We start from the raw sequence: 556,656 nt of genomic DNA, 5'->3' as shown, positions 1-556,656 counted from the left end.
TATTTGACTATTGTTCTGTCTTAGTGACGTTCTTCAACAGTCAACTGTGAGTCAATAGTGATGAGATGGACATAGAGTCATGCCAAAGTGTGGGAGACAATCCATAGTCTTAGACATTTACTAAATTACATCCCTTTATCACTATACAAGACCGAAAGGAAGATTAATGTGATTTTGCTTAAAGCCGACAAATACTAATTTTCAACCCGTTAGGACAAGTAGAAAGGTTTACAAATGTTGAATACACACTTTCTTTTTAAAATTGTTCTTTAAATATTTTATACCGCTAAATTATTTTGACTAATCCGCGCCTATGAAATAGTCAGCTGCCTTAAGACAAGAGTGTATGTATGTTAAGGGCATATTCCTTGACATTATATAAGTGCTTATGAGCTGCCTTTGCGACAAGCGTTATGGCTCCTCTAGTCGTATTACTGTTGGCAAAGATGTCCTTAAGCCAAAAAGCCATGTAGTACGCTTGCACTAGATCTAAGTCGCAGATCAGTGATGACTAGTGACGTTCAGCATAGACTCAGCCACTTGAGAGACAGAGGCATATGACAGAGCATCATAGCGTCGAGCTGTGAAAACAGGCGCACAGGTTGCTGAGGAAAAGAGAACAGCGGTAGCAGAAGAAAAGCGCCAGAGAAGAAAAGCAAGGCCCACTACACTAGCTCCAGCTGGAATAACCTGCCCAGTGTGCAGCCGAACATTCTGGGCTCACATAGGTCTCACCAGCCACATGAGGAGGCACAAAACCCCATTGCAGAGCCCTCAGCCCCTGGATGACAAAAGTGGGACCAACTATAATAATACTAAGTCGCACGAGATTTTGGAAGAACCTAACAATTGATGGTAGCTATACATGAAGTGCCCAACCCTTGATTCTTCCTATGGGTTAACGGGTGCAGACTTAGCATTACAGGACTGTGGAGGTTTGAAATCAAATTACGATATTCATTGATGATTCGCGTTACAATACCGTCTACGTCCATCTGCCCCAAGCTACTTATTATAGTCTCGACAACTATTCGTCTTGAGACGCTTTGGCTGAGTGGTAAAGCGCTTGGCCTCAGAACCGAGCGGTTCTGAGTTCGAGTCCTGGTTAAGACTGGGAATTTTAGTTTCGGGATCATTAGGGCGCCTTTGAGTCCACCCAGCTCTAATGGATATCTGACGTTAGTTAGGGAAATGAAAAAGCGGTTGGTCATTGTGCTGGCCACATAAAACCCCCTTTAACCGTAGGCAACAGAAACAGATGACCTATACACCATCTGCCTTAGAGATTAAAAGTTCTACATACTTTAAGTATTCGCCCTAAATCTGTTAAAAGTAACCGTTTCGCCTGTCTACAAAAACTAGAGATTTCCACGTGTGGCTAACCAGCAAGTAATGATTAGTAATGCTTTTCTCTGCGATATACAATAACTGTTACATTTCTAGGAAAAATCGATAGAGCCGTTTTGAGAACCGCGTCTAGGTTCCTACACGAAATTGAAACTTTGATATAGGTATTGTATAGCGTATTAGAGAATGCTACATTGTGTGTCATGTGTACAAAGACCCAACTGAAAGCTAAATCCGACAAATACTAATTTTCAACCCGCTAGAACAACTAAAAAGGTTTACAAATGTTGAATACACACTTTCTTTTTAAAATCATGCTGACCAGACGTCTGTCTAGCTGTGCGGGTATATCTCCAGAGGTAAAGATTAACAACTCCCACCCCCTTTTATTTGTTTAGACCATCACATTGAGTTTTTTATGGGTGGGTAACCACAAGTTAAATACGATGGACGTAGGTTTAATGTCAGCGTATTATACATATACATACATACATATATATATATATATATATATACACATATATATATACATACATATATATATATATATATATATATATATATATATATATATATATATATATATATATATATTGCCCTGTTCACTCTGTGTAGTTACTTCTACTGCTTCTTCCATCTTTGCACATTTCTACGAAATATTTTTTTTTCTTTTGGATCTCTAGAATATATGCTGCCAAAATTATTCTCCAACTTTCTCTTTCTTTAGACCACACTATGTGGAGAGAGATGCTGACCAAGAAGGATATGGACATCAGTATCTGCCTTGCAAGAAAAGCGTGACAAACTAAAAATTGCTGTCTCCTTTAGCCCTCAAAAGAGTGCCACCTTAACCTGCGTTATATAGGTGGACTAGAATGTCGTAGGAGAATAGGTCTCCACAGTCACATGACAAAGTGTTCTACGTGATCAGCCATAGTCGTTACGACAGAAGGAGGTCAACAGTTGATATTCCAAATTTCTTCGTATACTATCATCACATCTTCTTTATTTGGACGAGTTCTGTTTTAATCTGCCGAGAGATTTTCGAGATACTCACTATTGAAAAGAATGCAGAAATGAAAATAGATTTTGTGTGTATTATTTATGCGATATTCTAGAGGTTTCGTTTTAGTTATGAACTTTTCAAACTCTTGTTGAGCTAAGAATAATGTTCATTCAGCTGAATCCATTGGTTTTAGTCTGTGTAGAACTTCTATGAGAAAAATTGAAATCAATTGGGAAGTCATTAAGTCATCAAGAGAACACAATCCTCAATAGAAAACTGCCTAAAAGAATTTCATCGATTAAGGAACTTTGAGCCCGAAGAATGTATAAGAACATAGTTTCTGTCTTGGACACCATTGGAAGTGTGTGCATGTGAGATTTTCATTTGTACAGACCTTATATTAACTCTCTCCGTCTGTGCGTGTCTGTCTTGTACAAACCTTATATTAACTCTCTCCGTCCGTGTCTGTCTTGTACAAACCTTATATTAGCTCTCACCGTCTGTGTCTGTCTTGTAAAAACCTTATATTAACTCTCTCCGTCTGTGTCTGTCTTGTACAAACCTTATATTAACTCTCTCCGTCTGTGTCTGTCTTGTACAAACCTTATATTAACTCTCTCCGTCTGTGTCTGTCTTGTACAAACCTTATATTAACTCTCTCCGTCTGTGTCTGTCTTGTACAAACCTTATATTAACTCTCTCCGTCTGTGTCTGTCTTGTACAAACCTTATATTAACTCTCTCCGTCTGTGTCTGTCTTGTACAAACCTTATATTAACTCTCTCCGTCTGTGTCTGTCTTGTACAAACCTTATATTAACTCTCTCCGTCTGTGTCTGTCTTGTACAAACCTTATATTAACTCTCTCCGTCTGTGTCTGTCTTGTACAAACCTTATATTAACTCTCTCCATCTGTGTCTGTCTTGTACAAACCTTATATTAACTCTCTCCGTCCGTGTCTGTCTTGTACAAACCTTATATTAACTCTCTCCGTCTGTGTCTGTCTTGTACAAACCTTATATTAACTCTCTCCATCTGTGTCTGTCTTGTACACGTTTTTCCTCCACTTTCCATTCTCGGATCAAGTTTAAAACTTTGAACATTTTTTTTTATATTCAAAGACAACACTTAATAAAAAATTAATTTAAAAAAAAGAATGAGTTAATAAATTGGAGGTAATTAATTAATTTTGTTTTATATGGAAAAAGGGAGTTAAACATTGCAGTATTTAGAGATGCGGTTCTTTCTTTGATAAGCTTTGTTTTCTAAGATGTAATGTTGATATTTTGCTTGTTATCTAATTGGGTGAAGTGGATTGGAGGGGGGGGGGGCACGTTTGGCATGTCAAGGCTTAGAAGTTCACTTTGCACACATTGCGATTAATTGAGGCAGATGATGTAATGCCTTTTCTATGACCGATGGTCAACAATAATATATGAGGCAGCACAGCCTCAAACATCCTTTACTTTCCCAAAGTGTGAAAGTTACCCATTAGAAGTGAGTAGACTCAGGGGCTGAAAGATATCCATTAGAAGTGAGTAAACTCAGGGGCTGAAAGATACCCAATAGAAGTGAGTAGACTCAGGGGCTGAAAGATACCCATTAGAAGTGAGTAGACTCAGGGGCTGAAAGATACCCATTAGAAGTGAGTAGACTCAGGGGCTGAAAGATACCCATTAGAAGTGAGTAGACTCAGGGGCGTGTCCTAACAATCCCGAAACTCATAATCCCATAAAGAAAATCTTTACTTTGGCGACGGGTCACTTGTGGCACGTTGTCTTTCGATTGAGAGCCGCTGCTGTTGACTCTTCTTACATGTCTCTAGTTTCAAAACTCATAAATATAGTCATTGGAATTCATCCTTTAACCTTTTCATGGGAGCGCATTGATTTCACTCATTAAGAAAAAGAACATACACACACACACACACAATGTCATACTAGTTATGTAAATCTCCCCTCCACACACACACACACACACCTTTTTTTTTTCCCTATTGTTAAGCATGTCGTCTCAAGGGGACGCTTCGATTGGATCTGGTTAACATGATGGATATCATAAAAGGTCGATAATCCAAGGGATGAATGGTAAACAACAGCTTCATTTATCTGTGTCATTAAGTTTCCATCATAGGGCTCATTAGAGCGTCCACATCTGACGTCTCTTTCCGTTTGAAGTGTTTGTGTCAGCTCAACTATTTGCCAGTAAAACGCAAAAAACAGGATAATGATCTCAGGCTTTATAAGATGCGCTGAAATAGTGCTAACAGAAAGTGGATTAATCTTGTTCATTCATGCCTCACATTATTTTACGTTTAATGTTTCAGTTTAATTTAAATGTTACTGTAAATTACATTGTGTTCTGCTTTTAACACAAGTTTTATGTTTATCTTACTAACGGCCAACTTCACAAATAAAATACTTTATATATTACTTTAAATTACACTAAATAGCAATTTGAATACTGCGAAGCGGTACTTAGCTATTCAATTGTTGAAAATAACAAAAGAACTAACAACTCTTATTTCTTACGCAGCTTCTCATCTCACTATTTATATATGTATATATTGTTATAAACCTGGTGGTGGCACTGAGAGGGGTAGTGGTGTGTGTGTAGTCAGCCGACGCAAATCGCCCCCAGGCCAGCGCTAGACGAGCGGTCAAGCGTGACGAGTTACGACTGTCAGCCGAGTCGAGCGTCAACAGGACAGTTCGGGAAGGATCGCCGTCGTGAACAGAGCTCATTAGCGTCACGAGAATTGTAGTCATCTGACCACCTAGAAACGTCGAGCGGCGTTCTGTCCGGTTCTAGAAGGCCAGTAGGGACCCTATATAAAGAGCGGAGGTGTCGCAGTCAAGACGGTTCAGAAAGCGGGTTCACGACAGGAGTTTAGAACACGGTCGACTACAGCACAGTTCAACGGTGTGGTTCTGTGCGGAGCATTACGACGGTTCAGTGCGGAGTACTGTCAAGTACAGTTGAGACGACCGGCGTCTTGATCTTGGTCTGTGATCGAGTCCGACACATCGAGCCCAAGTGTGTGAAGTCAGTCCCGAACTGTTGAACCCAGTGCAAGCCCGGAACGAGAAGGAGAGGCCAGTGCAAGAGTTGATACGACGGAGAGATATTTGTACAGTGTACGTGCTGCCAATTGTACAGTATTGGCTGTTATTTATGGACATTAAACCTTTACGTTATTTTGGAGCCCTGACTTGTCAAGTTCTTTAAGTTGGTGGTGTATGGTGCAGTTTGCAGAGAGCCTGGATAGTGAGATTCGTAACAACTGGTGTCAGAAGTGGGATCGGATCGGAATCGGATTGGACCGGATCTACTATGGCTCGTCTGAAACTGCTGTACGAACTTGAATTTAGAGAACTGAAGGAAGAACTCCGTGGACGAAGGCTGAAGGTATATGGTAACAAGGAAACTTTACAAGCACGCCTCCGAGAAGACATGTTGGAAGAAAAAGAAGATCCGGACACATATCTTTTTGAAGTCGAACCTAACTTGCTGGAACAGATCACCAGTATCATGCAGCAACAGATCACCAGTATCATGCGGGAACAGATAGCAGCTATGAACTCGGGGCTGGAAAACACCAATTACAAGATAGATGCCATGAATACCAAGATAGCCGACATGAACCAACGCATACCTGCTGTGGAGGAGAGAATCATCAACTCAGACGTTCGTTCAGATGCTAATACCAGAGAGAGGAGCCTTGGTGGTGATCATGAGAACCCATTGAAACCTGACGAAGCCGTTGAGAGACATATGCAAGTCGAGAGATACCAGCCAGGTCCGGACCTAACAGACGTTGGTCCAGCTACCAAGACTGAAGATGAAAGTCCTGATGGTGGTGAAGAGAATCCATGGAAGCTTGACGTTGAAGTTGATGGACATTCGCACGATGAAAGTCATCGAACGGGTCTGAAACCAACAGGCGATTGGCCCGATACTGAGACGAGAGAGAGAGGCCCTGATGGTGGTGAAGAAAGCCGAATGGAGCCTGAAGCCGAAGACGAGGGACCTTTGCACGAGGAGTGTTACCAACCTGCCCCACAAGCATGCCCTCCAGACAAGGCTGACGATGATGACCTGTCCCACAATTCCCTGTCCTGTGAATTTGAAGCCCATCCCAGTCCTTCTTCGCAAAGCCCTATGAAGCCACCTCTTTGGTCAACAATCTTGGTAATCCCTGCCCTTACATCCTATACCTCTCCATGTGTCAAGTGGCTGTCCTCAGTACCGACCGACAAGAGAGCGATGCAACCACAACGTCACTGCAACAAGAGGACGATCAACTGGAGGAAAAGAAGAAGGCGGCGTTTGCGTAGTCCAAAGTGCATGGTGATCCTACCAAGAAATAACTGCAGCCACATGAAGACCAACTGGCGGAGAAGAAGAAGAAGGCTACTTTTGTTGAGTGCAATATGGATGACCATGCGATCACGAGGTCGATACAACCAGATGAAGGCTAACTGGAGGAAAAGAAGAAAACGTTTTCTAAACTCAACGTGGATGACGATGAAAGCACGACGGCGAAGCAAACAGGTTAAGGCCAACTGGAGGAAGAGAAGGAAGCGACCATTGCTGACTGCAACATGGATGGCTCCATCAAGCTCAAGAGGCAAGCCAACTGCCACTGATCGCCCCCCGCCTGCAGCGATGAAACTTTACAGCCAATGTCATGATGTTGATTCTGTCCGGGACGGACAGATCTAAGGAGGGGGCAGTGTTATAAACCTGGTGGTGGCACTGAGAGGGGTAGTGGTGTGTGTGTAGTCAGCCGACGCAAATCGCCCCCAGGCCAGCGCTAGACGAGCGGTCAAGCGTGACGAGTTACGACTGTCAGCCGAGTCGAGCGTCAACAGGACAGTTCGGGAAGGATCGCCGTCGTGAACAGAGCTCATTAGCGTCACGAGAATTGTAGTCATCTGACCACCTAGAAACGTCGAGCGGCGTTCTGTCCGGTTCTAGAAGGCCAGTAGGGACCCTATATAAAGAGCGGAGGTGTCGCAGTCAAGACGGTTCAGAAAGCGGGTTCACGACAGGAGTTTAGAACACGGTCGACTACAGCACAGTTCAACGGTGTGGTTCTGTACGGAGCATTACGACGGTTCAGTGCGGAGTACTGTCAAGTACAGTTGAGACGACCGGCGTCTTGATCTTGGTCTGTGATCGAGTCCGACACATCGAGCCCAAGTGTGTGAAGTCAGTCCCGAACTGTTGAACCCAGTGCAAGCCCGGAACGAGAAGGAGAGGCCAGTGCAAGAGTTGATACGACGGAGAGATATTTGTACAGTGTACGTGCTGCCAATTGTACAGTATTGGCTGTTATTTATGGACATTAAACCTTTACGTTATTTTGGAGCCCTGACTTGTCAAGTTCTTTAAGTTGGTGGTGTATGGTGCAGTTTGCAGAGAGCCTGGATAGTGAGATTCGTAACAATATTGTTTTCTTCCTTCTTACAAAGCTTCTATCAACTCACTCTGTCTGTCTATCAACTCACTCTGTCTGCCTATCAACTCACTCTGTCTGTCTATCAACTCACTCTGCCTGTCTATCAACTCACTCTGCCTATCAACTCACTCTGCCAATCAACTCACTCTGTCTGCCTATCAACTCACTCTGTCTGCCTTTCAACTCACTCTGTCTGCCTATCAACTCACTCTGTCTATCAACTCACTCTGCCTATCAACTCACTCTGTCTGTCTATCAACCCACTCTGTCTGTCTATCAACTCACTCTGTCTGTCTATCAACTCACTCTGTCTATCAACTCACTCTGTCTGCCTATCAACTCACTCTGTCTGTCTATCAACTCACTCTGCCTATCAACTCACTCTGTCTGCCTATCAATTCACTCTGTTTGCCTATCAACTCACTCTATCTGCCTATCAACTCACTCTGTCTGTCTATCAACTCACTCTGTCTGCCTATCAACTCACTCTGTCTGTCTATCAACTCACTCTGTCTGTCTATCAACTCACTCTGTATGTCTATCAACTCACTCTGTCTGTCTATCAACGCACTCTGCCTATCAACTCACTCTGTCTGCCTATCAATTCACTCTGTTTGCCTATCAACTCACTCTATCTGCCTATCAACTCACTCTGCCTGTCTATCAACTCACTCTGCCTATCAACTCACTCTGCCTATCAACTAACTCTGTCTGCCTATCAATTCACTCTATCTGCCTATCGACTCACTCTATCTGCCAATCAACTCACTCTGTCTGTCTACCAACTCACTCTGTCTATCAACTCACTCTGTCTGCCTATCAACTCACTCTGTCTGCCTATCAACTCACTCTGTCTGCTTATCAACTCACTCTGTCTGTGTCTGTCTATCAACTCACTCTGTCTGCCTATCAACTCACTCTGTCTGTCTATCAACTCACTCTGTCTGTCTATCAACTCACTCTGCCTATCAACTCACTCTGTCTGCCTATCAACTCACTCTGTCTGCCTATCAACTCACTCTGTCTGTCTATCAACTCACTCTGTCTGTCTATCAACTCACTCTGCCTATCAACTCACTCTGTCTGCCTATCAACTCACTCTGTATGTCTATCAACTCACTCTGTCTGTCTATCAACTCACTCTGTCTGCCTATCAACTCACTCTGCCTATCAACTCACTCTGTCTGTCTATCAACTCACTCTGTCTGCCTATCAACTCACTCTGTCTGTCTATCTACTCACTCTGTCAGTCTATCAACTCACTCTGTCTGCCAATCAACTCACTCTGTCTATCAACTCACTCTGTCTGTCTATCAACTCACTCTGTCTGTCTATCAACTCACTCTGTCTGCCTATCAACTCACTCTGTCTGCCTATCAACTCACTCTGTCTGCCAATCAACTCACTCTGTATGTCTATCAACTCACTCTGTCTGTCTATCAACTCACTCTGTATGTCTATCAACTCACTCTGTCTGTCTATCAACGCACTCTGTCTGTCTATCAACTCACTCGGTCTGCCTGGTATATTTTTTTTACACGTTATTTCTCTTACAGGGCGAGGTGGCTTAGTAGTTAAGCGCTCGGTTTCCGAACCTATGGTTCTGGGTTTAAATCTTGCCGAAGACTGGGATTTTTAATTTAGGGATTTTTAGGGCGCCTCTGAGTACATCCAACTCTTTTAGGTACCTGACCTTAGCTGGGGAAAGTAAAAGCAGTTGATCATTGTACTGGCCTCATGAAACCCTGCTCGTTTACCGTCAGTCATATAAACAGATAAACCTCATCTGCCCCATAGATCTCAAGGGAAAAGGAAACTTTACTTTATTTCTCTCATACCCATTCTCTTATCAAGTTGAAACTTTGCACAGTTTTTTTTTTATTTCGATTGTTCACCGGAAAAAAAATCAAAAGGCAGGTGCCCCAAAGACCACAAGTACATTGGCTTGATGACATAGAGACAGATCTACAACAGCTTAATGTCCGGGCATGGAGACGTATAGCACAGGATAGAGAAGAATGGAGAGATGTGCTAAAGCAGGCCATGGTTACAAAGAAAGTTTGTGTGGAAACACAAACTCATAATCGGCCCCCGAAATGGTCCACTCAGGTAGATGAAAAGGCGGGTTTCAATATTTTCAGAAAGAATATCAGAAACTATGAACTACAAATTATCAACAACTATAACCCTATCTCCGTGGATACAAAAAAGAAGAGACGTGCTTTTGTATTGTTAGTTTGACTAACGACTTGATACCACAGGATACGGAGATCTGTTAATGTAATTCTTATTATTATATTGATAATATTCATATATATTAAATGAACTGATAGTTATAAAGATATAGTTAAACCCTTGGTATCACTTACAAATACCGCATCACAAACGAAGAGATTCCAAAAAATAAGAAAGCAATAGGACCCCCAGTATGAGCTGTTAACCATTGTCAAACAAAAAACTAAACTTAAACTCTATGGCCACATCACAAGGTCTTTAGGCTTCGCAAAGACCTTCCTTCAGGGAACAATATCAGGAAGAAAATGAAGAGGATGATAGAGAAAGCGATGGAAAGACAGTGAATGAAATTGTATCAAAGGCAAAGGACAGAGAGAAAGGGAGAAAGACGGTAGACAGATCTTGCGTGGTGCCCCAATGGTCCATCAGACTAAGGGATAGGTAAAGGTAAAGCTAAATGTGAACCTGCCCAAATTGATGTTATTAAATCTAATTGTTTGTAAAGGGCGAGCGAATCTCTAAATCAAAACCTCTCCAAATAAAAGCTTTTCCCTTTAAAATGCCTACATGATGTTGTGACGCAAGCACTAAAGTGTATACTATACAACACTACTTAGTAATAGTTGTTTTAAATTATATTACATTTGTATGCATATTAAATAATTGTTTTCTCTTTAAAAATAAAACTGATTATTTTTTTTGTTAATATTAGTAGTACTGAGGTTACTTAACTTAGTGTTTGTTACTATTAATAGTGAATAGTTGTAAAAATGGTTTATTTTTATGAAAAAAAAAAAAGACTACTTGCATAGTTGGTATTAAAAATTAAATTTTTCGCTTTCAGAAAAAAATAAGTAGCCAAATCACCAGAACTTAAAAAGATCTAAAATATTATGATGTCGGATTTTCAATATCTTTTCTAGATAATGGGAGAGACGGACGGTCGGACGGACAGACAGACCATACAAAACTAATAGCTTCTGTTTGTTTGTTTGTTTAATGTATTACATGTTTTGGATGTTCCTTAATAGTTGAAGATAGTTTACTTCCTAGTCCAAACCTCCTGCAGGACGACGGGGGATGGAAGCGGGCAGGGTTTGAACCCGGGACTATCGATAAATCCGAACGACAGACCAGCGCGCAAACCGCACGATCAAGCAGCCATTCGTCTATTCTCCTTTCGGGGGCCGCTAGTAAAATTACGCAATTTATTAAAAACCTGCCTTTTTCAATGTCTAAATCAACAAATAACTGAAATTCATATATCGCAATTCCCGTAGTAGTGCCAAGAGTTAGATTATCAAAGTCTGCTATTGATGAGGCTATCATAGTCTGCTATGGATGAGGCTATCATAGTCTGCTATGGATGAGGCTATCATAGTCTGCTATGGATGAGGCTATCATAGTCTGCTATGGATGAGGCTATCATAGTCTGCTATGGATAAGGCTATCATAGTCTGCTAGGGATGAGGCTATCATAGTCTGCTATGGATGAGGCTATCATAGTCTGCTATGGATGAGGCTATCATAGTCTGCTATGGATGACACTATCATAGTCTGCTATGGATGAGGCTATCATAGTCTGCTATGGATGAGGCTATCATAGTCTGCTATGGATGAGACTATCATAGTCTGCTATGGATGCGGCTATCATAGTCTGCTATGGATGAGACTATCATAGTCTGCTATGGATGCGGCTATCATAGTCTGCTATGGATGAGACTATAATAGTCTGCTATGGATGAGGCTATCATAGTCTGCTATGGATGAGACTATCATAGTCTGCTATGGATGCGGCTATCATAGTCTGCAATGGATGAGACTATCATAGTCTGCTATGGATGAGGCTATCATAGTCTGCTATGGATGAGACTATCATAGTCTGCTATGGATGCGGCTATCATAGTCTGCTATGGATGAGACTATCATAGTCTGCTATGGATGCGGCTATCATAGTCTGCTATGGATGAGACTATCTTAGTCTGCTATGGATGAGGCTATCATAGTCTGCTATGGATGAGACTATCATAGTCTGCTATGGATGAGGCTATCATAGTCTGCTATGGATGAGACTATCATAGTCTGCTATGGATGCGGCTATCATAGTCTGCAATGGATGAGACTATCATAGTCTGCTATGGATGAGGCTATCATAGTCTGCTATGGATGAGACTATCATAGTCTGCTATGGATGCGGCTATCATAGTCTGCTATGGATGAGACTATCATAGTCTGCTATGGATGCGGCTATCATAGTCTGCTATGGATGAGACTATCTTAGTCTGCTATGGATGAGGCTATCATAGTCTGCAATGGATGAGACTATCATAGTCTGCTATGGATGAGGCTATCATAGTCTGCTATGGATGAGACTATCATAGTCTGCTATGGATGCGGCTATCATAGTCTGCAATGGATGAGACTATCATAGTCTGCTATGGATGAGGCTATCATAGTCTGCTATGGATGAGACTATCATAGTCTGCTATGGATGCGGCTATCATAGTCTGCTATGGATGAGGCTATCATAGTCTGCTATGTATGCGGCTATCATAGTCTGCTATGGATGAGGCTATCATAGTCTGCTATGGATGAGGCTATCATAGTCTGCTATGGATGCGGCTATCATAGTCTGCTATGGATCAGATCTGATCCAAGTTTCGCAAATTTTTTTTTAGCCCTTTGCGAGGCCCACCAGCAATTATTATTATTATTATTGCATGAGTATTGTATTATAATAGATTTAAAGCTGTGTTCTTATCCCATACTTATAAAAGGATAGGAAAAAAAAGCTGAAATTCAAATTCAGATCAGTGTTTGAGGTTTCCTATAATAAACAAAAGTTAACATTAAAAAAGTCAATTTTCGGTTGGTCTCTAGATCTTACTTTTTCTTCGCAATACGTGACGTCAATGCCTCGCCCCCTCGCCCCACGTGCTCTGGTAACAACGCTAATGGCGGAAAACAAAAGAGATGAAACTGAGAATCACAAGACAGTGGGAGGGAGCAACAAGTGGCGCTGGTTTGTAAGTCTTAGCGCCCTAGATTTCGAGGTCTGTTTTGCTTGTGTACCAGCCGATTTGAGGCGATGACGTCATCGGTCTGTAAGGTTGATGGTTGGAAGCATCTATTTGTTTCTATTGAGATGGCTGACTTGTGGCTATAGAAGTCAAAACACAATATGGCACGTAGTACGACAACTGACACGCCTCCACAGTGTTAGACATTGAATACAATACAGCGATTTTTGTTTTCTTTCTTTTTTTTAGTTTTACTGTTGTATGTGTATGTATGAGAAAATGTTGAGTGTGTCTAAGTGAGTGTGTCTAAGTGAGTGTGGGTATTGTTACGCGTTCACTGCCTGCGTTAGCATCACAGCGAGTCAGAAAATGGCAAGTCCTTTTAAGTCTAATACATGCATGGCTCCGAGTACAACAAGCTCCGAGTACAACAAGCTCTGGGTACAACAAACTACTGACTTAAACATTGAAATTCATAATTCTTACTTCCTCTTTCTATTCAGAGGTTTCTCGTGTTTTCACCTTCTTCACTCAATGTGAACAAATAACACTCATTGTCAAATGAGACCGTGACAGGCATCTAGGTTTTTAATTTGAGAAATTTACTCATATTCAAAATTTAAATTTATGATGTGACACGTGCCTGAATGTGTCGATGAAAACTGGGGACAACAGACGTGGACCTCGCAGTACGCGTGGAACTAGTTGAGTGAGACCTAACTCAAAGTAAGAATGTTTGAATCGCAGTGGCTGAGTGGTTAAGCGATTGGCTTACGAACCTAGTGTCCTGGGTTCGAATCTCGGTGAAGATTTTGAATTTCGGGATTTTCAGGGCGCCTCTGAGTTCATCCAACTCTGATGGGGAAAAGTAAAGGGCTTGGTCGTTGTGCTGGCCACATGACAAGTGCTCGTTAACTATTGGACAAAGAAAAAGATGACCTTAACATCATCTGCCCTATAGATCGCAAGGTCTGAAAGGGGAACTTTATTTCATTTTTAGACGTGGACCTCGCAGAACACGTGGAACTGGGTGAGTTTCATATGTGGGACCTAACCCTAACTCAAACTACAAATTAATTATGCCTGTAAGTTGGAGATACTTGACATTACAAAAGCCTGAAACAAAGTTGAGGGTGAATCCAGTGCGGAAATTCAGTCAGCAATATAAACCCCCCTCCAAAACAAAAAGACCAAAAAAAAACCTGCCTTTTCATGTATTGTGTGAAGTCAAGCGAGTCTACTGCAACTATATATTACATAACTGTCAAGTCATGCGGTACAACAAATAGATCACAAAAGGCATACTGGTTGCTAGTATTGATCCATGCATTGCATCATGTTGAGCATACAATCTGATTTCTCGCCCATCCCATTTGGAGTCTATTTATGAACACAATGAATAGAGAATGCATTGGCTATCATCACATTATTCTAGCACACAAACAAACCAACAAACAAGAAAAAACATAAAATACTTTAAAAAACAAAAACAAAGCCTGTATGATGTGTAATTGTATCAATTTGTTTGGATCAGTCATGTATTAAATTTGTAATAGATCTAACAACAATAAATCTGCGAGTTAAGAAATATTTTTACCGATTGTTTTTTGTAGCGATATTTCAAGGTTTTAAGTCATCTGTTTCTTTGGCCAACGGTTAACGAGCAGGGTGTTATGTGGCCAGCACAACGAACAACCGCTTTTACTTTCCCCAACTTAAGTCAGGTACCCATTAGAGCTCGGTTAACTCAGAGGCGCCCAAAGATCCAAAATTAAAAATTACAGTCTTTACCAGGATTCTATATTCTTGGCACGATTATCGGAATCTATGAATGAAAAACTGAAATCTACAGTCCTCCCTTTGTGCGTACAAAGTAGACGTGTGCGGGTCGAATGCTAGGGCGGGCTGACAACATTTTACCGCATCGGACGGGGATAAAATTTATTTTTTATTTATTATTATTACATTGTTAACATTCATATGTATTCAATAAACTGTGTTCTGCCCAGGTATTCATCTCATTCCAATGAGATGATCCATAGTCACGTAGTGAATCCCTTATTGAAGGTCCATGGAATACGCTCTTCTCTTTGGTCAAATGTATTGGGGAGTTCCCTATGCCATGGATCATGTGTAATATGTATTGAATATCTGTAATCACAGTATTTTAAACTTATGTAAAATTAGGTTGTATTTTGTTATGCACACAAATGCACTATTTCATTTTTAAAACATAAATATACGTATTTCGATAATTTAAGTAGCTTCTTAAACAGCAAATAACATTTTTAAATAAAATATTTTACATTTTTTGAAACATTATTAAGGGAAATAACAAAACCGTTGGCAATGTTAAGATATACACAGAAAAAAATATGCTTCCCTTACTTCATATAAAGTGGCGCGGTGGCTGAGCGGTAAAGCGCTTGGCTTCCGAACCGGGGTTCGAATCCTGGTGAAGACTGGGATTTTTAATTTCTGATCTTCGGGCGCCTCTGAGTCCACCCAGCTCTAATGGGTACCTGACATTAGTTGGGGAAAAGTAAAGGCGGTTGGTCGTTGTGCTGGCCACATGACACCCTCGGTTACCGTAGGCCACAGAGACAGATGACCATTACATCATCTGCCTAATAGACCACAAGGTCTGAAAGGGAAACTCTTTTTTTACTTAACTTCATATAACCTCCCCACTAGTCCCCACCCACTCTTTTTTTTTTCAACAGAAAAAAAAATATTATTCTGTATTTTATGAAAAAAAATGTCTCCCACATTTAATAAAAAAAAAAAACGGTTGGCTTTGTTGGCTATAAATGAAACTTAAATTACTTCACTAATCTATACATGTCCGTCACATATATGGTTTTACGCAATAGTAATAATAATTCAAAGGTTAATCATGTGAATAGAGAGCCAACCCTAGTTATGGTATATTTCATACACGAAATGTTTCTACGATGTTTTCAAAGAGAAATGCAAGTTCCAGATGTATTTGTGAGATCAACCAGTTATGTCGTAACCTTTGATTTCCTTTTGAAAGCATTTGGTCCTAGCTAACATCTCAAAGTTTCAAATCACATGATTAGTGGTATTTCCCAACTATGACGTAACAGAGATGGGATTAACAGGCGCTAGACAATAGCGAAAAGCCGAAGTCTCACGTGGGAATTCAATTTAGTAAAAAAAAAAAAAAGGGGGGTGGGGGTGAGCGGCAAATGACTGAGATGGGATTTCTACTTTCTAAGTCGTAAACAGAAATGTTGCTGGTGACGCTGTGGTAGCAGTAGTCGGAGATGACGTCCTTCTCGGGTAGTGATGACGTCATCACTTGTGCACACAGGACATTTTTTTTAAAATATATATTCAAAATGAATGTTTCTGTTCAGAGTGATTTGTTTCAAATACTATCATGCCATTTAAGAAAGCGTCCCTCGTTACATAGAACCATTAAGATGTATTCGTGACATATATCCTTCTATCTGTGTCACCACGTCGGACTGTTGTAATGACTCTATAATTTGACGCCTACAAGTTGGGAATAATTGTGGATTTCCGTTAGTGACGTGACGTACATTACAAAAACTTTGAACGGAAATAGCCTGGAGACATAATAACGGTAGAGACTCACTGCAGCGTATCTTAGGACAAGACGTGTTTTTTTTTTAGTTCTTTCGTTTCGGACTAAATAGTTTGGATTTAAGCAGGGAGTCTTAAATTAAATCTTTTGTTAGGTATGTGACATTATCGTATAGATTTAAATAAAATATCAATTACTTGAGCTCGCTAATATCGACAGTAACAGCCAACAACATAACACATAGTCAGTATAGTTTACAGAAGCTTACACATCATGCTATACATATAAAAAAAAGCCTTATTAGGGAACGTGATCGGACTACTGTTAAGTTTTAAAGACAGTTATCATCATCAACCAATGGTTATGAACATAGTTGACCATTATTAGCATCAACCAGACATTATTATCGTTAACGGGCCATTATTATAAGGACATACTCATTATTAACAGACCTTTACTTTCATTAAAATACCTTATTATTTTTATTATTTTATTTTTTTTATTATTTTATTCTTCTTCTTATTTTATTATAGCATGGAAAAACAAAATGATATCAGCTGTCAACAAACAGACAAACATTAGCTTTACCTTAACAGAGTCTCTGGAAAAAACTAAACAACAACTTGGGAATCAGATTATGAATGAAAGTTGGCTTTATAAGCAGTCATAGAAGAATAGTTGTCTTGCCACTACTTTGACATTTGCGCAAGATTGAAATGTGTTTCAAAGGCTCAGACATTAGGAAAGAAACCCTAACCCTGACACTTTCATTATCCGAAGTTATTTACAAGTACAAACAAAGGTTGTCACGGAGTTAGCCAAAGGCGATTGCCCAAAATAAAAAAAAAATTAAAAAAAAAACCTGCAAGCAAATGTCGAAAGCACAGAGTTGTTTATCGTGTAAAGATGTTATCTTAAAGTTGAGTTTTACAAAGCTTATAGTTACTAAGTTCGTCTGTCAGTATATCTGTCTTGCAAGACTTTTTAAATAATTTTATTCCACACACTTCCCGTACTTGGATCAAGTTGAAATTTTATTCAATAATAATAATTAATAATAATAATTGTATTTATAAAGCGATGTTAACAAACAAAATGTAGGCTCAAGGCGCTGTAATAACATTACAAACACAAATACGAGAGCTAAAATAAAAACTAATCCAAAAAAGTTTTAAACAGGTAGGTCTTAATGTTCTTCTTGAAAGTAGTGTAGCTTGTTGTCTGTCTGAGATCAATGGGGAGTGAGAGGAGTTAGTTTCAAACCTTTGGTCCGTACACTGAAAAAGCCCGCAGACCGTAGCTTTTGAGGGAGAAACGTGGCACCACTAAAAGAGTTGAGTCCATTGAGCGCAGGGCATTCTGGGGGGCATATGGAATGATCAAGTCTCTACAATTATTCATTGGCGTAGTAGACAATCCAATTCAATAGTTTCCACTTGCGCTGCCTGAGACGCATGATGTGCATCTCGTGTAGGGAGCTTGTGGAGAAAGTCAGACCCATGTGCCGTCCAAGACAAACCTGTAGAGATGTCTGCAAGTCTGAAACTATGTGGGAGGAATAAGCCCATGACCCGAATGCATGGAGACTGTACGTGCAGGTAGGGTCCTCACAGAGAGCTAAAGAAATAAAGCGGCATTAGTTAAGAGAAAGAAAAAGAAAGCTGCCCCCCCCCTATCAGCTAGCCCTAAAACTGTTGCAAAAACTGTGTTAAAAAAATGCCTCTCCAGAATGGCTTGATCAGTCACTCCAGATTCTTTCTCGTCTCAAGACGAAACCAAAACCAGTGACTCATTTGGGCTCATCCATTGTCTTCCGAGACCATACATTTAGTAGACAATACATGAATCTATAAAAAAAAAGCAACAGCAACAAACAATTAGTCAATCAAATATTTTGTTTGATACCTGTGTGTGTGTGTGTGTTTCTATGGTTACGGTGAGAAGAAGTTATCGATTGGTCGGTGGCTATGCAGTGTGAATGATGCAAGATAAACGCGCTGTCGTAAACTGTCTTGGGTACGCCTAGACGACTCCAGAATGCCAGAGTGAAAAGACCTGTTTTAGTAATGAGTTGATTTTGTTTAAAATACCTTTCTATATTCTTACTAAACTCTGCTATGTTTATTTCATTTCAAGCTAAATGTATCTATATTTTATTAAAAGTACACAAAGAAGTTATCCAATTATTTTTTTTTTCAAGTTTCAATAAGTTAAGATCCAATAAGCCTACAACGGTTTAACTGTCTACCAGCAGTTTAGCGCTACAAGTAAAACTATAAATCAACTTTAACATCAATAGAAACAAGGGAAACTAATCCTTCCCTATTCACATATATTGTTAACTATGTAAATAAATTATAAATTATGGCTTTTATATAGCGCTACTTTCATGCTTATAGCATGCGCAGAGCGCTTTGGTCCAATCTCAGTTGTGGGGGGGGGGGGGGGGAAGGGGGTATCTAGGAGAAGGTTTTTCCGTGCTGCCTTTAGGCGCTCAGTAAACACAGCTCTGCCCGAGTAGGGTGTCGAACCTCGAGCCCCCTTCTTGGGTAGCCAAGCCAAGTTCAAGCGCACTTAGCATCTCGACCACGCTTCTGTACACGTTATTTCTCCTACAGCTATTTTATAAAAAGCCTTTACTAAAGCTGACGTTCCCTTATAATAATAGCAGCACTAGAATAAAATAGTTATGGAAAAGGGGGAAGTGACATGGTTAAGCATATGATAGGCAATATGATATTTCGGAGGTAGGAGGTTCGAAGCATCATCGGAGTTTATCGATACCTTGGTCCTTGGCCATATTTTCTTCACCAATAGCCATAATGACTATTGTACCATAAGACTGCTCTTTTAGGTCACATGCCATATTTATTTATTATTAGTTTTATTACTAAAGCTTCTAAATCCATTATATTTTAACTACTCAAGAACAGAATTTTTCTGAAGTATCCCACACTGTATAAAGTTATTATCAGTATGTAAAGGAAAATATTATTTGATTTCAAGATGAAATGTACTTACACCATAAACTAGACTTAATGTAAGGGGAAAGAATCGATATATCGTTAAAATTAATCAAAGCATGTTTTTAGGAGACTTCGAGCATGTTATTTGGAGACTCCTTCATATTCTAGTACCATTAAAATCTATTTGAAGAATAATAAGATATTACCTGTATAAGTTTATTAACAGTGATGAGCTACTTTATCCAGTGTATGACTTTAAAAGAATGCCTATTAAGAGATGTGCACTTTTACGTCGAGATCATCCTTTGTTAAACAAGCAAATGTCAAATAGAAGATACAATGAATGTCGTGTTGGAATCATATTTATCAGTGTCCATCAATTCGTTCTCTTTCGGTACAGAGTTGGTGAATTTATAACTAAGTAAAATACCACAATATATAAAGTACACTTTTTTTTTTCAATGCTCAATAATGAGAATAGTTTATTCTTCATATAGCCAGGAGGAATTCTTGAGGTTTGAAAGCATGAATTACTGAAGCCACTCCGCGAACAGTTAAGCCTGTGTTGGGACCACTGGATGCAAACATTGGTACAATTCATGTTATGTCTTTACTTAGAGCAGGGGTTCTCAACCTGTGGGTCACGACCCCCTTGGGGGTCGATTGACGATTTGCCAGGGGTAGCCTAAGACCATAAAAAATATGGATATTTTTTGTCTTTTCTTCTATTGCTGTGTGGGTGGGGGTCGCGGCAGAGTGGGGGATTGTAAAAAAGGGGTCGCCGAGCTTAAAAGGTTGAGAACCGCTGACTTAGAGTGACCCTAAAGCTGGAGCTAAAACTATTGTATTGCTTTGTTTTTTTAACTAAAAGCTAACTTTATGGTTTGATTAAGATGGATTTTAGAGAGCACATGTATTCCTTCATCAAGGCAGTGTGTTTAAATTACAGTGAGCATATTTTGTTTTAGATAAAATATGGAGATCTGATATATGTGAGTTGTGATATTAAAACCATTAAACCTATATATTGCAATCATAAGCCCACATTCTTGACCTAGTTAATGATAAATGCAAAGTTGTAAAAGTAAATCTTTTCATTAAATTTAATTAATCAAACCTAATTGATTCGATCTAGTGACTAACACATTGGACATGCAATTACAGACACCATGCGGAGGGGGGGGGGGGGATTGATAAGAGACACTCATACTAGTGTTGCATCATGCCTGCACTTCTGTTCGGAACTCGGTGTCCCATTTCAGTTCTTGTCTTGAGTAAATATTCTTTCTCCTCAAGGATTAAATTAAAATAGAAATTGATCTTTTCATTAACCTCAAATAATATGCAGCTGTAAACATCGTGTTGGCGCCCAGTACGGAGGAATGGAGGACAGGTGGGGAGGAAGCGGGGCGTCTTATCTCATGACAGTCCCACGTTCTTCATCGACCCAAACACTTGAAGCAATCAGAAAGAATAAAAGAATCCTAACAGAGCGGTGCACAAACAGGCAGACTTCCGTAGTACTTCCGCTTTTGACAAAATTCCAGCTGCCTTATTTTTGGTTTGGTTTTAAGCCACCAAAATAATTAGCCCTTCAGTGACGCGAATTTAAAATGTGATATGGTCCAAGACTGATTTTAAACCACCTTCCGACAAGTAAAAACCAAATCTTACCTCAAATCTAATGGCATTTCTTGAGGAAGTGAAGGCGGCTGGTCGTTGTGATGGCCGCATGACACTCTTGTAAACCCTCGGCCGAGGAAACAGATATCTTAAGCATGTATGGCGAAGATTTATTAATGCATATATCAAAAACCTCTGACAGTAAAACTCCTGTCCCAGAAAAAAACAGTAACAAATATACTTCTCAAAGTCATCAGACAAAATTAAAACCTACGCTTCTAAATTTCTTATCTGGCTCCAGCAATGCCTGGAAGATGTATTAGTCCAAAGTCGTGTCTGGGTTTTAAGACGCGATATTGTTCTGAAATGGATAGTTGTACTGTAAACATCGTGTCAGGACATCTCAAGTATATTCAGTTCGTACACCTTCACCTATCCCTTAGTCTGTTGGTGCACTGGATAGAATCTTTGTCAATGACAGGCCCGTCCATGTTTACACAAAGCTTCGAGGTCGTGCAACCTTTTTAATTGTTTTGGTATAAATGCCTTTAAAAAGAGACGACAGTAATATTCACACAGATACCCACCTCTTTCTCTCCCATCCTTTTCACAACTAGTCCGTGCAAGTGATTCTCAAGTGATAACCCCAACGGTCGTAGGTATTAAAAAACCCAACAATAAAAAAAAAATGCTTGTACTAAGTTTTTTATTTTTTGTATAACATCATCTTTATTGTTAGTCTAGATCTATTGTAAATTTAATTACATGACGACCCAAACTAAAAGATATATCTACGCTCTATATACGATTTTGTTTGAAAATTATTTTTTAATATTGTCTTGTTTGACGTTGTCTTCCCATCGCTGTTTCTGCCTCTTCTTCTTTCACCTGGCAATATTCCTTGTAGGATGGTCTTTGCGAGACTTTGTTGCCATAAAGTTTGTTTGCGTTTTTTTGTTTTGGACAGGTCATCGTGGGGCCCGATGCCGTTGTAGCCCTGTTTGTAATCTGGTCATTTGTGCTGCTGTCTTAGTAATTATCAATTGAGAACAAATGACATTTGAGAACAACCAGACAGAGAACATGACATAAAACAACAACAACAACTACCCATCATTGTTGTTTGCCTAGAAGGTGTAAGAAGAACTTATGATGGTCAAAATTTACTGGAAGGAAAAAAAATGTAATTTTGAAATTTTGATTATAGAAAAAATAATTAAATAATTTTTCTAACGTTGCGTACCGTTATAATTCACAGCATTGAAGCTAAAACTGTTCGAATACTCAGGCCTTCCTACATCAGCATCAAGCTATTCTCTGTTACGTAAGCTGTAACAGATGTAGAGCAACTAATAGCAGCAGTGACATGTTCTGACTCATTAACTGCCCATTTTAATTAGATAACAAATTTGAACATTCTTTTTTTTTTTATTTAACAACCGTGAATAATTCACTTGCACATTTTTAGCCTTGAGCTAGTGTAAGAACGGCAACTCTTAACGCATTAGTCAATTCCATGTATTTGAGCGACACTCACGTTGAACAGAGGCGTAGTGAGCGTAACGTGCGCAGGGACAATAGGCACCCCCCCTTCCTTTCCCCATAAACATCACATAGAAATATAGTCTTATAAATAAAATTTAATAAAATGTAAATAAGATTAGAGTGTATTACCCAACTAAAACTGTAATAGTGATTTCACTACATCAAAATACTGCTATACCTCAACATGCTACTACGCATTGAAAGCAGGCACTCAACGAATAGCCGAGGTATTTATTTACAGTACCAAAAGGGATGGACTTCAGCTATCAAGTTCCAGAGTGTTTAATCTTAAGTGACACCAGTCCTTTTCTCCCTAAATACCAGTACAGATCTTATCTTATCTTATCTTATATAATACAGACGTTACTTCAAAAAAGAAGATGATTACGTCCTACATCCCAGTGCCGCCCCAGGTCCACAACACAGATAGCACAAAGGACGTTCTCTTGAGTCCAGACAGCTCAGTCTCTAAAATAACTTGCAGATCACTCCAGCCGGATCTACAACAGTCCTTCTTGCTAGTATGCACATGGCTTCTACTGCTTGTGTTGAATGGTGCTCTGATGCGCACCATTAGTGTGGCGCGGGAGCGGAGTTACAACAATATTATAGATATTATAAAGATTATATAGTATAAAGTATTATATAGTATAAAGAACACTTACACTCCGTGGTGTTTCTAAATTTACTAAAACGATTTTTCTAAAATTCAAACGTCAATCGGTAGCAAAATGTATTGCAACTAAAAGTAAAAGACTCCAAATACAAAAGCTATTGACAGTGAAAAGTTTCCAACGGTCAGTAAACTTTTATAATAATTATAATGGTTGTATTTGTAGAAATGTACAATAATTGTAAAATTAGTCCTAATAAGCAGATGAACCGACTTCACTTAGTGTAATCATTATTGCTTTGATAACAATATTATTTTTACTTGACTTATACTCAAATCTGAATTCTTAACCATTTTGTTCATGAAAAAAATATGTGAAACCAAGTATGTTATTATAGTTTTACTTATCTACGTGTCACTGGATTTTAATCTATTATTAGATTTGTTTGAAGTCAAAGATTTTTTAATTGAAAAAGCGATTGTACATATCTATTGCCAAATTGTCAAAAATTCCCTAGTGCTATTAGAGCATGGAATGGGTTGCCTGAGCTAGCCAGGAAAACCAATGACTTGGCAGAATTTAGGCCATTGGTTAACATGCATGACTGAATGCATGACGCGTAGCACGTAATCATCTTCTTTTTTGAAGTAACGTCTGTATTGTATAAGATAAGATAAGATAAGATAAAGCGCATTTAATCCAACATGGAGAATACATCAGATTGTACGCGAGTGAAAATCTCGTTGCAATGACATAAGCACAACGAGAATATATTAAAGACAGATCATGCAAATAAGTAATTAGTAGTATGTGGAAGTGTTTGTTAGTTAAAAAAAAATTAAATTTGAAAACATTTCCAAAAAATCATATTAGTTTTTTAAATCTTTTGGAGCTTTTCTGAGAGTGGCGCCCGGAGCTCCGTGTCCCCTAGCACCCTTTACTAATCCTATGTATTAAAATAAACAATAATAATAGTTTTTTATATGGAATTATAGTTTAAAGTGAGATAACTCGTATTTAACTGTCCTGGAAACAGATGCATAGTTTACTGTTGCATCTATGGTGGCCAGGTCACGTGCCTATGTTATATAACAAAGAAATGCATGATTATCAATGCTTTAGTTAACAAGATAATTGGTTACGCAATGGTCATTCATCAATCTAGTTGACTTAGTTTTTAAATGGATCTAATTAAGCTATTTATAGAGCTACTCTAGATTGTAGTTTTCAGCATTGAAAATAGGATTGCCAGGATGGGTAATACGCGTCAAACAAAAGGAGAAGAAAATCTGGCCAACAGCAAGATGCTTTTTAGATAGTTTTAGACATTAATGGGCGTGATGGAGAACAGAATGAACATAAAAATTCTCACATTGATAATGTCAGTCGTAGAGCCTAAAGCCATAGAAGCTGATTAATAGGTATTACTGAATTTGAGCAAAGTAGACAACATAGAAGATATAGTAGTACAAAAAAATGGAATTCAAAAACTATTAGCCAACACCAAACCAAATAAAGCGTCTGGACCTGATGGTATTCCAGCTAGATTACTCAAAGAACTAAGCAATGAGCTAGCCCCAGTGTTCAAAAATACTCTTTCAGGCTTCACTTAACCAGGGCAGAGTACCAAAGGACTGGAAAGAAGCTAATGTCACCCCCCCTATTTAAAAATTAGAAAAATCTGACCCAGGAAACTACAGACCAGTATCACTTACCAACATCACATGTAAAATTCTAGAACACATAATATGTAGCAACATCATAAACCACTTAGACAAACATAATGTCCTCACACCATACCAACATGGCTTTAGGAAATATAGATCATATGAAACACAACTAATAGGATTAATTGATGATTTTTCAAAAGGTTTAGATAATAGTGAACAAATAGATGCTAACTTACTAGATTTTTCTAAGGCTTTTGACAAAGTTCACCACCATAGTTTGCTTAAAAAATTAAAATATTTCGGCATTAATGGTCCACTGCATCAGTGGATTAAAGATTTTCTGATAGGGAGAGAACAAACTGTAATAATAAATGGATCTAAATCAACACCGATAACAGTAAACTCAGGTGTACCGCAAGGAACAGTCTTGGGTCCACTACTATTTTTAATTAACGTAAATGATTTACCAAATTGCATTAGTTCAGGAACAAAAGTCAGATTATTTGCAGACGATTGCATAATATATAGAACAATAAAAACAACACAAGACACAGATATTTTACAAAGAGAATTAGATGAATTACAGAAATGGGAATCGAATTCGAGCATGTCTTTCCACCCAGAAAAATGTCAGTTGTTAAGAGTAACAAAAAAACTAAAACAAATTAATTCCACTTATCTTATTCATGGCAAACCAGTAACACATACTAAAAACGCAAAATACCTAGGTGTTATAATAAATGAAAAACTGTCATGGAATCCACATTTTGATGAAACTACAATAAAATCAAACAAAGCATTAGGATTTATTAAAAGAAATTTCTATAAATCAAATAAGAACATAAAACTAAAATGTTATTTAACCTTGGTTAGGCCAATAATAGAATATGCATCCTCCGTTTGGGACCCCTCAACTCAAGAAAACATTAAGAAACCGGAACAGACACAAAATAGAGCAGTGAGATTCATAACAAACGAATATTCATATTTGACTAGAGTAACACCTTTAGTAAAATCACTAAATTTAGAAAGCCTTCAGGACAGAAGGCTCAAAAGTAAAGTAGCAATCATACATAAAATACTGAACCCTAATCTTCAAATACATAAACAAAATTTAATAAAATACTCTGAAAGACACAAAGATAAAGGCACATTCCTCGTCCCATATGCTAAGACAAATTTGCACAAATACTCCTTCTTCCCTAGTGCTATTAGAGCATGGAATGGGTTGCCTGAGCTAGCCAGGAAAACCAGTGACTTGGCTGAATTTAAGTCATTGGTTAATATGCATGACTAAATGCATGACGCGTAGGACGTAATCTTCTTTTTTGAAGTAACGTCTGTATTATATAAGATAAGATAATAGGTACAGCACTAGGTACATCTCCAGGTACATCTCCAGGTACAGCACTAGGTACAGCACTAGGTCTTAAGACAAATATAACACCAAAAAGAGGTAACCAGGGGCGGACTGAAGGACTAAAAATCGACCCTGGCATTACCATACGATCATGAGCATCCATTCGTGCGTCCTCATAATACCAGTGGCGTAGCAACCATTGCGCGAAGCTCATTGCGACCCGGTCCCGCGACCAATAGGGTCCCAAATGGGCTCTTTAAGGTGAAAAAAATGTTTGCTATAAGGATTCAACATTTCAAATGATAACATTATTTGACTTAATTAATTGCATGTCCTAAAAGTTTATTTCTGTTGCCCGAATAAAATAATAACTCGAGGCAAATCTTATTACTGTAGTAGGATCTGGGTGATGCATGCTCTGCCAGACACCACTGGCTCTGTCGGATTCCTCCCAGGACTTTAAGCACTTCTCATAAATGAGTGCTCGGCTTTCTGTCGTAGCTTGTAGAAACCTGCTTGCTGCTTCAAGGTTAGTGGCTGTCAAAGCTCTCTCTCTTGCGAGGACGTCTACCGCCTCATTGCCCCTCACGCCGCTATGTGAAGACGTCCTCTGCATAAAAACGACAGCTCCTAAAGCTCTGTGATTTTAAGCTGCGGCGCCGACTGCTTCTTCTATTACGGATGACCCTCAACCACCACCACCCATGGCCAAAAGACTGGAGCGAGAGTCTGTTACCAACAAGACCGTGGCCACGCTGGACTCTTTTGGGGTCATTCTGCCTCTAATAGCCTCGAATGCCCTGGCTATCCCTGCTAATTCAGCGACCAGAGAGCTGGTCTGGTTCTTGTCGGTCAGGGTAGTATATTAGGTCGCCATACCCGGATCTATCGGTGTAACAGAAGATGGCATCTGATGGGTATGATTTTAAAGTAGCCGATGCCAAATTCTTAAGTATAATAATATAATAATAATAATAATAATAATCTTTATTGTCCGTATGGAAATTTGTCTTACAATTAGTGCATTACACCAAACAAAAAAAACATTATAACTATAAGAAACCAAAGTGTACATTCACACCAGGTGTTAAGTGCCTCTCAGTGGCTCCTTCCTGCCCTTATAAGGGTCAGGTTGATTTGTGGGTTGGGCAGTCTTCTCTATGGAGGGTAAGAACCTATTCTTTTAATGCGGACCCGATCAGTGGAGAGCCCAACTGTTTTAGACACATTGGCCGCAGGGTGTAGGAACGATCGCATTTTGATTCGGTTCCCCTCTGTCTACGCTATAATAATACTATTTCTAGATCTAATTATTATATTATTTCTAACATTAACAAATGAACGGAACGTGTAAACAATTAATGTATATAATTATTTTTGTAAGTTCTTTTTATTCTCCATCTGGATAAGAATCTTTTCTTTTAACAAAGCAGACATTGTATAAGACGGTCAAAGTCGCTATGACTACCATAAGCAAAAGAAACGAAAAATTCGTTGTCTTATCGGTCTCCCTGTCAGTCGTACTCGGGAATAAAGTTTCATTGTTCTCAATGTATTCAGTTTCTGTACTATTGGTAGACATTTCCTCTTCACAATATTTCCCATATCTTTCCTCAACACACTCATAGCACATGCCAATGTAGTTGCAACTCTGGTCAACACAAGTCAAGCTGCAGAAATACTCGCATTCAAAACCAATTTTAGGATTGTCACAATCTGAAACAAAAAAAAAAAGATAACTAAGAAAGAATATGTTTTCACACAACCCCGACATTAGCGACATTAGTTTAGAAGATGTCGTTTTGGCGCAGTGGTCAGCTTCTATGTAAGAAATACAAATTTTTAAATGGCGGACTACGATATTTTTAGCACAATTATCATAAGTACTATAAAGTATTAATGACTTAATATTTGGGCTAAATGTAATTTCTTTTTAACATTTTATATTTTAAAAAGTTTTCTCTCCCCAAAATATGCATAAGCTGTCAAAGTTCTAGAGAAATAAAACTCCAGCAGTTTTTCGAAATACAAATCCACCCAGTTTCCACTTAATTTTCAGTTAGTTTCAACCCAGATTCCACTTAGTTTCAACCCAGATTCCAGTTAGTTTCCACCCTGTTTCCAATTAGTTTTTACCCAGTTTGCACTCAATTTCAACCAGGTTTTAGCCCAGTTTCCACAGTTTAAAGTTAGTTTCCAACCAGATTCCATCCAGTTTCAAGTTAGTTTTGACCTAGTTTCTACTCAATTTGCAATCAGTTTCCACCCAGTTTCCTTCTAGTTTCCACCCAGTTTTCACCAGTTTCCAGTCAGTTTCAAGCAAGTTTCCACCCAGTTTCCACTCAATTTCCAGTCAGTTTCCACCCAATTTCCAGTCAGTTTTCACCCAGTTTCCACCAAGTTTCCACCCAATTTCCAGTCAGTTTTCACCCAGTTTCCACCAAGTTTCCACCCAGTTTCCACTCAGTCTCCACCCATTTTCTTGTCAGTTTCCACCAAGTTTCCACCTAGTTTCCACCTAATTTCCAGCTTTTTTATCATTGAACCCGTGAAGTGTTTGAAGAGTTGTAAAATGAATAAAAGCAGTACAACTTTAGGCCGATCTGACCGATTGCTGCTATTGGCCCCGCGCCGGGCAGGGGCCCGGCAATTTATATTGAGCATATCACTATCAGTCATGGCTCTTGTCACAGACTTTTAAAGATTTAAAGAGACTTAAAGGGTTAACACAATTTGTGTAAGTTCTATGATACGAGTGAAGTAAGTTTCTTCAACCACAGCTAACTATTGCGTTTGAGTTTCTTCCTTTGCATGTTCTATAGCAAATGCTGGTATACAGATCTAATTAATAGTAATTATTGTTATTTAAAAAATTAGAAGAGGGGGCCTCGCAAACATCCACTAAATTGGGCCTCTCAATTCGTGAAGCTGGTCCTGAATAAAAGTATCTTGTTGCTTTTGTACCAATTATATAAAAGAAGTACTTTTTGAGTCTACTATATATAATATAAAAGAAGTACTTTTTTGAGTCTACTATATATAATATAAAAGAAGTACTTTTTTGAGTCTACTATATATAATATAAAAGAAGTACTTTTTTGAGTCTACTATATATAATATAAAAGAAGTACTTTTTTGAGTCTACTATATATAATATAAAAGAAGTACTTTTTTGAGTCTACTATATATAATATAAAAGAAGTACTTTTTTGAGTCTATTGTATATTATATAAAAGAATTACCTCTTTGAGTCTATTGTATATGATTTATGATCAACCTTAAGCGTTATGTTTGCTTACCCCCAATGATTTCTACTTCACACAAACTTTGAGAACCTCCAATCACTGAAATTTGAAGGAATCTCAATATTAAGATATCATCTAGAGCGAAACTTGAAACGTAAAGATCGTCCATTGATGAAGTCATGTTTAAAGGCAACATCTTACCGCCTAGCCAGGTTCGTACTTTGAAATTTGTGATTCTAGGAGGCAGTTTAAAATCTAGTCCAAATAGAAATAAGCAGATATATCTTTGAGAATTTTTGCGATAAACAATGTCCTGTTGGCTCATGTTTATAACGGTTATGGCCAAATTCGACTCACGAGGAAGAAAAGGAAACCGTGTCTCATTCTTTTTGACTGCCCCAGACTTGCTGATCTCCCCCTGACTTGCTGATCTCTGTCTCCACAGGACTTGGAAAATTCTCGACCTATATGGTGACATGTGTGAACTACACACACAAAAAAAAGCAGGGTTTCTGTCCAGGGCTTTTGCAAGAGATGATTTAAGCCTCTCACTCAAATGGAGTTTGACGATGATAAGTATTATATTACCACTATTTCTTTGCCCATGTGTTTCTAAATAAATTTCAAGTTAAAAAGTGAAAGTGTAAAAGAACTACAATAATTAGTGCTCTAAACGAAAGAGATGATACAATTTGACTGCTAAAAAGTGAAACAAAAATATTTTTTTTTAAAGTGTATAGTTTAACACGTCTTTTAATTGTAAACCATATACACCAGGAAAACTATTTCAAGTTTTTGCGCCTTGTATAAAAACCTTAAAACTATTACAATTTGTAATCGCACAGATTCATTATTGTTTTAGTCTAGCTCTATTACAAATGTAATTACACTACTGTTTCAAATACATTAATACAATTACACTTATTATAATTTTTTTTTTTGAAGTATTTTGTATGCTTTTTTTGTCTGTTTTTTTTTTTGTATGTACAAGAAAAGGAAAAATACAAATATCGAAGAAGGACGTTCTGGCAACGCAATTTAGGAGATTCCATTTCGGTGTAGTGGTCATTTGGGCGACGTGACGTTTTGGCGCTAAGTTTTTTAGATATGTATTGCAAATTAATTTTAATACCTCTTTGAAATAATTAATTTGTATGACTATTTAAAAAAAATATTTACATCTGTATGTTTTATTTACTATTTTCCCGTGTATTTTAAATAATAGTTCGTAACGTCATTAAATCGTCGTGTCTTTTAGGATATCCTGCGACCACATTGATGTTATCTATTAAAAGGTTGGTTCTGTAACTTTCTGTAAGTGGACTATCTTTTTGTAAGGAAATACTCTGTTGACAATTTCTTGTTTTGCTAATATACTTTTTTTTATCTTTTTGAATGAAATTGAGCTAACCAAAGTAGAGTCGTATATAAAATCTGTTCTATCTCTTGTCTTATTAAGGTAATGACGGTAATGCAAATAATAACACAAAACATCCGTTTCTAAGAAGGATCGATTATATTTACAAGTAATAAGCGAGTCAGTGGTAAGTTTCCACAATAACATTGAATTAACTCATTTAGCGCTAATACTTTTTGAAGACCGATGCTTTCTGTCTTTACAAAGGCTGTATTAACACACTCCCACACCCAGTCTAGAGAGAAGTGGAACACTTTCACAGTGTTTGGTAATTAATTATTTTGGCTGTAATCGAAAATGATAAATAAACATTTTTCCCCACTTCCAATTTTCAAATCAAGTTGAAATTTTTCATAATTTCTCATAGTAAATGACAATATTTGACTCAATTAAAAAAATAATACATTAGTTAATTAATTAGTGGAAACAATTCAACTGAGATATATGGCAGTAATTTAGCGCTTTTACCATGTATATTAGCTTTGTTTTAAAACAAAAATGTTTATTTTTTCTAGCTAAACCATGAAAGGGGCTGGGTTGAATGGTCAGGTCCAAACTAGAATGGGATAACGACAAGATTGCTTGGAATTTAAGACAGGGTACAGGGACAGGCGTCCTCTTATTGTCTACTGAGAATATCTGCATTACCTGAAATGAAGAGGAAGGGGATACGCTTGTCATTTCAACGTGTCTTCAGATACGGATCCGATTTGTTTTAGTTCGTTTGATTGAATCCTTTGACTAGCGCATGTCACAAGGTCTCTCAAACCATGCTGTGACAGTCTACACCTTAACTCGGATACGATTCATTAGCTGAACGCTTTATAACAAATCAGAGACAACTGTCCACACAAGTCCGACAGAAACATTACAGTAGTATGGAGACTCGTAACGTTCCCCTTTCAGATCATGTGATCTACTGGGCAGATGATGTATAGGCCATCTGTTTCTGTGGCCAACAGTTAACGAGCAGGATGTCATGTGGCCTGCACATCGACCAACCGCCTTTATTTTCCCCAACTAATCTCAGCTGGGTGGACTCAGAGGCGCCCAAAGATCTCGAAATTAAAAATCACAGTCTACACCAGGATTAAAACCCGAGACCCCTGGTTCGGAAGCCAAGCGCTTTACCGCTCAACCACCGTGTCTCCATGGGGACTCGCAGCATACATTAAAAGAAAATTAGGAAAAAGACATAATTATTTATGATTCTAATAGAATCCCAACTTAACTTGACACAAAAATCTTTTTAACATAGTTTCACTATAGCATTTATTTATATTCACATGGCAACAACCATTTCGAGTATAAACTCTTGTTTACTTACCAGTATATAATGAAATCATATTGACGTGTATACTGCTGCTAAATGTCAGCTCCAATACTTGGTAAGAACTCACAGAAACACAAGTTTCGTAATTGCCGTCGGTAGCTGCTTCCACTTTTTCTACTTTTGAGATTGTTTTGTAGTTTCTCAAAACTTTCTTCCACACGTTATTATGAGCTAAATTTCTGGCTGTTTAAAAAGTAGACAAAAAAAAAAATATTGTGATTTTTAGATTTTCCCGCCTCATTAGGCCCGTTCAATCTTTTAAAGCGCTACAACTTTGCTGGCTGTTTGACCTGTAGTACTTGTCATGACGTGTTCGAACCTTTCCCGCCCTTTGTAAGCCTCCAAGCACTAAGGCTCCGTATTAGGATTAATACCTTACAACACGGTCCAGGTATCTGGGAGTGTTCTGTAGGGTTCGCATGTCTCCGAACAAAGCGAGACCCCCGCATGCACCAGTTCTGTTTCATGACTTGTCGTATCTTTGACTGTGTTTCTGAGCACCCTGCAATCGTAAAGGATGTGTTCTACAGTCTCATCTTCTGTCATCTGGGATCGTGATTTCTATCGTATCGGACAGTGTTCAGTGCGAAATCGTGCCAAAATTGCCTGATCCTTTCTGTCTAGCTGCCACGATTCGTCTTTCCTATTTGGGCGTTTGAGAACTCTCCAGACTTCCCGTGTCCCGTGCTACAATGGTCCCAGCTCTCGTACCATTTGCACTGTCATATGTTGGCGGCTCCTCTGGTGGGGTCATAAGGTGTTCCTAGCTTCGCCAAACTGTCGAATTCTCTAACCAAAACTCCCCGTCCTGAGGGAGGTAATGATGTAATAATCTTCAACTCCAAAAAGTATTTGAAACAATCAAATATCTAAATATTTGTATTCAGCGGTTCTTTTATTCAAAATAAAATGGGGGAGGGAGTTTACACGTGAGATGAACTCGAAATCTACAGTTTGGCGTAGCACCTTGTATGGGATACCAGACAACCTGTAGCCAATAAATATAACTTTTGTCAAAGTTTATCACAAGGCCGATTTAGGGCCCGTCTCTATCGAGGCTGTCCAAAGAGTAAACATAAAATAAATTGATCTATCTATTGAAAAATGTTGTTATAAATATGTTTTCAAAGCTTATATAAACGCACTCTGTCTGTCTGGTATAACGTATGTAGGCTACACGCTTATTCTCCAACAAAGCTTATATCAACGCACTCTGTGTGTCTGGTAAAACGTATGTAGGCTACACGCTTATTCTCCAACAAAGCTTATATCAACGTACTCTATCTGTCTGGTAAAACGTATGTAGGCTACACGCTTATTCTCCAACAAAGCTTATATCAACGCACTCTGTCTGTCTGGTAAAACGTATGTAGGCTACACGCTTATTCTCCAACAAAGCTTATATCAACGTACTCTGTCTGTCTGGTAAAACGTATGTAGATTGTAGGCTACACGATTTTTACACCCATTCATGCTGAAACATTGCACAATTATTCATTGGCATAGACAAGACATGAATCAATAAAACAAAAGTAGCCAATAAGACAATTAATTACTGCTGAGTCATTATTTTCTTGAATAGCCAACAAGGGAAACGTATACTTCCGTAGTCACAGATGTGGCTGAATGTGTTGGCTTTAGTCCCCTTTAACTATTGTGAACGCTATTTCTACCTCACGCATTCTGCAATCAAGTTGATACTTAAAACAATTAGTTATTGTAATTAACAAAACATGAATCAATAAACAAAAATACTCAATTAGTTAGTTAATTATAAGAAATAAATTATTTTACATGATATCGAATAAGGGAGATAACTTTCACATTACTGGTAGGTAGAGTTTTAAGGACGGATTTCTTCCCCTTTGCTTTTTTAAAAAGTTTTTTTCCCTATACTTTGCTTGTTTTTTAAATAAGATTAAAACAACAACAAACAACAGATCCATTACTTACATCCGCTGACATGGAAAGAACAGCAAAGTCCATCTCCTTGCCAAGATACAACTAAAGTCTGTATTTGAAGATGCAAATCTTTTTCGCATTCTATATCGATAGTATTATTCCATTCAGTTGGGTAAATAATGTTTGGATGCAGGCATAAATATGTTGCGTTTTTTTCAAAATATTTTATGTCAAAGTCTTCAACGTTAGCTGGAAAGAGAAAGGTAAGCTAATTAGGCTACACGTGTTATGACGCCTACTGTAAGCTATCCCGACAAGATCAACGTCTAATCTTTCGCCTCAGAACCGGACACAACAGAATAAGACAATATATGTTCCGGAAGCTCAAAATTGGAACCAGAGAAATTTGCCCATGTGGAGTGTCAACAGAGAATGCAGACCATGTCCTTCTAAACCGCATTCTTTACCAAGAGGCCCGAACAAGATACTGGCCCCAAAACACCTCAATAGAAAGAAAACTATATGGAGAGCTCCCAGTTTTGGAAACCACTACGCATTTCATCTCATGTATTAGTCTAGTCATGTGAACGCTCCGACATAAAAATGAGAACGAGGAAGAAGTACACATGTTTGAAATGGCTAAAATTTGCATAATTATCTAATTTCACGACTTCTGAAATTACGTTTTGTAAAATATTTTGTTTCATCGTCCCCAGTTTCACAGTAACTTATATTTGGTTCAGCCATTTAATTGCCAAAGGAACTAAACAGTTCTAGTGTCTATTTCTTTTGTGATTGGTGTCTTAGATCTTCTTTGTGATTGGTGTCTTAGATCTTCTTTGTGATTGGTGTCTTAGATCTTCTTTGTGATTGGTGTCTTAGATCTTCTTTGTGATTGGTGTCTTAGATCTTCTTGGTGATGGTCAAATGTTCAAGTCATGAAGAAGAGAATGATTTCTTGTAGTTAAAATTGTTATAGATTTCTTAGCATATGTTTTTTCTTGAATAGTTGTCTAATTGCGGTTTGTTTGACGCCCATGATCTTACTAGCAGCATTTAGAATGTTATAAAGTTTATTTTTATTTTTCATGTTCTGATTTTCATACCCGGCAGTAATGTTTAAAACTTAAAATACTGCAGATGTGAGCATGGTTAGGCATGGTAAGGCATTGACCAGATTAATTCGGTTAGGGAGACTTTAGTTAGACTTGAGGGAAAATCAGAAGCTCATTCCAATGACCAAAACGAGGGTCTACAACGTTAGAATCCTGAGTACGCTACTGTACGGCAGTGAGTCATGGAATACATATAAGAGTGAACATTAAATTAATTCCACTTGCTCTATCTCCGGAGAATCCTGAAAATCACATGGCAAGAAACAGTGTGTCCGCCGGATACAGGACCAACGTATTTCGAAAGTCATCCTCTACAAACAACTGATGATAAGGAACAAGGACAACTGGTCGTCGCCTACTCCAATATGTGTACATGTAATCAAATGGGACCTCAAAGCAGTGGACTTCGATGTTGACTACTTGGAAGACAAATTTCTAGACGTACTATGTAAAGAGAGATGCTGACAAAGAATAGCTGTGGACAGCGAAAAGGCATTGGCCTCAGCTCTAGGAGAAAAGCATGCCAAACGAAAAACGGCTGGTTCCTCTATTACCAAAGCGAATGTCACCTTAACCTGTGTTATATGTTGAATGAATGGAAGTCATACGAAAAGGTGTTCAACGAGTTTTTGCCACAAACGTTTTACAATTGTCGTATCAAAATGTTTATAAAGGTCTAGAGGAAATAACTTAGATAAAACTAAACTTGTGCGAGTGGGATATAAGGCAAATGGTGCCCCCGTCAGACTTGGCGAGTCAAAGCTTAAAGAGTTGGGCAAGTTCACATACCTTGGCAGCATCATAACAAATGATGGGGATGCCTACCATGATTAGCGTGCAGAATAGGATAGGCAGGTAGCATTTTCCAAGGGCTGCAGCCTATTTGGACATTGGACTCGAGACAAAAACACGCTTTCTATATACAATCGTCATCTCAACAGCAACATAGGCATGTGAGACATGGAAGTCATCTGTCAAAATTGAGAAAAGACTAAATGTGGCTTAACAAAAGTGGCTGAAACGGATTTTTGGAGTCAGTTGCACAATCGGGTCTCAAACATGGAAATCCTGTGCTGAACTGGGAGTCGAAAACTTAGTGAGGTTGTGGACAGAGCGTTGCATGAGGTTTGCGGGACAAAATGAGCTACGCATACAAAGAATTGCGATGACATGGAGGCCAATACGAGGAAAGCGCTAACAGGGACGTCCTCGTATAATTTGGCACCACACCTTTATGGAGGACCTCAGAACAGTAGACACCAGGTGGGAGGAGGCTTCAGACATTGCCAGTGACAGATCTTTGTGGAGACAGCTTGCCGCCCAATTGGACCTAACTAAGGAAGTAAGTGGAAATAACAGAAGAAAGCTTCTTTTCAAGAGATCCACTATCACCGTTTTTTTTTTTATTCAACTCCGAGTATATTTTTCAAGTTCACACAATATACAGTATGACTTCTGAAATATGGCACATCGTTAATATATATATATATATATATATATATATATTGCTTCTTCGTGATCGAAGATGAAGTCATTTCTCATTTCCTACTGACTCGAAGATGGCTGTTAAGTCCAATCCTCGCTTTAAAAAGCCGGCCGCATACGTGGCATGGGTGGGTTAGGTCAGTTGCAGATAGGCCTGATTCTTCTCTCAACGTTTTGTTGGTTCGGCGCTCTTTCGCCCTGTCCACTCTTCTGGCTTAAAACATACATACATTGTAAATAGAATACTTCAAACCCTGGGGCTAGGGCACGGGTCCTAGGGAGAACTACTTTCTTATTTCCCACTACTCAACATTGTTTCTTCTAACCACATCAATGTCTACCTTTGAGTTCGAAAACTAAACGAAACCATGTAACTGGGACAAGGTACGACCAGGTCGCTTGGATCGTATTGTTAGTCACATTGACGCACGTCGAGTCATCGTTGTCAGTGAGAAGTCGGACACTGTCCATGTCTCCCAAGTCTGCTTCAGGAGCTATGTCTACTGAAATGAATTGAAAGCATAAAATGTTAAAATTTTTTTTAAGCAAAGGACATCCACAAATAACAAAATCTAGATATTATTACGTACTTAGAACCAGTAGTAGTAAGCTACTTTGTGGCCTATTGCTGCACATATCGTGACCGAGAAAGACAATTTAAGGCTTCCAACATATAGTCATCTATTTGAAAACTATTTCTTGGCGTATTTAGGATTTATTCTATTGACACAAATACTGAGATCTTCAACCTTTTCAATTGGCTAAACACTAAGTTTAGTTTCCTGTGATGTTGCTAGTTCAGGCTGTCTTGAAGTCAACCAATTACTCTGCAATCGTTTGGGTGTAATTGTTCGGGTGTATTACGTGTAGTTGACCAACAACACAAACAAGAACTGGCACATCGATTGTAACAGGTGAAGAGATGTAGTCAACGATGACGAACAAGTTAATATATATTTATTATGATAAAAGGCCACCGTAGAAGTCTCTGTCACTAAACACGTCGTTACCCTGGAATGTTCTAACGCTAACTGATTTTCCGGTCTCTAACCCAACATATCCCAAACGTCACTAGTCCCGTTCAATATGCGTCTACTATGGTGCGTCGCTAAATAACTAAAATAACTAACCTATATAAATAAGGTGTCTAACAGATTCCTCCCCCCCTTGAAAAAAAAATATGTCAATATTTTTCCACTACTGTCAAGTCTTACAAGGGCATTTTCAATTTAAGGGGAAGACCACAAACATAAAATCTTGACATCTTCATCTTGACATCTTCATCTTGACAGTTCCTCATATTCATGTCAATGTTCATAACAGTTCATAACATTCCAAAATCATCTTCATTAGTACACAGTTCATCATAAAAGAAAATGTGGCATCTTATGGGCACGTCCTACACATCTCAAATGTTCTTCACTGGCAGTAATCTGATAAAATACAATATTTCAAAAAACAATTACAGACTTTATTTACACATTCAATACATTTTTTCTTACCACCCTTTTATACGCTTTTGTCCATTTTTCTTTTATACTCACCCTTTTCCTTAGAACTAACTTTCGTCAATGATATATGAAATGATTCACACAAAAAAAATATCCATACTTACTTTTAAATGCTTAACATCAACTTTACTTATCTCCCTTTTTCATAACATATAAATGGTGTCAATATATTAATATATATTACATACTCAATATAATCATAGTTTATTTACAAAATTGTTTCACTTCAATGTCATTCTAGACAATAAATCAGCTACAATATTCACAGATCCACTAATAGCTTTCACTTCAAATTTATATTCCTGTAGTGCTAAGAACCATCTATAAACACGACTGTTTTTCATGCTCTTTTGCTGTATATATTGAATAGGTTTATGATCAGTTAATAATATGAATTTCCTTCCTATTAAATAGCTCTCTAGCTTAGTAATTACCCATATTACAGCTAAGGCTTCTCTTTCAATGACACTATATTTTTTCTCTGCCTCTGACAATTTTCTGCTTACATATAATATAGGATGTAAGTTATCATAGTTCTGCATTAAACAACCACCAATAGCATTACCAGATGCATCAGTTGTGACATAAAATATTTTGTCTTTATCAGGTAGTCTTAATATTAGTTCATGACTAAAAACATCTTTAATTCTGTCAATAGCTTTCACACATTCCTCATTACAAACTACTTTTTGAGGTTTTCCTTTTTTAAGTAAGTCATTTAGTGGATTCACTATTTCTGCTAAGTTTTTTATAAACTTTCTGTAATAATTTACTATTCCCAATATGCTTTTAATTTGTCTTTTTGTTGTAGGTATTTCAATATTAAGTACTTTCTTTATGTTATCTTCAATAGGGCTAATCATGTTGTTATTTACTTTATGTCCTAAGAAAATTATTTCCTCCAATCCTATTTCTACTTTTTCTGCTTGAATTGTAAGTCCACTTTCTTTTATTATTTTGAACACTTCTTTTACATCTACCAAATGTTCCTCCCAACTATTATTAAAAATACATATGTCATCTAAATAGCAAATAACATTTTCTTTGTTTCCAATTATCATGTTCATCATTCTATTAAATGTGGCAGGTGCATTTACTAATCCAAAACTCATATAATTCCATTGAAAAATACCATATGGTGTTACAAATGCTGTGTAAGGTTTTGCATTTTCTGTTAAAGGTATTTGCCAATAACCTTTAGTTAAATCCAATTTAGTAAAAAATTTTGCTCCATTTAATTTATGTAAAATATCCTCTATATTTGGCATTGGATATGGGTCAAATTCTGTGATGTTGTTAATTTTCCTATAATCAATACATAACCGTATATCTCCATTCTTCTTTTTGGCTATCACAATTGGTGAAGCATAAGGAGATGTTGATGGCTCAATTATACCTGATTCTAGTAAATTGTCTATTTCTTTCTTTACTTTGTCTTGTAAATGTAACGGTATTCTATATGGCTTAAGCTTGATAGGTTTTGTGTCTGTTACTTTAATGTCATGTTTAATAATATTTGTTTTTCCTGGTATGCTGGAAAAAATTTCTTTGTATTCCTGTATTATTTTAGTTATGTCTTTTGACTTTTCCTTAGTTAGATTATTAAGATTAATCTTTTGCCAAGTTTGATTCTCTTTTGTTTCTATTACAGGTATTTCCTTAATATCATTTTCATTGTGATTTTCATTTGTTATTATCATCAAGCATTCTTCTTTTTCTGAAAATGTATTTTCTATTTCCTCCTGAATGTTTTGTATTAACTCATCTTCTCTATCATGATACAGTTTCAAATTATTTATGTGATATGTTTTAATTTTCCCATTTATTTCAATTTGATAATTCACATCACTAATTTGTTTTATCACCTTAAATGGACCTTTCCATTGTTTACCAATTTTATTTTTCAGGTCATTTATTAATATTAATACATTGTTTCCTACTTCTAGTGTTTTCAATTGTCTTTTCTTATTTATATTCTCATGAGCACTTTGTTTGTACTTCTTGTTGTTGTTATATGCTTGAGTCCATATTTCTTTCAATTCTGTTGTGATTGTTGTTTCACTGTCATTATTTAATTTATTCTCATTGCCTATTAGATTTTCTTTAAAAACATCTAATTCATCTCTGGGTTTTCTTCCATGTATTATTTCATATGGTGAAAATTGTGTTGCTTCATGGATGTTGTTTCTATGAGCAAATAGTACATAGTTAATGTAATGATCCCACTTGTTTTGATTATTCTGAATTATCTTTGTTAGTGATCTTTTTAATGATCCACCATATCGTTCACATAAACCGTTACTCTCCGGGTGGTAAACCGAAGAGTATATGTGTTGTATATTGTATTGTTTAGTCCATTTCTTAAATTGTTCTGACTTAAACTGAGATCCCTGATCACTCAATATAATTTTAGGTATACCATGTCTTGTAATTACTTTTTGAGTTATGGCATTAATGATATTTTCTGCACTTGTATTTGATAATGGGATTGCCTCTGGGTATCTACTAAACATGTCTATTACTGTTAGAATGTATTTGTTATTATTTTCAGTTTGAATTAAAGGACCTATTAAATCAATAGATACTTTCTGAAATGGTGCTGTAGGTTCATCCATTTCTTGAATAGGTGCTTTATTCACTAGACTTTTGTTCGATCTCTTTTGACATATGTCACATGAGTTTATGTATTTGTTGATTGTTGCTTTCATTTTGGGCCAAAATACTTGTTTTGACAAATTCCTATAACATTTCTTTACTCCCCTATGTGCTGCTAAATTATTATCATGTGTCATGATTAAAACATCTTTCCAATATTTCTGTGGTAAGACAAGTTGTTTTATTTTCTTATTATCATTACTTGTTTGTCTAAATAATATTTTATTCTCTATACAAAATTTCTCCATTGGATTATTATTGTTTTTATCTGATATTCTTGAATAAATTTTCCCAATAATATTATCATTCATTTGTTCTAATGCAAATGTGGGTGTTGTTTCTTTTTCACTTTGAGATATTTGTGTTTCAAGACTATTTTGTGTTTCCTTTTCTATCTCTCTTTCCTTAACATCTGTATTTTCTATTTGTATTACATTACTGGTTTCTTCTTCTTTATCATTACTTATTACATTTATTGTATTTTCCTGTTTCTCATCTTTTTTATCCATTGATCTTGTTATAATCATACTTGTTATATTTTGTGTTTCTATGTTTTCATGATTTTGTCTTATGGTTTTGTATTTGTTTTGCCAGTCTTCTAATTCTTTTCTTGAACATTCTTTAACTCCTTTTATGTTTCCTACTAACATATCATATCTCATTTCTGGTATTGCAATGCCATCACAATAACCAGTGAAAAATGGAGTTTCAATGTACACCCTTATAGCTTTAAATTCCCTTACAGTGCCATCTGCTAATTCTACTTTCTTAGTAAACCCTTTATACCAATGAGGTTTGACAAATTTAGTTTTTACTGCCAAAGTGTTACAACCTGAATCCCTGATTAATTCCACCGGAATTCTATCTACAAACCCTGGGTACACTGCAAAATTGTTCCTATTTCCTTCCATGAAATATATCCTATCTGTACCTTTATTTTTGTATTCCCTACTGTAACTCCTATTTCTATAATTTCCCCTGTCATTCCTATCTCTACTCCTATATCTACTGTTATTTTGTTCATTGTATCTATTTCTACTTCCAGACCTACTATTCCCTCTTCTACAGTTAGCTGCTATATGACCTTTTCCTTGACATTTAAAACAGATTATTTCACTATATTTTCTATTTCCACTATTTGATCTGTTTCTATTTCTACTTCTATCAACATTTTCTTTGGTGTATCCTATTAAATCTACTTTGCTCTTATCCCTATCAGAAAATGGTTTATTTGGATAGGCATTTTTATATACTCTCATTATCTCTGTTATTTCATCTATAGTTTTGGGGTTTCTTTCTCTAATAAAAGATTGTAATTGAGGATCACATTTATTTACAAAGTTGTCCACTAAAATAAAATTTTTTAATCCCTCATAAGAGTTATTCACTTTTTCTAATTTTACCCACTTATTGAAAAAATCCTTTTCCATATTAATGGTAGTTTGGGGTTCTATTTCTAATGATGGTATATTGTCAAAGTATTTCTTTCTAAAAGTTGTAGCATTATGACCATAGGCATTCAATAACTCTCTTTTTAAAACCTGATAGCTATCATCAATATGATGGTCATGATTTTGGCATATTGTTAGAGCTTGACCATGAACAAAGTCTATCAGTATTTCAGACCATTCTTCTTCAGGCATATTAAATGTAGACATTTTTGCCTCATATCTTTTCAGGAAATCACCAATGTCATCCTTCTGTTCATCAAAACTTTGTATTTTTCTCTTTAGCCATGTCTGCGAATTAGGGTTGTCTCTTTGAGTGATATAATTATTTGAGTTATTTGTGTTATTTCCTTGTTCAATTTGGGCTCTGGCTTGTGCTGCATCCAATCTCATCTTCTCCATTTTAGCTTCATGTTCTCGGTCCTCTTTTTGCTTCTCATATTCTTCCTTTCTGATCCTATCTTGTCTCTCTATCTCTTGTCTTTGACGTTCTTCTTGTCTTTCTATCTCTTGTCTTTGACGTTCTTCTTGTCTTTCTATCTCTTGTCTTTGACGTTCTGTTTCCTCCTTCACAACTTGCTGTACATAAGCTGCTAAGTCCTTTCCTTTTAACTCCATGGCCTTTCCATCCTGCATAGCTGTTTCCTTAACCTCCTTAAGGTCCACATATGATGATGTAGCCATTGTGTTTTATATTTTATATATATTTTTACTTGGCCTATATTAGTTATGGCTATACTTTAAACTTATTTTATATTTAAGTTTTTCCACACTTTTATACAAATTTTAAATGATATGTCTCTATCTATAGATTTAGTAAATGTATAAATCTAGTCTGAGTTATTATGGTTATATTCAAATCTGTATATTAGGTCCAGTATTACACACAAATTTAAATCTAGTATATTATAGTATGTATAATAATACTATTTAGATCTATAGTTATCAAGAGCACTATGACTTTTAGATCTAGTATGAATAACTATGATCAATTTTAAAACCTGGTATGACTGAAGTCACAGTGAAGTGTTTAGAGTAAATTCAAAGACTGTCTAGAGTCTAGATCTAGAGTAGATTATGGTTCTATTTAACCATACGAAACAAATATGTGTATACAATGTCAAATATATCTTCAACAAGATACATATATCTAGAATGTACTACCTTCATTCATCTTCAACTTAATAATATTTCAAAGTAGAGTCTAGATAATTAAATTGTACCAAAGAGATGTACAACAATTTGCAGATCTAAATTTAGCCAGACGATAGTGTTTGACTACATAGCCAGTTTCGGCATTATTCTCATGGCAAAATCATAATTGATTTTAACCGCTCAAACTAAAATTATTTTAGTCTGATTCACAATGAAAGAATCCTACCCGCACTTTCTATCATTACGTGAAAAAAAAATACAGATCTAATTAAATTAATAAAAATAAATAATTTAAAATAATATAAACAAATGAAATAATTAAATGAGACTATCACTATGGGTTGGGATGTGACAATATGGCACACAATGATAACGTCACGAAGTAACCAGGCAACAACGGATATGACGTTTGCACAAACAAAACAAATTACAACCCTAAACGTATAATATAGCTTTTCATCTAAATTACGTCTTCTACCCCGACGGGTTTTAAGGCGCACCACCTGATTTTACTCAGGCTAACGTACCAAATTTAGACAAAATCTATTTCTAAGGGCAATCTAAACATATACTAATAAGAAAAATGGCACTTAGCTTTTGATAAGAAAGATCCCTTTGTTCGGACTCCCGAATATGCTAGATCACAACAAATTCCACTGCCTCTCTTCCAGTTCTGACTCTGTTCTCCGGTGCTACCAGTATCCCACGTAATGCCACAGATGTCCTGATATGCCACAGCAAAATGTTCTAGTTTCTTCGACGACTGTTGATGACTGTATGTGTAGTTCCGACGACCTTGTGTACACAGTTACTGACGAATAAGTTAACGGTTCTTCTGGCGATGACTTGACTTGTGTAGACGACTACTGACAAATAACAGTCTCTTGACGGCAACTTGATCTGGACGACTGACGAATAACGAATTTCTTGACGATGACTTGATCTGGGCTGACGAATAACGGCTTTCTTGACGATGACTTGATCTGGGCTGACGAATAACGACTTTCTTGACGATGACTTGATCTGGGCTGACGAATAACGGTTCTCTAAAATAGTTCACTGCTTCTGCTGCTACTCTGGTAGTACGACGAAGTTTGCTGTTGTACTCTGCTTCATTAGACCAAACTGTCCAATGTAGACTAGGTGAAACCAAGGTCACCTCCAACGACGTTCCGTTACACGATTAACGGTTTTCAACGAAATTAAGTGGATGTAGCTGTTTCCACAACTTCACTGCTAACAAGTCTAGGTATGGTCTAGACCGACGAATACTAGATATATCAATGTTCAGTACTGATAAAGATTACTTCACTAACCTTCCAAAGGTTAAACACAGTGACCGTTATAAACGTGGCAAGCAACCGGTTCAATGAGCAAACTGCTCCACAAGAATCTCTCCAAGGGTAAGACGACAGAGCGATTTCGATTTAGTTAGCTACCAAACTTGTAGTACTCACAATACTTCTGACAGCGGGCAAACTGTCCTTCTCGAAACTGACGAGGTAAAACTTGATACTCAATGTGGCTCCTATGACGAAGAAAAAAAATATGTCCAACAGGTTCACTAACGATCTCTCACCCGTTATGAATGAACGGTTTCTCTGGTTGCAGGTCGATTCAGCATATGAAGATCAGGCTTTGATAATATACTGGTTAAGTAGACCAGACGTTACGATGATTACTGTCCTGACGAAGGTCACCCTGAGTTAACGGCTCGTTGAACGTACGATCAAGAAAATGTAGATCTAGAACAAAGTCACTCTGCGATGCTGCTGTGTTCAGCCGTACTCCGATGAAATCTTATAACTTCGAGTGCACGACCCTCACCTGAGTAAACGTTCTGCTTCGAGGTCCGGTTCGATGTTCGTCGGGCTTCGAGGTTCGGGGTCGCCACTGTGATGTTGCTAGTTCAGGCTGTCTTGAAGTCAACCAATTACTCTGCAATCGTTTGGGTGTAATTGTTCGGGTGTATTACGTGTAGTTGACCAACAACACAAACAAGAACTGGCACATCGATTGTAACAGGTGAAGAGATGTAGTCAACGATGACGAACAAGTTAATATATATTTATTATGATAAAAGGCCACCGTAGAAGTCTCTGTCACTAAACACGTCGTTACCCTGGAATGTTCTAACGCTAACTGATTTTCCGGTCTCTAACCCAACATATCCCAAACGTCACTAGTCCCGTTCAATATGCGTCTACTATGGTGCGTCGCTAAATAACTAAAATAACTAACCTATATAAATAAGGTGTCTAACATTCCCCATGTCATGAAAATCGTTTTGAAACGGATAAAGAAATGCATCAAACATGATTTGTGATGTTGTTGTTGCCTGCTTAGAGAAATGGTAAATCTTTTAGAAACAATCGAAAAAAGGGCATCCTCGTTAATTTGAACCAGTGGCGAAGCTGGAGTGGAGGAGGGGGGGGGGCTCAAATCTGACCCCCTCCCAAAAGGCCCCCACTTGAGAAGGGGCCAAGAAATAACTGTCCGAATTTTGTTTTTACATAAAATAATTCGCCATTATCTCATGTCATGTTATCTGATGTCGAATGTCAAGATGCATTGGCCCTTAAAGTTGTCAAGCCCCCCTGACCCCAGCATCCCTAGTTACATCACTGTCACCAACATATCCGCACCTTGTTAAACCATTTAACCATTGATGTCCAAAACCTTGTGTCCGAAACTTTTGTAAGAGCCGTATCGCCGTTTTAGAAATCGTCCAATCCTACAGAATAAATTCTCTGCTTTTAATATGTATTTTGGGCAAAAATTTCAAGGTGTTAGTTACTGGCTGGATTGGGTCCGCTGGTTGGAGATCAAGCAACACTGCATTTAACCTAAGCAGATAAACATCAAGGACTGCAACTTATGGGGAAAATTAACAACAACAACACCTCAAATGTATAGCAAAGTCTCGTTCTCAACATTCTATAATCTATACTAATGTCAAATGTTTTTGTGAGTTGTCACACTAAGAACTCATTATCTGGTAATAGTCAATCATCTTCAGGCTAGCGAAGACTTACTATACTGACAAGAAAAAGCGAACCAGCCATTGTGACATCGATCTGTGGTCAAACAGCTTCCATCATTTTCAGAACAATTACCATCGGCACAATGGCATGTCCAGCCCTCTTTAAAGGGAAGTCCCTCTGTTCAGAAGAAAAGAACACAAATATATATATATATATATATTTATTTATTTTATATTTATTTATTTATATAAATATATATTACGTTACCCTTGGGCAGTGCGAATCAAATTCAGACATGAGCACTGAGTAGGACCCTTTGAACACATGCAATGTCACGTGACAAGTAGCTATTGGTCTGAATTTCGATCAATTCATTGCCAACAGGTCTCAGATTAGTGTTGGATCATTTTGTAACGATTGGTCTCAGCGAAATAGTTTTCAAAGTGTCGAGACTGGTATCATGGGGACAAACTCAACTTATACCGCCATATCTGTCAAGTACAATCTCTTTCCCTTGTTCGACACCAAATAAAAATATTAATCACCCAAAGTTAATTAACTAATTTTTTTTTAAAATTGATCCTTATGTTGTCATGTACAAGAAATAATTTACAAAATTTCAATTTGATCCGAGATTGAGTGTGGGAGAAATAACGTGTACTAAAATTGTACAAGACAGACAAATAGATTGTGTTAATAAAAGTATTAAAAATGTTTAATCTACGAGAACAAGAGAAGGAAGTTTCACTTAGTTTTTGTGGGCCTCATGGAGGTAGGTGGGCGTTTGTAACCAATAAAAGATGATAAATTTAATATGTCAAAAGTCACTACGTTTCAAAGATGTACAAAATTAACATGAAGTTATAAGAAACATCAGCTTACTTTTCAAACACATTTCACCATAAAAACCTTCCTTACAGTCGCAGCGTCCATTCCATTGATTGCATGTATCCCCTAGACAACCTGGACTGCACCCTTCAAAAATACGTTTAAATAATAGTCGAAAATAACTATTTTTACTTGTAGAAGAGATTCTGATAATGATACTAAGAATAATAAATGTTAATCTTGAATGTATTCTTATATAATCGATACAGTAATAAGACACACAGTGTACATATTTGATTATAAAAAAACAAAAAGAATTCACTGTTATAGTATGAAAAGAAGCCATTGTACCATTGGAAAACTGCAATATTTTATGAAATCGGATTTTTAATATATTTTTTTAGCTTTGTAAATTCAGAAACAAGAAAAAACATAAAATATACTTAAAAAACAAACAATAATTCCTTTATACAACTTATACAGTGGTTATTTCGTTTATTACAACTTATAAATATCAGATTTAAAAGAAAATATAACTTTTTTTTACCACTCCCAATTTCTCCGATCTTGAGGAAAATCCTTGTTGAACGATTGCATAAATGTACGATAATTTATAATATTCTAATAACAACCATTTAGATCTTCACTTAGAAAACGTTGCGTAAAAAAAGTTCCTTAACATTTTATTAAACGCTTGTATGGACACGGCATACATGTGGGATTACCCACAAAACGTTTAGTTTGTTCATGATATTTTTTTTTCTAGTTCCCTAGCCTAATTTGAAATGGTATCTTTTTATACTTTAAAACAATTATAACGATCAAACATGAGTTGTCCCTGTGTAGCCACCTAACTAGTGACTCTTGGACTCTTTCTGTCGAATTTCTAGGAAAGTCATTAACGCCGTTATCAGGATCAATGTCCACGAAGGTGTGACATAAATAGAGGCATTGTTATAATGACTGACTTTAGAACGGTGTCACATGTCAGTAATATTGGAATTTCTAAAAGTAAAAATAGTAGTAAGTTTTACTTGAAAACCTTGCGATGATGTCAAGGTCATCTGTTGCTGTTGCCCATGGTTAACGAGGGTGTCATGTGGCCAGCACAACGGCCAAACACTTTTACTTCTCCTCAACTAATGTCAGGTACCCTTTAGACTTGTGTGAACCCAGAGAAGCTCTAAAGATCCCGAAAGTAAAAATACCAGGATTCAAACCCCTGACTTTCAATTCAGAAGTCAAGCCTTGTACCACTCAGCCAGCGCGCCTTCTATATTGGCATTAATGATCCTGTAGTGGGAAACTGATCATGGGTAATTAAATATTTGTGATCTCGTATTTACAAATGATCATATGGAAAAGGAAAGCATGATTGACAGGAGAAAAAGGAGGAATACAGTGTAGTATATGTGTTCATGTTTCTTCTATTAATATTATCCCGTTTATTGTACTTTATTTTATAGATATATAGATATAGTTAATTTGTCTGCTAATATGATCACTTGTTTTTGTAGAAACCGAAAATTGAATTGGTTTGTCGCCAACTCAGTAAGTGGTCGACTACCAGTTCGGCATAGGATTTTGTTGATTAAAATCCGATCTCTATAACTGACTCCTTAAATCCGTCTTAGCCATCTTTGTTGAGCCACATTTAGTCTTTTTTCAATTTCGGCAGATGACTTCCACGCTGTATAGAGCCAAGCGAGTGGTAGAAATGTGTAGCCTCTCTTGGCTATGCTTTTGGAATTAGGTGATTGTAGTTGGCATTAGATTTTATAATCAAAGGGGAAGTTTTATTGTCAAAACCATCTGTTGGTGGGTTTTAAACTAAACAATCTCTGGATTGTTTTTTAATCAAACTCAAACCCCTTTAGCTACGCTCATAGAATTAGGTGACAGTTTTTTCCTTTACAATAATATTGTAGATGGGGTTTTCAACCTCGTAATTATCTGTAGGGGGATTTTAAACTCAAGACAATCTGGAGGTGTTTTAAACTTAAAGCCCTCTGGAGAAAGGGGGTTTAAACTCAAAAACCCTTTTAACTACGCTCATAAAATTTTGAGTGAGTAGTTTTACAACGAAAAATCTGTTGACTGTTGTATACTTTAGTTTTATACTGAAGAGGGAGGTTTATCGTAAAAACAAAATTCGGAGGGTGTTTTAAAATCAAAATCCCCTTTGACTATGCTCTTGGAATTTGGTGATTTTCATTTGCATTATTTTAAGAAGGATTTCAATCGCAAAACTCCCTGGATAGTGATTTTAAACTCAAAATCCCCTTGTTGCACTGGGTCAAGTGATTGTTTAATATTAAAATCCCACCTAAAATAAACAAAATCAAAGCAAAAATCAGTCGCAAAATTCCATCCCATTATATTTCGGGGGGAGGGGGAGTTGAACCACAAGACCTTTTTTTCCTGGCTACGCCCATGTACAGGACTGAAGAAATTTAATTTTTTTTTAATTAGGATATTCATTGGACATGTCAGCCATGTTGGTGACTGGGATACAATAACGAGAGTCGCCTGACAAAAACTAACATCTATCACAAATGCATTCTTAGACCTTTTATTGGACTATAAAAATTGTGTCATTTATCTTTTAGATAAACAATTTTATTTGTTTGTAGAAATATTTATGTGATTGTGACATTATAGAAGCAATAAATTATATTAAATTTTAATCACTTACTTTTTTTACAATTAGTACCATAAAATTTTTCTCTACAATTTTCACAAGTACCATTGATGACATTGCATATACTTTCACAATTTCCGGGACATTCTACAAAATTGTATTTTCTATTTAAATAACATTAAAATATGTAACAACTTTGCAAAAAATATTAAATAATATTTTGAAATTTAAATTTTTTATTTTATTCATATCTTTTCCTTATCAATTCTGTGATTTGTAGTATAAAAGCTGAAATCATTTTGCGTTGATGTATTGAGAAACTAAAAAAACAATATTTCACTCTAAAATGTATGCTTTCCATTACATTCAAAAACTTTTTTGGCTCCATTTTGCAGCCGATATGAATAAGAAATCCTTTCTATTTTCTTCTTTCATGGCAAAGTATGAGAGGAGTGACCTTTATAAATTTTGAACAGGCACACAAATTCCTTTAGCTCATCTAGTCTAGCACACATTACTTCATATCGTATCATATCAAATATTCTTGTTTCATCTTATCCTATCTAGATAGAAAGACATTTTTAACGGTTATACTATAAGGCGAGGTGAAGCTTTTACCCTTTAAGCAGCAACTACCGTAGTATCCATCTTTACATCCGTTGGGGCATGATCTGTTGGCAGGATTACACGTCTCATTATTCAGACAAAAGTTTTTCACTGTTGAAGAAAGTCACACACTGTCAGTTATTTTCCATTGCATTTCTGATTTAAAAAATCACATACATGGCCATGCTGGAGTATAGTTATTTCAATTAATTAAATATTTAATTTGAGATGGCGCTGCTTGGTCATGGGGGGAAGGGGCTTCTAGCAATGTTCAATAGACAGCGACTATTTAAGGTTTGGAAAAAAGACAGATGAAATATGATAATGAAAAAAACAATTACTTCAATTTTAAAATATACAATATTTAATGAATGACAAAATTAAAAATATAATGACAGATGGAAAAAAACAACATAAAGTTACGTATATATCTACATCTATCTCTCTCGTTCTCTCTCTCTCTCTCTCTCTCTTTTTATATATATACACATCCATAATAGGGGTACACCGGAAAGCACTTTTTGGTGTTTGGCCTGAGCCGGGTTTGGCCGAATAGTAAAATATGATAAATACTCTGATAATCAAAAAAAAAAAAAAAAAACAATTCTGAGAATTTTTCTTTCCCAAGTGTTTATCAGATTTCTGTGTTTCTTGTCATCGTCCAGGTTTCTCTTGCAGGTCTGATGATGGTTTTAAAAATATTTTGTTTTTTGTTTTCTAGATATACGTTTACTTTTAAGTATTGAGTGTTGTGTGTTATAGAAAGCTCTGTTGCCTGCCGCTAGTGGTTCCTTTACTTCTGACTACGTCATTGTTGGAATGTATTATTCTTACTAAATATTTAAACATTTTTAAGTTTTCAAACTTGTTTTAACTTTCATATATTGTTCTGCTGCCTAAGTTTCTCTTGTCATTATAACATACTTGGTTTTATTTTCATATTACATCCTGCAAAGGCTCACATAATATTTGGCCGTACGCCCACAGCTATATATTTGTTTGCTTTTTTAACAAAATTGCCCGTTTTTCAAAAAGCTAGACTAGACATTTTAAACAGTTATACAATAAAGTGAGGTGAAACATTTTACACTGTAAGCAGCAACCACCGTAGTATCCATCTTGACATCCGTGGGGGCATGATCTGTTAAAAGGATTACACGTCTCTTTGTTCCGACAAAAGCTTTTCACTGTTGAAGAAAGTCACACACAGTCTGTTATTTACCATTGCATTTCGTTTAAAAAAATCACAATATTATGCTGGAGTAAATTAATTGAAATTAATTAAATATTTAATTTGAGATGGCGCTGCCTGGACCAGAAGGTGAAGGGGTTCTAGCAATGTTCATTGGACAGATCCCATGTTTGGGAAACAGACACGTGAATGAAATACGATTATAAAAGAAAGAATTACTTTAATTTTTTAAATAGAAGATTTAATGAATTACAAAATTTAAAACGATAACATTAGATAGGTAAAAAAAAATAAAGTTAAAAACATATCTATATATAATGCACCGTACAAAACCACAACGTTAGCCAAGTCGTCAGTAGTGCACCGAACTGTAGTCAAACCGGACTGTACTGATCCCGTCTGACTGTGACACCTCCGCTCTTTATATAGGGTCTTTATTTGCCTTCTAGAACCGGACGGAACGTTGGTCGACCCTTGTTGTTGATCACAAGATCACATATATTGTGACTGGCTTGAGTTCTATTCACAACACTGATCCTTCCTGAGCCGTTATTTTAACACTCGTCTCGGATGACCATCGCAACTCGTCAAGGTTGACCACTCACCAAGCGCTGGCCTTGGATGATTTGAGTTGGCTGTCTACAAACACACCACTACCCCCATCTCTGTCACCGCCATGTTTGTAACAATTTATAATATATAATATTTTAGTAAAGTTAAAGTAACCTCAATGCAAGAGTAGGATCGGACCACATTACCTATACAGACTGTTTTGGACTTATTAGAATCGACATGATGAATGAGAAAGGACAATGACTGCTTGAATTCTGCACATACCACAAGCTCTCTATAACCAACACATACTTCAGGTAATACCACTGCACTGTCTCATGGAGACATCCTAGTTCTTGGCACTGGCACCAGCTGGACATGATACTGATACATTAAAGTGAAACATACTGCTGACACGTAGCTACCAAAGTGCGGACTGTGAAAATCATGGGCGTAGCCAGGGGGGTTTGGGGTTCAACCCCCCCCCCCCCCCGAAATAAAATCCTCCCCCCCCCCTTGGGGCAGAATTTAGTGATTGATTTTTTGCTTTGATTCTGTTAATTTTAGGTGCGATTTTAATACTAAACCATCACTTGCCCCAGCACAGTTAAAGGGGTTTTGAGTTTAAAATTCCCTACCAGGGGTATTGCAGTCATAACCCCCCCTTCTATAAAACAAAACCAAATTAAAAATAATGCAAACGACAATCCCCAAATTCCAAAAGCATAGCTAAGGAAGATTTTGATTTTAAACCCCCCTCCAAAATTTACAATACGACCCTCTACAATATAAGGCTATACAAACATCAGTCACCAGGTTCTATGGGCGTAGTCAAGAGGGGTTTAGTATTTAAAACCCCCTCAACGGAGTTTAGATCTAAAAACCGCCTCTTCAATAAAAAAAAAAGCAATATAAAAAAGCAAATTAAAGACTCAAAATTCTATGAGCGTAGCCAAGCCCATGGGCCGGGTGGGGGTTGAGTTTAAACCCCCACTCCAGAAGACTTTTTAAAAATTTGTACCCCCCTCCTGACAGTTTTGAGTTTAAATACCCCCACACAGAGAGTTTTGAGGTTGAAAACCTCTCTCTTCTATTTTATTCTAAAGCAAACTACATTCGCCAAATTCTATGAGCATAGCTAAGGGGGTTTTGAATTTAAAAAAAAAATTTCCACAGATTTGCTGGTTTAACCCCTTCCCCCCCAAAAAAAAATATTTTGACGATAAATCTTCCTTTTCGATATAAAATTTAAAGCAAACTACAGTCACCTAATTCCAACAGTGGCAAAGAGATGTTACACATTTCTACCAGTGGTTGGGCTCCATTAACAAAGTGCAGCGAATAGTCATCTGCCCAAATTGCAAAAGACTAAATGTAGCTCAACAATAATGGCTAAGACAGATTTTAGGAGTCATTTATAGAGATCGGGTCTCCATCAAGGAAATCCTATGCCGAACTGGGAGTCGAACCCTTAGTAAGGTTGTGACAGAGCGTCGTATGAGGTTTGAGGGACATGTTCTCCGACAAAATGAATTACGCTTAATAAGAGTTGCAATTACACGGAGGCCATTACGAGGAAAGCGCTAACAGGAACATCCTAGTACAACTTGGCGCCACACTTTCATGGAGGTCCTTAGAGCAGGGGGGGTGAGGCTTCAGACATTGCCATAGATAGATTTTTGTGGAAGCAGCTTGCCGCCTAATGCGCCAAACGACACAAGAGGATCTAAGTCAGTAAGAATAGCACACAGGTTTTTGAAAAAAAAACACTTTTTAATAGCAGGATAATGCACTTTATATACCTCAGAATATGAATTTTGTTGGCTTTAAGTACATGAAATAGTGGCAATGGCGGGGAATCTAAAATAATTTCCCATTAACTCAGGAAGAACTTATTCGAGGATACAATAAACGTCTTCCGAAAGAATGAAGGGTCAGAATGTAATAAAGATTAATTATGTACACATACACACATGCAGGCACTCACACACACACACACATATTTTTGCGGGAAGCCAAAACCTCCTCCCTAAAAAAATCCTGGATACTCCCATGGTGATACTTATCACACTTTAGTGTTCCGTCGGACAAGACTGCTGCCTACTTCACAGGGAAAAAGAAAACCACACCTCAATATCGTAAGCACAATCAATCCTGATCTTTGCATCGAATTAAAGAACAAATTAGATGCAACATTTTAAAACTTCTGAATGTTTAAGGCAGAAAACATTCATACGTGATGTTATGTATCAAACATCATCACTGGTCTTTGGGAACAAAACATAGAAAAACGAGGACTGGTTTGAAGAAAGTCTGCAACAAATGTAAACTGCAACATGAAACAAGAGAGAAGCCATGCTAAACTACAAGTCTACATGAAACAACGCCAAAAGAATAGCGAGAAAATGAGCTAACAAATCCTGGCAGGACATGTGAAAACATTAAATCTTGTGCCGACTGTGGTAACATCAGAGGACTATATAAGAGCATGAAAAAGCCTTTGGACCTCCCATCAGCAAGATTTCCCTGTTCAAGTCAAAAGATGGTTCAATCAGCAGTGATCGTGCACTGTAAATGGAAAGATGGAAAGAGTACTATTCAGAACTCTAACAGATTGAAAATGCCATCTCGCCAACTGCCTGCTCTAATTTGCCATCACTTTCAGGTTTGAACAAATTAGATGAAACGACCTGGGTAAAGAAATTTAGCACAACCATTGACATGCTTGCACACAGGAAAGCACACAGAGGGGATAGTATTTCTGCAGAATCCCTTCAGACTGGAAAGCATGTCCTATTCAAGCCACTCCACGATCTGCTAAGCTTGTGCTGGGAGCAAAGAATGGTCCCCCAGGAATTTAATGATTCAAACATAGTAACGATTTACAAAACTAAAGATGACGGCTTGGATTGTAACAGTTCTAGAGGCATTTCACTTCTTAGCATAGTTGAAAAGACTTATACAAGAGTAATACTAAAACGTCTGTAGATCTTGGCAGAACGATTTTACCCAGATTCGCAGTGTGACTTTAGGGTCGGTAGATCAACAACAGCTATGGTTTTCTCACTTTGTCAGCTACATGAGAAGAGCAGAGAACAAAGTAGTCCCACTTTATAGCGTTTATTGAATTGGTCAAGACATTTGATCTTGTCAGAAAAACCGAAACTAGGGAAACTAGTGTCAGCTTTTCATGAAAATATACAGGGCACTGTACAGTTTGACAGTTCCGCCTCTAGTCCATTCTCCATCAAGAGCGGAGTAAAACAAGGATGTGTTCTGGCTCCAACACTATTCGGCATCTTCTTTTCAGTATTACTAGCGCTTTAAAATCACTGAAAGATGGAATTTATATTCACTGTAGATTCGATGGAATGCTATTTAACCTGGCTCGCCTTAAAGCCGAATCGGAGAGACGCCCTAGCTTGATCAGGGAAATGCTGTTAGCTGATGCTGCTGCACTTATATCTCATTCACAAGAAGGATTTAAAAGGCTTGTAAATGCTTTGGCAGCTGCTTGTCAAAAGTTTAGCCTTACAATAGGCCTCTCCAAGATTGAAATCCTGACACAAGACATCGCAGAAATAGCGATACATATTGGAAATCACACAATAACGGTGGTGCAGGAATAAACCTACTTGGAAACAACAAAAGCAAGCAGCCTAGAGTTAGACACTAAGCCGACAAATAGAATAAGAAAGACTTCTGCAGCACTTGCAGAACTCTCCAAGCAAAAATAACAAATTGACTTCGGCAACCAAACTCCTGCGTTCAGAGCACACTTCTTTATGGCAGTAAGAGCTGGGCGACCTACATGCGCCAAAAGGATAGATTAAATAGCTTCCACTTACGTAGTCTGCGAAGCATAATGTGCATCTCCTAGAGGTATCATGTATCCAACCAGGACGTTTTGAAACTTGCCAATATGCACAACATCTATACTTTTCTGACACAGATAAGATTACGCTGGCTCGGGCATGACACTCGCATGCAAGATCGTATAATCCGTAAAGATAGCCTAAACGCTGACTTTGCAAAGGGAGTCAGACCCAATGTCCACTCAAGAATAGCCTACAGAAATGTCTGCAAGCGAGACATGAGAACCACAGACATCAACTCATATAAAAGGAACAAATTCAAATTATACCGCCTCATATGTTAAGTATTACTTCTTTCCCATGTTCGACACCAACAAAATAATTAATGACCAATAATTTTTGTAACTAATTGGTTATTTTTAAAAATTTGATACTTACGTTGTCAAGTACAAGAAGTAGGGTTATGAAAGAATGACGTGTATACCAGACAGACAGATAAACAGTGTTGATAAAAAGCTTTGTAAAAAAGTTTAATATACGAGTAAAAGATATGGAACTTTTCCTAATTTTCTTTGTGGGCTCATTTAAGTATATGGGCTCTTTCTAACAAAACAAGTTATAAAATAAAATAGATTTTACAGATGTAAATATAAACATAACGTTGTAAGAAACATCAACTTACTTTGGAAACACATTGCACCATAGAAACCTTCTTTACAGGTGCAGCTTCCATCCTGTTTATTACACGTATCCTCTAGACAACCTGGACTGCAACCTTAGAAATATACGTTTAAACAAGGTTACGGAAACAGTTTCTGTGGGAACACAAACTCAAAATCGGCCCTAGAAGAGGTCTACACAGGCAGGTAAAACAACATGTTGTAATAAAAATTTAAAAAATTAAAAGTAAAAATAAACTGCTGCTGGTAATGTCATTAACAAAAAACAAACCTCATTTGGGCTGTTTGAGGAAAAACATCCATAAAAAAAGCTAAAAAGATTCTAGCAATAAAAAATCACCATTTGGGTCGGGATTTTGTAATTGGACCATCACAATAGAGATAAAAGACACCGATAGCAAAGACAAACAGACACAAACACTTCTTTGTTCCCCTGACAATCAAATCATTAAATAGAAACTATCTGAAATAAACTTTTCACACATAAATTATGAGTGGGTGTGGAGTGAATGTACATTTTGGTTTTTATAGTTATAATGTTTTGTTTTGTGTAATGCACAAATTGTAAGACAAATTTTTTACGAACAATAAAGATTATTATTATTATTATTATTATTATTATTATGTTAGAAATGAACGAGTAGTCATTCTCTGGCACTGCCAGGGTCGAGTTTCGCTAAAGAGAAACAAAATTCATCGTAGTCCCTTTAACAGTTTCCACTGAGGAATTTTCTGGTGATGTGGCAGGTCTGCAGCAGTACCGCCCTCTGACAGGCAACGAAGATGTTCCTAGGAATGTTAAGGGCCTTGAAGGTGTCTGTGAGGTCAGTTGTTATTGTCCCCTCGGTTGATATAACAATGGGGTATATTGTTATTTTGGACAATTTCCATAGACGCTTAATCTCCAAGCCTAGGTTCCCATATTTTCTTTGTTTTTCTATCTCAGTTTTTCTTAAATTATGAGACAGTGGTACGGCGATATCGATAATGGTAGCGGTTTTTTCTTTTTCATCGATGAACAGCAGATCCGGGCGATTAAAATCTACCGTTTTGTCGGTCAGAATAGGCCTATCCCAGTACAGCAGATGTTCAGTAGACTCGAGAACCTCTTGCGGAGAGTATTTATAATAAGGGGGAGTGTCCTTACCGATCAATTTGTACGTCAAAGCCAGGTGTTGGTGTATTAACTTTGCAACTTGGTTATGGCGACCTAGGTAGGCCGATTCTGATAGGGCTGGACATCCTGCCATAATGTGTTCAATCGACTCGCCCACATTTCCACATTTTCGGCATTTGTCGACAACATTGAGTTTCAGGATATGCTTCTCGTAATTTTTTGTCCTGATTACTCTGTCCTGTATTGCTGTAACAAAGCCTTCTGTTTCAGGGTAGAGATGACCTGCTTTGAGCCATGTTAAGGAAGCAGCCTTGTCGATGTTGACCCCATGTAATGAAGCCGGAAATTTTCCGTGGAGTGTTTTTTCCTTCCATTGGCGAATCTCATGCCCTACGTCGTCCAAACCGACATTGACATCAGCATTGTGTAGGTTCAGAGGGGTTGCATCGGAGTCGTATTTCCGTAGGAAGGAAACTAATTTGTTGCTGGAGGCGAGCAGTTTTGATCGTATTTTTAAAACTTGCATCTTACACAATTTGAAGATGTTCTGCAATCCACGACCCCCATCCTTCCTGGGCAGGTATAACCTTATGGTGAAGGACTTGGGGTGTAAGCATCGAAACTTGGTTAGTAATTTTCTAGTGAGTCTGTCAATGTCATGTAGGTCGGTGTCAGTCCATTTGATCACACCGAACGTTATTATTATTATTATTATTATTATTATTATTATCAGAAAGAATATCAGAATAAAATTCTATCAAAGGCAAATGACAAAGAAGAATGGAGAAAAAAGTTGACAGATCTTGTGTGGTGCACCAACGTACAGCGGACCAAGGGATAGATGAAAGTGAAGGAGAAGTGCGATGTGGCCTAACTGATGGCATATAATGATTATCTAATTGATCAAATAGCTCTTTAAGGGTCAATCTCCAAAGCCTCAAGACAAACAAAACATTCCCGTAAAAAGAACAAATCTCCCCTTCCTTTAGTGCAGTATTCCATATTTTTTCCAGACAGTTACAGTTCACGCGATAATATGAAAAATTAAGTATTAATTGTTGTTTTAAATTATGTTCCACTTATATTTATAAAAAATCCATTTTTTTCTTTTCGAATATAAGAGTGATTTTTTTTTGTCAATGTAGTAGTTAATATGACAGAACGTACGTTATATAGCAATACAATTGTAAAAAATCTAAAACCGTTTGCATAAATGTGTTTAAAATATGGTAGATAGTCATCTCCCTTACTAAATAGCCTCTAGTGTTTGTTACTATTCATAGTAAATAGTTGTAAAATGGTGTGATTTTTTAAAATAAAAATTCTTGCATAGTTGACTTTAAAAATTAAAATGTTTTCTTTAAGAAAAGAAAAAAAAGTATTCGTTGCATCAGAACTTTAAATGGTCTAAAATATCATGATGTCGGATTTTCAATATTTTTTCTAGTTTACGAGATCTAAACGGGACGGACGGACGGACAGACAAACCACACAAAACTAATAGCGTCTGTTCCCTTTTTGGTGGCCGATAAAATGTTCAAAAATAACTATTTCCACTTGTTAACGTAGTCTTTATTGTTCATATCTAGAATAATAAATGTTAATCTTGAATTTATTCTTATAAAATCGATGCAAAATAAGACACAACAGCGTACATATTTGATATATATAATACAAGATTACAAAGAGGGAGACGGATCCCTGTCGGATCCGCATATTCGCTGGTCGACTGTGATTGCATCGAGCAGGGTATGAAACCGAGACGGTAGAGATAATCAGTCCTGCGCGCTAACCGCACGACCAGGCATTGCTCTTAATCTAATGACAAACTGGTTACAAACTAATAGCATACTATTGATAATATACCTACACATAACGGAATGACAACTACCGGATATGTACAATATGTCAGAAGAGCGATTTTTGATAATCTTTTGGTATTGAGCATTTTCATTTAGGCCTAAATGGAACTAGAATGAGGATGTAGATCTACCTAAATTAAACTACTAATTTAGCACTCTCAATATCTATATCTACTAGATCTAGATCTAAGATATATATTTGGGATAATGTAGATGTAATTTAGATAAGATTTATATTAAAAAAAAACAATCAATTAGATAATCAATTAATAGACTAATTGCAATATGAAATATTGAAATATTAGATTAGTTTTAGTATTTTATAACATTTGCAATATTGACATATTGACAATATAGACTTTAGAAATAAAAATCTACACTTTAAGCCTAGAAATTAAAATTATAGATCTTGATCTAGTCTAAATCATGGCTGTCTGGTAGTGGTGTTTGCGCGCTGTACTGTCGTTTCGATTCATCGATGGTCCCAGGTTCAAGCCCTGCCCGCTCCCATCCCCCGTCGTCCTACAGGAAGTTTGGACTACAACTCTGAAGGAACATCCGAAACATGTAAAACAACAAACATTCTAAACTAGACCAAGAAATTCTAAACCTAGATTCTATAATGATTTTAATTAGAACTTAAATCTAAATCTAGTTTTAAAAATCTAGCTCTAGTGTAAGAAAAAAAATCTAGATCTAGTGTAAAAAATCTAGCTCTAGTGTAAACAAAAATCTAGATCTAGTGTATAAAATCTAGATTAGATCTAAATCTAGATATTATGTCTTTTTAAAATGCGAGTCACATTACGGAGTTTAATAAACATTACTATACCGAGTTGTTTTAGCATTTAAAGAATTTATTCCATATGACGTCAAAGGAAAAAAATCTACTACGTCACACGGCCTAGTTAGACTTAAAAATGTCATCTATACGAGCAGCTTGTTGAGGGTTCATAGACATTGGTGCACCGAGTGATTTCTTTTAGCATTTCATTTAAAGAATTAACTCCATATGACGTCAATAGAAAAAAATTCCATTACGTCACACGTCCTAGTTAGACTAAAAAATGTCATCTATACGAGCAGCTTGTCGAGTGTTCATAGACATTGGTGCACCGAGTGAGATCTTTAAGCATTTCATTTAAAGAATTAACTCCATATAATGTCAAAGGAAAAAAATTCCATTACAGACTGATAGACAAAACGCTTTTTTTTTTTGTCTGTCAGTCTGTCTGTCCGTTATGTTAATAGCGGGAAAAAAAAAGACTAAAAGCTATTGAAAATCTGATTAAAATTTAATTTCCCTTCCGAAACATCGCATTAGTTTTAAGTTTCTATAATAGATTGTTTCGGATGTTTATATATTCATAGTGAAAGAAAATTAGAATTCCAGATTAATCAAATGCCGTTAATTAAATTTGTGGGATGGTCTGTTATGAAAATTAGATGTACAATAGCCTTATTGAGATTTTTTCAAACCATACTTTGGTGTTAGGAAGTTGTTTTCCTTAAAAATCAGAGCATAATATTAACGATAATTAGATTTTCTAACGTTTTAGCTAGAAAGTTAAATGTAGTGTTAAATGTAGTGTAAGAGAGAAGTGCGATTTTACATAAATAGAGTTAAACTATTTTTCATAAAAAATCCGGAACAACCAATTTTCGAAAATGAGAAAATTATTTGTTTTATTTATTAGAAGAGGGATTTCAAACATTTATTAGCGTTATTAGATTTTTCATATAAAATTCGGATCATTTTTGGCGACGATTTGAAAGAAAATTAAGGTAATGTAAGTCGATTTCTTTATCGAAACAAAATCCGGAACATTATTTACCGATTAAACAACTTTTATTATGTTTCGGCAAGAACATTAGCTGTAAAATAAGTCTAAAAATTGATTTTCAATAATCGTTTCTAGTAAATTACTTTCTTATTTTAAAATCCTGAAAAACCTATTGTCGATATTTTTAAAAAAATAAATTATTTGACATAAATTTGTTTTAAATTAAAAATTCGGAACAATTGATATTAATAAATAAACTATAGTGACGTAGTGTCAAAGAATATAAGTGTAATATTAGTCAATTATGCGATTTCAAACAATCATTTGACATAATTTATTTTTTATAAAACAATATCCGGAACAACTTTATAGTTAATGAAATATAAATCAGTATAGATATTTTTATTTAGCATTTATATGCTATTTACATTAAAAAACCGGAACAATATATTAAAGATCGTGTGTTTCTTGCAACGTTTAAGCATGGGAATAAAATCTAAAATAGGTTAGAAGAGCAAACAAATATTCATTGGCATTGATTTGTTTTTCACAAAACATCCGGAACAATCTATTATAGATACTTAAAATTATTGCAATATTTCTGAATGAAAAATTAAAGGTTAAATCAGAATTACAATAGCCTCTACTGTTAATCTAATCGTGACGGACAGACCGACCAACAGACAAAACGCACAAAAATAATGTTCTTTTATTCGCTAAACAAAAAATAAATAAAATCTGATTTTTTTAAAAAGTTTAAGGAATTGGTTTAGTACCTGATCATGTTGCGACGTTACGCTACTGCACGAAAGTCGCTGCATAAAAAGTCCATTTTAAAAAATGTGCCTGATATTTACATACAAAGTGCATTATTAGCCTTTATAAACAAACAGAAATGTTTTCTTTTAATTTTAACAGCTAGTTGACCAGAAAAAACATCTTTAACTATTATTTATATTTGTTGTAAACATTTCCTGTACATTTTATAAATATATTTGACTTAGTGATACTGAAAATACACAAAAATAGTCCATCTTTGTTAGCATATTGTAACATTGCCTCCCTTACATTTACGTAATTGTTTTAGAATTGGTGTATTTTAATGAAAAAATCGCTTGCATAATTAATTTTATAAATTAAACGGTTTGCTTTTAGAAAACCAAAAGTAGCCGTTGCACCTAAACTTTTCAAGCCGCATTTAATGATGAAATAATATTTTTCATATCTCTTCTAGTTTTCGAGATCTGAGTGTGATAGACGGACAGTTGGACAGACGGACAGACGGACATTTTGCACAAATCTAATAGCGGCTTTTTCCCATAACGGGGGCCGCTAAAAAAAGGGTTTCACTTTCGTAATACAAAAGTAGCCATTGCAACATTTAGAAACTGGGAAAAATTTGATGAATCGGATGTTCAATATATTTTTTAGCTTTTTAAATCCAGAAACAAGGAAAAAAAACATAAAATATAATTTAAAACAAGATTACAAAGAGAGTTTGTGTTACACAAACTCAGAGGCGGCCCCCATCGAAGTCGGATCCCTGTCGGATCTGCATATTCGCAAATAATATTCAAGAGGTGATTTAATTTTGATGTAAAATGTTTTACACGTTTCGGATGTTCCTTCAGAGTTGAAGATAATTACTTCCTAGTCCAAACCTCCCGCAGGACGACGGGGGATGGGAGCGGGCAGGGTTTGAACCCTGGGCCATCCATAAATCTGAACGACAGTCCAGCGCGCAAACCGCACGACCAGGCAGCCATCCGATGGTCAAAAGTAATAATGTTTCAAAGATTCATTTGCCGTAAATTTAAATTTAAATTTAATAAAAAAATAGTAGATTAGTTTTAGTATATTAAAACATTACAATATTGATCAAAACGTTTGGAAATGAAAATCTACACTTTTTTTTTACACTTTAAGTTTAGAAATTGAAATTCTACATCTTAATCTAGTCTATTTTAGTCTAAACTAGATCTAGAAATTCTAGATCTAGACTCTAAAATAATTTTAATTAGAATATAAATCCAGATCTAGATATACTGTAATAAAAATCTAGATCTAGTTTAAAAAATCTAGATTAGATCTAAATCAAGATATCATTCCTTTTTTAAACGCGAGTCACATAACGAGGCTTAATAAACATTACTATACCGAGTTCTTTTTTCATTTCATTTGAAGAATTAATTCCATATAACGTCAGAGGGAAAAAAAACACTACGTCACACGGCCTAGCTAGACTAAAAATCGTCTTCATCTATAAGAGCCATTTATCGAGTGTTCATAGACTTTGGTGCACCGAGTGCGTTCTTTAAGCATTTCATTTAAAGAATTCATTCCATATGACGTCAAAGGAAAAAAAACACTACGTCACACGGAATAGCTAGAATAAAAATCGCCTTCATCATTACGAGCCTTTTATCGAGTGTTCATAGACATTGGTGCACCGAGTGCGTTCTTTTAGCATTTCATTTAAAGAATTCATTCCATATGACGTCAAAGGAAAAAAAAAAACACTACGTCACAAGGCCTAGCTAGACTAAAAATCACCTTTATCAACACGAGCCATTTCTCGAGTGTTCATAGACTTTGGTGCACCGAGTGCGTTCTTTAAGCATTTCATTTAAAGAATTCATTCCATATGACGTCAAAGGAAAAAAAACACTACGTCACACGGAATAGCTAGAATAAAAATCGCCTTCATCATTACGAGCCTTTTATCGAGTGTTCATAGACATTGGTGCACCGAGTGCGTTCTTTTAGCATTTCATTTAAAGAATTCATTCCATATGACGTCAAAGGAAAAAAAAACACTACGTCACAAGGCCTAGCTAGACTAAAAATCACCTTTATCAACACGAGCCATTTCTCGAGTGTTCATAGACATTGGTGCACCGAGTGCGTTCTTTTAGCATTTCATTTAAAGAATTCATTCCATGTGACGTCAAAGGAAAAAAAAAACACTACGTCACACGGCTTAGTTAGACTAGAATATGTTTTCATTAATACAAGCAATTTTTTCGAGGGTTAATAGACATTGGTGCACCGAGTGCGTTCTTTTAACATTACATTTAAAGAGTCCATTGATATGACGTCAAAGAAAAAAAATTCCATTACCTCACAATAGGCTAGTACCGGTACCATAAAAAAAATGTCTTTATTTACACGAGATATTTAACGAGAGTTCATAGACATTGGTGCACTGAGTTCTAATAGATATTATTTAAAAAGGATCAAAGCCACATTGTTTTTGCGTTTTGTCTGTCAGTCGGTCTGTCCGTTATCTTGATATAAAAAAAAACTTTTATTGATAGATTTTTAAAGTGTTCAAGGCGATATACACATATATAGGTCTACCAACTATTTCAACAGTAGCGTTAAAAGTTATTAAAAATTAATTAACCTTTATTTTACGTTTCAAAACATCGCAATAATTTTTAGGTATGAACACAATTGAAAAGTTTATATAATAGATTGTTCCGGATGTTTGTATAAATAGTAAAAGAAAAAGAGAATTTCAGATGAAATGACCGAGGATGAAGTGACCGGGGATGAAGTGACCGGGGATGAAGTGACCGGGGATGAAGTGACCGGGAACCTACCGTTAATTAAATTTTTTGGATGGTCTCGTATAAAAATTAGATGTACTACAGCCACGTGGAGAGATTTTCATACCTTACTTTGGTGTTTGGATTCTGTTTTCCTTAAAAATCGGAACATAATATTAACGATAATTAGATTTTTTAATGTTTTAGGTAGAAAGTTAAATGTACTGTAAGAGAGTAGTGAGTTAAAATATTTTTCATAAAAATCCGTAAAAACATTATTTCGTAAATGAGAAGATTATTTGTTTATTAATTAGAAGAGGGAGTTCAAACAATTATTTGGCGTTAGTAGATTTTTAAATAAATTCGGAAATTTCTGGCGACGATTTGTAAGAAACAAAATCCGTAACTTTCTTTATCGATTAAAAAACTTCTATGTTATGTTTTACAAGAAAATTAAATGTCTAAAAAGTAATTTTCAGTAATCAATTCTAGTAAATTACTTTTTTTAAAAGCCTTATGCGATTTCAAACAATCATTAGGCATAATTCATGTTTTATAAAACAATATCCGGAACATTTTTACACTTAATGAAATATAAGTCAGTATAGAGATTATGATTTAGCATTAATATGCTATTTACATAAAAAACGGAACAACATATTATTGATAATGTGTTTTTGCAACGTTTAAGCATGGAAATTGAATGTAATATAAGTTAGAAGAGCAAACAAACATTTGTTGGCGTTGATTAGTTTTGCACAAAAAAATCCGGAACAATCAATTTTAGATACTTAAAACTATTGAGATGTTATGGGAGGAACATTAAAGGGTAAATCAGATTTTCAATAGCTTTTAGAGTTCTAGTTTTTAAAATCTAATCGTGACGGACAGACCGACCAACAGACAAAACGCACAAAAATAAGCTTCTTTTATTCGGATGGGGGCACTAAACAAAAAATAAATAAAATCTGATTTTTAAAAAAAGTTTAAGGAATTGGTTTAGCACCTGATCATGTTGCGACGTTACGCTACTGCACGAAAATCGCTGCATAAAAAGTCCATTTAAAAAAATGTGCGTGATATTTACATACAAAGTGCATTATTAGCCTTTATAAACAAACAGAAATGTTTTCTTTTAATTTTAGCAGCTAGTTGACCAGAAAAAACGTCTTTAACTATTATTTGTATTTGTTGTAAACATTTCCTGTACATTTTAAAAATATATTTGACTTAGTGATACTGAAAATACACAAAAATTGTCAATCTTTGTTTGCATATTGTAACATTGCCTCCCTTACATTTACGTAATTGTTTTAGAATTGGTGTATTTTTATCAAAAAAATCGCTTGCATAATTAATTTTATAAATTAAACGGTTTGCTTTTAGAAAACCAAAAGTAGCCGTTGCACCTAAACTTTTTAAGCCGGATTTAATGATGAAATAATATTTTTCATATCTCTTCTAGTTTTCGAGATCTGAGTGTGACAGACGGACAGACGGACAGACGGACAGACGGACATTTTGCACAAACCTAATAGCGGCTTTTTCCCCTTACGGGGGCCGCTAAAAAAAGACAATTCATATTTATGCAACTTTTAGAGCGATTATTTTGCTTATTATAACTAATGAATGTTAGATTTCAAAGAAAATTGCATAATTTTTTTACCCCGCCAAATTCCTCTCTAGAAAAAAAATCCTTGTTAAACAATTGTATAAATTTACTGGACTTAATAATATTCTAATGACAGCCATACAGATCTGCACTTAGAAGACGGTGCGCAAAATGTTCCTGGACATTAAATTATTAAATGTTTACATTTTCTAGTTTTCTAGCCAAATTTTAATTTATTTCAGTGCTAGTGACTGTTTTACTGAAGATATACCACAACTATCAAATTTCTAGAAAAGTCGTTAGAGCCGTTATCAGGATCAGTGTCAATGTAAGGAGTGACATAAACAGAGAGTGTTATGATGATTGAATTAATTAAGAACGGTGTCATGTGTAGGGTGTATTAAAAAGTAAATGTAAAAAAAATAAAATTTCCCCATTCAGACCTTGCGATGATGTAAAGGTCATCTGTTTTTGTGGCCCACGCTAAACGATGGTGTCATGTGGCCAGCACAAAGACAAACCATCTTTACTTTTCTTAACCAATGTTAGGAACCCATTATAGTTGTCTGGACTCTGAGAAGCCCTAAAGATCCCGAAAGTAATACCTGACTTTCAGTTCAGAAGTCAAGCCTTGTACCACTCAGCCAGCGCGCCCTCTTCTATATTGGAATTAATGAAAAGTATACATTCTTGGATCCTGTACTGTGAAACTGATCATGGGTAATTAAATATTTGTGATCTCGAAGTCAAGGTACTACAAATTTACAAATGCTTATATGGAGAAGGAAAGCATGATTTACAAATGAAAAGGAGGATTACAGTGTAGGTAATGTAAATGCATACAAGAAATGACAGAGAGAGTAAATAGAGAGGCACCCAAAATTGGCCTCCGCATAAAGTTGGATAAGTCTAAAAGTTTGCGAGTGTTATATATGGTAAAGGGTAGCGTGACAAATAGAAAAGACAGGAAGTATTTTCTAGAGTCTGTGGCATATTTTGGCCATTCCATTTGACTTGAGACTAAAAAAAACATTTTTAACACAATCGTCATCCCAACAGCAACATATGTATGTGAGACATGGAACCCTATTGCCAAAATTGAGAAAAGAATAAATGCGGCTCAAAAATTGGAAAAGATGAATTTTAGAAGTAAGTTATAGAGATCGGGTTTAAAACAAGGAAATCCTTTGATGATCTGGGAGTCGAACACTTAGTGAGGTAGTGACAGAGAGTCGCCAGAGACACCTGCGATGAATGGTACCATGCATCATGTCTCCATATGAATACACCTGTGTATTATGCCTTAGGCAACAAAGATGCATTATGGCACTGTGTACCGTGTGGGTTACCTCAGTTTACATCAGGACTGTTTGATTCCTTTGATGCAGACACTTCTAACCCATACAACATCCTAAACACCATCCCAAACCAAACTCACCAACCACTAGCCAGATCCTCTCCTGTTAAACCTAAATCTACTAAAATTAATACAACAGCCTCACTAAACAAACCTACTAAAGAAGTAACACCAAAATACCTTAAAACCTTAGTAATAAATTTTCAAAGCATTAGGAACAAAACAGCAGACTTAGAAATTTTATTAGAATGTGAGAAACCAGACATAATTGCAGGCACAGAAACTTGGCTACATCCTGAAATTTATAATGCAGAAATTTTCAATAGTAATTATGAAATTTTTAGAAAAGATAGGGCTGATAATCATGGAGTTCTTTTAGCAATAAAAAAACACTCTTATAGCAGAAGAAATTACCTTACCTAACTCAAAAAATATAGAATCAACATTTTGTAAAATTAATACCACCTCAACATCCCTAATAATAGGCAGCATTTACAGACCACCAAATTCTAGTTTAGAATACATGCAGGAACTATGTAATCAGATTACTACACTTAAAGAGACAAATAAAAATGCAGTTTTTTGGATTATGGGTGATTTCAACCTACCTGATATAAATTGGAAAACACTAACCATAGATAAACACCAAAACCTTAAGGACATAAATGAGCTTTTCATAGACACTTTACACAACCTAAGTTTAGATCAAATCATTAAAAAGCCAACTAGATTAAACAACACATTAGATCTCTTCTTAACCAACAGACCTGGATTAGTAGTTGATTATGATATTATCCCTGGTCTATCAGACCATGAGATCATAAAAATACACAGTCAGATAAAAGCAGTAGCCAATACAAAACCCAAAAGAAAAATCTTACTCTGGAATAAATGTAACCTAACACAACTACACCAAGCTGCATTAAACTTTCAACAAACATTCTTATTAGAAAAAGACATTAACCAACCAGTCGATGACCTCTGGAATTTCATTAAAAACCATCTTAAAAGCATTATAGAAAATCATATACCAACTAAATACACATCAAACAAAATAAATAAATGCTGGTTTAATAATAGACTAAAGAAGCTTTGTAAACAGAAGGAAAACCTCTATAGAAAATTTAAAGAAACTAATGCAGAAAGAGTTTACAAAAAGTATATAAAAATTAAACACTTAACCCAAAAAGTAAGCAGACAGCTGCAGAGTGAATACATAAACAATGTAATATCTAAAGATAACAACAAAAACCTATGGTCATACATTAAGTCTAAGAAAATGGAAACAACAGGCGTAGCGCCATTAAAAGATGAACATAACATAATACATAATGATAATGAAACTAAAGCAAACATTCTAAACAAATACTTTGCATCAGCATTCTCAGCCCCAGGAGACAAAGACATATTACTGAATTTGAACCAAGTAGACAACATAGAAGATATAGTAGTACAAGAAAATGGAATTCAAAAACTATTAGCCAACACCAAACCAAATAAAGCTTCTGGACCTGATGGTATTCCAGCTAGATTACTCAAAGAACTAAGTAATGAGCTAGCCCCAGTGTTCAAAATACTCTTTCAGGCTTCACTTAACCAGGGCAGAGTACCAAAGGACTGGAGAGAAGCTAATGTCACCCCCCTATTTAAAAAAGGAGAAAAATCTGACCCAGGAAACTACAGACCAGTATCACTTACCAGCATCACATGTAAAATCCTAGAACACATAATATGTAGCAACATCATAAACCACTTAGACAAACATAATGTCCTCACACCATACCAACATGGCTTTAGGAAATATAGATCATGTGAAACACAACTAATAGGACTAATTGATGATTTTTCAAAAGGTTTAGATAATAGTGAACAAGTAGATGCTATCTTACTAGATTTTTCTAAGGCTTTTGACAAAGTTCACCACCATAGTTTGCTTAAAAAATTAAAATATTTCGGCATTAATGGTCCACTGCATCAGTGGATTAAAGACTTTCTGATAGGGAGTGAACAAACTGTAATAATAAATGGCTCTAAATCAACACCGATAACAGTAAACTCAGGTGTACCTCAAGGAACAGTCTTGGGTCCACTACTATTTTTAATTTACATAAATGATTTACCAAATTGCATTAGTTCAGGAACAAAAGTCAGATTATTTGCAGACGATTGCATAATATATAGAACAATAAAAACAACACAAGACACAGATATTTTACAAAGAGAATTAGATGAATTACAGAAATGGGAATCAAATTGGAGCATGTCTTTCCACCCAGAAAAATGTCAGTTGTTAAGAGTAACAAAAAAACTAAAACAAATTAATTCCACTTATCTTATTCACGGCAAACCAGTAACACAGACTAAAAACGCAAAATACCTACGTGTTATAATAAATGAAAAACTGTCATGGAATCCACATATTGATGAAACTACAAAAAAATCAAACAAAGCATTAGGATTTATTAAAAGAAATTTCTATAAATCAAATAAGAACATAAAACTAAAATGTTATTTAACCTTGGTTAGGCCAATAATAGAATATGCATCCTCTGTTTGGGACCCCTCAACTCAAGAAAACATTAAGAAACTAGAACAGACACAAAATAGAGCAGTGCGATTCATAACAAACGAATATTCACATTTGACTAGAGTAACACCTTTAGTAAAATCACTAAATTTAGAAAGCCTTCAGGACAGAAGACTCAAAAGTAAAGTAGCAATAATACATAAAACACTGAACCATAATCTTCAAATACAAAAACAAAATTTAATAAAATACTCTGAAAGACACAAAGATAAAGGCACATTCCACGTCCCATATGCTAGGACAAATTTGTACAAATACTCCTTCTTCCCTAGTGCTATTAGAGCATGGAATGGGTTGCCTGAGCTAGCCAGGAAAACCAGTGACTTGGCAGAATTTAAGTCATTGGTTAATATGCATGAATAAATGCATGACGCGTAGGACGTAATCATCTTCTTTTTTGAAGTAACGTCTGTATTATATAAGATAAGAAGATAAGAGGTTTGCGGGACATGTTCTCCGACAAAATAAACTACGCTTACCAAGAGTTGCGATTGACTTGGAAACCAATACGAGGAAAGTGCAAACAGGGAAGTCCTCGAATTACTTGGCGCCAAACTTTCTTGGAGGACCTCAGAAAAGTGAACATCAGGTGGAAATAGGATTCAGACATTGTTTAAGATCTTTTTGAAGACAGCTTGCCACCCAATGCGCCCGACCGCGCGGTATGATCTAATTTTAAGTAAGTAAGATGTGTTGAACTAGTAACATAGGCTAGAAATATTTATGTGATGTTGAGTTTTTATAACGAATGAATTAAATTAAACTCTATGTGTTAATTATTCACTTACTTTGGTTACAATATTCACCATAATAATTTTCTCTACATTTATCACAAGAACCGTTGACGACATTGCATGTACTTTCACAATTTCCGGGACATTCTAGAAAATTGTATTTTCTCTTTAAAAAACATTTAAATATGTAACAACTTTGAAAAAAAAATCTTAATAATAATAGAAATGTTCCCTTTTAACAATTTGAGCCTTCCATTACATATTCTTTGGCTCGATTTAGTAGCCGATATAAATAAGAAATCTTTTCTTTTATCTTCTTTCATGAGAAATTATGAGAGGAGCAATTGACTCCTCACACAAACTTTTTGAGCTCATTTGGTCTAGCACAATCTTATCTTCTCGTTATATCATGTCTTATATTCGTATTTTATCTTATCTTAGAAAGCTAGACATTTTGACTGTTTAACTTTAAGGCGAGGTAAAGCTTTTTACCCAGTAAGCAGCAACTACCGTAGTATCCATCTTGACATCCGTTGGGGCATGATCCGTTGACAGGATTACACGTGTCATTATTCAGACAAAAATTTTTCACTGTTGAAGAAAGTCACACACTGTCAGTTATTTTCCATTGCATTTCTGATTTTAAAAATCACATACATGGCCATGCTGGAGTATAGTTATTTCAATTTATTAAATATTTAATTTGAGATGGCGCTGCTTGGTCATGTCTGTTATTTACCATTGCATTTCTGATTTTAGAGAGAGAGAGATAGAGAGAAAGAAAGAGAAAAAGAATAATAGATAGATAGATAGATAGATAGATAGATAGATAGATAGATAGATAGATAGATAGATAGATAGATAGATAGATAGATAGATAGAATATAAAGCAGAAAGTAAGGCGTATGTCAGTGTGTATGTATGTACCGAATAGAAATCAATACCGTATGACCAAAGTTCATAAGACTTGACATAAATGTTCATCTGATCCTATCAAAGACCGTGGTGTATGTGTGAGTAAAGTAGCCCTAATACAAGCTTAAAATCATGGAAAAAAAAGTTGCCCAACTCTATGAAAAAAATACTATTTTTTGAATCTAGGTCACATAGCCATGTCTACATAATGTGACAAGACGGAGAGGTCACGCATGCACATAGATGAAAATATCTGTTCTAATTTTTTTAAAAAAAACGTATTTTTTTACTTTTACACATGAAAATACAAAATAGTGTTTATTTGTTTAATTATTTAATGAAAATTAACCTTCAAATTTTGAGTTTCCAAAACCTTTTTACGTAAATTCGTTCAGACTAAATGTGAATACCTTTAGCCGTGTTGATATACTTTTCCATAACTCACGTGCACCTTTGCATGCGCCGCGTAGTAATACAAACGAAATTAATGTCAGAGGTCATAATATCGCGCATTATAAGGGCATATTATTAAACTAATCAACTACTTATATAATACATTTTACTTTCCAATGTGTTTTTAAAGCTTTTAAGCTTACAGTTACCGATTCGATTTAATTGTAAGTCTTTATTTACTTTTTACTTATGCGCATTTACACATCTCAACAACAAAGCTACAATACACATTAGCCGTGTTGACAAACATTTTCATTCATCATATCGCGTACTAAAAGGTCACACGTGCGAGTGACATAATATCTCGCAAAGTCTTTACTCTTCGCAAAGATAAAGATAGATATAGATAGTTTTATTACTTTAACACACGAACATACAAAATATAGTCTATTGATTCATTACTTAATAGAATTAACCTTTAACACAAGATCAAAGTGTTTAGTCATTTACTAGGCTCAAAGTTTTTAGTTATGAACTAGACTACTATGGCATTTTTTAGATTCTAGATCTAGATCTACATAAAATTAAACTAACAATGTTTTATAAAATATTACATTAACGCGTTCGCTTTAATTATAAAATATATTTTATCGCTTTTTTGTCATCTACTGTAGTGAGAGTTCAATATTTTACTCTCTTAAATATAGATCTATATTTAATTGACAATACCTTTAATTAACAATACACATTTTAAATAGATCTAAAACTTACTATTAAGACTAATAAACTTTTCATTTGAAGGCTGGAACTAAATGTAACTTTCCAGTTTCAGACATGAGTTTATTCAATAGTTCATATAACGTAAACAACAAAGCTAGATTTATATCTATATTAATTCTAAATTCTTCTACAGAAAACATTTCAATTTCTATTGGTAGGGACTATAAGTCTACATATAGCTTACATAACTGAAACAAAAAGAAAAGTATTTATCTTATAACTATGTCTATAATCTAGATCACAATCAATCTCAGCTTAGGTAAACCATCAATCTCTAGACTCTAGATGTTACTCTGTCTAGATCTACTTCTCTAGACTCTAGATGTTAGTATGTCTAGATCTACTTCTCTAGACTCTAGATGTTACTCTGTCTAGATCTACTTCTCTAGACTCTAGATGTTACTCTGTCTAGATCTACTTCTCTAGACTCTAGATGTTACTCTGTCTAGATCTACTTCTCTAGACTCTAGATGTTACTCTGTCTAGATCTACTTCTCTAGACTCTAGATGTTACTCTGTCTAGATCTACTTCTCTAGACTCTAGATGTTACTCTGTCTAGATCTACTTCTCTAGACTCTAGATGTTACTCTGTCTAGATCTACTTCTCTAGACTCTAGATGTTACTCTGTCTAGATCTACTTCTCTAGACTCTAGATGCTACTCTGTCTAGATCTACTTCTCTAGACTCTAGATGTTACTCTGTCTAGATCTACTTCTCTAGACTCTAGATGTTACTCTGTCTAGATCTACTTCTTATCTAAATCAGATGTATACACACATTCAAACGGAATAAATGAATGTCATTGTAATTTGTAGAAAGAAAAAACAGAGCGAAGCCGGATAATATAAATGCTAGTCTATCTATCTATCTATCTATCTATCTATCTATCTATCTATCTATCTATCTATCTATCTATCTATCTATCTATCTATCTATATAAATATATATATATATATATATATATATATATATTATATATATATAAATTACTAGCATTATTTCCTTTTAATTTTTTTTTCTTATCACATCCTGTAAATTCTCAGATAATAGTTTGGCCATGAGCCACATCTACATCTTTTTCATTTTCAATCAAAGTAAAGCATTTTAAAAAGCTAGACATTTTAAACAGTTAGCCTATACATTATGTTGAGATTAAGCTTTTTACCCTGTAAGCAGCAACTACCGTAGTATCCATCTTGACATCCGTTGGGGCATGATTCGTTGGCAGGATTACAGGTGTCATTATTCAGACAAAAGTTGTTTACTGTTGAAGAAAATCACACACTGTCTGTTATTTACTGTTGCATTTCCGATTTAAAAAAATCAAAACCAACGTCACGCTGATGTAAATTAATTTAAATAAATCAAATATTTAATTTGAGATGATGCAGTAAAGTCTTGGGGATGGGGGTTCTAGCAATGCTCAATAGACAGCGACCGTTTAAGGGTTGGTAAACAGACATATGAATGAAATACAAAAATAAAACTAAGAATTACTTACATTTTTTAAATATAAAATATTTATTGAATGACAAAATTAAAAAGATAACAATAGATTGGATAAAAAAAAATAGAATATATATATATATTGTTACGAATCTCACTATCCAGGCTCTCTGCAAACTGCACCATACATCACCAACTTAAAGAACTTGACAACTCAGGGCTCCAAAGTAACGTAACACTTTAATAGTTGAATAAATAACAGCCAATACTGTACAATTGGCAACACGTACACTGTACAAATATCTCTCCGATAACACCGTCCGCCGTATCAACTCTTGCACTGGCTTCTCCGTCTCGTTCCGGGCTTGCACTGGGTTCAACAGTTCAGGACTGACTTCACACACTAGGCTCGTTGTGTCGGACTCGATCACAGACCAAGATCAAGACGCCGTTCGCCTCAACTGTACTTGATAGTACTCCGCACCGAACCGTCGTAATGCTCCGTACAGAACCACACCGCTGAACTGTGCTGTAGTCAACCGGACTGTAGTGAACCGGGCTCTGAACCCCTGCCGTGAACCCGCTTTCTGAACCGTCTTGACTGCGTCACCTCCGCTCTTATATAGGGTCCCTACTAGCCATCTCGAACCGGACAGAACGCCGCTCGACGTTTCTAGGTGGTCAGATGACTACAACTCTCGTGACGCTCCTGAGCTCTGTTCACGACGGCGATCCTTCCCGAACTGTCCTGTTGACACTTGACTCGGCTGGCAGTCGTAACTCGTCACGGTTGACCGCTCGTCTAGCGCTGGCCTGGGGCGATTTGCGTCGGCTGACTACACTCACACCACTACCCCCATCTGTGCCACCACCAGGTTTATAACAATATATTAAGCGTACGGCGAAAATATTATCCGAGCATTTGCAGGGTGTAATCAAATAATAACAAATGAATCAACGTCCAGGATAATACTAGTAGTAGATATATATATATAGCATTACTAGCATTATCTAAGAACTTCTCCTTTGGATTTATTTATTTTCTTCTAACATCTTTGAAATACTCACATAATACTTTGGCCATACTCCGCAACTCTTATATTTTCTGCACTTTTAATCAAACTGCCCGCATTTCAACAGCTCCTGTTTGGTCAGTGTAAAGTGTCCGGCGGTATCTTTTTTAGGAATAGCACGTCCACCCAAACACACTCACTTCTGGACTTTGAACATCCCTTTTCTCTCCCCTTTCTTTTTTTAGCCCCCGCCCCGAGCCCCCGTCCATCAAAACACTTAATTAAGTTTTAGTATCTTGTATGTGTCAAATCTCATATGTATTGCATGGCACGTAAAATAACATACCCTTCCAATGCATATAGATTTATTTAAGCCAGTGAGTTTTATTACCAATATCACATATTCCCCTTATACAACTCTAAACTTTAGAAAAGTGTGCTACATACAATATATGAGTTGTTGTTGTTTTTCGGCTTTTGATTTAAATATTTTAAAGGACGCTTTTAAACGCCATTTTTTTTTAATCAAGTGTTAAAATCATCTTAGGATGTAGGATATAAATTCCGTTTCAACTTTTATGTAGATCAAATTACTAATTATTAAATTGTGCGAAAACACTATTTAAAAAATAATTATAAAAATTAAAAATTAAGGTATCGTACGATAAATAAAATAATGAACCAGACACTCAACATCATACAAAGGGTGCTATAGTAATACTACATTACAGAGCGAGCAGCAAGGCCCTTGATATCCTGGCAAACATCCAGCAAAACACACTTCTTCCTCATGGTCACAGAAACCTTCTCCAGCACAATGACTTCCTGCAACTGGAAATATTTAGAAAGATGTTCTAGTTGAATTCAGTTTGAAATTGTTTCAATTGTCACTTTCCATTGAAAAAGATTAATACTAAAGAATATTTTATATAGAATATATCGTTATGTTTTTATAAAAAATGTTAACCTTATATTACCCCCGGGTCTTAATTTGCGTATCAACTATATAGTCACCAATATAATGTATTATGTAAAAAGCGCGCGATATCATGAATAGCTATTAAATGTAGGTCAAGACGGATACGTCATTAGGAAACGAATTTATGTAAAAATGAAACACAAATTTGAAGGTTAATTTTATTTATAAAATGAATAAACTATACTTTGTATGTTCGTTTGTGTGTTAGATTAAAAAAAAACTATCTTTGCGAAGAGTAGATCTTTCATCTTAGAATTAGATCTAGATCTACATATAACATTGAAGAGATTTTCTGCGCAGGCGTGACATGGCTATATGACCTAGATCCATGAAATAGTAATATTTTCATAGAGTTGGGCAACTTTTCTTTAGGGTCTTCAGATTGTTTTATGGCTACTTCACATATATAATTTTTCAATTTAGTATGAAAAGAACATTTATGTCACGTTTTATTAAGATTGGTCAAATGGTTTGATTTCTATTTGGGACATACATACATACACACATACATACGACTTACTTTCTGTTATATATATATATATATATATGTAATAAAATTGTAAAGATTTCTGTTTAGTGTTAGAGGAAGTAACATTTACATATACATATATTGTATATAGATGGAAAGGAATGGGCCATTAGAGAAAAAAAAGGTGTCTAGATGTTTGAGGAGTGACACATTGATCATGGGTTGTAAGAAATACAAGATCTGCTCAGACCTTGCCAAGCAATGGTTCTTTCAACGATCTATTCTTTATTACAATAGGACATTTTGACAATAAAAAAAGAAAAACTTTGTTATATACCGAAGCTGTTTAGATGATGGTCCGATACCTTTATCCTATAGCGACGCCGTTGTTCTAAACTGTTATTGACGGACACATGAATCTTCTTGCAAAGTTTCGGTTATTGTAAATTATTGTCTTGCATTTTTTTCACAAGGATTTCTTCAATTGTCGTTGTAAAATAAGTCTTTTTATTGTTTCCCCTTTGACTTACACAGGAATACAAGGCATTCGCTGCATAGAATTCACTAACAGCTTATGGTATTGATAGGTTTGAAACGAATTCAACATTCTCTTGTATTTCACCGTATGGCGAATGAAAATTTCAGCCCGTTGAGCATTTGTTCAGTCTTTTTTTTTTATATTCCAGTCAGATGCCAAAGAAAAGGAACTAAGACTTATAATTAATTTCGTCAAATAAATCATTATTGTTGATTTGCAAATGAGGAAGTTTTAAGCCAAACACTTGCAGGCTTTCTAAAACTTTTTCCCACCTAAAAGCGTTAAAGTTGTCAAATTGGACGCTTCTGAGACACTTCGCACAAATGTTCTCTACTACTGCTTTTTTTTTTTACAATGCCTCTATTATAGCCAGAACTACATGGAACTTTCAGAAACCTAGATCCAGGAACCTGGAAAGCAGATCTCAAAAACATTTCCAACTATTTTCCTAGAAATTTAACACTCTAATCCTAACTGATTTAACAACAATTTTATTACTGATTAAACTAATTAATTACTGATCAAATGACTAACTAATTACTGATCTATGATCCTGATATTTCTTATTACTTTTCATGTATAGTCTCTCAAAATGATTTTCTAAATAACTACATAATTCACTACCAGCCATATCCGAAATTCAAAAAGAGACTCCTCGGTTGGGAAGTCAAGCGCTTTTCTACTCGGCCAACCCGCCCCCATTCTTTAATACTGAAGTAGAAGAAATAGGCTATTTGCAAAAAAATGCGCATAAAGCCTGACATTAGATGAACTGTCTTCACACCTGTCAAGCCCTAACCACCACCATCTTTAGGCCTTCTGCACAACGTTTGGGCTAGGACTTAAACATCTTCATTTCTAAAGGGAGGTTCGAACCGTTTACAAAGTCGAATGATCAAATACATTTCCATTTTACTTAGAATAAAAACAAGGGTGGGACTAATACCATCGTGTGCCATGGCAACCAATCAAAATGTGGTATTCTATGGTGCACATACCCAATCTACGACTTTCGGGGCATATATTTCTAAGACTGTTAACCCTTAAAGTGTTTGGCTGTTGTACCAATAAGCGTATACAAAATGGAGTAACAATTCTTTAGAGGCTAAAGGGTTAAGAATACTTGATCCATATACTTAGCTAACAAAGAATACAAAATATATTCCGAAAAAAAAAAACTGTAAATAGGAAAAAAAGAAATATGAGAGAAGAATGAAAGAAATATTTTGAAATTTTTAAAATCTCGATTACCTACCTTTCGTAGCAACATCCTCGTCAATTAGGCCATCAAAGTCATTATCTGTACAAAGGGATACAACGAAGTAAATTTAAAATCCATAACTATATCAATGTTGCTTTAAAATGTCTAGGTGTCTGTAAAGACGTACTAAGATACTTTTGACCGAAGGGCATTCTATTTTATTTAGAGCATGACTCTTCACTATACTATGTTAGCTATCTTGACAATAACAACCGTTGTAAGTTTTTGTCAGTACACTGTAGGCTAAGTGCAATAGTAAGTTTTATGTTACAAACAAGAAATTATAATAATAATTTAGTCAAAATAACATATTACTCTGCATGATTTTGGAGTACATGTGGACAACATGGAATTGAATTTCTAAATCTCTACATCTATAATAACTATAATAGTCTACATCTATTTTCTATGTTATAAAATATTAGTGCTAGTCTACTATTTTAAAATTAAATGTTGCTTTCAGTTTATTGATAGATTATATAGGCTATTTTTCAAGGAAATGTAACCTTTGTTATACCTAGATCATTCTATATCTAAGACTAAAACTGCTTTATTGATCCTTATGGAAATTCGTTGTGATTACAGGGACTCTTTTTTAGATGATAATTTAGACCAGTGATTCCCAAAGTGGTCTATATAGACCCCCAGGGGTCTACGAAGACCTCCAAGGGGTCTACGAAAGTAAAAAAAATAAATTGGGGGTCTATGAGATGTCCATGGGGGTCTACGATAATAGATTTCATTTAAGCAGGTCGAGTTACTTAATTTTCACATTCCATTAATGTAATTATTTCATACACTAATATATGATGTGTACCTTCATTAATCCTTTAAATATTTATCCTGCTATTCAAACAAAAAATTTTAATCAATTTCAATACTTATTTAAATAGCTTAATTTTGTCTACATGTAACTAATATTTAGAAAAAAAGAAAAGAAATGTAGACAGTACAGCATTAATTATTTAAAACTGGGATTCCTTCCTTCCTTGTCAAACAAGCAGTTGCCTTAGTGACTTTTTTATGACGATATGAACCAGTTAAGCTGGAGGATCATTTGAGACAATGCCAAACTAACAAAAATTAAGATTTGAAAAACTTTTGAACACTCAAAGTTCAAAATAGACCCACAAAATCTCTGTTCGACATCATAAAGAGAAGATGATGGTTTGTGAGAGTCTTACAAGATTTCATTACTTAAAGCAAAATACGGAAAACAGCAAAGGTCCAACATTGATTTTACCATCCGTTTTACATAAACCTACATCTGTTATATTAAAAGAATTTCTTTAAGCGACAATACAGTTCAAGGTCGCTTCGGTGGCATGAGTTATAAAATAAAATATCTTATGTAAAATCATTGCAAAAGACATAAATACAGTTTGGTCTGACAAGGTGTAGCGCTGTGTGCTACAAACTGTCTAATGGTCACCATCTTATCTCATCTATGCCTGTGGTCCCTTCTGGGCATAGGCCACCAACCAGCTTCCTCCAGGCATCTCGGTTCTGGGCGAATCTCTCCAACTGTCGCCACGTCTTGCCCATCTGCTTGGCATCTGCTTCCAAATCGCGGAGACCTGGAGAACCATCATCACCACCATGAAAAAAAATCCAGGTACTCATCAATACCTGCTGAGGAAGATTCTTTTAATCCGCTGGCCAGACAAGATCTTGAATGAGGAACTGTGGCAAAGAACAAAGCAGCAGCCCATTGAAGTAGATATCTTTCAGAGACGCTGGAGATGGATAGGTCACACCCTTCGCAAGCCTGCATCCAATATAACAAGGCAAGCCCTAACCTGAAACCCACAAGGAAAGAGAAAGAGGGGACGGCCCAGGAATACATGGCGCTAATGGTCACCGTCTCCTTATATTTTCTTGGGTTGACCAACGAGACCTTTCCCATGTTTGGGTATAGTAGCAAGGCAGCAGAGGTTTGAGCTAAGTTTTCCTTCTGCTAGGTGGGTAGAAAGCAAGGTTAATGAGCCCTTCCTGCTCAAAGCTTACTGGTTTAGGCTCCAGTTACTCGCCTTCGACCCTTCTCCTGTTAATGAAAACAGTTCCGAAGATTCAATATTTGAGCCACACGTGAAAGATCAAGAAATACACGAACAACTGCTCTTTGCGAAACCTTTCACAATGATACTTAAGGCATTATATTAATTAATTAATATTTAATGTTAGGAAAGACTACTTCATAGAACGACAAATTCGTATGTGACACATAACATCCGTAGTTGTGTAGTTTTAAATTACTTTTTCACTCTTCAACTCATTACAGTTAGAAATGTGTTTAAAAAAAAATGTTAATGAATTTGCAAAAATGTGCAAGTTGAGCAGGGGGTCTACCAAAAACCAGAAAACACGGCAAGGGGTCTACGGGACAAAAAAGTTTGGGAACCACTGATTTAGACGTTTAGTAGATCTAAATCTTGTTTTGAAAATCCATCTAACGAAACTGCCAATAGCTCTGGGAGATCGAGCTAACGTGTCCGAATGATGAGCTCAATACTCAACTCTAGTGGAAGACGTTTACAGTTTTCTTTAATTTCTCTGTTTATATTAGTTTTTTTTTTCTATATTTTCTTCTATATTTATTTTATTTTATTTAGTTTTTGTTTTGTCAGCATGGAAAAGAAATATTTATCCAAATTTTAAAACATACTATTTTATTCAGTGGCGTCCCTTCCGTGTACACAGGAAGCTATATTATCCTCCCCCCTCACACCTCCCCCCCCAAAAAAAAAAAAAAGATTTAATCCCAAGAATTATTAAAAGCCTACATTAGCTTCCTCTCTCTGCTTAACATCTATCACGTTTAATTTTTTTAAATAAAAATAATACAATAAAAAAAAATGATTTCTATTTAAAAAAAAAACAAGGTTACAAAGACAGTTTGTGTGAAACACAAACTCAAAATCGGCCCCCGAAGTGGTCCCCCTATAGTCTTCACCAGGATTCGAACACGGGACTTACGGTTCCAAGTGCTTTACCCCTCAGCCACAGCATCTCCATATATTCATTTAGCGTACACATATATTTTTTAAAATAATAATTATTAACCTTATCCATACATTCAAAATTAATAACATGCCACATTGTAATAAAGAGAAACTAAAAAAAAAATGTATTCTTCTAACAAAATTAAATAAATTGGCAACACGAAAAAAAATATTTCTTGACCTACTTTAAGCTACAATTGTGTACTAATGACAAATAATATCTCCATTGTCATTTTTCATACAAATAACATGTCACATTGTAATAAAGAGAAACTAAAAAAAATGTATTCTTCTAACAAAATTAGATAAATTGGCAACACGAAAAAAAATATTTCTTGACCTACTTTAAGCTACAATTGTGTACAAATGACAAATAATATCTCCATTGTCATTTTTCATACAAATTAGACATAGATCTAGCTAGATCTAGACCTAGTTTAAGATCTAAATCTAGATTCAAGATCTAAGTCGAGGTCTAGAAATAGATCTAAGCCTAGATCTAGAAATAGATATAAGTCTCTAAGTCTAGATCTAAAGTTAGATCGAAGTCTCTAAGTCTAGATCTAAAGTTAGATCTAAGTCTATGTCTAGATCTACGTCTATATCTAAGTTTAGATCAAGAACTAGATATAGAACCTTGGTAAAGAATCTACTATAACTTAACTAGAATTCGTATTATAAATATATATAGATCTGGACTCTATTTAGTCTTATTTAGACTGTCAAGTGTAGGCGCGCTATAAAAGTAGTTAGTTATTTTTGAAACTTATAACTAAAACGAGGTTCGTATCAAAATTCTTTTTTTAAAATAATATTTGAATCAGTATTCTAATCAATAAATGGAAAATATATTTAATAATGATCCATTGACACTTTTACCATTATGACCTTAGATGCCAATGTTTTGTACCAATGCGCGAATCTATGTATTAACCTTGATTTATTAATGAAGAAATCAACGACCTTTAAAAAAGTTACCTCCCCTGAAGCTTTTCATTGAAAAGTGGTGTAATTTTTAGAAAAATCAGCTTGCATATAAAATTTAAAAAATTAGATGGTTCACTTTCGGAAAAGAAAAACGTATCCTTTGCATCAGAACTTATAATGTCCTATTTTCATTTTCTCTTTTAGTTTCTGAGATCTAAACGGGACGGACGGACGGACAAACAGGCCACACAAAACTAATAGCGTCTTTTCCCCTTTCGGGAGCTGCTAACGAGTTAAGATACGTACTGTTAACAGAAATTTCAAAATCGATATTAGGTTTTTCATTTTTTTGACAATTACAAAAGAATGCCAAAGGATTATCTAAAATCGTTTTTCTGACATATTACATTTTGTTGCCATGCCAAAAAGTATAAATTTATCGTTATCGATAACAAGTTATTATTTTTTTTATGACGTTAGAAGAAACGCTACATGAATTTTTTAAATTGATTACTTTGGACCACCAAAACAAAACATTATCTTGAATAATGTTTGCAAATAGGCAGATCTGCCGTGGACCTCCTCTGAGTTTGTGTGATAAAACAAATTCACTTTGTAATCGTTTTCTAATTCATTTGGGGCCACTAAATGAACTTCGCCTAGGGCCTAAAATTATCTAAGGACGGCCCTGGCCGCTACCTTTTATAAGTGATCTCTAGCTGTCTTGTTTCGAAGCCACCTGCAACCAAGTGCTCTCTTCTAAGCCAGCTAAAGCTAGTTTGCGCCTAAGCTTGTCTCGATAGCGTTTTACGCCAACCATTTTTCAGCTCACCAAAAAAAGACTTTTGGCATATATTCGTATGTGTCCAGCGAGACTGTCCCTCTGAACTATTCCTACTGGCATCTGTAAAGCAACGTTTCCCATTTCAGGGGCCACTAACAAGTCACAATTAAAGTATTACAGCGCTAGTCATAAATAGTCGTGGATTTTCTAAGTGAAAAAAAAATTCAATTACTCTTACAAAATATACTCGCACATTTTTTTTTCAAACTGTATTTTCTTATCACTCTTGCAAATAAATACAAGCATTGTGGTTTTGGTTCTGTTAACTCTTTCTCTCCCTGATTATTCTCAACGCTCTCATTTTTATTTCAATATCATTTTATGATTAAAATTTCTATAACTTTTTTGTTTGTTGTCAGAAAATGTTTCATTTTGGTCTACAATTAAAGAGGATTGTAGTCTTTTTTTACACAATGCAAATTAAAGCTCATGAACCAAAAATGTATTTCATTTAATGGGATCAAGTCGACGTTGGTATCGTCCTTTAATAGAGAAAGAGATTAATGAGCACCAGGTAAAAGAAGAAGAGGCAGACATAGAAAGGGATGAGAAGACAACATTAAAAAGCACGGACAGGCCTGTCATTGAATGAAATCCTATCCAAGGCAAAAGACAGAGAGGAATGGAGGAAGGCAGTCAACAGATCTTGTGTGGTGCCCCAGCGGTTTAACAGACTAAGGGTTAGGTGAAGGTGGTAAAAACAGCTTTTTTTAATCTGACGCTTTTTTGTTACTATGGCTGTTCAGCCTGTTCTCATGTCCTCTGCAATGTGTGCGCCACAGCGTGACGCCATGATGCAGCGTTTTGTTTGCCCATCTTGTGATCGTTTTCATTACATTAACTGACCAGACAGGAGCCGTTTAGGGATGCGGCGGTCTTCCATTTTGCAGATCGCAGCTGGGACTGCATCACGATTATGTGGGATGCTTTGCAGGCCCACTCTTCGAGGGACTTCAGTATCTGGTATTTTTCTTGCCATTTAACATTCAGTATTTTTCTTAGACATGTCAAGTGGAAATGGTTCAGTTTTTTTTGTTGTTTTCTGTACACTGTCCGCGTTTCTAAGGCATAGAGCAATGTAGGGAGGATTGAACCGCCCCTAGCTTTGTGTTTGTGGCGGAGGAATTTCTATTCCAAACAGAGATCTAGACTGGATCTTGAGAGTTCTAAATCAGAGTTTTGGATCTAGTATTAGATCTAGATGTCCATATAATGAACATACCCTTAAATAATAGCACAAGTATGTACGTCCTGGCTAGCCGAATCAGAAAATGAGTAACATCTAACAGTTGACGGTTTTACGGGTTCGATACAAGATTTGAACCAAACACTTTTAAAATTAGTTTTATTAATTTATTATTTTAAAAACTATTTATGATATTGGAAGTTTTTTTTTTAATATATTTAATATATATAAATATATATAGATCTGGACTCTATTTAGTCATATTTAGACTGTCAAGTGTAGGCGCGCTATAAAAGTAGTTAGTTATTTTTGAAACTTATAACTAAAACGAGGTTCGTATCAAAATTCTTTTTTTAAAATAATATTTGAATCTTGTTTTTAAAACTTCTATACACGCTAATTGCGGTGAGCCTTGTAGGTGACTTTAACTTTTGGTGAAAGGCTTATCTAGCTTACATAATATTGGTGCACAATGTTTAATTAGGCTTATTGATTAATAAAAACTCTCGCATATTTGGGCCTATAAGGGGATGGTGTCGTGCTGTAAGCCTGTGACATCCAAGTAAAGGGCGGAGCCCAGTTTTTTTTTTCATTGACGTCATTCGAATAAAACGACGTGTAGCCAAAATAAATTTTTTGAAAATGAAACATTTTTAATCGACCTTTTGGTTTTACCCACCTGGCCAATGAACTGACCATTTTTTCTCATGTATATTGGTAGACCTTGAAATTAAACAAAAAATCAATACAGCCGTTTTCTAAGTATATATGTATAAGAATATAGGCCTATATATATAAGAATAGCTCGTTTAAGACTATGGGATATGCTGTATATTTATACATTGCAATAATGATACCAGATTAATAACTTATTGGACCTAGACTAATATTACTTTCTTTTATTTATGGCAATTATTACGTTCGTGATTAATTCTTATATATGAAAATTATTGTAACACATTTACTGTTTAGTTTGTTATAATTTAATCTCGACATAGCTACATCTATCTGTAAAGAAATGCTCTCTGAGTCTAAACTTAAAAAGGTTTAAGAATAGTTGAATAAATTTTAACATATGAAAAATATGAAATTTAAAACAAAGAAGAAATAATAATTAGAGAAAAATTGAAAACAAATTTTATTGATTTAAATTGATGTTTAAATAAAAACCTTCAAAGTCGTAGTATTCTTCTTCACTGAAGCCGTCACAATCGTTGTCTTGTTCATCATTGTTTCTCATCGTAGACAACGTCATCGTACATTGCTTTAGAGATAGGTCAACAAGTGAGACACATCTAGACAGTGACAGAAAGAGAAAGAGAGAGAGAAAGCTAGAGAGAGTAAGAGAGAGAGAGAGACATAGTTTCAGAGAGACTAACAGAGAGTTAGAGAGAGAGAGAGTAATAGAGAGAGGTGATGAGATGAAGAAACAGAAAGTGGGAGAGTGAGTGAAAGAGAGATAGAGTGGGAGACAAATATTAAAAGAGTAAAGAGAGAAATAGATAGAGATAGAGAGATAGAGGAGTTAGAGAGAGAGATAAATGGTGTGAGATAGAGAGAGAGAGGAGTTAGAGAAAGATAAATGGTGTGAGATAGAGAGAGAGGAGTTAGAGAGAGATATATGGTGTGAGATAGAGAGAGAGAGAGAGAGAGAGAGAAAGAGAGAGGAGTAAGAGAGACATAAATGGTGTGAGATAGAGAGAGAAAGGAGTTAGAGATAAATGGTGCGAGATAGAGAGAGAAAGGAGTTAGAGAGAGATAAATGGTGTGAGATAGAGAGAGAAAGGAGTTAGAGAGAGATAAATGGTGTGAGATAGAGGGAGAAAGGAGTTAGAGAGAGATAAATGGTGTGAGATAGAGAGAAAGGAGTTAGAGAGATTTTTGGTGTGAGACAGAGAAAGTGAATGAGAAATTGAAAGAGAGAAAGTGAGAGTGAATAAATGACTGAGAGACTAATGACGCTATCTTTCTGAGAGTTATTTAGAAAATAAAAGAACAACTCACATATTCAAAAAACTTTACCAACACTTCATGTACTCACCTTTGAACTGTAGGCTATGCCAGCGGGATGCATAAACGCAAAGGACTTTTCTACTCCAAACCCTTCTCCATAGATGTAACAGCCAAATGTTTGATCTCCCTCAGACCGAATTTCGTGTATACCGCTCCGGACAGAAATATGTCCTTGGTCAAAATCATTGTAGGAATCAAGCCAATTAATATCGCTGTTAAAATATAAGAATACTTATTATTCCATCCATTATCTATGTTAGTGTATGTCGTCTGTGTCCAAAAACATTGAATGCCCGCTGGCCTATGGTTCGTTACTAGGAACCCATAGATAGATAGATAGATAGATAGATAGATAGATAGATAGATAGATAGATAGATACCAAGAGAAAGAGAGACAGAGAAAGAGACAGAGAGAGACAAAGATAGAGAGACAGAGAGAGAGAGACAGAGAGAGACAGAAAGAGAGAGAGAGAGAGACAGAAAGAGAGAGAGAGACAGAGAGAGACAGAGAGAGACAGAGAGAGAGAGATGAGAAATAGTACGAGAAAAAATGTGTGAAACTTAAGAGATGGGTGGGGGAGGGGGATGAAAGAGAAAACAAAGGAACAGGTGGAGCAGTTGTGAAAGGGGGGGGGGGGAGGGAAGAAGGCGGTTTTCATGCGGCACTGTACTTCAGCGTGTTTTAAATACATTTGTACAAAGTCATTCCAGGCTCAAGATTCACTTCTATCAAGTACGGCTTCTTTCCAAGATACCAAACAAAAAAATAAAATAATAAAATACCAATAGTGAATCAACTGTCTCATTAGAATGACCTTTTTCTTTGCAACTTATTTTGTGATTAAAGAGGCCAATCTTTGATACGCAACTAAGGTCACAGGTTAGACATCTGTAATCACCAGGCGCAGTTGTACTTTCACTCTTCTTTCTACTACTGTTGTGTACGCCATCCGGGACCCTTCCTTTTTGCTCGCTCTCCATGTGGATCTATCCAGAGCCACTTTTTCCCAAATGTTAAGTGTCGATATTGAAGAGCTTCATGTCGTGTTTTCACATATCAGTATACCATGAACGTTGACGACCATCGTCTTCCTTGCTTTCTATTAGATCATCATACAGAATGTCGAATGAAAGTTGTCCTGGTGGCATTTGATGAACGTGACCAAGCCAGCTAAGGCGTCTGGTGCTGATAACAGAGCGAATGTCGCCGCACCCTGCTCGTCGTTGTATTTCCTCATTGGTTATTTTATCTTGCACCTTAATTTAAAAATCCGATTGAGGCATCGAAGGTGGAAGATATTTAGCTTTTTTTCCTGTCCTGAGTGGGTTGACCATGTTCCACTTCCATATAGCAGAGTGCTCATCACACAGGTTCGGTGGACTAAGGCGTTGTTATTGTTAGTCAGCAAGTTATTGTTCAACACTCTTTACTACAGCCGTGACATGGTACCCACCGCCTTGGCTATCCTGTTGTTGATGTTTTTATCCAATAGAGCATCGATGGATATACCTTACCTTACCTATCCCTTAGTCTGTTGGACTGTTGGGGCACCACGAAAGATTCATCGACAGTCTTTCTCCATTCCTCTCTGTCTTTTGCCTTAGAACCTCTTTCAATGGCAGGCCAGTCCATTCTTTTATGTTGTCCTCCCATCGCTTTCTCTGTCTGCCTCCTCTTCTTTTTCCTGGATGAAGGTCTTTGCGAGCCCAGAAGATGTTTTAATATGGCCATAGATTATTAGCTTGCTTTTTATTATGACAGTAAGCAGGTCATCATGGGGTCCAATAGCTGCAGTAACCCTAATCTCTTACTTTGTGATGCATCCTTTGAACGTGAATACCAAGGTTCCTTCTGTAGCATCTCAATTCCATTGCTAGAATCCTCCACTATAGCTCTGTAGTCAGCGCCAAAGACTCACAAGCTTATAAAAATGTGGCCATGATCAAGGAGCGCATCAGTTTGGTTTTGGTGCCGAGGGCTAAGCCTTTGTCTTTCCATATTATTTTAAGTTTTGAAAGACCTGCTGTGGACTGTGCATTTTGTGCCAATAGTTCAGGTTTCGTTCCCTCATCTGAGACAATAGCTCTGAGGTATTTCAAGCTGCTAACACTAGTCAGCTTTTCACCTCCAATACTGATGCCTCTTTTAAAGCCCTGCTGGCTATTGGGTCATACGTTGTTGTTGTTTGGTTTTCGACATTTATTTGTATGCCATATGCTGCCGAAGTCTTGTCAATGCGCATCACAAAGTCATCTAGTTGTTTTTCTGTCCTTCCTAGGCCATCAATGTCATCTGCGAAGCGCATGTTAGTAATTCTTCTTCTTTCAATGCTTACAGTAACTTCATAGCCTTCGAGAGCATCTTCCATTATCCTTTCAAGGAAGATATTGAAAATTGTTGGTGAAAGTAGGCAGCCTTGTCTTACTCCAACTGCAACTGTGGTTTTAAACCAGTCCCCAATATTATTGTTGAAGTACACCGCACACTGGTGACATCCTTGCAGAGGTTCTGGATTACTTTCATTATGTTTTTATTGATGTTGTACTTTTCCATTGTCGCCCAGAGTGCCCCATGCCATACTCGATAGAAAGATTTCTTGAAATCAATAAAAACAAGAAAAAGTTCTGTTGGTGTTGGTTTTTTTTTTCATAGAGTATTCTGAGATTTAGGATGTTTATTCGGTAAGTCCTAGATTGACTGGAAGTAGAAGCCTTTTGGTAAATTTGTTAATTTTGTTTTATTGATTCTTGTGTTGTTAGGTAAAAGAAATAATTGTGCAGAATTTCAGATTAATCCAAGATTAGGTGTGAGAGAATTGACGTGTAGAAACTTTTGACCAGACAGACAGATAAAGTTAATATAAACTTGGTAAAAATGTAAAATGTATTTAAAAAAAAAAAAGATAAATCCTGAAAATATATTAGATAAAAACATTAAGGGATAACAGTAAATAATTTAAATACTTACGGAGTTACGCCATGATCCATTTTAATTTTTATTCGCCCTTCAGGTAACTTGGGTGTTACTACTATAACATAACTTCTGGCATTACGTGAGGTAAATATTCTGTAAATATTCAAATGTAAATATATTTAGCTTTCAGTTCCATAGAAGACATTGAAAATCAAAACAGCCCCCGTGTCATTGTCGTTTTCGCTCCATCGTTTTGTTGCTTTATAATGTACTGTATCCTTTACTCTTACGCGAGCTATTCTTATATATATATATATAAATATAACTTTGTTTTGTTATAGAGCTATAATTCAAAGCTCTAATCAAACAAGGTTACAAAGACAGTTTGTGTGGAAACTCAAAATCGGCCACAGGAATAGAACTCGGGACTTCCGGTTCCAAGTAATTTACCCCTCAGCCACAACATCACCATATATTCATTTAGCGTACACTTATATTTTTTGAAATAATAATTATTAAAATATTAACATTACTTATCCATACATTTAAAATTAATAACATGTTACATGTAATAAAGAGAAACTAAAAAAGATTTATTCTTCATACAAAATGAGATAAATTGGAAACACGATCAAAAAAAATATTCATGACCTACTTTAGTTTGGCAGTGAGCTAGCTAGAAATGACCTGAAAGACTTGGAGTACCTCTACTTGGACCAGACATTTCCCTCACAATTATTACTTATGTTAATAATATAGACTAATTATTTATATTTCAACCTATTTTTAGATTATTTCGCCCCCCCCCCTTTTCTGTTATGTTGGCCGATTAGGTGGGATGGGGAGGTGGCGATGGCGTCAATCCCTCCCCTCCCCCCTACAATAAACTTTCAAGTGGGGGGCGGTCCTATTTATTTGTAGAATTCAAAACTTGTTAACAGAATCAATTAAATATCTATATAACTAAACTTGTTATTGATATTTTAATCGATCTTTATATTATGTCGTTTCATTGTTAGCCGAATGGGTGGGGTGGGGGGGGGGCAAATAACTCTACTGCCCTTCCCACATAAACCCTTTGAGATTTTAGGAAAATTATATAAATTTTGGTTTGTCCGATGGGTGGAGGGCGATTGTATGTATCGCCCCACCCACCTGGTACAACTCTTTTTCATTTTATATTTACTAATAATACAATTTGAGATGATACTTTTTTGCGACATAATATACAAATGGGTTCAAATATCTCAGTATGTAGTTAATATTATATAGATATTAACTAAGTTTGTTTACAAACTATGATTTCTCCATAAAAATAGGACCAACCCCTTTACACTCAGAGGGATACAGTGGAAATGGCTGTAGAAGCAATCCCCCACCACCCCCACCTAATAGGCCAAGATGCCAGAAGGGGAGCGACATACTAAAATGATTAATTCAACTAAATTTGTTCACAAAGTATGATTTCTCCATAAAAGTAGAACCATCTCCTCCTCTCAAAGTGTTTGGGTGGGAAGGGCAGTAGATGTATTCGGTCCCTCCCCCAACACCACCCAATCGGACATGTATATAGATTGGTTAAAATATTAATAACAAGTTTGAATTATATTTAATTGTTTCTGTTAACAAGCTGTGATTTCTACAAATAAATAGGACCGCCCCCCCCCTCAAAAGTTTATTGTAAAGGGGGGGGGGGGGCGGGATTGATGCCATCAACCCCCTCCCCACCCCAACAAATCGGTCAACATACAAGAGAGGGGGCATAAAAATCTAAAAATAGGTTGAAACATAAATAATTTGTATATATTATTAATATAAGTAATAAATTCGTATACAAATTGTGTGATTTCTTTACTCACATTTGTCCGTTCTCCTCCGAGAACTCTAGATCTAATTCAAAGATAATAGATATAGATCGACTTTAGACTTTAACACATAAACTTAGAAAATAAAGTCTATTCATTTCATATTTTAATCAAACTTATAGGTCTATAGGCCTACAAGCAAATATTTTTATTTGAAAAAAAAATGGATTTAGGTCGATTAGCTATTTTGATAGCTCCATTCATACTATTTTTACATTCCCGCATTTGCTTATTATTTCGTTTGTTTCCAAAATATTATCAGTGACTATATCGACAGTGATACGCAAATTAAGACCCGCGTGCCGCGGATAACAAATGGCTAGTACGCATTATTCTGCTATTAAAAAGTTTTATTTCAAAAACCTAATGTGCTATTCTACTGGCGTAAATCCTCCCGCGCCGTTCGGCGCATTGGGCGGCAAGCTGTTTCCACAAAAACAAAAATCTGCCACTGGCAATGTCTGCCTCTTCAGACATGCTCTGAGGACCTCCATGAAAGTGTGAAGCCAAGTTGTACTACGATGTCCGTGTTTGTGCTTTCCTCGTAATGACCTCCATGTCATCGCAACTCTTATTATGCGTAATTCATTGTATAGGAGAACATGTCCCGCAAACCTCATGCCACGCTCTGTCACAACCTAACTAAGGTGTCCACTCTCAGTTCGGCATAGGATTTCCTTGACTGAAATTCCGTCTTAGCCATCATTGTTCAGCCACATTTAGTCTTTTTCTATTTCGGCAGATGACTATTCACTGCTCTTTATTAATGGAGCCCAGCCACTGGTAGAAATTTGTAACCTCTCTTGGCCACGCTATTGGAATTAGGTGACTATAGTTTGCTTTAGATTTATTATTGAAAAGGGAAGTTTAATCGTCGAAATCATCTGTTGGGGGGTTTTAAACTAAAAAGAATCTGGAGGTTTTTTTGCAAATTCAAAACCCCTTAGCTACGCTTATAGGATTTAGTGACTGTATTTTGCTTTAGAATAATATAATATTGAAGACATAGGCTTTTTACCCTCAAAATCTCTGTAGGGGTATTTTAAACTCAAAACCATCTGGAGGGGTTTTAAACTTTAAAAAAAGGTCATAGAATTTTTAGTGTGTAATTTGCTATTTTTTATATTGAAGAAGTATGTTTTAGCATCAAACCCCGATGAAAGGGAGGGGTTAAACTCAAAAGCCTTTTTGGCTACGATTATAGCATTTTGAGTTTTTCGTTGTTTTTTTCACATTGAAGAGGTATTTCTTTTAAGCTTTAAACCCCGCTGAATTTTTAGTGTGTAATTTTCTTTTGATTAAATTGAAGAGGTAGGTAGCCGTTGCACCTAATCTTTTCAAGCCGTATCGCATGGTGAAATAATATTTTTCATTTCTCTTCTAGTTTTCGAGATCTGAGTGTGACAGACGGACAGACGGAAAATTTGGCACAAACCTCATAGCGGCTTTTCCCCTTACGGGGGCGCTAAAAATGAGAGATAAAATCCTCCACTCTTCCTTAATCATCGGACTCGAAGACAAGGCCAGTATAAAGAATTCAAGGAAACCTGCTTCCAGATAACCCCTCCCACAACCATAGAGATTGGACCGTAGTGCTCTGTTAAAATCATAAAGTTGCACTATAAAAAATTTATTCAATTATTACAAAGAAAATCAGCGCTTAGTCGAAGGGCCACCCGTCTATACGGCATTATTGCATAATAGTGTTTCTACTCTAGGTGCCAGGTATTAGTAACATTAGTAAGAAATACGCTGACGGCCCGTGTTGTGGAATCCAGCACCCCTGCGGGACCCGGCGAGACGAATACGTTGACAGTTGAAGTGTACAAATATGGTCAGCGATTTACAAGAGTAAACCTCTACAATCCACCTAAATCTAAGCTGCAGTTTAAACTGCGTGAGCCATGTGGCACAATAACAATCGTTGCAGGTGATTTCAACGCTGAATCCCGGAGATAGACGTCAGAGGACGTAGACTGCTCGAGAAATGTGACGAAACAAATCTGGTTGTCTTGCAGGGTAAAGACTGCCCCCCCTTCTTGCACACCGGCAATGGGGGGTCTCTCGCGACCAGACTTGTCACTGGTCTCAATCTGACTTAAGGTCACAGTCAAGAGTGGACGTGCTCGAAGATGTCGGTAGCGATCACCTGCCTATCCTGGTCACACTCGAACTCCAAAAGTTCGACACGCAGTCCCCATACACAGAACCAAAATGGGTGTACAACTTTGCTAACTGGGGCCTATTTAAGAGCGCATCGGGTGCCTCTTTGAAAGGGGTGGATGCATCAACCGAACTCTTTGTGAAGGCCATCTTTATATAGTTATATATCTTTATATTTATATATCTTTATATTTATATATCTTTATATTTATATATCTTTATATTTATATATTTATATATCTTCTCCATAATATAAAGCAGAAAGTAAGACGTATGTTTGTGTGTATATCCCCTAATAGAAATCTAAACCATCTGAGCAATCTTGCTAAAACATGACAGAAATGTTCCTTGGGTACTAACTGGAACCGTAACGTTTGTATAGTAGCCCTAAAATAAACTTAGGACCCTCCAAAAAAAAGTTGTCCAACTCTATGAAAGTATTATGAAAGTATTACTATTTCATGGATCTAGGTCAAAAAGACATTTTACATGAGAGAAGATCGAATGGATCTAGATCTAATTTATGAACTACACTTTGCAAAGATAGTTTTTTACTTTGACACATGAAAATACAAAATATAATCAATTGATTTCATTATTAAATAAAATTAACCTTCAAGTTTGTCTTTCAAACGCATTTTTACAAAAATTAGTTTCTTAAATCGGCGAATTCAGACGTCCTGACGTACTCTATATCCAATTCATCCCGACCTTCTTTCATTATAGAAGAGAGAAAGGTCACGCATGCACAGAACGAACGCTCCACGAACTACAGAAAGAAAATCTATCGAAGCCTACATCTAACTCTAGCAAAGGGAATAGACGCTATTAGTTTTATGTGGTCTGTCTGTACGACCGTCCGTCCGTCCTGTTTAGATCTCGTCAACTAGAAAATACATTGAAAATCCGACTTTACAATATTTTAGACCTTTTAAAGTTCTGATGCAGCAGCTACTTTTTCTTTTCTTAAAGCGAAAAATTTAACTTTTAAAATCAACAATACAATCAGTTTTTCATAAAAATACACCATTTTTACAACTATTCACTTTTAATAGTAACAAAAACTGGAGGCTATTTAGTAAAGGAGTTGACTATTTAACATATTTGTTACACATTTATGCCAACGGTTTTAGATTTTTTGTCAAATTTTTTTTTTACATTTGTATTGCTTAGTTAAGTAAACTTTTATGTTTACCAAAAAATGTTGTTTTTTTTTCTAAAGAGAAATAATCTATTTAGTATGAATATAAGTGGAACATAATTTAAAACAACTATTAATAAGTAGTTCCGCATCAACAGTACATTAATATCACGACGCTCTATAGCAGTGATTCCCAAAGTGGTCTATATAGACCCCCAGGGGTCTACGAGAACTTCCAAGGGATCTGGGAAGGTCTATGACCTGTAAATGAGGGTCTTCGAAGGTGGATCTCATTTAAGCATGACCATTAATGAAATCGACTCGTCCACATACACATGATTTGTATCTTAGTTAATCTTTGGAAATTTCAACCCTGTCGAATGTTTTTTTTTATTTTTAAATTTTAACATACTACTTTAAATAACTTAATTGTACCTTCATTAATGTACTACTGTACATGGCCGAGGAAATGTAGACAGTAAAGTGTTGGTTATTAGAAATTCTGCTTTATTCCTTCCTTATCGAACAAGCTAATGCATTTTTTTTTTTATGTAGCAAAGTTTGAAGTTATATCGCTATGAAACCATCTAAGCTGGGACATCATTTGATTTAACGTCAACATGATAAAAATGATGGACATTTGATATACTTTCGAACACTTTAAGTTCAGAACAGAGCCACAGGCTGATTAAACATAATGAAAGAGGGTTTGTGAGCATCTTAGAATAGGTTTACTTAGGCCCAGTGTTGTTTTTTTTTTTTTGTAAAACAAAACTAGTTGCCGGTACTCAGTGATAGATTGCCTAAATTTTAACAACTAATAAATTAATAATAAACGTTAAAATACAAGAAAAGTAATATTTTCCCCCCACATTGAACAAGGGATAACCGGTCCTTTCATCCCCAGTCATTTCATCCTTGGTTACTTCATCCCCGGTCACTTCATTTCATCCCGTCATTTCATCCTTGGTCACTTCATCCCCAGTCACTTCATTCCCAGTCATTTCATCCCCCGTCATTTCATCCTTGGTCACTTCATCCCCGGTCACTTCATCCCCAGTCATTTCATCTCCACTATAAATATTTTTTTCTTAGTCATTGTGCAATTGTGCTGTTGAGACTTTGCCTTTAAGCCATCATAGTATTTAATATATACATAAGTTTATTTAACTCTTTCTCTCCTAACTGACGATACCAGCGTTGATTCCACCAGAATATGGTAAATAATTACGGAGAGAATGAGTTAAAATACTTTATAAAAATATTTTTGACATGTTATTATAGTTTGTATAGTGTTCTCCGTTCTCTCTTCAGACGTGTTTAGAAATGAAAGAATATAGTTCAATAAGTAGATATAGTGTAATGAGTTTTTATTTAGTTATATTGTTTCTGTTTGTTGTTTGGATGTCAATATTATCCTGCGTATATTGCGCGATGTAATGATCAAAGTCGAAGGTGTGGTGGAAGTAGGGAAAATCTTTTGAGAGATAGAAGTACGATTTGAATACTTATGATCTTGTCACTGATACCTTATCTCCTGAAGACCATCTTTCACTTTATTTGTCAATCGTTCTTACTTAAATAGGAGCGTGTCATTTCTAACGTTTTATTTATTCTAATAGACGCTAACTTCAAGAGATCTGCAACACTGGCCAAGAAATAATAAATGATGTACAGCAACACGAATCAATGGAACGTCTTCTGTACCTACTAGCAATAGCTTACCTTATAGATTTCAATTAACACACACAAAAATGTGTTTCTTTTAGCTTTTTATCTATAAATGTTACTTTTTAAAAATATTTTACTGACATTCTATTCTATTCTTATTTATGAATGTGTAATTCTTTTTGTCATGTAAATACAAATAAATCTATGAAATATTGTTAATTTCACACTTTTTAAAATTATTATTTCATGGATTAGCGGATGAAGTGACCAGGGGATGAAGTGACCAGGGAATGAAGTGACAAAGGATGAAATGACAAATACAAACTGTCTTTGTAACCTTTTTTCGTGGATCTATACATGTGTAGGCCTACCCTTTTTTTCAGCATGTACAAAGAGATGGTCATTATTTAGAAAGAGTTAAAAAAGTAAAGGTTCCCCTTTCAAACCTTACGATCTATGGGTCTGATGATGTTAAGGTCATCTGTTTCTGTCCACTAATGATACAGTGCTTTCCCAAACTACTTTGTTGTACTCAGAATATTTTTAACAAAACTCGTAGATGTGGCATCTGGTGAAGTTTCTCGCGACCTCAATCTAATCAAGAATTACTTGAGGTAAGTAATTCGATTAGATTTAATTTAAAAAATACAGACATGATTACTTTAAAATTTGATGCTATTTCACAAAATGTAGGCGTGGTTTTTAAAAAGTTTTTTATTTAATAGTTCACTTCTTTACCTTTAACCACAAAGTAAGGGACGTAACTAAATTATTGGCACGCATTTTCAAAACATAAAGAGTTATGACCAAAGTGTCACCAAAAAAAAAACTTGCTTTTTAGGTTCTCTGTGAATATTTTGATGTTCATCTACATTTTTTTAATTTTTTTTTTTTATTTTTAAGCAATAAAAAAGGAAGTACTTTAAAAACATTTTTTTTGCACACTGCACGTAACTTAAGAAGGTAAGGTAAAGGTCATTTGTTTTTTAAACTAGTGGTCAATGTACAGGGAGTTATGTGGCTAGACTAGGGGTGGGCAACCTTTTTGTATCGAGGGCCGCATTAAAAAAATTTGGGAATGGCGGGCCGCATATACGATTTTTTTTTTAAAATTGAAGTTGTCTTTTATATAAACAATATCCCCGCAAATATACAGTTGTACATATTGTGCAGTATTTTACTTTTTACACTCGTGCATAATGTTCCGGAACTGTGGAACTAGCTTACTAGTTGTTACCATTGTGACTGCTGTCAAATAAAGGTCAGTCAACTTCGACCAGTGTTTCTACCTGTTTAGGTTTTAATAAAATGCTTATTCACTGAATGAGACAATATATGTTCCGAGAGTTAAATGTCGGGACGAGCTAAACCTGTCATTGTTAAGCATCACCAGATTATGCTGACCATTTCCTTCAATTGTGCATACTAAATCAAGAGACCCGAATAACACTATGACCCCAAATCCCTTCTATTGAACAAAAACTATTTGGAGAACTGCCAGATCTTGAAATTATGCGCAGTTCATCTCATATTACTGATCTCAGCCCTCCACATGTAAAATGTTAACGAAGAAGAACAGATGTGTGTGTGTACCAAAATAGTGTGAACAGCATCAAAGTTTTTTTTTAAGTGTGGAAATATAGCTTCTGGCACCCATAAGACTCCCGTGCAAGTACTGACTGGAGCCTCTCTTTGCCTGGAGTCATGTCCTCTGAAGCTGAATCAGCTTCTGCGCTAAATGATGAGCTGATGGTATTGAAAACTGGTTCTTGACGCCTTAAAATTTGCTTTTATAAATTGCGCAATTAAGGAATCTAAATAAGTGTTCTGCTTTTAACCATTTCTCTAGAAATAGTTTCTCCTTTCAGTAAAGGAAAATGACAAAACTTTTCTGTAGCTTGCTTGTAGAAATGGGAAAGCCTTGTTTGAAAAGATTTAACATGCATTTACATTTCATATGTAAGCAACCCATGGCAATAGCAATTATAGAAAACATGAAATCTATCTTCCACTCTTCATTACAACTATTGGTAACGAGGTCACAGTTAATGTCCTCCAAGTAACATCACATAATTTTCTCATCTTACCTATCAGATACAATGGATTTTTTTGCTCCTAAATCTTAATTACTTTGGGCTAACACCCCCTTGCCTTAATAAGAAATACTACTATTGGTGTGTAAGCAATACCATATCGCAATTTTATGCAGCTTTGTGCAAACTTTGCTGTTTAGAGTTTATGGTTGGGATAAATAAATAATAATAATAATAATAAAACAACAACTATTTTTCTCATTCCAAGCACGAACTCCATCAGTTGTTACACTTGACATCTTGTTACAAGTATATCCAATACTCAACACAGTTCTCCATAGCATTGAATAAATACTGACACGAGATTGTGTCTTTGACTGAGTGTATTGTACAGCCAATTAGCTTAATCTTAGTTTACTTAACACTTTTTATAATGAAACAGTTTCAATAATTTATATAGATATTATTTTTAATATATTTGCATTTTATTATCTATATACTGTGGGCACACCTGATCTCTGTAGGTGTCAGCGGGCCGCATAAAACACTCCGGCGGGCCGCATATGGCCCGCGGACCGTAATTTGCCCACCCCTGGGCTAGAGCAACGACCAACCGCCTTTACTTTCAACATCTGAATTCAGGTACCCGTTATGAATGGGGGGACTCAGAGGCGTCCCGAAAATCCCGTGATTCCTACCCAGGACCCTGGTTCGGAACCCAAGCGTACTGTACGTAATTCCATTTTCTTAAAACTTCATGACTGCAATGACCTTATTAACATAATAAAAACGAACAAACTTACACAAATAAATATTTGCAAAAAAATAAGTTGTTGGGGACGACTACACTTAAAGCCACGCCTCCGAATTGCTCTGTATTACATTGTGAGTATTGCGCAAAATAAACTTGGACAGGGCCATCGGTGCTATTCAACTGAGTAATACTCTCAAGCTGAGGATAAAAAAAAATACTTTTATTTTTTGAAACAAAATTTAAATCTAGCGTAATTGTATCAATTAGTTTGGATCAGTCATCTAATTAAATGTGTAATATATCTAGACTTAAAATAATAAATTGGTGCGATTAGAAATAATTTTTGCAAAATTTTCTGTATGTTTAGAGCAATTTCATGCTTTTAGCATTTCTTAATGCACTATGGTCTTATCGTCTGTCTGGGCCAGTTGGGAAAGAAGGAGAGGGAACAAAGGAATATCTAGATGAAGTTACCGTGGTCGCTTTTCAAATGTATTTTTTTTAAGTTGTATGAATTAAAATCGAACTTGATGGATCACGCCAAATCAACACAAATCAACCATAGTGCCAGCAAAATTTATAAAATAAAAGGTATATATTTTCAGTTTCAAACTTTCAAGTGACTATAAGAATAAGAAGTATCTATTTTTATCAATGACGGCGTTCTGATTTTTGGAAATTCTGCAACTATCAAGAGAACAAATGATAATGTGTACTGCCACTGTCATGAGTAAAAACAATGGCCATGATCAAGAGTACAACCACAACTATCCAACCTCTTTCCCTTTCTTTCTAGAGTGTAGGAGACTTTTTTTTTGGCCAGCTATTCATAAGTATTCAAAGAGCTGATTCTTAAGAAGATATGGCCCAGCGTGAGCCTTCCTACTGACAATATATTAATATATCACATTTAATCATCATTGTATACTATTCATTAATTTGAATACTTTGTACCTACATTCATTACAAAGTGCTTTGCTCCTGAACCGAGTGGTCTCGGGATCAAATCTGAATGTTTACCGTGATGTTTGAGTCCACCCAATTCTAATTAGTACAAATATGTTGGGGAAGTTTAAATGGCGGCTGGTCGTTGTGCTGGCCACATGACAACATTGTTAACTATCGACCATAGAAACAGATGCCCTTGATATCAAAGTCTTATTGATAACAAGGTCTTAAAGGCCACTTTACTTTTTCATCATTTATTATTATTTAAGTATAAGGAAAATATGGGTGCAGGAATCTGTGGTGTCGGTGTAATTACTTAGCCTGTCTATCAAATAGATATTCTTCGAGACATATATTCAAACAGAACCTGACAATCTGACATTTTATTGCATGAAAATCTTGTAACCCTGTATCAGGGTCCATGGGCTGGAACACCACTGTTTTAATGACAAAGACAATAATATCAAAGCAGAACATCTTGGACTAGAGCTTGCTTGGTTTTGACTGCAGCAGCAGATCAGCAGAATGAAAGACGGTGGATGTGCTAGTCAAGACAGAAACGTGTTTGAAACAGTAGAATGTTTGTTCCAGCGCCTGAAACCACCACAGAACGAAAGGGATCTACGAGTCCCTGGCATTTGCGACATGCGTGCTTCAGTCAACTGTGAGAGTATGAAGAGAACTGAAGACCAAGACCGACAATTTTTACAAAGCTTATATTAACTCATTCTGTTTGCCTAGTAAACAGTTTGTACATGTTATTTCTTCCGCACCCGTTCTTGAATCAAGTTAATTTTTTGCACAATTATTTATTGTCATAGACAAGATAGAATAAAAAAAAAAACAAGGTTACAAAAACAGTTTGTGTGGAAACACAAACTCAAAATCGGCCCCCGAAGTGGTCCACCCAGGCAATATTTTCAGAAAGAACATCCGAATGAAATTATATCAAAGACAAATGAGAGATAAGAATGGAGAAAGAAGGTTGACAGATCTTGTGTAGTGCCCCAACGGTCCAGCAGATCAAAGGATAGGTGCAAGTGAATGCAAAGTTAGATGTGAACCTGGCCTAACTAGTTCCCCTTTCAGACCTTGTGGTCTATAAGGCAGATGATGTAAAGTTCATCTGTTTTTGTGGCCTACGGTTAACGAGGGTGTCATGTAGCCAGCACAACGACCAACCGCCTTTACTTTTCCCCAACTAATGTCAGGTACCCATTAGAGCTGGGTGGACTCAGGGGCGCCCAAGGATTCCGAAGTTGAAAATCCCAGTCTTCACCAGGATTCGAACCCGGGACCCCCGGCTCGGAAGCTTAGCGCTTTACCGCTCAGCTACCGCGCCTCTCCTGGCCTAACTGAAGTCTTATGACTTATGTAATAGTTTTGAAAAGGCTCAATCTCTAATTCGAATCCTCAAAAGAATAAAATAAAACATAAAATAATGTCCGCAATATAAATAAAATGTTCAAGAAAATGCAGTTTACAAGATTACTATTCGTTTAAAATTAGGTCTAACTTATAATGCATACTAATTAGATTTTTCTCTTTAAAAAATTGCTTGCATAAGTGATTTTAAAAATTAGATTTTTCGCTTTCAGAAAAAAAAAGTAGCCGTTGCATCAGAACATTGAATGGTCTAAAATATTGTGATGTCGGATTTTCACTATCTTTTCTAGTTAACGAGATCTTAACGGGACGGACGGACAGACGGACAGACAGATGGACAGACATTTCACACAAAACTAATAGCGTCTTTTCCCCTTTCGGGGGCCGATAAAAACATCAATTAGTCAATTAACTACTAGTAATTATTTATTGTGTTTGATATTGACATAGGAAATTAATTAATCAATATTCATAGATATGGGTATATATGTAGGGTTTGGTCCCACTTATATTTTGTTCACATTATTTTTCCCAAATCCATTCTCGGATGAAGTTTAAATCTTAAATAATTATACATTGTACCCAGCAAAAAGGAAATTAACCAATTATCAATTAAATATTGATTAATGATAGTTTGAGATCAAATAAAGAAAAAAACTTCTACATTCTTAAAGATATAGTTGTAATTGAGGTGTTCTTTCCCTTAAATAAGCTTTTTTTTTTAAAGAAATTACTTATTGTTGTGTCCTGTTATTCAGTGTTGTTATTATCAATTATTAGCGTCCACGAGCCTTGATCCTTCGTTGAGTCCCCTCCCTTATAAAAAAGTACTGATATGAATTAGATCAAAAGGAAATCTGCTGGAGAAGACAGACGTTGATGGGAACTAAAGCCAACCTTCAGTAGACAACGGTTTTGTCTGTAAAGTAAAAGTTCCTCTTTTAGACCTTGCGATCTATAGGGCAGATGAAGTAAAGGTCATGTGTGTCTGTGGCCTATGGTTAGCGAGAGTGAAACATGGTCAGCACAACGACCAACCACTTTTACTTTTCCCCAACTAGTGTCAGGAACCTATTAGTGCTGGGTAGACTCAGAGCCGCGCAAAGATCCGGAAATTAAAAAATCCCAGTCTTCATATGGATTCGAAAGGCATCACTGTTGTGATACATGCCACAAATATATATATATATATATATATATATATATACATATATTCCAAATTCCTCATAATTCTCCTTGAAATAGAATCCTTTTTCAAAGTAGAAAAACTTCTGATAGCAGATAAAGTTTACAAGTTGATAAATAAGATCTTCAACAAAATAGAACTTAGATGTGAACAAAAATTGACATTGGTCAACATCAAAAACCTTAACTGACCGTAACTATCCGTTCAAAATCTTCAATTTCGTTGGTTTGGCGCTCCATAGAAACAGTTTTGACAGATATTGACGTTTTCTTTGTGGCTTTAATCAATACTTGACCTTTGGAAGTGCGGTCAGGTACAATAGGAACAATATGCTCAGTGCCAAACATTTCCACAGGTAAAATCATTTCTACGGAAGGCAAGATCATAGAACAACTGGTCATAAGTCGTAGCATGTTGATTGATGCGTAGTATTATGATATGTCAAAGATGGGTTACACAGAATGTACGATAGTGATCTCTGCTGGTTGTAACTGAGGGAACTGCAGGAGATCTAGCTAAAATTGAAAGGTGGTAACTAATAGATGTGTGTGTGTGTGTGGATGTGTGTGTGTGGATGTGTGTAGTATAAAAAAAGAAGAAAATGTAGACGATAAGATTATATTGATTTTATAAAAACGTTAAGAGAAGACTTACGCAGTATTAGGGGCCCTTAAGAGAGTGCCATAGGCGGTTACCAACCAGACATTCTACTTCAAATAGAGAGCTAATAGCTTGCTATATAAAAAGTAAATGTGGGACACGCTTTGACAATTTTTAAATAACACATCCTTGTTTGGAAAAATGATTGCCGCACAAATCCATCTCGTTGTGTACAGGTATTTATCAAACTGGTTCAATACATTACATTAAACTTGATCATTTCCACTAATGTGTATGATAAGAAAATGGAGGAAAAGAAATCTCTTTATTGCAGGGTTTCATTCATGCACGGGACATTTTCGCAACTGTTTGTCGAGCATGGGCGTAGCCAGGGGGGGGGGGGGGGTCAAACCCCCCCGAAATGAAATCCCCCCCACCCAAAGGGGGGGAGTGGGAATTTAGTGACTGATTTTTTGCTTTGATTTTGTTTATTTTAGTTGAGATTTTAATACTAAACCATCACTTTCCCCAGCACAATCAAAGGGGTTTTGAGTTTAAAACCTCCTACAAGGGGGTTCGAGTTTAAAAACCCCTACCAGGGGGGTTCGGGTTTAAAACCCCTTCCAGAGGGGTTCGAGTTTAAAACCCCTACCAGGGGGGTTCGAGTTTAAAAACCCCTACCAGGGGTTTTGAGTTTTAAGCCCCCTACCTGGGTTTTTTTCAGTTAACTCCCCCTCTACTATAAAAGAAAAAAAAAATGCAAACGAAAATCCCCTAATTCCAAGAGCACAGTTAAGGAAGATTTTGATTTTAAAACCCCCTCTAAAATTTACGATAAACCCCCTCTTCAATATAAAAAAAAAGCTAATTACGCACTCAAAATGTTATGAGCGTAGCTAAAAGGGTTTTGACTCAGTTTTGAGTTTAAACCCCACTTCAGCGGGGTTTGAAGGTAAAAAATACCTCTTTAATAATAAAAACAAAGCAAATTATACACTCAAATTGTTATGAGTGTAGTCAAAGGGGTTTTGAGTTTAAACTCCCCTCCAGTGGAGTTTGAAGCTAAAAAGTACCTCTTAAATATAAATAAAAGCAAATTACTCACTCTAAATCTATGAGCGTAGCCAAAGGGGTTTTGAGTTTAAACCCCCCGCCAGGGGGGTTTGAGGCTAAAAAATACATCTTCAGTGTAAGAAAAAAAGTAAATTACGCACTCAAAATGCTATGAGCGTTGCCAAAAGGGGTTTTGAGTTTAAACCCCCATTCAGAGGGGTTAGATGCTAAAAATACCTCTTCAATATAAAAAAAAAGCAAATTACACACTAAAATTATTTGAGCGTAGCCTATCCAATCGGGATTTTGAGTTTAAACCCCTCTTCTACAGATGGTCTTTTTTTAAAGTTTAAAACCCCTCCAGATGGTTTCGAGTTTAAGATCCCCCTACAGAGCATTTTGAGGTGGAAAACCCCCAACATATGATTTTGACGATAAAACTTCTCTTTTCGATATAAAATCTAAAGCAAACTACAGTCACTTAATTCCAAGAGCGTATTCAAGAGAGGTTACACATTTTTACCAGTGGCAAGGCTCTATTAATAAACTGCAGTGAATAGTCATCTGCCGTAATTGAAAAACACTAAATATGTCTCAACAAAGATGGCTAAGACAGATTTTAGAAGTCAGTTATAGAGATCGGGTCTAAATCAAGGAAATCCTATGCCGAACTGGGAGTTGACCCCTTAGTAAGATTGTGAGAGAGCGACGCATGAGGTTTGCGGGACATGTTCTCCGACAAAATGAATTACGCATAAGAAGAGTTGCAATGATATCCTAGTACAACTTGACGCCACTCATTCATGGAGGTCCTCGTGGCAGGTGGGAAGAGGCTTCAGACATTACCAGTGACAGATTTTTATGGAAACAGCTTGACGTCAAATGCTCCGAACGGCGCGGGAGGGTCTAAGTCAGTAAGAATAGCACATTAGGTTTTGAAATAGAACTTTTTAATAGCAGGAAAATGCACTGTAGATACCATAGAATATGCATTTTGTTGGTTTTCAATATCAGAAATAGTGCTTGGCGGCGGGGCTTCGCCCCGCGCTGGGGGAGCTCCTAGCGCTCCCCCAGACCCCTTTGCTAACAATGGCGGGGAATTTTTCCACTAACTCATGGAAGAACGTATTCTAGGGCACAATAAACGTCTTCCGAAAGTATGAAGGGTCAGAATGTAATAAAGATTATGTACACACACACACACACATAAATACATATAATTTATTTTTCGCGGGGGGAGGGGGGGGGGGGAGAAAAAAATCCCCCCCCCAACACCCCCCCCCCGATAAAAATTCCTGACTACGCCCATGTCGTCGAGCATCTAGAATTTGCAGATCTACAGATGGAATACAGTGAAAGTTTTCATTTAGATGTAGCGTTTCTATGGGATACATTCTTCTTCATCTTCTTCTAGCAAGCATTTGGGTGCTGAAGTCTTTTACGTTATTGTGCCAGATAAATGCTCCGGTTATAGGATTCGCATGTGAAGGTGTCATGTGAACAAAATAATGTGAGGCTGGTGGACCCATACATAGTTTCACAGATTCTTTGTGGACAACTTCCAAAGCTATAAATAGACCTAATTAATAGAGGTCGGTAGGTTGAAACCCGAGGAACACAATGAGCCCTTAACCCTTGACCCTTGACCCACAAGCGAACTGATCTCTAGAATGACAAATGCGCAATAGATTTTAAAAAAATAATTTCGTGTCTGTTAGGGAGTCTCAAAGAATTGCAGTGACGCATTTTAAGGTGACTGCTACAGAACGCACAATTATGACGACATTAATTCAAAGGAAGACTGTAGATTAGACAAACAGGGAGTGGAGGATTTCAAAGATGTCACATCGTCTAGTCTAGAGACTGAGACTAGACTCTTCCCGTTCTTAATTCAACAGTTCTATTTCTACATACAACTGTTGATTGTGGAATCTCTTGATCTGAACGTCTGGGGTTACGAACTTAATAGTACTATTAGGCGTACATCAACACGCAACCTATTTTCTGATCAGTACAAATGTTCACTCAGGGCTCAAGACTCCTCAAGGGGACTAATTCAACATATACCACAACACATGGGCGTAGCCAGGGGGGGGTTCTTGGGGGTTCAAACCCCCCCCGAAATGAAATCCCCCCCCCGCAGGGGGGGGGGTAACGGAATTAAGTGACTGATTTTTGCTTTCATTTTGTTTATTTTAGGTGAGATTTTAATACTAAATCATCACTTACCACAGCACAGCCGAGGGGATTTTGAGTTAAAAACCCTCTACCAGGGGGTTTTGAGTTTAAACCCCTCTACCAGGGGGTTTTGAGTTTAAACCCCCCTACCAGGGGGTTTTGAAATTTAAAAAAAACTATCAGGGGGTTTTGAGATACAAATCCCTCTACCAGGGGGTTTTTAGTTTAAAACCCCCTACCAGGGGCTTTGACTTTAAAACCCCCTACAGGGGGTTTTGAGTTTTAAACCCCCTACCAGAGGTTTTTGCAGTTAAATCCCCCTTTTCTATAAAACAAAACAAAAAAAATGCAAACAACAATCCCCAAATTCCAACAGCACAGTTAAGGAAGATTTTGATTTTAAAACCCCCTCCAAAATTTACGATAAACCCTCTCTTCAATATAAAAAAAGCAAATTATACATTTAAAATTCTATGAGCGTAGCCAAAGGGGTTTTGAGTTTAACACCCCCCCCCCCTCCAGTTGAGGTTTGAAGCTAAAAAGTAGCCTACCTCTTCAATATAAAAAAAAAGCAAATTACACACTATAAAATCTATGAGAGTAGCCAAAGGGGTTTTGAGTTGATGGTTTTTTCTTTAAAGTTTAAAACCCCTCCAGATGGTTTTGAGTTTAAAATTCCCCTACAGAGCGTTTAGAGTTGAAAACCTCTCTCTTCAATATTATTTTAAAGCAAACTACAGTCACCAAATTCTATGATCGTAGCTAAATGGGGTTTTGAATTAAAAAAAACCCCTCAACAGATGATTTGACGAAAAAACTTTCCTTTTCAATATAAAATCTAAAGCGAAATACAGGCATGTAATTCCAAGAGCGTAGTCAAGAAAGGTTACAAATTTCTACCAGTGGCTTGGGCTCCATTAATAGGCCTAAAGTGTGAATAGTCTTCTGCCGAAATTGAAAAACATTAAATGTGGCTCAACAAAGACAGATTTTAGGAGTCAGTTATAGAGATGGGTCTAAATCAAAGAAATCATATGCCGAACTGTGAGTCGAATCCTTAGTAAGGTTGTGACAGAGCGTCGCATGAGGTTTTGCGGGACATGTTCTCCGACAAAATGAATTACGTAAAATAAGAGTTGCGGAAACAGCTTGCCGGAAAATGCGCCGAACGGCGCGAGAGGGCCTAAGTCAGTAAGAATAGCACATTAGGTTTTTGAAATAAAACTTTTTAATAGCAAGATAATGCACTGTAGATACCTCAGAATATGCATTTTGTTGGCTTTCAATACCAGAAATAGTGCTCGGCGGCGGGGCTTCGCCCCGCGCTGTGTGAGCTCCCCCAGACCTCCTTGCTGGCAAGGGCGGGGAGTCTACGATAAACAATAAACGTCTTCCGAAAGGGTCAGAATGTAATAAAGATTAATTATGTACACACACACATATATATGTAATTTTTTTTCGCGGGGGGGGGGGGGGGAGGGGGAATCCCCCCAAAACCCTCCCCGAAAAAAAATCCTGGCTACGCCCATGCCACAACATTTGTCAAGTACGAATTCTTTCCTTATTCAAGATACCAAACACAATAATTAATTACAAATAGGTTATTAACGAATTGGTTGCGTTTTTTTAAATTCATTTTTGTGTTGTCAGGTAAAAGAAATAATTGTGCAAAATGATAGCTTAATCCTAGATTGGCTGTGGGAGAAATGATATGTACAAACTTTTTACAATACAGACAGACAGAGAGACAGGCTAATTCATTTGATACAAGCTTTGTAAAAAAATACAATTTCAATGTGTGGGCTCAGAAGAAAATCACTACATGAAAATTGAAATGCAATAAATCAGCTAAGTGCTAAAACATAGCATTTTACAAACTATGGTGTAATTCGAAAAGCCAGCTTGTTTAAATCATTTATAAAGATTTATGAATTATAATATTGCAATAATATTAATACTAATCATTAAAGCATGTTAGTGATATCATTGCATGCTATTTCTCAAAATCAAGACAGTGACTAACTCTGATCAACCAATTTACAGCATTGTTGGTCATTTCATAATTGTAATGAGAACATAATTTTGAAGTGCTCAAAAGTGCGCATAAATTATCTTATACGTTTAAAAAAACAACAACATTGCTTATCGACCCTTCCTATTTGATGTACATTGGATACACCGAAAACCTAGATGTTTTTATTACAAAACTTACACCAACTCACTGTCTGTCTGTCTGTCTGTCTGTCTGGCAGAAAGTTTGATCAGGTTTTTTCTCCCTTTTCCCATTTTCATATTAAGTTGAAACTTTGCACACTTATTCATTGTACCTGGCAAGACATTAATCAATAAAAAAAAAACACCAATTAGTTAATTAACTATTGGGGCTTAATTTTTTTGTTTGATATCAAATAAGGGGAATAAATGGTACTTAATGAGAAACTGGATGTACATATGGATTTGATCCGCTTATTACGCTGTGACACGTTTTTTCTCCAACTTCCCATTCTTGGATTAAGTTGAAATTTTGCATAATTATTCATAGTCAAGGACAATACACGAATAAATCTAAAAATCAACCAATTAGTTAATCAATTATGACTAATCTTTTTTTTTTTAAATATAGCACAAAGGGAGCTAGCCCCTGTAATTTTTAGGTAAACTACAGTAATTAGCTGTTATTTCCCTTAAATAGGGTATCCCTTATTTCTATTGCGTGTTAGATTTTGCCTTATAACAAAAAACCTCCAATAAATCTATATGTAGTGTATTTAAAAGTTCCTACAGCAGAACATAACTTACCAAAACTAGCTTCTGCCGTATCACGAGGCACAGAACATGACGGACTTTTGTAGTTCGTTCTACAGCTGCCCGACACCACTCCTACAGGCCAAGTAGCGTTCAGCTTTGTCCCTTAGATATTTGTAACAAAATTAGGTAGAAATAAGACCACCACGCATGAAGCCTTCAGGTTATCAATGTAAAAGTATTTCAGCAATTATTCATTGAAACAAGTACATAATAGACATTAGAATTATACAGAATAACTGGAACTTGCACAGCACATAGAGACATTTCTTATTAATATGCGAGGACTAAGCTGTACAAGAGCTCCCTCTTCCCTAGAGCCATTAGAGAATGGAATGGGTTGCCTGAATCAGCCAGAAAAACCAATGACTTAGTCACTGATTAACATGCAAAACTAGATTGACACATTCAATGCCCCGGGTGTACTTATCTTTTTCTCTCGAAGTAAAATCTTTCATCTTATAAGATAAGATAACTGCTTCCGACAAAGTGTGAAATGCTGCTTTAGTTTTTTTATTAATAGCATAAGTGTATCTGTTATTTCTATTCCCAGTAATCTGTACAATGTAGTCGTGTGCTTATAAGTTGTATTCAATAAGACTTTAAGTGGAGGGGACTTACTTTTACTTAGACTTACATTCTCACGCACCGTTCGGCGCATTGGGCGGCAAGATATCTCCACAAGGATCTATTACTGGCAATGTTTGAAGCCTCTTACCACCTGGTGTTCACTGCTCAGAGGTCCTCCATGAAAGTGTGGCGCCAAGTTGTAAGAGGACGCCCCTGTCTGAGCTGTCTTCCTATTGGCCTCCATGTTATTGAATCTTTTGATTTGCTTAGTTCATGCTTTCGGAAGACATGTTCGCAAACCTTAGTCGACGCTTGGTCTCAACCTCATTAAGTAATTGAGTCCCATTTCGGCAAAGATATTTTTGTTTGAGACCCGATCTCTGAAACTGACTCCTGTAATCCTTTTAAGACATTTTTTGGCTGAGCCACATTTAGTATTATTTCGATCTCGGCAGACGACTTCCATGTCTAGCAAGCATACGTTGCTGTTGGGTTGACGATCATGTTAAGTTGGTGGATTTTTTTCTCGCACAGTAACTTAGCTTGTCTAAATAGGCCGCAGACTTTGGAAAATGGTCCGTGCCAGTGGCGTAGCATTCATGGTGCGATAGGGGTTCAATGAACTTGGGCCCGTCACAATCAGAGGACCACTGCCTATGGTGTGAAGGGGTTAATAAATTGCGCTTGGGCACAAGACTCATGACCAATTTTGGCTAATATGAGTCTTTGGGGAATGAATTCAAAATGGAAAAAAAAATTGCATCTTTGTACAAGACGATTAAAAAAAACTCCGTCAAAATATCCTAAACATTGGATAATGCTCTAAATATTCGAAAAGTCTGTTTCAGCAGTATGCTAATGCAGAGATGAAAATCTCAGACGTTCTTAAGCTGGCATCTTTTTTTACGGTCATATTATTTATATTTTAATTTAATTTGTATTTTATATTTAAATGAAAAGATGTTTACATTTTCGAATTTTAGAATTCCCCATTTTATTACCTTTAATCTGATACCAAATATGTTAATATAACATTATTGGTACTTAAATAATAAAAATGTATTTCAGCAATGTTCGGAACATATGTTTCTGAAAAGGTAGCACTGAAAAAAAAAAAATAATAAAATACACCGCAGTCAATGAGTTAAAAAGAAAAAAAAATTGACAAAGGCCAAAAAGCTTAACAATTGTTAGGGTGAAGTAGAGGAATGAATTTACTTATACAACCGAAGGGCAGAACAAGATTACGTATGTTCAGTGTTAGGACTAAATTGTTCCATGGGAGAAACAAAAAGTAAGAATTATATCCTTAAAACTCTCTAGTTGACTTCCTAGGTAGAAGATGCATGTTTGGGGGGTGGGGGAGTATTTTTTTCGATCCATTTCCTTTAAAGAAGAACAAAAAAATGACAGGGTGGCATTAATTGTTTGCTTAGATATCAAGGGGTTTAGGTTCAAATGACTGCATTGTTTGCTTAGATATCAAGGGGTTTAGGTTCAAATGACTGCATTAATTGTTTGCTTAGATATCAAGGGGTTTAGGTTCAAATGACTGCATTAATTGTTTGCTTAGATATCAAGGGATTTAGGTTCAAATGACTGCATTAATTGTTTGCTTAGATATCAAGGGGTTTAGGTTCAAATGACTGCATTAATTGTTTGCTTAGATATCAAGGGGTTTAGGTTCAAATGACTGCATTAATTGTTTGCTTAGATATCAAGGGGTTTAGGTTCGAATGACTGCATTAATTGTTTGCTTGTATATCAAGGGGTTTAGGTTTGAGTGACGATGTAGACAATATTTTTTTAACTAATATTTGAATCAATCAGAAGTAGCTATCTATGGGAGCCATTCGGAACAACGACCAACTGAATTGACTTCCTCAACGTAAGTTAGGTCCCATTAGAGTTGGATGGGCTCAAAGGCGTCATGGAAATCCCAATCAAATCCTAGAGTCTTAAACGTGAATCAAACTCAAGACTTTTGTTGGTTTACCTCTCCACCACAACACTGCACTTCTATACATACATAAATACATACACACCTTAAATATAGCCCTACATACATACATACCATTGGATACAAACATACATACACATACATAGATAACAGAATCATACCTCGCAGGTTTATGACCGATTCTGGATGCAGACAAAAAGATAATTCAAAACCTTCAAGCCTGAAATATAAATCCTAAAGATTAACTTGATTAAGAGTTTCTTTACAACGAAAATCTATTCTGGTTTGGTTTGGTTTTGATTTTAGGCACATCGGCACAATTTAGGCCATGTCGTGCCTTCAGTCCCTTAAGGACTACTCTCTCTCTAATCTATTCTAATCGAGAGAATAATGTTTTTCTAACAAGTTTAACCTGCCAACGTTCCTATTGAGTGAGAAATAAGAGTTAACTATTACATCTTAATTATTTATAAACAAAGATGTGTTCTTTTCAATTAGCAGTATTAGCAGTGGGGGGTGAATTTTTTTCTCCCCCCGCCGACCCCCCGGTGAAAAAACAATTATATCTATTTATGTGTGTGTGTGTGTGCGTACAGAATCTTTATTACTTTCTGACCCTTCATTCTTTCGGAAGACGTTTATTGTGCCCTAGAATAGGTTCTTACATGAGTTAGTGGAAAAATTGTAGATTCTCCGCCATTACTAGCAAAGGGGTCTGGGGGAGTGCTAGGAGCTCCCCCAGCGCGGGGCGAAGCCCCGCCGCCAAGCACTATTTCTGATATTGAAAACCAACAAAATGCATACTCTGAGGTATCAGTGCATTTTCCTGCTATTAAAAAGTTCTATTTCAAAAACCTAATGTGTTATTCTTACTGACTAAGACCCTCCCTCGTAGTTCGGCGCATTTGCCATCAAGCTGTTTTCATAAAATTTAGACTCCCCGCCATTGCTAGCAAGGGGGTCTGGGGGAGCGCAATAAGCTCCCTATCGCACCGCCAAGCACTATTTCTGGTATTGAAAGCCAACAAAATGCATATTCTGAGGTATCTACACTGCATTTTCCTGCTATTAAAAAGTTTTATTTCAAAAACCTAATGTAATATTCTTACTGATTTAGACCCTCCCACGCCGTTCGGAGCATTTGACGTCAAACTGCTTCCATAAAAATCTGTCACTGGTAATGTCTGAAGCCTCTTCCCACCTAATATGAGGACCTCCATGAATGAGTGGCGTCAAGTTGTACTAGGATATCATTGCAACTCTTCTTATGCTTAATTCATGTTGTTCATGCGTCGCTTTCTCACAACCTTACTAAGGGGTCGACTCCCAGTGCGGCATAGGATTTCCTTGATTTAGACCCGATCTCTATAACTGACTCCTAAAATCTGTCTTAGCCATCTTTGTTGAGCTACATGTAGTGTTTTTCGATTTCGGTAGATGACTATTCACTGCAATTTATTAATGGAGCCCTGCCACTGGTAAAAATGTGTAACCTCTCTTGAATACGCTCTTGGAATTAAGTGACTGTAGTTTGCTTTAGATTTTATATCGAAAAGAGAAGCTTTAACGTCAAAATCTTCTGTTGGGGGTTTTCCACCTCAAAATGCTCTGTAGGGGGATCTTAAACTCAAAACCATCTGGAGGTGTTTTAAACTTAAAAAAAAGCCATCTGTAGAAGAAGGGTTTAAACTCAAAACCCCCGATTGGCTTGGCTACGCTCAAATAATTTTAGTGTGTAATTTGCTTTTTTTATATTGAAGATGTATTTTTAGCACCAAACCCCTCTGAATGGGGGTTTAAACTCAAAACTCCTTTCGGCAACGTTCATAGCATTTTGAGTGCGTAATTTGCTTTTTTTCTTACACTAAAGATGTATTTAAATTTATCATCTAACCCCACTGGAGGAGAGTTTAAACTCAAAACCCCTTTGACTACACTCATAACATTTTTAGTGTATAATTTGCTTTGTTTTTATTATTAAAGAGGTATTTTTTACCTTCAAACCCCGCTGAAGTGGGGTTTAAACTCAAAACTGAGTCAAAACAATTTAGCTACGCTCATAACATTTTGAGTGAGTAATTAGCTGCTTTTTTTATATTAAAGAGGGGGTTTTCTCGTAAATTTTAGACGGGGTTTTAAAATCAAAATCTTCCTTAACTGTGCTCTTGGAATTAGGGGATTTTCGTTTGCATTTTTGTTTTATAGAAGAGGGAGAGTTAACTGCAAAAACCCCAGTTAGGGGGTTTAAAACTCAAAACCCCTGGTAGGGGGTTTTAAACTCAAAACCCCTTTGGTTGTGCTGGGGCAAGTGATGGTTTAGTATTAAAATCTCACCTAAAATAAACGAAATCAAAGCAAAAAATCAGTCACTAAATTCGACTCCCCCCTTTGGGGGGGGGGGAGATTTCATTTCGGGGGTGGGGGGGGGTTGAACCCCAACCCCCCCCCCTGGCTACGCCCATGATATATATATATATATATATGTATATATATATATATATATATATATATATATATATACGGGGTTTTTTTGTGACAGTACGCACCTTTTTGAAAAAAAAAATTACTTTTGATAGGAGGCAATCAACTACTGAGTACCGGCAGCTAATCACTGAGTACCGGCACCAATTTTTTTTTTCATCTGCACTATAATTAGTATGTTCATGTGTTTAATTATAAAAGTATCTTTGCGAAGAGAATTTCTATCATCTTAGAGTTGAATTAGAGTTTTAGACCTAGGGAAAAGAAAGATGTGTAACATTTTGGTCTTGTCTAATGAAAGAATGTACGTCAGGAATTCTAAAGTCGTAGATAAAAGGAACGATTTTAGAGTTAGGGAACTTTTTTGTATCGTCTTGACGTCTTAATCTTGTTATAGGGCTACTGTATATACGTTATTGTCCCAGTAAATATTCAGGGAACATTTATGCCAAGTTTATCAAGATTGGTGAAACGGTTTTGGCTTCTATTCGGGACATACATACATACATACATACATACATACACATCCGGTGATAATAAATAAACCTTACACCAACTATTTCAAACGTAGCGAAAGTTTTTTTTTTACAAAGCTTCTATCAACTCACTCTGTCTGTCTGTCTGTCTGGTAAAAAGTGTGTACACGTTATTTCTTCCACACCTATTCTTGGATAATTTGAATCTTCGGCTTATTATACATTGAAATAGACAAAACATGAATCAATAATAAAAAAAAAGTAGCAAATTACTTTTAATCTTTGTTTCTGTTAAATAGTAAAAAAAAAACTATTTAAAAAAACGAATACCTCAGTATTCACAGGCATGGCTAAATTTGTCGGGTTTAGTCTCCTTAAATAATATTTCTCCCTCACACATTCTTCGATCAAGTTGATACTTTAAACAATTATTCATTGAACCAAACATAACATGAATCAATAAACAAAATACTCAATTTGCCAATTATTTGTAGATAATTAATTGTTTTGTTTCATATCGAATAAAAGGGAAAAAACGTATACATTATAGGTAGATATAGTTTTAATGGCGGAGTTCTTTCCCTTTATATAAGCCTTGCTTTTTATTTTTAAAAAAAAACGATTTTTATATTTTGCTTGTTTTTTGTTTTCCTTTCTTAAATGGAATACTAACCGAGCCAAGGAAATCACCATCTCCGAGTTGTCCGAGTAGTTTGTTCCGTTATACTCAAAGTTTGTATCTGTGCTAGTGAGCCGAAATGTGACCGTCACACTCACTGGTTTCAATCCAGCTATAATTACCATAGAGGCGGTACGACTGATCAAATGAACAACAGAAACAATTCAATTTCATAATGCTGTTAGGAAAACAAAGCCATAGAAAGAAAACAAGAGTACGTTTTAAATACAGAGCTTATCTAAGGGAGGGAACCGCTAAGTACTGCCATTTTATCTGAAAATTAGGGGGTTTATTTCCCATTTAGCTATTTAAAACAAAATTGATTCATTACTACTAAATGAAGAAATAATTGGTTACTTTTTGGGTTGTATCGCGTATTGTCAACCAAAATTTCAACTTGATCAGAGAATAGGAAGTGTGAGAAAAAAACGTGTCAAAACGTTAAACAAGACTAGATCAGGGGTGGGCAACCTTTTTCTACTGAGGGCCGCATTCAAAAAAATTGGTGTCTGGCGGGCCGCATACATTTTTTTTTTACTCCCAATTGAGGAATTACAACGACAGTTAGCAATTTCTTGAACTAATTATCCGAATAATGTTTTTAATTTTGTTATTGTCTTTTTACATCACAACATTTCACCACAAATGTACAATTGTACTGAATGTGAAGCATTTAACTGTTTACATCCGTGCATAATGTTCTGTAACTGTAGAACTAGCTTACTAGTTGTTTTGTTCTTGCGACTGCTCTCAGTGAGCATCGACCAGTTTTAACACTTCATAGTTTTCAAACAAACGAAATAAAGCGTGTTCGCAGATGAATTAGGTTCCGAATAATGCGAAGCTTTCTTAAGTATGGGAATACAGCTTCTGGCAGTCATGAAATTTCTTTGAAGAACTCACTTTCAGGTCATAATTTGCTTTGAGGTATGTCATCTGGAGCTAAATCAGCTTCTGCATTAAATGTTGAGCCTATGGTATTGATAACTAATTTCAAGTTCTTAACATCTTAAAATTTGCTTTCAAATTCCACAACCAAGGAATCCAAATAAGTCTTGTAATTTCATTCATTTCACTAGAAATAGTATCACCTTTTAGCTAAGGAAACTGATAAGACCCGATTTCACTTGCTGCCTCAAGAAGTGGAATAACTTTGTTTGAATAGACTTAAGATGCAGATACATTTCATTTGCAAACAAAACATTGCAATGTTTTCGATGATTAACATTGAGTCTCTCTTCAACTCATAATTAGAAATATTGGTAACAAAGTCACAGTCAATGTCCTTCAATAAACCTAACTATTTCTTCCTTGAGATTCAATATTCTTCTAGGCCAGAGGATACAACTGTGTAACCGAACATTCGAATGTTTTGTTTCCAAATCTTCAAGTACTTCTCGGAACTGCCAGTCATGGCCAGCAGATAATTGGAGGCCCGTGGCAAAGTGAATTAGTTGGCCTCAAATAAAATGTAAAAAAAAAACAGCGACAATAGTAAAATTATTCAATTTATTAAAACCTATTGTACTTCAACAATACGTTTCGCTATTTCTTCTCTAAAATAGTTAGGTAGCAGTTGTTACAATCTGGCGGGCCGCATGTGGCCCGCGGGCAGTAATTTGCCCACCCCTGGACTAAATCCATATATATATATATATATATATATATATATATATATATATGTGTTTGTTGAGGAAAAGAGAACAACGCTGGCAGTAGAAAAGCGCCAAAGAAAAAAATGCAAGGCCAATTACACTAGCTCCAGCTCCAACATTCCGGGCTCACACAGCCACATGAGGAGGCGCAAAACCGCAGTACAATGCCCTCAATCCCCTGAATGTCAAAAGTGGTCATCATCGAACCACGATGGACAAACTATACCCTAATGCAGTTTGCAACACACAGTGCTACACCCTGGCAGAGCCTGCGACACCGCTGAACCCAAATTGTGTCGACACTTGCAGTTCCTAGGGATACATTAGCTGCGTGGAGAGGGGGGGCGTGGGGGCGACATCGTTCCGACCACAGCTAATGTCCAGGCATTCATCCCATTTCCATGAGAAGAACCATAGTCTCTTCGAGACTGAAGGAGGCCATATCAATATCTCTTATCAAGTAGCATTTATTCCCCTTATTTTGAAATCAAACAAAATAATTAATCACCAACATTTAATTAACTAATTGTTTAATTTTTTTATTGTTTCATTTCTAATCAGGTTTTGTGCAAAGTTTTAACTTGATCCGCAAATGGAAAATGAGCGAAAAAAAAAAACAAAACTTTTACTAGACAGACAGACAGAAGGACGGACAAAGAGACAGACAGACAGTGAATTGGTATAAGCAATTTCATGTTTTAAGCTTACTCAACACGTTATGATCCTATCACTTATTTGGGTCTGTTAAAGAAAGGGTGGAGGAAAAAAATAAAATGGGGTTAAATTATGTATATAATTGTGATCGCTTTGAAAATTCATTTATAGAAAAATAAAAGTGTAAAGACATGAATTCGAATTTGAGAACTCAAGCCTCCTCAAGCCAACTCTCTAACACTGTGCCAGTCAAGTGCTTATGAAATTTGATGGTTTTATAGTTATGCACTATTATTTTTAATCGATTTTTAAACCTATTTTTCTCTTCAAAGTATAAAGTAGACTATAAAGTTCGAAACTAAACAAAGTAATTAATTACCATTAGTTACTTAACTAATACATAATACAGGAAGAGGAAATAATTGTACCAAATTTAAAGTTGATCTGAGATTTGGCGTAGGATAATAACAGACAGAGTGAGTGGATATAAGCTTTGTAAAAAATAGTAAGAGTTTGTGATACACAAAGTCATAGATAACCCCGATTGATCCTCTGGTTAAAAAAACAATAAAGTAACAAATGCAGCATTGAATATTTTGTGGAAGATGAGCACATGTGTGAGATTAGATTTAAATAGCCTTGCTGTTATTTTTAACAGATCAATATATCAACGGATACCTACAATAGTCATCGGAAATTTTAAGTAAATTATTAGACATTATACGTTATATAAATATAAATATTTGTAAGATGTATGTGTGTAAGTGTGTATGTTTTTATGTATGTATGTATTTATGTATGTATATATGTACGTATGTATGTATGTATGTATGTATGTATGTATGTATGTATGTATGTATGTATGTATGTATGTATGCATGTATGTATGTATGTATGTATGTATGTATGTATGTATGTATGTATGTATGTATGTATGTATGTATGTATGTATGTATGTACAGGGCCGTTCTTAGGCCACTGCGACCGCATAGGCCCCGCACTTTCATAGGCCCCGCGCGATGTGAATTCTAGGTGTAAATTATTAAATTAAACCATTTTAACTTATTATTAAAGGGTTCCTGGAATTCTCCTGATATTGCAAAATCTCCTGAAATTATTAAAATCTTCTGAAAACTCATGCAAATCTCCTTAAAAAACATACAAATTGTCATTTCGGGGTGTCATTCACTATGGACAACGACAATCTTACTCGCGATAAAATAAAATGGCATTGTCGGCTATCATGTAATAAAAATGTAGTAATAATAATTCGAATTTTAACCCCCCAAAAAAGTTCGAATACCACACTGGCATACAAATATTGATCTAAATCTATCTCGACCTCTTAAAAAACAAAAACAAAAGCGATATTGTGCTAGTCGATAGTAAATCTAAAAAGTTCACACTAGGGTTTTCTTCAAAAAGTTTTAACCCATATTGCTGCATAAGCTTATGGCAAAAAAAAAAAAAAGGTCTGCTTTTGACGGGGTCCTTTTAGAAGATGAAACGACGTCTCTAAATTAAGATATTTTAATTTAATTTTTTAAACATTGGTAATTATGTAATTTTAATAATATTCAGACATGGAATAATGAATACAATTAAAATAAACTTTTGTCAGCTTCATATGACCAAAAACAAATTAAATTTTATACAATGCTGATAAAAGCAAGATTCGCGCCAATGAGAATGGTAGCCACAAAAAAAAAAAAAACCAGTTTAAATAGTGCTTGAAATGGAACAAAGTTGAATCTTGTACTTTTTAATAAGTCGGCTTTACAAAGGAGATTAACTCTCTCTCTCTCTATCCGTAATTATTTTACATGTTTCAATGGAATTATTCATTTACTCATTTGTATTTCACTATCCTGTTTTCGATTATAATCTCAGAAAATGTTTAGTATAGAATTAAAGAGGATTGCATGCTGTTTTTATACAATGCTAATTAATGTTCATAAAACTATACATTAATTTAATGGGGTCGAATCGACATTAATATCGTCAATCAGCAGAGTCTATTTTGTGAATACAAATCGCTGTGGGTAAATAGAACCGCTGGGTTTTTAATCGTTGAAGGTGCTAAGTTGTTCTAGGCACACGGACAGAATTGGTTAAAGTTTGTATTTTTGTTGTTGTCCACGGAAAGTGTGAGGATTAGCGACAGGTCAGTCAGACAGAAGAAAATAAAATAAATCAATCAAAGGCCATTTGCGTTTATATATCTATAGATAGATAGATAGATAGATAGATAGATAGATAGATAGACAGACAGACAGACAGACAGACAGACAGACAGACAGACAGACAGACAGACAGACAGACAGACAGACAGACAGACAGATAGATAGATAGATAGATAGATAGATAGATAGATAGATAGATAGATAGATAGATAGATAGATGGAAGGATGGATGGATAAACGGATAGATAGATAGATAGATAGATAGATAGATAGATAGATAGATAGATAGATAGATAGATAGATAGATAAGATAAGATAAGATAAGATAAGATAAGATAAGATAAGATAAGATAAGATAGATAGATAGATAGATAGATAGATAGATAGATAGATAGATATGTCACGTGACCACGCAAAGACAATGCCGACCTGTACATTTCGCCACATCTTATTTAGGTGAACGCCGTTGCTAGACGGGTTTAAAATATATCAAAGTACCAATTAACACACTAATGGGATACAAACCTTTTGGAACACTTACTCTAGTGTATAGACATAGTATTCTCTTCCCCAGCTGGTTAATGGTAGAGCAATGAAGGTCGCATAAGACGTCTGGTCATACATAGTAAAGACGGTCACACTAAATATATCGATGGCCATCAGATCAAATGTTATCCACCGACCGTTTTCACACATATTGCTTAAAAAAATCACATAGAAAATTATCTTTTTTTTATTCCCTGTTTTAAGAAGATATAAAAAAAAGTACTCTTGTAACGTTGAAAACTATATTAGTGTCCTCCTCCCCCCCCCCTCTCACACTAGCTGATCCAGAACTTTGGAGTGGGTAGGGGCGATTTTTTTTCCAAATCCTAACACCTATCGCCCACAAACCCTAACCATATGCATAATATATCTATCTTATATTTGAAAGTAGAAAGTAATGCGTATGTATGTTTGTATGTATGTGCCGAATAGAAATCAAAACCGTTTGACCAATCTTGATAAATAAAACTTGGATAAAATGTTCCTTGGGAACCTTTCTGAGACGGTAGTGTATGTATTGTAGCCCTAAAACAAACTTAAGACCCTCAACAAAAAAAGTACACTGACTCTATGAAAGGATAGTATCTTATACATAGGGGCCATGTTTACCATGTTAACATGTGAAAACTATCGAAAGGATTTAGATCTAGACCTAATTTTAAGAACAACACTTTTCACAGAGTTTTTTACTTTGACACATGAAAATTACAAAATATAGTCAATAGATTTTATTATTTAATAAAATTAAACATCAAATTTGTATTTCAAAAGCATTTTTACATAAATTTGTTTCTTATATCTGCAAATTTTCAATTCCTGACTTACATTCTTTCATTAAACATTACCCGAACGTTTGGAAACCACTAGTCTGTTCGATTAAAATATTTTTACAATATTGTTTGACGCAATTTTTACACTTCAGCCACAGCATCTCCATATATTCATTTAACGTACACTTATATCTTTTAAAATAATAATTAATAACCTTATCCATATATTCAAAATTAATAACATGTTACATGTAATAAAGAGAAACTGAAAAATATTCTTTCAAAATTAGATAAATTGGCAACACGAAAAATAATTCTTGACCTACTTTAGGTAGTGAGCTAACTAGAAATGACTTGACAGACCTGAACAAGATTTTCCCCCCGAAAATAAAAATTAATATCTTCATTGCCATTTGTCATACAAACTAGATCTAGATCTAGACCTAGTTCTACATCTAGAATTCGTTCTAGATCTAGAATTGATCTTGAATCTATAACTAGCTTAAGATCTAGAACTAAATCTAAGTCTAGATCTAGAACTAAGATTTAATTATTTAATCAAATTAACCCTCTAATTTGTGTTACAAAAGCTTTTTACATCAATTGGTTCCTTCATGCTGTGACTTTATCCGTCTTGGCGTACATTTATTAGCCGTTCATGATGTCGTGCGATTCTTACATTAGACACTACCAAAAGGTCACGCATGCGCTGGACAGAACATCTCGCGAAGGCTAAATCCAGATTTACTCTTCGCAAAGATAGTTTTTTACTTTAACACATGAACATATAAATGAATCTTCAAATTTGTCTATCAAAAACATTTTTACATAAACTCGTTCGCTATAGCTGCGAAATGTAGGAGTATAAACTATAGATAAGTATCAGAGATCATGATTAGTGATAAATGTTAATTAATATCTCTAAACCAACCCCAAACTCTAGATCTAAATATATATACAAGCAATGTTTTTTTTATAATAAATTGGATTCAGATCGATTACCTATTTTAATACATTCATTTATACTATTTTTACATTCATGCATTTGCTTTACGTATAGCATTTACACATTGTTAGGTTGTTTCTAATACACTATAACAGTAACTATATCATGGATAATTAAATCCGCGGGCCACGGTAATACATGGACAGTGTATATTAGCACACTTATAAGTTATGTAGAGAGAGATGAATGAGTACCAATTGAGGGAGGCTTATCAGAATGAATATTAAAATAACTTCTAGTTTGCTGAATATCATCTATAGAAATAAACTTGATTATGATAACTGTAAATTCCATGTAATTGTGTAGTAAATCACATGCAGTTGCTAAATTAAATAGATACACATGTACAAAAGCATAACAACATGCAGTAAGTAAAAAATCCAATCATTTAAATAGACCTAAGTTGAAATAATCTCAACGCCTTGTTGAGAATAATAAATAATAATCAACGCAATCGTAGTTATTATTGGCCTCTCTTAGTCGTAACGACTAGGGTTCATCTCAAAGAGCATTTATTCATGTGACTGTGGAGCCCTGCTTTGGAGAGACTCCCGTCCAAATATATTGCAGGTTAAGGTGGCTTTCGCTTTTGTGGTAGAGGAGCCAGCCCGTCCTCACATAGCATGCCTTTCTTCTAAGGCTGAGGCCCATGTTTTGTCGCTGTCCGTGTCCTTCTTGGTCACCACCTCTCCCCATATGGTACGGTCTAAGGCCATGTCTTCTCAATGGTCAGTACATAGACTATTGATATGAGGATGAACAAACTGTTACATACTTACACTAGTCGATGCCTCTATTTTGAAGGGCCGGCCATAGGCCACTGCAACCTATACGACCGCAGTCAGCCCCGCACTTTTATATGACCCGCACTTTCACAGAACCCGCGCTAATTCAAGGTGTATAAATTATTAAATTAAACCATTTTATAACTTAAAACAGATTTCCCGCGCCCTCCTGACGATTTACCAGGAGTTCCTAGAAATCTTCCGAAATTGCAAAAGACACGAAAAAAGTCCTTAAAATATACGAAAATATATAGACAAAAGTTGTCATTTTGGGGTGTCATTCAATATGGAAAACGCCAATCCTACGCGCGATAAATAAAAACGGCATTAAGTATTAGCCGTAATTGTGGAATCTGGTTAAAGAAGCTTCTCGCGCCTCAAACTAATGAAGAATTACTTTGAGATCAACAGTTCTCGTAGATAGATTGAAACATTTGGTAATTCTTGCTATTGAGTGTGATCTATGTAAGAAATACAATTTTTATGATATATTGTATAACTTCGCTACACGCAAGGCTCGTAACGTAATGCTGTACGTAGTAAAGAATGAATAAAATGCAAAGACGAATTTATTTTCTAATACAAACTCTTAAATTTCACTTATTATCCGTATCCCTACCCAAACTTGACCCCGAGAAATCCGCTTCGCATGGGTTGAGTTTTAGTGACGGATGAATACAGAGTAGATTACTTGTTCTCCACCCTTCCTCTTTCTTGGTCACAAAGGTCCGGCCCTGCTATTTAGTGAATACTACTTGTTCTCCCTCACCCTCTCTTTTTTTTTCCTGGCGTAACTCTAGTTCCTCCGACTTGCAGAAATAAAAAAGTGATCTTTCGTTTACTTCTTGCTTGCGTGTCCATACTCTTGAGCCATGAAGAGAATTATACACATAGATTAAGGAAAAAGAATATCTTCTTACAGCTTAGGGGTGCAGATTTATTTCTAGTGAATCTGATGCGAACAGCATAAGTCCACTATTACCCAGTCGAAGCCCTACAAATCCTGATCATAATATAGGTCTATCTCTAGATATTGAAATTAAAGATTAAACGTGTAATGTCATATTTCAAAATTCTAGATCTAGTCTAGATTCTATTTCTAAATTCTAAATCTAGTGTAGATTCTAGACTAGATTCTATATCTTTCTGGTCCATTGGTGAATTCTATGGAGGCCGCCTCTGAGTTTGTGTGATAACAAAAATCTCTTTGTAACAAAAATCTCTTTTTAATCTTGTTATTGATAAATTCAAATTGAAACCAATTGACTCAAACTAACAATATGTATTATTGGAATCACTCAACACACTGGAAAAGTATCTTTTTGTAGGTTTATCATCATTTTCTAATGATATTTTGTTTAATATAAGAATTTATTGTTCTATGAAGTAGTCTTCAAACATTAAATATTAATTAATTAAATTGCCTTAAGTATCATGTAAAAGTTTTTGCAAAGAACAGTTTCTCTTGTATTTCTTGATCTTACACGCCTGGCTCAAATATTGGGTCCGCCAAACTGTTTTCATTAACAAGAGAAGGGGCGAAGGCGCCTAAGCCAGTAAGCTTAGGGCAGAAGGGACTCATTAGCTTTGACTTGCAACCCACCTAGCAGAAGGAAAAGGAAATTCAAACCTCTGCTTCGTTGCAGCTATAACCAAACGTGGGAAAGGTCTCTTGGGTCAACCCTGAGGAAACATATGGAGCCGACGACCCTTAGGCAGTTTGCAGCACACAGCGCTACACCTTGTCGGTAGCCTGTTATGCCGCAGATTCAAACTGTATATGTCATTTGCAAAGAATTGCATAAGAAGCTTTTAATGTTATAACTCATACCACCGATGTGCCATGGAACTGTATTGTTGCTTAAATAATAATATCAGAAGATTTTGTGTGAAAACAGTTTTTTAAACTACTTCCACGGCGGGTAAAATCTTTTTTTTTTTAAATCTATAGTGTTTCCGGGATTTGGCTATAAATAAAGAGATCTTGTAAAACGCTCACATACTACCATCTTCTCTGTATGATGTTTAAGAGAGATTTGTGTGGGTCTAGTTCGAACTTTATCTTTGAGAGTTCGAAAGTTTTTCAAACCTTTATCTTATTATCAGGGTGGCATCGTCTCAAACGATCAAATTCCCATAGGAAACTGCTGGTTTGACAAGGAAGGAATGGTCCAAGTTTTAAATAATCAACACTGTACAGTCTACATTTCTTTTTGTGAAACATTAGAGTCGAGTAGACAAAATGAGGATATTTTAATCGCTACTGAAATTAAATACAACAATTTTTCCTTTTCCTTTGAAATACAGCATGAACATTTAAAAGATCAACTAAGATACCTATCATATATTAGTGTAGGAAATAATCACATTAATTGGATCGGAAAATTAAAGTCACGACCTGCATCAATGAAAACAAACCATTATCGTGGACTCCCATGGATATCTCTTAGACCCCTAATTTTTTGTTTTCACTTTCGTACATCCTTGTAAGTCTTTCGAAGACTCCTAGGGGTCTATATAGACCACTTTGGGTACCATTTGCCTATTACAAATTTAATGACATGACTGACTCATACTAATTGATACAAACTTACACTTAATATAAGCCTTTTCTTTTGCTTGTTATTGTCCTTATTATTTTACAGATTTAAAAAAAGATCAAATTATAGACTTACTTGTAAGGTATATTATAGGCACAAATTATGTCAATTCCAACAGTTAGATTAATATCCAGAGCATTGTAAGTAGGAGGAATGTGTCTAGTCTTTAATGAAACCTGTGCGATATATTTGACAGTTTCTCTTAAAACTAGGGCTATACGATGCTTAACGTATACATAGGGCGTTTAAATGAATATCTTTTCCCTTGGCTACATGTAATTAAAGAGTCCAATCCATGATACATATGTACAATTATGACTCCTGGTCGTTTCGTATACTTCCTTGCTGTAATTTCAACTGTCAAGGAATCTCTAAAACTTGAGTTCAGAACTCGTCTCAAATGTTACTCTCTAAAAATTTTCATATGAATTCTAAATTGTCCAAAACAAAAGTTTCTTAAAATAATTATGATAAATTCATGTGCAATTACACGAACTCTGTCGTCATATTTGACTATTCCGTTCTAATTAAATTAATTAAACGTATTAAATTCGATGATACTGCCATAGTCGGTCTTATTTCAGGAGACGAAACTCAGTATCGAAGCTCGATAGAAGAGTTTACAAACTGGTGCACCGACAACTTTCTAGAACTGAATGTCACAAAAACTAAAAAACTTAAAATAGATTTTAGAAAGAAAAAACAAACTATATGTGAACTGCAAATAAACACTACATCTATAGAACAAGTAAAGGCATATAAATATCTAGGCGTTATCATCAACAACAAGCTTTCATGGGAAGACCACCTTGGAACAAAGAAAACAGCTCAGCGACTCTTTTTTTCTATACAAACTCAATAGCTTTATACTAAACAAGAAGATCCTTGAGACATTTTACGGCGCGACTGTACAAAATCTGCTAACACACGGAATAACTTGTTGGCAAGGCAACGCCTCATCTAAACTGTTGCAACGTCTAGAAAACATCATTAAAAAAGCATCAAAAATTACACCCACAACATTACCACATTTAAAGGATTTTTTTGAACAAAAGTGTCTAAGAAAAATCGAAAAAAATCTTGGAAGACACCCGCTCCATCAGAACTACGCCAGGTCGTCGCGAAGTAGGCGACTGCTGTCAATCAAAACAAGAACGGAGCGGTACAAAAACTCGTTCGTACCTCACTCTGTCAGACTCTATCACCGCCACTCATTGATCAGGGAACATGAAATGCACCAAGATACCTGTGTGTAGTCGCTGAATGAACTCTTTATGTTGTCTGTTGTATTTATGTGTATTTTTCTGTTGTGTTGTCTTTATATGAGAAAAGAGTCCTTGTAATCACAACAAATTTTCGTAAGGATTAATAAAGCAGTCTTAGTCTTAAAACGTCATGTTTTCGTCATAAAGGGGAGGGGACGGTAGAGTGAAAACGATTGATTTTAGAATTTCTGCTAATGGTTGCATTTGGCATTAAAGAATAGCAGGTGGGGCGACTTGATATATAGAATTTAATTTATAGCATACATAAATTATATAAGTGACAGATTTTTTTATTTTATAATTTTTTAACTAAAATACAAAAGAAAAGGTTTGGTTTGTCCGATGGGCGGAGAGCGGTTCTCTATATTGCCCCTCCCTTCTGGTACAACCCTTTTTCATTTTATATTTACTAATGATAAAATTTGAGATTAGAGTGTGGTGCGACATAATATACAACTGGGTTGAAATATCTATAAGTAGCTTATATTACATAGATAGTCAACTAATTGTGTTCACAAACTTCTAAAACTTGAACGTTTCTGATCACTAATGACTGCCGCGTTTTTTTGTTGTTTTTTTTTGCTTTTTCTTACATGCAAAGCTTTGGGATTGCTGACCTTGTGAGCGGAATAGTAAGAAATTGTAAATATATATATATATATAATAATGGAGCTGTATATCTAGTTGTCACTAAACTGATGGGTTTCTTTTAACTTAAATATTCTTGATCAAACGTATCCTTTTTAAATTATCCGTTCGCTATTAGTCGAGAAAATCGAAACTACTGTGTAAACAAGGAAATACAGTATGTGGTGACTAGCAACATTTTGATAGAAAACAATTATTTTACGCTCCATGTATCTGCTTTTAGCATCACAGGCTTCCAAGCACATTCCTTGCCAGTTTTTTTACTTTAATTTGTTTGGTAAAAAACAATATTACAAAGAGAGTTTGTTTTATCTTACAAACTCAGAGACGGCCCTATCTGTTCTACCGATGGGCAAGTAATATCCCAGCCAAGATTTTGTTTTGATTTTCTAAAGTAAGAAAATGTCAAAGAATCATTTTACGTTGCTTTTAAATTTAAAACCTATTATCGATAACAAATTTCTAGACCTTTCAACAAGAAAGAAAACTAAATGTTTTGTGATTTTAGGTAATCTTTTGGTATTTTTTTAAATTGAAAAAAATGAACAACTGTTATCAAAAGTCACATTTTTATTTATTTATTTAATTTTGTATTGAAAGAAGAAATCAGATTTTCAATATCTTTTATATACTTTTTAAAATTTAAACGTGACTTATGCTAAATCAAAATCTCTATACTGACTTATATTTCATTAAGTGTAAAAATGTTCCGGATATTGTTTTAAAAGACATGAATTATGCCTAATGATTGTTTGAAATCGCATAATTTACTAATATTACACTTATATTATTTGACAATGCGTCACTATAATTTGGTTATCAATATCAAATTGTTCCGTATTTTCATCTTTAAACAAATTTTAAAAATATCGACAATAGGTTGTTCAGGGATTTAAAAAAAAAGTAATTTACTAGAATTGATTACTGAAAATTACTTTTTAGACATTTAATTTTTTCTTGCTGAAACATAACATAGAAGATTTGTAATCGATAAAGAATGTTCCGGATTTTGTTTCTTACAAATCGTCGCCAGAAATTTCCGAATTTATTTAAAAATCTACTAACGCCAAATAATTGTTTGAACTCCCTCGTCTAATTAATAAACAAATAATCTTCTCATTTACGAAATAATGTTTTTACGGATTTTTATGAAAAATATGTTAACTCACTTCTCTCTTACAGAACATTTAACTTTCTACCTAAAACATTAAAAAATCTAATTATCGTTAATATTATGTTCCGATTTTTAAGGAAAACAGAATCCAAACACCAAAGTAAGGTATAAAAATCTCTCCACATGGCTGTAGTACATCTAATTTTTATACGAGACCATCCAAAACAATTAATTAACGGTATTACACATATCTGAAATTCTCTTTTTCTTTTACTATTTATACAAACATCCGGAACAATCTATTATATAAACTTTTCAATTGTGTTCATACCTAAAAATTATTGCGATGTTTTGAAACGTAAAATAAAGGTTAATCAATTTTTAATAACTTTTAGTTGTTGTTTTTTTTTTATATCAAGATGACGGACAGACCGACTGACAGACAAAACGCAAAAAAACAATGCGGCTTTGATCCTCTTTAAATAAATTCTATTAGAACTCAGTGCACCAATGTCTATGAACCCTCGTTAAATATCTCGTGTAAATAAAGACATTTTTTTATGGTACGGGTACTAGCCTATTGTGAGGTAATGGAATTTTTTTTCTTTGACGTCATATGAATGGACTCTTGAAATGTAATGCTAAAAGAACGCACTCTGTGCACCAATGTCTATTAACCCTCGAAAAATTGCTCGTATTGATGAAAAAATATTTTTGTCTAACTAAGCCGTGTGACGTAGTGTTTTTTTTTCCTTTGACGTCATATGAAATGAATTCTTTAAATGAAATGCTAAAAGAATGCACTCGGTGCACCAATGTCTATGAACACTTGATAAATGGCTCGTATTGATGAAGGCAATTTTTAGTCTAGCTAGACCGTATGACGTAGTTTTTTTTTCTTTGACGTCATATGGAATGAATTCTTTAAATGAAATGCTTAAAGAAAGCACTCGGTGCACCAATGTCTATAAACACTCGATAAATGGCTCGTATTGATGAAGGTGATTTTTAGTCTAGATAGGCCGTGTGACGTAGTGTTTTTTTTTCCTTTGACGTCATATGGAATGAATTCCTTAAAGGAAATGCTAAAAGAACGCACTCGTTTCACCAATGTCTATGAACACTCGATAAATGGCTCGTAATGATGAAGGCAATTTTTAGTCTATCTAGGCCGTGTGACGTAGTGGTTTTTTTTCCTTTGACGTCATATGGAATGAATTCTTTAAACGAAATGCTTTAAGAACGCATTGGGTGCACCAAAGTCTATGAACACTCGATAAATGGCTAGTACTGATGAAGTCGATTTTTAGTCTAGCTAGGCCGTGTGACGTAGTGTTTTTTTTTCCATCTGACTTTATATGGAATTAATTCTTCAAATGAAATGCTAAAAGAACTCGGTATAGTAATGTTTATTAAGCCTTGTTATGTGACTCGCGTTTAAAAAAGGAATGATATTGTTACGATCTTCTCTATCAGGCCTTCTGCAAACACTGCCCAACAACACAACACATCTAAAACATCAACTTGACAACAAGAGCTTCAATAAACAAAGTGGCGGTTTATTTACAATTACATCAACAACAGCCAATAAACACAATTGGCTACAGTAACTTCAAATGCTTTGCTACACTACAGAACTGCCTAACTAATCACAAGTCTCTCTAGCTCGTACAGCTACATTTTCGAGGACTCACTTCGTAGCACACAGTCCTTTCTGCTTGCTGTCCTGGACTCTACTGTGCTTTCTAACACACTGTCTCTCGTCTGTAAAAGGCTTTGTGTCACATGACCATAACATTGGTCATATTGCGTGCATTAGTAGTAATGTCCCTTGTTCACCAGCCCTTGACCTGTGTGATTGGCCTGAATCGTGTGTGTCAGTAGGCCGCACAAACATTAACCCTTTCAGTCCGCCACTAGGGTTATAGCATTGCCCCCTTCTCAGATTTGTCCGTCCCGGACAAAATCTACCTCACGACATGGGCGTTGGAGGTTTATCGACGCAGGTGGGGGTCTATCAGTGGGAATGGCAGTGGGCCTGTATTGCCATCTCGATGGGGTCATCTGCATTGCTGCCTGTGTATGTCTTTTTCTCCTGCACCAGTTGGTCTTACTTTGGTTGAGAGGACGTCGTGCATTTGGCCTGGTCTTTCCGTCAGTCGCCGCCGATCGCAGCCTCGTGGCTAGTAGCGGAGCACTTGATGTCATGGCAGTGGGCATCAAGACCGTTGGTCTTACACGTTGCTTCAGCAGACTTTCTCGATGCGCCGTAGGCCCCCAGGAGGCCCGGTTGTCAGACACGGCAAAATCTTCAAGCGTGTCTGGAAGACATGTCTGTGGGGCACGTAGGTAACGTACTGTGTGTACAAGTCCATCTGCTGCACCACCATCAGCGCTTCTCTTGCTGATACTGGTATCAGGACAAACGTCGGTTTGGTCAAGACTTTGTTGGCAAGACTTCCGGTGCTTGTACTCTCCCTGCCAGGCGGCCCTGTCAGTACAGTACTTGCTGAACGCCTGGGTACAGGCAGGAATCACGTTGACTTGATCAGATCTGTGCTTAGCGCTGTCACAACAAATGTCAGGATTCTTGTCGTAGGAGCCAAGCTTGCACGGCTCGCTATCACAGTCATAGACAGCGCTACCATCAACAGCTTCTCCGTTGAGTAACGGATTGTTTATACCTCTTGACATGGTAGCCATCTGGTCGTCAGTCTTGTTCATCACGGTATCAAACGTTTCATCAGTCTTGTTCAGCGATGTACTGGTACCTATCTGGTCTACTTTGGCACAGGTCTCTTTCTGAATGTCACCGTTGATCACCTTCTGGAAGCCAGCCAACATCTGTTCTTGAAAGGTGATCAAGAGCTCTACAACATCGGGTTCTAACTCGAACAGGTAGGTGCCTGGATCTTCACCATCGTCCAGCAAGGCTTGTCGAAGGCGTTCTTTAAGAGTTTCATGGTTTCTTTCAAAGCATTTCAGTCCACGACATCGAAGCTCTTGTTTCAATTCTTTTAGATCAAGTTCAGCAAGCAGTTTCACAGAAGCCATAAGAAATCCCAATTCAAGACACCAGTGTTACGATCTTCTCTATCAGGCCTTCTGCAAACACTGCCCAACAACACAACACATCTAAAACATCAACTTGACAACAAGAGCTTCAATAAACAAAGTGGCGGTTTATTTACAATTACATCAACAACAGCCAATAAACACAATTGGCTACAGTAACTTCAAATGCTTTGCTACACTACAGAACTGCCTAACTAATCACAAGTCTCTCTAGCTCGTACAGCTACATTTTCGAGGACTCACTTCGTAGCACACAGTCCTTTCTGCTTGCTGTCCTGGACTCTACTGTGCTTTCCAACACACTGTCTCTCGTCTGTAAAAGGCTTTGTGTCACATGACCATAACATTGGTCATATTGCGTGCATTAGTAGTAATGTCCCTTGTTCACCAGCCCTTGACCTGTGTGATTGGCCTGAATCGTGTGTGTCAGTAGGCCGCACAAACATTAACCCTTTCAGTCCGCCACTAGGGTTATAGCAATATCTTGATTTAGATCTAATCAAGATTTTTTAAACTAGATTTTTATTACAGTATATCTAGATCTGGATTTATATTCTAATTAAAATTATTTTAAAGTCTAGATCTAGAATTTCTAGATCTAGTTTAGACTAAAATAGACTAGATTAAGATGTAGAATTTCAATTTCTAAACTTAATTTACACTTTTTTTCATTTCCAAACGTTTTGATCAATATTGCAATGTTGTAATATACTAAAACTAATCTACTATTTTTTATTTAATTAAATTTAAATTTACGGCAAATGAATTTTTGAAACATTATTACTTTTGACCATCAAAATTAAATCACCTCTTGAATATTATTTGCTAATATGCAGATCCGACAGGGATCCGACTTCGACGGGGGCCGCCTCTGAGTTTGTGTAACACAAACTCTCTTTGTAATCTTGTTTATTTGTGAGCTTAAAAGCTTGACTCTAAAAATGAAACAAGAAATATGAATGGAGAAGTTCGTGATCCATTTTTAAATTGAACAGAACCGGACGTTTTTAATTTTAAAAAATGAAATTTTTATTTGTAAAAAACTGCTTGCTTCGTTAATTTAAAAAATTGCATGTTTGGTTTTGCATCAAGACTTTGTAATATGCAAAATATAATAATGTCGGATTTTTTATTTCCTTTTCTAGTTTTGATATCTAAACGGGACAGACGGGCAGACCAAGCGAAACTAATAAAGACTGTCCCACAAGTGGGACGCTAAAATAACTTGTTCCTATATTGTCTAGTTCTATATCGTGCATAAATTACAACTGAGATTACTCTTTGAAAAGTAAGTTTATATTTTTTAAAATGCAAATTAGAGTATTGTTATAAACTTGGTGGTGGCACAGAGAGGGGTAGTGGTGTGTGTGTAGTCAGCCGACGCAAATCGCCCCAGGCCAGCGCTAGACGAGCGGTCAACCGTGACGAGCTACGACGGTCAGCCGAGTCGAGTGTCAACAGGACAGTTCGGGAAGGATCGTCGTCATGAACAGAGCTCAGGAGCGTCACGACGCAGAGTTGTAGTCATCAGACCACCTAGAAACGTCGAGCGGCTCTCTGTCCGGTTCGAGAAGGCCAGTAGGGACCCTATATAAGAGCGGAGGTGACGCAGTCAAGACGGTCGAGAAAAGGGGCTCAATACAGCAAGGTTCAGAGCCCGGTTCACTACAGTCCGGTCGACTACAGCACAGTTCAGCGGTATGTTTCTGTACGGAGCATTACGACGGTTCAGCGCGGAGTACTGTCAAGTACAGTTGAGACGACTTGCGTCTTGATCTTGGTCTGCGATCGAGTCCGACACAGCGAGCCTAGTGTGTGAAGTCAGTCCTGAACTGTTGAACCCAGTGCAAGCCCGGAACGAGACGGAGAGGCCAGTGCAAGAGTTGATACGGCGGAACGGTGTTATCGGAGAGATATTTGTACAGTGTACGTGTTGCCAATTGTACAGTATCGGCTGTTATTTATTCAACTATTAAAGTGTTACGTTACTTTGGAGCCCTGAGTTGTCAAGTTCTTTAAGTTGGTGGTGTATGGTGCAGTTTGCAGAGAGCCTGGATAGTGAGATTCGTAACAATATCTTGGACTTCCGCTTTCGATTTAATCATTTGATCATGAAATTAAAAAAACTTTAACTAAGCTTTCCGTAACAGTCTCTGAAAAGAAAATTTAAATGAGCCAAACTGAATGAAGTTTTCAATGTACAAAGAATGTTCTACTCACAGTGAGCTCTTCGCTTGGTGACACTAGGATCAGCGTGGATTTGCTAGATTTTGATGTTACTGTCGGTAACATAAGCGCAAATCTTTTACCCATGGTCATCAGGTTACTATATTCTAAGAAAAATGTCCATTAGTTTAACTACGATGTCCATATCCCGGCATATACCAGGGATGGTTAGTTTGTTAGGCTTTGAACAAAAGGAAATAAGTCTTGGACAAATAAAAATAGTGATAGATATAGATTGACTCATAGACATAGAAATAGTCAGACATACAAATAGATGACAGACACACAAATAGACAGACCGACAGATAGATAGATAGATAGATAGATAGATAGATAGATAGATAGATAGATAGATAGATAGATAGATAGATACAGTGCTTTTTTTTTAAATATGTGCCGGTACTCAGTGATGAATTGCCTAACTTTTAACTACTAAAATATTAATAATAAACGTTAAAATACAAGAATAGTAATACTTTTTCCCCACTCTGAAAAAGGTGCGTACCGTCACACAAAAAAAGCAATGTATATATATTGTAGACACTCAGTTGAATCAGAAGATAATTATGTCCTAAGTGTAACTATTTGTTCATTTAGTCATGCATGTTAATTAGAGACAAAACTTGGATAATTATCTATATTTAGTCATTGAATTTTCATGCGGCTAAGCCAATCTATGGGAAAAGCTTCGGAATAAGTCCTGACGAATAATCAGGAGTCGGTGACTGTTAGGTAGCTTGCAGCACACAGTGTTACACCCTGGCAAAAAATAGTGCGACGCCGCTGAACCCACATTGTATTGCATTCATCTCATTTCTATGAGTAGGAGATGGTCTGTACTATTACTGTCCTTAGTATCATAGTCGCTTCGCGACTGAAGGAGGCTTTAAATGTAGTCAAAGTAGATATTATAGCCAAGTGGTCATTTAATTCAGATTACAAAGTAGTTACTTAAAAGAACTCTAAACAACATGGTTAAGCAGATTACCTTGCGTGAGTGACACTACCTGGGCACACAGAAATAAAGTAGCTGACTGTAAAGATAACTCTTTCATACTGAGATTTAAAAACGTCCTTTTATCGCCCCTGTAATAGCAAGATTAAATAGTGAGAGTCGAAATTGTAAATTGTGAACGTGATTTTTAAACAAAACAAGTTTTCAAGTGCTTTTGGGAAAGTTACATTGGAAATTGCCCATCAACTGTGCATAAGCAGAGCATCATTTTTTTAAACTCAAAAAGTGTATTGTAGAACCTAATATAGAATCGCAAAATACCACTCACTGACTGATTCATTGATCACGAGAATCTAATTGTATAAACAGGTTTCTTTTACCTCCTAAGTGCTTACTAAGAACGGTTTTTCACAGATTCACAACCTGAGGACTGTCATTCGCGAAAACCCGCAAGCTTTCTATATCTTTGTATTTTATTTTTGGTATTTCCCCTTTGGTGCACCAAAGTTTAAGTATTAAATTGTATATATTGCAGAAAGGTTTGTCATACCTCTTAGTAATTGCCTACTAAGAAATTGTTTCACAAAGATCTTCTTAACTATTAGAACTATAACTGAGAAAATTTATATCATCACTATATTTTGATGTTTTTAAATATGAAATATGGCCTCAGATTTTGTATTCGGTTCATTTCTATATATCTAAAGTTTATATTTTATTTTTATTTTTTTTTGAGAGAGAGAGAGAGAACATGGAAAGGTCTTTGTACCATTGTCTAGAAAATTCCAATAGCATTGAAAGGGGTTGGACCAGCCATAATAAACAATAAAAAAGCATAGAAACAAACCAACGGGCGTAGCCGATGTGTACTGCTAGTTTCACGATAAAAATGACAAGGAAGCTACAATGATCTCGAAAACTAGAAAGGATATTGAAAATCCGACATCACAATATTTTAGACCATTTAAAGTTCTGATGCAACAGCAACTTTTTTCTTATCAGAAAGCGAAAATTTAATTTTTAAAATCAACAATGCTGTGACAGGTGGGGAGATGTGACGTGTGTTTGGCGCGTTTATTGTCTAGGGGATGATTATTTTTAAAGCTATCACACACCAACCTATCAGCATATGAATCGGGAGCAGGCACGCAACGAGACAAGCAATGAAAGATAGATACAAAAGTTAAAATAAAAGAATATTTATTTACATAAATATACATATAAGAATAAAAAGGGGGAGGGTTTGCATCTATCTCTAAATAATACTAGGTCTAATCATCACTCTTGCACCTAATAAGAGAGTATGTCACTTTGTCCTCTGACTTAGCTGGTATTCCTGTTGATGTCGCAGCTGGCTGTGTCCTGGCTTGAGGTTCTGCAGCTGGAGGTGGCGCTCTAGCGGATAGAGGGACGCCGGTGATATAGTTCTTGTGGAGTCTCAATCCCCAAAATCTAATATCTGTAGTGGGCACAGTAGGGCGGGTGGCCGGCTACCGTGGGCACAAGGTTACTGCGGGCAGAGCTGATCTGCCGTGGGCAGCGTAGTTGACAGGATATGTCCAGTGAGTTGCAGATGGTTGGCGTAGCTATGACGTCTCACACAGATCTGAATCTATAGGGACGTCGCACCTAATGGCTTGACAGGTGGGCTGTCGAATAGGCGGGCAATGCCGATAGCGCCAAGTGGTAGAGTTGAGTAGATCTCAGTAGGCAAGTGAAGGGCTGAATAGCGCTCAGCACATAAATAGTAGGTGATCCTTGATACCAAACAAATAGGCAGACACCTGAGGGAGGCTGCGGATAAATAAAGACAAGTTAGGACATGTCTCTCATACATCTTATCGATGCCCTCGACTGAGGTGCATTCGTCAGATTGGTAAAATTGCTTTAGAGCACAATGAGGAGATGATGACAAATGGGATTTGGGAAAATAGATGGCAGATAGTAGCAATATAGAAATGTACATAAAAGGGGAAATAATAATATAAAAATGTACATAGAAGGGGAAATAATAATCTCAAATAAACAACACAGGTGGATAGAGAAAGAGAGGGGGGGGGGGGACAGCGACCCAGACGATTTGTTTACATATGACCGTGGGTCGAGAACAATGGAGCACGCTTGAATGGAGAGGGTGTCCGTTCAAGCGGCGCAACTCTCATTAGAGTAAAATGAGCAAATGGGAGATAATTCATATCCCTTTTCTAGACGCAGTATCAGTGCGCTACTAAAATTATCAAGGCGACCAACCGAGATAAAGGGAATAAAATAAGATGTACGAATATATACATAGTTGCATCAACTATCAATTGAGCAACGTAGCATTAATAGGGTAATGCAGTACACAAATAAATACATAGAACATGTTTATGTTTTCTACTTACGCCAGTGAGAAATACACAATGCACTAATTAAATATAAATGAACTAAGCAAAATACACATGATAAAATCCAATGGAAATATACACAGAGTAATTAAGATGGAACTTGTGATTAAGTTCGGCTTACCACCAGGTATTCCTCTAGGAGGGAGAATAAATGATATAGTCCAGACTCGATAGCTCAGCTCGAAGGAGAACTGAAAGAGAGTCTGGCTTGATTTGATTTACTTTATATATGCCTGGGAAATGTGAGCGGAAACAGGAAATGTCCTAGGCTAAGATTTATCTTACACTTGGATGGATTCCGACAAGAGATGGGATTCGCACATTGGGAGGTCAATGGGCGTCTTTGTCCTCGTGGTCTCCTAGATCAAAGAGAGACATAGGAGAAAGGGGGGGGGGGAGTGACTTGCATTCCACACAAGGTGGTGTCCACTGCGGCTGTCAGACATCTTGCGATAAGATCAAAGTGTCTATGTGTATCTTTGCCCCGGTCAAGGGAAGATAAATGAAAGGACGCGCCTTAACTATCTCCAATGTGGTCAACTAAGTCTAGCCTGGAGGGGAAAAGGTGGGGCGGGTGAAGAATTTGGGGGTAAGATGGGGAAATAATTAAACTAAAATAAATAAATAATGAAAAATAATAATTAATGCTGTGATAAATTTGAGTGACTCTGACAGCGAGTTTTTGACTTGTCACAAATGCAAGCATTTTTACAACTATTTAGTAACTAGAACGGGAGATTAATTAAAAAACACATTTATTTAAACGGCATGGCCATATCATCACAATTGTTTTTCCAAAATTGTATTAATAAGTTAAATAATCTAAGTCCTGCAAACTACCTATATTTACAAGAAATCATTTTTTTCTTTTATTTTTAAAGAAACAAAAATCTATTTAATATGCATATAAGTGGAATTTAATTAAAAAGTAATAAGCAATGTTTCATATTATAGACGTGAACTACGACATCAAGATCACTACACTGTGATTGTTGAGACTACAAAACAATTAGATCAATAAGATCAGTTAGTCCAGGTTCACATTTAACTTCACCTTCACCTATTCCTTGGTCTGTTGGACCATTGGGGCACCACACAAGATCTGTCTTTCCTTTGCATTTGATAGAATTTCATTCACTGACAGGACTGTCAATTCTTTGATGTTGTCTTCCCATCTCTTTCTCTGACTTCCTCTTCATCTTCTTCCTTTCCTGGTACTGTTCCCTGAAGGAATGTCTTTGCAAGCCCTGAGGACATTGTGATGTGGCCATAGAGTTTGAGTTTACGTTTTTCGACAGTGGTTAGCAGGTCAGGTTATCGTAGAGTATTAATCCTGTTTCTAATCTCTTCATTCGTGATGAGGTCTTTTAAGTGACACCCACGATTTAAAACTAGATATTCATAACTATCAGTTCATTGAATACATATGAATAATAACAACGAATAAAAATAGCATTAATAAATCTCTGTATCCTGACGTGTCAAGTCGTTTTAGTCGAACAATACAACTGTATCGCAAACACTTTCGACAGATGGGAAGCGTGGTCGAGAGGCCAAGTGCGCTTGAACTTGGCTTGGCTTGGCTACCTAGAAGGGGGCTCGAGGTTCGACACCCGACTCGGGCAGACGGAAAACGGCAGCACGGAAAACCAACTCCTAGATACCCCCTCCCTCCCACTGTTTTTCCACAAATGAGATTGGACCAAAAGCATGCTATAAGCATGAAAGTAGATCTATATAAAAGCTAAAATAATAATAATAATGACCACATTTCTTCTTTTTTTTTCTTTTTGCAGATGGTTGATAGTTTGCAGTTCATACTTTTTAATATTTCTGAAAATATTGAAACCTACTTTTTTAACTGCCTGAGTGTTCATTTTCGGGGGTCGATGTAGAGTTTTTGTTTTCACACAAACTGTCTTTGTAGCCTTGTTATTTTGTGTTTTTTTCCTCACAGATCTAGATCGTACATTTAATTCTGGTCTAGATGGAGATAATTGTAAGTGTGTTTGCGAAAGGGGGAACTTTTTTTTATGTGAGAAATTATCTTTAGATAAAGGAGATTATCATTTTTTTAAATCCATATGAAAGCGCGTGTGTGTGTATGCTATAATTTGAGATGTTAAGATTGCCGTCAATGATAACGTGTAACATTATTTTAAGACGACTACATGTTCTACATAAAACAAAATTACAAAGAGAGTTTCTGTTATCCCACAAACTCAGAGGAGGCCCCCATCGAAGTCACCAATTGGCAAGAAAAATTTAAGCCATAGCTTTGTTTTGATCGTTTAAATTAATAAAATTGTAAAAAATCATTTGGCGTTTTTTTCACATAAAAGAAAACAGGAACACATTTCGTCTTTGATAAGACTCTTCTAACTCTCCTCTAGAATAAGTAGAGTAGAGATCCAACTGATCACCTAAAAACAGAATGGAAACCTCACAGACAGATAGGTGGCACCTGATGCGGTAGCTCAGGGTGCCATCCCTTCCCATCAACTTTCTTCAAATATGTTCCAATAAACACTACTGCTAGTTAGCTCTTTTTGTTGAACAAATACAGGAAGCTGATTGCCTGCTATTATTGATTTTTACTCAAATGTAAAATAAGTATCAATTCTATTATAAAATCCCACTTTTATGACATTTATTCAAATGTTACTGCAAATTTTACAATGATATTTAATTAAAATTAGAAACAGACTTAACATCACCCGAACTACCATCTAGACGTGTCGAGATTTGTTTGGGCATATATCTAGAGATTTCAATATAATTATCTTTTCCGATGTGTCTGCTTTCGCCAAGATATTTTTTTTCAACTTGGTTGTTATCCCCAAAATGGTTTCAGCGGGTGTGACCTCACCCTTCGCACCCCCCCCCCCTAGTGACGCTACTGTTACCAGATACATACCTCTCCCCAACAATGTCTATTTATATATTGGAGTAGACGGGCCCGCACAAGCAACCGGTTTGCAATGCGAACAGCAAAGAGTAATATTACCCACTAGCAAGCCTACAATTTCTTATCCTAATCGCTATATCTACTTTATAGGTCTAGAGTCTAGGCTATAGCTCTCGAAAATAATATATATATATTTATATATATAGAATCTAGAGCTAGAATAGATCTAGAATATAGAATATATCTAGAATCTAGAGCTAGAGTAGATCTAGATTTCTAGACTAGTTCTATATGTAGTCTAGATTTCTAGGTCTAGACCTAGTTTAGATACTAGGTCTAGATCTATAATCTAGACTAGGTTTAGAACTAGAATATAGACTAGATCTAGATCTCAAATCTACATTAGGACAAGACCTGAAATCTAGATTATGTCTAGACCTCGAGTCTAGACTAGGTCTAGACGTCTAGAACTGGAATCTAGACTAGGTCTAGACCTAAAATCTAGACTAGATCTTGATCTAGAATCTAAATTAGGTCTAGATCTTGAATCTAGATTAGGTCTAGATCTAGAATCTAGACTAGGACTAGATCTAGAATCATTAAGTACTTACGGGTAGAAAATGTGTTTAGTGCGGGCTCATTATGATTAGCCAGGAGGATATGGTTTATTTCAAACTGTTCTTTATCGGTCTTTTATTTCAAGGATAAAAAAAATAGGGGCACCTTAAAACTTTCAGTCTGGGAATGAGATCTTTTTATTGGAGGATGCCAAAACATTATTGTATTAATATTATTGTAATACAGGCTTTTCTCAATGCCAATGCCGGATATTAGGAATTAGGTGGCCAGAAAAGATAACTACTATCGATTTGTGGGAGAGAACTAGACAAAAGCCCATAGCCCAAGACATCAAAAAACGAAACTAGAGCTGGATAGGACACACCCTGCGAATACCAGCTATCAATGTTGCAAGGCAGGCACTTGACTGGAACCCATAAGGAAAGAGGAAAGTGGGCAGACCCAAGCAAACCTGGAAGAAGTCAGTCATCAGTGAGGCTGAGGGTACTGGAATGACATGGGATCAGATGAAGAAAGCTGATTAGAATCGAGTTCGGTGGAGAAGTGTGGTTGCGGCCCTATGCTCCCCTGAGAGTACACAGGCTTTTCTACTTTTTCTACTGACATAGAAGGGCAAAAAATATTGCTTTCAAGGTGGCGTTTCATTAAAAATAATGGGGGGGGGTGCATTATAATGCAGTCAGATAGAAGACAACTAAAGAGGGGGAGGGCATGAAAGTGTTTGTCATCCTCCAGAATAGGAGTTCGGTTGAAGGAGGAAACTTAGAATTTGAGGGCAAGAAAATTGTGTCAGCAGTGGGGGTAGCGTTGTAATGTGGGCCGTTCTATCAATGGGTTCAAACCAATATAGACGTACAACAACTATTTTATAGTGCAGCGAAATAGGAGGCTACTACTGATGGGCCTAAGAAGTGTTTGGAGGAGGAGCATTGTAATGCGAGACGTTTTATTCTTATCTTATCTTATTTTATATACTACAGACGCTACCTTAAAAAAGAACAGACACAAAATAGAGCAGTGAGATTCATCACAAACGAATATTTACATTTGAGTAGAGTAACACCTTTAGTAAAATTACTAAATTTAGAAAGGCTTTAGGATAGAAGACGTGAAAGTAAAGTAGCAATTATACATAAAACACTGAACCATAATCTTCAAATACAAAAACAAAATTTAATAAAATACTCTGAAAGACACAAAGATAAAGGCACATTCCTCGTCCCATATGCTAGGACAAATTTGCACAAATGTTCCTTCTTACCTAGCGCTATTAGAGCATGGAATGGGTTGCCTGAGCTAGCCAGGAAAACCAGTCACTTGGCAGAGTTTAAGTCATTGGTTAATATGCATGACTAAATGCATAACGCTTAGGACGTAATCATCTTCTTTTTTGAAGTAACGTTTGTATCATATAAGATAAGATAAGAAGATAATTACGTATTACGCCCTTTATGTCTCAATCTAGTCATGCATGTTAATTAATGACTTAAACTCTGCTAAGTTGTTTATTTTCCTTGCTGATTCAGGCAATCCATTCTATTCTCTAGTGGCACTAGGGAAGAAGGAATACTTCTATAAATTCGGTCTAGCGTATGAAAAAAGAAATGTGCCTTTATCCTTTTGTCTTTCTGAATATTTCAGTGGGTTTTGTTTTTCTATTTGTAAGTTATGGTTTAGTGTTTTAAATATTATAGCTACTTTCTGTTACTACCAATGGTGTTAAAGGAAAAATAAACATCTTTAACAAACATTTTAACTGTTGTGTAAGAAAGGTATCAGTTAGTTGAATATAAAAATAGCTGTAATAATAATAAAATAACAATAAAAAGATATTGAGCTGCATTATAATGCAAAAAGAATCATTGAAGATCAATTTTTGTGTGTGTACTCTTTTATTCTTCAGCTACAATGGGAAAATCTCTGGTTGCTATTAAACATAAACTACATAGGACTGTGAAACTCAAAATTACAAGCACACAAACAGCAAGCAAAAGGTTCGTTCTCTTGTGGTTCTCCCGCGCTGTCTGTATTGGGTTGAGAGTATGGTTGTCTGCACTCATGACCGTAGCCCCCCCCCCCCCCGATGGAAATTTCCCCAACCCGCAAGGGGGTCAGAATTTAGTGACTGATTTTTTGCTTTGATTTTGTTTATTTTAGGTGAGATTTTAATACCAAACCACCACTTGCCCCAGGGCAGCCAAGGGCGTTTTAAGTTAAACCCCCTCTTCTATAAAACAAACAAAAAATAATGCAAACAATCCCCAAATTCCAAGAGCATAGCTAAGGAAGATTTAGATTTTAAACTCCCCTCCAAAATTTACGATAAAACCCACTCTTCAGTATAAAAAAGAAAAGCACACACTCAAAATTCTATGAGAGTAGACAAAAATGGTTTTGAGTTTAAACCCCCCTTCATCGGGGTTTGAAGCTAAAAAAAATACCTCTTCAATTAAAATAAAAGCAAATTACACCTCAAAAACCCCCCTTCAGCGGGGCTTAATGCTAAAAATTAAACCTTCAATATACAAATAAAGTAAGTTACACACTAAATTTCTTTGAGCGTAGCTAAGCAAAGAGGTATTTGAGTTTAAACCCCCTTTAGCGTAGTTTGATGCTAAAAATACCTTTTTAATATAAAAATAAAGTAAATTACACACTAAAATAATTTAAGCGTAGCTAACCCAATGGGTTTTAGTTTAAACCCCTCTATTCCAGATGGCTTTTTTTTTAAAGTTTAAAACCCTTCTAGATGGTTTTGAGTTTAAAATCCCCCTACAGAGAGTTTTGAGGTTGAAAACCCCCTCTTCAATATTATTCTAAAGCAAACTACTCTCACCAAATTCTATGATCGTAGCTAAATGGGGTTTTGAATTTGTTTAAAAAAAAAACTCCAGAGATTTTTTAGTTTAAAACCCCTCAACAGATGATTTTGACGATAAAACTTTCCTTTTTGATATAAAATCTAAAGCAAATTACAGTCACCAAATTCCAAGAGAGGTTACAATTTTCTACCAGTGGCTGGGCTCCACTAATAAAGTGCAGTGAATAGTCTGCCAAAATTGAAAAAGACTAAATGTGGCTAAACAAAGATGGCTAAGACGGATTTTAGGAGCCAGTTATAGAGATCGGGTCTCAATCAAGGAAATCATATACCGAACTAGGAGTCGACCCCTTAATAAGGTTGTGACAGAGCTTTGCGGGACATGTTCTCCGACAAAATGAATTACGCATACAAAGAGTAGCGATGACATGGAGGCCATTATGAGAAAATCGCAAACAGGGACATCCTAGTACAACTTGACGCCACACTTTCATGTAGGTCGTCAGAGCAGGTGCAAAGAGATTTCAGACATTGCCAGTGACAGATTTTTGTGGAAGCAGCTTGCCGCCCAATGCGCCGAACGGCGCGGAAGGATCTAAGTCAGTAAGAATAGCACATTAGGTTTTTGAAATAAAACTTTTTAATAGCAGGATAATGCATGTAGATACCTCAGAATATGTATTTTGTTGGCTTTCAATACCGGAAACAGTACTTGGCTGCGGGGCTTCGCCCCGCGCTGGGGGGGGGGGAGCTCGCAGCGCTCCCTCAGCCCCCTTGCTGACAAAGGTGTAGTCTAAAATGTTCCCACTAACTCCATGAAGAATCTATTCTCGGGTACAATAGACATCTTCCGAAAGAATGAAGGGTCAGAATGTAATAAAGATTAATTATACTGGCCTACACACACAAACATATATATATATAATTTATTTTTTAGGGGGGTGCAAGACAAAATTAACCTCCCGAAAAAGAATCCTGGCTACGCCCATGCCTGCACTAGTTGTTTTCGTGTTGTAATTGCATCTATACAATATATCATTTACTTTTAACGGGAGGGGGAGGGGAGAAAAATTAACTCCCAGAAAAAGAATTCTGGCTACGCCCATGCCTGCACTAGTTGTTTATGTGTTGTAATTATAATACATTATAACTATAAGAAACCAAAGTGTACATTCACACCAGACTCACTCATAATTTACATGTCTTAGTCAATTATTATCATAGTCCACTGTTCAATTATATAAAAAAAAAGTGCGTTATATGTAGGCTCCTACATACAATTAGCATTCTTACTTTTTTGAATAAAAATCAATAAAGAAACTTATGAACCTTAATCGAATGTTATATAATTCAGAAGAGCGATTTCAAACAATCGTTTTGTGCTAATTTAATATTCCATATAAAAGAAACCGAACAAACCAAATCTTCAATATATAATTCAAAGCAATGAAGACTGACGCATTGATCACTAATTATCCCATTTGCCGTGGACTATTAACTACCAAACTGAAACCTGTAACTCGGATATTTTGTGTTTGTAGAATTCTTCTTCCATTAACATTATTATCTAATGTAAAGTGATTTGTTTCGATTATAAAATTAATTATGCAAGCTATTTGTTCATAAAATAATACACCAATTCTAAAACAATACATAAATGTAATGGAGCTAATGTTACAGTATGTTAACAAAGAATGATACTTTTGTGTGTGTATTTTCAGTATCACTATGTCAAATGTATTTATAAAATGTACAAGAAATGTTCACAACAAATATAAATAATAGTTAAAGGTGTTTTTTCTGGTCATCTAGCTGATAAAATTAAAAGAAAACATTTATGATTGTTTATAAAAGCTAAGAATGCACTTTGTATGTAAATATCACGCACATTTTTTTAAAATGCGAATTTCGTGCAGTAGCGTGATAAGCAGCGGCATGACATTGTAATAAAAAGTTCCCTCAAAAGTTTATACTAATCAGTTTTATTTAATTATTTTTGTTTAGTGCCCTCATCAAGATAAAAAACTGCTTATTTCTATGCATTTTATTTGTTGGTCTGTCTGTCCGTCACGTTTAGATAAAAAAAAATCTCAAGGTATTTAACCTTTAATGTTCCTTCCGAAACAACTCAATAGTTTAAAGTACCGGTATCTATAATAGATTGTTGCGAATGTTTTTGTCCAAAAAAAAAATCAATGCCAACAAATGTTTGTTTCCTCTTCTAGCTTACATTACATTTAATTTTCATGCTTAAACGTTGCAAAAATACATAATCAATAATCTGTTGTTCCTGGATTCTTGATGTAAATAGCATATAAATGTTATATGAAAATCTCTATACTGACCAATATGTCATTTACTTTAAAGTTGTTCCGGATATTTTTTCTGTAAAAATTAAATTATGTCAAATGATTGTTTGAAATCGCATCATTGACTTTTATTACACTTCTATTCTTGTACAATATGTCACTATAGTTTTATTACCGAAAATAAATTGTTCCGTATTTTCAACTTAAAACAAATTAATGTCAAATGATTTTTTTTTCAAAAATATCTTCAATTGGTTGCTCAGGATTTAAAAATAAGAAAGTAATTTAATCGAAACCATTATTGAAAATCACTTTTTAGACTTACATTCAATTTTCTTGCTGAAACATAACAAAAGTCTTTTTATCAGTAAAGAATGTTCCGGATTTTGTTTTGAAAAAGAAATCGAAAAATCTACTAATGCCAAATAATTGTTTGAAATCCCTTTTCTAATAAATAAAACAAATAATCTTTTTATCATTTACAAAAAATCGGTTGTTCCGGATTTTTTATGAAAAACATTTTAACTCTATTTGTGTAAAATCGCACATCTCTCTTACACTTTAATTAATGTTCTAGCTAAAACGTTATAAATTCTAATTATCCTTAATATTATGGTGAGGACACGCTTAAGCTCACTCAAGGTATCACTCAGGTCCAGGCATTTAATTATTTATTTAACATCAAATTTCTTAACTTAGCCCATCGAGAGCTAAAAACACAACCACCACCTGTCCAATCCACCCCCCCCCATCTGGAACTGAAGTCACATTTTACCTTCCCTATCTTGACAACTGCCACACTAGACTCTTGACGCTGATAAATTATCGCTCACCATGAGCCCTTAGCATATCGTTAATGATGAATTCCTTGGCAGGGAATTATCATAACATTTTTATGACATGTCATATTACCAAGTATGTATGTCATTTTGTATGTACCCTCATTCCTTTGTCGGGAATCCCTTAATTATCTATGTATTTTATTTTATCGGCCATGTTGGTTAGAATATACTACTTCGGTAAAACCATGTTTATTTACATATACTCTATGTTTACTTATGTGAAAGCATGGGCGAATATCAGGAGTTTATCTCCCCTTTCCTTACATCTCATTTATCTAGGCAATATATGTCATTGCTATTCACCTTTACTGGTGAACATTACTTGTATTACCTTATCACTTATTACTACTTGTTATTTCCCCCTTATTTTGTTATTTCCCTTAAGGGGATACACCATTTATTCATTAGCTTCCTTTGCTTTTTTATGAGACTAATTTATAGTTTCTTCACATCATTCTAAATATGTCCTTCTCAGAAAGGCATCTAGTCCTCAGCGGTGTCATTATGTTTAACCGACTTATACATCATGTCGTTTCAGCTTTTATCTATAGGTGATCTTCACTCGGTGACTTACACTGCTGATACCAGATCTGCGAATACCTCAGCCCCGCTTATACATCACCAGCTTCCAAACAACAGCGTTAGCTGTTAGTCGCATCTGTTCCCTGCCCTACAAACAGTTAGACTGCACACGGCCTGGACGTACTCCGCCAACCCACCAGCAGAAAGCTTCAGCACCAGCCACACCAGTCTCCTTAAGGCAGCACCGGACACATAAGCAAAGAAAGGAAGAAAGCCTAATGACACTCAAACCAGTTGACTTTCAAATCTAATGATGATATACCTATATATGTAATGTGATGTTGCTAGTTCAGGCTGTCTTGAAGTCAACCAATTACTCTGCAAGCGTTTGGGTGTAATTGTTCGGGTGTATTCCGTGTAGTTGAACAACAATACATATAGAATAAAACAACATCTGTTTTAACGAGTGAAGAGATGTAGTCAACACTGACGAACAAGTTCACATGGATTTATTCTGATAAAAGGCCACAGTAGAAGCCTCTGTCACTAAACACGTCGTTACCCTGGAGTATTCTATCGCTAACTGATTTTCCGGTCTCTAACCCAACATATCCCAAACGTCACTAGTCCCGTTCAATATGCGTCTTCTATGGTGCGTCGCTAAATAACTAACCTATATAAATAAGGTGTCTAACAGTAAATACACTAGATCTCACCACAGTCCATTCATTATCATTATACCTTATCATTTCCTTGTACAATAAACCTTGTATATATTTCTATACATATATAGCATTGTTGCCTGCAATTATAACACTGTACCTGTATAAAAATTTTGTGCCTATGTGGGTTCTAAAACTATAAAAAAAAAGAACTAGACATTAAAACGGCAAACTTTTAAACCACCTTGTCACAATTATGTTCCAATTTTTAAGGAAAACAATTTCCTAACACCAAAGTATGGTTTAAAAATCTCTCCACGAGGCTATGATACATCTAATTTTTGTACGAGACCATCTCAAAAATTTAATTTACGGTTTTAGATTTATCTGAAATTCTTTCTATCTCTAACTTTATATATATATATAAACATCCGGAACAATCTATTATAGAAACTTAAAACTATTGCGATGTTTTGGAAGGGAAATTAAATGTTAATCAAATTTTTAATAACTTTTAGTCTTTTGTTTCGATATTAACATGACGGACAGACAGACTGACAGAAAAAAAACGCACATAAAAAATGCGGCTTTTAACATTTTATATATATATATATATATATATATATATATATATATATATATTATATATATAATATATATATATATATATATTATATATATAATATATATATATATATATATTATATATATAATATATATATATATATATATATATATATATATATATATATATATATATATTTAGTCTTACTAGCCCATTGTGACATAATTGAATTTTTTCAATTTGACGTTATGTGGGGTTAATTCTTTAAATGAAATGCTAAAATAAATCGGTGCACCAATGTCTATGAATCCTTGACAACTTGTATTGATAAAGACGTTTTTTAGTCACACATAAGGCCGTGTGGCGTAGTGGATTTTTTTCCTGTGACGTCATATGGAGTTAATTCTTTCATGAAATGCTAGTAGAACTCGGTGCACCAATGTATATGAATCCTCGACAACTTGCTCATTTGATAAAAACATTTTTTATTCTCACTAGGCCGTGTGAAGATTTTTTTTTCCTTTGACGTCATATGGAATGAATTCTTCAAATAAAATGTTTAAAGAACTCGGTGCATTAATGTTTTTTAAATCTTGCCATATTCTCGTATTAAAATAATATACTAGCTAGATTTAGATCTAATCTAGATTTTTTACACTAGATCTATATTTTTTTGTAAAATGTTTTACATGTTTCGGATGTTCCTTCAGAGTTGAAGATAGTTTACTTCCTAGTCCAAACCTCCCGCAGGGCGAAGGGATGGGAGCGGGCAGGGTTTGAATCCTCGACCGTCGATAAATCCGAACGACAGTCGAGCGCGCAAACCGCACGACCAGGCAGCCTTCCTATTTTAACTACATTTAGATTTATATTCTTATTAAAATCATTATAGATTAGAATTTCTAGATCTAGTTTAGAATGATATAGACTAGATCAATATCTATAATTTTAATTTCTAGACTTAAAGTGTAGATTTTTATTTCCAAATGACTGGATCAAGATCAATATTGCAATGTTATAAAATAGTAAAACTAATCAACTATTTTTAAATTTGATATTGCATTCAGTCTATTGATGGATTATGTATTTTTTTTTACATAAATCTTAATTAAATTACATCTACATTATTCCAAATGTATATTTTAGATCTAGATCTAGTAGATATAGATCTTAAGAGTGCTAAATCAGAAGTTTTCAGAAGTTATACATCCTCATTCTAGTTCCATTTTAATGCCATCGATGTACAAGCTCAATACCTGTTCTTTTCTTCTTTTTTTTTTCATTTAAAAATCAATACCAAACGATTATCTAACATCTCTCGTCTGACATAGTGTACATATTCGGTAGTTGTCATGCCGTAATGTGTAATATATCTCTTTATCAATAATAGGCTATTAATTTGTTATTAAATTACAGCAATGCCTGGTAGTGCGGGTAGCGCGCTGGAGAGATTATCTCGACGCTCCCGGGTTTATACTCTGGTCGCTGACATTTCCCATCGTCCAGAGGGAGGTTTGAATAAGGAAGTAAATTATCTTTAACTTTGAAGGAACATCCGAAACATGTAAAACATTTTACAGAAAAAAAAAATTACAACGCCTAATGAATCTTTGAAACATTATTACTTTTGACAATCAAAATAAAATCACGTCTTGAATATTCCTTGCGAAAAGGGGGATCCGACTCTGACGGGGGCCGCTTCTTGTTAAGTATTAGGTTTAGAACATTATATTCTCAATGTCCAGACTTTGCTTATTAGTAACGTAAAACACTGAAAAAAAAGAATGCTAGTGAATCATTATTTTATTACTAGTTTTCAAAGTGTAGGAATAGAGACAGAGATTTTCTGGTTGACATCAAATAAAAGGCCAATATAACTATTGCAGTGATAATCGCAACTATTGGAACGAAGTAGAATGTCGGAACAGAATAGCCCTTTGATATGCTCTCAGCTGATCGAAAAGTTTGATTCTCTGTAGTAGAGATTGGTCTGGTAATATTGAAGTCGTTTCGATCTTCGCAATACTTTCCGAATCTGTCACCAACACATTCGTAGCACATGCCTATATAATTACAACTCTCGTGATGGCAAGTTAAACTGCAGAAATACTCGCATTCAAACCCAACTTTAGGTTGGTCACATTCTGAAAGATAAACAAAAACATTGAGCACGATGTTGAAGACAAAAGTAAGTGTGATATTCTCTCTTACAAATCACCTTCTAAAGGCTTTACTTTGAGTCCCAAGATTAAGGAGCAGTCCAGTAGTCCACGTGCCGAAATATAACATTTTCTCCAGCGTGCGCTTTGTAGTGTTTAAAGTGATGCAAAGGCGAGGCTAGGGTGGGAGAGGGATGGGGAAGAATTTAAAAATCCCCAGGGCCCCCAATTGAGGGTACCCCCGAATGAGTGGGGTTTTTTTTACTTTAAATATTAAACAATACGCAAAATGCAGAGGCCCCTCCGGGCCCTTAATTTATGGCCAATTCCTAGATACGCCACTGAAGTGATGATTAGCTTTCAAATTCATGGGTGGACGAACGCTATTCTAAAAACATTTTCTCTTCAAATTGGCTAGTGTATGCACTACATCCAAGCTGAAAGCTCTGGTTTGAACGTTGTAATTGTTTATAATATTATCACCCCAAATAGAATTTAGTCTACAGAATACGTGGCAGTAGAAATGCTCGTAAAGAGTTGAATAAATAAGAGACATCATCATATGGAGAGGCCAGCATCAGCCAGAATTAATTTGTGGCAATATATATATATATATATATATATATATATATATATATATATATATTATATACATCATAGGCGTAGCCAAGATCTTTTTTCGGGGGGGGTTTCTCCCCCCACACCCCCCCGCACCCCCGCGAAAAAATTTTTTGTATTTATGTGTGTGTGTGTGTACATAATCTTTATTACATTCTGACCCTTCATTCTTTCGGAACACGTTTATTGTGCCCGTATATTGTAGTTAGTGGAAAAATTGTTGACTCACAGCCATTGCTAGCAAGGTAGTCTGGGGGAGCGCTAGGGGCTCCCCCAGCGCGGGGCGAAGCACTATTTCTGGTATTTCTGGTATTGAAAGCCAACAAAATGCATTTTCCTGCTATTAAAAAGTCTGATTTCAAAAACCTAATGTGCTATTCTGACTTAGACCTTCCCGCGTCGTTCGGCGCATTTGCCGTCAAGCTGTTTCCATAAAAATCTGGTAATGTCTGAAGCCTCTTCCAAGCCTGCTCCGAGAACCTCCATGAATGTGTGTACTAGGATGTCATCGCAACTCTTATTATGCGTAATTCATTTTGTCGGAGAACATGTTCCCCAAACCTCATGCGACGCTCTGTCATAACCTTATTAAGGGGTCGACTCCCAGTTCGGCATGGGATTTCCTTAATTTAGACCCGATCTCTATAACTGACTCCTAAAATCTGTCTTAGCCATCTTTGTTGAGCCACATTTAGTGTTTTTCAATTTCGGCAGATGACTATTCACTGCACTTTATTAATGGAGCCCCGCCACTGGTAGAAATGTGTAACTTCTCTTGAATACGCTCTTGGAATTAGGAGACTGTAATTTGCAATAGATTTTATATCGAAAAGGGAAGTTTATCGTCAAAATCATCTGTTGTGGGTTTTAAACTAAAAAATCTCAGGACTTTGTTGTTGTTGTGTTTTAATTCAAAACCCCATTTAGCTACGATCATAGAATTTGGTAACTGTAGTTTGCTTTAGAGTAATATTGAAGATAGACGTTTTCCCACCTCAAAACGCTCTGTAGGGGGGGATTTTAAACTCAAAAACATCTGAAGGAGAGGAGTTTAAACTCAAAAACCCCAATAGGCTTGGCTACGCTCAAATAATTTGAGTGTGTAATTTGCTTTTTTTATATTGAAGAGGTATTTTTTAGCATCAAACCCTTCTGAAAGGGGATTTAAACTCAAAACTCTTTTTGGCAACGCTCATAGCATTTTGAGTGCATATCTTGCTTTTTTTTAAACATTGAAGATGTATTATTTATCTGCCAACCCGCTGGCGGGGGGTTTAAACTCAAAACCCCTCAAAACCTCATAGATTGTTGAGTGTGTAATTTGCTTTTTTTTTAAATTGAAGATTTATTTTTTAGCTTCAAACTCCACTGGAGGAAAGTTTAAACTTAAAACTGAGTCAAAACCCAATCTCACCTAAAATAAACAAAATCAAAGCAAAAAATCAGTCACCAAAGGCCGTCTCCCCCCGCCATGGGGGGTGGGATTTCATTTCGGGGGGGTTTGAATCCCCAAACTCCCACCCCCTGGCTACGCCCATGATATACATACATACATATTAGCAGTACACATTAGCTACGCCCGTTTACTTGTTCAAAGGCTTTTTATTGAACACCTTTTTCTTAATTTTAATAAACGGATCTCATTTTAACGATCAACTTAACATGCCTTTTAGTGAATACTGTAACTGTTACAATGTAATTTCACGAGCCCCGCTCTTTCTATCCTTCTCCTTCTGTCTTTTTACTCTCTGGAAATGGGCCCATGTTTCTTTAACCTGCGCATCGTAATTTCTCCCACATAGACTTTTGACTTGATTTTGAAAGACCTGATTCATATTGCGCCCCGACAATCACTCGTTCTCATATATTGGGCCCCCGATAATTTTAGACCCACTTCTCCCTCCCTCCACCCCCCCCCCCCCCCCGCAAACAAAGAAAACATCAAAAGTCGTTTGTACACACCCCAGCTCCCATTTCTAAATTTCTCTTGATATTTCACTTTCTAAAAAATAAACATCAAATTGGCTCTATTCATTGTAATCGTTTATTTGAGCACCTTTGAATGTAGCGAAATGACAATTGATCTAGATTTATCTTTTCAATACTGTTAGGATTAGTTGATGTTGGTGTTTTTTTTTTTTTGTTTGTTTGTTGTTGTTTTTTAACAGTGTTATAAAGTACTATTACTTGCTCTCTTTCTCTTTTTTTTTTTCTTTCTATGGAAAAGACTCTAGATCTGTACCATTAATGCTATTAGGATTGGTTTTGTTTTTATTTATATGGAAAAGGAAGTGGAAACAATGAATGCCTGACAGACTTGTATTAGTATTTTGTTGAAAATACTGGAACCCAACTAATGCAGCTATTTTGTTCTGGTACACTAGCTACTTAACACTAAAAGAAAACAACTATGTTTGTCTATAAAGGCTAAGAATGCACTTTGTAAGTAAATGTCTCGATGGAATGCAAAAGGGATGGGAGAGAATGTCCATTGCAGTATGAGGGGTTGTAAAAGAGCTCCCATCACCTTGTGAACAATCCAGGCGTCGTTCCTCAAGGGGCCGTCTTAACAAATGGCAAGTCCTGCGAGGTTAAACCTTGTATAGAAAAGGAAAATGGCAGTGGTAGCCTGTGTGCCAGGACTACGGCCGCGTCTCTAGTCAACGAGTGGACTTGTTACTTGTTACTAAAAATAACAGCGTTACTCTAGACCAGTGATTCCCAAAGTGGTCTATATAGACCCCCAGGGGTCTACGAATACTTCCAAGGGGTCTACGAAAGTGAAGAAATAAATTGGGGGTCTATGGGATGTCCATGGGCGTCTACGATAACAGATTTCATTTAAGCAGGTCTTGACTTTAATTTTTACATCCTATTTATGTAATTATTTCATACACTAATATACCTTAATTAATCCTTTAAATATGTATCCTTCTAATAAAACCAAAAATTGTTGTATTTAATTTCAATACTTATTTAAATAGCTAAATTTTGTCTACATGTAACTAATGTTTAACATAAAGAAATGTAGATTGTACAGCGTTGATTATTTAAAATTGAGATTTAAAATTGAGATTCATTACTTCCTTGTCCAACTAGCGTTTTCCAAGTGCGTTTTTTATGACGGTATAAAACCAATTACGCTGGAGGATCATTTGAGACTATGCCACCCTGACAAAAGAATTAAGATTTGAAAATTTTCAAACACTCAAAGATAAAGTTCAGAATAGACCCACAACATTTCTCTTCCACATCATATAGAGAAGATGATGGTTCGGGAGAGTCTTACAATATCTCTTTACTGATAACAAACTACGGAAAACACTACATGTAAAATATTGATGTATTAACCAGCCGTTGTAGTTGTAAAAATTGTTTTACACAAACCTTCTTCTGATATTATTAAAAGAATCTCAATACAAGGGCACAAAGGTGGCATAGGTTATAAAATGTAAATCGTTTTATGTAACTCTTTGCAAACGACATATATACAATTAGGGATCAGCGGCGTCACATGCTCTGACAGGGTGTACAACTGCTGCAAACTGCCTAATGGTCCTTTTTTTCCCCTCAGGGTTGAAGTTAAACACTATTGTGTATCTATTTAAATGTTGAGAATTCAAAAAAAAATATTTTGAACAATGGTTTAGAAAAATTTGGATATTTAAAAAAAAATGGTGTGGTTAAAAACAAGCAACTACAACAACAACATTGAGAATAAGACTCATTCCTCATTTTTTTTTTCTTCTTCACATTGTGACCTTCACAATTTTATGATAGCTAAGAGGTTTTTTATTTTTTCGGTATGTTAACATAGTAATGACTATGCATGATTTTGTAGAATGGTTGACAAACGAAGGCTTTCCCATGTTTGGGTATAGTTGCAAGGCAGCAGAGATTTGAATTCAGGTTTTCTTCTGCTAGGTGGGCTGCAAGCCAAGGCTAATGAGCTCTTCCTGCTCAAAGCTTACTGGTTTAGGCACAAGTAACTCGCCTTTGTCCCTTCTCCTGTCAGTGAAAACAGCTCCGAGGACACGTGAAAGATCAAGAAATACACGAGAAACTCTTTTGCGAAAACTTTTACAATGATATTTAAGGCAAATTAATTAATTAATATTTAATGTTTGAATGACGACTTCATAGAATATATGAAACTTAATATCATAGGAACGGATGATAAACCTGGAAAAAAAATAATTTTCCAGTGTGTTTGATGATTCCAGCAATACATATTAATTGTTATTTTAATTGGTTTAAATTTGAATTTCATCAATAAAAAAAATTATTAGGCCTACTTAATACTTAATATTAGTAGCTTTAAATTACTTTTTTTACTGTTCAACTCACTTAAATAATAAATTAGTTTAAAAAAATGAAAAAATATATTTACAAGTCAAGCTGGGGGTCTACCGAAAACCAAAAAACATGGCAAGGGGTCTAAGGGACAAAAAAGTTTGGGAACCACTGCTCTAGACACTTGTAAGACCTCTTCCAGGCCGGTGAGAGAGAGATAGCTATTGTTCGCTTTTACAAGCCTAGATTATCAAGAGCCTGTGGCTCAACTGTATCTGACAGCTTCAAGTTGGTATTACATTTGGATCCCATTATTTCTCCCATCTCCGACACTTAGATAAAGTTGAAGTGTTGCACGACACTTAGATAAAGTTGAAGTGTTGCACGACACTTAGATAAAGTTGAAGTGTTGCACGACACTTAGATAAAGTTGAAGTGTTGCACGCTGATGTTGAAAAAAGGGAAATTCATCTTGGAGTATTGGGTATATGGCTGTAAATGTGGAGTTCTTCCCCAAAACTGTGATTTGTTTGTATGTGAAAACACATACACTGTTTGTAATTTTTTTTTTATTAATTCTTTTTTTTTTTGGGGGGGGGGGGGGGGTCCGAAAGCACGCCTACCTCCATTGATCTCTACTTCACACAAAACTTGAAAACCTTCTTCCACTGAGATCTGAAGGGATGTGAAGGCTAAGGATGCATCTAGGACAACTCTTTGAATGAAGCCATCTTCTAATGATGACATCACCAAAATGGGCGAAGAATTTTCTGCTTCCCATATTTTTACCACAAAACTCTTGTAAGCGTAAGGTTGCTTAAAATCTAATCCACGAAGTCAGGAATAAAAAAAACAACATGAAAAATAAAAATACTTAAAAATAAAAACTTATATTAAGTGTTAATGTATCAATAAGTTTGGGTCAGGCATGTACATATATGCATGACGGACCTAGACACAATAAATCTGGGCAATTAGTAATATTTTTAAGCATTGGTTTCGATTAGCTTTTAGCTTTCTCAATGCGCGATGATCCTATACTTTGTATAAACCAGTAAATGTTTACATGATCATTTTTAAAAGGCATACAAAAATGTTCACTCAGGGTGGAAACTTCAAGCGAAATAATTCAATTTATACCACCACATCTGTCAAGTACGATATCTTTTCCTTGTTCAAGATACCAAACAATATAATTAATACCAATAGTTATTTAACTAATTGCTTTTTTTTTTATTGATTCTGGTACTGTCAAGTAATGGAAATAATAGTGCACAATTTCAGCTTAATCCAAAAGTGGGTGTGGGAGAAATAACGTGTACAAATGTTTACCATAAAGACAGAGACAGAGAGAGTTGATAGAAGCTTTGTAACAAAAATTATTGTTTTTACTTTGATAATTATGGATACTTATAAAAATAATACACAATATTAAAGTTCTCCGCTCGGAGTTTGCGATCTATACTGTTTCTATTTAGAGCTGGGTAGACTAAAAATGCGCCCAAAGTTAAAAATTCCAGTCTTCACCGGGATTCGAACCAGGGACCCCGATTTGGAAGCCAAGCCTAGCGCTATACTGCTTAGTCATTAAGATATAGAGAATATGATGATGTTTCTATTTTTAAACTCGTTGTCGGGTCTGCGTTTTTGGTATAATTATAATAATCATGTAACCAGTGTATAATTATAATGTTCATCTAACCAGTGTATAATTATAATATTCATCAAACCAGTGTAAAAGATATTCATCTATCAAAGTATATTAGCGTTCACCTACCTGTATATAATGTAATCATATGAACGTAGACGCTGCTGCTAAAATTCAACTCCAACACTTTGGAAGAAGTGACAGAGAGACAGGTTTCGTAGTTGCCGTCTGTCGCTTCTTCAACTTTTTCACCTTTGACGTTTGTGTTGATGTTTCGCAAAACTTTCTTCCACACGTTATTATGAGCTAAATTTCTTGCTAAGCGTGAAGAGAACAAAATAAAATAGAAAAATACAAATACACCTCTATTTAAGTCGAAATTTCATGGAAACTGGGTGGGGGGCGGACGTTCAACTCAAACAATGGCTCAAACGTTTTTCCTACAAATGTAACAGTTGATGTATAGCGCTGAGAAAAGAATGACTAGCTCGTTGGTCACATGACGAAAACGCTAGTTTGACAGTTATAATTTGTTAAAGTAAAAAATAAACGTGAATTTGGCTAGAGACTAAATATAGGTGTAGATCAAACTACAGTTTTGAAAGGACTATCGCATTATTGAAAGTACTATCGCGTTCAGGAATTTCTGAATGTAATGCTTTAATAATTCCATTAATATTCAAAAAAATTGTGCGCATCATCTTCTAAGTCTAGATTAGTAGTCCTAGATCTATAGGCATATCATTGGAATTATTCAATTTAAAAAACAAAAACATTGTTTATTAGCGTTAAGTGTAGTCCTTCTGTCCGTCCGTCTTGTATAGATTGTATAGAGCATGGAATGGGTTGCCTGAGCTAGCCAGGAAAACCAGTGACTTGTCAGAATTTAAGTCATTGGTTAATATGCATGACTAAATGCATGACGCGTAGGACGTAATCATCTTCTTTTTTGAAGTAACGTCTGTATTATATAAGATAAGAAGATAAGATTTCGTAAAGTAGAAAATATATTGAAAATCCGACATCATGATATTTTAGACCTTTCAAAGTTCTGATGCAACGGCCACTTTTTTCTTTTCTGAAAGTGAAAAATTTAATTTTTAAAATAAACTATGCAAGCAGTTTTTTCATAAAAATAAACCAATTTTACAACTATTCACGCGTTCCGAAATTTACGAATGTAAGGCATTATTGATTCATAAATTTAAATAATTAATGCTAAGGAAAATTGTGCGCATCGTCTTCTAATTCTAGATATAAAGGCCTATATATTGGACTATTCTAAAGTCTAGTAGATCTATAGATTTGTTTAACTAGGATACTTTCTCCTTTTTTAACCCTAACATTCACGAGTTGCCTCTCTGTCTTTTGCCTTAGTGGGGCATAGAGGAAGACTGTCGACAAATCTTGCATGGTGCCCCAACATTTCAACAGATTAAGGGATATGTAAAGATAATGGTAAAAATTCATTAGTTATTAAAATGACACTCTTTTCACAAAACCACTATTCAAGTCAGAACTTCATGGAACCTTCATGAGTCTGGACGCAAGCCGCGGATCTAAAAAAAAAAGTCTCTAACGACAAACCTTTTAAGTGAGTTTGACTCTTTATTAGAATTTATTGTGAACAATTTTAGCGACCATTAGTAAAAAATTAAAGTAATGTAGGGCGATTTCTTTTTCAAATCAAAATCTGGAACATTCTTTACCGAAAAAAATTGTCTTTTGTGATTTTTCAAAAAGAAAATTAAATGTAAAATAAGTCTATAAAGTGATTTTCAATAATCGTTTGTAGAAAATTACTTTCTTATTTTAAAATCCTGAACAACCTATTGTCGGTATTTTTTTTTTAATTAGTCATTTGACATAAATTTGGTTTAATTTGAAAATAGTAACAATTTGATATCGATAATTATACCTATAGCTATTTATTGCCCAAGAATATAAGTGTAATATAAGTCAATTAATGCGATTTCAAACAATCATTTGATGTAATTTATTTTTTTTATAAAACAATATTCGGAACAACTTTATAGGTATTGAGATATAAGTCAGTATAGAGATTTTCATTTTGTATTTATATGTTATTCATTAAAAAAACGGAACAACATATTATCTATCATGATTTTTTGCAACGTTTAAGCATGGAAATTTAATGTAATATAGGTTAGAAGAGCATACAAACATTTGTTGGCATTGATTTGTTTTTCACTAAAACATGCGGAACAATCTAATATAGATATTTAGAACTATTGCGATATTTTGAAAGGAAAATCAAAGGTTAAATCAGATTTTCACATAACTTTTAGTGGAGTTTTTAATCTATAAGGGAGGGATCAACAGACAAAACGCACAAAAGGAAGTGGCTTTTATCCTGATGTAGGCACTAAACAAAACATAATTAAAATATGATTATTTAAGTTTTTTTGAGGGAACTTGTTCAGTACCCTGACTTGCCGTGGCCGTCACGCTACTGCACGAAAGTTGCTGCATTAAAAGGCCAATTTTAAAAAAATGTGCTTACTATTTACATACAAAGTGCATTCTTTGCCTTTATAGACGAACAGAAATGTTTTCTTTTAATTTAGGAACTAGTGGACCAGAACAAAACAAAACACATGCAACTAATATTTATATTTGTTATGAACCTTTATTGTACCTTTATTGTACATTTTACAAATATATTGACTAAGTCACTTAGTGTTACTGAAAATACACACAAAAAAATAATCTTTCATTGTTAAAATTTTTGTAACATAATCTCTCTTGTATTTTCTTAGAACTGTTTTAAATATATAATATATTCATAAAAGACATTAATAAAACAACGTCCACTTTATTCATAATAATATTTGAGTACTTTTTACTATCCGGCCAACTATCCTGCAATGGGATTCGACCGGAGCCAACTACGGCTGGAGATTGAAAAAAAAAAAGACTGGAACCTAAGCTACTATCCAATGCAAACCTAGATTAGATTATATTAGGTTAGATCAAGAGTCAGATCCAAGGGCCGCCCAAGACTAACCTACAGAGATGTTTGTAAGCGAGACATGAGAACTACGGGCATCGACCAATGTATGAGGGAGGAGATAGCCCAAGACCGGACAGCCTGGAGACAGAATGTACGTGCTGGTACGAACTTGGCCGAGTGAAAAAGAAACGAAGTTTCGTCAGTCAAGAGAAAGAAAAAGAAAGCTGCCCTTTCATCTAGCCCTAAGACAGATGCATATACATGCACGAACTGTGGCAAACTGTGCCGCTCCAGAATTGGCTTGATCAGTCACTCCAGATCCAGCCCGTCTCAAGACTAAACCAAAGCCAGTGACTCATCTTGGCGCATCCATTGTCTTCTGAGACAGGGGTCATATATATAATAATATGTTGAGATGACAGATAGATAGATAGATATGGTAGATAGATAAGATAGATAGATAGATAGATAGATAGATAGATAGATAGATAGATAGATAAATAGATAAGAAAGATAGATATGATAGATAAATAAGAAAGATAGATAGATATAGATAGATAGATAGATAGATAGATAGATAGATAGATAGATAGATAGATAGATAGATAGATAGATAGATAGATAAATAGACTTACATCCACTGACTTGGAAAGAACAGCAGAGTCCATCTCCTTTCCATGTTACTATTAGCGAGTGTATGCGATACAGTTCCCTACATTCTAATTCGACGGTGGTATTGAGCTCAGTTGGGTACACGACGTTTGGCTCCTCACATACATCGAACGTTGTATCCCCCAAATAAGTAATTTGAAACTCTCGGACATCAGCTTGAACACACACACACACAATAGAGACATGAATACGTCAGGGGCGTTGTGGGGGGGATGGCAAGGGGCACGATGCCGAAGGCAACCCTTCAAGGGGGCTCCACACGCAGCCTATATTTCTATGTGATGTTCATGGAAAATGGAGGGGGGTGCCAATAACGTACCTTGCCCCTTCTCAATAGACAGTGACAAAGTATTTCGTGTGGCGTTATAAATACATTTTGTCAGCTAAGGCAAGTGGGCACCTAAGCTGGTCTTAGAAGCGTTTCCGTGGGGCGCCTCTGTTACGTCGACCACTTTTTAGCTCACCAAAAAAAGACTGCCTTTGGCATACGTTCGTCTCCCATACGGGATACGTGCGCTGCCCAGCGTAGCTGTCAGACCATAATAAGTCCCTCTATACTGTCCATACCGGCGTTCGCAAGGACATCGCTGTTTGTAGTGCGTTTGTAGCACCTGGTTACATGAGGCATCGGAACTAGACAGCTGGAGGCCACTCACTAAGGCCGCGGGATACAAATTTGAGACCAAAAGAAAATCCGCTGCCGAGGACAGACGTAGACGGCGAAAAGAAAATCTAAATCGACCACCTGCGGACAATGGTTATGCTTGCCTCACTAATCTTCGGACACGAAGACAAGCCTTATTATAAATACATTTTGAATAAATATAACATGCATTCGACCTGCCGATCTTAAGCTCATTTCTTTAACTTCTTACAATTAGCTTTCACTTTGTTCATGGCTGGTAAAAAAAAATGGAATGTGGACCTTGGAATGAGGAAGTTGGAAGTTAAAAATTGAATTATTTGTTTTTGCTCAATTTGATAAAAAGGATGGTAGAGTTGGTGTTCACAATTGCTGTGAACTTCATGGGTTGGATCGCAAATACTGGTCGTACTGTAAGCGTGCTGGGTTGTCTTTCGATTGTCTCGATGGTCCCGGGGTCATAACCTGCCCGCTGCCATTTCACGTCGTCCTGAAGAAGGTTTGGACTGAGATATGCAAATCGTAGAAACATCCGAAACATGGGGAACAGTGTATTAAAATATTTTACTGGTCAATTATTTTTTTATAAAAAAAAAAAATAGTAATAATTCTAGTTTCCTATATTATTGTATTTGCGAAAGAGATAAACTTGAAAGCTAAGTTTGACATGACATAGATCTAAATCCAATCAACTAGATTAGAAATACACAAACTAAAGCCGCAGGTCGCGGGTAATATCCAGCTAGTTTTAATATAAAGTAGAAAATAATTTTTTCAAAAAATGTAATAAAATTTCTAGACATTGTCAGCGTATATTTTTATTCGAATGAAATATTTACCGATGAAAGAGTTCTCTACCTTTTTTGTCAAAAACTAAAAGAAACCAGCTACTTGTAAACACTTCCGACCAGGTCGCTTGGATTGTATTGTTAGTCACATTGACGCACGTGGAGTCATCGTTGTCAGTAAGAAGCTGGACATTGTCCATGTCTCCCAAGTCTGCTTCAGGTGCTTTATCAACTGAAATTCATAGTATACTTATTGCGAAAAACAAATATATAAACACGAAATATTCAATTACTTAAAATACTTATATAAGAAAAAAAACCTCCCAATAACTGCCATATTACTCAATTATTTATAAATATCCAGCAACACGTGGCTTGGGATGCTAAGATAAGAGACGAGGCCGAATGTCGAATACACAAGGAATCCCCATCATTTTCCTTCTTTTTACCAAGCTGACCGTGTCGGACTAGCCTTTTTAGAGGAACTGCGTGAAATGAAGGTGCTCTCACACTGCTTTGAAGCACCCCTGGAGAAGTCCCTTTTCCCCCGAGAGTCATGTTGAGGCTGGGTAGCGCAGCCCGGTTACAAATACCGGTGCGGACTGCATACCCGTAATCCCTGGTGAAGCCAGTTTTATGTTTGAAAGACTTCGTCATGTGTTTGTTATATTTCTAAATAACTTTAAACTCAAATATAAAACAATCTAAGTAAATATGGTTTGTGATACAAAGACAGTCATCTTCGACGTTGGCTTATGGACTAGAATCGTACCCTAAACAAATCAATCTTTTAGTTCCTAATACAATTTTCTTCTTTTAATAAACCTAGAAGCCACATCTTCAACGATGTACTACTGGATAAAGACATCAACAACATTATAACTAACAAAATGGGCCCCATGTCAAGACAGAAAAGAGTGTGTGACAATATCTTGCTATCAATACTAAAGACTTAGTCTACCGGACCTATGTGTGACAATATCTTGCTATCAATACTAAAGACTTAGTCTACCGGACCTATGTGTGACAATATCTTGCTATCAATACTAAAGACTTAGTCTACCGGACCTATGTGTGACGACTCTTCTATACGGCAGTAAAACATGATCCACCTACAATGGACAGGAAACAAAAATGACTACCCTACGCCAGTGATGCTCAAGCTTATTCAGCCGGCGGGCCATTTTAATTTCTGACACTCGTGTCGCGAGCCACATCAACAAAAAGGTTAAAAAGAGCCACTCTTTTTTTTTATAAAATAAATATTTTGTATAATTTTCGATAGCAATCCATAATCCTAACGTAGGAAAAGATATTTTCGTTTTTGTTTTCTTTGTGGAGAGGGGATTTTCTACACTTTGTGCCGATGTTGCGGTGGGCCGGATTAAACCACATCGCGAGCCGGAGGTGGCCCGCAGGCCCTAATATGGGCCTTACACCTTTGACGGTTAATAAGTTGTCAACAGTAGACACCGTTGGCTGGCTTAAGCATATTCACAGAATGCCACATGGTCCTTTGCTACAAGATATATTGTATGCTGATCAAATAGAAGGCAGGAGAGATGCAGGTCGACCACTTTTAAAGTATACTGATGTATGCAAGCGTGACAGGAAGCTCTTCAGAATAGACACCAAGAGAGAAAGAAACACTGGATAGATCGGCTTGGAAAGCAAGCTTAAAGGAGAGCGAATGGTGTACACACCAGAAGTAGAACACCTACTCACTCAACCATGTCAACTCCCATTGGAGCACTGAGCCCCAACCACACCTCTCCACCAAACTGGATTCTGAGCGGCTTTCTTAATCTGCTTCCATGTCATATCAGTATCCCAGCCTCACTGATCTTTGCTTGAGCCCGCCCACATTCCAGGCAGATTCCAATCAAGAGCCTGACTTGAAACATTGGTAGTTAGTTTTAGCGGAATCTGTCCTATTCAACTCCACTTTCGCTCTTTTGGTATCTTGAGCTATGGGGTTTTTGCTTACTACTCTCCTACAAAGAGAGTTATCTTTTCTGGCTACATAATTCCCAATATCCGGCTTAGGCATTTTTGAACCAAGGTCTGGAGTGTAGGTCACAAACGACAACGATCTTCTCTCGAGACTTAAAATGCTGAAGACATTTTTTAAAAACTTTAGCAACCCGTCTTTGTAATATCAGCTACATTTTTGTCACTGCATTAATTTAACACATAGCTATTTGGTCTTGTGGTAAGCGTGGTAAACTGTGGTCTAGAGAGTCATGTGTTTAAATCCTTGTTTGCCGACATCAATAATCATAAATTATGAAGGAATTTCCTAAACATCGGATACAAACTAAACGCTTTCGCACGGCGCTGCGCTACCAACTAAAAGGGATAGCATCAATGCCCTACAGATCACAAGGTCTTATAAAGGGGGGGAATTTTTTACTTTTTTTAAATACGTACTATATTGACAAGAAAAAGAGAACCAGCCTTTCAAACATCGACTTGTGTTCTGACAATTTCCATCAACTTCGGAACAATTACCATTAGCACAATGGCATGTCCATCCATATTTATATGGGAGTCCACCTGTTTTAATGAAATAAAAAAAAAATTTAGAAGCGTTCCCTATGTGGTCTCTATTGGCAGGTCCAAGGTTACGATTGAATCTTTTCACACGAATATCAGAAGTTATAAGCTATCATCTACCCCAACCCTCTGGCCATAACAATGAGAAGTGCAACTGTTTGGAATGGTTCCAACATGATTGTACTGTTAGACCGTCGAACGACATGGCTCGCATAGTACTACGAGATAGTTTAATGTTATTATTGTCTCGTCATAGTGTTGATATTTATATATTTTTTATTCAATAAACTGATTATTATGAAGAGATAGTTCAATATGGTCCTGTCCTAATAGATGTTATTAATGTTCACCTAATTGATTATTGGTGAAGTAACAAGTCTTTCAATCATAGCCTATGGAAGAAACCTATTTCCTTTGTTCAAATGTCTAAAAAGGCTCGTACTGATTGGACCGCCCCACGAGCCTGGTTTAGTTTCCAATGCTTGAAAAAAATTAATTAATTTATTATAGTCCACACTTTGCAAGCTTTTCAATGCAAAAGCTACCTAAACTGGCACACCTGTGCGGTAAAGTGGCTTAACTTTTGAAAGAATTTGACAACTGCCGATCAGACCTTGGAATCTTCAAGATTCTGCGGTGGACTTTAAACGGACGAAAAATCAATGACTCAAGACCATAATATTTTAGGGGATGATTCTTCTTGAAATTGTCAAGCAGAGTTGAGCCTTCTGCTTTTGGAACTCTAGGCCAGCAAAAGTGAACAAGAGCTCTCTGTCACCATCCTGAATAAGAACAGTGTACACTATTCTGCCTGGCGAGGGGTCACACTCGCGACCAGAGGCCCCGTACACTGGACCCCTGCCATTTTTCTTTTCTAACCGTGCAGGACACGCCATTTAATTAAGGGCCTCTTGAGGAACGGCGCCTGGATTGTGAGAGTTTTTTTTTTTGCAACTCCACACAGTGCAATGATGATGCTCTCACACCCCCTTAGGCACCCCCATCGGAGTCTTGTTTTGCAACCCTTTAGTCTAATCGTTTCCTCCTACGATCGTTTCCACCCGGACGCCACTTTGAGGTAAAGTAGCACGCTGGTAGTGAAAGCAACGTCATGTCCAAAATGTCATCCTCGGCACTAATCTCTAGTCAGCGATTGGATGATTACAGCTCAACTAAAATTTAAAAAAAAAAAACACAAACGTTCAAGTATATACCCGAACAAAATGCAGGAGATGCCATAAAGCAGTGATGGCCAAAATACACCCCCGGCCTGAGGCGGGTGTTTCTGGCTCGTCTAATATTCTGTCCAAGGTAACATAAATCCATATAATAGTTTCGTATTACCCATGAAAAAAATACAAGATACAATTTTTAAAATACCCAATTAAAGTATTAACTACTGGAAATTAATTATTTTGTTTGGTAACTTGTACGAGGGAAAGAAATGTGTACATCTCTACAGCGTTAGAACAGACAGTGGAAGAATGGAGACTTTGAGGAGCGAGACGAAAGAGAAACAAAGGTGTATCTTGTCTCCAAACTAGTTTAGACCAATAGCTCGTTGCCACGTCACAGGTGTGTACGACTTAGCAACGAGCTATTGGTCTAAACTGCCCACAGGTTGTGGCGTTGCAAGTCAGTGTTCTGGCCTTTTATAACAAATGTTCTCGTGTAAACACGTTCCCCAAAGTCCTCCATACCATGGATGCCAAAAAGAGAAAAGCGAAAACAACGGTAACTGTTGTACACATATGTTAATAAGGCAAAAGTTAATCATGCAACAAAGGCTTTGTACATAAGATATATTTTTGCATTAGTTATATTCATGACATCGGGGTTTTGTTCTACAAAGGCTATGTGATAGAGGTCAATGCTAATAGTTTTAAAAATGGTTCCCTAACTAAAGTGAAATGAACTGTATTTACAAATATATTCAACAATTTCGTCTTGACTAGCTCCACATACTTTGTAAACACATTGGACCATAGTAACCTTCTTCACACTGACAGGTTCCGACCAGTTGATCACACGTGTCATTCTTACAGCCTGGACTACATCCTTTGAACAAATAATACAATACATTATCCCTTTGGATTGTTGATTTAATCCATACAATTTTACATACGTATCAAATCAGATTTTTTAGAAAAATTGTTTATCGTTTTTCACGTTTATATCAAATTTTATATCTATACCAAAATGACTGTTTGCTGTATATCAAACTTAGCGTTATGACATTAAGTTTGGGGGGAAAGTAAAGGCGGTGGCTCGTTGTGCTGGACACATCATACCCTCGTTAACCGTGAACTTTTACATCATCGGCCTCATAGATTGCAAGGTCTGAAACTAGGAACATTTTTTTTCTATAATAGAATTTATGTGCATATACAAATTTATGTATATATTAGATCTTATTTTTAAACTTCATTTTCCAAACTTTATGTCAAGTTTTATTTTATATCAATATCAAACTTTATGTTTATATAAATCTGTTTATTTCTATTGTAATAACTCCCAGGAAGGCAACTCAAATAGGACATCATAAATACATAATAAAAGGTTCTCCCTTCAGCGCATCTCTTGCATAAGCTCTTTGAGATGATCTAAGCTCCTTAGTCTTCTACAATACCAACATTCCTTTGAAGGCTAGTCATAGACGATGCATGAGATAGAGCGCCTTTTTCTGCTTTGACTCGAATAGCGGTATGCTAGGGAGGGTTATAACAATACCAATATCAAACTTTATGTTTAGATCTATATCACATTTTATGTTTATATAAAATGTTATGTTTTATATCAATATTAAACTTTCTGTTTATATAATATTGCATGTTAATATCAATTTCAAACTTTTTGTTTTTCCAGAATGTAAAATCTTCTGTTTTATATCATTAATGGCAATGTCTTCGATTCCAAAGATTAAGGATGAGAGCAGTGTTTCACATGATTACGCAAACCTTGTTGCAACCTACATATTCTTCGTCATCTTGTGCAGACAAAGCCGATGTCCACGGGTGGTCTTTTAAAGTGTTCATTCCCTCTTCTGCGCCTGTCTTCAATAATGGCTTCTCTTTGAGTCTCAAATGTATGTCTCCCAGACTTCGTGAGAACACTTCAACTGTCTTTTTCAGAGGCCATCTGCTTCCAGCTACTTTCCCCTATGCCAGTGAGGGCCAAATGGCACCTGAGTTGATCTTTCGAAAGTTTGGGTCGTCCTACTTTAAGCTCACAAAAGAAGATCGCCTTTGGCATGTGGTCGTCTCCCATGCGGGATAAGTGTCAGACCCAGCGCAGCTGTCGAATGTTAATAAGTGCTTCTATACTGTCCTCACTAGCCTCCAACAGAACATAGTTATTTACAATGTAGTCTTGTCAGCGTATGCCCATTATGGTGCGAAAGCATCTTTAATGGAAGCGTTAGATGAACCTTAACCGCTTTCGATACAAAACCAGTTCTCTTAGCCTAACTTAGTTGTGGTGAGAACCACTGCTTTATAAACATAGATGTTTGTTGCTAGGTGACCTATTCCACCATACTCCCAGAATAAGGTGACTAAAAGCGCTGTTGGCTTTTGGGAGACAATTTTCTATGTTTCTGGACAATGAAGCAACGTTTGACACTGTGCTGCCCAGGTATATAAAGTGGTCAACAAAATTACGGAGTAGCCATTCACAAAAATGTGTGGAGTTGAATTAGTTTCCATTGCGGACTTCTGAAGCAAGACCTCTTTTTTATTTAGGTTTATGGACTTACCAAACGAGGCAGCAGCCTCAGCCAATTCATGGACGGCAACTTGAAGCTCCTGTTCGGTGTGTGCAAGAAGGGCGCAATCTACGCATAGAGCAGCTCAGTAACATTCATCACTTTAATTTTTGTACAGGTGAACAGGTACCGGAAGTTAAATATGCTGCCATCGGTCGGAAGCTGATGTACATGCCCTAATGCAGGCGTTGCCTCATTTAATTTAGAACTGCTCCAAAGAAAATAGCAAAGAGTGTCAGAGCAAACACACACCCTGCCCTGCTTCGCTCCATTCTCTATAGAGAAGTGAAATGATAGGTCACCTTTTCTTCTGATTTGGCTCTTTTGACCCGTATGTAGTTGTTTAGAATGGCTATGAATCTTGGAGGGCATCCGAGCCGAGATAGAATCAATCACAAGCCATAGCGACTCATTGTGTCAATTGCTTTGTTGAGATCGATGAATGCAGAGTACAAGTCCAGGTTCTGCATCTACTTTTTTTTTCCTTTCATTTGACGCACGACAAAAATCATGTCTGATTTGCCTCTACCAACTAGAAAACCACACTGTTTATATCAATATCATATTTAAATATATATTGTAATGTTTCTCACTATCCAGGCTCTCTGCTAACTGCTCAACACGACACCACCAACTTAAAGAACTTGACAACTTAGGGCACCAAAATAACGTAATGGTTTAATGTTCAATAAATCACAGCCAATACTGTACAATTGGCAGCATGTGACACTGACTGTATCAATACGTCTCCGTTAACAACCGTACCACCGTATCATCTTCGTCTCGTCACTGAGCCGCCTGAACTAAACTGATTGTGACACCGCTACTCTTTATATAGGTTACCTAATGGCCTTCTAGAACAGGAAGGAACATCGCTCGACCATTCTGGTTAATCACACGACTCCCTGAGCTATATTCACCACTCAGATCCTTCCCAAACCGTCGTGGCTGTCGCAACTCGTCACAGTTGACCGCTCGTCTAGCGCTGACCTGGGGCGATATGTGTCGGCTGCCTGGTCTCTACACACACCTCTACCCCCATCTTTGTCACCAACAGGTTATATATATTTATTTATAACATGTTATGTATTATATCAATATCAAACTTTATGTTTATATAAAATGTTATGTTTGTATCAATATCACCTTTATGTCTACTCAATCATCACTTACTTCTTTTACAATACGAGTCAAAATATTTCCTTCGGCATGCAGTGCACTCACCAGTGATGATATTGCAATCACTTAGACAATTTTCTGGACATGCTACAAAATGATATTTTCTCTTTAAATAAAAGAATACAAGTTATTTTATTCTTTTTCTAAAGGGCAATAATAAAATCTAATTTAGCCAAATTTAAATGAGGTGTAAAAAATCGAATTAGAAGAAAAAAAACTGGCTAAAGATGGAGGATAAGCAAGCAGACGAAAATGTTTCTCTATCATGAAAAAAAAAAGAAAATTATAGGATAAACCTAAAAAATGTGAAAGCTGTCATCCAAACTTCTATGAAAACAATGCCTATTATAAGCTAACCTAGGAACTAGAAACTGCAGAATGATTCAAAACATATTCCGGAAAACTAAAAAAAATTGGGACTAGTCAAATATGCCCCTTAGCCTGTCCCTTAAAACTAAAATCTCAATCGAGAGGTCAAAACATCACACTAGCTCCAAAAACAACTGTAGAGAAAAAAAAAGCCAACTATACATCAACTAATAAATAAAACACAAAAATAAAGCTTATCTAACGGAAAGGACTGCACAACTGCTTCAATATCTCTCAATACTGCAAGATGTATCTATATTTTTTATACAAATATTTTATTACCACTAATTAACGAACTATTTTTTGTACTGAATCTATAGTCATCGACAATGAATATTATGCAAAGTTTAGACTTGATTCTAGAACGGGAAGTTGGAGAAATACCGTGTACAAAATCTATACCAAACAAAGTAAGTTAATATAAACTTTGTGGAGATCTGCTATATAGCTGAATGTCATCTGACCTTATTCCGCCCTGCACCAAAACAACACTGATTTTTTTTTAATCCCATAATCACCTTTATCATATTGTAAATATATATTTTCTATTTTAATTTTGTTTAAATACTTGTGAGTGAGTTGTGGTGCTTATCAGTCAATCTATTTCTACAAACAACTTTTTATAAAAGGCTATTACTGAATACTGAAGGAAAGAAAGATGCTTTTAAATGCATTAAGATGTAAACATTGCACAAACTCTGCGAGCATAAGAAAATAATTTTTTTAAGAAACTGAATTTCTCCAGGACTTTGCATCGGATTAACTTCTTAATTCCTAAAATCAGTCAGTAAAAGTATACACGTAGTAGTCAAGATATGTTTTGCATGCTGATTGTACAATATTCAATGTGATATTGTCAACAAGTGGATTTAAGCTTGTATCATAACTTTTAACATTGATTTGTTAATGTGACAGAAAATCTTTTTTTTTTTAAATGCAAAACTTGAATCAAATATGTTCACGTGAAGCCAGACTCATTTTGTTCTCAGGGAAGATTTGTTTTTTTCCTTTTTTTTTTTTGAGAACTAATTTTCTCACGAACCACGACACAACCCAAACTAATTCTTCTTACGAAACTTAAAGAAACTAATTGTTTATGATAATTATGATGTAAGTTTTATTTTCACCTCTTGATTGCCCAATTAAAATCCAGATGTTTTGTTTTTTAGGATAACCTTATACCTTCAAAACTTTTTGTCCTATCCGGACTTATAACTTCCCAAACTTGAATGAGATATTACTAAATAAATTCTTCATCGAAATGTAACTCATGCAGGTGGAAGCTTTCTGATAACTTTAAACTTTTGAAAAAAAGATTTTACTAGACTAATGATTCTTTGCAGTTTTATGTTTTCTTTCATTGATACACAAATGAGAAATGAAACTATGAAAAATTGAAATTAAATATTTATGAAAAAAATTCTTCTACGTTTTATTGAAAGAAGAATACGACATTCTGAATCAACTCTATTTTTTTTTCTTAATTTATTTTAGTTTTTTTTGGACGTAGAAAAGAAAATCTAAATTGACCACAGGTGGACAATGATTATGCCTGCTCTATTACTGGCTAAATATGTAAGCTGCGTAGCCAGGGAAAAACTGCATTCCTCAATAACCTTCGGACTCGAAGACAAGCCTTATTATATGATATCTATAATTCTTAACATAATACTGTACGTTTGAGCTAGTCACATGAAATACATAACCCATCTTTTCTGGCAGCAAGCAATGCCTTATTGAAGTATAAGAGATATGTTGTTTGTTGTGTTTTTGTTTTGGTTTTCTTACAAAGCTTATATCAAATCGATCCGTCTGTATGTCTGCTACAGTAATAATGTAATTAATTAGTTTTCTTATATAAAAAAAAAAGATTATAGATACTAATAATAAAATAATCCTCATTATTTGTGAGAAAATATGTTTTATAGTATTGAGATAAATGGCTGTAAATGTGGAGCTATTTCCCTATGATATTTGTTTTCTTTCTGTATTTATATTTCAATCACACAACTTGTAGATTTTTTTAATACTTTACCTTTTAAACAACAATCTCCAAAGTATCCGTCCTTACAACCACTTGGACACGTTTTATTCATGGGATCACACAGCAAGTCAGAAGCACAGTTATTCTCTACTATAGGGAGTAAAGTGTGAGTTACACAAGATCAATATCATTAAAATAAAAATAAAAATGTGCGAAGTTAAGTAAAACGTTTGGGAAACACTAAGTTACTTAAACATCAACTTTCCATTAGAACACAATTTTCCAAAAACTACTTTTTTTAAAAAAATTAATTACAAATTGATACGAATTTTCTATGCAATAAAATGTATAGTAAAATTTAAAATGTATTCTATTTAAATAATAAAGGTTTTATAACGCTACAATTTAAGCAACAGTTTCCAACGAATCCTGGTAAACATCCATTTGGACACGTTCTGTTGTGTACATCACAATCATCGTCGTGTGCACAATTGTTTATAGCTGTAGAATAAGTAGAATGGAAAAAAAAGCCTTTAGTTTGAACATTATATGACTTTGTACAACATTATTTTTCTTAAAATTTATGAGAACTAAAAAAGAAAAGGGTTGATACTGATGGAATGGTTAATTGAAACTTTCACCAAGAAGTCTAACAATGAGATTAATTATTAATTGTATAAGGAGGCCACCAGTGCGGTGTACTTCAACAATAATATTGGGGACTGGTTCAAAACCACAGTTGGAGTAAGACAAGGCTGCCTACTGTCACCAACACTCTTCAATATCTTCCTTGAAAGGATAATGGAAGATGCCCTCGAGGGCTATGAAGGTACTGTTAGCATTGGAGGAAGCAGAATTACTAACTTGCGCTTCGCAGATGACATTGACGGCCTAGCAGGGACAGAAGAAGAACTAGCTGACCTGGTGATGCGCATTGACAAGACTTCTGCAGCATATGGCATGCAAATAAATGCCGAAAAAACTCAAATTATGACCAATAGCCATCAGGGCTTTAAAAGAGGCATCAGTATTGGAGGTGAAAAGCTAACTAGTGTTAACAGCTTCAAATACCTCGGAGCTATTGTCTCAGATGAGGGAACAAAACCCGAATTATTGGCTCGAATAGCACAGTCCACAGCAGCCCTTTCAAAACTTAAAATAATATGGAAAGATAAGGGCTTAGCCCTCGGCACCAAAATTAGACTGATGCGCTCTCTGGTCATGGCCACATTTTTATATGCTTGCGAGTCGTGGACGTTGAATGCAGAGCTTGAGAGGAGGATCCTAGCAATGGAATTGAGATGCTACAGAAGGATCCTAGGCATCACATTCAAAGACCGCATCACAAACCAAGAAATCAGAGACAGGGTTACTGTAGCGATCAGAGCTCATGACGACCTGCTTACTATTGTGAAAAAACGAAAGCTTAAAACCTTTGGCCACATTACAAGATCTACGGGGCTCGCAAAGACCTTTCTTCAGGGAACAGTGCCAGGAAAAAGAAGAAGAGGCAGACAGAAAAAGCGATGGGAGGACAACATTAAAGAATGGACAGGCCTGCCATTGAGAGAGGTTCTGATCAAGGCAAAAAAAAGGGAGGAATGGAGAAAGACGGTCGACAAATCTTGCCTGGTGCCCCAACGGTCCAACAGACTAAGGGATAGGTAAAGGTAAAATAAAGTGTCACGTAGCAGACTGGGAGAATTTATTTTATTATACCTGGACGTCAATCAACTAATCTTACTACACCTCCAATAACGCAGTATTGAGCATTTCCTTTCCAAGAATCAATAACTCATCACCATAAAGGTAATTACATGAAGAGACGCAAGGACAACTTGTAGCGTCATCTGATCACGTGATTGGACATGAATTGCCCTTGGCATTAGCTGAGCTAGACTCGTCAGTTGGTAGATGGAAATTAGAGAAAAAAGTCGTATAATTTTTAGTTCTAAAATTAATATTCTGTTTGAATCTATTTGTTAACGAGCTCAGAAGATATTCAATGGATACAAATTATTTTGTACATTTTGTAAATTGATTCCTAGTTCCTGAATTAAAGTTTTGCATTTTGAACTAAAGGATTTTCATTATTTGAATTTCTAAAGATATTTAGATCTAGAGTCTATATCTATATAAGAATCACAGGCATCACAGGAACAAACACACTGTGACATAAAGTAAATGAGCTAATATTCTTTCTCTGGCAATGTCAAGGTAAAGCTTTGTTAGAGAGAAAAATTCATTTCGTCCTCTGCTTGTGGCAAAATATGTAGGTCGCAGTTGGAGAAGCGTAGCCACGGGAAACAATGCATTCCTCATTAATCTTCGGACTCGAAGACAAGCCTTACTATTTGCTATCTATAATTGTGAACATAATAGTGTACTTATGAGCTAGTCACATGAAATAAGTGTAAGTGTTAACATAATATTGAACTTATGAGCTAGTCACATGAAATAAGCAGCCCATCCTTGCCGGTGGCTTTAGAACAGCTAGCTATTCCATATTGAAGTACAAGAAATGTGTTGAAAAAACATTATTTATATATATATATTGTTATAAACCTGGTGGTGGCACAGATGGGGGTAGTGGTGTGAGTGTAGTCAGCCGACGCAAAACGTCCCAGGCCAGCGCTAAACGAGCGGTCAGCCGTGACGAGCTACGACGGTCAGCCGAGACGAGTTCGGGAAGGATCGGCGATGTGAGTAGAACTCAGGAGCGTCACGAGGAATGTAGTCATCTGACCACCCAGAATGGTCCAGCGACGTTCTGTCCGGTTCTAGAAGGCCAGTAGGGACCCTATATAAATAGCGGAGGTGTCGCAGTCAAGACTGTTCACGACAGAAGGTTCACGACAGGGGCTCAGAACACGGTCGACTACAGCACAGTTCAACGGTGTGGTTCTGTACGGAGCATTACGAAGGTTCAGTGCGGAGTACTGTCAAGTACAGTTGAGACGACTGGCGTCTTGATCTTGGTTTGCGATCGAGTCCGACACAACGAGCCTTGTGTGTGAAGTCAGTCCTGAACTGTTGAACCCAGTGCAAGCCCGGAACGAGACGGAGAGGCCAGTGCAAGAGTTGATACGGCGGAACGGTGTTATCGGAGAGATATTTGTACATTGTACGTGTTGCCAATTGTACAGTATTGGCTGTTATTTATTCAACTATTAAAGTGTTACGTTACTTTAAAGCCCTGAGTTGTCAAGTTCTTTAAGTTGGTGGTGTATGGTACAGTTTGCAGAGAGCCTGGATAGTGAGATTCGTAACAATATATATAATTTGACAAAACGTATATCAAATCGATCCGTCTCTATGTCAGCTACAATGATAATTAATTTTTTATATAGAAAAAAAGAAGAAGAATCTTTATTATACTTGAGAAAATATGTTTTATAGTGTAGAGATATAGGGCTGTGGAGATATTTTCCTTAGATAAGCTTTGTCTTTTTTATAGTATTTTTATTTAACTTATACAACCTTTTGATTTTCTTATACTTTACCTTTTAAACAACAATCTCCAAAGTATCCGTCCTTACAACCACTTGGACACGTTTTATTCACGGGATCACACAGCAATTCAGAAGCACAGTTATTCTCTACTATAGGGAGTAAAGTGTAAGTTAGATTCACAAGGTCAATGCAGTAAACATTTAATTTTAATGTATATAATTTTGTTAACAAAAGGAGTGTTTCCCAAACTATGTTCCGCGGAATCTAACTTAGATTCCGCGAGGTCTGAAAAGGTGTTCTCCGAGCTACTGTAATAATTAGCTACTAGAGCACCACTTATATTAATCTCTCTAAAAAAATAAGCAGAAGTGTTTTGCTAAATACCAAGAATGTGCGAAGTGTTCCGCTAAATACCAAGAATGTGCGAAGTGTTCCGCTAAATACCAAGAATGTGCGAAGTGTTCCACTAAATACCAAGAATGTGCGAAGTGTTCCGCTAAATACCAAGAATGTGCGAAGTGTTCCGCTAAATACCAAGAATGTGCGAAGTGTTCCGCTAGGGAAAACGTTTGGGAAACCCTAAGTTACTAAAAACAACTTTCCATTAGAACAATAATTTTCCTAGGCAAAACTTATTTTTTTAATTAATTGAAAATTTATATAAAATATGTATAGATAAATTTAATATTTATTCGATTAAAATTTAATAATAATAAATGTTTTATAACCCTACAATCTAGGCAACAATCTCCAACGAATCCCTGCAAACATCCAGTTGGACACGTTCTGTTTTGTGCATCACAATCCCTCTGGTCTGCACAATTATTTATAACTGTAGAATAAGTTGGATGGAGAAAAAGTCTTTAGTTTAAGCATTTTATAAGCTTTTTTCAACATTATGTTTGCTAACACTTACTGAAATAAAAAAGAAAAGAATGGATACTGATGGAAAGGTTGATTAAAACTTTCACCAAAGAAGTCTAATAATGAAAGTAATTATTATTATTATAAAGTAAATGATCTAATATTCATTCTCTGATATTGCAAGGGTAAAGCTTCGTTAGAGAGAAAGTAAATTTATTTAGTCCTTTAACAATGTCCATTGAGGAATTTTCTGATGATGTGGAAGCTTAACAGCAGAACCGCCATGTGATAGGCAACGAAAAATTATGTTTGGAATGTTAAGGAACTTAAACGTATCGGCAAGTTTACTTGTCATTATCCCTTCGTTTGTTATAACAACATGGTATATTCTTTTTTTTAATAGCTTCCATATTTGCTTGATCTCCAATCTTAGGTTCTTATATTTTCTTTTTTTTTTTTTTTCAATTTCAGTTTTCATTATATTTTGAGACAGTGGCACGGTGAAGGTACAGTGGTACGTAAGCTTAAAAATTGGGACTAGCCAAATATGTCCCGGAGAATATATTTTCTAGTTTACGAGATCTTAACGGGACGGACGGACGGACAGACATACCACACAAAACTAATAGCGTATATACCCCTTTCGGGAGCCGCTGATAAGGGAAAGAACTGCAATACTACTTCCACATCTCTCAAAACTGCAAGATGTATCTACTTTTTCTACATAAAAAAATTAATTACCACAAATTAACTAGCTTTTTCTTTGTACTGAATGTATTGACATCGAAAATGAATATTATGCAAAGTTTAGACTTGATTCTAGAACAAGAAGTGGGAGAAATAACGTGTACAAAATCTGTACTAAACAAAGTTGTTATAAACTGTGGAGATCTGCTATCTAGCTGAATGTCGTCTGACCATATTCTGCCCAGCGTCAAAACAACACAGTTTTTAATTTCCTTTTTTTTTTTTTTTGTATCACACATTCGCCTTTGTCGTATTGTCAATATATAATATATAATCCAGCAAACATCGATGGAGCAAGAAATCGGAAAGCGCAAATGGGGTTGGATTGGGCATACATTTGCAAAAATCAAAGGAAAGCATTAAGAAACCTACAAAAGAGACAGACCGGAAGACAAAAGAAAACATGAAGAAGATCTGTAGACAAAACCTAAGGAAGGACATGGACCTAGACATGTTTCACTAACGAATTAAAATGAAATAAAGAAATGAAATATATAAGTATATCTATCTATATGCTCCATCATGGACATACGCCAGTATGGATTATAAAGCAGTGAAGGGCAAACTTTTTTCTAGGAGCGGGACAAAAGCTTAAAGGAAATTTTTGCGGGCCAGAATCATTTTTATCTTTAAAAACATATGGAAATTAAACACATTTTATACATGAAGAAGCAATTGATTTAAAAACACTTAAATCAAATTTGGCTCGAATTTTGATGTTGTAATTCTTGGGAGTGAACTGTTGTGTTTATCAGTCAATCTATTTCTAGTACAACTTTTTCTAAAAGGCTATTACTGAAAGAAACAAAGCTGATTTTAAATGAATTCAGATGGAAACATTGCACAAACTCTACAAGCATAAGAAAAAAGCTCTCGATTTTTCCAGGACATTGCCTCGGATTATCTTCTTAAATTCCTAAAATCAGTCAGTAAAATTATACTCGTAGTAGTCAAGACATGTTTTGCATGCTGATTGTTCAATATTCAATGTGATATTGTCAACAAGTGGATTTTGTTCTTGTATCATAACATTGAATTGTTTCTCTGACAGAAGCTCTTTGAAAAAATGCAAAACTTGAATCAAATATTTCATGTTAAGCAGACTCATTTTTCTCATGGAAGAAAGATTCTGTTTTTTTTTTCCTTTTTTTTGTTACAGTTCCCTGAGAGAATAAAGAAGCAGCCTAAAATTATTCTTCTTTCGAAACTTAAAATTAATAATTTTTGTATGCTAGCAATGCTGATTTTTATTCCTATTAATTGTCTAATTATAATATAGATAATTTGTTTTTCAGGATAACCGTATAGTTTAAAACTTTTTTTTTATCCGGACATAAAACTTCCCAAACTTGAATCCGATATTGTTAAATAAATTCATCATTGGAATGAGGCTCCTGCATGTGGCTGTTATCTGATAACTTTCATATTTAAAAAAAAAAGATTAGCTAGACTAATAATTGTTTAAAACTTTATGTTTTCTTTAATCTTTGGTCCTTAGATGCACAAATGAGATATGAAATGATGAAATATTGAAATAAAATATTTATGAGAAAGTTCTTCTACGTCCCTATTAAAAGAACAAATACGACATTCGGAATCAACTCGTTTTTTTTTTTAATTCATCTTGGATTTTTTGGGCACTAAAATGAAGAAGTAATAGACAGCAAATAGACTGTCACTTTTTTTAGCGGCCTCCAAAAGAAGAAAAGACGCTACTAGTTTTGTGTGGCCTGTCTGTCCTCCATCTGTCCGTCCGTTTATCCCGTATAGATCCCAGAAACGAGAAGAGAAAGTGAAAATCAGACATCATCATATTTTAGATCATTCAAAGTTCTAATCCAACGGCTACTTTTTTCTTTTCCGAAAGTGAACCATCTAATTTTTTAAATTATCTATGAAGCAGATTTTTTTAAAAAAATACACCACTTTTCAATGAAAAACTTTAGGGGAGGTTAGTTTTTTTTAAATTTCACAGACTTCTTCATTAGTATATTAAGCTTCATTCATAGATTTTTGGTACAAAAAATTTGCATCTAAGGTCACAATGGTAAAAGTGTCAATGGATCATTATAAAATATATTTTCCATTTATTAAGTAACTCATGGAATATAATACTTATTCAAATGTTGTTTTTAAAAATAATTTTAATAAGAACTTCGTTTTAGTTGAAAATTAAAAAAAGGAACTACTTTTATAGCGCGTAGTTTTGACATATCTTCATGATACACTTGAATGCCATCTAAATTACACTCAATAGAGCCAGATGTAGATCTAGATTTGCATTTAAACGCATTAAACAATTTGAACAAAATTGGCATATATAAATTATTATGGAATATCTTCTTACAGTTTATTTATTATGTAAACAGTAGTATTACATTAAGAAGTGAATTTGATGCGAACAGCATAGTTCATTATTATCCAGTAGTAGGCCTATATTCTAGAGCTATAGTCTAGACCTATAAAGTAGATAGAGCGATTATGATCAGGATTAGTAGGCCTACTAGTGGGTAATGGTGCACTATGCTGTTCGCATGGGAAACCGGTTATTTGTGCGGGATCCAATATATTAATCGACATTGTAGGAGAGAGGTACGTATCTGAGACCAGTAGCGTCACTAGGATGGCGCGAAGGGTGTGGTCGCACTGGGTGAAACCATTTTGGGGATGACAACAAAGTTGAAAAATGGAAAAAATATATCTTGGCAGAACAGACACATCGGAAAAGATAATTATAGTAAAATCTCTACATACATGCCCAAACATGTCTAGACACGACTAAATGGTAGTTTAAGTTTAAACGTCAAAGCACTACGTTATATCACTTTAGTCTTAAAATATAACAAAAGAAACCTGTTCAGGTGACGTTAAGTCTGTTTTTAATTTTAATTTAATATCATTGTAAAATTTGCAATAACTGTCATAAACAGTGGGATTTTATAACAGAATTGACACTCATTTTACATTTGAGTAAAAATCAATAATAGTTGGAAATCAGCTCACTGTATTTGTATTTGTGTTGTCCTGTTGCTTTTATGTGAAAAAAAAACGCCCAAATGATTTAATTACAATTTTATTAATTTAAACGATCAAAACAAGACTATAGATTAAATTTTCCTGGTCCATTTGTCCATTTGTGATTTCGATGTGGGGCCCCTCTGAGTTTGTGTGATAACACAAACTCTTTTTGTAATCTTGTTTTGTGAATATTTAACGTTAACCCTAATTAGTGGGCTGCGTTTATGCCAATTTGAAATCAGCAGATGTATCAAGTCTCAAATTATATAAATTAAAATAAATAAATATTATTCTTAGGATACAACTTGAATGTGAACACATATGTGTTTTGAATATTTAATACAACATTTGTCGGCCGAATTAAACCTTTCCGTTGTCCGGACCTATCCCGCAGGCCGTAGTTTAAAATGATTGGCTTAGAGGGACTTCTTATGGTCAACAGTTAAACCTGACAGGGCACCTATCCAGTATGGGAGACGAACGTATGCCAAAAGCAGTCTTTTTTTTTTTTTTAGCTGAACGGTGTTCGACGTAACCTAAGAGCCCTATGGAAACACTTTAAAGACCAACTAAGGCGCCAACTTGTTTTAACTGATATAGAAGAGAGCACCTGGTTGCATGTGGCTTCAAAACGAGACAGCTGGAGGTCACTTACAAAGGCCGAGTGATAAAGAACAAATCAAAAGACAATCTGCTGCCTAGGACAGATGTAGACGGTGAAAAGAAAATCTAAATCGACCGCGGGCGGACAATGGTTATGCCTGCGCTGGACGTGATAATATGTAGGTCACAGATGGGGCTGCGTAGCCTTGGGAAATACTGCATTCCTCAATCATCTTCAGACTCATAAGACAAGCCTTATTATATGCTATCTAAAAATGCTAACATAATATTGTACCTTTAAGCTAGTCACATGAAATGCATAACCCACCCTTACCGATACCTTCAGAGCAGAAAGCAATGCCATATTGAATTAAAAGAAACATTGAAATAATTTCTTATTATTTATTTAATTGCATGTTTTTACAAAGGTTATATCAACGTGAATCGTCTGTATTTCTGTTACAGTGATAATGACTTAATTTTGTAATATAGAGAAAATAATAACCTTATTAACATAATAATCTTCATTATCCGTAAGAAAATATGCTGTACAGTATTGAGATATATGGCTATAATTGTGGAGCTATTTCTCTTAGATATTTTTTTTCTTTTTTTTTTCTTTGTTTTAATCATACAACTTGTAGATTATTTAAATATTTTACCTTTTAAACAACAATCTCTAAAGTATCCGTCCTTACAACCACTTGGACACGTTTTATTCACGGGATCACACAGCAAGTCAGAAGCACAGTTATTCTCTACTATAGGGAGTAAAGTGTGAGTGGCATTCACAAGATCAATATAATAAACATTTAATTTTAATGTATAGAATTCTGTTAACAAAAGGATTGTTTCCCAAACTGTGAACCCAAAGTGAAAAGGAGTTCACGAACTACTGGAAAACGTAACTACTAGATCACCACTTGAATTACACTCTCTAAAAGAAAGGCAAAGTGTTCCGCTAAATACCAAGAATGTGCGAAGTGTTCCGATAAATACCAAGAATGTGCGAAGTGTTCCGCTAAATACCAAGAATGTGCAAAGTGTTCCGCTAAATACCAAAAATGTGCGAAGTTTTCCGCTAAATACGAAGAATGTGCGAAGTGTTCCGCTAATACCAAGAATGTGCGAAGTGTTCCGCTAATACCAAGAATATGCGAAGTTTTCCGCTAAATAACAAGAATGTGCGAAGTGTTCGCTAAATAACAAGAATGTGCAAAGTGTTCCGCTAAATACAAAGAGTTTGCGAAGTGTTCCGCTAAATACCAAGAATGTGCGAAGTGTTCAGCTAAATACCTAAATGTGTGAAGTGTTCCGCTAAATACCAAAATGTGCGAAGTGTTCGCTAAATATCAAGAATGTGCGAAGTGTTCCGCTGAATATATAGAATGTGCGAAGTGTTGCGCTAAATACCAAGAATGTGCGAAGTGTTCCGCTAAATACAAAGAATGTGCGAAGTGTTCCGCTAAATACCAAGAATGTGCGAAGTGTTCCGCTAAATATCAAGAATGTGCGAAGTGTTCCGCTAAATACCAAGAATGTGCGAAGTGTTCCGCTAAATACCAAGAATGTGCGAAGTGTTCCGCTAAATATCAAAATGTGCGAAATGTTCCGCTAAATATCAAAATGTGCGAAGTGTTCCGTTAGGGAAAACGTTTGGGAAACACTGAGTTACTAAAACATCAACATTTCATCAGAACAACTATTTTTCAAGGCAAAACCAAATCTTTTTTAAATTAATTACAAATTACTAAGAAATTATCTATGGCCTCCTTCAGTCACGAAGCGACTATGGATCATCTCAAGGAAAAGAGATGATTGCCTGGACATTAGCTGTGGTCGGAACGATGTCGCCCACACATCAGTCACCCCTCCCCCTCTCCACGCAGCTGTTTCTAAAGGAACGGCAGTGCCGAAACAGTTTGGGGTTTAGCGCTGTCGCAGGTTCTGCCAGGATGTAGCACTTTGTGCTGCAAACTGCCTTAGGGTCGCCAGCTCCTGAAGCCTTTCCCATGATTGGGTATAGCTGCAAGGCAAAAGAGGTTTGAATTTTAATTCAGAGTTTTCCTTCTCAAAGGTAGGTAGCCAGCCATGGCTAACAAGCTCCACCTGCCCGAAGCTTACTGGTTAAGGCGCCAGTTACTCGCCTTTGCCCTTCTCCTGTTAGTGAGAACAGTTTCAAATATGTATAGTTAAATTTTAGATTTATTTCGATGTAAAGTTTAATAATAAAGGTTTTATAACGCTACAATTTAAGCAACAGTCTCCAACGAATCCTTCCAGACATCCAGATGGACACGTTCTGTTGTGTTCGTTGCATTCGCTCTCGTCAACACAATTGTTTAGAACTGTAGAATAAGTAGAATTGAATAAAAAGTCTATAGTTTGAACATTATATGAGTTTTTACAACATTATATTTCTTAAAAGCACATTATTTTGTTTTAGTATAAACATTAATACATTCTACAATAGACATTAATGGAACGAGGTCCACTTTATGCATATTAAATAGGTGTACTTTTTACTATCCGGTTTAATATCCGGTAGTGATAAATATCGCCGAATAGTGAAAAAATGCCGAATATTCGGCAGAGGCCGGAGCCGGAGCGAAGATCCGGTGCACCCCTAGTAAATACCAACATCAGCGTTACTCAGGTCCAGGTGAGTTGATTCAGAGTCGAAGGAAGGAAGCCTGCTTATTGCTTGGGGCGAGGAGTTTTGATCTTGTTTTTAACGCTTTCATCTTACACAATTTGGAAATGCTCTGCAGTGCAGTCCATGGCCTCCATTCGTCTGGGCAGGTATAACCTTATGATGTAAGACTTGGGGTAAAGTAAAGTTCCCCTTTCAGACCTTGTGGTCTATTAGACAGAAGACGTGGCCTGCGGTTAACGAGGGTGTCACGTGGCCAGCACAACGACCGACAGCTTTTACTTTTTCCCAACTTAAGTCAGGTACCCTTTAGAGCTGGATTGACTCAGAGGCGCCCGATGATCCCGAAGTTAAAAATCCCAGTCTTAACCAGGATTCGAACCCCGGATCTTGGTTCTTCTTGGATCTTGATGATTTTATTGCCAGACAATTTGTATAAAGGATGTTACTTTACCTCTGGTTATATTTTTTTTAAAGTCATCTTTTAATTTTCTGTGGTTTATCGTGACATTCTGATTCCGAAATATTTATAGAGCGTTGCAGAGTTCAACTGTTAATTGCTTTCAGATATATTGATAGTAATTGCTGCTTTGGCTTTTCAAATTCTTATTATGTAATACTCTAATTAAGGTATTTAGGTTTTGTACCGTTTCATCATTTAAGATTCTCTATCCTATACTCTTAAGCGAGCAATTCTTGTATATTTATATATATTCTTGTATATATATATTATATTGTATATATATATGTATTATATATATATATATATATATATATATATATATATATATATATATATATATATATATATATATATATATATATATATATATATATATATATATATATATATATATATATATATATTTATATATATATATATATATCCTATACTCTTAAACGAGCAATTCTTGTATGTATTTATATATAATATCAGGTGACCGAGCCTCGCTCGGATGAATAATTTGTTAAGGAAGGATATATACCCGAAGTCATTTTGAGAATATTTTTGTACCAGGTGGCCGAACCTCGCTCTGTTAAATAATTTCGGAAGGTTATATACCCGAAGTCATTTTGGGAATATTCTTGTAATTACGAAAATGAACGATCGGATAAAGACTACTAATCTGAAGAGTTGTTTTAGTGTTCTGTTAGTTCTAATTGTAGGCCTAATTGTACATGTCGATTAAATTTAAAGTCTTTTAAGTCCTCCTACAGTCTAGACAAACTACAGCTCACGTCCGTCTTATAGTTTTACAATCTATCTTTTGCGTAAAACTATTGTAGGCTTACTATTATTGGCTTGGAAGAAAGTCTTTGCAATGTAACTTCTCTACGTTATAGGGTAAAACATGCACTTAGTGACAAAGTAAAATGGCGCATTTTTTCTTATTAGACTTAAATCATGGCATTAGTTTTCTAAAGAAACGTTTCCGTGGGGCACCTCTGTTACGCCAAACAATATGCTCGTTACCCATACGGGATACGTGCCCTGCCCAGCCTGACAGTCGGACTATAGGAAGTTCATACCGGCTTTTGCCATCCATCCATCCTTGTGGTACTATGGCCTGCTTTTACACATCCATCCATTCAGATCTCTCCTGGCCCTAACTCCAAGCTTTTTACCGAGGTTTATAGTTAAATCAAAAGAGGCTGCAGTGTACTCAAACTCGTTGACCGCTAGATGGATATCATGTTTAGTGTGAGCAAGTAAGGCGTAGAGAAGCTGTGTTATGACCAGTTCCTTTGTTTTGGTACAGGAGAGGTAGACACTGAAGCATGAACACATGGTAATAATTCACCAGCAAAATAATAATAATAATAAGGCTTGTCTTAGAGTCCGAAAATTAATGAGGATTGCAGCTGTGACCTACATATCTTGCCACATCCAGGGCAAGCATAACCATTGTCCGCGATGCTCGATTAAGATTTTCTTTTAGCGTCTGCGTCTGTCCTCGGCAGCAAATTTTCTTTTGGTCTCAAATGTGTATCCGCGGCCTTTGTATAGAGGGAATTCTTTAAGTCCGACAGTTACGCTGGACAGAGCAGTATCCTATATGGGAGACGAATCTTAGACGAACGCATGCCAAAGGCAGTGTTTTTTTTGGTGAGCTAAAAAGTGGTTGACGTAACACCGAAACCCTTAAAAGACCAGCTTATGGCGCAAACTTGACTTAGCTGACATAGAAGAGAGCACATGATTGCATGCAACCTCAGAACGAGACAGCTGGAGGTCACCAGCAAAATAAACAACAAAGTAAAAGGTATCTACACCGCTCTACACAATTAAAGTGTAAACAACTTATTAAGCACTTAAAACACAATAACTAATCATATATCGGCACATTTAATTTCATTACTTTTCTTTCATAGTTCTATAATAAATCAATCTACATTAAGATGGTGCGCAAATGTTTCATTAGGTCTATTGATTCTTTAGAACTCGTTATTGTTTGCAAAGAAATATTTTAGTGTACTGCGGTAAGCCTAGTGACGTAAGCAGCGTTTTTCCCGTTTACGTCATGGAAAATTTTCATTCATAAAATATTTTAGCCAAAACTAATTTTTCGATAATGAGGCATTTTCAAACCGATATAACGGTCGACCTCGAGTTTTCCCGATGTGGCCAATGAGTTGAGAATTTTTTTCTCACTATTATGCACATACCATGAACTTTTAAAGAAAATCGTTAGAGCCGTTTTCGAAATAAAATTTATATATATATATAAATATAAATATATATACATACATACATACATACATACAAGAATTGCTCGCTTAAGAGTATAGGAATTTATATATATATATATATATATATATAAATTTTATTTCGAAAACGGCTCTAACGATTTTCTTTAAAAGTTCACGGTATGTGCATAATAGTGAGAAAAAAAATCTCAACTCATTGGCCACATCGGGAAAACTCGAGGTCGACCGTTATATCGGTTTGAAAATGGCTCATTATCGAAAAATTTATTTTGGCTAGAATGTTTTATGAATGAAATTTTCTGTATGACGTCAATGGGAAAAAAAACTTGACACCGCTTACGTCACTAGGCTCACAGCAGTACACTAAGACTTTTCTTCGCAAACAAGAACAAGTTTTAATGATTCAATTGGCGTAATTAAACATTTGCGCACCATCTTATTGTACATTGATCCATTAGGAATTTATGGAAGAAAAATAATGAAATTAAATATCTAAATGTAAGATTAGTTATTGTGTTTTAAAGGCTTTATAAGTTGTTTACACTTTAATTGCTTACACCCGTAGGTAGCTTTTACTTTGTTATTATTTTGCTGGTGAATTATTGCAATGTGTTTAAGCTTCGAAGTCTGCTGTCCAATACCAAAACATAGGAAATGGTCATAACACAGCATATTTATGCCTTACTTGCACAATCAGGGCCGGCCCTAACATTTGCGGGGCCCTATGTGAAATGTGAGAATTGCGCGCGGACCAGTAAGGGTAGAGATAAAGATAATAAGTGAAAATAAAGATTTTGTATTAGAAAATAAATTCGTATTTGCATTACATTTTTATTAAATGAAAGCTGACGATGCCGTTTTTTTATATCACGCGTAGGACTGGCGTTTACCATATTGATTGACACCCCAAAGTGACAATTTTGTCTTTTTAAGGATATTTTTATGAGTTTCAGGAGATTTCCAGGAGCTCCTTGAAAACAAGGAGACCACGGGAACCCTATTATAAATTATAATGGTTTAATTTAATAATTTACACATAGAATTAGCGCGGGGCTTTTGAACCTTCGGAGTCCACCACTGTGACAGCATAGGCCTAGGGCTGGCCCTGATGATATCCAGCTCGCGGTCAACGAATTTTCATCACGCTGCTGCCTTTTTTTTATTTGTTAACCTATAAACCTCGGTAAAACAGAAGTCATGTTACAAAAGTCATCCAATAAAACCTACTCAGCCCAAAGATCACTGCGCATAGACATCCCTTAAAGTGGTAGATAACTTCACATTATCTGGGAAGCATTTTATCAATTAACGCATTGCTTTAAAGAGAGGTTGATATGTGATCATGGATAGTCGTGCATTTGGACGCCTCCAAGCGAGAGTGTGGCGAAATAAATCGCTCCTCCTGTCTACAAAATTCAGTGTCAACCAGTATTCTCTCAACCCCTCTATGTGGATCTGAGACATGAGTACTTTATAGAAAGCAACTAAGACTTCTTGAACGACTTCACCAAAGACCACAATACAAACAACGATATTCTTGCAAAATGGTATGAAATTCGAGTCCGAAGATAAGTGAGGAATGCAGTATTTCCCTTTGCTGTGCAGCCCCAACTGTGACCTACATATTTTGCCACATCCAGGGCAAGCATAACCATTGTCCGCAGGTGGCCGATTTAGATTTTCTTTTCGCCGTCTGCGTTTGTTATCGGCAGCAGATTTTCTTTTGGTCTCAAATGTGTATCTCGCGGCCTTCGTGAGAGACCTCCAGCTGTCTCGTTCTGAGGCCGCATGCAACCAGGCGCTCTCTTCTATGTCAGCCAAGGAAAGTTGACGACTAGGCTGGTCTTTGAAGAATTTCCGTGGAGCGCCTCTGTTACGTCGACCACATTTTAGCTCACAAAAAAAGACTGCCTTTGGCATTCGTTCGTCTCCCATACGGGATACGTGCCCTACCCAGTGCAACTGTCGGACCATAAGAAGTCCCACTATACTGTCCATACCGGCGTTGGCAAGGACATGGCTGTATGTAGTGCTGTCCTGCCACCGTATGTCCATGATGGAACGCAAGCATCTTTTGTGAAAGCACTCAAGAAGTCTTAGTTTTTTCTTTAAAGTGTCCATGTCTCAGAGCCATAATAAATATACTAATTGCAGTATTAAATGTCATGAAGTAACCATTTTAGAAGTTATACTGCAAAGACTTTCTTACAAGCCTATAATAGCCCAATAGTTCTACATGAAAGAAGCAATGTAAAACGTTAAGACGTGAGCTGTGGTTTTCTATAGGCCTACTATTGGAGGGACTTTCTATTCTAATCGCCATGTACAATTACATTGAGAACTGAAAGAACTAAAAAGCAACTCTTCGGATTGATAGTCTTTACCCGATAGTTCATATTCGTAATTACAACAATATTCCCAAAATAACTTCGGGTAAATATCCTTCCTTAACAAATTATTCATCCGAGCGAGGCTCGGTCACCTGATATTATCCTATACTCTTAAGCGAGCAATTCTGGCATATATATATATATATATATATATATATATATATATATATATATATATATAAATTTTATTTCGAAAACGGCTCTAACGATTTTCTTTAAAATTTCACGGTATGTGCATAATAGTGAGAAAAAAATTCTCAACTCATTGGCCACATCAGGAAAACTCGAAGTCGACCGTTATATCGGTTTGAAAACGGCCCATTATCGAAAAATTAATTTTGGCTAGAATGTTTTATGAATGAAATTTTCTATATGACGTCAATGGGAAAAAACTTGACGCCGCTTACGTCACTAGGCTCACAGCAGTACAATAAGACTTTTCTTCGCAAACAAGAACAGGTTTTAATGATTCATTTGGCGTAATTAAATATTTGCGCACCATCTTATTGTACATTTTAATGAAATTAAATATCTTTATGTATGATTAGTTATTGCGTTTTAAAGGCTTTATAAATTGTTTACACTTTAATTGCTTACACCCGTAGGTAGCTTTTACTTTATTATTTTCTGATGAATTATTGCAATGTGTTTAAGCTTCGAGGTCTACTGACTGTCCCATTATCTATACCTTACTTGCACAACCAGGGCCGGCCCTAACATTTTGGGGGGCTTTATGTGAAATGGATTGCGCGCGGACCAGTAAGGGTAGGGATAAGGATAATAAGTGAAAATAAAGATTTTGTATTAGAAAATAAATTCGTATTTGCATAACATTTTTATTAAATGAAAGCTGACGATGCCGTTTTTTTCATATCACGCGTAGGACTGGCGTTTACCATATTCATTGACACCCCAAAATGATAATTTTGTCTTTTGAAGGACATTTGTATGAGTTTCAGGAGATTTCAAAACAAGGAGACCACGGAAACCCAATTATAATGGTTTAATTTAATAATTTACACCTAGAATCAGCGCGGGGCTTTTGAATCTTCGGGGTCCACTGCGGCAGCATAGGCCTAAGGCTGGCCCTGATGATATCCAGCTCGCAATCAACGAATTTTCATCACGCTGCTTCTTTTTTTTTTTTGGTTAACCTATAAACCTCGGTAAAACAGAAGTCATGTTCCAGAAGTCACCCAATAAAACCTACTCAGCCCAAAGATCACCGCGCATAGACTTCCCTTAAAGTGGTAGATAACTTCACATTATCTGCGAAGCATAGTATCAAATGACGCATTGCTTTAAAGAGAGGTTGATATGTGATCAGGGATAGTCGTGCTTTTGGACGCCTCCAAGCGAGAGTGTGGCGAAATAAATAGCTCCGTCTGTCTACAGAAATCATTGTCAACCACCGATTCTCTCAACCCCTCTATATGGATCTGAGATATGAGTACTTTATAGAAAGCAACTAAGAATTATTGAACGACTTCACCAAAGACCGCAATATAAACAGCGATATTCTTGAAAATGGTATGAACTTCTTATAATCCGACAGTCACGCTTTGCAGGGCACTTATTCCGTAAGGGAGACGAACATATTTTTGGCAATCTTTTTTTTAGTAAGCTGAAAGGTTGACGGAGTAAAAGAGATGCCTAACAATAACGCTTCTTTAGAATACTAACGCGATGTTTTTAAGTCTCTTAGGAAAAAATGCGCAATTTTACTTTGTTACTAGGTGCACCTTTTACACTATAACGTAGAGATTTTGCATCACCTGATGATTCTTACTAAAGCCATAATATTAAGGCTTGTCTTCGAGTCCGAAAATTAGTGAGGAATGCAGTATTTCCCGTGGTTGCGCAGCCCCAGCTGTGACCTACATATTTTGCCACATCCAGGGCAAGCATAACCATTGTCCGCAGGTGGTCGATTTAGATTTTCTTTTCGCCGTCTCGCTTTTCTTTTGGTCTCAAATGTGTATCCCGCGGCCTTCGTGAGTGACTTCCAGCTGTCTCGTTCGGAGGCCGCATACAACCAGGTGCTCTCTTCTATGTCAGCCAAGGAAAGTTGAAAGCTGGTCTTTGAAGCGTTTCCGTGGGGCGCCTCTGTTACGTCGACCACCATAAAAAGACTGCCTTTGGCATACGTTCGTCTCCAATACGGGATACGTGCCCTACCCAGTGCAACTGTCGTACCAAAAGAGGTCCCTCTATTCTGTCCATACCTGCGTTGGCAAGGACATCGCTGTTTGTAGTGCGATCATGCCACCGTATGTCCATGATGGAGCGCAAGCATCTTTGGTGTAAGCACTCAAGAAGTCTTAGTTGTTTTCTGTAAAGTGTGCCTGTCTCAGAGCCATAATGAATATATTAAGTGCAATATTAAATGTCAGAAAGTAACCATTTTAGAAGTTACACTGCAAAGACTTTCTTCCAAGCCTAAAATAGCCCAATAGTTTTCCGCGAAAGAAGCAATGTGAGCTGTGGTTTTCTATAGGCCACCTGTTGAGGGACTTTCTATTCTGATCGCCATGTACAATTACATTGAGAACTGACAGAACGAAAAAGCAACTCTTCGGATTGATAGTCTTTACCCGATCGTTCATTTTCGTAATTACAACAATATTCCCAAAATGACTTCGGGTATATATCCTTCCTTAACAAATTATTCATTCGAGCGAGGCTCGGTCACCTGATATTAATAATAATTCTCTTCATGGCCCAACCATGCCTAACACCACCAAAAGTTATGGAAAGATAACTCTCTTATTTCTGCAGGTCGAACTAGAGTTACCCCACGTAACTTTTGCGGCGAAAAAAAAGAGGGGGGAGAACCAGTAATCTTTACTGTATTCACTCGTCACTAAATAGTATGGCCGGACTTAACCTTTGCGGGGCCCTATGCAAAACAGATTTTGCGGGTCTCAGTTTGGGTGGGGGTTAATGATAATAAGTGAAAATTAATAGTTTGTATAAAAAAATAAATTCATCTTTGGATTTTATTCATTCCTTACTACGTACAGAATTACTTTACGAGCCTTGCGTGTAGCGAAGTCATACAGTAAATAAAATTTTTTTTTACCTACATAGATCACGCTCAGTGACATAAATACCAAATGTTTCAATCTATCTTAGGGAATTTTTGACCTCAAATAATTCTTCATTAGTTTGAGGCACGAGAAGATTCTTTCACCAGATTCCACAAATACGGGTAACGCATAATGCCGTTTTTTTATCGCGCGTAGGATTGACGTTTTCAATATTGAATGACACCTCAAAATTACAATTTTGTCTATATTTCAGGAGATTTTATGAGTTTTCAAAAGATATTTTCCGGAGATTTCCAGGACTTTTTCGTATATTTTGCAATGTCAGGATATTTCCAGGAGCTCCTGGTAAATCAGAAGGCCGCGGAAAATCTGTTTTAAGTTCTAAAATTGTTTCATTGAATAATTTACACCTAGAATTAGCGTGGGGGCCTATCCCATACAAAAACAAAGGAGATGGTCATGACGGAGCTACTCTATGCCGATGATTGCGCCCTGCTAGCTCACAATGAACATGACCTCCAGAACGCGGTAAACGAATTTGCATACGCTGACGCCTCTTTCGGTCTATGTATAAACCATATTCCCACGGATCCTCCAACCTCTAGTTTAACAAACTTTCATATGCGACTCAAACCAAGAATGCCATGTTGTTGTCTTATTATACAGCCACATTTTCTATATAAAATAAATATGTTGGCTTATTAACATGTTCAACAAAAAAGTAAAGATATGTTCACTTTCCTGGTAGATTCTACATTCAGAGTCCAATTTCATAAACTCACAATGTTAAATCATGATACCAAGCCGTCATCGAAAAAGTGAAGGCGTCCAAAAGCGCTACTAGCCCTGGCCAGACGGTTATCAACATCCCTTGAAAGTGAGGCGTCATTTGACACTATACTACCCAGATATGTGAAGTGGTCTACCACATTAAGGGGCTGTCCGTTTACGGCAGTGATGCCCAAAATACGGCCCGCGGGCCAGACCTGGATGTGTCAAAATATGTTGGTCTGAGCTGGGGCTGCGCAGCCAAGGGAAATACTGCATTCCTCACTAATCTTCGGACTCGAAGACTAGCCTTATTATTATTACTAAGCATAAGTTTGCCATTAATTATAATAGTATAAAAATTGATTTAGATCTTGATTTATTTTTTAATTCAATATTTTAATTAAGTGTAGTATTTTTAGATCTATGTTATTAAAAATAAACAAAAAGAAACTTACTTTTTCTTATCAAATCGCAGAAAGAAGAGCTTTATACCCATATTGAGCTGTGAATAAGTTGCGTGGTTTGCTATTTCGCGGCTGTGTATATGTGTTGAAGTTAATTTCTAATTGTCGCGCCTATCTTTTTTTTTTCTGCGTCATAGCAATGTTTTCTAACTTAACCTCCATCAAAGGCCCATGCCGACCAGCAAAATGATGAGGCCAAACACAGCCTCGAGGACATCAAAGCAGTCCATGCCGCTCGTGCATTGCAGAAAGTACGGTCTAACATTTTGCAAATGATAACACATACAGTGTATTTTTTTTTATTTTTTTTTTGTTGATATTCTTGATGAATTTCAAAGAAAATTAATTGTAATAAGAATTTAAAAAAAAACACAAGAAAACGTGTTCGGGCCTTTGTGTCTTGCTGCTGTTACTTTTTTAAAAAGTTGTCTGCGTTACATTTTTTTTTCTTTGGTCGCGACCAGACCGGCCCATTTGGTACCGACCCACCGGGCATTTGCCCGTTTGCCCATATAGCCAGTCCGCCCCTGGTGAGATGTATAAACTAAATGTGTTGTACTTATAACGAATGTTGCATTCTTTACCGTGCAGGCAACATTCTCCTTGGTATCCTTCTTGACAACCTGTAGGGCAAGTCTTGTTCACTGGATCGCAGGTCTCATTGTTCAGGCAATGGCTTTCAACTGTCAAAGTTCAAAGCAACAAGCAGAATATAAAAAAAGAAATGCACATTCAAAGTCATATCTCTAAATACTGTATGATTTGTTTTCTTTTTTTTTTACATATCAAACAAAATTAATTTATTACCACTAGTTTATTCATTAATTGATTTTTTTTTATTCAATCATGTTTTTTTTTTTTTTTTGGGGGGGGGGGGAGGGGACAATAATTGTGTAATATTTCAAGCTGATCCAGGAAAGGTAACTTGTAAAATCTTGGATATACTGAAAGAAGGAGCGAGTGGATATAAGCTATTTTTAGCTCTCAGCATTCATTCAAAAAAAAAAACAACCAAAGTATACATATGTGTAACTATTTCTTAAAATAAATTGTCTCAATGAACAAAGTTTGAACAAAGTACAAAATATCTTTTACATTTAGACAATAAATGATGCATACATTTCTAAAGGCAGCACTAGGGACCAGATTTGTAATGAGAGTAGATAGTGAATAAAATATAACGAAACTATGGGATTGCAACGAGAAGGGCTGAAACCCACCCCTCCGCCTCGCAGCAACACAGTAGTAAGCGAGCTAGCCTCTAGACCAGAGGTTCTCAAACTTTTCTGACCAGAGGACTCCTTGAAATAATCAAAACTTGCCCACGGACCCAAAATTGAAAATGCTGCATAATAGCAAATTATATTGTGGTTAAAACGTTAGTTTAAAATACAATTTTCAAATATTGATAAGGTTAGTGAGATTTTAGGAGTGCATATGTGTCCGGGTCCATTTAGCGAACCACACTTTGAAATGAAGACAAATGTCTAGTTGGTTTCTTGTAGTTATGAACACATTCATTACGTTCATGGATCCGTGGTGTACAGTGTTGACAAGATTGAAGTGGTACCTTTGTTCAGACATTGGTTTATTTTTCAGTTTGTGGATATTTCAATAAGTTGCTTCTGTTTTAGTAAGAATTTATCTTTGATTGGGATCTGGGTTTGTTCAAATCATATCTTTGGTTTAGGCTGTCAAAGAATAATTAATAATAGACATCATGGGCGTAGACAAGATATTTTTTTCCGGGGGGGGGGGGGGGTTGGGGGGAATTTGTTTCTCCCCGCCACCCTCAGCCCCCCCCCCCCCGCAGAAAAAAAAGATATTTTATATATGTATATATATATATATAATAAATCTTTATTACATTCTGACTCTTCATTCTTTCGGAAGACATTATCCTTGAATAGGTTCTTCCTGGAGTTAGTGGAAAACTTATAGACTCCCAGCCATTGAAAGCAATGGGGTCTGCCAGCGCGGAGCGGAGCACCGCCGCCAAGCACTATTTCCGGTATTGAAAACCTCAATAATGCAAAATGCATTATTCTGCTATTAAAAAGTTTTATTTAAAAAATTGTGCTATTCTTACTTACTTAGATCCTCCCGCGCCGTTAGAATTAGGTGACTGTAGTTTGCTTTAGATTTTATATCGAAAATGGAAGTTTTATCGTCAAAATCATCTGTTGTGGGGTTTTAAACCTCCAGAGATTTTTTTAATCCTATTTAGCTATGCTCATAGAATTTGGTGAGTGTAGTTTGCTTTAGAATAATATTGAAGAGGGGGCTTTCAACCTCAAAACTCTCTATAGGGGGATTTTAAACTCGAAAACATCTGGAGTGGTTTTAAACTTTAAAAAAAAACCATCTGGAAGAGAGGATTTAAACTTAAAACTCCCCTTTGGCTTGGCTAAGCTCAAAGAATTTTAGTGTGTAATTTACATTTTGTTTTATATTGAAGATGTATTTTTTTTAGCATCAAACTCCAAATGAAGGGGGGTTTAAACTCAAAACCCTCTTTGACTACGCTCATAGCATTTTGAGTCTGTAATTTGCTTTTTTTTTATAGAAGAGGTATCTTTTCGGTTCAAACTCCGCTGAAAGGGGGGGGGGGTAAACTTAAAACCCCTTTGGTTACTCTCAAAGATTTTTTAGTGTGTAATTTGTTTTTTTTAATATTGAAGAGGTATTTTTTTAGCTTTAAACCCATCTGAAAAGGGGGGGGGGAGGGTTTAATTCAAAACTTAAAAGCCCCTTTGGCTACACTCATAGAATTTAGAGTGTGTAATTTGCTTTTTTTTTTTTGAAGGGTATTTTATAGCTTTAAACCTCGCTGAAACCCCCTTTGGCTACGCTCATAGCATTCTCAGTGTGTAATTTCCTTTTTTATATTCAAGAGGGGGTTTTATAGTTAATTTTGGAGGGGGTTTTAAAATCAAAACCTTCCTTAGCTATGATCTTGGAATTTGGGGATTGTCATTTGCATTATTTTTTGTTTGTTTTGTTTTATAGAAGAGGGGAATTGGATTGCAGAACCCCCTGCTAGGGGGTTTAAACTCAAACCCCCCTTGGCTGCGCTGGGGCAAGTGATGGTTTAGTATTAAAATCTCACCTAAAATAAACAAAATCAAAGCAAAAAATCAGTCACTAAAGTCCGTCTCCCCCCCCCCTTGAGGGGGGAATTTCATTTCGTGGGGTGTTTGAACCCCAATCCCCCCCCCCCTGGCTACGCCCATGATAGACATATCAAACTGTGGTGAGTAATGAGTTAATTATTGCTCAAATTATCCGAGTGACTTTAGCCGAAAAAAGTTATTTCAATTGTATATAATTTATATCTTTCTGCGGACCCCTTTTCACCTGAGGGGTCAGCAAACCACGATTTGAGAACCACTGCTCTAAACCACAGAGATGTCCTTAAAAACATCTGATCCAAGGCATCTTGCATGCATGCAATTACCAGCCTAGTAGTCAATGGCCTCATGCTCTGCCTACTCGACTTTACCAACAATTTTTAACAGGGCATTGAAATCAGTCACGCTGATTGTGGCGAGGTTTTTAAAATAAATTTTGGTTCGTTACTCTAGGCGAAGTAATTTTGAGTTTCCCCGCTCACATAAGTAAATATTGAACAGGCACACTACGAGCAACAATTAGAAGAAATGAACTGACTATAGGTTGAATTTAAAAAATACAAATTTATTTAACAACAATATCACTACTAGCTTGGGTAGTGTGTCAACAATGATTCAGGTGGATTAATTTCATCATAGATTGCATATGAAGGAGTGGATAAGTGTTTCTATTTTTAGTTCTTATCTTTCTTCGTTGGTTGGTTGGCCGCTGGACTCGTTTGTTAGATGCAGGAGGGACTCGGAGCTGAATCTTCTTGTAGAGGGATGAGGCTTGAGTCGAAGAGGAGTACGACTGTATCGAAATCTGGGAAGGGTATTCTCAGGACCGTAGGTAGTGAGCAGTAGATATTGGGCAGAGGACAGCTGGAGCCTGGACTGGGCAGTTTAAGCTGGGCAGTAGACGCTGAACACTGGGCAAGTATCTGGGCACTGAACCGTAGGCAATTGGTAGTGGGCACTGAGCTTTAGGGCCGTTTGTAGTGGGCACTACTGAGATTCCTTCTCGCTGACAGAAAGGGGGGGGGGTGAGTTCAGACGTTGTAGGCTCAGGTTTGGTGACGCTGCAGATCCAGTCGAAGCTGATGATCTAACAGGTGTAGACAGTGCAGATCTAGTGGTGAAAAGACTACGAGTCTAGTGTGCGTGATATTGCACCACCAATAACAACCAGGCTGAAAAGAAAGATGCACTTAGAAACTTCTTCATGGCAATAGGTAGGAGCTGTCGTATGCCATGCAATCAATCAGATTGTGCATGTGAGGCATAGAGCTCATTCCGTTCAATGAATACATTTAACAAAAGTGAAACAGGGGAAATAACTACATTAAGCAATACGTGAGGCTATAAACCATGATGCTAAGATCATACAAGTAAACCACAGGTTTAAATTTCGAACTTCAATATTATATCAAACAAAACAAAAATAAGGGAGATAAACCAAGCAAAATGTTTAATAGTGAACAAGAATATATGCTAATAAAACCAACATAAAAGAAGAGAGTTGCATACATCTCTAGTGGGCAATGTTATATAAATCATTTATGATTAAATGGGTAAATATGCAAATATAAAGGGGAGGGAATGATATGATCATAGATCAAATCTTATTCCCAACATAGCGGGATTGAATAGATTTAAAACAAGAAGACTGTAAATGCCATAGACTGACATAGTATATCTCATGCCGTCACTAAATAAGCTTACATGTTATACAGCAAAACATATACATGGATCTAGTAAGAGAGTATATGATTCGGAATCTTGTAAAAGACCCGATTGCTCCAGTAGATCTAGATTAAATCATCTCAACGCTAGGTTGAGGAAAATAATAAAATAATTAAAATAGGCGTAAACATAGCCCATTGATAATAAACAATGTGTTGAAGATAAAATAAAAGGTTACATACTTACATAGTATTAATGAATGCACAAAATAATACACATATAAAGATTTGTATAAACAAGAGCAACCTACCACGGTTGTTTAAACTATAGGCGGCTTTACGAGAGAAACTAAGTTCCAGCCTTGCCTATTAAATATAGAAAGCTGTCTGGCGGGTGTGAGCGTCTGTGAGAGTTGGAGTCCACTCTTATATAGATTAGGACTTGAACTCATTAGCATAGCCAGTAGTGCCGGTCCAATGGATTCGGGGTATTTTGAATTTTATTTTAAAATAACATTTGTGCTTGACCCCATGGGATTAAGGCTTCTAAATTTCTAAGTTACCCGCGTCCAGTTAAATTGAACTTTAAATTTCTATTAAGCTTGGACGGGAAGATGTCACAACCTGACTCTCTTGTTACTTGTTATTCCTTTTATGGGCGGAGGAGAATGGGACAGAGTAGATATTAATCTGGTTGCTCAGCTCGCTAGACGCGGGGAGGGAGGTAGTTAGTTGGACGAAGGTCACACTGGATGAGTTTTATCACTTTAATACCCCTGGTCAAGTTGGTCAGGGGATGGGTAATAAAAAGAAAAACAATTTAACAGCAAACGTTTCTCCCGAACGTTTTTAAAGCACAAATGAAACTTTTATATGCAAGTGTTTACGTATCGTCACACTGATATTAGACAAATATTGGCTCTCAGTATAGCAAGTGGAGAGCATTACATATAGAAGCTTCAGTGGGTAAGAGCAATCAAGCAATAGAGCTTCATGTATTTCCATTTAGACAGGGTAGTACTTCGAGACATTTAATAGAATTGGACTTTTTAATGTTTGTTTTTACTGAATGGTTTACATATTTGTAGTTAGATTTGGCTATAAAGAAAAAATGGATTTGTACTTTGTATGAGGGCTAGGAACCTCCTTCAGCACTGTTAGTCATACAGGTCAGAAAGCTTTCCACAGAGATCGGTAGTATAAAACCTTAATTGATACAGGAACGGCGAACATCGAAAGTAGAGTAACCCAAGGAGTAATGCTATTAATGTGCATTTCCTTTAGTACAAAGTTGAATTGACATCTCCCCCCCCCCCCCCCCAGGATATATATTTGTATTATAGATCTAATTAATAAAATATATAAATTAGACACCACTAGTAACTTGTCTTATTAATGATTAAATTATAAGATAATTATGGCGTACGGAGTACACATGTGTTGATCTAGTTGTGTTTCAGTGCCGTGAAGAAAGGTTCGAATCTCTTTCAGAGACAAAAACTAAACGCCACATTACCGAGGTGTTCATTAATTCTGTCCTCGAAATCAAAGTTCACTATTGCCTTTGGCGCATTTGGTAGACAGTAACCTACTCTTAAAGATACCTTAGCGTTTACCTTCCAAACAACAATCTCCCGTGTATCCAATTAGACAGCCGTTGGGGCAGGTCTTGTTATTGATATGACAGGTGAGGTTGTCAGCACAGTTATTTTCTACTGTAAAAAAAAATGGCAATGTAATTGTTTCAGGAAACAAAACAAAAAAAAATGTATTTGCATACAAGCATTCCGATAGAAGAAATGTATTTGCACACAAGCATTCCGATAGAAGAAATGTATTTGAATGCATTCCGATAGAAGAAATGTATTTGCATACATGCATTCCGATAGAAGAAATGTATTTGCATACATGCATTCCGATAGAAGAAATGTATTTGCATACAAGCATTCCGATAGAAGAAATGTATTTGAATGCATTCCGATAGAAGAAATGTATTTGCATACATGCATTCCGATAGAAGAAATGTATTTGCATACAAGCATTCCGATAGAAGAAATGTATTTGAATGCATTCCGATAGAAGAAATGTATTTGCATACATGCATACATGCATTCCGATAGAAGAAATGTATTTGAATGCATTCCGATAGAAGAAATGTATTTGCATACATGCATACATGCATTCCGATAGAAGAAATGTATTTGCATACATGCATTCCGATAGAAGAAATGTATTTGCACACATGCATTCCGATAGAAGAAATTGAAGTTGACTATTAGCAGAAGCCACCCGTTGAAATGATGCTATGTTAATGTATATGGTACCGCTCAAGTGCAAAAGTCCGTTAATTGGCAGATCAACAAGGTATTATGCAGATCAATTAGGTCTTGTGTAGATTAACTAGTTATTGTGCAGAGTAATTAAGGCAGTCCGTTATTGTATTGTGTATTGTGTATTGAAAACTGTTTCTATTATTCACATTACCAGATAATGTGCGAATGACTTAGATCAGCGATGCCCAAAATATGGCCCGAGGGCCAGATCCGGCACGCAACGTGCTTCCATCCGGCCCGCCGAAATGTCGGCACAAAATATAGAAAATCTCCCCTCCCCCACCCCCTCAAAAAAAATTATTTCCAAAATGTATCTTTACCTACGTTAGGACCCTAATCTTTTTTCTAATGGCTTATTATCAAGGCATTTAACATTTGTACGTTCATGAAATAGGACTATAGAATCTACTAGGAAAGTGAACAGACCTTTACTTTTTTTTGTAGCATATGATACCAACATGTTTGTTTTTATAAAGAAAGTCTGAGGCTGTTTTTTAAAAACAAGAGCAACAAAATATCAACAGAACTTACGCCATTTTTTTTGTGCAAAGAGAAAATTTAACTATTCCAATAATTCAATGTTAGTACTAGATCCTCGGGTTTGAAATAAAATAGTTTCATGTCAATTTCATTACGTTTTTGTATTTTTTCATCATGTGGCTCGCGACTCTAGTGTTGGAAATTAAAATGGCCCGCAGATTGAATTAGGTTGGGCATCACTGACTTAGATTAAGTGTAAAAGACACTCGTTAAAGTGAAAAAAAGGATTAACCCTACGCTACCTCTTCCCCTAACCCTAACTCTACCACAACACTAATCCTAATCTCTAACTTTTAATTTAAAAAATAGTATAGAAACTTATAGAGCTATTATTTTGCTCTTTACAACTATTGAATGATAGATTTTTATTAAATGGACAATCATTTTACTCCGCCCTTTTCCCACCGGGCCGAGAAACAAATCCTGATAAAGCGAATGTTAAATCTAATTGACTATATACTATTCTAATGATAGAACTTAAGATCTACAGTCCACGCAATTAACGTATTAAACTTTTCAATGACTAGGGCCTACATGCAAAAATACCCGATGACAAATGTTCTGTTTAAGATACATATTTCTAGATTTCTAGCCAAGTTGAAATTCATTTATTTTTTAATTATTTCTTTTTTTAATACTTTGAATAAATTGAACTGTCAAACTAGACTATTTATTTTTTTTAGTATGAAAATAACAACCTTTTAAAACAATAAAGAATAATATTGTTTTCTTCTTCTAACACGCCTCGTATATGACAGATATGATAAGATAATACTCTAAAGTTGTTGGAAACATTTCTCAGTTCAAAAGTGACAACTAATGTTATCTATAGTTCAAGTGTACGTTACATAATGAGCAGCAAGGTCCAAAAAATCCTGGCAAACATCCTTCAGGGCAAATTTTGAGGTCAGCGTTACAGATACTGTCACCAGCACAGTTTTGTATTTCTGCAGAATTTTACAGGAGACAAAAAAACTTTTAAACCCTGTCGTTTTTTTTTCTTGAACGTTATTAACTATGTATGGAGTAGATCATTTATTTTATACCTCGTTTTTTTAGCGGCCCCCGAAAGGGGAAAAGATGCTATTAGTTTTGTGCGCCCTGTCCGTCTGACTGTCCGTCCGTCCCGTTTAGATCTCGTAAACTAGAAAAGAGAGGGAAAATCCGTCATCACAATATTTTAGACCATTCAAAGTTCTGATGCAACGGCTACTTTTTTCTTTTCTGAAAGCGAAAAATCTAATTTTTTAAATCACTTATGCAAGCAGTTTTTTCATAAAAATACACCACTTTTACAACTATTCACTATTAATAGTAACAAACACTTAAAGCTCTATATTAGGGGAGGTCGACATTTACTATATTTTTAACACATTTATGCAAATGGTTGTAGATATTTTACCAAAAAAGTTTTTAAAATTTTATTGTTAAGTTTTGTAAGTTCTGTTATACTAAGTACTATATTTACACACACAAAAATGTTTACTATTTTTTTAAAGAGAAAAAAATTATTTAGAATGCATATAAGTCAGAAATAATTTAAAACAACAAATAATAAGCAGCTTTTAATATTATCACGTGAACTGCAATGCTGGATATGTATCATAGAACACCTAACCAAAGATATAGACAAAAAATTGGGGGGGGGGTTACTGAAATGTTTTATTCTTGAGGAATAAGACAAGACAATTAGATCAATTACAAGACAATTAGATCAATTACATATTCATTATAAGACATCTGTTAGGCCAGTTTAACATCTAACTTCACATTCACTTTCACCTACCTTTGGTCTGCTTGACCGCTGGGCCATCAAACAAGATCTGTCAACCTTCTTTCTCCATTTTTCTATGTCATTTGTCTTTGATAAAAATTTCATTTTGACAATATTGAAACCTGCCTTTTTACCTTCCTTGGTGGACCACTTCGTGGGCCGATTTTGAGTTTGTGTTTCCACACAAACTGTCTTTGTAACCTTGTTTTTTAACTTATTGGATGTATATAATGGATCTTCTAAAGGCAAATACATTTTTAAACTTTGGTTTTCTAACCTTAGCGCCATCTTAAAGGTGAAATACATATATCCTACAGTGGTATAGAGACTGATATGGACACTCTAATAATTTAAATAGAAAAATAGAGATCTAGAACAAATTTTACCAAGTAATAATATTTTAAGGCCTCGTTTACAAATAGGTCAAAAGTCTTTTATGTCTTTTATAATGTGTATGAAAATAATGTAAAATAACGCAATAGACAGAAATATGCAGTTAGGTGATAAAAGAGACATTCTAAAAAGAGAAACACACATGAAAAGTGATATGGAAAGAAATAGAGAAAGAGACATAGAAAGAAAGAGAAAAAAAAATTAAAAGTGAGAGAGAAAGTACATAGAAAGAGAGAGAAAAAAAATACGGATATATATATATATAGAGAGAGAGAGAGAGAGAGAAAGAGACATGGAACGAGAGAAAAGTAGACATGAAAACAGAGAGAAAGGGACATGAGAGCTCCCTGGTTTGGAAAACCACTGCGCAGTTCATCTCATATATTAGTCTAGTCATCTGAACTCTCCAACATAAAAATGAGAACGAGGAAGAAGAAGATGAGAAGAGAGATAGAAAGAGACAGAGACATGGAAAGAGATAGAGAAAGAGACATGGAAATAGATAGAGAAAGAGACATGGAAAGAGATAGAGAAAGAGACATGGAAAGAGATAGAGAAAGAGACATGGAAAGAGAAAGTTAGAATGAAAAAAATAAATGGAGAAGGAGAAAGCTTTTCCGATGGATTTAAAAAAGTAAATAAATGACATACCTCCATTTCCGACATCTTCATCAACGAGGCCATCTAAATCATTATCTGTACAAGGGTCAAAATCAAGAAATGAATCCCCTGTAACTTTATTGAACAAATTGTGTAAGAGTCCCATTAGGGGTTCAAACCGATTCCCCATTGAAAACTTTTGACCCCGATGGAAGGTTGGATTGTGTTCCAACCTTTATGTCTGAAGAGCTCCATCATGTTGGGGGGGGGGGTGGGGGGGATGAGGCTGAGAGGCAGAACCGGCTTGGCAACCTATCAAAGGGCTCGAGTTCCAATCCCGTTTCGAGTCAAGCTATGTTTGCTGAGTTCCTAAAGATATCACGAAACCCTCCTTCCCCCCCCCCCCCCCCACCTGACGGGTCCACAGAAATGATTGGAGGAGATCGCACTCAATAGTCTTGATGCAGATGTTTACGATCAACTAAACAATATCAAGGATGATAAACTAAACTTCCGTCTTGTGAACTAAATAACAAGAATTGACCAATAATGTTGACAACGTCACAATGCCTAGCAGTAGAGCTTCCTATCAAGTCTTCACTATTACCGCTAGTTAGTTACACATTATCTTCATAAGTTGTTTGTCGTCAAGTAAAAGTCGAAATGCAAAACACATTGAAAACTTTGTTGTGCCTTCAATGGCAGAGCATAGAAAATATAATTCTGTAGTTCTAAATATGTTCACAAAAACCATCAAATACCTTTTCCAAACCATAGTTTATCAGCCCTTATTTATTTTGAAACACCGGATACACCAAATACCTTGAATATATATGTGTATGAAAATCTCCTATAGTTGTTTAAAATTACGAATGAAAAAACAAAACGGGACAATCCATTAACTTAGAATAGACGACTCTTTATGTATTAATTGGGGATTTAAGTATAAATATAAATACGTACATACATACATACATACATACATACATACATACATACATACATACATACATACATACAAGGATTGCTTGCTTAAGAGTAAATGATTGGGAAATGACCGCAGAACGCGACTGACACACACACACACATATATTTTGTACTTGCAGCAACCTAAAATTCATGTTTCATACATAACCTGTTTTGTCGTTAACCTCTTCATCGCTGTAGCCATCACAATCGTTATCTATTCCATCATCTTCTTTCATTGTGCCCAACGATGAGATGCATTCCTTTAGGGAGAGAAAAACACTCAAAGAAGCAGAACAAAGAAAAAAGAGAAAGATAAAACGCTACCTGGCACCCCTGTAATAACGTAGTGGGTATCGCGTCACATTGGTGTTACTGGCAACACCATGGCAGACTCTATAGCCCACCAAAGAGGCTTAAACACCACCCACCGAGCAGGCTGTGTTGTCATTATGCTCTGGCTAGAATAAAAAAAAAAAGAAATGGGAAAAGGTCAGGAGCACATGAGGCCTTGAACGCACTTCCCCGTGGTGGAGGCTGTCCAGGCCTGAGTAAGCTATTATAGCACAGTGCAGGACAGGTCACTGTCCTGTTGACTCATATTTCTCACGGATATGGCCAAATTTATTTTACTCACGGTGCCCCCGCTGTGGGGAAGAAGAGGAAACCGTGCCTCATATTATTTTGACAGCCCCAGACTTGCTGATCTCCGTCTCCACAGGTCTGGGAAAGCAAACAAATTCTCGACCTTTATGGTGACATGTTTGCACTACGCAAAACAACAGGGTTTCTGTCCGGGCTTTTGCAAGAGAGTTGGATGATGAAGATGATGAAAAATAACCATACACAAATAGACCTAAATAGATGGACCAAACAAAAAGTAACTAGAGAAACGTACTACGACACAGTTACACTTATGTAAAGAGAGAAATACACAAAGAAATGGGATACTCAAAAAGAGAATGGAAAGAGAAAGAGAGAAAATGAAAGAAAAAAAAAAAAAAAGAATGAAAGAGAGCGGGTAAAATGAGAAAAATGCATAGATGCATGCAAAGAAAGAAAAAGTGATGGAGAGAGTAAAAAGAAAAAAGAAATGGACAAATATGTTAATGAAAACAGAATTAGGGAAAGTAAATAAAAAAAAGAAGAAAAAGGTTAAAAAGAAAAACGAACGAGAGGGAGAGACAAAACAGAGAAGGAGAAGAGATCAAGATAAAAAGAAAAGAAAGAAAAGAACAAAACAAAGAAAGAAAAGAACAAAACAAAGAAAGAAAAGAACAAAACAAAGAAAGAAAAGAACAAAACAAAGAAAGAAACAAAACAAAGAAAGAAAAGAACAAAACAAAGAAAGAAACAAAAAAAGAAAGAAACAAACAAACAAAACAAAGCAAGAAAAAAAAGCAAGAAAAAAAACAAAACAAAAAAATAGAAAAGGCGAACAGAGATAGGGAAAGATATAAAGGCAAAACAAAGAGAAAGAAAAAGAAAAGAAAGGCAAAACAAATAGAAAGAAAAAGAAAAGAAAAGCAGAGTTGGAAATAAAGAAAAAAAGAAAGATATTCAATCCATAAGAGAGTAGGAGAAAGACAAGAGAGCGGAAAAGATAAAGGACTGAAAAAGAAAAAGACAATGAAATCCTAGAGAAGAAACGGCAAAAAAAAAGATGGATAGAGGGAAAGAGAAAAAAAAGGAAAGAAATAAAGAGACATATTGAAAGAGAGCAAGACCAAGAAAAAAGGATAGAGAGAATTAGAGAAACTGAAAGAGAGAAAGGGAAAGAGATTGAGAATGAAAATAGAGAGTGGATAAAAGAGAATGACAAAGAACAACAGAAAAAAAAAGAGAGAGCGAACAAGAAAAATGAGAAAAAGGAAGACAAAAATGGGAAAGTGATTAAGACAATTAAAGCAAAGAGAGTGAAAAAAAAGAGAAAGAAAGCAAAGAGAAACAAACATTGAGAGAGAGGGAAATTAAAGATAAGAAGAGACAAAAAGAAACAAACTTTAAGACAGAGGGAAAGAAAGATAAGAAGAGACAAAGAGAAACAAACATTGAGAGAGAGGGAAAGAAAGATAAGAAGAGACAAAGAGAAACAAACATTGAGAGAGAAGGAAAGAAAGATAAGAAGAGACAAAGAGAAACAAACATTAAGACAGAGGGAAAGAAAGATAAGAAGAGACAAAGAGAAACAAACATTGAGAGAGAAGGAAAGAAAGATAAGAAGAGACAAAGAGAAACAAACATTAAGACAGAGGGAAAGAAAGATAAGAAGAGACAAAGAGAAACAGACATTGAGAGAGAGGGAAATTAAAAGATAAGAAGAGACAAAGAGAAACAAACATTGAGAGAGAAGGAAAGAAAGATAAGAAGAGACAAAGAGAAACACACATTAAGAGAGAGGGAAAGAAAGATAAGAAGAGACAAAGAGAAACAGACATTGAGAGAGAGTGGTATAGCGAGAAAGTCAAAGACACATAGGAGAAAGAAATAGACCAAGACAGAAAGTGATACAGAGTGATAGATAGGAAAATATACAGAGTGGGGATAACCAGATAGAGAGAAAACAACCGAAGAAAAAAAACGGAGAGAGAGACAAAAAAGGCAACTTCTTACATACTCGTCAAATATATTGTAACGGTTCTCACTATTCTGGCTCTCAGCAAACTGCACCACACGACACTACCGACTTAAAGAACTTGACATGTCTCCAAATAGTAGAATTTTAATGTCAAATATACCACAGCCAATATTGTACAAACACGTAATACTGACTGTACAAATCTTCTACCGAGTTATCTGAACTGCAGTATCAACTCTGTACTGTTGTAGCAAGAATTCTACTGGCTTCTCTGTACCTTGTTAAACTTAGGTCGTACCTAAATCTTAGATCAAGAAGTTGTGACTTTGATACATTTGCTGTTTTTATACGGCACCTAATGGCCTTCTAGAACAGAACATAACTTCACTCGACTCTACAGCTGACGTGACTGGCCTGGGTACTATTCAAAACACTGACACAGTTTCTTTATATATATATATATATATATATATATATATATATATATATATATATATATATATATATATATATATATATATATATATATATTATAATAAGGTTTGTCTTCATGTCTGAAGATTAATAAGGAATGCAGTATTACCTGTGGCTACGCAGTCCCAGCTGTAACCACATCCAAGGGCAAGCATAACCATTGCCCGCCGGAGGTCGATTAAGATTTTCTTTTCGCCGTCTGCGTCTGTCCTCGGCAGCGGATTTTCTTTTGGTTTCAAATGTGTATCCTGCGGCCTTTCGGGGTGATCTACAGCTTAATGCCGAATGCAACCAGGTCCTATAAATAAGGCTTGTCTTCGAGTCCGAAGATTAATGAGGAATGCAATAATTCTTGTGACAACGCAATCCCAGCTTTGACCTACATATTTTACCAGGTGCTATATACTGTTAATGTCAGTCACATTTTTAAGTCCAACAGTGAATATGCTTACCGTTGACATGTAGGCTATTCCAGCTGGATGCATGAAGGCATAATTTCTCCCGTGTCCGTAGATGTAACAGCCAAATGTTTTTTCTCCAGTAGTCTTAGCTTCATGGACGCCGGAAGAAATCGCATAAGTTCCTTGACTATAATTGAGATCCCTACTTAAATTAGCCCAACCTGCGCCACTGTAACAATAGAAATATCAACAGATTTTACTATTTGAAGTGTTCATGTTTAGCAAATAACTATAAAATGCTCGCTTTGTGTGTGTGTGTGTGTGTGTGTGTGTGCATTTCCTGTATTGAATATCCTGTGTACACTTTGTACTGTATTTTAAACATTTTTATATCCTGTGTACACTTTGTACTGTATTTTAAACGACATTTTTATATCCTGTGTACACTTTGTACTGTATTTTAAACGACATTTTTATATCCTGTGTACACTTTGTACTGTATTTTAAACATTTTTATATTCTGTGAACACATTGTACCATATTTTAAACGACATTTTTATATCCTGTGTACACTTTGTACCATATTTTAAACGACATTTTTATATCCTTTGTACAATTTGTACTGTATTTTAAACATTTTTATATCCTGTGTACACTTTGTACCATATTTTAAACGACATTTTTATATCCTTTGTACAATTTGTACTGTATTTTAAACATTTTTATATTCTGTGAACACATTGTACCATATTTTAAACGACATTTTTATATCCTGTGTACACTTTGTACCATATTTTAAACGACATTTTTTTTTTATTTGCTGTGTAAAATCATATTTCTATGTTCTTTCTCTTGTGACAAAAACTCATTTGCATTAATTAGTTGACCATCGTACAATGATTTATGCATATAGCAACTTTGACATTTAAATTTTTGTTTATTATTTTATTTTCTATCTGTAAGTGGATTTGTGTATATGCTGTTGTTCCTACTTTTGTTTTGTTTTTAAATCATTTATTTAAAAAAAAACAATTCCTTGTAACCTCTTTTCATTTTTGCTCATCGCTTTTTACAAAGCTTATAGAAACTCTTTCTCCTGACTGCATAAGTCAAACCAGTGTACACGTTATTTCTCCCACACCAATTCTCGGATGTAAAGTTGAGACATCACACAATTATAAATTGCCATAGGCAAGACATGATTCAATTTTTAAAAAGAAGTAGCTAGACAATTAATTACTGGTAAGTCATTATTTTGTTCAATAGCAACAAGGGAAATTAATACTTCAGTATTCACAGATTTTGTTAAAATGTTGGGTTTAGCCCCTTAAATAAATGTTAAAGCTATTTCTCTCTTAAACAATCCCCAATAAGTTGATACTTTAAACTAGTATTTATTGTACATAACAAAACATGAATCAATAAAAAAAAAAAAGCTCTATTAGTCAAATAATTTGTGATAATTAATTTTTTGGTTTGATATCGAATGAGGAAATAACTTGTACATTATTGGTAAATATAGTTTTAAGGGCGAAGTTCTTCCCCTTTAGATAAGGTTTTTTTCAAAAGATTTTTAGCGGCCCCCGAAAGGGAAAAGACACTCTTAGTTTTGTGTGAAATGTCTGTCCGTCTGTCCGTCCGTCCCGTTAAGATCTCGTAAACTAGAAAAGAGAGTGAAAATCCGACATCACAATATTTTAGACCATTCAAAGTTCTGATGAAACGGCTACTTTTTTCTTTTCTGAAAGCGAAAAATCTAATTTTTTAAATCACTTATGCAAGCAGCTTTTTCATAAAAATACACAACTTTTACAACTAATAACTATTAAACACTCAATCACTTCAGGCTCTTTATTAGGACAGACATCTGTCTACCAAATTTTGAATACATTTATGCAATCATTTGTAGATTTTTTGTCAAAAATTTTTGTTTTTATATTTGTATTGTTAAGTTTTGTAAGTACTACATTTACACACAAACAAATGTTTACAATTTTTTTTAAGAGAAAAAATCTATTTAGTATGCATTATAAATTAGACATAACTTAAAACGAATAGTAATCTTGTCAACTGCATTTTTTTTAAACCTGGAGGTACTGAGAACATCAATGATTACTTTCTAGAGGATACGAATAAGAGATTGAGCCTTTTCATCAGTTAGGAAAGGGGAGGCGCGGTTGCTGAGCGGTAAAGCGCTTGGCTTCCGAACCGGGAATCCCGAGTTCGAATCCTGGTGAAGACTGGGATTATTCAACTTCGGAATCCTTGGGCGCCCCCTAGCCCACCCAGCTCTAATGGGTACCTGACATTAGTTGGGGAAAAGCAAAGGCGGTTGGTCGTTGTGCTCGCTACATGACACCCTCGTTAACCCTAGGCCACAAAAACAGATGAACTTTACATCACCTGCCCTATAGACCACAAGGTATGAAAAGGGAACTAGTTAGGCCAGGTTCACATTTAACTTTTCATTCACTTTCACCTATTCTTTGATCTGCTGGACCGTTGAGATATGCCAACCTTCCTTTTCCATTCTTATCTGTCATTTGTCTTTGATATAATTTTATTCGGATGTTATTTCTGAAAATATTGTTATAAACCTGGTGGTGGCACAAATGGGGGTAGTGGTGTGAGTGTAGTCAGCCGACGCAAATTGCCCCAGCCAGCGCTAGACGAGCGGTCAACCGTGACGAGTTACGACGGTCAGCCGAGACGAGTGTCAACATGAAGGTTCGAGTAGGATCGGCGTCGTGAACAGAGCTCAGGAGCGCCACGAGGGATGTAGTCATATGACCACCCAGAATGGTCGAGCGACGTTCTGCCCGGTTTTAGAAGGCCAGTAGGGACCCTATATAAAGAGGGGAGGTGTCGCAGTCAAGACGGTTCACGAGAGAAGGTTCACGGCAGCTGTTCAGAACACGGTCCACTACAGCACAGTTCAACGGTGTGGTTCTGTACGGAGCATTACGACGGTTCAGTGCGGAGTACTGTAAAGTATAGTTGAGACGACTGGCGTCTTGATCTTGGTCTGTGATCGAGTCCGACACAATGAGCCCAGTGTGTGAAGTCAGTCCTGAACTGTTGAACCCAGTGCAAGCCCGGAACGAGACGGAGAGGCCAGTGCAAGAGTTGATACGGCGGTACGGTGTTATCGGAGAGATATTTGTACAGTGTACGTGTTGCCAATTGTATAGTATTGGCTGTTATTTATAATCAACTATTAAAGTGTTACGTTACTCTGGAGCCCTGAGTTGTCAAGTTCTTTACGTTGGTGGTATATGGTGCAGTTTGCAGAGAGCTTGGATAGTGAGATTCGTAACAATATTGAAGCCTGCCTTGGTCGACCACTTCGGGGGCCCATTTTGAGTTTGTGTTTCCACACAAACTGTCTTTGTAACCTTGTTATTTTAGACTAAGATACGAGATAAATAAATCTCTTTATCAGATTGCAGGAATTGCAGCTTTTTGAGTAGCCTAGATCTAGATCTAGTTATAGACCTAGACGGTGGTGTAAATCTATAATTTGATCTACTTTGATCCAGATTAGTTCTATATCTAAGTCTTATACACACATGGTCAGATCTAGAATCTAGACTAGATGGATCTAGATCTATATAGATCTAAATCTACATCTATTTAGATCTTAATGTTATCTAAACCTTAATCTAGATTTACCTAGCTTATCCATGTTTTACATCCTAAAACGCAATACTAGATACAATATCTAAATCTATAAAAGTCCAAGGAATTAGGTTGAACTAAATAATGAATTAATGATCAACAGTCGGAAGACTTGAAATAAACTGACACATTAAAAGAAACGCTTAATTTGCATCAGCAAGATCATGTAAATAGCCTACTCTAAATTTTCGAGCGTTAGCGCGCAGAAAAAAGACAATGCTAGATCTTTATCGTGACTGGCCTACTCATTTCCAGGCACGCACTGATCTATATAAATGATTTGCAACAACTTATTTTTGTAGGTAATTTTGTTTTTTATTTTGCATGGGAAATGCGTATTTTTAGATGATAAGCCGTACTCTCGTAATTTCGCGTTTATTGGCGTACAAGATACTCAAGATTCGTATTTGTAGGCAACTCATTATGAGGTAAACTGGCACAACTTTTAATAAGAGTTTGACACCTATCGGCTGGACATCCTTGGGATCTGTGAGATGCTGTGGACATCCAATGGACAACTAATCAATGATGGCAAGACCATAATATACTCAAGACACTATTAGGCACATGCTGGTAGTGTAGGCATGGTCATGTCATTAATAGTAGCCTCGGCGCTTATCGCCTGGAAACCAGGCAGCGACCGCATCATTACAGCTCGACTCCAAGCCAACCAAATCAAAATCACTACCATCCAAGTAAATGCAATGACCGACGTAAGATGCAGAAGATACCATCAATCATAGCTATTATGACCAACTTCAAACTACACCTCTAATGAAACGCCCCCGTGACCTAAGTCTAATGATGGGAGTCGTTAACTCCAAAACCAATCCCAACCAAACCTGGTTTTAGATACGTCATGGGATCATAGGGCTTTGCAGACAAAATCAGTGATAACAACATATGTATGCGAGACATAGAAGTCATTTGTCAAAAAAGAGAAAGGACTAAATGTGACTCAACAAAAATGTCTAAGACAGACTTTTGGAGCCAGTTTTAGAAATCGGGTCTCTAAAGAGAAAAACTGGAGTCAGAGCCTAAGTTTCTTGCCAGAGCACTACGGTAAGGATTGAGTCCTTCCTGCTCTGAATTTTCAATAGGAGTTCATCTCAGGGGGGAAGGGTCAGAGCAGTGGACACCAGGTGGGAAGAGGCTTCAAACATTGCCAGCGATAGATCTTTGAGGAGACAGCTTGCTGCCTAATATACACCGAACAGTGCGGGAGGAGCTTAGTCTAAGTAAGTTATATATATATATATATATATATATATATATATATATATATATATATATATATATATATATATATATATATATATATATATTATTTTAACGTAATAGATACTACCATTTCGTAGCTAATGAAATGTATGGAATAATCTGTACTTGTGGGCCTTTATATTATTATTGTTTTAATTTTTTTTTTAAAGAGAGACGTGTGCATAAATAAATCAATAAATATTTGTTAAAAAAATCAACGGGTGTAGCATGTGAAGAATAATGTATAAAGTAAACTGTAAAGTTGTGTTTAAAATAAAACAACTCACCCAGGCTGTTCACCATCTAACCGAAACTCTTGTATATATAAGTAAGATATTATTATAAATAGAAACCTAGAACTATCTTCATCTATTGGAGGGACGCTGTGGATATAGTATACGTGACAATTACAGGATTGCGTGTACGCTTTAGTCATATAAAAGATACATTTAAAAAAAATAGATTTTACATTTGAACTCGGTTCAATAATTGTTCATGGAAAGTTCATATTTACCCGAGCTCAGTCTGGACACATTAGAGTTCTGACAAAAAAAGAGCTTCCAACCCAAAAAGTGTTTATAAGGTTTTTTAGTTCTAAATGTCATTGTAAAAGGCTCATGGAATTGGACATCTTTTTAGTGCCCCTACATAAAAAAATAAATAAATTATGGCTTTTATATAGCGCTACTTTCATACTTATAGCAAGCTCAGAGCGCTCTGGTCCAATATCAGTTGTGGACCAGTTGGGGGGGGGTATCTCTCAGAAGGTGTTTCCGTGCTGCCTCCAGGCGCTCAGTATTCTACATTCTAGAAAAAAAACGTTCCATACGTCAAGTTGTTTTCAGTTGCAGTTTTGCGTAAAACGATTGACCTACTAATGGCTTGTTAGAAAGTCTTTGCAGTGTAACTTCTCAAACAGTGACGTTCAGACATTTAAAGTTGCGTTAGTGCATGAACTCTGGGATTATTGAAGCGGAATTTTTAGTATGCTCCGTAAACAGTTTGACTTTTCGCGAAGCCTCTTCACTTCATGTTACATCAGATGATGCTAAATCTCGAGGTTACAGGAAAGAGTAATGGTATGGGACGTCTGATCGACTTAAAATAATTGGCTTAGTGTTCTAAAAAGTGTTTCATCAAATTCCATTTCGGACATAAATATTGGAGCAGTAAAGTCTAAATATAAATGTAAAATTTAATTTAAAGTTTATATTTATATTGTAATAAATTAAATAAACTATTACACTGCATACGATCGGAGAACATTTGGACTAAATCTATGTCAGTTTTCCATTGAAGTTCAATGGTATTATATTACTTATATAGTTTGTTTGGTTCAAACAGTACCTACATAGGTGAAATATGTTTTAATAGTGTGATTAAAGCCGGGTGTTTCACTGGAATAGTGAGATCAATATTAAAATAAATGTCACACACCGTCAATATAAAAGCGTACTAAATCAATCTCTTTGACTAATCCAAGCTTTATCAGTAAATAATAGTTAAATGCTCCCAAACTCTCTATACATTAGGCTTGTCTTTAGGCCCAAAGATTTTTATTACATTTCAATATTTCACATGGCTACACAGTTCCAGCTGCGACCTACATATTTTATGATATCCAGCGCAGACATAACCGTTGTCCAGGGACCCTTCGAACCTGACGAACTATAAACAGTCACTGTAGGCTGCCCATACTGACCATCGTGCCACAGGCTCCACGAAAAATCGTTCACAGACATTTCGTTCACCGACATCTGGTTCACTGACCACGTTTCACCGAAAAATGGTTCACTTACCACGTTTCACCGACAAATGGTTCAAACGACTAATAGGCCACTGACAATTATTTTACTGACAATCGGATCATCGGCATTGGTTTACCGACAAATCGATCATCCACTAATCGATCATCCACTAATCGATCATCCACTAATCGTTCACCCACTAATTGATCATCCACTAATCGTTCATCGGACATATTGCTAATATTATAGTCTCGTCTCGTGTTTGATTTGTTTGCATTAAAAGTACATACAGTGGATTGATGCATCATACATTTATTGCTATTATTTGCTATTATTTCTGGCATTTCAAGAGGGCCGGTAAGTCATCGATAAACACAAGAAAGAGTGAACAACTGACCCTTGCGGCACGCTCTGCTCCATTGGAAGTTTCCTCGACACATGCTTACCAATACGTGTCTGTACCGTTCGTTCCGTGAGGAAATTTTGGATCCATCTTAGCATATAATAACCCACACCTAGGTTCATGAGCTTTAACAATAAACCGGGCCTCCATACTCTGCCATAGGCTTGTTTGAGATCGATAAATACCGCTAGCGTTGACTGACCAGTTCGATTCGGTTTGCCCTAATGGAAGCCGTCCGCCACCTTTGCATGAATAGCGTCACCTGATCAATCGCATTTCGGTGCTGCTTGAACCCGCCCTGTTCAGGAGCAATGAGACCTTTCGTTTCTAGGAACCATACAAGCCTTCTATTGCCTTCTATTCCCAACGTTGGACGTAAGCGAGATGGGTAAATAGCTTTCCGCCCAGTCAGGGCCTTCCCTTTCCTGAGAAGGGGGAAAATCGTTGCCTTCCGCCAAGCCTTAGGGAAATCCCCTTGATGCCATGTTCGATTGAAAAATTCCAACAGTTTCCGTCTGCCAATAAGGCCAAGATTCTTAAGCATCTCGTTGCTAAGACCATCTGGCCCGTTGCTTTCCGTAACTTGCACTTCCAAAGTGCAAAGTCTAGATCTCCAAGGGTAAAAGCGTTAGTGAATGTGCTTGTCTCATCTTCGCCATAGTCCATGCTGCGTTTAGCTTCGGCCTTTCTGATGCCAATAAGGACATTTCTCTCCGTTTCGCTGACATAGAGATAGCCGCAAAGCCACGGTTCAGAGCGTCCGACCTTTTACTGTCTGAGACCACCATGCTTTGAGCCGTTTGCAGGCGCGCAGCTGCTTTTGCTTCTTTCGCCATAGCCAAGTTATTAAGGAGTTTCCATGCCTCCCTTCCAACCGCAAGATCCAGGTTGGCGCAGGTCTTATCCACTTTAGTCTCGTACCCTCCGCAATGGCTTTCTTCACCTCAACCGACAGCTTGTTGTAAGCACGTCTGGTATCATCGTTTGGTCGACGACTGTGCCGCTTGCGTGCGGCCCTCCTCAATTGGATTAGGCGTAACGAACCGGGAGACCAAAAGGACCTAAGTTTTTGCCCACCATAGGACCGCAGAATCGCCATACGAGCGGCGCTCAGAATAGCCTTCACGAAGAGTCGATAAATCCGGTTAATGCATCAAACTTGGACTTCCAGCCCGTTCAAAGAAGCATCCGATGCACTCTTAAACAGACCCCGATTGGTACGCTTGTACACCCATTGTGGTTCTGTGTATGGGGACTTCGTGTCGAGTTCGATAGTAACCAAGACCGGCAGGTGGTCGCTACCGACATCTTCGAACATGTCCACTCTATTGATTGCAACTTTAAATCAGCTGACACTAGTGCCAAGTCTGGTCGATAATCCCTCCCCCCAATTGCCAGTGTGCTAGAAGGTCGGGGGCAGTCTTTACACTGCAAAACATCCAGATTTGTTTCGTCGCATATCTCGAGCAGTCCGAGCCATCTGATATCTGCCTTCGGACAACCACAGGTGGGTGACTTAGCGTTAAAATTGCCAGCAACGATTATTCTTGTGCCCTAAGACCCACGCATTTGGCATTGCAGCTCAAACTTGGGTGGGTTCTAAAAGTTTATGCATGTGAATCGCTGACCAAATTTGAACACCTCAACTGTCAGCGTATCCGTCTGTCTGGGTCCCACAGGGGCGCTGGATTCCACAACATGGGCCGTAAACGAATTCCTTACAAACGTAACGAGTACCTGGCACCGCGAGCAGGAACACCGGTAAGCCGTAAAGCCATAAAAAGGGGCGTTGAGTTTCCTGACACATGAGGATATCTACCTCGTATCGCTCTACAATTGTATGGACCTCGACCCGTTTCAGCAAGAGCTGCCAATTCAGGTTAAGGCTGATTATCCGAAGCTGTTTGCTACGGTTGTAACCTGTTGGGGGGGAGGGGAGTACCACTACCTCCGTTTGCCTTGTTTCCTGGTACGGTCATATTTTGCGATTTAGTGGGGGGCACAACTCCCCCAATTAGCTAGAGGCCGTCACGGCACTCGATGGACTAGGCCCAGGCGTTGTTCCCAGCGGGTGCTGACCCCCTGACTCACACCCTGTAGGGGGAACCGTTCCTCCTTTAAAAGATTGGTTTCCAATGGTAACACACTTTGCGACCATAAACCCATTGTTTTCGTTATATGGTCAGGGCATATAGAATGGAACATGATATTGAGAGAGGTTGCCCCAGGAGGCGGCGTACTGTTTGCATGTTAGACAAATCAAACTGTCCCATTGGTGAGACAATAGCCTAATACCCTGGACTGGTGTCCAAGGCTGCTGAACCATTGTCGGCACTGCCTGCTCCTCTTAGCGTAAGAGGAAATTTTAGCCGTCGTTTCTCACAACGTTTGTAACCAATACCGTCGCCATGGCGCTTTGTGCAATGCCGGTGTTTCCGGCTCCGAGACCTATCAACGTTGATGACACGCTGTGAGTCAGAAAGCAGTATCTACTAGGCTCGCCATGCAAGCTTGGGGCGGAGTCGGGTGGCTATTTTTACATTCGTCACTTAAAACCTAACCAAAAACCAGTTTCTTTTGGCCACCCCGGGGAGAAAGGTGTTCACCCGGCAGCCACGATGAGGTAGGAGCTGGAACTGCCGGGCCTGACAGTGAGAAACAACCCTCGATGAAAAAGTCGGACTAACGTTACCCCACATAACTTTCGCGGCAACAGAGAGCGCGGCTCAGAAAAAAAAGTGGGGGGGGGGGAAGAACAAGTAATCTTCTCTGTATACATAATTCTCTACATCGCCCAACCACGCGGGACACCGCGCACGCATGCCGACTCTCTAACCCTCCTCCCGACTTTACCCGCTCCTTCCTCGCTCTCCAGGAATCCACACACAGTCGTTTTCCCAAAACACATTCCATTTGGACAACTGTGTCTTTCCGGAAGTGTTCACCCGTCACTAAATAGCGGCGTATACTACACCGCGGGTCGGCTAGTATAAATTAGATCCAATTATATGAGCTCAATAAACAGGATTTATATTGCATATGTAAAAATGTTTTCACTATTTTACTTCCATTACCAGTAGCCAACATGTGGGGCAAGAGCTAGATATTTGACAAACTCAAAGTCTTGAACTTACTAAAATAAATACTTAGAGTAGAAAAACTCTACTGGGAGAACTAGACTCATAGCTACGTCTCCGTACAATTCATTAGAGCATTTTGAGTAGGTCGTAATGTAGACTTCAAAAGTTGAGTTTTCGGTACTTCGTATAGAAACAGCGTCATCAATCTGTAGACAATAGAAGTTTGAAAGGATTTTCCTCCTATATTCTATGTTGTTTGAACACCAATGCATCATTGGGCATTGGGTTCATTGTCCCAACCGCTAGAGTTGTCGCTGTACCTTATTAGGCGATATCTACGACTTAATTCTCTACACTAAGTATAAAGGAGACTAATTTAAATTATACCACTACATCTGTCAATTACAATTTCTTTCCCTTTTTCGATATCAAACAAAATAATAGTTTATTAACTATTGTTTTGTTGTTGTTGTTGTTGTTTTGGTATTAATTCTTGTTTTGTCATGTACAAGAAATAATTGTGCGAAATGTTCACCTAATTTGAGATAGGGTGTTGGAGATATAAAGAGTACACACGTTTTACCAGACAGACAGACATATTGACTTGATATAAGCTTTGTATAAAACAATCACAACAATTTATAATTTACAATATATATTCATCTTAATATAAATGAGAGAGGTGTAAAGCCATCCACAGGAAGTAGCTATATTTAGCTACCAGTTTGGTGTATCCGGTGGACTGAATAAAAAGCGGTTGATAATTCATTCATTTTAAACGTTAAACGATACATTTAATTTCTTTGTTATTTACAAAGCTTCTTTCAACTCAGTCTGTCTGTCTGACTTTCTAGCTGTGTGTCTTACTGTCTGTCTGGTAGAAAGTGTGTACACGTTATTTTTACCACACCCATTCTCGAATCAAATTTAAAATGTGCACAATAATTCATTGGCGTAGACAAGACATGAATCAATTTAAAAAAAAAAAAATTAGTCAATTAATTAGTGGTAATTATTTTTTTTAATTAACAAGGGAAATCAATCCTTCACTATTCACATAAATGGCTAAATTTGTTAGCTTTAGTCCTTTTAAATAATAGATGACGCTTTTTCTCCCACACGCATTCTTTGATCGAGTTTATACTTGAAGTGATTTTTTATTGTACCAAACAAAACATATGTAACTAAACAAAATCACTAATTATTCAATTAATTATCGGTAACTAATCATTTTGTTTGATATTGAATAAGGAAACTAACCTTACACATTATTGATAGGTATAGTTTTAAGGAAGGAGTTCTTTCCCTTAGATAAGCTTTGTTAAAAAAAAAAGTGAGCACAAGTGAGCCTTCAACATGGCATCATTGACATTATTTAGTTGAATGTATTTTCAAATCTTTCTCCAATAGTCTTCTTCTATCTTCTTACATTGTGTTCTAGGTTACCGTGTCTGACCAACACCTTACATTTTTCCATATCGATTTCTTTTCTTTTTCTTTATGTTACTGTACTCTATTTCTTAAGTGTATATTGATTCTTCAAAATTACATGCAAACAAAGAGAGATTGATTTGCTTTGAATTTATCAGGTAAAAACATAAAATCAATACATTCTGCTAAAGGAAGATAATTTATGATTTATGAAAAATGCCCGAACGTGAGACTGTAATCAGTTATCTACATTTGCATTATACATTTTGCGAGGGGGAATTCCTTGGATCTTATATTGTTTTTTTTTTTTTTTTGGGGGGGGGGTGAATGTTTTTATTCCCGGACCCTATAAATATATTTATATGTTAGGGATGCACTAGATAGAAGCTATGGCTCCGCCTCCGGACATTTTGTTTTTACTATCCGGCGATATTCGGATGAATGCAATATAGTTGGCCAGATAGTAGAAAGTACACAGTAGTACCTCTATCTCTTTTACTATGTATGAAGTGGACGTGGTTCCATAAACATATTAACGTTTGTATCAATTTTGTTTTATTTACTAAAGATCTAGTTCTCATAGGCAATGTGGATCTTGCATTTTGACCAATAAAAATGACACTGACAGAGTGTCGCTGTAAAATGCGCTACGCTAAAAGATCGCAACTTAGGGCCAACTGATAAACGTTCCCACACAGACAAAGGCCATACGCTTGGCTTCATTGTCACAAATACAAGTGGACTTATGGTCAAATTCAACGTCGTTGACCGTGGGATCATTTTCTTGACCACTTTGAAATGCGCCAATCAAAAACAAAAAAAGGCCCAAGTAAGATGTGATACAAACACAGATGTAAATGTCTGTTGTGATAAAACACAGATGTAAATGTCTGCTGTGATACAAACACAGATGTAAATGTCTGTTGTGATACAAACACAGATGTAAATGTCTGTTGTGATACAAACACATATGTAAATGTCTGTTGTGATACAAGCACAGATTTAAATGTCTGTTGTGATACAAACACAGGTGTAAATGTCTGCTGTGATACAAACACAGATGTTAATGTCTACTGTGATACAAACACAGATGTAAATGTCTGCTGCAATTCAAACACAGATGTAAATGTCCGCTGTGATTCAAACACAGATGTAAATGTCTGCTGTGATTCAAACACAGATGTAAATATCAGTTCTGATGCAACCACAGATTTAAATATCTTTTGTGATACAAACATTGATGTAAATGTCTGTCGTAATACAAACACAGATCTAAATGTCTGCTGTGATACAAACACAGATCTAAATGTCTGTTAGGATACAAACACATATCTAAATGTCTGCTGTGATACAAACACAGATGTAAATGTCTGCTGCGATTCAAACACAGATGTAAATGTCCGCTGTGATTCAAACACAGATGTAAATGTCTGCTGTGATTCAAACACAGATGTAAATATCAGTTCTGATGCAACCACAGATTTAAATATCTTTTGTGATACAAACATTGATGTAAATGTCTGTCGTAATACAAACACAGATCTAAATGTCTGCTGTGATACAAACACAGATCTAAATGTCTGTTAGGATACAAACACATATCTAAATGTCTGCTGTGATACAAACACAGATGTAAATGTCTGCTGTGATACAAACACAGATTTAAATGTCTTTTGTGATACAAACACAGATTTAAATATCTTTAGTGATACAAACACAGATGTAAATATCTTTTGTGATACAAACACAGATGTAAATGTCGGCTGTGATACAAACGCAGATGTAAATGTCGGCTGTGATACAAACACAGATTTAAATGTCTGCTGTGATTCAAACACAGATGTAAATATCTTTTGTGATACAAACACAGATGTAAATATTTTTTGTGATACAAACACAGATGTAAATGTCTGCTGTGATACAAACACAGATTTAAATGTCTGCTGTGATTCAAACACAGATTTAAATATCTTTTCTGATACAAACACAGATGTAAATATCTTTTGTGATACAAACACAGATGTAAATGTCGGCTGTGATACAAACACAGATTTAAATGTCTGCTGTGATTCAAACACAGATGTAAATGTCTGCTGTGATACAAACACAGATGTAAATGTCTGCTGCGATTCAAACACAGATTTAAATGTCTGCTGTGATTCAAACACAGATGTAAATGTCTGCTGTGATACAAACACAGATATAAATGTCTGCTGTGATTCAAACACAGATGTAAATATCTTTTGTGATACAAACACAGATGTAAATGTCGGCTGTGATACAAACACAGATTTAAATGTCTGCTGTGATTCAAACACAGATGTAAATGTCTGCTGTGATACAAACACAGATGTAAATGTCTGCTGCGATTCAAACACAGATTTAAATGTCTGCTGTGATTCAAACACAGATGTAAATGTCTGCTGTGATACAAACACAGATATAAATGTCTGCTGTGATTCAAACACAGATGTAAATATCATTTCCGATGCAACCACAGATTTAAATATCTTTTGTGATACAAACACAGATCTAAATGTCTGCTGTGATACACAGATCTAAATGTCTGTTAGGATACAAACACATATCTAAATGTCTGCTGTGATGCAAAAACAGATGTAAATGTCTGCTGTGATACAAACACAGATTTAAATGTCTGCTGTGATACAAACACAGATTTAAATATCTTTTGTGATACAAACACAGATATAAATATCTTTTGTGATTCAAAAACACAGATGTAAATGTCTGCTTTGATACAAACACAGATTTAAATATCTTTTGTGATACAAACACAGATGTAAATATCTTTTGTGATACAAACACAGATCTAAATGTCTGTTGTGATACCGTAGCTATGCTTTTTCAAACTCAAACAACTTTTACTAGGGACTTTTACATACAACTTTAATATACCGTATTTACTCTGCCAAAATCCGTAAAGTTATAGGAGGATTTAGTGCCAGTGTCCGGTACGGTCATCAAAGTTGTCGGCTTCTTGAATTTGACAAATGCTTCAGCTCTCAAGTAGCGGATCGGAATTTTTGGAATGATGTAATGCGCACCTAATGTTTCTACAGGCAATAACATTTCTACAGAAAAGAAAAAATAACAAAGCAAGGTGAAGAGATGAATTTCAGGGCTAATTGATGCATGGACATGTCTAGAGAATATTTAATGACATTGTACCTTGTGTAACGTATCTGATGTATCAATGTGCAAGTTGCAGCTCAAGTGAAATATATGTTTGAAGTCTATTTAATGTTTAAATATAACAGGATCGTTGTTTTTGTGTATGGGTAGCGCAGAAAGAACGAGGGTTATCTTTTCCTGGCTTAAACACCGCAACGTCCATCTGAAAAAAATGCGTAGGCTAATAGGAAACATAATGTCCAGAGAGCTGTCACAGTATCCAGTAGACTAATAGGAAACATAATGTCCAGAGAGCTGTCACAGTATCCAGTAGGCTAATAGGAAACATAATGTCCAGAGAGCTGTCACAGTATCCAGTAGGCTAATAGGAAACATAATGTCCAGACAGCTGTCACAGTATCCAGTAGACTAATAGAAAACATAATGTCCAGAGAGCTGTCACAGTATCCAGTAGGCTAATAGGAAACATAATGTCCAGAGAGCTGTCACAGTATCGAGTAGGCTAATAGGAAACATAATGTCCAGAGAGCTGTCACAGTAGCCAGTAGCCTGCATTTTATTTTCTGGTGATATGAACAAAAAAAACACACCATGCCTTTCTCAAAAAGTGGGAAGGGTAAAGCACGCGACTTCCCTTACTGCTTGAAATAGAGTTACGTACATTTAGAGTGTAAGGTCTTTATGTAACGACCTTAATGATATGTTTCTGTTGTTTCGGATATAAATGTGGTATAAATCTGTGTGTGAGACTGTGTGTGAGTGTATGTTTGCAAACAAAGTGTAGAAACAAAAATTCCCGAAAAAGAAAACTTGACTTAGTCCATTAGTAGTAGTGAAAAATATGAGTCAGCCGTCTTGGACCACAGACGATTCCAGATTGCCAGATTCAAATGACGTGTTTGTTTGTTTTTTTTTGTAGTGAGATTTTGTTCAAAATACCATTGTAAAATTACCACATTTATTTTACTTCATTTAAAGTTAAATTTGTCTAAATTGTAATTATATATATTTATTAGTCAACGACCACCATAAACACCGAACCTTACTTTATTTCATTTAATTTTACCAATGTAATTTTTTTAGCCCGAAGGATGAGAAACACTGTTCGAAATTCGAAATAAACCTCTTTTTTGTTCTCTGAATATGTATCATTATATGTATACCAGTTACACTGAGTAAAAAATCAGAATATCTAAATCTAGATGTAATAATAAAATATAGGTAAGTATGTAATCTTCATATTAATGAAATTATTAGGAAATCAATCAAAGCATTAGGGTTTATTAAAAGAATTTTTTGCAACTCAAACAGGAATATTTAACTAAAATACTATTTAACCTTAGATAATATTAGAATATGCATTCTTTGTTTGGGTTACATCAAAAAAAGTTAGTATAGGAAACTAGAACAGATGCGAACAATGTAACACATGTGGAATAAATAATTATGTTTTATTAAGAATTAAGAGTAACACCTTTAGTAAAATCATTTAAAGACACTTCAGGATAGAAGAATAAAAAAAAATTAGTACTAGTACATAAGACACTGAATCATAATTTACAAATAACAATAAAATAATAACAAAACCTAAGAAAATACTCAGAAAGACACAAAGTTTGAGGCACACCTCCTATTCCAACACGTGATCTCTCTCTCTCCCCTGGTGCTGTTAGAGCATGGAATGGGGTTACCTCAATCAATCAGCAAGGAAAACCAACGATTTATCAAAGTTTAAGTCACTTATCAATATGCATGATAGATTGACACATGAATGCGTAGGACGTAGTATCTGCTCTTCTAAAGTAAGGACTAATGTATCAGATATAAATATTTATATTCGTGGTGTTAGGGCTAGGGTTTGGAAAAAAAATGCCCCCCCCCCCTCTATCCTCAAAAGTTCTGGACCCGCCAGTGAAAGGAACAAAGTTGAATTACGAGCCCTTCTATTGAAGGGAACAAAATGTCATATATTGTTTACAAAAGCTATAAACCTACCAGCACTCGATTCCTCGTCTGGATTTGATGAGCTATTACAGTGCGGACTCTGGCTCTGGTGTCTCGACTTACAGCTGCCGGACACGACTCCTATGGGCCAAATCGCACTCACCTTCGTGCCTTTTAGTATAATAGAAGTTTCAAAAAAAAGCTAAAGCAAATTATAAAAAATTCCAAAAAAAAAAAAAAGGTCTTCTAAAGGGGAATAACTCCGCCCTTAAATCCTATATATCTATCAATACTGTACCAGTTATTTCCCTTATTCGAAATCAAACAAAATAATTAATTACCAATAATCAATTGACTAACTGAGTATTTTTGTTAATTGATTCAAGTTTTGTTAGCTTTAATAAATGAATAATAATTAATAATTTTTTTTAAGCCTATATTTGATTGGACAATACGTGAGGATGAAAGAGCGTTAACAGTGATTTAAGGGGACTAAAGCCAACAAATTTAATTATATGTTAATACTGAACTATTACTTTCCCTTGTTGGTATCAAACAAAATAATTAATTAATTAATTAACAGAAATTAATTGTCTATTTGGTTACACCATTTTTATGATTGAAATCGCAGCGGTTAATTTAAAAAAAAATGTTTAGCAGATCCCAAAGATGCAATAGTCGCTATTTGGTTTGTATCGTCTGTCCCTTTGTCCGTTCGTCCCTTTTAGATCTCATAAACTAGAAAACAAAATGCAAATCGCACATCATGATATCTGATAGTTCAGACGCAATATTCACAATTTTCTTTTCCGAATAGCTATGCAATCATATTTATCGTAAAAATAAACCAACTCGAAATGAACATTTTCAGGGGAGGTTAGTTAAGAAGCAAACAGCATAACATACAATATTACCATTACTAGATATAATCCTGATCATATTCTAGATCTAGAATTTAGCTAAATCTAGATATTTTATTGATACGTCTAATCTTTGCTTTTTTTATATTAATTTTAGAGCTTTAAGTGTGTTTTTTTTCTGTACTCTGCTACACTGGCACATCGAGCGAACGTGTTCAAAACTCAAGTAGGACATTTGAATTTTTTGTCGTAAAAGCAGCATGAAAAGGAAATGTCTACTAGAGATTAATGGAAACGTAATCTGTGCAGTGGCGTGCCTCCATTTTTTTCTTTATGTATGTCACCTGTCACACTCAGGTATTTAAAAGAAATGAAAAGCTTATTTCTCCTTTTAATAAACAAACAAATAAATTTACTATGAACAGAAGTCTCATTATCAATTATAGGCTTTTCATTTTTTTATTAAAACCACAATACCAAAAGATGATCTAAAATCACTTACATTTAGTTTTCTTGCCTAAAGGTCCAGAAGTCCCATCACCAATTATAGTTTATTCAGTTTGTTTTTAAGTTAAAAGTAACGCCAAATGATTCATTGAAATTATGTTGCTTTAAAATTAAATTTAAAAAAATAACTACTACAATATTCCTTGCCGATTGGTGGATTCAATGAGGATAACACAAACTCTCTGCGTCATCTTGTTTATTCGTTATTCCGACCCAATATGCTTTTTTTTTTCAGCAGAAATAACTAATAGTATATTATACTACCTTTCGTTTTGGCGCGTTAGTTACATTTGCATGCAGTGTATATTGAACAATCATTTTTCAGTCAAAAATGTGACATAAAGCTAAAGATATAAATACAACCTCATAGTTTATATATATATTGTTACGGATCTCACTATGCAGGCTCTCTGCAAACTGCACCATACACCACCAACTTAAAGAACTTGACAAGTCAGGGCTCCAAAATAACGTAAAGGATTAATGTTCATAAACAACAGCCAATACTGTACAATTGGCAGCACGTAGAACAGTACAAATAGCTCTGCGATAACAAATATCTCTCCGATAACACCGTTCCGCAGTATCAAGTCCTGCACTGGCCTCTCCGTCTCGTTCCGGGCTTGCACTGGGTTCAACAGTTCGGGACTGACTTCACACACTTGGGCTCGTTGTGTCGGACTCGATCACAGACCAAGATCAAGACGCCGTTCGTCTCAACTGTACTAGACAGTACTCCGCACTGAACCGTCGTAATGCTCCGTACAGAACCACACCGCTGAACTGTGCTGTAGTCGACCGTGTTCTGAACTCTTGTCGTGAACCTCCTTTCTGAACCGTCTTGACTGCGACACCTCCGCTCTTATATAGGGTCCCTACTGGCCTTCTCGAACCGGACAGAACGCCGCTCGACGTTTCTAGGTGGTCAGATGACTACAACTCTCGTGACGCTCCTGAGCTCTGTTCACGACAACGATCCTTCCCGAACCGCCGTAGATCCTTCCCGTACCGCCGTGTTGACACTCGTCTCGGCTGACCGTCGTAACTCGTCACGGTTGACCGCTCGTCTAGCGCTGGCCTGGGGCGATTTGCGTCGGCTGACTACACTCACACCACTACCCCCATCTGTGCCACCACCAGGTTTATAACAATATATTTTATATACATATATAAAGAGAGAGAGAGAGAGACTGACAATAGAAATCATACCTAGTAAATTTAGGATTTCAGATTGCTCAACTATGCAAAGAGCTATTTGAAAAGCTTCAAGTCTAAAATAAACAATATATATAAATTAATATAATATATATATATATATATATATATATATATATATATATATATATATATATATATATATATATACTAGATATATTTTACCCACGACCCGCGGGTCTTTATTTTCGTTTTACTGTCGATATAGTCAATGAGAGAGTTTTTTAAAGATTAAACGAAATAATAATGTAATAAATAAAGCGAATGTGTAAATGTAATAATAGTATGAATGAAGCCATCAAATCAAAATAGCTAATCTACTTAAATCAATTTTTTTCAAATTAAAACATTTGCTTCTAGGCCTACATATATTTGATTAAAATTTGAAATGAATAGACTTAATTTTGTATGTTTATGTGTTAAAGTATAAAGTAGATCTTGAGGTAAACTAATCTAGAGTTAAAAATTGGCTTTTCTAGAGTTCATTGTGCGCTGCGTGAAGGCTTTGCTCTGCGCATGCGTGACCTTTATTCATGAATGAATATAGGCCTATCTCAACACGACTACGCAGCTTTAGCGAACAGCGAACGAATATATTAAAAATGCTTTAGAAAAATAAATTTGAATGTTAATTTGATTAAAATATCAAATGATTGGACTATAATTAGTATGTTCATGTGTTAAAGCATAAAGCTATCTTTGCGAAAAGAAGTTTTATCATCTTAGAGTTCAATAAACGTTTTAGACCTAGGCCTAGGAATAGACTCAGTAGAGAGATGTGTTAATGTGTAACCATTTGGTAATGTCTAATGAAAGAATGTGCATCGGGATATCTAAATTCGCAGATATAAATAACGAATTAAAGTAAAAATGCTTTTGAAACACAAATTTGAAGGTTAATTTTATTAAATAATGAAATCAATAAACTATATTTTGTATTTTCATGTGACAAAAAAAAAACACTATAAGTGCAAAGTTTAGTTCTTAAAATTAGATCTAGATCTAAATCCTTTCGATCTTTTCTCATGTCAACATTGTAAACATGGCCTAGATCCATAAAATACTATAGCTGTAATAGAGTTGCTCTTTTTTTTTTTGAGGGTCTTAAGTTTGTTTTAGGGCCACAATACATACACTACGGTCTAAGTTAGTACCCATATATATATATATATATACCACCAAGACGAAAGCAATATATGTGGACGGGTGTGTCTCTCCAAAATAGGGCTCCACAGCCATATGAAAAAGTGTGCGAGATGAACCATAGTCGTTTCACGACTGAAGGAGGCCAATGAGATAGGCCTATATTTAAAGAGAGAGAGAGAGTGAGCGATACATTTCTTTAACACTATTTTTGTTTTAAGACGTATCATCAAATATGTTTTTGCGGCCTTAGAAAGGGGAATAGCCACTGAAAGTTTTGTGTGGTCTGTTTGTCTATCTGTCCGTCCCATCTAGCAAATCTATCTTCTACTGCTAGATCTATTAGACTTTTAGATTCTAGAGATTCTAGTCTAGAAAGTAGATCTTGAATTCTAAATCTACATTTAGATTCTAGATCTACACATTTTATTGATAGATTATGTAATCGTTGCTTATATTGTTTACGTTAATATATTCTAAAAATACATCTAGTTCTAGATCTAGAAGTAGGTTTAGATCACAACCGGAAGGCAGTGAAAAGTTGGGCAGGAAATATTTTTATACAGCACGGAAAGGAAATATTTGACTCAACTGTATTGCCAAGTAGTTTGTGCAGTGGCGTGCACAGCACAGAAAGAATATATTTTTCTACGCCTTCAGTGTACACAGGGAAACTACCCTCAGCCCTATTTTGTTTTAAAGTTTCGACTAATCTTTGATGTAAGCCTCTATTAACTTGGTCTTTCAAGATGTCATATGTCACAAGTAGATTTTAAAAGATATGAAAAGATATATACAAGATTATTTCTCTTTTTAATAAACCAATAAATAAATGTATTATAAGCATAAATCTCATTATCGATGATTATTTCTAAGGTCTAAAAGTCTCTTTTTGAATTATAGATTATTGAGTTTATTTTTCAAGTTAAAAGTAACTTCTATGGATTTTTTGAAATTCTTTTACTTTCTATTGAAAAAAATAATAACTTAAATATTCCTTGCCAATAGGCGGATCCTATGGGGCGGCCTCTGAGTATGTGTGATAACACAAACTCACCTTGTAATCTTTTTATGAATTACATAAGCTAAGTTTATAAGTAGGCCTAATCTGGGATAGCTTTATAATTAATAGTTGAAAAAACAAGAACATATCATTGATTAAAAAAAAGGTAGAAATATTTTCCAAACAAAGAATTATAAATGATAGCAATTTAGCTAGAAATATTTTAGGATGGAATGAGTCGGAACAATTGTTACAAGTATATGTTAGGATACTAACCGCTTCAATGAAATCACCATCTCAGATTTGTCTGTGTATCTCTTTCCTTCGTACGTAAAGTTCTCAGTACTTTCCTTGCTGATACGAAATGTTACAATCACATTTACTGGTACAAGTCCAGCTATAATATCCACAAACGGACTACGACTTGTTTAAAAAAAAAAATTATAGATCTATTATGTAAACCTTGTTTTATCAATATACGTTGCGAATGTATGTAGATGTAGGTACATACATAATGTTATAAAATAAGACTAAATATGATGGGATAGTTAGTGATAGAAGTAGATAATACATATTTGCATTTATAAAAATATTAAAATAATTTCAAAATAGTTACAAATAAACAATTGCATTTTATATGCCTAGGTAGTACAAATAATAAAACTGCATTTCTTTATAACGGCTCATTTCCTACTTTATTTGAAAATAATATAGTCAAGTTGATTTTTTAACTTTACATGGGTGCGATCATTTACAAAAGGGTAAGTAATGACATTCAGTGATTAAAAATACAATCCAATTGTTAGTTCTCCTGAGTTACATAGATAATTAACAGTAGTCGGTAAAAAAAAATCAACGCTTAAAAAATACACAATCTTTCTAAAATTTAGGAAAAATGTTTTGTCAAGACTTCTTGTACGAAATTTCATCTTGATAGGATAATAAAAAGTTTTTAAAATAACTTATTCAAGTTTTGCTTTTTTTATTTTAATTATATTTGTATTCCCCTTCTTTTATTTTTTTAAAAGCTTTTATATAGCACAGCTTTCATGCTCATAGCTTACCCCGTCCATTATGTAGAAATCAATGAACCAGTGTGGGGGGGGGGGGGGGGGACTCAGAATGCTTTACGTGCAGTCTTTAGGCGCTGAGCACAACTCTGTTCGAGTCAGGTGTCGAACCTACAGCACCCTTAATAGGTAGCCAAGCCCCAAGCGTACTTATCCTCTCGGCCACTTACCACAACTCTGTTCGAGTCAGGTGTCGAACCTACAGCACCCTTAATAGGTAGCCAAGCCCCAAGCGTACTTATCCTCTCGGCCACTTACCACAACTCTGTTCGAGTCGGGTGTCGAACCTACAGCACCCTTAATAGGTAGCCAAGCCCCAAGCGTACTTATCCTCTCGGCCACTTACCACACCTATGACGGAAATGTGAGTCTCAAGTTGTAATAGACAAATGTTGAGCATAAAACTATTGAATCTATATTTAAACTCAAACTGCAAGCAATATGTTTGTTTGTTTTTTTTGGCTCGAATTATTACAATGCACATCTTGTGATTTTAACGAGACTGCTAAATACAATGTCAACAATATCTTTCTCAGCCTCTCGATATCTATACCCAGTGCTGCGCTTGTCAGTCATAGAATAACTCATTGGTAGTCTGGCCCTTTAAATTCCTTTAATTAGGTAATCAAGTTGATCAGCGTCTTGAGTTAACAGAATACCGAAAATTAGCAAATAGAATTCAGAATACATTAGATAAATGTAAATCGTATTTTTAATAGATAATGTAAAAGAAAGATATTTTTGTCTTCTAAAGTACATCAGTAAAATACATAAGCGACTTAGACAAGTTCCCACATTTTGTTGCCAAAGATTGACAGTGGTTTTGCAGTCTGGCTTCTCAACTAAGAGTATTGTATGTATAACGATGTTTTATCACATTGAATTATGACTTCTAAGCCTAATCCTAAAACTAACTAAATAATCATTGTAAAAAGTACGGAATGAACAATATTTCATATATTTATTGTTATTTAAATGACAAAAAGTGTGACACATTAAAAAAAACGATATTAATGTCGTTTTAAAAAAAAAAATTAACATCAATAGATATAGAGCTAAGGTAAAAAACAAATGTTATTGTTTTTTGTTTTTTTTTGTGTGTTAATCGAAAACAACAAGCTAGACAAGATATTGATCTTAGGCACAGAAGACCATCCATTGATTCCCATTGGTGTATATCGTTTGTAATGTATTGGCCAGTGTTGCATATTTCTTCATTGTCCAGAATTTATAACTCAAAGTTGGTTCAATACAGTAGGACACTCTACTTTTGATATTTGAGCGTAAATAACAGTCATGGTTTTCAGAGTGAATACTTTTAACTTTCAGTTATTTGAAAGCAGTCAGTAGAGGCAGTCATTGAAAGCAATCATTTGAAAAAGTCAGTAGAAGGCAGTCATTAAAACCAATCATTTGAGAATGTCTGTAGAAGGGAGTCATTAAAACCAATTATTTGAGAATGTCTGTAGAAGGCAGTCAATGAAAGCAATCATTTGAGAATGTCTGTAGAAGGCAGTCATTAAAAGCAATCATTTGGGAAAGTCAGTAGAAGGCTGTCATTGAAAGCAATCATTTGAGAAAGTCAGTAGAAGGCAGTCAATGAAAGCAATCATTTGAGAAAGTCAGTAGAAGGCAGTCATTGAAAGCAATCATTTGAGAAAGTCAGTAGAAGGCAGTCATTGAAAGCAATCATTTGAGAAAGTCAGTAGAAGGCAGTCATTGAAAGCAATCATTTGAGAAAGTCAGTAGAAGGCAGTCATTGAAAGCAATCATTTGAGAAAGTCAGTAGAAGGCTGTCATTGAAAGCAATCATTTGAGAAAGTCAGTAGAAGGCAGTCATTGAAAGCAATCATTTGAGAAAGTCAGTAGAAGGCAGTCATTGAAAGCAATCATTTGAGAAAGTCAGTAGAAGGCAGTCGTTGAAAGCAATCATTTGAGAAAGTCAGTAGAAGGCAGTCATTGAAAGCAATCATTTGAGAAAGTCAGTAAAAGGCTGTCATTCAATTCAGTCACCACACTCATTTAGTAGAGGATAGTCATTATAAGGATAGTTATTAGATGGATAGTCATTATAAGGATAGTCATTATAAGGAGTTGGTAGAGAGGAGTCACACTCATTATAAAGAGTTATTGGAGACCTGTACCATGTTATTGCTCTATTTGTCAAACATATTTCCATCAAGGATTATTACTGTCTATACTTGGAATATTATTGTGTGTCATTCATCAAGTGACTTTTCAAGATACTGTATATATATTCAATGTATCATTATTTGTGTTTGCTATATCAAGTGTTATTTCCTCATTTTAAAAGTGACGTCTGAACGTAGAAGTATTCCTCCTGATTATGCCTACATTACAATCATACATTCATCCTGACAACGCCCTTATAGTAACACTTTAACATGGACCTAAATGTCATCTATTACCATTCAAAAATAACGGGATGACAATGTTTTAACAGGGAATTTGTCTAAAACCCCTTATAGGCGATGTGAATCGGTGATATGAATCAGCTCCAGAAGAGGATTGAAGTCTGCGTTTACTAGAATAAACAAAACGGTATCTCAAGTTTAAAAATAACGAGCCCATATTCAAGAAAGAGCAATTTACAAATAAAAATAAAGTGAACGATGGCCGTCAGAAGATAGATTATTAGTGATAAGAGATTATTAGTATAGGTATTAGTGACATGGTCAAAGGTATTCTTCTTCTTCTTCTTGAAACTGTCAGGCAGAGTTGAGCCTTCGGCTCTTGGAACTCTTAAGTTAGCAAAAGTGAACAAGAGCTCCCTTTCACTGCCTGATTGGGAACAGTGTACACTGTTCTGTCTGGCGGGGTGTCAGACTCGAGGCCAGAGACCGCGTGCACCAGGACCCCTGCCGTTTTCCTTTTCTATACCAGGCTAACCGTGCAGGACACGCCATTTATGTAACGGCCCTTTGAGGAACGGCGCCTGGATTGTGACAAGGTTGTGGGAGCTTTTTTTACAACTCCGCGCAGTGCAATGAGGATGCTCTCGCACCCCCTTAGGCAACCCCACGGGAGTCTTTTTTGCTACCCTTTAGCCTAATCGTTTCCTCCTACGATCGTTTCCACCCGGGCGCCACTATGAGGCAGGGTATAAGTGACATGATCATTAGTATTAGCGACATGATCATAGGCATTAGCGACATGATCATAGGTATTAGTGACATGATCATAGGAATTAGCGACATGATCATTAGTATTAGCGACATGATCATAGGCATTAGCGACATGATCATAGGTATTAGTGACATGATCATAGGTATTAGCGACATGATCATAGGTATTAGTGACATGATCATAGGTATTAGCGACATGATCATAGGCAATAGCGACATGATCATAGGCAATAGCGACATGATCATAGGTATTAGCGACATGATCATTAGTATTAGTGACATGATCATCAAACAGAAACAATATAACTAACTACAAACCCGCCTTACCCGCTTTACAATAGATCTAATTCTTACATATATAATTATGTTATTTCTCAACTAGTATGACGAGAGAAGTGGGAAACACTATATAGTATATATACTACAATAAGCCGAAAATATTTTTTAAAAAGTATTAATACTATTTTATATATATTATTAGATGAAATGAGTGCTTAATGTCAAAGCCTTAACAGCTCAGCTAAAAAATGACAAATATAAAAAATGTTTAATTCGGGACGAAATGACGGGGACGCAGTGATCAAGAATAAAGTGACTTAAGATGAAATAACCAGGGATGACCGGTCACCGTTGTTGGTGAACCCTAAATATATTAAAAATCAGGCTATAACTCTAAATAATTTTTAAAAAATCTGGCTATGTTGTTACTCAACGTTAAATAATTTACAAATCTGGCTATGTTGTTACTCAACGCTAAATAATTTACAAATCTGGCTATGTTGTTACTCAACGCTAAATAATTTACAAATCTGGCTATGTAGTTACTCAAAGCTAAATAATTTACAAATCTGGCTATGTTGTTACTCAACGCTAAATAATTTACAAATCTGGCTATGTTGTTACTCAACGCTAAATAATTTACAAATCTGGCTATGTTGTTGGTCAACCCAAAATGTGACAAAAAATCTGATAATTTTGTTAGTAAGCCTTTGACCACAAGGAATGTCGTAAAAACAGAAATTCGTTGCGCTGATCTTGATGATTACACTCCTTTCATACTCAAGTTGCCTAAGGTCACCGAATTAGGATAATTTTCACGACTTTGACCTGGTTATTTAACTATAGCATAGTTTAAAAAAAACAAACCTATGAAAGACTTACTCTAGTAGAAATACGTAGTACTCACGTCCCCAGCTAGTTAGTGGCAGAGCGATAAAAGACGCTATGGACTGACTGCTATAGTTAATGAAGACGACCACACCAAATAAATCGTCGGCCATCAAGTCAAAGGTCCACAATTTACCCGTATCTTTGTCGTTGCTGTAAGTCAATAGCAATGCAAACCAACATTAACATTTTGTTTCAATGACACATTTTGTGTTTACTTCAAAGCTATCACTGACAATGTGAGCGCAACAGACTAGCGGTATGAAATATGCACGGAGAGAGGGGCCAGAGTATAGCTCATCAAGATGTACTTCCTGCAAGATTGTTGGCCATAAAGCAAACGCAGGGAAAATGCAGGAAGTACAAAAGGATAGTACTAGACTTATTGACTCAGACAGTCAGGAAATGTTTACAGGGGCGGCTGCCCTCCATTTCTCAGACAGTTTATGAGGGACAATGAACTCCTCACTTCCCCATCAAAAGTGACGTAAAGTGGGAATATTGACTTGCTCCTACTCTGTGCTCTGTCTTCTATGGCAGTGATGGGTAATCTACGGCACGTGGGCCAAATTCGGCCCTCCGAAAGTTTTAATCCGTCCTGCGACATGTTTTATAATAATGAATAAAAATAACGAATTTCATTCATAATGAAAAAGTTCAATTTTTCAATGCCAGATGAACCATTGGGGTAATATTGCGAATTGTAATACCATGTTTCACCCAAAGTTGTCAAATTATTCGAGTTTTACGAGTTGCCTAAACTACATTTTTAGGACGTCCCCGAGTCTACATAACTCTAATGCTGGGCCGGCCCTAGGCCACTACAACCTATGCGGCCACAGTGGGCCCCTCACTTTCAATGACCCGCGTTAATTCTAGGTGTAAATATTAAATTAAACAATTATAACTGAATCTCCTGGATTTCCAAATGTAAACCGAAAATCCTTGAAATCTAAAATTATTAAAATCTATGATTTTGTGGCTGAGATGGAATTTGGAGTCAGTTATACAGATCGGGTCTCAAACAAGGAAATCCTATGCCGAACTGGGAGACAAGCACTTAGTGAGATTGTGACTTGTGACAGAGCGTCGCATGAGGTTTGCGGGACATGTTTTCCGACAAAATGAACTACGCATACCAAGAGTTGCAATGATATGAAGGCCTATACGAGGAAAGCGCAAACTGGGACGTCCTCGTATAACTTGGCGCCACACTTTCACGGAGGACCTCAGAACAGTGGACACCGGGTTGGAGGAGGCTTCAGACATTGCCAGTGACAGTGTGTGGAGACAATTTGCCGCCCAGTGCGCCGAACGGCGTGGGTGGACCTAAGTCTAAGTTAAGTCCTAAGTCTATGATCTATATAGGAAACAGAATGTTGACTTCGCTACACGCAAGGCTCGTAAAGTAAAGTTAATTTGATCGTGAGTTTTGTACTTAGTAAAGAATGACTAAAATACAAAGACGAATATATTTTTCTAACATAAAAAAAAATAATTTTCACTTATTATTATTATCTTTATCCCTACCAGACCGGGCCCCGCGCGATGCGTTTCGCATCGACCATTAACTGTCGAATAGAAAACTAATGATCCTAAATTGTTCTCTAAAGAAGAGTGGATGTAGAAGTTCTTTTTTTTTTTTTCAATATTTTAAAGACAAACTTATGTTCCTCATTTGTAATGAAACCGTATCTATTTATAAGAACTATAATTTATCAGGACATTTCAGTTTTAAACACACACTCTTTATGCATTCACGATCGATGATTCAAATCCAAAGCCAAACGTCTCCGACAAGATTCATAAGGCCAAGAAAGATCTCAGAAAGTTGCTACACACATACAAGTCATTGTCTCATACAATGTTGTCAAATAAAAACATTTGGTTGAAACTGTGTCAAACAACGTATGATTCAAGTTTGCAAAGTTTTATGTCCAGATAATAGAAATAGATTTTAAAACTGTAAGTATCTCAAATAAACGATTAGGCACTCTAGCGGTAAAAACAAAATAGCCTAAAAAATTAATTACTATTTTGTGCTCCAGTACTATTGTGTAAATATCTTATATTCAGGTTTCAACACAGTAGGAAGTACTTATAAAAGTTGTTTTGATCGATAAAACTTTGTTACTGAAGAGTTAGCATTCTCTCGATCCTTAAATGCAGATGTGGAAAGACCTATTTCAAGAATATACATTATTATAATAGATGGAGTGAGGCTCCAGATACAATAAGAATAATAGACAGATTTGTTTGGATTTTTTTCAATCAAAATTACTCGCAAACTATGAAGATAGCATGAAGCAAGTTAATAATTTCAAAACTTCAGTGCTGTTGAAATGATTTAGATATTTTCAGCGAGCATTGTAATGTGAATAGAGAAGAAGAGAAACCAGATTTGAAACTTTAAAAAATTGAACTGCAATCTAATAATCATCTGCAAATGTTCCGAATAGGACATCCACATGGGCTTGTCGCAAGTGTTCCAAATGTAATAGCTTATGTTCACATGTTGTGATGTTTAGATCATACTATGTTTTGTGAGCCTTTGAAAACAGGCCATGTCAGAAATAGATTGACCAATGAACTACTCTTAATCCCCCTTTCATATCTTGTGGTCTATAGGGCAGATAATGTCAAGGTCATCTGTTTCTGTCGCCCAAGGTTAACGAGGATATCATGTGTGGACAAAACAACCAACCGCCTTGACTTTGCCCCCACTAGTGTCAGGTACCCATAACAGCTGGGTGGACTCAGAGACGACCAAAGATACCGAAATAAAATAAAAATCCCAATCTTCACCCCCCCCCCTTTTCCGGTTTAGAAACCCAGCGCTTGACCCAGTTATCGCTTGACCCAGTTATCGCTTGACCCAGTTATTGTTAGAAAGGGATCAAAATAAGAAGAGACATTATAAAATATTTGTTGCTTCCTACAGCGCATTATTTCAAATGTGGTATCATTAAATCTAAGGCTAAGTGTCTGTATTTTCTTAATTAAAAAATGTGACGCTTTTGTTAAGCGTGGACCACAGTAGATATTAGATTTATGATAAAGAACACCGGTAAGTCATTTCTTTCCATCAGCTATAGATATAGACATTATACTGACCAGTAGATATTAGATTTATGATAAAGAACACCGGTAAGCCATTTCTTTCCATCAGCTATAGATATAGACATTATACTGACCAGTAGATATTAGATTTATGATAAAGAACACCGGTAAGCCATTTCTTTCCATCAGCTATAGATATAGACATTATACTGACCAGTAGATATTAGATTTATGATAAAGAACACCGGTAAGCCATTTCTTTCCATCAGTTATAGATCTAGACATGAGACTTACAATGTGAGAAAAGGTACCAGAAAAAAAGCTCCGCCACCAGGACTTCTCGTCTCAACAGATATGTTCACGTCTATATCTGTACTCTCAAAGTAGTTTCTTGTCTTCAAGGAGACCTGTGTCCATTATCAATTTAAAACCATATTAATGAACATATCTATGTCAATAATACTCAAACAACGACCCGCCTGCAATATCCGACAGCTCCAACTTCATCTCAAGGTGCTGGAGGCGCAGAGCCTAGGTTTCTTTGGAAGTTTAGCTTTTTTTTTTCGCAGTGAGGTGGCTCGTGCCACAGTGTGTGCAACATTTACACGGAGAGGTTTGGAAACCACAGAGCTATGTTAATGCTATATTTCTTTCAAAGCTGTCTGTCTCCAACGCCCTCTCGCGGATCTAGTTGAAACTTTGCTCAATTATTTATTGGCCAAGACAATACATGAATCGATAAAATAAATTAACCAATTAATCAAAAAATTACTGGTAATTAAATATTTGTTTCGTACCAACAAGGAAAAGGGAAAATAATAGTTTAGTATTCAGATGTATATATAGCTACATATGTGGGGTTTTGTCCCCTTAGATAATTGTACATGTTATTTCTCCCACACCCATTCTCGAATTCAAACCTTTTAAAAAAAAATTGTTTTTCAAAGACTATCAGGAGACCTTCTCATCAGATACAACCTCCTGAAGCCTATTGAAGCCTCCAACTGGAGGTGTACACGTTAGTTCTCCCACACCATTCTCGGATCAAGCTGAAATTTTGAACAATTATTTGTTTTATCTGACAACACAAGAAAATGTTTAAAAAACAAAACAAATTTGTTAATTAACTATTTGTAATAAATTACTTTGTTTGGTATCTCAAACAAGGGAAAGTAATAGTACTTGACCGAAGAGGTGGTATAAGCTGAATTAGTTTCCTAGATTGTCACCAGAGGCTTAGAGAACACAAACATGAAATAGAAACAATAGATAACTATACAATCTTTCATGTTCATAGACGCTTCGCTAGCAGAATGGTCACCGCGTTGGCTTGAGAAGGCTTTAGCCAACAGGTTCGAATTCACGGCGTTCACTATTTGTATAAATTCGTTTAAAAATCGAACACCCCGACTTTATGTTTTTTTTTTTGTATTTTGCTTGTTTATATTTCATTGTATAAGAAAGTACAAATATTGGTCAATGTAGGTAGCAGTCGTCAAGAATATATTGAACTACATTTCTGTTACCTGTAATCAATTTTACCCGCTCACTGTGAAACATGTTTCTGCATCATTTAAATTCTTATTGTAAGCTAGTTCTAAAAAAAATATATTTATTTATAATAAGTTTTGCTAATTTAAAACACGATTCATAGACAACAAACTTAAATGTTTGTTGTTGTTTTTTTTAAATGGAAATGGCGCTAAGAAAAAAGAACTCTGGGCTCTAAAGGATAGATATATTGCTGTCAATGTAATGTGTTGTGTATCTACCGTACTTGACGTAGATCTAGTCATTCTTTACTATGCCTACTATGCCTACTATGCCTACAGGGAGGAGGGTGTAAATGCCATTTGATTCTGTGTCCCACGGTTAACGAGGGTGTAACATAGCTAGCACAACGTCCAACAGCCTTTATTTTTCCCAACTAATATAAGGTACCCGTTAGAGCTGGGTGAACTCAGAGACGCCCTAAATATACCGAAATTTAAAATTCCCACTCTTCACCATTCTAATCCGTGGCCCCTCGGTTCGGACGCCAAGCGTTTTACCACTCGGCCACCGTGTCTCTTTATACAATGCTTAGGCAAAGTTAGAAAATGAAAAATCATAAATGAGACCATAAGATCTGAATTTCTCATGGAAACTTCTTTGGCCTACTGGAGAGAGTTACTAAATAAATATGCCTTGAAATGACGAGGTTTTAAAAAGAACATAAAATGTGCTACTTACATTCACGTCTGCGCAGGGTGCTACGAAATATAATGTTAAATTGCTTTTGGAGTTTGTCATGGTCGGGAATGTCAGCACAAAGCGTTTCCCCAATGTTTTGACATTCTTGTATTCTATGGAGAATGTAGATTATTGTAAAGAGCATGACGACAGAGTGACAAAAAATCAACGGGTCAGTCAGGTTCCGTCGTGTCTGGACGCTTTTCTGCCTGAACGTGACGCTCAGGTGGATCTTAGAGGAAGTGATTAGGCTACATGAATAGCGAAATAAGACTCAGGTGAGACAGTTTAAGGGAATGCGAGAGCTTTCCCATTCCATGGTGCGGAGTTAAAAGAGAGCTTCCACGTCCGTGTCGATAATTCATGCACCGTTCCTCAGTGGATTTGAATTTTTTATTGTTGGCATAACGGCACAATACAGGCCGTGCCGTGCCCTTAATCTCTCAAGAGTTACTTCTAGGTCAAGAGTTTTGAGTTACTCAATGGAGGTATTAAAAAATAAGCTCCACTTACAAATCAAATAGTAAAAGTTTTAGTTATCTAATAAAAATCTGTTGTAAATATTTATAAGTACTTTGCCCGATCTCAACTCAAATTTTAGTAGTCAACCCCCCTCCAGTATTTTTCCCGGGATCAACATAATCAAACAGTGTTTTAAGGTTGTCTATTCTAAAATATTTCCCTCTAATATCCTGGTATCTGAGGCAAACATGGAGAATATATTCCACGGTGAGATAAAAGTCACAGTACTCACACAGTTGGGGGGGGGGGGCCTCCACTCCCTTTAGCACAAAGGAGTGCGTCATGTAGGTATGGTCAATCCAGACTCTGAACATGATCGTACTTCCAGGCCGTGGTAGCCGCTTAGACGCGGACCGCCACCTGATATCCTCCACAATCCGTCTTAGTTTGTTGTGGGTCTCAGCCTCCCACCGATTCAGCCACTCTCTATCTTCAGCGGACCGTTACACTAATGGCGAGGCCAGCGCGGTTAGCTGGGTAAAACATGCCATGTATGTATTTGGCCATGTATTCTAGTCCACGTGCTAGGAGTGTCAAGCACATTGGAAATAGCAATATTTTATATAGCCTTGAACCTCTTCCAGACAAAGCAATTGGTTCAAGCAGGCTTACACGCCTAGAGTTCGATGAGCCTTCGGCTGAACTCTTTTGACAATCTCACGGTTCCCGCAAGTGAGGACAAAGAAACAACAGACCAACTTTTGTCAGAATGTCGCGTCTTGCACAAGAAGTTGGGGGAGGAAGAACTGGTCCTTGTTTAGGCGACTGATTATTCCTTGTACGGGCTTAAGATGACACTAGAACAGACTGTCCGATTTTTTTCACGTGCTCTAAGGGCAGTGTTTCTCAAACTTGGTTCCGCAGAGGTCTGCAGACCCCAGAGGTCTGCAGAAAGATGAAAACTTAGTATAATTGAAATTACTTTTTCGCTAAAAGCCACCTAATCAGATCGGATAATTAGATTTATAATCAACTCATTACTGCTTAATATGCCTGTTACAAACTATTCTATGACGACCTTCACCAAAGAATGTAAAACATTCTTCACTTGGATATTCCCAACAAGGTATTGAGCTTCTTTGGGTGTGGACATACTCAGATCCCAAGCTCCAATCTATATTAATGCAGGTGCAGCTTGTGGAAATATCCACACAAAAAAAAACACTATATAACCAATGTTTAATCAAGAATACTACTAAATTATGTTTACAAAAACATCTTCAAAATTTATATTCTGCGTAATGGGTCATTGCAAAGAAGTTGTTGACTGCTTTCCCATCTTCTTGTTTGGTACAAAGTGGATTCATTGCAGTAATGAACCTCGTCACAAATAAGTGAAACGTCATCAAAATGTGTTGAGTCAGGCAAAAATAGTCATAAAATCTAATCAACCTCATCCAAGTCATTAACAGTTGTGAATTTCAAAGCTTTTTCAATTAGGGGTACGTGGGCAAGTTTTGACAATATAAATGGGTCTCAGGGGTCGAAAAAAGTTTGAGAACCTTTGTCCTTAGGCATTAAGTTGGTCCACCTGAAAATTGTCCACCAAAAGCAGTATCGTGCAAAAGTTCTAATAAAGTAGATCTAGGGATTGTTTTTTGATTTCATGTAGCTCTTGACTTTTAACTAGAGCAAGAATCAAGAAACAGACGACATTGGTTAAATAAATTGGTTCAATCTTATTGACTTTAGTCAAGTTAGTACTTAAAATTAAAAAAATAAAAAGTTCCTCTTTCAGTCCTCTAGGTCTATAGGTCATCTTTTTTCTTCCTACAATTAACAAGTAATACAAGGGTGTCAATGTGGCCAGCTAAACTACCTTTTATTACTTTAGCCCAACTAATGTCAAGTACCCATTAGAGCTGGGTGGACCCAGAGGCGCCCAAAAGATCCCGAAATAAAAAATCCCACCAGGATTCGAACCCGGGACCCGTGTCGGAAGCCAAGCGCTTTCGCTGCTCAGCCACCTCCTTAAAATAAAGACTAGCAAAAAAGTAGCATCGACATGACTAAAGACTAGAGAGTAGAGTATAGAACTAGAATTAGATACTTAATTCTTGATCTAGTATCATACTATCAAGAACTAGCATTATGTGTCATGTTCATAAGATGTAGTTTGGATCACAAAGTATTGACAAGCTTCAAATAACTGACAAGAACATTTGGAAACTAATTACCTTGAGTAGCTGAAACTGTCAGCGTACATAAAATCAGAACAAATGAATGAGAAAAAAAAACTTCCATCATGTTTTCCTTCATGCATAATGTAATTAAAATTATAAAATGATTGAACGAAACAAAATGATAGCGTCTTGGGTAAGTATCATTGGAAATTACCAAAGAAATGTGCATACGAGAGTGCGTAGCGATGCACACATCATGTTGATAATAGTGTGGCACATCAACTCATTGTCATCTCATCTGTCTATTATAGCACAGTGCAGGACAGGCCACTGTCCTGTTGGCTCATATTTCTCACGGCTATGGCCTAATTTCGATTCACGGTGCCCCCGCTGTGGGGAAGAAGAGGAAACCGTGTCTCATATTCTTTTCGACTGCCCCAGACTTGTTGATCTCCGTCTCGACAGGTCTGGAAAACCAAAATTTTCGACCTTGTATGATGACATGTATGCACTTCGCAAGACAGCAGGGTCTAGGGCTTTTGCAAGAGAGGATTTGAGCCTCTCAAGCCCTCATTCAAATGGAGTTTGATGATGCTCTCATCTGTCTCTTGACTTTCGTCGAAGGGGAGCTGAGACAGTTTGAAGGGAAGCTGAGACAGTTCGAAGGGAAGCTGAGACAGTTCGAAGGGGAGCTGAGACAGTTCGAATGGAAGCTGAGACAGTTTGAAGGGGAGATGAGACAGTTTGAAGGGGAGCTGAGACAGTTTGAAGGGGAGCTGAGACAGTTTGAAGGGAAGCTGAGACAGTTCGAAGGGGAGCTAAGATAGTTCAAAGGGGAGCTGAGACAGTATGAATTGGAGCTGAGACTTCAAGGGGAGCTGAGACAGTTTGAATTGGAGCTGAGACTTCAAGGGGAGCTGAGACAGTTTGAATTGGAGCTGAGACTTCAAGGGGAGCTGAGACAGTTCGTAGAGGAGCTGAGACAGTTCGCGTAATCATCTGTGTAAACAGCTGTTCTAAGCAGGATATCAAGTGAGAAGCCGGTTCAATTCTTTCAAGTTATTTACCCAGTTTTTCTTTGGACGACCCTTTCTTCGTGCTCCCTCCACTGTACCTTGAAGTATCACTTTAGACAGTGAGTCATGTCTTACAATATGATCAAACCAGCTCAGTTTTCGTCTCTTCGTAGTATTAAGGTATAGATTCATTTTTCCATCCAAAATGTTGACTTTCAAAAGTATAAACTCATTTGTCTTCTTTTTCTGTAGTATTTACTCTCAAATTTATTATATCATTTTAGTTGTTCTCACTATGAATGAGATCTTTTAAAAGTAGGCATGGCTCTTTATGCGAGATAATAATGATGCCAACAGTTATGACCCAAAGCTATTGTGATGATTGTATTTATTCAAGTAATGTGAATAGTTTGTGAGCGAAATCTTGGTTGAAAGATTTGAAGAATTTTATGTTATTTTTTAAAATTATTTATATCCTCTGTCTGTCTGCCAATCTGATTATGCAAATCAATTCGCCTACTTCCCATTCTCGGATCAAGTTGAAACCATAGACTTATATATTATACTAGACTGGAAACCGGAAACAAATTCTTATCCACGATTGATCGATTCACAGACCTATATATAGAAAGATTTTTAACTCTTTTTCAAGCTCTATGGGGAGTCGCCCTAATCAATTTTTTTCTGTCTTAAAAAAGTAATGATCTTTAGTTTTCAAAGTTTAGAAAAAATGCAAAATCATTTCTCGGATATTCACGCAAATATATGAAACAAAGCCATTTCCTGTTTGTTTCCATTGAGATAATGTTTCAAAAATCCTAGATCGAAATAATTCATGTTGATTTCAATCATCTTATGTACATTTAAATAGATTGATTACCTAGATCTTTTTAGATTATGTATCTAAAAATTGCAAAATAATAATTATGAGACGAGAGTACTCTTATATTTTATGTTTTCTTGCATTCTTCACTGCAGAAACGCATTCTCCTGACATCTACAGCTCATTATTCACCAATAAAGTTCGGGGCTAAGCCCCGACGCCAAAAGAGTTTTCTTGCATTTTTCACTGTAGAAACGCCTACTCCTCACTATATAAAAGCCCCGACGCTAAAAACGTATTCTTGCATTCTTCACTGAAGAAACGCATTCTCCTTACCTAAAGCTCATTATTCCTCCTATTAAAAAAAGGACCTTTTGAATAATGTTGTACTTGAAAAATATTCTAATTTGAATTTATCGGCCATTAATACATTGCAAATAAAACCGATTTGTTCCTTGAATAGATGAGATACCCCACATCTTTAGATTAAGGCTTCGAGGATCGCCGCCAAAAAAAAATTCGATAAATAATATTCAATAAAATGCAAGCATAAATTGTGAGTTATAGTCCTAAATATTTAAGTAGAAAAATATCAGATTGAGTAAAGGTTGTAAAACATTATTTGGGTTTAAAACTCATCTCAATCGTGACTCTTGTACTGAAAATTTTCATTTAAATTCAAAAGCAAAGTCTTTCTTAAAATAAGTATGATAAATCCATGTGAAATTACATAAACTCTGTCTGGAAAGGGGAGGGGCGGTAGAATGAAAACGATTAGTCCTCGCTCATCTTTATAATTTCTGCTAATGATTGCATTTGGCATTAAAGAATATATAAGAATATAAGATATAAGAATTTAATTTAGGCATATATAAATTATATTAGTAGCAGATTTTTTTTTAATTTTGTAGTTTCTTAACTATAATACAAAAAGAAAAAGTATTGCATTGTCCGATGAGGGAAAGGAGATGGCATGTATCGCACCTCCCACCTTTTTCCTTTTATATTTACTAGTCATAAAATTTGAGATTAGAGTGTGGTGCGACATAATATACAATGGGTTCACCTATCAATACGTAGTTTATATTATATAGATATTCATCTAATTTTGTTCACAAACTATGATTCCTCCATAAAAATAGAACCACCCCCAACTCAGAGGGCTAGAGCGGGGAGGGCAGTACATGCAATCGCCCCCCCCCCCTTTACCCCACCGAATCGGTCAAGATACCAGAAGGGGAGTGACATACTATAAAATGTATATATCAATTCAACTAATTTTGTTCACAAACTATGATTTCTCCATAAAAGTAGGACCGCCCCCCAACACTCAAAGAGTTTAGGTGGGAAGGGCAGTAGAGCTATTCGCCCCCCCCCCCTCCCACCCAATCGGCCAACAGGGGAACGACATAATATAAAGATCGGTTAAAATATCAATAACAAGTTTTAATCATATAGATATTTAGTTGATTCTGTTAGCAAGCTGTGATTTCTACAAATAAATTGGACCGCCCCCCCCCCCACTCAAAAGTTTAGGGTGGATTGATGCCATCGCCCCTCCCCGACCCCATTAAATCGGCCAACATAGTAGAGGGGGGGGCGAAATAATCTAAAAAAAATATTGAAATGTAAATAATTAGTATATATTATTAACATAATAATAATAAATTCGTATACAAATTGTATGAATTCTATACTAAAATTAGTCTGTGTTACCGGTTTACCATGAATAAGATAAGTGGAATTAATTTGTTTTAGTTTTTTTGTTACACTTAATAACTGACATTTTTTGGGGTGGAAAGACATGCTTCAATTTGATTCCCATTTCTGTAATTCATCTAATTCTCTTTGTAAAATGTCTGTATCTTGTGTTGTTTTTAATAGTCTATATATTATGCAATCGTCTGCTAATAATCCTGAACTAATGCAATTTGGTAAATCATTTATGTAAATTAAAAATAGTAGTGGACCTAAGCCTGTTCCTTGAGGTTCACCTGAGTTTATTGTTATTGGTGTTGATTTAAAGCCATTTTATTATTACATTTTTTTCTTTCCCTATCAGAAAATTCTTAATCCACTGATGCAATTGACCATCAAAGCCAAAATACTTTAATTTTTGAAGCAAACTATGGTGGTGAACTTTGTCAAAAACCTTGGAAAAATCTAATAAGATAGCATCTATTTGCTCACTATTTAATAATAATAATAATCTTTATTATCCATAGGGAAGTTTGTCTTACAATTTGTGCATTACACACAAAAAACATTATAACTATAGAACAGCAAAATATGCATTCATACTAGACTCATTCATAATTTACATGCGAAAGTTCATATCAGTTTCTATTTAATGATTTGATTGCCAGGGGAACAAAAGAGAGTTTGTGTCTGTTTGTCTTTGCTATCGGTGTCTTTTATCTTTTTTGTGATGGTAAAATTTTAAAATCCTGACTCAAAGTGTGATTTTTTATTCCTAGAATATTTTTACCTTTTTATAAATGTTTGTCTCAAACAGTTGCTCAAATGGGGTTTGGTTTTTGTAAGTATATAGGCTACATATGTTTATAATACTTTTACAATTTTTAAATACGTGTCGTGTTTTTATGGTGCTGCTTTTCTATCTATTATTCATTCGTTTTTAAGAAATTTGTAAAAGTATTTTTTTGTTTGTTAATTGTTCCTATTTAGCTAGCTTTGTATTAATTATATTCTTAGAACTGAATAGCATGAGTTTGGTTTTGGATCAAGAGTTAATTTAAAACAATGTTCGACATCTTTTGTGTTTTTACTCTAGATAGTACATGAGCAAATTAATATTGTATCGGTTGGCTCAGTCAGTCTATATCACTGTTATGAAACTTTTCTTTCCCATGCATTTATTGGAAATTCAATCAATATTTTCTTTTGAAATGTAGTTAGCGCACTTTATAGAACTATTAATTTCATAGGTGCATTAAGTATGTGTTAATTGTGACAGCTATGTCTATGATTGTGTTTGAATAATCAAAGTCTCTGAAAGTCGCATTGAGAATATTTTGAAGCTAATGTTTAAATGATGGATGTGATTTATATTCAATTCGTGGCTTCCATTATCTACTTCATACTCTTAGCACGCGGCAAAGGTAAAGCAATAATTAAGTCTAGCCCCTGCAAGAAGAATGAATTCAAATTCAAGTTAGAACTAGATCTAGATCTAGTAGATCTAGACTAGTCGAGAGTCTAGATCTAGACTAGATCTCATTTTTTCCCCGATCTAAATCTAGGTAATCTAAATCAGGAACATGTTCAAGATAAGCTATATCAAGAACAAGTTCTAGATGAGCAAGACCAAGAAGTAGATCTAGATACGCTAGATCAAGAACTAGATCTACTCTAGATGAGCTAGATGAAGAAAAAGTTCTAGATAAGCTTGATCAAGTGCTAGATCTAGAGAAGCTATATCAAGTACAAGTTCTAGATAATTGATCAAGTACTTCTAGATAAGCTTGATCAAGCACAAGATCTAGATAAGCTTGATCAAGAATTAAAACTCGCTCTATGGCTGAGACATAAACCTCAATTAAATCTGATCCTGAAGCACTTGCGGATACAGAGTTTTGGAGTGGGAAATGCTTCTATTTTCATAAGTACTTAACATGGCACACTTGTTGGTATTGTTGCCTCAGGAGGTTGAGTAGGCTTTAACCCTCGAGTTCGAATTGAAGTCGTTCACCTTCCCCCCCCCCCCTTTTTTAAACTGGTGTAGAAAAGTGATAGGATCATATCGTAATAAAAAGCGCTATTAGGTTTGTGCAAAATGTCCGTCTATCCGTCTGTCACACTCAGATCTCGAAATCTAGAAGAAAAATGAAAAATATTATTTCACCATGCGATGCGGCTTGAAAAGTTTAGGTGCAACGGCTACTTTTGGTTTTCTAAAAGCAAACCGTTAAATTTATAAAATTAATTATGCAAGCGATTTTTTCATAAAAATACACCAATTCTAAAACAATTACATTCATGTAAGGGCGGTAATGTTACAATATGTTAACAAAGAAAGACAATTTTTTGTGTATTTTCAGTATCACTAAATCAAAAATATGTATAAAAAGTACAAGAAATGTTCACTACAAATATAAATATTAGTTAAAGGTGTTTTTTCTGGTCAACTAGCTGCTAAAATTAAAAGAAAACATTTAAATTTGTTTATAAAGGCTTAGAATGCACTTTGTTTGTAAATATCACGCACATTTTTAAAAAAGGACTTTTTATGCAGCGACTTTCTTGCAGTAGCGTGACTAGCAGCGGTAAGAAGTGGTACTAAGCGGTTCTTAATAGTTAATGAAATATAAGTCAGTATAGAGATTTTCATTTAGCATTTATATGCAATTTACTCTAAAAAAAAACAGAACAACATATTACACAAGTACACAATCAAAATCACAATTTAGTGTTGCATTCAGAAGTACCATTTAAATAGATTGATTACCTAGATGTTTCTAGATTATGTATCTAAAAATTGCAAATAATAATTATGAGACGAGACTACTCTTATTTTGTATGTTGAATTACTAGATCTAGATCTAAAAATGAAATTATACGTTACATAGGTTAGGGTTGAAAAACACAACAACTTTACTTCTTTTAACTACTTTACAAAACAAGGCCTTGATCCAACTTTCTAAACAATTTTCACGACATTTTTGAAGTGTTAAAAAATCTTTTATGTCCAGTCTAGATATAGTATATATAAGTCTATGGTTGTAACTGTCCAATGATGCTTCTATAAAATCTTTCAGGAACTGACGAAATTGTGAATCAAGAGGAAGTGGATTTATCCAGAGGTATTGTGCACAATGTATCTATAAACATTCTCTAACTCTCATTACTCTACGTATAATAAAATGCGGTGGCGTATTACGCAAAATGCAGGGGCCCCTAAGGAGGTCAAGCCCTCTGGGCCCCTAAATGATGGCAAATTCCTGGCTAAGCCCCTGATCAAATGCTTTGGATGTTGTTATTAATAATATTCGTTTTTTTGTTTTTTTTTTAAATTTTCCTGAATAAAAATTAAAATAAATTTGGATTTACTTTCTGTAAGTATTTGTACTCGTGCAATAATACAATGCCTCTTCTACCTTGGTTACCCTCTCTAATGCAAATGAAAGCTATGTTACGTACATGATAGCACGCAATTGATGCAACTCTCTCTCTCTCTCTCTCTCTCTCTCTCTCTCAATAGAATACAGAGGTCAGAGCAACATGGGGAATAGGTTCCTACTGACCTTTCCCACCTCATTGACAACCAGCACCACCCTGCTCTTTGTGACTCCGCTGACAGAGTTGAACGTGAGTTGCCAGTTTTATTTCTTGAAATGTGACTTCATCTAATATGTAACTTTATATGTGACTTTATCTATATTTGACTTTATCTATATATCACTTTATTTGACTTTATCTACATGTGACTTTATCTACATGTGACTTTATCAACATGTGACTTTATCTATATATCACTTTATTTGACTTTATCTACATGTGACTTTATATACATGTGACTTTATCAACATGTGACTTTATCTATATATCACTTTATGTGACTTTCTCTACATGTGACTTTATCTATATGTGACTTTATCTATTTGTGACTTTATCTACATGTGACTTTATCAACATGTGCCTTTATCTATATGTGACTTTATCTATTTGTGACTTTATCTACATGTGACTTTATCTACATGTGTCTTTATCTATATGTGACTTTATCTATTTGTGACTTTATCTACATATGACTTTATCTATATGTAACTTTTTCTTTATGTCACTTTATCTATATTTGAGGGTATTGGAAGACTATCTATGACTTTATCTATACTTACCTTTATCTATAATATATATATATATATATATGAGGAAGTATTTTGTGTTTTATTTGTTTTTGCATAATGCACTAGATATCACTGCAGACAGTTGGCTACGATGAAATCTCTAGTCTCAATGTGAACATGACGATCGGAAGAAATAGAAGAGTCAATTATACAATAGACACCAAATATAAGTATGTGCAGCAGATATAAATATAGATAAAGTGTGTGATCCAGAGAAGGAGAGACAGACAGAATGGTTTGATGGATGAATAGATGGGTGGATGGATAATTACATGAATAGTCAGACAAACCGACAGAAGACAGACAGACAGACAGACAGACAGACAGATAGATAGATAGATAGATAGATAGATAGATAGATAGATAGATAGATAGATAGATAGATAGATAGATTTGAACGCCTGCTATTATCTACGTAGTGCTAAATGATATAGATAAGTCTTCTGATAAGTATTAGTAAAGGTCATGCCATAGAATCGTTTAAGATTAAATCTTTTTTTATTGATTGCGAATACCTACTACTGACTTGACTGTCTTCCCTTTACCTACTACTAGCTTGACTGTCTTCACTTTACCTACTACTAACTTGACTGTCTTCACTTTACCTACTACTAACTTGACTGTCTTCACTTTACCTACTACTAACTTGACTGTCTTCACTTTACCTACTACTAACTTGACTGTCTTCACTTTACCCACTACTAACTTGACTGTCTTCACTTTACCTACTACTAACTTGACTGTCTTCACTTTACCTACTACTAACTTGACTGTCTTCACTTTACCTACTACTAACTTGACTGCAGGGGCGGACTGGCTATAAGGGCATTCGGGCAAATGCCCGGTGGGCCGGTACCCAAATAGGCCGGTAGGACCACTGTAATCATCTTCTTTTTTGAAGTCACGTCTGTATTTGATAAGATAAGGGCGCAGGTGTGAAATTATTAAAGGTTTTATTGAAACCGCTTATAAAAGAGGCCTTCTGAGCGACGTAGTTTAAACAAATATTATACAGACTCTACTAGGGCCTACTAGATCTAGTAGGCTTCAACCTTTTAGGGCCTACACACTTAGCGATTAAAAGGCAACATAAGGTCTACCGGTATATTCCTTATAAGGACATAGTGTTCACTGTAGGCATGTGTACAGCTATCTCTACATTATCAAACTTAACATAATGATCTAACGAGGACAGGTAGACCTAGAACTGGATGTCCATCATATAATATACAATTTATGGGCCGGATGGTATAGAAATGCCCGGGCCGATGATGACACCCAGTCCGACCCTGCTTGACTGTCGTCACTTTACCTACTACTAATGTTTCTGACTTGACTAACTGATATTTCGTTCTCCCTTACCCCCATACTTCCGGTCACCTGATAACTAATGTTCATGTTGACAAGCTCTAGATTCCACAAATTCCCATGAAATATAACAAAGTACATTAACATTACTTTTTTCTTTTCTGTAACAAAAAATGAATATATAGGGAAAACATTTTTGAAATGGACCAATACCTTCTAGTTTCAGATTAGGAAATGGACTGAAGTGGACATTTCATTTAAAGTCAGACAATATCTTCAGTGTCTCTGCCATGTTATATGACGAAACGAATTTAGCGACTTTTATTGCTCTGCCAATAGTTAATTGGGGAAAGGAATACTTTGTATACACCCTGAAGTAAGTATACACTCTGGGCTAAGTTTATAAATAAGAGTAACCACATAAGCAGTCTAACAAGCGATATTTGGATTGCATAACCTACAAGGGGTGTTGAGATTGCGTGTCCTACAAGGGGTGTTGAGATTACGTGTCCTACAAGGGGTGTTGAGATTGCATCCCTACAAGGGGTGTTGAGATTGCATGCCCTACAAGGGGTGTTGAGATTGCATGCCCTACAAGGGGTGTTGATATTGCGTGTCCTACAAGGGGTGTTGAGATTGCGTGTCCTACAAGGGGTGTTGAGATTGCATGCCCTACAAGGGGTGTTGAGATTGCGTGTCCTACAAGGGGTGTTGAGATTGCATGTCCTACAAGGGGTGTTGAGATTGCATGCCCTACAAGGGGTGTTGAGATTGCGTGTCCTACAAGGGGTGTTGAGATTGCGTGTCCTACAAGGGGTGTTGAGATTGCATGCCCTACAAGGGGTGTTGAGATTGCGTGTCCTACAAGGGGTGTTGAGATTGCATGTCCTACAAGGGGTGTTGAGATTGCATGCCCTACAAGGGGTGTTGAGATTGCGTGTCCTACAAGGGGTGTTGAGATTGCATGTCCTACAAGGGGTGTTGAGATTGCATGCCCTACAAGGGGTGTTGAGATTGCGTGTCCTACAAGGGGTGTTGAGATTGCGTGTCCTACAAGGGGTGTTGAGATTGCATGCCCTACAAGGGGTGTTGAGATTGCGTGTCCTACAAGGGGTGTTGAGATTGCATGTCCTACAAGGGGTGTTGAGATTGCATGCCCTACAAGGGGTGTTGAGATTGCGTGTCCTACAAGGGGTGTTGAGATTGCATGTCCTACAAGGGGTGTTGAGATTGCATGCCCTACAAGGGGTGTTGAGATTGCGTGTCCTACAAGGGGTGTTGAGATTGCGTGTCCTACAAGGGGTGTTGAGATTGCATGCCCTACAAGGGGTGTTGAGATTGCGTGTCCTACAAGGGGTGTTGAGATTGCATGTCCTACAAGGGGTGTTGAGATTGCATGCCCTACAAGGGGTGTTGAGATTGCGTGTCCTACAAGGGGTGTTGAGATTGCATGTCCTACAAGGGGTGTTGAGATTGCATGTCCTACAAGGGGTGTTGAGATTGCATGCCCTACAAGGGGTGTTGAGATTGCGTGTCCTACAAGGGGTGTTGAGATTGCATGTCCTACAAGGGGTGTTGAGATTGCATGCCCTACAAGGGGTGTTGAGATTGCGTGTCCTACAAGGGGTGTTGAGATTGCGTGTCCTACAAGGGGTGTTGAGATTGCATGCCCTACAAGGGGTGTTGAGATTGCGTGTCCTACAAGGGGTGTTGAGATTGCATGTCCTACAAGGGGTGTTGAGATTGCATGCCCTACAAGGGGTGTTGAGATTGCGTGTCCTACAAGGGGTGTTGAGATTGCATGTCCTACAAGGGGTGTTGAGATTGCATGCCCTACAAGGGGTGTTGAGATTGCATGTCCTATAATCGATTTTGGATTGCATGTCATACAAGGAGAGTCAATATTGCATGTCCTACAAGAGGTGTTTGGCTCACTATCCTAATAGCGGAGTTTGGATTATCAGTCCTAAAAGGGCAGTTTCATATACCTGTCATAAATTATAATGTTAATTACTTTACATCATTAGTCATGTAAGACATTCCATTTCATATAGCTTACAGTTAACATCTAGATCAAACTCACAGGACTTACCTTAACTTTACCTATCCCTTAGAAAAAGCCGAGGAGTTCTTTTCCGAAGAACAGGTTGGCTTCAAAGCAAGCAGAATCACTGTTGAACCATTACTTAACATTCAGACTGTTTAATGAAAAATGCCTTCAACACCAAAAGAAACTTCGAAGATTGAGAAACACTCCCTCTAATTATAATATAGATCACTTTTTGTTTTTCTCTGATACACACACACATACCCCCCCCCCCCCGCGCAACACACACGAAAGAAAGCTCTGGATCCGGTAGTGTATCCACCAAGACCTTAGTTTCACTTCGTCATAACAAACTGAATCCACTTTTTGAACTGGACAACTTCTGATTTCTTTTTTTTTGTAGTCGAAGTCCGTTCATTGAAATTATGGCGGGCTACAAATCGAGTTCTGTGAGTGTGCTCTTTCGGATTGCCTTTGAAAGTCAGTACAATTTTACACATGCCGGTCAAAACTATTTGGACAGCAGCACCTTTTCTGTGTCCCTTGCAAGGTAAGTGCAGTTTCAATTTTGACATGTGTTACCGGCAAGGTGTGAAATCCGGCATTCTATAGAATTTCTAGGCATTTTATACAATGCATGAAACTTCTAGGCAAAGTAAGAAATGACTTATCCATTTCCTACTTTGCCTAGAATGCCTAGGCATGGTATGGAATAACTACAACTGTTTTAGGCAAAGTGTTAAATGACGATTTAAAGTATTTAAATAATAATATACCATTTCTCGGAATAATATTTCTATGCGACAGTAACCTGAATAATTTAGCCTTGCTCTTTAAACTGTGGAGTATGTTTAATTGTGATTGTCAAAGTGTGCATGCTTAGTACAATTTAACATTGTATTTGTACTAACTAAAAAGTTAATAGACTGGGGGGGGTTATTTTGGGATCTTTGGGCGCCTCTGAGCTCACCCGTTGTGCTGGCCACATGATACCCTCGTTAACCTTTGGCCACAAGAATAGAGGACCTTTACATCATCTGCCCAATAGATCGCAAGGTCTAAAAGGGGAACTTTATCTTTTTTTTAAAAAAAGTTAACACAAAAGATAGTTTTGTTTAAAAGGCTAATTGAGCGACTAATTGAGTCAAGTCAAATACGACTACTAAGAAGCAACCACTTGACTAGATATTGATAAAGCTGATAAAAAGTTTTAATTGTGATCTTGGAAAACATAAGTCATTATATTAATCGAGTGCAAGGCTTCAGTGCAAGTCTTTTTATTTTTGTTCTGAAACATTGACCTATTTTGTCATTGAAAACAAAAAGTGCTTGTACTCGTGTATAATAGACTCGTCATAACATTGTACTTTAAAATCCACTCAGTGGGCTGTTTGATAAAACTTAAATGTTGCTTACCAATAATTATAATAAGGTATTTACTTATTTAAATTCTTGATATCTAATTAATGATAATGTTTATAGAGTCCCAAGTTGTATTTTTATGTGTGTGTGAGTGCTAAACAGTTCGATAAAGTCACGTGGTCTGAGACACTTGTGACGTACTAATGTTTGTATCAAAGTAGTTGTAAACGTTCACTTTGTCTCCTTTTTATTTTCTGTTCTCCTTTGTTTTCATCTCTTTGTTTTCATCTCTTTGTTTTCATCTCTTTGTTTAGCCCTCTGTGTCTGGTAAGGTTCAGTGGGTCTCACGGTTGTTTTTTTTTCCAACATAAGATAATTTATAAGTAAAAAAACAACATAAAAAATACTTTTAATAAAAAATAAAGCTTATATTAAGTGTAATTATATCAATTAGTTTGGATCAGTCATGTACGATTTCTCACAGAAATATTTATATCGATTGTTTAACTTTTAACTTTCTGAATGTGATATCTTGGTGAATGTTTACAATATCGTTTTTAATGCAAAAAATGCATTAAAAAATGTTTACTCAGGAGTCAAGATTTCTCAAGGGGACTCATTCAACTTATACCACCACAATTGTCAATACGAGTTCTTTCCCTTGTTCAAGATACCAAACAAAATAATTAATTACCAATAGTTAATGAACTAATTCATTTTTTTTTTATTCTTATGTTGTCAGGTAAAAGAAATAACTGTTCAAAGTTTCAGTTTTATCCGAAATTGGGTGTGGCAGAAATAAAGTGTATAAACATTTGACCAGACAGAGAGATTGGGTGTGGCAGAAATAAAGTGTATAAACATTTGACCAGACAGAGAGATTGGGTGTGGCAGAAATAAAGTGTATAAACATTTGACCAGACAGAGAGATTGGGTGTGGCAGAAATAAAGTGTATAAACATTTGACCAGACAGAGAGATTGGGTGTGGCAGAAATAAAGTGTATAAACATTTGACCAGACAGAGAGAGTGAATTGATATAACCTTTGTAAATTAGGCCATGTACTCACTGACCGTATTCAGACAGGCGACTCACAGGACGTCGTACGACGTAAGTTATCATATCTGTTGCATTTACGTCTCGAGAGACGATCTTTTCCCTTAGCAACTTCGAACAGTGATGGAGTGACCTCTCCATTTCTGGGGGAAAGCCTGGGCGGAAAATTCGCAAGTGCTTGGTTGTCCACATGTCAATACTCGCTTCTCTTCCAATACTGACCGGATGCAAAGGGATGAAACGCCAACGTCTTTTGGGGTCAGATGGATGCAGGAGTTTGCTAGAGAACAGCAATATTACGACTGTCTCCTTTACCAAAACCGTTTTTTCTGTTAGAGTTTACTCCATTTGCCTTAGTTCTTGCAGAGGCACACAAAAGGCATGGCGACTATAGCTAGTGGCAGCAGGGTACGTCCACACGCCGATGGGCCGTGCTTGCCTCACATCTTGGGGCCAATCCTCCTCTACGGCCCTTGCAGATTGCGCTGACGCTTCATCACGACGAGATGCTCCCTAAGATTAGCTATAGAGATTCTACATGCTGGGAAGGGAAACTTACAAATTGCTCCCGTTTCACAGATGCTAGCCAGCAGTGGCAACAAGATAATTACTTCACACTAAGCTCTTCACACAGCCTTTGGAACAGATCACATGCTATCATGCTGTACTTTAAACTTTTGCTTAAAGGAATGTAGGATTCTTGTTATTGGCAGATTGCAGTTCATAGCTTGTAATAGTTGTGCTGAAAATGTTGAAACCTCTCAATCGACCTGCATTGCAGTCGGGGGATTGCTTCAGTTTGTGTCTAAACACTAACTCTCTTCGTAATCTTGTTTTTCTCGTGACAACGTGCTGTATTGGATAGACTATGATAAGATTATTCTCAAATTGTATGAATAAAATTTTATTTTCTATATTAGTACCATAGCTCTTTTTCATTTTTTTTTCAGCTTTCAAGCCTATGAAATATCATTATGTCTGGTAGATAACAAGATGGATTTCTCAGGTAATTACAATCAAACATTGGGTAAAGCGCTTGGGTCGAAGGGTCATACATGGACGACCCTTATGTCCACCAAACTCTGATGTGTGCCTGACATACATAAGGAAACAAAGGACGGTTGGTCGTTGTGCTGGTCACAAAACACCCTAGCTTTACATCATCTGTCCCCATAGATAGAAAATTGTATCTTTACATACATTTAGATATGTTTGAGAGAGAAAATGTTTTAGTGAGAAGCTGTATGTGGGCGTCTAGAGCAGTCTAGACACATGTGCAGGCCAAGTTTTAAAGCACTAGATATTTCTATTTGGCATTGTCATGTTTTCTTTACTAAATTAATGGGGTATTGTACTGACTTTGAAATGATTCACCTTAAGCATATATTTTACAATGCAGGGTCAAAGGTCAGCGCTGATTTTCCTATTGGAGTTATATCTGGTAGCTGTTCATTTGAAGCAAATTGTTCAGACGGTTCAAAAACTGTAGACATGGCTGTGGGTAGGTTTTTTTTTTTTTTTTAAATATTGTTTCTTAGAAACTTCACTTCCGTAGCCATTAAATATGTCCATTGATAGCAGATAGATAGATAGATAGATAGATAGATAGATAGATAGATAGATAGATAGATAAATAGATAGATGGATGGATGGATGGATGGATGGATGGATGGATGGACGGACGGACGGACGGACGGACAGGCAGGCAGGCAGGCAGGCAGGCAGGCAGGCAGGCAGACAGACAGACAGACAGACAGACAGACAGACAGATAGATAGATAGATAGATAGATAGATAGATAGATAGATAGATAGATAGATAGAATAGTTTTGAATCTTGCGTTACAATATTGCGGCCCTACAAAAGCCCCGTAACGGCACACCCAGAGAAATAATTTCCTTTATTCTAGGCTGCATTACTCCATCATTAAAAAGGCTTCCATTTAAATTATTTCTTAAAAAATCCATCGAAAAGTTCTAAACTTCATATGCTTCGTTTTCAAAGTCTGTAGGTATCCAACTAAGGTAAATCGGGGGTCATTTTGTCCCACTTACACTTTGTACAAAGTTAATATCAACTCTGTCTGTTTGTCTGTCTGGTCAAAAGTTTGTACAAGCTATTTCTCCGACACCTAATCTCGGAGCAAGCTGAACTTTTGCTTCTTTGACCTGACAACACAAGAATCAATAACACAAATTAGCCAGTTAGTTAATTAACTTTGTCTGGTATCTCAAACAAGGGAAAGAAATAGTACTTGACTGAAGTGGTGGATGGTGTAAGCTGAATTAGTCCCCTTTATATTAGGCTGCCGTCTCAGGCTTAGTGAACACAAGCATGAAATAGAAAAAAATAGATAACTCTACAATCTTCCATGTTCATAAGCTCTTCGCTAGCAGAGTGGTTACTGCGTTGGCTTGAGAAACCTGAAGAAGCGTTAGCTCACAAGTTCGTATTCATATCGCTCCCTTTTTTAGCGGCCCCCGTAAGGGTAAAAAGCCGCTATTAGGTTTGTGCAAAATGTCCGTCTCTCCGTCTGTCCGTCTGTCACACTCAGATCTCAAAAACTAGAAGAGATATGAAAAATATTATTTCATCATTAAATGCGGCTTGAAAAGTTTAGGTGCTACCGGCTACTTTTGGTTTTCTAAAAGCAAACCGTTTAATTTATAAAATTAATTATGCATAAAAATACACCAATTCTAAAACAATTACGTAAATGTAAGGGAGGCAATGTTACAATATGCTAACAAAGATGGTCTATTATTTTGTATTTTCAGTATCACTAAGTCAAATATATTTTAAATATGTACAGGAAATGTTTACAACAAATATAAATAATAGTTAAAGATGTTTTATCTGGTCAACTAGCTGCTAAAATTAAAAGAAAACATTTCTGTTTGTTTATAAAGGCTAATAATGCATTTTGTATGTAAATATCACGCACATTTTTTTATGGACTTTTTATGCAGCAATTTTCGTGCAGTAGCGTAACGTCGCTACATGATCAGGTACTAAACCAATTCCTTAAACTTTTTTAAAAAATCAGATTTTATTTATTTTTTGTTTAGTGCCCCCATCCGAATAAAAGAAGATTATTTTTGTGCGTTTTGTCTGTTGGTCGGTCTGTCCGTCACGATTAGATTAAAAAAACTAGAACTCTAAAAGCTATTGAAAATCTGATTTACACTTTAATGTTCCTCCCGTAACATCTCAATAGTTTTAAGTATCTAAAAATTGATTGTTCCGGATTTTTTTTTTCAAAACTAATCAACCCCAACAAATGTTTGTTTGCTCTTCTAATTTATAATACATTCAATTTCCATGCTTAAACGTTGCAAAAACACATTATCAATAATATGTTGTTCCGTTTTTTATGTAAATAGCATATTAATGCTAAATCAAAATCTCTATACTGACTTGTATTTCATTAAGTGTAAAAATGTTCCGGATATTGTTTTATAAAACATGAATTATGCCTAATGATTGAAATCGCATAATTTACTAATATTACACTTATATTATTTGACAATGTGTCACTATAATTTGGTTATCAATATCAAATTGTTCCGTATTTTCATCTTTAAACAAATTTTAAAAAATATCGACAATAGGTTGTTCAGGGCTTTAAAAAAAAATTTACTAGAATTGATTACTGAAAATTACTTTTTAGACATTTAATTTTCTTGCTAAAACATAACATAGAAGTTTTGTAATCGATAAAGAAAGTTCCGGATTTTGTTTCTTACAAATCGTCGCCAGAAATTTCCGAATTTATTTAATAATCTACTAACGCCAAATAATTGTTTGAACTCCCTCTTCTAATTAATAAACAAATAATCTTCTCATTTACGAAATAATGTTTTTACGGATTTTTATGAGTACATTTAACTTTTTTAACATTTAGAGTACATTTAACTTTCTACCTAAAACATTAAAAAATCTAATTATCGTTAATATTATGTTCCGATTTTTAAGGAAAACAGAATCCAAACACCAAAGTAAGGTATGAAAATCTCTCCACATGGCTTTAGTACATCTAATTTTTATACGAGACCATCAAAAAAATTTAATTAACGGTATTACATTTATCTGAAATTCTCTTTTTCTTTTACTATTTATACAAACATCCGGAACAATCTATTATATAAACTTTTCAATTGTGTTCATACCTAAAAATTATTGCGATGTTTTGAAACGTAAAATAAAGGTTAATCAATTTTTAATAACTTTTAGTTGTTGTTGTTTTTTTATATCAAGATGACGGACAGACCGACTGACAGACAAAACGCAAAAACAATGCGGCTTTAATCCTTTTTAAATAAATTCTATTAGAACTCAGTGCACCAATGTCTAAGAACCCTCGTTTAATATCTCGTGTAAATGAAGACATTTTTTTTATGGTACCGGTACTAGCCTATTGTGAGGTAATGGAATTTTTTTTCTTTGACGTCATATGAATGGACTCTTTAAATGTAATGTTAAAAGAACGCACTCGGTGCACCAATGTCTATTAACCCTCGAAAAATTGCTCGTATTAATGAAAACATATTTTAGTATAACTAAGCCGTGTTTTTTTTCCTTTGACGTCATATGGAATGAATTCTTTAAATGAAATGCTAAAAGAACGCACTCGGTGCACCAATGTCTATGAACACTCGATAAATGGCTCGTAATGATGAAGGCGATTTTTATTCTAGCTAGGCCGTGTGACGTAGTGTTTTTTTTTCCTTTGACGTCATATGGAATGAATTCTTTAAATGAAATGCTTAAAGAACGCACTCGGTGCACCAAAGTCTATGAACACTCGATAAATGGCTCGTATTGATGAATGCGATTTTTAGTCTAGCTAGGCCGTGTATAGTAATGGTATAGTAATGTTTATTAATCCTCGTTATGTGACTCGCGTTTAAAAAAGGAATGATATCTTGATTTAGATCTAATCTAGATTTTTTAAACTAGATCTAGATTTTTATTACAGTATATCTAGATCTGGATTTATATTCTAATTAAAATTATTTTAGAGTCTAGATCTAGAATAATCTAGATCTAGTTTATACTAAAATAGACTAGATTAAGATGTAGAATTTCAATTTCTAAACTTAAAGTTTAAAAAAAAAAGTGTAGATTTTCATTTCCAAACGTTTTGATCAATATTGTAATGTTTTTATATACTAAAACTAATCTACTATTTTTTATTTAATTTAAATTTAAATTTACGGCAAACGAATCTTTGAAACATTATTACTTTTGACCATCAAAATTAAATCACCTCTTGAATATTATTTGCGAATATGCAGATCCGACAGGGATCCGACTTCGACAGGGGCCGCCTCTGAGTTTGTGTAACACAAACTCTCTTTGTAATCTTGTTTTATTTATTTGTATAAATGTTTTTTTATTGTTGGTCTGTACTATTTCAAATGTTATTGCATGACTGATCCAAACTAATTGATACAACAAGTACGCTTAATATTAGCTTTGTTGTTTTAAAGTAATTTTGTGTTTGTTTTTCTTGTTTCTCTACTGTTACTTTTGGCAAACGTCAGCTCTTCAGTCTTCAGCCCTGTAGTCATGTGATATCGCGCACTTTGTTCCCCATTAAAACCCAGGTCTTGTGGAGCCTAACACCCCAAACTTTATTTTATCATTACTTTAGAAATGAACGTGCCTGTCAAACTGTTTAGCGCTACTGCTCACATAAATCCTACTTACTCGATGGTAAAGAATGATACACTAATTATGAGAATCGGCACGGCTATAACCTCTACTTCTGTTTGCCTTGGAGAAGGTCTACCTCAAAACGGTGAACTATCTAGGGTAAGTGAGTTAATATTAGAACCTCTACTTCTGTTTGCCTTGGAGAAGGTCTACCTCAAAACGGTGAACTATCTAGGGTAAGTTAGTTAATATTAGAACCTCTACTTCTGTTTGCCTTGGAGAAGGTCTACCTCAAAACGGTGAACTATCTAGGGTAAGTTAGTTAATATTTGTATATTTAATGTTTGTCCTTAGTCTTTGTGAGCAACGATCCATGTCATTACTGGGCTTGTTGACCAAGATGGCTTCCTACTGAACAAAATATTAAACGTCACTGATACAGTAGGTTATTGATCATATCGGATTAATATACAAAGTAGATTCAACATTCGTTATACTCTTTATGCTGTGTTTAAGAGCCATTCAGTGAGATTTCTAATAGCTGTGATTGTATATATATATATATATATATATAAGTAATTGTTAGTGCTCATTCCGTAATTTGCTTGATGTCTATAGCTGGGCGAGATAATTGTTTTTTCAATCAAATCTCTCTGTTTGTCTGTCGGTCTGTCTGGTGTAATGCACATATTGTAAGACTAATTTCCTTATAGATAATAAAGATTGACCATTCAGGGCTCTAAAGTAATGTAACAGTTATGTCCAATAAATCACAACCAATACTGTACAATTGGCAACGTGAACAACCATACCGCCATATCAACTCTTGCACTGGCCTCTCCGTCTCTTTCCGGGCTTGTACTGGGTTCAACAGTTCAGGACTGACTTCACACACTGGGCTCGTAGTGTCGGACTCGAGATCACAGATCAAGTTCAAGACGCCGTCTCGAACTTAAGAGGTCTCTTGATTGTCCTTCACAGTACTCCGCACCGAACCGTCCTAATGCGGCGTACATAACCACGCCGCTGAACCACACTAAATCAAAACTTCTGTAGTGAACTGGACTGTAGTGAACCCTCTTGACTGTGACACCTCTGCTCTTTATGGAGGGTCCCCGCTGGCTTTCCTGAAACCGACAGAACGTTGCTTTGCCATTCTGGACAATCATAGGACTACTTCCGGCGTGACTGGCCTGACTACTATTCATTTTAGCTGTTTCTTGAAACTTCGCTTGTCCCTCTTCTAGCGCTTGCCTGGGGTGAATGTGTCTGTTGACTACACATACACCACTACCCCTATCCCCACCAACACCAGAATTATAACAATATATATGTTTATGTGTGTGCCAGTCAGTCTAATTATTTTGTTTCTTTTAGAAAGAACTATTTTCAGTGTGGAATGCCACTCGAGTCACAATTACCAAACAGGCGTATTTAACTCAAACGTACGAGTGTGAAGGAATGAACTCTCCGTTGCTAAGTCTTGTCGCTCCAAGGGAATTTTTTTTTCACAGATACATCTTTAGGTAGGTCATGCTTTCTATAAGACTTTGCCACGAAAGTAACTACTACAAGATTACAAAGAGATTTGTGTTATCACACAAACTCGTAGGTGGCCCACGTAGGAGCACTGTCGGATCCTTCTATTCGCTGGGAATATTCAAGACGTGATTTTGTTTTGATTCTCAAAAGGAACAATGATTCAAAGATTCATTAGCCATTGTCAAAAAAAATTGTTTTTATGTATAACATGTCTTGGATGTTCCATTCAAGTTAAAGATAATTTAATTCCTTTTTTAAACCTCCCGTTGGACGATGGGGGATGGCAACGAGCAGGGTATGAGCCCGGAACCGTCGAGATAATCAGTGCAGCACGCTAACCGCACGACCAGGCATTGCTGTTAGCTTAATACCAAACTAATAGTTTATTATTGACCTACACAAATGTTCAAGAAATGAAGTTTATAAGATTACTATTCGTTTTAAATTAGGTCTAACTTATAATGCATACTAATTAGCTTTTTCTCTTTAAAAAACTGCTTGCATAACTGATTTTAAAAATTAGATTTTTCGCTTTCAGGAAAAAAAAATGTGGCCGTTGCATCAGAACTTTGAATGGTCTAAAATATTGTGATGTCGGATTTTCAATATCTTTTCTAGTTTACGAGATCTAAACGGGACGGACGGACAGACGGACAGACATTTCGCACTAAACTAATAGCGTCTTTTCCCCTTTCGGGGGCCTCTAAATATAGTAGATTAGTTTTAGTATTTATAACATTGCAATAAAGAATATCTAGACGTTTGGAAATCAAAATCTTTATGCCTAGAAAAAGGAAATTCTAGAGCTTGATCTAGTTCATATAATTTCAAACTAGACCTAGAAATGGTAGATCTAGAATCTACATAAATTTAATTTGAATATAAATATAGATCTAGTTTTAAAAATCTAGATATAGTGTAAAAAAAATCTAGATATAGTGTAAAAAAAAATCTAGATCAAGTTTAAAAAATCTAGATCTAGTTTAAAATTCTTAAGATCTAATGTAAACAAAGTTACAACGACAGTTTGTGTGGAAGCACGAACTCAAATTCGGCCCTCGAAGTGGTCCACCCAGGCAGGTAAAAGGCAGGTTTCAATATTTTCAGAAAGGACATCAGAATAAAAATTCTATCAGAGACAGATGACAGAGAAAAATGGAGAAAAAGGTTTCACAGATCTTGTGTGGTGCCCCAGCTGTCCAGCAGACTAAAGGATAGGTGAAAGTGAATGTGTGAAGTTAATTAATTAATTAACTTAGCAATACATTTGTAAAAAAAAAAATTGTTTTGACAAAAAATCTAAAACCATTAACATAAATGTGTTAGAAATATGGCAAGTAGTATCTCCCCTACTAAAGTGCCTCGAGTGTTTGTTACTATTAATAGTGAATAGTTGTAAAAGTGGTGTTTTGTTATTAAAAAAAAACTGCTTGCCATAAGGAATTTTAAAAATTAGATTTTTCGCTTTCAGAAAAGAAAAAAAGTAGCCGTTGCATCAGAACTTTGAATGGTCTAAAATATTATGATGTCAGATTTTCCCTATCTTTTATAGTTTACGAGATCTAAACGGGACGGACAAAAGGACAGACATTCCACACAAAACTAATAGCGTCTTTTCCCCTTTCGGAAGCCGCTAAAAACCTAGTTTATCAACACTTTGTATATTCTGTACACCAGCTACACACAAAAAGCCAGCTAACTATAGTTTGTCCACAATAAATGAAAATCCATAATATGCCAGTACCCGATTCATTTTTTCTTAATTAAAATCTCTTTGCGCCCTTAGACTTGAAACTTATAGTGTGACCATATTTAGTCCAACTAGAGTAAGATGTGGCATCCTATATGTTTAAAGGTGCATCTCTATCTGATCTCTTGTTTCTAACAGTGTTCCGTCTCTAAACTCAGTGGCCCACTTTGTTCTGTTGGTCAAACTCACCAACGACACACTCACGCTGGACGGTACTAACATCACGTAAGTTGGTTTTAGCTTTCCATCCACATTATGTTGTTTTTTTCTCTCTTCTATAAGAATAGGGGGGGGGCGAAGAATGTTGACGAGAGGGGTGTCCCGCTGGTCTAGACACCTTTGCTCCTTGTCTAAACACATTCAACTAGAAAATAAACCAAATTCTGAAAAACTTTAAGTGGTATTAAAATGTTAGTTGTTTTTTTTTTGTTTAATATGTTTTATACTACATCGTTTTCATTTAGTTGATGTGACTAGATTGCTTAGATTAACTTGATGTGACTAGATTGCTTAGATTAACTTGACGTGACTAGATTGCTTAGATTAACTTGATGTGACTAGATTGCTTAGATTAACTTGATGTGACTAGATTGCTTAGATTAACTTAATGTGACTAGATTGCTTCTATATACTAGATCTGGCTAAAATTCTTAGAAGTATTAAGGGTGTGAAAAAACTACTCTAAAATAAATTTAACATTAAATTATGCCTTTTTTTACAAATATTATATCAACTCACTCTGTCTGTCTGTCTGTTTGTCTGGCCAAAAAGTTTGTACACGTTATTTCTACGACACCCAATCTCGGATCAAGTTGAAATTTTGCACAATTATTTCTTTTACCTGACAAAACAATACTATTTTTTTTTAATTAAACAATTAATTAATTAACTTTTGTTGATTTGTTAAAACAAAATTACATTTTAAAGGCGATAACCCATAAACCCCGTTCTTTCTCTACTACCCCTTTCTAACTGGTCCAGACAAGTGATAGGATCATAGCGTATTGAGAAAGGTAAAATGATGAAACTGCGCTAAACAAAAACAATTGGTAAATAAACAATTTTAATCACTAAATTTGTTGGGTTTAGCCCTCTTAAATAATTGTTTATGCTATTTCTCCCTCATGCATTCAATAATCAATAAACAACAAGGTTACAAAAGACAGTTTGTGTGGAAACACAAACTCAAAATCGGCCCCCGAAGTAAAATGTTTTATATATTTCTGATAATCCTTCAGAGCTGAAGATAGTTTACTTCCTAGTCCAAACCTCCCGCAGGACGACGGGGGATGGGAGCAGGCAGGGTTTGAACCTTCGACAGTCGATAAATCCGAACGACAGTCGAGCGCGCAAACCGCACGACCAGTGGTCCACCCAGGTAGGCTTCAATATTTTCAGAAAGAACATCCGAATGAAATTATATCAAAGACAAATGAGAGATAAGAATGGAGAAAGAAGGTTAACAGATCTTGTGTAGTGCCCCAACCGTCCCGCAGATCAAAGGATAAGTGAAAGTGAATGTAAAGTTAGATGTGAACCTGGCCTAACTAGTTTGTGGTCTATAGGGCAGATGATGTAAAGTTCATCTGTTTTTGTGGCCTAGGGTTAACGAGGGTGTCATGTAGCCAGCACAACGACCAACCGCCTTTACTTTTCCCCAACTAATGTCAGGTACCCATTAGAGCTGGGTAGACTAAGAAGTTACAAATCCCAGTCTTCACTAGGATTCGAACCCGGGACCCTCGGTTCAGAATAAATAATGTAATTGTTTTGAAAAGGCTCAATCTCAAATTCTAATCCTCAAGAAAAAAAAAATTTACGCTATACAAAAAAAAATGTTAACGAAAATGAAGTTTATAAGATTACTTTTTGTTTTAAATTGGGTCAAACATATAATGCATACTAATTAGCTTTTTCTCTTTAAAAAACTGTTTGCATAATTGATTTTAAAAATTAGAATTTTCGCTTTCAGGAAAAAAAAAGTAGCCGTTGCATCAGAACTTTGAATGGTCTAAAATATTGTGATGTCGGATTTTCAATATCTTTTCTAGTTTACGAGATCTAAACGGGACAGACGGACAGACGGACAGACATTTCGCACAAAACTAATAGTGTCTTTTCCCCTTTCGGGGGCCGCTAAAAATACTCAATTAGTTATTAGTAATTAATTATTTGATTTGATTTCGTAAAAGGGAAATGACTTGTACATTATTGGGAGGTGTAGTTTTAAGTATGGAGTTCTTCCCCTTCAGATAAGCTTTCTTTTTTTTAAGAAAGGATTTTTTATATTTTCTTGTTTTGTATTTTTGTTTGTTTATTTATCAATTGAGATAAAAGGTAGAGGTGTACCAGTTATTACTGTGTAAATGGTTCATATTAAATGTATCTCATACATTGTATGTATGTAATTTTACTACACTGAAGAAAAACATAAAGAATAATTTAAAAAAACAAAGCTTATAGTGTAATTACATCAATTAGCCTAGATCAGTCATGCAATGAAATTAATGATAGACATTATTAGACATTAATGATAATCTGTACGATTAGAAATATTTTACCACTTGTTTTTTTTTTTTAACTTTTAGCTTTATCCATACGCTATGATCCCATCACTTGTCTGGACCAGTTAAGAAAGGGGGTGGGGGAAAAGAAGAGGATATCTTGGTGAATGTTTACATGATCGTTTTTTAAATGCGTAAAAAAAAATTCTCTCATGGCTCAAGAGTCCTCAAGGGGGCTTATTCAGCTTATATCACTACATCTGTCAAGTACCATATCTTTCCCTTGTTTAAGATAACACAGAATAATAAATTACAAAGAGTTAATTAACTAACTGGTTAATTATTAGCGGCCCCCGTAAGGGGAAAAGCCGCTATTAGGTTTGTGCAAAATGTCCGTCTATCCGTCTGTCACACTCTGATCTCGAAAACTAGAAGAGAAATGAAAAATATTATTTCACCATGCGATGGGGCTTGAAAAGTTTAGGTGCAACGGCTACTTTTGGTTTTCTAAAAGCAAACCGTTTAGTTTATAAAATTAATTATGCAAGCGATTTTATCATAAAAATACACCATATCTAAAACAATTACATAAATGTAAGGGAGGCAATGTTACAATATGTTAACAAAGAAAGACAGTATCACTAGGTCAAATATTGTTTTTTTAAAATGTACAAGAAATGTTCACACAAAAAAATGTAAATATTAGTAAAAGGTGTTTTTTTCTGGTCAACTAGCTGCTAAAATTAAAAGAAAACATTTATGTTTGTTTATAAAGGATAAGAATTCACTTTGTATGTAAATATCACGAAAAAAAATTTTAATGGACTTCTAATGCTGCGAATTTCGTGGAGTAGCGTAATGCTGCGACATAATGTGATACTAAACTAATTCCTTAAAAAATTTTAAATAATCAGATTTTATTTATTTTTTGTTTAGTGCCCCCATCAGGGTACAAGTTGCTTATTTTTTGTGCGTTTTGTCTGTCAATCACGTTTATATAAAAAACAACAACAACACTAAACGCTATTGACAATCTGATTTAACCTTTAATGTTCCTTCCAAACATTGCAATAGTTTTAAGAATTGTAATAACTTAAGTGAGGCAACTCAACGAGACATAGACGCGGGCCGGTAAGCATGGCGGAGTCATAACAGTATCTATAATAGATTGTTCCAGGTGTTGTTGTTTTAAATCAATGCCAACGAATGTTTGTTTGCTCATCTAACTTATATTACATGTCATTTCCGTGCTATGAACTATGAAGAACTATGAATTTGTTCCGAATATTGTTTTGTAAAAACAAATTATGTCAAACTGTAATTTGAAATAGCATCATTGACTTACATTAGCCTTATATTCTTGGACAATATGTCACTATAGTTTAATTATCGATATCCAATTGTTCCGTTTTTTCAACTTAAAACAAAGTTATTTATTTATCGATATCCAATTGTTCCGTTTTTTCAACTTAAAACAAAGTTATGTCAAATGACTTTTTTTTTCAAAAACATCGACAATAGGTTGTTCAGGATTTTAAAATAAAAAAGTAATTTACTAAAAACGATTATTGAAAAACACTTATTAGACTTTTTTTACATTGATTTTTCTTGCTGAAACTTAACAGGGATTTTTTTTTTTCATCTGTAAAGAATGTTCCGGATTTGATTTTGAAAAAGAAATCAACCTACATTACTTAATTTTTCTTACAAATCGTCGCCAAAATTGTTCCAAATTTTATGAATTTTATATGAAAAATCTACTAACACAAATAACTGTTTGAAATCCCTCATCTAATATTAAAACAAATAATCTTCTCATTTATGAATATCGGTAGTTCAAGATTTTTATGAAAAACACTCTAATTCTATTTAAGTAAAATCGCACTTCTGTAGTACATTACAGTTAATTTTCTAGCCAACATTTCTAGCTAAACATTTTAAAATCTAATTATCGTTAATATTATGTTCCCATTTTAAAGGAAAACAACTTCTTAACAGCAAAATATGATATAAAAATCTCTCCACAAGGCTATGGTACATTTAATTTCATACGAGACCATTTTAAAAATTTAACTAATGGTATTAGATTCATCTAGAATTCTCTATTTCTCTCACTATATATACAAACATGCGAAAAAAAAATCTATTATAGATACTTAAAACTATTGCGATGTTTCGGAAGGAAAATTAAAGGTTTATCAAATTTTCAATAGTTTTTAGTTGTTGTTTTTTTCGATATTAACAAAATGGACAGACAGACTGACAGACAAAATGCACAAAAAATGCGGCTTTAATCCTAATATATATACATATTTATATCTTTAAATGATTTCTATTAGAACTCTGTGTAATGGAGACTACGTACCCTCTTTCAATCTCTCGTGTTAATAAAAACATTTTTTTTTACTACCCCATTGTGACGTAGTGGATTTTTTTTTCTTTGACGTCATACGGAATGAACTATTTAAATGTAAGGCTAAAACAGCACTCGGTGCTCCAATGTCTATGAACCCTCGATAACTGGCTCGTATTGATGAAGCAAATTTTAGTCTAACTAGGCCGTGTGACGTTGTTTCCCATGACGTCATAAGTAATTAATTCTTTAAATGAAATGCTAAAAAAAACTCTCTCGATGCACCAAAGTCTATGATCCCTCGGCTCGTATTGATGAAGACATTTTTAGTCTAACTAGGCCGTGTGACGTAGTGAATTTTTTTCCTTTGACGTCATATGGAATGAACTCTTCAAATGCAGTGTTAAAACAACTTGGTATTATATTGTTTATTAAACCTCGTTATCTCTCGTATTTTAAAAAGGCATGATAGCTAGATTTAGATCGAATCTAGATGTTTTAAACTAGATCTAGATTTTTTACAGTATATCTAGATTTTTTAAACTAGATCTGGATTCATATTCTAATTAAAATCGTTGTAGAGTCTTGATCTAGAATTTCTAGGTCTAGTTTAGACTTAGACTAAATCAAGATATAGAATTTCAATTTCTAGACTTAAAGTGTAAATTTTGATTTCCAAACGTCTAGATCAATATTGCAATGTTATAATATACTAAAACTAATCTACTTTTTTTAAAAATTTAGTGTTGTATTAAGTCTATCGATAGATTATGTAGGACTTTTTGGCATAAATCTAATCTAAATTACATCTAAATTATTCCAAAATTATATTATAGATCTAGATCTAGTAGATATAGATCTTAAGAGTGCTGAATCAGAAGTTTAGTTTATGTAGATCTACATCCTTATTCTAGTTCCTTTTAAATGAAAATGCCAATAGCTGTGTTGATAACTTTCCTGCGACATCGAAGTACAAGCACGATATATCTGTTCTTTTCTTCTTTTTTTTTTTTTTCAATTACAAATCAATGCTGAAAGATTATCTAAAATCGCTCGTCTGACATATTGTAGATATCCGGTAGATGCCATGCCGTAACGTGTAATAGATCTCTTTATGAATAATAGACTATTAGTTTGTAACCAGTTTGTTTTTAAGTTAACAGCAATGCCTGGTCGTGCGGTTGGCGTGCTGAACTGATTATCTCGACGGTCCCGGGTTGTTTGTTTGTTTGTTTTACATGTTTCGGATGTTCCTTCAGAGTTGAAGATAGTTTACTTCCTAGTCCAAACCTCCAGAAGGACTACAGGGGATGGGAGCGGGCAGGGACCATCGATAAATCCGAGCGTGTGCAGCGCGCAAACTGCACAATTTTTTACAACGGCAAAAGAATCTTTGAAACATTATTTCTTTTGACCATCAAAATTAAATCACGTCTTGAATAATCCTTGCGAATAGGCGGATCTGACAGGAATCGATTCCGACTGGGGCCGCCTCTGAGTTTGTATGATTACACAAACTCTCTTTGTAATCTTGTTTTTTATTGATCCCTGTTTTGTCAGGTAAAAGAATTAATTATATATAATTTCAGCCTTATCAGAGATTCGGTGTGGGAGAAATAACGTTTACAAACTTTTAACCTGACAGACAGAAAGGGTGAGTTGATATAAGCTTTGTAATAAAAGTGGTTTTTCTTCCTAGATCTGTTAACTGGATGAACATGTCTAGCGTTGACGTCAGCGGGTACTTGGCTGTTGGAGACGGGCTCCATGAAGCTACGTCGTTAGGAAAATCTCCATTTGGTTGTTATCTCTACGGCAATCGAATTAATGATCATGCAGCCTACATGTATCCCGCTGGACTAAAGAACTTATTAAACTATGAGGTAAATGAACTGTACATCTTTAGGCGGATTAGTTCGTAGAGTACGTTAGCATTAGAACTATAAGTGGATGTTGTAATACCCCCGTATCATCAAATATCTATTTATCTCTCTCTGAAACCTTACCTATATATTTTTCTAACGCTTCTTCTCTCACTCTCTCACTTTCAATCGCCTATGTCTGTACTCTTTTTCTACATTACGACATCATAGCACAATAATAGAAATATTACCTTTACCTATCCCTGATGTCAGGGCTTAAGGTGAATGAAATTATTACATATTACAAATGTATTAATGTATGTAATTATTAAAAATAATTTATTTCAATTACCATATGTGTAAGTATTATATGTATTTTATATCATGTTTTTTTGTGGTCCCAAAGTTCAGCCCGACAGACACACCCAGTTGTAGGCTACATCGACCAATGAACGAGGTGTATGATGATTTAAATTAAAATATGAATTTAATCTAATGATATTTGTACAATGAAAATGATATATGTTCAATGATAATGATAACAAATACAAACACATATAGATCGAGTATAATATGGTTCAATCCAATACTCAATTAGTATTTTAAGAAAAATAGTATTCACCTCATCAATGTCATTCCAAGACAACAATTCTGGAAACAGATGCCGTGTGCTTCATACACCAATGGCAACACAAGTAGATCTATCTTCAACCAAGATGAATGTTCAATACGATGAAGAGTCAAAGTTCAACTCACAACTTCACAACATACAACAAGTCTGCATTTAGAAACCCACAATCTGGAATCTCGGACTCGAACCTCAGTACCAACACCTGAGATGAAAGACCTCAGTCCTGTAACCTAAAACTGAGACTGCCAATAAAACTGAAACCCTATAGAAAGATAAAGAACAGAATCTGCTAATCTTCTAATCTAATTACAAAAATACGAATACGATTGAATCCAAATAAAATAACTTTACAATGTGAAATAAAACTCATCCTAAACAGGGGTCAAATAATCCAAGACTATATAACAGGGTCAACAATAAGGCTATCCAGTAACGAAGACACACGTCTAATTCAGGAGCTCCAAAGATCTACAACTTGGCTCTACAGCCCATGACGGAGAGAAAGAACCAAACGATCTACGACGAAAGCCTACTACGTCATAAAACAAAATTATGACGAAGCAACAAGGGGAGATCACCTACTGCACACAAATAAAACCAATATAAATGACGTCATCAAAAAAGACGAAAGCGGTGCTATTAAATAGAGAATATTTTAACTATACAATTAATTCAATAGGGGCGACACCTTAGTCTATTGGACCGTTGGGGCACCATGCAAGATTTGTCGACCGTCTTTCTCTATTCTTCTCTGTCTTTTGCCTTAGAACCTCTTTCATCGCTTTTTCTGTCTGCCTCTTCTTCTTATTCATGGTACTGTACCCGTAAGGAAGATCTTTGCGAGCCCCGAAGACATTGCAATATGGCCATATCCTATACTCTTAAGCGAGCAATTCTTGTATATATATATTTTATTTCGAAAACGGCTCTAACGATTTTCTTTAAAATTTCAATTTATGTGCATATCAGTAAGAAAAAAATTCTCAACTCATTTGCCACATCGGGAAAACTCGAGGTCGACCGTTATATTGGTTTGAAAATGCCTCATTATCGAAAAATTAATTTTGGCTACAATGTTTTATGAATGAACATTTTCCATGATGTGAAACGGGAAAAACGCTGCTTGCGTCACTAGACTTACCGCAGTACACTAAAGTATTTCTTTGCAAACAAGAATGAGTTTTAAAGAATCAATAGACCTAATTAAACATTAAACATCTTATTGTAGATTGATTTATTTAGGAACTATGAAAGAGAAGCAATGAAATGAAATGTGCTGATGTATTTTAAGTGCTTAATAAATTGTTGACACTTAAGTTGCGTAGAGCGGTGTAGATACCTTTTACTTTGTTTTTTATTTTGCTGGTGACCTCCATCTGTCTCGTTCTGAGGCCGCATGCAACCAGGTGCTCTATGTCAGCTAAGGCAAGTGGGCGCCTAAGCTGGTCTTTAAAGCGTTTCGGTATTACGTCGACCACTTTTAAGCTCACCAAAAAAGAGTGCTTTTGGCATACGTTCGTCTGAGATTCGTCTCCCATACAGGATAGTGCCTTGTCCAGCGTAACTGTCGGACTTTAAGAATTCCCTCTATACAAAGGCCGCGGATACACATTTGAGACCAAAAGAAAATCCGCTGTGGTTATGCTTGCCCTGAATGTGGCAAAATATGTCGGTCACAGCTGGGGCTGCGTAGCCACGGGAAATACTGCATTCCTCATTAATATTCGGACTCGAAGACAAGCCTTATTATTATTATTATTTTGCTGGTGAATTATTACCATGTGTTCATGCTTCGGTGTCTACTGTCCCGTACTAAAACAAAGGAAATGGTCATAACACAGCTTCTCTACGCCTTACTTGCTCACACTAAACTGATATCTAGCTAGCGGTCAGCGAGTTTGCGTACGTGGCAGCCTCTTTTGATTTAATTATAAACCTTGGCTTGGGGTTAGGGCGTAGTGACGGAAGGCCCAGGAGAGATCTGAATTGAGGGATGTGTTGAAGCAGGCCATATTCCTCCATTGGCTGTAGCACCACTTGGATGGATGGATGGCAAAAGCCGGTATGAACTTCTTATAGTCCGACAGTCAGGCTGGGCGGGGCATGGGGGACGAACATATTCCAAAGGCAAGGTGTTCGTCTTTATATAACTAATGCAATGATTTAAGTCTAAGTCTATTAAGAAAAAAAAAGCGTAATTCATTTTGTCACAAAGTGCCTGTTTTACCCTGTAACGTAGAGATTTGCGTCACTTGATGCTTCGTACTAAAGCCATAATGAATATATACTAATTGCATAAGTAAATGTCTGAAAGTAATCATCTGAGAAGTCACACTTGAAAGACTTTCTTCCAAGCCGATAATAGTAGACCTACAATAGTTGTGTAAAAGATGTATTGTAAAACTATAAGACGGATGTGAGCTGTGGTTTGTCTAGACCATTGATTCCCAAAGTGGTCTATATAGACCCCCAGGTGTCTACGAGGACTTCCAAGGGGTCTACGAAATTGAAAAAAAAGAATTGAGAGTCTATGACATGCAAATGGGGGTCCACGAGAGTGGATCTCATTTAAGAAGGTCTTGAGTTTAATATGAATCTCACATTATCTTCTTATCTTATATAATACAGACGTTACTTCAAAAAAGAAGATGATTACGTCCTACGCGTCATGCATTTAGTCATGCATATTAACCAATGACTTAAATTCTGCCAAGTCACTGGTTTTCCTGGCTAGCTCAGGCAACCCATTCCATGCTCTAATAGCACTAGGGAAGAAGGAGTATTTATATAACATTAATAGAATTAACAATTATATCATACAAATATACATTATTTATACTTCATTATAGGTAGGCCATTAAATTTTTATTCTATTATTGGAATAAAAAAATATTTTAAATAATAATACCTCATTTAAATAGCTTTATTTGGTCTACAGATAACTAATATTTAACAAGGCCGAATCTAAATATGAAAGTAGACTGTGGTCTTAATTTCTAAAAATTTTTAACAACATTTTATGTAATGACACTAATGAAACCAGCTGGAGGATCGTTGGAGACAATGCTGCCCTGATAAGATTTGAAAAACTATTGAACTCTCGAGGATAAAGTTGACAATAGACCTACAATGGCTTTCACATTTTAAGGAAAATATGATGGTTTGCAAGTGTCTTAAAATATCTTGCAAAATTATGAAAACATCAAACAATAGGCGAAAAGAGGAATGATTTAGTCAGCCGATGAAGTTTTTAAAACTATTTTGTACACAAACCTGCATCTGATATTATTCAAGAATTCCTCTAAGCAACAAAAAGACCAAAGGCCAATTGATGAACTGAGTTGTGACCACGAAAACGGACCAGTCAACCGTACCTCTAATGAAGTATTTTTTTATTGGCATATGTACGTTTATTTATGGATAAAGACATTCACAAAATAATTTCTTTTTGTGAAAACTGATCATTGATAATAAAGTCGAATGCACATTTCATGTTTTGTGGACTATTTCGAAGAAAAAAACAAACCCTGTAACTATTATATCAGTAGCAACAAATGGAGCACCTTTCATGGTTGGGTACTACCAGGGTGTTACTAATACACTAAGTAACTAAAAAGTAGATCTAGATTGCAGGAATGTCTTCAATTCGTTATCAACGCAGTCATAAGAAGCTAAATTACTTGCTCAAATGTATAGAGAAAATGACAAGAACATTCATCCTTATAACACTGAACTACGATGGAAGTCGGAAGACTTTTGTTTGACAAGACACTGTCGGAGTTATTGGATGTCGAAGATCTAAATTTGAAACGAAATTTAAGACGAAAATCAGACCTATTTTAAAGACTTGTTTCATACATTCACTGAGGTGAACTTACAGACAGTTGTTATGACTTTTTCGGTCTTCACTAGGGTTAGACATTAGCAAAAAAAAACAAAAAACAGTAGAAGTTCATAAATCAGCAAAATTGCATTCGGGCAATATTAGCTAAGCAGGGGGGTCTACCAAATACCGAAAAAAATGTCAAGGGGTCTACGACCCAAAAAAGTTTGGGAACCACTGGTCTAGACTGTAGGAGGACTTAAGAGACTTTATATTTAATCGCCATGTACAATTACATTTAGAACTGACAGAACACTAAAGCAACTCTTCAGATTAGTAGTCTTTATCCGATCGTACATTTTGGTAATTACAAAAATATTCCCAAAATGACTTCGGGTATGTAACCTTCCTTAAGAAATTATTTAACCGAGCGAGGCGAGGCCACCTGGTACTATTTTTAACTTGCGTTATTTTTGTACGATAGTTAGTAGGTCAACGTGAGGTCCAATCACTGGCGGATCCAGAACTTTGGAGTGGGGGGGGGCGATTTTTGTCCAAACCCTAACCCTAACGCCCAGTAAACCCTAACCCTATGCATAAACGTGCGTACAGCATTTATATATATGAGAATAAAATAAGACTGTTTCTCAATCTTCGGCGAGAAAAAAACAGAAAAAAAAACAGTCACGTTGAGGCCTTTCTCTTGCAAGCTTGGGGGTCTAGGAGAGCGCTGTAAGTTTCCTCAGTGGGGTTCGGGGCGAAGCCCCTACGCCAAAAGCGTTTTCTTGCATTTTTCACGACAGAAACGCATTCTCCTGACATCTACAGCTCATTATTTATCAGTGTGGGTTCGGGACGAAGCCCCGACGCAAAAAGCGTTTTCTTGCATTTTTCACGGCTGAAACGCATTCTTCTGACATCTACAGCTCATTATTCATCAGTGAGGTTCGGGGCGAAGCCTCAACGCTAAAAGCGTTTTTTGGCATTCTTCACTGCAGTAACGCATTCTCCTGACCTACAGCTCATTATTCATTCTATTATAAAGGACCTTTTGAATAATGTGGAAAAATATTCTAATATGAATTTATAGTCCCTTAATGCATTGCAAATACAACCGATTTGTTCTTTGAAAAGATAAGATACCCAACATATTTAGATTAAGGCTTTGAGGATCGCCGCCGAAAAAAAAAATATTCGATTAATAATATTCAATAAAATGTAAGCATAAATTGTGAGTTATAGTCTTAAATTTATTTAACTAGGAAAATATGAGATAGAGTAAAGGTTGGAAAAAGTCGACTAGGAAAAGATTATTTGGCTTTTGAACTCATCTCAACCGTGACTGTTATATTGAAAAATTTCGTTTGAATTATAGCTTTTCCAAAGCAAAGTCTTTCTTAAAATAGTTATGATAAATTCATGTGAAATTACACAAACTCTGTCTGGAAAGGGTAAGGGCGGTAAAATGAAAACGATTAATCCTCGCTCCTTTTTATAATTTCTGCTAATGATTGCATTTTGCATTAAAGAATAGAGGTTGGGCGACTCGATATAAGAATTTACTTTATAGCATATATAAATTATATTAGTGACAGATTTTTTTTAATTTTGTAATTTCTTACTATAATACAAAAAGAAAAAGTATTGATTTGTCCAATGGGGGGAAGGTGATTGCATGTATCGCACTTCCACCTGTCTATATTATATAGATATTCGACTAATTTTGTTCACATACTATGATTTCTCCATAAAAGTAGGACCGCCCCCCCCCACACTCAAAGGGTTTAGATGGGAAGGGCAGTAGAGGTATTCTCTCCTCCCCTTCCAATCGGCCAAAGATGAACGACATAATATAAAGACCGGTTAAAATACCAATAACAAGTTTTAATCATATAGATATTTAATTGATTCTGTTAGCAAACTGTGATTTCTGCAAATAAATAGGACCGCCCCCCCACTCCACTCGAAACGTGGGGGGGGGGGGGGGGCGGATTGATGCCATCGCCCCCTCCCGGCCCTACCGAATCGGCCAAAATACTAGAAGGGGTGGGCGAAATAATCTAAAAATAGGTTGAAATATAAATAATTAGTATATATTATTAACATAAGTAATGCATTCGTATACAAATTGTGTGAATTCTATACTAAAATTTGTCCGGCCGTCACTCCGGCCCCCACCCCTTTGGGGGGGGGGGGGGGGACCGAGTGGGGGGGGGGGGCTATCGCCCCTACCGCCCCCCTTCCCTGGATCCGCCAGTGGGTCCAATTCGCTACAGCGAATAAAAATATATAAAATTTTGATCAAGTGATCCTTAGCACTTTTTATTGATTTTACTAAATGTTTCAATTTGTTTTAAACTAAGGATTGCGAAAAACCGTTTCCTGTTGCAAGGAATGACTTATTAGATGATGATTGTGATAGACTGATAGATGAAGAAAAGCTAGATGATATAGGTAAGTGAAGATCACTGTTATCACCTTAAAGTTGGTGCCATACGGTAGAACTCCTTATTTAGATATTTTGAGTTTAACTCATAACACTCCTGGTTCTGAGAGTGAATACTTTTAACCTCTAGCTAACCATAGCAGTCAGTAGAGGGCAGTCACATGAGAGATTTATTATAAAGAGTTGGTAGAGACTTGTACCAGTTACTACTATATTTGTCAAAAGCATGTTTCTTTGAAGGATTGTGACCGAGTCTACTTCAATTATTGTAACAAAGTGCGCATTGTAACACTATTACATGTCACCAACGAGTAGAGTTTCTTTTTTCAGATCTTGCAATCTATAGGTCAGAAGATGTCAAGCTCATCTGTTTCTTTGGCCAACGGGTGTTATGTGGCCAGCTTAATGACCAACCGCCTTTACTTTCCCCAACTATAGTCAGGTACCCATTAGAGCTGGGTGGACTCAGGGACGCCCTAAAAATCACGAAATTCAAAACTCAGTCATCGCCGAGATTCGAACCAGGTCCCCAGGTTCGGAAGCCTAGCGCTTAACCACTCGGTCACTGCACCAGGTGACCATCCAAAACTAACACGGTGACAATCTCCCTAAATACAGTGGTTTTTGTTTTTTTTTTGTTTTGTTTTTTGTACAAAAAAAATACGTGCCGGTTGTCAGTGATGAATCGCCTAACTTTTAACAACAAATAAATTAATAATAAACCTTATAATACAAAAAAAGTGATCATTTTTTCCCACCATTGAAAAAGGTGCCGGTACAGCTAGTGGAAAACTTTTGCCAGTTTTAGGACAGATAACCGTAAAGTGATATATATAAATATCTGATAACGGTACGACTACAGTTTTCCCCGTGTGGCCAACGAGCTAGTATTTCTTTTCTTAGTGATATACATCGACTGCTATATTTTTAGGGAAATCTTTAGAGCCACTTTTGAGATCAGATCAGATCATGAAAGGTGTTTAGCTTGTTCCATGTTCTAGATCTATAAAGTTCTGACGTGAAAAGACGTTTGGTAAAAAATACTGACTCGAAAATTTCTTGCCTATTAGGGGGGTCTAATTAGGGGGGGGGGGGAGTGTCATAGTCTTAGTTGACATTGCATGATCTAAAGTTCACGTCATGTTAAGAGTTTAAAAGACACGTGGAATTCCTGATGTAGAAAACAGGTAGTAGAATGAATAAAATTAGACTTAGAGTTCAGTCAGTCAAGTCAAGCAGACAAGTGAAGTCAAGTTAGAAGTCAAGTGTTATTCTTTGGACCGAGTGGTCAAGTATATTTTGGTCCGGGATGGACAGTAGCGACTTAGAAAAGTCTGTAGTAATTTCAGTTAGAAAGTAACTTGTGGGCAGTTGTTGCCAGTGGTCTTTTGAGACATGTAGGCCTATTAGTTGATCTATATTTCTACACAGTGTTACCCGCTGAGATGCGGACGTGATTTGTAACTAACATATATTGGATACTTTTGATACCGCTGTTATGCGGATAGGATTGTTTATTATTTCTTGACTTGTAGCACTAACAACGAGTGCAGTATTATTATTATTGTGTTGTAATTAACTTCATGTTTGTCTGCTGAAACGGACTTCAGTCAGTTTATAATATTTGTCTTGTCACGTGTCAAGAGTACTTCAGGAAGCAAGAACCCAGCATTACACGACATTCGCATTCTGCAACCTTACACCATTCAACATTCATTCACAGGGAGAAGGGAGGGCGCCTCTGATCCTATACTCTTAAGCGAGCAATTCTTGTATGTATGTATGTATGTATGTATATATATTTATATTTATATATATATATAAATTTTATTTCGAAAACGGCTCTAACGATTTTCTTTAAAAGTTCACGGTATGTGCATAATAGTGAGAAAAAAATTCTCAACTCATTGGCCACATCAGGAAAACTCGAGGTCGACCGTTATATCGGTTTGAAAATGGCTCATTATCGAAAAATTTATTTTGGCTAGAATGTTTTATGAATGAAATTTTCTATATGACGTCAATGGGAAAAAAAACTTGACACCGCTTACGTCACTAGGCTCACAGCAGTACACTAAGACATTTCTTCGCAAACAAGAAAAAGTTTTAATGATTCAATTGGCGTAATTAAACATTTGCGCACCATCTTAATTTACATTGATCCATTATGAAACTATGGAAGAAAAATAATGAAATATCTTTATGTATAATTAGTTATTGTGTTTTAAAGGCTTTATAAATTGTTTACACTTGAATTGCGTACACCCGTAGGTAGCTTTTACTTTGTTATTATTTTGCTGGTGAATTATTTCAATGTGTTTAAGCTTCGAAGTCTGCCGTCCAATACCAAAACGTAGGAAATGGTCATAACACAGCTTATCTATGCCTTACTTGCACAATCAGGGCCGGCCCTAACATTTGCGGGGCCCTATGTGAAAAAAATGAGGACCAGTAAGGGTATTGATAAGGATAATAAGTGAAAATAAAGATTTTGTATTAGAAAATAAATTCGTATTTGCATTACATTTTTATTAAATGAAAGCTGACGATGCCGTTTTTTTATATCACGCGTAGGACTGGCGTTTACCATATTGATTGACACCCCAAAATGACAATTTTGTCTTTTTAAGGACATTTTTATGTGTTTCAGGAGGAGATTTCCAGGAGCTCCTTGAAAACAAGGAGACCACGGGAACCCTATTATAAATTATAATGGTTTAATTTAATAATTTACACCTAGAATTAGCGCGGAGCTTTTGAACCTTCGGGGTCCACCACTGTGACAACATAGGCCTAGGGCTGGCCCTGATGATATCCAGCTCGCGGTCAACGAATTTTCATCACGCTGCTGCCCTTTTTTTTTTATTTGTTAACCTATAAACCTCGGTAAAACAGAAGTCATGTTCCAAAAGTCACTCAATAAAACCTACTCAGCCCAAAGATCACTGCCATAGACATCCCTTAAAGTGGTAGATGACTTCACATTATCTGGGAAGCATTGTATCAATTGACGCATTGTTTTAAAGAGAGTTTGATATGTGATTATGGATAGTCGTGCTTTTGGACGCCTTCAAGCGAGAGTGTGGCGAAATAAATCGCTCGCCTGTCTACAAAAATCAGTTTCAACCAGTATTCTCTCAACCCATCTATGTGGATCTGAGACATGAGTACTTTATAGAAAGCAACTAAGACTTCTTGAACGACTTCACCAAAGACCACAATACAAACAGCGATATTCTTGCAAAATGGTATGAAATTCGAGTCCGAAGATAAGTGAGGAATGCAGTATTTCCCTTTGCTGTGCAGCCCCAACTGTGATCTACATATTTTGCCACATCCAGAGCAAGCATAACCATTGTCCGCAGGTGGCCGATTTAGATTTTCTTTTCGCCGTCTGCGTTTGTTCTCGGCTGCAGATTTTCTTTTTGTCTCAAATGTGTATCCCGCGGCCTTCGTGAGAGACCTCCAGCTGTCTCGTTCGGAGGCCGCATGCAACCAGGTGCTCTCTTCTATGTTAGCCAAGGAAAGTTGACGACTAAGCTGGTCTTTGAAGAATTTCCGTGGAGCGCTTCTGTCACGTCGACCACCTTTTAGCTCACAAAAAAAGACTGCCTTGGCATTCGTTCGTCTCCCATACGGGATACGTGCCCTACCCAGTGCAACTGTTGGACCATAAGAAGTCCTTCTATACTGTCCATACCGGCGTTGGCAAGGACATCGCTGTTTGTAGTGCGGTCCTGCCACCGTATGTCCATGATGGAGCGCAAGCATCTTTGGTGAAAGCACTCAAGAAGTCTTAGTTTTTTCTGTAAAGTGTCCATGTCTCAGAGCCATAATGAATATATTAATTGCAATATTAAATGTCAGAAAGTAACAATTTTAGAAGTTACACTGCAAAGACTTTCTTACAAGCCTATAATAGCCCAATAGTTCTACATGAAAGAAGCAATGTAAAACGTTAAGACGTGAGCTGTGGTTTTCTATAGGCCTACTGTTGGGGTGACTTTCTATTCTAATCGCCATGTACACTTACATTGAGAACTGAAAGAACTAAAAAGCAACTCTTCGGATTGATAGTCTTTACCCGATAGTTCATTTTCGTAATTACAACAATATTCCCAAAATAACTTCGGGTAAATATCCTTCCTTAACAAATTATTCATCCGAGCGAGGCTCGGTCACCTGATATTTTTGCATTATAGCACAAACTCTCTCTCTAATATTTTTTTATTTTGATTCTTATTTTGTCTGGAACAAGAAATAATTGTACTAAATTTCATCTTGAACCGAGATTGTCTGTGGGAGAAATAATGTGCAGAAACCTTTTCTCAGAAAGTCAGTGAGTTGATATAATCTTTGTAAAATTAAAGTGCTTTCACCAATTTAGTTTCACCGAAGTCGAATTATTAATATATCTTATAAATATCTCTTTCCCACCCGCTAGATAATGACCTGGACGGAAGTGTTGATGAAGATCTCGGACCAGAAGTTAAGTATTGAATGGTTGGAATCATGGCAGGCCATCGTGTTGGTCATGTAGTTCGGGTGTTGACAGCAGATAAATAGTGTACACCACATTACACAAGAAGTCATCTTTTGGGGGTGACTAGAGACAAATAGTGGAAACCACATTACATGAGAAGTCATCTTCTAGGGGGGTGACTAGATACAAATAGTGGACACCACATTACATGAGAAGTCATCTTTTGGGGTGATTAGAGACAAATAGTGGACACCACATTACATGAGAAGTCATTTTTTGGGGTGACTAGAGACAAATAGTGGACACCACATTACATGAGAAGTCATCTTTTGGGGTGACTAGAGACAAATAGTGGACACCACATTACATGAGAAGTCATCTTTTGGGGGGTGATTAGAGACAAATAGTGGACACCACATTACATGAGAAGTCATCTTCTGGGGTGACTAGAGACAAATAGTGGAAACCACATTACATGAGAAGTCATTTTTTGGGGTGACTAGAGACAAATAGTGGACACCACATTACATGAGAAGTCATCTTTTGGGGTGACTAGAGACAAATAGTGGACACCACATTACATGAGAAGTCATCTTTTGGGGTGACTAGAGACAAATAGTGGACACCACATTACATGAGAAGTCATCTTTTGGGGGGTGATTAGAGACAAATAGTGGACACCACATTACATGAGAAGTCATCTTCTGGGGTGACTAGAGACAAATAGTGGAAACCACATTACATGAGAAGTCATCTTTTGGGGGGTGACTAGAGACAAATAGTGGACACCACATTACATGAGAAGTCATCTTTTGTGGGGTGACTAGAGACAAATAGTGGACACCACATTACATGAAAAGTCATCTTTTGGGGGGTGACTAGAGACAAATAGTGGACACCACATTTCATGAGAAGTCATCTTTTGGGGTGACTAGAGACAAATAGTGGACACCACATTACATGAGAAGTCATCTTTTGTGGGGTGACTAGAGACAAATAGTGGACATTTCATTTAAAGTTGTACGTTTGCTTATTTTGTTTTTAAATGTAGACATTATATAATTAGAGTACAGGTCATGTGACCGTTAGAAAACACTTGAGACAGAAAGGGATACTTAAACATTTTTAACAGAGTACTGTAGTGTTCTGTCGGTGTGTTTTTTTAGTGAAATGTTTTGTTAATGTTGTCAAGAGCAGGAGTGTGTAAGATGTGAAATTGTTTGTTTGTTTGTTTATTTTATTAGTTGTGAGTTGGGCACATTTAAGACTTATAGTATTGATGACTATGTAGTCTATAGAATATGTGTAACCCAGTGTAATGGTGTAAATAAATACTCATTTTCTACTCCTTTGTTGAGTGTACTTTATAAATCTTGTACGCTTTTAATGATCTACAGTATTGGTATTCAATTAAGCCCCTCAAAGGACTAACCAAGTTCTTTACAAATGTGTTCTTTTAATAGTGAAAAGTTTGGTCAATGTGTTTTTTTAGCGAAGTGTTTTTTTAAGTTTATTTTTGTGAAGTGTTTTTGTTAATGTGCTTTTACTTTTAGCGAAGTACTCTGTCAGTGTGTTTTTTTTTTCAATGAAGTATTTTGTCAATGTGTTATCTTTTTTAAGTGTTTTGTCAATGAGCTCTTTATTGTGTGAAGTGTTTAGTCAATGTGTACCCTTTCATTTTAATTACATTAAACAATTTTATCTTGTTGACAAAAGGGATTTTTTTCTCAATGGTATGCTACCTGTTCGTACTGTTTCCGATCTGTAACGCACGATGGTGGCGCGAGAAACCCCTAAACTAACGTCACCAAAACTAAATTATTTTAATTTTTTTTTTAATTAAACACATCTGCCAGAGCCCCATGACAATGGAAGCCTTTCCCAGAGGCGCGTGACATCAACTACCATGTAGACCTCGACCATGTAGTCATTAACCATATTGTCAACGACCATGTAGACAGGGACATTGTAGTCATCGACCATGTAGACAATGACAAGGTAGCCATCGGCCATGTAGACAATTACAATGTAGCCATCGACCAAGTAGGCAACGACTTAGTAGCCATCGACCATGTTGAAAACGACTATGCAGATAAAGACCTCTTACTTATAAGTTTGAAGATAATTACCGACAAAATAGCATGCTGTACAACAAATGTGATCTTCTTATTGCATTAAAGCTTGATGTTCATTGATTATACAGAAATACAAGCCCATTGCATTGACAACGCCAGTTGTGCTATTGGCCAAAGAATTTGTCCAATGGGATGTGCACCTGGGTACATTGGACATTGCTGTTTCAAAGGTTTGGATGATTTTTATAACGCTTATATCTGCTCTGTGTGTTTGGTGTTTAAGACTTTAGTTTAGTGTTTACTTAAACTTAGAACTCGATCCTCCAGAGCCGCTTGGCTGTCTTCGTGTAAATTGGTCTCCTGCAATTTCTGCAGCCTCTTTCCAGCAGGTGTACATTGCCCCCACCCCAGCTGGTGTTCACCTAAAGTATTCCATGAATATGGTGCACAAAGTTTAAGGGAAAAAAATTCTGTTCTTCTTCTGCGTTCTCATTTTAATGTTTGAGGGTTCAGATAAACCATTTCTATATCCGGTATGAATGGTGCAGTGGTCTACAGATCAGTCTTTGACCCCTTCAGTTTTTCTATTAAAGGAGTGTTTGTGGAGTAAATATATGGCTCCTCATGTCTTGGAAGATAATGGATGCTCCCAGGTGAATCAATGGCTTGGTTTCGTCTTGAGATGGGGCAGAATCTGGAATGACTGATCAAACCAATTCTGGAGCGGCAAAGTTTGCCACAGTTCGTGTATATGTATGCATCTGACTTAGGGCTGGCTGACAGGACAGTCTTCTTCTTCTTTCTCTTGGCTGACGCAGCTTCGTCTCTTTTTCACTCGGCGAAGTTTGTACCAGCACATACAGTTTATCTCCATGCTGTCCGGTCTTGTGCTATCTTCTTCAATATACTTTGTTCGATGCCCGTGGCTCTCATGCCTCGCTTACAGACATCTCTGTAGGTTAGTCTTGGGCGGCCCTTGGGTCTGACTCCCTCTTCAAGCTCAGCGTATAGGATGTCTTTAGGGATTCTTCCATCTGGCATGCGAGTGACATGACCGAGCCAGCGTAGTCTTCTCTGTGTAAGAAGAGCAAAGATGCTGTCCACATTGGCCCGTTTCAGGACGTCCTGCTTGGAGACATGATGCCTCCAGGAGATGCACATTATGTGTCGCAGGCAGCGTAAGTGGAAACTATTTAATCTATGCTCTTGACGCATGTAAGCCCAGCTCTCACTGCCATAAAAGAAGTGTACTCAGAACGCAGGCATTGTAGACTAGGATTTTGCTTGCCGTAGTCAATTTGGTATTTTTCCACACGCGCTAGGAGAGTTTTGACATTGCTGCAGAAGCTTTTCCTATTCTTTTTTCAGCTCAGTGTCTAAATCTAGGTTGCTGGCTATTGCTTCCAAGTATGTGAATTCTTGCACCACTGCAAGTGTGTGATTTCCATTACGTATCGCTAGTATTTCTGCGACATCTTGGGCCAGGATTTCGGTCTTTAGAGGTTTATTGTAAGGTTAAACTCTTGACAAGCAGCTGCCAGAGCATTCACAAGCCTTGCAATCCTTCTTGTGAGTGAGATATGAGTGCCGCATCATCGGCGAACAGCAGTTCCCAAATCAAGATACGCTGTCTCTTTGTTTTGGCTTTTAGGCGTTCCAAGTTAAATAGCTTTACGTCGGATCTACTGTGGATATATACTCCATCTTCCAGGGATTTAAAAGCGCTGGTGAGTACAACTGAAAAGAAGATGCCGAATAGTGTTGGAGCCAGAACACATCCTTGTTTTACTCCGCTCTTGATGGAGAATGGCCTAGAGGCGGAACTGTCAAACTGTACGGTGCCTGCATATTTTCATAAAAAAGGTGACACTAGTTTCTGTAGCTTGTTTGGACAGCCGATTCTCTCTAATAGGCTGGCTCTGCTGACAAGGTCAAACGCCTTGATCAAGTCAATAAAAGCTATAAATATCTTGTTACGAAACTGTTCATCTTAGAATGTATTTCAACAATTGGATACCACAACCATCCAGCATAACCAACACGCTGCCAGTGCAGGGCTAATGAGAAGAGCAGCGCGCTACTTTTTCATGGCCAGATTTCTTCAGAATTTACCAGTTCAGCATTAAAAAATAATAGATGGCTATCTAAAGAAGAAAAAGGGATGTATCAATCTCTGAAGACTCCACAATGGCAAGTTTCACTAGATCCAATTTTCAGCTTAGGACTAGCGCGTCATATTCTGTTACTTCTGTTCGGAGATTTTTTTTTTTTTTACCTTTACCTACCCCTTAGTCTGTTGGACGGTTGAAGCACCATGCAAGATTCGTCGACCGTCTTTCCTCTCTGTCCTTTGCCTTAGTTAGAACCTCTTTTAATGATAGACCCATCCATTCTTTTATTTTACTTCCCATCGCTTTCTCTGTTTGCCTCTTCTTCTTTTTCCTGAAACTGTTCCCTGAAGGACGGTCTTTGCGAGCCCCGAAGATCTTGTAATATGGCCATAGATGTTCAGCTTGCGTTTTTTTACGATAGTTAGCAGGTCATCATGGGGTCCAATCGCTGCAGTAACCCTGTCTCTAGTCTCTTGGTTTGTGATCCTTCTGTAGTATCTCAATTCCATTGCTAGGATCCTCCTCTCTAGCTCTGCAGTCCGAGTTCAAATGTGGCCATGACCAGGGAGCGCATCAGTCTGATTTTGGTGCCGAGGGCCAAGCCTTTGTCTTTCCATATTATTTTAAGTTTTGATAAGATATTAATGGTTGATTCTGTCGAGATAGCTAGCAGTATGTATGACTTTTCATCATGGGCGTAACCATGATTTTTTTTCCGGAAGCGGGGGGGGGGGAATTTTTTCTCCCCCTCCCCCGCAAAAAAATATGTGTGTGTGTATTTAATTAATCTTTATTACTTTATTACATTCTGACCCTTCATTCTTTCGGAAGACGTTTATCGTACCATAGAATAGGTTCTTCCTGGAGTTAGTGGGAAAAATGTAGATCCCCTCCATTGTCAGCAAGCCCCACCGCCAAGCACTATTTAAGGTATTGATAGCCAACAAAATGCATATTCTGAGGTATCTACAGTGCATTATCCTGCTATTAAAAAGTTTTATTTCAAAAACCTTTTGTGCTATACTTACTGACTTAGATCCTCCCGCGTCTCCCTCTCTCCCCCCTCTCTTTCTGCCCCCTCTCTCTTTTTCCCCTCTCTTTCCCTTCTCTCTATCCCCTCTCTCTCCCCTCTCTATCCCCCTTCTCTCTTCTCTCTCTGTGTATCTCCTCTCTCTCCCCTCTCTCTATCCCCCTCTCTCTCTCCTCTCTCTCCTTCTCTTTCTCGCTCCTTCTCTCTCTATTCCCCCTCTTTCTCTCCCCTCTCTCTCTCTCTCTATCCCTTCTCTCTTTATCCCCTCGCCCTCTCTCTCCTCTCTCTTTCCCTCTCTCTCCCCTGTCTCTCTCCCCTGTCTCTCTCCCCTCTCTCTCCCCTGTCTCTCTCCCCTCTCTCTCCCCTGTCTCTCTCCCCTGTCTCTCTCCCCTCTCTCTCCCCTCTCTTTTCACTCTCTCTCCCCTCTCTTTCCCCACTCTCTCTCCTCTCTCTCACCTCTCTCTCTCCTCTCTCTTTCCCTCTCTCTCCCCTGTCTCTCTCCCCTGTCTCTCTCCCCTCTCTCCCCTCTCTTTTCACTCTCTCTCCCCTTTCTTTCCCCACTCTCTCTCCTCTCTCACCTCTCTCTCTCCCTCTCTCTCCTCTCTCTATCTCCTCTCTCTCTCCTTTGTCTCTCCCCTGTCTCTCTCCTCTCTACTCTTCCTCTCTCTCTCTCCCTCTCTCTTTCCCTCTCTCTCCCCTGTCTCTCTCCCCTGTCTCTCTCCCCTCTCTCCCCTCTCTTTTCACTCTCTCTCCCCTCTCTTTCCCCACTCTCTCTCCTCTCTCACCTCTCTCTCTCCCTCTCTCTCCTCTCTCTTTCTCCTCTCTCTCTCCTTTGTCTCTCCCCTGTCTCTCTCCTCTCTACTCTTCCTCTCTCTCTCCCTCTCTCTCCCTCTCTCTCCCCTGTCTCTCTCCCCTGTCTCTCTCCCCTCTCTCCCCTCTCTTTTCACTCTCTCTCCCCTCTCTTTCCCCACTTTCTCTCCTCTCTCACCTCTCTCTCTCCCTCTCTCTCCTCTCTCTATCTCCTCTCTCTCTCCTTTGTCTCTCCCCTGTCTCTCTCCTCTCTACTCTTCCTCTCTCTCTCCCTCTCTCTCCCTCTCTCCCCTCTCTCTCCCTCTCTCTCCCCTTTCTCTCCCCTCTCTCTCTCTCTCTCCTCTCCCCTCTCTCTCCCCTCTCTCTCCCCTCTCTCTCTCCCCTCTCTCCCCTCTCTCTCCCCTCTCTCCCCTCTCTCTCCCCTCTCTCCCCTCTCTCTCCCCTCTCTCACATTTTCTAGTAATAATAATAATAATAACAACTGACCTCACAGACACCTTAAAGGGACTACGATGAATTTTGTTTCTCTTTAGCGAAACTCGACCCTGGCAGCGCCAGAGAATGACTACTCGTTCATTTGTAACATAATAATAATAATAATAATCTTTTATTGTCCGCAACGAAATGTGTCTTACAATTTGTGCATTACACCAAACAAAAAGTAGTATAACTATAAGAAACCAAAATATACATTCACACCAGACTCACTCATAGTTTACATGTGAAAAGTGTATATCAGATTGTTTCTATTTAATGATTTGATTGCCAGGGGAACAAAAGAGTGTTTGTGTCTGTTTATCTTTGCTATCGGTGTCTTGTATCTCTTTTGTGATGGTCAAATCACAAAATCCTGACCCAGAGGGTCTTTTCTCATTTCTAGAATCTTTTGAGCTTTTTTTATATATGTTTGTCTCAAACAGCTGCCCAAATGGGGTTTGTTTTTTTTTGCCAATGATTTTACCAGCAGCATTTAGGATTCTTTAAAATGTTTTTATATTTTTTAATGCTCAGATTGCCATACCAGGCAGTGATACTAAAACTCAAAATGTTCGACATGTGAGCGTAATAAAACATAGCCAAGGCCTTTTCGAACATTAAACGATGACAGTTTTCAGTGGTCGTAATTGCTGCCCATTTTTTGCTGATATAATCAGTATTTGCCTTAAAATTTAGTTTATTGTCTAGGATAGTACCAAGATATTTAAAAGTTTGCACTATTTATTTTATACTTATTTTATATGGGTTTTTTTTTTCAGTCAATTCTCCCCTCTTCCGCTGCATCCCATACACGGGAATGTGCTTCCATTGTTTGTTAAACTATTACGGCAGTTATTGTAATAAAAGTAAGTATTTTATATTTTGATCAGTGTGTGAAAGTAACCTTATGTTTTACCTGTAAGTGGATACTGGATAACGACACCGGATATTCTAGTGCTTGCAATCTGGACTTATTGTTTGACTGGAAAATTATTGCGGTAGAGTGAGACGTGTTTTTGGTCTTAGATATTTGAATAACTAATGTACCACGAACAGGTAGTTTTAGGATGTGTAGAAGAAAAACTTGCACTTACTTATATAATAATGTTAATAAGTTCCCCTTTCAGACTTTGTGGCCTATAGGGCAGATGATGTAAATGTCCTCTGTTTCTGTGGCCTACGGTTAACGAGGGTATCATGTGGCCAGCACAACGACCAACGGACTTAACTTTTTCCAAACTAATGTCAGGTACCCAATGAAGCTGGGTGGCCTCAGAGGCGCCCTAAAGATACAAAAATTAAAATTTAAAAATCCGAGTCTTCACCAGGATTTGAACCCGGGACCCCCGGCTTGGAAGTCAAGCGCTTTATCACACAGCCACCGCGCCTGCACTTACTAATTCACATCGTAATTGTTTTTTCAAGAGACAGATATTGATAAAGAGGCAATGTACTGTTGACATGTTAAATGCTCTACCAACTAGAGAACATTAAAATAGAATAAAGAACTAGCAATAGTGAGTTTCATTTGTTTTGCTCGGTTGTAATTTTATATTTCTAATTACAGACGTTCCTTCAAAAAGAGAAGATAATTACTTCCCTCACTAAAATGTTTAATTTTGCTAAGTTACTGGTTTTCCTGGTTGATTTAGGCAATCAGTCCAGTGTCATAATGTCATTAAGGAAAAAGGAGTATTTGTACAACTTTGTCCAATCATATGGAATAAGATACGATCTTTGTGTCTTTTTGCGTACATTATTAGATTTGTTTTGGTATTTGTAATTGATAGTCCAGTGTATTATATATTATAGCTACTTTGATAGTCCAGTGTTTCATATATTATAGCTACTTTGCATTTTAGTCTTGTCCTGAAGTGCCTCTAAATTTATTAATCACTAATGGTGCTAGTCAAGTCAAAAGTACTTATTGATTTAGAGCAGTTGTGTTTTTATTTAATGAATATTCACATTTGACTCTGAAAGTTTGTGGGAGGAGTTAGCCCAAGATCAGACAGTATGGAGACAGACTGTGCGTGCTGATGCAAACCTCTCCGAGAGCAAACGAAACGAAGTGGTCTTAGTTAAGAGAAAGAAAAAGAATTCTGCCCTGTTAGCTGGCCCAAGAACAGATGCAGAAACTGTATCCCGTATAAGGGACGAATGTATGCCAAAAGCAGTCTTTTTTGGTGAGCTAAAAGGTGGACGACGTAACAGAGGTGCCCCCAAGGAAACGCTTTAAAGACCAGCTTAGGCGCCAACTTGCTTTAGCTGACAAAGAAGAGAGCACCTGGTTGCATACAGCCGGACAGCTGAATGTCACTCACAAAGGCCGCGGGATACACATTTGAGATCAAAAGGAATTCCGCTGCCGAGCACAGACGCAGACGGCAAAAAGAAAATCTTAATCAACTGTGGTGATTGTGTTTGTATAGAACATTATTGACAACACTGTATAGAACCTTGGTTGTAAGATGTGAGGATTTCTATGTTTATTTATTGTATTTATTATTATTCCATTGGTTGACTAGGTAAAGCGGGGTGACGGCCCTTGAGTTTTGTTATTGTTGACAGGGGGACCGGAGTTTTGTGATAGCATAGTAGGAGCCATTATAAGGCAGTTCTGATAGTTAATGTATATTTTAGGAGATCCGCTTTTGTTGGCTACAGTTATAATTTATTCCTATTGCTCTATTAAATGTTTCTTATTTCTAACGCATCCCTGGTGTTTCTTGAAGTACTGCATACGTAATGTATCCATGTCAAAGTCATAGGCTAGAAGTTCACAACAATCACAACACCAGCACTTGGCTAGTTACGCCATTGATATGCTATGACAAGCTTGTATGCTGCCTTTTTTAATAATACCATTTAAGAATGGAACGGGTTGCCTGAATCAGCAAGAAAAAAAAACTAAGAGTTTATATCTCTATATTTATCTCTATATTTACTTGTTCAACACATGGAAATGAGTAGAAGGTGATTATCTTATTTTGAAAGATCGTCTGTAATGTACAGGATTTATTTTTCACTTCTATCTCAATTGGTTTCAATTCTACCAGGATGTAGTCCAGGCTGTGCCGATAATGTATTTTGTCACCGTGATAAGGGCACCTGCGCATGTCGAGAAGGTTATTACGGTGAAACCTGTTTAAAAAGTGAGTTCTGTTTAAATCTCTTAATTGTGTTCAGTCATGTTCAAGAAACCTTGACCCCCGTGAAGGAGGATGTTAAAATAAAATCTTTACACATATAATATTGATTTTTAAGCGACATTTACTGATTAACAAATATAGGTCTGTATATATTAGCCATATATTACCTCGGCACGAGTGTCTTAATAAGCGTATCACTGTCGATATAGTCACTGAGAGAGTTTCGGAAACAATTAAACGAAATAATAATTTTATAAATAAAGCGAATATGTGAATGTAAAAAATAGTATGATTGGAGCTATCAAAATAGCTAATCGACCTAAATCCATTTTTGGTAATAAAAACATTTGCTTGTAGGCCTACATATACGCTATTTAGATCTAGAAATAGATACTTTTATAATAGATGTAGACCTACTATTATAAGAGTGAATTCAAGGGCTCAAGAAGCTTATTAATTATTGTATGTTAGTAGACCTAGGCCTATATTTAATATCCCCCTTATAGAGCCTTAAGTAGCCTGTCCAATCATAGCGTGTTTACATAGTGCATATTAGGTTTTCTCCACACATAGATGGGACTATTAAAATATATGTCAACACAGCAGCTTTAGCGAACGAATGTATGTAAGAATGCATTAGAAACACAAAATTTAAAGATCAATTTGATTAAAATATGAAATAAATGGACTTTATTTTGTATGTTAGTGTGTTTAAGTACCAAGTAGATCTATCGTCTTAGAATTAGATCTAGTTCGAGTTAGATCTAGAGTTAGATGTAGGCTTCGGTAGATTTTCTTTCTGCTCGTGCGTGAGCCTTCGCTCTGCGCATGTGTGACCTGTCTTCTCTAACGAAAGAAGCTCGCTATGAATGGGATATATAGTACGTCAGGACGTCTAAATTCGCAGATATAAGGAAGTTAGGAACTAATGTATGTAAAATGCTTTTGAAAGACAAATTTGAATGTTACTTTTGTAAAATAATGAAATCAATGGACTATATTTTGTATTTTCATTTGTTAAAGTAAAAAAAACTATCTTTGCAAAGTGTAGTTCTTAAAATTAGATCTAGATCCTTTCGTGTGGAAACACAAACTCATAATCGGCACCCGAAGTGGTCTACCCAGGCAGGTAAAAAGGCAGGTTTCAATATTTTCACAAAGAACATCAGAATGAAATTCTATCAAAGACAAATGACAGAGAAGATTGGAGAAAGAAGGTTGACATATCTTGCGTGGTGCCCCAGCGGTCCAGCAGACCAAAGGATAGGTGAAAGTGAAAGTGAAGTTAGATGTGAACCTGGCCTAACTGATGTCTTATAATGAGTATCTAATTGATCTAATCGTTTAGTAAAGTGTCAATCTCTTATTCAAATCCTCAAGAAAACAAGGTTACAAAGACAATTTGTATGAAACAAAGTAGTTCGTTATTTTTTAAACTAGAACGAAGTTCGTATCAAAATTCGTTTTTGAAAATAACTATTGAATCAGTATTCTATTCTATGAGTTAGTTAATAAATGGAAAATCTATTTTATAATGATCCATTGACACTTTTACCATTGTGACCTTAGTTGCTAATGTTTTGTACCAATGCGCGAATCTATGAATGAAGCTTGATTTATTAATGGAGAAGTCCTTGACCTTTTAAAAATAGTTACCTCTCCTAACCTTTTTTCATTGAAAAGTGGTGTAATTTTTTGAAAATTTTGCTTGCATATCTAATTTTAAAAAATAGATGGTTCACGTTCGGAACAGAAAAAGTCGCCGTTGCATCAGAACTTTGAATAATCTTAAATATCATGATGTCCTATTTTCATTTTCTCTTCTAGTTTCTGAGATCCTAACGGGACGGACGGACGGACAGACAGGCCACACAAAACTAGTAGCGTCTTATCCCCTTTCGGGGGTCGCTAAAAATTACAGACAAAAAAGAATGTACCAATACCTTTTTCTAAAGAAATAATTTTCATAAGAAGAATCTTTAAAAACTTAGTTATTGCTTGGCCTCATATTCAAATTCATTATTGCTGTTTTGTTTCAAAAACGCTGAACCATAGTCGGATTTCCAAACAATAAAAGTCGGTCATGCTATTGTGCCGATGGGAATTGTTCAGAAATGGATGGCAGTTGTCTGAGCACAAACCGATGTATCGTAGGAAGGTTCGGCCTCTCTTGCCAGTATAGTAAGTAGTGCTTTGTTTTCATGGGACCGAACACGTTCTCTTTTGTTTATTTCAATTTTTAATGAAGAAATACGTGTCACGTGTCCATGGGGAAAACAGCATATATCCAACTGAATCATCCAAGCAGTTAACTCTTTTAGTGCGAATTAATTTGATCGTAAAAATGGAATTTCCCAGGATGAACACAAATGAGCAAGGGGTTATAGTTACTAAAACTAAAGTAACTTCATTTATTTTATTCAACAATCTAACATATTTGATTTAGTAATAAAGGATTAAAGGAAAATGGATGGGCTACAAGATAAGTATATTAAATAAAATAATTTTTTCAAAAAAATATTTTTATTATTAATTTTAAACTGAGCTCGGAAAAAGGAATTTTTTAAAAAATTTATTTAAAAAATCGATATACTGACAGATTTAACCTTTTAATTAAACATTTAATCCATAAATATGGAAAAATCAGAAAAGTAAATATATTTAATCCCTTTATATTTCATAAAAGATCAACAAATCGTATTGTTTACATTTTTTTGAGGGGGGGGGGGGGCGGAAATAAATTAAAAAAGAGGAACCACAGACACTATGTTGTCTTTTTAAAGTGTTGGTCTTGCATCCAATGTATACCAAAACAAAGAACAATCACTCTCATATCCAGAAAATAAAAAGAAAGAAACAGTTTCACATGTAAAAGATCGTGAAATAAATATTAGATACCAAGTCACTCGCTGAGGAATACTGCACTGAAAGAGTTCAAAGTTTCTATTAAATTTAAGGTCGAATTTGAGTAAAAGTCGTTACAGCCTCAATTATAAAGATGTGGTCGCATCTCATTTATTTTTTAAAATGACTATTAAACACTTACATCAAACCTATTGGGGAGGAGGGAGGGATACATTTTGATTACCTTTTTTTTTGGCTCTTGAATAGCTCATTTCTATTGCTTTAGCATTCCTAGTGCCCTGTGGTGGGCGAAGGGGAGAGGCTTTGTACGTTTTCCGTGCTTAGCAAGCACAACTCGGCTCGAGTCAAGAAGATCATCGGTGCACAAGGTATTAAACCGGACCCCAAGAAGGTCATCGGTGCACAAGGTATTAAACCGGACCCCAAGAAGGTCATCGGTGCACAAGGTATTAAACCGGACACCAAGAAGGTCATCGGTGCACAAGGTATTAAACCGGACCCCAAGAAGGTCATCGGTGCACAAGGTATTAAACCGGACCCCAAGAAGGTCATCGGTGCACAAGGTATTAAACCGGACCCCAAGAAGGTGCGGTCCATAGTAGACATGGATCGTCCTACAAATGCACAGCAAGTCCAATGAGTTTTAGGCATGGTACAGTACCTCTCAATGTTCCCAACCTTTCTTCTATATTGTACCCCCTACTAGAACTCATTAAAAAAAAAGAGATGCCATTCGAATGGAACGACAGATGTGAAGTGGCTTCAAAAATAAATGCCTTTAAAAAAACGCAAACTAAACCTCTACGGCCATATCACAAGGTCCACAAGGCTCTCTAGAACCTTCCTTTGGGGAACAGTAACAGGAAAAGGAAGAGAAGGAAGACAGAGAAAGCGTTAGAAAGACAACATCTAAGAATGAACGGGCCTGTCATTAAAAGAGATTCTATCAAAGGCAAAAGACATAAAGGAATAGAGAAAGACGGCCAACAAATCTTGTGTGGTGCCCCAACGGTCCAACGACTAAAGGATAAGTGAGGGTGAAGTGTGTCAATCCCCATTAGGAAACATCTTAGAGAACGATTCGTTAGAGAACTGGGGCTCCATTCCCTCTGAATGATCTCCCCTTCATGGTGTATGTCTTACTGTCACGTGACTACCATCTTCAAATATTTAACTCTATCGCATTGAACCGAGACCATTCTATAAAGATTTGTTCTGAATGAACCCATTGTAACAATTCATTCGTCTTGGCTAAAGTCGCATTCACATTTAGCTTCTGAAACAAATGCCTACCGTCCCATTACATCTGTACAAAGCTCCATTTCTTCTTGCATACCTTCCAATTCTATCACTTTAATGGCATGTGAGATTATGGGAATGCTAAATGTCTGGAGACTGCCCTCGTTTGAAAGATATTTACTAACGGTTGGTCTCTTCCATATATAAGTCTCTTCCACATATAACGGTGCTAGCCACCATTTCAACAGCTTCGATAAAAACAGTTCTTTAAAACAAGAAAAAAAAAATTAAAAATTATTTAAAAAAAAAAAAAGACAATACCTCCTTTAGACATCTTACAGAGCACATGTTAGATTTGAAAAAGTATTCGCCCCCCCCCCCCCCTCCTAACTGAGAAAATCTACCGTTAATAGTCTTTATAATATTCCAATGATAGGCAAATCATTAATTGATTAAATGCTTGAATACGGAAATATCGAAAGACGTATAAAACCTTATACTTTTTAGAAGTACTTGGCTAGCTCAATGGCTAACAAGTCGGCCTTCCATCATAGAGGCTCGGGTTCAAAGTCAGACTCGAGCAACTTTTTAAAAAAATTATTTCTTTTTGAAAAGACAGCACGAAAATGTTCTACTCCCCCCTCAACCCCACCCCACTGGTCCACACAAGTGATTGGACCATAAAGTCAGCATAGTGCCCATCATAAAGAAAAAGTTGTAATAGAAATATTTCCAAATCTCACAAGCTAGTCTAGATCTAAAACAAAATAAACTACATGATAAATTCAAACTAATTGATTCGATCACACACACTAAAAGCCCGTTTTAAAGTTGTTTTTTTTAAATTATTTCCCTTGTTTTTCTTGTGAGCACAGAGGACAAAGCCCAGGATGCCCTGCTAGAAGCCATTGAAGAAGCTGATCTCCTAGTTGACAACGACGACTCAACGTGCGTCAATGTTACAAACAATACGATCAATGCTTTCTGGACGGAGTTTGTTCGTATTGAATGGTTTCGATTGGTTTTCTATATTGAAGGTAACAATAGAACAAGAACACAAGGTATAAATGGGTATAATACAACTTATACCGCCAAATCTGTTGAAGTATCTATTCTTTCTCTTGTTCCATAGCAAACAAAATAATTAATTACCAATAATTAATGAACTAATTGGTTTTTGTTTTTTTATTGATTTATGTGTTATCAATGAATAATTGTACAATGAATAACTTGATCCGAGAATGTGAAGATTGAGAAATAATTCGTACAAAACTTGTACGAGACAGACAGTCAGATTGAGTTAATATAAGATTTGTAACTAATCTTAAACTTTTCAAACGATATGTATTCATGTTCTTCTGGAATGTGATGAAACATGTTTCTTTCTGACATCAAAGGGGTGTGGGGCGAGTTCTAAACCTTTGGTTCATGTACTGAAAAAGCCGCAAACTGCAACTTTTGTGAACAAAACTATAAGAGATGAGTCCATGGAACGCAGGGCTCTCTGAGGGACATATCAGTTCATAACTATGAGCTTTCAGTCCGTAGAGTGGAGGACTCTCTGGTGGCAGCTTTTTTTATTATTATTATTATTTAGAATTAAATTAGATTTATCAATGTTTCAAATGTTTGGGGTTTTTTTTTGTTTGTTTTTTTTTCAGACAGTTCTAGAAACTTTGAAATTAAGTATGTGGGTCCGAACCAGACCTACCCGTGTTCACATCCCGTTGTTCTTTATCCACATGACCCAAACAGAACAGTGGATATCATTTGCAAGCAGTCCTATAATGTCAAATCTATTACCGTCTCCTGGTCAGGAGATACGACTATTTGCTCATATTACTTTAGTGGAGGTAAGTTGTTGTTTTTTAGTCTTACTAAATGCTAGTTTTGACGAAAGTCTACGCCAAATGTCTTTGCGGCTGCGAAACGTGTACTCCAGTTGGCTATTTATTTTTAAGTGGTTTCGAAACATCTATTCCAGTTCGCTATTAATTTCCAAATCACTTAGAAATTAATAGCCAACTGGAGTAGATTTTTCGAAATCACTTAGAAATTAACAGCCAACTGGAGTAGATTTTTCCAAATCACTTAGAAATTAATAGCCAACTGGAGTAGACGTTTCCAAATCACTTAGAAATTAATAGCCAACTAGAGTAGATTTTTCGAAATCACTTAGAAATTAATAGCCAACTGGAGTAGATTTTTCGAAATCACTTAGAAATTAATAACCCATGTTAATGTTTTGAAGCTAATACAAAATTTGCGACGTTTAGGATATTTTAAGGAAACCTTTTTAATTTTTTACAAAATTGTATTGTAGGGTAGGTCATGAGTTATGGGATCAGGCGATATGAAACCCCTACGAGCCATGCAGTGCCTTATTTAGAGTTGAAAAAGGTCTTACGCTATTTGAGATATAGGCCCCATATAAGTTCAGATATTGCATGTAACACTAAATACGTCTTGGAGGCCCTTAAAATATCCTAAACGTCGCAAATTTTGTATTAGCTTCAAAACATTAACCCGTGTTTTCAGCTAGAGTCAGTGTAAGGAATTGTTTACATCAGGTTTATTGTAATGTGGTGACGGCACGTTGGAGGTGACGTTTGGGTCCCATAGACCAATATTTTCTTTTTTTTTTTTAATCTACTTTAATTAAATCGTTGATAGTATTACCTTTTATCAGTTTGTTTGATTAAAGAAAGCATTCAAGTTTGTTTTTTTTCATTTTTCTATCACCTGAAATCTAGTTTGACTTAAAATTAGATGTTAAACAAGCTCAAGAAACATCCTATTCTGTTAGGAAGAAATCATTAAAAATGCCCAACATTTTAGCTATTTATCGTGACTGAATTGGGGAGGAGATTTAGGACAATTTTTTGTAAGATTGAACGATAATAACATTTATCGTGGAATAGTGTCTTTCACTTGAATGGCTTCTTTGTCGTCTGGTATGTGCACTGGAAAGTCGTTCGGATGGCCTCGACGGTCTCGGGCGTATACCCTGAGACATCATCAATATTGCTTGTTTTCCACCCGAATCGTGACATAAAAAAAAAGGATAGACATACTAATTATTTAACTTCATCAACAAGCTTGCCAAACATTCAGACACCATAAAAATATGATGAAAGACTGAGAATGGATGCTGCAAACAAGGAGCACATTGAAGAAGTTGACAATTACTGACTGAAAGTATTTCATCGCATAGTGAATGTTAGTTTTGACTTAAGCATGCAACAACTTTGATTTTAGTGGTCATCGCGATATAGATGATTAGGTGATATAAGTAACAACGATTATGTCTTAACAGTACATAAATTCTTAAGAAAAAAAAAAACCTTTACCTCCACCCACAGATTCAAAAGAATAGACCTGCTGGGCAATGCAATTCTAGCAAAAATACTAAAGGAGATCCAATCTGCGTCATTTTATTCTATCATGGTTGACAGCACTCAAAGAGAATTACACATTTTATTAAATTTGCATTTTTTAATGAAAATGTTTTGTGAACTCCGATGAAATTGGTCATTTGTAGGTTTTCATATTTGTGAGAACCAGAAGTCTGCAGGATTGAGTGAACAAATAAGCTGTCTTAAGTAATAAAATATCACCATCTTTCTTTCAATTACTTATGATACCAAGGCAATGATGATGCTTCCAATATGAATGGACATTACAGTGGCCTTCTGGCATGGTTTTAACATAAGCAGCCGCTTGCGCATCATGTTCACTGTGCTAAACAATTCTTAAACCTGGTCTGAAATGATTCTGTCAGCTGTGCTCATGAACTTGCGTTGGAATGTCTTTTAGTAAATGTACAGATACATGCTAACCACTGGATTTCTTTGTCACACAAAATATTTGTTATACGGCGGGGGGGGGGGGGGGGGGCATTCGCATATTCTTTAATTCGGGTCCACTGGTACCTTGCTACGGAGGATTCCAGCTACCCGTCGCCTAAGCATGGCGCCTCCGTGGAAATATCTAGTAGTGGAACTATATAGGCTAAGTATGAGTAGCGAACCAGGCCCGTCGGGCTTCCCTAGGTGAGGTTTACTTTTTTTTCTCTCACTCGGGGTTGGAATGAAAGAAATACCCGAGCACCAGTCCGACAGGTCCGCCACACCGTTCCACGCAGGGGACCGTCATCAGTTAGCCGTTAAGCTGGAGTGGCGGTCCTTAAACGGAACAGTGGCGGTAACAGTATAGGAATATGAGACAAGCTTATCATTGTTAGCACTGCTCTGGGCCACTTGTAGCGAGTGGATCCAGGACCGGGAGCGGTGCGCCGTGTACGTGGTACGGCCCGATTTCTAGCCCAGTCACTATGGCCGCTTACTACTGGGAGCCCTCAGACAGGGGAGAAGAGCCCCATGTCCAGGCCTGGTTGTTATATAAAAGCCATTCAAACAATCAACGGGATAATGGCGCCTTCGGCGCCGATTCCCTACTGGACTACGTCACTGTTTATATGAATATGTCCTAGCATATGAAATAAGAAATGTGCTTTTATCATTGTGTTTCTCAGAACTTTATTGTGTTTTGTCTTCGTATTGTAAATTATATCATAGTTTTTTTTTAAGTTATTATTGCTACTTTAGTCTTCTGTCCTTACAAATAAAGCATCACATTATATTTTCTTGTCTCTGACAGGCAGGACCTTAGCTTTTCTGAGTGTGATCGATGCAATTATACAGACTCCAAAAGACATTAACAAGACACGAACAACTGCCATGACAGATGGAGACTTCACAAGTTGTCTAACGCTAAATTCCTCCACACGGCTGGAGTTGTGGTTCCCGAATCACATTGTTGTCAGCGAGATTGTTATATACATAGGTACATGTATGTTAAGTAAATAGAAAAACTTTCGATCGAGACCATTCGGTATAGGCCTTTGACGTGGAAACAAGCTGGCGGTTGCCATTTCCCACAGGTTGTGACGCTGCAGGTCAAGGTTCAGGCCTTCTACGAAGATTGGTCTCGGTTCGTTCTGAGCTTCTTTTGTTTTTACATTAAACGTGAACTTGTTCATGTCATAGTAAAGGTGGACCGACTAGTTCGTCATCATCATCATCAAACTCCATTAGAGTGAGGGCTTGAGAAGCTCAAATCCTCTCTTGCAAAAGCCCTGGACAGAAACCCTGCGGTCTTGCGTAGTGCATAAATGTCGCCATACAGGTCGAAAATTTTTGGTTTCCCAGACCTGTCGAGACGGAGATCAGCAAGTCTGGGGCAGTCAAACAGAATATGAGGCACGGTTTCCTCTTCCTCCCAGCAGCGGGGGCACCGTGAATCGACTAGTTAAGATTGATTCACGGACTGCTTTACTTTAAAACAAAAATTCGTTGGTTGGTTCAAATATGTTTATACTGTTGACTGTCGTTGACATTGTAGGTCTATATTTCTACTTATATTTGTACACATTTTATATCGACTCACTCTGTCTGTCTGTCTATCTGTGTGCGTGTCAGTCTGTTGGGCCAATAGTTTTACACGTTATATTTCCGACACCCAATCTCGGATCAAGCTGAAATTTTGCACAAATGTTTCTTTTACCTGACAGCATAATAATCAATTTAAAAAAAAAAAACATTTAGTTAATTAACTATCACCAATAAATCACTTTGTTTGGTATCTCAAACAAGGGGAAGAAATTGTACTTGACTGAAGGGGTGGTGGTATCTGCTGATTTAGTCTCTTTTATATTAGGCTGCCGTCTGAGGCTTAGTGAACACAGACATGAACTAGAAAAATTGATCTAATATTAGACCTAGACTTCTGATTTAGAACTCATACGATCTAGTCTAGATCTAAATCTACCTCTAGATCTAGAATATAGATCTAATCTATTTATAAATCTATATTAGATTCGCATAGAAAAAAATAGAAGTTAAGCTTAGATATTCTTTCATTAAAATTGAAGCAAATTTAAATCTAGCCGGTTATCGTAGTTTCTGAACACTATGGCTGACTACGCCATGTTGTTATTTTCTAAATTTAGTCAAGTCAAATTTACATATATTTATTTTTTCTTTTGAAACATTTTAACGGTCAAACTAGAGTTTCCCCCATGTGGCCAACGAGCAAGTAATTATTTTCTCAGCGATATAGGCTACTCATCAACTGTTAATTTCTAGGAAATTCTTTAGAGACGTTTTTGAGATCAGCGCCCGCCCTCCATGAAGAAGAGACTTGAATAGAGGTATTGTAAAAAAAACAAAGCCGTTTATCGCAACTTTGTAACATCTAAATATCACTATATTTGATTTTTAATGTCCCTTCTATTTTCTGTTTTCTAAACGGAATGTACGGACGGACAGACAGATCACATAAAACTATTATCTTATTTCGAGTACCGCCAAAAAAAAACTATAAATATTTAAAATGCTACCTAGCTGTGTGGTATGCGCGTTATTTGCATCGTAATGTTCCCTAGTTCAAATCCTAAACGCCTTTATCCCTTGTAGTCCTGCAGCCGTTTTCTTTAAGACTTATGTGTTTCTGAAGAGCTTACAAAGTGACATAATCTCTGTTTCTGAAAAGAACATCTAGAGCTTAGAACGTGACCTTAATCTGTGTTTCCGAAGAAACAAATCTAGAGCTTAGTACGTGACCTTTATCGTCATTCGTATACTTTTCCATTGGTTTGAAATCGTTGCTCAGAATACTTTTGTGCTATGACTTTTGTGCTTTGACTTTTGTGCTTTGACTTTTGCTAACTAGATTTCAACCAGACTGATGATTTCAAGAACTTTACCATCGCTTTTATTGATGGTAATGTGAAAGTGTACAACGCAACGACCTCCATGGAGGATATGTTTGTTCAGAGAGCAGTGCTACGAGTAGCGAGCACAGTCACCACCTTGGAAATATCCGTAGTCAGTGGCTCACAGCGCATCTGTGAGCTGGAAGTCATTGGAGGTAATTATATACACGTACATCGCAGGTCAAGACTATGATATATATTTCAACCCTCCTCCTGCTCGAAACAAAAAAATCCCGCCTGAAATGGGGAATATGTTGAATTTGAGGTTCAACCACCACCCCCTACCTCCAGCGTACCCAAGGGTAGTTTTGAGATTAAAAACCTCCCTTCCAATTAAACAAAACAACTAAGTAACAATTTTAAAAAAAGGACATTTTCCTTTTCAGACCTTGTGATCTATAAAGCACATGATGTAAAGGGCATCTGTTTTTACAGTCACTAGATCCTATGAGGGTAACCAATGGGATTTTTGAGGTTAAATCCCCCATCAATAAAACAACTAGTCACCAGATTGCATGAAGTGAACTTTTTAAAATTTAACCCTCTTTTCTTTCCGGGGTTAAAACATCCCTCTCCTATAAAATAAAAATAAGAACAAGTCATGAAACGTCATGAGTGTAACCGGGGGGGGGGTGAGGTTAAGGTCCTCCCCCTCTAAATAAAACTTTAATATTTTATTCCTGCGCATGTTGTTAACAAAATATCTGGACAAGTTCCGCTAACAGGTAAAAACGCTGTTTATGTCTGACAAAATACGAACATTTGTTCCTTCCTACTTACCGAGAGTATGTGCAATAACTGAGCAGTGTTAACAAGCGAAACGACATTTGTAAGTGGACATAAGTCTTTCTAATGCATGTACAATAGACCAGGACTCGCGATAGTATTTGTCAGTGGATCAAGTAACTTTAAAATATTTGTAAGTGAATCAAGTATATTCAAAACATTGGGCAGTGAATCAAGTTTCTTTGAAACATTTGTGAGTGAATAAGGTATCTTTGAAACACTGGACAGTGGATCAAGTATCTTTAAAACATTTGTCAGTGACTTAAGTATCTTTGAAACACTTGGACAGTGAATAAGGAATCTCTAAAACATTTGGCAATGAATTAATTTATCTTTAAAATATTGGACAATGAATCAAGTATCTTTGAAACATTTGTTATTGAATTAAGTATCCTTAAAACATTTGTCAGTTATTCAAGTATCTTTGAAACATTTGTTAATGAATCACGTATCTCTTGAAACATTTGACAGTGAATCAAGTATCTTTGAAACATTGGACAGTGAATCAAGTAATTTTTAAACATTTGACAGGGAATCAAGTATCTTTGAAACATTGGACAGTGAATCAAGTAATTTTGAAGAATTTGTCAGTGAATCAAGTACACTGGCGGATCCAGAACTTTGGAGTGGGGGGGGGCGATTTTTTTTCCAAACCCTAACCCTAACTCCCAGTAAACGATAACCCTATGCATAAACGTGCGTACAGCACACACACATATATATCATATATATATATGAGAATAAAAAAAGCAGGATTTCTCAACCTCCGGCGAAAACAAAAAACTGGGGCAGCGCTCTAAGGTTTCCTAGTGGTTCGCCCCGACGCCAAAAGTGTTTTCTTGCATTCTTCAATGCAGAAACGCATTCTCCTGACATCTACTGCTCATTATTCATCAATAGAGTTCGGGGCGAAGCCCCGACGCCAAAATCGTTTTCTTGCATTCTTCACTGCAGAAACGTATTCTCCTGGCATCTACTGCTCATTATTCATCAATGAAGTTCGGGGCGAAGCCCCGACGCCAAAAGCGTTTTCTTGCATTCTTCAATGGAGAAACGCATTCTCCTGACATCTACAGCTCATTATTCATCAATGGAGTTCGGGGCAAAGCCCCGACGCCAAAAGCGTTTTTTTGCATTCTTTACTGCATAAACGTATTCTCCTGACATCTACAGCTCATTATTCATCAGTGGTGTTCCGACGCCAAAAAAGATTTCTTGCATTCTTCACAGAAGAAACGCATTCTCTTGACCAAACGCTCATTATTCATACTACTAAAAAAGGACTTTTCAAATAATGTTGTACTTGAAAAGTATTCTAATATGAATTTATAGGCCTTAAATACATTGCAAATAAAACCGATTTTTTCCTTGAAAAGATAAGATAACCCACATATTTAGATGTTGGCTTTGAGGATCGACGCCGATAAATAATATTCAATAAAAATCAAGTATAAATTGTGAGTTCTAGTCCCAAATGTATTTAACTAGCAAAATATCAAATTAAGTAAAGGTTGGGGAAAGGGACTATGAGAGTATCATTCGAGTTTAGAACTCATCTCAATCGTGACTCTTATACTGAAAAATTTCGTTTGAATTCTAACTTTCTTAAAATAATTATTATAAATTAATGTGAAATTACATAAACTCTGTCTGGAAATGGGAGGGGCGGTAGAGTTAAAACGATTAATCCTCGCTCCTTTAATAATTTCTGCTAAAGATAGCATTTGGCATTAAAGAATAGGGGTGGGGCGACTAATTTTGTTCACAAACTATGATTCTCTATAAAAATAGGACCGCCCCCCCCCCACTCAGAGGGCTAGAGTGGGGAGTGCAGTACATGCAATCGCCCTCCCCCCAACCCTACCGAATTGGCAAGATACCAGAAAGGGATTGACATAATATAAAATTTATATATTAATTGAATTAATGTTGTTCACAAATTATGATTTCTCCATAAAAGTAGGACCGCCCCCCCCCACTCAAAGGGTTTAGGTGGGAAGGGCAGTAGAGGTATTCGCCCCCCCCCCCTCCAATCGGCAAACAGGGAACGACATAATATAGAGATCGGTTAAAATATCAATAACAAGTTTTAATCATACAGATATTTAATTGATTCTGTTAGCAAGCTGTGATTTCTAGAAATAAATTGAACCGCCCCCCCCCACTCGAAAGTGTATGGGGGGGGGGGGGGAGGGATTGATACCATCGCTCCCTTCCGACCCCACCAAATCGGCCAACATACTAGAGGGGGGGGCGAAATAATCTAAAAATAGGTTGAAATATAAATAATTAGTATATATTATAAAAACATAAGTAATAAATTCGTAAACAAATTGTGTAAATTCTATACTAAAATTCGTCCGACCCTCTCTCCGGGGGGGGGGGGGGGGGTCGGCCGAGTGGGGGGGCGATCGCCCCTACCGCCCCCCCCCCCTGGATCCGCCAGTGATCAAGTATCTTTAAAACATTTGTGAGGACAGGATTTTTGGGTGGTATCATGTGATACACCTCTACTTTCCTGGGAAACAATTGAGCATTTTGGTTAGAACTATTTAATTCTTGTTGACTACTATAGTAAATTCTTTGAGATTAATCTCATTTCAACTCTTAAAGCTTCAAAAGTGATCTCTTACATGAAGTCAAAATTAGATTGCATGGCAATCTCAAGGAAGTAATTACTGATTAGGGCTCTCACGTTGTGGAGATTTTCTCAAATTCTATCAAAGCTGGTGTTTTTCAGATATTACGAGTCACAGATATCCACAGTCGAATGGAAAGGCTAAAGCGCATTACAGACAGAAAATAAATTAATGAATAAAGCTTAAACATCTGGTCAAGATCCATATTACCTAAATGCTACAGTTCTGAAATGCCCCAAGTCCAGATAAACCTTCAGGCCCTGCAAGGATGCTCATGTACAAACGCTTGAGAATTAATCTTCTAACTACATACGCTTATCTCAAACCACAAGTTCCAGACCAGAAAGCTAATGCCGATTTATGGAAAAAGAGAAAAAAGGATCAAATAAACTATAATGACAGTAGGGCGAGGCGTAAACAGTGTTTTTGTGAAAAGATTCCTGGAAATCAGTGGAAGCCAGCCGTTGTAATTTCAGAAGCTTTAGCACCAAGATCATTTTTGTAAAGACACCCAAAGGGGCCACATACAGAAGAAAAAGAAAAATATTAAAAAGGACATTTTCTGGACCAAGCAAGGCACCAGATGTATTTGAATGAGACAAGTCTGATACATCCCACGATACACACGCTATGGCAGACCACACACGTGTTTTTCCTGGTGGAGCTATTTAGACATTTTCTATTTAGTCAATCATTATATGAAATGCAGTCTACTATATAAAAAGACATTTTATGTTTTTGTTGTTACGTTATATATTATAATCATATTATCTTATAGAAATATTGAAACATTACTGTAATTCCTTCCGTGAAATGTGTACCTATGTTATTGTTTTGTCAGGCCGTCACGCTATTAGCACTCAGTAACCCACATTGCTGACATTTCGAAAGGATGAGCTTATAAACAGAATGTGGGGATAATGAAAGCCTTATAGGCTCGATTAATCTAGAACAAGAGTGCGCAAATTACGGTACGCGGGCTACATGCGGCCCACTGAGGCATTTAATGCAGCCGGCGGACATCTACTAATATTAGGTGTGCCAACAGAGTATGTATATAAAATATGCACTGTATTGCAAACAAAACTTTTAAAAACTTCTGATTCTTTTGATGAAGAGGCTAAAGAGACTCAGTCTCAATAGATGTCATTATACAAAGTTTAAAGTAATCGAAGATTGTTCTAATTGGCAATATGTCGAAACATTCATTCAAAGATGCTAATTCAGGTCACTATATATTCAATACTTTGAAAAACTGTGTTGACAAAGTTAAGTTGGCATGGAACAAGGGGGGGGGGGCGAATGTAACAACTGATGGAGCCTGTGCTTTGACTGAGAAAAACAAAGTTTGTTTGTTGTTGTTTTTAAATTAAAGAACAATGTCCCAACCATAAACTCTACACGGGAAAGTGCGGTCCCCCACTCCCCACATTTTTTAATGTGGCCCTCAATAGAAAAAGAAAGTTTGCCCACCCCTGATCTAAAAGGTTCAATTTAACATTTACATAGACAAGAAAGCTTTTGTTGGTGTCTTCTAACCTACAACGGTTTGGTTTTATTTATTTTTTTATTGAAGAGCGGGTTTTTAACCTGAAATCCCGGTTGGCAACGATTGGGCAAGCGACTGTTTCACTTTAAAATCTCCCCTCCAATAAAAAAAATAAAGCAAAACAAGTCACTAAATTCCAAAAGGGAAGGGGATGTTGGGGGAGGGGGGTTGAACTCCAAAAACACAAAAAAATTCCCACTTATTTATCAGTGAACCAGTTGTGTTTAAAACATATATCAGTACTATCGTGAATCAATTCTGTTTAAGACATTTGTCAGTGAACCAGTTCTCTCTAAGACAATCGTTTTTAAGGTTATTGTTTCATTCGAACGAAGTGTCTTTGAACCTCATATTTATGAACCTAGTGTCTGTGAACCTCGTATTTATGAACCTAGTGTCTATGAACCTCATGTCTATGAACATCATCTGAGGCTCATGTCTATGAACCTCATGTCTATGAACCTCATGTCTATGAACATCATGTCTATGAACCTCATGTCTATGAACATCATGTCTATGAACCTCATGTCTATGAACCTCATGTCTATGAACATCATGTCTATGAACTTCATGTCTATGAACATCATGTCTATGAACCTCATGTCTATGAACATCATGTCTATGAACCCCATGTCTATGAACATCATGTCTATGAACCCCATGTCTATGAACCCCATGTCTATGAACATCATGTCTATGAACATCATGTCTATGAACCTCATGCCTATGAACATCATGTCTATGAACATCATGTCTATGAACCCCATGTCTATGAACATCATGTCTATGAACATCATGTCTATGAACCTCATGTCTATGAACATCATGTCTATGAACCCCATGTCTATGAACATCATGTCTATGAACCCCATGTCTATGAACATCATGTCTATGAACCTTATCTGAGGCTCATGTCTATGAACCCCATGTCTATGAACATCATGTCTATGAACCTCATGTCTATGAACATCATGTCTATGAGCCTCATGTCTATGAACATCATGTCTATGAACCTCATGTCTATGAACATCATGTCTATGAACATCATGTCTATGAACCCCATGTCTATGAACATCATGTCTATGAACATCATGTCTATGAACATCATGTCTATGAGCCTCATGTCTATAAACATCATGTCTATGAACCTCATGTCTATGAACCTCATGTCTATGAACCTCATGTCTATGAACATCATGTCTATGAACCCCATGTCTATGAACATCATGTCTATGAACCTCATGTCTATGAACATCATGTCTATGAACCTCATGTCTATGAACATCATGTCTATGAACCTCGTGTCTATGAACCTCATGTCTATGAACCTCTTGTCTATGAACCCCATGTCTATGAACTTCATGTCTATGAATCTCATGTCTATGAACCCCATGTCTATGAACATCATGTCTATGAACATCATGTCTATGAACCTCATGTCTATGAACATCATGTCTATGAACCCCATGTCTATGAACATCATGTCTATGAACCCCATGTCTATGAACATCATGTCTATGAACCCCATGTCTATGAACATCATGTCTATGAACATCATGTCTATGAACCTCATGCCTATGAACATCATGTCTATGAACATCATGTCTATGAACCCCATGTCTATGAACATCATGTCTATGAACATCATGTCTATGAACCTCATGTCTATGAACATCATGTCTATGAACCCCATGTCTATGAACATCATGTCTATGAACCCCATGTCTATGAACATCATGTCTATGAACCTCATGTCTATGAACCCCATGTCTATGAACATCATGTCTATGAACCTCATGTCTATGAACATCATGTCTATGAGCCTCATGTCTATGAACATCATGTCTATGAACCTCATGTCTATGAACATCATGTCTATGAACATCATGTCTATGAACCTAATGTCTATGAACATCTTGTCTATGAACATCATGTCTATGAACATCATGTCTATGAGCCTCATGTCTATAAACATCATGTCTATGAACCCCATGTCTATGAACTTCATGTCTATGAATCTCATGTCTATGAACCCCATGTCTATGAACATCATGTCTATGAACATCATGTCTATGAACCTCATGTCTATGAACATCATGTCTATGAACATCATGTCTATGAACCCCATGTCTATGAACCTCATGTCTATGAACATCATGTCTATGAACTTCATGTCTATGAACATCATGTCTATGAACCCCATGTCTATGAACCCCATGTCTATGAACATCATGTCTATGAACCCCATGTCTATGAACATCATGTCTATGAACCCCATGTCTATGAACATCATGTCTATGAACCTCATGCCTATGAACATCATGTCTATGAACCTGATGTCTATGAACCCCATGTCTATGAACATCATGTCTATGAACCCCATGTCTATGAACCTCATGTCTATGAACCCCATGTCTATGAACATCATGTCTATGAACCCCATGTCTATGAACATCATGTCTATGAACCTCATGTCTATGAACCCCATGTCTATGAACATCATGTCTATGAACATCATGTCTATGAACACCATGTCTATGAACATCATGTCTATGACCACCATGTCTATGAACACCATGTCTATGAACATCATGTCTATGAACACTATGTCTATGAACATCATGTCTATGACCATCATGTCTATGAACCCCATGTCTATGAACCTCATGTCTATGAACATCATGTCTATGAACTTCATGTCTATGAACCCCATGTCTATGAACCTCATGTCTATGAACATCATGTCTATGAACCGCATGTAAGTGAACCCTATGGCGATGACCTTTGTACATGTGAAACTCGTGTCTGTAAACCTGGGTTAATCTATTGTCGAAGAGCTACCCCCCCCCCCCCCGCCATCTCCGTGGACCATCCACTCGTCTCAAACTCTGATGGACATTCTAAAATTCTTTTTTTTTTTTTTCAGATTGTCAAGCTCCAAATACCGGCTTTCTCTGCGAGCAGCACTGTAAGCAGGGTTGTAAAGATAACGCTTGCGATTACAACGGCACGTGCTATGAATGTATTGGAGAAAGATACGGGCGGTCTTGCACAGACTTGCAAGTAGACCTGGCCTCTGGAATGGCAGAGAAAGCATTTAACTTTTGGCCCTTCCTTCTTCTTCTGCTCTTATTGTTACTGCTTATCTTACTATTGATGTACTCCAGAAAGAAGATGCCCGTTGTACAAGAGACATAGGTGAAAGGTCACACTAGAATGTGTACAAATGTAATTTCCTAAAGAGTTTGTTTGTTTTATATTGTGTCGTGTGCTGGACCTCATTCACCAAAGATGAACGGTCACGTGATATTATTGATTTTATTTTTTAAAAACTGTCACGTGATAACCATTGTAGATTAAAATTAGATCGTTATTTGTATAGAATAGATAGAGAAGCATGTGACTCAATGTTGTTTGTTTACGGTTGGTGAATGAGGTCCATTGATTCTTATAGCCTTCAGAAATTAGCTTCGAAATAGGCTGAATCAATGACAAACTAGGCTGAATCAGTGACAAGGTTACTTATAGTGCCGGAGTTTAGTAAGTGGAGGCCCTGAGAAGGATTTCTGTGGTGGCCGCTAACCTACTCAAGCTTCTTTCAGTGTTTCCACCAAAGTGGGGTACGCGTACCCCAGGGGTATGGGAAGACTTTGAAGAGGGTACGCGTTGCACCTCATTAACTATGCTTTTTTTTTAAATATTTATTTATCATATTCTTTCTTCTCATAGATACAAGGCGAGGGGTACTCAGCGTTACACAAATTATAAAAGGGTACACTGTAGTTAAAAGTTTGGGAAACACTGCTCTATATGACTGCACTTTATAATATAACTAAATCATGACGTATGTGATACCAGCGAAGAAAGAGAGTATATTTTAATTGAAACTTACATCTAGCATTGTAAATCCGGCTCTGAATAGACCTACTTGTCCATGCAGCTTCTGCGTTGTGTATCTGCCGTCTCATGTTAGTGGATCGCCCTGGACTACTAGGATCATCCAAAGGGCAGCAGGTCTCACGAGACGATGCCTTAGCGCATATGGTTAGTGAATTAATACTGGAAATGTCCTCCCATTAAGGTCTCACCAGCCACACGAGGAGGAACAAAGCCGAAGTGCGAAACTCTCAGCCCCCCTGGATGACGAAAGTGGTTATCGTCGTATCACGATGGTCGGAATGTATATATTGAAGATTTTCACGATTAACTAATCAATGTCAAGGACGCTAAATTACCCCCCCCCCCAAATGTTGTCAACTGTATTTTTTAAATTTTGCTAAAATTGTGTTATTTTGTTATTTAATGCACTAGCTAATTATTTTAATACACCATTGTATCCGCGAGTTGTAAATTTGTTTTTAAATAAATTTAAAGTTGCACCACTTTATAGTCATAGCCTCAATTTTCCTTTATATTTAAATGATTTTGTAATTAGAAAATGTGCTTCTTGTGTACTAAAAAGAATCATGATAGGCCCTATAGAAAACTAGAGTATATCCACACATCCTTCATTGTGTACACCCGTGACGTACACCTAAGTCTCAAACTTGTCCTGGAAGAGTCAATACGAACATTTTATCTCTTCCTATTGAAGCCTAGGACAACAAACTCGTGTAAAGGTCGAAACCGCTTCGGTTAAATTTACCAAAAATATTTTTGTATTTGCCATTTTCACTAAATATGTATGTGTAAAAAACAAAAAACAAGAAGACTATAGCCTAATTTCTTTCGCTTTAAGGACTTCTTAACACTTTTTTTTTGGTGCGTAAAGAGTGGACAAAGTAGCGAATAGAGATTCTTCTTCTAACTGTCCCTCGGGAAGACTCACTTAAACTTAGATCCTCCCTCGCCTTTCGACGCAATTAGTGGCAAGCTGTCTCCACAAAGACCTGTCACTGGCAACATCTGATGCCCCACCTGGTGTTCACTTCTCGGGTTCTACATGAAAGTGTGGCGCTAAGTTAGACTAGGACGTCTGTGTTTGCGCTTTCCTCGTATAGGCCTCCAAGCCATCGCAACTCTGGGTATGCGTAATTCATTTTGTCAGAGCACATGTCCCGCAAACCTCCTGCAAACCTCATGCGACGCTCTGTCACAACCTCACTAAGTGGTCGATTCTCAGTTCGGCATATTACTTCCTTGTTTGAGACTCTATAACTGACTCCTGAAATCCGCCTTAGCCATTTTTGTTGAGCCAAATTTAGTCTTTTCTCAATTTTGGTTGATGTCTTCAATGTCTCACATGTTGCTGTCGGGAGAACGATTGTCAAGTAGGGGGCATAACAAAGCTCAAATAAATTATTTGTCAATAGTTCTATTATTTACGGGTACAAAATGTGTGTAATGCGGGTGCATTATTATATACTAGAAGAGTATGTTTTGTTTAAATCTGTGCTTTGCCAGCATTTGTTTTGAAGAATTTAAAAAAAAATGAATAGTGTTAGTGCATACTCTGTCTTTTACATTTTCAAATTCTCTTTAAATTAAACTGTCATAATAAGGCTTTCAACTATAAAGTAACTGCTTGAGAAGAAAATTCTGTACAAGGAAGAAGACCCGATACATGCTATAGAAAGTAAAGACCTGACACAAGGCATGTGAAATTACACTTGTACATCACTTTCTTTGACGAGTCCTTTTACACAAGATTTGTGTTTGTTTTTTAGGACTAGATTATTTCAAGTATTTGGGGCATTTTCCGATGTACTATTTCAGACACACAAAAAAATTGTACAAATAAAAGTACAAGTTAAAGTGATTTTAAAAGTTATATTAACTAGATATTTCCTAAAATTAGACTATATAGCTAAAGACCTAAACCAAAAAGTAGACATTGTCATGGCATTCATTATGAGGCTACCGGCGAATTCTTCATGTCTTCCTATCCTCCTGTCATGTCTTCTTATCCTCCTGTCATGTCTTCTTATCCTCCTCCCAATATCGCACCTCATGTTTTCTCCTAGCAGCCATTGTGAGACATTGGAGGAAAAAGAAAAGTTTCCCTTGCATACCTGATGATCTATTGTGCAGATGATGTAAAGGTCATCTGGTTCTGTGGCCTATGGTTAACGAAGGTGTCATGTGGCCAGCACATCGACCAACAGCATTTACTTTTTCCACAACAAATGTCAGGAATCCATTACAGTTGGGTGGACTTAGAGGCGGCCAAGGATTCCGATATTAAAAACCACTGTCTTCACCAGGATTCGAACCCAGGACCCCGGCTCAGAAGCCAAGCGCTTTACCGTTCAGCCACTACGCCTAGACATGAACAAGAAACATGTTTTTAAAAATACTTTTAAAAAAAAAACAAAGCTTATATTAAGTGTAATTGTATCAATAAGCATGGATCAGTTTTGTAATGATAATCACAATTCACCTAGACAGAATAAATCTGCGATTAGAAATATTTTTACCAATTGTTTTTGTTTAGCTTTTGATTTTCTCAATGCGGCTTTGATCCTATCAATTGTCTGGACCAGTTGTGAAAGTAGGAGGGAAGAAGGGGGTATCTATGTGAATGTTTACATGATCGTTTTTAAACTGTATAAAAAATGTTCACTCAGAGCTCAAGGGGACAAATTCAACTTATACCACCACATCTGTCAAGTACGATTTCTATCCTTTGTTCAAGATACCAAGCAAAAAATAATAGTTATCAATAGTTAATTAACTAATAGGTAATTTTTTTATTGATTTTTATGTTGTCAAGTAAAAGAAATAATGTGCTAAATTTCAGCATAATCCGAGATTGGGTGTGGGAAAAATAATGCACAACTTTTTACCCGACAAACAGACAGAGTGAGCTGATATAAGCTTTGTAAAAAAAAAAAAAAGCTAACTATTTATATGCTTATAAATATCTTTAAAAAGTATCGCATGTGAACATTATAATTCGCGTGTTTTATTACTATATCGTAATTTAAATTATAATAATGCAAGAAAAAAATACATAAGTATTTTTGTTTTGTTTTCGTAATCTGTTTGAAAGTCTAACCTAACATCTAACTTACAAGCTCACAAAGAGAGTTTGTGTTTTTGAACGAATTTGGAGAAGGCACACTATGCCTTTAATATTTTCAGCATTAATTTGAGAAGTTACAAAGTTTCAAAAACCAATATATAACCTTTTCCGTAATATAAAAATATTTAAAAATATTTCGAGGATAAATATAACCAATACACGAAATCCTACTTTTATTCTTAGAAATAGATCCGGCGTCAAGATTTGATTTTCGAGTTTTAGACAAAAAGCTGGCAACATTTGGTGTAGGCCTATGTAATATTTTCACACCCTCACCGTCAGTGGCGTCCCAAGAGTCGGTGTCACCCGGTGCGGTCATCTCTGGTATCACCCCCCCCCCCCCTTTCAAGTAAAAAAAAATAATCTAACAAATACAAATAACTCTTGTTTATTTTGTTACTTTTTATTGAACAATAAAACTGTAAGCTAAAGTACGCCTCTTTGACATTCTTTGTATTTAGACTTACGACTGATTCCGAATGCTGCTGTGGCATTTTAAGTCTCGAGAGACGATCTTTTCAATTTGCTACTTTGATTCTGAATAAATCTAGTAAATCATGTGTGTATTGTCTTTTGAGACAGAAGAAATCATATAGATCATTTAAAAAAAAAAACTTTCGACAATAAAAAAAAAATACCTATTAATAAACTGTTGCTGGACTTTCCAATACCATTTCACAAAGTAGACATGGGACCATAGTGTAAGGGACATAAAGCAAAATCACTTATTTTTAAATCGAAAGACTTATTAATGTCCCTTTTTTTTCTATCGTGTCAGAAAAAGTTATTGTCAATTTGATCATGACAAAACCCATAAATGTGCTACCACAATTGATTGTAAAATATCGCCATTTTTATTGTTTGGGTGTTGCCCAGTTCGGTATTCAGGTCCAGAGATTCTACATTCGACTCATTTCAAACTTTTACTCTAAGGTAATTTGCTTTTTAATTATTTTGTGTAAATATTTAGAAGATTCTAGACTTGATCTAGATTTAATTCGAATCGTTCAATACCATGGCATATTATAAAAATATATAACATCAAAACAGTGACAGTACTAGAATCTAATCTAGATCTAGACTAGTAATCTAGTACTGACACTGACAGACCGTAGCGTAGACGTCACACTGACACTCATGAAAATGATGATTAAGTTTAATTAAGTTTTATTAAGTAAGTTTAATAAAATTATTAATTAATTTAATAATCCGAGGCTGGTGTTGGAGGCATCTCTGAGTAACGAGTTACACTGAGTAGTCTGAGCTTGAGTTGTGTGACTGAGTTGAGCTCAGATCAGAAATGGTAGACCTCTCATTCTAGACTACTAGATCTAGATCTAGAAAAAGTAGATCTAAATCTAATTATTCTAATACCCTGCTAGCGGCCTAGCCCTACTAAGGACCTAGCTAGACAGCCTAGATTAGATCTATTCTATTCTAGACTAGATCTGCTAGACGGCCTAGATTAGATCTATTCTATACTATTCTAGACTAGATCTGTACTATACTCAGACTATAGACTTAACTATAGCAGATTCTTATATCTGAACAGTAGTGAACACAGACTTACGGGAACTATAGTAGTTTATTTAATCCGGACATTACATGAATTCGGACATTCGTCTGTGTTAACTGTGTAGAAGTCACTATCCCAGTGACCTAGACCTAATTGTGGTAGAATAAGTGTGTTCATTTTTATGCATAAAAATGTGAGGGGCTATGCCTGGGCCCGGCCTGGGGATCTTAAAATTTAGTTAATCTTAATAAAGAATTAAAATCTGAGTTTATTGATGCCTAAATATAGAGACTGTCCAAAATAAATTATGTTGTCCGGAATCAAATAATGTGGGTCAAATTTGTCCGAATTAAATGAAAACACAGGGCCTCTTTGACCTTAAATATAATAACAAATATAGGTTAGGGGTACAAATATAAGTAGTCATCCTTATTCTCCTTAAACCAAAGAATATTTTGATACTTCATTTTCTTTTCTATATTGAACCATTGTCAAATAATGCGCTGTCAAACTTTCAAATTTGGGCCTATAGGTGTCCGAATAGCATAAACTACTCTAGGTCAAATTTTTATTTTATTTTTTTATTTGGTGAAAGTTTAACTTACAAAAAAACTGAAAGCAGATTCTTATTCTGCAACTTAAGGACTATAAAAATAGCTGTATTCCTTTGAATTACCACTCATAGTCAAGATTTTATTTTAAAATAAAGTAGGTCACTTCATGCTCTTATATTGAACGCAGTTTTTGGGCTTTCTCCTCACTTGGACAGTGAGCACCGTCGTTGAACAGCTATATGTAATAGCTAATAAATTATATCTGTGTTACTTAAACATTTTTTAGATTGTATTAAAAGTAGATTCGCTTTTGCAATATGTATTTATAGTCTATTTCCTCATATACTCTCTCTCTGACTCTCTCTCTCTCTCTAACTCTCTATATATATAGAATATATAGAGTTAGAGAGAGACAGAGAGTTATATTATATATATTGTTTATAGTTTATTTATATACCTAGTAGATGTAATCATGTGTAGAAACAGACAGAAATAAATCTTTATAGATTATATATCTATAAATTAATTTGTTTTTTCTAGTAGCCACCTAGTCTAGATATAATAATATATTAGACTCTATATCTAGACTTTATTAGATTCTAGATTTAGACTAGAGATTCTATTTTTCTAGACTCTAAGGACATCTCTCTAAAAAAATAAAAATGAAAACTCAGAAAAGTCTCCTATTTCACTCCTAAAATTTTCACCCAGTATTGATCTAGATAGATCTAGTTTTATAGTATGATTTTACATATTTCTTAGTAAACTATGTGGAAAAGAAGCAGCGTATCTAGACCTCTAGAGGCATTATATGAATTTGATAAAATGACAAGTCGGCTGTGTTAATCAGTTAATCAAGTTAATGACCATTCACGCGTAAACACAGCCTTTCAACCATTTGTGTGCTTAAGTCTGACCTTGTGATTTAAAGCTCAAGCTAGCATTTCACGTGGCATTATTTTCTGCTGGTAGCTCCCAACATGTAGGCTACATCTATCCGGGCCCTCCCTCACCTTAAGACCATTTGTTTGAACAGTAAGATTTACTTCACATAATCATAAAAAATCTGTAAATTTTAGTGACTTACATCTAGATCTAGTTAGTGTCTAAATCTAGATTCTAGATCCAAGTTAGGTCTAGTGAAGATAATTCACACATAGATTTCAACCGTAAAAACTCTAGAAATTTATTGACTTAGATTTAGATATATCTAATATATTTAATACTGTTGACATAGCGCATTGAAAAAGCTAGACGCATGGAATAGCACTATACAAAAGGGGGGGGGGGTAAAAGTATTTCTAATTGCATTTAGAGATTTATTATATATTGTTAGTCTAGATCTATTACAATTTAATTGCATGGCTGATCCATATTAATTGATACAATTACACTTAATATTAGCTTTTTTTTTTTTTTTAATTTAATTTTTTATAAATTTTTTTTGTTTGTTTGAGTTTTGAATTTTGCTGAAAGGTTGTCCGTTATAATATAAAAGTAAATAGGATCAAAGAAATGATTTGAATATTTGTAAAGATTTTTAATTTAAGATATCTTGTAAAGATTTTAAAGTTCAGGATTTTTAGGGTGGCTCTGAGTCCACCCAACTCAAATGAGTACCTGACTTCTTAAGTTGGCGAAATCGTTAGATTGTTGTTCTGGCCACATGACACACTTGTTCGTTAACCAATGGACATGTCACCTTTACATCCTATTACATCCTGTTTTACTTTTTTTTTAACATACATATGATATGTGTGAAATACATTTAAATATTTTTTTTTAAAAGTCAAGAATTTAAGAAGATTTGTCTTGTGTTTTTTTCAACACCTTCAATATATATATCCTTCATAAGTCTTTGCTGGCTACACACTTAGCAGAATTCATATCTCTGCAGCCATACTGTCATAAAAACCAAACATGGGAAGGCTTCTCTGTAGTCAACCCTGAAAAAAAAAGTAGCTTGTGACCCTGGCAGAACTTGTGGTTCAGACTGAAGGAGACCATTGAAGGCTTTGTTTATACCAAGTTTTTACAAAGCTTCTATTAACCCACTCCATCTGTCTGTCTGGTACAGATCTTGTAGTATTGTACCTTTTTTTTTTCTCATCCTACTCCCCCTACTCTGATCAAGTTGAGACTTCATACATTTATTCATTGTCCCTAGCAAAATTTAAATCATTTAAAAAAAAGTAATTATTGTAATTAATACATTTTGATTTATATAGAAAAGAGGAGTTAAACCCTGCAATATTGGGAGATTTTGCAGTTCTTCCCCTCAGATTTATATAAGCTATATTATTTTTACAAAGTTTATATAAACTCAATTTGTCTGCATGTTTGCACCAAATTAAGTTTTTTTTTATATATTGTGCTTGTTTTTTTTTAATCTACAAAAATGTTATAAGAAACATTTTTTTAATTATTATTTCTGATTTTACTAAGGCTATACTTCACTGAACTGAGCTGAACTAAAGACATTACAAAATATATCCTTATTTGCACACTGAGCTACTGTAGAGAAATAGAGCTAATAAAATGATTTGGAATGTCATACTTCTTTATTAACATACTAGTAGGTAGAGTGAATCAGATATTCAGTGATCGATTGATTCGCTTTACTGTAACTTGTTAAACAGAGTACAATCTTTCAAGATTGGTGAAAAGGTAATATAAAAAGAACAACATTATCCTAGCCATTGTGGCTACCTACAACACCGAGGTAAAATCCTCTTTTCTCTCTCGCTCTCTCACTCTCTTTTTATAAAGCAGATAGGGAGCTAAACCCTGCCATCTTTAGATATATTGCAAGTAAGTTTTGGTTCTTCCCTTGAGATAAAAAAGTTAAAATAGAATACTGATCTTAAGGGTAGAACCGCTAATTACTCCTTTAAAGAATGGGATGCTTGAATTGGCTTCAACTTCCGGTTGAGTGGATGAAGTAGCTAAGTCAAACTGACATAAACAAATGGCACATGTCTATCAAGCCAGGCAGTGAAATGAAAGGCACTTCTTAGGTCAGCGGTTCTCGAACCTTTTATGCTCGGCGACCCCTTTTTACAATCCCCCACTTAGCTGCGACCCTCCCCCCCCCCCGGACACACACACAGCAATAGAAGAATAGACAATAACAATCCATTTTTTCAATGTTCTTTGGCGACCCCTGGAAAATCGTCAGTCGACCCCCAAGGGGGTCGCGACACACAGGTTGAGAACCCCTGTCTTAGGTGGACCTATAAAGGTGAATAGGCAACAGAGTAACCACAGGACTTTCAAGTGAGGAAGAAAGTGTCCTGATAGTTATACCCTGACTAGATACCTTTCTTAATGTAATTCTCCGTGCTCTGAGGCTTCGTGCTGAGATTTTTGTCTGTTACAGCAGAATCCTGGAAGCTGGCGTTGTTGTTTATTTTTTAGGGTGTAACTCTTCTCATCAGTCGTCTGTCTCTCTCTCCCTCATGGTCAAGCTTACTATCGACGTCGTCGTTCTGTTGTATAGTACAGGACATGAAGCTGTCCCACGTATGCTTGTGCGCTGACAGTCACGTGGTAGACTTGCGATCACGGGAAATATTTGTTGTATCGCAGATTTTGAGAATGTTGCCAGGTTTTTGAAGAATCTGAGACTTTAATGTTTCTTTCTATTTCTTTGTTACCCTGTTAGAATTGACTCGCGAAAGCAGGCGTTTTGTATGTGTCAACACTATGGTTTCATTATTAGATAGTCCTCATACATAGTAACTAGATATTAAGTGTGTTGTAACCAAAGATCGAGTTCACAGGCAAGTCTAATCATAATCAGATAACTAAAGGCGTGCCTCTAATAGTTGTTTTGACTTAGAGTATACCATCTATATCCTTCATATTTTTAGTCATCATGACTCATGTCAGTTAATAGATTTGTATTTCTTTAGTTGGAATGTTCTGTGACATAAATCTTATTATTACGTAACTTATTTTAGTCCACTTGAGACCAGGGGCGCTTATGATTGTTTTCAATTCATATATTGAATCATTCTAAAACCAGATACGCACAGGCTTAGTTGCTTTGTTATGCATTTTCAAGCCGCTGTGAGATGACATCTCAGGCCTATGTACAAATAAAGTTCCCCTTTCAGACCCTGTGGTCTATTTGGGCAGATGATGTGATTGTATATGTTGTAGCATGGAATCTTTACTATGTTCTGAGAAAGTATATAGTACTACTGTTAGGGTGTCTGGGGATGTAGAATCTTTACTTATGTTATGTATTTGTTTAGATAGAGAAATGTTGTAGTGCTATGGAATGGTGTCTAATGGACATGTTATATGTTTTGGCTGCAGGTTGTTTTTTTGTTTTTTTACTACGATTTTTCCTCGTGTAGCATTTAAATATTTTTTTCTTTAAAGCGTTCTGGACTCTGTCTATTTTAATGTGTCTTTGTCTGTTCATTTGAGAACACGCTTTTTAACATTCTTGATAGTAGATAATAGACTTGAAGATAAGCTAGACTATCTAGCAAACACTGCCTAGTTGTGGGTGTGTGTACATTCAAAGGAATTCTGTGCGCGCTGGTATGGTACAGTGTCCTATCTTTGTCTTGTCACCAGTAAGCGACATAATATTAGTATGTCGGCCAGACACACCTAGCCCTCCCCCCCCCCCCCACCACCACACACACTGCAACACACGATGAGGCAGTAGAGTGTTGTATACGCTGTAGTCTGCCGGGATAGTGCGAACAGGTAGAGGTACTATGGGACGTACATGTTTGGTTGTACTGGATAGGATACTACTGGATACAGTGAAATAACTAACTAGGATCCGCAGAGCCCACTAAGTACTTTTGTTGTCTTTGGATACGACTGGATTACATTTATTCCACTGGAATACGTTGACCCGATTTCGGACATCATTAAGACACGATTGGGTCTGTAATTCTGTTTCATCGTAATACATCTAGATCTAGACTCTAGTTATTATCTGCGCTTCACATCTTCAGAAAAACTAGTTTGTTTCTTGTGTTATTCTATTTAAACAGGTCTGTGGACGTAATGGCATGTGATTTAAATAGCACTATAAGAGCTATGTTATTGTTGTTTTTTTTTAAATAACTCTGTGTCAGTAGGATGTAGAGTTTTGACATTTAAATCTCGTGTTAATACAGGTGAAACGTGTCCCACCGTCAACCTAAAAACTAATCCATACATTTCGCAGAGGGCATTGGAATGCTCGAAAAAGTAATATTCTTTTCTCTCTCTCTCTCTCTCTCTCTCTCTCTCTCTCTCTCTCTCTCCCTCCCTCCCTCTCTCTCTCTCTCTCTCTCTCTCTCTCTCTCTCTCTCTCATATGCGCAAACACAGCTTATGCATTAGTTTTGATGTTTCCTGTACTTGTCTTCCAACTGTCTAGATCTTAGTGTTAGACATATTGTGTAAGAGTTTGGACAAAGTGTGTTTTTTTTGTTTGTTTGTTCGTTTTAAAAAGCTTAAACTAAAAGACATTAGCTCAAAGCACTGTTGATATTGTATGTTTCTGTCTTTAGTTCAAATCTCGATAGATTTCGAGTGTACAGAATGCAGCGGTGTTGTTAAAAGAAACCAATTTTCTCTACAATCTCTGCGTGTATTCTGGAATGAAGGAAGTAAATCTGAGCTAACGTTGTAGTCTGGAAACTCGGAGGAAACAGCTTCACATCACTGCTTCACTGCATGAAAGTATTTTGTTACTTACGTTAACAGTTTGCTGCTCCATGGGTTGGAAGATATAGGTTATAATAGAGGTTATCGCATTGCATGTTTCTTGATGTTACTGGGAGATTGAGTTATGGTAGAGGTTATCGACTTGTATGTTTCTTGATGCTACTGGGAGATTGAGTTATGGTAGAGGTTATCGCATTGTATGTTTCTTGATGCTACTGGGAGATTTAGTTATGGTAGAGGTTATCGACTTGTATGTTTCTTGATGCTACTGGGAGATTGAGTTATGGTAGAGGTTATCGCATTGCATGTTTCTTGATGCTACTGGGAGATTGAGTTATGGTAGAGGTTATCGACTTGTATGTTTCTTGATGCTACTGGGAGATTGAGTTATGGTAGAGGTTATCGCATTGTATGTTTCTTGATGCTACTGGGAGATTGAGTTATGGTAGAGGTTATCGCATTGCATGTTTCTTGATGCTACTGGGAGATTGAGTTATGGTAGAGGTTATCGACTTGTATGTTTCTTGATGCTACTGGGAGATTGAGTTATGGTAGAGGTTATCGCATTGTATGTTTCTTGATGCTACTGGGAGATTGAGTTATGGTAGAGGTTATCGCATTGTATGTTTCTTGATGCTACTGGGAGATTGAGTTATGGTAGAGGTTATCGCATTGTATGTTTCTTGATGCTACTGGGAGATTGAGTTATGGTAGAGGTTATCGCATTGTATGTTTCTTGATGCTACTGGGAGATTGAGTTATGGTAGAGGTTATCGACTTGTATGTTTCTTGATGCTACTGGGAGATTGAGTTATGGTAGAGGTTATCGACTTGTATGTTTCTTGATGCTACTGGGAGATTGAGTTATGGTAGAGGTTATCGACTTGTATGGATAGATGTACATAGTGAAAGGTGTGCAGCTCTTCAAAAATGTAAGAACCTCTGGCTGGGGTCATTCGTTCGAGTTGACTACACGGCGGTAATGTTCAAAGTGTGGCGGCAATGTTATGATGGGTTCTATTCAAACACATTGCCATTGTCTGTCTTTAATGGGCATGTCTTACTTATGTTGACAAACTTGGTGTCATGTCAAACGAGTTTGGCAGATCGTACATACACAAGAACCAGTTGTAAAGGAACGCTTGCATGACCAACAGTGTGGATAGGACTGGAATGTTGTAAATGTGGGTAGTTAACTGAAGAACTAAAGGGGTGGAGCTTTTTAACGAATCAATATTTGAAGTCAGGTTTATTGAGCACTACTTTGTTGGTCTTCTGTCCATTTTCATTCAATGTATACATTCACACATGTACAACTGTTGCTCTTGTGTTGTCTGTTGATGATAGTTATTTTTAAAAGCGGGTTTAAAGAAAATAATAGCAGGCTCAGTTATGTACGTGCTATTGAAGAACTGGCTTAAGTATCAGTCTAGCTACATTGTACTTGAAATGGCTTAAGTATCAGTCTAGCTACATTGTACTTGAACTGGCTTAAGTATCATTCTAGCTACATTGTACTTGAACTGGGTGCTTAGGCTCGCCGAGAACGTTTTATATTAAATGGAATATTCACATACGCATAAACTATTTTTAAAATAAGATTAAATTTGTTATTCCTTTGCTTTATGGTCATTACTTGTTCTTCAATCCGTATCCATAAGAATTCAACAAGGATCCACATTTTCCTCTTACAAAGTCTGTTAATGATAATAAAGCTGTCATTTTGACCTGCCCGGTTCATTGTCTGTGCAGCTCAATGTCTGGGTTCATCAGACCAGCAAGGGCAATAACGAACTAGTGTCACACTCTCTTCCACTAACCCACTTTCTGACGTCGGTTAACAAAAACAATGCCGTCCAAAAAGACACCTGTTCGTACGAGTAACACCTGTCAGCATCATATTAGTGTCATTAGACCATTTATTTCTATACTGTAAAGTGGTCTGGGAAGATTCTTGCTACTGCCATCATTAGACTCTCTTTCCCAATGCATTAGGGGTCGCGGTAACTGAAAGGCAAAGGTTTGAGTTCCTTTAGGCCATTGATAATTATGACTTTCCTGATTCCAGCAAACTCTCTGGCAGACCTAATTACTTTCGTCGTAGGGGTGCTGTGACAACTCAACGAACCAAATCCCTCCACTTTTCCCGATCAGCAGCCCAATCTAAGCAGGATATCAAGGCAGAGGCCGGTCCATTCTTTTATGTTATCCAGCCACAGCTTTTCTTTGAACGACACTATTCTGAAGAATGACTTTTGATAGTGCGTCATGTCTTATAATATGACCGTACCAGCTCAGCATTTGTCTCTTCACGATATTGAGGAGTTCTTCCTTCTTGCCAGCCAGCAGACTTGTTAAAGTACAAACTCATTTAAATGTCTTCTTTTCCTGATACCTGATACCCATCATTTGTCTGTAGCATTTACTCACAGAATCTGTATTAACTGTTCTATTAACTCTTTGTTGTTGTTGTTTCTCCATGATACTAATTATGAACAGTTTGCTAAGTCTTGGCGAAGTATTTCCTGCTCAGGCAACGACGGGTCAAAGAATTAGTAGTAGGCTTTCAAACGTTTGTATATTTTGTTTTTAAACAAAAACGAAACGTTTTGACTCCCTACCTATGTGTTTGAGAATGGCTTCTATAAATGTTCATCCCTGACTTTATTTACAATGACCCAAGAGGTGAACAAAAAAAAATTTATTCACATTTGCATTGCTTTTTTTTTTTTTGGATTGATATTGCAAGCTTTGTCTGTTGCCAGTGTGGTGTGATTGACAGACTCACTATCCCCCACCTTACCAAAGCTTTCAGAGGGGGGGGGGGATGACATTCCAGACAATCAATAGGATTACCGGTATGTCATATGTAGGCCTAAGTAACTTCTAGTGTGTGTGTATCGCAGCTACCTCTTAGGTTTGTACCAAGTGTGATAGTACATTCAAACCTAGTTCTGTGCTCGATATATAGTGTTACAAATGAACAGTGATAGGTAGAGGTCAACGTATGACCCCGGCGAGATGACACAGCAGCTAGTGTTCCCTGGAATCTACATGTACAAACAAAGACAGGATGTGACGTGTCCACACGTGTTGTTCCAGGGGACGAACAGATCTAAGTAGGGGGACAGTTACTAATGAACAGTGACAGATAAAGGTCACTACGTGTGACCCCGACTTGATGACACTGCAGCGAGTGTTTTCTGGAATCTACGTATATAAATAAAGACAGGATGTGACGTTTCCTGACATGTTATTCCAGAGGATACTAGGAGTGTTTGTGCAACTTTGGACCAGCGATTAGGGACTCTATATAAGCCAGAGAGTTAATGTGAAAGTCAGTCGTATGGAGTCGTGAGTGAGCTGTTACAGTCGAGACAGACTATGTAAGACGTGTGCGGCTCTGTGGAAGAGAAATGTGTACGACTCGATGCAAGTTAACTAGGGTAGAGTTAACTGGAGTGGACTACTGTCGCTAAAGTCTATACAGCGAACTACAGTGGACTTGAGCCGTTACAGTCGATACAGTCGATGTAAGACGTGTGCGGCTCTGATTCGGTAGACTTGAGTACGACTTGGTTCAGCTTTGGGAGACCTGGAGCGACACTGGGAAGTGTGTCGTTGGTCTGTTCTGTGGAATACGGCTCGAGGAAAGTTGAGAAGAGATGAATTGCAACGAAGTGAAGAGATGAATTGCAACGAAGTATAGCTAACTGTAAACTGACAGATATTGTACAGTCTTCTACGCTACATGTTACAGTAACGAATTGTTAGAGTTAATAGTCATTAAAGTTATATGAAACTGAAAGTTTAGTCGTCAAGTTCTTTGCTGTGTTTTTATTTGTGTGACAACTAATACATCTAGCCAGAAGATTCAGAAATACGTAACAATTGGTGTCAGAAGTGGGATCTTTCTGGCTAGAATGTGTTCCATCAAACTTCTTATTGAACTTGACATGAAAGAACTTAGACAAGAGCTTCGAGAAAGAGGTCTACAGCTTAACGGAAATAAGGAAACGCTAACAGCACGTCTCAGACAAGCCCTGTTGGAGGAAGATGAGAATCCGGACACTTGCCAATTTGAAATCAAACCTAATACGATGGAGCTCCTGAGAACTTTGCAATAAAAAAATGAACTCGGTGAACGAGAGCATTAAGGAGATAGAATCAGAAATCAACACCCGATTTTCTTCATTTAACCATTTGATCAAAGCCATGAATAAGAATGAACAAATAGCTACCACGCCCAACAAGACAGAAGAACAAACAAATACGATAAAAGATCAAACTAGAATCATGATTAACGAGCTGCTGAACACTCAGCAGTATCAGATTGAGTCAACAGATGAAAGAGCTACACCATTGATGAACAGCGAACAATTGTCCAACCAAGAATGTAGCGATACAGACAATTACGATAAAGATGCTGGTGATGGCTGTGCTGTCTGTTACTGTGATAGCAAACCAAACGAATGTGGCCTACTAGAAATGAAAAGAGACGGTAGCTGTTTCTGTTTCAACGAAAAGCAGAATGAGACCGCTGAAGAAACAATAAAAGAGACCTATAGTTTGACCGAAGCTTTAGCTACAGATAAACCTGATATGAGTACCTCAACCAGCCAAACAGATCAAGACAACGTTGGGTCTGCGTCCAAGCCTGTTGCTGTGGGCCTTAAAGACTTCTGTCTTCTATCTGCCATTGTCTACGAGAGGAACTCGAAGCTGGATTATTGCACCCATGCGTTTGACAAGAACTGTACGTACGTAGCTATGCAAGAAGACTGTGAATGCCAAGAAATACACAAACAAGCTCTAGACTTAACAGAAGCTTGTACAGCTATCAAGGTAGGCGTGAGAAGCCCTGGTGATAGTCAAGGAATTACAATAGAAACTGATGCTAAAGTTGAGGGACCTTTGCACGTTGAATCTTATCAACCTGCCCCACAGTCGAGTCCTCCAGACTCGGATGAAGGTGATGACGTGTTTGACACCTTGCCTTCAAGTGGACTTGCAGCTCATTTGCAAAGCACCCATCGAAGAATAATGCTGAAGCAACGTGTTAGATCAACAGTCTTGATGACTACAGCTATGGAATGCAATACCTTCCTATGTGCTAAGTGGCTGCCATCAGCATTGATTGACAAGAAAGCAAGAGAACGACATCGACATCGACGAAATCAAAGAAATATCAAATTGAGGAGGCGGAGAAAGCGACACATGCAGAGTGCAACGTGGATGGCTCTAACAAGATCAAGATACAAACCCACCCCTTCTCCCACTGATAGACCCCCACCTGCATTGATGAAACTCCACAGCCCATGTTGTTAGAAAACAAGCCCACCACTTCTCCCACTGATAGACCCCCACCTGCACTAACGAAGTCCATAGCCCATGTTGTTAGAAAGATTCTGCCCGGAACCATCAAACCAAAGAAGAAAGCCTTACGAATCAGTTGAAAGTGTGAAGCCACTAAAGAAGAACTCATAAGAATAGGTTTGATGAAGTATAACAGAGGTTTTTAGAAGAACGCTAATAAAGTCAGAAGCAAGAAAGACAGAAAAGAAGTAGTTTAAGATGTCAGAACTGTAGTGAGTAACCATCTGTGACAGAACTGTACAAGAAGATCAACACAACATCGTACAAACCCAAAGTCAGTTGCTGTTGTAAGATGAACATGTGAATATTGCTGTACTGTGATGAACCTGTGTATCTCTGAAGAAGCTCTGTAAAAAGATGCTTGAAAATGTAAAACTCAGCAAGTGAAGCACGAACTCGTTAGAATGCTGATGAATTTTCTCGACAAGAGTGCCCAATGTCGTCATCTGAAGGTCGATGTTTCCATACCAAGATTGATGAAAACATTTGTGAGGAACTGCTGAAAAATGAAGATTTGGCTCCCATTCTTCTATGGAAAGAAGATGGACAACTGCCAGATTGAAAGAACATCTCTGAGAAGGGGGCAACCACCAAAGCTTCCTACTTGATCGTCGATCGATTTCATCAGTATCGTGATGAAATAGAATCTGTTCGGGACGAACAGATCTAAGAAGGGGGCAGTGTTACAAATGAACAGTGATAGGTAGAGGTCAACGTATGACCCCGGCGAGATGACACAGCAGCTAGTGTTCCCTGGAATCTACATGTACAAACAAAGACAGGATGTGACGTGTCCACACGTGTTGTTCCAGGGGACGAACAGATCTAAGTAGGGGGACAGTTACTAATGAACAGTGACAGATAAAGGTCACTACGTGTGACCCCGACTTGATGACACTGCAGCGAGTGTTTTCTGGAATCTACGTATATAAATAAAGACAGGATGTGACGTTTCCTGACATGTTATTCCAGAGGATACTAGGAGTGTTTGTGCAACTTTGGACCAGCGATTAGGGACTCTATATAAGCCAGAGAGTTAATGTGAAAGTCAGTCGTATGGAGTCGTGAGTGAGCTGTTACAGTCGAGACAGACTATGTAAGACGTGTGCGGCTCTGTGGAAGAGAAATGTGTACGACTCGATGCAAGTTAACTAGGGTAGAGTTAACTGGAGTGGACTACTGTCGCTAAAGTCTATACAGCGAACTACAGTGGACTTGAGCCGTTACAGTCGATACAGTCGATGTAAGACGTGTGCGGCTCTGATTCGGTAGACTTGAGTACGACTTGGTTCAGCTTTGGGAGACCTGGAGCGACACTGGGAAGTGTGTCGTTGGTCTGTTCTGTGGAATACGGCTCGAGGAAAGTTGAGAAGAGATGAATTGCAACGAAGTGAAGAGATGAATTGCAACGAAGTATAGCTAACTGTAAACTGACAGATATTGTACAGTCTTCTACGCTACATGTTACAGTAACGAATTGTTAGAGTTAATAGTCATTAAAGTTATATGAAACTGAAAGTTTAGTCGTCAAGTTCTTTGCTGTGTTTTTATTTGTGTGACAACTAATACATCTAGCCAGAAGATTCAGAAATACGTAACAATACTATGTACCTACTTGTCATAGTTTCAGGCCTGATCCAACAGTGAAAGAGGAGACTCTCAAACCAGACAAAGGTTCATATATTTCAAAACATCATGTTCTAATAATAATAATTTAATTTACAGCTGTTAACAAACAAAATGTAGTTTCAATGTGCTGCGATAACATTACAAACATAAACACGAGAGCTAAAATGACAAACTAGTCTTTTAGAATTTAAAAAAAATAACTTTGCTACATATGTATGTTGACTTCCAAGTTTCATTCTTTCCTCTCGACTCTCACGTTATTCCCACACTGGGTTATGTGGACATGTGGCGATTGTATCTGCTTCGTGTGGATTGTGACACCTTGTGTCCCAAGTGTTTGTCCACACGCCCACATGTTGACCCACGTCTTGTAGCACCAGCATAATGCATGGCAGCGGCCTCATCGCATGTGTTGAAGCAGCACAGCTTAGTGGGGGACTCTTTCTTGTTTCAGAAACCAGTCCTTCTCTTGTGTGAGAGTTGCTTGCTGAGCGCTTTGGTTCTATGGGTGTAGTTTATAATAAGGAATAATTAGTAGGAGCGCGTGTCGTGGTGACATTGTCTGTATCTGCTATGTCCGTAATGTCACATGCCTTAGTGTGCCTCGAATGGCTGAGAACATTTGGTCGACAAATACTCTTGTTTGTGGAGTGTTTGCTGACAGAGCTCTGCTCCTTAGTTGTGAAGAGCTTTAAAAATAGATTTTTACAAATGAAAGGGAAAGAACTTTGCTCTCCACTAGATTAATTGATTTAAAAGTGGTCATGTTGAAAGACGAAAATACGATTTTTTTTTAATGGTGAGAAATATTATTATTTGCTATTTAAAGGATAGGATGATTGGCTTCTCGTCTGATCTCAGTCAAGTTTTAAAATATATTATAAAGCGATTATGAACAAGAAAATGAGCTTAGTTTGTTTCATAACCAGTAAACAATTGGAGAATCCAGGGATGTAGTACCTTCAGATACACTCTAAATATGTGTTTCGCAATCTTACAAAGTTTATATTTCAATCATTGTATTTTTCCAAAAGCCTAGATCAACTTACTCTGTCTCTCTGTTTTTCTGGTCAAAAGTTTGAACTAGTTATTTCTCCCACACTCATTCTCGGGTCAAGTTGAAACGTTGCACAATTATTTATTGGCCAAGACAATACATGAATAAATGTTTATATATATATAAATTAACTAATCAGTTAGTTGATTACTTGTTTGTTTGATATATCAAAACATGAGTTTAAAATTAACCAATGAATCACTTTTTATTGGTAAGGGAAACAACTTCTAGATTCTTGATGGATATAGTTGTAAGTTCGGAGTTCTTCTACTTAGATAAGCTTTGTTTTGTTTTTAAAGATTTTGTTTTTGTTTCAAATGGAATTTTCTGTTTTTGATACTTGGTATTACTTGTTATCATTCAATAAATCGTGTTTCTTTGACAACTCTTATAAAGGCAATTCTCGGCAGATCACGGAATGAGGAATCGCTTCTTTACAACTAATTCCTTTCAAAAATTCATTTCGCTCGGATATCTCGTTTGGTTGTTACACGAATTCCAAACAATAAATGTTTCCATTTGAATTGCCTAATAGTAAGTCAGGAAATGTGTACTCCGCCCATTACATAGGATTAATGTTAAGTCAACCAACATTTATAGGCACCTTGGTGAAGTCCTTAACTCATTAAGATACCCCACAATAAGTTCTGAAGTCTAAACATGTCTGGAAGTATTCATGGTGTGGTGGATCCCTTTTGAAATGTGGATAGATAGAAGAGGTCCTAAATAGGAGTGTATGTGTGGAGGTTGTTATTGGATGACGCTAGACTGTTATCATTGAAGCTGTGTGCTAAATCTGAGTGTCTGTGTGGACGTCATTATTGGATGCCTCTGGACAGTGAAACTGTGTTATCTCTTCAAGCAGTGATAGGAAGACTTCGTGTTTCATTACTTCCTTCTTTCCTTGACTCACTCGGCCGTCGTTTTGTATGGGGACCTTTGTGTATGTGTGTGTGTTGTTCGTTGCTTTTAGTCTGTCTTAAGCCATAGTAATACAGTACTGGTCCTTTGATGGGAGCTCTAGTGACACAACCGGTCATCCTTTCTCTGTGTGTGTGTGTGTGTTTCGTTTTTTGTTAGTGTGCTGTCAGTGCTGGATTCTTGGGTTATGTTTCGGGTAACAAGCATTGCCATGTAGTTTGTAGTTGCTTGTTTTTCTTCCTAAAGTGTACCAGCTTGAAACCCTTCTATCTTTTTTATTTATTTTAACGGAACCCTATTAGTTTAAATAGCCTTAAGTTTTAAAAATAATTCTCCTCTGTTAGTTCCGCTCCAAAGTTCCCAAATTCCCAATCACATCAATATTTCACACAAAAATGGGCAAGTTCTTAATACATTTACAATGGAATCAATCCGTTAATGGACATTTAATGTGCCCCGATAAAGCCAGACTTAAGAACTGGCAAGTCTCTCTTATTTGTGCTCGTGTATTGTTTGACTTTTATTCTTACCATTCATTTGTTCAGAAAATCAGACTAGACAAAGAACTCTTTGGTGGGGGTGTTTTTCTCTTGTTAGAGCAGCCCAGTCAAACACAACAATTAGCTGTGCAGTTCATTGGAAATGTTTGTTAGATCGTGTCTCAATCTGTCACACACAAACTTGTGTCGCTGCTAATGGAAAACCTTGTCAAGAGTTGCTGGACAAACCATTCACCCCTCGAGATGTTAGTTCAGGTTCTGTTAGCTGAATGACTTCACAAAACATGCCGTTTTCATAAATGTCGACTAGTCATTGGTTTGGATTACATATGCAATGGGTTTAAAGCTTGGACCATTTTTTTTTTTACCAATTCTATCTTTAAGATTTAGAAGGAAAAGGATCATACAATAGAACATCTATCTTATTGCCATTCTATCCGAGTAGTCTCAGTCTCTCACTTTCTATGTAACGCAGACTATACGTAGGCTCATTTGTTCTCTAGTTTGTGTACAAGGCAAAGGGTCACGAAATTAAACTCTGCATCATGTATCGAAACATTAGTCTAATTTTTTGATGCTTTACACTTTTAAAGTTAATGAACTACATTCATTGCCCGGTACAACTTTCATTTCGTAAATGCATGTTATTATAGAAGTCAATATTTAGAGTGGACATTCTTCGAGTCTATCAACAACAAATGGTTTTAATCTTTCTATGGAATACAGACTTCTTTCTCTAGGCGCATTGTCGTGATTGGCTGTGATGAACACCTGAAAAACACAGAGTAATGTTTGTGTTGTAGATCTCGACGTGTTGCACCTTGTCGCAGTCCATGTTGAATCTATTGTCATTCATCTACGTCTTGGTTTTCTAACCAGTGGGTCAGGTAGCCGCAGCTGATATGGTCATAGTAGTCAGTATTTGTAGGCCTTGACTTGTCTTTGTTGGCCTGACCTTTCAACTTGCTTGATCTCCTTCATTGATATCGCCGACGTACTGGGAGAAAGTGTCTATCTATTGATAGCCTGCACAGTTGAACTCATGATAAGTGTTGATACTGCAAGGATACTTCAGCATGTATGTATACATTGTATGCTCTCTCTCTGCCCTTCCTCCCCCAGTGTTTCACAGGGAAGTCGCGAAGAACATTAAAAAAAAAACCAACAGGGATCCCTCTGATGCTCAAAGGGCAAGAATGACTTGCTTGTGTTGAGAAGAAAGCACCAGAGAACTTCAGGCAATGCTGGACACCCATTGCGACATTTGGGCTCACAACGGACTGTATAACACGTTTCCTATACCATTCATTCTAATCTAAGCTTGTCTTCAGTGAAAGAATTGTACAGCACAATGACAGTTATATAAGTGAAATGGCATTTAGGGTGAACTCCTTATAGGTTCAGACGGAATAGCCCACGACTTTTTTCAATAGTTGAGTTGATTGAGCTATTACAAAAAATAAATTCTCCTAGGAACCACTCCCATAGACTATACATGTATTCTATTTGAGCTGATGACTGTATTGAGACTATCTAGGAACCACTCCCATAGACTATATTCTATTTATGCTGATGACTGTATCGAGACTGTATAAACATACATTGTTTGGAGTAGGACTAATTGAGACTTGGTTTACTTTGATGACAGGGGAAGATAATGTTTGGCTTCATTGATGATCACGTTCGTGATGTCACCGTGACGGTCATATGTCACTTAATGTGCGCACGTAAATATCCATACTAATCGTGAGAAGCTGACCTTCGCCTGTGAATCAGACGTGGACATCAGGTTAGCTCTAACTTAGCAGATGTCAATTGTAGGACAATATATGGATAACACAGTCTTATTAGGGAGATTACAAAAAGAAATAGCCTCGTCAGCGTAACTATTGGTTTCGATTTTTAAGTTCAAAGCGAAAGAAACTTTTTTTTCATTCAAAAAATATAAATTATTATATCGTTTAAAAAAAAAATACTTTTTAGAGGTTCAAAATAACTTGAATCTTTCAACTTACCATTTAAAAACAAAATGAGAGGAAAATACTTAATAGTTAATTGGTTTATGGTGCAGATGTAGTCATTTTATTTATGGCTTAAGATTGTCTTAGATGGTATGTGGCCAATGACTATTTCAGCCCAAAACGCCATACACCGTTTATAGTTCTTTGAACACTCGGATTCGAACTCGAGACGCTCTTTTCGGCAGCTACCTTCTGTTCCTCAACTATTGCTATATTTCGGTACTGGACTGGTCCAAGAACAAGCAGTTTTTATTGTTAATCTTGTTTTTAGATCTTTAGACTATTCGGCCACTGACTTAACGAAACAGGTAGGTCAGGTGTGTGACCTCATTCATCAAAAAGTGAGGGGGTTCCATGGACGATAATCCTGCCACGTTGTTTGCTGACGACAACAAAACCCTGGCCCTGGCAAGTAGGTCATAAAATGTGAAGAGAAAAACAAAGCCCACAGTAGCCTGCTTCCTGTGTATGGAGAAGTTTTTGGATATCGCATTCAAAAAAAATAACAACTAGGTTTAGAAGTTGTAAGCCAGGAAAAGTTGAGATAAACAACTTTCTGTTTTACTCTTGTTCTCACGTCTGACTGCAACAGACTCGCGTCGGAATGATCATTTTATGTTCTGTGTTACCGATCACTTCTGATAGTGTCTGGAGAGCTAGTCCTAGGACTGCATCTAGTTTCTAGAGATTTGAAAAACTTTCAAGCTTATAGTTTGCCCCCTACATTAATAGTTGTGGTTTCTCTTAGCACTGTTTACACACAGTAAGCTTGTTTGTTGGCTGGTGAGAGGGATGTCCCTGTTTACTAATAAAATAAATGTGTTTCCTCTCCGCCCCTTTGATCTGCCAAGCTGTTCACAAATATACTGTACATTTGACATCATCATCTCAGGCAGAATTCTTCCTCCAGGAGGCCAACTTATTCTTGACCGTGATGATAGCGTCGAAATTCAAAATTGTCTTGGTTCACAAAATGTTCATAGTCCATACGCAATGGTGTTTGGCAGTTCTTCCCAGTGTTCCACGGAGCCCTAGTTTTCCGCAGGCCTGACTAGGTGTTCCACGAACTACTGGAATAAGTAACTAGTAGTCCTACACGTGAATTAATATCTAAGTAAATGAAACAAATTGTATTAGTCCTTCTTGGTAATAAAATGAATTCTTTAACATTACAATGAACTTTGAACTGATCTAAAATCTAATTCTAATTTGAAACAAAGATCAAACTTTAAGTGATTTCTGGTCAAGTTTCTCTGACAAGTTTCACAATAATTGAAAACATGCTATTGTTATTTTACAGCCTATGTGCGTAAAGCAGGTTTTTCTTTTTTAGCTTCCAACGAAGTCAAAGTATTGAAAAGGCCAATGATGCCACATCAGAATGCTGATATCAAGAAGTTAGGCTCTAATATATATATATAAAGCTTGTCTTCGAGCCCCAGCTACATATTTTGACACTTCAATGGCAGACAGTCATTGCCCTCCCGTGTTAGATTTAGATTTCTTTTTGCCTTCTGTCCTGGGCAGTGGATTCTCTCAACTGTGTATCCCGCGGCCTTTGTAAGGCATCTCCAGCATTCTCTTTCCGAAGCCGCCTGCAAGCAGGTCCTGTCTTGTAAGTCAGGTAAAGCAAGTTGATGCATAAACTGGTCTTTAAAGCGTTTCCGTGGGGCACCTCTGTTACGCCGACCACCTTTCGACTCACCAAAAAACATATTGCCTTTGGCATATACATATACTTATCTATAGCATTCTGTCCTAGCGTTGACCTGGACACAGAAGTCTACATTTGCTTTATGTCTATCTTTGCCTCGGGGAATGTTAGTCGCTAGCACGGAGTAAGTCTCTTAATCAACGCCATTGTCTTACGTACAAAACATGATTGCAGTACCAAAGTTATGACCTATGTGACCCCCTTAAACATGGTTCAGCAGTCCCGCCACATATTGACTTTTTATTGACACGTCTATGTCGTGAGATTTGTCATTGGCCCTGGGGCAGGGAGGTGGTTGTCACGCTTCGCTGTCTGGGTGTGTGTGTTTTGGTCACTGGGACCAACTTTTTTTTTTACCTATCGTTGTCTTTGATTTATTGTATAGATAGAGAGTTATGAAGAGAACACTATATCATCTGTATCTATTTTTCATTAAAGTCTATTGCTATTTTCAGTCTCGATCTAGTAGACGAGATCAAGGCGGCCGTCATGCTAACTTTTGATGTTCCTATTCCTGGAACTTATTAGTTTGATGGTTTCAGATGACTAGTCCTATTATAATCTTAGAGGAACTGAGCACTAGTTCTCAGAACGGGCAGCTTCTCATACAGTTTGTCTTTGAATGGGATAGTCACTAGTTTAATCTGGGCTCTTGATAAACTATAGAGTCTGAAAGACGTGGTCAGCATTCTGTGGGAACACTCCATGAGGGCATAGTTCGTATGTTTCAATTTTTTTAATCTACCTGGACATGTTTAATATTGCTGTGCCCTGAAAAAAAAAATTACAGATATACGTTGTTAGTAAGAAATCTTTTTATCACTACTATTTGGATGACTACTGGTCTATCTTTGGATTACTTTCTCTCTTCATGGAAAGCGGTGGGTGTGGGTGTGTATGTGTAGTACAGGGGTGATAATAGGGCTGAAGTACCATTAGGTATAGACTTCGCCCCCCTGGAAAATGAAACATTCCAATCGTTAGCCACGCCGTAACTTTGACCAGTTGACACCCTTCTTTGAATGTGCCCTCCGAGACTTCGTAGTCACCTGCGTGAGTTTGCACTTCATCTAGTCAGCAACACTTGTTGACCTTGTGGTAGATAGTATTGTGGTCAGTGACCTTGTCCATCTTCTCAGTACAGTGGGTCGTTCGAATTAAAGCTCACTTCAATAATCGCTTCACCAGTGACAGAGTCATCTCCCCCAAATGTAGCGGAAGGGATAAAGTCGCAAGAAAAGTTCCAGTTCTGATAGAAAACAAAAAAAAACAAAAATATGTGTAGAAAACTTGAGTCGAAATGGATGGCGTTTTGTTTTTCAATTAGAGTTCTCCCCTTGTTTCTAGCATGACAAGGTTCAGGCTCCCCCCTCCTCCCAACATTGCATTCCGGTGCAAGGGCACTTAACTTGTTTGGTAGCATTTCACTGATAGGCCTTTCTAGTCAGGTACCTTTGTGACATAGAACTGCATTCATTACATACCACAACTTTGTTTTACATATACTGAGGACATATTATTCATGCATGCACGTGGTATGTCAGAGATATCTATTTATAGAACACACCGTTACAAGACGACCAGCTGGGTTCATGTTTTTATTTCACTTGAATAGATTGCGTTTTGTTCTTTCTCTGGTCATTGAATAGACCATGGTGAATGGGAAACATGATTTGATCTGTCTTGTTCTTGGACAGTGATGCCCAAAATACGGCCCGCGACGTGGTTCCATCCGGCCCGCCGAAATGTCGGCACAACGTATATAAAATCAGCTACCCCCCCTAAAGAAAAGGTTTAATAAATGTCTCCGATGATTGGTACAATGACTAACATTTGTGCGTTTATGAGACTCTTAATGTAGAATTTAGCATAAATACAAAAAAAAACAAAAAGAAAAAAACTTTACTTTTTTGGCAGAACATGATAATAAGTTGAGTTGCATATAAAGTGTAGCTGTTTTTTTTTTAAAGAAACGCGATTATAAAACAAATTTGACGTCATTGAATAAAAAAAAAAAGATTGTTAAACTACGTCTAGAGATTGGAAGATTAATGTTAATATTTACCAAAAAGAGACAAGAATATGAGTCGTTGGTAAAGCTAGCTACAGTGTTGCTCATATTTTTAGTAAAGAAATGAAGCCGTTTTCTGACGCATGAGATAATAATATCCCATTAATGAATGTAAGTGCTAGATCCAGGGGGTTTCTAATCAAATAGTTTCAGGTCAATTTCATTTCATTTTTGTACCTTTCCTTTATGTGGCCCGCGACACCAATGTCGGAAATTAAAATGGCCCGCAGGTCGATTTATGTTGGGCATCACTGTTCTAGGAGATCTCAAAGTTAAGCATAATTTGGCGTGACAACAAAATTTGACGTCAAGGGACTTGGGGCGTGACGCAACGAAATTTGGTGTGACACTATGTGATAATTTCCTACAACGCTACACGTATCTTCCCATGAATGAGAAGTGAGCATTATTTTCTTAGAGCTCCACATTTCTTAGATTTCCACATTTCTTGTGTTATCTCGTTCATAAAGTGTCTACATGTAAGACAAATGTGTATCTTAGAGCTGAACCAATAATCCTAATGGCCTCAACCTGTAGCGTGTACCAACAGCACTGGAACACACTACCTATGGAGTGAAACTGTGAAGGACTTAGCCCCCCCCCCCCCCCCACACACACACACATGGTTGAACAGGTCTACAGTAGTTGTTAGGTGTTTAATGTTCATTCTGTCTATCAGGATAGAGACTCTTTACAAAGGTTATATCAACTCACTCTGTCAGGTAAAATGTTTGTACACGTTAGTTCTCGCGCACCCATTCTTGGATCAAGTTGAAACTTTACACAATAATTAATTGTACCCAACAAAAAATGAATCAATAAAAAGATGTATTCAATTAGTCAATTAATTATTGGAAATTCTTTATTTTGTTTGATACCAAAAAGATGAATAATCCTTAGGCATTAAGAATTGGCTATATATGTGGGATTTTATCTTGTTAGGTAATTGTATACGTTATTTCTCCCATACCAATTTGTTGAAATTTACCATCACAATTATTTATTTTACCCAACAAAACAATTTAAAAATTAACCAATTAGTCAATTAATTATTGGTAATTAATTTTTTGTTTGATCTCAAAAAGGGATATGAATTCTACATTATTGAGAGTATAGTTGTAAAGTGTTCTTCCCCTTGGATAAGTTTTTTTTTTTTTTTAAAGTAGTTCTATATTTTGCTTGTTAACCATCCAATCGTTTGAAGTTCTTCAAAGTAAGCTAGTTATTTATGAAGTACAGTACTCTGAAGTTTCAGTGGGCAAGTCAATGTGTAAGTCATAAGCAAGTAGAGTCAGTAGACTGTTTAACTAAAGCTTTAGATCTTTAGTCATCAGTTGGTTTGATCAAGACATGGGGCATGACTTAAAGAAGTCAATCTTATGCTTCTCTGGTTGTGTAGGGGAGTCTTACTATCTTTTGTATATCTGTACATTGGGAACGGGTGATAATGTGGACCATGGTACACTAAGGTTAGAGGTCAAGTATTTTACGTCAGTGGCATTTTAAATAGTTTTGGACTCACTTGTTTTTGTTTTTCTTCTCCGGAGTTTTAGGGGAGGGGGGGGGGAATTTAAAAAACAACAAAAGCTGCTATTAAGACCAGATAAAAAGCTTTAAATTGAGTTGGTCTTCTTTCTGTTTCTTAATTGGATCACACAAGTGTTGTGTAACACTATTTCATATATTTGTGTGAAGTTCCATGCGCCTCACACGTGGGACACACAAGAGACATTAAGCTACTTTTATTTTCTTCTTGGAGAAATGTCCATGACTACAAAGAGATATATTACTCATGGTAAACCAGTCGCACAGGCTACAAACTCAAAATATCTAGGTGTAATAATAAATGAAAACTTATCACGGAAAATCCATATTGATAAAATGATTTTAAAAATCAAGCAAAACATTAGGGTTGATTAAAAGAAATTTTTAACAAATCAAACAGAAACTAAAACTAAAATGCTATTTAATTTTAGTAAGGCCAATATTAGAATATGCATCTTCTGTTTGGGACCCCTCAATTGAGAAAACATAAAGAAACTAGAACAAATACAAAAACAGAGCAGTGAGATTGATAACATACAAATATTCCAATTTGAATACAATAACACTCTCAGTAAAATCACTCAACTTAGAGATACTTCAGGACAGAAGAATAAATAGTAAAGTAGCTATAATACATAAAACACTGAACCATTATTTACAATTAGAAAAACACACAAAGATAAAGCACATTTCTTTTTCCTTATGCTAGAACTAATTCTTCCCTAGTGCCATTAGAGATTGAAATGGGTTTCCCGAATCAGCCAGGAAAACCAAAGACTTAGCAGAGTTTAAGTCATTGATTGACATGCATGACTAGATTGACACATGAAATGTGTGGACGTAATTACCTTCATTTTGAAGTAACCTCTGTCATATACAAGATAGGTTCTGTTTAATTACTGTAAATACAAGTTTAGTGTGGGCATTCATTATGTATGTCCACCCACCCTTACTCCCTTCACAGTCTCTAATTGTGTTTCCCCCTAACTCTATTACCCCCCACTTTTTGTTCCCACTCCTCCTTTGTTTCAAGAAGTTTTCTTGTGGCTCAAGCGGCATATCCTCCCTCTGGAACTCTCCCTGTAGAGAAAACATCTTGACACTGCAAGGCTGGCTTATCGGCAGTTACACCGTGCTAGGGTCGATTTTTGTCTTTACTTTAGAGACCTTTAGATCTTGTGACATTCTCCGCCCCATCCTGACCTGGCCTTTGTACACAGTGTAAAGATGTCGCTCTTGGGAAATTGGATTGGAAATGATGAGTTGATGATATTGACCTGATAGCTTCAGCGCGCAGTTTGACAGCGAGGTTAACCATGTCCCCCAGCTGGACACCCACTGTCACAGGATCAACTTGTCACACAGGCTTTCACTCGAAATAGGAGGCTACCTTTTTTGCAAGCTTATCTATCTATCTATCACATATTTCATTCTGTCTTTCTATGTATCTGTATATCTATCGATCGATCTATCAGTCTGTCTGACGTCTGTCTATATTTCATTCGTCTGTCTGTCTATCCATCAATCAATCTATCTACTATTTATCTTTAGTCTATCTATATTTCGTTCTATCTATCTATGTATCTATCTATGTATCAGTCTGTCTATGTATTATCTATCTATATATCTATCTATGTATCAGTCTGTCTATGTATTATCTATCTATATATCTGTCTATGTAACAGTCTGTCTATGTATTATCTATCTATATATCTGTCTATGTATCAGTCTGTCTGTGAATTATCTATCTATATATCTGTCTATGTAACAGTCTGTCTATGTAGGCCTATCTATCTACCAGCCTGTATATCTATCTATCTATCTATCTATCTATCTATCTATCTATCTATAAGTATCTATATATTTTTATCCGTTTCTCCCAATGTACATAATAGAACTAGCTCGTGTATATTACTATTTGAATGTACTGCTCACTTCTTCACCTGTCATTTCTTGTGTTGTTTTCTTTCATCAGTGTCACACACATGGTCGGTGGTCATCTTTGTCCTAGTGTGTTCCTCTTTACTCTTGCCATGATAGAATCATTCAACTATCATTAACAACTTTGTCTCCTGTAATAATTCTTGATGACTTCTTTTTTTTAACTGATTGATTTACCATGAAGCACCTACACCAAACACACACACACACACACATTCAAAGAACAATTTTAATGACAACAAACTATACTACAAACTAGCTTTTGTAAACGTGAAGTTGAATAGTTCTGTCAGCTAATCATCCTGACGATGTTAAGATGTATTACTTCCCTTTGTGTTCACTTAGTCTTCCTCTGTGTATGTGTTTGTGTGGTTTCCCCTAGATCTAGTGGAGTTGTAACAGAAGATAGAAGCGAGGTCATAGAATCGAGTGTGTGGAAAGAATTCGTCACATTCACACTAGTCATGCTTGAGATACCAATAGGGGAGACAAACCTTGGAAACAGTACAAAGTGATGTAACTTAATTTTAAAAAAAATAGGAAACAAAAGATACAGCAGTAACATGAAACAGAAGACTATTGTATAGCCAAACAAAATGTAGCTGCTTCGAACTTTGATGAACATAGTTTTTAATAATTCAATGAATTTCTTTCAGAACTAATTCTAAAAGATAGTCACTAAATAAAGAATTAACTCTATGACTAGTAATTCAAATTACACTTGACTCCCATCTATTTAAACTCTCCATTGTAGTGTATTAGACTTACAGGTTTCCATTAGAAGTTTTAACTTCATCATTATTATATTATTTGATCACTCCATTCAGCTTGAATTGAGATGGCTTGAGAACACATTATATCATGTCACTGACCAAACTTTGGACATTGTTAGAGTAGAGATATATATGTACAATAGATCTGTGCTGAGATGTACAAAGTTGTTACATGTATCTAGTTTTTTAGTGCTAGTAATAAAACAATGATCATTTCTTTGCTGTTGACCCCCTGGGAACTGGTGCAGTTACAGTAGGGTGTGTAGTAGAGTGAACACAAAGATGTTCTGATTGTACAAGCTGACTGCTAGACAGTCATGCTGACTATATTAAATATTTGTTGTTATCTCTGTATCTTGTGGATCTTAATGAAGAAAACTTTTAGTTGTGTTATAATTAATTACACCATCTTTCTCTCTCATTTTCTCTCTATTTTCACATGTAGTGTATTTCACTGATGCACAGATTGTGATTTGTTACTGATCATTATACATTATGTACTCTTCAATGTTCCCATTACACTGCCGCACCTGTAGATTGTATATTGGTCTTTATGTAAATGTTCTATGCACTTTTAACCTAGTTCAATGAGTTTTATACTGATGATCTGATTTGATGAAACAAACATGAACACTTTCATTATACACAAAACTAGTTGTACACTTTACTAGCCAATGATGTACACAAAACTAGTTGTACACTTTACTAGCCAATGATGTACACAAAACTAGTTGTACACTTTACTAGCCAGTGATGTACACAAAACTAGTTGTACACTTTACTAGCCAGTGATGTACACAAAACTAGTTGTACACTTTACTAGCCAATGATGTACACAAAACTAGTTGTACACTTTACTAGCCAATGATGTACACAAAACTAGTTGTACACTTTACTAGCCAGTGTTATACACAAAACTAGTTGTACACTTTACTAGCCAGTGATGTACACAAAACTAGTTGTACACTTTACTAGCCAGTGATGTACACAAAACTAGTTGTACACTTTACTAACCTGTGTTGTAGTACACAAAACTAGTTGTACACTTTACTACCCAGTATAGTTTCATTATGTGTGCTAAATGTTTTATAAAAATGTAAATGTTTTAACAAAATTTCATTAAAAAAGGTTACAATCCTCAGTCTCATAACTGTTTATTATTTTTGTTTTAGTGCAGTTGAAAGGTTTAAGCTGACCAGCAAGAGCTGACTCTATCATCAGATTTGTTCTGAGAGAAAGAGAGGACTCAGTGCTCCGCCATCATGTCTGTGAACGATGATGGTCAGCTGTCTAGTAGTGACAGCTTTTGGGAGGTAGGCAGGTATATGAGGACAGTGAAACGCTGTGACAATGGCTACCAGCTGTGTAACCACCTGAGGAAGCTGATTGAAGAAAGAAATGAGATTGAGAAGAAATATGCTGCCATGTTGACAGAGTGGACAAAAAAATGGAATAATTTTCTAGATAAAGGTATTTCTTTGTTGTTGTTGTTTTGTTTGTTTGGAAGAAAGAAGTTAATTTGTTCATTCCACCTTACAAAGATGAAGTGAACTTGTGTACACATTTCTACACAAACATTTACAGTACTGTCCCAATTTTATTTTATTACATTCTACTGCTTTTTTTTTTAATTAAGGATTTGAGCTCAATAGCATTTTGATGCCTGTGTGGAGTTAAGCCTGAGTCATCTTTCAACTGAAGAGGGTCACTGATTTATTGGATGTCATTGTTTTTATTTAGGCCATTTCCTGCTGAATTTAGTCTCATAAGCAGGAGTTCTCATGGTGTATGATTTTCATCCAACATTTTAGTCGACCAATGACTTGTAAAATAGCTTGAAGAAAACTGAAAGATAAGAATGTAATAGTGTGGAAGGTACAGCAGGGCTTATTTGGGTTGTACTTTTCTGTAGAAATAGATGAACTTTACCCTGTGACCTTGCTAAAATATTTTTTGTTATCTACCTTCAGGTCCAGAGTATGGCACAACTCTAGGGGCATGGAAAGGTGTCCTCACTGAAGCTGATGGTGTGGCTGAACTCCACAATGCCATGGCTGAAAAGATGATGGATGATGTCCATACCAAAATAAAATTCTGGCAAAAAGAGAACTATCACAAATCAATGATGCACTTCAAAGAAACAAAAGAGTTTGAGGATAATTTCAGAAAAGTAAGTTGTTTCTACAAACACTAATCAGTTTGTTGTTTTTGATATAACATGAAGACTGTTTGATCAAACTGATTCAAGAAAATCATGACTATATTTCTATGGACAATTCATTTAAGCTTTTCATTTTATATTATTGCTTTCTGATTTAATTCATTGTTTCAGTTAAATCAAATGTGATAAGTTTTTGTATACATTTCTCATTAATTGACAAAAAAAAACATTTTTTACTCAGAAAATAAAGTTGTTTTTATTCTTGTTTCTTTCTATCAAGCATCAATAATTTTCTCAGCACAATGGGGATTTGAAATGAATTTTACACAATCTGGATGTTTTAAGACTCTCAATAATATATGTACCTTTGTTGTAGGCTCAGAAACCATGGGCTAAGAGGTTGGCTAAAGTAGTAGCTACTAAGAAAGATTACCACGTGGCATGTAAAACTGAAAAGAGCACAGCAAATCAAGAAAATAATTCCAGGGCCGACAGTTCAGTTTCACAAGAGCAGGTATAAATATGTTTATATTGCTTAAATAAAACTGCACCAATAGCTCTGTCATTTCTGGCCTCTCTAATTTTTCATTTTATATGTTTCGATTGTTCCTTCATAAAGATTTTTACAGCCTAGCCCAAACCTCTCCCAGGACAACCACAGGGATTGGGGTGGATAGAGTTTGAATCTGGGACCATTGAGACAACTGTCCAGCATACTGTAATAACTAAAGTGAGGCAACTCAACGAGGCACATATATGTTTATTTACACGACATCACAGGTACGCAAAACAACATCTATCTTAGGCACAGTCTTTTCACTTCGGCTCTCAACTTGGGCGGAAATCGTTCTCTCTCTTCCTAATGTTGACATCCTTCTCAGTCTAGTTTATCACAGTGCGCACCTTCTAGCTTAGATAGCGGTGCGCATGGCAGAGTTATAACATTGCACCCTTCTTAGAGCTTTTCGTCCTGAAAAGATACAGTGCAGTGGAGGTTTGACAGTTCAGGTGGAGGTCGATCGGTGGTAACCACAGACGTTAGGGTGCCTGTTGCTCACAAAGCCATCTGCACAGTTTTCCGTGGTCGTCGCTTCCTCTTATTCCAGTTGACCAGGCTGTTGTTGCGACGATGACGTGGCCGTTTGACACACAAAGAGATAGTGTTGAGCACTGTTTTCTTCAGCACAACCGTTGATCGAACACGCTGTCTCAGCAGACTTTCCTGACAGACAAAGTCCAATGCACCGCAGTTATCCTCAGCTAACAGTCTCACGTCCAGAAGATAGGTCTCTTCAGGTTCAAGTGGAAAATGTCTTCCTCTTGACAGCTCAGATTTAGAGTGGTTTGATTGACATTCATCTATGCCATTGTCGATGATGATGGTAGAAGTACACATGCCCTGTTGGTGGTTTTCTTGGCATCTAAATTCTATGTGTGATGTGCCGCACGTACAGTTCATGGTAAACTTCTGGATGCAGTTGTCAAGCTACGAATTTCCCTCGTGAGATAGGCAGAGGTCTTTAAGGTCCATAGCAACAGGCTTGAACGCAGATCCAACGTTGTCTTGATCTATCCAGCTCATTAAGGTACTGGTAACAGGTACAACAGGAACAAACGCTTCAGGCACATAACAGACTTAAGTTAAGGTACTGGTAACAGGTACAACAGGAACAAACGCTTCAGGCACGTAACAGACTTCAGTTTTTTCATTTGTCTCTTTCCCTTCAATTCTGTACATTCCGTTGAGATCATCGCAGCAATCGTTGTCGCGTTTCTTGTCTAGAAAGTCACAACTACAAGACTTGCCCACAACACAGACACAGACAGTGCTCCAATCCCCAGCGTCTCCGTCACCACTGTTTGTGCAGCCACAGTCCTGACCATGCAACTTCTTCACCGAGTCTACAGGCAACTGCTCCTTCATTAACGAGTCTATTCCTCCTTTCGCTTGAGACACCATTTTATCAAATTGATCTGTTTGTCCTTCCACTTGCAATACACTTTCATCTACCTTACTCCCCATCCTGTTAATTTGTTCACGCGTTACATCAATTTCTTCCTGTATCTTGTCAATGAGCTCATAAATCTCTGGTTTAATTTCAAATAAGTAGGTCTAATTGTTTCATAGCTGCGTTGTAAATCCAACCTCCTCTCGTTGAGTCGCCTATAATCCCACTTCTGACACCAATTGTAATAACTTAATTGAGGCAATTCAATGAGGCACATATATGTTTATTTACACGACATCACAATTTGAGGAATCGGGGGCCGCATGTATATATGTACATATATTTATATGTACTTACAGGCGGATGTCAGGTGGCGACCCACATCTAAGGGTCTGACAAGGCGTGGTAGCACGACCATGTCCAGACTTAGGATTGGCCACACCTACATCACGCACTCTTTTGTACTGAAGAGAGAGGAGCCCCCACTTTGTGAGTACTGTGACTCTCGCCTCACCATGGAACATATCCTCGTTGATTGCCCCAGATACCAGGATGTCAGGGCGAAATATTTTAGAGCCACTAATTTAAATACACTATTTGATAATGTCGACCCTGGAAAGGTACTGGGCTTTATCCGGGAAGTGGGGCTATCTATGAAGATCTGATTTATGAATTTGTGAACATGCACTATTTACATTAGATTTTTACCAAATATTTAAATTTTTACTACCTTTACTATTTTAACTGTGAATAGACCTTGATTTTAGTGATATGACTGTATAGAATTTGGCCCTTGTTGTTTAGAGAGAGAGGGATCCTTAAGGGACTGCAGGCACGACATGGCCTAAATTGTGCCGATGTGCCTCAAATCAAAAATCAAATCAAATCATGTACTTACAACTTTGAAAAATATGTTAGCTAACTGTGTATAATGTCTTTTAATTCATATTTATACTGTATTATACATTCTTTTTTTCACACTCCTAATTTAGAAAATACAACAAGAGTTAGCAAAAGCAATTTTACTATTTTTTTAATTAAAATTTGCTATTGTTTTTTTACATCACAACCTTTAACCCCAAATGTACAGTTGCACTTAATGTGAAGTATTTAATTGATTACACTCATTTGTAATGTTCCGGAACTGTGGAACTAGTTTACTTGTTGTTATCCTTGTGACTGCTGTCAAATTACAGTCAGTCAACATCAACCTTTGATTACACTTTTTTAGTTTCCAAAAAAAATGTTTCTTCACAAAGTATGTTTACCCAAATAATGTGAAATTTTAGAAGCAAAGTTTTTTTAAACTTGAAAATACAGCTTCTGGCACCCATGAATCTCCCCTGGAAGAACAACTGAATGGAACTTCTCTTTCAGGTCATAATTTGCATGGAGTTATGTTCTTTGAAGCTGAATCAGTATCTGCGCTAAATGGTGAGCTGATGGTATTGAAAATTCTTTCTTGGAGTCATAAATTTGCCTTTATAAGTTCCATAATTAAGGAATCTAAAATAAGTCTTGTACTTTTAACCATCACTAGAAATAGTTTCACTTTCAGCTAAGGAAAATGACAAAGCCTGTTTTCACTCGCTTGCCTGGAGAAATTGGAAAGCCTTGTTTGAAAAGACTGCGTTTACATTGCATATGCAAAAAACTCATTGCAGTAGCTGCCAAGAAAAACATGAAATCTGTCTTCCACTTTTCATTAGAAATATTAGTAACAAAGTCACAGTCAATGTCCTTCAAGGAACATAAAAATTTCTTCCTAGAGATTTTATATTCTTCTCATTATATTGCCCATGCTAAGCCAACATCGGAATATTTTGTTTCTAAATCTTCTTGTCAGAACTGCCTGTGGTTAACACCAATAGCTGTGATAACTCTGGTCACAATAATATATGTGTAATATGTTGTTTTATGTAGCTTTGTGCAGACTTTCCTGTTTACATATTCTTTAAAACAACAACAAACAAACTGTTTTTCTTAGACAAAGATCGAGCTCCATAAGTTGTTTAACTTGTCTTCTTGTTCCAAGCATACCCAACACTCAACACAGTTCTTCATAGCATTAAATAAATACTGGCCTGAGATTGTGTCTTAGACTGAGTGTATTGAAGTAAAGCTAATTAGTTTAATCTTCGTTTACTTGAAACTTTTTATAATGATACAATTCAATAATTTATATAGATACTTAGAATAATTTGTTTAATATATTTGCATTTTTATATGTCTATATTGTGGGCACACCTTATTTCTAAAGGTGTCCGCGGGCCACATAAAACACACAAGCATGTGGCCCGCGGGCCGTAATTTGCCTACCCCTGAATTTCATGATGAAATCTTACAAGTGTTGTGTTCTTAATTTAAAAAAAAAAAAAAGAGATGGGGATCTCAATGTACTGTTTGCTGACTAGCATTGAATTTGGAAATCTAATGTGTGACTTGAAATCTTCTTGACAGCATTCTGGAGCTGTATCTTCTTCTTTGCTATCATTGAAAGTGTTGGCTGGTTCTAGTCTGTTTAACATGGAGAAGGTGTGCTTTAGGTGGAAGGCTCTCTGGTATAACCAACTGTATTTGTACTTTCCACAGTTGAAAAAACTTCAGGACAAGTTAAAGAAATGTCAGCAGGAAGTGGAGAACACAAGGGAGAAGTACACTGCTGCACTGAATGATTTAAACAGTTATAATGCCAAGTATATAGAGGATATGACAGAGGTAACATGCTCTGGCTAGGCTCAAATACTAGATTAACTAATGGAATACTCAAATAGTAGATCGTGTTCAGTTCTTGGAGTTTCATTAACTACTTTTTTTCTTCATCTACATTTTAAAAATATGGAAAAATAATCTTGCTATTTTATTTCTCTTTTTAAGGCTATGTGAGACACTTGACACTCTTTTTTTATTTATCAATCAATTTCATCCATATTTCACATGTATAATCCCTATAAACAACCATTTTAAAAAATATTGTTAAAATTGTTAGCGCTTTACTGGTTGTCATGGTAATGGCTGTCATATTGGATTTTTATCTTTTTTAAATTGCTAAGGGTTCAAAACTATTTATCCAATTACCAAAACAATGTATATAGTGTATTAAGCAACCATGCCACAACATTTTCTATATTCTAGTTTGTCAATATTAGGAAAACTTTCTTTTTCATTAATTTTTGTTCTGACCTTGCTTAAGAAAAAAGTTTTTTTTCATATTTCATACTTTTTATTGCAATTAAGACAAAATGTTACTTCAAACATGAAAAAGTTAATATAAAAGTTGTACTTGGTAAAAGTTAAAAGCAGGACAAGTTTGAATGAATTCTATGCATAAATAGCGAAGTTTTAGTAAAAAATGTGAATAAAAATAGTATTTTGAGAAAATTGCAAAAAAAGTAGAAAATTTTTAATGAAACTACTTTTCCTTAACTTTTTTTTACAAAATTTTGAATGCAATTTGTTTATTAGCATGTAGAGAATAAACAGATGACGTTTCCTTATAATATCTTGAATAATAAACTCCAAAAAATGGTCAGAAGTCCTAAATTTTAAAAAAATTATTTAAAAAGTACTCAACAAGTTTTTAATATAATAAGCTTATTTATAAAATTCATATAATATGCTTAACAGTTAAGAGATAACATTTGAGATAAATAAGGCTGAGAGTAGTCAAATCGCAAAAATGAAGAAAAATGTTTAAAAATTTAAACCATATATAATTTTTCAAATAATTTACATACAGTCTCTTTTTAGACATAATGAGAATAAATATTTTAATTTTTATTTAAATATTTTTATAATAATGATGCTATAAAAAAAAAAAGAAAGATGATTTATCATCTAATAAACAAAAATCTGTAATGCCATGAGGCAATAAATCCAAGATAATCTTCTCATTTCTTCATCAGCTGTATATACCTTGAACATTTTTACTTTTCTTCATCAGCTGTATAGACCTTGAACATTTTTACATTTCTTCTAAATGATACAACAGGTTTTATTTTTTTGTGCCTATATTGGGAGTGATAGCTGAAACAAAACAAAAAATTAACAAACATTTTTTTTGTGTTTTTAATGAGTTGTGGAATAAATTATTAATTTACAAATTAATATTAAATTATATTTTAAAAGCATATAGATGTTAAAAAAATGTATAAATATATACATATGTTTATATACTTACTATTTAAATAGGTAATCAGTGATTAAATAGTCGAGCGCCATACCGAATATTTAAATAGGTAATCAGTGATTAAATAGTCGAGCGCCATACCGAAGCCAAAATGCTGCACTTGTTCTTCTTACTGTCACCCTGTTTCCATAACTTTCAAGTCTTGTTTTTATAGGTTTCAAACATTTATTGTGAAGTGATTTTACTTGTTAGTTTAAACCTGGTGTGATGGGTGAGAGTTTAAATATAGATCTAGATCCATTATGAACCCATTGAGTCTCTATCTATAGCAGTACCATGTTACAGTTATGTACAAGAACTCTTTGCCAGATCTGTAGTTTTTGTTTCATCCTCTCTAACTTCCTGCATAAAATGAATTTGAACTAGATTTAGAAATTATAAAAATGTATAAATGATTATTTATAATTGATTACAAAATATATGAATATATATAGACATTCTAATCTCTAGATCTAACCAGACAGATAATGAAAATATAAATAATTCAATTAGGTCTAGACATTTAGATCTATGAATCTAAAAGTATTATCACTAGACTTTATTAGATTAGTACTTACCTAAATCTATACTGAGCTGCAAAGTGTAAACATCATGTTCTAAATCTGTTGTAAACATTTAATCGTAATGTAGATTTAGATCTACTGATCTAGACTCAATCCTTTCTTTACTATTCGCGGACCATGTGGCATGCTTCTGTAGCTAGATCTGCACTTCTTTTTATATGTGAGATATTATATTTTATTTTTAAAAATACACATTAGAAGATTCAAATCAATGTACATCTACATAGGTGTGTGTTCTGACACAAAAACAAGCGTTGGATTGTTTGTTACTCTACCGGAAGTACGGTCTAAAAATAGCCCACCAATCAGTGCTTTTAATACAGTACTTACAAGGGCTACAGGCTAATAGAATTGAATGTTGGATAGCAAGATAGGTCATTACAAATTCCCCGGTCTATAAATAGAAAATGTCAGGAAATCAAAATAACTCAACAAAGTCTGATTTTTGTAAATTTGTATTAAAATGAGCTGAACAAATATAGATTACCCTTGTAGGGAAACAAAATGGCTACACAATGATATATAATACTCTAGGTTTACAATCGTATTTCTACTTGTTGTTTAATAGGAAACATTGCACTTTTATAATAATGATAAAAAAGAGCCAGTCTTACACACATGACAAAAAAATTCATTAATAAAATAATAAAGCACTTGAAGACCATGTGAATTACATTTTCATGCACAGAAATGGCTAAGCTACTAAAATTAGGTCAAAACAAAAAACAATATTTCTCACCTTCCCCCCTAAATTTTAGAGATACATAAACATAAAATAATTAGGTTATGTAGTTAGATTAACTAGATTAGATTCGATTATTTAAATTTCTTGCAGGTTTATAAAAGGAGTCAAGATTTTGAACAAAAAAGAATAGACTTCTTCAAAAAAATATTTTTCCAATTACATGCATGTTTAGATTTATCAGTAGAATCACGGTAAGTGTTAAACCTCAGTTCTTAAAATTTCATTGTTTTTTTGTGTGTGTATTTTTTAAATTAGATATGTGACTGTCTTAGTAATATTTTTACATAGAGATCCAGTCCAAAAGTTTCCATGAGATAGGCTTTTTATTTCTCTGATTTTTATTGATAAAGTTTGTCCGATTTACACATTACTTTAGTATTATAAATAAGTAGTTTTTTTTCTTATGCTATTATTTTATTATTTATAAAGTTTCTTTGATTAATACAATATACTTATATCTAAAACATACTTAGCCAAATAAAGCAAGTATTATTCTTTAAGGTGCAGTTATCCTGCTTTTTTTTTTATTGCTTTTATAAAGCACATCTTCATGCTTATTGCATGAGTGTTTGGTCCAATTTCTCTTTCATGGACATGTTGGGGACAGTTTGTAGGCACTCAGCATACACAACTCACAACCCTTAGCAGATAAATCATGTGAATGCAATAAAAGGCTGCACTTGTCAATTCCTTATTAGTAAATCTTTATCTTTTTTTTTTCTAATGGTTTACAATAATAATTTTTTATTATTATCAAAGTTACATGACTCTCTGTTTTGTTCAGTTTCAGTCAGATATACACCAATTTACATTCCACTATTGGTAACGTAGACCCCAATAAAGACTTGAAGTGGTGGTCATCAACACATGGTGTGGACATGGGCATGAACTGGCCAGCATTTGAGGTCAGAAATCAACTAGTTTGTTTTTTTAGAGCATCTAGTGCTTTTGTTCAAGAATGTCATCAACACATGGGGTCAAGGCAATGCTAGGACCAAAGCTTAAAAGGCAATCTAATGTAATTGTGTATTGAGCAGGTACAAGTTCATGTTCTTCTTGTACTTACTGAAGCATCTGTTTTGTCTGAGCTTCATTGGCAATGAGTTTTAAACTTTTGGTCCATGTCTTGAGGGAAAAGTGCCATGAGTCCAAGTAATGTTAAGTTTCTAAAAATTCAAGAGCATTCTTGAAACTATTCTTAAAGTGAAGGAAATCTATGGCTTGTTAGTTTCACTTGTTCTTAATATAACTTGCTAGCCCTAAGCTCCCGCAGAAAACTCAAGAGAACAATAGCAGGTAGAGTTCAAGCATGGTCTTTAATTCATACTATGTCAATGCACAATTATTATCTATCATTAAAGGACATAGTTTTTCATATGTAATATATATGTTATTGGCTTAATGTGAAATGCAAGCATTCTATAGAATGTGAGGCATTTTTAGGCAAAGTACCAAATTATTCTCCATTTCCAACTTTGGCATTCTATAGAATGACTAGTTCTGCATCAGGCTAAGTGTTTTTAGAAAGATATTTATGAATCAAATACAATTGAGTAAAAAAAACACAAATAAACAACAGGATTTCTTAAGATTAAAAATACCTTCTTGTTTTTATACCCAAATGCAATTTCAATTTTAGAAAAATCAAATAATTGTGTTTAATCTACAACAGTGTTTTTTAAATAGTAATGTACATTAGTAAATATAAAACTATTTAGTCTCTTCTAAGTAGACTAAAATGATAAATTAAAGATGCCGAAATGTTAAGTGAGCAAAGCTGTCTAAACCTAACAGCCAAAGAGAATCAAAATAATTCAAAAACTTTTTAATGCTGCTCTTATTTTAAAATATTTTTGTTAGTTTCTTTTTAAATACAAATGCAAAAAAATATAATTATAATGTTTTAATCAGTTGTCTTAACTTACATAATGAAAGGATAATTTTTTTTAAATGTCAATGAAACAAAGAAGTGTACATATTCTATTTGTATGCATTTGTATTGCATTTCCAGCTTTTCCCTTGTTCTTATAAAGTATCTTATGTTGAGAAAAAAATGTTGTGAGACCCACTTACCAGAAACATTCAAACCCGCAGGAGGACAAAGAGATAACACCTCACCAAGGAGGATAGAAAATTAAAAAGAAGACAAAGTGAATGTTAAAACTAGACTTACAAAGTATTTATTTAGTAAGTCCTAGGCTGTAAAATTAATTATTATGTTTACAAGCACTTTTTGTTTCAATAATGAAATATGTGTCAATAGTTCAGACAAAAAATGAATTGCACTGAAGCCTTGTTAAGCATGACAAATGAACTAGTGTTTTCTAGGATCATCACAACAAAACATGTTATCAGCTTTGTCAATATCTATTCTAGTGGTTTCTTCTTAGAAGTCGTATTGGCCTTGATAACGAAATAGACTTATTGTCTTTCACCTTTAATACAACACATTATGAATCATCTATTGTGTCAACTTTTTACCTAGTACAAAATAAAGTTGTACACAGCATGCACACTTAGACAGTCGTAATTAAACAAATTCCACACTTTAAAGAACAAAACTAAATTATTTAGAGTATTGGCGAATAGAAAAATTATTCCGAAAAATTTATATTATTAATAAAATACTTAAAAATCATCATTTAACACTATAACTAAAGCAGTTGTAATCATTCAGTACAATGCCAAGGCAAAGTAGGAAATGGAGAAATCATGTCTCACTTTGTCTGGACATTTTGGGCATTCTATAGACTGAATGACTAATAGCATTTCATTATTTTATCAAGAACATATATATTTATGCTCTTCACTGTAACTTTACAATTCTTGTTTCAGGAGTACTCTCCTGAGCTACAGTCTATATCAAAGAGAGCTAAATCTAATTTGGGCTCAGCTGATGGAGGCATTATGATAACCAGCATCAAACACTCCAGAGAGGACAGTTATGGCAGCTATTCTGAACAGCCAAGTGCTCCTCCACCACAGCAGCAACAACAGCAACCTCAGAACTACAAGACCCAGTCGTCCACAAACTCGTATGCATCTGCACCGCGCAATGACATGGACAGGTATGTACTGAGGTCAATCTGCCAACTAGTGTCTCAAATAATCTACTCCTGGCAGGTTCTCACACTGTTGTCTTACCCCCTCTGAACTGTTGTTACGTGTCCTTGTGTCCAGCTAAGAAAATGTTCGTTTCGTGACACACAGTCTGTTCACTCCAAATGTTGTTTTATTCCTTTGGCGTGTAATTTCATGTTTCTTTTTTAATTAATACTGCTGTATTTAGGCTTTTGTTTATTTGCAATGCTAGAATATAAAAACAATTAGGTATCTAGGGACAAAAGTAGGAATGAATGTTCTAGATCACACAAACCATTAAACTTAAACATGTATGTTTTTTGCAGATTATCATTTTCTCACATCACATTAAAAAAAAAGCATAAAAAACTAAGGTCAATATTTTACTAAAATTATTTTATACTGTCATATATTGAAGATTTAAAACAAAAATAGTTGAAAATATTGGATTGTACTAAGTCTTTTCCCCACTCCTTAATTATTTGAAATGATTTTTTTAATAGCATAGTTTGAATAAATTTATTGTGTTAATCATTTTATAATCATTTTTTTGTTGCCAAGATTTTATGTGACAGACTTTGCTAGTCCAGTGCCTAGAGAGTTTGTATGTGTGTGGACATTGAAGTCCATGCTGTAAGTCTTTAGCTCTCCCAGCTCATCCCATGGTCTTCACTTGTTTTTTTCTCTGCAACCTACCGAAACCCCTGACCTGTCCAGCATTTCATCTGTTCTGGTCAGTTAAATATTGGCATTGACCTTTGGGGGGACTGAAACATCTTTTCATCCCTCATTCACAACTCTCCAGGTTTGTTCCACATCTGCTATTACAAATCAGAACTCAACTTTTTGCATAAGTTGCTGAAATCAAGTCAATTTTGGTTTTAGTTTCTAAGTTTTAACTTTGCATGGCCACAAAATCTGGAATTAGAAATAACATTTTGACCACTTTCCAAAAAACCTTTGTTGATTAATTGTTATGGTTTTGTTACCCTTTGCCCATGTTTCATTGATTCTTTATTTGGTATGTCAAAATAATTGCCCCCCCCCCCCCCCCCCCCCCAGCCCATTACCTCTACCCATTTTGGTTTGTTTACTTGTTGCATCTGTTTTCATAAGTCTGTTTTTTTAATTTGTTTTGTCAATTTTCAGCTGTTTGCTATGCTCTATGTGACGTGCCTATAAGGATGGGACGTCATTGTATTTCCTTCTGCAGATTTCATTGTAATATTATTTTGTTTACTACTTCTCCTGCAGTTCTGTATTTAGTGTTGACTCTTTAAATCCATTTGGGGAATATGATTCTGAGGAGGAAGAAGAAGAGAAAGGGGAGTTTGTGGAAGAAGTAAAGCTTGTGGTTGAGGAGAAGAGCCACAATGACAAATTGAAGAATGGTTCAAGTCTGGAGGAAGACCCTCCTCTGAAGCCCCCTAGGAGTTTGGAAAGTCACAAAGAACTTGTCACAGAGACTCGCATCCCACCAGTTCCAAGAGCCAGAGACTCTATCAAAAAGTAAATTCCATTCTCCTGCATTGCCTGCATGTCCAGATAAGCTGTCCACTTATGTTTCATCTTCATGGAAATTTCTATTGTTTTTGGCTAACTGATCATACTAGAGGATTGCTTCTTTGAAGAATTAATTTTTTATTTGGCTTGTGCATGCCCATTTCATTTTGTTTTGTTAACTTCTTTTTCTGTTCCTTAAAGTTTTGGCTGTTTGTTAACATTTTTGGCTGTTAATTTTTTTTGTGATTGTTTAATTTGTCTGTTTGTTATGTGTCTGTTTTTTTTAACACCCTTAGGCTGAATATGTCAATTTCTGCACTCTTAAGTTTTTCTGTGTTTTTATCAATTAGAACTAATAGTGTTAATATTAGCACAAAAAAAACTTTTTTGAAATTGTATTTCCATATTTTAGGTCTACTCTGATTCTTACAATTATTGACCCTTTTTATTTCAATAAATTTTAACAATACTTTTAGACAATAGTATTTGTTTTATTTCAACATTAAAAAGTTGCTTCTAACCTGCTTCTAACAAGTTGTGAAGTTCAACTTTTGTTACCACAGCAAGATTGTCAAGTTGTGCTAAAGATGTGCCCCCAGCCCTCCAAATGGGCTTCATTGAAAAGGCCTTTTTAAAACCTATTGCATTCAACAGTACACATTTTTTGAATAAGATTATGACTTTCAATGTGCTAGGTACCACATATTTGTTATGTTGTGTGTTTATATGTTTAAAGAATAATCTTAAGTATAATAATTCAATGTTTTGTTTAAGGGGAGGTACTCTTGTTTCATGATAATTTTGAAGCTTTTTACCACTAACTAAGTAATGAACAAATAATTACCAATGGTTCTTAGGTAGTAAACAATAATGTCATCTTGTCAGCAGGTGTTCCAAGATAAATACATGTACATCTAGTTAAGAAACAATAAACTATCACATGGCGCTTTGTTTTTTTTTACTGATTGTGTAATCAGTTTCAATGTTCAGAAACACAAATGGCCAAGAAAATGTCTGTTTCCTCTTCTTGATAGCCATCTAGAACACCATGAAAGTGAGAATGAATCCTAAAATGAGATTGAAGATCTGTATATGATGGCATGGATTCACTTAGTTGCTTAGGGTCTTTATAGGCTAAGAGGAATACAGTTACTATGCTGGGCTCGACTGCACATCATGTCCTGTCTTTTCAGGTTGATAGTTATTGGTCAGTTTGAAACATCAGGAAAGACCTTCAACTCATATTTTGCAATCAAGTTTGAAATGAAGGGACAAGAATAATGTAATCATATAGAAAAATCTTTTCAGGAGACTATAAAAGGAAAACTCTATACAAGGAAAATAAGACAAGCTATCAGGTCATTGGTCATTTGATCAGAGAAATCATTGGTTAATAAATATAATTGTTCATTGTTCTATTTGATTTGTTTAGTATTGATACCTTTTATCAGTCAAGATACCGTAATGCTAATATGATTTATATAAGTGATTTATGTTTGATTCGAATATTTTTAGTAGTCACAGACTACTAGATATTGTCTTCCAGGATTGGTAGGAGTTACTTCATTTTGTTTATTGTTGGAGTTTTTATTTCATTGGATTGAGTTTGAAGATATTTAACTCTTATTGGATCCATCACTATGTTTCTTCAGTGAGTTACAACATTGGCACCTCCAATCCTGCAGATGTTATGTTACTTTGAGAGAGGGAAAACTTCTAATGGATAGTATTGACTGTCCATTAAAATCATGACAGCTGATAAATTTGTCCATACCAGTGTGTCTGTGATGCTCTTAATGCTAAGTACTCATCAAGAGACATCAAATACATGTACACATAAGTTAGGAAAGAATTACTGTAACTAGACAGTTTGATCAGACAGTACGGGTTCTGTTGAGTTTTATTGTTAAAACTCAAACCATCTGATGTTGTCAATTAATCATTATTATAATAAGATAAGACAGTATGGGTTCTGTAGAGTTTTATTGTTAAAACTCAAACCATCTGATGTTGTCAATTAATCATTATTATAATAAGATAAGACAGTACGGGTTCTGTAGAGTTTTATTGTTAAAATTCAAACCATCTGATGTCAATTAATCATTATTATAATAAGCTGATGACAACTGCTTGAGATGTTATAATTGGTGTTTTAATTTTTCTCTGTGCTCTGGTATGCTGCCTTGTATCATTGCTCTTTCATTTTCTTGTTGCTTTTCTTGTTATTTGAAACTCAATATTGTGCTTACAGAGACATAGCTAAATTGTTGAGTCTCTATTCCAATGTTATATTGTTATTTATTTCATGCTGACCTCCTGCATCATTTTGTCCTCCATCAGCATGGTGACCTTGAACTAATTTCTCCTTAACACACTTTTTTTTTTTGACTGCACAGTTTCACAGTTCAACATATGCATGTTCTTTTGACTGAAATAGTTTTGATGTAACCTTTGAACCTGAGACTAAATTGACGACCTCATGTTGTTGTTTTTTTTTATATTCTTCTAAATTAATAATTGTCAATGTATTCAAAACATTTCTGTTTTAACTGGTAGGTCCTGGTTTTGTTTATTAACTGTTTCTACAAACATTTCTCTCAATGTTTAACTTGTAGGTCCTAGTTTGGTTTCTCTGGCAGAGGTCAGTACAGGTTCAGTAGGTTCAAGCATGACAGTCATTTTTTGTAAAATAAGTTTAAATTTGGACTATGTCAATGCATACATGTTTTTTTTTAGTGCTTCAAGCTTATTATATTATTGATTGATAAATATTCTTTTGTCAGGCTTTATGGAATTGCGTAGTTCTGCATTAGACTATCAATTAATCCATTGTTAGCATCTAATTCTAAGTTGTGCACATTTTGTAAATGTCTTAGGATATTCATATTATTTACTTTAGAATTTATTGTTTGTTTATTTACATGACTTAGTTCTAGAACAGATTTCTGTTGGGGATAAGTGTTCATTCAACTTAAGAACATTTGTTTTTACAAATATATATTAAAACCTAATATGGGGGTCTGTGTTTGCATCACTGTGAGCCTATTTAAATGTTTATAATTGTTTATTTCAGCAGAGCAAGATCTGAGTCTCCAGATGGAGAGAATCCCTTTGGGGATGGAGATATGTATGATGAGAATGAGGAAGGAGAGGAGCCTCCTAGTGCAGGCTGGATGGTGCGTGCTCTCTATGACTATGTCAGGGCTGAAGATGATGAGTTAGAGTTCAAAGCTGGTGAGTTTAATTGAATGAAGTCAACTTATATTTTTATTTTAGTTACATTGAGCAATTTTTACTTCTCTAGGTGCATTATCTTTTATATTCTTCATCATTTTAAGCTGAACTGAAAAGTTGTGAATAAGTTTCTGTATTCTGTTGCACTTTTTTCAATATAGTGTCAGCTTAATTACAAGCAGTAAGGTCTCCACAATATTAACTTGTATTCAGTAATTCACGGGCCTTAATGTCTTAGCCTTATTATTGACTTATTTTCAACTTGAAACATAGTGTTTGTTTGGAGCAGCATGTTTTGGCGATACTTTTTTTTGGCCCTGGTCATTTTGACAATAAGTGTTTTAGATACATTTTATACATTCATTTTATTTTGCCTTTATAAGAATGATACGCATGTATTTTTTTGGATGTTTGTTTGAGTTTTCAACAGAAAGTAGTATTAGTTGATCTATTTTATACAGATACTAGTATTCTTATTTATTTGTACTATGGGCTGTAATATTATGTTCTTACTATTTTAATCCTAGGCGGGGAGAATGTGGTGAAATAGTAGATACTTGTTTATGTTTGTGTAACGTCATGAGAATGTGTTCACAACATTGATTTAGTGTGTCATTATTTAAGTATCTTTCATCAGTTCATATGTCATTCTATCTTAATAAGCCTAGTTTTAGGTTTCTCTACAGTGTTACTTAGATTCTTGTTACATAAAGAATCATTACTTTTTAAATTAATTATATTTGTTCTTTTATACAAGAAATGGATTAATATTTTGTTAATTTGTAGTTCTTTTATGATAATGAATATGATTATACCTGTACATTTCAATCATTGCTCCTGTTTGTCTCTTCAGGTGATGTGTTTCTTCAGGTGGCTTTAGAAGATGAAATGGGTTGGTGCAGAGGAAAGAAAGGAGAGGACATTGGTTTCTACCCAAAGAATTATGTGGAAAGAATATAGAACAACATTGGCTTCATGTGAAAAGGACATTGAACTACTGGTGGCTCAAACAGAGCAATGAGCAGTTGGGATTTTTCAAAGAAACATTTCACTAATTGTACAAGTTAATTTCCTCTGGAACAGATCTTGTTGGTTGTAACCCTCCCCCCTCCATTCACTAATCACCTCCAATGTTTTGTTTATCATTCACCTACCTATTTATAAATACACTCATGGGTTTTGAAACAGTTAGTCACTACTTGTGTAAGAAAGTGTTGCCTTTTAAGTTAACTTGTGCAGCCACTAAAAGGTTGGACCAGGTGGTGGTAAGTTTAAAAAGAAGAATAACTGTGTTGGCAATTCAGGGATTGGGTTGGTATGTGGGCCCCTGTCACCTAATGTAGGTCTGTATGTGTGACTTGGTGAAAGTTTGGTCTGTTTTTGGTTAGCTGACTAAGATTGAATGAGGTCCAATAAAATGTCTAAGAAATGTATTATGTTGTCAAGTATTATATATGGCAATAAAGTATTGACTTGTGTAAATGGACCTTGGAATAGGTAATGTAGTATATTGCTGTATCATAAAATATTTTTGTAAAGAATGTTTGTAAAAGACATTGTGTTACTCCCCTTATATGTGGCTTTCATGCAATACAGGAGCCTGAAAATGCTTTTGTTTCTAAAGCCTTTAGCAAGCCTTTAGTTTTCCACTTCATTCAAGTCTTAGCCTTATCATCCCTGTACATGTGGGTCTCTTGCTGAGCAGTGGACTTCATTTGATGCAAGAACTATATCCAAATGCTTTCTCATTCTTCACCTGTTACTTACTACAAACTGTCTGAGGGCGTCAGACTTAATGTTTCTTGCGATTAGCATCACTAGTTCAATCTTCTTGTGGACGAGAAGAACTTGTGCATGTGCTTGAAGCCTACCTAACATTCCAACAAATAGTTTCTTTGAACATAAACATGTCTCTATGTCCAAGACCAGCCTTTTTTTTTTCCACTTACCCAAGCTATTGAAGACTCTAAATGCACCCTAAAACTGCTGGGATTTGTGAATCTCTGTTATAAACTAATCTTCATCTTTATAGGTATGCTAGTTTCAATAGTTCAGTACCAAGGAAGCAATAGAATTTACTTTCAGCAGAATAAATCTCCTTCTTACGAATTGTATAAATGTGATATAGTTTTCAGGGCTATTAGAAAATATTTTTAATAGCATAGGATCTTTGAATGTTTGTTAAAAAAAAACAACATCTATTTCTATTTCAGTAGCTAACAGACTGATGTCACATTAGCCAGCATAAATATAAACTGTTTGAATTATACATCTTGTTAACATTTTCTTGTGTCACAAGGACTCTGTTTTGGAAACCAATTTACTTTATAAACATGATTGTTAATAGCTGAACTTGAGGAATGAATTATTTAATGCTATAACCTTGTTGTGCTTTGAATGCTAATTGAATCATTGTTCAGGGTTGGAGATCAGTGCAGGTGTTTACACAGCTCTAGTATGAGAGAGTTATCAATGAAAACTGTGATTGCAGTGTTACACCTTTCACTGGTTGTTTGATTTGTCCTACCATTATTATCCCTTGACCCCAAAATGCATCAATAACTTTCTAGTACAATGGGTGATAATCATGGAAGAAAGAAGAAATTGTTATCACCTCCCTTTGCTTTTTTTTTTCTGTTGTCTGTATCCCCTTTTTTTTTTTTCTTTGAAAGCCATTCACCTTAACCACTCCCACACCCCCTCTATAAAATCCTAAAAAGTTCATTGTGATGTGGGAAAATTGTTACATTGTAAAAAAAAATAGCTAATTCTCCGCCATCTTATCTTTCCTTAACGGCCTGTGTTCCCAGAGTATCAGGTGTATTCATAATATAGCATCAAGGAATGAATGACAAAATGGTTATGTATGATATATATATATATATAAATATACAAAATGTAGACATTTAATATTTATACTACATCTATATAATTATATATACATTTATACAAGTTGTTTATTTGTCCATAGAGTTATGTACAACTAACATTGAGTGTTTATTGCTACTAATTTAATGATTAAAAACATGTATTGTCTCTGTAGTTAGCAGTAATGTAATAGGTTGATATTTATTGACTATAACAAATATATTTTTGTATATTATTATCCAGTGTAAAAAAAAATGTTTTCTTAAACTGGAAAGAAGAATTATCTTTTTGCTTCTGAATCTGGATTGTACATTGAAGTAGCTCGGGTAGCTTATACTCTACTGTTAATGAGTTTTGAAATGGCTCATGAGCCCACATCCTTCAGTTGTCATGAGAACTGACTCCTTGTTGACTGGTGTGGTGGAACTGAGAGACATTTGGATCATCTTAGGCTGTGATGGGAAGGTGTGTGTGTGTGTGTGGTATGTTGGGTCGCTTCTTGCCCTTAGCCCTGTAGTTTCTTGAGGTATCATTACTAAAAGCATCAGTTCTTTAGAGCAGTTTCAGATACATATGTGTTTGAATGCACACAACAAAAGTAGTCATTACATTATTCATTTTTAACCTTGTCTGTTTTCTTTACAATAAAGTGGTGTGCCAGGTTGGTTTCTTATTTCACCACTTGTTCAACATACCCATTTTATCACTGTCACTTGTTTGGTCAAATTGATTTGAATTGGCAATAGTTTATTTGTGTGTGGATGTCATTGTTACTTCATTTATTTCATATAAATATTTTATATGGATTAAGAGATTGTACTGTATTCTACAATTTGACACTTGGTTTCTATCCTGATTAGAATTTTGTTGTTGTTTTTTTTTTGTCTTTCTGGCCATTATTTGTCTCTGTGTTATAGACTAGACATTACATGTATTCATCTTCAGTAATAGAAGATTAGGTGGCTGAGTGGCTTTGGTCATGGTATTCCTCCCCAAAGGTCCTGGGTTGAATTACTGTTGTATTTATTGTATAATGTTCCTAAATCTGTTCAGCTGTTTGATCTTTTGGTCAGGAAATCTTAATGTCAACTCAAAGACATTGTGCTGAAGACTCAGCTTCAGATCTGGGTGAAGAAGTTTTGTGTGACATTGTATTGTGTAACATTGTTAGTCGTCTATAACATTAGATAGTATGAAATAATTTGTTTGACTCTCAAGAAAAGAATCATGAAAAGAAACCATATGTTCTGAAATAACCCAACCCTCTTCTGTGCATGTATTCACTGACTGTATCCCAGACTTCAAGTTTTCAAGCTATATTTATGTTTCTATATTTATGTTATTAATTTATTTCCATCATATTCTCCTCTTTCAACTTGTATCTAGTTACATCAATAGTCAACCACAACTAAGATTGACCTAACCACACCAAGTTAGGTTCCTTAGTGGGTCAACTGTAACTAACATCTCTAACTTCATTATGGGGCAAATGAACAATGCATTTGGATATTGTTGCTTATTTCCTTTTTGTTTATGTTTGTTTTGTTGGGGGTTTTTGTGGAAATACCTTATCAAATTTAAGTTAAGATTACTTATTGTATGATCTAATGTTGATTTTTGTTTTGTTTTAAATCAATATATTCATTAATTTTTCATTGTATAAACTAATGGCAAAGTTGATCCAGAGAAAATAAAATCATTCTGATGTGTTTACACTAGCTTGCCATTGTTAAGTAAAGTCTAGTTCCTTGTGCTCTACATGGAGGATAATAAACAAAAATGACTTCATTTCAATCCTACTCTTAAGAAACTTACTAGTGTGCCAGGTGTTTTAAAAAAAATACAAGGGGGGAAAATTCTAAACGCCTTGCAAAGAATATTTTTAGCCCTATCTGAAAACAAAAATATATTTAGGTAAGTCAATGTGGTTGGCTTGATGCTCTCCTTGGAACTAGTGAGATTGGTCTGACAGTAGGGTGTTTAAAGTACAATCTCCTGGGGGCCGTCAATGGTAAAGACCCCCATTCCTGGTTATAATTTGTAGAGAAAATTGACAGAATCCCACTATTATCTATTGTGTGCAGGCCTGTTCGTGGGTGTAATGTACTTAATGACATCTTCAGACTTGCTTTCATAGTTTTATGGAGCCAGTTGAGCTCCGGCGAGAAATTGTTGTAAAATAATTTGGGATTGGACTTTTATTAGGCAGCTGCTAAAGAGACTCCTCAAAAAGTGACGTGTCTTGTCAAAAGGACCAAGTGAAATCAAAGGGACAATGTTGCTGTTTTTTTTTTTCCAATAACAGTAAGGACCTGACATTTGTTGTAGACCATTAACTTTCTCCGACCTGACATTTGTAGGCCATTAACTTTCTCCGACCTAACATTTGTTGTAGACCATTAACTTTCTCCGACCTGACATTTGTAGGCCATTAACTTTTCTCCATTTTCATTCCATTAACGAACTTTTTAATTATCTGTTTGCTCAATAAATTAATTTCACAAAGCTTGATATTGTTACTTGGAATTTATGTGAAAAGTCAAGACATGGTCATACAAGCGCGTACGCGGGGCATATGCAGCTGTTAGAACTTGAGTGACATTAAAACCCATTCATCTCTTTAGCAATAGTTCACTGTTGGTCTTGTGTAATGCTCAGATGTTTAGATATGTGGTCTATCAACTGCTATTATGTTGAAGTACCAGAAAGCAGAGACTCAACTGTCAGTGAAAATAATTTGTTTCCTTCCTCCTTTCATAACACAGCCTACCCTGCCTCCCCCCTTTCATGTCAAAGGTTACTGCGCCATACTCTCTCCAGCTGTTGACTAAACACTGCAGTGCTATTTTGGATTGGAGATTAATGACACTAGGCAAAATGACTATAAAAAGACCTTCCACCATAAACAAATGGCTTTTCTGTTGTGTAAACCACACTCTTTATTTTTTAAGGATCTCTGGGGAAACTTGGTCAAAATTGTCTTAGTCTTGTATTAAATTTGATTTCACGTTTCTGAAAATTCATGGAGTTGTAATTAATAAAATAGAAACTACAAGACACTTTTTCTTTATAACGAAAAGGAATTTAAAACAATTTGAAGCTGTGTGATCTAAATCTTTGAACTGCTGCATTCAAACTTCATGTGATAGAATATCAGTGAGTGATTTGGTAGAAGACTAGCGGGACTAACTACACAAACATTCTTGATTTGGTGTTGAACTGTTGGAGATAGACTTAGTTTGAGTGAAATGAGGTTTCCAAAAATGTTTACCATGTATTCTATTCTTAAACTTTGGGAAAATGTTTTGTTCTTGCTCCAAGTGTGTTTGTTTATTTAAATGAATTTGTTTTATTTCTGATGTAAGGAATTCATTTCCAAAGTTATACTTTACAATACATTGAAGTTTATTTGTAACAATACATTATGTTCTGTATAAATTCAACAGTTCAAAGTCTACACATTAAACTAATGTTATTTTCTTCCATCGTCTCACGAAGTTGAAACAACTCCATTGTTTTATTTTAATGCCTCATCTTGACGTTATTCTCATCCCAATCATCAAACTAACTTGTTACCCCACCCCCCCTAACATGGGCCTCATCTACATCATTATCAACATTCTTTATCAACACAATTACTCTCTTTAAGTTATTTTGTGTCCGTATCTTCATCATGATGTAACTGCTTCTCCAGTGAGATGGTCTAGACTAGTGGGCAGTAGCATTGATCTACCTTTGTTGTAGGATCTAGTTGTCTGTTGTCTGGTTCAGTTTGTCACCCTGCAAGTTGAACTGTTACTCTACGTCATTCTGTAATCCTGATCAACACTTAGAATACATTTGGTTATTTGTACAGAACTAAGTTTTGCTTTTCATTATTTAACTTACTCATTGCTTGTACTGTAGACATTTTGCTATTTTCAAATGAAAACAATGACAGAGTTTCATTGTCAACTCTTTATTTTTTTTAAAAAAAATTACCACAATCCGTGATTTCAAATAGCAGGTACAGAATCCTGGAAATAAAAAGTGAAACATATTAGACATACTCCATGTTTTGTTTGGACTTACAACTTTCACTCTGCATACAAATCAGAAATATTTTCACAACAGACGTACATGTGTGTAGGCCTACATGTGGACTGACTTCCACCCCCACAACCTTTTTTTTTTTTTTGTCATGTCAAAAGAAAACTTCCAATATATATACAAGACGCATAAAATCCTCCCCCACCCCTCTCCTTTTTGGCGGCTGGCCTGGCAAAATGTTGGGGTTTTTTTTGTAATACCAATAAAAATTTATTAAACTTTGTGTAAAAAAAAAATTAATGTACATGAAGATAGAAGGTGAGAATTCAACAGGTCTGTGTGTACACTGCGAGTTGTTACTGGTTCAGCCATAGCTCTGTGTGTACACTGCGAGTTGTTACTGGTTCAGCTATAGGTCTGTGTGTACACTGCGAGTTGTTACTGGTTCAGCCATAGCTCTGTGTGTACACTGCGAGTTGTTACTGGTTCAGCCATAGGTCTGTGTGTACACTGCGAGTTGTTACTGGTTCATCCACAGGTCTGTGTACACTGCGAGTTGTTAATGGTTAAAACAAAAATTGTTTACCTGATCATAAACTTGCTTTTCATAAAATGACTCACTTTTAATTATGTAAGAGACACGTGATTTAAAAAAAAATGGCCACGGAAGGTCACTCACCTTGACGCTCTGACACACAGGGCAACATTGTCCTGGGGGAGTTGTGTAACTTTCACAGTTTGGGAGGGCACAGTCTTGGACGCCACATGTTAGATGTCCAATATGGCAAGTGCAAAACTCACATGGTGTCGCTTTAAAAGTGTAGCCGTCCTAAGGGAAGCATAGCATCTATTAAATAATAGTTGAGTTCTGTCATTTGTGATGTGTCAAATTGTTCTCTTCAGAGGCCAATTATAGAATATGCATCCTCTGTTTGGAATCTCTCAAGAAAACATTAAGAAACTAGAACAGAAACAAAATAGAGCAGTGAGATTCATGATAGACGAATATTCAGATTTAATTAGAGTAACACCTTTAGTAAAATCACTAAATTTAGAGACCGATCAGAATAGAAGACTTAAAAGTAAAGTAGCAATTATAGCCTACATAAAACACTGAACCATAACCTTCAAATACCAAAAATAAAACCTAATAAAAAAACTTAGAAAGACACAAAGATAAAGGCACATTCCTTGTTCCATATGCTAGGACAAACTTGTACAATTGCTCCTTCTTCCCTAGTGCTATTAGAGTATGGAATTTGAAAACCAGTGACTTGGAAGAGTTTAAGTCATTGATTAACATGCATGACTAGATTGACCTAGGGACACCTGTATGACGCAAAGATCTTCTTTGAAATAACTTCTGTATTTTATAAGGATTGTAATAATTTGGTCCTGGTTTGCAGCTAGGCTGAGTTGTCCAGTCGGTTGGTTCATTGTTCGCGCCCTGGTCAAAACTGTCCATTAATAACTTCGCTCTTTTTTCATTTTCAACCATTCATTCAATATTCAGAACAAAACAATCGCTTTGACAAAAAGTTATCGGGTATCAACTTCATAAAGTAGCAAGTGTCTTTGTATCTACGTTTCTTGCTATCGTGTGGCATCATCGCTCGTAGTGAGATTGCACACATTCATATCATTAAAACCTTTATTTATACTTGTTTAGAACTGTTTTATCCATTACCAGTTTGTAATTGTACAGCCTATATACTTCCCTACACTTGAGACAGGGCTTGCTAGTTATCAGTTGTCATGACAACAAGACTCCCTAAATAATATAAATATTTGTTTAGTGCAACACTGTCAGTTCTCTTTGCCAAAAGTTAGCGTTCAAAACCTCTTCTACTTGCTAGATTCATCCAACTTAGGAAATGTTGAACGTGGTGTCTACTTTCGTGTCTACTCACCGCAATATGTAATCCTGAAGACGTCACGCATGTTGACAATGGGACGCTGACCACAGGCACAGCCCCACAGGCCAAGACAAATAATACATATAGTATAGTTTTCATTGTAACAGTGTCAGACAGTGTCCGGAGTTTCTGTTGAGATCAAAGTAAGCTTTGGTTTAATCTATCTTTACTTCTGACTGGTCTGTTTATATCTTTTTTTTTTTTATTATTCTAATACTAGTTTTAGACCTAGTTGATGTGAAAAACTTACTGATGTCCTACTTTGTGATAAAACAATGCGCAGGGGCTATTTTAAGTTGTAAAAAAAGATCTACATGTTTGATCAAGTAAAAGGCTTGCTTATGGTTATGATAACAAATTCTAATTACAAATATCGTTTAAGAAAATTAAAACACACAAAATAGTGTTTTTTTTAAAAGACAATTCCTACTTTATGAAGCTGTTTCGTAAGAGCGATTATTGTTACTTGGAATTTATGTGAAAAGTGTAATTTTACTCTTAATAAGTTAGGAACGATAGATTTAAACAGAAATAAAATGTCCCCCCCCCCCCCCTTTGCAAAAAAAATTGTCATTTTTTGTATGTTATAAGTTTTTAAAGTAAAAAAAAGAAAAAAAAAGAAACTTTAATCTAGCATTACCCACCGGTTACCTATATGGTGTTTATTTTTCCATGGACCACTCTGACTCCCTCCTTTTTTAAATTATGACAATATAATGATATAAAATTAAACTCTCTCTTGGTTTGGGGGGGGGGGGATTTTAATGTTAAACCATCACTTTCTCCAACGTTGCCAAGGAGGGTTTGAAGTTTATAAAAAAAACAACCTTCCGTAATAAAAACTAAGCAAACGACAGTCTCTAAATTCCATGAGCGTAGCCAAAAGGGGGGGGGGTGAGTTCAAACCCCTCCAAAGGGTTCTGAATTAAATGGAATTTTAAGGTTAAAACCTGACTCTTCTTTAAAGTAAAGCAAAGCTACAGCCATGAGCGTGAATAGCAAATTTGTGACCTGCAATTTTTTTAAACAGGACTAGCAAGATATTGCGCTGTAGACATCTCAGAATATGTATTTATTTATTTTAAATACAGGAAATTTTATATGAGAAAAGAGTCCTTGTGATCACAACAAATTTCCATAATGATAAAAAAAAGCAGTCTTAGTCTTAGGAACTATATATTGTGGTAGCTCACAGCGCTGCACCAGACTTCAGGCTGGCAAAGGAGAGATGTGTCTACATGCGTTCAACTAACTCCAGAAAGAACCTATGCTAGGATACAAAAGACGTCAAAAAAATGAAAGGGAGAATATAATGAAGATTAATTTGGTATTTTGTATGTGTGTGTGTGTGTAATGGCAAATGAATAAAAATCACCCCTTCCAAAACTCCCCCCACCCTCCCTTGTAAAAGCTTCTGGCTAGCCCACTCTAGAGATTCAGATAATGCTTTAAAAAAGTATCTTTCTTGATATTTCACGGGTGTGGTGACTTTTTGGACCTTCCGTACATTTTTATTATCATTAAATGTTACTTGAATATAGTTATAATTAAAATGTTAAAGTTCGTCAATCCCAAAGATGTACATTTAGGTTGCCGCCCTTGATTCAAAAAGTTTATGGCAAATACTGTCGTGTCTGGATCAAGTTTTCATTTAATCTAGTAGCTCTGGGTCTACATCCAAACGACTTTCCAGAAGTAGGGAAAATGCTATGGGGTGTTTGTGTGTGTGTCAGAGGCGTAGTGAGGGAGAGCAAGTGGCACGATGCCCCTGGTTGCCCCGAGCGCACGTTTTTCTCACTACGCCTCTGGTGTGTGTCGAGTGTCTGATGTAACATTGAGTAGGATTGGTGCACGTCAAGAGATAAAAGTGGGTGAACGGCGGAAGAGAGTGGAAACAATAGAATCAGTTGTAATTGTAGGTCTATATTGAAAGTAGTAGTTTTTAATTTAATTGAAGTAGGCTATATTGGGTACCTTAACTCATTTAACATTCTATAATTTAAGTTGTATTTCATACTTTTCTATATTAAAATTGAAAGTTGCATACACCTGGTAAACACAAGTTTTTTTGTTGTTGTTTTTTATGTTTTTCAACTTCTTTAAGTTTTGATATCAAATGTAGTACTATACCTACAAAGGTCTGTTGGACACGTTGGCTGGAGCTACAATCCAACGCACAACACAATCAACAGAGCAAAAGCAAGTTTTGAAAACCGGGATAAATCCATGATAGTCCAGGAGTCTGTGAACACATTAGGTGCCCTAACGGTTGCACGACAAATCGTTCATCGACAAATCGTTCACGACATTTCGTTCACCCGACAATTCGTTTACACGATTATTCGTTCATCCGACATATCACTCACCAACAACTGACTCACAGACAACTTTTTCACCGACAACTTGTTCACCGACAGTTGGTTTACGAGAAATCGTTCCACACGACAAATCGTTCACTGAAAATTCGTTCACCGACAAATCGTTGACTGACAATTCGTTCACTGGATAGTAACACATTGTTAATATTTTATTTTGTGGCCTGTATAATTTATTTACATTATAAGTACCTACAGGGGATCGATACATTATAATTTTTATAGCTATTATTTCCACACAAAAAAGTTTATTGCTCGAATACAGATCAGGCCTAATCCAAGTCTCTTTCTTAATGTTTCTAAGTCATGTGGATAGTTAACTTTTTTTTTTTTTTTTGGAAATACTAGGAAGTAGATTATCTTCAACTCTGAAGGAACATCCGAAACATGTCAAAACAAAAACAATATTGTGAGATATGGCGATTGGACTCAAAATGAGCTTTTTTTTAAAGTATCGGTATTATTTTTTTAAATTTTGTCCTTGTTTCAATCCTTAGAGAGACTGACGTAGGCTTGTAGCTAGCGAGGGTGTTAAAAGACTACATTGTGTGCTGCTCTCAGTTATTATTCGTTTCCTCGACACTTTTCAAATCAAGTCGTCTATGCAGTTTTCAACTAAATCTATTTATCCTTTGTCTTATACGTTTGAAGCATCAATGTTTTCAAATTGTACCATTTAAGAATGAAAGAAACACTGCTCTACAACAGATGTTTTATTTCATTTGCATATAAAACTTTTAAACTCCATTAACAAGTGTTTCACCAAAAGCTCGTCATCATTCACAAGTTTTAAACTGCGATTTCAGGTCCCTGGAAATAGAATAAAATAATATTAATTCAATCTATATTTAAACTCTGCTAAGTCACTAGTTTGTACTGGCTGATTTAGGTAACCCATTCTGACACCAAGGAAGAATACGGGGCCTAAGCATTTATATGAATTTGTCCTAGTATACGAATAACTAATGCGCCTTTATCTTTATGTCTTTCTAAGTATATTATTTTGTTGTTTATGTATTTGTAATTTATGGCTCAGTGTTTTATGTACTAATGCTACTTTACTTTTTAGTCGTCTCAAATGTTACTTCAGTAGCTATTCATTTGTTATAAATCTCGCGGTTCTAATTTGCGTCTATTCTAGTTTATGTTATCCCGCTTTAAGAGATGCCAAACAGAAGATGCACACATTAAAAGGAGGTCAATTGGTCTAAATAATGTAAGATAGCATTTTAATTTTATGTTCTTGTTTGATTTTTATTTCTATTAAAAAACAATAATGCTTTGATTTTAACAGTTCCGTCCACAAGCAAAATTTGTATTTAAAAACAAAAACAAACAATGCAGCAGTAAATGTTTATGAGAGTTTTAAACATGAAGTTATCAACTGCAAGCAACTAGTGGAACATTCTACTCACAAAGCCGCTCTGACAAACTGGACAACAGTGACCAGGGGGAGTAATGTAAGTATCACAGTGTGGGAAGGCGCAATCCTGGATAGCACACATCAGACGTCCATTGTTGCACGTACAAAACTCACAAGCTGTTGGCTTGTAGGTGGCGCCTTCCTAGAAAAAAAATGTACATTGGAATAAACATTTTTACTTGTTGCTTTTCTTGTGATCTGGTTTAAACATAAAGCTCATCAAGTGAACGTGTAGATGACAGATGTACGGAGCGAGATTAACTTTATAATTTGGGCAACACTGTAAGAAATTCGGGAGGGTGGTGATTGCGTATTAAATACAGTTATGTCACATAACTAATATAGAAGAGAGCACCTGGTTGCAGGCGGCTACAGAACGAGACGGCTGGAGGTCACTTACAAAGGCCACGGGATACACATTTGAGACCAAAAGAAAATCCGGTGCCGATGACAGACGTAGACGGCGAAAAGAAAATCTAAGTCGACTACCGCCAGACAATGGTGGCAAAATATGTAGTTCGCAGCTGGGTCTGCGTATCCACGGGAAATACTACATTCCTTATTAATCTTCGGACTCAAAGACAAGTCTTATTATTATGTCACAGGAGCATATACAGTGACCAGAAGCTTTGTTACCTTTTAGAAAGTCTTTTATGTGGCCTTTTATAGCAGCCTTCTATTCATGCACCAGAACAAATGCAAACTAAAACCTGCAACATAAAATAATCCGGTACGCTGTCAACAAACATATTTCCAGCTAGCATTAAGTCACAGAACAAATTCACAAGACACATGAGACATACATTATTTGGATTAGAAATCGCAGCATCCTATTTATAACTTATTCATAGATGTTGAGACTTGTTGAAAATTGAAGCATATATAAATTACATATATATATATATATATATATATATATATATATATATATATATAACATTTTCATCCTTCATTATGTTGACGAGTTACAGAAAGGGTAGGATACACACAAGCATATCTTGAACAGGTCTATTTTTAAACTTAAAGATTTTTAGGCTTTAAATGTCAATACAATGCTTTATGTCAAAATGGGACCAGGTTGGTCGTCATGTCACAGACACATAGTTGTACAAATCTATCTATCTTGACTTTTTACTTTTCCTGTTTCGCTTCGTCCTTATAACAATATCTCACCCCTTCCCTCTCTAATGAGTGACTCAATACCCCAGTCACCTTTTTTACGACACTAGCAAAAACACTCGCCTTTGGTGTGAAAATATTAGATGCAGATCTTCAATGAGATAGACATGCGCTTCAACTTTATAGCATCAATGTCGTTATCCCCAAGTTTCTTTGTGTCGTCCTGGCTCTAGATCTTTTCTTCATAGACATTGTGTATTTCTGAGCCTCGTTATGAGACAGGACAGGATTCTTTCGTTCTACGGTTGTCCACAGGATTCTTTCGTTCTATGGTTGTCCACAGGATTCTTTCGTTCTATGGTTGTCCACAGGATTCTTTCGTTCTACGGTTGTCCACAGGATTCTTTCGTTCTACGGTTGTCCACAGGATTCTTTCGTTCTACGGTTGTTCACAGGATTCTTTCGTTCTACGGTTGTTCACAGGATTCTTTCGTTCTATGGTTGTTCACAGGATTCTTTCGTTCTACGGTTGTCCACAGGATTCTTTCGTTCTACGGTTGTCCACAGGATTCTTTCGTTCTACGGTTGTCCACAGGATTCTTTCGTTCTACGGTTGTCCACAGGATTCTTTCGTTCTACGGTTGTCCACAGGATTCTTTCGTTCTACGGTTGTCGCAGTTTGTTTCAAACTGAAAGCGCCGTTTTATTCTATGGTGTTCGAAGTGCACCGCTTTCTTCTAGAAAATCTAGGGCAATGACGTCATTTTTCTAGTAGAATTTTGTGTAGTATTTGTTTCCCTTGTCGCCTTGTCATGATTTGATGTGACGTCAAATGTTAACTCTTGCTCTCTTGTCAAGCTGTACTTTTTGTGATCCTAAATATTTCCTTGTCTTTTGCTACTGGAAGGCCTTAGCCGTATTGGCTTGGATCTATTTTTGGTAGTAGGGCCTACTCTTTGACCCCTGTTTAGGGTGAATTTTATTTTATATTGTAATGATATTCTTTATGCGGATTCGTTCGTATGACTATTTGTAGTTTTAGTTAGAGTCTCTGTTTGTTTGTTTCTTTATTTCCAAAGGGTTTCAGTGTTGGACATTACCTATTACACCGTTGAGTTGATACTGTGGATGCTGGTATTACCCTGGACATTGTTGTCGTCATCTTTGTCAGTCTTGTTGGTCTGAAGTTAATAACAGTACTTGTATGCTTCTACTAAGATTGATGTTCATTGACATTTTATTCATTATCTGCTACAGAGATGAATTTTCGGTACAATTATGTGAAGTCAGTTGGTGTTGGTGTTGTTGAAGTCACTGTTGATGTCTTGTCATCGTTGTTAGGTAACATAATATCTTATCTTATAATATACAGACGTTACTTCAAAAAAAGAAGATGATTACGTCCTACACGTCATGCATTCAGTCATGCATATTAACCAATGACTTAAATTCTGCCAAGTCGCTGGTTTTCCTGGCTGACCCATTCCATGCTCTAATAGCACTAGGGAAGAAGGAGCATTGGTATAAATGTATCCTAGCATATGGAACAAGGACTATGCCGTTATTTTTCTGTCTTTCTGAGTATTTTCTTAGATTTGTGTTTAGTACATTAATATTATTTAATTATTTATTATGAATGTAATTATTATTTATTATCTTTATATTTAATTTGTATTACTAATCATTCACAGTATTCATATTACTATCTTTGTGTACATATGATAATATTAAATTCATATTTTAGTTTACATCATCATCCACATAGTTTATTACTTTTTGTATGACTGTGTGCACATGGATGTGTCTGTTAGGCTGAACCTAGGGACTAACAAAATTATAATACCAAAAGAAAATAACTCTTCTTCAAGTAAACATACAATTATTATAGTTATAATTATAATTAAATACCTGGACATTTAAAAATATCTGATAATAAATAACATAAGTCCTGAAAACGGTTTTACAGACTGTATCAGTTTACCATGGAATTGTTTGGTTCATGTTAGCGGTATAACTAAAAACAACAACAACTGAGTTTTAAAATAATATTTGAGTCTGACATCCATCAATGTTTTATTCTCCCAAGAAAACTCAGGATGGCGCAATGAAAAAGTAATGTCTTAGAAGACTTTTCTTACAGGTCAATTTGCTTTCTTCGTACTTAAGTCATATTGGAGGCGCGGTGACAGAGTGGTATAGCGCTTGGCTTCCGAACCAGGGATCCCGGGCTCGAATCCTGGTGAAGACTGGGATTTTTACTTGCGGGATCTTTGAGTCCACCCAGCTCTAATGGGTAACTGACATTAGTTGTGGAAAAGTAAAGGCGGTTCGTCGTTGTGCTGGCAACATAACACCCTCGTTAACCGTGGGCCACAGAAACAGATGACCTTTACATTATCCACCCCATTGATCACTTGGTCTGTAAAGGGAACTTTACTTTTTTTTGTGTCTGTCTTTGTAATTACACTTCCCACCAATCCTAATCTCTAGTCCTGTCGACCCTATGACGATGTATACGTTCTGTTGACCCCACGTAATAAAACGTTTCCGAGTTCTAATTGTTAAATTCATGTCTCAACTTACTGCAACTTGTATTCCATTAGAAGTCACACAGCCTGAGGCCGGGGCGCTGTTGACATAGAACGACACACTGGCCAAGACAAAGAGAACAAATTGAGCTTTCATTTTGGAAGTCACTTTGCCAGACGACTGTCTTGAGACCAATGTACAAAAAAAATGTAGGTTTGAATTTATCTTTGGTTCTGGCCAGGTGGTCATCATCTCAATTTGTTTTGTTGTTTTTTAAATGTACGTGGCGTTATTTTTTCTCTCCCAACTTGGCCTCTTTTTATGAGTCAAACCGTAAACAATCGTAATTTTTTTTCCTCCAAATTAAAAGTGGCCTTACTTTCAGATTATTTGTTTTATAAAAAAAACAGGTGACAATGAAACAAAACCAGATTAATAAGGAATGAAAAACATCTAAAGTAAAATGTATTTACATTCCTGGTAGCATTGAAATCGCTCTCTTTGTATAATAACTCAGCTCTGTCTCCCAAACCCAATTCGGATCAAGTAGAAATTTTGCATGATTATTTTTTTACCTGACAAAACAAGAATCATTTTTTTTTAAAGTTAACCTATTAGTTAATTTATCATTGGTAATTAATTACTTTGTTTGGTGTCGAACAAGGGAAAGAAAATGTACTTAACAGATCTGGCGCTATAAGTTGAATTAGTCCCCTTTATACTGTGTGTAGAAGTAAAAAGAAGACTACTAGCCAGAATTTTAACACATTTCCAGACCAAAATAAATATTTTAGGATCACATTTCTTCTTTAGTTTTGAAATGGTGCTTAACAAATAGGCAGTAGGGGAAAAAAATGTGTGTGTCAAGTTTTAATCACTGTGCCAAGACCACAGGCTAGCTACATCACAGGCTTGAAACTATCTGGTCTCAACTCCACAGCAGTTTTGTCAAACTCATTAAGGTGTATGGGTCACATAAAAAACTTACTATGACCTGAAGGGCTGTAGCCAAAAATCATTTGGAAAACAGCCTACTAGTTGTATGTGAATTAGAAACATACAATAGCATACATGTCCCTTAGCTAAATTTGTAGTACTATTTGGTTTATTAAAAATTACTATGGTTACGCGTTATTTTCGTTGTCCTGACGCTTGACATTTTTTCTGGGATACAAAGTTTATTGCCAGGTTGAAGTTAGTTTGCCACTGACACGCTAATCACTGATGACAAATTTTGATCAGATAGTCTTGAACGCTGAGGTGTTTTTGTAGCTTTCATTATGGAAAAGAAGACCAGTGCTTGCAAACATAGCTAGAATTCTGTCTGGCTGCAAATTTTGCAATTCAACGTATTCAGGTAAATAGCTCTAAAACAGCCACTTCTATATGCTCTTATTTTAACAAAGAATCTGACTGCTTTTCTATCAGCTCTAGTTGCACATTTCCAGCAGCATTTTTCAGAATCAAATGAAAATGGAGACACAAACAACGAAACTTCTTGCTCGTATGAAACGAAGTCACGAAAAAGGTCATTGAAAGCATCTAATAAAGATTGTAGGTGTAAGACATATTTACCAAATGTTGCAGCCGTATTTAATCTTTTTAGTTCCTGACACGTTGAGAAGTGAACAAGATTTTCTCTTGAAGTTTGGTTTATCCACAGGCGTAACTTTGCTTGAAAGCACTTCACATCACCACACGCAGTTGTGACAATTCTGTCTTTACTTTGAAGTTTCACATTCAAGTCTTGCAGGTGACCAGTGAGATCAACTGCTAATGCCAAATCCCGAACCCAGTCGTCAGTATGGAAATGTTCAACAGGTTCACCTTTCATGTTCAGAAACAATACAATTTCCTCACGCAGTGCAAACAATCTCTTCAATACTTTATGACAGGAGATCCAGCGGCTTATTTATGATGTGATTATAAACAATTAAATAATAATTAAAAAGTTACCAACTCAACACTTCAGAAATGATTTGTTTTACAAACTCTGATCATTAAAGAAAACTGAATACGTTCAACGAAGTTAATGTTTACGTTTTACCTTGTTTGTTATTGTTTTATTGTATGTTTGTTTCATTAAATATTTTACCTAAAAATTAGTGGTGACTGTTAAACGCTTAAAAATTTAACATTATTTTAATAATTCTTGATGTGGCCAAGCGGGCAGCATGCAAAGTGACGGCGGGCCGCATGCGGCCAGCGAATACAATGTTTGACATTGCCTGCACTACAGGCTAGATACGCCACTAAAACTACTATCGCTAGTTAACTTATAACCTTATCAGTGGATGATTCCGTGCTGTAATCTTTTTATGTCAGATAAAAGTTGGTTTACACAATTATTTTTTTTTTGAGTTTTAAACTTCTTGAAAAGCATGATTGTAGGGCCTAATAAGTTAATAATAAGTTCTATTGACTGAAATTGCATCAATTATTTTAAATCGATCATAACTCTACACGATTGTGTTAGTTAACGGTACTCTCCTGGTCTTCAGATTTGTAGGCGTCTGCTATACACTTTATCAAAGAAACACATAATTTTAAGTATAAATTTTGTAGCGACACTTCAGAAATTAATATATACGAGTTCATGATTTTTTTTTGATTTTTTTTTTTATTTTTGGAATCAATAATTCTTTTGTAGGATAGACCTTTGTTTCAAAGAAATAATAGTTTAATTAAATTCTGTTCAGAAATTTTTTTTATCATAGTTTGTAAGTAGCTCTAAATTAACAAGATATATCTCTAAAAAACTGTCCCTGTAGTTCAAGACTATTGTTTATTTCTTTTCTCATAAAAGTATTTTGTCGCCTGATCGCATAAACGATTGTAAAGATTGTAAAAGTACGTGCTATATGTCTATTATTACACATTTAGATTATGATAATCTGCATTTGATAATAAAGTAACACTTTCAGACCTAGCGAGGCTTAATGATGTAAATGGTCTTTTTGTTTTCCACAGTTAATGAGGTTGTACTGTGCCAGGAGGCCTACCTATCAGAACTGAAAGGACTCGGAGACCTAGTGAGCCTAAATGATGTAAAGGTCTCTTTGTTTTCCACAGTTAATGAGGTTGTACTGTGCCAGGAGGCCTACCTATCAGAACTGAAAGGACTCGGAGACCTAGTGAGCCTAAATGATGTAAAGGTCTCTTTGTTTTCCACAGTTAATGAGGTTGTACTGTGCCAGGAGGCCTACCTATCAGAACTGAAAGGACTCGGAGACCTAGTGAGCCTAAATGATGTAAATGGTCTTTTTGTTTTCCACAGTTAATGAGGTTGTACTGTGCCAGGAGGCCTACCTATCAGAACTGAAAGGACTAGGAGACTTAGCGAGGCTAAAGGTCTCTTTGTTTTCCAAGGTTAATGAGGTTTTACTAATCCTGGAGGCCTACCTATCAGAACTGATGGGACTCGAGACCTAGTGTGCCTAAATGATGTAAAGATCTCTTTGTTTTCCACAGTTAATGAGGTTGTACTGTGCCAGGAGGCCTACCTATCAGAACTGATGGGACTCGGAAACGTGCAAAAAAATAAAATTCCGAAATTCAAATTCCAGTCTTCACTGAGATTCGAAACCTGAAACCTCTTTGTTTGGAAGTTAAGCGCTGTATCACTCAGCCACCTCGCCCTTAATTTAGCCTGCATTTAGCCTCGGGGAGTTTTCAAAAATATATCATTGTGAATAATGTTGACTTGTTAACATAACGCGGGAAGCGCGGTAGTTGAGTGGTAAAGCGCTTGGCTTCCTGGTTCGAATCCTGGATTTTAAATTTCGGGATCTTTAGGGCGTCTCTGAGTCCACCCAGCTCTATTAGGTACATGTCATTTGGTTGGCGAAAAGATAATACGGCTGGTCGTTGTGCTGGCTACATGAGATCGTCATTAACCGTGGGCCACAGAAACAGATGACCCTTACATCATCTATCCTATAGAGCACCTGGTCTGAAAGGGGAACTTTACTTTTTTAATGCAATTTTTAGAGAAATCTCATTCGGTAATAGAAAAAAAAAACAACATCAAGTTTTTTTTGAAACATTTAAACAAAGTTCAAAAGGTGAAAGGTTAGGTCAAAACTTGAATGTGACGTCAACGTTTGCTTTAAATTATGATGAGTGGTCCCTGGGAAAAAAAGAAAAGAAAAAACATTTAAAAAATAGAGAACATTCAAATCATAAAACACCTATTTTGTATTACTTCATCATTGTTTAAATTTTAGGATCATCTAATTATAAATACAACCTCCAGTCACCCACTTGTAGGGACGTGTAACTCGTGCACCATCACCACCATGTAATAGAGCCAATTGCCCGGTGTTGATGTATAAAAAAGAGTATATGACAAAAGCTCTGTGCTAAATTACAAAAATCAAAACTAATAAAGATTTTTTTTTAATATTACACGTAAGACTAGCGGACGACTATGATAGATTGACTGATGGACTGGCTGATGGACTGACTGACTAACTTACTTAAAATGTATCTGCTTGCTTTATCAGTTTCCAAAATTTTCTCTTTTTTTGTCCTATCCAATCAAAATGTTTGAGCTTTGACCTCTTAATTTGTTTTGACCAATTAGAGATGCTTGACGACTTGTTTTAACGCATTAAAGATTTGTCTGAATCTAGACTAGGCCGCGTGCTTCATTGACGTTCCCTTAATGTTAGGGGTGGGGGGGGGGTAGACCACAAGTGGTCACGTGTGAACGACCATGAGAACACGAAGTTTGGATGGTAGGCCTCAAGCAGACGTCTAAAATACAAATCACCTTCATGCTGTGTCACAGTGATCTCTTCTAAGAGCATGAACTAATGTAAATAAACATTTAGATCAGTATGACAATCGATATAATAAGCTACGTCTGTTTCTAAGAGTGCAATTCTATAAAGTGTTTAAAAAAAAAAAAAGATTCTATACCTTAAAACAAAATAGTTTTTTTTAACACTTCCTTTATTACACCTGTTACATCAAAAAGCAAAACTACTTAGTTTTTTTTTCCGCTATGTATGAAAATCTCAAATAGGGTGTGACCAGCAAAGCGACTAAACATTTCATTGCTCTTTATAAGCTAGCTCTAAGCCTACACTGGTCTACAAGAAAAACACAATCGATTGGCAATTTTCATACATGGCGGCTAATCCATAATTAGGTGTATCCGGTGTGTAGAATACGGAAGTACATGTATTGATACGCGAACTAGTGGAATAAACCATCTACACATTTTTGTGTACTTTTCTGAACAGTAGAATTTTGTTGGCGTTTTTCTATAGGTTTCATTGTATCCTCACCACATTTCTTTATATAGCTTTATACTCTTTTTCTCTCTAAATGTATTTCATTGCTTAAACAGATTATTGTGATTATAGTATGAACATCTCCAATAACTAAATAATAACAAAACGCATCAACTTGAGACTATCACACGTTGTTACGTGAAGGAGGCTGGTTCCTTTCAGTTCTTGATTGGATTTCATTTACAAACTGTAGTAGAAACGTGTATTAAACTACATAATAACTTTTGCAGCAATTCCATCCATGCTAAAGATGTTTGTATCACTAAAACTAATTTGACATAGCAAATGATGAGGGGTATGCAATGTGAATAGGTCCAATAGAGTAAAAGCATCAAATTGAATTGGTTTTAACTCTCCGCCACCACAACTTTATTAACTGTTTATTAACACAAACACATAAAATAAGCAAAATATAAAAATACAGTTTTCAACAATAGGCTTATCTAAGGGGTAGAACCACAAAATCATTGCAAAATATCTCCCTTTTTCTAAATAAAACAAAATTAATTGAAATTGATTAATAATGAATTGGTTTTTTTTTAATTGATTCGTGTATTGTCATCGACTAAGAATAAAAGTGCGAAATTTCAATTTGATACGAGTATGCGTGTGTGAGAAATAACGTGTACAAAATTTGTACCAGACAGACAGTCGGAGTGAGGGAATTTAAGATTTGACTTGCAGTCTTCAATATACATCATTAGACTGTTCGTCTTGCTGGTAAGTAGACGCTAGTAAAAAAAGTGTAAAACTTCTGTGAGCGTGTGTTTGTTCTGTTCAAACTCACATCATCTACACACATTGGACAACATCCACCAGGTGGCAGTTCGTAGTTTTTGCACCCAGGAATACTGCTGCACTCAATCATTTCACAAGTTACTTCCCCTGAGTTCTGACATTTGCAGTACTTGCATCGAGTGGGCACATAGCCTTGACCAGCCTTCGAGAGAAGAAAAACTAGGATTAGTTTCATGCATTGAATGACGTAACGTGTTTGTTACACTTCTGATAAAAATATGTTTAAACCATAGACATAAATAAATATAGACTGGAAAAAGGAAGTAACTTCATGTAACTTGAAAACATGTATATCTATTGTATTCGGATTTCCGAATTATGAAAAATTGCATGATCTTCACGCTGAGAGAGTTAAAAAAAAATACTAGTGAAAAGATTGTAATACTTATATAGGTTATGGCTGAAATAGATAGGAATACTTAACTTTTATACTGCTCATAAATGCTGTATAATAAAGTACACAAAATTGTAAGTCACAAATTTTCGTTTAATAAAACTCTTTAATCGGCCAGTCTATATTTATTTATGTCTATGGTTTAAACTAAAATTTAAAAACAAAATGAAGATCTAATCAATACATAAAGATTTTGTAAATTATTATTACAAAGCTTATATCAACTCACCCTGTCTGGTCAAGAGTTCGAACATATTTGTCTCCCATTTCCCACTCTCGGATGAAGTTGTAACTTTGCACAATTATTTATTGTCCCTGACAAGGCATGAATCACTAAAAAATATTAACCAATTTAATTAATTAATTATTGATAATTTATTATTTTGTTTGGTATTTAACAAGGGAAAAAAATCGTATTTGACAGTTGTGGTGGTATAAGTTGGATTAGTCCCCTTGAGGAGGCTTGAGCCCCTGAGTTCGAATTGAAGTCGTACAACTTTTTAAATATTCATAGAACTAAGTGATCACGGCAACATTCACTCAGATTACACCCACCCCTCTTTTCCCAACAGGTCCAGACATGACATAGGCATGAGAAAGCTAAAAACATGAAATAGCGCTAAACAAAACAATTGGTAAGTACATTTGTACAAAAGCTCCTTCTTCCCTTGTGCTATTAGAGCATGGAACGGGTTGCCAGAGCTAACCATGAAAACCAGTGACTTGGCAGAATTTAGGTCATTGGTTAATATGCATGACTAAATGCATGACGCGTAGTACGTAATTGTTGAAATGATTACAAATACTCCAGTCCTTATATTCTACAACCCTGACAAGAAACTTGAAATACAAGTGGACAGTAGTCAACATGGACTTGGAGCTGTACTAATGCAAGAAGGACAACCAATAGAATTTGCCTCTAGAGCATTGACACCAACTGAAAAACGGTGGGCTCAGATTGAAAAAGAACTACTTGCTGTAGTTTTTGGACTAGAAAGATTTAATCAATATACATTTGGAAGACATGTAATAATAATAAATGATCATAAGCCACTTGCAAACATCTTAAGGAAGCCTCTAAACCAGGCTCCAAGAAGATTACAAAACTTGATGTTGAGGAGCAATCGTTATGATTTCTCATTTCAGTGGGTAGAAGGAAACAGTTTACACATTGCTGACACATTATCACGACTTTGCAATCAAGAGGAGAAGCAAGATGAAGTTTTTAACATATGCCAGACACAAGTTGTGGACATACCGGATCCATTATTAGAAAGAATAAAACAAGAAACAGACTTAGATGACACATTAAGTAAATTATCAAAGCAAATTATAAATGGATGGCCTCAAAGAAAACAAAATTTAGACAACAGGGTAAAACCATATTTTGATTTTGCTGATATTTTGGGACTTAGTAAGAGTAATTTTGAAAGGAGAAAGGGTAGTCATACCTTTCAGTATGCGTCAAGAAATGAAGCAAAACCTGCACACAGCACACATTGCATATGATGGAATGATGAGGAGGGCCCGACAGACGATATTCTGGCCAGGCATGGCTGATGAAATAAAACAGATGGCAGAGACATGCACTGCTTGTCAAGAAAGGAAACCTATGAACCAGAGAGAAACACTTATACAACATGATGAAGGAAATGTACCATAAGAAAAATTTGGAGCTGACCTGATGGAAGTGGATGGAAGACAATATCTAATTACTGTTGACTATTACTCTAATTTTATTGAGTATGATTATCTTTCAACAACAACATCACAAGATGTGATTAGAAAATTAAAAGGACAATTTGCTCGTTTTGGTGCTCCAAAAATGTTAATAACAGATGGCGGTCCACAATTTAGTTCAAATGAGTTTTTGAGATTCACAAGACGATGGAACATCAATCACATCAGATCAGATCCTGGTTATCCGAGACGAATGGGAAGGCGGAAGCTGCTGTAAAGATAATGAAGAATTTAATACTGAAAACTAAACATAATGGTGATGATCCATATGAAGCTTTACTGGAACTCAGAAATACACCTCGGCAATGTACTGGATTTAGCCCAGCTGAAATGTGCACCAAAAGAAGTCCTCGGACATTGATTCCCAGCACTTCAAAGTGTTTAAGTGAACATGTTGTAGCTGAGAAGAAAGAGAATTACAAACGACAAGTAAAAAGACAATATGATAAGCAAGCTCGGGATTTACCAAAACTCCATCTAGGGCAAACTATTTATTACCAAAACCCAGGTCAAACAGGATGGTATCCGGGAACAATCAGGGAACAACCATCACCAAGATCTTATAAGATCAAGGGAGATAATGGAGGATTCTACATACGCAACAGATATCATATTAGGCCAAGGAAAACGATTTTGAAAGACACTGATGTCTATGATGGGAATGTCTTGGATGATGATGATGATAAGGGGAGGCCAGATTTTTCTGGTAACCGTTCTCAACATGCAGCACAGTCTGGAGTAGTTTCTCATGTACCAGACAATAATTGTGATAGAAATATGCCAGCAAGAACTAGCACTCGAGAAACAAATAGACCTGTGTGGCATAGGGATTATGATATGGACTAAGAATTTTTATGACAATATTAATATGCATATTAATGTGTCACACTCTCAATTGAACTTTATTTTTATTTTAAGTTGTTACAATATTTATAAAATAAGATGAGTTATTAATGTTTGTTATTTTAATTGCTAATATTTCTGATATGTATTTTGTTAGCTATAGAAAGGGAAGGATGTTGATGTGTGTTTTATATAGGTTGCACCAATCGGTGTTTGGGAGTAACATCCCTTGTAACTGTTGTTGTCAACCAATATGGCGTTAGATTAAACAGCTGATTTCATTGTCTTATAAGTTATATCCAGAGTCTTGTTATTATTCGTTCATAATAATCAACAGTAATCATCTTCTTGTTTGAAGTAGCGTCTGTATTATATAAGATAAGAAGAAGATAACAACATCGCACAGGTTTATTATTGTTATTCTAGATCTAATACAAATTGAATCACAAGACTGATCCAAACTAATTAATACAATTACACTTAATATAATCTTTTTTTTTTCTAAAGTATTTTCTGTTTTTCTTGCTTCCTTGTTCTTTTTGTTAGAGGGCAGGGTGTAAGGTGCTGGAACTTGCTGGTCGAATTCTCTTTGGGGTTTGGTTTTCCCATTTTTTGAGTAAGAAAGACTTTTCTAATGTAGTTATAGTTTCGATATTCGCGATCCTTGTGTGGGATGTTAGTGCATGAGTGTGTAGTCTTTATTTTCTATAAAGGGAAGGGGGGTCTGGGGCTAGAGTTTTAACGTTTGTTGTTTTGCCTTCTCAACGATCTGATAAATGTGGTGGGTCAGTGTTGTGAATGACAGTATATACTGGAAAGTGAATTAGCTTCCACCAAGACGGGCTCGTGAAACCAATAGGCTGGGATTGGTTCATTACAGTAGTTTTTGATATTATCAGCATTTGTTGAATGATATCTCCACCAGTGGCGTCACTTGCGTCGGTGTCACCCGTGCGGTAAGCTCGGGGTGTCACCCCCCCCCCCAGGAAAAATTAATCTTACCCTTAAAACAAACATCTTTCTTTATTTTGAACGAAAAAAAACTGTAAGCTAATTAATAAATTGTTTATACTCGAAAAATGGTTTTCAATTCTAATTTAAAATGTCGTTGTTTTTCACATTTTATCAAATTTTCTTCTTCTTTCTCATTTTTATGCTGGAGTGTTCAGATGAGATGAACTGCTCAGTGGTTTCCAAATCAGGGAGCTCTCCATATAGTTTTCTTTGTATTGGGGTGTTTTGGGGCCAGTCTCTTGTTCGGCCTCTTGGTAAAGAGAGCATTCCTGGAGGAAATGGTCAGCATTATCTGGTGACACTCTACACGGGCAGATCTCACCGGTTCCAATTTTGAGCTTCCGGTACATATGTTGCCCCACTCCGCTGCGTCCGGTCCCGAGTCGAAAGACCAGACACTGATCCTGTCAGGATAGCCCATAAGAGGCATCATCTTTATTGTGATTCGGATGGGAGCTTATCAAATGTTATTGTATAAATTAAAAATGTACTATCATAGAATTGAGAAACCTTGAGTTGAACATATTTTTTACTAGAGTAAAGAGCTCTTTAAGGAAAAAGTCTTAAATTACACTAGTGTTTCTCAGCTGCTTCTGAAAAGTCAAATCAAGCACTGAACAGGTTTACGTCCTGCGAAACTTCGTAAAAAAAAAAAGCCTAGAATACCAACAAAGGACAAAAATTCAGTTTTGTAGATTTAAAAATAAAAGTTTGATAGCGTCCATCGGAATTACTCTGGAAAATAGCAAGAGAGTAAGGCATCTTGCAACAATTTGTCCAGATTCAGCGACATGTCTAAAGCAAATCAAGCTGTTGTCTCACAACAGAAGGTGAAATTCTTCAACATCGATACGGATATGAGATTAGCGTGTATCTTATCCCCATTTCTCTCTTGTAGCCATTGACGGTGTCATTAAACAGCTGCATTCGGATTCCCATGGCGTAAACCAAACCGAGTTGAATTTTGCAGGCAACATAGCATTACTTTGAAATGCAATTAAATGTATACACGAGATGACCGATAAAGACGCCCTCAAAGTTATACATATAGGGTACATGTTACCCAGTTCCCGATCAACATTGGTCATACAGATCTTGAACAAATAGTAAAGTTAATATATTTAGGCAGTGTTATCTCAAGTGATGGAGATATATATCATGGTGTTGCATGTCGGATTGGAAAGCAGGAGCCGTCTTTCAATAAGTACGGCCTATCTGAACGAACAAATCAATTCGCTTGGATATTACAATCCACCTACTCAATAAAATCCTTGTCCCAACAGCCATCTACGCTTCGAGTCATGGAAGTTTAAAAAGAGGCTGAGTAATGATGGCTGAGAAGGATCCTACAAATCCTCCCGAGATAATTTTACCAATAGAGAAATATTTTCGCACACAGACATTCGCTGTCTAAGGGAAGTGGCGATTGAACGTCAATTGACATTTGTGAGACATATCATTAGACAAGACGAAACACTTTACTAAAGTCAGACGTAACATGAAAGCCGAAAAGAGGAAATAAAAAACATCGCCGTCCACGTCTAACCTGGAGTCGCACCTTTGTAGAAGTCCTGAATTTCGTGGGCACCTGCTGAGAAGTGGTTGTGAAAGTCGCCTTTGACTGATTTCCGTGGAGAAAGATTGCGGCCTTGTGCGTCAAATGGCGTGTGAGAGACTTACGCCTGTGTGTTTTTCAACACATTGCAGCAAAATATGTTACGTTCACCACTCATCTGGTCAGATGTTTAGGGGAGTGCCTTAAATTCACTCAAAGTTGTCCGGGACAAAGCCCCGGGCGCCAAGCGTTTTCTACATTTCTGAGCTTCAGAAACTCTTTCTCCTGGCGTCTACAACACATACCGGTAATAAAGTCAAATAAATTTAAATTAAGAAGAGTGGGTGTCACCCGGTGTAGCCCGCACCCCCCGCACCTGCCTAGTGACGCCACTAATCTCCACATCTCGAACAAGACTAAAATAAGAATCTTCAACTCGAATGTCAAGGCGGTCCTGCTGTATGGTTCTGAAACATGGAGAACAACTCTAGCAACCCCAACAAAAGTACAGACCTTCATCAACAGATGTCTAAGAAATATCTTTACAATACACTGGTATGACAAAATAGAAAAACACCAAACTGTGGGGTTAGAGTGGAACCCCCAGGGCACAAGACGCAGAGGAAGACCAAAAAGAACATGGCGACGCAGTGTGCTAAATGGAAAGAGCTGGTAAACCATTAAAAAACTAGCAAGAGACTGTGGAGAGTGGCGTGTTTTTACTGAGGCCCTATGTTCCATGAGGAACGCAAAGGAAAGATGATGATGATGAATTGGCTTCCACGATGACGGGCTCTTGAAACCGATATGTTTGGATTGGTTCATTACAGTTGTTGTCGTTATTAGCAGCATTTATTGAATGATATTGTATCACCACTAATCACCAGTATATCAAATAATTATTGATATCACCAATGTTTGTATCATTTGATTTGTATTATCATTATTATCATCCCAATCCCCAGCCACATGAGAAGGCACAAAACCCCAGTGCAAAGCCCTCAGCCCCCTGGATGACAAAGTGGTCATCATCGAACCACGATGGACGAACTATACCATCCCATTATTACATTAAAGTATTCATCACATTGTTTATAAATATATCAGCGAATTATTCGTTTATTCCCTATTCCCTCGTTACTTGTCAAGGGGCCCGGAAAAACAAAACAAGGCTTACAAAATCAGTCCTACAATGTCCTACAATGTCCTAAATGAAACTCTTTGGATTAAATGAGCACGCTAATGCACTCCTCCTTCGGGTTGAATGAAAGACACTAGAAATGGAGTTTTTGCAAAGAATTTAATGATGAGTGATTCGCACACATACAAAATTCGTCGAATGAATGTTTTACCTGCATGGGGAGACCATCCGAGGACATACAAGTATATTGAATTGTCCCACCATAAACCAAACATAACACCAAGGGGGCTAAGACATGAAATTGTAATAGAGTATTCATTTCCTTATCCACAATCACATGTCTTGCTAATCGGGCTAATCGTCACAAAATCTCGATTTTTCTTTTTTTTTTTTTTTTTGGTCATTCTGTGCTGTGTAAATGTTATCTACTGTGTTGTTTATTGGCTGAGGCAGAAGAACTCGGTTTAAAATCTAAGGTCATCGTCTATAACAGGGGTCTCAAACACGTGGCCCGCGGGCCACAAACAATTTTGAGTGGCCCGCTGCCACGTCCGCGAATTCGAAAAAATTAGATAAAATTTACAATGACCACATATAAGCCGTGAAATGATATACAACTGCACAAATCAGTAAATGAGGTGTGTCTACTGCAAGCGAAGATTCTGTGAAGGCAAGCTTTGTTGTTAGCGAGATGATAGCAAAGGCATCACGACCATTCACTGAAGGCCAGTTTGTAAAAGAGTGTATGCTACAGGCGTGTGCAATTATCTGCCCCGAGAAAAAGAAATTCTTCGAAGGCATAAGTTTGTCTGCGAACACAGTTGCAAGCTGGATCACCGAGTCAGCGACAAATGTTCAACAGCAACTGATTGCCGCTGCAAAAGACTTTGTAGCTGTGATGTTGCTAGTTCAGGCTGTCTTGAAGTCAACCAATTACTCTGCAATCGTTTGCAGAGTAATTGGTTGACTTCAAGACAGCCTGAACTAGCAACATCACAGTGGCGACCCCCGACGCCCGAAGTCCGAACATCGTACCGGACCTCGAAGCAGAACGTTTACTCAGGTGAGGGTCGTGCACTCGAAGATATAAGATTTCATCGGAGTACGGCTGAACACAGCAGTATCGCAGAGTGACTTTGTTCTAGATCTACATGCAGTCGTCGCCTGTTTGATCGCACGTTCAACGAGCCGTTAACTCAGGGTGACCTTCGTCAGGACAGTAATCATCGTAACGTCTGGTCTACTTAACCAGTATATTATCAAAGCCTGATCTTCATATGCTGAATCGACCTACAACCAGAGAAACCGTTCGTTCATAACGGGTGAGAGATCGTTAGTGAACCTGTTGGACATATTTTTTCTTCGTCATAGGAGCCACATCGAGTATCAAGTTTTACCTCGTCAGTTTCGAGAAGGACAGTTTGCCCGCTGTCAGAAGTATTGTGAGTACTACAAGTTTGGTAGCTAACTAAATCGAAATCGCTCTGTCGTCTTACCCTTGGAGAGATTCTTGTGGAGCAGTTTGCTCATTGAACCGGTTGCTTGCCACGTTTATAACGGTCACTGTGTTTAACCTTTGGAAGGTTAGTGAAGTAATCTTTATCATTACTGAACATTGATATATCTAGTATTCGTCGGTCTAGACCATACCTAGACTTGTTAGCAGTGAAGTTGTGGAAACAGCTACATCCACTTAATTTCGTTGAAAACCGTTAATCGTATAACGGAACGTCGTCGGAGGTGACCTTGGTTTCACCTAGTCTACATTGGACAGTTTGGTCTAGTGAAGCAACGTACAACAGCAAACTTCGTCGTACTACCAGAGTAGCAGCAGAAGCAGTGAACTATTTTAGAGAACCGTTATTCGTCAGCCCAGATCAAGTCATCGTCAAGAAAGTCGTTATTCGTCAGCCCAGATCAAGTCATCGTCAAGAAAGCCGTTATTCGTCAGCCCAGATCAAGTCATCGTCAAGAAATTCGTTATTCGTCAGTCGTCCAGATCAAGTTGCCGTCAAGAGACTGTTATTTGTCAGTAGTCATCTACACAAGTCAAGTCATCGCCAGAAGAACCGTTAACATATTCGTCAGTAACTGTGTACACAAAGTCGTCGGAACTACACATACGGTCATCAACAGTCGTCAAAGAAACTGGAACATTTTGCTGTGGCATATCAGGACATCTGTGGCATTACGTGGGATACTGGTAGCACCGGAGAACAGAGTCAGAACTGGAAGAGAGGCAGTGGAATTTGTTGTGATCTAGCATATTCGGGAGTCCGAACAAAGGGATCTTTCTTATCAAAAGCTAAGTGCCATTTTTCTTATTAGTATATGTTTAGATTGCCCTTAGAAATAGATTTTGTCTAAATTTGGTACGTTAGCCTGAGTAAAATCAGGTGGTGCGCCTTAAAACCCGTCGGGGTAGAAGACGTAATTTAGATGAAAAGCTATATTATACGTTTAGGATTGTAATTTGTTTTGTTTGTGTAAACGTCATATCCGTTGTTGCCTGGTTACTTCGTGACGTTATCATTGTGTGCCATATTGTCATATCCCAACCCATAGCGATAGTCTCATTTTAATTATTTCATTTGTTTATATTATTTTAAATTATTTATTTTTATTAATTTAATTAGATCTGTATTTTTTTTCACTTAATGATAGAAAGTGCGGGTAGGATTCTTTCATTGTGAATCAGACTAAAATAATTTTAGTTTGAGCGGTTAAAATCAATTATGATTTTGCCATGAGAATAATGCCGAAACTGGCTATGTAGTCAAACACTATCGTCTGGCTAAATTTAGATCTGCAAATTGTTGTACATCTCTTTGGTACAATTTAATTATCTAGACTCTACTTTGAAATATTATTAAGTTGAAGATGAATGAAGGTAGTACATTCTAGATATATATATCTTGTTGAAGATATATTTGACACTGTATACACATATTTGTTTCGCATGGTGAAATAGAACCATAATCTACTCTAGATCTAGACTCTAGACAGTCTTTGAATTTACTCTAAACACTTCACTGTGACTTCAGTCATACCAGATTTTGAAATTGATCATAGTTATTCATACTAGATCTAAAAGTCATAGTGCTCTTGATAACTATAGATCTAAATGGTAATATTATACATACTATAATATACTAGATTTAAATTTGTGTGTAATACTGGACCTAATATACAGATTTGAATATAACCATAATAACTCAGACTAGATTTATACATTTACTAAATCTATAGATAGAGACATATCATTTAAAATTTGTATAAAAGTGTGGAAAAACTTAAATATAAAATAAGTTTAAAGTATAGCCATAACTAATATAGGCCAAGTAAAAATATATATAAAATATAAAACACAATGGCTACATCATCATATGTGGACCTTAAGGAGGTTAAGGAAACAGCTATGCAGGATGGAAAGGCCATGGAGTTAAAAGGAAAGGACTTAGCAGCTTATGTACAGCAAGTTGTGAAGGAGGAAACAGAACGTCAAAGACAAGAGATAGAAAGACAAGAAGAACGTCAAAGACAAGAGATAGAAAGACAAGAAGAACGTCAAAGACAAGAGATAGAGAGACAAGATAGGATCAGAAAGGAAGAATATGAGAAGCAAAAAGAGGACCGAGAACATGAAGCTAAAATGGAGAAGATGAGATTGGATGCAGCACAAGCCAGAGCCCAAACTGAACAAGGAAATAACACTAATAACTCAAATAATTATACCACTCAAAGAGACAACCCTAATTCACAAACATGGCTAAAGAGAAAAATACAAAGTTTTGATGAACAGAAGGATGACATTGGTGATTTTCTGAAAAGATATGAGGCAAAAATGTCTACATTTAATATGCCTGAAGAGGAATGGTCTGAAATACTGATAGACTTTGTTCATGGTCAAGCTCTAACAATATGTCAAAATCATGACCATCATATTGATGATAGCTATCAGGTTTTAAAAAGAGAATTATTGAATGCATATGGTCATAATGCTACAACTTTTAGAAAGAAATATTTTGACAATATACCATCATTAGGAATAGAACCCCAAACCACCATTAATATGGAAAAGGATTTCTTCAATAAGTGGGTAAAATTAGAAAAAGTGAATAACTCTTATGAAGGATTAAAAAATTTTATTCTAGTGGACAACTTTGTAAATAAATGTGATCCTCAATTACAATCTTTTATTAGAGAAAGAAACCCAAAAACTATAGATGAAATAACAGAGATAATGAGAGTATACAAAAATGCCTATCCAAATAAACCATTTTCTGATAGGGATAAGAGCAAAGTAGATTTAATAGGATACACCAAAGAAAATGTTGATAGAAGTAGAAATAGAAACAGATCAAATAGTGGAAATAGAAAATATAGTGAAATAATCTGTTTTAAATGTCAAGGAAAAGGTCATATAGCAGCTAACTGTAGAAGAGGGAATAGTAGGTCTGGAAGTAGAAATAGATACAATGAACAAAATAACAGTAGATATAGGAGTAGAGATAGGAATGACAGGGGAAATTATAGAAATAGGAGTTACAGTAGGGAATACAAAAATAAAGGTACAGATAGGATATATTTCATGGAAGGAAATAGGAACAATTTTGCAGTGTACCCAGGGTTTGTAGATAGAATTCCGGTGGAATTAATCAGGGATTCAGGTTGTAACACCTTGGCAGTAAAAACTAAATTTGTCAAACCTCATTGGTATAAAGGGTTTACTAGGAAAGTAGAATTAGCAGATGGCACTGTAAGGGAATTTAAAGCTATAAGGGTATACATTGAAACCCCATTTTTCACTGGTTATTGTGATGGCATTGCAATACCAGAAATGAGATATGATATGTTAGTAGGAAACATAAAAGGAGTTAAAGAATGTTCAAGAAAAGAATTAGAAGACTGGCAAAACAAATACAAAAACATAAGACAAAATCATGAAAACATAGAAACACAAAATATAACAAGTATGATAATAACAAGATCAATGGATAAAAAAGATGAGAAACAGGAAAATACAATAAATGTAATAAGTAATGATAAAGAAAAAGAAACCAGTAATGTAATACAAATAGAAAATACAGATGTTAAGGAAAGAGAGATAGAAAATGAAACACAAAATAGTCTTGAAACACAAATATTTCAAAGTGAAAAAGAAACAACACCCACATTTGCATTAGAACAAATGAATGACAATATTATTGGGAAAATTTATTCGAGAATATCAGATAAAAACAATAATAATCCAATGGAGAAATTTTGCATAGAGAATAAAATATTGTTTAGACAAACAAGTAATGATAATAAGAAAATAAAACAACTTGTCTTACCACAGAAATATTGGAAAGATGTTTTAATCATGACACATGATAATAATTTAGCAGCACATAGGGGAGTAAAGAAATGTTATAGGAATTTGTCAAAACAAGTATTTTGGCCCAAAATGAAAGCAACAATCAACAAATACATAAACTCATGTGACATATGTCAAAAGAGATCGAACAAAAGTCTAGTGAATAAAGCACCTATTCAAGAAATGGATGAACCTACAGCACCATTTCAGAAAGTATCTATTGATTTAATAGGTCCTTTAATTCAAACTGAAAATAATAACAAATACATTCTAACAGTAATAGACATGTTTAGTAGATACCCAGAGGCAATCCCATTATCAAATACAAGTGCAGAAAATATCATTAATGCCATAACTCAAAAAGTAATTACAAGACATGGTATACCTAAAATTATATTGAGTGATCAGGGATCTCAGTTTAAGTCAGAACAATTTAAGAAATGGACTAAACAATACAATATACAACACATATACTCTTCGGTTTACCACCCGGAGAGTAACGGTTTATGTGAACGATATGGTGGATCATTAAAAAGATCACTAACAAAGATAATTCAGAATAATCAGAACAAGTGGGATCATTACATTAACTATGTACTATTTGCTCATAGAAACAACATCCATGAAGCAACACAATTTTCACCATATGAAATAATACATGGAAGAAAACCCAGAGATGAATTAGATGTTTTTAAAGAAAATCTAATAGACAATGAGAATAAATTAAATAATGACAGTGAAACAACAATTACAACAGAATTGAAAGAAATATGGACTCAAGCATATAACAACAATAAGAAATACAAACAAAGTGCTCATGAGAATATAAATAAGAAAAGACAATTGAAAACACTAGAAGTAGGAAACAATGTATTAATATTAATAAATGACCTGAAAAATAAAATTGGTAAACAATGGAAAGGTCCATTTAAGGTGATAAAACAAATTAGTGATGTGAATTATCAAATTGAAATAAATGGGAAAATTAAAACATATCACATAAATAATTTGAAACTGTATCATGATAGAGAAGATGAGTTGATACAAAACATTCAGGAGAAAATAGAAAATACATTTTCAGAAAGAGAAGAATGCTTGATGATAATAACAAATGAAAATCATAATGAAAATGATATTAAGGAAATACCTGTAATAGAAACAAAAGAGAATCAAACTTGGCAAAAGATTAATCTTAATAATCTAACTAAGGAAAAGTCAAAAGACATAACTAAAATAATACAGGAATACAAAGAAATTTTTTCCAGCATACCAGGAAAAACAAATATTATTAAACATGACATTAAAGTAACAGACACAAAACCTATCAAGCTTAAGCCATATAGAATACCGCTACATTTACAAGACAAAGTAAAGAAAGAAATAGACAATTTACTAGAATCAGGTATAATTGAGCCATCAACATCTCCTTATGCTTCACCAATTGTGATAGCCAAAAAGAAGAATGGAGATATAAGGTTATGTATTGATTATAGGAAACTTAACAACATCACAGAATTTGACCCATATCCAATGCCAAATATAGAGGATATTTTACATAAATTAAATGGAGCAAAATTTTTTACTAAATTAGATTTAACTAAAGGTTATTGGCAAATACCTTTAACAGAAAATGCAAAACCTTACACAGCATTTGTAACACCATATGGTATTTTTCAATGGAATTATATGAGTTTTGGATTAGTAAATGCACCTGCCACATTTAATAGAATGATGAACATGATAATTGGAAACAAAGAAAATGTTATTTGCTATTTGGATGACATATGTATTTTTAATAATAGTTGGGAGGAACATTTGATAGATGTAAAAGAAGTGTTCAAAATAATAAAAGAAAGTGGACTTACAATTCAAGCAGAAAAAGTAGAAATAGGATTGGAGGAAATAATTTTCTTAGGACATAAAGTAAATAACAACATGATTAGCCCTATTGAAGATAACATAAAGAAAGTACTTAATATTGAAATACCTACAACAAAAAGACAAATTAAAAGCATATTGGGAATAGTAAATTATTACAGAAAGTTTATAAAAAACTTAGCAGAAATAGTGAATCCACTAAATGACTTACTTAAAAAAGGAAAACCTCAAAAAGTAGTTTGTAATGAGGAATGTGTGAAAGCTATTGACAGAATTAAAGATGTTTTTAGTCATGAACTAATATTAAGACTACCTGATAAAGACAAAATATTTTATGTCACAACTGATGCATCTGGTAATGCTATTGGTGGTTGTTTAATGCAGAACTATGATAACTTACATCCTATATTATATGTAAGCAGAAAATTATCAGAGGCAGAGAAAAAATATAGTGTCATTGAAAGAGAAGCCTTAGCTGTAATATGGGTAATTACTAAGCTAGAGAGCTATTTAATAGGAAGGAAATTCATATTATTAACTGATCATAAACCTATTCAGTATATACAGCAAAAGAGCATGAAAAACAGTCGTGTTTATAGATGGTTCTTAGCACTACAGGAATATAAATTTGAAGTGAAAGCTATTAGTGGATCTGTGAATATTGTAGCTGATCTATTGTCTAGAATGACATTGAAGTGAAACAATTTTGTAAATAAACTATGATTATATTGAGTATGTAATATATATTAATATATTGACACCATTTATATGTTATGGAAAAGGGAGATAAGTAAATTTGATGTTAAGCATTTAAAAGTAAGTATGGATATTTTTTTTATGTGAATCATTTCATATATCATTGACGAAAGTTAGTTCTATGGAAAAGGGTGAGTATAAAAGAAAAATGGACAAAAGCGTATAAAAGGGTGGTAAGAAAAAAAAATTTATTGAATGTGTAAATAAAGTTTGTAATTGTTTTTTGAAATATTGTATTTTATCAGATTACTGCCAGTGAAGAACATTTGAGATGTGTAGGACATGCCCATAAGATGCCACATTTTCCTCCATGATGAACTGTGTACCAATGAAGATGATTCTGGAATGTTATGAACTGTTATGAACATTGACATGAATATGAGGAACTGTCAAGATGAAGATGTCAAGATGAAGATGTCAAGATTTTATGTTTGTGGTCTTCCCCTTAAATTGAAAATGCCCTTGTAAGACTTGACAGTAGTGGAAAAATATTGACATATTTTTTTTTCAAGGGGGGGAGGAATCTGTTAGACACCTTATTTATATAGGTTAGTTATTTTAGTTATTTAGCGACGCACCATAGTAGACGCATATTGAACGGGACTAGTGACGTTTGGGATATGTTGGGTTAGAGACCGGAAAATCAGTTAGCGTTAGAACATTCCAGGGTAACGACGTGTTTAGTGACAGAGACTTCTACTGTGGCCTTTTATCATAATAAATATATATTAACTTGTTCATCATCGTTGACTACATCTCTTCACCTGTTACAATCGATGTGCCAGTTCTTGTTTGTGTTGTTGGTCAACTACACGTAATACACCCGAACAATTACACCCAAACGATTGCAGAGTAATTGGTTGACTTCAAGACAGCCTGAACTAGCAACATCACATAGCATATTCCATTGCACTGGACGAGTCTACTAGTGTAACAGACACCGCATACTGTGTCGTATTCATTCGTGGGGTCGACGAAAACTTGAACATTGTTGAAGAGCTATTGGACTTACTACCCATGAAAGGAACGACGACTGGATGCGACGTGTTTTCAAGAACTGGAAGCTTGTATTGACATGTGTGTGGGCTACCGTGGGAATAACTTGTATCAGTGGCTACGGACGGTGCATAAGCAATGTGTTCAGAGAAGGTTGGTGTTGTTGGATTAATGGTAGAGAAACGGTATCAGCTCAGCTTGGCGGGACATTTTGCAGCCATACATTGCAGTCTGCACCAAGAAGCACTCTGTGGCAAAAGTCTACAAATGAAGAACGTGAAGGATGTTGTCGTGAAGACGGTGAACTTCATACGTGCACGGGGTCTCAACCACAGACAGTTTGTCATTTCTAGCTGATTTAGAAACGGAAGTCAGATGGTTGAGTCGTGGAAAAGTGCTGCAGAGATTTTTTGAACTGAGACGGGAAATAGCAGCTCAGCTCAGTGACCCAATGTTTTGTCGGATCTTGCTTTTCTTACTGACATCACGCAACATCTCAATGCACTCAATTCACAACTACAGGGCACAAAGCAGCTGATTACCGTGATGTTTGACCGCATCCAATCATTCAGATGCAAGCTGACTTTGTGGGCCACTCAGCTGGCATATGGAAACCTGGCTCATTTGTCTTTTCTACAGAACATTACGGTTGAACCACAGCGCCTGAAAGACTACGTAGACATCCTCTCCAGAATACTGGAAGATTTTGAACACCGCTTTCAGCAATCCACTGCTCTTGAACCACAGTTTTTCCTTGTTTCCACTCCGTTCGCAGTTGAAGTGAAAAACTTTCCAGAGGAAGTCCAGATGGAACTACTGGACCTGCAGTGTGACATTGTTCTGAAGCAAAAATACGCTGATGTTGGTGTTCCAGATTTCTACCAGTTTCTTCCCAGAGAGAAGTTTCCAAACTTATTCTGCACAGATGCTAGAATTCTAGCGATGTTTGGGAGTACGTACGTTTGCGAACAGTTTTTTTTCCAGAATGAAGATTAACAAAACAACATTACGATCAAGACTGACTGATGAGCATCTAAGAGCAACCTTGCGGCTTGCCACTACACGCGACTTCAGGCCTAACGTCGATGGTCTGGTCTCTGCCAAGCGCTCTCAGTTGAGTGGACAGAAACATGAGTGACGAGCCATCTGCAGTAGGCCTAGTAATTATAGTGTTTTTTTTTTTTTTTTTTTGGGGGGGGGACTACAGTTTCTGCTTTTTTATTAGTGACAGCGACAACGTCAACTTATTTTAGTAAACTAAACTGCCTGTGCATGTAATAAACTGCACTAAATGTAATTAATAATTATAACAACTTTATTTTAGCATTTTACTGCAGTGACAGTAGTGTTCGTAAAAAAAACATTCTCTTTTTGTGGTGTGGCCCGCTGAATGGTTGTTACTTTCCACTGTGGCCCACATGCTGATATGAGTTTGAGACCCCTGGTCTATACAATTGTAAATCAAGAAAGGAAATGTGTAACATGGTTGGAAGGTGAGACCAGTTCAAATCTTCTAATATATGCTCTTTATATTTTTGAATCATGGGTAGCAAAGAAGAGTCAAAAGGTAAACCCTCGTTGAGTTGCCTCATTTTAATGCAAACAAAAATCTATTTATTTCTTAATAATAATTCTTCTTTTTAAAAATACCAGTCCAGTCCACGACTATGCTTCAAACCCCAAACCCCACAGCTTATGTTTCACATTCCACACTAGTCTACGTTTAGCAACTCACAACAGTCTACGCTTCGCAATGCACACTAGTCTACGTTTGACACCCAACAAAGTCTATGTGATAAGATCTCCGTCATAGGACAGTCCCAAGCCCGGCTGAGAAAGGAGGAGGGCTGGGCGTAGGGTAGCGTTTACAGTACAATATCCTGCTACTCTTTTATTAAAAAATATCAAATCTGCTACTCACCGCTCTGTTTTAATGTAGCCCAGTGATTGTAAACAAATCAATATGTGAAATGTTTTATTTGGGGTAGGGTTAAACTTTATAAATATTTGCTTTAGTTTCCCCCCCCCCCCTTTAAGTCTGTGACTCGTAAATTTACTTTATTAATGGGTTCCGGCAACTGGCAGAAAAAAAAATGCTAGGTTTCAGAGGCGTACCTAACAATCTGCTGGTGGTGAGGGACCCTTTCTACATTTATTTTAGTATTTTGTTCTCTAAATAAAAGAAATATCCATTTGGTTTTATTAACTGTAACGTCTGTAATGGTTTATTTGACTCCTTTTGGAAACGGCAATAGCCTATGTTTAGATTTATCTTTTTAATGTTATTGGGCTTAATGGGTTGTTGTTGTTTTTTATTTAGTCATCATCTAAATGCTTCCTCCGATTGAGAGGCCCATCACTTTCCTCAGTATCTATTAAGTTCCAATGCCCATGAAAATCTACACTTTGCTCATACATGAACAAACACAAACTACACATATGGAATTTGTTAACTAGTTTTTCTTTAATTTTTTTTAAATGGAGGGACTTAACCTCGAATCTCTTTTGGCTACGCCCATGGAGTGTAGCGGGCATTACCTTTGCTTTTTTTTAATAGGATGGGGGTTTCTATTGTTTAAACTCCCTTGATTACAATTATGGAATTAGGTGACCCCTTGGCAACGCTTGAGCAAGTGATGGTTTGACATAAAATAAAACAATAAAGATCTTATGAAATGCAGAAGCTACTTCCATAAAATACGTTGATTACTTCCTACGCATGTTACTAGGTCAACATTTTGAACTCTCCCTAAACTAGGTCAATCTAGTCCTGCATGATGATCAATGACTTATATTTTGCCAAGTCATTGGTTTTCCTTAGTGACTCAAGCAACCCATTCCATGCTCTAATAGCACAAGGGAAGAAGGAGCATTAGTACAAATTTGTACTAGCATATGGAACGAGGAATGTGCCTTTATCTTTGTGTCTTTCAGAGTATTTTATTAGGTTTTGTTTTTGCATTTGAAGATTATGGTTTAGTGTTTTATGTTATTGCTGCTTTACTTTTAAGTTTTCAATCCGAAAAGGTTTCTAAATTTAGTGATTTTACTAAAGATGTTACTCTAGTCAAATGTTTGTAAAATGTTTTACATGTTTCGGATGTTCCTTCAGAGTTGAAGATAGTTTACTTCCTAGTCCAAACCTCCCGCAGGACGACGGGGGATGGGAGCGGCCAGGGTTTGAACCCTCGACCGTCGATAAATCCGAACGACAGTCCAGCACGCAAACCGCACGAATATTCGTTGTTGTTTTTTTTATGAATCTCACTGCAAAACAAAACATGTATTATAGTCGTAAAGTGTGTAATCCTGTTTTCAAGCTGACAGAATCATGGAACAGCTCCTCAACACTTGCAAATATCCAAACAGCATTAATAAACAGACAATATGTTTCTAACACTGAATAGGTATAAAACATTTCTGCTAATTTAAGTTAACAGTAGTTGTAATAAAGACTTCTCTTGTTAGACAGTCGAATTTCTTTTGATGAGTTTGTATATTACAATATATATCTACCTCATAATGTGCGAAATTTGTTATTAAACAAAATGAAAACGTTTCAGGTCTAATTTATAAACTAAATATCATTATATTTATATCTAGATTCAACATTTACCAACACAAGCTTTTAAATTTGAAAGTTAAAAAAAAAACAAGGTTACAAAGACAGTTTACAAACTCAAAATCGCCCGAAGTGATCCACCCAGGCAGGTAAAAAGGCCGGATACAATATTTTCAAAAAGAACATCAGAATGAAATTCTATCAAAGAAAAATGACAGAAGAATGGAGAAAGAAGGTTGACAGATCTTGTGTGGTGCCCCAGCGATCCTGCAAACCAAAGGATAGGTGAAGGTGAAGGTGAAGTTAGATGTGAACCTGGCCAAACTAATGTCTTATAATGAGTATCTAATTGCTCTAATTGTTTTGTAAAGGGTCAATCTCTTATTCAAATTGTCAAGAAAAAATATTTCGGTAAAAAAAAAAAAAAAGTCCTTTAGTTAAGTGCTGGCGGTTCACGCGAGAATATGAAAAACTATTTTTTAATTTTTGTTTTAAATTATGTTCAACTTTATACATACTAAATAGATTTTTTCTCTTTTAAAAAAAGTAAACATTTGTGTGTGTGTGTGCAGGGCCGCCTCTACCTATTGTGCAATGTGTGCATTGCACGCAGGCGGCCGAATTTAGGGGGCGGCCAAATCATTATTCCAAGGCTAATTTTTTTTTAATTATAATTTAATAAAAAAAAAACAATTAGTTCAATATTTAAATATTTTATATGAATCCTAATTCTTATTTTAAAACCTTTAAAAAAATCGAAACTTTATTTTTTTTTTCATTTAGAGCGGCTCGTGATGGATCCCCATTGTTGTTTTTTTAAGGCGCCCACTTATTTCTGGCCTTGAATGTTCGCGATTTGTTTGTAGTATTTGTTTTGAATGACACGTACAGAAGCAGATCAGTCAACACGCATTTTTTTTTCTTCTTAGTATCTACTTACTACATATAAATATTGTTGTTGTTTTTTTTGTGTTTAGTCGAATAGCCCGCTCAGTAAGTAGATTAGTCATTAAAAAGTCAATGTTTTAAACATTTTCACTTTATTTTAAATGGCTGTTAATTAAGCAAGTAAAATTTGTGTATATTGTAACAACAGTTCTATTGAGTTTTTGTTCACAAGAGACTTTTGTTCAAGTTATTTAATGTTCATTTATTACAAATAGAAAGCGCCCATATCGGTTCAGTTGTACTAGCTGTTTGAAGCTACACATTCACTACCATCCAACACATGGGCGTAGCCAGGATTTTTTTTCGGGGAGGGTTTTGGGGGGGGGGGGGATCCCCCCCCGACCCCCCCCCCCCCCCCACCCCCACCCCCCACCCCCCGCGAAAAAAAAAAAATATATGTGTGTGTGTGTGTACATAATTAATCTTTATTACATTCTGACCCTTTCGGAAGACGTTTATTGTTTATTGTAGACTCCCCGCCCTTGCTAGCAAGGGGGTCTGGGGGAGTTCGCAGCGCTCCCCCAGCGCGGGGCGAAGCCCCGCCGCCGAGCACTATTTCTGGTACTGAAAGCCAACAAAATGCATATTCTGAGGTATCTACAGTGCATTATCTTGCTATTAAAAAGTTTTATTTCAAAAACCTAATGTGCTATTCTTACTGACTTAGACCCTCTCGCTGTTTCCGCAACTCTTATTTTGCGTAATTCATTTTGTCGGAAAACATGTCCCGCAAAACCTCATGCGACGCTCTGTCACAACCTTACTAAGGATTCGACTCCCAGTTCGGCATATGATTTCTTTGATTTAGACCCAATCTCTATGACTGACTCCTAAAATCTGTCTTAGCCATCTTTGTTGAGACACATTTAATGATTTTCAATTTCGGCAGAAGACTATTCACACTTAATTAATGGAGCCCAAGCCATTGTTAGAAATTTGTAACCTTTCTTGACTACGCTCTTGGAACTACATGCCTGTATTTCACTTTAGATTTTATATCAAAAAGGAAAGTTTTTTTGTCAAATCATCTGTTGAGGGGTTTTAAACTAAAAAATATCTGTGTTTTTTTTTGTTTTGTTTTTAATTCAAAACCCCATTTAGCTACGATCATAGAATTTGGTGACTGTAGTTTGCTTTAAAATAATATTGAAGAGAGAGGTTTTCAACTCTAAACGCTCTGTAGGGGAATTTTAAACTCAAAACCATCTGGAGGGGTTTTAAACGTTAAAGAAAAAGCCATCTGGAGGAGGGGGATTTAAACTCAAAACCCCTTTGGCTACGCTCATAGATTTTATAGTGTGTAATTTGCTTTTTTTTTATATTGACGAGGTACTTTTTAGCTTCAAACCCCAACTGGAAGGGGGAGGGGGTTAAACTCAAAACCCCTTTGGCTACGCTCATAGAATTTTGAGTGTGTAATTTGCTTTTTGTATATTGAAGATGGGGTTATCGTAAATTTTGGATGGGGTTTTAAAATCAAAATCTTCCTCAACTGTGCTGTTGGAATTTGGGGATTGTTGTTTGCATTTTTTTTGTTTTGTTTTATAGAAGAGGGGGATTTAACTGCAAAAACCTCTGGTAGGGGGTTTAAAATTCAAAACCCCCTGTAGAGGGTTTTAAACTCAAAGCCCCCTGGTAGAGGGATTTGTATCTCAAAACCCCCTGATAGGTGTTTTTAAAATCTCAAAACCCCCTGCTAGAGGGTTTTTAACTCAAAACTGCCACGGCTGTGCTGTGGTAAGTGATGATTTAGTATTAAAATCTCACCTAAAATAAACAAAATGAAAGCAAAAATCAGTCACTTAATTCCGCCCCCCCCCTGCGGGGGGGGATTTCATTTCGGGGGGGGTTTGAACCCCAAGAACCCCCCCCCTGGCTACGCCCATGAGATTCCAACAAGAAGTAGGGGGTTGCGGCAAAAAAAATGTTTATTTTCATTGTAGTTATTAATCCATGTCTGAATAGTATTAAAAATACATAATTATCAATGTTTTAAAAATTAAAATATTTTAAGTAAGAGGCGTCGTTTCATCTTCTAAAAAGACCTTGTCAAGTGTTGACCACTTTCGTTTTGAAGAAAAAAAAAGTCTCCGCTAATATGATTCTTCCGGATTTTCTTGTCTCAGAATTGTCGAATTTCTTCCGACTAATGCACTTCATTATAGTGACGACTTGTGTGTGGAAAAATTAGGTCCGCGACATAGATGTACTTTAAAAATTCACTGACCTCACTGTGTGAACTTACTACGCTCCTATAGATCCCCAGCTTCTAATGAATGAGGGCTTAAACGAAAACTTTGTCATGTAGGTGGTCGCATCCGGAAATTTGTGAGAGACCCTGTCTTACTGTCTTTTATTTCAAGTCGTTGTATAAATGACTTGTACTTATGATTATTTATTTTGTATTAATTCAAGAAAAATGTTCAGTGCTAAGTTTCTTCGTTTTGTCTTAGTGGTGTTTGTAGGCACCTCAGAATCCGCGTATGTCAGATGAGTGTGAAGACAATGCATATCTCTCCAAAATACAATCGTGATAGTCATTATCAAAGTTTAGGGAGAGTTCCAAATGTTGCACCATCAATGGCTTTTATATTTCGATCACTTTATTCTGTAATCTATGTTCCATGTTGGTTGTTTTATACAAAAGGGGTAAATGATTAGAGTCATGTTAATTTAGAAAAGACATTATAGGCCTAATGCAGATCATATAAGGGAAATGTAAAAAATTGCTCTTGAAAAGAAAACAGTAAGATATACAAAGCATTCAATTTTGTATGATTTTGAAAAGAAGCCCAAGTGATCCGTTATAGAGCAAATTATTAGTGACAACGTCTCGCGTTTAGAGGATCCACGAATAGTTTCTTTAACACCTAAATAAATAGATTACTTTTATCAAGTAATAGAAAATACAATCCTTGAAATTGTGTACACAAATATTTTCACACACACACACACAATGGATTCTACAGATAGATCTAGGTCTCATACCGAACTAATCACTCTTATTATTGCTCCTATTACTTATACACCTCATGTTGAAATACATTAAAATTTTCTGGAGTTTCGCCCAATTGCTGATACAACTGGAGAAGGAATGGTCTACAAAATGGATTTATATCAAGGGGCGCATTTAGTCCAGCTCAGTTTTAATGAACTTTTTTTTCTAGAATTAAAAGGGGGGGGGTGCAGCATTTTAAAATTTCGCACGCAGGCGGCCACGCAGGCAGGATGGCTGCCTGGTCGTGCGGTTTTCGCGCTGGACTGTAGTTCGGATTTATCAACGGTCGAGGGTTCAAACCCTGCCCGCTCCCACCCCCCGTCGTCCTGCGGGAGGTTTGGACTAGGAAGTAAACTATCTTCAACTCTGAAGGAACATCCGAAACATGTAAAACATTTACAAACAACTCTCGCGGCGGCCCTCTGTCTGTCTGTCTGTCTGTCTCTGTGTGTGTGTGTGTATATATATTATTATAAATATATAAGTAAATGTAGTAGTTAGTATGACAGAACTTACTTAACTTAGCAATACATTTGTAACACACAAAAAATAATCTAAAACCATTTGCATAAATGTGTTGAAAATATGGTACAGAAAGGCTCCCTTTGTTAAGAAGCCGCCAGTGTTTGTTAATATTAATAGTTGTAAAAGTGAGGTATCTTTATGAAAAAAACTGATTTAAAAAAAAATAGATTTTTCGCATACAGAAAACAAAAAAGTAGCCGATGCATCAGAACTTTCAATGGTTAAATGGTCTAAAATATTATGCTGTTTTATTTTCACTATCTTTTCTAGTTTACGAGATTTAAACGGGACGGACGGACGGGCAGACATTCCACACAAAACTAATAGCGTCTTTTCCCTTTCGGGGGCCGCTAAAAAAAAGATCTAAATATAGACTATCTTATAGAGACTTCTGACCTAGCCTATATATATAGATTATTGTTTTGCTATGCAAGGTCTCCATTTTTATATATGCTAGTGAGTCTTAGATTTTAGATGTTACATAGCCTAGGACCTAGATCTAGGACTTGAGTCAAGTCAAGCTATTGTTTACCGAAAAAACTGGCGAAATAGATAAGTTCTAAGTTCTCGTGCTTTGCATTTGAAGTGATTACATTACAAACAAAGTCTAGAGATCTAGTCTACAGAAAATGAGTGGTGGGGTCTACGGAGGAGGTAGGTTTAGACTCTAAATCTTATTTTATTATGTTTAGTTCTCTTTGTTTACAATCGAGTTCACAATTGCCGGCTATCGATAACGGGTACCTTACTTACTTAACTTACTAGCAATCAGTAACAATCTTACTTTATCATTGACTTTATCATCTCATTCTATTTTACGGTATTTGAAAAAACAAAGTCAGTGCTGCTGGTTAGCATTGCCTTGCTGCTAAACTCAAGATATCCAAAGCCACAAGGTTTAACATTATAAAAATTTAATAAACTTGTTGTAAAAAAAAAAATGTTTGTTGTAAAATGTTTTACATATTTCTGATGTTCCTTCAGAGTTGAAGATAGTTTACTTCCTAGTCCAATCCTCCCGCAGGACGACGGGGGATGGGAGCGGGCAGAGTTTGAACCCTCGACCGTCGATAAATCTGAACAACAGTCCAGCTCGCAAACCGCACGACCAGGCAGCCATTGTTTTTGTATAGACTAGATAGATCTAGTGACAATCTAGTCAATCTAGAATAGCAATTTATTAGATTTGATTTTGAATAGATTTACTTATTGTACCACAAATGTCTACATCTACTCAGTCTAAGACTCAGATCATCATCAAGCCCAAGGCAAGCCTATCCATATCAAAGCCAAGGAATAGCAAGGATTTTTTTGGGGGGACGGTAGGGGTAGGTGGTGGGTTTCTCCATCCTATTTAGAATCTAGATTCTTTGCAAACTGCACCACACAACACAACCAACTCAAAGAACTTGATTTAATAATCATTATGTAATATAGATAAGACTTAGACTTAGAAAATAAATATATATATATATATATAATATATTATTACAAATATATAGATCTATATCTATCTATTACTTTGCTTTGTTTGAGTAGTAGTTCTCGAAGTCAAAGTTTGAAATGGGTTTCTACCAAAAGTTATCAATCTCTAGGGATCCCCACTAGGCAGTATCTGTGGAAAATTAAAATAGATTTATATAACTGGATCCCTAATCAACATCAAAGGGCTGCACAAGATTTAATATAGAAAATAACAAAATTGTGATCTGTGATGCTGGTGTTAATACTAGATTTATCCCTAGATTCTATATTTCTAAACATTAGATCATAATCTAATCTAGAATCTAGGTTTAGTGACTTAACATACCAGCATCTACAGCATCGTTTAATAGTAGATCTTCTGGTTGAAATCAAAGAGTAAATAAGCCATGGATGCAAGATTACCAGAAAAATCAAAGTAAAAACAAAAAACTTGCTGACTGATTGTTGACTCGGTGTAGCATTCTTTTTTTTCACAAACCAATAACGTTTTGGTTTAGTAGACTTTGTCAACTTTCAAACAACTAAAATTTAATAATAATAAGTCAAATTTGAAGAAAGACATGAAGTTACATTTCTTAAATTACAGCACTTTACAGCACATGTCATGTGCTAATTTCCAAACTTTTACTTTTGTCCAAAAAGTCAACAAAAGTGTCAAAACAAATCCATAAGGTTAAGTAGGCTAATAAGTTTGATCTGCCAGCATGGGATATTCATTGGAACATTCTCTTCTTAAAAAAAGTTGAAACCAGACCTAGAGGCTAGATCTAGTCTAGATATATATATATATGTATTTCTAGATCTACATTTTAAATTGATTTTGAAGGGATTACTATTAGAATCTATTGTGGCTTAAGGGCCGAGCAAAGGCTGCGTAGATCTAGATGTTTTTTAAACATTTTTTCTTTCTTTTTTTTTTTTTTTAGATGAAGTTGGTGCTGTGGTTTTCGACATTGGTTCTTACTCATTCCGAGCTGGCTTTGCTGGAGAAGATACACCAAAAGTAAATAATTTGTAATATAATTATTTTAATGATTTTTTTTTATTGTTTAAAAAAAAACTAATAAACATATTTTTAGTTAGAAGTATATATATTATTATAAATTTTAGAAATATTGAATATATATATAAATCTATTTCTGCTTGTTTGTTTTTTTAGCAAAAAGTGACCTACAACATGTTATTTCTTTACTTAATTTTTTTTTTTTCTAGGCAGAAATTCCAACTCATGTTGGTGTTCTTGATGATATTGAGGCTTCCATGGATGTAGAAAATGGAGGTGATAGCAATGTGACACCTAAACGATACTTGATAGACACAGTGAACATGAAACATCCTGTGAAAGACATGGAACTGACCACATTTCTCAAAGATGGCATGAGTAAGTTATCCTTTTTTTTACGTATGGCCATAAAGTGAATGTAAGAATATATTAAAAAGTGGCCCAAAGCTTTGTCATCCATGCATCTCCAGTTATGAAATTCCCTTTTACCTCAGGGATTTAATTGCTTGATTTGTAGTTCATAGATCTTGTCTCTTTCACTGACTTCTAGATTTGTATGATTATTTTTTACCTCAAAATCAATCAGCTTGATGGCCTGCTCTGTATACAAACCAAAGATAGGAACTTAGACCACAGGCTTCACCATGTTAAAGAACATTAAGACCTACTTTTTTACAAATTACTTTCTTGTTTTTTTTTCATTCTCTTTTTATGTCTCTATTATTTGTAAAACACCTTGAACCTTCAGTATCAGTACTAGTATTGATTAAGATCAAAGCTGATCTTGAAATTTAAAAAAAATATGCATGTACTTTTTATAACTCTGCAGTTGAAAACTGGGACATATTTGAGAAAGTCATGGATTATGTTTACAGTAAAAATATCAAATCTGAATCCAATCTCCACCCTGTTCTTATGTCTGAAGCCGCTGTAAGTATTCTTTGTAATAACATTTTCATTACAGGTTGTTTTTATTTTGACATTGTATGCTGTTTTAGTTTTGTATTTTGTAAGTAACTTGTGCATATTTGTTTATAACAGTGGGTGACCAAAGCCAAAAGAGAACAGCTGACAGAAATTATGTTTGAGAAGTACAATGTCCCAGCTTTCTTCCTGTGTAAAAACCCTGTCCTGTCAGCGTATCCTTGGTTACTGTTACAATGACATTAGGTACAACATAATGTTCAATCAGTTATATAATTTTTCATTTTCAAACAGTACAGAGTTATTTTAAGAAAGCCTTCATAATTAGACAACTTTATTTTAGGATCAATTTAACATAAATGTTTTACTTTTAGTAAAACGAAACCAAATTATTTCATTCCTCTTCAACTGGCTCTTCAATTCTAAATCATAGACAATGATCTAAGTAAAATATTCTAATTGTGAGTGTTCAGTGGATCCCACTGGATCATTTGTATAGATACAAGTAGCTTAGTCTGTGTGAGGGACATAAACTGATTTCTCCCATTTCTTATCTCAGACAATACACACTGTGTTAGAATTATTTACTTTCTAAAGCACTATTTTCAAAGTCATAAAGGGAATGATACTGTTAAGCTCTTAGGGTTCAAATCTTTTGAAGATAAAATTCAAATCTCTTACAATGGAAACCAAAGAGGGCGTTGCTGTAAGATGCTGACAACAACAAATTCACAGCCTAAGGAAGCTGTTCAGTGAGCTCTTTAAAAAAAAATAATTTCTAATAATAATAAAACTTTGAAAAAAAAAATGAAGAGGAGAAAAGTTGCAAAACAAATGTCACTCTTCTTTGACAGGGGAAGTAACTTTGTAAGTAGTAAAAGTAAAGTCCCCCTGGACATGGATTTCAAAAACAGCTGTAACAATTTTTTTACTCTTATTAACTGGCCACACATGGAAAACTCTGGTTTGACAGTTATAATTTTTCAAAATATAATCTTCTTACAATTAAATTTTGTCTGGAGATCTATACCGTGGAAATTCCTGCTAAAGAGGATCATTTTGAGCACTGTTCTTTTTATACAAATCATTAGCTGGGCCTAATTACTATACCATATCTCTAACTAGATCCAGTATTCTAGTGTAGACTACTGTCTTGAATGTTTCCAAGCCTGAATCTAGATCACCAAACTCAAATTTTAAACATCAGCATAACTAGAAGGGGGGGGGGGCATTGGTACAGGGTAGATATGTTCCTTTTTTTTTTTAATCTGTCATTCATTAGTTATTAATAGCAAGACATCAGCTTCATAAAGGAGGGATTGTCTTGTTTAATAAAAAATATTTTTTATTTTACTTGTCACATATATTATTGAAAAAGTATTGGTAATATTTCTTATAAAATAATGAGAACATAATTATTTTACTATTACAAAATGTAATTATAAATTGTGTTCATAAGTTAGGTGTTTCAAGATGGTGTAAAAGAGTAAGCATACATTTAAATAAGAAATTTAGGCTGTTGTAAAACTGGTGATCAGTCACTATATATCAAAATCATAATTGAGCAATGTGTGAAGATATTATAGTAAAGACACACTTGATAATTAGGAATATATTAATAAGCATTGTGTTGTGACACAGTTACTATAAGGCATGTGTGGCCAATGGTGACACACGGTCAAGTGTAGTGTACCTGGACAGTTAGTGGACTGGAAGGCAGTCTCGAGTGTGTGTTGTCAACAATGAGAGGAAAACATCTAGTGGATTCGTTTGTGTTGAATGTTAACCTTATGTACATATATTGTTATTAAATTCTTTGCAAATTAAGACTTAAAGAAACTTGTATCACCACACATTGGTATGTATGATTCACTCACTAGTATAAAATCTTAACTTGAGTGTCAGATTTGCCAATGGCAGGTCCACAGCCCTAATAGTAGACAGCGGAGCAACACAGACATCAGCAGTACCAGTGTATGATGGTTATGTCATCAGCCAGTGTAAGTACCAGTGTATGATTGTTATGTCATCAGCCGTTGTAAGTCAGTTTTGGGTTAACTTTAATTGGCCAGGAATCTGGAGGATAGTTTTTAAAAAAATGTTCTGATATACTATAAATAGAAGCATGAATGGAATGTTTACTGTCTCGTCTCGAACTTACAAAGATATGTTTACTATCTAGTCTAGAACTTACAAAGATATGTTTACTATCTAGTCTAGAACTTACAAAGATATGTTTACTATCTAGTCTAGAACTTACAAAGATATGTTTACTATCTAGTCTAGAACTTACAAAGATAGGTTTACTATCTAGTCTAGAACTTACAAAGATATGTTTACTATCTAGTCTTGTTAAAGGCCAAATTTTGAAAGATTTTTTTATTGTACTTTTTTGTGAATTTTTTTTTAACTCCATTAATATTGTCTGTTTGTGAAGATATTGTCAAATCTCCTCTTGCTGGTGACTTTGTGACAGCAGAATGTAAGAAATTGATGGAAGAATTGGACATAGAAATAGTTCCACCATATATGATTGCCAGCAAGGTAAGCAGCTCTCAGGCTTAGAAAAGAGAGCCCTAGTTTTACTGTCAGGCATTAGAATACTTTTATTACATTGAACCTTTAGACCCTCTTGGCTTAGATAGAGATCATATATTGCAGGAAATTGTAGCCGATGCTCAGCCAGCCAAATGGAAGAAAAAAGAAAATCTTAATGTGACCAAATCTTTCCACAACTACATGGTCAAGGTGGGTTTAGATTGAGTGACTTTATGTAAAGTAGATATATAAACTATTTAGCTTGTTTGTTAACTTAATAACCTTTGATATACAGCATATTGTGGTTGTAGGTTAAAGCATTGTGTATTTAAACCTTGGTATAAAACTTTGCATGAGACTGAAATTAGAGCATTTTTTGATTATTTATCTTAGATTGTGATATATACATATTCATATTTTAGTTTATTAGACATATATGAATCTATGGAAATAATGTTACAAGAATTATTTTAAAATGTTGATCACTCTTTGATTTTTTCATTACTTTGTTTCTGAAGGAGGTTACATCTATGTGTGTGATTGGAGGGGGTGGGAGAGAGGTGGGAAGACAGATAAGGGAAGGAGGAAGCATGGAAAGAATGAAGAGAAAAAGGTTGGATTGCTTTGTGGCTTAATTAGCAAGCAAACTGTAAAGACTGATTTGGAAAGAGGTAGATTTCATTGAAGAGTAGGGGACTGAACTTGTGAAACACTTTAGAGTGGGATTATGTTTATGGTCTTAGACTCTGTTGGTAACTGATTAAACTATAAGCATCTTTCTGCTTCTTACTTCATCTTTCTCTTTAAAACTAGTTATAAATATTCTCACAAGAGGACACAACCTTCAGTTTCATTTTATCTTGTTTCCCCACAAACACTATTAGTGATCTTGTTCACAGATTCCCTCCCCTTTCTCTTAGTCTCTTCATCCTTAGTTACGCATCTTATAAGAGCCTTCCCAATGTAATTAAATCATCATAGCCAGATATGGGTTAAAGATCACCAGTCATTGGGTGATATGCACAGATTTTATGCATTGGTTGTAACCTTTATAGAACTATAAATAGAACTAGTCATGATTCAATATTAATTTTGAAATGTCACTTGAGGGGAAAAAAATGTAAATTAAAATTTATATTTCTTTAGTTTTTACTGATTGTGTATGTACCCATTTTCATTTGAGGATATTTCTTTTTAATTGCATTTTGGTCTTAATATTTTATCTTACTTAGGATGTTCTTCAGGATTTTGCTGCTACAATAGTTCAAGTTTCAGATTCACCTTATGAACAGAGGTAGTAGACCATATGTACTTTGTAAAACTGTCATTCTCAGTGGGGACTTGAAAAGGGGGGGGGGGGGTATGGAAGCAGTGCAAAAAAATGTGTTGTGTGTGGCTACAACTGAAGGACCAAACAAATCTGTGCTGGGTTCAGGAAGAGAGTGGCGGAAGGGGCATCACAAAATTGTGGAAGGGTTCCCTATCAGAGTGTTCTAGGGGGAGAAAAAGTCAATTTAACACTAAAAGCTTCCAGAAAAGTATGGGATTACAGTGAAGACATAATAATCCAGGTCATTTCATTGGAGGATGCAAAAAGGAAGGCTCCTGATCAAAATAAATGTTGAAGCCTTCCCAATTTTTCCTGTAATAAAATGAAGCAAAACCTGGATATTCAACTTCATAAAAATTATTTTTGGTCTGGAGAAGTTTGATTTTTTAAATTGCTTTTATCTATACACTGGTATGTAAACAATGTGGTGAATAATTTTTAGTTAAAGCTGCTTTTTTAAAGAAACGAACAACAAGTTTGAAGGCTAGATGAGATCAGATGAAATGTGTCATGAAAATGCACTCCACAAGTTAAACAATGAATAAAAAGTAAAGTTCCCCTTTCAGACCTTGTGGTCTATAGGGCAGATGATATGAAGGCCATCTGTTTCTGTGGCCTACGGTTAACAAGGGTGTAATGTGGCCGGCACAATAATTAACGGCCCATACTTTTCCCCAACCAATGTCAGGTACCCTTTAGAGCTGGGTGGACTCATAGGCGCCCAAAAATCCTGAAATTGAAATTCCCAGTCTTAACCAGGATTCAAACCTGGGACCCCTGGTTTGGAAGCCAAGTGCTTTACGGCTCAGTCACCGCCCCTCGTAAACAATGAATGCATTTTAATAGATTTTTTTGTATTCATTCCTAACTTTCAGAGCATTTTCTTTCATGAATAAAATGTGCAATGGTGACTTTAAGTTAGAAATCTATTTTGTAGAAATATGTTGGGGAGATAGGTGTACTATGAACACAGACAACTGAAGCAAGGGGATGTGGGGGGGGGGGCACTTTCAAATAAATGGGTGGTGAAGAGAAATGTATCTATTATGTAATGAACTCTTTGACTTATGTCTAGCCAAGCAGACTCCATGCCAACCGTCCATTATGATTTTCCTCATGGCTACAATCAAGATTTTGGTAGTGAGAGGTTTAAAGTGTGTGAAGGACTATTTGATCCATCATTTATCAAGGTAGACTTTTTCGCCTAGTTACTTTGTTTTAATTTTTAACTCATTATACTTATTCATGCTACTATTGTTAGGTCAGTTTAAATCTGTATGCAATCATGTTTAAGGAATCAGGAGGCAATTCAATGCTTGGTGTTGGCCATGTTGTGACATCTAGTGTAGGAATGTGTGACATTGACATCAGACCAGTAAGTGCAGGTTTCAGGATTGATAAATAATGGTAATGTCTTTGATTTTGAAGATTAAGGAAGAGTGCTGTGTTTCACATGGCTACGCAAACCCAGTTGCGACCTGATAAATAATGTCCTCTGATAAGTACAATAGTTTTTCTGCATTTTCTGTAGGTGTTCATATTCTGTTTTGGTTCCTTTTTATTTTTTAAAGAAGCATGATGAATGAGCTTGAAAAATTTATTTTTTTTACAAAAGTTTTGTTATAATAACTTCAGGTTTTTTAAATTTATTTTTTTTTATTACTGGTTCTATAAAAAATATTGAGTTAAATATTTCAGATAAATTTTGGATGCATCCTATTATGAAAATAAGAGATATTTATACTGTCCCATTAGATATAGAAAATTAACTTTTATTTTTTAAAGCACGTTTACTATCATGATCATCTAGTCCTTTTATTTTTCAGAGCTTGTACAGCAGTGTTATTTGTGTTGGGGGCAATACTCTTTTGCAAGGTTTTACTGATAGACTCAACAGAGATTTAAGCACTAAGACGCCACCGGTAACCTTTTTTTTTTTTTTTCAACTTTTGTAGGTCACCTTCATCTATCCTTTAGTCTGTTGTACCATTGGGGCACCACACAAAATCTGTCAACCGTCTTTCTCCATTCCTCTCTATCCTTTGCCTAGGACAGCATTTCATTCGATGACAGGCTTGTCCATTCATTGATGTCTGCTTCTTCCTGGTACTGTTCCCTGAAGGAAGGTCTTTGCAAGCCTTGAGGACCTTGTGATGTGGCCATAGAGTTTGAGTTTTAGTGGGGTTTTTTTACAGTGGTTAGCAGGTCGTTGTGGGGTCCAATCACTTTATTAGTCCTGTTTCTAATCTCTTCATTCGTGATGTTAAGTGACACCTAGGATCTTTCTATAGCATCTAGTTCCATAGCTAAGATCATCTTCTCGAAATTTGCAGTCAACGTCCAAGATTCGCATGCATATAAGAATGTGGCTGTGACATGGGAGCACATCAGTCTTATTTTAGTGTCAAGGGCTATGCATTTGTCTGTCCAAATTGTTTTGAGTTTCTCAAGTGCTGCTGTAGACTGCATATGCTGCGGAGGTCTTGTCTATATGCATCACTCAGTTAATTTTTCTGTCCCTGCCAGAGTATCTATGTTGCAAGTTAGTAATTTTTCTTCCTCCAATGCTTACAGAACCTTCACAGCCCTCGAGAGCATCTTCCATTATCCTCTTTAGGAAGATGTTTAGAGTTTGTGAGAGTAGGCAGCCTTGTCTCACTCAGTGTTTTTAAACCAGTCTCTAATGTTATTTTTGAGGTACTCTGCACTAGTGGTCTACTTATAGAGGTTTTGTATAACTTTTATTATATTTTGATTTACATTGTCGCCCAGAGTGCCCCATGCCATACGGGGACACGACAAATCATTTACTGACATTTCAGTATTTATCACCACTTCACAAGTCTCAGGCTATGCTTGGAAATTTTGTCACTTGCATTTCAAATTTGTGTTGTTTAAACAAAACCATAATGGCCGCACATCTAGACAACATAAAGGTTTAACCATATCCCCCATGCATGAGAAAAGTAATCTTTTTCTTCTCTTGATTTCATTTACCACATTTTAATGATTTTTTATAAAAAAAAATAATTTGTCAATCCTATTTTACAGAGTATGAGGCTAAAGGTCATTGCGGCATCAAGTTCTTCAGAACGAAGGTTCAGTAGTTGGATTGGAGGATCAATATTGGCATCTTTGGTAATTATATTGATTTTATCTAAATTATGACTGGTCTATTGAAGAAGTTTGTATTAAGCCTGAGTGCTAATATTTCAGGGAGCATTTCAACAAATGTGGGTGTCCAAACAAGAGTACGAGGAAGGAGGGAAACAGATAGTTGAAAGGAAGTGCCCATAAACAGGCTTTTTTTTTTGTAATTCTTGTATTGGTATTGTCATAACTAAGAAATGTAATGAATAAATTTCAATTTCTAAGAAAATACAAAATCGTTGAGATTTGTTGATCAAGAATATTGTTTTTATTTGTGTTTTTTTTATACTTTGATCCCAAACTGTTTCAATTCTCTAACATGATGGCACACACACACAGATGTCCAAACACACAAATACAACATTGGGAAGGTAGGGAGTGTGGAGATTGTTTTCAACTAGATCTCTCCCATTCAAACAAAAAATGCCGAAAGTTCAAGAGGAGTGAACAAAATACAAACTGGAGAGTGCAATCAACTAGAGAATAAATATATCTAGTTGAGTGAAAGATGGTACACTGCACTACACTGACACAAAAAATAAAATGTTACACTATCACTACACAAAGAAAAGAAATTGATTTAGAAATGGAACAAAAAAATATATTCAGTTCATTATAAAACAAAAAAATACAAGACCAAACAGAACATCTAATTTAAAAAAAAAATGATTCACCCAAGTCTGATTACATAAATACTGCATTAGTTTACTAGTAGACATTTTGCTAACCAGTTCAGGATAAGATAGCACTCCTATCATTTCTAGAGTTCTCAAGAAGAAACAATTTTTGACTGAAGGATATGAAGTCTTTAAAACAGACTTGACTTTAAACTCAGTTTTGACTCTTTACATATTGATTTACAGCAGCTTTGTATGTGGCTGTAGACTGACTAGATCAGGGAATCAAAAGAATGTGTTTTCTGGTACATGACTTCCTTACTGTTAACATCAAAGCTTAAGGCCCCTGGTTTCAAACCAATGTAGTTGAATACAATAGTAAACAAGTTCACCTCAACCAAGAAATGTCTAATGACAAAATAGTGATAGTTTTGTTCTGTGAATAAAAAAAAATACCATCAGAAACCAAGTGATGGGGAAAGGGGGGAGAAACAATGACTACTATTAGAGTAATGTTAATTTATTTATACATAATAACTGCCAACAACACAGATATATTTAGAATATTGATATATATATATAATTATAGCAAATGCACGAAAAAAAATTGCAAAAGAAAAACCAATGGACTACAATTACATGGTTTTTAAAGAAAATCCATTCCAAAAAGTGTTGTATCTTTCTTACAAATAGTCTAAGAGATGAGCATAATGAGGAGTCTTTAAGGATGACAGTAATATGGTTATTGCCAATTTGCATGCACATCAAAAACATATTCCATACATCTGAGTAGACATTATCAATCAACTGTCAGGATATATATATATATTGTACAGAGGGATTCAATAAAGGCTATAAAGAACAACTTGTATATTGGCATGGATCACAATTATCACTGTTAATGCAAAGCAAACTCTAGTTCTGTTATATATGTTTATTATTAAATTCTTTTTTAAAAAAAAAGACAAGTCTGGTTAAATATAATTTGTAACTGTGTGTAAACAATAAAATGGTAACTGTCAAAAGTAAAAAAAAAAAGATGTTAATTAACAGGTTATTGGATGCTAATATAACTAAAACACTTGAACCCATCCTAAATGAGCACAATATAAACCAGTTTTAAGTTGAACTGTCTATACAATATGACGTACACACACACACACACACACAATAACATTGGATCAATAGTGTCCAAAATGGAAAGACTATATTCTTAATTGGTGTTGCACAAGTGGGAAAAAAAAAAGCACATTGCAATATTTGAACAAAGATTATTAATATCCATTAAATAGTCAAAAAGTGTTACAATATAAAACAAATGGATCAGAAATATATACAATAGACATATGTACCCGATTTATGCAAACAGATATATTTAAAAGCATGAAATACCATTAGTAAAAACAATAACATTAGGTTTACCTGGACAAAATTCTTTTGTTTTACCTTCAGAAAAAAGATATCTTAACTTCAGCATATGCTTGATACTGATATAGCTTGTGTGTCAAGAATTAATACAAATAGGTCTAAGCAATGTTGAGGGCTTACCTCCAATTGTCCATTGATAAGTATGTTAGCTATAAAAGTTAAGTACACACACATTTCTTCAGTAAATATTCTAAACTCCATGGAATTCAGTCTGATATTTCTACAGATTAATGTATTTGACATTTGATATATGAAATCAGCCCAGAATAATACCCAATAGGTGTCATTCAATAAGTAGTTTCATGACGTAATTTTAATAAAGTTGAAAAAAAATTACAAATGCAGGAATTGGAGTTTGGTACATCATTTTAACTTTAATAGGTTGGGATCATGAAAAATCTAAAAAGAAAATGTCAGGTCACAAAGAAACAATTTTCTATCTAGAAAGCACTCTTGAAAATTCATTCTAGCATAAACCATCTGTTTTTTTTTTTTTTGTGTGCTTTTTTACAATATAAACTAGAAATTTGCTACACTGACTTCATGGGCACCATCAGATAGAAACTATTCACTTAGTAAAATATGTTTCAATTAAAATAGAAGAATGAAATTAATACTAATCTACAGGATGTAAATCCAAAAGCTAAAATAAAAAAAATAAAAAACTACTCAAGCTGATACACACTGGAAACATATGTATTTACATCCATGAGTAAACAAACATCTGTAGCCCAAACACAAAATAAAATTAAAATGTCATGCCAACAAAATTGAAGTGGAAAATTAAAGCTAAAAACAAAACAAAAAATTAAAAGAAAAAAATGTAAACATGATGCAAGAAAAGTATTGAACTCCTGTGCTTTGAACTAGAATTACTTGTGCTGTTTCTTCATTCTAGCAAACCAAACTGAAGTATTTCTCTAGATAATTCACATTTCAACATTTGAGTAGTTCATATGTCAATGCCATTTTGTTGTAATATTGTGTTTTAGACTACAAATTTGGTTGTTTTTTTCTAGGGGAGACTTACACAATGGAATGTGATGATCATCACACTGTCTTGGAAGGGGGATCAATAGATACAAATAAATAATGCATTCAATACATTTCTAATCTTACTGTATTGTCAATGAGGATGATCATTTGTAACAAATAAATAGGCCAGAAGAACTTTTCAGTTGTTTCACATATCTACGTCTATCATCCTGACCAGCAGTATTGAAACATTTTATAGCTACAACTAACTCAAAGTATTATTGTGTAGAGAGGAATTAGATTCACTTTGCCTTTTAAAAGGTCCCATATCAAGACTTTCAAATAGTGTTGTCAGTAATTTTTGAACAGCTCTATTAATCTTAAGGCCCCTGAGGACAAAATGATTTAGTTTACACTGATTATTTTTATATTAAATTTTCATTTTTTAGTTATGTTACTAAAACTGCATAATTTCAATGGTCTTAAGCCAATACCTTATTTCTAAACATAAAAAAAAAAGAATTTATAATCATAAACTTAAAAGTAATGTCACTATGGGAAATCTAAAGAATTTTTTTCTTTTAGGACAAATTGAAATAATAGCTTAATGTGTTCATTTACTGTTAATTTCTTAACCTTTGTAATAATATGTCACTGGAAAGACCTCTTTCAGTGATTTTTTTTTAAGCTATGAAGTATTAGTTTTACAAACTCAGTTCTAATCCTGTCTGAGGGATAAGCTCTATTAACAATGATTGACATAAATAACAAAAATCTTGTCAGACTGGAGGTGTCAGTTTATTGAAACTCAGAATTATATAACACATTCTTGACTTCATATTTTAATATAAATATATCATCCTATTTGATATAAATAGTCTTAAGCAGCAATCAGACATCTATTGATAAATGAGATGAAATCTCTGTGTGCAGGCTATATACAAATCTGGGAAATGTGACTCTTTAGTATGGTATGATAAAACAAACTGATCCATGTGCCATGATAGACCAGGAGGATGTTAGGATGAAATGTCACTATACATAGGAAGTGATACAGACTTGGAATCAACAAATGGCTATGATACAAATATATACATACATTTCAACAATATACACAATCATGGGTTAGTGTTTTGTTTTAGTAGGACAAATTTCTGTCTTAAAAAAAAAAAATAATGGGCAGTACAAGGCACACATACACTGTCGCTAGAGACAGCAACAATGTTTGAAGGGTAGTTTAATGCCAGTGCCACACACAGTAGACTAACAAGTTGAGCGGTGCCTCCATGTTTGACTGAACCCACACCTATATCCCCTTCCCCTATGTCAAAATGATTAGCCCCCCCCCCCCCCTTTCAAAGGTAACCCTACTTCATTCTTCCCTAAATGATCCCTCCTTTCTGAATAGACTGATAATGATAAGCTGGATATAAAGTTGAAATAGAAAACATCACCATTAATAAATAATCTGGACTATTGCTTCTGTTCTCTGTACAAGGTTCTAAAACAGCCAAACCATACTGTGTTAGTGCTGAAATTATACATTTAAATGCCAAAGTAGTAAAATCATGCAAAGAGCACACATTTCATCAAGAGACAAAACACAGAAATCATAAAGTCAATTGCTTTGTAGAGTCATAGTTCCGTCCAATAAGTTTGTAAAAAAAAAAAAAAATGATATAAACCAAATCAAAACTGTAAAAAGATCAATCTAGTAGAAATGTGGTGCCATGAGAGCAAGTCCGATGAGAATGGGATGTCCAAAGAATTCCGTCAGAAAAGAATAGATATGACTACATCAATACAACACTTGGTGTTGGCTAATGAATGGGTTTAAAAATTCATAGAAAAAATGTATGACTAACTAAACATTGAATAAAGTCTTATAAGCAAATAGAAAACAAAATCTTTAAAAATGCAATAATCTGTTTAAAATAAGAAAAAAAAATATAAAGGCATTTTTCTTTTTAAAAAATACAACACAATGAATGTTACATATACAAATATAAGATTACTAAGAAGAATTTCTTGGTCCATGAGAATGAGGGGAAAAAAAAACTTGTTCTCTTTGTTATAGCACAAACAAAATCAAGCTGAAGCTCCACCATATATTGGTTATTACAGAGATGTCAAAACAATTAAATAGAACAAATGTAGCAAGCTGACAATAATACTACTAATTAACCACCAATCAGGTTTACTCTATAAATATATATAGAAAATAGATATAAAGAGAGAGGAATACAAAATACAACACCCACCACCAAAAATGTAAAAACAAAATCTTGTAACATTTCAAACAAATTAAATCTTCAATCCAAATGCCCAAAACAGTCTAACGTGTAAAAACATATACCACTTGATGATAAGTGCATTCATAATTTGGTATTAGACAACTACAAAATGACATAGTAATTCAAAATTTAAAAAAAATCCTTCAATATTTGATTTCTAGCGAACAAAATTTTTTTTTTCAAAAGAAGCTAACAATTTTACAATTTAAATGCATGTAAATGTGTTTGTCGAAACAAAGTAGACCCTAAGCAATATGAAATAGTGGAGATAATACAAATCTACAGAGATATTTTGATGTAAAAGGGAAACAACTAAATGGCCATCAAACTATTGACATTATCAAGCAAAATATTGAAACTGTCTTGTCTTGACTGGGCTGATTTGGTAGGTGGCATAAACTCCATGTGGTGCTGCAGACTGGGCTGCTGGAGCCAGGTAGCCAGGACCAGTAGCAGCTGCAGCAGCTGCAGCGGCTGCATAATGTGGGTGGATCTGTGCTGGATAGGTGGGAGTGAGTCCGGATGGGTGAAGCACTGGAACAGGATGCATATGTGCAGGCAATGGATGAGAGGAGTAATGCAGCTGCCGAGGTGACTGGTGAGCTGGTGGCGGTGCAACAGTTGGGGAGAACGCACTGAAAAGAGAAATATCTGTCAATTAATTTGTTCTTGATGCAATGTTTTGTCAAAATGATAAACGAATAAATGAAATTGTTCTTACCCAAACTGTGTTATTGAAGCAGAAGTGGGCAGAGTCATTTGCTGATGAGCTGGGAGTAAGTACTGATGTAATGGAGAGCTATGGAGTGGGCCCACACGCCTGTAATCACTAACATTTCAAAAAATATATTAGCATAACACAGAATACAGATAATAGATTAAATTAAGTTTATATGCACAAACACACAAAAAATTAATATAATTATTACATATACAGTGCTTTTTTGTACAAAAAATAGGTGCCGGTACTCAGTAGTTGATTGCCTAACTTTTAACTACTAAAAATGAATAATATACGTTAAAATACAAGAAAAGTAATAATTTTTTCAAAAAGGTGCAGAATACTCACAAAAAAAAAGCCCTGCATATATATACTAAAATATTTTTAAGAATAAAAAATCAATTGTTCATATTTAATTGGCTATACAATAATGGTTAGTAAAAATAAGATTGATCGATGACTGAAAAAGCTACATAAAAAAAAGTGTCATACCTGTGACTGAGATCTGTATTCAGCAGCACAGGCTGGCCTAACTGTACAGGAGAGAGCTGACTGCTAGTTGGCTGGACACAAAGCCTCATATTACCACGACCACTTAAGTGGGATGCAGCACTCAAGGCCTGACCTCCACTGGAAAGACTTCCCCCACCAACACTCATAGCTATCTTGGCAGCAGCAGTGGGAATGGCCCTGACTGTAGGTGAGACATAAGCTAGCTTACCCTGGGCTGCTGCTGAACTTAACTCAAGTTCAAATGGAGTAAGTTTCTCCATTTTGGGTGAGCGGCATCGATGTCTGTCAGTGGCCGAAAGCATTTCTTGTTTAGGAATATATGGGCTTACTTTAGCATGTTGCTTGCTGCTAGTGTGAGCACTTGTTGTCATGACATTACTGCGAGGCAAGAAAGAGCTTGAGCTGACCTCCGACAGACGAATGTGAGGAAGGCTGCTACTGCTACTACTTGCACCACCAAAAGACTGAAAAAGTTCAATTAGATAACTTCATTTCAGAATGTACACATAGTATAAGAAACAAACATAAAGAGCTAGTGAAAAAAAAAAAAGATTTAAGACCAACAAGTGAAAGCTATTTACCTGAGGAGTGAAGATGCTATGAGAGACAGGTAATCTTTCAATCAACTCATGTTTTATATTGTTAGTATTAAAGACATGAGGCTGCTGGTGGTGCAAGTGATAATGCTGTTGCACATGTCTAGAACTATTGCTACTAGTGCCACCAAGACTGCTGGGGCTGGTAGGAGGATAGGGCATGGCTGCAGCTGCTATACCCGCAGCCAGACTGTTGGATGTATTAGCTGATGTCAGCAACAGACCATGGGCATTTGTAGTCAGGGCATCGTCATTGTCAGACTCATGACCATCAGCAACTGTCAAATAACTATCGTCAACTGAAAAAAAAAAAGTAAACATTTAAATGGTGACAGATCATTGCATTCCCAATTAAATTTTTTTTTTCTTAGTCATTGTGTTGTATAGGCTTTGCCTTTAAGCCCTCATTTCATCTAATATATAAATGTTTATCTTGAATGCTTTTTGATATTTTTGATAAGTTATTACAGTGTCTATAATGTTCCCCATGCTATCTTCATATTTGATGAGAAATGAAAGAATATGTGTAAATAAGTAGATATATTGTTACGAATCTCACTATCCAGGCTATCTGCAAACTGCGCTTTACACCACCAACGTAAAGAACTTGACAACTCAGTGCTCCAAAGTAACGTAACACTTTAATAGTTGAATAAATAACAGCCAATACTGTACAAATGGCAAAACGTCCACTGTACTAATATCTCTCCGATAACACAGTACCGCCGTATCAACTCTTGCACTGGCCTCTCCGTCTCGTTCCGGGCTTGCACTGGGTTCAACAGTTCAGGACTGACTTCACACACTAGGCTCATTGTGTCGGACTCGATCGCAGACCAAGATCAAGACGCCAGTCGTCTCAACTGTACTTGACAGTACTCCGCACTGAACCGTCGTAATGCTCCGTACAGAACCACACCGTTGAACTGTGCTGTAGTTGACCGTGTTCTGAGCCCCTGTCGTGAACCTTCTGTTGCTAACCTCGTCTTGACTGCGACACCTCCGCTCTTTATATAGGGTCCCTACTGGCCTACCGGACGGAACATCGCTCGATGTTTCTAGCTTCGTCACATGACTACATCCCTCGTGACGCTCCTGAGCTCTGTTCACAACGGCGATCCTTCCCAAACCGTCATGTTGACACTTGTCTCGGCTGACCGTTGCAGCTCGTCACGGTTGGCCGCTCGTCTAGCGCTGGCCTAGGACGATTTGCGTCGGCTGACTACATTCACACCACTACCCCTATCTGTGCCACTACCAGGTTTATAACAATATTATACTGTGTACTACGTCATTTTTTTTTATTGTTTTCTAAGCCTAATTATAGAACTTATACACGAGAAATGATATAGATCTCAAGGTTTTTGGTAACATTTGATTGGCTAAAAGGTAGTCAACTACATAGACGTTTATTTTGGTTGGTCTCAAGGCGGCCATCTTGGAAACCGGATGGTAACTTTAGACCACAATGCACAGCGTGCGTATCAACATCCCTGTAAAGTTTATTACTCAATTCTTAGTCTAACACCTGCATTTTTTGTGTTTTAACAATTTTGCGTTACAAAACAAATTAAGAATTAATTACAATAAACTTATATTTTTTTTTTACAAATAGGATTACTATAGTTAAGATTCAGAAAGAAAATAGATGTAGATCTAGTCTAGATCTATATATCTAGAGTAGAGGTAGAGATTATCAATTTTCGCGATCATGGGATGGGTCACTAGACTTGACAAATCCCTTTCTCTAATCTAGAAGACTAGATCTAGTACTGCTAGTAACTATTAGAGTATTCGTAGATCTAGAATACTAGATTGACTAGATCCAGTTCTAGAAGATAGAGCTACCATTCTAAACAAATCCGCTTACTAGTCAATAAACTTAGACTAGGTCTAGGTTCTACACGTAACACTAAAGTAATAGTAGGTTAGATCTAAAAGAAAAGTTAGATCTAGATTCTAGAGTAGGCTTACTTGTTGGAATTGGTTTCAGAGTATTGGTTTAGACTATTTTGATTTATATCTAGATCTAGTAGTAAATTAAAATTTATAACATATTAATTATTATTATATTATATATATATATATATATATATATATATATATATATATATATATATATATATATATATATATATATATATAAAGTATTATATACTACTAGTGACTAATAAATCTATCTATTAGATCTAGTATTAGTAGAAGCCTTTTAGTAAGTATTATAGCCATAACAATCTAGAGTAGATGAGATAGCAATATAAATCTAATCTAGATTCCTAGATTGGATATATGACTGGTCATGTGGTATTGGCTCAGGCTTATCTCAGGACTATCAATATCATCTCAATTATCCCAGATTTGAACCCTTCAGGAGATTTGGGCTACATGTTATGATAATATTCATTTCTGAAACTTACAAGTCAAGATGCTAAATCTAGTTTACATCTAGATCAAATTCAATTTATCAATCTAGGTATTCTAGAGTTAAGATTTTATCCACTCTTCTAGATTCTAAAGAGAGAAGCTTACACGTTGCATAGAATCTAGAACAAGAGAAGAGTCTACGTCTGAATAACAACTTGAATTATGATTTGAATCAAGACAAGTCTCATTTCATGAAACATTTAAATTAGTAATAATAACTAATGACATGTTTTATTTCTCTCTTTATAATTTTAGAACCATGCCTCCAGTCAATGCCTTTATTATGAACACAATCAGCAGCAGTTCGTCTATCAAGAAAGTACTATGCAGCAACTTCCAAAGAAGCAAGATTGAAACAGGTATTATCAGCCACCACCCCAGTAACAGATATAGTCATTTCTACACCATTGCAAAGTAAACTTTTCTTGTTCAACAAGCGATGAAAAGATAAAAAAGCAGGTTTGTGGATGACTTTATATCTATCTACCTATCTATCTCTCTCTATATATATATATATAATTACTAATTATATAACTTGATTGTTTATTAATGGTCAGTCCATCTGTCTTTTTAAAGAAATAATGGTAAAAAATAATTTGCAATTAGTCTTCATTCAATACCTGTATGCATTTTTTTCCTCTATAAAAAATTGTTTGACCACAGCAGATAGGAAAAGGGGGGGGGGGGGGAGAGAGAGAGAGAGAGAGAGAGAGAGAGTGAGAGTGAGAGAGAGAGAGAGAGAGAGAGAGAGAGAGAGGGAGAGAGAGAGAGAGAGAGAGAGAGAATAGAGTCATTTGAAGTAAAAAAGGGTATACTTTCTGTTAATTTTATTTCTCTTATATGTTCTGTTGTCATTCATTTTTTTTTTAAATATATTAAAGTGCTGATGGTATTTAAAGACTTTTTTTTTTCTCTAAAAAGTTGTCATGGCGAGGTGAGGGGAGATAGTGAAAAGGTTTGCCATTTTAAATAAAAATAATATAATTTCTGTTAATATTAAGTTTTATTTATGTCTTGATGTCTATTAGTTTAAAAAACAACAACATTTAATTGTTGTGATATATAAATACTTTTTTCTTTGTTTTTGTAAAAAAAAAATGGTTTGGTTGTGGCAGGTGGTGGGGGTAGAAAAGGTTGTCATTTTTTGTAAAAATGGTATAATTTCTGTCTATATTATCTTTAATTTATCTGTCCTATGGTCACTTTATTTTAAAAAATACATTTGATTGTTGTTGAAGCTCAAATGTTTCATATTTCTTAAAAAGAAACAAACTTTAAATCCCATTTTTCTCTAAATAAATTTTTCATGACACACAATCTTTTTTATTTTTTTAGAAATCTAGTTGTCCTATTGTTTTGTTAATGCATATATGTGTTCAATTATATATATACTACACAGTAACAGAGCAAAGTTTTAAAATTTAGTCAAGAAATGGAGAAATTAGCAGATTATGAACAAATTTAACATCAGCGGAGAAGAAAAAAAAGGATTCAATTTAATTTTTTTTACTCCTAAACCTGACATTCTTTTCAAAAAAGCTTCTGTTACTATGGTAAACACATATCTAAGTATCAAAATGGAAAATCTAAACACTCTATTATAGTTTCAGAAAAAAATCATTTGTGAATTTTGCCCAATTTAACCCAAAAAAAAACCAGTGGGGAAAATGCAAACAAAAATATTTTTTTCTTCTTATTATGCCTATCTAGAATTCTTGTAATACTTTAAGCACATTTTCATTGTAAAAATATGAGAAATAACAAAAAAAGTTCTGGAAGGTAGACTACCCCCTTAAATTCTATTTTGATTTAATGTGTCACACTTTTTGTCATGAAAATAAAAATAAATGAACTTAATATTACACTTATACAATTATTTTTTGGATCAGAGGATGAAGTGACCAAGGGTGAAGTGACTGGGAATCAAGCTGCTTGTTTACTTTTGTTTTTAAGTGATACTACATCCATTTGAAATTAACAGTGAAATTTACCAAAAAACAATGAGGTTAGAGAATTTATATTTTAAAGATTATAAAGATTGTTACCAAAAGTCTGTACAAGTGCAGAGTCAGAAAAACTTGTTGGAAAATAGCCAAGACTTGTTTTAATGGCATTTTCATGGCGCCCACTGTGAATTAAAACAAGAATGTGATTAACCCAGTAGTAGAGATTATAAACAAATTAATTCTACTGATAGATGCAACTTTGGTACAAAATTACAAAAGAAACATCAAATACATCAAATCACAGCACCTTCTTCTTGGTAAGGAAGCTTGATTCTCGCTAAGACTAGGATTACTTTCATCACAAGGCAAATTCCTCAGCGCAAGGTAGCGATCAGAAGGCATTTCCTGTTGTTGAGATTGCCTGTTGTGATGATGATGATGTTTGTGATGTCGGTTGGTGCAACTCCGCCCAGTCCTTAAACCGTCTCCATCATCGTCGCTATCTGAACTTATTGTGATAACACTGGGCACAGGACTGGGTGTGTCTCTATACACAAAACAAAAAATATATTATATTGAATGTATTATATACTTTTAATCTGACTATTTAGCCATTTCCAACCTTTTATTTAATCACAAAAAAACACTTATAAATTTTAATCCTGTATATAAATAAAATATCCTATATGCAGACTACAAAGTCAAGGTTGTAGACAACAGGTTGATAAAACTTTTCTGCATGAAGGTTATATTATGGATATCACTTATTTGTAGAAAATAATTCTAAAATGATCCAATACACTGCACCCAAGAAATAGATCTCACCTTATCAAAATAAATGGATGTCTTGGTAAATGATCATGAGAGGAAGCTGTTAGTCCAGTTGTGGGTAAAAGAGGGTAAGATGACAGAGTATGTCGGAGGTGTGAGGAGCCAGATGAGGAGGAAGAAGACAAGTCAGCAAACTGGAGCAATGCTTCTTCTGTAGGGGCCACTTGAGATCCCAGCTGGTCCAGTAAAGACAAGGGTGGGGTGCTTTCTTTGACTCGTTTCTTGACTGGAGACAACTGAGTGGATGGTATTTCTTTGTGTTGTCTGAAACAAAAGTACAATATGTACTCAACTAGAAAATGTTAACATAAAACTGTCCATAGAACCAATTAGTAAAAAAACAATTTATTATGAAAAATGATCAAGACTCAAGAAAAAGTTGTCATTAAATGAGTACCTGTATCTTGTGGGTCTCTTACTGCTCTGTGCAGTAGTGTGCCTGGCAGCTAAAGAGTATGAAGTAGGTACCATCCCAATGTTCCATTGCTGGCTTGATGTACTCTGAGGAAAAGAAAGAACAACATCAATATTGATCTTAATAAGAACTTAAAATAAAATACACATATTATACAAAAACACTGTAATTACAATGGAAATAGACATTTGGCATTAAGAAACTATAAATATAATTATCAAATGAGAAGGGGGAGAAGCAAATTAAAATTCTTCCTTGATATAAAAACAATGCTGTCAAAATGAACATAAATGATATAAAATTTCCAATAGAAGCAATGAATGAATACAAAACTGAGGTGTTAGCAATGGGAACTATTGTAAAGATCTGAGCAAAGATTTGAACTAAAATGTTGAACTACAATTCAAACTGACCAGCTTCTGGGAGAAAACAGTAGAAATGTCTGAAATATAGAAAGGTGTCACTTCACCCATTAGGTTTCAATTTTGTTTTTCATGTTCTGTCTCTAAAATCATCCTATTAGAAAATTATGTGGGAAAAAATGTTTTCACACAAACAATATGTTTTCTAAATACTAACAAACTCACCATTGGTAAGACACCAGGTGTAGTGTCAAAGGTATCTGTGCCCACCATGATAGGCTGCCTCCAAGCCTCTGGGGGAATGCCATCCTGCAGATGAGATATACGTTGTGTTGCTGGAGCTAAAGAAGGCCAAGGTCCCATGACTACAGGGCGAGAGCTGGCCCAATTACCATTCTGAAGAATTCAAAATACAAAATTTATATCAATGCCTAAAACTGACTTTTTAAAAATTCTTAAAGCATCATATGAAGGACTTTCTAAGAATATTCCTACATAAAATAGGGAAAAGTGGCAAAGGCAATTCGTTCTAAGAGACTTGAAAGAACTAGACATGACTTTATTGACAAGTGCCATTGACTACTTGAGTATCTTAATACTCCACAAATACTGTAGGAAAACATGTTAATTCTCATTAGAAATAAGTCAAACACTTAGATAACAGTGATGGGAACTGACTTTGCAAAAATTTTAGGAAATTTTGTAAGCCCCCCCCCCCCCCCCCCCCCCCCCCCCCCCGTTTTTGAACTGGCCTGTCGTGGCGACGACTTAAAAAAAGATGTTGCTGAATTTTTTTAAACTACGTAGAATCATTTAATTTAATATTTTCTTTAATTAATGTTGTATTACATAACATTTACACTGCATTGTGCATTACTGCACACAAACTGCACTTCATTTAGCATTACTGCACTCAAAATGCATTCATGGCACTATTGTTTGTATATATATTGATGGGAGGAGAAAGCTTTTTGCAGTCTGAGCATTCTATAATAGATAACTGCTTTATACAGATATTGTAACAACTTCTTTCTCAAACAACTATAAGGATTAAATGTGTTTGAAAAACATGCTTTTAAAATTAGTAATGATAAGTTTTATATTAAAATATATACATATCCAGACATGCCTACCCCCAAGACCCAGAATGTGGAACACTCAGGTTGAAAATGTGGAATTTTGAGCCCCAATGTGGAACATAAACGCGTTTGTTAGCAATACTGTACGCAATATAAATAAAACTTCAATTATATTACTTTAAAAACAACAATAGCATGCTTCTTATAAATTAGATGTAAATATTATAATTAAAAGTAAGAAAACCTTTAATTCATAATTATGTCCTTTGTTTGAAATCAATAGTTCTTAACTCCTAAATGATGAATTCTAACTAAAATGTATTCTAATGACCTAGACTCAAATGTTACTAATATCTATTTTTATTTGTTACTACTAGATATAAATCTACTGACTAGATCTAGATTATTCTAGATCTACTTGATTATCTATCCTTTTCTAGGGCTCTACTCTAATCACTCTAATAACCCTAGATGTTGTCTCTAGTTCTAGATCTAACTAAAATAATTTAAGAGTCTACTAGTGACTTACCTAGTCTAGACCTACATCTAATAAGTCCTAATAAGTCTAAGAACACAGATTATAAAAATAATATTATAGATTATAGATCTAAATATTAATGTCTAGTCAGTCTAGATCTATACTAATCTATAGACTTATTCAACTTATTGAGAACTAGATCTAAATAAATAGTAAATTTATTACATAATAAACTAGAATCTAATCTATCACCTTCTAAGTCTATTTCTAGACAGATCTCTAGAGATTTAGCAGAAGTGCTAGTCCTACTTTTACTTTTAGATCTAGAAACTAAACTAATAATTAATTTAGACTATAAGATGTAATAATACTAATAAGTAGAATAGTAGATCTAACTGTAGCCTTATTTAGGCCTTAGCCTTACTGTGTCTAATAAAATTAATTACATTTAGGTCTAGATCTTTAATAACGTATTTTTAAAAAAAAATCCTTTTCTAGATTAATTAGGACTTAGAAACCTAAGAAACCAGTTGAGTTAGTTACTGTTAGAATAGTGACAATACTCTGATTATACTAATTATAGACTCCAATAGTGGCAATACGGCAAATGCAATTCCAATTGCCAATAGTCTAGAGATAGAGTAGTCTAGAGTCTAGACTAGATCTAGTCTAGACTAGTACTAGTACTAGTAGTAAGTACTGTAAGTACTAGACTAGTAAGTAGACTTAAGTAGACTAAGTAGTATAGCCATTGTCGGGAAAAGAAAGGGATTTGAATGAAACATTTGGCTTATTAGCATAATTAGCACTTACTAGATTCTAAGAATAGATCTAGAATCTAGATCTAGTATCTAGACCTAGAGTACTAGATCTATGTCTAGATCTAGCTCAACCTTATCTTCGTAAATTTAGGACACACCGGGTCCGGGAGAAGATGAAATGTAAACAATAAACACAGACCTATATATATTTTATTTTGCATTCAGTATTTTAATTTCGCATTATTAATAAATAATGAAAAATCGGCGATTTTTTTTTTTTTTGTGTCGGAATTCAGACTTGGCGGAACAAAAAATCGTGAATGCGGAACGGCGGAACATGTGAGCTTTTTTGATGCTTTTGCGGGACGGTTCCGCATAATGCGGGACTGTAGGCATGTCTGCATATCCCTCACTATAGATAGATCTATAATCTATAGCTACTACTACTTATATCTAATAACTTTTCTAGATTCTAGATCCAATATATTATTATTAGATATCTACATTCTGTCAGGCTTATACTCAGTAACTCACTATAGTCATGTTAAGAAGTTTAAGAAGGCCTACTTACTACTATATAAAAAAAGTATATTCTATATATAAATCCAGATGGTCGGTACACGGTAGGTCTATCACAGTATTGTCAGTATCACTCTATTACTCTATTAGATGAGTAGATCTAGATCTTATTATTATTATAATAGATCTAGATGTCTAAATCTAATCCCATTTGAACTCAAGGAAGTCGGCAGGCAGGGTTCAAATTAGAAAAATCTAGGGGTCATCGTAACAACAGTGAAAAAATAATAGATCTTGAATTGTAGTAATAGCGGCGATTAGCGCTACATACGTCGTAACATAGCGACCGGGCATCATTCATGATTGATACTCTTAAGTCTAAGTTAAGTTTAAGTCGAATACTTTTCAAAAGCTGGCAAGCAGCCATTGAAGTCTAGATCTAGATCAAAAGTATTCAAATTAAAGAATCTAGATATCTATCTAGACTGATTCAAACCACTCTAATCTGGACCGAGATCTAGACTTATAAGACAATACGGTAACACAAGATTTAAAAAAAAAAATAGAACTTTAACTGTGTCAAAAGACCGGATGTGCGGAGTTCAAAACAAATCAAAAATCTTATTTCGCATTCTTCCGAAAATGGAAAAATAATAAAATCGGATTTTTTTTTCATAAAAAAAAATTGAAAAAAAAAAAAATCGGATTTAAAAAAAAAAAAATGTCTGGAAAACTTCGGATTTTTTTGCTAGAAAATCGGACCAGAAGAAATTATCGGAATTCCGACAATTGTCGGAAAATTCCCATCACTGAGATAAGTAGCAGTTTTTAACCAGCAAAAATTGAATTAACAATCCCACACCTTTTTTAATGCAATATTGATCATTTAAATATTTAAAGCAAAGAGATGCATGGTTTCAATGTAATTGTAGCTTTCAATTAGTGAATGCTGGTTTCTTCCAGAAATAGTTATACATGGAGAAAAAAACTAGAAATGTATATATTTCTCTCATGATAATATGTGATATCTAGAAATGTTAATGCATATAATTACTACATCTCATTAGTTATGTAATACAGTAGATAAGATTGTTTTACATAAATCTAAATAAAGCCATTCAAATGTTAAATACTAATAGCTAAGGATGACATAAGCATAAAATGTTTTTGAAAAAGCCAGTCATATTAAACAGCATTTGTTATTAGTGTTGATAAAAAGATTTCTTTTCTTTATGAAATAGCAAATCAAATGCTACATACTTATGCAAGATTCAAATGATGCAAGGATTAACAGAAACTAATGATACAGAATAGAACTAGCAACAAATTAGAATAACTTATAAACATACAAGCAGCTACTGATTATGAAATCAAAAAAAAATAATGCATATTGCAGTGGTTCCCAAATTTTTTCCACTTGCTGAATCTAGACATTTCAAGTTGTCTCAATGATATAATATTCAAAATAAAAAGTTGAAAAGGTGCCTCAGTGGCTGCACTCCAGAAAATATATTTTGGGAACTACTATCCAATGGTAAAAATTCATTTGCAAGCCAATAAAAACTGAGCTTTAAATGCTAACACGAAGAAAAAAGAACACTGATCCAACAAAAGTTACAATGACAAGCAGTAGTTTAAAGCATCTTCAATCTAGAAGGAAAATTCACTTGTTAGTACTGCTCAAATCTAAAATAAATGAGTTACATACAGCCATAAGGACTGGTCTACCAGTCTCCACCATGGTGACTGGGGTCAGCTGGGATGTCTAAGTAATAAATAAACCAATTTTTACTACATTAAAACCAAACATAAAAAACATTAACTTTTATTCTTTGGATATTAAATTGGACAATTACAGTTTCATACTTATAAATTTCAATTATTTTATATTCAAAGATTTAGCTCATTTCAAAAAGTAATATAGCACTATTTTCAATGGCTCGGTGAAACTCATGTAAGAACAAGTATAATAATATACTATGTGAGGATCTTCAGTGTCTGTTAACTAGTCTAGGCCTACATCAATAGTGAAAGTGACACACAAAACCATCTGGTGCTTACCTGACTAATGAGTTGGGGCTGAAGCTGAAGTGTGGGCGCTGGCTGGGTCACCATAGAGACTGCACTTGATCGAACTGGAGAATTTAAGCCTAAACAATTAGCATCAAATGGTTAGTTAATATTCCCCACCATATTATATGCATTAGAAATAAAGTAACTAACATAATAATACATTTTACCTGGCAAAGTGGCAGGGACAACTAGGGATGGCATACAAAGGGACTGTCTAAAGTGCTCTGATCTTGGAAACTGTGCTGTAGATCTCTGCGCTGCCGCTGCTGCAGCAGCAGCTGCTACCCTTTGATCCAATCCCTGACTCACTGGTGTAGCTTGGTAAGAAAGATAAGGACCAGAAGGAAGAGAGTACTGAAGATACTGAAGTTCTGTAGCACTTTGACTGTGGCTATTAGAAGAAGTCATCTAAAAAAAAAAAAACACTGCTCCTTTAAAACAAAGTCACTGTATAATTTGTATTCTATTCAACATTAATAATGATAGAGGTGACAAGTTTAATATTCAGAGAATAATAGCATTAAAAAGATATCAAAAGTAATGTGCTCAAAGCAAAACAATTGGAAAGCTAGCTGCTTATGTCACAAATATAGCTTATATCTACAATGAATAAGTTTTGAGACTCTACCTGAGAATGTAAAGCATTAATCTGATTATTGAACTGATTATTGTTGAAAGTTAAAGTAAAGTTTCCAGAAGATGAAGGCACCACACTGTGCATCACACTACTGCAATTCTCCATCATACGGTGGGGACGTTTGTAAGCAATATCCATTGCATTTAAGCTTGACTTGTAGCTGATAAAACATGTATTAATATATAAATGACCAACATAGGCTTATTACTGATATGTATAGTAATAAATGCAAATAAGAGTAAGTTGAATGTAAACAACTAGAACACAAAATAGGACAGTTTCTTTACGCGAGAAAGTTTTAATTAAAGAGTTTGTGTGATTTGAGTGACAAGTTTTAAACAAGTATCATCTTTTTATTTTTTTTTAAATTTCTTTTTAATCCTGTGTAAAACAGAATTATTCTATTATATGTGGACTTGTTATCAAACACTTGAATGTCTTGTGCTTACCAATGATATGTTGAAGTACACTGAGAGTAGTATATTGTGCCTATATTTAATATCTCACCCCCCCCCCTTTTTTTTTTTCAAAGGTCTGTTATGAACATAGCAGTTTTACTACAGAAATAAGAATAGGACAATTTTTTTTCATTAAAGCTAATATTTTATCTTTTATATTGAGCTGTTACTGTTCAACACCAAGAAGGTTCTTGATAACAATTATGAAATTGTATTCCTAACTTATAGTTTGCTGTAAAACCATAGCAACCATCTAGTGGCCACCAGAAAAAAGTAGCTCTACATCATTTGTAAGCCTCAAGATCTCAACTACAGTTAGGCAACTTTCGGGCTGACCATTACTCAAGTGCCAGTATTACAGACTGAAGACCACAGAAAAGCTTCTAACTTTATTATCATATGTATTTGTATATATATGTATTTTTCACTTTACTCATGTACCAATTTATGAAATTAATCAACACACTGACAATAACTTACATGTGTGTATGGGGATAATCCTTAAGTGTCTCTAGGCTGACAAACTTGTGCACTATTGCTTCGCGGGGTGTTATTCTGCGCTCTTGGTCTAAAGTCAGCATCTTCTTTAATAACTCAACAAAGTCAGCACGATCACGCTTCTCAACAATCAGCTCACTTCCTTCCATATCAGTTGGCACATTGATCTGGTTTAGAGTTGAGCAAAGAGAAATAAATAATAAATACAAGCAGAAATAACTAATATGTCAGGTAGAATTGGGATATTTATAAGTGACTTAAGAAAATCAGTTACTTGAAGTTCTCGATTACTATTTAAGCTTTTCTTTACCTGTTGATCTTTTTTTTATGTCTTATTTTAATATATTTAACAGTTTGTTTAAGCTTAACCAGAATTTTATCAATATTAAACACTTGCAATCATATTGCTAATCAATTCTTAGATTTGTTCACTTGAATTTATTTCTAAATGTAAGGCTATTGGCTAGTATTCAAAGCTGTAAGGAGCAATGTAAGTAAAATAAAAAAGTAAAAAAAAGGACCCCTTGTGATCTATGGGGCAGATGATGTAAAGATCATGTGTTTCTGTGAACCACGTTAACAAGGGTGTCGTGTCAGCACAACGATCAACCACCTTTATTTTTTTTCCTCAACTAATGTCAGGTTAGAGTTTGGTATACTAAGAGGCACCCTAAAAATCCTTAGATTCAAAATTTGAATCTCTTTTGTGGGAGCTACCATCTTCTACCAAGCGCGTCCCTAGGTGGCGGATAGGGGAAAAAAACAGTCATGGGGGATGAAGTGGTGTATAAGTATTCCAGTGGTTAGGATATTCACTTCAAACATGTCAAAATCCAGGGAAATTATTGCAAAAAGCAAGTAAAGCGGGCTAAAATTCTAAACCCAAATATTATCTAGGGATAGTAATTCATCTAGGAGAGACAACTCCAAAATTAAATAACTGATGCCTTGCAGATGATTTTGGTTGATCAAAAGCTATGGGAACACACCCAGAAAGAAAGGCTGAAGTCAATGGGCCTCCTAGTGTAGAAGAAGATTTGAACATGAAACATCCTTTGTCAGAAACCAAGGAGTCTATCATTCAGCCACCACACCCACCAAGGAAAAATGTACTAATAAATAAATTTTGAAATGTAAGTTTCAAAAGTAAATATATCCCTTCTTTTAGTTGATAAGAAGTGGAAATATCTTTTTTTAGTCAACATAGTTGTTTCAGAAAAAGCATAAATTGAAATAGTGTTTTTTCTGTGAACAAACCCTATGAAAATTACTTGTTTCAATTTTGTTTGATTCAACGAACTATTTGTAAAGGTGATATGATAACAAAATCCCCCTACATTATGGTGACTGGATAGAGCAGAGACAGACAATAGCAGCAAGCAATGACTAAAAGTGGCTCACCTGACCAATGTCTTCCAAACAATTAAAGATGTACTTTCTAGCTTCTTTTGATTTGATCTTTGTTTCCATTTCATGCTCTTCAGGAGACTAAAAGATAAGGGTCAACTTAGTTCACAATCATCTCTTTGTTTAAACAAACACATTTTTAAATTATCAAGTTTGCTTTGGATGCTTCTAATATTTACAGCACAAATCAGAATTGTGCAACAGAGATCATTATGAATACTCACATCAACAAATATAAGTCCAAATATTATTATCATCATCATCATCAAACTCCATTTGAGTGAGGGCTTGAGAGGCTCAAATCCTCTCTTGCAAAAGCCCTGGACAGAAACCCTGCTGTCTTGCGTAGTGCATAAATGTCGCCATACAGGTCGAGAAATTTGGGTTTCTCAGACCTGTCGAGACGGAGATCAGCAAGTCTGGGGCAGTCAAACAGAATATGAGGCACGGTTTCCTCTTCTTCCCCGCAGCGGGGGCACCGTGAATCAAAATTTGGCCATAGCCGCGAGAAATATGAGCCAACAGGACAGTGGCCTGTCCTGCACTGTGCTATAATAGCTTGCTCAGGCTTGGACACGTGGAAGTGCGGTCAGGGCGCCTCATGCGCTCCCAGACTCCACGGGCTTTTTGGGACTTGTCCCAGCACTCAAACCACTTTTCCATTTGTTTTTTGTATTAGAGCCAGGGCTTCATGAAAGCTTACAGCCTGATCAGTGTGTGGAATTTGCCCTCCCTGGTGGGCCAAAGAGTGCAATTGTGTTGCCAGTCACACCTATGTGACTCGGTACCCAAATATTATAGATTTAAAAGCTTTTAAATAAACTTTCAAACAAAAGGAGACATTAAAAAGAATTATCATTAATCTACATTAAAATTAAATTGACCAATGAGATTTTCATTTTAATCAATGAAAAACAAAAATTATATTTCATGAAATAGATTTTATTTGTCTAATTGCTTCAATTTCATTTATTACCTTCAACCTCCAGAAAGGATAACTGCCATCGCTGTTGTCTCGAACAAAGAAACGGTTTGTTTTTGTGGCTGCACTCAGCATGTGTTCGGCAGGTAATCCTTGAGTTTGTGATATGTAGCGAATCTAAAATAAAATAATTAATTAATAGATGCATAAAACAAGTTAGTTTAGTTAGCACATACCATGGATAAATTATTTAAAGGAAAGCAATATGACTAAATTCATGGATGAAGTACTTAAAATATATTTCTCATAGATACTTGCAACTATAGATAACACTCTATCTGATCATATTCAAGTATCTCTTATTGATACTTGCAACTAAAGCCTACCTGATCATATTCTGAAGAGCCTGGGTAAAGTGGCCAACCAAGGAACAGCTCAGCAATGACACAACCTAAAGACCACATGTCTATAGCCTCACAGAATGGGAGACCTAGCAGGATCTCTGGCGCTCTGTCAAACAGAAGTAACAATCAAGTAAAAATTTTGTTCCATATCAATTCATAATAGTAATGATTAAAATGGACATCAAATGCAGAAATATGAATCTGCACACTAATGCACAAATGACAATGTATAATTTAATGTTAAATTGTACAGATGAAGTCACTTGCAAACCAGAAGGGGAGAGGGCAGGGCAATTCACCATTTTCTCTTACTAATGAATGTAATGCGGAGATGTGTATGAGTAGCTCTTGCCAAGAGATATTCAGGATATGGTGGAGAAAGCTCACATGGAATGAATGTTGCTTTGTCTCTTTCAAGTATGTAGCTCATTTTTCAATTCAGTACAGAAGGCTAGAGGCTTCCAAAGATGATGTGCAGCCTTCCCCATGTGATCTTTAGGGACATGTCATCTTGGATTGTGGAACCTAGGTAACAGAATTCAGACCTGCCTACCAAAAAAAGTCCAAATGCGTAACACTTACGGTCAAAATGCGTATTTTGGCACCAGAATGCGTAACACTTACGTGATCCTCTATTTTGTCATATATATATATATATATATATATATATATATATATATATATATATATATATATATATATATAATATTAGATGTCATGATTAGATCTACAATCTAAATCTAGATCAATAGAGATGATATCTAGACTAGATCTGGATCTATGTCTATATAATGGATATAATCTACTCTAGATCTGGGCTCAAAAGTGTTACCGATGCCGTGGATCCGCTAGATCCAAACTTTCGTAGGCCTACCTTCATACTTGATCTATTCTATACTAAGACTAAGAATCTAGTCTAGATCTAGACTAGATGGTAGTAGATGTTATCGATCTAGATCTAGTCAATCTAAATTCTAAATCATACTAGATCTAGATCTATAACTAGTTTGTAGGGTAATGTAGAGAATCATAACGTAATGACCAGCTAGACTCGAGCTAGATTCTAGATCTATTCCTGTATAACAAGTTATCTAGATCTAGACTAGATATCTACAGTGTCACTCAATGTGTTTTGAATCGATAGCTCTTCGATTTTTTTTTCTATACAAATGAATACGAGAATCAGGAATGCACCAACATAATTAATTTCTACTCATGAACTTACAAAAAAAAAAAAAAAAGTCACGTTGGTGTATCAGCTAACTGACGGTACCAACCTGGTACCAGCCCGCCACTCCCTCACTCTCTCGTTCTTCATTTCTAGACATCTAATTGCTATTAAGTACCAATCAACGTATAGATCTGGGCACATTGTGTTCACCCCACCTTTTCTGTTTCGCCCCTCTCCCCACAGGTGGGCTAAGCGTGACCTCCGTGACCGCTTGTAAGCTAGTCTAGAGAGGAGAAAAAAAAAGCATACGAAATGCGTAACGCGACGGGTTAAATGCGTACTGGCGGTCATTTTTGGGAGATTTTGCGTAACGAATACGCATTTTGCGTAACGGTAGGCAGGTCTGAGAATTGATGAAGGACATCCAATATGGAGGGTCAGATTGGATCAGATGGCCTCATCACATTGAAGAAGTTAATTGTTGGGAATACATAGCCCAAGACCACACTACGTAGAGTGACAGACAAAAATAACAGACAAAGCAATAATTATATTCACTATCAAGCAAATGTCACTTGGTTTAGAAAACTTCACAAACTACATATTTCTCTAGACCAGTGTTTCTCAAACTTTTCTGAACACTTTTCACATCCTGAGTATTTAGCGGAACACTTTGCAGATTTTTAAAAAGTTTTTTCAGTAGTTAGTGGAACACCTGTCCAGGCCTAGTGTTCTAAGAAACACAGGGAAACACTGCTCAAGACTATGTAAATTGTTAGTTGTTTTTTTTCCAACACTGACATTTCAATGTTGAGGTCATAAAGTATTTTGCCCATCAAGAAGTGGGCATGTAAATAAAATAGATAGAAATCAAGTACTTTACTGTCATCCCAGAAGCTTAGTTTTAACATCAATTTGTTGTTATTTATTAATATTTACAGATTCAATCTTGTAATGTTGATCTATTTATAGTTTTGAAGGTGTAAATTATTACTGTGCTGCCTAAAAAAAGGGAGTGGAGAGGACTGCACCAGTCCATTGCATTGCACACAAGAATGAGAGGAGTAGGGTGGGAAACAGCAGTGGTTGGGGAAAATGTGTGTCATCTAGTTCTAGAAATTAAAACTTCCATATAACTTTGCTAATAATATAGATCTATAGTTCTAATATTTGTTTCCATTTACATACTGAATTATTGGTAGAGTGGGATCAATAGTGGCCAATTCTGGCTTTTTTAAAGAGGATTTTTTTTTATCTGGTTTTTAAATGAAACCAATTTATGAATAAAACAAATTTACAGGGCTTTTCACTGTCATGTGAGAACTATCTTCACACTAGATCTAAGATGCTAAAATCAGAACTAAAAAATACTGGTTTGCAGTTTAAGTCATTATTATTGTTACTAAAAGTGGACTACAGGTGAGTGAAGGATACTTGATGGATTTGCCCATATCATAATGATCATAGCATAGGCTCTAGATCTAGATATCTAGCGCCTCTTCAGTTGAAACAATGAGAGTTTAAGTTTAAGCTCAGAATAGATGAAACTGGTCAGCCCAATTAACACAGCCAGCTTAGACATGTTGTTTTTATTGGGGGGGGGGGGGGGGGGTTAATATATATTTTCAGCAAGAAATAAGCAAAATAATTTTAAAATATAGAGTACAACAAGAAATGATTATTATTAAGTAAGCTCTAATAACACTAGATCTTGGTCGAGGTCATAATCCTGTTTTGTTGTTGTTTTTTTGTATTGCTAAGTAGTTTGATTACAATACCAGAAGGAAAAAAAGTAATCCCAAAGATGTTATTTTTTATTTGTTTATTTTTTTTTTAATCCAACATGAATAAATTTCTTTATATTTATAGTTAGTACAAGAAATACTGTCTAATTTTTGTTTTACTCAAAATTGCTAGCTTTCTGTGTTTCTATTCATTTTAAACAATGTATATGCTATTTATCTTTCTTAAATACTAATACTTCCAGCAACACCCCCCCCCACTCCAAGGGCTTTTTGAAGGCACAAGGCTTCAAGTGGTTACCCTTGCCAATCCAGACTGTTTCAGCTTATTACACCCAACAAATTTGACCGACACCAAGTAACATTATTTTTATTTCCAAGTCATTGGTGAGCCTAGAATAGACAGTCCACCACTGTGCTTGTTTGTACAGCCACTAGTGGCTCGTTTCCTGCTCACAGTATGTGTCTAATCCTGCCAGTCGCCCTACTCACTGGGACATGTAAGTGTTCACTTCTTGGCTAGCCTACAACATGGTTCACCTTTTATCTAGACCAAAGTACGCAACCTCCAAAACATAGACAAGACACAACTTTACTCACTTCCTTACGTCAAGAAAAACAACTACACTAAATTGCCACATTGGACCTGGTTATCACGAGGAACATTTTTAAAACCTCGCCATTCCGAAAACACCCATCGCCATGTAGTTGAATAAAGCCTAACAGTTCTAAAGGAGTGCCCACGTGGCGTGGTCACAAGTTAGTACCGGTTTCATTATCGTCACCTAAAAAAAAATACAAAGCCGCTGAGCTCTTCACCACTTAACTGCAGTGTGATGCCAGCTCTGTGTTAAAACGCAATACAAAGAAAGGTGCCCTGCGTGCCATACATAGAAACGTCTAATGCAATACATTCTAAATGATCTGCTACAGTAAGACTAGAATAGTTTATTAAGGCCGGCCTTAGGCACAAGCAAACAAGACATTGCCTAGAGCTCCGATTGGTGGGAGCCTCGCACAGGACATTTCTTTTAGAAGAAATAGCGACACTTATGCCCAATGTTATTGTAGAACATTATGATAAATATCGTAATTTTATTTTTTCGCTGTTAATTTTTTATTTCTCTATTTCATTTGGGGCCATCAAATTCACTTCGCCTAGGGCCGGCCATTATTTTATCCTCAGCTTCTTACACACACCATGCCTTACACTCCATGGCATGTTAGGTAAGAAGTAAGAGAACGTGACAATCCTCATCAAGCTAGTTGAACATGAAGTAGACAAGGGACAGGGAGACCAAGAAAGTATTCCTTTCAATAATTCATTAGTGCCTATTTCTAGTCTCAAATAGTAGTTTTGATGACTAAACTAAGTGAGATAATATGTCACATTCACACAAGACATGTACAAATGATAACCCAATTTGAAGTCACCAAGACGTAAACATGTTTATGTAAGTCTATTGATTGGTGCAACAACCATTGCACTCAGAACAGCTGAAGGTGAATAAAGCTGACCTTACACGCACACATCAACCAATGTGTGTTCACAAGTGTGTGCGTGTGCGTGCCCGCAATAGGGAAAGATGTTTCTGCTGTAATCAATCTTGACATCACTACCATCCTCCTACAATGTGATCCCTAACAAGTGCTGGGGTCACACACACACACACGACTCTTAGTGCCGCTTGGATACGATAATCATGTTCATTGAGTTATTTTTTGTCATGTCCCTATCAGCTACCGTTAAACCGGGAGTTCAAGGCACATGGCCAGTAAAAATACATGCAGGCCGTGAAGAAATGTTATGTGTGACAATGACAAAATGTACAGATGATTGGTCACAAGAGCCACTGTCTCGAAATAAAATGTTTCCTTCCCTGCTTCATCAATGATGTAACTGTCTCTCTCTCTCAGACGATGACCCTACCCCCGCCCCCTCCGCTACATTTACTTTGGTCAAAACAGAAACGTCGGGAAAGCGGCAGGCCACGTGTTTCGATGTTGACCCAACACTAACTTAGACACGACAGTTACAGCCTAAAAACATGTATGTCCATGTCTGAGAAATGAAACGGCTATTTTATTTCTAAACTCAACACATGTATATTCTGTCATACAGAGTCCCGGGGAATGCTTTTCCTTTCTCAACCGCCACGTGATGTAAAGGTGGGGTGCAAGGAGTCGTGTGGTACAGAGAAGGAATGTGGGGGAGTTTCGGGTACTTTAAAAGAGAAGACAATTACGTCCTACGCGTATCCATGGGTTCATCTAGTCATGCATGTTTAGTAGACTTAAACTCTGCTAAGTCGTTGCTTTTCCTGGCTGATTCAGGCAACCTATTCCATGCTCCAAGACTAATGGCACTAGGGAAGGAGCACTTGTACGAATTTGTACTGCCATATGGATTAAGAAATATGCCTTTATGATATGTTGGAATAAATTTCATTTACAATATAATAAAGAAAAAGAAATATTGGTTTTATTAATGTCTGTGTTGATCAGGTGCCTTTCTCAAATGAACAATTAAAAGTCTGCTTTAAACATGTTCACTGTAAACATTTAAAACCAAATCAGTAGCGTGTACTCCGGATTCTTTTGAATAAGATGTGATGTCATTAATGTTTTCTTCCCCACTGCTCAGCACTTCGATTCAACTAAATGTGTTCCCTTGGGTCATCGATGTGCGCCGTCTTGGCAGCGAGACCTAATCCACCAGTGGGCAAGCCCAATCAGAATCAATCAACGGCCAGTCTTTCTCAACGAGATGTGTTCAGAAATGACAGGCTCTTGTGTGGCGGCCCGGGGAAGGGTGGGGTGAGAGAGACAAAGGTCAAGTACAGATTGAAGAGGGATGGGATAAAAAAAGAAAGAAACAAAGACTGGAAACAAACTTGATTCAGTGATAAAAAGTAACAAACAAGTCAGCCTAGAACCACTAGTTCAGTAAAAAGTTTAAACCTATACATTGAACACTATTTCTGAGAGATTACACTACACTTTATGTATTACCAATTCAAGCAAACCCTAACCTACATTTATATTCAACGTGAAGCTATACACAACAAATTATCAAGATAAGTATAGCAATAAACACAAACATGCGATACATTACGATTGATAGCCGATATAATAGACTAGTTCAAAGTAAACAAATAGAATCTAAATGTTGTGTGTTTCATTGCCAACCAAAACGTGGGTCCGAATTTCAGAACAAAAATCATGTTTCAGTTTTAAAGGTATTGGAATTACCAATGACTCAATATTATAATTATTCAATTAAGCAAAACGTATTTAATGCTAAGATATTTTTATAAGTATATCATATGTTATAATTCATGATGCAACACAGAAACTACAATCTTTTTTATGAAAGAGCATCACAAAACTGTATAGGACCATAACCCACTTTTGTTGCCTTTATGAGCTGCAAACTTTGTTTTGTAACGACACTACAGTTTATGACAGTGAGAATGTATGAACCAACACTAACATCATGGCAAACATGGAGTTAGAGCAAAAGACAAGCAAACTAGACCAATGACCAAGAAAAATGCACATCAATGGTTAGAAAACAACACTAAAGCCAAGGATCATAAATACACCTAATAGAAAACATGAAAAGAAATCAAATGTTTATCAAATTCTGAAATGTGATTTGAACTCAATGATGCCATGATACATATATCTAGATTATTCTAGATGGATATGAAGATGCATACAATTATAATGAGGTTTTGTACAACTTTTTGTTTAGCACTGCTTTTCCATATTAAGACTTGAAAATAATTTTGATAAATGAATTCATTAGTAGTGGTATAAGCCTTTTTTTCTTCACTATTTTTATGAGAAACATCAACAAGACTAGAAGGCAAAGAATGTCAAAGTAGGGCAAATCACAACATGTAATGGAAGTCAAAGACTTTGAATTATTTGCAGTGCAATCCAATCCTAATCCAATGAATTCCTAGTCACAGGTAATAAAACAAACAACTGAACATGGATTCTCTCTCTCTTTTTTTTTTTTTTTTTTGAAATTTTTGTTGGAATGGGTTAACACAGTGATGCCCAACCTAATTCGACCTGCGGGCCATTTTAATTTCTGACACTCGTGTCGTGGGCCACATGAACGAAAATGTACACATAAAAAAATGAAATTGACCTGAATTTGAAACTAGATTAGAAAAACACGTGGAGCTAGTTGGAGCTAGTACTTACATTAAGGAATTGGATATCTGGAGTGATTTGTTTTTCACGCGTCAGAAAATGGGTTCATTTCTGTACTTAAAAAAAGAACAACATTGTAGCTACCTTTGACGTCAACTCATTTTATTGTCGCTTTTTGGTAAATATTTCCAACAATCCTCCCATTTCTAGGCGTAGTCTAACAATCTTTTTATTCGAGGCTCAAACCAAGAATATTTGTTTCATAGTGACGTTTATAATTTGTTCTTTTTAGAAACAGCCACACTTTTTTATAGATCAAATATGATCCACAACAAAAAGTTAAGATCCGTTCTCTTTTTCAGGTAGATTCTCATTTCATAAACACACTAATGTTAAAGGTCATTATACCAATCAATTAAAGAAAAATTAAGGGCCCTAACATAGATAAAGATACATAAGTCAACGTTTTTTTTCGACGGGGTTGTCTACACATTGTGCCGACATTTCGGCGGGCCGGATGGAACCACGTCGCGGGCCGGATCTGGCCCGCGGGCCGTATTTTGGGCATCACTGGGTTAACAATGTAAGAGTGAGTTTGAGATTTTGGCACATTGACACAATTTAGGCCATGTCCTGCCCGTAATCTTTCAGGGGTTACTCTCCCTTCAAACCACTAGAGCTAAATTTTATACAGTTAGGTCATTAAAAGCAAGGTCCATTCACAGTTAAAAATGTATTAATCCAATAAAAATCAGCTGTTCACAATTTCACAAATCAAACCTTCGCATTATTGCATGATCTATATTTTTTTATTTTATATTTACTTTGGTATTACTTAGATGTCACCGTACAAAATATGTCACATGTGCATCAAGTGGTGCCCCCCCCCCCCCCCAGCAGTCTGCTCCCTGGAAAGTGTGTTTTTGTTACTTATAGCATCAATAATTAATTTACAATGTCGCTTTTCTTTAAAACTGTAGAAATGTATATAAGTTAAGTAAAATAAGTCTTGGTGTCCCAGATGAAGCACCTCAAAACAAAAAGGACTACATTTTTTTAAACAAAGTTATTAACGTAACGGGAATTACTTAATGTATCTCTGATACCACTTATTACATAAGTATTGCCATTTTCTTGGGAAAAGGCTACATAGTAATTAACAGGAGCCATTAATAGACATGGTGGCCCATATTTTTTCACTGTAGCACCTGAAACACCAGAGTAGAAAAAATGTTGAATCATACCAGAAAATCTCTAGATACAAGTAATTTTTTCAACAAAGTTTTGAATTACAAAAAGAATTAAGCTTATTATTCTCAAGTTTGATCTAGAATACTTAGAATTCCTTTTTTTTTAAATCTAAATTAATGAAAACCTATTTTTTTATCATTGTTTGTGGTGTTTCACAGGACAATGAAGTAAGTCTTTTATCTAGAACTGGTTAATATATATCTCTAGTTCTAAATCTTGTTTGTGGTGCATTGAAAGTCAGAAAGCTGCACCTTTTAGTATATGATTAGGTCCTGTTAAAAGGTAGTTATGTCTACTATATTTTTAAAGGATTGCTGACCACACACACACATACATACACAAAGGTCTACTATAAAGGTACATGTTTGTGGTTACAGAAAACTTTTTTGTGAATCACTAATGAAAGAATAATTGGTAATTTAATGTATTTAAAAACTTATTTCAGCATGTATTGAAAAAACTACATATTTAAAAATTGGTGTCCCATTGTAACACCCCCAACATCTTATGATATAATAGTCAAGTTATAATGAATACTTGAATTATTGTTGAGATATAGCAGAAACAATAGCCTATATATTTAGCTATAAAGCAAGTATAGCATAAATTCTCTTCTCTTAAATAAAAATCTTATTTTAAAAAATTTACCAGTAGTGTTTAGTGTTACAGGTGCTACAATGTGCCATTTTTTAAACTGAACGCACACACAACTTAAGTGCTCAAAAGCTTAAAATTTCTAAACTGGCTGCTTAATACAATAGAAATATTCAAATTATGATGTACTTAAATCATCAATGGTGTCCCAGTGATGCACATAAAATGCAAAAGTGGGTACCCCCTTAGCTAGCACAACTGAGGAAATGTATGTATTACGCACTTGAAATGCAAAAGTGGGTACCCCCTTAGCTAGCACTGCTAAGGAAATGTATGTATTACTATTCATTTTCTATTGATAAATTCTTTAAGTACGGTGGCTGAAGAAGTGAATACACTTGAAATGAAACCATAAACTTCCACTTTACTTTTTAGCTTAATGTGACACTTTTGGATGCCAGTACTGGAGAAACACTCATACACATATATATATATATATCATGAACGTAGCCTGGGGGAGGGGGGTTCAAACCCGCAAAAAAAGGGGGGGAGGAGGAAATCGGAATTCAGTGACCAATTTTTTGCTTTGATTTTGTTTATTTTAGGTGAGATTTTAAGACTAAACTATCACTTGCCCTAGCACAGCAAACGAAGTTTTGAGTTTAAAACCCCTACCCCCCTACCAGGGGGGTTTGAGTTTAGGACCCCCTACCAGGGGGTTTGAGTTTAAAACCCCCCTACCAGGGGTTTTCATAGTTAAATTTCCCTCTTCTATAACACAAAACAAAAAAATGCAAACGACAATCCCCCAAATTTCACGAGCAAAGTTAAGGAAGATTTTGATTTTTAAACCCCCTCTAAAATTTACGATAAACCCCCTCTAAAATTTACGATAAACCCCCTCTTCAAAATAAAAAAAGAAAATTACACACTCAAAACTCTATGAGCGTAGCCAAAGGGGTTTTGAGTTAACCCCCACCCCCTCTTCAGTAGGGTTTGAAGCTAAAAAATACCTCTTCAATATAAAACAAAGCAAATTACGCACTCAAAATGTTATGAGCGTAGCTAAATAGGTTTTGAGTTTAACCCCCAGCCCCTTCAGCAGGGTTTTAAGGTAAAAAATACCTCTTGAATATTAAAAACAAAGCAAATTATACACTCAAAATTCTATGAGTGTAGTCGAAGGGGTTTTGAGTTTAAACTCCCCTCCAGTGGAGTTTGAAGCTTAAAAATATCTCTTCAATATAAAAAAAAGCAAATTACACACTCTAAAATCTATGAGCGTAGCCAAAGGGTTTTTTTAGTTTAAACCTCCCGCTAGCGGGGTTTGTAGCTAAAAAAAATACATCTTCAATGTAAAAAAAAACCAGCAAATTACGCACTCAAAATACTATGAGCGTTGCCAAAAGGGGTTTTGAGTTTAAACCCCCCTTTACAGGGTTTTGATGCTAAAAAATACCTCTTCGATATAAAAAAAAGCAAATTACACACTAAAATTATTTGAGCGTAGCCAAGACAATTGGGGGTTTTGAGTTTAAATCCCTCTACTAGTGATGGCTTTTTTTTTTAAGTTTAAAACCCCTCCAGATGGTTTTGAGTTTAAAATCCCCCTACAGAGCGTTTTATTGAGGTGGAAAACATCTATCGTCAATACTATTCTAAAGCAAACTACAGTTACTAAATTATATGACCGTAGCTAAATGGGGTTTTAAATTTAAAAATCCCCATAACTCCAGAGATTTTTTAGCTTTAAACCCCCAACAGATGATTTTGACAATAAAACTTCCCTTTTCGATATAAAATCTAATGCAAACTACAGTCACCTAATTCCAAGAGCGTATTGAAGAGAGGTTACATATTTCTACCAGTGGCGGGGCTCCATTAATAGAGTGCAGTGAATAGTCATATGTGCCGAAATTGAAAAACACTAAATGTGGCTCAACAAAGATGGCTAAGACAGATTTTAGGAGTCACTTTTAGAGATCGGGTCTAAATCAAGGAAATCCTATGCCGAACAGGGAGTTGACCCCATAGTAAGATTGTGACAGAGCGTCGCATGAGGTTTGCGGGACATGTTCTCCGACAAAATGAATTACGCATAATAAGAGTTGCGATGACATCCTAGTACAACGTGGCGCCACACATTCATGGAGGTTCTCATGGAAAGAGGATTCAGACATTAACAGTGAGAGATTTTTGTGGAAACAGCTTGACGCAAAGGCGCCGAACGGCGCTGGAGTGTCTAAGTCAGTAAGAATAGCACATTAGGTTTTTTAAATAAACCTTCTAATAGCAGGAAAATGCACAGTAGATACCTCAGAATATGTATTTTGTTGGCTTTCAAAACCAGAAATAGTGCTTGGCGGCGGGGATTCGCCCCGCGCTGGGGGAGCTCCTAGCGCTCCTCCAGACACCCTTTCTGGTAATGGTGAGGAATCTACAATTTTTCCACTAACACCAGGAAGAACCTATTCTAGGGCACAATAAACGTCTTCTGAAAGAATGAAGGGTCAGAATGTAATAAAGATTATGTACACACACACACATACATACATATAGATATTTTGTTTGCATGGGGTGGGGTAGGTGGCTGCCATGGATTAATTTACTTACTAATTTAATTGGCTGACACAAAGAAATTTCAATAAATCATTAACATTGGAAATCCCATCATCAACCTTGGGAAAAAAAAAAGTCCTAGAAGTAAAACTCCTAGTAACTTAATAAAGATAAACAAGGTTTATTTTTTCACCCTTATTACTTTTCAAGAAAATTAGTTCCATATTCAGACCTGCCTACCAAAAAAAGTCCAAATGCATAACGCTGATGGTCAAAATGCATATTTTGGCACCAGAATGCGTAACACTTACGCGATCCACTATTTTGTCATATATATATATATATATAATATTAGATCTAGATGTCATGATTAGATCTACAATCTAAATGTCTAAATCTAGATCAATACGACAATAGAGATGATATCTAGACTAGATCTGGATCTATGTCTTTATAATGAATATAATCTACTCTAGATCTGGGTTCAAGAGTGTTACCGATGCCGTGGATCCGCTACAAACGTAGGTCTATTCCAAACTTTCGTAGGCCTACCTTCATCCTTGATCTATTCTATACTAAGACTTAGAATCTAGTAGTAGATGTAATCGATCTATATCAGTGGTTCCCAAACTTTTTTGTCTCGTAGACCCCTTGCCATGTTTTCTGGTTTTCGGTAGACCCCCTGCTTAGCTTATATTGGGCATTTTTGTATTAAAAAAAAAAAAAAAACTAATTTCTAACACTATTAAGTCGAAGAGTGAAAAAGTATTTTAAAACTGCATATTAAGTTATAGAGATCTATTTTTTTTTATTGATAGAAATTCAAATTTAATTTAAACCACTTAAAATAACAATTAATATTTATTACTGGAATCACCAAACACAATGGAAATGATTTTTTTTTTTTTTTTTTTTTGCATGTTTGATCATCCGTTGCTATGGATATTATGCTTCTTATAGGACTTTGTTGTTCTATTAAGTAGTCTTTAAACATTGAATATTAATTATTAATTCTTAAAATAGCCTTAATAATCACTTTATTTTTTTTTCGCAAAGAGCAGTTTCTCGTGTATTTCTCGATCTTTCACGTGTGGCTCAAATATTGGGTCCGCGTAATTGTTTTCACTAACAGAAGGGGCAATGGCGAGTAACTGGCACCTAAACCAGTAAACTTCGGACAGGAGGGGCTCATTAGCCAGGCGACATTAGGAAGTTTGCGGCACACAGCGCTACTTTATGTCAGAGCCTGTGATGCCACTGAACCCAAACTGTGTATGTCGTTTGCAAAGAATGGCTGGTAAAATCAATGTTTTTTCCTGTAGTGTTTTCCATATTTTGCTATAAGTAAAGAGAAAATTATGATGAAAGAGATATTGCAAGACTCTCACAAACCATCATCTTCTCTATATTATTTTGAAGAGAGATTTTGTGGGTCTATTCTGAACTTATACTTTGAATGTCCGAAAGTTTTTTAAATCTTAAATCTTTATCTATTTTGTCAGGAGAGTATTGTCTCAAATGATCCTCCGGCATAATTCGTTTCATATTGTCATAAAAAGGCACTTAGGCAACCGCTTGTGTGACAAGAAAGTAATGAATCCCAATTTTAAATAATCAACGCTGTACAGTCTACATTTCTTTTTGTTAAACATTTGTTACATGTAGACAAAATCAAGCTATTTAAATAATTATTGAAATGAAATACAACAATTTTTCGTTTGAATTGCAGGATAAATATTTAAAGGATTAACTAAGGTGCAAATCATATATTAGTGTATGAAATAATTACATTAATGGGATGTGAAAATTAAAGTCACGACCTGCTTATGTGAAATCCATTATCGTTAACCCCCGTGGACATCTCATAGACCCCCAATTTATTTTTCCACCTTCATAGACCCCTTGGAAGTCTTCGTAGACCCCTGGGGGTCTATATAGACCACTTTGGGAATCACTGATCTAGATCTAGTCAATCTAAATCATAAACTAAATTGGATCTAGATTGTAGAGTAATGTAGAGAATCATGACATAACGTAATATCTAGCTAGACTCTGCTAGATCTATTCCTGCATAACAAGTTATCTAGATTCTAGATCTAGAATCCAGTTCTAGATTAGATATCTACAATGTCACTCAATGTGTTTTGAATCGATAGCACTTTGATATTTTTTTCTATACAAATGAATACGGGAATCAGGGATTCAACATAGATGTAATTAATTTCTACTAACAGTGATGGGAACTGACTTTGCAAAAATTTTAGGAAATTTTGTAAGCCGCCCCCCCCCCCCCCCCCCCCCCGTTTTTGAACTGGCCTGTCGTGGCGACTTAAAAAAAGATGTTGCTGAATTTTTTTTTAACTATGTAGAATCATTTTATTTAATATTTTCTTTAATTAATGTTGTATTACATAACATTTACACTGCATTGAGCATTACTGCACACAAAATGCATTCATGGCACTATTGTTTGTATATATATTGATGGGAGGAGAAAGCTTTTTGCAGTCTGAGCATTCTATAATAGATATATACAGATATTGTAACAACTTCTTTCTCAAACAACTATAAGGATTAAATGTGTTTGAAAAACATGCTTGAGTTGTAGAAATACTTCAAAAGTATAAGCTACACTTCTGGTTGTTTCACTGATTATTAAACGTTGTACAGGAGAAACTGTTTATTAAGCTTTGCACATTTGTACAGGAGAAACTGTTTATTAAGCTTTGCACATGAAGTCCACCAAAAATGCTTTGAAAAGCTGCTGAATCTCAGCTGAGTTCTTAAGCAAAACAAGCAAGAACAACCAGATGTGGAGCAATGCTTAGAAGAAGAGAAAGTTTAGCAATAAAACTGCACATTAAGGCTTCCTTATGTGACTCTTTTTCATGCAGATACAAGTTGGTTAGAAGAAATGGATCTCTACCACACTGGGCTTTTATACATTTATAGCATTAGTAATGATAAGTTATTAGTTAGAGAAAATTTTTAAACTTTTATATTAAAATATATATATATCCCTCACTATAGATAGATCTATAATCTAGAGCTACTTATATCTAATAACTTGACTCTAGTCTCTAGATCCAATATATTATTATTAGATATCTACATTCTATCAGGCTTATACTCAGTAACTCACTATAGTCATGTAAAGAAGTTAAAGAAGGCCTACTTACTACTATATAAAAAAAAGTATATTCTAGATCTATATATAAATCCAGATGGCCGGTACACGGTAGGTCTATCACAGTATCACTAACTCTATTAGTAGTATTAGATTTAGATGAGTAGATCTAGATCTTATTATTATTATAATAGATCTAGATGTCTAAATCTAATCCCGTTTGAACTCATGGAAGTCGGCAGGCAGGGTTCAAATTAGAAAAATCTAGGGGCCATTGTAACAACAGCGAAAAAATAATACAACTAGAATTGTAGTAATAGCGGCGATTAGCGCTAGATCTACATAGTTTACATACGTAACATAGCGACCGGGCATCATTCATGATACTCTTAGTCTTACGTTTAAGTCTAATCAGTCTAATACAGTAAATACTTTTCAAAAGCTGGCAAGCAGCCATTGAAGTCTAGATGCTCTAGATCTAGATCAAAAGTATTCAAATTAAAGAATCTAGATATCTTATCTAGAATATATCTATCTAGACTGATTCAAACTACTCTAGTCTGGACCAAGATCTAGACTTATAAGACAATACGGTAACACACATTTTTTTTAAAAATAGAACTTTAACTGTGTCAAAAGACCGGATGTACGCAGGTTCAAAACAAATCAAAAATCTTATTTCGCATTCTTCCGAAAATGGAAAAATAATAAAATCGGATTTTTTTTTCATAAAAAAAAATCGGATTTAGAAAAAAAAAAATGTCTGGAAAACTTCGGATTTTTTTTCTAGAAAATCGGATCAGAAGAAATTATCGGAATTCCGACAATTGTCGGAAAATTCCCATCACTGTACTAATGAACTTACAAAAAAAAAAAGTCACGTTGGTGTATCAGCTAACTGACGGTACCAACCTGGTACCAACCCGCCACTCCCTCACTCTCGCGTTCTTCATTTCTAGACTAAATCTAATTGCTTTTAAGAACCAATCAACGTATAGATCTGGACACAATGTGTTCCCCCACCTTTTCTGTCCCCCCCCCCCCCCCCAACAGGACGGCTTAGCGTGACCTGCATGACCGCCCGTAAGCTAGTCAAGAGAGGGGACGGAAGGATACGAAATGCGTAACGCGACGGGTTAAATGAGTATTTGCGTACTGACTGTCATTTTTTGGAGATTTTGCGTAACGGTAGGCAGGTCTGCATATTCCACAAGGTGAGATAAAAAGGATGTCGACAGTCTGACAGAAATTATTAAGCCTAATCACATTACACACTAAATTTCAAGTTATTGTTTCATGATGAGTTGTATTTCATTATGAATATGAATAGATGAGTCACTAGATCTAGAATGAACTACATGTGACTGACTCAAGAAGAGACAAAAAAGGTGTTCTGTCTATTGGTGGAGAAGCCAACTTTATTCACAAGTCTAACATTTGCTACATTTCCACCCATTTTTTTGTATTGTTCATAGCCTGTCATAGTCATTATATACCACTTCCTCCTAAAGTTGAACTACATTTGCCATGATTTCAGCAGCATTAAATAAGCTTGTCTTGGTAGTTCTGCTGCTTAACCTCAATGCTTATATTTAATCAAGTGACTGGAGGAGTAAAAGAGCTCTATAATTAAACAGGCAAACTACAGTCAACTTGTGATCGGGTAAAAATTATCCCTTTCAAACCCTTCAATCTATAGGACAGAAGATGTAATAGTTGTGTTTCTATGGCCTATGGTTACTGTCAGAAACCCTTTATAGTTGGGTGGACTCGGGTGTCCTAAAAAATCAAAATTCTGAGACCATAGTCCAGAAACGAAGCACTTTAACTCTCAGCCACCACACCCCCTCTGTAATAAGCCTGCTCAAAAATCATGTATTGGCAATCACAAGCATGATCATATAAGAATTCACTCTAACAATCAGAATCTACAAGTAATGAGTAATCTTTTTTAGAAGCATTTAACAAATGAAATATATATTAAGATGCCATTGATTTAATAAGTTTGTCCTAATTTGATGCAAACAGGGGCATGCTTATTTTTAATAGTGAACAAAGGTGTTCATCTGTCAATCTATTTCTGATACAACTTTTTCTTTCTTTATTGCTCACAAATATGTGAAGATACAAATATCAAACATTTTCTGAAAACTGGATTTCCAAAAGCCCCTTGTTAACCGAGGGCCACAGCAAGAGAGCAACCTTTACATCAACTGCCCTATAGATCAAAATTTTTAAGAGGGGTACTTTACAATCTGGAAGACATCTGCCTCAACCATCAATTAAAGACTAAAAGTTATTTGGTAGTGACAAGGATACGGTTGTTTTAATTTAATTAACATTTCGAGAACAGTAATTTTCAAATAAAAATAGCCAAGGAAATTAAAATTAAGCAAGGATTCTTCTAACAGAAAATTCTTGTTTTTTTACTGTATATTGGATATACTCATTTTAGAGAGGGTTATATAGAACAAGGAAAGAAAATAAAGGAATCAGTCAATTAGTTTCAAGATCCAATAAGACTACTATTAATGAAATAAAGTATCATGTGTTAATAGTGTTAGATCTTTTTAGTATTTCTATTTTACAAGACAAAATTAAACTGTTTTATTTTATAGAGAATTCCATCATAACAGGGAGAAAAGTTTCAAGAAACAGAATGTGTGAGTATACTTAGTTACATTTAGACCAGTACTTTAATTCTAAAAAGCTCTAAATCTGAGTAACTGGCAATTGATGTTTAATCTCAGGTATTTGAGACCAAAGAAAATAGCTTATTGCTTTAAGAATGAAAACAAAATTGTAGACTTATGAGAAAGCACCAATGTATTAAAAAATTTGTTAATAATATAATATTACCTGTAATACCGAGACTGTAGATACGTTGAACATACAGCTTTTGAAACATGACTTGCTGATCCAAAGTCTATCACCTTAACCCTATAAGGAAATCGCACAGGATCCACAAGCATGATATTTTCTGGTTTGAGATCAGCATGTATTAATCCAAGCTCCTTAAGTTTGCCTAATGCATGAAGTACCTTAAATTAAAAGAATAAGTCACAAAATGAAACATTTACTCTATCTGTTAAATTTAATTTTTGCTTCTTAAGCATTAAAATGTTTCAAAATTGTAAATTACTTTTTAATATTTGATATTTTAAAACATAAATGTTAAGTTCACAAGATTATTATAAATCAAATTTTAATTACCTGATAAGTTATTGGTCGTATGTACTTCAGTGGAAGAGGCTGAAATTTATTCTGTTTAAGAAAATCATAAAGATTTTGCTCGAGCATTTCAAACACAAGACATGTATGGTTCTTGTGTTGAAAGCATTCATATGCCCGGACAAAATTATAGTCATCAGCACTCTCCTGGGCCAATCTTGACAAGATACCAACCTAAATAGAGAAGAAAATCGTTACTAGGCTAAATAAAAACTAGATGGGCTTTAAAAAACATTTCATGGTATTTTAAGACAGCAAATAGTGACAATTATTACCTCTATTTGTCCTTGTCTAGCATAAGAGGGATGGTTCTTGAGTATCTTGATAGCATAAATTTCATTTGAATGATGCTTCCAGCACTTACATACTTGACCAAAAGTACCACGACCAAGAAATTCAAGCACCTCATAGGCAGCACTTTGTGAATATAGGACCTCATGCTGTACTAGCTGGTAGTCTCCTTCAGAATTAGCAGAACTAGCATTAGCTGCCGCCTTTTTGTTTGTTGTGGTCGTGGCCGTGCCGCTTTCATCCTCACTGGAAATAGCGTGCACTTCTGTCAGCTGCATGGGGTTGTTGTGGTGGTGGTGGTGCAATCTGGCACCGTTAGTTGAGACCCCAACTGCTCCACTTGTGACTGAGACAGGATTACTATTTTTATGTAAGTTACTTGAAGCTGCAATTATTGGTTTTGCAGCTCCAATTAAAACTGTCCCTCCGCTTTCAGATACCTTTCTTTTTAGTCCCCTTGAGGCAAGAGATGTTTGTTTTGAAAGCTGTGGAAGGTAATTAAGACTTTGTTGATACTGCTGTTGCAATCCTTTATGAGAGGAAGCTGATGCTACAGAAGCAAGGTCGAACACTGAGGCCAAACTATTTTCTGAGTCAGTGATGGCTGATGAGGTGCAAGACGTAATTTGGGAGAGCAAAGCGTCATATTCTGCTTGTTGATCAGACACAATGCTAAAACTGCTGTTTGCATTGTGAGTGCACAGGCTTTCATTTGCCTTGCAAGTATTACCTGTGTTTTGTGATAAAGTTTCAGGTGTCGCCAGAAAGGGGGAATCAACCTGGAGCGAAGTAACTACATGCTGCACAGTGGGCAGCGACTCCACTTTAATTTTTTTGAAATCACTAAACGCACTAATTTTGGCGTAATTTGGAAGGGTTTCTTGCATCAGTGCTTTAGGTCACTGAAAAAAAAATATTTAAAAACTCATGAGATAAAAAAACAAAACATTTTTTTCAAAATAGACCACCTAGTCCTTATCAAAGTATTCAATGTACATAATAAATTTACTAATTTTAAGTTATTCTTCCTTCATAGACATTCACAAAGCTGAATTGAAAATTCAAGCCTTTATATAGTTAAGTCATTCTCTGACACCTTAACACTTTACCACTCATTTGTCAAGACCTTAAATACATTATAAGAAATATTAGTAATTATTTTCACTTGAAAAATTAAATTTAAAAAAAATGAAATTTTACTAGAGCTAAGTCTTCCTCATAACAATGATTTCAAAGACTGAGTCTAGTATTTAAGTCAAGTAGACTAAGTCAGTCCAAAGTGAATGAACTAAATTCTAAAATATTTGCTAATTAGGACTAGGTCTACTAATAGTCAAATTCAAAAAGTCTAATTACTTGACTCTACAATAGCTCTTAGACTCATTTAGGTACCAGAACTTTGTCTGGCCTTGATCTGTAGATCTACTCTACAAAACAAATTTAATAAGTCAAACTCTTCTATTAGGCTATCTTAGACAGATCTAGATAGGTCTAAAGACTAATCATCTAGAATATTGAATGTAGAATAATAATAATTAAAATATCTATAATATAGATCTATCTAAAAAATAAATATATATATACTTAATCTAGAGTAAGCTCTTATAATCCGAACACATAAATTCTCATTCACAGAATGCATCGCATTTTTTTTTTACAATTCATTTGTTTTTATGTTTAGAGCAAAAATCGACTATTTGGCACTGCACATGTCCAATTTTAGATAAGTTCCTGTATTTATTTTCCGTTTCTCCAACGCAGATGGCAATTTTTAAGATTGTAACCATGTATGCAAAGCCTGTTCTGCGAATACTTAAGAATTTAACTCATTCTTGTTCCCCAAACAGGACGATATCGTAATAAGAAATATCATAGGGATAATTTAATATATATGATTTGTTCAATGTGTATTTATAACTTAGATCAAGATATCTAGAGTACATAATTTATGAATGGAAGAAAAAAGTGCTGGCTGCTTATTTGAAGCCAGAGACCATACCCACTGCAGGTGAACTGGCGTCAAGGAGAGTGAGATACCAGTATACACTAAGTTAAGTATGTAGTGACAAACTATTGAACAGGCAGCGAGGGGAGGGAGAGAGATGTAAAAGAAGCGTCTCGGGGGAAGGGGGGTACGAAACTTTAGGTGTAACAAAACAAACATATAATACAATTATGAAAACAAGAAAAGGGTCCATGGATGGGAATTAAGAGAGAGAGAGAATACATGCAGTCAAAAATGTAAAGATCCTTAGGATACATCAAATATACGTGTGGAGGGTTGAACTGCTGTGTCAGCACAGCTAGGCTAATGACCAGGTATTTATCTCAATATTGAGATGAGATGATCCATAGTCGCTTTGCAAGGGTGGGAGGCTATATACTATAAATATTTATTGCAGAAGTGAATCTACTTTAATACAAATCTACTTTTAATACAATCTTAAGAATTTTAAAAGAACACAGCAATTAGCAATTATATAAGTGGTGTTCTGTGACAGTGTTCATTGAAAAGGAAAGCACAAAAACTGCATTCATTGAAGAGGAATGAAGTGACTAATATTTAAAATAAAATCTAAGCTGTGAGTAGTAATACATAGGAACACAGGCATTTTTATTTTCCATTAGTGGCCAAAAGAGGAATCTCTGCTTTCATTGTTTTTTGTATGTTTAACCTTCACCAAATTTATAAGCAAATTTGTCCTAGTTCCCAAAAGTGGGTGTTCGAGTATAAGAATCTATGATGGATCTTAATTTAATATATTTATAATTTATATACATCTAGAATCTAGATTCAAAATTTAATAGCTCTAGATCCAGTCATGCAAACATGATGACTCATATTACTCATAATCTTATAGCTCTAGACTAGTGACTAGATGTAGTTAAATCTAGTAATCTAGTAGAAGAAGACGCTACTCTAGTTACTCTCTCTATAGATAGTCTATACTCTATCCCCCCTATAGTCTATAGACTCTAGAGTATTCTAGATAGTAGATCTATTTAATCTATTAAATGATTAATATTAATAATATAGATCTATATGATATCTAGAATCTAGAAGATCTATTCTATTGAATTGCTTCCATCCATTCATTGATTCAATAGATCAAGAATTCTAGATCTAAATCTAGATCAATCAAATCAGTAACTTGAGTCGTTGAGTAACATTTCTGATTTTTTCATTAGTCTTCTTAGTAGATCTAGATTCTAGATCTTTAATAAATAAAGTATAAATTATATAATTTCTTGATTTTGAATATAGAGAATAGAGTCTATTCAGAGTCAAAGCCATGATATACTGTATTGGGCATACTTATAAATATTATAATACTTAGACTTAAGAGTTAGATCTTATCATTCATAAGTCTTATGTTGATATATTTAATTTATAGATTTAATAGATTAATATAGAATATAGAAATATAGATTATAGTATTATAGATGGATCATACTAATTTACTAATCATAGATCTAATAAAATCTAATTCTTATATTCATATTGAATGGCATTCTTCATTTTGTGACTGCCACTATTGAATTTGAAGTCCAATTAATCATTTATTAATGAATTATTTTTCTATTAACTTTATTAACAAAACATTACATTACATACAGTGTCATACACCACATCGGCACATTCATAACAAATTCAAATCAAAACAATAATTTACAAACCTTATTTAGAATCTAATAAGTTATTATTTTTAATTTTAGATTAGATATGATATCTAATATACTATAATATAGTCAAGTCTAGATCTATCTAAATCTAACTATAAATAATATTTTGGCAAAATAACCACTTGCTAAGCTGCACAGAAACAACTTTAGACTAGACCAAGCCAGGACAAGCATTAGGAATGCTAGCCGTGGCCCTGACCTAAGCCAGGCCTGGCAAACAGGATAATGAGACAACCTGGCTTGTTTTGTAGACGACTTAGAGATATCTGAGATTCTATTTACCATCACTATATTCATTTGAATCCGTTCCTTTGTTCCTTATAATCTTCTATAACGAGTCCTAAGTTCCTGAAATAAAGATAATGCGAATTTCGTCCATATGCCCCCGAAATAAAGGCTCAAATAGAGCCAAATTAACTTAGCACTGCAACATGTCCGTCGTTCGCGAAGGGGGATAGACAAGGAACACCATGAATAATCGAAAGGATACAATGTTTACAACATTGCCAATTATATTTTAAACTTCTGATTTAGAATTAAATAATGCCATTTAATAAAAGCAGAGAAACATAATTTTAATATTTATAAACATCGTATCAGATTTTGAAAAGCTATATGTCAGTTTAATTGATCAAAAGTAGTATTTATAATTACAAAGTTATGCTTTACAAAGTATCCCTTCGAATACCAGCAGGCATCTTTTCTGTACGTCACTTCTGTTTTGCGCTCACTAAAAAGACTAAGCCAATCCAAGGCTCTGTTAAATTTAGAAACTTGCTTCGTTCTCTCGCGTGCTTTTTTAGGACTATATCTAGATATCAATAAAAAAAAATAATAAAGAAAATATTTCTGGAATAACAAATGCCATGAAAAGAAAAATAAGAATCTAGATTTCTAATCATAACGTGTTTTTTTATATTTTAATCATGTTACTTTTTTTTCCCGATATTTAGCCTAGATCCCGACTAAAACCAACGTATAATGAGGGATAGGCAATGTGCAACTCGTGCGACATTAGCGGTTCGTATGGACTGCAAAAGAATCAATCTTTGACTATGGTGCTTTGACATGTAAAAAAGTTTGGTCAATAGAAGTCTTCTTGAATGCAAAATTTGGTAAATGTTCCAGACTCCAGTGCGAAAATAGTGGAATAAAAAAGCCACGTAGGTGACGTATGCGCTGTTAGCTACATAATCACTTTTCAGTATCCGATCATTACTATACGAAGAGCGAACTCTACACACACACACACATACAAATTCTACATAACATGAGTGGCGTAGCTAGGGTGGGGGGAGAATTTTACCCCCCCCCCCCGGGCCCCTACTTAAGGGGGCCCCAAAATGAGTTTTTTTTTCCATTCAATATTTATTATTACGCAAAATGAGGGGCCCCCAAAGAGGTCAAGCCCCCCTGACCCCAAATGATGGAGCTACGCCCCTGCATAATATACATTGACACTATGTATTCTAAATCTAATAGTATAAAGAAACTAGGCTTAATTACATACGAGGGAATAGTAAGTGTTTAAACTATATCAGATAAATTTTAAAAATTTATCCGAATTTTTGAATTCAAATATAAATTTTTAATTAAAACAACTTCCTTTTTTAGGACAGGTATATTCTTAAAAAAATTGGATCACAAGAAACCATCCAAAGCACATGAATCTGATAATAATAGTGCTAGGCCTATGTCTGATAACAAACTGTGACGATTGTGTTGAAAACTCATATAACTCAGCTATTTGTTTTTAAAAAAGAAAAAGATGAGAAAGTTATATGAAGAAATGTGGGGACAATGTAATGGAACCTAAAGAAAAACGTTAATAAAATAAAAAGAGGAAGATTGGGTTAGGGTTAGGATTTTTAAATAAATAGGCAAAAATAAACAATGTCAAGTACGTCAAATTTGAAAAGTCACCGTCTGAGACTAAATAATTCAAATTATTTTGTGCCCCAAGCGAAAGAGCCTATAGACATTTGATAATACTAGTGCTGAAAAAAAAGTGCACATAACTTATTGTTTGTTTTTTCTTATGCATCGCTTGTTGAAATTATCAATACTTTCGTATTCTGTAGACCGGATGCACCAAAAAAAAAAAGCTTGCTATAAAATGGCTTTGATGCCTTCACATATAAAACTTTCACAACACCGACAGCGACTAAGAAAAATATATTTCTATCCTTAAAATAACCGTTACTATTAATTTAATATTACAAGTCAACATCTAGTCAGAGGAGAACGTCGCTTGGACTGGTGCCATCTTGTGCGGTTATTCACACACACACTCTTTCCCCCCAAAAAAAAATCTGTTGTCGGTTTACTTATTTTTTTATTGAAACATATTATGAAGAGCTAATTTAAGTATCTTCATGTATTGCTTGGTAGGCCTACACAACTTTATAATTTCCAACAATTTTCTTTTTTCATATAGTTCCTACAGTTTATGGTGTTACACACCTTTAAATGTATCTCCGTTGCAGGCCGCGCACATAATGGCACCCTCTATAATAGTCCATAGCAACGCATCTGCATCTAGTAGGCCTACCAACATAAACTTTTAAATGTCAGTTCTAATAATTGACGCAACTTACCTTTACTTTAAAAATATATGGTCCTACTGTAAAGAAAAACAACGCTTTGGTTAAACGTATAAGTGGGCCTACACCATTTAATTATGAACATAACCTTTTCTTTGAACTTTCAAAAATACATTCCAAGACACTTAGGCCATATATATCCCAAATACTTTTAGAATCATCCGAAACATATTTTAAAGTAGTTATGAAGAGGCTTCGAAACCAATGTCATTAAAATTTTATCCAGTTTTATGTTTTGCGCAGCTTACATATCTTTAAAAAAATTATTAAAAAACACACTAAATCCGTAGCATTAACTTCCTTTGACGTTATTCACTTAGAATGATTTACAATCATCAGAAACATATCTACAACTGGTCTCAGCAAACTTAGAAACACGATTGTTGGCTACTCTAAGAAAATGAAGTAGATGAGACTGCGTTGCTATTTGATATTGTAAGTTACTGCTAAAAACAAAACGATTTTTTTTTATGATACCCTGGATGGACCAGCGTGGGGGCTTTGTTAAAGACTTTCTAGTCTAGCCATTAAATTGTTTCAACAATGCATGAATAACAAAAGTGAAGGGGATTTGTCACGTAAGAGACGATAAATCCAACCCGCACAAATGCGCAGGTATAGGCCCTACTGTAGATTCTAGCACACATTGGTGTTGGTCATGCCGTTAGGCTAATAGACGATTGGACCTGAAAGGCCGGGGGGGTGGGGGTTTAGAGGCGGAAAGGGAGCGATCAATGTCATTTTCGTTTTTGACAATGAGTGGCTAGAAAGAGAGCATTGTAATAAAGGAGAAGCAAATGGGCTGGGGAAAGGTCGGGACTTTTTCCGAAAACAGAAAAAAAAGGACGGGACATTTTGCGAAAACAGAAAGAAAAAAAAAAAAAAAGTACTCTTGGCTTGGTACTGTTATATTTCAATGAAAAGAGCTATACCATAGACCATAGACTTTATATTATATCGAGACTGGAAACCGGAAATAAATTCTTATCCGCGACTGATCGATTCACAGACCTATACATATATAGATTTTTATGTACGTAAACTCTTTTTTCAGGCTGTAAGGGGAGTCGCCCAAATCAATCTTTTCTGTCTTAGAAAAGTAATGATCTTTAGTTTTCAAAGTTTAGAAATAATGCAATATCATTTCTCTGATATTCACGCAAATATATGAAACAAAGCCATTTCTTGTTTGTTTCCATTGAGAATGAGATAATGTTTCAAAAACCTAGATGGAAATAATTCCTGTTAATTTAAATCTTCTTATGTACATTTAAATAGATTGATTGCCTAGATCTTTCTAGATTATATATCTAAAAATTGCAAAATAATAATTTTGAGACGAGAGTACTCTTATTTTTTATGTTCAATTACTAGATCTAGATCTAAAAATTAAATTATATGTTACATAGGTTAGGTTGAAAAAAACAACAACTTTACATCTTTTAACTACTTTACAAAACATTGCCTTGATCCAACTTTCTAAAAAAAAAAATTCACATTTTTTTGTAGTGCTAAAAATTCTCCATGTCCAGTCTAGAGTAGTATATATAAGTCTATGCCATTAAATGTGTGTCCTACTGCATTTGTACTGATCATTGATTGAAGCCAATGTGTGTGTCCATACGATTTTTTTTGGGTGGGGGGGGGGGGGGGGGAATAAAATCTACCGTTTGCTGTGGAGACGACCATTGGGAGATCGCAAGTCCATTAGGCTGTTTTTTTTTTTTCCTTCATCACCATAAGGCCTCATTGCCAATGTGTCAGCGAAGACCTTTACGCGTCAAAGGGGTGGGATTGGTGTGTACTTGATTGAACGACTTGACGGTCGACGAGTCTGATATACCACCGTTCAGCCCTTGGGCTCTACATTTGTAGGAACTTATATCAAGAAGGGATGGATAGTGTAGGAATATCTTTTGTTGTGGATTTTTTTTTCTTGCTTTCTTTTAATCTTTCTGAACGGCATTTTTTTTCTTTTGCTATATTTTCTTGAACATTGTTTTCTTTTACTATCATTGATTAAAAAATTATAAATGGTCATTTTAATAATAATAATCTTTATTATCCATAAGGAAATTATATTTGTCTTAAAATTAGTGCAGTACACCAAACGAAATATTATAACTAAACAAAATAAAGGGGGTACATTCATACCAGACTCTCAGAAAAGTTTATGTTTGTTTGTAAAATGTTTTACATGTTTCGGATGTTCCTTCAGAGTTGAAGATAGTTTACTTCCTAGTCCAAACCTACCGCAGGACGACGGGGGATGGGAGCGGGCAGGGTTTGAACCCTCGACCGTCGATAAATCCGAACGACTTATATCAGATAGTTAAATTGTATTTAATAATTTGAGTGCCAGGGGGGGACAAATAGTTTTGTGTCTGTTTGTCTTTGCTATCGGTGTCTTGTATCTCCGGACCCAAAGATTTTTTTATTTCTAGAATCCTTTTAGCTTTCCAATGAATGTTTTTCCTCTAACAGTTTCCCATTTTTTTTCCAATGACTTTACCAGCATCATTTAGGATTATATAAAGTTTATATTTGTTTAAATGTTCAGATTGGCATACCAGACAGTGATATTAAAACTTAAAATATTGCAGATGTGAGCGTGATAAAACAACGCTAAGGATGTTTCGCTAATACTAAATAAAGGCAATTTTCTAAGTAGGCCTAATCGTAATCTTTATTGTCCTTTTATTTCTGATATAATCAGTATTTGCAGTAAAATTTAATGTATTGTCAAAGATAGTACCATGGTATTTAAAAGTTTGCACAATTTCAATGTTCTCTGCAGCTACAGAAACAATATCATGTATCTTCTTTTCCCTAGGAAAATCTTTTTTTTTTTTCCTTTATAAAAATGTACTGTCTTCTCTCCAAAAAGTGGCCTTTTTGTCAATGTAAAATATAGTTTAACTTATGAAGAATTAAGTCATTGGTTAAAATACTTGACTAGATTAACATAGGAACACGCGTAGGACATAAACATCTTCTGTTTTGATGTAACGTCTGTATTTTATAAGATAAGAAGATAAGTGGGAAGTGTTTACAAGTAAATATTTGTTGTTCTTTTCTTTCATTATTTGACAACTTTGCACGAGCACGTTGGCGTTTCCAGATTTGAAAGTCAACAGTACAAAGTAAACACTTTCAAGGACTTTATACTGACAGGTTATTGTTGAAAATTAAATAATGAACATTACATTGTGCTGCTGGAGAAATAGCTTAGAAATTCAATTCTACTCTACTGTGTTCAAAAGTGATGGTTTATTGAAATATTTCACTTATCACTACTTCTGTATTCTACCAGCGGATACACACACACACAATCTTGCTGTGTATAGATTTGCCTCTATGTACGTACGGTATAAACATCTCAAATGAAGAGAAACTTTTGTCTGCTCTTCTATTGACAGTAACAAAAAGTAATTTAAAAGCAATGTGTTGTATGAACATCTTGCCAGAGGAGGCTTTGGGGGTGGGACGCTTAAGGCCGTAGCCCAAGGCCACCAAACCATTATTCAAATGTGTGACGCGTCTTGCTACGCATTCTAATGTAGGCCCATCGTAGGACTACACTAAAGACTGAAATACAGTGTGGTGGATATATTTGAAAACCATTCTCCAAAACAAGGACTTGCTAATCAATATTGTTGAAGCCTTTTGGGCATCTATACGAATTAACACGAAGGCTCTTAGCATGATGCTTTAATTTAGAATCTGGATTAGCCCCCCCCCCCCCCCCCACCCCATATGAAACTCTCCGGGTCCAGATACTGCCAAGGCCGCTCTAATTTTGCTAGGAAAAAAAAAAACTCACACAGGTTCTCTCCCTGTTTTATTTTTTACACTCAATTTTGTTTTCTTACACAACTTCAATTAGACTCTAGTTCTAGATCAATAATGATTGTTTAAAATAAGATTTGAAAAGAAACTCAATGGCTTTATGTCAATAGGCTACAATGAATGTAATTTCATACCGAAAGAGACATTGTTGATTTGTAACAAATATCTCCAGGGGATGACTCTTCGACCCTAAATGTAATTTTTTTTTAAACTGTCAGGTGGAGTTGAGCCATATGCTCTTGAAACTCTAGGCCAGCGAAAGCGAACAAGAGCTCCCTCTCACTGGCCTCTCACTGGCCTGATTGAAACAGTGTTCTGTCTAAAGAGATGGTTTTACAAGATTGACACTGTGATTTCCAGTGACTCGCGGAATAGAGACAAGGCAAAGTACAACGGGAGCCACTGCCATTTTCCTTTTCCATACCAGACTAACCGTGTGGGAGTCGCCATTTTTTTTAAACGGCGTCTGGATTGTTAACATGGTCGTGAGAGCTCTTTTACAACTCCGCACAGTGCAATGGGGATACTCTGGCACCCCACGGGAGTCTTGTTTCGCGACCCGTTTGGCCCAATCGTGTCCTCTAACGACCGTTTTCACTCGGGTGCCACCATGAGGCAGGGTAGCATGCCTAGGCCTAAATGTACTAAGCCTGCTTCCAGTAAACAATTGATCACGCTAAGAAATTCGCCCCCGAATGAAGCAAGGTCCTCTATTCAGGGCCGGCCCTAGCATGTGCGGGGCCCTATGCGAAACGGATCGCGCGGGGCCTAGTCTGGGTAAGGGTAAGCACAATGTCAAAATTTTTTTTTTTTTGAATTAGAAAATAGGCCTACTTTCGTCTCTGCAATAAATTTTTATAAAATGAAAGCTCGCAATGCCACTTTTTATTTATTGGCACCCCAAAATGTCAATTTCGTCTATTCTTCAGGATATTTGAATAAAGTCAAAAAAAGTTTTCATGAGATTTCCTGGAGGCCCTGGAAAATCAGGAGCTCGCGAAAACCCTGTTATTTTATATACGTTATAATGGTTTAATTTAATAATGTACACTTAGAATTAGCACGGGGCCTATGAAAGCGCGGGGCCCACTGCGACTGCATAGGCTGCAGTGGCCTAAGGCCGGCCCTGCCTCTAGTGTATTTATTGTTATTAGTCCTTGTGTCCCTATAGAAAGTAATCTATCTATATGTCTTCAATATTACATCCATAAATATTCTTAAGTTTAAATGTCTTTTTTAAGCCCATGTCTTCAAGTTCATTTTTACGTCATTAGTCATTCACCTACAGGGGCGGATTTACCTATAGACAATACAATCTTTAGATTAGAGCCCCCACCCCCAAATATATATTTAGCACTGACATAACATCTGGACTTATAAAGGGACCTAAAAAGGACCATATTTCAAATAGCTATTAGGGCCTTTTCAAGACTAAATAGGTCACTGTTTAAATATAGGCTATGTCTTCAGTATGTCATCTCAGTCATTAATATTATATCTACATGTCTTCATATTCAAAAAAAAAAAAAAGGACGGCTCCTCTACCACCAAAGCGAAAGCCACCTTAACCTGCGATATATGTGGACGAGAGTGTCTCTTCAAAATAGGGCCCCACAGTCACATGAAAAAAGTGTTCGAGATGAACCATAGTCGTTACAACTGAAGGAGGCCAACATTATGTCTTTAATACTTCTTCTATATGTATTCATTTGTTTTATCTGTCATATATATAATATATATATATATATAGTTTATCTGCCCATGTTTTCAACATTTCATTTGTCTTCCTTTTTGCAGCCTATCAGCATGTCCTCAATATCTCACTTATGTCATGCCTATGATCCGTACATGTCTATACGACATCGTGTAACATTTAAACCAACAAATTCACACGAAAAGACCAGAATGTTCTGTCTGTCCAATGATGCTGCAGGTGCAGTTAACCGACGACTTGGCTACAGGCGGTAGGGGCGTTTTCAAAATGAAGAATGGGTTCTTTCAGTCAGAGGAGGCTATTTGACACGTCGGCTTTTGCACGGTATTAAAGGGACCTGGAAATTTTCGTGGGCTTAAAAAAAAAAAGGACCGGGGGGGAGGGGGAAGGAGGGAGAGGAGGGAATGAGCTTGAGCAGAAGTAAAGGGAAGTAATTACACTCCTGTAGAGAAATCTGTCATCGACAGCAACGTTTAACTTTTTGGTATTCACATGGTTTTATGAAGATCGATACTTAAATGAAGATCGATACTGAATCATTTTCATTGTAGCCGTTGAAATAGAAGACATCGTTTTATGAAACATACAAGCATAATATAAACAATTCTTTAAAATAACAACAACAAAGCTTATCATGCGGCCCGCCGGAGCGCTTCATGCGGCCCGCGGACACCTAAGAAAATCAGGATTACCCACAGTATATACATATAAAAATGAAATATATAAAAAAGATTATTCTAAATATCTATATTCTATATAAATGATTGAAAGCTGTGTCATTATAAAAAGTTTCAAGTAAACGAAGATTATTCTTATTGGCTTTACTTCAATACACTCAGTCAAGACGAAGACTGCTTTATTGATCCATATGGAAATTTGTTGTGATTACAATACTCTTTTCTTATATAAAGACAAAACAATCAAAGACACAATTTCAGGCCACTATTTATTCAATGCTATGAAGAACTGTGTTGAGTGTTGGGTATGCTTGGAATTAGATGGCAAGTGTAACAACTGATGGAGTTCGATCTTTGACTGAGAAAAATAGATTTTTCAAAATATTTTTTTTTAAGAATATCCCAACCATAAACTCTAAACAGGAAAGTTTGCACAAAGCTGCACAAAATAGTTTCTTGACCTATCCCTCATATTAACAAAAGTTCATAAAGCTAGGGGTTTTAACCACAGGCAGCTTCGAAAGTACTTATAAGATTTAGAAACAAAATATTCTGATGTATCCGCTGGCTTAGCATTGGCAAGGTACTGAGAAGAATATAAAATCTCAAGAAATAAATTTTATGTTCCTTGAAGGACATTGACTGTGACTTTGTTACTAATATCTCTAATGAAGAGTGAAGGACTACATTTCATGTTTTTCATAAGTTGTTTGCATATGAAATGTAAGTGCATGTTAAATCTTTTCAACAAGGCTTTCCAGTTTTTCCAGCCAAGCAAGTAGGGGCCTACAAACAGTCTTTGTTTTTTCCTTTGCTGAAAGGTGAAACTATTTGTAGTAAAATGGTTAATAGTGCAAGACTTATTTAGATTTCCTAAGTGTGGCATTTATAAAAGCAAATTTAAAGACGTCAAGAACAACTTTTCAATACCACCAGCTCACCATGTAGCGCAGAAGCTGATTCAGCTCCAGAGAACATAGCTCCATGCACATTATGACATGAAAGAGAAGTTTCAGTCAATACTTCTGCTGTAATTTGACAGCAGTCACAAGGATAACAACTAGTAAGCTAGTTTGACAGTTCTGGAACATTACGCACGAGTGTAAACAGTTCAATACTTCACATTAAGTACAACTGTAACATTTGTGGTGAAATGTTGAGACGTAAAAAGACAATAGCAATTTTTTTTTAAATCATAAAATTGATTTTAGAAATTGCTAACTCTTCTTGTAATTCCTCAAATGGGAGTGTGAAAAAAATTAAAAGTGAATGTATGATACAGTATAAATATGAATTAAAAGACATTATACAGTTAGCTAGTGTATTTTTCAAGTTGTAAGTACATATATTATATATATACATGAATACATATATGCGGCCCCAAAATTGTTTAAATGCGGCCCTCAATACAAAAACGTTGCCCACCCCTGGTTTAAAGTATCAACTTGATCGGAGAATGCGTGAGGGAGAAATAGCGTTAACAATTATTCAGGGTGACTAAACCCAACAAATGTAGCCATATCTGTGAATACTGAAGTATTAGTTTCCCTTGTTGCTATTAAGCATAATAATAAATTACCAGTAATTAATTGTCTAATTGGTTCCTTTAAAAAAAATTGATTCATGGCAATGAATAATTGTGCTTAGTATCAGCTTGATCAGAGAATGGGTGTAGAAGAAATAACGTGTACACACTTTTTAGCAGACAGACAAACAAACAGAGTGAGTTGATATATGCCTTGAAATAAATACTTGTGTAAGTAGTAACTTATTAGCTTATTAAGAATGTGCAAGAAATAAATGTCACTGACTTCATATAGTGATATAAATAGTAGGTAATATACAAAGTAAGCGTACAATCAGAGACGTACGGTTATAAAGAACATTTAAGTATGCGCACTTATTGAATGCAAAGTTATCTAGTTTCCCCTTTCAGACATAGTGCATATAATGCAAAAGGTCATCTGTTTCTATGGCCAACGGTGGCCAGCACAACAACCAACCGCCTTTACTCTTTCTTAATACAATTGAGGTAACTTTGACCAAAAAAAAATGCCGCCTCAAGGGACAGGGCAAGAAGCCGATCTATACCTCAGCCACGCCGATGAGCAATAATGGACTCAAATAAGAACGACACGGAAATACGAGAGACACGGAAATTAGATCAAAGAGACACCAAATACGAGAATGAGGCACGGAAATAAGAACAAGAAAATCATTTTTAAAAATACTTTAAAAATGTAAAACAAAGATTATCTTATCTTATCTTATAAAATACAGACGTTACTTCTTAAAAGAAGAAGCTTATATTAAACGTAGCTGTATTAATTAGTTTGGATCAATCATGTTTTTAAAATTTGTAATTAATCCAAACTAAAAAAAAATAAATCTGCGCGATTACAAATATTTTTACCAACTATTTTTGTTTAGCGCAATTTCATGCTTTTTTTGTTGTTCTCAATGCGCTATTATCCTATCAATTGTCTGAACCAGTTGGAAAGGGTTGGAGAGGGGGGAAAGAAGGCTGGCTTTTTAAATCTATTTATAAAAAATGATGAACGACCTGAATTCGAATTCGAGTGTTAAAGCCTCCTCAAGCCAATACACTATCCACTCTGCCAGCGAATCACTTATGAAAATTGAAGGTTTGATAGTTTTCAAGCTAACAATAGATAACGATATATCTATTGTTAGCTTCAAACTTTAAAGCATAGTATAAAGGGGCTAATTCAACTTGTACCATCCCATCAGTCAAGTACAATTCTTTCCCTTGCTCGAGATACCAAACAAAATAATTAATTACCAATAGTTAATGAACTACCCGGTTAACTCTGTTCTATTAATTCTTGTATTGTTAGGTAAAAGAAATGTGCGAAATTTCAGCTTGATTCGAGATTGGGTGTGGGAGAAATAACGTATACAAACTTTTGACCAGACAGACAGACAAAGAGAGTTGATATCAGAGACACATAGGTAAGAGACAAATGAAAAAGTAAAAATGCAAAGAGACACTTTCTTTCAATTACTCGAATGTCGTAGTCCTAAAAGCGGCGCACGTAAGTCCAGCACATCTCGTCAAGAACGATCGTCATTGCTTCCTCACCTGCAAGGAAGATTAAATCAAGTTGGTCAGGAGTTGCTTCAGACGTTAGGGAAAGGAAGGAATGCATATGAATAGCTTAACCCTTGACCCTAGGACTGTTCCATACTCAACAAGAATGTGTACTTCCTAAATGAATTGTTTCCACCATTTCACTTTATAGTCACCTGCTTCAGAGTTAACATAGAATGCAGTAAAAGAGTAAGGGATAGAGAGGCAAAGGCGTAGCTAGGGGGGGGGGAGGGAGGGGGAGAATTTGAAAATCCCCCCTGGCCCCCACGAGGGGGGGGGCAAATGAGTGTCTTTACATTACCTCCCAAATGATGGAAAATTCCTAGCTACGCCCCTGATAGAGAGGCAGAGAAACGGAAAGTAATAGGAAAGCTCAACAAGAGACTGAAGAATTCGGGAAGACAGACAAACAAGACTGAAGAATGGACAGTGATTAGGCCTTTTTGAAATGGCTACATCTTTTAGGAAAAGTCATTCACAAAGTTTGTCCAATTCAGATCTAAAGATAAAAAAAAATATTTAAAAATTAAAAAAAAAAAAGATAATAAAAGAGAAGATGGCAATAAATGTAATTGTACCAATTAGTATCAATTGGTTGGTAATTAAATCTGAAATAGATTTAGATTAACAATAATAAATCGGAGCGATTAGAAATAATTGACCAATTGTTGTTGTCGCAACTTCATGCTTTTAGCTTTCTCAGTGCGCTATGATCCTAGCACAAGTCTGGACCAGCTGGGGAAAGGCGGGGGGGGGGGGGGGGGGGGAGAAGGTGGCATCTGTGTAAATGTTACCGCGATCGTTTTATTAATGCATTAAAAAATCTTCAATTTGAACTCTTCAATCAAGCCTCTTCAAGGGGTCTAATTCAACTTATACTACCACATCTATCAAATACAAGTTCTTTCCCTTGTTTGATACCAAACAAAATAATTAATTACCAATAGTTAAATAACTATTTTTTTTTTAATTGATTCTTGTCTTGTCAGGTACAAGAAATAATTGTCCACAATTTCAACTTGATCCGAGAATGAGTTTGGTAGAAATAATGTGCACAAACATTTTACCAGACAGACAGAGTGAGTTGATATAAACTTTGAAATAAAATCATTCAACATGTGGAATTAATAAACCATATTTACCTTCAACTTTATTGCGCAACGGCTGCTTTAGGTCTTTTGAAAACTGGGCCCTCGACACCTTTACTTTTTTTTTTCTTTCAATAAGTAAGCATACGATTGGATATGTGTTGTTTTTTTTTAATTAGGCCCTAAAAACGGAAGGAGTTACTGTTACACACTTAAACTGGTAGGCAGTCCCTTTCTTGTCGGTAATAGTCTCGACATTCGTGCAAAAAGTGTACAATTAAATAGCATTCACATTTGCGAACGATTCCATGCATCTATCGAATTAGAAGCTTAGTAGGCCCTATTTTAATCTGTTTTTTTTTCTCATGCAGAGCTATATCAATGCAATATGCATAATGATTTTTAAAAATGTGTACTCTCTCAATAGACCTAAAGGCAACTTTCAATAGCGCTTTTAGTTTTTGAGACACAAATATGGACAGACAACGTTATGTTATTTGTTTTTTTAATTCGCAGTTTCACTATCGTGTTCCAAATAGCTAAAGGAGGGCGTAAGGAGTAGTACGGAATGACAGACAAACTACACTGTACACAAAACTAATAGTGACTTTTCCTCTTTAGGGGGGAGCTAATAAAAAAAAAGAGATTTAAAATAACAAGAGGAATAACTGTGTTTTATTTTTTCTTCTAGTAAATAATGCTTTGAGTAGATGCCTTTCTTTACGAATTGCAAATGATTTCATCCTTTACTATAGCATTTAATAGTTTATCTCTGTACACAAGTTAGAGCACAATTTATCTCTGTACACAATTTAGAGATGGGAGTTCTCTTGTTTTGCCTTGAGATGGAGTTCTCTTGTTTTGCCTTGAGATGGAGTTCTCTTGTTTTGCCTTGAGATGGAGTTCTCTGTTGTGGTTTTCTTGCCCCAGTATTTGGTAAGTTAGTTTTTTTTACTGCCTTCTGAATGTCGTAGTTCTAAAATCGTTTCTTTTATAATCGTGAGAATGGCGGTATCAAAGGAGTGTGCATTTTTCTTATCTAGGGACGCAGGCTTGGGACTCTGCTGAAGTCTAGTCTGAGTTGTAGGCTTGGTATTTGATTATTGCCCGTGGCGTTGGGGTGGGGCGTTGTGAGCCCTGATCGACTATCTCACTGAGATTAAGATGTGCTATAGTTCCTTTGAATTTAATTTGTACTTGTAAATGCTATTGATATGTATTCGTAATGTATGCCTCATCAGATCATTAAACCATTAAACCTTTGTTGTTATATGCAATATTGTTATTCACTAGTATACGTTAATATTTGGTTTATTCGTTCCTTGATATTCATTGCATAAATTCATTGCTAGACTGTTAGGGGTACCCAGGCAGACGAGCCAAGGCTAAATTACAACCCCGGAAGAAAGTTAATAAACACTGTTCAGGTGGGGAGCCCGGCGAAGTACAACATACCCTAGATGAGCCCGGGAACAAAACCCTCCTGACAACTACAACACACTGGCATTTGTTCATGTCAGAAAAAAAAATTTCCGTAAAAAAAAAAAAAAAAATCCTTTGTTAAGTTTCCTATTATTATGATATGGCACTACAATCCACGCGATAATATGAAAAACTTCTTATTAATTGTTGTTTTATTTTCTACTTATATGTGTATGAAATAGATTTTTTCTCTTTAGAAAATAAAGGTAAACATTTTCTTTTTAGAAATGTAGAAATTAGTATGACAGAACTTACTTAACTAAAAAAAAGACAATTTTTGAAAAAAATCTAAAACCGTTTGCAGAAATATGTTAAAATATGCTAAATAGACATCTCCCTTACTAAATAACCTCTCGTGTTTGTTACTATTAATAGTGAATAGTTGTGAAAATGGTTTATTTTTATGAAAAAAAAACTGCTTGCATAGTTAATTTTAATTTTTTTTTTTTGCTTTCAGAAAAAAAAAGTAGCCGTTGCTTCAGAACTTTGAAAGATCTAAAATATCATGATGTCGGATTTTCAATATCTTTTCTAGTTTACGAGATTTAAACGGGACGAACGGACGGACGACGACAAACCACACAAAACTAATAGCGTCTATTCCCCTTTCGGGGGCCGCTAAAAAGTGTTTCAAGCTACAGAGGCTAGAAATTTGAATCTGCAGTGCTGAAAAGTGCTCACAAAATATTATGTTTTTTAAAAATACATGTAATTTGCTTAGTAATTGTAATCACCCCAATAGAAAGAAAACTATATGGAGAGCTCCCTGATTTGGAAACCACTGCGCAGTTCATCTCATGTATTGGTCTAGTCATATGAACACTCCAACATAACAATGAGAACGATGAAGAAGAAGAAGAAGTAAGGCTTCATTTGAATGAGTGTAGTTTTGTATTTTAATGGGTATGAGAGTGTTCTTCGTGTATTAACTAAATATCTTCATCCACGCCAAACTTATTGTTGCGCATGTCCACTAGAGTTACTGAGTAGTATCACCACAACATATAGACTCCAATGAAATACACTATAAGTAGCAGACGACACTTTTATTATGATAAGCAAACAGTTTACAATATATTGGCAACTTTAGCCATTAATGAGAATAATTGAAATAGTCCACATAATTGTTTAACATAATTCAATAGAATTTCATTAAACACACAGCTAGCAATACTTCAATGCTTCAATACTTAAATACATAAGACACGTCTGTCTGTCTTCAATTACATGGCGTAGACTGCCTCTGACCACGTGGTCAAAAACTCATAATGCAAGTGTGACCCCTTGATTTCCCCGTGCGAGAACATATTCACCATAAACCAGCATATCGCGTGATCCACAACCACTAAATGTCACTAACTCTCCAATAATGATGTGACAGTCATACTTCGTAACCTGCACACCCGATACACCAAATTGCTTGCCAATTTAGCTTTTGCCTCCATGTATGAGAATATCCCATAAGACTGCAAGCGGCGTAACAAGTTAGAGTGGCACGTTTCTTTGAACACGTTATTACATTGCCCCAATATATATATATATATATATATATATATATATATATATATATAAAGTCCTATTGATCACACCATTGATCACATCATACATTGTAATTCTAAGATGCCCAGAGTGCAGTCCAGGCGCCTTTGATGGAACGATTCTATTGTCACAGAGTAACTAGCCGCCTTAAAATGAGAGTCTGGTCAAGTCTTTGTCCCAGTATCACATGACTGCACGTCTGCTTTGTACGTCTTCTTTCATGTTCAAAACCCAGGCAGCTCTTTAGTGGTATAACTTAAGGGAGTTAATTTTACTATCTTCTTGTGGTTAGAGCATATACATTTGTTATCACCCGTGATTCTTGGCAGTTCTAGATTTACACGCACAAAAAAAAAAAAAAAAGCCCCAAAAAATATTATTACTGCAGGTAACTTAACACGCTTTTTTTCCGCGGGTATAGCTTATGAAGATGTTATGTGATGGCCCTAAAGTCCAATATTTGCCTAACATATGAACCCATCTGTTGGCAAGAGCTAGGTGGTCCAGGAAATCTGTAGCTAAAACCTCAAACCCAAGTTTAATTACCTTTATTCACGAGATGGTTTTTTAGTTTGAGATAGCTACATGAGTAGTAAAAAAGGACTGGATATGAACAGTTTTTAATAAGCTTATATGAAATCACTCTGTCTGGTAAAAATTGTGTACACTCTATTTCTCCCACACCCGTTCTCGGATCAATGTAAAACTTCGCACAACTATTCATTGGCATAGACAAGACATGTAGTAAAAAGTAAAGTTCCCTTTGTAGTCTATAGGGCAAATGGTGTTACGGTCATGACAAGACATGAATCAATATAAAAAAGTAACCTATTAGACAATTAATTACTGATAACTCATTATTTTGATTAATAGCAACAAGGGAAACTAATACTTCAGTATTCACATATATGGCTAAATTTGCTGGGTCTAGTCCCCTTAAATAATTGTTACCGCTATTTCTCACTCACGCATTCTCCGATCAATTTGTATCAGTATCTTGGATCTTGGTATTTGGTTCAATATCTAAATTATTATTGCCACTTTACTTTTTAGTCTTCTGTCCTGAAGTGTATCTAAATTTAGTAATATTAATACTGGTGTTACTCTAGTGAATATTCATTTATTATAAATCTTTGGGCTCTAATTTTGTACCTGTTCTAGTGTCTTTATGCGGAGGAATTCCAGCTACCGTCGCCTCAGCGTGTCGCATCCGTGGAAACGTCCGCCAAGGGAAGTGGATAGGCTAAGAACGGTAGCACACATAGCTCTCAGTGGGCTACCACACGTACACACATAGCTCTCAGTGGTCTACCACACGTACATTCTAGCGAGTGTACATTGCACGTGGTAGGGATGTAACAAAGGTTCGCTAACCAGTCCAACCCCCCACAGCTTCGTTCCTTAACGGGGCCATACAAGCTGTGATGGTCCCCGCACGGATGCGGTGGGACATTATATGCATACAAAGGGCCCCCAAGTTGGCTCGGCCTCCGGCCTCTCACGGGAGGGGGAACCGCGTTGGCTCAAGGGACCGTGTCCAGCGACACACCGGGTGTGAACACATGATCACTTCGGATAAGGCGGGACTTCGGACTGAGAGATTGGTGAAGAGCCGATTGTTAAACTGAACAACGAGATTGAGTCTGTAGCAAAAGCCAGCTACATTTTGTCAAACTTAATTACAAGCCATAGTAAGTCATTTAGTGAATTTGATTTTATGAAGGAGTGTGTCGTTAAAGCTGTGAAGTAATTTGTCCAGAAAAGGTGAAAGCATTCAAAGAAATAACGCAAGGAACACTGCTGATTAATGACATGTCAGTTAGCTTGAGTGAACAAAGAACAAAATAGTTGATTTTGAATTCTTTTCAATGGCTTTCGATGAGTCAACTGATGTAACGGGTGTAGCACAGTTGGCTATATTCATAAGGGCCTGTTACACGAATTTCGTGATACATGAGGAACTACTTGAGCTCTGTCCTATGCATAACACCACAACAAGCGAGAAATTACACGAGGTGATATTGCAGTACAATTTACCTTTGGTAAAACTAGCTAGTCTAGCAACGAATGGCGCACCAACCATGATTGGAGTTAGAAAGGTTGTTGGTGCAAAGTTGCTTGTAAAAATAAGAGAGACTGAAGCGCATTATGCGCAAAGCAATTACAGATCAAACATTTGCTAAGACCAGTTTCAGTCGCTATCAATTTTATTCCGTGGCTTAAATCAACGCCAATTTTCAATGTTTCTGGATGACATTGAACACGAATTTGATTGTTTTTCCATAATGAAAGCGACAGAACACCTCACCGTTCAAGAAGATCTGATCGAAATTTGTCATCAATGATGAAAGTGTCAGTGTCAAACAAACTTCAACCTGACATTAATAATTAATGCTACTTTGCTACCATGTTCTATGATCCGAAATTGGTTCAAAGTGTTACAGTAATAAGTTATTGAGTTAATGTAATCACAACTCACATTTGCTCGTTGATTTACGATCTCAATAAAGTATCTGACGTCATAGTTCACTCGAACCTTTTAACAAGTATTTACAAGTACAGCAATACGCCATGTTGTCTCCAGTCGGTTGTAAGATGATGTTGTTGTTTATTTTTTTAAAGTAAAGAAACTATTACTGACTGATAGTTGATTATATTTATTTAAATCTTACATTAAAACAATGTTTAGTTTCTCCTTCAGGAGACAGTGGGCACTCACAGTGAGCGCTACCTTAAATCCGATGTCAATGTTTTGTGTGTGGTTGCTGTACAGTAGAAGATACATTTGTCCAAAGAAGAAAGTTTCCTAAACATTTTTTTTTCAACAACAGCAAATGATAAATTATGACACTGGTTGGTTTCAAGATAGATGTAGTTTAGTTACCATGAAGTTACTACACTTGGTCTTAAAATAATAATATTTATTATCCATGAGGATATTTGTCTTACAATTTGCGTATCAAACATGGTTACAAAGACAGTTTGTGCGGAAACACAAACTGAAAATCGGCCCCCGAAGTGGTCCACCCAGGCAAGTAAAAAGGAAGGTTTCAATATTATCAGAATGAAATTCTATCAAAGACAAATGACAGAAAATAATGGAGAAAAAAGGTTAACAGATTTTGTGTGGTGCCCCAGCAGTCCTGCAGACCAAAGGATAGGTGAAAGTGAATGTGAAGTTAGATGTGAACCTGGCCTAACTGATGTCTTATAATGAATATCTAAATTGATCTAATTGTTTTGTAAAGGGACAATCTCTTATTCCTCCAGAATAAAACATTTCCTTAAAAAAACAACAAAAAAAAACATTTTCTTTGATTAGATTTTTACATTGCAAACTATATACTGTAGTTCACGCGCTAAATATGAAAAACTACTTATTAATTGTTGTTTTAAATTATGCCTGACTTGTATGCATACTAAATAGATTTTTTTCTCCTTACAAAATAGTAAACTTTCTTTGATGTAAATATAGTACTTAGTATAACAGAACTTAATAACTTAATAAAAATATTTAAAAAAAAAATTTTGCCAAAAAATCTACAACCGTTTGCATAAATGTGTTAAAATATGGTAGACAGCATCCTCCTCTAATAAAGAGCCTCAGGTGTTTGTTACTATTAATAGTGAATAGTTATAAAAGTGGTGTATTTTTATGAAAAAACTGCTTGCATAAGTGATTTTTAAAAAAATTAGATCTTTCGCTTTCAGAAAAGAAAAACGTAGCCGTTGCATCAGAACTTTGAAAGGTTTAAAATATTGTGATGCCGGATTTTCATTATCTTTTCTAGTTTACGAGATCTAAACGGGACGGACGGACAGACCGCACAAAACTAATAGCGTCTATTCCCCTTTCGAGGGCCGCTAAAAATTAGATTTAGTTGGCTAACTTCTTGTTTTGGTTCAGTGCGCAATCTAGTATACTTTTGTATTCATAATAGACTGGTATTGAACTTTGATATCACTACAGCACGGTTTTTGTAAAAGGCTTTAAGCTGACATTGGCTAAATCATGGAAGTACAGTGTAGGCTCATGTTTCTATAAACGCTATTCCCACTAGTAGTTTTCTTTTCATGTAAACATCTAGTTAGTTTTACGTTCATTTTCTGTGACGCTTGAATCTCCAGCAAGGACTAAACCCTTGACTTACGGTAGCAAGTTCCAGATTTCACCTTCTTATCTTATGAAATACAGGCGTCACTTCAATAGTGGACATTAGTCATAGTCCCTTTTTTTTTGTCTTGTACATAGTGGGTCAATTCATAGCGGTCAGAGGTCTTCACCCATAGTGGACAGATGTCATGGTGTAAAGTAGATGTCATGGTGTAAAGTAGACAGATGTCAAGGTGTAAAGTAGACAGATGTCATGATACATAGTAAACAGATGGCATGTTCAATGGTGGACAGATTTCATGGTCCATAGTGGACAGATTTCATGTTACATAGTGGACAGATTTCATGTTACATAGTGGACAGATTTCATGTTACATAGTGGACAGATTTCATGTTACATAGTGGACAGATTTCATGGTTCATAGTGGACAGATTTCATGTTACATAGTGGACAGATTTCATGGTTCATAGTGGACAGATTTCATGTTACATAGTGGACAGATTTCATGTTACATAGTGGACAGATTTCATGGTTCATAGTGGACAGATTTCATGGTCCATAGTGGACAGATTTCATGGTCCATATACTGGACAGATTTCATGGTTCATAGTGGACAGATTTCATGTTACATAGTGGACAGATTTCATGGTCCATAGTGGACAGATTTCATGTTACATAGTGGACAGATTTCATGGTTCATAGTGGACAGATTTCATGTTACATAGAGGACAGATTTCATGTTACATAGTGGACAGATTTCATGTTACATAGTGAACAGATTTCATGGTTCATAGTGGACAGATTTCATGTTACATAGTGGACAGATTTCATGGTTCATAGTGGACAGATTTCATGTTACATAGTGGACAGATTTCTTTTTACATAGTGGACAGATTTCTTCTTACATAGTGGACACATTTCATGGTCTATAGTGGACAGATTTCTTCTTACATAGTGGACACATTTCATGGTCCATAGTGGACAGATTCCATGGTCCATAGTGGGCATATTTCATGGTCCATATACTGGACAGATTTCATGTTACATAGTGGACAGATTTCTTCTTACATAGTGGACACATTTCATGGTCCATAGTGGACAGATTCCATGGTCCATAGTGGGCATATTTCATGGTCCATATACTGGACAGATTTCATGTTACATAGTGGCCAGAGGTCTTGGTTCATAGAGACAGGTGTGATATATAATTTGGCATTATTGGACTCTCTAAAACATTAATTTTAGGCTAGAAAATATTTTATGTAAAACTATAACTTTACTAAGGAAATAATTAGTAGAAGTAATAATTCATATTAACCCATATTACCAATAATAAAGTATGAGCAGAACTGTGGGATAAGGAAACTTTGAGAAAACATGACTTTAATTTTTGTGTGAAAATTGTGAAATAAGTTTTCTCTCTCTCATACCCTCCAACAATAGTAGCAAACTCTAGAGCCTCGTCTTGTCCTCCCGTTGTTCTTTCCTCTATCAGTCTAAATCTTTTATCTTGATATTCTAAGCAAGTACTAGATCTCCATGTTGACGTTTTTATTCCTAAGCCTTGTTCGTTTACTTCTTGCCAAATTGCACAAAACTTGAGGCCACGAAGCGGTGAGCTGATCTTGTTCTATTGTATATAATTTGCTGTGGAAAAGATGTACCTGCGAGTGAGAGAAGAGGAAACAAGGGGAAAGAACGAACGGAAACAACGAAGGGTTAAAAGGTATACCATCTCGCTCAGGTAAGGGGAGCTACTCCGTGCCGTGCTCTTGCGCATTCACGTGAAGTGTGCTGGCTCCGGAGTTCCTCCCCCTTGCCCTCGTCGACCATATAGAGTCTATACCCCAAATGCGCGAAAGGTGAGCGCTAAAAATAGCTCAGCCCATTTTGGTAGTGAGGCGAAAGGTGTGTACTGCGAGTAACAGTCCCTACCCCAGGTTATCACTGCACTATTTTTTTTTCTTTTCCCTTCAGCCTAAACTAATAGAGAACACAGAATCAGAGATTGTCTTTATCTACTCAATACTTTAATTTTGTTTTGCATTTAAACACTAGGTCATAGGTTAAGCAGCCTGTCGAGTTGCTTAAGAATTTAAAAGCTTGTAATTGATTAGATCTAAACGCATGGTAAAAATCCCATACGAAAAGATACTTTTTTTAGATCAAAATTATAAGAATCACGTCGGAAATGATATTTTTTAGTTCTAAACTATAAGATTCATGTAAGAAATAATATTCTATTGATCTAGATATATGTGTTAGTATCCCATCCCCCTTTTCAGACCTTGCGATCTATAGGTCAGATGATGTAAATGTCGTTTCTGTGGCCCACTGGGGTGTCATGTCCCAGCTCAACGACCAATTGCCTTTACTTTACCCCGATTAATGCCAAGTACTCATTAGAGCCGTGTGGTCTCTACTATGATCTACGACGTCGCAACTTGTAGGCAGTTTAGACCAGTTTAGACCAGTTTAGACCACCAGTTTAGACCAGTTTAGACCACCAGTTTAGACCAGGTCTGTTGCCTACTATATCGAGTGGTCTCACTCAGAGGCGCCATAAAGATTCCAAAATAAAAAATCCAAGTCTTCACCATCCCAGTCTTCAGCAGGATCCGATCCCATGACTTCGGTTCGAAAGCCAAGCGCTTTACCAATCAGCCACAGTGTCGCAGATATATGTGTAAGGCGTATCAATATAGGCTAGCGTGAGATCCAGTTAATGAATGTAGTTTGGAAATGTTCAAGTCAATTGAACTTTCTCCTTTCGACTCTGTGTAGTTTGATAGTGTGTAGGTATTCAAATTAAAGTTAGATTATGCAGTGCGTTTTTGTCTCATGAAGAATTGGAAGGTTTTTTGTTTTTTTTCGGGGGTGAAAGGTGAAGTTGGCGAACTGTTGGTAAAAGAGAGGGGGGCGATGACGGCTGGAATATTTTCTAGAAACATTATTTTTTATTTCGGCTTAGTTTTCCGTCTTGATAGCAGTGTGACGTTGTCATGAAGGCGGGGTGATGTCCGTGATTGACATGACATACTTGCATCACAATGTGGTTTACAATAGCTGAGACACGTGACACTGGTTCATGGGGGTCAAGAAGACGCTATTTTTTCATCAATGATAATTCGGTACTATCTCACAGACAAGTGATGATGACGTTACTTCATGTTAGTTTCATCAATGATATTTCGGTACTATCACAAAATTATGTGTTTTCGAAATTCAATGATAATAGGCCTACCTTCATCAAATGGTATTACGCTACTATCTCAAAGACATGTGATGATTACCTAGTCTTAAGCTAGTTTCACCAATGGTATTAGGGTACTATTTCAAAGGCTTATGATAGCGGCATCTCCTAATGTTACAATGAACTTGAATATGAACTTTAATTAGAGTGACATTGAGCTATATGAGATAGAATATTATGACATTGGGTAATGGAACATGGAAATTTCATGATATTAGTTAATGGTACACAGAAAGTGACATCATATCAAGCCGCTTGGACATTTTATAACATTTAAGTTAATGGGACACGAGAGTTTGATGAGACTCAGGTCATGATGAGATCATATGGAACTTTCACGACTTTCAGTCATGTACAGCAGATGTCGCCATTAGATGTCGCCAGCAGTTGATGTCACCTCAGGATAGGCCTACATGTTATCTCGCAGCATTGTTCCTGAGGTATTAACCTTTAGAAGAGATGATTGTCTGAGAGATTGACAAGAGTTATCTGGATTGAGCCCAGTAGCGACTTGAACGACCTTTTTTTCTTTTTTTTTTTCTTTCGGATATAAATTATAAAATTAGCGACGATCTGAAATCAGAGGCGTAACTGTCAACACATTGTATGGGGTACAGGCGTCCGAAACAATCTCCTTTGATTATTTTTTTTTTCAAAATGAATCAAAGCATCCAATAGTTATAGGATTAAATATGGCTAGGAAAAAAAGTTTTTTTGTTTCTTTTCAAACATATGTCCATCTCTAACCGATCCTTTTTTTTTTATGCCATCGTGAGAGAATATAAAATTATTGAACTTCACAAGGGTGGCAAGTGAAATAGATCTAGAGATCTAGTAGTTGAAAAGATTTTGTGAAATTAAGTTCTGTCTTCTAATCTTACTTTCAATTTCCTCTGAAATGCAAAGTTTGAAGTCTTTAACTGCATTGATCGCTACTGATTAAATCTCTTCACATATCCGGCACCAAGTAGAATTATTTTACGATTTATTTTCGTATTGTTTGTAAAAAAAATGTTTGTTTTACATGTTTCGGATGTTCCTTCAGAGTAGAAGATAGTTTACTTCCTAGTCCAAACCTCCCGCAGGACGACGGGGGATAGGAGCGGCCAGGATTTGAACCCTCGACCATCGATAAATCCGAACGACAGTCCAGCGCGCAAACCTCACGACCAGGCAGCCATCCATTTAGATCTAAACGAGTAGAATCAGGTTTCTACTCAGTTTCGAGGGATTTTTGTATTTGTATATAGATCTAGATCTACCACGTGACGACAAGGCAAGCCTTGCTCAGTGAGGCAGCAACGAGGCAACCAACGAAGTAGAGCGAGCCAAACGGGAAAAAACTTACTACTGCTCATCTCGTAGAACGACTACTGTTTATCTCGTAGAACGACTACTGTTTATCTCGTAGAACGACTACTGTTTATCTCGTAGAACGACTACTGTTTATCTCGTAGAACGACTACTGCTCATCTCGTAGAACGACTACTGCTCATCTCGTAGAACGACTACTGTTTATCTCGTAGAACGACTACTGTTTATCTCGTAGAACGACTACTGTTTATCTCGTAGAACGACTACTGTTTATCTCGTAGAACGACTACTGCTCATCTCGTAGAACGACTACTGCTCATCTCGTAGAACGACTACTGCTCATCTCGTAGAACGACTACTGTTCATCTCGTAGAACGACTACTGCTCATCTCGTAGAACGACTACTGCTCATCTCGTAGAACGACTACTGCTCATCTCGTAGAACGACTACTGCTCATCTCGTAGAACGACTACGACTTGTCTCGTGGATCAAATAATCTATTCATGTCAAGATAAATTGTATTTCCTGGTATAGACTTAAAATACACTTTTAAAGAGAATCTTTATACCCTTGACTAACAGAAGGAAAATATCATTAGAGCGCCATGAAACTTTAATCATCTGCCTAGATAGATATGAGGCAACAGCATGAGCATAATAACACAGGCCAGCGCTAGGCGAGCGGTCAACCGTGACGAGTGACGACAGGCGACGTTTATTGAAGTACTGTGATCTAAACACTTCTCGTGAAATTCACGCATCATACGGTCATGTGATCATCCAGAAGGAACTGTCGATGTTCGATGATTTTCTAGAAGGACTTCAGAGACCCAAGATATAGAGCGAAGATGTCAGAGTCTGGAAGCTTGTAATTGAGATTACAATTCAGTCCTGTATAGTGTGAAGTCTGTCCGGCATGAGACAGAGAAGACACTAGAGTTTGGTACAGTAGTACAGAGAATACGACAGTGCGGTACAGTAATACTGAGTATACGACAGTGCCGTACAGTAGTACAAAGAATACGACAGTGCCGTACAGTAGTACAGAGTATACGACAGTGCCGTACAGTAGTACACAGTATACGACAGTGCCGTACAGTAGTACACTGTATACGACAGTGCCGTACAGTAGTACAGAGTATACGACAGTGCCGTACAGTAGTACAGAGTATACGACAGTGCCGTACAGTAGTACACAGTATACGACAGTGCGGTTATCTTCGGTGAAGCATTTGTACAGTGAATCGAGTTGCCCAATATACAGTACTGGCTATTGATTTGTGAGACATTAAAGAGTTACGTTAAGTTCTCTGAGTTAGTTGTGTCGTAATGCAGAGAGCCTGGACAAAAAGAGTCGTTACAATATATGAGTGAGCCAATACAACTGTCCAGTCAAAAGTCTATACATGTTTGTCAATGTTCTGGCCTTTAACTTTTCATTACATAATTGTTCTTGACGAAAATGGAAGGTAATTTTAAAAAGACAGCAACGTTAATAAGACTGAACAATAATTATGTTATGGAGCATTGTGTATCGGAGACCAATGAAAATATTTTGTTATTTTACATTTGCTTAGGTTAGAACAGTAACAAATACAATTGAAATTACGCATAGTCCTTATAATCTCGATAGGACTTAATGAGACGCACCAGACCTTTGTTAAAATCTCAATAGGACATAATGAGACGCTCCAGACCTTTGTTAAAATCTCGATAGGACTTAATGAGACGCACCAGACCTTTGTTGAAAGCATGTAAGAGAAGTAAGTAAAAGACTTGCAAACACCTTCCTACAGGGTACAGAGCCAGGCAAAACGAAAAGGGAAGGACAGAACAGATGGGATGAGAAATGAATACGTTTTAGATGACGGCTGAAGCTATTATGTTGGAAAGAAAAGGAAATTGTAGTACGAAGGAGACAGAGAGAGAAAAGACAAAAGATCAAACAGTTTTGTTTTCTCACAGTTGTTGATGCTAAATAGAAATAGTTCAAATGTTAACAACTAACTTTCAAAGCAAACAACATTATTTGTGTAAAGTTTGAAGCGTTTAGATTAGTGATGGAAAAAACAAATCTCGACTTTGTATTTCTCTCTCTGTCTCACACACACATGCCAGTCTCCCTTTCTCTCACTGACACACGCAGATATATATTCTCTTACACACACACACCACCTAGCATCACAGCCTCTACAAGATTCTGTTCATAATCTTTTTTTTTTTTGACGAAAAAAAAGTTGATCTCCCCTTCTTCGTCCTCTCGTTTAGCCCACGCCTCTCTTCCCATCAACCTTGTGGAACTCTCCGCTAAACCGAGGCTTCTTTCCTACTGGTCTGTCCTTCTGTTCGGTTGAAGAGACGCAGGTATTGTCGGAATTTGAAGGGTAAGTACATGTATTTATTACTACACATACACGCCAATATGGCGTCAGTCATATCAATAGCAAGACTAGTGACATACTCTTCGAAAATAAAAAAAAATACAGTAATGTCTTTGGTTTTTGTGCCTGAAAATCATGCCGATAACATTTTTGACCTAATTTTTTTAAACTTTTACTTTTGAAACATGCTTCCATTCATAATAAAGATAAAAAAATATTTTCCATTATAAAGGTGGAAAAAAGCGCAAAGTTATATTTTGGAAACAGCATAATGAATTGAATCGATTAATTAAGATCTTAATTAAGCATAAGTTTACCATTTTATTCTCTGGCAGACATTCTGCAATGCTCTCCCCTTGTGATGTGCGTGTATATATATATATATATATATATATATATATATATATATATATATATATATATATATATATATATATAAAAGGCGTAAAAACTCGGCAGTTAAACTTCATTATGTTTTGTTTTTTTGTTTTTTAACCTACGAAACAAAATTAGCTGAATCGACATTTTCTTTCACTTGCTGCCTGTGTAATACTTTCTCATCGCTACATAGCCAAAAGCTTCAATTTTACCTTCAAGCAACAGATGTGACCTTAGCAATAATTTGTAGTATTCTCACCTGTGGATTTGGATTCTTGTCTTCTAGCAGTAATATTTGATTATAAATTGTAATCATAATAATCATAATTTATGTGGATGGACATCCCCCCCTTTTTTTTCTCCACAAATTAGTGTGTTAACGTTGTTTTTGATGGATAACGTATAGTCACTGTTGAACTGATGATCTAAAATGATATTAATGTATGTGCCTTATGCACAGGGAGGTGAGCCTGCGTGCCATTGCTGCACAGGCATGTGTTGCGTTACCTGGCCAACGGTAAATCAGGACTAGAACTCTTCATGTAAGAAGAGCTAAGAATAGCTGCCACGATGCCCTCTGAGTACTGTTTAGTTTTTTTTTTAACGTAGGACGCAGACATTGTAGATTATTGCAGGCCTGCACGTTTTCAACATGCATGACTAGACTGACCAATGAAATGCATAGGACGTCCTTGTTTCTTGTTTGTTTGAAGTAACGTCTGTAATCTGTAAGATAAGATAATTATAAGAATATGTATTTAAGACTCTTAAATATCTACCCGAGTTGAGGTGTATGTGTGTTTGTGTCAAATGTGTTAAATGTGTGAAGATGATTTTTAAGAGAGAATACTCACGTACACATAGGATTAGGACCTATATACACTTCGTTTTAAATAGTGGCTAGTGTGGGGATGGTGGTGTATGAACCGTGTAAGACCTAAATAACAATGTTCTGTTATAAATTCATTCTTAATAATAATGGCGATGTCTTCGATTCCCAAAATGAATGTGTTAGATAATAATACAAGAGACAGCGACTTTTGAGTAGGTTACCTTCTCCTCTTGAACAACCGTATGTTCAATTGAACACTTGTTATTGACTTAGGCCCTAGAGGAAGGTATTTGAGGGAGGCACATACATGACTTGAACAAATTAAGTAGTTGACGTGGAACAAATTATCGCTTTTAATATTAGCAGAAGGGAGTGTCAGACGATAATAAAATAAAACCAGACATCAATAGATTCTGTCTTGTGTTCTCTTCACTTTTAATTTTTACCCATAGTCAACTAAAAAAAAAAAACGTTTTGTTAATTCTCCCCCCTCCTTCCCAGAATATGACTATGACAATGATTTATGCTTTCTGTCTATCCGTCTGTGTATCATGTTTCAAAAATTAAAATTGCTTTTCTGATGTGACCTTTAAACTCCATCTGTGATCAAAATAAGCATACGTCAACTTTCTGTCTGATGAAACGAATTGTTGTGATGTTGAACATGAAATATACATCAACTTTCTGTCTGATGACACGAATTGTTGTGGTGTTGAACATGAAATATACATCAACTACCAACGGACAGTCACTTTATACATCAACTACCAACGGACAGTCACTTTATACATCAACTACCAACGGACAGTCACTTTATACATCAACTACCAACGGACAGTCACTTGTGCACTTTTAGTTTAAAAACTTAGTCTGCATGTTTTATGCTAATAACATGAACTAGTCGACCGGCGGCGTAGCATACGCCGCTATTTTGTAACATGAATATAAGCATAGGCCTATACAGTACTACTCTCAACTCTATAATTTCGGGTTGACAAATTGAAGTAAAGGAAGAGATTTCAATTATAGGCCTGATATCATTATTTCCATTTTTGTTTCAAATATTAAAATTTTCAAATTTTTATATCAAAAGTTGTATATAGATGTAAATAAATAGTTGTATCATTGAGTATTGGGGTCAAAGGGTACAGTCTATTTACTTTTATGACCGTGGGATACATTTTATATTGCAAACTTATTCTATGTATTGCGTAATCTTATTTTAAAAGGTTGAATGACATCTGAATTTATATGATAAACTTAGTTACAGTTTAAAAATTTAAAGCTTTTTAGTTCGTATAAACTCAAGTATCTCTATTCTAAATATACTCAAATATCTCTTATTGTACATACAATCAAATATCTCTTATTGTACATACAATCAAATATCTATTATTGTACATACAATCAAATATCTATTAATCTATTATTGTACATACAATCAAATATCTACTATTGTACATTCAATCAAATATCTATTAATCTATTATTGTACATACAATCAAATATCTATGCATACACTCAGATATATCTTTCCTCCATAAAATATATGCTCTAAATATCAACATTTAATAAAAAGCTCTGTACTACGTACGTAATTATTCAAATGTATACACATTATTGTTTATCACTTTGATAGCTCCTCGAGATCATTCAGAAATCTGTCTCTATAAGTCTATAGTATAACTAAATCTGGTCCAAATTGATCCAGTTTATCACTTACATGTCTTAACTAAAAATTAGTATCTAGATATGAACAATAAATCTTGTTTTCTTTTCTGATATTAATCCTGATAACGTTTCTGCCGCTTAATCAGTTGAGCTCTGTCCCATAGTCTGTTGAGTTCTGTCCCTTAGTCTGTTGAGTACTATCCCTTATTCTGTTAAGTATTGCCCCATAGTCTGTTGAGTACTGTCCCTTAGTCTGTTGAACTCTGTCCCTTAGTCTGTTGAGTTCTGTCCCTTAGCCTGTTGAGTTCTGTCACTTAGTCTGTTGAGTACTATCCCTTATTCTGTTGAGTATCGCCCCATAGTCTGTTGAGTATTGTCCCTTAGTCTGTTGAGCTCTGTCCCTTAGTCTGTTGAGTTCTGTCTTTTAGTCTGTTGAGTTCTGTCCCTTAGTCTGTTGAGTTCTGTCCCTTAGTCTGTTGAGTACTATCCCTTATTCTGTTGAGTATTGCCCCATAGTCTGTTGAGTACTGTCCCTTAGTCTGTTGAGCTCTGTCCCTTAGTCTGTTGAGTTCTGTCCCTTAGCCTGTTGAGTACTGTCCCTTAGTCTGTTGAGTTCTGTCCCTTAGCCTGTTGAGTACTGTCCCTTAGTCTGTTGAGTTCTGTCCCTTAGTCTGTTGAGTTCTGACCCTTAATCTGTTGAGCTCTGTCTTTTAGTCTGTTGAGTTATGTCCCTTAGTCTGTTGAGTTCTGTCCCTTAGTCTGTTTAGTTCTGTCCCTCAACCTGTTGAGTTCTGTCCCCTAGTCTGTTGAGTTCTGTCCCCTAGTCTGTTGAGTTCTGTCCCTTAGTCTGTGGGAACGTGGTCCACACCTTGTTCTCGGAGTGTCTCTCTTCATTCCTCTCGGTCTCTTGCCAGGATTAGAAGTCTCTTTCATTTCCATGACCACCCATTCCTTGATGTTACCATCACGTGTTTTGTCTGCCTTTTCCCTGCTACTGTCCCCTGCAGAAAGGTCTTTGCGAGTCATAAGGATCTCGTGATATGGCACCAACAAAGTCTTAGCTTCCTCTTATTATGTTTTTTTTTTACATTTAATTAGCAAATTCTTCATGGGCATAATGACATTTCAAAAACGGCTGTATTTATTATCCTAGGACAGTTTAAGTACATCTTTGGGATTAAATTGAGCTATTTTAACACTCTTTCGGCGGGAACTCGGCTCATATATATTTTTTATTACACTTCAGCAGGTATACCCTCACTCTAAGTAAAAAGTCGAATGAACCATTCAACGTTCATGTTCATTTCGCGCATCGTCTTATTTATCTCTTTCCGTTATTATTTCTCACGACCCAACGGAATTATTCATTTTGCTCATTTGTAGCTCACTTCCCAGTTATGATTACACTTCTAGAATTTTGTTATCAGAAAATATTTATTTGGTATAGAATTCAATGGGAATGCAAGCTCTTTTTATATAACACAAATTAATGTTGTGTAAAACCAAAAAATAATTTAATGTTGTCAAATCAACGATGGTATCGTCTATTCGGAGAGAAAGAGTTATAAATTTGCTTGACTGTAACAGCTCACTGGAAAGAATCCTTGAACTATTGAAGCATGACAAGAAATAAATAGAATGAGAGATTATACACCAACTCCAGCTTCATAAAGTTGACATTGATTGTTTTACAATGTTGTTTTTTTTACGTTAATGTTCATACAAAGGTCAGAAGGTCATCACTAGGTTGAATTCCTGCTTTAGATTTTCTCGTTCAAATATCTATGCATACACTCAGATATAACTTTCCTCCATAAAGTACGTGCTCCAAAGATCAACATTCCACAAAAAGCTCTGTACTTACGATCTCCTCGTTTGTGACGTGGTCTTTGTATGAGATGCTTAGAAACCTTCAATAACATCTCTATTTCATGGCTAGGATATATTTTTTGGTGGGGGGGGGGGGCTATTCTCATATTAGAATATTCAGCAAATACAGTAGATGGTATCCAGTAATATATAATTTAATTAATTGTCAGAAGATTAGAGCTACTTACTAAATATTTTATAGTCTTTGTTAGCGTTAAAATGAAAAGCGGGGTGGAAGGGGGGTGTCACGTTATTTCTTGCTTTTGAATTTACTTTTTTTTAAATGTCTAGAATTTAACCTAGCAATTATCAGAGGCGTAGTGATTGGGGCAAGGCTGGCACTACACGCAGCCTTTATTTCTATGCAATGCTCATGAAAAATGGGGGGGGGGGGCTCTCACTACGCCTCTGCCTAGCTTTAACTTAATGTATTTTTAAAATGCAAACCATTTGAGAGATTTTCATGGCGCGTTAATCTGTGGCTTTGTTTGTGTATTTGTGTGTTAGTGTGAGATTATTGACCCCCCCCCCTTTATTATTAAGATAACTGCTGGGTGGTGAAGAAATGGCGGCTAGAGGATTCGAACACCATATGTAAGTGTCGAGTGAGATAAAAACACATGCATCTAATAGATTGCTCAGTGATGCCAAAATAAAGAGTATTTTATATTAATACTAGCCAGATATTACCCGCGACCCGCGCGTCTTGATTTACGTATCACTGATATAGTCACCGATATAGTGTATTAGAAACAATTATCAAAATAATAATGTTAGAAGTGAAGCGAATGCGTGAATATAAAAATATTATGAATGGAGCTAAAGAAAATAGGTAATCGACCTAATTAGAAAAACCCATTTGAAGGTTGATTTAATAAAAATATGAAATGAATGAACTGTATTTAGTATGTTCATTTCTTAAAGTATAAAACTATCTTTGCGAAGAGTAGATCTTTCATATTATGCTTTAACTAGATGTAGATGTAGTAGATCTAGACTTTCAGAGATGTTCAGTTCTGCACATGTGTAACCTTTTGATGTTGTCTAATGAAAGAAGCGGGCGATGAATCGGACGTATTGCACGTCTAGAGGTCTACATTCTCAGATCTAAGGAATGAATTTATGTAACAGTGCTTTTGAAACACACATTTGAAGGTTGATTTTATTAAATAATGAAATAAATAGACAATATTTTGTATTTTCATGTGTCAAAGTAAAAAACTATGTTTGCAAAGTGTAGATCTTAAAATTAGATCTAGATGGAGCTTTCGTTATGCGCATGCGTGACCTATCGGTTTTGTTTCATGTAAACATGAATTTATGACCTAGATCCATGAAATAGTGATACTTTCATAAAGTTGGGAAGCTTTTTTGTTAAGGGTCTTGAGGTTATTTCAGGGTTACTTTACATACGTTCCTGTTCCGGTTAGTATCCAAGGAACATTTATGGAAAGTTTTATCAAGATTGGTCAAATGGTTTTGATTTCTATTCGGGACATACATACTTACATACATAGGCTACATACATACATAAGCCTTATTTTCTGCTTTATAGTATAGATATAAGATGCTTGGATAAAGTCATTGTCTTTCTGAAATAATGTGTTTTTTTTTATGTTAATGTGAAAACTTTGACCTTATATTTTGTCTATTGAGGGTCCACTAAGTTATGGGCTCCAAAGCCTGTTAGCTTTAGAATATTTAAATCCCAAAGAATGAGGAGCGTCTACTTCTAGATGTGTTTTTACTAAGTTCGTCACGATCTTTTTACATTAACAAAATCTATGTTAAGTACGTTTACTTCTACACTACATATGCCATCCGCCAGAAATATTTGGGCCCCAGACTACTAGGTACATGTAGGCCACTATGCCCGCCCCTAAGAAATAAATTTTAAAAAACCTTCAGATACGTAATATATGCATTAAAAAAGGGTAAAAAGGCCCACGAACTAGAGTACTGTTGCCCACCCCCCTCCAGGAGGTCTTCACTACATAATGACCTAGTCAAACCAAAAGTTTAAAACCACATTATCAGTCTTGATGACAGCCATACTTCTCAGCCTCAACGTGAGCGCTCGGGTGGAATCTGTCGTTAGAAGAGACGATTTAGGCCAATAGGGAAGCAAAAAGAACCTCCACTGGGGTGCCTAAGGACCGAATCCTTTGCACTGGTTGGGTTGAAAGAAACATGTCATTATCCAAATACAGTTTCTCAAGGGACCCGTGGTAAAGAAAAGGCGTTTAGCCCACGTATTTGGGATACGAGCTCACGGTAAAAAAATGACACGCCTATGGCCTAAATTGTGCCGATGTGCCTAAACTCAAACTCACATCTTAGATCTTTCCCTTCAAAGAAGTTTTCAGACAGGCAGATGGAGGCAAGCTTCCAATGTTTCAAGAGTCTTAGACTCAACGCTTGAGACAATTACGAAGAAGAAGAAGAATGTTAACTTATATTAAATTGAGACATTTTTGTATGCTCTCGGAGACCACAATTGAAGTTTTCAATTTCACCGACAGCAGCTGCACTAGAAATAAACTTAAAACCTTTTTTTTGTCTTGCAGGGTCGCCAGTAACAAGAAGTTAATAACACCTAAAGCATTCCATCAGACATCCTCGGTAAGTGTCAAGTTTAGATACACAATCATCATGCAACATTTTGTTGGACTCAGATACACTCCAAAACGCATAGCCTATGTTTAACAGGGATACACTCCAAAACACATATATTAACAGGGATACACTCTAAAAAAACATATATTCTTTAACAGGGATACACTCCAAAACACATATATTTTTAACAGGGATACACTCCAAAACACATATTGTTTATTGGTTAACAGGGACACACTCCAAAACACATATATTGTTTAACAGGGACACACTTATTCTAAACATAAGTACAAACATGTTGGGTAGAGGTGTGAAGGTAAAGTGAAGAGACTATAAACACAATGTTGGAAAGAGAAGCACAGACTTTAAACACACAAAGATGGACAGAGAAACACACTCTAAACACAAACAAACACAATGTTGGACAGAGAAATACAGAGTCTAAACAAAAATAAACACAAAGTTGGACAGATAAACTTAGACTTTAGAAACATAGACTCTTAACACAATAAACACAATGTTGAAAAGAGAAATACGGACACGTATAAACATATAAACACAGTGTTTGACAGCGAAAACAAATCTATTAAATGTGTTAAATACAAGTGTATTCTACGTACAATAATAGGCACTATAGTTGTCCATGAAACAGTCATCTATCTATCTATCTATCTATCTACGTTAAAAAGTTTTTTAAAGTCTCTGAAAAAAAAAGTTACAGAAATAGTGTTTTCTCAAAAAGAGTGTAAAATTGTTTCCCCTTAATTATCGTGCTTCTCTTCCCTTGCCATGATTCATTTCGGTTCAGTGTGCCAAAGTCTATCTTTCAACTCAATTCTATTTTTAGCCAGTGTAGCAGAATGTTTATAACTTGTGGAATGAAACATGCGAATGTGTATGTGTGTGTACGTGTCTTTTAGTGAGTCTTTCTGTGTCTGTGTGTACGAGTCTATTATCTACACTTAGTCTACAATGAAATGTTTTCGACGCTAATAGTTTTAGACAATCTAAAATGGCTAGAATATTTTCATTACTGAAGCTGGAAATATTTGTGGAAAAACAAATGAAAATTCCCTAGTGAGGCCAGTTATATATCACTGAGCTTTGATTAAATCCCTTATTGTCTCTGGGTGAAATGTTGTACAGATGTGGATATATATATATGGATTTAGTCCTCTTATTATGTTTTGACACGTTCTTTCTCCCACTTCCCATCCTCGGATCAACTTGAACAATTATTAATTAATTAATTAATCAATTAGTTATAATTAATTAATTTTGTTTTATACAGAAAATGTACTACGCTAAGGGGTGAAAAGCCTTGTGTAGAGAATGAAGTCGTTCGTTAAAAATTCGAAACTAACAAAAGATAACTATATTTGTATACGTACTCAAATAGCTCAGAAGTAGATACATTACACTAAAACTCAAGCAATTTATTTTTATATAGCTTTTAAAAAGACAGCACGGAAACCTTCTCCCCGAAACCACCCCACCCCCCATACGGTCCACAAAAGTGACTTGACCATAGTGCAGGGGTCGGCAACCTGCTGCTCGCGAGCCACATGCGGCTCTTTGGATATTAAGCTGCGGCTCTTTAGTTCCATGCGCAAATATTATTTATTTTATTGAAAAAAAAACTTTAAAAAATTGTTCTGATTCGATTCTATCTCTCAGCCACTTGTACTCGCTTTTCAGCGCACCCCTCTACATGTCTTGAAATGTAACATATTTGCAGGTGGAAGATATTCAATTTTCTTCTGCCTTATCAGTTGATTTAGATGAGTCTTACGACATAAAAGACACGGCACAAGTTGGCCTTTTTGTCAGGTATATGTGTTCCCAAGTTCCATAAGAAGAACTTCTAGGATTGCTATTGCTCTCGTGACAAACTAGAGGAAAAGATAGAGCTAATGTCGTTCGAAAATACATAGAAGACAATAAAATCGATATAAATAAATCGTTTCAATAGCAACTGATGGAGCCAGAAGTATGACAAGAAAAAATAAAAGGGCAACTACGATTATTTGGCGCAAAATTAAACCATGAAATTTTTACGTTTCACTGCATAATATACCAAGTAGCGCTTTGTGTCCAAACATTTCCGGACGAAATAGTTGAGGTCATGAATTTGTTAATCAAGATTTCTAACAGCATCTTGTTCAAAGCAGTCTACCATCGTCAGTTGAAAGAATTCTTAACGAAATGTTCGGAAAAAAAAATCTTGTGGCTCTTTAGAAACGTTGAAATTTTGTAAGTTGTAATTTTTGGCTCCTCCGACTCAAAAGGTTGCCGACCCCTGCCATAGTGCACTAAGAATGCTATAAGCATGAAAGTTGCACTAAACGAAAGCCATTAATTTTTCTAATAACATACATTTATTATTGTTAGTCAAGATATATTAAAAATTAATGACATGATTGATTCAAAAATACGTCCAAATTATAACAATCTCCCAAACATACGTATGGACTGTAAATGCTAATATCCTTCACCTCTTCCCAAATGTCAAATAGTCCTACACACACTCTTTAAGTATTCTCCTCAATTTGATATAGATCTAGGTCTAGACCCAAAAACATTCCCTGACATACCTCAAGAACTTAGCATTTCGTTTTCTGGAGAAAAAAGATATCGATTTGTTTTTATAAAATGTATGGAATCGTGAGTTAATCGCATCAAAGAGCAATTCCGTTTCTTTTACAACTTTTACAAAATGTTTCTTGCCATTAAAACTATACATGTTTAATTTGCCTTGTTGGGAAGAATTTAGTAAGAAAAGATCGATTAAAAAAAGTAGGCTTACTGACCGCTGGCCATTTCGAAATTTAAACGTTATAAGTTGTAAGAACTGATAAAGAACAAATGTGGATTCTAGAATTTAATTGTTGTAATACAGCATTTTCTACATTTCTAATTAGCATGTAAAACATTTACATTTATCTTTTTAAAAAATCCAGTAAAGCTTAGCTTTAAATAAGAAAACCATTACAAATACTTTCTTTAAAAAAGATACTAGGCTACCTCCTTTATGTCACTTATTGGGCGATTGTTTTCTCTTTAAAATTAAGGAATGTTTGATTTAAAAACATTTTTTTTCTTACCCCGAGCCCTTCCCACTTCACCCCGAGAAAGAATCCTGTTAGACCTAAACGCTAACTCCCACCATCGCCAATCCCACTACGTCAGCTTTGATGAGCTTACCCGTGAAGACTTAAAAGTCTTTAGCGTAAGGTGAGAGTACATCTTCCACGAAATAGTCGCTAGGTGGCGCCTACACGAGTGACACAAAAGAAGAAATGGAGGATAGGGATGAAACGGCTGGCTTGACAGGGTTAATAACTTAATATAACCAACATGGCTGCTGGCGTGTCGTCATGGAGACTTTCTTCATAAACAAACCAATAAAAAAATAGAAATCCATAATTTCAAATTTCGATGTAAATAATTTCTAACAACGGTCTCAATCAAGTCTAGTGGTCATCATATTCGCCTCAAACAGTAGCTGTTAATTGCTATTTTGTGAACGCTTGACGAACTCAAAAAACTTGATGAATTAAACAGTGAACGCAAGTTCTGCAACTCTCGCAACTGACCCATATAGTAGATGCCCTTGTTTTTTTGTTTAGTTCTAGGCCGGATGAAGTTTACCTGCAGGGAGCACACTGCTCATAACACGCGTTATGGAGGGAAGTGTATCATACCGGCAAAGTGTGTGTGGGGGGGGGGGGGGGAGTATATATATACTGTTATTTTAGTTTATTTCTAATTTGTTTGTCCTTATATACAACAATTATACAATTATATGTAATTAAGGAAAAGAAAATTAATCTCATTTATATGTCTCGCCTATAAAAACTTTTGGTTAATTAGACTCATACAAAAAAGAGAATATAATAGTTGTAATATGCAATTAATTGAAGTCAATAAAAAAATAATAGAGACGAACTAACAACTGGCTTCTAATAGGAACAGCTCGTTTTTTTTGTTAGCAGCTCTGTTGTCGATAAAATAGAATGGATGATTTTGTAATGTTAGGGAACAAATGGAGATAATGTATAGGTAAGTGAGAATGATGTAATACCATGATGAGATTGCAAAAGATTGGTGTATGCTAAGTTTAAAACGTGTACACAGTTGACTAATGTATGTACATGAACATTTGTTGACCAATGAGAGGGAAACGTATTTTTTAAAATAAATATTTCAATGAAAAGTAAATTAATTTATTTACACATCGGCCTCCTTCAGTCGTAGAACGACTATGGTTCATCCCGCGCACTTCCTCATGTGGCTATTGAGCCATATTTTGGAGAGACACTCCCGTCCACAAATATAGCAGTTTAAGATAGCTTTTGCTTCGGTGATAGAGGAGATGGTCATTTTTCGTATTGTACTTTTTTCTTCCTGAGCTGAGACCCATGTACTTTCACTGTCCATAGCTTTCTTGGTCACTGTCTCCACTCCATCTGGTGCGGTCTAGAGCTATGTCTTCCCAATGGTCAGTATTGATGTCCACTGATTTGAGGTTCCATTTTATTACATCTATGTAACTGGGCTGGGGGCGACCAGTTTCTCTTGAGCCAGTCGCGAGTTGTCCGTAGAGGATGATTTTCGGGATGCGCTTGTCCTCCATCCGGCGAACATGTCCAAGCCAGCGCAAACTAGCTTTCAGTCTAGTATTAAAATCCATAAACTTCTTTAACTGACACAAAAATCTATTTTTTTTAAATAATTTTCACCCATAACGGAAATATTGTTATTTGCACATAAGCTTATTATCAGGCCCCCAAGTTCATTGTACAAATATTTTACATAACCATGTGATAAACACAATTAGCTTGCCTAATTATATATAGCTCTACCAATGACACTATTATGAATATACTGCTGTGTACTATCAAAAGTTAGAAACGGAAGCCTAGATCTATATATCAAGAGGTATTGCAAAAAATAGTCAAGTATTTACAGTTAACAATTTTAAGGCACTTTGGAACGAACTGATGTAGGTTTTTGTTGTGCATTTGTTACCAAAAAATGCTTTTTTTTTTTCAGATAGAATGGTTGTATTTCGTATTTCTTCCATGTCACGTGGTAGTGTTGTTTACATTTGATCTCGTCTTATAATTTACAAGATGTTACTTCAAAAGAGAAGATTATTACGTCCTACGCGTATCCCTGTGCCAATGAAGTATACTAGCTGTAGATCTTCATGTAATTATTGGAAAATGTAGCCATTGTTGTCTTTGTAAGACCACGTAACATAACCACGTGACTAAGCTTAAAATAGTTAGGCCACACTGATCATTTTCTTATCTATATTTCGGATTTCACTCATACCAAGATAAGATAAGATAATTTTAACTAGATTCAACAAAAAAGCAGCGATGTTGAGACATGCGACCATATTTGTTAATACTTCCAGAGAGTAAAAATATATATATATATATATAATTGCCAAGAATTATTAGCTGCTTCTTTTTAAGGCGAAATCGCTAGTATTTGGAAATAGAGTTGTATTTACCTTTGTATTTACCTTTGAAGTTGAAGACCACAAGTCTTATTTCAGGGGAAAAGCAAATTATCGACAATATATATCATCGCTATTATTTGAATATCAAAACATAATGAGAATAAAAGTGTCATTGACCAGTCTAGATATTTGTATGTAAATGGCTAATTGTTGCAGACATTTTTTCGTTATAACATGTGATATTATTAAAAAAAGGAAAACTTATAACCTATCATTACATTAAAGGTTTAATCGCCTTTGAAATTAAAAAAGAATACTACAGATATAGGTACACTATTTATATCTATATTATAAAGTAGAATGTGAGGGGTATGTATGTATGTATGTTACTTATAGACATCAAAACCGCTTGACCAATCTTGATAAAACTAGGCAGGAATGTTCCTTGGGTACCAACATAGACCGTAGTGTATGTATTGTAGCCCTAAAACAAACTTAAGACCCTCAAAAAAAATAACGTTGTCCGACTCTATTACAGCTATAGTATTTTATGGATCTAGGCCATGTCTACAATGTTGACATAAGAAAAGATAGAAAGGATTTAGAACTAGATCTAATTTTAAGAAATACACTTTGCGCAGATAGTTTTTTACTTTGACACATGAAAATACAAAAGAAGATCCATTGATTTCATTATATAATAAAATTAACCTTCAATTTTGTGTTTCAAAAGTATTTTTTACATAAATTAGTTCCTGATATCTGTGACTACAGATTTCCTGACGAACATTCTTTCATTAGACAATACCGTAATGAATCGCGTACTAAAAATTATTTCGTTTAATTGTTTACTTTATAATCCCATCCCTAGATCTAAAACTCTAATCCAACTCTAAGATGATAAAACTTCTCTTCGCACAGATATTTTTATACTTTAACACATAAAGATATTAATTAAAGTCCATTCATTTCATATTTTGATCAAATAAACATTCAAATTTAGTTTTCTAAAGCTACATTCGTTTACGAAAGCTGCGAAGCCGAGTTGAGATTTGCCTAGATCTATATTCATTAATGAATCGCGTACTAAAAATTATTTCGTTTAATTGTTCACTTTATAATCCCATTTATTTAACAAAGCTATCGCTCTTTTCGTTTTTAATAGATAAGAATGTATCGACTTCGGGTAAACCATTTTCGCAAAACTAATTTTATTTTCGTAGCGAAAGAGAAATAACGTGAAAGGATCATTAGCTACGTTTAACATACATCTAAATCCAATCCACTAGATTATTCAAAAGCAAATGTTTTAATTAAAAAAAAATGGATTTAAGCCTATTAGCTATTTTGATTTGATAGCTTCATTCACACTATTTTTACATTGACACATTCGCTTTACTTATTACATTATTATTTCGTTTAATTGTTTACAAAACACTCTCAGTGACTATATCGAAAGTAATGCGCAAATAAAGACCCGCGGGTCGCGGGTAACGTATGTCTAGTTTACTATATTTTGAACAACTTGAAATTTGACCCAATAAAATAATTTTACGAAATTACAGCTTTTTTTTAAATTAGAAAAAACAAAACAAAAAAAAAAACATTATTCTACATGTTTGTTATTGTAAATACAAAAACTATAGATACATTTTTTTTTTATTTTACATGATATTAAAATTACGTAGAGTAACGTAGAGTAACGTAGGCCTAGGCCTATCCCAAGGATCTCCAGTAGTATTAGAGCTACTAGGTGAAATAATCAGACTAGCAGACATAAGAATGTAGCCTGGAGACCAGGTGTTGGTAACTTTTCTGTAGCAGAGAACATATCAAGGTGAACTACTTAGTAATTGAGTTCATGCCAGGAGTACTGAGTCAGTTCCATTATGTATGTATGTATGTATGTATGTATGTATGTATGTATGTATCTATCTATCTATCTATCTATCTATCTATCTATCTATCTATCTATCTATCTATCTATCTATCTATCTATCTATCTATCTATCATATTTAGCTCGTTCAGGATTGTTTCTTTAGCTGTTATTATTCAATCAATTCAGTTTAGACACCTCTTTTTGAACACGATTTCATTTTATATATAGTAACATGTGATTGTTTAGTAAGAAAGTGTCATCTGATACAGAAGTTAAAAATATCCGTGTTCTTCCATTTGCCATATGTCTCTATGTCTGATTTTTTTAATCACTGTGTTGCAATATTTCAATAGGAGAAAGTCAAACTGAACAATATTAACACAGCATGCTTTATAGTGCTTTCCGTGGGGGGGGGGGGGGGGGGAAAGGAGTGTTAGGATTAATGCGTTAACAGCTTCTTCTATGGTGCCTTCACGTATGTCCTCCTAACATTATGTTAGTGTCAAGCATTTGTTCTCCACTCTCCACGTATATAAACTGTACATAGAAATGTAAAGCACGCAGGGCAACAACAAAAAATTAAAAGAAAGGGGAGATAAATTTGAAAACGGGAGATAAACGTGAGCCGCACAGACCACCTTTCCTCACTCACCCTTTAGGCTAAATGATCACGGCCCAGGGAACTACTTGTGTTGGCTCAGTCTGTATGGATGTCAGTCTGTGTCGAGCTGTTTTCAACCAAACATTTCTACAAGCTTCCGGTTTGAAACAAAAGACTTTTAAAAGTATCTTGGAACTACTTTTTTTTTTGTCCTTTATACGTGAGTATAATTCGCCTTATTAACTTTTATAACTGCATTAAAAATTTCACTTATAATTTTTATATTTACGAAACAAAGCAGACATTGGTAAAAATATTTGTCATTCATTTAGTGTTGCTTGTTAAGCTATTTAAGTCGCTTAGGATTGTTTCTTTTTACCAAATCTGTTGGTTGATACACCTCTTTTGGAACACGATTTCATATTATATATAGTCATTAGTTAAATTAATGTTAAGGGCTCCACTGTGCACGTGAACAGCCGTGTATTTCCTACTTGTCATTATCTATCTTATTTTTAATTCTCATCTCTTGCTCATTCTATTTTGCTCTGTCCCCCCCCCCCTTTCCTCGATTGTAATATGTGAGTACGCGAAGTTCTTAAAGGCCAATCGGTATAATGTATTTAGTCAGCACACGCATTTCACTACTGAAGGGGGGCAACACTAACTACCTTACACATTATATACAGCACATTTTGTCTGGCTAAACATTAGAAACGTGTGTGCATGATAGCATATCATTTCTAACCTGTTTCTTCTGTAAACCATACTGATATAACTATTAGCTATTGAGTATATATCTTTATTGCTCTATTATAGCATCACTATATACTACGTTGCCCCCCTAGCACGGCAAGAAGTTATGAAAGAACTAGATCTAGTTTAGAAGGTACTTGCTCGCCCATAAGTCACTGGCCTGTATAACATTCCATATAGTCCTGCCTAGAGATGTCAGCTTACCTAGAGAGTTTCTAGAGTTATGTCGTGACTGTGTACTCACCTACCTGGCCACGGGTCCATTAGCCAGATGTTCGTTTGATGCTTCTATAAACATAAGTATGCTTATACAGTACATGAGGTAGTTTTAAGACTTATCTAGATAGTAGGTAGAGGCGTGTCTTTCCGACTAAGGTGAAACTCCAACTCTTTCTGGTATTACGTAGCTCCATAAACTGATTAATAGCATTCGATATTTTGTTTGTTTGTAAGACGAAACAGGAAAACTAGCGAAATAACAGAACAAATGCAATAGCCCCCACACAGACACACACACACACAGACACATTCACACTAAACGGGGAAAGTGTTCTTAATAAAGAAATACAAAATCTTGACACTTTATCTTTTTACTAAGCTGACACTCTCTGTGCCATTTGAAACACGCTATTTCTCTCACTTCCCAGTTTAGAATCAAGTTGAAACTTTGCACAATTATTCATTGTTTCTCAGAGTAAAAATGAATCAATCAAAACATTTAACCAATTCATTGATTAAATAGTGATTAAATGGTGGTAATAAATTTATTTAGTTTGATGGTTGAAAGGGGAAAATAAATATTACAGTATGAGATATATGGTTGTGAATGTGGATTTCTTCCCCTTATATGAGATTAGTTGTTTTTTTTAAGTATTATTTTATATTTTGCTTTGAGTGTTCCGTTTCAGATGTAAGGCTTGTAGCAAATCGAATTTAAAAACAAAAGTTTAAATTCGAAAACATTTATATATCAAAAACAAATATTCGTATCCCAAAGTGTTTAATGTTTGTTGCTTGATCTTGCCAAGTTTTCTCTGTTTTAACTACTAGCCTAATTCTCAAGATTAGACGAAAGAGCCATCTCAGCAATGGAAGTCTGCAAAGAATATAAAGGACGATCTAGTTCTCTATGTCCGTCTGCTAGTTTTCACTTTAAGCCTGTCATGTGGATGTGGATGAAATATTTTCCATTTTAACAAACTTTCTGCTCTGTGCTTGGTTACTATGGCTCTCTCTTTCCAGAAATGCCGAAGTGATGTTTTGGGTTATTTTAAATTGATTCTATATTCGATCAATTTCAGAATAAAGGGGAGGTAATAAAGATCATTTAAACAAAATGCTTTTAGATCAGTATAGTTTCTTTCTTCCCCCTTTTTTTATTTTACCTCCTCGAAGAAAAGAAGAGTTCTACCGGTGAAGAGAAAAAGAAATTTTCCGTTAGTTCTGCAGGTGAAAATGTTTAGTTCATTCTCTGGTAGAAAATTTAATTGTAGCCAATTTTTTTTTATTCAAGAAGTCTTGAATCAAAGGCAATTACAACATTTGTTTCCCCCACTACGGTGTATCCATACAGCAATACTATTCATAGCACTTCGAAAACTAATATAATTGATTTCATAAGTATAACGTACTTTGCGTTTTTACAAGAAAAATTGCATTCTTTACTTTATCTTTCGAATATAACGATGAATCTAGTTCATATAAATCTCTCACTGGTTTATTTATTGTTTTTTATTCTGATTCGTGTATTGTCTTCACTATGAATACCTGTGCAAAGTTTCAACTTTTTCAGAGAATGGGTGTGAGAGAACGCGTTCAAGCTTTTCTACCAGACAGATTGAATTAACATAGGCATTGTCAAAAAATTTGAAATAAAGGAAGTTATGTAGACTCTAGTCTAGTTCTAATATTTCTGGCAGCAAACTATGGTTTAGGCAAATAAAGGAAGTTATGTAGACTCTAGTCTAGTTCTAATATTTCTGGCAGCAAACTATGGTTTAGGCAAATAAATGAAGTTATGTAGACTCTAGTCTAGTTCTAATATTTCTGGCAGCAAACTATGGTTTAGGCAAATAAATGAAGTTATGTAGACTCTAGTCTAGTTCTAATATTTCTGGCAGCAAACTATGGTTTAGGCAAATAAAGGAAGTTATGTAGACTCTAGTCTAGTTCTAATATTTCTGGCAGCAAACTATGGTTTAGGCAAATAAAGGAAGTTATGTAGACTCTAGTCTAGTTCTAATATTTCTGGCAGCAAACTATGGTTTAGGCAAATAAAGGAAGTTATGTAGACTCTAGTCTAGTTCTAATATTTCTGGCAGCAAACTATGGTTTAGGCAAATAAATGAAGTTATGTAGACTCTAGTCTAGTTCTAATATTTCTGGCAGCAAACTATGGTTTAGGCAAATAAATGAAGTTATGTAGACTCTAGTCTAGTTCTAATATTTCTGGCAGCAAACTATGGTTTAGGCAAATAAAGGAAGTTATGTAGACTCTAGTCTAGTTCTAATATTTCTGGCAGCAAACTATGGTTTAGGCAAATAAAGGAAGTTATGTAGACTCTAGTCTAGTTCTAATATTTCTGGCAGCAAACTATGGTTTAGGCAAATAAAGGAAGTTATGTAGACTCTAGTCTAGTTCTAATATTTCTGGCAGCAAACTATGGTTTAGGCAAATAAATGAAGTTATGTAGACTCTAGTCTAGTTCTAATATTTCTGGCAGCAAACTATGGTTTAGGCAAATAAAGGAAGTTATGTAGACTCTAGTCTAGTTCTAATATTTCTGGCAGCAAACTATGGTTTAGGCAAATAAATGAAGTTATGTAGACTCTAGTCTAGCTCTAATATTTCTGGCAGCAAACTATGGTTTAGGCAAATAAAGGAAGTTATGTAGACTCTAGTCTAGTTCTAATATTTCTGGCAGCAAACTATGGTTTAGGCAAATAAATGAAGTTATGTAGACTCTAGTCTAGTTCTAATATTTCTGGCAGCAAACTATGGTTTAGGCAAATAAATGAAGTTATGTAGACTCTAGTCTAGTTCTAATATTTCTGGCAGCAAACTATGGTTTAGGCAAATAAATGAAGTTATGTAGACTCTAGTCTAGTTCTAATATTTCTGGCAGCAAACTATGATTTAGGCAAATAAAGGAAGTTATGTAGACTCTAGTCTAGTTCTAATATTTCTGGCAGCAAACTATGGTTTAGGCAAATAAAGGAAGTTATGTAGACTCTAGTCTAGTTCTAATATTTCTGGCAGCAAACTATGGTTTAGGCAAATAAAGGAAGTTATGTAGACTCTAGTCTAGTTCTAATATTTCTGGCAGCAAACTATGGTTTAGGCAAATAAAGGAAGTTATGTAGACTCTAGTCTAGTTCTAATATTTCTGGCAGCAAACTATGGTTTAGGCAAATAAAGGAAGTTATGTAGACTCTAGTCTAGTTCTAATATTTCTGGCAGCAAACTATGGTTTAGGCAAATAAAGGAAGTTATGTAGACTCTAGTCTAGTTCTAATATTTCTGGCAGCAAACTATGGTTTAGGCAAATAAATGAAGTTATGTAGACTCTAGTCTAGTTCTAATATTTCTGGCAGCAAACTATGGTTTAGGCAAATAAATGAAGTTATGTAGACTCTAGTCTAGTTCTAATATTTCTGGCAGCAAACTATGGTTTAGGCAAATAAAGGAAGTTATGTAGACTCTAGTCTAGTTCTAATATTTCTGGCAGCAAACTATGGTTTAGGCAAATAAATGAAGTTATGTAGACTCTAGTCTAGCTCTAATATTTCTGGCAGCAAACTATGGTTTAGGCAAATAAAGGAAGTTATGTAGACTCTAGTCTAGTTCTAATATTTCTGGCAGCAAACTATGGTTTAGGCAAATAAAGGAAGTTATGTAGACTCTAGTCTAGTTCTAATATTTCTGGCAGCAAACTATGGTTTAGGCAAATAAAGGAAGTTATGTAGACTCTAGTCTAGTTCTAATATTTCTGGCAGCAAACTATGGTTTAGGCAAATAAAGGAAGTTATGTAGACTCTAGTCTAGTTCTAATATTTCTGGCAGCAAACTATGGTTTAGGCAAATAAAGGAAGTTATGTAGACTCTAGTCTAGTTCTAATATTTCTGGCAGCAAACTATGGTTTAGGCAAATAAAGGAAGTTATGTAGACTCTAGTCTAGTTCTAATATTTCTGGCAGCAAACTATGGTTTAGGCAAATAAAGGAAGTTATGTAGACTCTAGTCTAGTTCTAATATTTCTGGCAGCAAACTATGGTTTAGGCAAATAAAGGAAGTTATGTAGACTCTAGTCTAGTTCTAATATTTCTGGCAGCAAACTATGGTTTAGGCAAATAAAGGAAGTTATGTAGACTCTAGTCTAGTTCTAATATTTCTGGCAGCAAACTATGGTTTAGGCAAATAAAGGAAGTTATGTAGACTCTAGTCTAGCTCTAATATTTCTGGCAGCAAACTATGGTTTAGGCAAATAAATGAAGTTATGTAGACTCTAGTCTAGTTCTAATATTTCTGGCAGCAAACTATGGTTTAGGCAAATAAAGGAAGTTATGTAGACTCTAGTCTAGTTCTAATATTTCTGGCAGCAAACTATGGTTTAGGCAAATAAATGAAGTTATGTAGACTCTAGTCTAGCTCTAATATTTCTGGCAGCAAACTATGGTTTAGGCAAATAAAGGAAGTTATGTAGACTCTAGTCTAGTTCTAATATTTCTGGCAGCAAACTATGGTTTAGGCAAATAAAGGAAGTTATGTAGACTCTAGTCTAGTTCTAATATTTCTGGCAGCAAACTATGGTTTAGGCAAATAAAGGAAGTTATGTAGACTTTAGTCTAGTTCTAATATTTCTGGCAGCAAACTATGGTTTAGGCAAATAAATGAAGTTATGTAGACTCTAGTCTAGTTCTAATATTTCTGGCAGCAAACTATGGTTTAGGCAAATAAATGAAGTTATGTAGACTCTAGTCTAGTTCTAATATTTCTGGCAGCAAACTATGGTTTAGGCAAATAAATGAAGTTATGTAGACTCTAGTCTAGTTCTAATATTTCTGGCAGCAAACTATGGTTTAGGCAAATAAATGAAGTTATGTAGACTCTAGTCTAGCTCTAATATTTCTGGCAGCAAACTATGGTTTAGGCAAATAAAGGAAGTTATGTAGACTCTAGTCTAGATCTAATATTTCTGGCAGCAAACTATGGTTTAGGCAAATAAAGGAAGTTATGTAGACTCTAGTCTAGTTCTAATATTTCTGGCAGCAAACTATGGTTTAGGCAAATAAAGGAAGTTATGTAGACTCTAGTCTAGTTCTAATATTTCTGGCAGCAAACTATGGTTTAGGCAAATAAATGAAGTTATGTAGACTCTAGTCTAGTTCTAATATTTCTGGCAGCAAACTATGGTTTAGGCAAATAAAGGAAGTTATGTAGACTCTAGTCTAGTTCTAATATTTCTGGCAGCAAACTATGGTTTAGGCAAATAAATGAAGTTATGTAGACTCTAGTCTAGTTCTAATATTTCTGGCAGCAAACTATGGTTTAGGCAAATAAATGAAGTTATGTAGACTCTAGTCTAGTTCTAATATTTCTGGCAGCAAACTATGGTTTAGGCAAATAAAGGAAGTTATGTAGACTTTAGTCTAGCTCTAATATTTCTGGCAGCAAACTATGGTTTAGGCAAATAAATGAAGTTATGTAGACTCTAGTCTAGCTCTAATATTTCTGGCAGCAAACTATGGTTTAGGCAAATAAATGAAGTTATGTAGACTCTAGTCTAGCTCTAATATTTCTGGCAGCAAACTATGGTTTAGGCAAATAAAGGAAGTTATGTAGACTCTAGTCTAGCTCTAATATTTCTGGCAGCAAACTATGGTTTAGGCAAATAAATGAAGTTATGTAGACTCTAGTCTAGCTCTAATATTTCTGGCAGCAAACTATGGTTTCTTTGCGGCAGCTTTATTAGTGTGCCAAAATTTAATTTCCTTTATCCTTGAGTTCTCTCCCTTCACCGCCATTGTTTCGTCTAGTTCTTGGGCTATATTATGTCTTTCTCCTCAAAGTAAGAGCTACCTTAGTGCTACTTTAGTGTCAGTGAGTGTGTGTGTGTGTGAAAGATAGAGTGAGAGAGAGAAGAGGAGAGAGAATTCTAAAATGAGTTTCCTTAATTTCTTTTTAAGTTTTTACTGTATTTCACAACGGCAAATATTGGTGGCATTTAAATTATGCTTATGTTTCATGTTTCAAGACTCTCCACGCATAGCAATAATAGAACAGCAATTTATTATGGGTAATATTACTTTAACAAAAAAAAATTATAAATAAATAAGTATCTATATATTCAATAATTTGACTCGTTTTATACATTTTGAATGGGGGAAACAATTAATTACACTGAAAAAACTTCTTTTTTTTTTTTTTGCAGCGTCTTTGCATTCATTTTGACCAATGGCAATGTTGATCTTTCAATAGACCGTCCTTGACATTGTTCACGTGATTTATTTCAAAGAAATTTTTCAATCTTCTTTTTATTTTAGACACTTTTTTTAGGTTATACATGTTTCTAAATATCGCTTTCTCTTCTTTTTCTATGTCATCTATGTATCTTATTGCTTTAATGATACAAACGAGATCTTTAAAAACAAAATATTAAAAAAAGGAAGGTTGCTGTGTTTAAAGTGTTTTGTGCAATCTCCGATGAGCACAATGCAAAAATAAAAAATAATAATAATCGCCCTGATTTACAGTTTATTTACCAAAAAAGAAAAAAATCCGCTACCATCCTTGACACTACCGTATCACTAGCCCATTATATAAAGTAAAACTAAAAAGAAAAAAAAACTTATGTAAACCTAAGCTTGGAGATTAAGCTGTGGAAGTTGTCCAAAATAACAATATATCCTGTTGTAATATCAACTGAGGCCATAATGACCTCACAGATACCTTCAAGGCTCTTAACATTCTGAAGAAGATTCTCATTGCCTGTCAGAGGGCGGTACTGCTGCAGACCTGCCACATTACTAGAAAATTTCTCAGTGGACACTGATAAAGGAACTACAATGAATTTTGTTTACGAAACTCAACCCTGGCAGAACCAGAGAATGAATATAAGTTCGTTTCTAACATAATAATGTAATACTATGGTATTAATACTATGTAGGCCTTCTCGTCTTTCCATTATTGTTGTTCTACTCAAATTCATATCTGAACTAAGACACAGTCTTCCATGTATTTTTATTAGTATGTTACTAGGGCTTTTTTTTTTAATATATTAATGTTTACTAAAACAAATAAAATATAAAAGCTATTGTAAAAAAAAAAAGCTTATATTGAGTGAAATTGCATAAGTTATTTGGAATCCATCATGTACTTCATTTATAAAAACTCTAGACTATCAATAATAGGCCTACATTTGTGCAATTGAAAATATTTTTATTAATTGTTCTTATTTAGCGCATATGTCATGGCTTATAGCACACTCAGTTGCGTTATGGTTCGACCATTTGTGTGGACCAGTTTGAGGGGCGGGGGGTATACTAATAAGTAGCAATAGAAAAAAAAGATACTTTTTAAAAACAAAGCTTGTCTAAGGGTAGGAACCGCTTAGTACTGCCATTTATCTGGTTACGGGGTTTATCTCCCTTTCTGCTCTATAAAACAAAGTTAATTAATTAGTACTTAATGATTAACTAATAGGTTAATTTGTTGATTGATCCTTGTATTGTTATCGATTATGTATAATTATGTGAAATTTCAACTTGATCCGAGAATGGGAATCGGGAGGAAAAAAACGTGCCAAAACGTAACGAGGGGATTAAATCCATATATATGTTCAAACTTTTTACCAGACAGACAGACAGAGTGAGTTGATATAAGATTTGTAAAAATAGAAGATTAGTTAATCTCAAATTTTTAGCGAATGACCTAATTCTCTACTCAAGGCTTTGCTCTCATTAGCTTAGTACATTTTCTATATAAAACAAAAATTAATTAATTACAACTAATTGATGAAGTAATTGGTTAATTTTGTTTATTGATTCATGTGTTGTCATCGACAACGAATAATTTGATCCGACGATGGGAGTTGGGAGAAATAACGTGAACAACATTCCACCCAGACACGCCCCAGGGATTGAATGTCATCTTTGTCACAATGAACACTCATACACCAAGCAAAATATTTAAGTTTCTCTTTGTTTGGATGCGGGGACTTTGCGCAGTGGCGGTTGAGTGTTAAAACTCTTGGCTTATGAACCAAGATGTCGAATCCTGGTGAAGACAGGGATTTTGAATTACAGTATTTTAAGGGCGCTCCCGAGTTCTTCCAACTCCAAAGACGGTTGGTCGCCATGCTGTCCACGTGACACCGTCGTTAACCATTGGCCACTGCAACAGATACACCATGGATCGCATTGTCTGATGCGAGTAGCTCTCCTTTTTTTTGTGTGACCTGTTTAGAAGATCAAAATTGTTTTTCTTATAATCTTACTTAAAGTCAAACGTGTTTTGTGACTTCCATAGATAGCAACGTAGCCACACACACAGCCAACTATAAAATACCAGATGTATTTTGACTATAAAAATGTGAACAAAATATCATATAAAATATAAAATACCAGATGTTTTTTGACTTTAAAAATCTGAACAAAATATCATATAAAATATAAAATACCAGACGTATTTTGACTTTAAAATAAAAATGTGAACAAAATATCATATAAAATATAAAATACGAGATGTACTTTGACTTTAAAATCTGAACAAAATATTCGTTATCTTTCTGTCTTTAGAACTTCTTTTTCTATCTTTCTCTCTTCTTTTTTCTCTTTCCTCTTGTCTTCTCTTTTACTCTCACAGAAAGCAATAAAAAAAAATATCTGTTTAAAATGAAGAGCCTGGTTGAGTAATTCTCCTCTATTTTCATCTCGCACTATCTTTGACTATAAAAAAAACCCCAGCCCAGAGTTCTCAGAAATAGCTTACCACAAAGGTGAACGATAAGTTCTACCTAGACCAGACCTGGCCCCACTGCATTCCACAGGCCTAGCATCTCTTGTCTGGCTAACCTGAGAGAGCCCAGGCTTCCAGCCTACAGGTACCTACACCTGAAACTTGGGACTGAGGAAAGGAGGGGCGGGATTGGGGGGGGGGGGAGAGGTCACGCGGAGGCGTTGAGAAGGTGATAGATAGAGGATATGCAGGGAGTAGGTTGTATGCTCGCATAAAGTCACAGAAATTGATTATCTAACACTTTACGCTTCATTGCTGATAAATAAAGTTTTAATGGAAGGTTGACACAGAGAGAAACCTAGCTTGAGGTATTGAGAGAAACTTAGCAAATTCTAGCTTTAATGGGGAAATACTTTCTTGAAACTCTCTCTCTCTCTCTCTCATTTACTCTCCCTTTTTCTCTCAATTTCTCTCTCTTACACATTCTTTCTCTCTCATTCCATTCGGTTCTCAAATATTTTCTCTTTTGTGCTCTCCCTTGTAGTCTCTCTCTTCCTCTCTCTCTCCTCCTTACTCTCACTCTCTTAAATTTATTCTCACCCTCTCTCTCTCTCTTTATCTCAATTACTCTCTTTTGTCTCTTTCTCTTTTTTTTATTAAAACTTCGATCTTTCTGTTGCTCCCTTTCATTCACTCGCTCATTCTCACTTTCTCTCTCTCTCAGTATCCCCAAATTACTCTTTCTTATTTTCTCTCGCTCTTCATTCATTTCGGTATTTACTGTAAAGCCACCTACTCACCTTTGCATGAACAAGCAAGTCAAAAAAAAATAAGGTACATGTCAAGTGGTAGCTACCTGAGCTCACAGGCAAACCTGGAGCCTAGATCTGTACTCATGTCTGTGCTTGGTGGAAGGCTCTTTGGTATTGTCTAGCTGTCGTGTAGAATCTTTTACTTTCTATCTCTACACACCTTTGTACCTACCTAGTTACTGTTTTTCTATCTATCTATCTATCTATCTATCTATCTATCTATCTATCTATCTATCTATCTATCTATCTATCATTTTGTTTATGGGTTGAAATTTAGAATACCGGTACTTGATTCTAAAGAGTAACTAAAAAAAAACTCTGGCATTTGTTCAAACTGAAATCATTGGGTTCCTGCGATTTAATTATTACTCATGATAATATTTAGGCAAATATTTATTTTTACATTATGCATTAACCATATTTGTGTCTGTTCTTCCCCCAGCTTTTCGTACTTGACAGAAGACACTGACCAATCACTGACCAAACATGGCCTCACTGGAAGAACGCAGAGAAGCTCGCCGCAGACGTCGTGGTGGGGACGACGAGTAAGTAATGATTACCTTTCTAGTACCCTCTGATTCACGTTGGATTACCACCTGATTAGTTCTGGATGACCATCCTTGTCCAGTGATGTAAACTACAGTGAGCGTCTTTAAGTCTCCGACCAACCGGACACAAAAAGTGTAGGCCATGTTACAGTGAATACGGAATGCCTTCCAATACCCCCCCCCCCCCGGCTCCTATTGGCCTATAAACAAACTGTTTATCTTGGACTGTACAGTGTGGCACCTTGTTGTTCGTACTCTCATATTTTTCATGTTCCTCTATCACACCAACCATAGACCAGGGCCGGCCTTAGATCATTGGAGGCCCCAGGCGAAATTAATTTGGTAGCCCTACATGAAACAGAAAAATTTTTCAAAATTAAAATGGCCCACTTTATTTAATACCAAGTCTACTACAACCACAAGACTGGACACACGTTTCCATATTTCTTCGCTAAACAAAAATGTTCTGTGCGAGGCCCCTACCCATCAGAGGCCCTTGTTTGCCTATTCCTAAGGCCGGCCCTGCATATACTATTTCTAGCAAGGGTTACTGTCTTCAGAAATTATTACAAGAACTTGCGCACGTTACGTAACTTAGTAGCTTACACATTTACATTACATTACTTGGTAACTTACACATTTACATTACATTACTTAGTAGCGTAGACATTTATATTACATAACTTAGTAGCTTATACATTTACATTACATAACTTAGTAGCTTACACATTTACATTACATAACTTAGTAGCGTACACATTTCCGTTAGATCAATTTCGGAGCAAGTTCAGTAAGTTGGAAACAGCCTGTAATGTAACCAAACATTTTAAATATTATTCAATTAGTAATTGAGTTCAGCTGTCTAGTGGTTTGCACTCATCTCGGCGACATGCTCCATAAGGATTATATTGCTTTCCATAATGTCAGCGTTGTAAATCTTTTTAAATTTCTTATTATAAACTTTTCATATTCCTGTCCGTTAGGACATAATAATTCCTCATTTCCAGTGCCTCTCTATGTACAGATTCAATTGGAAGGAATTACTAAGCGTGATACGCGAAGACAGCGGTGTTGTGATAGAAGCATATTCTATGGTCTTCTTATTTTGTCTCTAAGAATGAATGTGTATTTAAGATATTATTGCACAAACATTAATTGTTGTAATGAGATGGAAAGAACGTTTTAAAATACTACTGACACCGACAAGCTACATCTTTCTTAGAATGCTGACACTGACCACAAGGGAACTAACAGCATGTTCACTTTAAAGGCATGTTGACCTGTCATGGAGTGTTGTAACTTACTGAAAACATCTTGATTATGTTTAATTCATATTTATTGATGCATTAAAAAGAATTATTAAATCTTTAATACATTATTCATTATTATTTGCAATTAACATGTTTCTTATTTAAATGTATAAGTTCTCTTATTGGACATATAAGGAAAAATACACTAGTACACTATTCGTACACTATCGATAACTCAAAATCAGTAGCAAATGCAAAATATGACTTATGGTTACAAATATAGATCCTAATTCACCTACACCCTTAGTGTTGAAAACTTAATTGTGATTCTAGTAGACATTAGGCAATTCTTACAGTTGTATACTGGCTGAAGAGTAGCGTTATGCTTTCTTCTATAGGAGAAATACATTTGTAGGCGTGAAGTCTATTAAATATATACATTGAAAAGATAATAATAATAATAATAATGCTTGTCTTCTAGGAAAAGATTGTAACAACTTTTTTATTGTTATGGTGCGTGTCTCACCTCATAGTTCTGTACTTTCATGAAAATAGCTAAGATATTTCATGTTCGTTTCACATTATTGGGATTCATTTTTCATTAGAGTTATATTTCCCTTTATAGTTCCCTTTTCTGTATCCATCAATAATCATATCACTCTGTGTTTTGTTTTATTTATGGCATTTTTCAATTGATGGTACCATATTCCACTAAACTGATATGACTTAGGTGTTTATGTACTCTAGGTGCATTAGTATTTTACATATATAGTAGTATTTTACATCTAATAGTTACTTTTTATTTTTATTTTGAAATAGGTTATTACTTCAATTGTTCTTTGTAATGCATCTTTAGTAAACAGCGCATTGGTTTTTAGTCTATTAACACTATGTTTTAGACAAAGAGTATATATTTAATTGTGGGGAGGTTTTCGAGAGCGGCCTAGACTCATTAAAACACAATTCAAATTTCACACAAAAAATTAACAAAACAATATTTAAAATGTTATTATTTTTATTTCATTAACAAAGTTATTACAATTCCCAAGACCGGATTTGAACCCATTGAGTACATGGGATTACAGGCGATCGCAATGTTTAAGTTGAGATGGGGGCCCTCAAGAGTTAAGTTTGAATGGTTGCAGATCCCCCATGTTTCACAGTTTGTATTGAGCCTATGTTGTGCCAATATTAAATGATATTTTAGCATCTTGGCGTCTTTTGACATTCAATGGATGGATGTGTAGAAAAGTTTTTCATTTTACGTACAACCACGCTAGGGTTACCTACAATAGAGGTACATGAAAAGTGAAGTATGGAAGTGAAAATCTCATACTATTGGAAGATTGAAATACTAAATCATTAGTTGGGCAGCTAGGCGCATTTCTACCGCACATTTCTTGTCCGATATCAAATCTGTCTTCAAAATGTCTTCCCTGCAACATAACAAGACGCCTATGTAGAGTCATTTGTTCAACGCCTCTATTAAAGAGGCGATATTACATACATTGAATTCTAGGACATCTTGTACTTTACAGACAGGAGACTATCAAAGGGAGATGATTGTTTTTTTTTGTTTTTGTTTTTGTCATGTATTTTAACCTTATGACGTAGTTAGCTACCGAAACAATAACTTGTACTTATCAACAAATCTAATTGGCTCAGGCGTGTCAGTTCAACGTATAGTGGAGGTGTGGGTACGTTGTTGGCAAGTCCCGCCCCCTGGAATAACTTGTCATTTCTGTTGTTGTTCTTGACGTTACAACCCACCAGGTCTAGTTGATACTTTTAGTGGGTTGTTTTTTTTTCCCGCTGAGTTTGCAGACCTAGGTGTGGATGAACTGCGAACATTTCTTTTCGCCATCGACCTCAGCTGGAGATCATTAAGCTCCTTGCTTTGTGCCGTTCCAGGATTAAGTCCGTTTGATCTTTCGTGTGAGTATCCATGGATCACACTAACTGTAACCAAAACAACAACAACAACAAACTATTTCAACGCGAATCCAATTTGAATCCTTACATTACATAATTATGGATAACTCAGAAGCATTAGATAAGTGTATCTGTATTGTAGTGACGGTAGACAACCAAGAGCTGTGATATAAGATTTCTATTTTAGATCACATTCTAAATCATTGTGCTGGAGGCTAACTATCCTCGTCAGTTTTAGTTTCATCTTCGTCCGATTAGCCTGAACCGTTATGTAGCGTCTCCCCACCCCCAGTCATTTTTGATATGGAAACTACCAATCCGCTTGTTCATGAATAATGTCAAGAATTGCACAACATTTTAAAATAGGCTATTGGAGGAACAAGAATCGATCATAGTCTTACATTTTTAATGTTCTGCATTGCTATGATAAAAACATTATGGTTTTAGATTTTAATGTTCTGCATTGCTATGATAAAAACATTATGGTTTTAGATTTTAATGTTATGAATTGATATGATAAAAACATTATGGTTTTAGATTTTAATGTTGTAAATTGCTATGATAAAAACATTATGGTCTTACATTTTAATATTTTAAATTGCTATAAAAAAAATAGTATGATCTTACAATTTAATGCCTCGAGTTACTTTAAAACAATATTATGGTCTTACATTTTAATATTTTAAATTGCTATAAAAAAAAAGCATAAGTCTAGATATAATAAAAAATAATTAAAGATGGGCGTGTGCAATGCATACATAATCTTATACTCCTGCTAATCAATAATCTTGTATTAAATGATAAATATTTTCCCCGCGTCTCTCCTGAGTGCTCGTAAAAACTAAATCTGTTTGGAAACGGAACAATCTTGATCACATGACAAGTCATATGTTACATAAATACAAGCAGACTTGACTTTATGTTCACATTTGTTTTCATTAACTTATTTAAGTTTTACGAAATGTACGTAGTGCATTTTAGAATGAGTGGCATGATAAAATTGCGACATCGCCTGATGTTGTTATTTGTATTTAAAATATATCAAAATGTGCTGGCGTTGTCTTTCACAAAAACTTTTTTTTTTCTTACACATTAATTTTATTTCTGTTGTTGTTTTAGTTTTAATGAGGTAGGTAATTAGGATTAGTTTTTTTTTCGTGTTAAAGTTATTATACTTATTATATTTAGATTTAAAATAGTACCAAACTTGTATTCATTTTTTACATTATTTTCTCCTATGCTTTGTTTAAATTGATTTTTACTTTCTGCCCATTACCTGGCATGGTGTGAAAGTACAAAGCAATAGCCAAGCTGTAATTAAAAGCTTTAATCTATTTAGTGTCGGATGAAAAATGAAAACTAAACAAGTCTTAAGGCTTTTTAACATTATAGCTTTGTCAGATTTTTTAAGCTTTTAAAGGTTGAAAAAAAAAGTTCCTTTTTTTAAAAAAAAATAAAAATAAGACACTCCTGTATAAATAAAAGAATTACAAACTGGCATTGCAACTTTTGTTACTATTTAGTTCTGTTTGGAGATAGCATTACACTTGAGATGTTTTAATATCGTTTATTGTAGGTACATGGCAGGAAATCGATAAATAAAGTTTTTTTCTTGAGTGTCTCTGGTGTACGAAATAGAAGCATTGATCAACAAAGATGTCAACAAAGATGTCAATAAATCATGTCATTATTTGTCTGCTCTCTGAAGTTAAATTTCTAGGCTCATTCGCTTGTTGCGCACACACAAAAATCTTTGATAGGTACCAACAGAGATTTCTGAGATCATACTTTTGTAAAAATCTCCAATAAATCTATTAATTAGATTTACTGTAAACGATCAGTTTGATTGTATTCTAATGTTCATTTTTCATACAATGGTTTTTCCTAGGACACTACCGAACAAAACTCAGTAAATGAAGTGGTGTTTTAAATATATATAAATAAATCTATATGGTTGAGACTCGTAATTAGCATTACAGTGTTTGTTTTTTTTTTGTTCCAGTCTGACGATCACATTCTAGTGCTTTCTTTTCATACCCTTCAAAAAATATAATTATATTTTCTAAATAAAAAAGCATTTAGTCAGGACAGTGGTATATATATATATATATATATATAGTTTTTTAAAGGATGGCAATACACTTTGCTATTAATATAATGCTATCTCTTAACATATGAAAGTGGAGTGGTGTGCCTTTTTTTTTCCTTGCGCGTGAGTGTGTTTTTTTTCCTTAGATTATAGTGTTGCCTTGACCTTCTTCTAATCACGTGTGTGCTCACTTCCTCCCTCCCTTCCCCCCATGTTTGATGCTTGAGTAGAGCAGCCACAGTTAATGCCAACAACGACGGAGAGGATGACTTAGAGAGACGCCGCCGCGAGAGACGGGAGGCCAGACTGAGGCAAGACACTGCACAGTAGGCTATGTCTTAGATCTGTTTGTCACAAGCACGTAATACCTATTGTGTGCCAACTACACGTACACTCCTTTGCCTATACATATGTGTTAAGCTAGCACACGTATCACTATCACTTAACCTAGGGGGGGGGGGGGGAAGGGGGAGGGAGATACAATTATTTTTAGAATGCTGAAGCCGCTAATCTTAAGGGCTCGATTAGCAAGAACGGTAACTTATTTTCTTTGACATTACTTAAAGGGGAACAACTCCTTAAATAACTCTAGATCACTTATGTAAATGTTAGTGATGTATATAAGTAAAAAGTTCATTTGAAATATAAAGTTTTATTTGATATTAAGATCACATGTTTACGTGACATATCGCAAGCACACTGAACGACCCATTCTTTTTTTTTTTTTTTTTTTTTACAAATTAGAGGGTCTAAGTATACCCGGTGCCCGGTACCCATGGAAGCGTAAGTTTGTAATTGTAAACATCATACTTGATATGTTCCAATATTTTTTTTTCTATAAACAAAATACACATTTTAAATATAAGATTAGATTTAATAGAACATAAAAAGACCAAGAGGATGAGGGTATTACATAGAAATCTAATAATTACAAGATACGTAACAGCCAATACGTTGGTTAGATATGTGCACTCGCTTCAATCAGCTGTTACATCAATGGCTGTCATCTTACAAGACAGACGTCACTAGGAGTTCAATCAGGCATTTTAATTAAGTTGTTTAAATTCATTAGCACAAAGTGTCTCGTGGTTTGTTTGTTTTTTATTACCACTTTGTAGGCATCTTTAGTGTAATTTTTCTGCTTTCGGGTGTAATTATTTATTTGTAACAGCTGATGTAGATAATTCTGTAATGTACATTTCTTCTTATCTTACATGATAAAGACATACGTCATGTATGCTGCTGTGCATATTAACCGATGGCCTAAATTCTGCTAAAAATAAAAATTTAAGTAAACTATACAGGTGAACAAAGTGTTATATATATATAGTAGCCTCCCTTTATTGAAAGACCTAATCGCTGATCTTTCGCTGCACGCCAGCAAGACCCACGTTGATACCTAGTGTAAACAAAACAGTCCGGATATTTGACGTTCCAGATAAACGACATTCTACGGTGCTTATTGAGATGAAACTTTGGGCAGACTACCAATAAAATCACGTTTCAAGCTTGAGGCAAGACCAAACGACATTCCAAAGCGAAATATAACTAGAAAAACAGTTTAAAATACTTTTTTTTAAAAAGACAATACCTCTACGTAAGAGCGGATTATTTTAACCAATGAATGTTAGAGAAAAAGCAATTTCACCTCTCCCCCATTCTATTCTCCCCCTCCCCCCTTTCCGATGCGCAAAATGTTCCTGAACATTAATTTATTTATACTACAATTATATAGTCCGTACAAGACAAATATTTTCTAGTTCTGTAGCCAAAGTTAAATTTATTTCTTTTTATACTTTGAAAAATTATAACGGTCAAACTAGAGTTTTCCCAGTATGACCAATGAGTTAGTATTTCTTTTTTTTTACGATATAGACATTAGCTTCAAATTTCAAAGAAAATCATTAGAGCCGTTTTCGAGATCCTTATCCACCCAGATTTTTTAGCCCATTCACACAGAAGTTTCCACGAAGGTACCAGTTCAATAGAGATATTGTAATAAAACAAAAAACCTTAAAAATTGATTACACTTATTGATAATACACATAGATTATTAGTTGGCTGGGGGGTGAAATCGTGTTTTAAAATTCGAAAACAAAATGGCATATCAGCTGAACATGCTCATCACGTGATGTAAACAAAACCTTTGTCTCCACAGAGACACCCCAGCTGCCCCAGCGGAAGAAGAAACCAGCAGCAGGAGAAGCAGACGACGTGGTGGTGACGAAGACGAGGCTCCCGCCGAGGTATTTTTTAATTTTTTTTTTTTTTGGTGTGCCCTGTTGATCTCGACATGTGTTGAAAATATTTTATTTTTTAAATTTTTACACGTGTTTCTGTTCAGTATAAATGTTGATTTGTTTCTGCTTTCCCCTAAAAATAACCAATGTCTCGAGTGAGTGGTAGACTGGTACAGAGAACTTTGTTCGCTATTTTGATATAAATAGTCTGACCATTTCAGAATATTCTAGAATAATTGCTTAACCTTTCACATACAATTGACTCTACGTTGTTCTACATCAAACATCACACTTCCAAACTCATATAGATAACAGGGCCGGCGTTAGATAATTGGAGGCCCTAGGCGAAGTGAATTAGGTGGCCCCAAATGAAATAGAAGCGAAAAATTAAAATTGCGCAATGTATTGAAACCCTAGCCAGGCAAGTGTACTCTAACAATAACATTGGACACAAGTTGAGCTAGTTCTTCTCTAAAAAATGTTTTGAGTAGACCCCCACCACTCGGTGTCCCTAGGTTGGTGCCTAGTTTGCCTATGCCTAAGGCCGGCCCTGAAGATACATCTGTTTAAAGATCATTTGTCATCATATTGGAGATTTTCACGATAAACTAAAGATAGGTCAAGGACGTTAAATTGAAGTTCACTTGTTGCCAACTAAATAAAAAAGAATAGAGCTCCAGTTTTAACAATGTGTATCTCGATGCGTAGCAGTTGACATTCGTATGAAATCTTTATTACTAGTTAGTTGCCGTTTTATTTTGAAATGTTTGAAGTCTTGTGGTGAAAGTCAAATGCTTCCTCTGTGTTGAAATTGTTTTGTTTTACAAATAGAATTTTAAGAGCTTTGTAAAATGTGATTGTGCAGTGGTAAAAAGAAATGATCACAAATGGTTTTACAACGAAGCTTGTCAAAACTGTAGTCTGCACACCGGATACACCAACAAGCTGGCTAATTATAGTGTGTTGTTTTTTCCCGCCATGTATGGAAATCTTCAATATTGAAACGAGGAATTAATCTACAAATACGTCGAATTGAAAAAAAAAATCTTTTTGCATTATTAAAATATAAAAAAAAGATAATTTGAAAATATAATTTTGACACAAAAAAATTAAGCACATAACAACTTTTATATTTTTGGAAGGTCTTAAAGCAATGTAGGCCTAGTTTAGAAATTATTTCTGGACATTAAAGTCGCTATTATCTATTACATCTGCACACAAAATTGCACACATGTGCACAAAATCACGTATCACACACAATCACATACGTCTGCACACACAATCACATACGCCTGCATACACAATCAATGTTATAATTTTAAAATAGTACTTTTCAACAAAAAAACATTTGTGAGAACACTAAGGTTCTAGGTCTCAGTCAGACAAGAAACTCTGTGCCAGTAAGATGTACCCCATTTGAATTTTCGTTTGCTGTGGATTGTTATTAATTCATCCTTTTATTTGTGGTCAGTCTTTACAAAAGGAGACAATACCTTTATCTCTTAAAATGATACATTCTTTTTCTTAATTTAACTTTGAAACTTAACTTTATCCTTTATAATTGTTCATGTTGTTTTTTATAAATATTATTGTTTCTATCTAACGTGAACCTCAAACTCTTTACTAAACAAACTCTTTATTCAAGTGTTTATTAGCCATACACATTATAACTAAACATTTTTTTCTTTTTCTTTTAAATCTAGAAGTTCTTATTTGCATTTTTTTAAAATATAAAATCGAATTTTGTTCGTTCACGAAACTAACTTTCCCATAATGCCTTGTTTGTTTTATTTCGCTATGTCCGGTTCTAACTTTTCCCAGGAGACTACTAGCGCTAGAAGCAGGAGGAGGCGAGGCGGAGATGAGGAGGAGGTATTGCTTACGAACTCTTTACCTGTACCAATGTTGCTTAGCAATATATACTATGGTTAACTTGGATGAGTCTGTAGTCCAGCCTAAGTCTGCTTGACATGACCTAATCTAGTCTCTCAATGTATGCCTGAAACTCATTGTCTCATCGTTTGCACGCACTCCATGCCAAACTATGTAGGCCTCTAAAGCTTGCCAAATGTGACGTCTTTTTTTTTTGTTGTTTACAATGCATTTAATCTCCTACTTTCGTGTATTCAGTTCTATAACATTCAACTTAGCGCGTTGTTCGCTATTTAGATCTCATGCCACTACTATCTACTATATCTTTAAAGTGCTCTTATGTCATAATGTTTAACCAAATCTCCTTTAAAAACGTACATTCCATAGATCCCTTCCTTTGTTAAATGATATTTAACCCATATTTTATTCAATACATTCTGTAGATCCCTTCCTTTGTTAAATGATATTTAACCCATATTTTATTCAATACATTCCATAGATCCCTTCCTTTGTTAAATGATATTTAACCCATATTTTATTCAATACATTCCATAGATCCCTTCCTTTGTTAAATGATATTTAACCCATATTTTATTCAATACATTCCCTAGATCCCTTCCTTTGTTAAATGATATTTAACCCATATTTTATTCAATACATTCTGTAGATCCCTTCCTTTGTTAAATGATATTTAACCCATATTTTATTCAATACATTCCCTAGATCCCTTCCTTTGTTAAATGATATTTAACCCATATTTTATTCAATACATTCCATAGATCCCTTCCTTTGTTAAATGATATTTAACCCATATTTTATTCAATACATTCCCTAGATCCCTTCCTTTGTTAAATGATATTTAACCCATATTTTATTCAATACATTCTGTAGATCCCTTCCTTTGTTAAATGATATTTAACCCATATTTTATTCAATACATGCTATACATCTATTCCTTAGTAACTGATATATAACCCAAATGTACACACTGTATCTACCTGTCCTGGACACATTTTATTTAACGTTTTCTATTTATATTGTTGAATTAGTCCTTAGCAAGCGATGTTTAATAAAATTTTTCCTTTATATTCTTAATATCCTTTCCTTGATAAATGATATCTAGCTAGAATGTCTCAACCTTGCTAAATGAATATTTATGTAGATATAGCTATAAAGTATTACATCATTTAAAGTCAAACAAAATGAGGTACTTATAATTCCCCGGTAAACAAGGATAAATGATGAAAACGCGATGTCATCTAAATCTACAAACTCGATTCATTTCATTATCACATTTCATCCATCAAATAATAGAAGACATCCTGGAGCTCAGAAAATTGACTTCTTGTGTCATTTATGACTTCGTCTAAAATTTCTTTAGAGATTGAAATTGCTTATAGATTAATGCGAAGTTACATGCGCTTACCAGTAATCTACATCTGCTTATAGTGCTTCCAAGATGACCATCCATCATTATTATCACATTAACTTGTTTCTTGTTACGGAGACAAATGTTACACACAAAAGCTTTTCATTTATCAAAAATTGTACATCCCATTTGTCGTTATAACAAAGTCTAATTTTTCTAACTGATCTGTAGTTTTATTTAGCAATTTATTTTATAATTGAAGACATTATAACTAAAAGTCAAAGCCACGAATAAACATGAATGTATAAAGCTTGAAGATAACCCAACATGACCTCTTTGACCATCAGCATTGAAGAGGTTTCAACGCTTTTAGAATTTACTTATAGCGTTTCAAAGTCTATGTTTCTTACTTTCTTTTCTTTTCGCCTTTTTCTTTGGGCTTGTACATGATGATGAGCTTTTGGCAACTAATTGTTACTTTTAGTTCTAAAGTCTTCATTTATATGTCATCTAAAAATAGTCTACATGTAATTATGTTTATGCATACATCTGCCATATTCATTGAAAACCAAGCACTATGTTCAAATACCATTATTCTCTGCAAAGATCTCGGTTCAAGTTATACAATGAATATAACATTAGTTGCTGGGGGAGTTTTAACATAATTGTTTTCCAATGATATTATTGGTTTGTAAACCTATTGCTTCGTTTTGAATAAAGTATTCACGTTTACAAACTATTATCACAATTAGATCTATATCAACCAGTTTTAAACACATTTAAATGTTTTATTTTTTTCATATATCCTAAATCATGTGTTGTAGTAGTCATTTAAACTGTCTTTCAACCATAAGACTATTTCATATACTTATCCATTAATTGAAGTGTATGTGTGTTATTTATAAAATATTCTCCAAAAATCGTCAATGCTAATAGATAACTTTTCGCATTTTTTCGTTTTTGCTCATACAAATTAGCTTAAGTATTTTGTAATTTTGTTTTATTGATTTAAAAATAAATTGTCAAAATACTAATTTGATTAAATGACACAGTGTCTTGTCTATATTGAATGTACCACATAATGTTAACGAAGCATTGTGCACTAATAGAGTTTGTTGACGTGTGTACAAGCTGCTGTAATGTTGTCAACAAACTTGTGCTTCTAATGTCTGCTTACGGACCTGTGTATGGTGTGTGGTCTAGACCCTTGAGGGTAATGACAAAGTGCACAGTGTTCGTGTTGTGGAACATTCAGTTTCTATGTTTTAATATCTGAATAACCTCGTACCCACAGGAAGCTCCAAAGCCATCAAGAGAACCGGAACCTGAGGTTTGTTGGAGCACGTGATTCTGTAGCCCAATCTTTAGCTTTCTAAGCTCTTGTTCGTATGAACCTGCCTTTATGCTGTAGTTCTTAAATGAATATTTTCTATTAGTTTTCTTGATTCTTCCTTTTCTGTCTCCCATTTTGAAGTCTATGCAATGCTTATAAGAATGGCGGTGCCTCCTGATACCCAACGATTAGGTTACGCCTACTATTTTGTTTTTGTTTTAGTGTGATAGAACTCTCCTTAACAAGGAGTACCGTATGCATTAAGCGGAAACTCGCTAGATAATGAAGCTACAGCCTCTCTTGGAACACCACATATGGAAGTCTCAGTGTCCCAATAGTTGACACGATTACGAAATGATGGTCATTGATTTTAATCGAATTTCTAGTTATTTCGATCAATCGTTTTAGTGATTCTGTTCATTTATATGACAAACGTTAAAATTTAATATTGAGGATTTTGTGCTATAAAAGTGTCTAAGTTTCTTTGTTCCAAAACACAGATGTAAGGTTAGACTGAGATTAGAAAGGGTCTAAATTGAAACGTATTTTCAGTTTTGGAGACGTTAATTGAGGTTTTTACAAAGCTTATATCAACTGACTCTGTCTGTCTGTATGGTAAAAAGTTTGAACATGTTTTATCTCCCATTCCCCATTCTTAGATCACGTTAAGACTTTGCACAATTATTCATTGAAGCTGACAAGACATGAATCTATCAAAAAATTAGTTAATTAATTGTTGGTGATTAATTATTTTGTTTGATATCGGAAACAGGGGAATAAATGCTACTTAATGAGAGATGTGGATGTATATATGGATTTAATCCTTTAATTACGTTTTGACACGATTATATTCTCCCACTTCCCATTCTCGGATCAAGTTAAAATTTTGCATAATTATTCATAGTTGATGACACTACACGAATCAATCCAAAATTAACAAATAAGTTTGTCATTTAGTTCTAATTAATTAATTTTCTTTTATATAGAAGAAAGGGAAGCTAAAGCCTTTAATTTTCAAATAAATGGCATTAATTAGCGGTTCCTTCCTTTGTTTTTAAAAAGTATTCTTTTTCTATTGCTTGTTTAATTTAGCCTTTATTGCAGTGAAGTCGATAGGAGGTGACCCCGACCGCACTGAGTGACACCCATTAGAGGTAGACACCAAATAGGTTTTAAAAAAACAACATTTGTACAGAAAAAAGCAACTATCTACTTTTAATGTTGTTTTTTTCGGTGAGGGCGGTACTTGAGGAGGGGACGTGACACCGTGAGCTGGTTGTACCGAGGGACACCAACTCTGACGACGCTTCTGTTTTGTTATCCGTTGTCCTATAAGTTTATTAAAGCTGTAACATCCATTGATTCTTATAGGAAATGAATTTAAAATGTAGGGCTAATGTACGTGTTGTTAACGGCTTGGGTTTTAAAGAAAGGATGATATTTTATTTTATATTTCATTAGATTGTCTGTTCTATGCAAATTATGTATTACTTTTTCATGGTCAAACAAATAGGTTACGTAAACGTTGAATGTCCTTATCACTAAGATGCACCATACTACACACTAGATAAAAACATAATCACTCGGTTGCAGTACATAACTTTATCAATGTCAGCTTAATCACTCGGTATCAATACATAACCTTATCAATGTCAGCTTAATCATTCGGTGTCATTTAATTATCTTGTAAATGGTTACTTAATCACTCCAGTAAATTTGATAATGGTAACCAAATCACTTGGTATTAATTGATGAATATGTAAGAAATAACAAATTAACTCGGTGTCAATGGATGATTGACAAAATAACTTGGTATCCAATGATGATTATGTGATTAGTAACGAAATAACTCGGTATCAATTGATGATTAAGTAAGTAGTAACCGAAATCTTTTGGTATCAATGGATGGCACCACACTGAGATGTGTCTAGAGAAGAAATGCCTTGCAGCTTGACAAAGTCGTCTGGAAATGTTCACTTATTTCTGTCACCAAGGAATTAGTCTATTTCTTGTCAAAACTCTTGCATTTGATAGTAAACGTGAATGTCTTGATTGTCTTCTGCCTAGTCTATCAACCCCAACCCCCCCTCCCTTTTTCGTATAGCTGGATTGCTCCATATTGTGTGTGCTATATTTTAGCTAAATATTTGTAGACTCTCTGGTAGCATTCTCTGAAATAATAGACATTGATATCTGTGTAGAGGCTACATTGATATCTGTGTAGAGGCTACATTGATATCTGTGTAGAGGCTATAGCTTACGCTGTACTACCTGGCGGAGCTGAGATCGTACGTGTTGTTGTAGTGAGTACTAGAACCCATGTTGTTTTTGTTGTCAATCTATCCCAACTCTCTCTCTCTCTCTCTCTCTCTCTTTCTCTCTCTCTCTCTCTCCCTCTCTCTCTATCTCTCTCTCTATCTCTCTCTCTCCCTCCCTCTATCTCTCTCTCTCTCTCTCTCATTGTAATTACTTTTATATTTGTGGCATTTTCATGTGGATGTCTTATATGTGCACAAAAATAAATAGATTAAAAAGTTAGTTACGATCATGTGACTCTGTGACTTTAATAATTATACAATTTTATTGAATATTAAGCTTAAATTCTTATGAGTTTTAATTTTTTAATTTATTTTTTTTTACATAATGTTTTTCTTAACTTCGATGAAAGATATTTTATATGTCTTTTAACTTTTCTCACTAAGTATGCTGTCATAAATTGCAGTAATATAAGATAAAAATATGAATAATGAGTTATTATTTTTATTATATTTTTATACTTAGGCCTACTAAATTCTAATTTCATTGTTGATTTAGCTAGATCTAGTTCCGTGTAATGGCTACAAACTACAGTTTTAAGAAGAAAGGTGCTTGGTCTGTTCTAATTATGTTTGCAGTTTTATTTTCTTCTTTCAAGTTATATTATAACTAACTTATATACTTCAACTAACCTATATACTTCAACTGGCCAATATACTTAAACTAACCTATATACTACAACTAGCCTATATATTTAAACATGTTTATATAAAAGGAATCCGCCGCTGTAGAGGACGACTCAGCTGCTAGGGAAGAAGAGGAAAGACGAAGAAGAAGACAAGAAGAAGAGGAGGAGAGAGAACGACAAGAAGAAGAGAGAAAGAGGAGACAAGAGGAAGAAAAAAGAAAACAACAGGAGGAAGAAAGGAGACAACAGGAAGAAAAGAGAAGAAAGGTAATGAGGCGTGGGATTTAGCCAGTTTTATGGGATTTAGCCAGTTTTATGGGATTTTGCCAGTTTTATGGGATTTTGCCAGTTTTATGGCATTTAGTCAGTTTTATGTGATTTAGCCAGTTTTATGTGATTTAGCCAGTTTTATGTGATTTAGTCAGTTTTAATCTGGGGGTTGTTTTTTCTTCTGTGCCCACATCTCTGCTGCCTGTTTAACATATCCTTTGTGTATATAATATGAAACAATTATACAGAGTCGATGGCCTTGAAAAGGGTTAAGGACGACAAGTTGAGGACCAATGTGTAAGTTATTTAAGACTAGAAGAGGTCAAAAGGTCACATGCTTTCGTTTAATTTTCTTCACACACAGAATCAATTTAAAGGCTAATCTGTGGCCTTGGGCTTCCATCGAGCTGATAATAATTTTCCAGATCTGTTTAGCAAACTTGATGACGTCAGTCCATGGGTTGTTCTTTTTGTTTTCTTGTTTGTACCGAGACTTTTCAGTGGAACAAGTTTCCCATTTCTTTCAACATGAACCCACCAGGATAGACAACTCCAAAGACCAGGAATGCCTGATGCTTGAACAGCAGTTATAGAACCTTTTTTTTTTTTTTTGGCACCAGCATTTTGTTGTTGTTAACAAAGTTATTGTGTTCTTCACCTTTCTATTCTGCGTTCAGTGGGAAGTTTCGTTTACTGTGAGATTATTGTGGTGAACAGAAGCCACTAAAGGTATACGTTCACTGCATAAGTCTACAGAGTTTCACTTATCTTTTAAAGTGTTAGCCTCTTTCTTTATATTCAGGTCTATATCAAATTTTTATTTCACGTACGTAGTTGGAGATTTGATTGACTTTGGTTCTGGTGATTATTTTACCATAAAGTGTTATCATGCCATTATTTCGACGGTAATTTCACTAGTATGGATTGTGGTATATCGAAACAAAAATACCCATAAGCTACATGTTGTTTGTGAAAAAATGATACTACTATTCATTGATGTAACATCTTAAAGATATCCCTAGCAGGGCCAGCCTTAGACACAGAAAAACTAGGCAGTCTCTGATTGGGGACGGCCTCGCACAGGACTCAAACAATTTTTTCAAGGAAAAAAAATTGCGACACATTGATCAAATCTCAAACATAACAGAACTCTATGGCTCTATGTCTAATAACAAATCTCTATGTCTATACTTCATTCAATGTTTATTGACGAATTTGTAGATCTACTTGTTAGACAGTTCATGTTCAAAGACCATTGTTTCTTCCTTTTTTTGGTGAAATTTGGAAACGTTCTTTCTTTTCTGGTGATTATGAATCGTCCATGAAGCCTATTCGTGCTCTCGGCGTTATAGGAATTGAACTGTTGATCCAGTAACACGAAAGTTTTTAATTCATTGCTTTTTGTTTTCGGTCTTAATTTTTTTTTCTTCTTCATTTGGGGCCTAAGGCCGGCCCTGTCCGAGTTGCACTATGTAGTTTCAAGAATTCTAGTTCCTTAGCTATATTATGCGTGCTTGAAAGAGATTGTGCTCCTTTAAATGTTCTTTGCAGAGTTTTAGCTTTACGAGTGGTTTTTAAAGTTCTAGCTCCATTAACTTTGGTTCAAAGAGTTCTAGCTCAATCAAGTGTGGTTTAATTTCTCTGAAGCATGAGTAATACTAAACATCTTTTCCAAATTATTTAACTAATTCTGTTACATTTTCGAAATGTTTTAATATAATGAAATCAATCGTTGTACAGGAGGAGGAACAAAGGCGAAAGGAACAAGAGGAACGCGAGGAACGAGCCAGAATGGAAGCTGAAGAGGTAAAAACTCATATTTTCTAAACAGATGTTCGCCATTCGTTGTAAAAAGCACATACCGGGGGAACATAGACACATGTCTAAGAGTACACAACTAAAAAAAAAGGCTTTTTAAAGGAGGGAAAAGATAAATATCCTAAAGATGAATGAATTAGAGAGTAAATCTATTTAAATTAGAGAGTACATCTAGTTAAACTGTTATTGTGAAAGTTGTGGCATTTGCATTGTAAAGTTTCCCGAAGTTCCACAAAGATGTAACCTCAGACCTAGAGTCTCCTAGACTAAATATATTTGTGAATGTAAGATAAGTTCGAAGACACAATATATATATAATGTATGCATGAGATTTAGACTTCTTGATCTAGCAGTAAATGAGGCTATAGAAGCATATAAAAGAACTCTCTATGTAGATTCTACATTATAATCTCTAACTCCTTGACCAAGTTGTTCTACTTTAATTTGAAATAGCCTACGTCATTGACTTTCAGCCGTTTCAAGAAAAGTAACTTCCTTTTTACTATTTTATTATCAAACTCCTAGATATCTAAATGGCCGCCATTTGTATTTGGCCGATACTCATTCATTCTTTAAAGTCATACCTCAATGTGACTAAACATCATAAATCTGCCCCACAGAGGGTACAAACTTTTCTCGGCCTTTTTATTTGTACAACACAAACATAAACCTGGGAATCTATGTCAAGGATAGGGAAAGAGAATGTTTGGGAAACATTTTCAAAGTGACAGAGTAACTCGCAGTGTTGAGATCTAGTTGAATGAAAACATGAACATTTCTCATCTACATTGCCGAGAAATGAGACAGAGGAAACATTATACAAAAAAATGTCCTTTCTTTAAAAAAAACAACAGCATGATAAACAAAATGTGTGGCAACTTAAACTCCCTGATAAACAAATACGTAATACCATTTTAACTGTTTTCTTTGGTAAGTATAATTTCGTGTCGCAACTACTATCTATGTAGCCTGGCTTATGTTTCTAATATAAACATGCCCGTTACCATGGTAACATGCAGGCGTATACGTTGCTTCTTCCTCAATCCGAAGGAAAAAACAAACTTTTGGCACATTCTCGCTGGGTACAAGATTTGGCTCAGTTTCACCTTCTAGAGCAGTCTACGTTTATGTAGAGGTTGTAGGCCTATTCATCCAGTATCATATAGCACACACACACACGCGCGCACACACACACACACACTCACACGCGAGTGTACACAGTAGTTCACTCACACTGAAATCTACGACAGTGAGCTAACAGGTCCCTAGGTCTATATAATGAGTATGGCCTATACATTAAATGTAGGCTATGTAAGACTACACTATGGGGATAGAAAAGTCGAGAGAGATTGAGATTGAATGCGCGCGACAGAAAAGGGGAAAGCATCAAAGCATTGAAAGTAGTCAATTTGACGTGATTATTTAGGCTACATTTATCATAAGCTTTGCAGATGATTTAATTGTTTCTAAATAAACGAAAAACCTAGTTCATTACTCAGTATTAAATGTTGGGCTTGCATAATCAAGTAATAGTTTAAAAAAAAAACAACGAAAAATGATTAGTATTACTCCCAATTATTTTGGTGTTACTGTGCAAGCATGGAGTCGACTGTAGACCTGATTATAGGCTATAACATTTATACTTTACACATGTAGATCTAGATCTAGTTATACACGGGACGGTCTCTATCAACCAATTCTATTTATATTAAATTTCTAATGATCTAAATCTAGATATGAGCTTGATCAATGTCGTAATTTCAAATGTAAGCATTGCCTAAAAGAAGCACGTGATTTTAAAAGGCCAAAATGTAATGGAAAGGGAAAGAAGAAAAGGCCGATTTTCACTTTACAGACTTAAAAAATGTAGGGCCTAAATAATCGAACATGTATAAAAACACTTTATAAAAGGGGAGACAATGGTGTTACCATGAAAACTAACTACTGAATAAATGCGAGATATTCAGAACGTAGCAATACGCATACACACTTGCATTAGAATAGGCGATAGGCTTATTTAGTCCATTGCCTATAGTATAATAATACATATGTAATTTATCAAGTACACAAAACCCTTTGGAATTGAGCTGTAAATTAACTGAGCCAAGTCTCAAGCTTTAAAATCAGGGGAAGTAATATTGCATACACTATGAGAATTTATTGGTTTGTTTTTCACCATTAAACACCCTGGCTCTTTCAGTAACATCTTAATATTCAACAGTTTCTTAATGAGCTTTTTTGAACATGAAAACAAATATCAATAATTTTTTTTTAATTTACTGTGAAATCTCTATCCATTTATTTCATGGGTAAGCAGCCCATTAATGGATAAATAAATGTAATCAACTTTTAACAATTTTTATACAGTACATATATACGCATTGTTACAAAGCTTATATTAACTCACTCTCTCTGTCTGTATGGTAAAAAGTTTAAATATGTTTGTTTCTCCCATGTCCCACTCTTTGCACATTTATTCATTGAATCTGACAAGACATGAATCTATCAAAAAATTTAACGAATTAGTTAATTAATTAATTATTTTGTTTGCTATTAAAATAAGAGGCATAAATGCTACTTAATGACAGATGTGGATATATATAAATATTTATGGATTTAGCACACAATATTATGTTTTTACGAATTTTTACTCCCATTCCTACTCCCACGCCCTCTCTGACCAAGTTGAAATTTTACATAATTATTCATAGTCGATAATACATGAAACAATCCAAAAAAAATAACCAATTAGTTAATTATTTAGAACTAATTAATTAATTTTGCTTTATATAGGAGAAAGGGATCTAAAACCTGTAATTTTCAGATAAATGGCAGTAATTAGCATTTCTTCCCATTAGATAAGCTTTGTTTTGTTTTTTAAAGTATTCTTTTTCTATTGCTTGTTTTGATTTGTATTCTTAAAGAATATTTAATGCTAAAACGTAACTGACTTCCCACTCCAGGCTGCCAGGGTAAAGGCTGAAGAGGAGGAGAAGAAGAAGAAGAAGGGCAAGAGAAAGGGTCTTGGTGGACTCTCAGCTGAAAAGAAGAAACTCCTCAAGGTAAACTTGGCCTAGTCTGATTGTAATGGAACTAATGAGCTTGAGCCATTAATGTAATGTGTTGTATATTATCTAAAAACATTCATTAGATTAATTGAGGCTTTTTCAAAAGGTATGGAGTTAACTGGTGTTTGAACAAGCAACAGCAATTCTGGGCTAGAACAATATTTTAGAAGTATTAAGAAAGCAAATATTGATTCAATTGGTGTACCATCATTAACACATTTATGGATGTAAACACTTGCTCACTCATTCCCTTTCTCTCTCTTGCAAACACATCATTATGTGAATCCTTTTTTTTTTAAAAGTAATCTTTATTAGTTTAGTTTCCCCATTCTCAAGTTTGGTATTGATTATATTCTGTTTTGTTGTCACAGTTGTAATTTTCAATAATTTTAAACATTTCTATGGTGCTATCATGATTCAAATTGTATAGACATTCTTCACCAGCATATTATGGACAAAGTATGCACAACAAATTGTTTTTATTTTTGTACATGTTAGAAATCATGAAAATAGGATCCTTTTCATAAAAACTATAAGTAAGCATGTTGTACAATTTACATAATATTATATGTTACTGAAGTGAATGACATGGCACCAACCCCATCTACCAACCCCATGGTTGCTGTTCATTGTTAGGATATGCTATGGTATAATATTCTTCTTTCTAAAAGCAATGTTAAAAACTTCATATTGTTAGATTATGATACAATATGTCTTTCTCATAATGTTATTATGGTCTATTTGAATAACTTTTGCAATACTTGTCAAAGTATATTCATTCACATCTAACAGTCAAACATTTAATATTCTTTCATGTCAATTTGTTTCTATAAAAATATGTTGATTGTTATTATAAAACTCAAGAACAATATTTTGCATATGATATGGATATACATTTTTTTATTAGCAATCTCTCTTATATGATTTGAAACATCATTATATAGACTTTTTATTAGTTACCAAAATGGTTACAAAATGTAATGTATGTTTTTGTCTTTCCCTATCAGAAACTTATCATGCAAAAAGCAGCTGAGGATCTCCGCAATGAGGCCAAACAGAAAGCTGCTGAGAAAGAAAAATATATTAATGACAGAGTTACTCCTTTGAAACTGGACGGCCTTGTACAGGGTACTAAACATGTCACATCATTGTTGACTTTATTTACAACATTTAGATTAATATCTATAAATCTCATTTCATTCCAAAAATGCTAGTGAAATTAATTTTTGTGGATGTGTGTTCAGTACAAAAAAATGATGGTTTTAACACTTTTTAAAAATGGCAACTGTGTTTTACAAATTCCAAATATTAATAAACTCATATAAGTGCAAACATTCAGATTTGTATGTAAAATAGATAATATTTACTCTTTTTGAAGAAAAATTTGCTGGTTTCAAGTAACTCTGCAAGAAATGTTCTCGAATAAATTATGAAGAAAAAAGAAATTAGAAGAAATTATAAAATACTGTTTCACCAAATGTTATCAGTACTTTTTGTTAATATTATTTTTCAACAGCAACAAAAATATTGTTAAAATATTTACAAATAAAATTTGAATTCATTTAAAAAAGTGAAAATAATGAATCTCATGATGTCCTAACAATTGAATAAATAGATTAAGAAAATATAAACAGTATTTCTTTTCCTATGATTCCCAGCTGACCTCCAGAAACTTGTTAAAGATTTGCATCAAAGAGTTGCCAACCTTGAAGAAGAAGTTTACGACTGGGAAATTAAAATTCGTAAACAGGATTTCGAGGTAAGAATCACTCATAATTCTTTACATCATTCTTATTGGCAGTCATGGCTATTTTTACAAATGCTTTTCAATTCACAATAAATTCTAAATAGCGATTCTTTTTTCCTTTGATTTGAGTCTTTTAACTAACTTCTTTTCCATAACAGAGTGGGGTGTTAATTAGGGCACTAAGGTTGATTCTTATAGTAAACCACAACATCTGTATAGGTCCTTTGATGTTTTATAATCTAGTAGACAAAGGATATGTGGGTCAACCCCTGGATGTCATCCTCCTATCTTCTCTCTCTCTTTTTTTTCTTTCCCCTCTTATCAACCTTTTATGCTACATATACACCCTAAATTTATCTAGCAGTCCAAATTGTATATTTTTTTAACTTACCAAACTGTTTAAAAGTTAAGAATATTCAAATCTTTTGTTCAAGTAAGACTTGATATTTTTTTATATTTCTTATTGTTATTTCTTTGCATTGTCTTATTGTTCACAGATCAATGAATTGACACTTAAAGTAAATGACACCAAGGGTAAATTGTAAGTTGATGTTTCACCTCTTTTGATGCACACAAATTTACTATTACTGCTCTGGCAAAATAATTTATGCATTTACCAAATGTGTACCTTCTTTTTTTTTCTTTTCTTCCCCAGCATTAAACCAGTCTTAAGAAAGGTGAACAAAACAGAGAGCAAGTAAGTTCATTTGTTGAAATATCTAGTCTTGCACACAATAGAACTGGTGGATTAAACAAAAGAAATAATGGTCAGGGCTTAGGATTTTAGTTCAAAGTGACCCAAATAAGGGATGATTGTTTCTAAACCACCTTCCTCTCTGTCCTGTGGGAGGTTTTGGGCTTGGATGAAATAATCCTATATTCTAAATTAGCATACGAAACATGTAAAACAAATTAACGTGTATGGGAAAGGATTGAAAAAAAATTACCTAATGTTTATTATTTTAAGTCCCATATTTTTGCACATATACCCTGCACATGTGTATACCGCACACAATTAACAAATAAAGTAAATACAAAATCATACAATCCATACTCTTATATACCCCGCATTTGAAGATTCGATTTATGACACAACTGCTGCTGCCAACATGCTTCGCTTATTGGAAGAACAGTGAATATGATACAAGTTTTGACTGACTTCTAACTAACTAACTAACTATAGCAAGGATAATGATATTTGTGAGACTGTTGATTGGTTGCATATGTATTTCATGCATTATAGTGTATATGTTTCGACACAACTGGCATCAGCTAATTAGTCACTTACTTACTAGTATATTAAAGATTCTCTGCTGCATTGGTCCTATTTGTTTTCTTGAGGTTTTTAATGAGATGTTCATAAAGCTTTCCAATATACATTTCACAACCACACAGCAAACTATAGAAGGTATAAAGATCCATCCGTATCTTCATATTTTCTGTTATGCTTTTTTTATGAGTAAAATAATTTTTTTAAGCCCCGGACCTTTATATACCCCTCACAGCTGCCATTCATTTGTAAAAACTTGCATAACCCACTGGATATATGCACAACAAAATGGTATTCCTTCTCCTCTCCCTTTGTTTTCTGTAAAAATATAAAAGCTAAGCCTGTAAATGTTACTCATATATCAGTGTTATCTTCTGTACTCTGTTTATGAGTTTTTGAAGCATGTTGAATTTGATTTCATATACAACTATTACTTACTTTTTGATGCCAGTAACATTCATACATTATTTTATACCCTGATATACAAAATGCAAGTTTTACCCAAAGCTACAATACTTTTATCGAAAAGTTTAAACTATGAGCAGCATACACCTATGAACCTTGTTTATCCCCAGACTTAAAAAGATTCAACAGATAAAGGAGTCCACAGATTTCAGAGGCAACTTAAAATCAACAGGGCAAAATAAATATGCCCTTGAAGAGGATGAGGTAGGAACTGAGTGAATGTGTGCCCCATAGTCATGTGTTATTTGGTTTAGTTCTTTCTAATTTGGCTATGATAGCCTTAAGTAATGAGTGTATTTTGTTCTTTAAGTTACAAGCTCAAGCATTATTATTTTATTTGTTTTTGTTCCAGTTAATTTGATGATTAATATTGTGATTTATTAACATGTAAATTGAATGTTAATGAAAACTTAAATGCTAACAAGTGCGATTTTTTTTTTTCAACTGCCCCCAGAAGAAGTCCAATGCGGTAACTTATAATTATTTATTACCAAACTAGTTTTTAGATTAATAAACATAATTTTAATTTAAAAAGAGAGAAAAATAGCGTCCACTTGTTTGCACATCTCTAGATCTAGTTTTAGTTTGGTGGAAGGATGTTGGTATTGTTTTAAACATATTCATAGAACTAGCTTGACCTATGTAAACATAGTTATAATCAATTAGTGATCTTTTTAATTCACTGTTAGTATGCTTGTCAACTTTGAGTTGAACCTCAGCACAAATTCAACAAGCCCCAAATATTTTCAATATTTTTTTGTCGCGAGATGATATTTAAAACTATTGCCTTTTTTTATTATCAAAATAAATTAATGTAAACATTCGTAAAAACAAATAAGGAAATAATGTGAATAATTTTCATGCTTTATATAGTTTTACACAATGAGGACATGGATCACTTGTATTGTTCTCTATTGGGTCTTGTTAACACTCCATTAGCTAGAGCCTAAAATCCCCTGATTCTTTTTGTTTTCTGTCTTTTTCTGAAAAATTAATGATTAAAAGGAAATTTGGTAACTAGGATATTTTAAACAGCTTTGGAGTATTAAAAGTATTTAAAAGCTGATAATTTTTAATACGTTTTATTTTGTTAGAAGTATGTAATCATGAATAACAAATTGAAAAAAATGATCATACTTAAACATATCTACAACATTATGGGGTTATACATTTCTGTAGTTTTATTTTATTCTGTTTCATAAACATAAAATCATTTTCTTTCTTTTTTATGGTATTTCAAAATACAATTTTCATAAAAATATCTGCAACATTTTTTTTCTGAAAATGTCTTCAAGTTTTTGTTTTAGCCAATAAATGTTATTGCCTTTTTAAAAAGGACACAGACTGTTCATGATCATGCTTGCTATTTTCAGCCCCATCATCATCACTGATGTAACAGTAAATTATGAGGTAGTCCCTAAATGTACTCAATTCAATGGCAATTTTTTTTAATTTTTGTATTTATTGATGCTATTCAACAATCAAAGTCAAAAGCAAAGCTTTGCCTAACCAGAATATTCTCTCTTTCAAAGTCTTGAATTATGACTAATAAAATACATTTTAAAGGTCAAGGAAATAACATATACCATTCTTAAACATGAATGTCCTATTTATCATTAGAATTTTTTTATTATAAAGTATTTTTAGCTTTTTCAATAAGTTGTAAGTGAATATTTTTTAATTTAAATAAATAATATATAAATGTGTCATAAAATGTGTATTTTGTACAAAAAGTGATTTTAAAAAACATTTAAACCTTTGTATTCATTAATAGGATGACAGAATGTTTTTATGAACTTTAATATAAAAAAAATTCTACATAAAATTTCTTCAGGGGAAGCTTTTCATTTTCATTTCCTTTTATATTATTTTACATGTATTGATATGCACGACTTAACTGATTCTCCGCTCAGGGCTGGGTTATCGATAGCAGAAACAGTGTCAGAAGCAATAGATTTTTCATCCTGATTCCCCACCAGTCATTTCCATTACAAAACAATGTATAGTAAACATTTAGTCATCCTATTAATTACAATATATTTTCTATATAGCTTCCCTGCAGCGCTTGATAAAAACGACTTTTTCTGCTATTGTTAAGCCATGTTTGTGGCTCTATTATCTATAAGCTGTCCAATATGAAAGCCTGACCTGTGCTTATTCCTGTATACATCAAGTCACCTGTCAGTAATATACTTGCTTCCACTCTGGCATGATCTCTCTGACCTAATACTGTAAAAGCTATTTCTCTAAAATAAATGTATTAATGCTGTTGATTTCTACAATTCCTATTGAAACAAAAAAGGCAATCTTCAATCAATGATTTTAAACCTCATAAGCTTTGATTTGTAAATATGATGTATTCATACAGTTGTGGAAGATCTTCCTTATATTAACTTTTGACATTCCAAATCCACGTCATTTCATTTCTTGTTTAGTTTATTGCTGCATTAATTTAAGGAAACTTCCTTGAAGCTGGTACCCTGCATGATTACTTCATTGCCATCAATCTTATGCTTTCCCTTTGTACTTTTAACATCAGTAGAATTAATCAAATGAGTTATTTTGTTACTTTGATTTTTTTAAACCTTTAAATTTTTTTTTTATTTTAGTATTTACTTAATCATCTTTTTACTTGGCCACAAAAAAGCAACAGCAAAAAAAGTCATTACTTTTAATAACATTTTAATATAATACTTTCAAATTAGTAAGCATGTTGATGTTAAAGGAGATTTATATTGTTGGCCAACTTGGCTAGGCCTATGCTTCTTAAACCTATTATGTTTGGTGATGATTTTGTTGTAACTACGATCTTTTGTTTTGTTTCCTATTTAGCCTGACAAAGGAAACCCACACTGGCGTGATGAACTGAAACCTAAAGAGAAACATGAAGGTGAAGAAGAAGGAGAGGCAGAGGCTGCAGAAAGTTGAACAACAGAATAAATAACCAGACAAACTAGTCAACCCTTTAATTCTGTAATATCCCATTTCGAGAGCCTGGTTTTATTTTTTTTTTTACCAAAATTGACTTGTTTTTAAATGATATTTTTTTCAAAAAAATTTCATTACAGAATTATTATTTTTGTTTAACTTTAGCTTTAACTTATAGTTGATGCAGTTAAAAAACAAATGGAATGAGTTGAAGAGATCACATAGATTGTCAATGTATATGTGAGAGAGAAAATTAACTGGGTTTTTTTTGTTGTTGATAACTGTCCAGATGAATGCTGCAAGACTTGTATCATATGTATTATTTAACTTCAACTTATCACGCTAGATATTTTTAATTAACAAATTTCTTTGCCAAAATTGTTCTAAATCTAGAGAACACTAAAAATGTGACTTCCAACATAAGAACTACTTGTTCTTGAATGGCATTAAAATCTCATTCTAATTGGCAGAATAAAATGTGTGTTTTTATTTTAAAAAAATAAGACTAAAACTTATACACACCCACTTGGAATGAATACAAATTACTGAAGATATGTAATTCATTTATACAACATTATTTAAGAAATTGTGATATTCTATTACATTTTTTCATTCTTACCTGTCTTTGTCCAAAGCCTACATCTCTTCTTTTGGGCTTCTCTGTTTATCTATTGCTAGTAGTACAGTTAAACCAGTCTCTTATGTACATACAGTGAAGAGCTCCTTATCTAAAGTTGCCGGAGTGAGAGTGTAATAAATTTATTATTTTACGTGTGCTTTTTTTTTTGCGTCTTTCTTTTATTGTTTTTCACCCACTTTTGTCTAGGAACTGTCAGTCTGTGCTCTAGTGAGCTCCCTTTAGATGCCATGCAATTAGCTCAAACAAGTCAATACTACTACTCCTCTATCTATACAAATATATCCTGTGCCTGTATTCCTTGTAATGATTGATTTTGCTCTATGTTGATACAAGTTTATAATAGAGGAAAAAAAAATGGTTTGTGACTTAGTTTAGCTCTAACCCTTGGATATTGTGACATGATTTGTTGACTGCAGAGATCTCTTTAGCCAACTTCACAGTTAACATCCTTAATCTGAATTATTTCAAGAGTGCTTAGAATTAACATCAATCAATGACAATGCCCACAAAAACAACAGTATCAATCTCAGTAACACTAATAGAAGTTGTAATGAGACTGCAGGACTTCAAACATGTCAACACTATCTATTTGGACCTTGTATAAATGCACATATATTGTTTGTAAGAGAGAGTACTCAGTGTCATGTTTGTGTTTAGTAAATATTTTTAAATTTATCCATTCACTTTTTTTTCATTTTCTTAAATAAAAAAAAAATCTTATTAGTATTTAGCCCATAGTCAATTGATCAATATTTATAAATAGAAACTATAAACAGGAAAAAAAAAAACTAATATCAACCTACATATACTGATGCACATTACATGTAATAAACATTTGTTTTATAGACATAACTGATTTACTAATGGTGGTTGAAAATTCCTTTTCTTCATTTAAAATAAAACCTTTAAGGCCCATATTATAAAAATATTAAAAAACCAAATCTTTTGGAACAAAAAAAAAAGAATAAATTTATTTTTTTTTGTAAGAAATATTGAGTTTCTTTTTGTCAGGGTGTCGAACATAAAATAACATAATGTAATATGTTTGTCTGAGAAAAACTGAATATCACACAAAAAAAAAACATGACAAACATAAATATTTTCTCCACTATAATGTATTGCCAAATTTCGTTATTTCAATAATCAAAATTAATATGAGAAAAAAAAATGCAGAAGTGATATTTACAAATGTTGCCTGAAAACATTGTCAAGACAATAAAATAAATGATGAGTGAGTCTCATAAATTTCAAGAGAAAACATACTTATCAGAATCTGATATCTGGACAAAAATGTTAACAAATCTGCCCTTAGAAATGTGTACTGGCTTATTCCATGTTTTTCACAAGGGCAGACTACTATGAACCAGTGAGTTTAATGACAATAAACAAAGAGCAGCACTGAAATTGAAGGACTAAAGGGAAATATGGCTTAAATCACAAATAACAGGGCTTTTTATTGGTAATGAAGCCAAAGTTTGCTTTCAAGTATCTAATAAATAAATATGCATGTGACATAAGTCATCCAAACCATATATATATATTGTGTCAGAACAATATCTTAAGGATAGACACATTTAAATATCTATGTGGATCAACAATAGAATTATTATTCCATTTATGTCATATCACCTAATTCTAACAATAAATAATAGCTACTTAAAATACAATTAAATACTATTGTATACCATAAAGTTCCTTAGTTAACTATATATATATATATATATATATATATATATATATATATATATATATATATATATATATATATATATATATATATATATATATATCACATGGTACATAATATGGTGAGAAGAGAGTTGGTCTGTACTGAAAAAAACCTTCTTGTGGAAATAGAACAGGTTAATAACACACTTCTAAATTACACAACAAATTCAATTGTTTGATAAGAGAATAAAAAGCCAATGTTTCTGGTCGTTACTGCACATTTTCAGCCTTACCATTCTTTTGCTAAGAAAATAGCAAAGAGAACAACATCAGTATCATTATAGACTGATATTGTTAATTTATTAAAATAAATCGGCTAATGGAGAAACAATATGCAAACAAAGATGTCTTTCTAGGTCAGTGATTTTGTAAGAAAATTAATTTCAGCAACAATAACCTGCACCACTGCAAAAAGTAATTCTCCAGTCAACGAGATAGTGAAATGACACTATGGACACACAAGATTTAAAATTTCAAACTAAAATTTGAGAATGGGAACATTTATTTATCTCAGAAGAATATAAATACCTTTATAAAGCCATCCAATTGATCCCATTTCAAGTGATAACATAGATCTAGAACAACGCGCAAACAAGGACAAATAGATTCAAATGCAGTTGTGCACATAAGATAAAATAAATATAATGTTTTAAACTGTTTTCCTTGAAATAATGAACAGACACATTTTAAACTTTTGGTGATTTCCTGGCATAATTTTGTGCCAAGAATCAATTCAAAAAAAAGTTTAATGGAATTTACTTGTACTATGTGTTGATTGAACTGAATAGCTTGTAAATAACTTAATCTTAAAAAAAAAAGCAATAATTTAACGGTTAATAAATTTTTCAGCACTGATAAATATAAATATGGCAAGCATTTAAAGAAAAATTAATAATTAATTAATAATCTAATTATATTCACACATATCTAAAAAAAAACAAAAAAAACAAAACACCAACATTTGCAGATAACCCCAATGTACATAATATAAAACAGACATTCTGTCTCTTTTACAACCCAAAGATTTGTTCCAATACACACAGTTGTGTGTTGTGAATGATTAAGGAACATTTACTCTTAACACATACATTCTATATCAAAAGAAACTTGGTACAACATTTATAAAAAAAAAACTATTATTTACATCATCAAGCCACAAGATGGGCCAATGCACTGCAGAATGATACTGTCAAAGACTAATGTTAATCTATTTACTTTTCCTATGGGACTGTACTCATTATACAAGCCAAATCTCATGGAGGTTATCAATTTCTCTCGCCAATAAATGAATTGCCAATAATGAGGTGTCGGTATAGCTAAGTGTGTAAATAGTTTATGGCAGAAGAGAGGATCATTTCAAAATGCCCAGAGGGAATAGAACATTGAAAAAAAGAAAATATAAGTGCTATCTTTTCATTTCAGTCCATCTAGGGTGTAACCATTGGGCATAATGAGTATAGACTACAAGAAAAGTGTGTACAATATGTGTTTATAAGGACAATTAATTAGCCTATCAGTTCTACTTTATTTCTCAATTAACTAGTAAAATAGAAAAAAAAAGGATGAAAGTATAAAATTATCTACTGTCTTTCATAAGTGATCTCCATCATGGGACACAATCCGTCAGTCAAGTGGTACAGTCTACCTAAATGTTTCTACATTCTGTAGCTCAGTAATTCTGTTTTAGAATCCAATGATGTATACAAATCCCTAGCACTCACTTGGCTTGCACTAATGTGTTGGTCAGCCTGGACAAAGAAACATAATACATACATTTACAAATTTAAGACATTTAAATATTGACAAAATAATGTTTGTGCTTTATCCTGATAAACTGGATCAGCTGCTATTTTCTAAATCCAAACTATAGTATGGTCTTTTTTTAATGGGTACATTTTTGTTTAAACATAACCTTCAAACAGAGAGATAAGAAGTGAACATATAAGATTAATTTCAGGAGGAATACCTATCATGGTGCTAAATGGCTAGAAACTAATGCTAATCTTTCAATGTGTGATTTATTTATTAACCATATTGTCAAAAAGAATATTTCCAACTACAAGCATTTTAACAAAAAAAAAAAAAGTTAAATTACCATTCCATAGCTTCATCTAAACCTTCTCCTTTGATGGCTGAAGTTTTAAATATTTGGTATTTTCTATTTTTAAGTGCAGGCAGACCTAAAGAGTTGGCAACTTCAGTGACTGTCATGGCGCCCTCTATATCTTGTTTATTGGCAAACACAACAAGAACAGACTTTTTCAGCTCATCCTCCTTTGGAAACAAAAAGAATAACAGGTTCAATGCACATGGACCAGAGCAATGTACCAACAACAAATAAACGTTACATAGAACTGCTTTTGATCTAATCTAGCTAAAGATGATATTAATCTATATATATATATATATATAATTCTCTTCATGGCTCAAGAGTTTGGACACCACGTAAAGGAAAGATCACTCTTTTATTTCTGCAAGTCAGATGGACTAGAGTTACCCTACAAAAAAAAAAAAAAAACGGGGGGGGGGGGGGGGGGGGGCAAGAAGTTATGGAAAGATCACTTTTTTATTTCTACCCAACGTAGAAGTCTGGAATGCATAATGCAGTTTTTACTCATCGCGCCTAGGATTGGCATTTTCCATATTGAATGACACCCCAAAATGACAATTTTTATCTGTATATTTCATGAGATTTATATGAGTTTTCAAAAGATTTTTTATAATTTCCAGAGATAGGTTACATTGGCCTGAGGCCAGCCCTGCAAAATAACGGTGTATGCTACGCCATGGGTCAACTAGTTATATGAATAAAACATATTTCTATCTGGTTTTCATGATTTATAATTTGAGAATCTAAAAAAAAAAAAGTGAAACTGAAAACATTCACAAAGTCTAAAGCAATAAGCAATGATGTTAGGAAACAAATGGGAATGACTTTAAAAGATATATAACTCATATACAAAGTGTTTACATGGATCGGAGGTGCGGTGGCTGAGTGGTAAAGCCCTTGGTTTCCGAACCGAGGTCCCAGGTTTGAATCCTGGTGAAGACTAGGATTTTTAGTTTGGGATCTTCGGGTGCTTCTGAGTGTACCCAGCTTTAATGTTACCTGGCATTAGTTGGGGAAAACTAAAGACATTGGTCGTTGTGCTGGCTACATGACACCCTCATTAACCATAGGCCCCAGAAACAGATGACCTTTACATCATCTGCCCTATAGACCACAAGGTCTGAAAGGGAAACTTTACTTTTTACTTTTTTACATGGATCAGTGACCTATTTTGGTCTAGGGTCATATTTTCAGCAAGTGTATCACAGGTCACATAACCCCAAAAAGTTAGTGTCCAATGCAACCAAGCTTTCACAAATTTTATATGCACTGTGGTCTGGATAGCATCACAAGATGGATATGGCCTGAGTGTCATTTGTTGGGCCTCACTGATATGTATGATACTTGTCATAAACTAAATACAACAACCACTGAATATATAAGACTAGCTCAAGTGCATTGTATGTTTCAAAGTAAGTTTACATTAACAAATAGTAATATGCCCATTTAAAGAGTACAACATATACTGATATTTTAATTAAAAATTAGACAATAAACAAAAAGCAAAACTAACTTCCAACATAGAAACTAGTTCTTGTTTGCTGATTCCAATTCTATCTCTATCCATGCTGTCTACCACATAAATAATAGCATCTGTGTTGGAATAATAACATCTCCAGTAGGGTCTGAAAAAGGCAAACAAAAAAAAAAGTATTGGAATAAACAACAAATTTAAGAGTTAATACTAGTTGACAATTTTTTTTTAAATCTAAGAATTTTTAAAGAAAAAAAAATCAATGTTTAAAGGATCCAAATCAAACAAAATGGTGTTCTGGTTTTAAAAGCAAAAATTGAAAATAAAATTCATAATGAATTTTCATCTAGAATTCATTCAAAGTCAAATTTATCCTTTCTAAATAATGATAAAGTTCTATTTTGCTTTTCAAATATCTATCAACTTTAAATACAAAAATGTACATACGCACAAAATTTAAAAAAAAAAACAAAAAAAAAACTAATTTTTTAATTTTAAAAAATCCATTATTTCATTCCAAAGATCTGTGTGCTCATATTGATAAAGATTCTTTGAGGATGTTATTTTTTTTTAACAATTTAAAAAGCTTATAGTCTAAATAAAATTGTATTTTTTACACACCAAACAAATAAGTAAGCCTTTATTTTCCATATTATCTATATATTCTTGAATTGAAACATATGTAGGACATGTATTGAAAAACTAAGACTCAATTTAAATGAGTTTTTCTTTTTCAAAAAACTTGGAAGACCTTTCAAATTATTTTTCATTAGGTAAAACTAAAGACTGTAATGACTGTTAAAAATTATGCAAGTCTCTGCATTTACTTTTAAGAATAAAAGTTGAAAATAATAAATTTGTATTCCCTTTAAATTACTATCACCTTATACTAGTTCTAAACAAACAATAAATGTTGTTTCTAATAGAACTTAAGCTTATTATACTAGTCTATACAAACAATTAATGTTTCTAATTAACCTTTACCTTTACTAGTATGAACAAACAATAAATGTTGTTTCTAATAGACTTTTACCTTATACTTGTCTGTCCCCCTAGATCCCAGACTTGAAATTTTAAATTCTTATATGTTACAGTCTCCACATTGAATCCAATAGCTATAAAATGAAATGAAATAGAAAGGGTGAATGACTAAACAAGCAACACATTAAAAACTACAACATTTATTTCTATTGCATCTTGCACATTGTTCAATAGAATTTCAAAATAAAAAGAACAGAAAATGAAAGTGGTCGCTTATGAATCAAAAGAAGAAAAACTGTACACAATCTAATTTTAAAAAATAACTAATCTTTCAACAATCTTCAGAAATAAAATGAAAATCCACACGTGGGTCAGTTCAAAGGATAATCAAACTTTCTGTTAACTCATCACACAATTAAACTGAAACTTAAAGGGTATTCGAATGTGATAATGTATAAAGATATACTACAATCAAATATAAAAAATGTCATTAATGTTATAATTAGAATTGAACATGTAAATGCAAGGTACTCTCACTTACTTGGTATAGTTGTCACCACCTCACCCACCTGAAGCCTGTATAAAATAGTTGTTTTACCAGCACCATCTAAACCAAGAATAAGGATACGTCGCTCTTTACTACCAAACAGTGCAGAGAAATAACTCAGCAATCCACCTGAAATAAAAGAAATGAAACACACTAATGAAAGATCAGTATAAAAAGGTTTAAAACAACTCATATTGTTTTAATTTTTTATGTACATACAACTTATGAGAATGCCAAAAATTAGCAAAAAGGATTTTAATTGCATTTAACTCTTTGACTTGACATTGGTTTTACTCGGCAAAAAGGTTGGCTCAACGCTGATATCATCAGTGATTTTAAATTTATTTTTTTGTTTCTATTTCTCTGGTTCATGTTTTTCATGGTTTAATTCTTTATCTAGAACAGTTTTCCTTGGCTAAACATCCGGAATTTCCTTCATTCAACGTGTTTTTATTTTGAAGATCTAAATATTTCATTGATGAGTAAATTAGAGAATTTGTTATTGAAAATAATTCAGGTGATAGAGATTTTGTTTTATCTGATGGTGACATCTATTGTCATAGTGAATTAATTTCTAGATCTAGACCTAAGGCTAGGTCTAGTAATGATGAAGTTTATCAGCTGATGAAGCAGCCCCACTCCAAGCTAAAGTTTAATGTAGATCTACAACTAATTTAGCTGTCTCTACATCATCTAGATCCAAATCTAATCAGACAGGGGTAGATCTAGATCTAGGCACTGAAACAGAACAATTTCAGATTTGTTCCAGCAAGAAATAAGGGTGTCAACCTGGACTTAGTCAGCACTGCATTTAATGAGCTGGACTGTTGTTTTTTTTTTATTGACAATGACATTGTTGATAGTCTTGTCAGCACAATAAATAGCTATGCTGACCATAGGATTAAATTGAACACCCCTGCAGGAAGAAGATCCATTTTCAGAGAATGGAGACCTATAACTTTAAAGAAAGACAGAGTATGTAAACACAGTAGGTCGGGGAGAGCGGTTTATGTTTGCGCTGGATGGGAGTCAAACCCACATATTCATATTGACTGCTTCCATAAATATCGCAGATAGAAGAATATTTATAAAATATGTACACGAAGAACTTTAGAAGAAAATACAATATCTATATATATATATATATATATATGCTGTACAGTTGGACTAGTTTTAGGGTAAAAGTTTTTTGTTCCAAGTGTGCTGCTTTTTTTATGGGCTTTTACGTTAAAGTAGTGACATTGAATTATTAGTTCCAGTTTATTATTTTTTTGTGTCTATTGCTGTTTCTTCTATGGAGTTCTGTAAATAAATGGATAAAAATGAGAAAAAAAGTTCTTTGGATTCAATTCGGACAATAAATTTCTTATTACATGTACTTTGATGGATATTTTCAATGTCAGTTGGTGAGTTTTTCAATTTTAATTTTTATATTCAAAACTGAAAATTACAATAACAACATGATTTGCAAGCTAGAAAATTTAAGAAATAGAAAGAGCATGCATTTCTCTTTAATTCTATATCAAATTAATTTTTTTCCAATAATAAATACAAAAGTTATACACAAATTAAATCTTCGCTCCGAAATGGCGGAAAAATTAATTCTGTCCAAACGTGGAAAATAATTCCAGAGTCAAAGAGTTAATAATTTATGTCATATGATTTTAATACATTATGTTGTCCATGTGACATCTAAGGTCACTGAAAGTGAAATGGTCAGATTATCTCACAACACATAAAATTATAAGTTATCCAAATAGATAACAAGGTAGAAATTCCATCTGAATAGAACAATGACTGATAATTTTAATTTTGATGTACATTACAGATATTCCAGGTGGCCACAGGTGAGCTTACACATAGTTTATTATGTATATTTTGCCTCATCTAATGAAGACAGTCTACAGTAGTCTACACTTGTCTTTTGCAAGAGCGCTTCTTTAGGCCTCATGTATGGTTCATGACCCCTCATGACAGCTCTCCAGCCATCTCTTTCAAGGACCATCTGCTTCCCGCTGACTTCCTGCATGCCAGTGAGGGCAAAATGGTGCCTGATTTGATCTTTGTAGCAAATCAAGAGAGCACCTCTTTTATGCTGTCCTCTCTCAAGCTCTCCAAAAAAAAAGATTGGCATTTATCATGCAGTCATCACCCATAAAATAGATGTCTGACCCCAGCACAGCTGTAGGTAAGTAATTCTTCTAGATACTGTCCACACCAGCCTCTAGCAGAAAATAGTTATTTGTAAGGTACTCTTGCCAGCATATATTATATAGCCAGATGTCTATTTCTCTAGACAGGGACGCATGCATGATTGTTGACGATGTTGGACACTGTGATGACATCCAACATTTATATATTAAAAATGACTAGAGCTACTAGAATAACTAGATCTAAATCTAGTAGTAATAATATTATCAAGACTATACTTCTATATAATATTTTAATTTTTTATTTATCTACTAAATTCTATATCTAGTCTAGAATCTATAAGGCAAGGATACATCTAAATCTAGAAAAATGTAAATCAGTACCATCATCTTAGTCTTAGATGTAGAAACTAGATCTAGATAATCTAGATCTATCTTCTTAGTATATCTCTATTCAATCTAGAATTCCTTCATTGCCTTCATCATTTCAAAATCAAATCTAGATAGTAGACTCTATTCTTTTATAATATTTATATTATATATTATAATATCTAGATCTAAATCTTGATATATCTATAATTAATAACGATTTATTGACATTTAAACTACTGATTTAGTCTCAATTTAGAATCTATCTAATCTAGTGTCACTAGTGTTTTACATTACTAGACATTATGTCATTATGATTATCATTAGTAATATAGTAGTATTTGGTAAGTTTATGATTATGTGTAATGGCTAATCAAATGCAACTGTTGAAGATTTGACTAGCCACTAGATCTACGATCTAGAACAGGGGTGGGCAAATTACGGTCCGCAGGCCACATGCGGCCCGCCAAAGTCTTTTATGTGGCCCGCGGACACCTAAAGAATTCAGGTGTTCCCAAATGTTATACATATAAAAAATGCAAATATATTTAAAAATAAATCATTCTAAATTTCTACATAAATTATAGAAGGTTCTGATTCTTATCACTTATGAGGAAGATGCTAAAGAAACATTGTCTCTACTTGTCTTTCTAAAAAGTTTAAATTAAACGAAGATCATTCTTATTGGCAATCAAAACACTCAGTCACAGATACAAATTCAGGTAATTATTTTTCAATGCTATGAAGAACTGTGTTGACAGCATTGGGTTTGCTAGGAACGAGATGGCGAGTGTAACAACTGATGGAGACCGTGCTTTGACTGAGGAAAATAGAACAATATCCCAACCATAAACTCTTAACGAGAAAGTTTGCGCAAATCTGCATTGAATATCAAACATATTATTGACCTAATTGTATCAGTAATCAAACTTATCAGAGCTAAGGAAATTAACCACAGGTAGTTCCTAGAAGTACTTAAAGATTTGGAAACAAAACACTCCGATGTTCTGTACCACAGTGGTATCTGCTGGCCTAGCGTGGGCAAGATGGTATTAAGAAGAATATGGTATCTCAAGGAAGAAACTATTTTCCTTGAAAGACATTGACTGTAACTAATATTTCTAATGAAGCGTGGAAGACGACTTCAATTTTACATCAGGAATATTGCATGGGTTGTTTCCACATGAAATATGTTCATGTTAAATCTTTTCAAACAAAGCTATCCCATTTCTCAAGGCAAGCAATTGAAATCAGGTTTTGTTATTTTCTTTTGTTGAAAGGTGAAACTATTTCTAGTGAAATGGCTGAAAAGTACAAGACTTATTTGGATTTCTTGATTGTGAATTCGAAAGCAAATTTTTAGAGGTCAAGAGTTTGGAACCAGTATTAAATACCCTCTGCTTAACATTTGGTGCAGAAGTTGATTCAGCTCCAGAGGACATACCTCCAAGCAAATGACGACCTAAAAGATCATTTCCTGTCAGTTCTTCCACAGGAGTTTTATGGGTGCCAGAAGCAGTATTTCCACACTTTAAAAAAACTTTGCTGCTAAACTTTCACATTATTCAGGTCCACAGACATCTGTGAACAAACATTTTCATCTTGTTTGAAAGGAAACAAGTGTAATCACATGTCGATGCTGACTGAAAGTAATTTGACAGCATTCACGAGAATAACAACTAGTAAGCTAGTTCCACGAGTGTAAACAGTTAAATACCTCACATTAAGTACAACTGTATATTTGTGGTGAGATATTGTGATATGAAAAAAAATATAGAAAAATTTTAAAATGTTTCGTAAAATTAGTTTCAGAAATGGCTTTTGTTGTAATTTATCAGTTGGGAGTGTTAAAAAATGAAATGTAAATGAAAAAAAAATGAAATTAAAAGATATTATACACAGTTATCTAGCATATTTTGCTGATTAGTAATTAAATATAAATTCATGCGGCCCCCCCACATTCCTAAAATTTGTGTAATGCGCCCTCGACGGGAAAAAGGTTGCCCACCCCTGATCTAGAATAATATAGATTCTAGGTCTATCAATTCAATGATTCACTCTACTCTATGTCTATGACTCTCTATGACCATTGAATATGATGACTGAATCACATGATAATAATTAAATAAATATAGATCATTATTATACTAATTATAGACCTAGTAATCTAGTATATATGATATATCTAGATATGTGAAAATCAGTAAGACCAGAAGTTAAAAAATGGCATGAAATTTTGAGATCGTTTTTTTCTTACTTTCTGTACATAAGCCCTTAATTGAAATCGATTATGATTTTAAATCCATTGGAATCATGGCTAAAAGAGGTGAATATGGATACATTTTATATTGAGGAACACTTTTTTCATGTGGACTTTAAAAATAAAAGTGTATTTTCTTACTTTTTTTTTACTTGAAAGTATATGTATTTTTCTTTTTACTGATACTCATTTCAGGTTACGTTTTAGAACTTGATTTTTTTTGTGCTAATAAAATATATATCTGGCCATATTTCTGCCAAGTTTTATCACGATACCATGCTCACTTTAATTGTTATCGATTATAATGTTGATGCATAAATTTGCACTGCTCCCTATGGGATTTTTAATTTTTTTAAAAAACTAAACTATTTTAAGAATAAAATCTTGCATAGGCTAGTAGATATAGCAATTATGTATAGGTCTAAATAGATTTTAAAGAGTTTTTTTTGGTCGCTTCTATTTTTTTTATATTTTAAAGCGCATTTGAAAAAAATTGTTTCAGGCGATTTTGATCCCACTTTTTAAATATTTTGTTAATTTCTCCCATCACAATGCCGCCATTTTGTCCACACCCCTCAGACATTTCTTGTAGCTCTAGACCCGATAATTTGTTTATTTTATCAATTTTTACATTCTAAACAAGTGAAGTTCATAATTATAAATGAAATCAGATTTGTGAGCTAGAAATTTACTTATAATACTAGATCTACTATTAAATTTCTTATTTAATAAGTAGATCTATCGTCTATGAAACTCAATTCCAACTTTTTAACTTTTTGAGCGGGGGGGGGGGGGGGGGGGGGTGTCTCGCCGCTGAGCCAGCCAGACTCTCTCATTTTCATTGTTCCATGTCAACCAATGTTAGGTCAAAACGCCACAAAAAAAATCATAACTTTCTAACTGTTTAACTTACATTCATAATTTATACATTATGTCAATTATGTCCATTGGAAAGTTCTTTCAAAGTATTTTAATAATGTACTAACAAAAAAATTGTTTTTTCAAAGAATTTTTTTATTTCACATCCCTAATATATCTGGTCTAGTTAGTCTAGAGTCAGTAGAGACTAGAGTCTATTATTATAAGTTAGTACTCAGTTAGTGACTCAGTAGTGTCTAGTCATCTAGAATCTAGTCACAATGACAAAAACAGACAGAGTCAGACAATGAAATTATAAATCGATGATGTCGACATTGTCGATGATAATAAATATTATTAATAATCTCTTTAAGTTAGTTTATAACTTATAATATATTAAATATATTATAATAATAAGACTCTAACTTAACTAGTATAACTTTGTATAACAAACACTCTTTCAAGTATTTCAAGACATTCAAAAACAACAAGACTAACAAATAAACAAGTCTTTCTTAGCGACTTAGCCGTCTTAGGTAATAGTTCTAGATCTAGATCGTCTCTAGATCAAGACTAACAAACGTACCCATATTTATAGTATTAAATAATAATTTCTATTGTAAGCCTTCGATCTCCGTATGGTTTATTCGTGCTTATTTTTGTTTTTAATAAAATATTTTGCAGAATGTGTTTTCGTTTCTTTTTCATGGGCGACGTGGAAATCACTATAAACACATGCAAGAGTTCTAGTTCCTTGTTGCATTATGGGTTGCAATCTGGTAATATTGGCTATAAATAGTTTTTTCTTCTGCCATCCCCATATTACTCCACCCTTTAGATCTAAATATGTAAAGAAAATTTACTAGGAGCCTGCAATGGGGTACTGCTATGGGCTTCCACACAGTGGCATAATCATCCATGGCGCGAAGGGGTTTAATGAACCCGGGCCCATGACCAATAGGAGCTAACAGCCTGTGGTGAAGACATGGCGCAACCATAGACTTATAAATTATATAGGGCGCAACATGGTTCATTGCTTTAGCCCATGACTCATGACCAGATGGGTAAAAAAAAACACTTTTGTAAAAAAAAAAAAAAAAAGAATTTAAAAAGCTCCCTCAAAATGCTCTAAATGTTATACGAAAGTTAATATTAATTTCAAAACATTAATCCGTGTTTTAAGATATAGTCAGTGTACCAGCGGCTTGGATTGCTTTGAGTTTAAACCCCCCTTTAGCGCGGTTTGAAGCTAAAAAATACCTCTTCAAAAAAAAATATTTATATGAGCGTAGCTAAATGGGATTTTGAATTTGTTAAAAAAAAAAACTTCAGAGATTTTTTTTAGTTAGGAGTCAGTTTTAGAGATCAATCAAGGAAATCCAATGCCGAACTGGGAGTCGACCCCTTAGTAAGGTTGTGACAGAGCATCGCATGAGGTTTGCGGGACATGCTCTCCGACAAAATGAATTACGCATAATAAGAGTTGTGATTACATGTAGGCCATTTCAAGGAAAGCGCAAACAGGGACATCCTAGTACAACTTGGCGCCACATTTTCATGGAGGTCCTCAGAGCAGGTAGGAAGAGACTTCAGACATTGCCAATGACAGATTTTTGTGGAGTTGCGTTGACATGGAGGCAGTGGCGTCACTAGGGTTGGTGTCACCCAGTGCAGTTAGCTTATGGTGTCACCCCCCCCCCCCA

General features: G+C 35.6%; 12 protein-coding genes and 2 long non-coding RNA genes across 48 annotated transcripts; 5 read left to right on the top strand and 9 right to left on the bottom strand.

Annotated features, from left to right (window-relative positions):
* Positions 1-27,799: 27,799 nt before the first annotated feature.
* On the bottom strand, positions 27,800-141,899 carry LOC106074928 (uncharacterized). 6 transcript variants are annotated; one of them, XM_056044060.1, is made up of 29 exons: positions 141,610-141,898; positions 135,737-135,834; positions 134,743-134,855; positions 126,496-126,596; positions 121,255-121,413; positions 116,216-116,359; positions 112,747-112,805; positions 110,050-110,160; positions 103,611-103,786; positions 99,949-100,097; positions 90,327-90,425; positions 87,387-87,570; positions 86,516-86,609; positions 79,381-79,425; positions 76,869-76,970; positions 74,846-74,944; positions 72,083-72,181; positions 71,645-71,737; positions 56,989-57,081; positions 51,836-51,934; positions 50,760-50,858; positions 50,196-50,288; positions 47,555-47,647; positions 46,724-46,849; positions 37,261-37,422; positions 34,371-34,568; positions 32,412-32,600; positions 29,722-29,922; positions 27,800-28,138 (listed from the first exon to the last, which is right to left on the bottom strand). In XM_056044060.1, exons 2-29 carry the CDS (start codon positions 135,801-135,803, stop codon positions 27,813-27,815), a joined length of 3,573 nt encoding a protein of 1,190 aa, XP_055900035.1. In that variant the 5' UTR covers positions 135,804-135,834; positions 141,610-141,898; the 3' UTR covers positions 27,800-27,812. The 6 variants fall into 6 exon arrangements, with proteins under 6 accessions (XP_055900035.1, XP_055900040.1, XP_055900036.1 ...); XM_056044065.1 differs by having other exon boundaries at positions 29,722-29,766; XM_056044061.1 differs by having other exon boundaries at positions 37,261-37,419.
* LOC129928683 (uncharacterized) lies at positions 37,862-45,948 on the bottom strand. Its single transcript, XR_008780150.1, has 2 exons — positions 43,698-45,948; positions 37,862-38,352 (listed from the first exon to the last, which is right to left on the bottom strand). It is a non-coding gene; the product is annotated as an uncharacterized LOC129928683 (long non-coding RNA).
* A 9,208-nt stretch (positions 141,900-151,107) lies between the features above and the next one.
* LOC106080072 (uncharacterized) lies at positions 151,108-243,413 on the bottom strand. Its single transcript, XM_056043157.1, has 30 exons — positions 243,320-243,413; positions 240,621-240,733; positions 238,683-238,795; positions 235,323-235,481; positions 230,222-230,368; positions 227,794-227,855; positions 225,269-225,388; positions 223,037-223,212; positions 218,744-218,895; positions 213,746-213,841; positions 208,572-208,749; positions 205,237-205,330; positions 204,153-204,197; positions 202,183-202,281; positions 200,078-200,176; positions 194,251-194,349; positions 183,879-183,977; positions 182,292-182,390; positions 177,131-177,229; positions 176,448-176,546; positions 173,347-173,445; positions 172,996-173,094; positions 170,586-170,678; positions 167,615-167,707; positions 165,524-165,649; positions 163,164-163,325; positions 161,626-161,817; positions 158,146-158,334; positions 156,992-157,192; positions 151,108-151,442 (listed from the first exon to the last, which is right to left on the bottom strand). The coding sequence occupies exons 1-30, from the start codon at positions 243,399-243,401 to the stop codon at positions 151,108-151,110; spliced, it is 3,819 nt and encodes a 1,272-aa protein (XP_055899132.1). The 5' UTR covers positions 243,402-243,413.
* Positions 243,414-248,071: 4,658 nt separating this feature from the next.
* Positions 248,072-313,675, top strand: LOC106075186 (uncharacterized). The gene is made up of 23 exons (XM_056045069.1): positions 248,072-248,226; positions 249,883-249,927; positions 250,326-250,432; positions 251,038-251,141; positions 252,500-252,655; positions 254,730-254,876; positions 257,695-257,750; positions 258,144-258,245; positions 262,400-262,560; positions 263,779-263,927; positions 265,832-265,918; positions 272,250-272,433; positions 279,230-279,320; positions 283,757-283,801; positions 285,999-286,100; positions 291,078-291,164; positions 293,358-293,453; positions 295,506-295,631; positions 298,430-298,591; positions 299,216-299,407; positions 302,214-302,399; positions 304,287-304,484; positions 312,230-313,675. Exons 1-23 carry the CDS (start codon positions 248,157-248,159, stop codon positions 312,499-312,501), a joined length of 2,925 nt encoding a protein of 974 aa, XP_055901044.1. The 5' UTR covers positions 248,072-248,156; the 3' UTR covers positions 312,502-313,675.
* Positions 313,676-317,129: 3,454 nt separating this feature from the next.
* LOC106054434 (protein kinase C and casein kinase substrate in neurons protein 3-like) lies at positions 317,130-546,128 on the top strand. Of its 11 annotated transcripts, XM_056044743.1 has the most exons (12): positions 317,130-317,260; positions 344,799-345,096; positions 345,597-345,796; positions 346,164-346,301; positions 350,329-350,454; positions 353,324-353,424; positions 354,018-354,138; positions 356,069-356,301; positions 357,569-357,823; positions 360,891-361,051; positions 361,905-362,039; positions 546,119-546,128. In XM_056044743.1, the coding sequence occupies exons 2-11, from the start codon at positions 344,889-344,891 to the stop codon at positions 362,009-362,011; spliced, it is 1,650 nt and encodes a 549-aa protein (XP_055900718.1). In that variant the 5' UTR covers positions 317,130-317,260; positions 344,799-344,888; the 3' UTR covers positions 362,012-362,039; positions 546,119-546,128. The 11 variants fall into 11 exon arrangements, with proteins under 11 accessions (XP_055900718.1, XP_055900719.1, XP_055900713.1 ...); XM_056044744.1 differs by lacking the exon at positions 546,119-546,128 and having other exon boundaries at positions 360,894-361,051; positions 361,905-365,713; XM_056044738.1 differs by lacking the exon at positions 546,119-546,128 and having other exon boundaries at positions 361,905-365,713.
* On the bottom strand, positions 363,238-366,447 carry LOC129928794 (uncharacterized). Its single transcript, XR_008780257.1, has 2 exons — positions 366,334-366,447; positions 363,238-366,298 (listed from the first exon to the last, which is right to left on the bottom strand). It is a non-coding gene; the product is annotated as an uncharacterized LOC129928794 (long non-coding RNA).
* Positions 367,862-370,043, bottom strand: LOC106054435 (cysteine-rich motor neuron 1 protein-like). Its single transcript, XM_013210290.2, has 3 exons — positions 369,859-370,043; positions 368,628-368,777; positions 367,862-367,935 (listed from the first exon to the last, which is right to left on the bottom strand). Exons 1-3 carry the CDS (start codon positions 369,961-369,963, stop codon positions 367,915-367,917), a joined length of 276 nt encoding a protein of 91 aa, XP_013065744.2. The 5' UTR covers positions 369,964-370,043; the 3' UTR covers positions 367,862-367,914.
* On the bottom strand, positions 372,938-377,552 carry LOC106054436 (von Willebrand factor C domain-containing protein 2-like). Its single transcript, XM_056044770.1, has 3 exons — positions 377,365-377,552; positions 373,655-373,804; positions 372,938-373,049 (listed from the first exon to the last, which is right to left on the bottom strand). Exons 1-3 carry the CDS (start codon positions 377,464-377,466, stop codon positions 373,029-373,031), a joined length of 273 nt encoding a protein of 90 aa, XP_055900745.1. The 5' UTR covers positions 377,467-377,552; the 3' UTR covers positions 372,938-373,028.
* LOC106054437 (von Willebrand factor C domain-containing protein 2-like) lies at positions 381,323-390,476 on the bottom strand. Its single transcript, XM_056044771.1, has 3 exons — positions 390,307-390,476; positions 383,398-383,550; positions 381,323-381,439 (listed from the first exon to the last, which is right to left on the bottom strand). The coding sequence occupies exons 1-3, from the start codon at positions 390,412-390,414 to the stop codon at positions 381,419-381,421; spliced, it is 282 nt and encodes a 93-aa protein (XP_055900746.1). The 5' UTR covers positions 390,415-390,476; the 3' UTR covers positions 381,323-381,418.
* LOC129928793 (uncharacterized) lies at positions 385,447-402,491 on the top strand. Of its 2 annotated transcripts, none has more exons than XM_056044767.1 (2): positions 385,447-386,791; positions 402,405-402,491. In XM_056044767.1, the coding sequence occupies exon 1, from the start codon at positions 385,690-385,692 to the stop codon at positions 386,386-386,388; it is 699 nt and encodes a 232-aa protein (XP_055900742.1). In that variant the 5' UTR covers positions 385,447-385,689; the 3' UTR covers positions 386,389-386,791; positions 402,405-402,491. The 2 variants fall into 2 exon arrangements, with proteins under 2 accessions (XP_055900742.1, XP_055900741.1); XM_056044766.1 differs by lacking the exon at positions 402,405-402,491 and adding an exon at positions 400,409-400,588.
* Positions 407,623-419,159, top strand: LOC106066819 (actin-like protein 6B). The gene is made up of 14 exons (XM_013225909.2): positions 407,623-407,771; positions 409,529-409,605; positions 409,815-409,983; positions 410,435-410,535; positions 410,647-410,744; positions 412,435-412,529; positions 412,967-413,073; positions 413,191-413,277; positions 414,300-414,361; positions 415,473-415,587; positions 415,692-415,772; positions 416,224-416,319; positions 417,449-417,535; positions 417,614-419,159. Exons 1-14 carry the CDS (start codon positions 407,747-407,749, stop codon positions 417,692-417,694), a joined length of 1,281 nt encoding a protein of 426 aa, XP_013081363.2. The 5' UTR covers positions 407,623-407,746; the 3' UTR covers positions 417,695-419,159.
* On the bottom strand, positions 417,793-462,199 carry LOC106066820 (homeodomain-interacting protein kinase 2-like). Of its 4 annotated transcripts, none has more exons than XM_056044733.1 (21): positions 462,005-462,199; positions 458,023-458,940; positions 457,730-457,921; positions 457,376-457,557; positions 439,888-440,011; positions 439,556-439,678; positions 438,574-438,660; positions 437,155-437,339; positions 436,208-436,376; positions 435,747-435,987; positions 435,568-435,656; positions 435,215-435,271; positions 430,895-431,065; positions 430,290-430,393; positions 429,887-430,156; positions 429,369-429,608; positions 429,161-429,243; positions 424,677-424,990; positions 424,075-424,559; positions 423,583-423,690; positions 417,793-423,496 (listed from the first exon to the last, which is right to left on the bottom strand). In XM_056044733.1, the coding sequence occupies exons 2-21, from the start codon at positions 458,923-458,925 to the stop codon at positions 423,202-423,204; spliced, it is 4,422 nt and encodes a 1,473-aa protein (XP_055900708.1). In that variant the 5' UTR covers positions 458,926-458,940; positions 462,005-462,199; the 3' UTR covers positions 417,793-423,201. The 4 variants fall into 4 exon arrangements, with proteins under 4 accessions (XP_055900708.1, XP_055900709.1, XP_055900711.1 ...); XM_056044734.1 differs by having other exon boundaries at positions 435,568-435,641; XM_056044736.1 differs by lacking the exon at positions 435,215-435,271.
* On the top strand, positions 488,697-543,151 carry LOC106054431 (troponin I-like). 16 transcript variants are annotated; one of them, XM_056044754.1, is made up of 17 exons: positions 488,697-488,852; positions 496,167-496,221; positions 515,136-515,238; positions 520,743-520,823; positions 522,671-522,758; positions 524,574-524,624; positions 527,288-527,323; positions 530,358-530,537; positions 532,281-532,346; positions 535,322-535,420; positions 536,434-536,554; positions 537,085-537,185; positions 537,671-537,714; positions 537,829-537,870; positions 539,019-539,112; positions 539,363-539,377; positions 541,741-543,151. In XM_056044754.1, the coding sequence occupies exons 3-17, from the start codon at positions 515,180-515,182 to the stop codon at positions 541,834-541,836; spliced, it is 1,173 nt and encodes a 390-aa protein (XP_055900729.1). In that variant the 5' UTR covers positions 488,697-488,852; positions 496,167-496,221; positions 515,136-515,179; the 3' UTR covers positions 541,837-543,151. The 16 variants fall into 16 exon arrangements, with proteins under 16 accessions (XP_055900729.1, XP_055900727.1, XP_055900725.1 ...); XM_056044752.1 differs by having other exon boundaries at positions 520,743-520,838; positions 539,366-539,377; XM_056044750.1 differs by having other exon boundaries at positions 520,743-520,838.
* LOC106054433 (ADP-ribosylation factor-like protein 1) lies at positions 543,572-555,698 on the bottom strand. The gene is made up of 6 exons (XM_056044768.1): positions 555,540-555,698; positions 549,311-549,445; positions 548,822-548,903; positions 547,828-547,939; positions 546,300-546,478; positions 543,572-545,952 (listed from the first exon to the last, which is right to left on the bottom strand). Exons 1-6 carry the CDS (start codon positions 555,541-555,543, stop codon positions 545,922-545,924), a joined length of 543 nt encoding a protein of 180 aa, XP_055900743.1. The 5' UTR covers positions 555,544-555,698; the 3' UTR covers positions 543,572-545,921.
* Between the last annotated feature and the right edge of the window lie 958 nt (positions 555,699-556,656).

The sequence above is a fragment of the Biomphalaria glabrata genome, chromosome 10 (assembly GCF_947242115.1).
Source record: "Biomphalaria glabrata chromosome 10, xgBioGlab47.1, whole genome shotgun sequence".
NCBI classification, from domain to species: Eukaryota; Metazoa; Mollusca; class Gastropoda; family Planorbidae; genus Biomphalaria; species Biomphalaria glabrata.
Note: the sequence above shows the minus strand (reverse complement) of the source record. Positions and strands in the feature narration are given on the sequence as shown.

What these genes read in the sequence shown, in the direction of transcription:
- LOC106080072 (XM_056043157.1), bottom strand. Translation starts at nt 243,401, where the DNA reads ATGAAGGAAAACATGATGGAAGTTTTTTTTTCTCATTCATTTGTTCTG. An exon ending in TACTACGTATTTCTACTAGA is followed by an intron (nt 230,369 to 235,322) that starts GTAAGTCTTTCA and finishes TTTTTAAACAAG; the next exon opens with TCGTAGTCCGTTTGTGGATA. An exon ending in TACTCTAAGTATTTATTTTA is followed by an intron (nt 213,842 to 218,743) that starts GTAAGTTCAAGA and finishes CTATATCCACAG; the next exon opens with CGTCCCTCCAATAGATGAAG.
- LOC106075186 (XM_056045069.1), top strand. Translation starts at nt 248,157, where the DNA reads ATGATGGATGTGATTTATATTCAATTCGTGGCTTCCATTATCTACTTC. An exon ending in CTCATATTACTTTAGTGGAG is followed by an intron (nt 299,408 to 302,213) that starts GTAAGTTGTTGT and finishes TGTCTCTGACAG; the next exon opens with GCAGGACCTTAGCTTTTCTG. An exon ending in TGAGCTGGAAGTCATTGGAG is followed by an intron (nt 304,485 to 312,229) that starts GTAATTATATAC and finishes TTTTTTTTTCAG; the next exon opens with ATTGTCAAGCTCCAAATACC.
- LOC106054436 (XM_056044770.1), bottom strand. Translation starts at nt 377,466, where the DNA reads ATGAAAGCTCAATTTGTTCTCTTTGTCTTGGCCAGTGTGTCGTTCTAT. An exon ending in CTAATGGAATACAAGTTGCA is followed by an intron (nt 373,805 to 377,364) that starts GTAAGTTGAGAC and finishes TTTTTTTTCTAG; the next exon opens with GAAGGCGCCACCTACAAGCC. An exon ending in CAGTTTGTCAGAGCGGCTTT is followed by an intron (nt 373,050 to 373,654) that starts GTGAGTAGAATG and finishes TTCTATTTCCAG; the next exon opens with GGACCTGAAATCGCAGTTTA.
- LOC106054433 (XM_056044768.1), bottom strand. An exon ending in GGTGGTGACAACTATACCAA is followed by an intron (nt 548,904 to 549,310) that starts GTAAGTGAGAGT and finishes TTCATTTTATAG; the next exon opens with CTATTGGATTCAATGTGGAG. An exon ending in GGGGGACAGACAAGTATAAG is followed by an intron (nt 547,940 to 548,821) that starts GTAAAAGTCTAT and finishes TGCCTTTTTCAG; the next exon opens with ACCCTACTGGAGATGTTATT.
- LOC106054437 (XM_056044771.1), bottom strand. Translation starts at nt 390,414, where the DNA reads ATGAATACTCTATTACAATTTCATGTCTTAGCCCCCTTGGTGTTATGT. An exon ending in CGGATGGTCTCCCCATGCAG is followed by an intron (nt 383,551 to 390,306) that starts GTAAAACATTCA and finishes CTTCTCTCGAAG; the next exon opens with GCTGGTCAAGGCTATGTGCC. An exon ending in GTCCAATGTGTGTAGATGAT is followed by an intron (nt 381,440 to 383,397) that starts GTGAGTTTGAAC and finishes TTTTTTTCCCAG; the next exon opens with GGACCACTCATCATAATTTA.
- LOC129928793 (XM_056044767.1), top strand. Translation starts at nt 385,690, where the DNA reads ATGGAACATCAATCACATCAGATCAGATCCTGGTTATCCGAGACGAAT.
- LOC106054435 (XM_013210290.2), bottom strand. Translation starts at nt 369,963, where the DNA reads ATGAAAACTATACTATATGTATTATTTGTCTTGGCCTGTGGGGCTGTG. An exon ending in CTTCAGGATTACATATTGCG is followed by an intron (nt 368,778 to 369,858) that starts GTGAGTAGACAC and finishes TGCTTCCCTTAG; the next exon opens with GACGGCTACACTTTTAAAGC. An exon ending in CTGTGTGTCAGAGCGTCAAG is followed by an intron (nt 367,936 to 368,627) that starts GTGAGTGACCTT and finishes TTTTATTTCCAG; the next exon opens with GATTCTGTACCTGCTATTTG.
- LOC106074928 (XM_056044060.1), bottom strand. Translation starts at nt 135,803, where the DNA reads ATGAAAGAGTTATCTTTACAGTCAGCTACTTTATTTCTGTGTGCCCAG. An exon ending in TACTATGTCTATACACTAGA is followed by an intron (nt 116,360 to 121,254) that starts GTAAGTGTTCCA and finishes TCATTTGATCAG; the next exon opens with TCGTACCGCCTCTATGGTAA. An exon ending in CGCTTTTTCTTGTCAGTATA is followed by an intron (nt 37,423 to 46,723) that starts GTAAGTCTTCGC and finishes AATTCATTTCAG; the next exon opens with TAGACATAGCTCCTGAAGCA.
- LOC106054434 (XM_056044743.1), top strand. Translation starts at nt 344,889, where the DNA reads ATGTCTGTGAACGATGATGGTCAGCTGTCTAGTAGTGACAGCTTTTGG. An exon ending in ATATAGAGGATATGACAGAG is followed by an intron (nt 350,455 to 353,323) that starts GTAACATGCTCT and finishes AATTTCTTGCAG; the next exon opens with GTTTATAAAAGGAGTCAAGA. An exon ending in GATTTATCAGTAGAATCACG is followed by an intron (nt 353,425 to 354,017) that starts GTAAGTGTTAAA and finishes TGTTTTGTTCAG; the next exon opens with TTTCAGTCAGATATACACCA.
- LOC106066820 (XM_056044733.1), bottom strand. Translation starts at nt 458,925, where the DNA reads ATGCAAGAAACCCTTCCAAATTACGCCAAAATTAGTGCGTTTAGTGAT. An exon ending in CTACAGTCTCGGTATTACAG is followed by an intron (nt 440,012 to 457,375) that starts GTAATATTATAT and finishes TCTGTTTGACAG; the next exon opens with AGCGCCAGAGATCCTGCTAG. An exon ending in CATCCATTTATTTTGATAAG is followed by an intron (nt 429,609 to 429,886) that starts GTGAGATCTATT and finishes TTTTGTGTATAG; the next exon opens with AGACACACCCAGTCCTGTGC.
- LOC106054431 (XM_056044750.1), top strand. Translation starts at nt 515,180, where the DNA reads ATGGCCTCACTGGAAGAACGCAGAGAAGCTCGCCGCAGACGTCGTGGT. An exon ending in AAGACGAGGCTCCCGCCGAG is followed by an intron (nt 522,759 to 524,573) that starts GTATTTTTTAAT and finishes AACTTTTCCCAG; the next exon opens with GAGACTACTAGCGCTAGAAG. An exon ending in ACTGGACGGCCTTGTACAGG is followed by an intron (nt 536,555 to 537,084) that starts GTACTAAACATG and finishes TATGATTCCCAG; the next exon opens with CTGACCTCCAGAAACTTGTT.
- LOC106066819 (XM_013225909.2), top strand. Translation starts at nt 407,747, where the DNA reads ATGAGTGGTGGGGTCTACGGAGGAG. An exon ending in TTCTTATGTCTGAAGCCGCT is followed by an intron (nt 410,536 to 410,646) that starts GTAAGTATTCTT and finishes TGTTTATAACAG; the next exon opens with TGGGTGACCAAAGCCAAAAG. An exon ending in TTGATCCATCATTTATCAAG is followed by an intron (nt 415,588 to 415,691) that starts GTAGACTTTTTC and finishes ATCATGTTTAAG; the next exon opens with GAATCAGGAGGCAATTCAAT.